The sequence below is a fragment of the Prionailurus viverrinus genome, chromosome D2 (assembly GCF_022837055.1).
Source record: "Prionailurus viverrinus isolate Anna chromosome D2, UM_Priviv_1.0, whole genome shotgun sequence".
In the NCBI taxonomy this organism is placed as follows: Eukaryota; Metazoa; Chordata; class Mammalia; order Carnivora; family Felidae; genus Prionailurus; species Prionailurus viverrinus.
The window spans coordinates 12,972,752-13,549,467 of record NC_062571.1 but is presented as its reverse complement, the minus strand read 5'-3'; the positions used below and the strand labels follow the sequence as shown (position 1 = coordinate 13,549,467).

General features: G+C 43.0%; 7 protein-coding genes, 4 non-coding genes and 2 pseudogenes across 30 annotated transcripts; 6 read left to right on the top strand and 7 right to left on the bottom strand.

The window, feature by feature from the left end:
- The first annotated feature begins 31,033 nt into the window (after nucleotides 1-31,033).
- Nucleotides 31,034-31,135, top strand: LOC125148519 (U6 spliceosomal RNA). The gene has a single exon (XR_007145602.1). It is a non-coding gene; the product is annotated as a U6 spliceosomal RNA (small nuclear RNA).
- A 35,421-nt stretch (nucleotides 31,136-66,556) lies between these two features.
- Nucleotides 66,557-102,555, bottom strand: TOMM20 (translocase of outer mitochondrial membrane 20). Of its 3 annotated transcripts, XR_007145306.1 has the most exons (6): nucleotides 102,295-102,555; nucleotides 96,959-97,005; nucleotides 94,428-94,509; nucleotides 90,563-90,705; nucleotides 67,111-68,226; nucleotides 66,557-66,671 (listed from the first exon to the last, which is right to left on the bottom strand). XR_007145306.1 is itself a non-coding variant. In XM_047825052.1 (5 exons), exons 1-5 carry the CDS (start codon nucleotides 102,413-102,415, stop codon nucleotides 68,194-68,196), a joined length of 426 nt encoding a protein of 141 aa, XP_047681008.1. In that variant the 5' UTR covers nucleotides 102,416-102,555; the 3' UTR covers nucleotides 66,557-68,193. The 3 variants fall into 3 exon arrangements, 2 of the variants coding, with proteins under 2 accessions (XP_047681008.1, XP_047681007.1); XM_047825052.1 differs by having other exon boundaries at nucleotides 66,557-68,226; XM_047825051.1 differs by lacking the exons at nucleotides 66,557-66,671; nucleotides 67,111-68,226 and adding an exon at nucleotides 84,316-87,147 and having other exon boundaries at nucleotides 102,295-102,553.
- LOC125148534 (small nucleolar RNA SNORA14) lies at nucleotides 101,740-101,874 on the bottom strand. The gene has a single exon (XR_007145613.1). It is a non-coding gene; the product is annotated as a small nucleolar RNA SNORA14 (small nucleolar RNA).
- A 5,271-nt stretch (nucleotides 102,556-107,826) lies between the features above and the next one.
- RBM34 (RNA binding motif protein 34) lies at nucleotides 107,827-125,032 on the bottom strand. Of its 2 annotated transcripts, XM_047825049.1 has the most exons (11): nucleotides 124,910-125,032; nucleotides 124,626-124,800; nucleotides 124,274-124,410; nucleotides 119,947-120,178; nucleotides 119,180-119,239; nucleotides 116,837-116,880; nucleotides 112,174-112,257; nucleotides 111,955-112,018; nucleotides 110,354-110,393; nucleotides 110,000-110,118; nucleotides 107,827-108,167 (listed from the first exon to the last, which is right to left on the bottom strand). In XM_047825049.1, the coding sequence occupies exons 1-11, from the start codon at nucleotides 124,966-124,968 to the stop codon at nucleotides 107,889-107,891; spliced, it is 1,293 nt and encodes a 430-aa protein (XP_047681005.1). In that variant the 5' UTR covers nucleotides 124,969-125,032; the 3' UTR covers nucleotides 107,827-107,888. The 2 variants fall into 2 exon arrangements, with proteins under 2 accessions (XP_047681005.1, XP_047681006.1); XM_047825050.1 differs by lacking the exon at nucleotides 119,180-119,239.
- ARID4B (AT-rich interaction domain 4B) lies at nucleotides 125,023-281,180 on the bottom strand. 8 transcript variants are annotated; one of them, XM_047825042.1, is made up of 24 exons: nucleotides 280,760-281,180; nucleotides 279,878-279,932; nucleotides 214,528-214,638; nucleotides 211,139-211,204; nucleotides 207,452-207,542; nucleotides 204,453-204,532; nucleotides 198,497-198,588; nucleotides 189,988-190,126; nucleotides 183,935-184,014; nucleotides 181,913-181,989; nucleotides 180,333-180,487; nucleotides 177,352-177,424; nucleotides 175,720-175,814; nucleotides 174,709-174,806; nucleotides 173,303-173,546; nucleotides 172,807-172,982; nucleotides 168,509-168,760; nucleotides 153,612-153,696; nucleotides 151,726-151,924; nucleotides 142,753-143,967; nucleotides 139,328-139,441; nucleotides 136,853-137,068; nucleotides 135,123-135,269; nucleotides 125,023-125,183 (listed from the first exon to the last, which is right to left on the bottom strand). In XM_047825042.1, the coding sequence occupies exons 2-24, from the start codon at nucleotides 279,881-279,883 to the stop codon at nucleotides 125,023-125,025; spliced, it is 3,972 nt and encodes a 1,323-aa protein (XP_047680998.1). In that variant the 5' UTR covers nucleotides 279,884-279,932; nucleotides 280,760-281,180. The 8 variants fall into 8 exon arrangements, 7 of the variants coding, with proteins under 7 accessions (XP_047680998.1, XP_047681002.1, XP_047680999.1 ...); XM_047825046.1 differs by having other exon boundaries at nucleotides 168,617-168,760; XM_047825043.1 differs by having other exon boundaries at nucleotides 280,926-281,180.
- On the top strand, nucleotides 213,946-214,052 carry LOC125148514 (U6 spliceosomal RNA). Its single transcript, XR_007145597.1, has one exon. It is a non-coding gene; the product is annotated as a U6 spliceosomal RNA (small nuclear RNA).
- A 74-nt stretch (nucleotides 281,181-281,254) lies between the features above and the next one.
- GGPS1 (geranylgeranyl diphosphate synthase 1) lies at nucleotides 281,255-292,525 on the top strand. 5 transcript variants are annotated; one of them, XM_047826188.1, is made up of 5 exons: nucleotides 281,542-281,767; nucleotides 285,499-285,591; nucleotides 288,679-288,732; nucleotides 290,870-290,940; nucleotides 291,187-292,525. In XM_047826188.1, exon 5 carries the CDS (start codon nucleotides 291,208-291,210, stop codon nucleotides 291,946-291,948), a length of 741 nt encoding a protein of 246 aa, XP_047682144.1. In that variant the 5' UTR covers nucleotides 281,542-281,767; nucleotides 285,499-285,591; nucleotides 288,679-288,732; nucleotides 290,870-290,940; nucleotides 291,187-291,207; the 3' UTR covers nucleotides 291,949-292,525. The 5 variants fall into 5 exon arrangements, with proteins under 5 accessions (XP_047682142.1, XP_047682144.1, XP_047682145.1 ...); XM_047826186.1 differs by lacking the exons at nucleotides 281,542-281,767; nucleotides 288,679-288,732 and adding an exon at nucleotides 281,255-281,484; XM_047826185.1 differs by lacking the exon at nucleotides 288,679-288,732 and having other exon boundaries at nucleotides 281,543-281,767.
- Nucleotides 292,526-304,991: 12,466 nt separating this feature from the next.
- LOC125148533 (small nucleolar RNA SNORA64/SNORA10 family) lies at nucleotides 304,992-305,115 on the bottom strand. The gene has a single exon (XR_007145612.1). It is a non-coding gene; the product is annotated as a small nucleolar RNA SNORA64/SNORA10 family (small nucleolar RNA).
- Nucleotides 305,116-313,126: 8,011 nt separating this feature from the next.
- Nucleotides 313,127-404,429, top strand: TBCE (tubulin folding cofactor E). 2 transcript variants are annotated; one of them, XM_047824932.1, is made up of 17 exons: nucleotides 313,127-313,246; nucleotides 335,586-335,713; nucleotides 365,111-365,195; nucleotides 378,559-378,744; nucleotides 383,873-383,961; nucleotides 387,669-387,768; nucleotides 389,534-389,636; nucleotides 390,814-390,890; nucleotides 391,910-392,005; nucleotides 392,522-392,586; nucleotides 392,682-392,746; nucleotides 394,466-394,618; nucleotides 395,886-396,039; nucleotides 398,298-398,366; nucleotides 399,141-399,200; nucleotides 402,947-403,038; nucleotides 403,187-404,429. In XM_047824932.1, the coding sequence occupies exons 2-17, from the start codon at nucleotides 335,620-335,622 to the stop codon at nucleotides 403,277-403,279; spliced, it is 1,581 nt and encodes a 526-aa protein (XP_047680888.1). In that variant the 5' UTR covers nucleotides 313,127-313,246; nucleotides 335,586-335,619; the 3' UTR covers nucleotides 403,280-404,429. The 2 variants fall into 2 exon arrangements, with proteins under 2 accessions (XP_047680888.1, XP_047680889.1); XM_047824933.1 differs by lacking the exons at nucleotides 313,127-313,246; nucleotides 365,111-365,195 and having other exon boundaries at nucleotides 335,595-335,713; nucleotides 383,809-383,961.
- LOC125147559 (cell death regulator Aven-like) lies at nucleotides 317,084-318,149 on the top strand (annotated as a pseudogene).
- B3GALNT2 (beta-1,3-N-acetylgalactosaminyltransferase 2) lies at nucleotides 402,165-464,172 on the bottom strand. Of its 5 annotated transcripts, none has more exons than XM_047824935.1 (13): nucleotides 463,282-463,528; nucleotides 448,811-448,958; nucleotides 439,953-440,053; nucleotides 436,108-436,301; nucleotides 431,471-431,566; nucleotides 420,235-420,345; nucleotides 417,106-417,184; nucleotides 411,214-411,397; nucleotides 407,881-408,006; nucleotides 407,144-407,303; nucleotides 406,473-406,529; nucleotides 404,602-404,754; nucleotides 402,165-403,391 (listed from the first exon to the last, which is right to left on the bottom strand). In XM_047824935.1, the coding sequence occupies exons 1-12, from the start codon at nucleotides 463,391-463,393 to the stop codon at nucleotides 404,608-404,610; spliced, it is 1,515 nt and encodes a 504-aa protein (XP_047680891.1). In that variant the 5' UTR covers nucleotides 463,394-463,528; the 3' UTR covers nucleotides 402,165-403,391; nucleotides 404,602-404,607. The 5 variants fall into 5 exon arrangements, with proteins under 5 accessions (XP_047680891.1, XP_047680894.1, XP_047680892.1 ...); XM_047824938.1 differs by having other exon boundaries at nucleotides 404,602-404,685; XM_047824936.1 differs by lacking the exon at nucleotides 463,282-463,528 and adding an exon at nucleotides 464,079-464,172 and having other exon boundaries at nucleotides 402,165-404,754.
- Nucleotides 464,173-511,272: 47,100 nt separating this feature from the next.
- Nucleotides 511,273-558,995, bottom strand: GNG4 (G protein subunit gamma 4). Its single transcript, XM_047825789.1, has 4 exons — nucleotides 558,766-558,995; nucleotides 540,347-540,443; nucleotides 535,170-535,277; nucleotides 511,273-511,624 (listed from the first exon to the last, which is right to left on the bottom strand). The coding sequence occupies exons 3-4, from the start codon at nucleotides 535,266-535,268 to the stop codon at nucleotides 511,496-511,498; spliced, it is 228 nt and encodes a 75-aa protein (XP_047681745.1). The 5' UTR covers nucleotides 535,269-535,277; nucleotides 540,347-540,443; nucleotides 558,766-558,995; the 3' UTR covers nucleotides 511,273-511,495.
- On the top strand, nucleotides 550,787-551,046 carry LOC125148084 (NADH dehydrogenase [ubiquinone] 1 alpha subcomplex subunit 3-like; annotated as a pseudogene).
- Nucleotides 558,996-576,716: the final 17,721 nt, after the last annotated feature.

Sequence of the window (576,716 nt, the reverse complement as noted above, 5' to 3'; positions counted from 1 at the left end):
CTTCCACTTTTGCCCTCTTGAAATGTACCCTTGGACCGCCATGTTGGGAAGGTGGCGTAGCCTACTAGAAGGGGAGAGACCATATGAAGGAGAAGTGAGCGCCGCCCCCCCCAACTTGACTGCCAGCACCAGCTGCCACAATGTGAGAGAGGCCATCCTGAGACGAATGTCTAGCCCAGTTGAGCCTCTGGCTGGATGAAGCCACGTGAGTGAGCCCAGGGAAAATCGGCAGACTGCCTAGCCAACCCATAAAATCATGAAAAATAATAAATCTTGTGTTAAGTCCCTAAGCGCTAGGCCGATTTAACATGTGGCAAATTCTCACTGAAAAGCCTTTCCTATCCCCACCTCCAAGATATCCTCTGCCTTGAGTACTCCTGAATTTCCCTTTTATACCTGGCAGATTATTCAATGAAAAACTGAGAATTTATGGGGACCAAGAGCTGTGATCGGCCTGTCATAAAATCATCTTCATGCCCACATGTTACAATAGTTCACCAATCAAACAATTAAGAGGCATCTACCAACCTACACTGATAATTAGCAAGTCTGCCTTTTCTCCCTTTAAAGCAGACCACAAATTCAACTATTTACCACTGCTTCCAGCACATTCTCTTGCCTGAAGAGTGGCAGTAGTCTTTCTCATTGGTCTCTCCCTCTGAATTCTCTCACCCCACGCAGTGCTGTTCTCCACAGAGGGAATTTTGAAATGTATTCACTCATTCAACAAAAATTTAGTTTTGACCAGAAATATCTACCTCCGTGGAATTACCATTCTGGCTGACAATTTAAAAATCGATAAGTAAATTAATAAATAAAATATGTGGTAATAAATGCTAATTAAAACAATGAAGCAGGAGAGGCGCTTGGGTGGCTCAGTCAGTTAAGCGTCGGACTCTTGGTTTCAGCTCAGGTCATGATCTCACAGTTTCATGAGTTCAAGCCCTACATCGGGGCTCTGCGCTGACAGTGTGGAGCCTGCTTGGGATTCTCTCCCTCTCTCTCTGCTCCTCACCCAGCCCCCAAACTAAATAAGTAAACTTTTTTTTTTTAATGAAGCAGGAAAGGTCTGAGTGGGGGAATAGGTAATGTTGGGAGGGTTTGCAATTTTAGATAGGGCATCCAGCACAGGTTTCGATGAGACAGTGACATCTGAATAAAGACCAGTGGGAACATCCAAGTGTAAAGACCTTGAAGCAGAACCATTCCTGGCATGCTTCGGAAACAATAAAGAGGACAATAAAGAGTGTGCCTGTAGTGTAATAAGCATAGTGGAGAATCGTATGAGATGAGTTCAGGGAGGTAACAGGGAAGAGAGGTAGAGAAAGTCAGATTACATAGCACCTTATAAGTCAATGTAAGGATGTAGGCTTTTGCTCTAGTGACATGGAGAGTCACTAAAGCATTTCTTACCATGATGTGACGTGATCTGATTCACATTTTAATAACACCATTCTGGATAATACATTGAATACGATATCATAATTTTTGAATCCTCCCAAATCCCTTCATGAGAAATAGACAGTACCAGGAGTACAGACAGCAAAACCAAAATTCACAGATCATACATAGCACAAAACCAACTGACAAAAGTATCTGGGGACAAAGTCCCTAGAATATAAATGGGTGAGGACAAACCAACAGATACAAGACCTGAGTAATATTAATATATGTACAAGAAGAAGCAGAGAATCAGGGATCAGACAAACCTGAAAATCCCAGAGTACTGAACGGGTACTCAGTGGAAAGCTGACAGAGACAATTTGAGAATAGCAGCTGTAACTGGAAGGGTTTTACCCACTAAGGTCATGGGTGAGTTCAAGGGGTTTGCAGTAAAGGTCTGGAAGGGGTGGAACTGTCTGAGCCAAAAAAACAGATGAAAGGGCCACCTAAAAAGAATAAGGGGAACAGAGCCTAGAGACCTCAGAAAGTCAGCTACCACGGTCTTGAATACTGCATGGAGACAACAGAAGGGGGAATTCTAGAGTAGTGAAGTTAGAGAAGCCAAGTGGAACTACATCTTCTACAAATTCAGAAGAATGAATTTCATACAAAAATTTTCAACACACAAAAAGTAACATAGAAAGTCATTCAGGAAAAAATATAAAAATGACAGAATTACATCCCTAGAGACTATAAAACGTGCCAGAAAGACATGTTCACAAAACAAATGAAATCTACAACTTATTTCTCCCAAAGACCTAAAAGAACAACATAAATCAGAGCTAGAAAAACTCAGTATTAAAATGATAGAACTCGAGAAAGTATTAGAAATGTCTTATCCATATCAGAAATTAGATTAAATTAAAAAGAAGACAAGACTTGTGATGTTGTGATATAATAAGAAATATATATTTGGTCTTCATCCCCAGTCTCTGGCACAGAGCTCCTAAAATCTTTGTAATTTCCTGAGTCACAGGGTGAGAGGAGAATCTTTTATTATTCATAATAAGCTTCTTTCAACCATACCTGTGTTTATGCTAAGGAGATGACTCTCGTTGGGCCCCTGGACAGCTTCAGGATGTCAGGACTGCTTGCCAGAGAAACCAGCTAAATGCCAACCATGTGATTAGAAGGTTGAAACTTTCAGCCCCATTCCCTGACCTCTGGGAAGGGAAGAGGGATTAGGGCTTTAATCACCAATGGCCAATGATTTAATCAGGTCTAGCCTATGTAATGGAATCTCCAGAAAAACCTAAATGAAGGGGTCCAAAGAGTTTCCACGTTGGTGAACACATTCATGTTCCAGGGGGGTGATACACCCCAAAGTCCTCAAGGACAGAAATTCCTGTGGTCAGGACCCTTCCAGGCCTTGCTGTATCTACCTTTTCGTCTGCTATTAAGTGTTTCCCTTGGTCGCATGAGCTATTATACCAGGTTATTGAATTTGGTATGAAAAATGCAGACATTTGATGTAGAAGTGTTGTCAAAAACAGATCACAGTAGTACTAAGCATGCATAAATCCAGCAGATTATGCCTTAAGAGAAATAGAAAATGCAAAGGAAAAAAGTTACATCACAAGAAATGAAGAAAGAATGAACAGGGATTTGAGAGAAAGTAACGGAAATAGAAGACAGGCAAAGAAGATCCAACATTTGTATAAAAGGAGTCCCTAAAACAGAAAACCAAAGCAAGGGATAGAACCCAAACTAAAAACTACAATCCAAGAAAACTTTTCTGAAATTAATTTAAAAATTTTGACACGACATATATAAAGTCAAAACCAACTCAGAAGAAGCAATGCCAAAATATATTCTGGTAACTGTCTAGACTTTAAAGAGAAATATAAAATCCCTTGGACATCTAGGCAAAAAGATCAAGCTACTAGTAAGGAAAAGACAATCAGATTGTCATCAGACTTTCCAACAGACACATATTTGTGCCAGGACAATATATGGAAGGAAGGTGAGGGTGAAAGCAGAGGCAAGCGATAGGAAGCAGAACCAGTAGTATTTACTGATGGATCCGACAGGGATGTGAAAGAAAGAAAGGGGTCAAAGGTGACAGGAGCAACTGTAAGTACAGAGTCGCCATTTGACAATATTGAGTAGACAATGTGAGGAGGATGTTTAAGACAGGGAAGAAGCTAATAGTTTGTACACATTACATGTTAAATACCTATCAAACTATGTGAAGAGTTGAGGAGGCAGCCATATAAAGAATCTGGAATTCAGAGCTGAGGTCTGGATGAGAAATATCTATTTAGAAATTATTAGCATATAGAAGCTATTTGAAGTCGTGAGACTGGATAAAATCAATGAGGGAGTGAGTGTAGAGAATATTCCCCTGTTCAAAACCTCTTGTTGGCTTACAATAAAACTCAAATCCTTTATTAAGATCAGCAAAGCCCTACGTGTGGCTCCCTCTGATTTCTTATCACTCCCCACCTCACTCTCTGAGCTCTAGGCACATAGGCCGTCCTGCTATCCCTTGAATAATCTCATTCCATCTCTTGGCCTTTGCACTGGCTTCTACCTATGACCAGGATCTGTGGTTCCCCGCCCCCCATCCCCAGAAGTGAAACCCGCATGCTCACATCATTCAAGTCTCTGCTTAAATGTCAGCTCCTCAGAGAAGTCTTCTAACACCCTATCCCAAAGGTCTGCACCCACCTACATCTGCCTCACTATCTAACACCTCAATCTGCTTTATTTTTCCACAATTTTACAGGTCGCCCATTCCAGTTTCTACTGCTGCATGAACACATGACCCCAAACTTAGTGGCTTAACACAACCATCTCATTATGCACATGGATTGCGTGGGTCAGGAATGTGGACAGGGCACAGAGAGGATGGCTTGTCTCTGCTCCACCACATCTGGAGCATCAACAGGGGAGACTCAGAGTCTGGGGGTGGCTTGACAGCTAGGGTTTAGAATGCTTGTTCACTCATGCATCTGGCATCTGGCTCACCTAACGAAAAGGCTTGGATTGCAGACCAGAGGTCTACAGGTGGCCTCTCCATGTGGCGTGGCTGCCTTGCGGCACGGCGGCCACAGGACAGTAAGACTTCTGACTTGGTTACAGAGATCCAAGAGCATTGTCTCAGCAAACAAGACAGAGCTGCATTGTTTTTTGTGATCCAGCTTCAGAAGTTGCATGGTATCGTTTCCCCCATGTGTTACTGGTCAAAGGTGTCTGAAGTCTGTCAAAAAGAGGGACATAGACTCCATCTCTTAATGGAAAAGGAATTTTTTAAAAATGCTGAGCCTGTGTCCTGCCACATTGCCTGAGATGTATTCTCGGTGTCGAGCTATTCTTCCCAAGCCAGATGCCTGTTGAAAGAATGGTCTTCTTGATGTTCTTTTGTTGACCTGCGAAGGTCTTGCTCTATCCGCACCCCCCCCCCACCCCAAGTATCTGAATTCTCAGCTGCTCCACTATTTATCAAGAGGTCTCACTTGATACAGGATCCCGAATCCACAAAATGGAGAACACAGTGTCTCCCTCTTTACGGCAAGGCTTCTAAAACTGTCAACAGCCCCTCCTCCATGATGGATGGTCCAACTCCAATTTACAACCTGGTCCCTGTTAATCCTCTGTAACTTCTTGTCAGGACTCCTTAAAGGGATAAAATATTTTTCTGAACACTGAAACAGCCACAGAAACACAACAGAAGAGTTTTTGAACAAGTTCACAGTGGCTTCTTCACAATGCATTTGATTGAAAATAATTGGACGAGGAAAATTAATTCCAGACTGAACTGAGTAGTGATTTTCCTAAACGGAAAGAAATGCTCCTCCCTCCACCATCAAAGGCCCTAAAAATGCCACGAAGATTGGTGGAGAACACGGACTTGAGACAGGAAACTAAGTGACTGGAAATCCAGCTGCCCCTGGTACATCCATACTTACACCCACAGATTCACCACTCAAGAGTTACGTGGGCCTGGGCCCCTAGCACCAGACTTTCAGGGCTCCACACTGCCCTGGCCAGCAAGAATGTCTCTCTGAGCAGACCTAAGGCTGGGCACAGGCTCGTGTGAAATAATGGCACGGAAACAGGCAGGGACCGCATCCCACAGGGAGACCAAATAAAGCACAACAAAGGAAGAGAAGGACCAGACTCAAACCCAGACCCCACACATGGGCCAGGACATGGCTTGAGCTGTCTGGGAGCAGTTCCCACACAGAAACCTCAGTGTGATGAATCAGTTTCCTTGGACACTGAGGGGATAAAGAGTCTGGCAGAGGGTATTTATTCAAGGAATGGCTGTAAGAAGTGAGCATAGGCAGAGGTGGTGGTTGGGGCGGGGGAGGGGGGAGCATGTGGGGTATGTGGTGGGGAAAAACCACCACGCATTCCCAGTCTAGACACTGAGCCCATAATGCCCGGGGAGAAGCGAGGGACTGCACGAAAGGGCGTGTTTGGGAGAAGCCAGTCAAGGCCGGGCCCTGAAATGGCGGGTTGTGATAGCAGAGTCCCAGACTACAGACAGGTCTTTAAAAATCTCAGAGAGGAGGAAACAGAGGCCGATTTTACGACAAATGTTAATAGACGCGCGAGTCTTTTCTATCCTGTAAATCAAACTCCATGGTAGGCAGCGCCATAAAACATGTCTTCACCTCTAAAGAGCAAAGGTTTCTGAGTATTAGAAAAAGGCTCCCTGACATGAGGTGACACAATTACGCTGAGCACGAAAGCAATGTTTTAGCAATTTTGGGTTATTCAGGACCGTCGTCAGTAACAAGGATCTTTGGGCTGATGATATACCTCCCGTGCCCACTCACGAAGAGAGAATGCCATCATGTGGCCTGCAGTGGCCTACCTCATACACTTTTCTTCTTACTACCCACCCACCCCTCAAAGGCACACGTCAATCCTTCTTTTGTGACCAGCCCTACAAAGGCCTTGACACAGGCCAGGCTGCTTTTGGCTGCAGGGACTAGTGCTCCAGGCCACCTTCAAGTATTTTCATACTGAGGATGTGACATTTTTGTGCTTAAGAGGCATTTTTATGTACATTATCTCCGTAGATTCTCACACACACAAAAACCGTGTGTGGGGGCGCCTGGGTGGCTCAGTCGGTCGGGCGTCCGACTTCGGCTCAGGTCATGATCTCGCAGTTTGTGGGTTCGAGCCCCGCGTCAGGCTCTGTGCTGACGGCTCGGAGCCTGGGGCCTGCTTCGGATTCTGTGTCTCCTTCTCTCTCTGCTCCTCCCCTGCCCACGCTCTGTCTCTCTCTCTCTCTCAAAAATAAAGAAAGATTAAAAAACAAACAAACAAACCGTGTGAAGTCGGCACAGCACCATTTGGTCTGATGCATTACATGTCCTTTAGCCAGAAGCCCTCTCCTTGGAGAAGGGGAGGCATCTGGAAGGAATGAAAACACTCTCCCTCCCTGGCTTTGCTGAGGACCAGCACCTCTTCATCCCCCTAAACAAGGTTCTGCGGCCCTAAGGATCTAGGTGCCACTTTGGTGGGCAGGTGGGACCACACAGCAGGGCTTTTGTGGAGGGCATCAGAAGAGGGAGGGAGCTAGGATGGGGGGAGGGGACCCGGGGCCAGGCCTGGGAGGCCAGAGCTGGTTGGGAGTCCTGGAAGTTCTGAAGGCAGCACCAGGGGCCAAGGAGCAGAGCCAGGGAGTGTCCTAGTGGTCGGATGGGACCAGAGCAGCCACGCCTGACTGTGAGATCTCACTGCCTTCCTCCGGGCAGGATCAATATCCCAGAGAGCTTCCAGCGCCCCCAGCTCCAGGCTGAGTGCTCAGCCACCCCACGACATCTCATAAGCCCCAGCCAGGCCTCGGAGCCCCCACGAGGATGGGAGAAAGAGCTCCCACTCCTGTTTTCTGGGGCCAGATGGGTGCACTTGAGACCACCCTAAGCCAGGGACACATGGCAGGGGACACCACCTTCCCACTGGATGTCTCTTCATCATCCCCGCCACCGCCATCAACATCATCACCGTCACCAATAAGCTGTTAAGGCCCAAAGAATTTGCCAAGATCCCATAGCTGGTGAATGGCCATGCCAGTTCCCCGACTCGAAGGCCCTGATTATTTTATTATATCATCGTCCTGCTCCAAGGATACATAAGCCAACCGGTCTGTTCGTTTGTGAGGTGAGGGAAGCCCTATACCCTGTACTCTATCCCCCACTCCCCTGGCCCCACCGTCCCAGCCCTGGGGCCCTGATTTGGAAGAGATCAGCGCGTTCACTGCATTTCTCTGCAGAACGAGCGAGCGCCACCCCTCCGAAGTCCCTGTGTCCCTGGTGCCACCCCTCCGAAATCCCTGTGTCCCTGTCATGGGCCTGCTTTGTAAGGTGAGAGACCTCGTTCTCATAATGAAGCCCTTTCACTACTGACAGAACGTACAGGCTTTGCGTGGAAAGAGTCTCGGCCAGACACGGCTCACACAGAGTCCCCGGGAGCGTTTCTGCGCAGGTGTAGTCACACCAGGACGGGTCAGGGGGAGAGGGGCTATTCTGGGACCAGACAGGAGAGCCCTCTTCTGTCTTCATTCCCGCTATGCCTGTGAAACCGGCAGCTGTTCTGTGTGCCCCGATCCAGGAAACCAGCAAATGACTCTGAAAATTCAGAGAAAGGCAACAGAGATGATGAATGAGCTAGAAAAGCAAGTGACGGCCTTGGGGGAACACACTGGCAGGGCTGGACGGGGTGGCATGCACATAGCGGGGGAGCTGGCCACAGAGAGAGAGTCCGGGACCATTCAGCTGGGCCCCGGGGAGTATTAGCACCAGAGCAAGAGTGGGAACGAAGGGGGAGAGACAAGGAAGATGTCAGCTGAACACCAGGAACAAATTCGTCATGCTGGGCACCCCCCCACCACCAGAACGGGGCGGGAAAGAGCATTGCTCCGGCCACCAGAGTCTCAGGCACGGCTGGGAGAGCCCCCAGGGGGCCCGAAGAGCAACAGCTGGCTGTCCACAGCCCCGTGCAGAGGTCACATCTTTGGGCCGGGGTGGCTGGCAGCAGCCGACAAGCCACCAGGCACCTCAACCTCTCCTGAGCCAGCATCGCTCCAGGCCCCAGCGAGCCCACGCCCCTCGTGCGGTCACCGTGATTTACGGGATAACAGCCCTCCCCGACATCGACCCGGGACCTTGGGAACAAGTCTTCCTTTCTTGGTCCACTGAAGTCACTGGAACCCATTAGTGAAGGCTCAGCCCTGTCCGTAAATCACTGCCTTAGTCATGCAACATAGCTCTTAAACAACTGAGGGTGTTTGTTTTTAATTCCCTTAGACTATGAAGCATATATGCAAACACGCGCCTGAAAGCAGCCTTTGTTCCTATTGTTCTCGCACACACAATCTCCGCTCCCCTGCGGGGCCTGGAGGTACAGTGGACGGGAGGGGGACGGAGGCCGCTGGGAAACCCAGGAGACCGACGTGCAGCCATCACCTGGGTCCCTACCCAGGTTATTTCTGCGGCAGCCTCTGACCCCAGACCCCTGCCCTCCCCCTCGGACACATTCTCCTCCACGGCCACTGCTTCCACCTGCTGCCTTTTGTCACAACCAGCCTCGGAAGCGGCTGCCCTGCCCGGGGCCCCGAGCCCCCGCTGTCTCATTTCCCATCACACTCCCTCTCCCTTGAGGGCCTGGCTTCTGAACGTCGGTGGGCACCACAAAGAAGGGATTTCTCTTTCAACCTACACCAGACTTCCATACTTGACCGTGTTCCTCAATCCAGAAAAGCCTTCTGGAGACTCCTATCAGAAACCCGGGAGTTGACCCCGACGGAGAGGTTCACCGTTCACCTGGGGAGACGTTCTTAGGCGGGGATGATAGTGCCCAAAGCTATAGGACTCCCCCCTCACTCAGACGCCTCAACCTGGCTCTTGAGAAACTTGTTCCGTCTTAGGGAAGCCGCTTAACCGCTCCAGAGGTCATCCTCCTCGCAGTATATCACACCTACCACAATTCTGTGCGCAGGCGGAAGACGCGGATAATTTTGCACGAAGAGAATGTGCACATATCTCCAACGGTCCTAAATTCAGCGAAGATTTATTCAATAGACGATTGTTTCCTGCCTAGCTGGAGCACGGTATTGCACAGGTGATAAAACCCGACGGCTCAGGGTACTAAAGAAATATGCCAAACGGGAATCATATTGTGTTAAGTATCAAGGCCAAGTTTCAAACCCATCAATCCTGTCGTACTCCAAAGCCCCTGATTTTTCAGTTCTGTCCTGCAATCTACAGTTAGCCCAACAAAATGCTCGTTTCTGTGGGCAGAGCTCTCTGTGACCCAGTAATCATCTGAGGATAGCCGTGTTTGTCACAGCTCTTGGTGGCACATAGGCTAAGCAAAAACTACTCAGTAAATGAACAAACTGCCCCACTACCGAGAAGCCGAAATGGAATGGAATCACGGCTGGGCCCAGGGCTCAGGCAATGCTTTGAAGGGCCTACTTATTTCTAAGCCCTGCTCTGATTTTATTATTTGGTGTCATTTTTAGGCAGGCTTCCCCGCAGGCTGGAAAACAGCTGCACTGACTTCACATTCTCACTGAGTCGCCCAGAGGAGAGAAGCTCCAGGAAAAGTCTTGGGTTGGGTCACGTGGAGCCAGTTTGGTCAATGTACTCATCCCTTAACCACTCACTGAGTTTGGAGGTTAGAATATGCTGAGTGGCCAAGTCTGGACACTAAAACCACCCTTGAACCTGGAAGAGGTCACATTGTTGATAGAAAAATGGGGCACAGACACAGAGCAAGACAAACAGCTGAGGACGAACCAACGGCCCTGAAGAAAACTGCCAGGTGGAACCTAGGACAGGCGGCCAGCCCTGCCAGCTCCCCGGCCTCTTCCTCACTCCTCCCCCACCCCTGGTACCACACCCTCCCTCACTGCCCCATCTCCCCCAGCTCCTACCTGCCCTTCTCCGACAAGCTGCCTCCCGCCTCCCCGATTGGAGAGAAGGGACCCTCCTTTGCATTCCCACTGTGTCCTGAGCTAGCCATGACCCCAGCCCTTCTCCCGGTGAGCCATCACCAGCTTTCCTGTCTGTCTTCCCCATGAGAATGAGTTTCTTGAAGGTGAGACCATGTCCCAGAGTCCAGCAAAGTTCCTGGCACATACTAGGTGCTCAATACATGAGTGTAAGAGAAAAGAGGCCTTTGGAAAGATGGAAGAAATCAATATGGCGAAGTCCATTGCTTATTCTATGACGAATTATAGAAAAATGAATACGAACTTGAATTTTAAAATAGGGTTCTTCAGGGCCACCTGAAGGGTGGCTCAGTCAGTTAAGTGTCTGACTTCGGCTCAGGCCATAATCTCCCGGTTCGTGAGTTCGAGCCCAGCATGGGGCTCTGCACTGACGGTGCGGAGCCTGCTGGGGAGTCTCTCTCTCTCCCTCTCTCTCTGCCCCTGCACCATGCTCGCTCTCGCTCTCTCTCTCACTCTTGGTCTCTCAAAATAAATAAATAAACAGAAATAAATAATAAATAAATAAAGTTTTAAAAAATAGGGTTCTTCAGTAGAGATCTCCTTATAATCATCAACACAAAAGAAAGCCTATTCCAAAGACTATTTGAGTTCCACCTATGATATACTACTGTTTCTCTAACTCCTCATTCAACTGGTGCTCTGAGAAGATAACAGTAAAAAGTACTGTGTACTAGAGATTAAATTGATCACGTCAAGTGTTCCCTATTTTGGTGCTGACTATTCCCAGCGATTATTTTAAAAGGAAAAAGTAACAAATGAAGATCTGTTTAAAAATGTGTCTCCACACAACAGATCTCGGGGGTGGGTGTGGGGGTATCTCCCGTAAGCTGGGTGCCACCTCGTTCCTACCGTATGAGTTAGGGGAGGAACCACACACCCACCCACCGCCACCGCCACCAACAACAGCCACCAAAAACATCACCATCGCCACCATCCCTTCGTGCTCATGCTTTCAACCCGACAAATATCGTTTACAATAGTTGACATCTAGCCCTGTGCCTCAATCGCTCCGCTCGTCATTTAAGGAAACTGTTTGGGGCTGAACGGTGTCCCCTTCCCCAAATTTTACATATTGAAGTCTTCACCCCCAGTACCTCAGAATGTGACTGTATTTGGAAATAGGGCCTTCGATGATGTGGCTAAATGCAAATGAGGTCATGAGGCTCGGGCCTAATCCAACAGGACTGGTGTCCTCCTACAAAGAGGAGGTTAGGACACAGACACACAGAGAGATGACCAGATGTGAGGCCATCTGCAAGGCAGGGACAGAGGCCTCAGGAAAAACCTATCCTACTGACACCTTGATTTTGGACTTCCAGCCTCCAAAACTGTGAGAAAATCAATGTCTGTTGTTTAAGCACCACTACCCCCCCCCCCCATCTGTGGTGCTTTGCTGTGGCCTCCCAAGCAGACTAACATGCATGTGCTCACTGAGACAAGGATAAGGTTATGATACCTGGGATCAGTGGCAACAGAAAAGTTCTCCTCTGGCTCCAAATGCCCAGCCAGCTGTCTTAGCATGGGCTGCCTTAACAAAAATACCACAGACGGTGTGGCTTCAATAACAGACATTTATATCTCCCAGTTCTGGAGGTTAGAAGTCCAAGGTCAAGGTGTCAGCATAGTCAGGTTCCGGTGAGGTCTCTTCCTCGCTGGCAGACAGGACCTTCTCTCTGCGTCTTTACACGGCAGAGAGGGGGAGATCATCACCCTCATGTCGTTTCTTGTTAGGACACTAATCCCATCGTGGGGGCTCCTAATTACCTCTCAAAAGCCCCACCTTCGAATACCATCACGTCAGGGGTTAAGATTTCAATATATGAATTTGGGGGAGACACAAATGCAGTTCAAAGCACACACTGACCTCTAAGGTTTGAAGTTCCTTTAAAGGAAACCAGCTGTTCATTCCATGCTTAAACGTAAGGCCCAAATGCGAATGCAGGTAGTGATGGTCTCTGAACATCAAGGAGCAAAACCAAACGCCCTGGGGGGAGCTCACCTGTGAAGAGAAGCCTGCGGAAGGAAGAAAGGCATGAGGCCTGGTTGGAGGGCAGCACCACGGGGAGCTCCGAAGGACAGGACAGTGTGCCTCCAGCCCACTATCCCAAAGAGGACCCGGTGACAAGGAATCAGGAGAGACACAGCTCCTTCTTGCCCCAGGCACAAGAAGTGTCTGCTCCGGGCCAGCCCCTGAGTGTGGAGAGCAGAACCCATCTGAGGTTCTTGGCTTCTTGGGGGCGACTTGCTGTCATCACGGGAGCAGAAACAGTGAGAAGGGCGCCTCCATGCTAACCAAGAAGCACGAAAACAGCTTCAGAAGCTCTGGAGACCCCAGAGCTTCCCTGAGCATGACGGGGGTGGCAGTCACTGACACCACACGCCCCTGGTATTGTTCAGGAAAACACTGGTAAACGCAGAAGGAAATTCTCACCCTTGTGGGGCTCAGCGGGCCTTTCTCAGAAAGAAGCAGAGGGATGTACCATGGTCATGTGAAAGCCAAGTCAGTGGCCAGTCTACTAGGTTTGAGGTCCAGAGGATGACAGCCATGAGGCTTCTGGAAGTATGGAATGTGGGCACAAGGCTCATGAGAACACTGCTCCAACCCCACCCTTTCATGGATGGGGAAACTGAGGTCCCCAAGGGGAAGCAAGATGCCCAAGGGCACACTGAAAACCAGCTTCAGCAGGGATGACAAACTTATTGGGCACCACTGGGCTTCTCTGTGGGACACAGGCCCACTCCAGCCTGAATCCTCTGCCCTTGTACCAAGGTCCGCATCTGCCCCTCCCTTGGCCACCTCACTCTCTCTCTGCCCTGCAGCCTCCATGACCTTTATCAGCTTCCTCCTGTCATCTTTAACCCCTGCAACCTCAGGGCCTTTGCATACACTGGGCTTCCCTGTCCTCTTAGCTAGGTGAATACCCTCATGAAATCAACATGTGTAGTGTGAGCTGGCATGCATGTAGAGGGTGCTCCTGCAGAAACTTAAGCATCTTCCCATAGGATCTGGTGCTGCTAACCTCCTGACAAGGCCCCACAATGAGTCTCAACCTTGTTGCACATCGGAATTGCCCCATACCCAGAGATGCTCCTAGAATTGTTCTTGGGTGTGGCCTGGGCCATGGGCTTTTCAAAGCTTCCCAAGTGAGTCTTATGATCTGTCCAGGTTGAGAATCACTGCCCTAAACACAGTCTGAGGATTGAGAGTGAGCTGTTTTATAGATACTTCTTACTAAGTTTTCCTGTGTACTGAATTAAGCACTATATGGCCTGTTTCACTGAAGTCCCACCAAGACTCTAAAAGATGAGGATAATTATCTCCATTTAGCAGGCGAGGAGAATCATCCTCAAAAAGGGGAAAGAGCTCTTCCAGAGACACACAGCCCACGGGGGCAGAGCCAGAACAGCCCCTGCCAGAAAGCCCACGTTCCAAATTATTCTAAACCATTTTAGCCCTCCCAGGGTTTTGGTTAGATGCATAGGGAATGCCACACTTGACAGCCATCTCAGATATAAAGTACAGATGTGCCACCACGAAGGAGCCAATGAGAAAAAGAACCTGAAGTATAGGAACACATGTTTTGTTTTGTTTTATGTCAGGCCCTGCAAATATCACAAGTAACTCATATAAGTGTGTCCTTCCATCACTGTAAACAAACTATAAAATGCCTTATAAACATACCAGAGTTATGACTATACAGAAATCGAATTCAGCAATGAACTTCCCGAGGGATGCATTGCTTAAGTGACTGCCTCTGCCAGTTTTATAAGAAAATCTGGTTCAAGTTCATATGTAGAAGCTACTTGAAATCTGTAAAAGATAGGTGGGCAGCTGGTCCTCATCAACCCCTGAGGATTTCACTCAGGCATTTGTTGTGAATTGTCTTTTTAATTTACTCTTCATGGCCTGATTAAACATAAAGAGACTTTAAATTATTTATCTAATCACATCTTACATTTATATCATATTTTGAAGTATTCCACATAGCTTAGTTCACTTGTATATCAGGTATTAAATATGGGTTAAATTTTTACAGAAAATATACTGACTTCTTGAAACACTTTGTATTTCTTTATCACTTCCAAAGTTTTAAAGAAGACAAACTGAATAAACATATATAAATGGAAAGTCCCACAAGGAAAACAGCACATATACATGAAGTTACCTTTTACAAGATCAGCAAAGAAGTGAGCGTGATTGGGAACCCAAAACATGTTTCCGTTTGGACTTTCATTACCAGCAAGATGGTGGACTGATAAGCTGGCCAACCCAATTGCTGAAAGCAACACAAAATATTGAATAAAATATTTTTTAACTAATAATAATTTTTTAAAGATTTTATTTTTATTATTTTTAAGTAATCTTTCTACCCAACATGGGGCTCAAACTTAAAACACTGAGATCAAGGCTCACATGCTCTACTGGCTGAGCCAGCCAGGTGCCCCAACTAATAATTTTTGAAAAGAATCAAGAAAGTAAAGAACACTTAGAGGCAACACTTAGAGGCTAAAGTCAAGAACTAAAGAGTTCTAAGTAAAATTGCCCACCTAGAGAGCACCAAAGCCAGCTCCCACCTTGAGCTGGCTCAGTAACTTGAGCTTTTGTCATCTAGGTCTAGAGAAGTACATAAAACAGGAAACAAGGTAGAAAGTCTAATAAGAAGCATCCACAGGGGGCACCTGGGTGGCTCAGTTGGTTAAGCATCTGACTTTGGCTCAGGTCATGATCTCAAGGTTCATGGGTTCACGCCCCGCATCCAGCTCTGTGCTGACAGCTCAGAGCCTGAAGCCTGCTTCGGGTTCTGGGTCTCCCTCTCCCTCTGCCCCTCCCCTGCTGATTTTCTGTCTCTCTGTCTCTCAAAAGTAAATAAATGTTTAAAAATTTTTTAAACATATAACTAGTCTACAGGATTTAAAAATTGAATTTAAAAATTAAATAAACAGATTTGTTGTAAAAAAAAAAATAATAAAACAAATAAAACAGCCAGAGAAAAGTGACACATTGCCAAAAGAGGAACAACCACTGAAATTCCGTAGATTTTTCATCATAAAGCATGGTAGCCAGAAGGAAGTGGCACAATAGTTTCTGATGTAGAAGAAAAGAGAACTGTCAATCTAGAATTCTATACCCAGCAAAAATATCCTTCAGAAAGGAAGATGAATCAAGTGGCATTCCCAATTGAAGGAAAACAAAGATTCATCAATAGCAGACCTACTCGAAAAGGATTGCTAAAGAAAGTTCTTCAGACATAAAAGAAATGGTACCTAAGGGAAACTCAGAGCATCCAAAATGAAGGAAAGAATGAAGTGTCTGGCTGGCTCAGTCTAGAGAGTATGTAATCTTGATCTTGGGGTTGTGAGTTTGAGCCCCACATTGGATGTAGATACTACTTAAAAATAAAAAATTTTAAAAAAAACATTTTTTTTTAATGAAGGAAGGACAGGGCACCTGGGTATCTCAGCCAGTTGAGCGTCTGACTCTTTGATTTTGGCTAAATTCATGATCTCAGAGTTCATGAGACCAAGCCCCACATCAGTCTCTGTGCTGACAGTACAGAGCCTGCTTGGGATTCTCTGTCTCTCCCTCTCTCTCTGCCCTTTCCCTACTTGGGCACACATGCATGCACTCTCTCTCTTTCTCTCAAAATAAATACATAAACATCAAAAAAATCTTTAAAAAAATGAAGGAAGGGCAACAGAAATGATAAATATCTGGGTAAATATACTAAACTGGTTTTCTCTTCTGGAGGTCTTTAAAACATGATGATGGCTGTAAAAAAAATTATAATATTTTCTGATGAGCTTTTCAATATACATAGATAGAGCATATCAGACAAGAATAACATAGAGAGGGAGGCAAGGGGACCTACACGGTGAAGGGAAGATATAGTAAAGATAGAAAACTAAACTGATGAAACAGAAAACAAGCAAAAAGAAACAAGAAAGGAATGTTTAAAGTTATGTTTTTAATAAGTCTGAAGAGAATAATCAAGAGACATCTCTAAGGAGAATGATCAAAACGGAGAAGTCCAAATGTAAACTATTACAAATGAGGGCGCCTGGGTGGCTCAGTCGGTTAAGCGTCCGACTTCAGCTCAGGTCATGATCTCATATCGGGGGCTTCCAGCTCAGGCGGGGCTCTGTGCTGACAGCTCAGAGCCTGGAGTCTGCTTCAGATTCTGTGTCTCCCTCTCTGTCTGCCCTCCCCAACTCGTGCTCTCTCTCTGTCTCTTAAGAATGAATAAATGTTAAAAAAAATTTTTTTTTAATATTACAAATGAGAAGGGAGAGAGAACTACCAATACTGAAGAGATTAAAAGGCTATGGGAATACTTCCACAGCTTTATGCCACTAAGTTTAAAATTTAGATAAAATTGATACATACCTAGAAAAAAAATAATTATGAAAATCATTACCAAAGAGATAAAAATGTGAATAAAATTGGAGCAGCAATGAAGATATTCTAACGAAAAGAACCCAATTTGCCTGCTACTGTTTACTTTTCAGAATCCTCAATATATCCGTATTCTGCTCATGCATTCAGTGGGACCTACGGTACGGCATGCCAACAGTTTACAAAAGAGTTCTACCACTAAACGTAAGGAAAAGAAACTAAGAAAATTCTTCCAAGAAATAGAACAAAAGAGACAACTCCACAACTCCACAATGATCAGGCTAGTAGAATTTTGACGCCAACATCTAAACAAGGACAATATGGGAAATTAAAACTATTAAGCCCATTTAATTAATGAATAAAGATGCAAAAAATCCTAAACAAATATTAGCAAACCAAATCCAGCAGCACATAAAAAAAAAATAATAATAACATACCACGACAAATTGAATTGAATTCCAGGAATTCAAAAATAGTTTAATATTTTTAAAGCCACTGATATTGTTTACTGCATTAAAGGTTAGTGGAGATTTCAGCTCAGATGATGATCCCGGTGTTGTGGGACCATGCCCCATGTCGGGCTCGACACTAAGCATGGGGCCTGCTTAAGATTCTCTGTCTCTCTCTCCCTCTGCCCCACTTCCCCCACTCACACACTCTCTCTCTCTTTAAAAAAAAAAAAAAGATCCTTAACCAGATAAAAAAAAATGTATTCAACCTTCCCAATGTAAAAGCAACAGAGAGAAAAACCACCCTACAGAATGGGGAGAAAATATTTGTAAATCATATATCTGATAAGGGGTTAATATCCAGACTATATAAAGAACTCCTACAATGCAACAATTTAAAAAATTTAAAAACCAATTAAAAATGGGCCAAGGATTCTAACAGACACTTCTTTAAATAAGCTATATAAATGGCCAATAAGCACATGAAAAGATGCACAACATCACTCATCATTAGGGAAACGCAAATCAAAATCACAATGAGATACCATCTCACCCCCATTAGGATGGCTACTATCAAAAAACAGAAAAAAGCAAGTGTTGGTAAGGAAATGGAGAAATGGAACCCCTTGTGCACTTTGATGGGATGTAACATGGTGCGGTCACTGGGGAAAATAATATAATACCTCCTCAAAAATGTATAGGTTACCATATATGGTAATTATAGAACTACCATATGACCCAGCAATTCCACTTCTGGGTACAAACTCAAAAAAATTGAAAGCAAGGACTCCAGGTGATATTTACATACCCATGTTCACAGCAGCATTGTTCGCAATAGCCAAAAGGTGGAAACAACCCAAGTGGCCGTCAGCAGATGAATGGATAAGCAAAACGTAGTAGATACATACACTGGAATATACAGCTCTAAAAAAGGAAGGAAATCCAGAAACACGCTACAACATGAATGAATCTTGAAAATATGTTGCTAAGTGAAATAAGCCAATCACCAAAAGGCAGATGCTGTATTCTACTTATATGAGGTACCTTGAGGAGTCGAATTCATACAGAGAAAGTCAAGTGGTGGTTGCTAGGAGCCCAGGGGAGGGGAGAATGAGGATTTGTTTTTTAATAGGTATAGTTTTAGTGTTGCAAGATGACAAGAGTTCTGGAGATTGGTTGCACAACAATGTCAACTGTACAGTTAAAAATGGTAAAGGGGCGCCTGGGTGGCTCAGTCGGTTAAGCGTCCAACTTCAGCTCAGGTCACGATCTCGCGGTCCGTGAGTTCGAGCCCTGCGTCGAGCTCTGCGCTGACAGCTCAGAGCCCGGAGCCTGCTTCGGATTCTGTGTCTCCCTCTCTCTGCCCCTCCCCCACTCATGCTCTGTCTCTGTCTCTCTCTCTCCCTCTCAAAAATAAACATTACAAGAAAAGAAAAGGAAGAAAGGCAGGAATCTAATGAGTTAAATTTTTAACTCAGGAGAAAAGATTAAGAAAAAAAAAATAACCTAAGAAATCAAAAGAAAAAATAATAAAGAGGAGAAATCAATGACATTTTAAAAGCTGATAGTTGGGTTTATAAAGACTAGTAAAAATTGCCAAACTTAGGACAAGTTTAATAAAGAAAAAAGAAGACTACAAATAAAAATTATTAAGAATGAAAAGTAGTTACATTACCAGTATTTGGAGGCAGAAGGATGGACAGGCAGAGCTCAGAGGATTTTTAGGGCAGTGAAAATGCTCTGTATGGTACTCTAATGGTGGATACATGTCATTACACATCTGTCAAAACCCATAGAACGGATAGCACCAAGAGTGAACCCTGATGTAAACTACAGACTTGGGGTGAACACTGTATCAGTGTAGGTTCACCGATTGTAACCAATGTACCACTGTGGTAGGGAACGCTGATAATGGCAGAGGCTGTGCATGTGTGGGGACAGCACGTGTACAGGAATGCTCTGCTCAATTTTGCTGCCCTAAAGAATAAGGTGTATTGATTTTTAAGGGACTTAAGCATAACATAGAGAAAAAAGGTTAGTAAAAAGATAATGTAAAAAAATAAATGCCGGCAACTTTGTAAATGAATGCATTCCACATTTACCAAAACTAAAGAAAAAAGAGGAAAGAAAGAAAAGAGAAGAGAAAGAGAAGAGAAGAAGGGAAGGGGAGGGAAGGGACGAGAAGGGAAGCACTAATAGTCTAACAACCGCAAATGAAACTGAATTCAGCAGGCAAAATTCTTCTCACAATGAAAACACTAGGTCCAGGCGGTTTTACCAGCAAGTTCTACCAGAGCTTTAACTTGTGCTACCAAACAACCAACACTATTCCAGAACATAAAGAAGAAACATTCCCACTTCCTTTTATGAAGCTATTATACCCTTGATTGTAAAACTCAGCAAGAATATTACGAGAAAAGAGAGTTATGGGCTGCATCAGTCAAAGTCCCTGCAGGAAATAAGATAATTTGGGGAGGATTTGTTTACAACTTGTGGATGAAGGGGAATAACAAAGGATCTTACACCTGGGATAGGAACTAGGGAAGGGAGAAGCTACCAGAACCCAAAAGGATACAGCAGGCACTTTGGGAAGACCGGTGACCTTCCATTAAAGGATACAACCAGCCTGGGGTGACCTCACTCTCCTCCCTCCCTCCAGTCTCCTGCCAGGGTTCCCACTGGCCCAGCCCAACTCTGAACCAGGTAACTCATTGAAGAAATTCATAACTGTCATACCAGGTGGGGCAAGGGGAGACCACATCTGGAAGGGCAAATGGGAAATCTCCAAATCACGCCCCAGATTGATCGTGAATATACATTTAAAATCCTTTTTAAAAAATTAGCAAATTAGGGGCACCTGGATGGCTCAGTTGGTTAAGTGTCTAACCTTAGACTTTGGCTCAGGTCATGATCTCGAGGTTCATGAGTTCAAGCCCCAAAATAGGACTCCATGCTGCAGTGTGGAGTCTGCTTGGGATTCTCTCTCTCCCTCTCTCTCTCTTTCTCTCCCTCTCCAAGTAAATTAACTTTTGAGAAAGAGACAGAGCATGAACAGGGGAGGGACAGAGAGAGAGGGAGACAGAATCTGAAGCAGGCTCCAGGCTCTGAGCTGTCAGCACAGAGCCTGACTGAGGGCTCGAAATCACGAACCTTGAGATCATGATCTAAGCCAAAGGTGGATGCTCAACCGACTGAGCCACTTAGGCACCCCCCCCCCAAAAAAACTGGCAAATTAAACCTAACAATGTATGGGGGTGCCTGGGTGGCTCAGTCAGTTAAGCATCCAGCTCTTGGTGTTGGCTCAGGTCATGATATCAGGGTTTCGTGGGTTTGAATCCCGCATTGGGAGCACAGAGCCTGCTTGGGATTCTTTCTCTCTCCCTCTCTCTCTGCCCCTCCCCAACTTGCGCTATCTTTGTCTCTCAAAAAATAAGTAAATACACTTAAAAAAAAATCTAACAATGTATGAAAATGCTAACACAGAATCCAAGATGGATTTCAATTAAAAATACAAGTTTGATTTAACTTTGGAAAACAAATTAAGTTTTCTGACTCGGTTTTGGCTCAGATCATGATCTCGAGGTTTGTGGGACTGAGTCCCACGTCAGGCTCTTCACTGACAGCACGGAGCCTGCTTGGGACTCTCTCTCTCCCTCTCTCTCTGCCCCTCCCCAGCTCACTGTGTGTATACACACACACTCTCTCTCTTTCTCTCAAGATAAATAAACATTTTTTTAAAAAATCAGTCGCCTTTGGGGCGCCTGGGTGGCGCAGTCGGTTAAGCGTCCGACTTCAGCCAGGTCACGATCTCGCGGTCCGTGAGTTCGAGCCCCACGTCAGGCTCTGGGCTGATGGCTCGGAGCCTAGAGCCTGTTTCCGATTCTGTGTCTCCCTCTCTCTCTGCCCCTCCCCCATTCAAGCTCTGTCTCTCTCTGTCCCAAAAATAAATAAACGTTAAAAAAAAAAATTAAAAAAAAAAATCAGTCGCCTTTTAGTACACCAGCAACAAAAACAAACTGTAGGTTTGAAAACTACTGAAAGCACAGAAAAACAAAATGCTCAGAAGCACAAAATCACAAAAGATGTACATTCCTTTATAGAAGAAAATGATAAGCCTTTCTTGAAAGATCTTAAAGAACCAGCAAACGAAGAGAGATCCCGTGTTCTTGGACTGGACGACCAAACTGCAAAGCTGTCGATTTTCCCCGAGTTGGGGCACAGAGACTGAGCAGGGGTTCCAAGTGACCGCAAAGGCTCCGGATGATTCCCCAGGTCACAACAACTGTGGGGAGAGGGGCTCGGCAGGGAACCTCCGAAAAACCCAAGAGAAGCGACCGTGAGCCAAGAGTCAGCTTTCACCTTTTTTTAAGGTGCCAACTTTTAGGTGATTTTTAAGGTACTTTTTGTTTTAGGTGCCAGATGTTTTTCTAGTCTTTTGTTTTCTCTTTTCTCTGAGTCCCTTTCTACGTTTAGCCTTTTGCATGCGTATCCTGTCTCAAGTTTGCAAATTGTGCAGGGCTAGTCCAAGACTGCTCTAAAATCAGGGGTGGTGAGGGGCAAGAGGGCAGAAGTAAAGGAAGAAAATCGTCCATATACCAGGTGTATTCGTTTGCTAGGGCAGCAATAACAAAGTACCACACACTGGGGGACTGAGACAACAGAAATGTACTTTCTCACTGTTCTGGAGGCTGGAAGTCTGAGATCAAGGGGTCACGACTCACCTTACTTCTGATTCTCAGGGGCCATAATGCTGTTGGCTTGGATGGGGATCTGCTCTGAGTAAGTACATCCCTCTTATTCTGATAACCCTGGCGGGAAACTGAGGAAGATCTGGGGACAGCTTCACGGCCAGGTTTTCTCCAATGTGATCAGCTTGAAACCTGGTATCTTAGCTAACCAGGGCAAAGTACAAAAGCACCGAAGATCAGGAGGCTGAAACCACAGAAATTTGTTTTCTCACAGCTCTGGAGGCTGGAGGTCTGAGATCAAGACGTTAGCAGGGTCGGCTCCTTCTGAAGCCCCTCTCTCCTTGGCTTGTAGATAACCATCTTCCCCTCCACCACCACCACCCGTGACCTCACATGGTCTTCTCTCTGTGTGTCTTCTCTCTTCCCTCTCTGATCACCTCTTATTTTTTTTAATGATTATTTACTTTTGAGAGAGAGAGACAGAGAGAAACAGAGTGTGACTGGGGGAGGAGCAGAGAGAGAAGGAGACACAGAATCCGAGGCAGGATCCGGGCTCTGAGCTGTCAGCACAGAGCCCGACGCGGGGCTCGAACTCACAAACTGTGAGATCATGACCTGAGCCGAAGTCAGATGCTTAACCGACTGAGCCACCCAGGACCCCCGTGATCGCCTCTTCTTATCAGGACACCAGCCATGATGGATTAGGGGCCCGCTCTAATGACCTTGTTTTAACTTCATTACTGCTTTAAAGATTCTGTCTTCAAAATAGCCACATTCTGAGGAACTGGGGGTTAGAGCCTCAGCATAGGCATTTGGGAGGCACAGTTGAGCCCCTAACAGAAGGTATTGGGGACTTTACATGCATGATTTCAAGCAATTCTGCCCCCCCGCCCCCCGCCCCGCAACCACACTGCAAGGCAAATATTTCTATCCCCATTTATTTATAATGAAATCGAGTCCCAAGAAGATTCGGTAACCTGGCCAAGGACACACAAGTAACAAATGGCAGAGACATGAGTCAAACCAGGCCTGCTGCCCCGGAGCCTGTGCTCTTTCCACTGCACCACCTGCTGGGACCTGAGACGACAAGCATGAGGGCTGGGGAGCAGAGGGAAGAAGGTGGCACATCGAACAGTGGCGCTAAGGATGATGCCCAAACTTGTCGTCTCTCTGGTCTGCCCAAAGTCCTATGGTGGCTCCTTCTCCCCCCAGGTCAGACTTTGTATTCATTTTTAACTCGACTGCGACCATCGGCAGGAATTGGAGAATTGGAGAATTGGAGGAATTGGAGAGATTCCCTCTTCCTATGAAGGAGAAGGGGTGTCTACAAGGAGCAAAGAAGGATGCTCACTCAGAGCCATGGACAGTCCTGTCCCTGACGCAGGGCTGGTGTGGGAAACAGCTCGGAGGCTTGAGCAGGACAATCAGAGGGAAGAAAAGAAGCCAGTGGAATTGCGCCATGAGTAGGAATGGGGCTGTGCGTAGGGAAGTATGGCCCCGCCCACTTCTTCCCATGGAGTTCCATCCCAGTCCGGTCCAGAATGGCTGAGCTTAGATCAAGGGTTCCCGAGAGTTATGAGCTGAATCGTGTCCCCCCCCCCAAATTCATGTGTTCAGTCCCAATCCCCAGGACCTCAGTATGTGACTATACCTGGAGATAGTCTTTATTTTTTTAATGTTTATTTTTGAGAGAGAGACAGCTGGAGCAGGGGAGGGGCAGAGAGAGAGGGAGAGAATCCCAAGCAGACTCCAAGCTGTTGGCATAGAGCCCGACGCAGGGCTTGAACCCACGAAGCATGCGATCATGACCTGAGCCTAAATCAAGAGTCAGAGCCACACAGGCACCCCAGGAGACAGAATCTTTAAAGAGGTGAGTGAGATAAAACAAGGGCTTGTGGGTGGACCCTAATCCAATATGAGTGGGGTCCTTATGAGAAGAGATTAGGACACAGGCGCACAGGGGCACGACCACGGGAAGACACATAGAGAAGACGGCCATCTGCAAGGCGAGGAGAGAGGCCCAGGAGGAGCTGAGTCTGCCGCCACCCTGACCTCCAGAACCACGAGAAAATTAATTTCTGTGGCTTGAGCTGCCCCATCTGTGGTGTTCCATGGCTGTCCTGGCAAACAAGGGCACCAGGTAACATATTTCGGGCTCATCACGCTAGAGGAAACCTGGCCGCGAGTCTGTTCCCAAATCTCCCCCAGTTTCCCCCAGAATTATACGGAGAAAAGAGATGTGCCCACTCAGAACAGACCCCCTGAGCCACCTCAGCCAACAACATTTTGGCCTCTGAGAATCAGGAATCAGGTGAGTTGGGAAAGATCATGAGAAGACTCGAATTTTCTATCAAGTCGTTGATGAGGGCGGTTGTGGTGGTAAAAGGAGAAAAGGGCATGGGATGTTTCAGGAAAGAAAAAAACCACAGGGTGCCTAGCTGGCTCAGTCTATAGAGCACGTGACTCTTGATCCCAGTGCTGTGGGTTCGAGCCCCGTGTTGGGTGTAGAGATTACTTTCACAAAAGAAAATAAAATCTTTAAAAAAAAAAAAAAATCAAGGCATGCTGACAGATCTCTGAGCAATCTCGGCCTTCGTGATTGAACAATAAAAATTGAACATTCTGAACAATAGCTTCACTGATATTTGTCAGTTTCTTCTTCTATAAACGGCAGTTTCACAGGTAACTCTGTGAACAAATGGGTTTCGTGCTAACCAGCATACCCGAGTCTCTAGGAATTTAGCCCAGGTCTGATTTTTCATCCCCTAGTCTAGCAGCCACAAGACAGGCCACTTGTCTTCCCTGCTAAGGTGGAAGAAGAAGATAAAAGGATTTATTACCTGAACATTCCAGAACCTTCCAAACAAATCTGTTCCATCTTTCCCCCTAAAAGCTGGACCCACATTCTGAGAGCTGAGGAGTGTATTTTCCTCCCAGACCAGCTTGTCCATCTTGGCTTAGGTCACACAGTGAACCCTTATCAAATACAATCTGCTAACCGACAGAATAGGAAATTTCTAGATCAGCGCACCAGCTGCAAGTTGGAAACCCAAAGACTGAAGTGAGTCTGCAGCATTTGTCACTAGAGCTCCACTGTCACGCTGCAGGCATCTGCTTCTCCGAGCCTCTTGCTGGCAGACCTTTGACTGGATAAGGGCTGGGACACGGTCAGCACTTGGGGGAAGGGTGCAGATGAGAATCACAGGCAGCACGGTGCACCGTGATGTGAACTCACAGAGGGAGCCCCATGCTCTCCACAGATGGAGGCATCTGAGGCCAGGGTGCCACGTGTGGGCCAGATTCTGGCCCCCTGGGCCTTTCCACGGGAAACCTACGCAGGCCACAGTGTGCATGAACGACCTTGAAGGGCACAGCCCTGGGGCAGCATCAACCGCTATTAATTCCATTGCAAGGGTAACGGAATGTTGAAAAGTGACACTCCGGGTACCACACTGCTTCCGTGGTGAAATTCCAAAGCAAGAAGAGGTGTTCACAGGACACGGTCAAGATCCACAGTCTTGAATCCTCCCACTGCCAAAAAGCATTAAAAAAATCAGCTTGTTGAGGGACAGGACTTTTAAGAAAAGAGTTTCTGACAGAAGTTATCTTTGAAGAAAGCTGTGCTCCTTGAAGGTCAGGAGGGGGCCTACCCACTCACCCCAAATATGTGGGGGGTTTCCAGGAAGCTACATAGAGAGCTTACCACGTGACTGCCTCCAGCTGAGGGCAGAAAAGGCTGGAGCCCTTTCCCAGCCCGGAAATCCAGAGGAAGAAGGTCAGAATGCAGGGGGCCAAATAAAGGCCCCACAGATGTCAGGCCTTGTCCCTGGAACCCATAGATGTGATCTTATTTGGACAAAGAGTCTTTGCAGATATGATTAGATGAAGGCCCCTGAGATGGAGAAGTGACCCGAGAGCATCCAGATGAGCCATGAATTCAAGTACATGTATCTTTAAAAGAAGGAGGCCCAGGGAGCTTTAAGCACACGCGGAGAGAAGGCAATGTGAGCAGCGAGGCAGAGACGACCCATGGGGCCCGTGGGCCGAGGAATGCCAGCAGCCCCCACCAAGCGGGAGGAGGCAAAGAGCACGTCGTCCCTGCGAGCCTCCAGGGGGAGCTCGGCCTTCCTGACAGTGGATTTCAGCCCCCATAAAACTGACTGCAGGACTGGGAGAGAGTCCATTTCTCTTCTTTTAAGCCATCAAGTTTGTGGTGACTCATTTCAGCAACCACAGGGAACCAACATGCAGGTGGCTCCCGCTTGGGTGGAGGGACCAGGAGCGAGCCCTTGGGTTGGGGTCACCCTCCATTCCAGAGATTGTCAGGACAGGCGCTGTGCGAAGCAGGTGAGAGCCAGATTGGGGGAGGGGGGGCACTCGGGGAGGGAGCCACGCGGGGCCTGACCAACGGGACTGCCAGAGACCCCAGCAGCAAGGAGCTGGCGGTAAACCCCAGGGATGGAGGAGAAAGTCACAAGTGACCACCCAGAAGAGGGAGACCTCCACCTGGCTGAGAAGGCCGGGCCCTTAGAACAGCCTCAACGGGAGAAAAGTCAGCTCAGAGGCACCCCCCCCGCCCCCCCCACCACTCCGCCACTCAAGAGCTGCCTTCTCCTGTCCACTCCTTCCCCCACCCAGCTCCCACCTTGGGTGGGCACGGGGGGGGGGGGGACAGCAGGAGAGGGGGGCACGAGTCCAGAAGCGAAGCCCCCTTTCCCACGCAGCCTTCCAGCCCTAAACAAGCAAAGCTGGAACAGAGAGAATGAGATGTCAAAGTTTACAGTTTTGACTAATATCTTGGCCTGGACATTCAAATTCCAAATCGAGACTGTTTTCCATTTCAAGCGACCTTAGGACAGACTATTTCCTAAGAGGAGCAGAGAAGTCAGCGCCTGCCAGCGTTTTCATCCAGGGCCAGGGAACATTCATCCCGCTGAACACACTTTAAAGGGGAAGGAGAAAGCAAAGAGCAAAGCTGCATTCCAGTGACCCCGCAGGCCCTGTTTGTTCAGCAGACGAGGTAGTGGCAAAGGCTGGTGAAAACATCTCAGTGGAACTGAGAATAGCTGAGTTCCCGTGAAAGGAAAAAATGCAAATTTGTTTTCGGTATCACTTTTAAGCTTCCTGAGCGGAGCCCTTGGCCTGGAGTGACTCTCATTGACGTCAGCCCGAGGTCGCCATATCGGAGCAGCTGTTTGCTTGTTCCCTCACCCTCGGCCCCTGGTGCAGAAAACACACTGCTTTTGTTTCACGGGAGATTAAAAACATTTGCTGCTGCGTCCATAATTCACGACCCCTGCTATCACCGGGACCAGGAATGCTGGACAAGAAACACCCAGCACCCCCGCCCCGCCCCTCAAAAGCAGGGAGGGTGGGAAACCCGTGGAGAGATGCCAGAGACAGGATTATGCATCGGCCGGGACCCAGCCCAGACCCTTCCCATGGTCCTGGAACACAAGAGAATGGATCTATAGCACACGTCCGGGGCTCTTATGAACCAGTCAAAACATGGCCACGTGCGTGAAGCCGTGTGTCCTCCGACATCCTGTGAGGGAGTCGGGCCACAGGTCGCACAGCCCAGGCTGAACGCCCCTTGCCTCCGGTCGGTCTCACGGCAAAGCAGCAGCGAACCAAGATGAGGAAACAAGATGACCAGCTCCCTGCCTCCTCCCAGGGTTGTCTCAGGGCTGCTGCTGATGGCAGCAATGCTGGCCATCGTGCGGCCCTCCCTGGACCTGCGGCCAAACCCTGATGCTACCTGGGACCTTCCAGTTCCTCCAGGCATCCTGGGCGAGCCTCCGGCAGGCAAAGCCCAACTGAGATGGCTCCTTCAGAACAGCTGGTTCTCTTCCAGAAATCCTGATCACTTGTCAAGCTGGTAGATAATTCCATCCCCTACCACAGGGCTGCTCAGATACATCCCTTAGGTAACCGTTGTTTGGAACCTCCCTCAAAATGCAAGGCAACAGAAGCCAGTGGATTCTTTACACGGTTCATTCGTTCAGTCCCAGGACAGAATGATCTTCCCCGACTCGGCCAGTCGTTTGGATGTGAGGGGGGTGGAAACGGGGGCCGGGGAGGGCTGGTGTGCACCGTCCCACCCCTCGGTGGTCTCCAGATCCCCTCAGTAGGGGCCTGGGCGTCGGTGGCTGTGCCTCGGAGGTAACCCCCACTCCACCACTCCTCTGAATTCAGAGCCTTCAGGGAGCAGGCTGGGCACCAGGGGACCTGCATGTGAATGCTCCTCCCTGTCACTTGTCCCAGACATAGCGACAGCTGTCTGCGCCAAGCTCCGGCTAATGCTGCGAATCTCCCGCTGCCACCTTCCATCCTGCCTCTCCCGGGGGTGGGCCTTCCCTGCGCCTCCCACCCCAAGGCTGGCTGGGGCCCCTCCGCTGAGATCCCTGACCACGGCATGCTGCAGTGGGCCGGCAGCCACGAGAGGGCGGGGACGGCGCTCCGCCTACACCCCGGCTCCCATCGCGGAAAATGCAACACGAAATGTGCCGACTGCTTACGGTCGGGATGTTGTTGTTGCTCCGGCCGCTGTTATTATTTATCAGTGAGTAATGATAGTTCAACACGCTTCCCTTTCTGGAGTCCGAGTAAGCCTGTAAGGGTGTGTGGACTCACATCACTGACTGCTCAGAACTGGGGGGATGTTTCTGGAGGAAGGCAGACGGTGGGGGGGAAAAGGAGTCATCTTGCCTCTGCTACTTTTAGCCAATCTCTTATTCACAGTTGTGAACTTTTACTTAACTATGGATGAAGCAAGAACTTTTTTCAAAGGCTGATAAATGCATACCTGGTGACCAAAGCGAAGTCTGAGCGCAGAGCCAGAATGGGCCTGGGTTGTCAACTGCACACGGCCCACACAGAAGCAGAGGGATGGGGACACCAACAGAAAGGGACTGGGGGAGAGCTTGTCTCCCCGAATGCCTAATGCTGTTGAAATAACATAAACAGAACAGTAAGATGAGGTTCAGGGTTGGCACAGTAAAGACAAGGCACCATCATTCTCCCAACAGTTACTGAGTCACCGCCATGTGCCAGCTTCCAGAGTTGTAAATGGATGTGGTCGCTGTCCCCCAGGACCTCCCAGCCTCCAGGAGAGAGACACTGTCACACAAGGCTGAACAAATGCTATAAAGCCAGGTCCTCGGGAGAAACCATGAGAGCCGAAAACGGATACTGCGTATAGCATGGTGATAACAGCTGAACTCCAACATCAGACAGACCCGGGCCAAATCCTGGGTCCAAACCTTACTAGCTCTGGGACTTTGGCCAAGTTACTTAACCTCTCTCAACCTGTGTGCGCCCCTTGAAAATGAGACTATCAGGGCTTGCCTCATAGGGCTGTTAGAAAAAGATTAAATAGAACATACAGCAGAGCGGCCAGCCTCGTCCAGGGCTCAAAGAAAATACTAATCCGGTTGGCTCTTGTTCTCATTAACCGTCTGACAAAGACCAGGTTCCACCGAGGAGGTAAGATTCGCGATGCATCCTGAAGGGATTTCACTTATAAAAAAAAAAGAGGTTGGGGATTTGGTGAAAAGGAAGCATCGTTTACAAAGATACAGACACATAAAGTTGCACAGCATGTTTGGAAACCAGCAAGGAGTTCAAAGTCGCTGGCCTGAGGGGCACACGGGAGGGAGAGGCCAAATAAGTGGGTTTGATCCCTGCTAGGAAATTTGGACTTTATCCCGTGGGTGACTGGTCAAATGATGACGGGTTCTGGAATCAAAGAAGTGAATTCTATCCCACCACACTTCGGGGCAGGCACGGGTTCCTCTTCGGTTATATGAGGACAGTAACATCCACCCCCGAGGGCTGCTGAATGGCTTACATCAAGGTTCAGAAAACTTTTTCTGTAAAGAGGCAGACAGTAAATATTCTAGGATCGGCAGACCACACAGTTTCTGCTGCAACTACTCAGCCCTGCCATTGTTGCATGAATGCAGCCATTCACAATCCATACAGTAGTGAGTATGATAGTATTCCGATAAAACTTTATTTATAAACCAGGCACTGAGGAACATTCGGCTGCAAGCAGTAGAAAACAAAACTAAAATCCCTAGCACAGCGCCTTGGAGTTCCTGCTTTCTACCCCCTTCCTCCTTTCCAGATGCCAACAGGGGACATTCTTCCTAGATCCTTATATCACGTCCAGTGGTTTCAAGGCATTGCTCAACGATTTGAAGATTATAGTGAGTTTCCCCTGATCTCAGCTCTAGAGACTGCGATGCATAAAGATATTTGTTCAACAGAGTGAGAACGGCTTCGCCAGGAGCACTGAGTGAGTAGTCAATCAGGCAGTCAGTCTGAAAGCTCTCATTATGCACGCAGTGCTTTGCCCTGCAGTAGAGACGTGAGGGGCACCGAGGCCAGATCCTCACGAATAGAACGCCGTCTGGTGAGAAATTCCCACGTCCCTGTTGCCTGAGTTCCAGTCACAGTTTTACACAGTTTTAGTTGCGTGCAATTTCTTCAAAGTCACGTTTTCCATTTCTTAATCTGTACAATGAAGAAATTCAACTAAGCGGCAGTGTGATTCTGTGTGCACAACAGAGGCATTCTGGGAGTTGGGGAGGGCTTCCTGGAACCATCTTGAGGGAAGCCATGCCCACGGGCTGGCCTTCTGGGGTCAGCCTGGCATTCCTTGGGGGGTGGGACGACATGAAACCTGGCAGGAGGGGACAACCAGCGACCAGTGCATGAACATCAGTGCCTGGAGGGAGGGGGCTGGGAGGGAGATGCAATAAAATGGCAGAAATGGGTGGGGCCGGTCCAGTGAAGACTCTGGGTATTTTTGCTGTATTAGAAGTAGACTTTCTGGCACATAGTGTAGATCAGGAGTCAAACACTCAATGCCTGCAGGGGCTGGAGACGTAGAAGTGAATCAAGTGGGTAGGATGTAACCAGAGGGAGCCATGGGGATGGGGATGGGAATGGGGCACACTGGTGAGGGCATGCCCTGTCTTAGAGATGTGGTAGAGCTGGGCTGCAGACGACTGCTTCCACCTGGTCTTAAGGGCCCAGCATGGCAGATCTGGTTTTTTAAAGAATGTCAGAAATTTAGTACTCGCTTTGGCAACGCATACACTAAAACTGGAACGATCTAGAGAAGATTAGCCTGGCCCTGCGCAGTGATGATCTGCAAATTCACGAAGTGTTCCAGGTTTTTAAAGACCCCGAGTAGCCAGAGCAATTTTGAAAAAGGAAAGCAAAGCTGGAGGCATCACAATTCCAGACTTCAAGCTATATTACAAAGCTGTTGTAATCGAAACGGTATGGTACCGACACAAGACACATAGATCAATGGTACAGAATAGAGAACCCAGAAATAAACCCGCAGTTATGTGGCCAGTTAATCTCTGACAAAACAGGAAAGAATATCCAATGGGAAGGAGCCTCTCCAACAAATGGTGTCGGGGAACACTGGACAGCTGCGTGCAACAGAATGAAGTTGGACCACTTGCTGACATCATACACACAAAAATAAAAGCAGTAATGTCTCTGACATCAGCCAGAGCAACATTTGTCTAGGCGTGTCTCCTGAGGCAAGGGAAATAAAAGCACAAATAAACTATTGGGACTACATCAAAATGAAAAGCTTCTGCACAGCAAAGGAAGCCATCAACAAAACTAAAAAGCAACCTGCTGAATGAGAGATTTTCAAGTGACATCACCGATAAAGGGTTAGTATCCAAAATATATAAAGAACGCATACAATTCAACACTCAGAAAACAAATAATCCAGTTAAATATGGGCAAGAAATGAATGGATATTTGTTCAAACAAGACATCAAGATGGCCAACAGACATGTGAAAAGATGCTCCACATCACTCATCATCAGGGAAATGCATATCAAAACTACAATGAGATATCAGCTCACACCTATCAGAATGGCTAAAATTAAACGCATGCACACACACACACACACACACACACACACACAAAACAAGTGTTGGTGAAGATGTGGAGAGCCACTATGGGAAACAGTATGGAGCTTCCTCAAAAAGTTAAAAATGGAATTACCCTATGAACTAATAAACACTAATTCAAAGGGACACAGGCACCCCTAAGCTTATAGCAGCATTATTTACAATAGCCAAGTTATGGAAGGAGCCCAAAGTGTCCTTCAATAGATGAGTGGATAAAGAAGATGTGGCATATATATATATACAACGGAGTATTTTTCAGCCATAAAGAAGAACGAAATCTTGCCATTTGCAACAACATGAATGGACCTAGAGAACATCACGCTAAGTGAAATAAGTCAAAGAAACACAAATACCACGTGATCTCGCTCATATGTGGAATTTAAGAAACAAAACCAGTGAGTAAAGGAAAAAAGAGAAACAAATCAAGAAACAGACTCTTAACTATAGAAAACAAACTGATGGTTACCAGAGGAGAGGGGGGTGGATGGGGCAAATAGGTGACGGGGATTGAGGAGGGCACTTGTGAGCACAGGCTGATGTGAGGAATTGCAGAATCACCATATTGCACACCTGAAACTAATGTAACACTATGTTAACTACCCTGGAATTAAAATTTAAAAAGGAGGTCAGACATTTAGATTTGTATGTAGGAGCTCCTGGTTTCAAAAACTGACTGATTTTTTAAAAAATCAGCATCATGCCAGCTAAACAAAACATAGCTGGTTAGATTCTGCCCAAGTTGCCGGTTTGTGACCTTGAGTGTAGGTGGTGAGACTGATTTCAGAAAGAGCTGTGGAGAGCCTGCAGAGTTCATGAGCAAAGCTAAATCCAGTCCCAGCCTCTGCAAACAGAGCCCCCTTCAGCATTAGACCAAACTGCAAGCTTCATCTGGAACTAGAGGTAAATTCGAATTTTAAATAAACAAGGGAATACTTTTTTTTAGCATAAGTATATCTTAAACATTGCGTGGGACATACTCATACTAAAAAGAAATATTCGTAGTTTATCTGAAACTCAGTTCAAATTTAACCAGGCATCTTGCATTTTTGTTTGGTAAACCTAGCCACTCTCCCTGGAGCCCTACACTAGGCCCCAGTGGGGTCACAGTCTCCCAGCTCCTCCCAGGGGCGAGCTCTACTCTCAAGGACATAGGGACACAGTCCGCAGCGCAGATTTTAGAGGAAAAGGGAACCAAGGCAAATGTTTGAACACCTGAACGCCACGGTCACATATGAGGTGATCTATACATACTCACATACATACTACTTTGATGTCAAAGGATGGATATTCTAGAACTATCTCGGCCCCTCTCCAGTTATGTTCTTGGCCCTTTGTGGTTTCCTCGTCTCTTACGTGGAGAAGGGAATTCCTATCTCACAGGATTATCACATGGATTAAATGGAAGAAACATAAAAGTGTTATCACACAGCGTCTGACACAAGGCAGACGCACAACAAACGTTTATTGTGTGTTAAATGAAATTCTTCAACCCCAGAATGACTGCATTCCCACCGTTCCTGTCACCACACCAAGACCCATCTATGGAGGGTCCCAAGAAGCTGGGACAGGGGCAACATGTGATTCCACCATCGTGCACAATGTCTCTGGGAACTGGGTGTCGGCCGGGGTGCCGGGCTCCTGGCGACCTGTCAGGATCACAGTTCAGGGGAACAATGAGAGCCCTGACTTTCTACACTTTAGGGGCTGGAGGCCAAGTGTACAGAATGCTTCTTTTTTTATTGAAATATATTCGACATACAATATTGTGTACGGTTAAGTTGTACAACACGCTGATTTGATATTCCTACATATTGTAATGTGATCGCCATTGTATTTAGCACCTCTATCATGTCACATAATTATGTTTTGTTTTTTTGTGGTAAGGACAATTAAGATATAATCTCTTAGAAAGTCTGATAAATACAATATTGCTGCCTATAGCCACTGTACTGTCTATTAGATACCCAGGACTTATTTATCTGCTAGTAGTAACCTCGCTCCTATTCCCCCGCCTCACCCCAACCCCTGGGAACCAAATTTCACTCTATTTGCAGGAGTTTGGCGTTCTTAGATTCCACATATAAGTGATATTATACAGTAGGGGTCTTTCTCTGACTTATCTCACTCCACATAGTGTCCTCGAGATCCATCCATGTTGTCTCAAATGGTAATATTTCCTCCTCTCTCATGGATGAATAATATTTGTGTGTGTGTGTGTGTGTGTGTGTGCTCTTTATCCACTCATCTGTTGAAAGGCACATAGCTTGTTTCCATACCTTGACTATTGTTAATAATATTACAATCAACATGGGGAGTGTATACACCTGTTCAATATGCTGTTTTCATTTCTTTGGGGTATTTACCCAGAGATGGAACTGCTGAATCATTCTGTTTTTGTAATTTATTTTTGAGGAATCTCCACAGTGATTGCACCAATTTACATTCCCACCCATAGTGCCCAAGGGTTCCCTTTTCTCCACATCCTCACCAGTACTTGTCCCTTCTTGTCTTCTTGACGCTAGCCGTCCTAATAGGGGTGAGGTGGTATCTCATTGTGGTTTGGATTTGCTTCCCTGATGAAGAATGATGTTGAGCATCTTTTCACGTACCCGTCGACCATTTGGATGTCTTCTTTGGTAAAACATCTCTTTAGTTCTTCTGCCTATTTTTTAAATCATATCGTTTAGAGGATTTTTTTTTGTCACTGAGTTGTATGAATTCTTTATAAATTTTGGATATATCAGAGACATGGGTTGCAAACATCGTCTGCCATTCTACAAGTTGTCTTTCCATGTTGTCGATTGTTTCGTTTGCTGTGCAGAAGCTTTTAAGTTTGAGGCAGTCCTACTTGTTGCTTTTTGCTTTTTTTTTTTTTTTTTGCATTTGTGCATATCCAAAAAAGTATTGGCAAGATCAATGTCAAGGAGTTTCTCCCCTATGTTTTCTTCCAGGAATTTTATAGTTTTGGGTCTTCTGATCCATTTCAAGTTAATTTCTGTGCGTAGTGGAAGACGGAAGTCCAATTTCATCTTTCTGCATGTGTTTATCCAGTATTCCCAACACCATCTGTTGAAGACGATCCTTTCCCCATTGGGTGTTCTTGGCTCCCTCATCAAATATTAGTTGACCACATACGTGAGGGTTTACTTCTGAGCTCAGAATCCTTCTTTTCAATTCGTGCTTTTGCCACTGTTCCTCAGCACCATGGCATCCGCTGCAGGTAGTGTGGAGACGGTTTCTCATGCACTCAGAGTGTTCTTTGAGGGGCTCAGAGAAACCCAGGAGTAGCTCCAACCACCCTCCCAGCTCTTGAAAGCCACCCTTGAACACAGAACAGCTGGGAAGGCCTTTGAGCATTCCAAGGCCAGAGACAGAACTTGGAACTCAAAGCTCTTCATTTTATCTGAGTCCTTCCCCAGAGTGCTTAGTGGGTGACAAAGGATGTCTGTGCATATGACACAGAGGTGTTGCTGCCACATGTTTATACTACACACACACACACACACACGCACACACGCACACACACTTAACGATCTCTGAGGGATTTCATTTTAATCTGCTTTGGAACTAAAGTTATGGTATTAGTCTGGCAGGGCTGTGGCTTAGTCCATTCGGGCTGTTATAACAAAAGTACCATAGACTAGGAGGCTTATTAACCACAAACATTTATTTCCCACAGTTCTGGAAGCTGGGAAATCCAAGATCAAGGCACCAGTAGACTCAGCGTCTGGTGAAAGTCTGCCTCCCAGTTCACAGATGGTGCCTTCTTACTCGGTCTTTACAGGGTAAAAAAAAAAAAAAAAGTGAGAGAGCTCTGTGGGGGTCTCTTCTGTAAGGCACTAAACCTATTCATGAGGGCTCCACTCTCTTAACCAGATCACCTCCCCAAAGCCCCACTTTCTACCACCATCCCATTGAGGGTTAGGTTTGTTTTTTTTGTTTTTTTTTTTTAATGTTTTATTTATTTTTGAGACAGAGAGAGACAGAGCATGAACGGGGGAGGGTCAGAGAGAGAGGGAGACACAGAATCTGAAGCAGGCTCCAGGCTCTGAACTGTCAGCACAGAGCCTGACGCGGGGCTCGAACGCACGGACCGTGAGATCATGACCTGAGCAGAAGTCGGACGCTTAACCGACTGAGCCACCCAGGCGCCCTGAGGGTTAGGTTTTTAACATATGAATTTGGGGGGCCCAGGGCGGGTGGGGGGGGGGGGAACACAAACATGCAGGCAGTCCACAGCACCGGCTGACCTCTAAGACTTCAAATTCCTGTAAAGGGAAGTAGTCTTTTCATTTCATGGTTAAACATAAGGCTTAAATACTTTAATACTCTTTTCCTGTGGAACTCAACTTCATGGTAGCTCTAAGATAAGAATAATTACACTTGGTATCTGTCTCTGTGTTTTGGGACACCTTGATGTAGTCAAGTTCACCACACTCATACCAGGAGGACCCCCACCCCCCCCCCCCCCACCAGCCTCCTTGTCCAAAGAAAGGAAATGCCAGAACTCTGAAAACTAGGGTCAAGTCTAGATTTCTAGAAGCCTGACTGGAGGGAAGGGGTGTCTCTGAGACCCCCAGGATCAGCCGTACTGACCCCTGCCAAGCATACCCGCCAGGAGGGGGAAGGGCACAGGCGCTCAAAGGGGCATGATGGAAATCAAGCTCTCTCTGCAAGGACATCATCGCCCAGGAGATGAGCCTTCCCTGCTCTGTGCTGGATGGCCTGATGAACAGAGTGCAGGTAACGGACTTGATTTCCCTCATCGATATTCTTGAGGGGGTGTTACGGACCCATTAAAGACACATCCCGGTGCTTGATGGAAATGAGCAAGCTACAGAGAACTGGACTCAGGCTGAGGGCTGGTAGGTTTCGGTTTCTTCCTCCTGTTATTTCCTCCCTCTTTCTACAGATGGTTCTTGGGTCTTGAGCACCTCATCCTAGATGCTGGGACCAAAATGACCAAAACGAAGGGGCCACTCTCAGAGCACTCGTTCACTGGGCCACATAGTCCCCCCAAATAATCCCACCGCCTGTAATCCTGGGCCAGCTGCCCGCATGCAGAGGGCCTCGAGGAGCCAGTCCGGTACCCCCAAGCAACTGGAAAGGAGGATCACATGTCATCCACCAGCTGCCGCTCAGGCAGATGGACGAGATGCCTTCCCAGAACTCGGGAAGTCCTCTGATTCGTTAAAGTGAGTAGAACCACAGGTCCTTGAGGTGGACGTGTTCTAGAAGTCGGTGAGGCCAGAAAACTGAGGACACCAGCTGGGAGCCAGGCCTCCCCACTCTCCCTCGGAGCAGACCAGCATCCCAGGCCCTCTATCGAAACAAAGTCAATTTTCCCTGCCTAGCGATTTAATTTATGAGTTTTTTTTTTTAATGGGAATGAGGTGGAGCTGAATTCACACTGAAATGTGCAAATTGCTACAAGAGCTGAGAAACACTAATCTCCCTCCAGCATCTCCAGCGCCATTCTCCTAAAACTACCTGCTTCCTTCCAGCGAGGTTCCGTGGGTTCATTACTGCCGCCGGGGGAAACCGCACTGATTTACATCCACTTTCATCGGCTGCAACCAGCCACTGTCAGCCCTGCAGGAACAGGCTTGGGTTAACCTGTTGGCCCCTCTGCAGACAGATGAGAGGGGCGCGGCTTTGCCCCCACCGGCACCGCCTCCCGCCATGCCTCACACACTGCGACTCAGCCACGGCGATCGGGTTACCTGTCACCTGTACTTCACACATCTGATACTCTTCCCACCTGCTCCTCGCAGCAGCACTGTGAGGCCCCAGGCTCAGGGCCTGCTCTTTAATTTGGCTTGTTTGAAAAGTTCCGTCCGTACCCGGTGAGCTCATCAGCTACCATCAAAACTACCTTTCTTCCCCTCTGAGTACCGGGCTTTTTATAACGGCTGGCTCCAAAGGTAATTTCAAAATCCGGCCGGCTCGTGCAGAAGCCAGCGCAGCCTGTGAGACCGGAGGCCAGGCAGGGTGAGTTACAAAGCAGAGCCCCCTCCTTTTAGGGAAAGCAGAGCGAAGGACTGCTCCATAGGACTGGCCCCTGGGGCTCTGAAGACCTGAGTCCTTGGTTCTCATATTGCACCGGGTTTGAGAGAGCCGGTTGGCTGTTGGACCCCCTGCGTGCGGAACGGGGCACCTCCTAGGTCTCAGAAAAGGAAGTCTGTAATCCATACATTGATATGCAAATGTGTGTTTACCCAGGTGAGGTGCATTGTGGGAGACGCACCTGGGATAGGTTCCCATTCTTCACTTGATCTTGATTCCAGTATTCCTAATTCACTGGGCTACCCAAAACATGGCTTCAAAAGAAAGTTCTGTTTTGCACCGCACGGCTGGTCTACAAAAATCTTGCACAGGGCCACGTTTTCACCAAACAACTAATATCATTATGTTTGCATCAGCCTGTGCGGTCATTAGGTGTTTTAGATCAGAATAAGGGCACATCTAGATAGCACTTGTCCTGGAAAATCCTCAGTGGGGCTGAGTATATTTATAAGTATAATAAGTATTTTATTACTCACTGATGACAGGCCAGATGCTACTGCATTTTCTCTATGAAAGTTGCTGAGCAAGTCTGTATGGATGACCGTGCTGAGGGCCCAGGGATTTGTTCTTTCAGGGCACTTAGCTCCCTCCCTGTGGTTGGCTGTCACAAGCCCTCCAAGGTGGGGTCTGTGCCTCAGTTAGGTTTATATACCTGGGGGTGGGCAGGGGGTCTGGCTCGGTAGGTGCTCAGTAACAGCTGGGGCAGGCGTGAGTGAGTAAAGGTGTTTGTGGATGGGCAAAAGAACAAAGTCTAGCCTGTAGATAGAGCTGGGTCAGGGAGAAAGGCTGCGGCCACGGGTGAACCCCACGGGGTGAGCAGAGTCAGCGGAAGGTGACTGCGGCCTGGTGAGCCATCTGAACATGCAGAATGGAGTCAAGTATCTGCAGAGGCATTTGGCACCGCATGCGGCATATTTTATGACCAGTTTATAGGGATCTTCCTGGAAAAAAAAAAAAAGGTTGAGGACTCAGGAAGTGTAAGCAATGAGTCACCTGGTTAGCTAATCGCAGGAGTTACACACACTGGCTTCAGGATAAAGTCCACTCAGGTGTTGTTCAGCACCCCCACAGCCACCGCAGAGACCCGCTGCTGGGCCCGAGCCCCTCACCAATGTGCACTTCCTTCCAATGCTGCCCTGGTTCCGATCGGGGCCACACACATTCTCAGGTTGCTGATACATCACCGCTGGCTTGTGCCGAGGCTCACAGTGTGACCAGTGCCCAGGCTTCACGGGGTGTGTGACGGCCGCCCGCACTTGGAGAAGCACAGGACGGAGACCCGCCTGCTCTACAGTGGCCCCACCCATCCCCCAGCTCCCAGTACCACCCACTCCCACCCAGGAGTTGCTGACAAATGCCCTGAGCCAAAATGGAGTTCCCTTTGTGGCCTCAACTTTGTGGCTCCATCACATACCCAATCTTAGACATCCCCAAAGGAGTGCTGTCACCTTCTTCGGCTATCGCCCCGGTAAACAAACACAGCTGCCACGGCCCTCACCCCCTGCAGACTGAAACCGCATCCGGGACTCCAGGGCGGCCCTTTTGCCCCTACAAACAGCTCTGCGCACGCGCACTCTCACACATCACCCACAGAGAGGACAGGCGCTCACCGGCGTGGAGACCCCCAGGGCCCCCAATGTTCACTTAGGGCTCTTGGCTGCATCATCCTGTCGGATCCTTGCTTCCTTCCCAAAGCTCAGGGAGGCTCAGGGTCAGTAAATGACTGAGCCAAATCGAGCTCAGCTCTTCTTTTCGAAAAAGGACATTCAAGAGCGGTCAACCACCCTGGGAAAGGGGAGAAAAGATCTGTATGTCTCTTGGGTCCCTGTCAGGTTTTTCTCTTTGACCATTATTAGCTGTGAAGAGGCCTGTGGACCACAACCAAGGACTTATGCTTCTTTGAACCTCCCTAGGATAATTTGAGGTCTCAACTCAACACATTTATCGAGAGGCTACTATTTGCTATACAGCGTGCTAGAAAGTGGGTGGTACAAAAGCAGTTCCTGCCGGAGGAAGCGGAGAGCAGCCAAAGAGCAGTCATGACAACAGAGTAATGGGGGAAGTGACAGAGGTCTGCATGCACTTTAGCGGAGCCCCACTGATTGTGTCTCAAGGAAGAATCTGTCTTGGGAGAAAGCTGTGGTGACATTGAGGGTTTTGCAGGATGAATAGGAGCTTGTCAGATGAGAAGTCAGCAGGTGTCCCTGGCAAAGGGACCCTTACCTATCAAGGCCGCAGGCATGACCAGCATGCAAATGCCAGGGGACAGAAGTTGCTCAGTACTTCTAGATCTCAAGTGGCAAGAAATGGGGCCCAGGCGACAGAACCAACTTTGTATGCCCCGACAGGAGTTTGAGCATGATTCCCACCGAATCAGGAGTCACAGAGGCATTTCTACAGAGGAGCGTGTGGTCAGAGTCCCACTTCCGTTGATCTGGAGAAAGTGTCAAGGGAGAAGAGACACAAGCAAGGAGACTAATGGATCAGCCACTCCGTGGTCCAGGCAGGAGAGCTGTGGGCCCGGACGGGGGCAGCAGAGCCGGTGAGGGGCACTGCTGACTCAAGAGACAGGTGAACTTTGGCCTAGTCGGCCTAGAACCTGGAGGTGAGGCAGAGTCCAGAAAGAGACCAGGTTTCCTGTCGCGGGCCTCTGGACGGGCTGTAGCACCCCCGCCTGACATGGGAAATTCTGGAAGATGCGCGCACTTAAGAGAGGAAGATGGTGAGTTCGTTCCTCGCCTTCTTGCATCTGAGGTATCTGTGGGACAATCCTGTGGAGGTGTCCATCGTGCACCTGGAAACGTGTGTCCAGTAAGAAGAGGGCCAGACGAGCAGGAGTGCAGATCAGTCCCATGTTAGCACAGTTAGCTGCGCAGGGACGGAAGAACAGGGTCCTGCAGGGTCACCGAGTACATTCCCTCAGGATGTGAGACAGCCTGGGGAGTGAGGGGCAGGTGCTCCTCAGGTGTGGGGAGGCCAGCCTTGAGGACCGGCTGCCCTGCAGAGGAAAAGGCAACTCGTTCTCAGTCCTGGAGAGAACCGGACGCAGATGCTCGTGGGCAGCGGTAATGCGCTAAGTTGGGACAAAGGGGGACAAGAAGTGGAGAACTAGGTTTTGTTCTCCTTTATGGAAAATGGTTACCTAGGTAACTAAGTGATATTTTTATTTATTTTTTTATGTTTTATTTATTTATTTTGAGAGAGACAGAAATAGAGCGAGTGGGGAGGGGCAGAGAGAGAGAGAGAGAGGGAGAGAGAGAGAGAGAGAGAGAGAGAGAGAGAGAGAATCCCTAGCAGGCTCCACACTGTCCGCGCAGAGCCCGACGTGGGGCTCAAACTCACTAAACCGTGAGAGCGTGACCTGAGCCAAAATCAAGAGTCGGGCGCTTGACTGACCGAGCCACCCAGGGGCCCCTAGGGTGATATTTTTTGAATGACCAGGTAAGAGGATCTTTAGAAAGATAAACTCCTTCTGAATGCAACATGGTCAACTCCCTCCGTATGATATGTACATGCATTGATTGTATACCCACTCACTACCTGAGGAAAAAGTCCTCGGGTCTTGGCAACACTGAATTATTTCACTAAGATTTATCAAAACCATAAAAACAACAGGTTTCAGCAAGATAAAACCACTGAACATCAAACACCACGTAGACTCTGGCCAACCCTACTTGGAATCGTTGAAATCTATGAACACGTAACATAAATTACCGCGCAGCTGAGAAAAAGGCTTCCCACCTTGGTATCTGTTCCTATAAACACCGCCAGACTCGACAACCAAACACAAACTTTAACCTCCCTAAGGAAAAGCGTTTCCCACCACGCGGAGCCAAGTGAAATGCCTTTGGAGACAGAAGTTTGAGGGCATTCTGAAGACTTTGATGTGCCGAGAAATGTCAAGCTTGAAAGAACAAGAGGCGAGAAGAAATCAACATTTCAAGTATTTTAAAGAATCAAGGCATAAATAAAACTGCTCATTTGATCAAGTGGAGATTTACAAAAGCCTGGGTATGTGGGTTGAGTCCCAAGTGGCCAGCCCACAGCCACTAGCTGAGGAGTCCTACAGGAGGTGCAGGGTGTGTGAGGGGGTGTTGGGTCCACATTGTGGGCCCCATCCATCGAACGCCACCCCCCCCTCCCCACCGCCTCTGCAGAGCACGGTGCAGGCACTCTATGGACACGGGCTCCACTGCCCAGCCTCAACTTCCAGGACAAATGACAAGGTAACGACAGCACCAGCCACACGGGAGCGCTGTGGGGGTTGATTACCTGGCCCAAGTAATACCAGTATTTGGTCCGCAGTGTCGCAAGGCAGGCCCTCCCACTCCTGAAAAGGGTAGGCCACGCCTCCCACCAGCAGCCACTGGGACAAGAGACAAGACTGGGGGGGGGGGAAGCTTGTCACCTGGCACCACTCGAATCCCCCAGAGCTGACCCTGGCCTCCCAGAAGTCCCACCACCGTGGCCCCAGAAGCGGTGCTTCCCCAGAATCTTGCTTTCTTCCTATGCCCAAACAGTTTTCATGATGGAGTCGGGGTCTCTGGGCAGGGTTCGACTCTGGGCTCCAGAAGTCTGCTGCTCAACTGCTGCGTCCTCTTAGCAGGATCACTGGGAGCAGGGGAGAGGAAAGGAAGAAGGTTCAAGGGCATGTGGCTGACTCCTGCGAAGGAGGAAGCCATGGAGACCACACCAGGCTGGGAGCCAAAAGGCTTGGTGCGCTGTGGGCACCGGAGGAGCAGATGACAGAAGCTCTCGGGGCAGGAGCTTAAGGACTTGAGTGTCCAAACGAGACACAGTCCCCTCTTCCCAGCCCAATTATTTTCCTCTTCGAAGGGTTCTTTGTACGTCTTTAATCCAGGGGAAGGTTTTGGACAAAAGAGAGGCTGTTCCATCCCAAAAGCGAGTACTTGTCGGAACAAGTCACTTGCCAGAACGTTGATGGGGAAGGGCAAAGAGCCACAGAACGACTCACCCTGCGGTCCTCAGGCAATGGCAGGGCACCAGAGCGCCTCCCCGCTCTGAATCAGAAGAAGGGCATTCTTCTATTACCAGCAACCCTGCCAGCACCAAAACAGGCCGTGCCTTTCTCTTTCCCACGTTCCTGGGTCAAGAAGCAGGTGTGGTCTATTGCAGCAGGTTTACATCAACGAAAAACACATTCCTGGGCTCCTCGATCCCATTGACACGTGCAGTTTCTGAGGCTGAATGATGCCTGACCTCCCGGTCCATCGCTGTTTACTCATCCGCACAACCCACTCATCCATCGGATGATGACTGAGCGACTTGGGACGCCCCTCCCGCTCAGCCCAGGAGGAGCCCACGGGGGTCCGGGAGCTCGCAAGTGGTGCCAGGCTGGCAGTGGCACCCGGGAGCATCTGGGAGGGTCCTTGTAGAGCATCCGCCTGTATAAACCTGCCCCTCCTGGGGGCATCTGGGTGGCTCAGTCGGTAAAGCGTCCAACTTTGGCCGAGGTCATGATTTCACCGTTCCCGAGTTCAAGCCCCGCGTTGGGCTCTGAGCGGACAGCTCAGAGCCTGGAGCCTGTTTCAGACTCTGTGTCTCCCTCTCTCTCTGCTCCTCCCACACTCATGTTCTCTCTCTCTCTCTCTCTCTCTCTCTCTCTCTCTCTCTCAAAAATAAATAAACACTAAGCCTGCCCCTCCTGGTGCCCACATCCATGTCAGCTACTTGGTTACATTCATTCGTTCATTCATTCATTCCTTCCTTCCAAGGACATATACTGTGTGTCCCTAGCACCCAGCTCCCTGACAGGTATTGAGGGTATGATGGTGAGCTAAACTAGGCATGCTCCCATCCCTCAAGGAGCTTACGTTTTAGTGACAGGGAGAATCAGAAGCAACAAACAAATACGTAGTTTCTGGTGGTGGTAGGTGCCCAGGGGAACATCAAGATTGGCAGGGGCCAGGGGCGCCTGGGTAGCTCAGTTGGTTAAGCGCCTGACTCTTGACTTTGGCTCAGGTCATGATCTCGAGGTCTGTGAGTTCCAGCCCCGCGTCGGGCTCCGTGCTGACAGCTCAGAGCCTGGAGCCTGCTTCAGATTCTGTGTCTTCCTCTCTCTCTGCCCCTCCCCACTCACACTCTGTCTCTCTCTCTTTCTCAGAAATAAATAAGCATTAAAAAAAAAAAAAAGCGTGGCAGGGGTCTGCTAACGCATATCAGGAAGACTTCTCTCAGGGAGGGACACCTGAGCTGAGGCCTGGGTCATGAACCACAAGGACATCTCAGTGCTGTTCCCCTGAGCAAGAAAGCCCAAAAGGAAGCTGTGATGGAGGCCGATGTTACCAATGTGAGAAGGAAGGCCCAGTGAGACAAGGCACCGTCTTAGCCATCAAACCCGGGGCGTGCACTGTTCAGAGCACGGGCAACAACATCCAGGCCTCCACCCCAGGGCCTGGCCCCCCACCAGTGAGGGCTTCCTCCTCTGGGACACGGCGCTTTGATGGACAGCAGTGTAGGTGGACAGTTCTGGGCTCCTTCAGAAAAAGCAAGCAAGCACCGCCTGCTAAATTAGGAAGAGAGATCGTCTCTATGAGGACACTCTGGTAGCTCAGTGAGCATGATTTCCTCAGGCGACACCAGAGGGATGGCAGCTGCTGACCCTCCGGTGACGCCTGTCATGTCTCAAAGCTCAGCCAGCGGCGGCAGTCACCAGCTCTTGCTGATGCCTCCTGTGTCCTGGCATCCTAACCCCAGCTTGGGGATGCAACCTCCACATTGCATCAGGTTCCTTTCTCAAAAGAGGGGCTGAGTCAGCTCTGACCAAAGTCTCCAGGGCTCTGGACTCCCGGGCCTGGCTAGGCACTTGCTCACTTCCAGAAGCTCCCCTTCTCCCTGCCACACGGGAAAGGTGCCAGGCCACACCGCAGGCTTGGCTCCGGAGCAGCGCGCCTCCCTGCTGAATGTCGCTGCTCCGTGCGCTTCCCGAGGTGACAAATGACCTTGAATCACATTGGTGAAGGAATGGCTGTCAGCCTTCTCATCCATTGGTCACATTGCGACACAGCCCTCGGTGAGCAGAACCAGTTCCCGAGAGCGAGCTCGGGGAGTTCCAAGCACCTCCCGGGCCGGGCTCGCAGAACTCACAGTGACATCGGCCCACACAGGCCCAGAACCACCCTGGCCCACTGTCACCAAAAGGTGGGATGACGGGGACTTGGGAAAGTGGGAAAGGTCTGAGGACCAGGACTAATCCCCAGCTCTCCCTTTGCTGAATGACTTTGGACGAAGGACTTGACTTCTCTGAGCTGCTGCGTCTGCACTGATGAAATGCCAGTACTGTTGTGGGTTGTGGCCAGAATCAAATGAGAAAATGGCCATGAGGGCACTTGGTGTGCTTCAAAGCACCACGTCAGTGACAGTGGTCTATCCACTGAAAAGTCGATCATAATGAGTGAGCTTCTGAGTCCTTACCCAAGGAGTTCTTGGGGTATGAGAACGGGTATCTCTGAATCTATTCCTGGGACACGGGAAGACAACCTCATAATACGATGTTCTTGGTACATCAGAAACTTCCTGTGTGAAATCCATGATGAGAACCCCCTGCCACAGCAAAAAGCTTTACGATGAGACGCCAGGAAATTCCCACAGACGTAAATATTATAATACATCCTTAGCTCCAAAATAATTCCTCGCAGGGACGCGTGGCTGGCTCAGTCGGTGGAGCCTGTGACTCTGGATCTCCGGTTGTGAGTTCGGGCCCCACGTTGGGTGTAGGGCTTACTTAAAAATAATAATGATAATGATAATAATAATAATTCCTTGGAGACCCAGAATCGGAACTTCCATTGCATTAATGGCTCTGAGTTGACCCGGCAGTAGGTGGGTCCAGTAGGGGGCTTGAGCTGTTTTCTCTGATGCAATTTTTTGTAGCTTTCAATGTATGCTATGGGGTAAGAACTAACATGTTCTTCAAAGCTCCATGCCAAGTCAGTGGCCACAAAGAATCCTAGCCCTCCTGCTTAGTGGACTCCTCTCTGGTCAGTGAACACATGGGCCCATCCTCCTCAAATGCCCCTTCTCGGAAGAAATTGCTCATCACTTTGCCATTCTATTTTACCAGTCAAAAGACAGGCAAGACTTAGGTCCTTCCTTACCCACAGGTAACAGATAGGCCAAAGTGGGGCGCCGAAGAGTAAATGTCCAAGGATTTGGCCATGGAAGGAAGGGGCTGGATGGGAAGGGACAAGCAAGTTGAGTCCACGGAAGGCTGTTCACCACATCACATACAGAAGTTTCCCAACTTAACTGTGGTTTCGCTCCCTGCGGTCAACTGCGGTCGGGAAGGTGATCCTCCCAGGGTATAGCCAGGTCACAATGCCCACATCATTCACCCCGCTTCATCTTATCACGTGGACATGTGATCATCCCCCGTCATCACAAGAGGAGGGAGGAGCACGGGACAGTAAGCTGTTTTGAGAGAGAGACCACTTTCACATAACTTTTACTACAGTATATTGTTATAACTGTTCTCTTTGATTATTAGCTATTGTTGTCACTCTCTTAATGCGCCTCATTTGTAAATTAAACATATCATACGTATGTATAGGAAAAACGTGGCACACAAATAGGGTTCGGTACTGTCTGCAGTTTCAGGCACCCACAAAGAAGGGGGTCTGACTGTAGAGCAACCCCAGGCTGGTCTGCTCCCCACGTCATAAACCCACAGTGACAGAGCCCCGCTGCAGCTTAGAGATCAGGAGTCTGATCCTCCTTGAAAAAGACTGGGTTTGAGCACTGGAAGGGTCAGGTGAATTCAGAACTCCTGCGGTACGACCCACCCTCCTTCTCCGTGGTCTGAGAGGAAGAGCTCAAGAAACACACATGCCCAAGCCCCAGAAGTAGCCACCTGGAAGCAGGCATCTCCAACTCCCCATGTCCAAGACCATCCTTTGTGTCTCCCATCCATGCGTCTTCCTCAGTCTCCCCGCCTTAGTCCACGGCCCTGTCCTCCAGCTCAAGCAAACGCCTAGAAATCATCCTTCACGCCCCACATCGAGTCCCTCACAAAAGGGTGTCCGTGCTACCTCCCCAGGAGGTCCTGACTCCTGCACCACCCCCTTGCATCCAGAATCACACCTGGTCCCCTGGCCCATGACCAGGTCCCTGCACACCCCCTCTTCCCATCATCCAGGAGCAGCGTCCTTCTCCTTCACCTTGGGACAGGCCACCCTCACCGTCCTCTCGGGGCCCCTGCACAGCTGTCCCTCCCTCTGGAATGCCGGTCCGGATCTGACTCCTTCTCCTCATTTGGGATTAGCCCATGGAGACTCCTTCTCTGATTCCTCTCTAAAGCTGCCCCTCTCCCCCACCCTCCCCTCCAGCCAATCTCTGTCCGTCACAGTATCTGCACTTTCCTCATAGCACCTGGCACCCTCCGAAATTACTTCTTCTTAATGTTATGTGTCGGTGATCTGTCTCCTACAAGCTCCTCGGGCCAAAGGCCACGTGTCCTCACTCGCCACGTACCCCTGGTGCCTGGAACAATCCCTGGGCCGGCACAGGATGCGGCACAGGGATCTGCGGACCACCTCCGAGAGTCCCGCAACTTTAAGCCAAAAGACGCCTCCCGGGTCACCGGTGTCAACACCTCAGACCAAGGACAGTAACTGAGCTCCTGGAGGCCCCTCAGTGCCGTGGGAGAAGCCTGACCCTCCCCCACTTCCAGCCTCCTTCTCCAAAGGGCCTCCCCACGCTGCCCAGGACCCGCCGCCCCAGGAGTTAGGGACACGGCACCCACCGGCCCTCCGTGCCCCAGAGCCCCGGGCGAGAGAGCACCCTCTTTCCTTTCCTGGCCTCGCCACCTGGCTGGGCAAGCTTTTCAATCTCCCCATCCGTAAGACAGGGACAGAGAATGCTTTGTCACCCCACCTACTTCTCACGGGGGTTATGAAACAACTGTTTGCTCGGAAAACACTTTGAGCAACTTGGGTAAAGGTGCCTGTGGCTCAGATGACTCCTGCTGCACTCGATCCAGGAGGGGGGGAGGGAGGGACGGGCTGTGCCAACCAGGCATCCGGTCACCACCTTGGCTGCCTGAGGGACAGGAGGGACGGGAGGCAGGAGGCGTGGCAGCCTCTCCTGTGTCACCGAGCCTGTTGGCCGTGCTGTGGTCCCAGAATATGCCCACGAGGGGTGTGTGTGTGTGTGTGTGTGTGTGTGTGTGTGTGTGCGTGCGCATTCCTCAGCCTGCCTGACCCACTGATTTCAGCAGAATATGAGCTCTCCATGGGCCTGGATGGAGGCCACCGGACGCCCAGCCCGCCCGCTTGTCAGGAAGGCGAGCTGAGGGTTACCTGGGGATAACCTGTCTGAGCTCAGGCCGCAGGGGCGGGGACGGCCGCCCCGGTGCCAGCCTCGCAGGCAGGGAGCCGGGAACAAAGGAACGCTGTCTTGACTCCTCGCCTGGCCAGAGCCGATCTTAACCTGCAGGCGCTCAGGTGCCCCTCACCGGCGGCAGCCGGCAGTGGCCACCACGTTGCCATGACAACCGTACCTGGCTACCCTCCCTCTGCTCCTGGGAGGGGCCGGGGGAGGGGGGGGACCGCCCCAGCAGTGACCAGGCACATCCGGGGGCCTCCCAGGGCAGCTCGAGGCTGAGCAGGGGGCAAAACCCCGGCCTGGGCGGTGCGAGGGGACAACGGTCCCGTCTGCCATTCGGTCAACAGCGAGTCTCCGCTTCTGGCCGGACGCAGGGCTCGGAGCCCCGACAGGCCTCGCTCCCTGCAGCCCCCTCCCACGGGCTGCTGCTCCCCTAGAGCGGGTGGCAAGGCACTCAGCAGACAGAGAACAACAGACAGCATGTACATTTAATTATAACTCTCCCGGATAGGAAGGGCTGGCTATATACAGTGCGTCTGCCTGTTACTAATTATATTTATTTTCAAACGAAGAAGGGGGGGGGGAATCTTCTGAAGATGAGTCAGAAAAAAAAAAAAAAAAAGCCCTTCATTGTTATGAAAGCGGAGGAACGTCTCCTGAGGGTGTCTGTAACGCATCGCTGTCACGGCCTGACAATGGAAAAGCTGAGCGCAGAGCCAAGCCAGCCGGTAAACACTTCGTGGCGGCTTTCCTGGCCAGGGCCCTGCGAGCCGGTACCTGCGCCACATGCCCAAGCACGATCAATATGAACGGCCTTCTCCCTCCCGGACGGAGCCGCCGCTTAGAGCCTGGCTGAGCATCCTATTCCTGCAAAGACGGGGCCGTGCGGCATCTGCTGTCACCTTAATTGGGAGGCAGCGTTCCAGTTGAAACACAGCAAAGGTTTCTCCCTCATCAAAGGAAAAGCATCCTGACCAGATGGCTGAAATGAAAAGGCTTCGTCTTCAGCCTCCATGCAGCCAACGGTGTTATTAATAACAGCACCAAGAATGCCACAAACCAAACGAGAGCACCTAGAAACCCAAAATAGTCACCCGCATGCAGGGCAGAAGTCGCCGGCACTTGGGGGATGAATCTCTGGTTTCAGGGGGAGTCGCGGCCGCACACACGGGGGACTCGCGTCTGGGTCTGTGTCTGCCGTCTGTGCGTGTCAGGTGCACATGGTTGCTTTCGGGGGGCCCGTTTGTCAGGCCTGTCGGCCCCCTCTTCCTTTGAGACCACACGGCTGCCCTGCCCCCTCCGCACAGATACACCCATGGGGTGACGGCCACAGGGAGCTTCAGGGGACGCATGCGCCCCAGGGAGCCACCCAGACACAGTGTTCACAACGGGGTTTCCAATAATTTTTTAAATAGCCACACTTGTTTTGTTTGCTTTCTTCCAGGAAGGCTGCACTGTTCTGGAAAAGGAGGGGGAGGCAAGAAAAATGTGAGTTCATTTCCTGAGTCTTTTAAATCTTTCTCCGTAGACGGAGCACCGAGGAGCCGTGGCCGGAGGGCAGAGCGGCCTCAGGCACGCAGCACACACGGAAGCAGGTTCGGAACTTGTCCCCGCCGCGTGCTCTTTCCAGGCCATTGCAGGACGCCGGATTTAGCGATGAGACCGCACTGAAGGATCCGGATGCACGTGGGCTCTCCACCTCCCTCCCAAGAAAATGGTTTGAAGGCCGGTTGCTTTCACAATGGGTTTTTCCCGTTTGCCCAGGCAAGGCTGGACTGTGAAATCAGTTCATCCGAAAGAGAGGGCAGAAAATGGATCCGATGCCGGATTACCGGGGACACGGGAGAGTCTGGAAGGAGCCAACGCTTGTCAGAGTGCCTTTCCACACACATAATTTTACCCACTTCTCAGAGCAACCCCGTGAAGCACATGGCGGTGTGCCCGTTCCACAGGCGAGGCTCTGGGGGTGAAGCGGCAAATCCAAGGGCACCTCACCTCCCCTGCAGACAAATCATCTTTCCTGTCGTGAGCTACCTCGCCGATCTGTCCCTCCCCTTCGTGGCTGCAGTCAGCATCTTACGCCAAAGTTCTTCGTGGGATGGGCTGGCCCACATCCATCTGCCCGTCTCCCCAGCCAGGATGAAGACACCATGAAGATGGGGACTTTCCTTGCTCACCGATGTGTGTGGTGGCCCGTCACGACCTTGAGCACAGTAGCTCTGTAGTATGTATCTGTCCTACGAAGGAAGGACTGAATGAACGAAAGAGTCCCGCCCCCGAAGGAGGAAAGGGGGTCCAAATGAGAAGCATGGCGATCTCTGGCGGGCCAGCTGAGATGCTACAAGGGTCATTCTGAAGCCAGTGGCACAGGATGCCCCAAGCTGAGCAAACCATGATCTGGAGGGCCCAGCTGTCAGGCAGTGGAGTGGCCTTTGCACCTGGCATCCGGGCACCGCGGGCCCATGCACAGCACATGCGGCCAGAGCACCCTTTAGACAGATGCACCCTCAGGAACCGAGAGAGCCCTGCTTTTCCCTGGAAGTGGCCTGGCAAGTCAGGGGCAGGGTCTGGCATCAGACCTGTCAGTCCTTCCCAGAAATTCCGAGCGGCCCATGGATTAAAGCGAGGACCAGCTTTTGGAACAACGGTCCCCGTTCTGGTTTTGCCTCACAGAGATGATGCCTGGCCTCACAGTTTGGGAGCCTGGCCCCTGAGTAAGTCTCCCTAATCCTCACTGTGTCTTCCCCCTGCTCTCCTCTGAGACCCCAAGGTGGCTTCAGTGGACGGTCAGACAAAGTGCAGCAGACGGAAGGCCGCACAGAAGACAGGCCTGGAAAGAGGAGGCTCCCCCACCCCCGGCGGTCGTGCCTCCCTGCAGGCTGATTTTGCTCTGACAGCCTTGTGGGTGTTTGTCTTTGATCTTGGTTGTCAGCACAAGCATGCGTAAGTGCTGACTGTGCCTGGCCTTGCCTTCAACACCACAACTGCTGGGGACACCCAGGGCCCTGCCCTCAGAAGGTGCCCAGTCCCAAACGACGCCAGGCAGCAAACCAAGCCCCTCACCCCACCCCCCGCCCCCAGAGCCCAGAGGCACGATCCAGGCTGCCTGCCACTCAGGGTCCGCTGCTCCTCTGGGCAGATGTGAAGAAGCTAGGCGCTCCCAGCCTCAAAGGGCCAAAACCTCCCTTTTGGACTCTTAGTTTCTGGTTCTGCTGGGTCACGGTTTATGAGGAAGTAGATCCCGTCATCTCTATGACAGCAAATGGGGGACTCGTAACAAATCACCCGTAATGAGACCACATTCTGTTCCGGGTCACACAGAGTAAACATTAGAAACCAGACTCGGCACATCTACTTTCTTCTGATAGGTGGCCCTTTGGAGCTGTGGCAAAAATGACCACTCTGGGGCCCAGAGGGCCAGGACCGCCTGCAGGCACAGTGCGTAATGCACAGCAGAGGAGACCTGCGGACACCGGCACTCTCTCCTGGACCATGCCTTCCACGACAACTTCCCTCCAAAAGGCCATTTGGCTACAACGTATCATATGACTTGTTCTTAGAGTTACATTTTAACTGACAAAGTTTAACAACAACTATGACTTATGGCCTTCTAAAATTGGCAGCAGAAAAATGAACTGAGGAAGTAATGGAAAAAAACCACAAGTGAAGCCACTCTGTATTATGCACAATTTCTGTTGTGCTTTTTTTTCCCTTCCCAAGCATGTGTGTGTGTGTGTGTGTGTGCGCGCGCGCATGCCCATGTGTGTGTCTGTGTGTGTGTGTTTTCGAAGGGTAGCAAATATTTTCCAGATACACTGTCCTGGCGTTCCCAAGCACATATTTATGCCAAGTTTATAAAAAGCAGCTGCAGACAGGGTTGACTGAAAGGATTGCTCTGCTGTCTGGCTTCCAGAAGGTGCTTCGGTTCTTACTCTGTCACCAGGGCAGCCTTACCTCCCAAAACTCTCTGACCCGCGCTGCGAGTCTGGAAGAGGACAAACCCGCGGCACAGAGTGACCTGGACGAGCGCTCACCCCTGGCTCTTCTGACCTTCCGCATCACGCGTCTGGTCCACAAGGTGCTTGATCGTTTTTAGTCATTCAAAATCCTCACACAGATACAAAAAGGGAAGTGTTCCAAGACTCATTTCACAGATATCTGGAGGCTCGGAGGGCCATCGTCAGCACCGGTTTCTGAGGGTTTAGAACATCTGGGGGAGCCCTCCGTGCATAAGCTGTGTCAACCTGCCTTTGCAGCTGCTCGCTCTGGGTTCAGCAGGACACCCTTCCTACGGCCTAAGACCCTCCAACCCTCCCCTTCACCCCTCCGTGGCCTCCCCCGACTTCTGCTCGGTGAGAAGCTCCAGCCTCCACTTTAGCGTGTTCGTGTTTCCTCACCACACACCCTGCAACCCCCTGGGGCATCCCGAGCGACTGCTCACGGGCACCCAAACCCAGACTCTCACTGGCCTGGGGTGGGGACTCCACTCGCTTCCCTCCTCCATCACAGGCTTAATGAAGACAATAGTCGCCTGCTTTGTAGCTCTCTGGGGGTGACTAATTGGTTAATCTTGGGAAGGCCCTTTGAAGATGAAAAGCTGGGTATTACTCATAGGGTTGGAGGCACGCACCTGCCCCAGTCGGGGCCTGAGTCAGCAGAGAATGACCTCCCACCTGCGGTCGGCCTGGATCCCCCACTCAAGGTCAGCGCTGGCTAGCAGGAGGGGCGTGGCGAGCACCGGCCAAGGGGAAACCAGGAGGCCTCGGTGGCCTGTGCTGTGTGGGCCGCTCTGAGTCAGGGGACTGCTTCACTGGCATTTACATGGCTTAACAAGCCTTCAAAGGACTCTGCCAAGAGGGCAGCACATGTCCGAGAATATCAGGCAAGACAGTATTTCCTGGTCATTGTTCAGGGAAAATGCCTTCCTCACAGCTAACTCCTCCCAAGCAACAGCGTTTTCTCCTTCCTCCTGCGGAAGGCGAGCTGGGGCAGCGGTGGGTGGCTCTGTGGTGGGCAGACCTGAGGTCCGCGGTGCCAGGGTGGGGCACCGGTGCTTTCCCATCTTCTCTGGCTCGTGGTCCCCACCACACACATCTCTGAGAAAGAGGAAGTGGCAGCAAGAACAGGGAACCAGAAGCCAAAACAAGGGATGAAGGCAAGGGTCGCTTATGACCACGCCCCCACCCACCCTTGACCCGGTGGGTCGAGGGGGATTTTGACACAGTGGCAGCTGGGAAGCCAAGAACAGAAAGCCTTTAATCCGTGCAACCTAATGCCAAGATTCCGCCTGAGAGAGCTCACTTCCTGCACTGTCTGCACATTCCTCCCGCTCCTCCCAAGCACCTTCTCCCAGTGACCCCTCTCCATGCAGCCTCTGCTCTCCCCCCACGGCCAACTGCTCCTTTCTTCCAGAAAACAAGGCCTGCGGCCAGAAGGATTCCACGCACTTCTGTTTCTCTTTAAGATCCCTAGGTCCTTAGGAGCTTTTCATGGCCCTTTCTCCTCCGGCAGATTGCCTGGAACCCCAGAGCAAACCCCCCCCCCCCACACACACACAGAATGATAAAGATCTGGAAAAGTAGGATGGAAGGATGGGGGTGGGGGACCAGAGCGGTCACTAAATCTTAACACCCAGCAGGGAGTGGATTGTAGAGGGGCGGGGTGGGGGGGGGGCAGGCGAGCAGGAATGGGCTAGGAAATGATTTTGTTCTGCCTCTGTTTGGAAGGAGGTGCTTGGAAATGACAGTTTGGAGAAGATGGGGGGGGGAGGTAGGTACTGTTTCAAGGGAGGCGGCCTCTCTTCCGCAGTTCTAACAGTGCCATCAAGTGGCTCTGCATGCAAGACACAGGACAGAGCCTCCAGACAGCCCGAGCTGACCCCGTGGACGGAGGAGCAACGGGGCTTTGTAAAGGACAGTGGCCAGCGTCTCACCTCAGCCACAGAGCCAAGCGCCTTCCCCTGGAACGGTCTGCGGGGAGGGGAGGAAGGTTCCCCCCAAGTGTCTGTCCCCTAAGGGAAACGGGCCATCACGTTCACCGTGCTCCTGCAAGATGCTTCATTTAGCCTCTCGGCCCGCACACAGGGGCATTGCTGGGAGGCACGGGGACGAGAGTCACTGTACCATGGGAGGCACCAAAGCACATTTTCAACCTGACACATGGTCAGTGACCACAGCAAGCCTGCCTGTGCCACCCGGCCCTTGTCTGGAGATCCTCGGTGAAGGAGAAATGAGGACTGAAGGGTGCTGGGCAAGACGTGGTCTGGTGAGCACGCCAGAGGAAGCTTCTGGCCAGGGACACAAGCCACCTTCTGGTGTTAACACTGACTTTCGCTGTATTCCTTTTTTCTTTTTCTTTTTAACTCTGCAAGTCAAAACCAACTCACCTTAGAAATACAAAAGTGATTTTCTTTCTAAAAAGAGGAATTTAAAAGAAACAGAAGGCTTTCCCAGCAGTTTTGTGTTTGGGTTACTGGGAATGAGGGGGAGACAGAGCCGGGGGGGGGAGCGAACGTTCCACAAGGATTCAGGGCCCCCGTGCCATTCCTAGCCCACACACTCAGCTGCTGCGTGTATGTCTCAGGAGGTGACCTCACTCACTAATCTCATTAAAAAAATTTTTTTGATGTTTTTATTTATTTTTGAGAGCGAGACAGAGAGCAAGCAGGGGTAGGGGCAGAGAGAGAAGGAGACACAGAATCCGAAGCAGGCTCCAGGCTCTGAGCTGTCAGCACAGAGCCCGACGCAGGGCTCAAACCCACAAACCACGAAATCATGACCTGAGCCGAAGTCGGACGCTCAACTGACTGAATCACCCAGACGCCCCTCTAACTTCATTTTCCTACAAAAACTGGGGGCAGAAATAGATCCATAGTTTCCAGAACTACACTCCCAGGCCCCAGGGGAGGGTTGGCAGTTTGGTAGAACTTTGGTCCCCATGCCTTTTACCAGAACAACTCTGTCTTTATCCACAGTATCGTGGCGACTTTTCAGATACCGGTCCAGACCATGACTCAGAACTGGTGGCCATGCCGGCAGAGTTAAGGCCCCAACATGGTGTTTATACTTCATGACCCCAGACCCAGACTACAGTTGAGTACACAAGAGACGGACAGCTGCCCAGGTGAGCCAATCTGGTTCTCCCTCCCCAGAATTTGAAACTGGGTCAGGTTGGGTCAAAGTTGGTCTCTGTTAGAGCTGAGGCAGCTATATTGGGTCAGAGGACAGAGGGGCTCAGAGCGCCAGCCCCTCCCTCGGATCCCCTCTGAACCTTCACTGTGTTCCCCTACGATATATTGCCGCTATTAAAAAAGGTTTTTTTTTTTTTTATGTTTATTTATTTTTTAAGAAACAGAGTGCTAGCAGGGGAGGAGCAAAGAGGGAGACACAGAATCCGAAGCAGTGTCCAGGCTCTGAGCTGTCAGCACAGAGCCTGACGCGGGGCTCGAACTCACGAACCGTGAGATCATGACTGGAGACGAAGTTGAATGCTTATCCGACCAAACCACCCAGGCGCCCCAGCCCCTGCGGACAAGACCATCTAAACACTTCTTCCCAGATCTAAGAAACAATAAGATCACCCAACCCAGTGCAACAAACCTCATCTCCCAGAGCCACATTCTGTTTTTGAAAATAAAGGGAAGTTTCTAAACAGACCATGTTACCTTATGAATTAAAATGTTTAATAGACTAGACATATAATGGATCAGTAAATATTCACATTATTTTCATTTCTATTACTGGTGTGTTCAAAACTTATTTACAAATCAATCATACTTTCTTGTTGCTATAAATTTTAACTTCAAAAACATTTTCTTGTTCGTATCTACTTGGACCTCATTTATCAATAATACTTTTTTTTTTAATGTTTATTTATTTTTAAGAAAGAGAGTGCTAGCAGGGGAGGAGCAAAGAGGGAGACACAGAATCCGAAGCAGTCTCCAGGCTCTGAGCTGTCAGCACAGAGCCTGACGTGGGGCTCGAACTCACGAGCTATGAGATCATGACCTGAGCTGAAGTTGGACGCTTAACTGACTGAGCCACCCAGGCACCCCAATAATATTTTAAAATTTTATTTTGTCCTGAAATCTTCCATCCAAGGACTTAAGTATCTATAAATATGCTAGTGCATTCATTCATCCATTTTCTTAGATGCTCTGAGTTTACCAAAGAAATAGATCCCTTCACTAAGATCTTACAGGGTAGAACTTGAAGAAACCATAATTTTAAGTGCATATTTCCTAAATTAGGTCTTCTTATATTATAGAAGACCCATGCCTCACTCCACAACAGATTAAAGAATCACACATTCTAAACTTAGGAAAAGGCTCTCAAGGTACTTGAGTATTTGTCAAACTCTGGGTCATGACTCAAAAGGGAGCCCTGAAATCAAGTCAGTGTACCAGAGGGGCATCTGGCTGACCCAGTCGGTTAAGCATCCGACTCTTGGTTTTGACTCAGGTCATGATCTCACGGTTCATGGGTTTGCACTCCACATCGGGCTCCACAGCTGACAGTGCAGACCCTGCTTGGGATCCTCTCTCCCTCTCTTTCTGCCCCTCCCCGTCTTGCACCGTCTCTCTCTCAAAATAAGTAAATAAACTTAAAAATTTAGTGCACCAGAGCCAGCACTTTAGAATTGTTTTTTTTTTTTTTAAACGTTTATTTTTGAGACAGAGAGAGACAGAGCATGAACGGGGGAGGGGCAGAGAGAGAGGGAGACACAGAATCGGAAGCAGGCGCCAGGCTCTGAGCCATCAGCCCAGAGCCCGAGGCGGGGCTCGAACTCACGGACCGCGAGATCGTGACCTGAGCTGAAGTTGGACGCTTAACTGACTGAGCCACCCAGGCGCCCCTAGAATTGTTTTTTAAAACTGAGAGGCTGTCACATGCAGTAAGGCTGCGTATTGTTATGTCAAACACATCCGATTTCAGGTATATAGGTGTGTGTGGGCGCGTGGGGGCGGTAAAGATGTCAAATGCACATCTCGCTGGGGACGCGTGAGTGGTCTGTCGGGACCACCCCTCCTCTTCCTCACCCCTCGCCCCCCGGGGCCCCCCACAACACACGTGCACGGCGACACGTGCACCCAGCGACACCCCCACGTCGTCCCACCCGCCTACAGTTCCAGCCGGACCGCAGGAATTCCCACCCGACTGTGACCTCCTCTCCTCAGAATGCTACTACCTCTGCTGCTGGCCAGGCCTGCCTCATTTGGTGCCCAACGAATCTCTGTTGCACTTTCAGCTCGGGTCTTGGTTTTGGGGAGGGGGCGGGGGACGAGGGGCAGGTGGCTGTTGGGATTAGCGGAGCCCAGGAAGCAGGCTCGGAACCCCTGAGCGCTCTTGTCATGCTGGTGGTGGGCCGGGATGAGGGGACCTGTCCAGCAGCCACCCTTCTCACAGGCAGGCCAGGCTACACAGGGTCCTGGCGCAGCATTGAGTTTCACCCCTGCCAGTACAGCAGCAGCCTCTCACAGCCTTGGCCGTGTCCGCGCAATAGCAGAGAATCTAGCTGAAAAAATCAATACAAAAACAACCATTTTACCCAATCCTGTTTTTCACTGGCATCAGTGAACCCCAGGATGGTTCACGGCGTCGTACTTTGCCACTCAGAGACGAAAGGAGGAGGTGGGCTCACCCGGGACCTTGTTAAAAGGAGAATCTCAGCCCCCACCCAGGACCTAATGAATAAGAATCTGCATTTTGACAAGACCCCCAGAGACTCGTGCAAGCACTTCGAGTTTGAGGAGCCCCGATTCAAAACCGCCGTTCCCCTAACTAACTTGGCACCGGCTGCTGCGGCCAAGACATCGGTGAGCCATCGGTCCCCTCTGCGTAAGCCCTGTCTTCCACCGATTGTATTCCCCTCCTTTTGGCCATGAAACGTGCTTTGCTTTAGGAAGAGTGATTCTGAGTGTAGTTGTGTTCGGTTCTTACCCACATCTTTGGGAGGCAAAATAAAACGTGCTTGCCTACACCGGCCTTATCGGTGAATTTTTCTAACCCGCGATCCCAAAAGCCTGGGAACAACTAGCGAAAAGGAAGCCAAGAGTGTCTCACTGACGTGTGTGCCATCGAAAGCAGAACTGGAGAGCGAGCTCCACGTTAAGACCGGGGTGGGGGGCCAGCAATGTCTGCGTAATTGTGCATAGCTCCGGAAACTCCAAGAGGGGTTGCTCAGACACAGGCCCAGGAAGGGAGCAGGCCGGCTCGAACACGGCATTCCAGCCGCCAGGGATCCAGCCCCAGCCCAGGCTTGCCCATCCCCGCTGCACCTGTGCCCCTGGCACATCCACAAACTGGAAGATCGCCGCAAGAGCGTCGTGGGCTTACAAAATGGCACCTCCAGCCAGAGCAAGCTGGACGCAAAATCTGGTCAAAACAGGCCCAGCACCTGGGCCTCCATAAGAAGACAGCCTCCATAGCTGGAGACCCAAACACGTCCGGGTCTGTTTTCTCCAACATTCCTCCTGAGAACTGGAGGGCCTGTCACGAGCAGGAACCAAGCAGAAGGTGGAGAAATCATGCAATGGGGTGAAGAAGAGCATTCTTCCTGAGTTGATGGAGTACTTGGAGCGACTCTGTGATCCTCAGGAGGACCAGACAAGGGTCTGGCCTAGCGAGGAGGACAGAAACACCAGGAAGCAGACAGCACCTGAGCTGCGTGGCCCTTCAGAGGGAGAGATTCGGAGAATCCCAGGACACTGGGAAGCCCAGCTCCCTGCACAGGCATCTGGCCCTCTGGTCCTGACCGTCTTGACCGGAGCGGGCAGGCCCTCCTTCCCAGTGTCCTGGGATTCTCCGCATTCCGAAGCCCGCAAACAACAAAGGCAGTTTTGTGGCATTTCAGAACAAGCTTGGAAACTTTTAAATGTCAGAATGAATGATGTGGAAAGACTTGTGGGAGAAGCAAAGAGGCAGAGGCTGAGCTGGGAGAATGGAAAGGCTCGGGGGTGCCACAGGGGCCGCTGGTTAACACGTCTGTGCGGCTCAGAAGTCCTTTAATAAAAGGGATACTCAGAAGCAGAAAAACATCTTGAGCTGTCACGAGAGCCAGTGATGTGGCAAAAATGTGAAGATTAATGTGGTCCCGGCGGGGAAAGCTGGGGCGCACGTTATTGATTTTATTGAGGGTCTGCTGTCTGAGGGGGAGAGCATCTGATTTACACAAGGATGTCACAGAGCAAGGAGCGCTGTCACCCCATCTGACCTGGCCCCGGGATCGGTATCTGAAGACACATGCAGTTCTGTCTTGCTAAGAACGGGAGGCCCCGTGACCCGGAAGTTTCTCACACTGGAGGCCAGATTTGTCATTCGATCTCCACCATCCACGTTAGCCCCTTGAGAGGGGATGGGACACTCTGGCCTCTCCGAGTCCTTTATCGTTTGGGTGATGATGCGTCGTGCACCATGAGACAGGGCACAGGGAGGCCGGCCGCCCCCTGACCTCAGCCTTCTCATCTGTGAACGACAGGCCTAGGCCGAGTTAATGGTGACGTCCCATTTGCGAGATTATAGGAGCTGCAGAAATAAGAATGCTGATGTTGAACCTGCTGAACAGGAACTCATAATTCCAGCGTGTTCCAACCTCCAGAGAAGGCCTCACATACATTGTCTAAACCTCGTAACAGTCCCTCAAGTTAAAAAGTTCCATTTTATACAAGGAGAAATCGAGGCCCAGAGAGATAGAGGAACTCAGAACCAAGGTCGTCACAACCAGTCAGCGCTCCCTCTAAAACCTCAGCTAGCTGCAGGAAATGTCAGGCAAGAAGGTGGTCATGGCCAGGGCCGTGGACCTCAAGCGGTGGGCCTTCTCACTGTTCTCTCCCGCTAATAAAGGCTCAGCTATGCTCTCCTGCAAAAGCTCCTCTTGGCCCATGCCCTCTGGGGACATCCCCCAGCTTTCTTAGTCCCTAAGCCCCAAGAGGAAAGGAATTGTCTCTTCTCACTGGGGAGTGAGGTCTCCCCAGTGCCTGACTTGTGTTAAACAGAGATCTGGGACTGACCCCACCCATTCATCCGGATGCTCCAGTCCTGACCCTTCCCTTCAGATCCCTTTCTTAATTCTGACAGTTCCCACGGACCCCGTCCCAGCCCCAGTCCATCCCCACCCTGGCCCCAGAGCTGATGGTCAGCTTCACCCCTGCTGGGACTAGGATGTCACCCCCCACCCTCACTGAGCACTTCCTTGGCCCAGAGCCTGGATGCCCTGACCTTGATGATGGCAGCGGGGAGGACAAGGAACAGAGCCTCAGGGCCCTTACCTTCTGTCCTGTCACTAAACTACAGCCAGGGGCACCCTGGCTTAGCATCCGACTCTTGACTTTGGCTCAGCTCATGATCTCACAGCTTGTAAGTTCGAGCCCCACGTTGGGCTCTGTGCTCACAGTGCAAAACCTGCTTGGGATTCTCTCCCTCTCTCTCTCTGTCCCTCCCCACCACATGCGCGTGCATGCTCTGTCTCTCTAAGTAAATAAATAAACTTCTAAAAATAAGTAAAACAATAGAATAGAATAGAATAGAATAGAATAGAATAGAATAGAATAAAATAAACAAAATAAAATAAAATAAAATAAATAAATAAATAAAATAAAAGAAATAAAAGAAATAAAAGAAAAGAAAGAAAAGAAAAGAAAAGAAAAGAAAAGAAAAGAAAAGAAAAGAAAAGAAAAGAAAATATAGCCAGCCACCAGGACCAGAACGGGAATCAAAACCAGGGCCCAGGCCCCCGATGCTGCCACACTGTCTCTCTGCTGTGTATGTGTTTCTCCCACTCCCACTCCCACTCACAGTCACTGCTCAGACAACCAGGAACAGTGGCTGACCTCTGAGAACTCGCCCCCAGGCCTCCTCCCCCAGGCACCCTGCACCCCCATCTACACAGCCTCCCAGGGGGAGAGTGTCCTAGCTCGGTCATCGGCCATTAAGACAATAAACACACTTTAAGAAGACCCTCATCTCCCTCATAACCAACCCCCTCCTCGAGAACACGGAGACTGTGATCACTGCAAGTGGACAGCGGGACAGGCTGTCTCATCCTGTCTCACCCCGCAGCACCTCTGCCTGTGGGCAGGAAGGGGAGTGTGGGGCAGGCTCCGCGTCACCCGACATCCTGCCCGAGAGTCGTATCCAAGGCCTCCCAACTGCGCGATCACCTGCCTGCACCCACACCCGCACCTGGCTCCCCCCACACAGTGCCAGGTGACCTCCACAGCTAATGCGCCCACTGGTCCAAACCTCAAAAGCACCCCAATCGGCAGTAACCTGGGCAATCGGTGCATCACCTCCGCCCAGCTCCCGATCACTAGGTGCACCGGTCACGGCCATGACCACCGTTTGTGCAACTTCCCGCTGAGCAGCAGCATTGACCACCTGAGGTGCCCTGGCCTTCCCAAGGCACGTGTGTACGTGAGGTTGACACGCCCAATCCTCCTTCAGAGAAGGGACCGCAGCAAAGCAGCCGCTCCGGAGCAAAGCTGCAGCAGGCGAGGACCACCACCGCCTGGCTCTCGGGACACCACGGGTCCCCGTCCGGGAAAAGTGACCGCGGCAACTGATTCCTTCCAGTGCATGTGCCCCGGACATCAGGTTAAGAGGGAGGAGGCCAAGGGGCACCTGGGTGGTTCAGTTGGTTGAACGTCCGACTTCGGCTCAGGTCATGATCTCGAGGTTCATGAGTTCAAGCCCCACGTCAGGCTCTCTGCCATCAGCCTGTCAACACAGAATCCCACTTTGGATCTCTGTCCCACTCTCTCTGCCCCTCCCCACACTTGCGCTCTCCCCAAAATAAGTAAATCTTGAAGGAAAAGAAAAGAAAAGAAAAGAAAAGAAAAGAAAAGAAAAAAGAAAAGAAAGAGGAGGGAGGCCAAACACCCCTTTAGCTGAGTGCAGACAAAACTCAGTGGCACTGCCTGCCCTGGATAAGGGACAGTGTCCACCTCTCCAAGGCCCAAGGCTACCGGGGCAAGCCACCGAGGCGCCAGCCTGTGCCCAACAGTCTCTAGGCCTCCCGCTGTCCCAGAGTCAGTTTTCCCAACACGTTCACCAAAAAGTCATCTTACCGTGGGATAAACTGGGTGAAACACAGACACAATCCGCTCTAAAGAACCTTGCTTCTAGCAGTCATGGGCGACCGTGAGGCTGGCAGTCAGCCCCAGCCACGAGCCGCCTGCCAGAGGAGGGCCTGTCCCCACCATGAGGCTGAAAGCGAGGCTCCAAATGGGCCTCCCCCTGCCACAGGGTGGGATGCAACAGTGTCTTCCCGGAGGCAGCGTCAGCCGTCTAGCACGGAGCCAGACCTGGAAAGAACCGGGCAGAGGAGGTGGCCACAGTCCCCTCGTTAGCCTGAGACAATGAAGGAGACCAGCCAAGCCAGCCTGCCTCTGGGGCGGGGGTGCAGACAGAGCCCGATGTGGGGCTCGAACCCATGAATCGTGAGATCACAACCTGAGCCAAAGTCGGACGCTCAACCGAGTGAGCCACCTCATAGGAGGGGAGCACAGGCTCAGAAGCCCCTGCTCCCCCACCCCCTGCTGAGGGAACCGTCCGACGGGCCTGAATTTGGCCCTGATGCTTCCAGCAGCAGCTAGAGAATGGGGAGAGCCAGGGCCAGGTGGACCTCGGCCTGCTGCACACCCTTGTCAGGCCTTAACACCCCCACCTTCTGTGCCGGCTGCCACATCCATGAAATGGGATAATAGCTCCTACCAAATGCCTAGGACACTTGGAAATAATGCATGCAAAGCACCCAGCTCAGTGCCTGGCATGCGGCGGGTATTCATAAGCAGTAAGCACCATCAGCGTAAGGTGACTTCTCCAGCAAAGCAGTGCTGACGTCTCTGGCTCGAAGAAGCACCCCTGAGTCTCAGGGGCGTCTGAGTCCACGACAGAGTGATGAGCCTTGCGGGACAAAGGATGAAATGCTGATGGTCTGAGTAGGGCAGGGGGGGCACAGGGCCCAAAAGCCTCCTCCTGCTCCTTCCTGTCGATCTGCTCAGAGCAGATGCTGAGAGAAGCAAGCAGATCACTCCTGCCCCAGCCCCCCTGACCTCCTCCCCCGCCCTGGATTCCTTAGGGGACATTCCCACCCCGTCCCCACAAGGCAGCCCTCAGTGGCTCCCTCACAGGTACTGCTGGGCGCTTAGGAGTGCAGGGCCCCGATCTTTAAAGAACCACTGCCACACTCTGGCAAATGCACGCAAATCCTCTCTGGTGCTCTGGGCCTGTAGGACAGCCATTGAGTGTCCTGTGCTTATGAAAGCCCAAATCCAAACAGGGCCGAGGCCAGGCCAGCCCTCAGTAAGTCCCAGGCATGCATCAGCAGAAGGGTCACCGGCAGTGAGCTAAGAGTGGCTCCTTGTGGGACCAGAGCACCTGCAGGCCCAGGGCTGAGGAAGAAGACACACGGGGTGAGTGGTGTGGCCCCGCGGAACATCCGGATGAGCAAATGGAGGATGTAGATGCTGACAGCCGGAGGGACTTTCAGGAAGACTCAAGTCTACCCCGTACCCTGGGAAGGGGCTCAGAGAGCCCACCCGATGGACCGGCGACAGCACCTAGCGGAGCTCCCCTCTGGGGCCACAGTGGGGAGCTTCGGGCAGCCAGCTGGACCCACCGTGCCCCAGACTCGGCCCGGGCCTGGCTGCTCAGGACGCCTGCCCAGGAATCTGATTCGCTGAGAGACTCGGTCTCTTCCTAGAGAACCAGCATGAGAAGTGCACACTGGGGAAGCAGTCCCGCCTTCCTCCGTGTGGATTAGGAAGCAGAAAGTCTGCAGAGAGGGCTCAGGACAACAAACGTAAGAGCTTTGCAAGAGACAGAGAACAGAAACTAATAGAGACACTCCCAGCCTCCCCACCGACTTTGTGAGCTACCTGATGTTTTTCTAAGAAACGCTTTTTTTTTTTTTTTTTTTTTTTAACTTAACGACGTTTGATGTTTGGTGTTTGCAGCAACAACAACAGCAGCCAACAAAAACCCAGACTGGCCATGCGTGTCATCACAGCGAATTCCCGTAACATAACCCTACAGGGCAAAACTGTTATTTGCCTTGAAGACACAAGAAAACGAAGGCAAGCTTTCCAGAGCTTCGATCTGCTCCTGGACATTCAACCTTGGAAACCCACTGTCTTCACTACAGTGTCGTATGCCTCTCTGAGGTTACCTCCCCTCAAACATAAAGAAAGGAAATTGAAGGTGATGTCGCCCACATCTAAGTTTCTGCTACTGCTGACACATCTGTGCTCACTCTAGGATGCAGCCATTGCGAAGGCGGCGTGCCGGGAAGGAGAATGGGCCCACCGGCCCTGAAGCGGCTGCAGAGAATGGCCATGACCCCTCTGAGTCCAAAGCCAACGCCACCCCCCGGAAGGGAGCAAACACGCCCTCAAACGGTGGCCCACCCTCAAGTCTCCATTGCTCAGGCCTTAGCTCCTGGTTCACGTTTCTCTCGTGGCCCTGAGCACACGTGACCATAATCATCTGCTTGTGTTCCTTGTCTCCAGCTAGATGATGAGCTCAGTGATCGGGGAGAGACCACTTGCTGGGCGGTCTTTGCATCTGCTGCAATGCGTTGTGCACAAGCAGGCCCTCACTAAATGTTTGTTGAGTGAATAATGCACATGAATAGGCACGTCTCCTACTACGAACTTAGGGAATTATATGGGTAGTGATGGCAAGGGAAACAGTGAAGCCGGAAGGCTAGGACGTTGCACTACCTACAACTGACACTAGATGGCACTCAAGCACACCAAGAAAGTGCTTCTGAGAAAGACCAGATGTGTGTTTTTTGTAGAGGGTTTTTAAGGAACGTCGTACATGTTGGCCTATAAGGACTCCCTGAGTGAAAATCTGTCTTGCACAGATGAGCCAGCCTCAGCAGGACACACTGTACTAATCAAGGTTCTCCAGAGAAATAGAATCAACAGGATATGTATACAAAGAGATTTCTTACAGGGAATTTACTCCTAGAAACATGGAGGCTGACAAGTCCAAAATCTGCAGTGTGGGCTGGCAGGCTAAAGATCCAGGAGAGCCGATGGTGCAGATGAAGTCCAAAGGCCATCTTGTGGCAATCCCTCTTACTGAAAGAGGCAGGTTTTTTTGTTCTATTCAGGCCTTCAACTGATTGGATGAGGCCCACCCGCATTAGGGAGAGCAATCGGTTTTACTCAAAGTTCACCAATTTAAATGCTAATCTCATCTGGGATGCCTGGGTGGCTCAGTTGGTTAAGGGTCTGACTCTTGATTTTGGCTCAGGTTCATGAGATCAAGCCCCACATCAGGCTCTGCAAAGACAGCACAGAGCCTGCTTGGGATTCTCTCTCTCCTCTCTCTGCCCTTCCCCTACGCATGTTTTCTCTCTCTCTCTCTCTCTCTCTCTCTCTCTCTCTCTCAAAATAAATAAATAAACATTTAAAAATAAAAGATAAAACAGGAGTGCCTGGGTGGCTCAGTCGGTTAAGCGTTCAATTCTTGATTTCGGCTCAGGTCATGATCTCATGGTTTGTGGGTTCAAGCCCTGTGCAGGCTCTACACTGACAGTGTGGAACCTGCTTGAGATTCTCTCTCTCCCTTTCTCTCTGCTCCTCCCCTGTTCTCACTCTCAAAATAAATAAATAAACATTAAAATGTTTTTTTAAATAAAAAAATAAATGCTAATTTCATCCCAAAATACCCTCCAGTCGACACATAAAATCAATCTTTCTCCTTCTCTCTCTCTCATCCTCTCCTAACAACTGTAATGAGGGCAAAGTGCTAGAACAAAGATCTGTTTCACCCCGAAGAAATCCAAAGGCCACATCGATCAGTCAGTTCTTCCCACGTGCACCTCCCAGAAAGCAACGCAGGAAACGTGACGCATGAGCCTAGTTATAAAGTAAGCTTCTGAGGGCATTCTTCTAACCTACCTGGCTTAACTACACTGTTTGCAGATTTTTAGGCGATGTTTCAAAATTAGCTGATCATCCCCGAAGGCCTGTGAATTGACTGTAAGTAATTTAATTGGAGATGAGCAAGTGGGAAGACAGAGAGAGAAATTTTCCTCTCGTAGCTAACACAGCTAAAATCCCAGATAGGAAAGAGCCATTAGTATATTCGCTAATTGGAGTCATGTTTACAATCCTGTTGTCAACTGGCAACATTTGCTTGTTTCAAGGAAGTCTCCCCGGGTTTTGTGTAATTGTTACAACCTCTACAGAAGGCAAGTCCTGGGTGTAGCCCCTGACTGGGCAATTTCATAAATGATCCTTGCCCAAGCAAAGCACACATTTATTTTAGCTGCTACATTATTTTCTTCCACCATGAAACAGTCCATGGCACTGCCATCAGTCGAGTTGCGGTATTCTTTCCCGTTGAGAGTAGACAACTCTTCTCAGGGGGAAAAAAAAAAAAACCCTTTAATCTGTGTTTATGCATTATCATAGCATAATAAAAGACCTTTAGCATAATAAAAGTTAGCAAAATAAAAGACCTTTTGCTTAAAGCGAAATCAGTCCATTTGTGACAGACTCACAAAAACTACCGAAGTATGAAAAACCACGTGTCATCAGGAGATCCACTGTACTTTGCAACCCAATGTTTGAAACAAGGCTTCTGACTATATAAGATGAATAATGGCCTAGTGGGGTGTCTGTGCTGGAAGAAAGCCATCGCGGCCTGGAGAGACAAAGCAGCCGAAAATGTTCTTTATTGTGGTGATGTCCTTCTACCATGGCAGGCGACCTAAGGCCTATTCTTACCAGGTCACATCCTAGTCCCCAACAGAAGGCTGAAACAACTAAGACCAATTCTAAGCAACAGTCCTCACCTTGGAGAGGCGACTGCTGTCCACTCACATATGTTCTGGGAAGCCAAAAGGATGCTCAACAGACCACACGACTCCAAGTCCAAAATACTGAAGTCCACGGGCGCCTGGGTGGCTCAGTGGGTTAAGCGTCCGACTTCAGCTCAGGTCATGATCTCACGGTCTGTGAGTTTGAGCCCCACATTGGGGCTGACAGCTCAGAGCCTGGAGCCTGCTTCGGATTCTGTGTCTCCCTCTCTGTCTGCCCCACCCTTGCTCATACCCGATCTCGGTCTCTCTCAAAAATAAATAAACATTAAAAAAAGGGTTTTTTTTAAATAAAATAAAATACTGAAGTCCAGACCATAAGAATAACACAAGAGAGAGACTGAACAGATCATACAGGAAAGGTTACAAATCATTTCCTTCCTACAGTCAAATTAGTCTCCTATACGGCTTTTCCAGAAAAAAATAAAATAAAATAATAATAATAATAATGCTGGCCATTACTAAGGTGCAAATAGGACCCTCTGGAGAGGAAAATATCCCAAGCAGGAGTAAGACCAAAAGGTGCCCTCCTCCCCCTCACTTTGGGGGATCAACAGTTCCCTGCAGGTACTCTGTAAACTTGAAGTTTAGGAGTGGGGAGGAAGGGGTCACCAGGTCAACATTTTCTCTTCCCGAAGCAGCGGTGACATTTGTCAGGAAGGCTCCCTGCAGGGGCCAAGGGAGCGGCTCTCTGGCCAGCCCTCCGCTCAACACCTGCAGCTGCTGGCCGGTCTGGCTGGGCTCCCGCTTCGTCAACCGGCAAGCCCAGGAGAGCAGGGCAGGGGCCCGGCCAGCGCCACACCCGCCCGGCCTAAACAGATGTGCTTCCTCCGCTTGTCAACACGGGAAAAAGAATGGAGTGTGAAACCCTCAGGATCTGTGAGAAACTACGTGGTCTGGGAGGAAAACCTCGGAAAACCTTTTTGATGCAAAAACCATTGTGAAATGGGTTTCGGCGAGAGCAGGATTCCACTTTCCCCGCTGTGCAAGGCGCTCTCTTGCAGTCGGGCAGGAACGCTGGCGTCACCATCCGATCCGGCTCGCTCCTCTTCCACAGAGTCAGGCTGGGGCGGGGAGGGCTCGCAGATGACTCTAAAAGAGAAACAGAACTAAATTCCAAGTGTCTCGACCCTTTGTTCTGACTAATTGATGATGTGGTGGCAGTGGATTGTTTGCCTTTCCGAGTTCAGCTTCGCTGCCTCCCTCCAGGAGTACACAGTGAAATGTGATGGCGGTGCTGCTCCCAGCCTCCCGGATATTCTGATAGTTTCGTATTTAACTGCAAAGAAAGGGCAGCAGGCCATATGGTGTCTCTAGGCAGACAAGGGATAAGAGCTCTTGTTGGAGATGGACAGAGAAAACGGAGGAAGTGGACAGCTTAAAATGAGCCTCGGAATCGTTTTGTCTGCTGTTGATCCTTCCTTACCGTTTAATCCTGATGAGCTAGCAGTCTGTAAACAAGACTTTCCCTTTTGCCTTGGCCACCAGGAAGCTCAGAGCTACACTCTGGGTTCAATGATAGTAGCTTTCCTTGGCCGAAGCTTTCTCTGCGTGGCGTTATTGCAAATAATTTCTGGATGTAGGTAGGAAGACAGCATTTGTGATATTCTGGCTATCCGCCATCTATTCCCCTCCTTTTGTTAACTAGATACCAAATTCCCTCCAGGAAACTATGTTTCCCTAGCCCTAGCCCATGCGCTTCGGGGAGAGGGTCCCGCCTCCATCTCAGGGGAGAGGCACATAACCTAGACACAGGCCAGTCCGTTGCTCTATCCTCTATCTCCCTCTCCACACGGCATTGGGTTACAGGTGGGCAGATGAGCCGGTGAGATACCAAGGACATTTTGCCAGGAATCAGGGGACTGACGTCGTTCCCACTGGACTTGAGGTTGGAAAGACGCTAGTCTAAAGCCCTTACTGCTGTACCACGACCACAAGGGAAGCATCTGCCTGAAAATGGAGCTAAAGCTCGAGGATTCGTCCCTGCAGGACAAAGGGAGACGGGAAAGAAGGTCCAGGCCCATCCCGGTACCTGATGCTCACCGGCCCCGTCTAGGAGACAGCAGAGCCCCGTTCCGCTACAGCATGATCTGGATTTCCGCTACAGCATGATCTGGATCCACTGGATCTCACAGTGGAAAGCATCCCAACTGACACAGGAGGTAGAGGCAAAAAGCCCACGCTCCGTTTTCTCTTACTGTGAGAATACTATGCGGTGGGGGCAGGAATTTTGAAAACCACAGGAAACCATAAGAAAAAAAAAAAAAATCACCCCAGATCCCACAACCTAGAGAAAACAGCAAAATGGACTTCCCAGAATTTACTTTGAAGCCAGGGGGAAGAAAACACCATTCGTGAACACCTTCAAACACGCCGTCACACTGAACCCGACAGCATCTCGAGCTATCCCATTTAAGCCACATGGAGGGAGAGTCATTATTTCATTTCTGTTTAGCTTTGGCACATAGCTCTGTCAGGCTTCTGAGTTCAACTTAAACTTTTTTATCAACCTCCAAGTTCAAAAGGCGTTAATCTGGCCCCGCACCAAAAGCCTTTTGGCCAGAAACAGCTGAGCTGTTTGAGAGCACCTCCGAAGGGCTGCATTTCAGGCCGACCTGTCATCTCTCAGGAGCCACGATGGGAGCAGCGCGCCCACGCTGCTGCCGCTGTGGTTCTCTGCACGGGCCTGGCAGGTAAGCCGGGCCCCACCCCCCACCCCCAGGACCGCAGGGCCCTCGCTGGCCGTCTGGGGTCCTCTGGCTCGGCGGGCAGCCACGATCGGGCAGGTGGCTTTGAATCGACGCTACTGCAGCTGGTATCCCACAAATGCTGCCAATCATGCTTTCTGTTACTCTTCCATTACTAGTATTTTTCAAACATACAGAAAGAATACAGTATAACAAACACACACGCATCGCTTCCATTTTACAATCGTTTACGTTTTGCCAGCTTTGCTTCATTTATTTCTTTTCTTGCTGAAGTGTGCAGTTTTGAGGGGGTTTTTTAAATTTATTTTTGAGGGAGTCAGAGAGAGGCACAGAGGATCCGAAGCAAGCTCTGTGCTGACAGCAGAGAGGGCGACGTGGGGCTCGAACTCACAAACCGTGAGACCGTGACCTGAGCCAAAGTCGGACGCTCAACTGACTGAGCCACCCAGGCGTCCCTGAAGTGTTTTAAGGTAAACTACAGACATATTACACACGGGTGTGTCTGACTGCTCCTTCGCAGTGCAATTTCCTCTTTTAACTTCCGATTCACATTAAATATCTAAGGAGGACAATGTAAAATGATTGCCACCATTTATAAAATACCCGCACTTCACGAATTGCTCCATTCATTCATTCTTTCATTGGCCAGTATTTATTGAGCACCTATTAGGCCACAGTTCGAAGCCCCGGGGATACAGTGACACACAAAACCGGGGGTGGGCAGGACCCCAGCTCTCACGGATGGAGGGCTTCTTCTGTGGTGGAGATGGGCATTAAATAGATCAACAAAGTAGCGTGGAACCAGAGTGATGGGGGAGGTGGTGAGGACGGACTGGATTCAGGGCCACCTAGTGTATGCAGTCCACAGGGTTTTTGGACAGACCGGATGTGAGGTGTGAGAGAAAAAGAGGGGTCAAGGATGACGGACATTTTTGGCCTGAGTGTCTGGAAGCCTGAAGGAACCATTCGTTAGGATGGAGATGACCCCAGAGACAGCGCTGCAGGATTTTCTACCTCAGTATCGGGACGCGTCGTCTTGCCCCTTCGAAGAATAAAGTGGTGAACGCAACATGAGCGGCGGCAGACAAAAGTTCCTGAGACCGTAAGATCAGAAAGGAAGAATAGTAGGAGAGCTCTCTTGACAGAGAGGCGACATTCAAAAGTGAACGCCCGCGAGTAGAGGCAAGGGTCCTGGTTTCCCACGGTTCCCCTTCGTTCCTTCTCAGGGTCGACCTTTACTGGCTGGAAAACGCTAGGTGTTGGGTTGTCCTTTCCTGATTGGCTCATTTTCATCATACAAGGAGAGGTCTGTGGCCATGCCGGTCCCCGTGGGTCATCGTTTTCTGGTCTACTTATTTTTAGTCAGGTCTCTTGTCAAATTCCCGAGGGAAACCCGAGGGGGAGTAGGTGGGGTCTGTGACATTCTCTTGCCTGAGGGGGTCTGCTGTGGTCAGGCTCTCCCAGCATTGTTCCAAACGCTGTGTTTTTCCCCACCCAGGGACCTCCGGTCCTAATCTTTCCCTCTCTGCCTCTTTTAGCCTATCTTTTCCTATCCTAACAGCAGATCTGGAGGGGAAGATCGCAAGTTCAGTTTGGAATGCCAAGTCTGAGAGGTCATGCAGGAAGCTGGCTCTCTTTGTCTGGAGTTTAGTGGCGACGCGGAGGCTGGAGACGCGACTCTGGACTGGTCAGCATCTACAGATCCTATCTTCAGCCCCGGGACTGCGTAAGAGCACTAAGGAGCGAGTAACTGGCAAAGACATCCAAGGACTGAGCCCTGGACACTGGGAAATAGCAGCCAGCGTGGGGAGAAAGACTCCAGCATGTAGTGTCCTGAAGCCAAGAGAACAAAAGTTTTCCAGAAGGGAGCGATCCTGTCCAGTAGTGCTGATAGGCCGTCGCAGATAAAGACTGAGAACTGACCCCAGAATTCAGCACCGAGGAGGTCACCGGTTTCCTTGGCAAAAGCTGCCTGGGTGAAAGGGCCAGGACAAAAGTCTGATAGGTGGGTCATGGGAGAAGTGGAGACAGCGGCTATGAACAGCCCTTTAGAGACATTTTGCTGTAACGTAAAAGTGAGCAGAAATGGGATGCCAGCTGCAGGGGACAAAGGGTCAAGAGGTTTTGTTAAGACGGGATAAATTACAGCATGTCTCTGCTACTGGAAATCTCTAGCAGCGAGGGGGAGATGATGCGGAAGGCAGGATGCACGACTGCAGCAAGGCCGACCAGTGGTCCAAAGCCAATGCCCCGCCACCCCCCACCCCCCGCTCTGAGAGGTGCGCCCACAGTGTTGGGGGGATGGGCGTGGATACGTAGATGGTGGGTGCAGTCGGGGTTTTCGTTCTGTGAGGAGACACTACCATCCTCTTTGGAAATGAATCCGAGGAAGCTCCAAGAAGTGAAGTCCTTAGTAAGTTGCAAATCTGGAACCCAAGACCCAAGTCTCTGGTTCCAAAATCTGTCCCACCACGGCTGCCCCTCTATTTTTGCGCAGAACTGGGAAGTTAAGGAGTTAAAGAAACCCTCTGCCATGTTTTTTACTCTTTGCCTTTTACACAAAACATAGGTTGCTTTGAGGCACTTTGAAGCTCACGTTGGAATGAGGCCTCTTTGACAAGTCAGGGATCCTTCCGACTAGTGTCCTGTATTTCACATTCTCATTTGGCCTCCGCTCCCATGTAACATTCAAATTTATGGGGCTCTGAAACAAGAGACTTGGCAAAATGTTATCCTGGTACAATTTCCCGGATGCACTTTTATTTCCCCCTAAAAATATCCACGTTCAAGTATTTTCGCTTTGCCCTTGACGATCTGTGTGCACTTTGTACAGAATCTCAGCTCCGGGCTGGGGGAGGCGGGGGTCTCAGTTCCGCTCCTGAGCGCCGGGCGCGGGGACAGGGCCGCCGGCCGGAGCACCGCCACTAGATGGCGCCAGAGCCCTCCTTCGCTCTGACTCCTGCCGGCTGCGAGTTCTCTGGGGGACCGCGGTCGGGACAGGCGCCGCTCACCACCCGCCGGCCTGGTCGGGCCTGGCGGCCCCTTCCCCAACTTGGAACTGCAGAAGGGGTCAGCTCGACGCCCGCTGTCTTCTCCGTCCACTTCTGGACTTAAAGCAGACACGGGTCGTCCGCTACCTGGCAGACGATCTCCGAGCAAACAGGGTCAGAACAGCGATGGCTGTGCAAAATTTGGATGGAATGCTGGGAGGAAGGAGGAATGTGGTTTTGTAAACATATTACCTGATACATACTTTGCTGATACTTGCCTATCAGAAAGCCTGGTCCAGTGTCCAATAACTCGGCTGCCTCGAGCCCTATGCAATGGAGATTGAATTTCCATGTGGCCCAGCTGGCAGCTTTTAAAGCATTTTCAGATGAGGCATATGTATACACACAGCTCACCTGTTACTTTTGTCTCATGGGGTCACATCACAAGGGCACAAAATATGACCCGCTTGCAGGTGCTTGAAAGAGAAGTTTGTGGCTGACAAATCCATCCCTGAAAAACTCCTGTGTGCCTCCAGGACAGCAAGCAAGTCAGGTGTCCTATCTCCACAAATGAATAATATGGTCTGTAATTAGACTAACCCAGAACCCTTTGAAAACTGGTTAGGGGAGATGTTTTTTCTTGACTTGACGAGAGCTTATTCCTCTAACTGTAGGATATCTGTCAAGTGCTTTTCAGCATGGAATGAACCACTGAAAAGTTTTAAAATCACAAACTATTTTAATCGCTTTAAATCACAAATTATTTTAAACAGGTCGGGGTTTGTAAGAATTGGTTACGATGGGTGTCTTCCAAGCATACTCTGACTCTAGGGCTGGCTTAGCTGTTTCCTGAAAACATCTTTATCACGTACCTTTTTTTTTTTTTTTTTAAAGATCTCAGTTATAAGTAATCTCTACCCCGAGTGTGGGGTTTGAACTCATAAACCTGAGATCAAGAGTCACGTGCTCTACTGACTGACCCAGCCAGCCCCTCCTTATCGCAGACCTTAAGTCCCTCTGAGAAGGAAGTTTGTGTATCTTTGTTTTGGGAGAGGACAGCTGTGGTAAAGGAAGAGTATAATTGAAGAGATGAACCTTTATGGTGCCAAGTATTTTGTGTTGCTCAGGACACAGGGACCTATGTCCTTTCTTTTTTTGTTTTCTCTTTTTTGAGATGGGGGGGGGGGGTCTCATAGTCTCATAGGTTTGACTAACAGCATTTTCTGTCAGGCTCCACAAAATTGTTTTAACTAACGTCTTTTTAATTAATTCAGTTAGCTTTTACTGAAGTGCCCGTCTCGTGCTAGAACCCAAGCTAGGCACCAGAGGTGTCGCAATGAACAGAAGTAGCAAAACAGCACGGCCGTACTAGAGCTTACCTCCTTCCAAAGGAAGTTTTTAAACACACATCCTGTTGAGATGAGGACATTTATATCAGTTTGCTGTCCTCAAAGCATTGTGATGTAGTGTGGCTCAGATACAAACCAGGAAGATGAGCCTGAATGCATTTTTTTTTAATGTTTATTCATTTTTGAGAGAGACACAGAGCATGAGTGGGAGGGGCAGAGAGAGAGAGAGAGAGAGAGAGAGAGAGAGAGAGAGAGAGAGAGACAGAATCTGAAGCAGGCTCCAGGTTCTGAGCTGTCAGCACAGAGCCTGACGTGGGGCTCCAACCGACGAACTGTGAGATTATGACCCAAGCCAAAGTGGGATGCTCAACCAAGTGAGCCACCCAAGCATCCCAAGTCTGGATGCATCTTAATCACTAACTCAGTGATGCTGAACAAATCACTGGATCCTTCCATGCCTCCCTCTGTCACTGTGTCCTTTGTTAATATCCTTACCTTCCTCAGCTTTGTGAATTCAATGATATAACACCTGACCTGTCAAAACATTACACAGATGCAGTTTGTTTTTACAAAATACACTGTTTTTTATGTTATAACAGTACCTAAAGGGAGCATAAGATAAAGGAACATGATTACAAATGATTCTTAAAACAGAGGACTTGAAAGATTAGGCTAAAATTCTAACAGAGGATATCATTAACTCTCAGCTCTTACTGCTCTGAAGCACAATCTGAGGAATCCAGAATATTCTAAATATCCGTTAAAGGATCAGAGGTGAGGAATGTGGTTAGCCCTGAAAAGGTCCCTGACCCCCTGGCAGCCAGCCTCCCTTGGAGAATAGCTTCAGGCACATCTTTTTGCATGCAAGGACCGGCATGCCCGACCTGTTGGATGAAAACCAACACTGGGAGCTGGAGCCGCACGGATCTGACCAAGCTGAAGGCCGCGGGGCGGGGCGGGGCAGGGCGGGGGAGGTGACACAGAAAATCAACTGGCCTGAGGTGTCTCAGTGTGGGACTCTGTCCAAACACAGAGACATTTCAGAATGTCTTTCAGGAGGTACGATGAACGTGAGACACAGAGCTAACAGGACACTAGACGTGACCTGAAGGAAGATGTGCTGTCTAGGCGGCCAGAGGTGTACAACGCGTTCCAGACGAGTCTGTGGAACTGAGTGAATGGCTTCCCCTGGTGTTGAGATGACTTTGTGTTTTCCAGTCTCCCTGCTTCCCCCAGCATCCTGATGATGCCATCACAGTCAGATCTGTAGGCCCTTTTGCAGAAGGGAAGTTACACATTACAAAAGGAAGAACATGGAAATTCTGCACATTTCCTGTTGAATGTCCCCCTTTATTCAGAAAGCAGGCTGGCCGGCCATTTTGTTTCTATTAGAGAATCAACAGAAATATACTCAACTCACAGGCCCAAATCAACGGACGACAATTTCGCCACATGGAAATTACAAGTCAGAACACCCCCCTGTCCACTCACTTCCCCCTCTCCATGGACGTTTGGTGTACCTGTGTCTACTCTCAAAATCAAGGACTATGGGTCCCGGAGCATTTGGGAAGAAATCTCAAGTTCAGCAGACAGCTGAAAGCATTAAGAGAAATATCTAGAATGCTGCTTGGTATTGTCTTTGGTAAAAAAATAAAGGAGTAAAAACCTTTTTGTGGAGGCGACTTCTAAGCAACAGGCTTGACCAAGGGTAAACCTGAGTAAGGTCAAAGAGCCCACAGGGCTCACCGACCACCACAAGCTTCGGGCAAGCAGGCTCACACTAAGTGACCCACCTCGTAATAACCATAGGCTCTAATTAACCAATGGGCTACTTACTACCAGGCACAGTTACCAAAAAAGGGAAAATTCCATCCATTCCCATATCTCCCTCACTCCACCCTGTGACTGTGGCCCCTCACTGCCACCTTGCTGCAGACAGTCTCGCTGTACTGCCCATCTTGTGGTGTATTGAATAAACTTCTATGTCCTTTGTTCTGCCTTGATGGGAGTGGGTAGAGAGAGAATCCCAAGCATCCCAAGCAGGCTCTGTCAGCACAGAGTCCAATGTGGGGCTCGAACTCCTGAACTGTGAGATCGTGATCCGACCTGAGATCAAGAGTCGGGACGCTTAACCAACTGAGCCACCCAGGTGCCACCAAAATAAACTTAGAAAAAAATAATAAACCCAATGACTTAATAAGTAGCTTTTAAAAGAGATATTATCACTCTTCACAACGATATTCTGTTTGTCCTTCCATGTGCCTTCATGTGTCATGTCAAAAAATATTTTATAGGGGCGCCTGGGTGGCGCAGTCGGTTAAGCGTCCGACTTCAGCCAGGTCACGATCTCGCGGTCCGTGAGTTCGAGCCCCACGTCAGGCTCTGGGCTGATGGCTCAGAGCCCGGAGCCTGTTTCAGATTCTGTGTCTCCCTCTCTCTCTGCCCCTCCCCTGTTCATGCTCTGTCTCTCTCTGTCCCAAAAATAAATAAAACGTTAAAAAAAAAAAAAAAAAAGAATAAAGTTTAAAAAAAAAAAATCTTTTATATTCGTTTCATTGTGAACAATTCCCAGCCAACTTCTGATCATATGGATTTCCATTCATTAAGTATTTACTAAGCATTTAACTACGCTTTATGCTGAGAAACCCAATCATCACTAAGACACACGTATTTAGGAGTGGTCTGGTGGGTGAACGGGACGTTACTAAAAAAATTACAGTAGATCTCAGTGAATGAGGTTGGAGAATTAGTCAACTGTCTGATTATAAGGGCCTTGGATGCCACACGAGAGGGACGTTTCAGAGCAATTCCTGGGGCAGCAGAGTGGATCAGAGTCGATGAGGCTGCACAGTAACTATAAACAAATATCCTAGAGCAGCAGTGAGGCCAGGGAAGAGTGGAATGGATCAGACACACAGAAAGAATAGGAGGGGCGAGGTTTGGTCATTGGTGTAGTGTGGTGAGTAGGTAACAGCCAAGTGGAAGACAGCTCAGAAGGAGCCTGTGCAAGGGAATTAATTCAACTCTGTACAAGCCACGTGAGGTGCCTGCACACAGCCATGTGATGCTGAGCAAGCAGGAACCCACACCCACCCGAGCTCAGTGAGGGGACATAGGTGCCAATGAAGCCAGAGAGCATGAAATCACCCAGGAAGAACAGAGAGATGGGAGCAATCCTAAATGAAACAGAATCTAGGAGAGGAGCAAGTTCTGGCAAAGGTACCGTCCCCACCCACAGCCCAGCCCCCAGCCCCAGCCGCCACACCTCGCAAGCCCTCCAGGTCCATGTGCTCTTCAGTCTGCCTTTCCAACACTCTGGCCCTGTTACCGGGTCCAGACTGTGACCACAGCTTAGGGGTCATGGCATTCCTTCCTGAAGCGTTAACTGTATATTAGTGACTTGGGAGGGAGCAAAGAGATTTTTATGTTAGACAATGCAAAGTTACAGAGCAGAAAACAAAAACAAAAACAAAACTCTCATTTTTAGAAGAGAGAAGACATAATTTCAATAACGTTTTGTGCTTTCAATTCCTCAGGCTTTGTACCCTCTCAAGAAAGAAGCAACCATTCTACGCGTGACATGAATTATACATAGTGGCCATTTTGTTTTGTTTGCGCATTGTGTCTTCCATCTTTGGTGAAAAGTACCTACGTTTTTTTATTTTTAATGTTTATTTGTTTTTGAGAGAGATAGAGGATCCAAAGCAGGCTCTGCACTAACAGCACATAGCCCGATGCAAGGCTTGAACAATCAGGAACCACGAGGTCATGACCTGCGCCCAAGTCGGACGCTTAACCAACTGAGCCACCCAGGTGGCCCAGTACCTACATTCTTTAAAAAAAGAAACAAGTCACCCCAATTCCTTTTACCCTATCTCTCAAACAGGCAGTCAAGTAAAGTGCAAGTTACCCTTATTTTAAACCCTAAGTCTTATTACAGCCGACTAACCCTCAACAAAGGTGCCAAGAATCTACAAGGAGGAAAAAAAGTCTTCAAAAACTGGTGCTGGGATAACTGGCTAGCTGCATGTGAAAGGATGAAAGTGAACTCTTATCTTACAACATATATAAAAATCAACTCAAAATGGATTAAAGACTTAACTGTAAGATCTGAAACCATAAAACCCCTCGAAGAAAACATAAGGGAAAAGGTCCTTGACATTAGCCTCGGTGATGATTTTTTCAATTTGACACCAAAAGCCAGGTAACAAAAAGGAAAAACAAGTGGGACTACATTAAACTAAAAAGCTTTTGCAAGACAAAGGAAACCACCAACAAAATGAAAATGCAACCTACTCAATGGAAGATATGTGCACATAAAATATCTGCCAAAGGGTTAATATCCAAAACATATAAAGAATTTTTACAACCCAACACTTAAAAAACGAACAATCTGATTACAAATGGGCAGAGGACCTGAACAGACATCTTTCCAAAGAAGACATTTTTCCGAAGACCTTCTTCCAACAGATATATGCAAAGATGTTCAACATCACTCATCGTCAGGGAAATGAAAATCAAAACCACAATGAAACCACAAATCAAAACCTCACACCTGTCAGAAGGGCTAGAATCAAGAAGACAAGAAATAAGAGGTGTTGGCAAGGATGCTGAGAAAAAGGAACCTTCGTGCACTATTGGTGGGAATGCAAACTGGTGCAGCCACTAGGACAGTATGGAGATTCCTGAAAAAGTTAAAAATAGAAATACCATATAACCCAGTAATTCTACTGTTGAGTATTAAACCCTCCCCCCCACAAATACTAATTCAGAAAGATGTACGCACCTCCAGGTTCATCACAGCATTATTTACAGTAGCCGAGATATGGAAGTAGACTAAGTGTCCATGGACGGATGAATGGATACAGAAGTGGTGCATATATACACAGTGGAATATTAGTGATAAAAAGAACGAGATCTTGCCATTTGTGACAACATGGATGGACCTAGAGGGTATAGTGCTGAGTGAAATAAGTCAGAAAAAGATAAACACCATGATTTCACTTACATGTGTAATCTAAAAAACCAAATGAACAGATAAACGAAAACTAGAAGCAGAGTCATAAATACAGAGGACAAACTAGTGATTGCCAGAGGGGAGGGGGGTGAAGGGAGGAGCGAAATAGGTGAAAGGGACGAAGAGGTACAAACTTCCAGTTATAATTAATCACCGAGATAAAAAGCACAGCAAAGGGATTACGGTCGCTAATACTGTGATAATGTTGTACAGTAACTATACTTATCATGGCGAGCACTGCACAATGCATAGAATTATTGAATCACTATGTTGTACAATTGAAACCAATATAACTTGGTGTCAATTATGCTTTGGTGTTCATATACAATTGAAACCAATATAACTTTGGTGTCAATTATGTCCTCCTACAGAGGACAAACTAGTGATTGCCAGAGGGGAGGGGGGTGAAGGGAGGAGCGAAATAGGTGAAAGGGACGAAGAGGTACAAACTTCCAGTTATAATTAATCACCGAGATAAAAAGCACAGCAAAGGGATTACGGTCGCTAATACTGTGATAATGTTGTACAGTAACTATACTTATCATGGCGAGCACTGCACAATGCATAGAATTATTGAATCACTATGTTGTACAATTGAAACCAATATAACTTGGTGTCAATTATGCTTCAATTAAAAAAGTAAAACACCAGGGTGCCAGGGTAGCTCAGTGGGTTGAGCGTCAGCCTCTTGATTTCAGCTCAGGTCATGATCTCACGTTTCATGAGACTGAGCCCCATGTTGGAGCTCTGCGTGGATAGTGGGATTCTCTCTCTCCCTCTCTCTGCCCCAACACCCCCCTCTCAAAATAAATAAACTTAAAAGAAAAAAAAAAGTAAAACACCAAAAATAAATTTACAAATGATTGACATTTGAAATAGAGTTCTGGAAATGTTATAAGAAAAGCCGTAAAGGTGAAATTCAGAAGTTTAAAAGCAAAGTTATTAAGTAGTTTCATATCGTTTACAGTGGAAACATAAATGGGACTATATCAAAGTAAACAATTTCTGCACAGCAACAGAAACCAACAAAGTGAGAAAGCAACCAATGGAATGAAAGAAAATACTTGCAAACCACCTCTCATCAAAGAGGTTAATATCCAAAAAAATATGAACTCCTACAACCTAAAGCAAAAAAAAAAAAAAAAAAAAAAAAAGAACAAAAACAAAACAACAACAACCCAATTTTAAAAATAGGCAAAGGCCCCGGTAGACATTTTTTTCCAAAGACATACAAATGGCCAAAAAGTGCTCCTCACTAACCATCTGGGAAATTGATAAGAGCACAATATAACCTCACACTTGACAGGACGGCCATTATCAAAGTCAAAACGGCAAGTGTTGGCAAGGCTGTGGAGAAAGGGAGCCCGCTCCCTTTGGAACTGTTGGTGTAGTCACTGTGGAAGAGTGTGGGGATGGCTCAAAAACTTAAAAACAGAACTACCACGTGACCCAGCAATCCCACTTCGGGGGATATGTCTGAAAGAAATGAAATCATCATCTTAGAGAGACAGCTGCACCCCCACGGTCGTCACAGTGTTCTTCGCCAGAGGCAAGGCAGGAGAAGACACTGAATGTCTGTTGGTGGATAAATGAAATGTTACAGGTGTGTGTGTGTGTGTGCGTGGTGGGGGGTGGGGTGGAGGTGGATATTCAGCCTTAAAAAAGCAAATTCTGAGGCACCGGGGTGGCTCAGTCAGTTAAGCAACCAACTCTTGACTTCAGTCCTGGTGGTGATCTCCTGGTTCGTGAGATCCAGCTTCATGTCTGTCATTGCAGAGCCTGCTTGGGATTCTCTCTCCCTCTCTGCCTGCCTCTCCCCCACTCACTCTCTCAAAATAAAGGGGAAAAAAAAGGAAATCCTACCATTTCTGACACGGATAAACCTGGAGGATATTATGCCAAGTGAAATAAGCCCCAAACAAAAAGACCATGATCTCAATTATGGGTGGCATCTAAACAAATCACTCTTCTGCTGTGGTGCCTGGCTGCTTCAGTCAGAGAACATGCAACTCCTGATCTTGGGGTTGGTTGTTCAAGCCCCAGGTCGGTGTAGAGACTACTTTAAAACACAATTTGGCCGGGGGGGGGGGGGGAGGGGGGGGGGGTCCGTCCCTGGGTGGCTCAGTTGGCTGAGCGTCCGACTTCGGCTCAGGTCATGATCTCACAGTTTGTGGGTTCGAGCTCCGTGTCCAGCTCTGTGCTGAGGCTCGGAGCCTGGAGCCTGCTTCAGATTCTGTGTCTCCCTCTCTCTCTGCCCCTCCCTCGTTCATGCTCTCTCTGCCTCTCAAAAATGAATAAAGGTTAAAAAAAATTTTTTTTTAAATTTTTTTTGGAAAACCAAATCAAACTCATAGAAAGAGTAGAATGGTGGTTGCCAGGGACAAGGGAGTAAGAGAAATTGGAAGATGTTGAACACACAGTACAAACTTTCAGTTATAAGTTCTGAAGCATGGGGACTATACGGTTAAATGCGTTGTATACTTGAAATTTGCAGAGAGTAGTTTTTTTTTTTTTTTTTTATGTTTATTTTTGAGAGACAGAGACAGAGAGCAGGCAAGGAAAGGGCAGAGAGAGGGAGACACAGAATCCAAAGCAGGATCCAGGCTCTGAGCTGTCACAGAGCCCGACATGGGGTTCACTAACTGTGAGACCGTGATGAGCCGAACTCGGACGCTTATCAAACTGAGCTACCCAGGCGCCCCTGCAGAGAGTAGATGTTAAGTATTCTCACATCACACACCTAAAAAGGTAACATATCTGAGGTGACAGATGTTAGTTAGCCTGACTACGGGAATCATTTCATGTCCACTATACCCCAACATCACATCACACATCTTAAATATATAAAATCCTAATTTATTTATCTTACTTCAATAAAGATGGTGGGGGGGAGGATCCTGAATCTTCCATTTATCATGCAACACTGGGCAGGTTTCTTTTTTTTTTTTTATGTTTATTTATTTCTGAGACAAAGAGCATGAGTGGGGGAGGGGCAGAGAGAGAGGGAGACACAGAATCAGAAGCAGGCTCCAGGCTCTGAGCTGTCAGCACCGAGCCCTACGTGGGGCTTGAACTCACAAACTGTGAGATCATGACCTGAGCCGAAGTCGGTCGCTCAACCAACTGAGCCACCCAGGCGTCCCTGGGCAGGTTTCTTAAGCTATGAGAGGGGAACAGCTACTGTCTGAGATAGTAGGGAGTCTGAGTGAATACATTCTGGAGTGAGGAAATGTTTGTCATCCCCTATGTGAGGCCTGGAGATCCAGCCTCTTTCAGACTGTTAGTAAAAGTCAAACTAGCACAGTGAGATGCAGAGGTGGAGGGGACGGTCAGGTTTAGGGAGCTCACTCTAATCTGAAAGGCTAGACGTACTTTTCCTGAGGCAACAAATGCCACTTCTGCTAATTCAAGTTGGGCTTCTATACTTGCTACTGGAGTCCTAACTGCAAGGGAAGCTTTTGAAAACTAGTGCAGGGCTCTAAAAAAAAAAATGGCACATTGATATAATTTTTTATAAGAATCAGTCTCTGCTAAGACCACCAAGTTGTCCTCTTCAAATGCCGAATAGAGTGAGCAGCTGCGTGTACGATGTCACTGTCCAGAGGTCACTGAGCGAGCACGTTCCACCTCTCCAGGGACTTGTCTCGTGCGCTCCTCTGGGTAACAGGCAACTCGTTCTGCTTTACAACTTCAAACATACCCACTCTGCCCAGGTACAAGCTGAAAGGCCAGCTCACTTCAGTCTAGCTACTTCCTTAGGCTACCAAGAAAAGGCAAGGCTACATGGATCTTAAGATCTCAGTGAAGCTCCAGTGGGATCCCGTTTTCTCCCCGAACCAGGCACAGATTTTTCAGATCAAGCTCTAGCTTAACCACAGCCTCTCTTACTCATTTTCTCCCCCCACCCCTGACTCCTAGCTTCTATATCCATATTATCGGGAAGTGTTTGACTCCTCTATCAATAACAATGGATATTAAACAAGAATTCAGTACCTCTGCAATGCCTCCTGGACTGTTTCCATAACACAGCTGTAAGCCTTTAAAAGTGAAGGAAAAGGTTCCATATATAAAATGTCCTGGAGACCCTCTAAAAGGAAAAAATCCATTTGATTTGCCCAGACACAAATATCAAATAAGAATTTTAGAACTCACAATCAAAATGCTTAGTGAATGTAACTTTTTTCTGTTATTTCGAGAGAGGGAAAATCTCAAGCAGGCTCTGCCCTGTCAGCTCACAGCCAGACATGGGGCTCAAGCACACAAACGGTCAAGATCGTGACCTGAGCACGTCCCAGGGAATGGAATTTCTGCTTAATTTATGTGTCTAGTTAATGGGCTATTTATGGGGGAAAAAATCCTAAAAAAACATTTAAATGGACTGGCCTATCTCGAACATAAAGTCTGTAATTGACTGTCTTTATGCTTTGGCTTATCGAATGAGTACTGGGTGTTCTTAAATAATCACATACTACCACCAGTTGGCTGGCTTTTTAATTACACACCTCATTTTTAGAGTGCACCGCTGAAGCACATCATCTGGGACATGAACACTCGCTATCCTACAATAATTTCCTATTCATGTTTTCTAGGTCACCCCTGACTGCTGCTGGGTCACATTCACAGCATGGCCCCAGTCCAGCAGCATCACCAAACCCTGGGAACTCATTAGAAATGCTAACAGGGGGCACCTGGCTGGCTCAGTGCATACACCATGTGATTCTTGACCTTGGGGTCATGAGTTCGAGCCCCAAGTTGGGCACAGAGTTTACTTAAAAGAAAATCACTTTTTTTTTTTTAATTAAAAAAAGAAATATTGAAAATGTGCTCCTGGGTCTGACCTGCTGCCCAGCAATGTGCTTTAGCAATCCTTCCAGGTACCTGTTAAGCTTGGGTAATCACGATGACCCAGAATCCTCACCAGCTGACATTAAAGCAGGGGTTCTTAACCTGGGATATGAAGTCAAAGGCAAACTGCATAGAACCATACTGCAAACTTTTCCTGGGAGGAGCTGCCCAACTGTCAACCTTCTCTAAAGGATGTCAACCTAGAGGCAGGTACCACCACTGCCAGTCATCAAATTCAGATTTCACTTCTGCAAATACACACCAAGCCAACATGTTCTCCAAGCCCTTTAATATTCACTTAAAACAGCTGAGGCACAAGCAATAATAAAACTGCATTTTTTGTTACAAGAAAGAATTTTGTGTAATATCTGCATCATATACCAATTTTCTCAAACTCTCTTCGGCAATATTTCATTAATACTCTGGTCCAGAAGTTGGTTCAACAAGGTCAGAAAAGCAGAAATTTAGTTAAAAAAAAAAAAAAAGATCAATTACCGAAGGGTAAGAGGACTCAAAAATTTACTGAGTGCCTACTATGGCCACCGTACTAGGTTTTATGTACTTTACAGAAGTTCAATGTGAATGTTAAGTCCTAGTCATCTGTTAACAGGCTAGCAGGACACAGTCAGGTAAGCCCATCTTCAGTGTGCTTTCACCTGAAGTACAACTGTGGAATCGAAAAATTGATCTTTCCCAAGGAAGCACATCAACATACACAAATACATACATATTTCCATTTCCAAAGACAGTACCCAAGCATGCAACATTAGGACATGGGCGCACTCAGGTTGTCACCACTCTACCTAAATCTTGGGCTGAGGACCACTGGGCCAGCATCGCCCCTACTGACTGCGTGGTTCCATCACCATTTAAAACTTTAGATAGGAAATGGTGTTCAGCACATTAAGTATCTGGGGAAAACCTTGCTTGGGTTTGTTTTGTTTTTTAACAAAACGACTTTCAGAAGTGGCACCTGTTCTGAAAACCATCATTTAAGTAAGAAAATGACAGCATAATCGGCTCTAATGGGAAGATACCACAGCCTTTTCAACAAGTATTACATCAAAGCTGGTTATTTTTCAGAAAACTAAGTGATACCCAGCTCAGAGTACAGAATTCTCCAGAGCATATAGCCTTCACATCCTCCCACACAGCTAAGTTAACCCCTCACTCCTCCAGCTAGTCCTTAGTTTCTCTGGGTCCATTCCTCCCTTGCCAAGCTGCCTGCCCCTTGTTCTTGCCTCTATATACTAACTCTAACCTATATTCTGGATGCCCCTGGTCTCAACACTCCCTCTGGCTGGGGTGGGCACAGGACAAAAGCTTGTTTCCTACCGATGTGGTCAATTGCTGACCAATCGCCATTGCCCTCCTTTGGATTTGGGACCTATTGGTAAAACTGACTAGCATGTTTGCACTGGTCACCTCCCTATCCCCACAAAAGAGCAGGCTGGGTGTTATCAAAAAGAAAAGCACACTGTTTAAGGGTTCAGGATTACACATGTGGAAGATACACAAGGAAGAGTCCTTAAATGTCTGAGTCGCGTGGTCTGATGTTCTTTTACAGACGAGAATACTAGGAGGTAAGTTCAGAGATGTAATGTGACCTGCCAAAGGGCGTGGGGATGTCCAGAGGCAAAAACTTAGAACCATACTGCAAACGCTCTCCTTTAGATCTCAACCACAACAAAAACCCAAGGTTAAGGAAAATTTGTAAGTAAAACAAAATAAAAAGTCTGGTACCTAGGCAAAGTCTTTGGGATCTCTCCAGATTTTTAGACAGAGTAAAGGCAACCTATACAGGGAGGAATTGTTACTCAGTTCAACAGATGACAGCAAGTACCAAGGATCTTTATTCTCAGGCCCGATGTTGAATCTGTGACTGCAGAAAACACGTCACTATTTTGAGAACACCTCCATTCTTTCCAAGTCTTCAGCTACAAGGTTACACCTTATTCTCATCGTAACAAGATAAATGAAAGAGGATTAAGGAGATACACTGAAGATAAAAGCAAAGGGAATAAGCATTTTACAAGCGTATCATCCCAGCTACCTAAAAGTTAAGTTTCAGATTTACAACAGTGACAGAACCATAGGATTTCGGTGAAAACCAACACAAGTTAGATCTTTAAAAAAAGGTGGGGGGTGGGGGGGATCAACTCAAAAATACAAAGTCAGGCAAGCATGCAAAATTCAGAGTATAAAAAAATGCAAGGCCTGGTTGTCCAAACAAACATATACCTCAGGAAAAGGTGGACTTGAAAATAGATGCTAAACAGAAACAAATGAATTAAAAGCTGAAAGGGACACTTCTCTGAATTAGCAGACCAACTGCCTCATTTATAAAGAGGAAAGAGGGCAGACAGTAATTGGTGAAGCTCACATGGCTAGATTAAGAATGACACAGATCTAATTCCCAGTGCTATCTGCAACTACATACAGCTAAAATGCATGGAGATAAATATCCAGAACACATTAAGCCCACTGGTTTAAACAAAACATTTCAAGACAAATACACAGGGAGGTGAGTTAATACAGCACAGCAGCACATCTCACGTACTAAGAGATTAAAAGGAAAGAAATGACCTCTCAAAGATTTTAATGCTTAGTTTTGATAAAGCAGGTTTCCATCCAATTCTTTTATGTAGAACAAAATAAACTAGCTTTAAAAAAAAAAAAAAAAAACGTGCATTCTTCAACTTTCTCCTACATTTTCTTGGCCTATCTTTCAAAACTAAGCAGAGTATTTTTAACGTAAGAAATGTGACGCTATATGTACATTTTAATTGCACATTTTAGGAATAAAATAAATCCATGATATTTCGGTAACTCGTAGTGTATTTATAAAATGAAAAGACTTCTATCAAAATACACTTTTCACTGGGAAAAATAAATAAAACAGACAAATGGATCTACACAAAGTAAAAATTAACTTTGGTAGATTTCAGTGTAGGACAGTCCATAACCAGCCTATTTGCCCTTATTCCCCCAGAGCTGCTCATCTTCCGAGTTAAGATTTTAAAAATATTTTTAATTGAGATTATGTTGATATTGGTTTTTCATTCCACATCATCTTCAGCCAAGCTCTGAGCACTTACAATTCTCTGAAAGAGAAAAAAAAAATTTAATTTTTAAATGTCCTTTACAGGAGGCAAGAATATACAACGGGAAAAGACAGTCTCTTCAACAAATGGTGCTGGGAAAACTGGACAGCTACATGCAAAGAAATGAAACTGAAACACTCTTACACGATACACAAAAGTAAACTCAAAAAAGAATTAAAGACCTAAGTATGAGACCCGACACCATAAAACTCCTAGAAGAAAACATAGATCGTAATCCCTTGGGCATTGACCTTAGCAACATATTTCTAAGCATGTGTCCTCATGCAAAGGAAACAAAAGCAAAAATAAACTATTGCAACTATACCAAAACAAAAAGCTTTTACACAGCAAAGGAGACCAACAAAATGAAAAGGCAATGTACTGAACTGGAAGATATTCATAAATGATATATGCAACAAGGAATTAATATCAAAAAAATATAAAAAACTCATACAACTCAACACCAAGAAAAAAACCTAATAATCTGATTAAAAATGAGCAGAGCACCTGAAGAGACATTTTTCCAACAGACACATGCAAAGAGGTTCACCATCATTCATCGTCAGGGAAATGCAAATCAAAACCACAAGGAGCATCACCTTACACCTGTCAGAATGGCTAGACTCAAGACGACAAATAATAAGTGTTGGCAAGGATGGGGAGAAAAGGGAACACTCGTGCACTGCTGGTGTGAACGCAAATCGGTGCAGCCACTGTGGCAAACAGTAAAGAGGTTCCTTAAAAAATTTAAATAGGAATACCATACGATCCAGCAATTCCATTGCCGGTTATTTATCCAAAGAAAATGAAAATACTAACTCGAAAAGATGTACACAACCCTATGTTTATTGCAGCATTATTTACAATAGCCAAGATATGGAAGCAAACTATGTGTCTATCAACAGATGAATGGATAAAGAAGTGGCATATATATAATTTAATGGACTATCACTCAGCCATAAGAACGAGATCTTGCTAACGGCAGTACGGATGGACCTAGAGGGTATTAGGCTATGTGAATTAAGTCAGACACGGATGAACACTATCTGAATTCACTTATATGTGGAATCTAAAAAACAAAACGAACAAAAAAACAGACAGAGACCCATAAACACAAACTGGCAACCGCTAGAAGGGAAGTGGGGGAGGGGGCATAGGCAAAGCGAGTGAAGGGGAGTGGGAGGTACAGGCTCCCAGTTATGGAATGAATGAGTCACGGGAATAACAAGTACAGCATAGGGAATATAGCCCACGATCGTTTAACAATGTTGTGTGGTGAGACATAAGTGAGAAAAGCAGACCATAAAGTATACCTGTTAAATCAGTAAGCAGTACATGTGAAACTAATGCAACATTTTGTGTCAACAACACTTCAATTAAAACCAGAATTTTTTTTCAAGTTTATTTTGTGAGAGAGAGAGAGAGAGAGAGAGAGAGAGAGAGAGAGAAAGAATGTGCACACATGTGCAGAGGAGGAGCAAAGAGAGAGAATCCCAAGTGGGCTCCGCACCAGCACACAGAGCCTGATGTGGGGCTCGAACCCACAAACCATGAGATCATGACTCAAGCTGAAATCAAGAGTCATGTTTAAACGACTGAGCCAACCAGGCACCTCCCAAAAAAAATTTTAAGGGGGGGGGAGGGGAGATGTCCTCTGCAGTCAAAGAAATCAAATCTTGCTAAAGTTTATCCATTCTCTACAATTTCAACATTTAACACTCTTAAACACTGTTATCAAAGAAAATAATGATCATGCGGTCAGTCCCATTTCAAAATCCAAGTTAATAAAGGAAGAATAACATGCACTGTTTTAGAGGTTGGTCAATTATATAACTAAAACCAAAAAGAATTTAAGATCTCTTTCACTCCCACATAAACTAAGAATACTGATTTTTTACTGGTCATCTTAGCCTCCAAACATTTCCCTTTTTGGCCTGAAAATGCTCCGAAAGTACTTCCAAAATTAGCATTTGAAAATATGTCAAAATAATATGAGATAAGTTAACTAAGTAAAGGAGGCCATTTTTATAAAGAGGAATTCAGGCTTCATCCCAAACTCATCCATATTTCAAAAGACCTCACCCTCAGGTCAATCTTCCAAAAGCACCGCGCTATGCCACCTTTCCAAGAGTAGACACTCTAAGAGAATTCTGATACAGACACGCTAGGAGCCACATTAGTCTAAAGAAAAAGGTTTAAGACCAAATCTTTGGTTTTTCAACCCTCTCCCTTAAATCTCTGGGGACTTTGTTTTCTTTCTAGTCCCTTCTCCAACTAGTTGAATAAAGATCAGTTTGAAGAACTAACCATTTTATTAATTTTTAATCACATCAACTATGGGAATTAACACATGAATACACAAACTGTTCCAAAAAATAGATTCATTTCAGTTCCTGGAGACGATTAAAAATGAACAGAATGTTGGGGCGCCTGGGTGGCGCAGTCGGTTAAGCGTCCGACTTCAGCCAGGTCACGATCTCGCGGTCCGTGAGTTCGAGCCCTGCGTCGGGCTCTGGGCCGATGGCTCAGAGCCTGGAGCCTGTTTCCGATTCTGTGTCTCCCTCTCTCTCTGCCCCTCCCCCGTTCATGCTCTGTCTCTCTCTGTCCCAAAAATAAATAAACGTTGAAAAAAAAAAAAAAAATGAACAGAATGCAATTTTAATCAACTCTTAAGTTATAGGTCATCTTTTATACAAATGGTACTGTGTTCAATACAGATGTGAGGATGTAGTTAAAGAGCTCCAAGCTCAAAGCCCACCTTGGCAAAAGCGGAGGCACTGGGGCCTTTAGACAAGTGAGGTCAGAGGCAATCTACAACCCTTTATGATCTAGTTTCGGGCTGTGCCATCTTAGCTCCTCTGTCCTCTGCCAGGCCACTTCACTGAATGCATGGGCTCACAGGAGAAGGTGGAAAGCTACTTTTAGAAAGTAGCTGAGAGGGGCCTGAATTTTGGTATGTGAATACCAAGGTCTGAGATTTAATACTATGAGACACACTTCTTTCTTTTTTTGTTTGAAGTAGGCTTCACACTCACGACAGAGCCCAAAGTGGGGCTTGAACTCAGGACCCTGAGATCAAGACCTGAGCTGAGATCTAGAGTCAGATGCTTAACTGACTGAGCCACCCATGTGCCCCTGAGACACACTTTCTGATCCGCACAGAGGGCACAATGACTAGATCTTATGACCACTCACTCAAATGTTATCAGGGAAGACCATTTTCAAGCACGGGTATCTCCAATTCTGATTTCATCCCAAGAATGAGTTTCAGAATTTCACCATGTTCACTAGACTAATTTTTCTTTGTACCAGTAAGAATGGCCTTTATGGTTTCACTAATTTTTAAAAGTCCATGTCCCTAAAACATTTCTTTTTTTATATTCTACTCACTTTTGTTAACATTTCAAATCCTCACCTGACTAATTGTCGGAAGCTTGGTCAGAAGCATCTGGAACACTGGCGGTGGAAGAGTTTGCTGTAACACTTGCAGCAACTGCTGTGGCTGTCCACACACTGCAATCGCATTTGTCAGATGGTCTACACCCTTCTCATATTCACCTGGAAGATTTACATAAAAGTAACATGACCCGGAAAGCCTTTATTTGCCTCTGTCAAAAACTCAACTGTACAGCCTTCACTACATTTCCAAGTGATCATGACCAAAAACATCAAAGAAGTAAAAACCTGGAAATAATCCGCGGTACCTTCATATAACTGAGTATTATGAAACCATTAATAAGAACGAATCATATCACATGCACAGATATGAAAGGGTCTTCAAAACACACACAGAAGGGGAGAGATTAAGTGCAGAAATATGCAAGTATATTACCGTTTACAGACTTAGAATATTTCTGCAACATACTGAAAATTGCTAACAATGGAACAGTACTTTTCTATGAGAAGAAAGAACTGAAGACTGGGGACTGAGGTGGAAAAGAAGTCCAAGTTCACTTTACACTAATCGCTTACACTATCTGAATGGCATCACAAGCAGATACAGAAAAAACCCTAGGAGGGTGGTGCATCCGGACGGCGAAAGACTCCCATCCTGTCCACCCACCACCCTGCGCATCTCTTTCATCTGCCTGCTCCGGAGTCACAGCCTCTGTAAGAAACCAGTAAGCGAAGTTTTCTGACCCTGAAGAAGAAAATGACCGAGTAAGTGACTGAAGAATGGTGTATGAAGAGGAACTGCCTGCTTTAACATTTTCACTTGAGAAAATTTGAAGACTGAGGTATTCAAACTGAAGAAAGTACAACTCTACAAAGAGGTATTTAAAATAGGAAACACAAAAGACTGAGGTGCCTGAGTAGATCAGTCAGTGGAGCATCTGACTCTTTTTTTTTTTTTTTTTTAACGTTTATTTATTTTTGAGACAGAGACAGAGCATGAACGGGGGGAGGGTCAGAGAGAGGGAGGCACAGAATCTGAAACAGGCTCCAGGCTCTGAGCTGTTAGCACAGAGCCCGACGCGGGGCTCGAACTCACGGACCGTGAGATCATGACCTGAGCCGAAGTCGGCCGCTTAACCGACTGAGCCACCCAGGCGCCCCGGAGCATCTGACTCTTAATTGTGGCTCAGGTCATGATCCCAGGGGTCGTGGGATCATGCCCCACGTCGGGCTCTGCAGTAAGCGTGGAGCCTGCTTATAATTCATTCTCATTCTCTCTCTCTCTCTCTCTCTCTCTCTCTCTCCCCGCCCCCCACCACCCCACCTCTGCCCTAACCTCCCTGCCCCTGTCCTCTGCTCATGTTCTCCCTAAAATTTAAAAAAAATATATATATATATAAAAGAAAATTAAGACTTAGGTCTTCAGCCTGGGCTTTGACTTTCATTAGGGGACAAATGACTCCATTAACTTGGAAATTAAAACGCCACTTGGCCACTGAATCCTCATGCCGTTGAATTTACAGGCAATGTAGGGGATTTACACTGTTGCCTGGGGATATTAATTCTGATTATTAAATTGAAATAAAGCTACTACTGGAGTGTTAGTGTAGAACACAGGGGATTCTGAGACACCTCCTAATATTTCTAAAAACAATGCAAACAGTTAATGACCAACCAAAGCAATTCAATGCAGATGAAAGAAACCATTTCCTCTCTAGTTTGTAGACCTGAGCCCATTCAAGGTATCCTAAAATGAGATCTGGCTCAGTTAACAGAATATGCTTATGGAAGACCCCTAGATGGAGGAGACCATGTGAAATGAAGTTTACTGCCTAAGTCAATTATGCCTTCACTTGGCTTACTTTGATGTTGACTTTTCCCCTAATTCTAACCACCTGACTCTTCAACCTTGAGCTGGGCTGGTAGTTTCCACTGGGAAAAAAAGCAGCTTGGCAGAGTTGTTAAGTAACCCTCTGTATGGTATTGAGTTAAAGTGTGGAACATGAACTTGGGAAGAAAAATAACTCTTCCCTGTCCCTCCTTGACCTTCCCCCTCAACCACTATGAGTTACTGTCCTTCTCAATCTGGATCTAACAGTTCAAGTCAGACAGATGGCCACAACACATGGGTCTTCGAGATAATCCAAATAGAAGTAATTAATGCACTATACTCTAGTAGTTTGGACTATAAGTAAAGTAATTTAAAATAATGTTTATATCTTGGGAGAAAGAAGAAAACTTTGATAGACATATTTATGAACATCAACAAAAAATTTTGAGAATTTGTTTGCATGAATCGATATACAACCTATACCCTTAGACACAGATATCCCTATCCATGCAGATTTTCCTGTTCGGATATTTAATACAGCCTCTTAAATGAGCCCTATGAGGATTTAAGTGCTTTACTATTACCCTATGATTAAACCTCACGTTTCTTAATGAACTGGGGTAAAAAAAAACAAGATTATTTTCTAGTAAGCCATTCCCATTTTCATTTATAAATATTATCAGCCTATTATGCCATCCAAATAAGACAATTATTTCTTAAAGAAAAAATCAAAGCAAAGAAATTATTGGGAAGGGGGAAACGTGATCAAAAGTAACACATCACCACCACCTCAAACCTTTAATCTCTTTCCATAAAAACAGGTAAAATAACCACAAATGACCTACACTGTGTAGTTCAATACTATCCAAGTCTAAGATACAGCAATGAGCATAAAAAAAACTTGACACTTGATACCATTTTTACCAACGACAGCAACTACTACTGCAAAGCTACTTTTGAAATAAAATGTAATTTGGCACTAAAAATTTACAAATACATTTAAGACTCTAAATTACTGAATTATAGTTTTCAATTTGTCAGTGTGAGCATTTTAACTTCGTAATAGTAATGTTTTAGAAAAAGAACTTTTGTTTCTAGTTTACTTATTTGAGAAAGAGAGAGAGAGAACGTGCATGAGCAGGGTAGGGACAGAGAGAGAGGGAGAGAGAGAATCCCAAGCAGGCCCTGCACTGTCAGCACAGAGCTCGATGCAGGGCTTGATCTCACACACCATGAGATCATGACCTGATCCGAAATGAGTCAGACGCGCTCAACTGACTGAACTACCAAGGAGCCCCTGAAAACAGAACTCTTAATCCTTAGTTGAATACATAATGCACAAAGCCTAAACTCTAGATCAGATTCAGTTCACTGGTCCTGAAATTAAGCACCGTGAACTCACTGTGTGACCCTGACAGGTAAATTAACCTTCTCCAGGAATTATATGACCCATTCCTTCCTATAAATACTGGAAAAGACCTACTAAAGATTAGGTGAAGAAGCTGAGGAAGCATATTCTTCCAGTTACTATTTACATATTGCATTAGGACTATATTCTCTAAACTGCTAAAAAATACCTCACTTGTAAAGATTACTTACTATATTCTCTGTATCATGTATCAAGTAAACCTAAAATTCACTCAAAACATATTATGGACAAGGATAACCCACAGCAAGTATTCACGTCTAGAGCCAATTTTCTTTCCTTTTTTTTTTTTTTTTTTTTTTTTTTTTAAAAGAGAGCGAGTGCGCACGCACTAGGTGGGGAGAAGGGCAGAGAGAATCTTAAGCAGGCTCCATGCACAGTGTGCAGACGGACATAGGGCTCATGACCTGAGCTGAAATCAAGAGTCAGACACTTCAACTGAGCCACCCAGGTGCCCCAAGAGTCAGTCTTAAATAAAATAATCCTCCCATTATTAAGTGACTTGTCTTGAGATATTAGAATACCTTTCTTAACAGCTGCTGTACTACACGCAAAAAAGTCCCTTACCACCACAAATTTGTATTAGTGTGAGGAATTCTAATTTCCTAGTCTTTTAATGATTATTACCTTGGGCTAGCAACTCTTCACCAAGCTGTATTTCTTCAAGGAAGAATTTCTGAACAGCTTCTGCATCTTTAAGGTCAGGTAACTGTTTGGAAACAGAATATTTAATACATGATACCAAAATTATGCTGGGAATATAACCAATACACAGAAAATCACTGCACTAAAAACAAAAGAACAAAAAACTGAAGAGCTCGTTATAAAAAATAAATTTACTCTTCAATACTCACAAGCATTACAGTTTAGTATCTACATTTAAATGAATGCAAAAAAAACCTTACTGATTAAACTGAAATTAGAACAGTTCTTAGAAAGCTGTGCATCAAACTTAAAAAATGAAGACTACAATTATCTATACCATAAAATATGCAATTTACTATTTACACTATTTTGATCCCATTATACATTTTTATATAACTATAACCAACTGTTCCTCTGACCCATTATTTTGAATAGATTTTACATGCATCTAAAAGATTACATGTAAATGGTAGGAGACTATTCCATGGAGAAATACAGGATTGCATAATCACAATCTGTTTGTTGGACATCTGAGCTACTCCCAATTTCTCTGCTAACACAAACTGTTAATAAGTAGCTTTACTTAAGTTTTTGGTTTTGTAGTTTGTTACATATTATCAGACTACGGTAATACATAATGCCACTAGCTATAGGACTTACCTCTTTATTATTTTTTTTAAGTTTGTTTATTTTGAGGGACAGAAGAGCAGAGAGAGAATTTCGAGTAGGCTCCGCACTGTCAGCACAGAGCCCCACGCGGGGCTCAAACCAACAAACCCTGGCCTGAGCCAAAACCAAGAGTTGACTGCTTAACTGAATGAGCCACCCAGGTGCCCCAGGACTTGTCTTTTCAAAAAATGTAAACCTATTATTAAAAAGTCCTGTTTTGGGGTGCCTGGGTGGCTTGGTCGGTTAAGCATCTGACTTCGGCTCAGGTCATGATCTCACAGTCTGTGAGTTCGAGCCCCGCGTCAGGCTCTGTGCTGACCACTCAGAGCCTGGAGCCTGTTTCAGATTCTGTGGCTCCCTCTCTCTCTGCCCCTCCCCTGGTTCATGCTCTGTCTCTGTCTCAAAAATAAATAAACGTTAAAAAAAAAAATAAAAAAAAATAAAATAAAAAATAAAAATAAAAATAAAAATAAAAATAAAAATAAAAATAAAAAGTCCTGTTTTGGGGCACCTGGGTCTCAGTTAAGCATCTGACTCTTAACTTTGGCTCAGGTCATTATTTCACGATTCATGAGTTCAAGCCCCACATCAGGCCTCGAACTGACAGCACAGAGCCTGCTTAGGATTCTCTCCCTCTCTGACCCTCCCCTGCTCATGCTCTTTCTCAAAATAAATAAACCTAAAAAAAAAAAATAAATAAAAAAGCCTGTTTTATTTAAAAACCTAGACTTCTATTACTGGGAGTTTTTGATTCCTGACTTCTATACATTCTCATTACCAACAAACACACAAAAAATTTAAATTTCTGAAAGTAGAGGCATCTTTCATCAACCAGCCCAACACAGGCAAGAATGTGATTACACCTGAATCTGAAAATACACAGGGTGCATGTGTCTATACCTACTTTCTCATGTCGAGACAAAAAAGTTACTGAAATATTCTGAACATACTACATATTTCAGAAAGGGAGTCTTGACATAATGGAACAAAGGGGCCACCTCTCAGTTCCACTTCCCTATCATGTCCAGTCTTTTAGCTATGTTGGGATTACTCAATTGTATCACAACAACAAAATATAACATTTATGGATTTCATTTTTCCTTGCTCCAACTTGGTATTTTTTTCTTTTTTTCCAACTTGCTTTAAAAAGAACCACTACTGATCCAGTAGTCCCAAGTCCTGGGAATCCAAGCAATGGAACTAATTCTAATAAAAAAGAAAAGGTATATGAGGTATATGTGCAATGACTAACATTTACTTACTTGACTTACACATGTCACAGAACATTTTTTTATCAAGCAGAGAAACCTATGTAGTCATTAAAAATAATCATGAACACAGGATCTATGAAAAGAAAAAAGTAGAAAGATTTATATCTATATGTACATATTACATCAAGGTAAAAATGTGCCACACGGTGGGATTCTGGATCAGAGGCTATGAATAATCCTATATAACTTCTGAAAACAAATAGCATGTGGTTCTTTTAAAGGAAGCTGAACAAAGGAAAATTAATAATTAATGTTGTATTGTATTATTCTGAAGCCACTGAGTGAGAAAGTTTGAACGTTTTGGTAGAACTGTTTTCTGGAGAGTACCATCTTATTGCCCCTTAAATATTGCTCGTGTAATAAACTGTCTGCTGTTAGGGCCAACAGGGAGGAAATAATGATGGACCGGATAATCTGCAGTTGAACTGACTTAACTATTCCGAGCAACAACAAATTGTATTTTAAAATAAAAAAATCAATGCCTGTTATCAACTAGCTTTCTCAAAATACACATTTCAAGTGAGGTATGAAGTATATTATACAACCTAAACAAAAAAACAGATTAAGTATTACCTTGGAAAGTCCAGCTCTCTCCTTGGCAAGCTTTTGTTTCTTTCTTCCTGCAAGACATGGAATATTTTCACTTTATCATCATTAAAATGGGAATCAAAAGAAGTCAAACTGCTGTGACAGTCATATATGCTATTTGCGAAACATCCCTGAGTAGGGCTCTCCTATTCTCCTGTCTCCTTGTGATTTGTCAAGGTCTTATAAATAGTTCTGGTCAATGAGCTATGCACAATGTGACATTTCTGAGCAAGAGCTTTTTCCTTCCCTCTGGGGCACCAAGATCAGCAATTTTCAAGACAGACAGTTCTAAGAGCTGATTAATTAAATACCACAAGCAGAGCAAGCCCCCCCTCCCCCCCCCAGTCTATACAGGACATGAAACACAAGCAAGAATTAAGCCACTGCTGTTAGAAAGTATTATAACTGAAATATAACAGATTTAATCTTTACTGCATGCTGAAAGCTATCTGACATTCCTAAATGGGAAAAAAGAGGGGGTAAGAAGACAGTGTTCAGAAATGCACTGCAAAATTCTTAACTACTGCTGGCTGGTTAAGGAAAAAAACCACTGCTGGGGAGCCTGGGTGGCTCAGTCGGTGAAGCGTCTGACTTTAGCTCAGGTCATGATCTCACAGTTCATGAGTTCAAGCCCCCTGTGGGGCTCTGTGCCTACAGCTCAGAGCCTGGGACCTGCTTCAGATTCTGTGTCTCCCCCCGCCCTCCCCTCCCATGCTCACACTCTGGGGTCTCTTTCTCAAAATTAAACATTGGAAAAAAATTAAAAGAGAAAAAAACTTCTGCCTACACTCTGAAGTTGTTTTGTTTCTTTGTCTTGTTTTTGTTATGAAAAGGCAATACTACCTATCTCAGAAGCAAGTGATGTTTAAAATCTTAATCATCAATTAGTCAACCCTTAAGCCAAATCAATAAAGGACACCAACGGTATTTTAAATTGCTATTTAATTATATACTCCACATGAAGGAGTGTTAGCACAGAGGAAGCACTAGTTTGCTTCTACCCCAGCTCTTCTCGCTACTAGTGTGTGTGACCCAGGACAAGTTACAGGAACCCATATCCCACTTTCTCCGGATGTAAAACTGGTCTAGAACAGTACTTGCTTCACAGCGTTCTTGTGAAGATTAAATGAGTTAACGCATGTAAAATATTTCTTAACTGTGTCCGGTTTATCACGTGCCACACAAGGAGTTGGTAATGAACGACCTCAGTATGCATGTGGTACCGAGATAGTTCGACACCAGCTCCTCAGCTTAGGAGTTGTGCCATGCTGCATTACTAATCATTAAAACTACCGGTAACATGGAGACTGTGGCAGAGCTAAGAAAGGTAAGCCTCAAATGCTTATTATGTGGCTGATCTTTGGCAAATACATCTCTTAACTCTGCAAAGATAAGGCATGTTTACTCTAACTACTACGAGGAACAAAAGCCATAAAAGACAAGCAAACGTCCTCTGAAAACCTTAGTGTTCTATAAATCCAAGTCTAATCAGTGCATGACTGAAGAGGTAGTGACCTGTTTGCCTAACTGCGGGGAGATGGGTTGATTGACTGTGGTCCAGGAAATTTCTTATCTCCCCTTACAAACTGGGTTTAACCACACCAGTAGCTCTTGCCAACTCTAGCCCCCAGTGTACCTAAAGTGCTACAACTCTAAGACTTCAATACAATTCTAGCAGTTTCAACAAAACAATATAGGTTAAATAAGCTGATCTTGTATGTAAACTTGAAGACAGTCCCATCGCTTCCTGGCCTTTTGGCTAGGATCAAGTGAAGACAGCCCATTTTTCTTTTTTTTAAATGTTTATTCATTTTGAGGGAGAGAGAGTACACACATGCGCACACACAAACGGGGGAGGGGGAAGAGGGAAGAGGGGAGAATCCCAAGCAGGCTCCACCTTGTCAGGCAGGGCTCAGATCTCAAGAAGTGTGAGATCACGACTTAAGCCAAAATCAAGAGTGGGACCCTTAACCAACCGAGCCACCCCTGCTGAGCCACCCAGCCGTCCCCCCGTCTGTCTGTCTTTAGGCAGAAAATAATGAATACCATACTATATCAAGTAATTACTAAACATCACCAGTGCTGGAAGGAGATTGCCACGACCAGAAGAGGAGTGGAAGACTGCACAGAAGAGCCAGACATGAAGACAAAGGAACACTCAGATGTGAAGGGTAAGCACTCAGTAAGTTTTAGATGCCACACGCCAGACACTATTCTAAGTATCAACTGGCTTACTTACTCCTCATGGAACACTAAGACAGGTATGATTAGCATTTCCACTTGAGAAAATTTACCAAGGTCACAACTAATAACTGGCGGAGGGGCAATTCAAAAGCAAGCAGCTGAATTTCAGAACGTGTGTACTCAAACACTACTCTGTATTGCCTCTATATGCTGGCGAGAAGTCGTTAAGAGTGGCGACAATACTGACTCCATCTTTGGCCTTCCGTCTTGTTCAAGCCCACTGGATGACCTCTCCTGGGACTGTGTGTTCCTGGACCCTTGGAGATTAATGCACGTGCCTCAGAACGGCCCAAGGTGAGGACTGGGGAAGGCTTTCTCTTGGCCCCCCACGAATCTGAGAGAGAGAACATAGTCTTTCTCCTTCCTGACGCACACGTAGTGCCACAATATATAATTAAAGGTTAGCTGTCATTTAGGTCAATGCAAACGCTTTGAGATGCATGCGAACCCTTCGATCTTGCAACAATGCTCTTCTGCTAGTCTCTTCACTCTATAAAATCTGCGGACGAAGGTCTGGACTTTGCGGGGGAAAATCTGCAGCCGGATCACCATCTGACTCCCCCCACCCCCGTTAAGTTATGCTGAATAAAACTGTAAACCCATGGGGTCACCTGCTTGGTTTTCCAGGTTCAAAGTGCCTTCTCAGTTTGCAGAACAACTCTACTGTCCCTCCTCTACCTTCTAACAGACGTGAAGACATTCCCATAAAAAAATAAAAGGTACCTCAGAAATGAACAAGGCAAGTTTGTGGAATAAACAGGTACGTCCAGTTTGCTAAGCTAGAATTTATGAAAAATGACAAAAATAACGAAACCCAGTAGAGAGGAACTTGTTTTCCATTACTATCCAATCTTATAGTTGCTTTTTTTTAATAGGATGGAGAGGAGTGATTGTCGTTGAATGTCTGACTGATAGAATTAGCAATTTTAAGATGGTTTAGTTCCTTTAAATTTCTACCGGTAAGATTCTAGCTTTAGTTTCTTGAGACCATTTAATTGTCACCTTATCAGTACATAATACTATCTCTATGATAAAGGGAAAGATGGTAAGGGCCTGAAAAATCATGGGAGTTACACATTCAGCAAGCAAATTCAGCCCTTGACTCAGTATTTACTAGAAATTAGTCCCAAGTGCTACTGTGTAAACCTAACAAGTTAAGAGACTTTGTCTACTTTTTTTTTTTTAATTTTTTTTAATGTTTATTTATTTTTGAGACAGAGAGACAGAGCATGAACAGGGGAGGGTCAGAGAGAGGGAGACCCAGAATCCGAAACAGGCTCCAGGCTCTGAGCTGTCAGCACAGAGCCCGACGCGGGGCTTGAACTCACATACCGCAAGATCGTGACCTGAGCCGAAGTGGGCCGCTTAACCGACTGAGCCACCCAGGCGCCCCATATCTACTTTAAAAAATACACGTAAAACAGGAACTTACAGATTGCAGAATTACTCTGAATATAAGTTTTACTTCCTAAAGAAAATGTCAAATAATAATTACATTCATAAACAATCTCTAGCATCTATCAGTTACCATGTGCCAGGGACCGTACTAAACTCTGTATGTATTATAACATTTGACAGAAGAGGGACACTAAAGCTTTAAGTCGGTTGCCCAAGGTTACTGAGCTAATAATTCAACTGACCACTGAGATCAGTGTAGACCATTGCTAATGCTAGAAAAAAAATTGTGGACTGAAGATGATGGAAAAGGGATTATGAAAATAATCTCTCAATTTGTCTAAAAGGACGGCTTTTGTGATTTCTTCCGCCAAAAATTAGTTTTCTCAAAGTTTCTAATAGGATTGCAGTGTTTCCAAAGTAAGAAAGGATTAATCTACTCTTTATAGAGCTCTGTAGCCATACCACCACCACCATGCCTCCAACTATTACTGAAATGGAAACTACAAGAAAATAATCTGAATTTCTAGTTAATGTTTACAGCCAGCCTTTGCAGAGGGGCTTTCTCTGGGTCAGGAATGATGGTGGGCACTTCAAACATCTCAATCTTCACAAGAACAACCAGGGGCAGGTGGCATCACCTGCTTTTACCAACTAAGAAAATTAAGATTCGGAAAGCCCAAATTATGCAGCTGATGTGTGACTAACCTGGGCCTGGAAAACTGAGTTTCTCAATCCAAAATGGCACCCTCCCCATCTATCTAACTGTAAATAAAATAAATTCTCTGTATCCCTTCCCTCCTAAAACAGAAGACAGCTGGAATTAGGTGTCATATTGTAGATGGTACGAGATCATCTTCGAGCCCCAAGAGGGCAGGTCACTAGCCACGTGGGGCACTGAACACCTGAGACAACCTGCTACAGCTTAATCAAACAGTAAGTGTGAAATAGACTAATCATTTCTTCCCACATTCTGGGCTTTAATTTTTAGAAAGCGTTTTGACTGAACCCAGAAAAATTACAAAAATATTTCTTATTGCTACACATTTGCTCTTGGAGGCCTCCGGAATTCAAAGACCACAAAGGTTTTGGTGGCACGACCTCCCTCGTTGTAAATGTCTCGTAAAAGATGTCGCAGGTATGAAATAAGACTGAGCCACAGGAGAAGCGCAGCCCTTTGGACTCCCCTGCAATTTCTATAGCATTCACTCATATCTCGGAAGCATTTTCAGGAAAGCTACCAAGAGGGTTTAAGAATGCAGCAGCGATACGGGTGCATTTGCGGAGCCAAGTTTCAAGCACAATTTCGCAAAATACAAATCACACGACTCTCCAGTTACGAATAGAGGTTTAAACAGGTGAACTGCAAAAGGAGCCCCCCCCCCCCCAATCATAACACAAACCAGAGTGCATTCATACGGCAAATGTTTGGGGAAGATAAAATGGGAAAAATCGTCCCTCCAAAATGGAGGCAATCATGCGGGGCCCCAGAGGCAGAAGCGGCACCGGGAGCGCGCAGCCGGCGCCGCCGCCTTTTTCCGCCTGGGAGGCCCGCGGCCGCCCTGCACCCCCGACGCCCCCCGCACCCCCGACGCCCCCCACACCCCCGCGCGCGGCAGCGAGGAGCAAGAAGGCGGAGGCGGGGAGAGGCTGCAGGCCCCGTGCCGAGGGGACCCACTCACGTTCTCGAAGCCTGTTCTTGAAGTTGGGGTCACTTCGTCTCTTGCGGTCGAAGTAAATGCAGTACCCGATAAAAAGAGCCCCGCAGACACCGGCGGCGATGGCGCTGTTCCGGCCCACCATCTTCTCTCGACCGAGGAGCAGGAGCGAGCGCCGCGGCGTCGGGCCCCGCGTAGAAGCAGTTGGCCGAGAACCCTCACAGCGGACCGCGCCGCTGCGACCTGTCGCTCGCCGCGAGGGACGCGGAAAGGCCGAGAGCACGCACTTCCGGCCCCAGCCGTGCGAGGCCCTCGGGCGTGTCCGCGGCAGTGCCTGAAGAGCAGCGCCGGAGCCGCTTCTGCGCCTGCGCAGGGGGCCTAAACGCAGTCGCCTAGGCGCCTCCGGGCGGGGTGTGCGGTGGTGTCAGCGTTTTGCGAGTGACCTCGCACTTCCGGTAGAGCCGCTGAGCGTGACGTCGCGAGGGCGGCGCGTGGCCGTCAGTCACATACTCAAAAGATTGTAGCTGACTTCTTTGCTTGTGCCAAAGATGGAAGGGAGTGGTGACAAATGCTTCGTGTTACTGTTGTGTAATATAGACAACCTGTGACTCGTTTGAATTGAACTGAACTTGCTTTTCAAGTTGTCACAATATGCTGTACAGCGAGCAACATAATCTAGTGATTCAGGGTTGAAAGAATATTACAATATAACCTTGTAAGAAAATTTGGAAGAAAATTTCGCTGGCTCCTGGGAAAACATAATGAATAAAAAACATGAAAGATGGGAATGCAAGCTGGTGCAGCCACTCTGGAAGGCATTATGGAGGTTCCTCAAAAAACTAAAAATAGAACTACCCTATGACCCCAGCAATTGCACTGCTAGGGATTTATCCAAGGGATACAGGTGTGCTGTTTCGAAGGGACACAGGCACCCCGATGTTTATAGCAGCACTATCAGCAATAGCCAAAGTATGGAAAGAGCCCGAAGGTCCATTGATGGATGAATGGATAAAGATGTGGTATAGACCATGGAGTCGAAAAAGAATGAAATCTTGCCATTTGCAACTACATGGATGGAACTGGAGGGTATTATGCTAAGTGAAATTAGAGAAAGACAAATCATATGATGTCACTCATATGAGGACTTTAAGAGACAAAACAGATGAACATAAGGGAAGGGAAACAAAAATAATATAAAAACAGGGAGGGGGAGAAAACTGAGGGTTATGGGAGGGGTTGTGGGAGGGGGGATGGGCTAAATGGGTAAGGGGCACTAAGGAAACTACTCCTGAAATCATTGTTGCACTGTATGCTAATTTGGATGTAAATTTAAAAAAATAAAACAAGTTAAAAAAATGAAATAACATGGGATGCTAAATAGCCACACACTCAGGATTAGAAATAAAGTGTAATACATGGGATGTTCATAAAATTTTAGGGATGAATGAAAATTTAAACTTTGAGCATAGTGAAATGGTCCAGTATTATTTGCCTAATGTTTATATACTATGTAAACATACTGGAAGAAACTTACAAAACTAAATAGTGTATATTCAGAACATTATTTTGTGTGATAAAAATTTTCAAAGAAAAAGGAATTGATCTAAAAAGTGAAAGAAAATTGAAAACATGAGTTGTCTTATAATCACTGGAAATATTATATATAGTAGTTTAAAGAGAAAAAACTTTGGTTAGGAAGACATTAAATAACTATAAATTGAGAGGGGTAGAAGAGAGAAGGGACCTTCAGAGTTGTGTCATAAGAATGTGGCTGCCTCTGTCCCCAGTCATAGAAAGGGAGCTTCTTGAACCCTGGGAGTGACAGCGATGTCTCTTACTCAAGGTGAGCCCTGGCAGTTTATGCTAAGGAGTCCACGCTGATGGGGGCTAGCCAGGCCAGAAGGACCAACCATGTGGTTAGAGAGTTGAGACTTTGATCCAGGTAATACCACCCCTACCTCTGGGAAGGTCAGGGGGTTGGAGCAGAGGTGAGCTGGAGATTGAAATGGCCTACATAATGAAACCCAAATAAATACCCAGGACCCAGAAGCAGGTGAGCCTCCCATGTTGACAATACACTGTGTAATTCTACACCAATGTGCCATGTGCTGGGAGGGTGAGGTGTTCTGACTCCATAGGGAGGGGACAACAGAAGCTTCATCTGTGGGACTCTCCCAGACCTCTCCCTGTGCGTCTTTCCCTTTGGCCGGTTTGTTTGTATTTTTTCTTTCTTTCTTTCTCTTTTTCTTTCTTTTCTTTCTTCTTTCTTTCCTTTCTCTTTTTCTTTCTTTTCCTGTATTTTTCTTTCTTTCATTCTTTTCTTTTTCTTTCTTTCTTTCTTTCTTTCTTTTCTTTCTTTCTGCTATAATAAAACTGTAATCATAATGGGGTGCCTTACTGGCTCAGAGGTGCATAGGACTCTTGATCTTCCGCTTGTGAGTTCCAGCCCCATGTTGGGTGTAGAGATTAAATAAATAAAATTTTTAAAAATTAAGTCTACCATGTTCCTGAGTTCAGTCCTTATAGCCAATTATTGAATGTGAGGTGGTAGTGGGAACCCCCAAACTAGCAGCAAGCTGGTCATAAGAGAGTGATCTGGAGACACAACCCCTGCCCCCCAACTTTTGTCTGCTGTCTGAAGGCAGTCTTGTGGGAGACTGTGCTCAACCTACAAAGTTTGGCCTAACTCTGGGTCGTTGGTGTCAGAAGTTATTGTAAGGGTACTTACGCAAGGTTAGGGCTAGAGCCCCTAACCTAACTTAGGAATTCAGGAAAGCCCTTTTGCGTAAGTGATGATGAATTTGATGCCCCAATGCAAGACCGGAAATAGGACCAAAGTTATGTATGCATTACCTGGACTTGGGTAGAGAGGGAAGGGTATGGAGATGCATTATGTACCAAAGATAGTAATTGAGATTTACACACAAGAGAATAACACAAAAAGCTTTTCCTTATGTGCTGCACACATACGTTCTGATTTTTCCTGTTCCAAAATTTGCCAGTGACCCTCAGCTGTTAAGAGGTATATCCTGAGCCTCAGATGTGTTGGAACAGAAAAGACTCGTCCAAGGCCACACAGATGACATGAGGCCTAGAACTTTCCTCTCTTGAAAACTTGAACAGACTACACGGCCATTAGATTATGACTCCGGAATGAACAAAGAGTTATTCCTGTGTTGTGCATAGTAAACATGGTGTAAATGTTCAGGTCACTACTATGAGGTTCAATATACAGGCAACGCGTTTATCAAAGTACAGTTAGAGCAACATCTGTGCTTTATTCCTTAACCATTCTACATTCTAAAACACCTGTTGTAAAATGCAAGCATAGAATCCTAAAATAGAAACAGCCTGGAATCCCCTATGCACTTGTTTGTGAGTGAGATCATTAGCGGGCTGTGGAATACCCTTAGTGGATCATAACTGGTGTTTTTAATTTTTTTTTAATGTTTATTTATTTTGGAGAGACAGAGAGAGAGAGCATGAGTAGGACAGGGGCAGAGAGAGAGGAAGACACAGAATACGAAGCAGGCTCCAGGCTCTGAGCTGTCAGCACAGAGCCCGACAGGGGGCTGGAACTCAGGAAACTGGGAGATTGTGACCTGGGCCAAAGTCTGATGATGCTTAACTGACTGAGCCACCCGGGCATCCCACAACTGATGTTTTTAAAAAAATAGAATTTGAAATATCAGAAAATGACATGTATAGTAAGGACCAGTAATGTCATGTGAAACTTTCATGTCAGTTAAATATATCCATCTATGTACTGGTCACAGAGTAAAGTTAAAGCCCCTTATTTCATCCATCAAGATATTTAGATAAAGAAGCTGAGAGGCTTGTCCAAGGTCATACAGAGAGGTGAGTCAAGAACCAGATGCCCTTACACTGCAGTCCATGGCTCTTTACACAAAAACCTAAAGACCAAAAGGAGCACCCCGTGTTAAAGACTAAAATTATATATTTATGCATACACTGAATTTTACATAATAAACACCAATATACACTATAAGATATACACCATAAAAATATATGCTACATATAGTCTACATCTACAGTTATAGTTCTATCTGGTCTATAGGTGATGCATCTTTTTTTCTTTTTAATTTTTTTTTAATGTTTGTTTATTTTTGAGAGAGAGAGAGAGAGAGAGAGAGAGAGAGAGAGAGAGAGAGACAGAGTGCAAGCAGAGGAGGAGCAGAGAGAGAGAGGGAGACACAGATTCCGAAGTAGGCTCCAGGCTGCCAGCACAGAGCCCAAAGCAGGGCTCGAACCCACACACTGTGAGATTATGACCTGAGCTGAAGTCAGATGCTCAACCGACTGAGCCACCCAGGTGCCCCAGTATAGGAGATGCATCTTTATACAACTTTAACTGGTAAAATATGCAAAAATGCTCAAGATGATCAAGTATGAAGTATTTACTGAACCATACTTACAAAAAACCAGATTCTAAGCACCATAGGGGATACTAAGCATAAAATACCCAATCTCTGGATACAGTAAAATAGAGCTCTGATTTCTATAAATTACATTTTAAAGATCATTAGGTTTCCCCAGTGCTATGACCACAAGAAGGGATTTTCAAAATAATCAGTAATAACTCGCTGTCCCTCAATCCCCTTCTCCACCTAAGTGCCATGACACCTGCATCACTGATTCTGCCTGCCTCAGATCAGCATCCCTGGATTTCTCCCACCCTCCTCCCTCCTGGATGCAGACGCAGCTGGGTAAGTAAGATCTGTGAGATGGGCAACAGCTATAGCACAAGCTTCAGCCCCAAGGCAATACAATGGTATTCTCTCCTCTTGTTGAACTTTACACTTTGTGGCCTAATTACTGTATTTTATCAGAAAATATCCTTTAAACAGGATTTTTTGGAAAGATTGTTTCATTTCATTCTACTGCATGACACTAATTTAAGAATCACAAGTTTTCCTGGGAGAGTATTTTTCAAATTGAGAAACAGAAATAAAAGTAGAGATCTGCTTTGTAGACAATTTACCAAGGACTTCAATAGTGAGTTTAATTACCGGTTAAGAATAAGAAATCAAAGCAATATTTCATATAATATTCTTTGGTTAGTTTATTACTACGTTGATGAATTAAAATAAAAACCCAGAACTCTACTTTTCACAAGTTCAAGAGAAAGGGGAAAAAAATTTAGTGGCTGTTATACAAGAGCCCTTCAAACCCTTCTTCTTTGGGACTGTTATTTGTATTAGATCAGTATTCCTACCTATCTAGATCCAATTGGTATCAACGTGTGCATACATATATACATTTTAATTTTACTCACTTTTAGTCTCATCTCAAGTAATTCTTGAAACAACCATCTGAAGTGTTAATTACATATTTCTATCATACGCTAATACATAGCCACTAAAATTCTAAATGTTTACCTTAAGTCTAAAATCATCTCATACCATCTCATAATCACTGGTGACTAATCTGCTTACATCTTAAAACAAACGCTTCAAAGGTGCCGTCACAATGTGAATAAACTAAAAATGTTCCCACGTTTCACCCGCACCATCCATATAAAATTCTGCAACTTGATACATGAGTTTACCACACTTTTATTACGAGTACTCAGTGGGAGCAAAATAACCTTCGGATTGTTACTTCTGTTTTTTCTGTTTCTTACTCCGTCCATTTTTCTTCTGCCCTTTCTTTTTCTTCTTAAGGAGAACAGCTTTTTCTCCAATAAACAAACTTTTAGAATGTCCTACATTTTTTGAATCGAAATGAAGTCCCTGCTTAGGTTTACCGACATTCTTCGAACTGGGATTTGAATTTGGCTTTAATTTTTCTTTATTGACAGAACGCATGACTCTGAGTTTCCTTCCCATCAGTTCAGAATTATTTAACTTCAGAGCAAGATGAACAGCATCCGTATTCTGGAATAAAAATCAATATATTAATTTCCACCAGAAAGCCCCCTGCAAAGACACTAGTACAACTGTGACTTTAGTGGATTAGGAGAATTTTCAAGCTTGCACAGATAAACGCCCCTCCCACTTTGACATCCAAGAAGTGCAACCCCACGGGTTTCAGTGGCTGGGCCGGTAGTCTCGTTTTAATCATGCTCCTCACAGGTTTCTTCCCAGGAAGCACTCAGCTGCCTTGTCACATAATTAGGTAAGTCACAATCCAACAGGCTTCATTTTTCTCATTGTAAAATGGAGTTCCAACCAACTAAATCAGTCACATGCAGTCTTTTAAACCAATCAGCCTCTCTTGTCATAGGCTCTTTCTGCAAAAGCTGCACTGTATTAGCTGACTTGAGAGAAGGGAACTCTCTTTCAGTTTCTGAAATGCTGAACTAGATGCCTTGCAGAATTATTTTTTGTTTTTGTTTTAATATTTATTGAGAGAAAGCGTGAGAGCAAGCAGGGGAAGGGCAGAGAGAGAGAGAGAGAGAGAGAGAGAGAGGATCCCAAGCAGGCTCCATGCTGTCAGAGCAGTTGGGACATTTAACTGACTGAGCCCCCTAGGTGCTCCTGCAGGATCCCATTTAGATCCCAAATTCTATTACTCTTTTGTCCTAATATAGAACCACTAGATGCTAACAACCCTGAATATTCATGAGATGTTTGCTAAAGGACTTTACGAACTTATCAAGTAATTACAGCAGCAGAGGGGCACCTGGATGGCTCAGTTGGTTAAGCAGCCAACTCGTGGTTTCAGCTCAGGACGTGATTTCACAGTTCGTGGGATAGAGCCTGGCATTAGGCTCTGTGCTGACAGCAGGAGCCTGCTTGGTATTCTCTCTCTCCCTCTCTGCCTCTCCCCCACTCGAGCCCTCTCTCAAAATAAATAAATAAATAAACCTTAAAAAAATAGTAGACAACAGAGAAACACTACAATGCATTAACGATGGCAACAAAAGGCTGTGACAACCTTTCTCAAAAGCTGTCTGGTAATAATACATATCAAGAGTATTAAACATGGTCATTTATCTTGACCTAGTCAGTAACAGGCCTGGGGATCTATCTAAAAAAAAAAGCAATCACAAACTGCACACAAACATTTGAAGGAAAAAAAAAAACACCGCAATTTCATCATTACAGGGAAAAATAGAGAACACGGCAAATTTCCAACATTTGAGAAACATTAGGGAAAAGATAGTATAAATTACGTTACATCACTCAAAAGAACATACTTATACAACAGAAAACACAAAGCAGGTTGCAAAATTTTATGTTCACAGATGGAAGTTCAACTTTAAAAAAGAAGGCACAGAAAAAACTGAAAGGAAATGTATTAACGGGTGCTTGCGGAAGGGAGAAAAACTTAAGTGCCATCAGGCATTATGAATATTCTCATAGTATGTATGTTCTAGTATTATTAGGCATGATACGCTGGTTAATATTTTGTAAACTAAATATAACTAATTTTGTACAAAGACCAAGATTTTCTTCTACCTGTGCCAACGGGTCAATTCTTTTCTCCATTTTATGGAAAGTGGAAATTCAGAGGCTTAATACTTTTCATGTCCAATATCTGAAACATTATTTCATAACATCAGTGTGGAGAAAGAGGGAAGCAGAACGTCTTTTGATGAGGTGCGGTTACAGGAAGAGTACTCTAATATGGCAGATTATGAGTTTAGTTTCCTGAAGACGGAATTTGAAGGTGACGGTGACAGTTATGTCTGAGAGATGAAACAGCAGGGACAACCCCTCCAGCACATTTCAATGGACAGTGACAACGCACGAGTCTCCCATACCTCAAAGAGCACGTAGCCGAAGCCTCTGCCGACTCCAGTGGCTGGGTCTCTCACAATCCTAACCGCCACAATACTCCCACAGTCCAAAAAGTGTTCCTCAATTGCAGATTCTTCCACTTCTAAAAACAAATTCAACCAGAGCACAAGTAAAAACAGAATGGCCTTTGAAAGCTGGAGCTGTTTACTGATACAGCAAGTTAATGTAATATAGTTAATATAGCAAGCCCCACGAAAATTAGTCAAGTTACACTCTACACTTTTCCAAGTTGGTCTTAAAGCAAAACATTAAGTTACTACTCAGTTGTTATTTTCCTGTTATTTTCATGATAAATGGGTACTTTATTTAACACTTACTGTACGGGAGATTCCCCACAAATACTGATCTCTTGTCCCTCTGAAACACAAAGAAGGTTAATAAAAATCACCGGAGCTGAAAATGGAAGTGATCCGAAAATCCCCTTTCCCTCACCCCATGTATCTGACAGGTCTCCACTGCGCTGATTTAACTACGCACCTGTCCCTTATTTGATTCTGTTTCTTCCATCTTCCCTCTTGAAAGTGAGTAAGCACCAGAGGCAACAGGGGTTCTTTTGTTCACAGCTAGCATTAACACATGGCAGTGCCCAGGACAGGCATGCTACATTGGCACGGCAAACTCGGTACCGGGCCAGATGGCAGTCTGTTGGGCATTACGGCCAAGGCCACGTGGTCTCTGATGTAACTACCCTCCCAGGCTTAACAGAACATTTACAAGTAAATGGTGGTCGTATGCTAATAAAACTGAATTTAAATAACACAGTCAGCTTAATTTAAATAACACAAGCACACTTGGCCCTCAGGGTAGGTCTACAGCAGAGCCAGAGAGGTCTTCCAGGCCTTGGTCATTTCTCAGCCAGCGCACTCTGACCCCCACGAAAATGCACTCTAGGTTTCGGTGGTGAGCTCTTACAAGCAGCCTTCACTCACTTTGAGAGACCTTTGTCAACTGCAAACTTACCCATCACTCCTGCATTTAAACCTGTGGGACTGCTCCTGGACAAGATCCAGACGCCTCAACACGGCAGACCACAGTCTTCATGATTTGGCCTCTCCCGTTTCTCCAACAGCAACTTAATGCTGTCCCTCTTCACACTCTACCTGCTATTAACTGCATCAAGCTCTGTCCATTCCCTAAGCAAATTAAGTTTTGGTCCCCGCCACATACACTGTTTAAAATTTCTTGAGCCCAGATAACACTGACTCATCTTTCAAGTCTCCAAGAGCACCTATTCTTCTCCTGGACACCCTCCTTTGTCCCTTCTTGCTGGTACCTCCCCAAGTCAAGTGTCCCATTCCTGAGCTGACAGAGCATCCTGTGTATTTATCAGAACGTAGTGCTGGGGGGCCTGGGTGGCTCACTCGGTTAATTATCCGACTGTGCTGACAGCTCAGCACCTGGAGCCTGCTTGGGATTCTGCCCCTCCCCTGTTCACACTCATAAGCTCTCTCTCTCTCCCAAAAATAAATACCTTAAAAAAAAAAAAAAAAAAAAAAAGTGCCACAATCAGCCCATCTGTTTGTCTTCACCTTTGTACTGAACCCCTACAGAACCCGGACTATAGCTCAGCACTGAGTACCTGACACAGAGTAGGGACTCAAAAATGGAGTTAACTTTCTCTATTTCGGTATGTGAAATAAGGTGTTGGCCCGGACGATCTCCAACATCCCTCCCAGGCTAACTATCTATGAACACTTGATCCGGGTGTGGGGGTACCCCGTTCTTGGAAGCTGTTGACTAAGGTCCTTGTGCCAGTCTGTGCCCCAACGTTGTGACCTCAAGGGCCAAAGTGTTTCCTTCTTGGTTTCCCTTGTGCTCACTGATGATTCCACTCCTCTCCTTAGCGAAAGCTCGGAAGAGAACGTTTCTCTCTAGAAGACTCTAGTTAAGTTCTTTAAACAACTCAAGTACCACTTACAGATGAAGTCTCGGATGCCAGATCAACTCTAACACGAAATCCATCTGCAAACTGGGCCCCATTTCTGCATTATAAACACGAAGGGGGAAAATGGCTGTTAAAAATGAACGCCGAGTTAACTGTAATATTTGCTCTAAAGTCAAACCAAAGAATAAAAAAAAATACTCGTACATACTTAAATGTAATAATTCCATTCAAATCTCAAAGAGATAACATTACCTTTTCAATGCTTTTGTAGCAGCGCTCTCATCCTTAAACACAACATAAGCATTAATGTTTTTCTGATCAGGATGAATTTTACGTCTATACAAAAAAAAAAAAAAAAAAAGAAAAAGACCGTGTAAAATCCGTTAATCTCAAAGTCATTAAAAAATATAATTTGTTTTCTACTCTCAATCAGCACATATGACAAGAATTCCCAGGAGAAGTTTCATCTCTTTATAAATTTAGTAATAACGCAAAAAATAACATACAACTTACACAGATATTAAACAAAACATGTAACTTTTGCCTTCCTATTGGTCATCACTATGAGGGAGCAAGCAAGTAGCCACCCCCCCCGCCCCGCCCAAGCAATGTCACAAAGCTAGAAACAACAATCTTAACTGGAGCCCTGTACCTAACAACACATAAGCAGATACGAGAAGATAAAAACTATACAAATGTGTACAGCTTAGAGAAATATTAAAGATCAATAACCTTGCAGCCACTGCCCATCCCAGAGACACTCTCTGTGCCTACCACCCCTACTTTTCCAGAAACCATCTGCTTGCGTGTCTATGTAGTTTTATCACAATCAAGCATCTATTCCTTGGTCATACTTTGGTGATGTCCACTTGGGGACTTGAAGTCTTTTGAGTCTTATTTAATCTGCAGGATTCTGCCTTTATCTCTCTCTTTACCTTACTGTTCGACCTACGGAATTTTCCAAAGCCTGGATGGTTTTGATTGCAAGCTCACAATACAGGTCAACGTGTTCCTCTGGCCTCCCTATTTCTTACAAATTGGCAGCTGGATCCAGAGGTTTGCTCAGACCTGGACTGCACATCTCTGTCGGGACTGGATGTAGTGCTGTGTTCGCTCAACGGGAAGCAGGTTATGACTGGTTTTCACTCTTTTTAACGACTACAGCTGCTGCTGCTCAATGCTTCCACCCACTAATTCGCAGGCTTGCAAAATGGTCATATAATTTAGATGTGACCGATCAGCAAAAAGGACCTAGTAATGACCACAGATTCTTCCCTGAAGACATGAACCTATTGTTTTTGAAGTAGCAAAAAGGCTAATAAACAAATGAGTACCATCAAGAAAGGCCCTAGGAAATGTCAGGGCATTTCTCATGGCATTCTGTAATAATATACTACACTATCTGATAGTTTTCTATTGATAAAACTAACTGCGATTTATTGAATGCCTAATATAATACTGGGCACTGTATTAGCCATTTTATGTATTCATTTAGTCTCCCATCTCCGACATGGGTGTTACTTTTCTGATTTTATGGATAGGGAAGCTGAGACTCAGAGAAGTGCCATGATCACAAGGCAAGGAGTGGCCAGCCCAGGACTTCAAACAGGCCTAGGTGACTCCAGAACCCCCACGCTTTCCCTGCAACACACAGCTCCTGACAACATCCTACTCAACTTGTCTTAGTGTTGAAATGTTTGCATCCTCCCCAAATTCATGTGGAAATCCATGTAACGCCCAATGTGATGGTAATAGAAGGTGGGGCCTGTGGGCGTGGCTGAGGTCATGAGGGTGGAATCCTCTTGAACAAGACTAGTGTTCTTCAAGAGACCCCACAGAACTTCTAGCCCCTTCTTTATCTTACCGTTTGACTATAAACTGTGAGGACCGGTGAGAAGGCACTGGTTACGAATCAGTAAGCTGACCCTCACCAGAATGCAACTACACTGGCAGTTCATTCTGACTTCCAGCCTCTGAAAGTATGAGAAAGTAATTTCCATTGTTTATAAGCCATCTGGTCTGCGCCATTTTGTTGTAGCAACCCGAACAGACTAAGACAAACCCCAAGAAAACCTAAATGGAAAAGGACTTTAACAACTCTTAACTGGGGGCACCTGGGTGGCTCAGTCAATTCAAGCATCCAACTCTTGATTTTTTGCTCAGGTCACGATCCCAGGGTCATGAGATCGAGCCCTGAGTCAGGTTCTGCACGGCGCATGGAGCCTGCTTGGGATTCTCTCCCTCTGCCCCTCCCCGACTTGCACTTGGGCAGGCACACGCTCTCTAAAAAAATTAAAATAAAAAATAAAAACTCTTGGGGCGCCTGGGTGGCCCAGTTGGTTGAGCGTCCAACTTTGGCTCAGGTCATGATCTCACAGTTTGTGGGTTCAAGCCCCGCGTGGGGCTCTGTGCTGACAGCTCAGAGCCTGGAGCCTGTTTCAGATTCTGTGTCTCCCTCTCTCTCTGCCCCTCCCCTGTTCATGCTGTCTCAAGAATAAATAAACATTAAATAAATAAACAATAAATAAATAAATAAATAAAAACTCTTAACTGCACTCTACAAGAAAAGATCCCTTGGCACAGGGAATACAGAGGGTAAGCACACAGTTCTGCCCCTTTCTATGTGGCAAGAACCTGTTTTGTATCAAGCTGGATGGGTGATTTAAAAAAACTAATGACATCTAGAGATCTAGGTATTAATGACATCTCGAGTTCCACCTGCACCCAGAAGGGAGAAAACCAGGAATAGCATCATCCCCACCCCGACACAAGAAGCCGAATAACCCACATTCTAACTTTTGTAGAAGCTACCAGAGCTAAAGTCCAAAGGAAACCGAGCTGAGGTCCAAAGGAAACTGGGGGGCTAAGCAAGGGCTGGGCCATCCGAGGAGACAGGAGACAGCACTGGCTCAGAAGCGGGTGCCAGACAAGGGAGCCGGGCCGATTTCAGCTAGGATTTAATACATTGCCAGAGCCGCGTGTGGGCTGGGCCCGAAATGGAATCTCTGGAGGCCAGCAACACAGATAGGCACACCCGCTTGCAGGCTCTGCTCCCCCGACCTCTGCCAGTGTCCCCAGGAATGACTGAGGGCAGGTGGGAGCCCAGAGACATCCCTGGGGGGTGTGGGCTGGAGAAGAGAAGTATGGGAAGGACACAAAGCCCACCTGGATTCTTCTCCCAACGGAGAGGGCTGAGCTGCTGGGGCAGAGACAGCAAACCCCGTCATTCCCAGAGCACAGGGAATAGTCCTGGGGCCAGAGAAGGGAGGCCTCCTACCACAGGGCAAGGAGTGGGAAATGTTTTCCAGCCCAAGATCCACCAAAGACACAAGGCAGAGGTTGGCTGCCACGGGAGGGAGGACCGGCCGGTGCACTGATACACAGACAGACAGGGCCGGCCTGCATCAGAGGCTGAACCGGGACAACAGACAACCCCACCGCCCCCAACCAGACCACCAAAAACCAGCACTCGCAAAGATGGATCTTCAACAAAATTTAAAACTTGGGCTCTTTAAAAGACACCCTTAAAAAGGTTAGCCACAGGGGCACCTGGGTGGCTCAGTTAGTTAAGTGTCTGACTTCATCTCAAGACATGATCTCACGGTTCGTGGGTTCAAGCCCTGCGTTGGGCTCTGTGCTGACATGGGAGCCTGGAGCCTGCTTCTATTCTGTCTCCCTCTCTGCCCCTCCCCTGTTTGCATGCTGTCTCTCTCTCTCTCAAAAATAAACATTAACAACAAAACAAGGTTAGCCACAGATAGGGGCAAAATATCCAAAACATATATCAGAAAAAAGTCTTGCACCCACAATGAAAAACTGAATACAATAAGACAGACAAGCCACCAGAAAGTGGGTGAAATTTTTGAACCAACACTTCTCCAAAGAATAGATACAAGCAGCCAAAAAGCACATGAAAAGGCCCTCAATATCTTTAGTCATCAGACTAAACAGAAACTGAGACCATTACAACAAACCCTTAGAAGGGCTGAAATTAAATGACTGGCAATACCCAGTGCTGGCGAGGATGTGAAGAAAATGGGAATTCTCCCACAGCAGGTGGAATGTAACACGGTGAGGCCACTTCAGAAATTTATTGTATAATAAATTTCTGAATAATCTATGCTTGTATAATCTAAGATTTCATGTCCTAGTTAGAAAAAAAAACCCAAGATTAGAGATTAATAGGAGACTCTGCCTAGAACTGAAGGTGAATGAGAAATACAGCTTGTATGTTTTAAATTTATATGTCAATTATACTTCAATTTTAAAAATTAATGAGAAATGAAGGGAGAGTAAAGAAAACTTTTGTGTCTCATCCATGGCACTAGGTGGATAAGGAGGGTAGGGGAAAATCCCCTGAGAATATGAACTTGTGAGCCACACTACAGCACAGTCCCCAAACCTTCAAACAGAGAGCTTAAAGTGGTCTTGAGCTGGTAGTACCCCCAGGTAACCTAACAGAAGCAAACATGAATTCTCTGGAAAAACCTGACCGGCTAACCGCAACTATGAGGCACCCCTGATTTTCAGATGCATCCTGACTTCAAAATGTTAAGATATGGGAAAATGTGTGCCTTAGAACTGATAAAATACAGTATTTATGATTTATACTACAATATTTGGGCATAAAATTTCCTTATTCTCTTCCAAACATAATGCTTGATTAAATGTCCTTGAAAATTCTCATGGCACATTTTCCAGCAACTTATTTATAATATTTAATGTGATTCTACAATTTATGTTAAAGCTTAAAGACAAACATCTGATAAATTTACCCACTATTGCAGTCATAAGAAAATAGTCAAGTAGTATGATATATTATCGAAAAATAAAAATCCACGAAAACACGGTCTTAAGTTTTAACCAAAATGGAAGACAGTTTAAGACTACTCCCTTTCTCTCATTATAAACTTACTTTATTGCTGCCAACTTTTTGGACAGGGTTCCCTCTGCTGGAATCTTTTAAGAGAGAAAAAAAAAGGGGGACAGGTATTAGAGAAAATTCATTATCCAAAATATTACTTCAAATTAATTATATTTTAATTAATCGAATTCTAAATGTCTTATTCTGATGTGATGTAATTAAAACATTCTAGGGAATCAGAAACAACCATCCTAATGTTATATGAACGGGATCTGGTGGCTTAGGCCAAAATTTTACAGGCAATGACTTTTAATCTAAATGGAAGTAAACATACTGTGCTCTCAACTTGGGTCAGATGACTCAAAGGGGTCTCTGGACATAAGGGGATACGGAGGTTAAAGACACGTAAGAAAAACGCAAGGAAAATTGTTTTATAAAATAAGCTTGGAAAAAAGCAACACTTCTATATTAACATTTTATTGTACGTGCTATATGATTTTACTTTTTTGTACATTCTGTATGATTTTAAATATGTCTAAATAAATTGGGAAATAATGTAAAGACATTATTTCATCCATATGTCTAAGGGTCAGTATATGCCAGCTGGCAAAAAAAAAAAAAAAAAATCATTGTATCTTTAATTGGGCAAATAAGGGAAACCCCTTTACATTCAAATTCACTTTCTTTTCAGCCCTATACAGTATTACTTTTGTACTACTTAAGAGTGAGGGGTTAGGGAGGGAAAACTTTATGGAGGAGATGGAAATTCAGGTCAACAACTCTGACCGTCTGCAAGGCGCCAGTCCTGAGATACTGGCAGAGGCACTGAAATGCCTCAGCCAGGTACTGACAAGACAAAGGTGAAAAGATATAGACCCTGCAAGTTCACAGAGCAGCACCATCTATGAATGTCAGTTTAATTTAGGGCAGTTACTATAAATGTCCCCTGGAAATCTTAGTCATCTGATATAAATTCTCAGTTTGCCTTACTCACAAACTCTGAAAATACAGACAGTGTAGCCGTGCAAGACATGAGAAATGCCCAAGTGAACAATCAACAGGTGAATGATGGTCATCAAAACACATTTACTAGGTGTCTTCTAGGAGCCCTCAAGCATCCGTATCTTGTTACTGAAGATACAAATGAGTAGGTAAGACACAAAGCAGTAAGGTACAGAAATAGAGGGGAAAAAAAACTTGATGGTATAAAGTATCAAAAAGAAAAACTTGAGTAATTAACATTTTAATCGCCTACCAAAACACAGACTGTATCTCACTAGGCAAAATGAGACTTTGAGGAGGAGTCGCAACAAAACCAATGAACTGAGCAAAAAGAAGAGTGAGAAAGCGCTAGCGTCTGATCAGCAATGAGGGCAGCTCCCAGGCTGCAGGAGAGTCACACATGGCCTCAGGGCCACCCTGTGTTGACTGTCAGGCTAAGAACCAGGACAGAATTCACTCACAGCAAGGCAAATGTAAGGGCTTTAGGCAATTCCATATATGCTTCATGTGCACAATGTGCAGGTACTGGTGACCCACGAATGAGCAAGGCAAACCGGCTGTCTGCTATCAGCTTTCAGTCTGGTGGGGCAGACGAATAATGGAACGACTACAGAACAGTGTCATAAGCACCATAATGAAGTATGGGGTGCCGGAGAATGCACAACAGAGTCATCAAACAGACCGGTAATCCAGGGATAGAGCAAGATCCCCAAAAGCAATACCAGGCCAAAGTGCGTGTGTGTGCGCGCGCGCACGTGCACGCATAAGTGATGTGGTACCTATATGTGTAATGATCATGAGTTCCAGGAAGAAGTACTTTCAAATTTTTAACACTTATTCATTTTTTGAGAGAGACACAGAGTGCGAGTTGGGGAGGGGCAGAGAGAGAAGGAGACACAGAATCCGAAGCAAGCTCCAGGCTCTGAACTGACAGCACAGAGCCCAACGCGGGGCTCGAACTCACCGAGTGTGAGACCATGACCTGAGCTGAAGTCAGACGCTTAACCGACTGAGCCACCCAGGCGCCCCTGGGAAGAAGTACTTTAGGGAAATTAAGTTGACAGTGGTAGGTACTGTCTGCAGTACACCAACCTCCTGGACTGAATGCCTTGGAGCTCAGAAATGCTATTCCACACGTATTAATGTTCCGCAAACAAAAGTCACACATCCACCCTCCTACAATGATATCGTTTTACTGTGTGAACGCATTAATTTAACAGAGTCCAGGAGTCAGAAGTAGATCTTAAGAGCACTTCTTCTCTGGGGCTAGATTTGAACCTGTTGATTCAAAAGGCTGTGCTTCTCCATCTCACTAATACCAACATGTTAATAAGCCTGACTTAAACGAATACGTTTCGAGATTTGCAATTTCCAGACAGGGAGAAAACATACCAGAGAACGAAATCGTACAGATTCTATCTGTCCATACTCTTTAAAAAATGACTTCAGCTTCTAAAATAAAAAAACATACATACTTTAGTCTACTTTCAGAACATCAAGTAAGTGCTACAAAAAAGAATTAAGTAAAACCATCTGATCATCTTTTACTGCCAGGTTGTCTTTTAAGAACATTTCAGGAACAAGGGACTACTCGGTTGGAAGACAAAAAATAGTTTCCACACACATATATATACACATAAAACGCATCTCAAGTTTTTGTTAGTATCCATAAGGTACGCATTTTTGTCTTTGAATCTTTTATAATCTTTGCCACATGTAAACTGTAAAAGTAAAGGGCATATTTTGGGTTTAGTAAATCCCACATAATGGAAGAACCTCAGGATGTATTCATTCATTTATATAACAAATATTTATTGAGCCCCTTACTCTACGCTAGGCATGATTTCAGGTTTACGTTCTAGTGACATGTAACAGAAAAGAGGGCTGGAAGGAATAAAAAAAACAAAACCAAACCAGGAGGCCACTGCAATACTGTTTGCAGATTTGCAAAAGGATGAATAAGGGCAGTGACTATGGGAACGGAGAGGAGAAGGTGTATACCAGAATCGATCTACAGAATGATTCGTGTAATCATTTACAATGAAGCTACATGTTAATGACTTATTAATTATGCATTTATTCAATAAAGGAAGAGTAAACAAAGTTATGAGTTATTAAGTTCTCTGAATCCTTACAACATGTAGATTATACACACTTACCTTCTTATTACACGTGACAGGCAAATTCCCAACAAACACCGTTCTCTCATTCTTTAATCTTTCTTCTTCTTGGTTGATTTCAATTTTCTTTCTCTGATTTACAACTGTGTGATCTACATCATCAAGTACTTTTTTATCTGCTGCTTTAATACCAGATTGAGAAGCACTCCTTTTCTGTCCTTGTTTTTGGTGAATTTCTTCTTCTAAATCAGCACTTGCTAGGGCGTTTTCCCTTTACGAGGCCAAGGAAAAAAAAAAAGGTAAAAAGAAAAGAATAAGAGTCCTGGAAGTCCGATGTAGTATCTGACAAAGCACAAAGATTTGAAATATTTCTCACCTACTTCTAGCTTTCCTAAATATAAACTTATGATTCACAAATATATCTAAATTTAAGAAACAGCATTATCCAAAAGTGACCAGTATCTCTAGAATACTCAAGATTAGAAAAAATTGGAGCACCCGGGTGGCTCAGTTGGTTAAGTGTCTGACTCTTGGTTTCAGTTCAAGTCGTGATCTCACGGTTCCTGAGTTCAAGCCCCACATCAGGCTCCACACCGGCAGTGCAGACCCCGCTTTGGATTCTCTCTCTGTCCCTCCCCCACTCACGCTCTCTCTCCAAATATAAATATTTTTTTTAAAAAAAGAGTGATGTATTAAAAAAAAAGATTAGAAAAAACTAAGCTCAATTTTTGAAGATATGTTAAAACTGTCAGGTTATTGCAGAGCAACAAAAGTTGCTCATTTAAACAAAAGTTGTAAAGCTCTTGGAGGTCTAGTTTATGCTCTATGAATGCCCAGTTTCATTCTCTGCTCTAGAACTCCGGGGGATCTGCAGCACTTATAGGGGGTCTATGAAGGTTAAAATGGCTGCAAAATACTTTGTAAAAGCAATGTGGCCAATAGGGAAAACCAGATTTCCTACTTTTAACTGTAATATTTAAAGGACTGCTTGTCAAAAGTACATTCTGAAATGGCAAATACAATAAAAACCTTGGTGCACATGGGTAAGCGAGATCTGAGCATCAATTCTAACAGAGAACTGACAGGGACCGTATGTATGCATATATACATATATATATATATATATATATATATATATATATACACACACACACACACACACACACACACACACACACATATTTTAAGTTTATCTACTTATTTTTTTAGTAACCTCTACACCCAAAGTGGGGCTCACACTCACAACCCCAAGATCAAGAGTCGCATGCTCTTCCAACTGAGCCAGTAGGTGCCCCAGGACTGGGATCTTAAGGAGGCAACGGTAACACGAGTCGAGTCGTGGGTAGTAAATGATTCATTCACTCAGTAAATATTTACTGGGTTCCTATTCTGTTCTAGCGTCTGGGGATAGAAAGATAAAGAGACTATTAAAAACCTTGCAATACTCCAGCCTCTGAAGAGATAAGCAAAGTTCACAATACAATGGTGACATGGTATAGAAAAATAAAAGACACATGAAAGGCTTCTCAGGGGAGGGGAAAGGCCGTGTCTGGCACATTGTCCTCAGTAAATTTTGACATTCTTCTTCCACTAGACCGTAAGTTCCACTAAGGAGAGGGTTCATGTCTAGTTTTTTGTCCACTATGGCATATAAAGTACCAAGCAGGAGTGAAAGGAACCGGGACGGTATGGCAGGAACCAGGTCAAGGACCATGGCTGTTATGTGCAAGTGCTTAGATTGTATCCCACAGAGCTTAAAGAGCCATTGAAAATTTTGGGGCACCTTACAAAGATCATTTGGGCAGCAGAGCAGAAGATGCTTAGGGAAGGGGCAAGGCTGGAAAAGGGAGACCAGTACGGAGAGAGTTATAACTGCATGTATCTGAGAAGACAACAGACCAACTTGAGCAAGGGAGGGGTGGAAAGGGAACAACAGATTCAAGAGATATTAAAAGACAGCACCATCAGGACCCGGCAGCTGAGTAGAACGCAGGGAAAAGAGGGGGTATAAGATGACTCCCGAGTCACTGGCTCAGGCAACTGGATGGAAGATTGGTGGTACCATTCCTGCGGACAAACAGGTCTCAGGAGCCTACGCAGCTCAGTCTGAAGCATTCTGAACTTGAGGTGCAGGTGACTCTCAAACAACATGGGTCTGAACTCCACTTAAACGTGGATTTTTTTTTTTTTTTGATAAATGTGGTACAGTACTACAAATGTATTTTCTCTTACGATTTTTTTTTTGAAATTTTTAATGTTTATTTATTTTTGAGACAGAGAGAGACAGAGCACCAACAGGGGAGGGGCAGAGAGAGAGAGAGAGAGAGGGAGACACAGAATCTGAAGCAAGCTCCAGGCTCCGAGCTGTCAGCCCAGAGCTCGACGCGGGGCTGGAACTCACAGACGTGAGATCATGACCTGAGCTGAAGTCGGATGCCCAACCGAGCCACCCAGGCGTCCCTTCCTTATGATTTTTAATAACATTTTTTTTTCTCTAGCTCACTTTATTGTAAGAATACAGTACATGACATATATAACATACAAAATACGTGTTTACCTACTATTTATGGTAAGGCTTCTGGTCAACCGTAGGCTATTAGTAGTTAAGTTTTGGGGGAATCAAAAGTTATATGTGGATTTTTGACTGTGTGGGGGTCAGTGCTCCTAACCTTTCCATTGTTCAAAGGTCAACTGTATCTAGAATATACAGGTGCAGATGCCAGCAGGCAAACAGATACACAGATTAGGAGATCAGGAGAGAAATCAGAATGGTGCAGCCACGGGCATAAAGGAGACTGCTCAGAATGAAGGGTAGAAAAAAGTCCTGAGAAGATGACCACAGAATCCTGGGGGAAATCAACATTTACAGAGTAGGCAGGAGAAGAGGTACCCACAAGAACACTGAGAAGGAACAGACAAACAAGAGGGGAATCAGAAGAGACTGTGATAAAACAATCTAATAGCTTCAGGAAGAAAAGCCACCATGTGGAATGGAACAGGGAAGAGGCTGTACTGCCTATTAAAGATGGCAAGTGTGGGGCGCCTGGGTGACTCAGTCGGTTAAGCGTCCAACTTCTGCTCAGGTCACGATCTCGCGGTTCATGAGTTCAAGCCCCGCATCGGGCTCTGTGCTGACAGCGCAGAGCGTGGAGCTTGCTTGGGATTCTGTGTCTCCCCCCCTCTCTGCCCCTCCCCTGCTTGTGCTCTCTGTCTCTCAAAAAATGAATAAATGTTAAAAAAAAAAAATTAAAAAAAAAATATGGCAAGTGGGTCAGGATATCTTCACTGCACGCTGCTTCGGAAGTTTGGGGAGATCACATAAAAACACAAGTGAACAATCAGATTCAACACGTCAGAACAACAAGTTTCTGGAAGAGAAAATAGATCAGGAAAAGGAAGAACACATGTATAAAGTTTTTCTGAAAGCTTGACTATGAAGGGAAGGACTGAGGGCATCGTAGCAAAGATAGGGTTTGGTTTTGTTAAATTTCTCTTTTTAGGATGAGACACTTGAGCACATTTGTACAGGAGACAGATGAAAGCCACGGGAAGGGGAAGAAAATGGATATAGCTGAGGGAATAATCCGGAGGGAGACAAAAGAGGCACAGGTGACCGAATTAACCTTGGACAAGGAGCGAGACACCTTTCTCTGAGAGATAGTAAAAAAAATTAAGGGGCTTGAAGAGAGTGGCTTCACAGACCAAGGAAAGTTACCAGGGAGCCTGTGATGTGACCGCTATTCGGATCTTGATCAAATAAACTGTAATGAAAACATTTTTTTTTTTTAACGTTTATTTATTTTTGAGACAGAGAGAGACAGAGCATGAACGGGGGAGGGGCAGAGACAGAGGGAGACACAGAATCGGAAACAGGCTCCAGGCTCTGAGCCATCAGCACAGAGCCTGACGCGGGGCTTGAACTCAGGAACCGCGAGATCGTGACCTGAGCCGAAGTCGGCCGCTTAACCGACTGAGCCACCCAGGCGCCCCATGAAAACATTTTTTAAGCTAATGGGGGAAATCTGATCTCTGAGTTTGGGAAAACAAAACTCATCTTTTTCATGCTGGGATATTTACACATTTAGATTCTAGACCTTAAATCTGCTTCCACTTAATGAGGGAGATATGAAGGGTAAAGATGGAACAAGACTGGCCAAGGATTATGGGTATATGTGCTGGGTATATGAGGTTCTCATCCTTTTCAACTTTTGAATATGTATGACATTTTACACAACAAAAAATTTTTTTCTGTAAAACCTAGAACTACGAGATGAGCAAAACACTAAGATGAAGAGTGCAGGTATAAAAATCTCAAATTCTTTACCATCTAATTTCTTTAACATCAGCTTAAGACAAATCTACCGACCTGTTTGCCAACCTTTTGTCTGCAGCAGAAAGTTTCTTCTTCACTTTCATTTCTTGTGAAGGTTCTTGCAAGAGTGGTCCTTGAATTTGGGATGTACCTTCTTCCTCCTCATCCCGTTTCCTTTTTTTGGTGGTTTCCTTTTAAAAGTTGGAAGCTATGTTTGAGACCCCATCTTTTTAAATAATTTAGTAGTCTTCCTAAATTTGCAAGTGTTCTCTCTCACTGGATTCCGGTAATGAAAGCTTACTTAAAATTAACCCCATCTGCCCCGCTTTAGAAATCATGCCCTGCGAGGCAGACTGTTCTAAAAGCCGTTCTGACGGGACGTTCGGAATAGAATTCAGTGACTTACTTTAGGCACAGGCACATACACGGGTTGGAGCTGAGGCTCAGAAGAGCTGAAGAGGGACGCCAACCGAGCTGTACTATTTCTGGAGGGGCGCCTGCCCTGGAGCAAGCTGCTGGCGACTTGTCCAACCACATAGTCTCCGGCCAGACTCCCGCGAACGCCGTCCTCCGGGTTGTCTCTATAGACACCGACGCCAGAAACTCAGCCACGCCAGGCCCCACCGTTTCGCCCTCCAGAGCTCCCGAACGCACACCCCTGCCCAGGCGGACGTGCCACCCGCCACTCACCTCTCCTGGGCACCTTTCTTTTTCTTCCTCTTGCTCTTTCCTTCCACCGGCGTCCCCATCCTGAGGCTTTCTAGACAGCGGCGGCGCACGAGCCCGGCACTTCCGGGTCCCGGCTACTTCCGCCCCAGGAACCACGCCCCTTCCGGCCTGGGCTGAGCGGGAGCCAGAGACAACCGGCGAGCGGGCGCGGGGCTTCCGGTGCCGGGTTGGACCTCTTCAGGCTGGAAAGAAACCTTTCTTGGGAGTGCAGGAAGTCTTCGAGAGTAGTTGAGGCCTGAAGTATAAAGAAGAATCAGCCAGGCTGGGTGTGGGGTGCCACTCCAAGCGGAGAGAAACACGGTCGAAAACCCCTGAATCACTGAAGAGGAGGGAGGGAGGTTTATCAAGAAATGAGGTTACAGGGATGTAGGCTACACAGTAATTGGTGAATCGGTGCGAAGCGTACATGGGCATTTTCTGCACTGCTCTGGCAACTTTTCTGGTATTTCACACTATTTCAAAATAACGTTTAAAGTAAACTCCAGCTCTAACCTGCTCTGCCTAGCTATTCTACCAGATCCTGGGCACTGAAAACTCCTGCTATTTTCTCAGCCTAACTTCCCAGACTCCTCTCCCTCCAAACCCGCACATTCTAGCCTTTTTTATTCCTTGTTATTTATTCCTTTACCCGAAAGGAATCCCAGCTCAGATATCCCTTAGAAAAATCTCCCAGTTACTTACAATAGATTTTTTTCCAAGCCTTCATCTAACTGCACTAGTGTTAATGTATTTACCCTTTTTCTTATTTACCTTACTTCTGTATTTCTACTTGCCGTACCTAGTGAATGTTCGATAAATTGATTTTTAAGTAATAAAAGTATCAAATTGTTATTAAGTAATTGAATTCAGAACTCTGGTGGTAAAATCGGATTTAATTTTGACTCGAGAATAGACATGCTTTCTGAAAGCTGCTTAAAAGAAGTAACTGAGAATATATGTGACCCTTTTATAGACTGTATCAGAAAACTTGATGGAAAACACCCAATATTCAACTGCTTGGCTCTGGTCTCGATTTCCGAGTCTCTCGTTTAGGCTTCCCGTAATTGTGACCTTGTATTTCACAAAAGATGAGACAAATCCAACTGTCTGTATTTGCAATTCAAGCACCTCGCTCCATCTATCCTATGTAGTCCAATGAAGAAATTCTACTCAATTTTTCTTTCAGAAGGTCTCCCAATCCCATTCTCATCCCCACTCTCTCTAGCATTATTCCAAGAATCATTTCCTATCCGTAGCACTTGCAACCTCATCACATCTGGCCTTTCCTGACTCTTCCCCTCCACTCTTACCTACACATTCCATTTCTAGATGAAACTCCCTCAAATGTTACTTTAAGGATTGCAGCTCCTGTGTGTCACCATCACATCTGTCATCATAATCCCTGTATGCTCATTCACCGCCCCCTCTAGACTCCTAACCACTGGCTTTCCCGGACTGTACAATTTAGCACATATTTTGTTAAGCCTTACATAGATTACTTCCACAATAAAACCATGAAACTATTGCTGCTTGGGGATCACATCTAGTAGACACAAAACCCATCATGATGGTAGTCAAAAATCCCTAAATAGGTTAAAATTAAAAGAAAGGTGGAGAAATGGGCTCACAAAGAACAAAAGGGAGCACACACTCCTAGAGGAAAATAATTAGGATGAAAGAGGCTGTGGTTGGACAGTTAAAAAATGATCCCCACTGCTGGTCAGAACTGGTTTTTAACTGTTTAGAGATCACTTAATGCCTCTGAAGAGTTTAAAATATAAGGACTCTTTTCATAGAAAGATACAGACAAAAATACTTTGGAAAATACGTTAGTGGTCTTCCGTATTCTGCTTCGGCTTCCCCAATCTCCCTACACTTAAGAAAATTAACAAGACCTGACCCTCAGGTTATTTCAGGAGAAAAAAAAATGGTTTTGGAGAACACTATAAGAAACATCTATCTTAATTTTTCCATCCATTGTAACTAGGTTGATAAACTATAGTTTAGGTAACCAGAGAATTTAAGTCAAATTCTGGTAATACCATGAATTCTCACAACAGGCAGGAAGGCAGAGAGGCCCAAGAGTATAAACCTCAATTCCAACAAAATTTGGAATCACTGTTTCTATAACACACAAAGTACGTGATATTAGTTCCTTGAAAAACAGGGTTTCATGACCAGGTAAGAGTGAAAACAGTAGGTAAAGGAAGTTAGCCAGGGGTCTCTTCATAGGCCTTTTCGGTTTTTAAGATGCCAACACCGAATCTCTGCGAAGAAAAAATGCTATCTATAGCATATATATTTGGCAATGAATTCCCAAAGCATTTCCCAGAACCGGTATTCTAAGACTTCATTTTGGGAAGCACCGTCCTACAACAGTTTAAAAATCATCCATTAAACAAATTTCTGTAACAGTAAATACAGGGTCATCCCAAAGGTGCTTTAAAACTATACATTTGAGCTTTTTAGGCCTTAAAAATTATTCTTAAGAAAGGATTGCCTCTAGGTGGAAAGTTCATTTAAATGGGGCATAAAAATCTAAATACTGATCTTTTTTAATGTGGAAAAAAGCAGATGCATATTAAATCACCAGAGCCCTTTTAAAAAAGATCTAAATCCAAGTACCATCCTAGACCAACTGAATACAACTCTGGGGGCCTAGAGGTGGGGGGATGGGAGGATGGCCTCCACTGCCCCCCCCCCCCCCCCACCGCCCGACACCAACAGGGCACAGGAGTACTGATCACTGTTTTAACAATGTCCAGATGATTCCAATATGCAGTGGGGCAGAGTGCGCTAAAGGTAAAAGTCCAATGAAATTGTAACACAGAAAAAAGAAAAAAAAGCTGCTGGTAATGGTTCCACAGGTTAAAGAAAATAAAAATTTTTTCTTTAGACAAACCTCCAAGTGAGGAATGAATATTCATGTTCAGACTCAAGCAAAATAGTCTATAGTGTATATACAAAGATATAAAAATGCCTAATAAATCCTGAATCTCGTTAATGGACTTTTAATTCTTATAGGTATAATATTCCCTTTTTTTGGTATGTCAATTAACCCCTTCTGGATAATACAGGCTGGAGATGTATGTTCCAGTCAATCATCACATACAGAAATGAACTAAAATTACTTAATCTTTTAGAAACAAAATCAAGGATTCACAAACTATGGCATTTTATTTCAGAGCCTTTGCTTACATTTGTACAATATATTACATAATTCTTCATTGTTTGCAGATCCTAATATATACTTTATAGCTTTTATTCTATAAGCTTTTTCTTCAACGTTTTGCTGTCAACAAATCTTTACAGTCCTGTACAAATTTGAATAACTTGAAACCATTTTCAACAAAATTAGTTACTGTAAGCACACACTACAAGACTGAAAATGCTTTTCTTAGAAAAGTTGAATGTAAAGGATTCTGACACGTTAGCATCTACAACAAAACGCTTCGAAATTCTCACATGTCGTATTGCCAGAAAACAAATAAAACATGCCAGCCCCATCCAAAAAAAGTACACAGAACTACAATTAAAACGGTAAAACAGTCTGTACAGTAAAGTACTGTGTATTAACAGTGCCAGGTATTAAATAGCTTGAATGAACACATCCGCAATATACAAATGTCTTACAAAGGTGTAGAATTAAATACAAGTGCCAAACAGAACAGAGATTGGAATCATACAACATAAAGTCAATACAAGTGAAAACAAGTTTGCGTTCATTTTGGATTTTATACAAGGCATTTAATTTTATAGGCCTACCACCCCGATTAGCTATTTATACTTAAAATAACAACCATCCTTCTGAGACAGTTCATATCAACAACCTGGAACCATACTAATACAGTTTACTTGTTCCTGAAGTCCTCTTGTTGTAGCTCATAATAAAATAAGCAATACAAATGAATTATCTGTATTTAAGGAAAAAGAAACATTTACAAGAAAACACAAAAATATAACTGTTATAATTCATTATGAATAAATATACACTTTGAACTGGCTAAGTACAATCTTTATACATTGTTTAAGATTTAATACAGTTTATTAGCCATTTTCTTTTTTCACACAATGTATTATATCAAAATTAAAAAAAAATACTGATTTATAGAAAAATGGCAAAGTACAGTAGTTCCATTCCAATTTGAAGGGGCATGAAAAGCCACTGCAAGACCTTTTAGCCTAATTCAAACCTGTAAACATGTTCAGTCTTTTTTTAAAGAGAAACTTTAATATTTGGTTACCAGGATTGATGTCTAATATCCTGTTAACTGCAGGTTTGGAATTTATTACATGTGCTTGACTTATACAATTAAAGCCACCCTAAGGTGACTTGCTTTAAAAAACAATTAGCTCGTACAAATGAAAATAGGTTCGTATTTTTTCATAAATAAATGGAAAAATATCAAATGTTCCAGCTTTAACAAAATACAAGGGAATACATATACAGTAAGTTATCTTGACATGTTCCGGCCCACCTAACAATTATGCTTACTGTATTGTCTCTACAGGCAGTGAAAAGCCTCCATTTGCCACAGTGGAAGGCCTTCAAGTTACCAGACACACAATTCCCAGACAAGTTGGAAACAATTATTGCTTGAGGAAAAGCAGTTCATTGTACTTTTTCTTCATAAAAAAAGTGCACTTAAGTGCCAAGTCAGCTTGTCAAGAAACAATTTTTAAATATAAAATAGTGCTTGTCTGATTTTTTTTTTTTTGTGCCACTGTGCAGTATAAAAAAAGACGTGGCCCTCAACAGCCATTAAGTGCAAAGTGCTTTAGCAAGTCCTGCTGTCACCTGCACTCAACTGACATTCCATTTTGTGATGCGCTGGACATTGACGGTTCAGCTAACGTTAACATAACAGCAGCTGTTATGGAACTGGATGAAGGGGAAGAGGAGGATGAGGACGTAGCAGCACCTGAAGAAAGGGGAAACCAAACCAAAGGCTTAATAAACGTACATACGACAACAGAGAGAAAGAAAACACCAGCCCCGTAAGCTAAAAGCCTATCGTATTCTCTGAAATCACTCAAGCCTGCAAGAGCAGTCCGAAGGTCACAATGCCATGATGTAAAGAAAGGAAAAACCAGTGTATCTCAAGTAGCTCTAGACAGTCCTGAAATACAGAGTTAAGGAAAAGGGACAGATCAGGGAATGCCACTCCCACACAGATCATATTAGGAAAAAAAACAATTGTGCACCCAGTCTATTAAGATGCGGAAATAAAACCAAGAATCGACTTTGCAACAGTGAGACAAACATCAAAAAGAACTTTGAATCCAATAAGAAAAAGTGGTAATCCACCCAAAAATCTTTTCCTGCCTCCTAGTTCCTGCATCTTTCTGTGTTTAGAGTTTCTTACAAATTTAAAGGGTGATGAGAGTGATTCTTAGTGTTGGCACAAAAGGGTCCACAGATTGACTACTGCTTTTTCCTGCACTTCGCATACAAAGCAAATGACACATCCGTTAGTTTCTTCAGGGAAATTCTCTCATTGTTATAAATCAATATTTTTTAAAGTTTATTTATTTTTGAGAGAGAGAGAAAGAGAGAGCAAGCGAGCCCATGGAAGCACAGTGGGGAGGGGCAGAGAGAGGGAGAGTGAGACAGAATCAGAAGCAGGCTCCAGGCTCCAAGCTGTCAGCACAGAGCCCGATGTGGGACTCAATCTCACAAACCGTGTGAGATCATGACCTAAGCTGAAGTCAGATGCTCAGCCAACTGAACTACCCGGGTGCCCCTATAAAATCAATATTTGAAAAACAAAATGTTTTAAGGAATACATGCAAAAGGTAAAAGAAATTCCTTCAGTATAGGAATATAAGGTGGAAAAGCAAATCTCTGCCTCATGAAAACCCTCCTAAGTCCTCCAAATTTCACTTCCCTGTTGTTACCAGTTGTCTCAGTCTTCAAAACTCTAGTAGAGGTGCTGGCAAATTACTGTCCCAAGGCCAAATCTGGCCCACCTGTTGTTTGTTTGGCATAAAAAAGGTGATTTTATTAAAAGCACTGGGACAGGCGCATGGGCAGAAAGAGCTCCCTCACCTGTTTCTGATAAGAAAAAATTATTGGAAGGGTGCCTGGCTGGCTCAGTTGTCAGAGTGTGTGGCTCTTGATCTCGGGGTTGTGACTTCAAGTCCCACATTGGGTGCAGAGATTACTTAAATAAACTATATATATATATATATATATATATATATATATATATATATATATATAATTTATTGAAACACAGCCACGCCCATTTGTTTACCTCCTGCCTATGGCAGATTTTACACCTACAATGGCAGGGTCAAATGTTCCAAGGAGGCCCCTTGGCCCACAAAGGCCAAAATATTTATTAACTGTCTCTACAGAAAATGTTCCAATCCCTGTTCTAGAGGAATGTCCTCTCCAGCCTCTAGAGATAGGATATGCAAATTTAACATGTGTAGCTATAACTTTACTTTGAAAATATAAGTAGAAGCACCATAGTATAGTGTTTGACTTTTGATTATTTATCTTTTTAATTAATTAATTAATTAATTTTTTATTTTTAATATGAAATTTACTGTCAAAGAGAGCATGCAGGCAGGGGAGGTGCAGAGAGAGAGGGAGACACAGAATCCAAAGCAGGCCAAGGCTCTGAGCTGTCAGCACAGAGCCTGATGCAGGGCTTGAACTCGAAAACCATGAGATCATGACCTGAGCCAAAGTCAGACACTTAAGTGACTGAGCCACCCAGCCACCCCTCTTGATTATTTTTTTTAACACTTAACAACTTACCTTAGGAGACTGTTCCATATTGGTACATATATAGATCTACCTCTTTTTCTTTTCAAAGTTGAATAGTATTCCATTATATTTATGAACTTTAACTTATTTAATTCTAGTGTCTTCCTGTTGCTAACAACAATATAATAAATATTTTGAGTGTTACAAATAAAAATTTAAATGTCTACTTCTTTTTATTCCATGCAATGTATCACTTGATAATACAATTTAAATAATTTCTATCTGTTATTATAAATATTACCATGACAAACTTCTTTATCATCACATATTTCTCCTTGGGACCTATTCTTAGAACCGGAATTAGCTAGTTCTCCAAATACATAGTCAAACTGTTTGCCATAATAATTGTGCCAATGCTTCCAGCAATGCATAAAATATAAATTTCACCATATTTTCCTAGCACTGGTTTCAATTATACTTTTTTTTTTTTTTTTTGGCTAGGAATAGTACCCTATTTGATTTGCATTTCTTTGAACAGCTGAGATAGTCATTTTCCACTGATATTTTTTTTAAATTTTTTTTATTTAAAAAAAATTTTTTTTAATGTTTATTTATTTTTGAGACAGAGAGAGACAGAGCATGAACGGGGGAGGGGCAGAGAGAGAGGGAGACACAGAATCGGAAACAGGCTCCAGGCTCTGAGCCATCAGCCCAGAGCCCGATGCGGGGCTCAAACTCACGGACGGCGAGATCATGACCTGGCTGAAGTCGGACGCTTAACCGACTGCGCCACCCAGGCGCCCCTCCACTGGTATTTTAAATAGTATTTAGGAACTGACTTTTACTGCTAACTCCCCAGGGAAGGCATCCATTTATAAGAATCACTTGCTACAGAGAATCTATGGTGACCACACATACAAACACTGTTTCAGAGGAGCTGTTTCTGGGTAGACATCTTACTACATGAAAACACTCTAACAAGGCTTAGGCGATGGAAGAATAAGGAGCGCTGGCACAAGAATTTAAATAGTATGCTTATAGTTGATTTTTAATTATTTTTAAATGGTTATGTATCAGGGGAGGGGCGCCTAGGCGGCTGCTCAGTCGATTAAGCATCGGACTCTTGATTTCAGCTCAGGTTATGATCTCATGGTTCGCAGGATCGAGCCCCGCACTGGGCTCTGTGCTGATAGTGTGGAGCCTACATGGGAATCGCTTTCCCTCTCTCTCTCTGCCCCTCCCCTGCTTGTGTGTGCATTCTCTCTCAAGATAAACTTAAAAAAAATGGTTACCTATCAAATAAAACCCTGATCCCCTTCCTTTGACAGAATGCTTCTGTATATACTTTCTATATATTAACATTTAATTTCTTTTCGAATCACTCCATGACCCAGACTTTCAGTCTCTCCACAAATTAAAAAGCCTAGACAAAGGTGGAGAGGTATAGGACTTATCACAACAGCAGAAAAGGGAACGAAGAACATTGTTCTGAAGAAAAAGAAAATGAAAATCAAAGTGCTTTGATTTTCATCAGAGAATGGGAGCAGTGGAAACAGAGGACGGTCGGGGAGGCATAATCATAAGCTTGCAATGACTTTGTCCCCCCACCCCCGCCCCTAGGGTCCCCTTTCTCTGTTCCCTTCATAGCAAACGTGAGATTTTTCCTGGAGTCACCATCTCTACTTCCTTGCCTCCCCCTCTCTTCTGAATCAGCTTTAGACCAGCTTCTGCACCTCCACAGCTCACAGCACATGCTCTCAAAAAGGCCACCGATGATTCCAGCACGGCCCAGCCACTGACCGCTTTGCTGGCCTTTCAGCAGCATTTGGCACAGATGCCACTGGCCTCCTCAACTCTTGGCCACCTTCATCGGTTTTCTTCATTCAAGGCTACTCCTCACGTCTTGCTAGTCTTCTCCCTCTCAGCCCTACTTGTAAAAGCTGGCTTGCCCCAGCTCTCCTTCTTTTGTACCCACATTTGTCTTCTAGGTGATCTACTCAAGTATTGGGGCTTAACAAACCGCTTACAGTTAACTACTGTATTATGGCCAGGCAATGACTTAAAAATTTGCTCTCTAGTCCTGCCTTCCCGCTGAGATACACGCTTATGTACCCCACTGACTACCTGGCATCCCACTTGGATGCCTACTAGGCATTTCAAAAAGTAACATGGTGAAAACAAAACGTCTGATCCTGTGTTCCTCAACCCCCAATGTTACCTTTTCTAGGTCCTCCTCGGTTTCCAAAGTCAGCACCAAGTAGCCATTTGTTCCTGCTGGAAACCTACAAATCATCTCAATTCGTCTTTGCTCCACCCACACCATATCCATCAGCAAGTGCTATGAACACGGACTGCTCTCCATCTTCCCTGCAAGTACCCCAGTCAAGGCACTGTCGCCCGCTCCCCAAAGCCACTGCGATGGGCTGCCTAATCGACAGACACTGCTTCCTTCTATCCCTGCCCCTCTAGAGTCTGCTTTCTACACAGCAGGTGATCTTTAAGTACTATGAATAGACCATGTCATTTCCCTGTTTAAAACTTTGAAACAGCTCTCTGTCTCACTTAGAATAAAATCTCCACCCCTCATCCTTGCCTATAAGGCCCCACAGGAGTCGGCCTCTGCCTACCTAGCTGATGTTTGCACTGCTTTCACCACAATGATTTTCTTCCTGCTTCCGAAAGGCACCAAATGTATTCCCTCATAGCAGATGTTCTCATCCTGGGGTGATTTTGCCCCCTAGAGGATACCTGAAAAATGTCTCGAGACATTTTTGGTTGTCACAACTGTAGGTTGCTGCTGGCATCCAGTGGGTAGAGGCCAGCGATGCTGCTAAGCATCCTGCGGTGCACAGACCTCTCCCCGCCCCCCCTGCCCTGCCCCCCCAACCCCGTCAGCAAAGACGTACCCGGCTCCAAAATGTCAAAAGTTCCAATACTGTTTTCTCTGCCCAGGACTCTTGTATGGACTGAGCACCGTGTCTCCCCAAATTTCTATGCTGAAGCCCTAACTTCCAACATGACAGTATTTGGAGATAAGCAATACGTTTCCTGTTGTTTAAGACCCCAGTCGTGGTACTTCATTATGGCAGCCCTGGCAGACTAAGAGAACTCTTTTCCCCCAGATTTAACTTCTCTCGCTTCCTCTGGTCATTCAGGTCTCAATGAACATGTCCTGATCATTTGTAACCTAACACAACCCATCCAATCTCTGCCTTAACATTACTCTCTTCACAGTGCCGTTCACTATCTGAAATCTTATTTGTTTTTTAAAGCAGACTATCTATAAACTCCATGAAAGTGAACATTGTGACCTGTGACTTGAGATCATTTTTTCTTTAAATTCTTCCCCATTTTATAGATGAGGAAAATAAGGCAGAGCGATTAAAGAACTTGCCCGAAGACCCAGACATAAACTCACATGAATCTAACTGTAGGGTCATAAACTGCTGGTTTAAGTAAAGGAAGGTTAACACTTACTTTCTCTCTCTTTCTTCTTTAAACGCTTTCTCCTCCGATCAATGGAAGCTACTTCAGATTTTAATGACAGATAATGTTTTCTGATTTCCTGAAGTTTCTCTTGAAGAATTGTGATGCGTTCAGCACTTGTCATATTTTCCAAGTCCGCTGCGAATTTAAAACTTTCATCAGTATGTATTTTCAAACAAAATTTTACCATATAAAAGAAAGCATGTAGTATGGTTGTAGAAAAATGTCAAGACAGATAAACTAAAACCAAGGCTTGTGAACATTTGTTTCCCTGAGATTTTTTTTTCTAGCTAGAACATGAGAAACTATACCTACATAAGGGTGCCTGGCTGGCTCAGTTAGTGGAGCACGTGAGTCTTGATCTCATGGTTGTAGGCTCTAGCCCCACACTGGGTTTAGAGATTACTTAAAAATAAAATCTTTAGGGGTGTCAGGGCGGTTCAGTGGGTTAAGCCTCTGACTCTTGATTTCAGCTCAGGTTATGATCCCAGAGTCATGGATCAGCCCCGAGTCAGGGTCCATGCTGAGTGTGGAACCTGCTTAAGATATTCAGTCATTCTCTTTCATTCTCTCTCCCTTTCTCTTCCCTCCCTCCCTCCCTCCCTCTCCCCTACATGCATGCTGTCTCTCTCCCTCTCTCAAAAATGTAAATAAATAAAATAGGGGCGCCTGAGTGGCTCAGTCGGTTAAGTGTCCAACTTTGGCTCAGGTCATGATCTCAGTTTGTGGGTTCAAGCCCCACGTTAGGCTCTGTGCTAACAGCTCAGAGTCTGGAGCCCACTTAGGAGTCTGTGTCTTCCTCTCTCTCTGCCCCTCCCCCGCTTGTACTCTGTCTCTCTCTCAAAAATAAATAAACATTAAATAAATAAATATACACATATGTACATACATACATACACAAAATAATCTTTTTAAAAAAGGTATGCCTACATATGCCTGGTACAGAATACATGCATGGTATGTGTTGAATGTATGCGTGTGTAGAATGAAAAACCTTATAACCTAAACATGCATGCTAAAAATTCCTCATTCATATACAGTATCACCACAATGTATCACTAAAACTTATACTTGGAAAGACACCAAAACGTTAAAATTGAATATATTTTTGAATGTCAGGACTGTGGATACATTTTTCTCTTTTGGCCTCTTTTTGTTCTTTCTTTAGATTTTTATGAGTATGTGTAATGTGTGGTTGGTTTGTTTTTTTTTTTTTTTTGAGTATATATAATTTTTAAGTTGTAGGAAAATTTTTAAAAGCTCTAAAGAGCAGTTTTCAATTTCCTAAGACTATCTCTGTGTGTGAGAAACGCTGGGATAATCTTTTTCGAAAAGTGTTTATTACGGAGATTTCTCATATAAACAAAAGCATAGAGAATATAGAATAATGGAGTCCCATATACCACCACCCAGCTTCAGTGATTAGCAATTATGGCAAATCTTGTCTTATTTATACCCCATCTACTCCCACCCCCAAGACTAGATTGTTTTAAAGCAAACTTCTAATATCATATCATAAATATCTACTCAATGTTGGTATCTGCCTGAATTGCCTTAAAATTTTTCTGTTAGCAATTTGTTTATTCAAATCAAGATCCAAATATGCTCTCGACACTACAACTGGTCATGATGTCTCAAGTTTGGTTACAGCCTCTTTTTCAGAGGGATTAGCCTCAAAATTACTAGGCTGAAGCTTCTTCCTCTTACTAGCTGTCACTTACACATCTGAAAACTCCATTTGTAAACTTTGGGTAGTCGATTACTGGGTTCCTTGAGATCAGGATCCTTGTCACCATTCTTTCCACATTTTCCCGGGGACTGTGTCCTGGCTGGAGATTTGGTACTGTGAGACTTCATTCCAGTAGAAACCGATTTGACTGACTGAGTCTTCGTTACACTTTCCCCAGCAGAAAGTTCTTCACTATCACTACTGTTTGCTGAAATAAAAGTAGAAAGAAAAGCGTGAGTAAACAGAAAAGTAACAAAAAATTTGTCACAGACTTTAGTGAAAAATTAATTTAAAAATTAACTGTATGAATTTATTACTCAAATAAATACCTTGCTTTATAGACCCTGCCTAGAAACCTGGAAAATTGTCATGTATAAATACAGTAGCATCTCAGTTTAGGAAAACAAAACCAAAACCAAAAAATGCTTCTTACCTGAATTGCCAATAATAATTTTTAAAAAAAAACATTCAAACTAATCTTCCGTTATACCTGGTAGACTATCAAATGTATCATAATTATAGACTTGAATGGCTTTTTATTCTATTAGATTACTATATATAAAATAGAATACAGCATCTTTTTAAGTGACTCATTGTAGCAACTTAATTTTCACATTTTGGGTTGTATACAGAACAGGTACATGTAACACTTTTTCTACTCCTCTGGCCACAAGCAAACAATGAAAGATAATCATGAAATTCCTTAAAAAAAACTTCTTTGGGAATGAACTCTAAACTTTGATGTGTACAATGATTTTTTTTCCTTAAGTAACTCCTACGTCGTAGCTTGTGGACTAAAATAAACCATCAGTTATACTCTGGTAAATATATTCACTATGAAGATTTCACAAATCTGCAAAATAATTATGTTACAACTGCCTTTGCTGATTAAAGCCTCAGTACTGGAACAGAAAGGCTTAACCTTGACTGTTTAACCATGTGAATGAGTAGATGATGGGATTGATATTTCCATGGATTACCTTTCTGGATACAAAGTATTATCTTAGATTCCATGAGTTAGTTCAACTTTACTAAATTTTTCTCAGAGAATGGCTTCCTCATTCTGATTTATCAAGCCTTAAGCCCAATAATTAAAATGGGAGAATATAATTAACTGTTACTGCTACAGAACAGTGTTTGAATACAATTAAATATACCCACTATACCGCTAAATTATAGGAATACATTAACTGACTCGTTGAAGAGGAGCCCTCCTAGGACCTGTCATTAAATGGTAAAGTCTTGAAGACAAAAACATCACTGTGTAGTAACACTTTAAATATCCTGTTGGTTATTCCAAATAATTGGTGATCAATTTGGCATGTATTTATTGATTCTTTATCTACTAACAGCTACCCCAAAAAAGGCATAGTCGGGCTTTCAAAGCCCGACAAGTATTCTAGATAGGAAAGGTAGATAGCAACTCCTCCCACTGTGGTGTTTTGAGAATGAAGAAACTCCACCACTCCTTTACACACATCTCGAAAGGATCCCCCCCAAACCCCCCACTGCTGCTCTGGAAGCCCTGGCAACTGCTAGCTAAGCCACCCAAGGCTTGGCCCCGCTCTGATGCAGTGGTCTGCCTCAGCCCGGCTTTCACGGCCTTGCTGAGCACAGCCGCCCGGGGCCCCGAGGGACGCCATATTCACCGCCTGGAAGTCATATGGGCTCAGCAGAACCTCGGGGAGCTGGCCGCATAACCCTTTTCTGCACTGAAGTGCAGCCAAGCCGGCCGATAGCAAAGGTCAGGCAGTGGAGGTGGCAGGAGTCTCCTGGAAGAGCAGCAGGAGGTCAGTGTGGGGCACCTGAAAAAAAATTCTTTACATATTTTCTGCTTCTCACTTTGTCTACAAAAGAGAGATTAAATGTGCAGCTCTCAGGAGAAATACAGTATATAAATTCCTGCTGGTCAACAAACAGAGCCATTACTAAAGTTAAATCTTTAGTACTGCTTCTAGCTGCTCTTGGGACACAGAGTTTGGGGTACGAACGACAAAAGTAATAGACTGGACTTGTTGGAGGTACAGCTCTAAAGCTACCTTGATTGTTCTCTTCCAGTCTGATTTTGCCTTGAAGAATTACAAAGCAATCAATTTCACTGTAATAAAAATAATATATAATTGAAGCATTTTCAATTATATGTGATACATACAATGGCAACTGGAAAAACTGTGGGACATAAAACTAACAAAGATGAGTTTACATTACACTGGCTATTATTTTCAAAAGGATTACCTGGTCATTCATTAGCAATCAATACCACTGCTGAATAACACCAGACTGCTTAATCCTAGAATTTACCTAGGATCAGAAGACTTCTGTGTGATTTTTTTGACGGTAGAGACAAAAATCAAAATATTTAACTATCCCATATCCTGAATACCCCTTTCTTAATGGGGGGGTGGGGGGAGGGGAAACATATCCGCCATTATTTTTATACATAAATAATTAGAGGTTTCACACTTACTGCCTTTTCCCTTTTTTTTGTTGTTTACCACTGCTGCTTTATGGCTTCGCTTCTGCTTTTTTGATGAACTTCCTCCTCCCTGAGATTCTTTCCCTCTTTTCTGACCTGTACAGGCTACGATGGAAAAGAAATGATTAAGTAACACAAAATAAAATCAAGCTTTCCTAGGTATAAATTAATCTCACATTTTAGAAGCATAGAACAATTCTCAAACTATGCATGTTCTTTATGAGCTTTACAAATTATCATAGAATTACTATAATTTTTAGAACAAATTTTCATTAATTGAATTATTACACATAATAAAAGAGTTTTAAAAAAGCAAATAAACTATGCACATCCTTCTTAGAAAAATCAGATACAAACTAAAAATAGTTCTCAATATAGAACTGGGAGTTTATGAGTCTAGTAACTCCAAAAACAGGTAAATGATGAAAATAAAAACTGAAATTTGCGAAAATTCAATAGAACCAAAATATTAAGAGTTAATTACAGATGAAAACATTAATGATATAGCTTACAATGATATTAACAACTTTAAAATATCATCATATTAATGGGATAAATTTTAAAGTAATTCACACTTAGCTGTTTTACCAATTTATTTATTTTAACAGTAACTTCACTGGCAGGGCACTGGTTAACACATATACCATTTATAAATCCAGCATAATAATCCTATGTAACGTTTCACCTTCTTGGTAGGAAATTATCCTGAAACTTCATAAATGTCTTCCTTTTCTTCAAGGACTAGCCCACATCCTACATCTTCACTAAGACTTTCCATGACCGGCCAGGCTTCATGGCTTGACAACTACTCCAAACTATAGTTTCAGTACATTTTTCTCTATACTATTAACTTGGTCCACAGCATCTACTGTGTTTCTATGTATTTCTAATTATATATATATCGTCTACCAGACTATCTTTTCCGGAGATTAATAAAGTCCTGTTTCTATTCAGTACAATGAAATACTATACTGTATACTACTATAGTATTAAAATACTATAATGACATGATACAGATGTGATAAAAATTATGTCATGCTACAAAAAATATTTCTTAGTCCTGTTACCAACGATAATATCAGTCGAGTACATAAGATATGGCTTCCTTGGTCAAAAACGGAATAGGCCATTAACTGTTTTGTTTGCAACTTCTAGACTGTTTTTTAATTACATCTTAGCAATAACTTCTTCTAAAGCTATTTTAATATAACAACTTAAATAAAACACAAAGAAGGTGATGAAGATAATGACTATATTGAAGCACAGAATCTTAAAAATAATTGTCAGATTTCTCCCTAAAAGAGTTTTAATTCTGAAGCTTTCAGCTGCAAGAAATAAAGAGTAATGGAAGCCACTGGATATAAGTAAGTAAATGTGTAAGCCAACTGGAGGGAAATCCTAAATCTAAATTGTAAAATTTACATTTTTACTTCTGACACAATGTGAATTCTCTGGTATCAGTAGACAAATTTCTTAAAATAAGGCCATATGAAATAAATGCTTAAGAATTTCTTTCTTTTTAAAAACAAAAAGTTTTTTTTAACGTTTATTCGTTTTTGAGAGACATAGAGACAGAGACAGAGCGAGCATGAGCGGGAGAGGAGCACAGAGAGAGGGAGACACAGAATCTGAAGCAGTCTCCAGGCTCTGAGCTGTCAGCACAGAGCTTGACATGGGGCTCGAACCCACGAACTGCGAGATCATGACCTGAGCCGAAGTCGGACGCTCAACCGGCTGAGCCACCCAGGCGCCCCAAGAATTTATTTCTAAAGAGAGATCAATTCTCTCTTTGCTCTGGTATAGCAGATGGTCTCTGTTACCCTAAATTTGGGAGTACTTCTTCTAAAGTTTCTTTTTGTTTTTAATTTATTTTGAGAGAGAGAAAGAGAGAGAGAATATCCCATGGCTCACGAACCATGAGATCATGACCTGAGCCAAGACTAAGAGTTGGACGCTTAACCGACTGAGCCACCCAGGCGCCCCAGGAGTATTTCTTAAGTGGTATTCTTTTCAACCTAGTCAAGATTAAGATTCAAAAGGGCAATGCTAACCTGCTTCTATCAGAAGCTACTGTATCTCTTTTTTATGGCACACATACTGTAGCTGTATGTGTGAATGTGAAAAACCAAAGAAGATCCCAATTTAACTGCAATTATATCTTTTACTTAATATTTATTTTTTATTTTTATTTTTTTTAAGTTTATTTATTTTTTTTGAGACAGAGAGAGACAGAGCATGAACGGGGGACAGTCAGAGAAAGAGGGAGACACAGAATCAGAAGCAGGCTCCAGGCTCCGAGCCATCAGCCCAGAGCCCGACGTGGGGCTCGAACTCACGGACCGCGAGATCGTGACCTGAGCTGAAGTCGAACGCTTAACCGACTGAGCCACCCAGGTACCCCAATATTTATTTTTTAAAAAGAAATGTTTTAAGTCAAGATTTGTGTGACAATGTTCCATCAATTGTATCTCACTAAAGCTGGAAAAAGAAAAAAAGGAAAAAACAAATTGTGTGAGAAAATTAGGAATTAACTCACCTGATCTGTATCACATCTCTTTAAGCTTAGCTAAAAATCTCAAACTAGCATAATAAAAACCGGTATGTTACATAAAGTACACATCCTATCTTTACAGCAAAAAAGTAGGTTTCAAAGCCAACTGTCGGCGTATATTCTATTCATCTAAAGACACCTGAATGAAGTGGTCTGTAAGAAGAATGAAGACACAAGAATAGCTATGGCAAAATCAAAGGGCACCAATACTTTTCAAAGTACTAATTTGGGTTTCCACTTTTAACAACTTCACGGAAAATCAAGAAAGTATTACTGGAGGGTAACATACACATTGCTCCTTCGATCTGGAAGCTATGCATCTAAGAAAGCATCAAATTCCTTTACAAACTCACACAAGTTAGTCAGGCTTGAAAATCAGTTTGACACGGTTGTCTGAGGAAAGCAGTGCCTGGACAGTTGGTTGCTCCAAACCCCTACATACAGTATTTTTGGTTAAGGGTGGAGGGGTCTGTCAACAAATCAAAATGTTTGTGAGAAAACGCACATCGGTTACAACTGCGAAAACAACGTTACAGATATATATTGAAGCTGCTCATGCCACATAGTCAACCAGGGTATAAGGAATCTTCAAAAAGGTGTGGATTTGGGCCTGGGTGCGTGCCCAGCGCGTGCTCTGGTCCCCTGGGGATGTCACAGACAGCTCACGCACGGGAGGGTAAGTCCCCCCCAAGCTTTTCAGCACATTCGCTATCCATTACTCAAAGCACCCTTCCAATTTCCATTTTTACCGCATTCACGCAAGGACTTCACTTCTGCGCCTCGTGCTCTAACGAGCGCTACCGTGAAGCCCTTGGAAACGTCAGAAGGTTCTACACTACGCCAACGGACACGGCTCGGCCCTCACCTCTGTCGGGGTGCTCTGGTTCCGGCTGATTGCTGCCGCTGGAGCTCACGCTGGCGTCAAAGCCTGCCGGCGAGCTGGTCCCTTCCGACTGGAGGTCCTGCAGCTCCCCCGCGACACTGTCCACCTCAATTGTGCTATCGGTCTCACTCTTGATACTGCGAACCTCTTCTTGGTTCGGGGCCAGCGGCTCCGACACGGTCACCGAAGACTGCTGCCGACCGGCTTCCGTTACAGTGACCGAGGAAGGCGACTCGGGGGTGGTAGGGGGGGTGTTGAGCACGGAGTTGCTGCCGCTGCTGGGAAATTCCGCTTTTTTGTCAGTGACCTCCGCCGGCTTCTCCTCGGCGGGCTTACTGTCGGCGCCGGCCGGCGGCGGTGTTTCCAGCTCGGCGCTGGGGGGGCAGCCCTCCTCCTCGGCCACCGGCTGCAACGAGCCCTCTGCGGACGCCTCCTCGGGGGCGGGATGGGGCGGGGAGGCTGCCGCCTCAGTGTCCGAGTCTGAAAAGAGCTCCTTCAGAGTCTTCTTCGGCCACTGTCCCTGAATGCTCGACCACACGTCTTTCCGATCTTTAGCTCTGCTGTTCTGAAGTCTCTCATCAGAGTTATTTAAAAGTTTTATCCTTTTTTCTGCCACTTCTGAAAATCCTGAATAGAAACCGGTTGTCCGTAGAGATTTTCGCTTTTCCTCCAAACCGTTGTATTTCTTCGTTGGCGTCATCTTTGTTTTTGATTTTTCGTCCTCCTCTTCATCCGAAGAGCTGTTGCTGCTGTTCTCTATGCAAAGTGATTCTTTGCTCTTGGCCTTCTCTTCCTTTTTGCCAGGCGATCCAGTTTTCAAACACTCCTCTGTAGTGCAATACCTTCTTTTACCACGTTTGACTTGAGGCTTTGAAGACTTCTCTGCACTGTCCTTCTTACCGTCTTTTCTCTTTTTTGTGATTTCATCGTCTTCTTCATAATCCGTATCTTCAGATAATCCTTCCATATCTTTTCTTAATCTTTCTGGAGATTTTGACACCGCTTTGGAGATCACCGAATCTGCATGGACTTTGTTGTCTTCTAGCAAAGATGAACTGTTCTGTTCCTCTTTTGCAATAAGATCGTTTCTGGTATGGGTCAAATGATCGATCTTCGATTCCTCTTTGCCACTGTGGTCTCTGTCTTGAGCACCTGTCTCATCCTCCTGCTCACTGTCTTCAGCAGAACTTTCAGAAGCTAGAAAAGAAGAAACACCGGTGAGTATGATAAGGACACCAGCAATGTCTTCCCTGTGCATGGCCCTCTCTCTATATATTAGCCCCTATGTTTACAGTCCTCTTGGACTGCTAGGTTTCATCGTTATTTTGCAGGTGATGAAACTAAGCTTTGGAGATTTAAGACACTCACACAACGATGGTAATTTTTTTAAGGTAGGCTTCATGCCCAGCATGAGTTGGAACTCATGACCCTGAGATTGAGACATTAGCTGAGATCAAGAGTCTGATGCTTAACTGACTGAGGCACCCAGGTGTCCCATGATGGTAATGTTGTGTACTGTGACCGTGCTTGTAGTTACACCACCATATATTTTTGCCAAAACACATCAAATGGTAAGCGTAAAAGTTGTGAATTTTATTGTTTGTAGGTTATACCTCAATAAAGCGGATTATGAAAAAGAAACTCCTCCAAATTTATGAGTAGAAAATAACTGCAGTCAGGATGTAATCCCGGGTTATTCTAACTTCAAAGTCTGTATATGAAATTGTAAGCTTCATTTTCAATGTAGCAATGATTAGGCAAAGATTTGTGAACAACGAATTTCCAAATTGTTTTTTGTCTTTTTTTTTTTTTTTTTTTTTTTTTTTTTTTTATAAAAGAGAGAGGGAGCATGAGCAGGGGAGAGGGGCAGAGGGAAAGAGAATCTCAAGCAGGCTCCACGCCCAGCACAGAGCCCAAGGCGGGGCTCGATCCTATGACCCTGAGATTGGGACCTAAGCCGAAATCAAGAGTTGAATGTTTGACTGAGCCACCCAGGTGCCCTGTTTTCTACAATGTTTTGAAGAGTAGACCCAATTAACTTAAGTAACTGATACATTACATAAAAATATTTACAGAATTTATTTCTTGAAAGTACATTTTAGTAAATGGATTCAACTAAGTATAAAAAGTAATTGCCTTTATCGTGATTTTAATAAAACATTTACTGAGAAACTGCTACATGCCAGATACTTTGGTACGCTTTGCATAGACTGTCTGACTCAGTCTCACAAAAACCCTATGAGGGGTATATTATTATTAACCCCATTTTATAGTTTAGGAGACTAGGATTTAGAGAGGTTAAACCACTCCAAAGAGCTAGTAAAAGTAGAGAAGAAACAGAAACCTAAGTCATTTGGCTCCTGAATTTATAATTGTGACTACAACACTACCTATGTTCTTTAGCTAAGTTTACTACAAGTAAAAAAGAACAGACACAATTAAGGTAGCTAAAAACATTTAAACGTTTCAATGTGTTTCTGTAAAACTGAACTGTTTTAATTATCAAAGCACTGCATATATGACTAAAAACAAATGGAAACTCAATAGGAAACCAACAGCTCTTTTTCTTCCTTCCCAAGCCTCCAAAGTCTCCAAACCATGTTTTCTGATAGTATATAATTAAGAGATGTGCTCGCTTAGGAAGTTTAGCCTGCAATGAGCCATGGGTATTGTATTAATACTATCTCCTGCCATACTTTCCATATATAGTTATCTTCAGTTAATTATTAAAAAAAAAAATTTTTTTTTAATGTTTTTATTTTTGAGACAGAGAGAGGCAGAGCATGAGCAGGGGAGGGGCAGAGAGAGAGGGAGACACAGAATCCAAAGCAGGCTCCAGGCTCTGAGCTGTGAGCACAGAGCCCGACGCGGGGCTCAAACTCACAGACTGTGAGATCATGACCTGAGCCGAAGCCGGACACAGATCCTGATGCTGTGCTCTGTCCCACAAACCCTGAGATCATGACCTGAGCCGAAATCCAAGAGACAGACACTTAACTGACTGAACCACCCAGGCCCCCCAACCTTCACTGCTTTCTCTTGACTGAGACCCACAGGTATGTGAATTGCCCATCTTCCTCCTTCTTGGTTTATTCCCAGATTGTCTTGGAGCACATCATCTAGTACTTTCCTTAAAAAGGCACAAGGAGGTAAATATTCTTTGTCCTTACGTGTCCAAATACATCTTTACTCTCAAATTTCATCGTTTTATCGATAGTTTAACCAGGTACAGAATTCTAAGTTGAAAATTATTTTCCTTCAAAAATTTGAAGGTACTGCCCCTTGCCTTATAGTTTAAAAACACTACTTTCATTTATCTCCTCAACCATAGTGGTGGTTTTTTATTCCTGGTATTTTTAATTTCATAATAACGTACCGTGGCATGGTTCTTTATTCACGAATTTATCAGGTACCAGGTAGGCTCGTTCAATTTAAAGATTCGTGTCTGTCAGTTCTGGAGATTTTTCTTCTTTTAGTTACCTGTTCATTCCTCTGTCCACCTGAGGACTATTCTAGGATGATCTTAGTGATTGATATGTATATGGCAGACTGGGGAGGAGAACCCACCACCACATATACAGCATTCTCTAAGACAGATAGAACTGCCACACTCTATATCAGCACGGAGTGATGAGGTACAAATCAGAAAATAAATAACATAGTCGTGAGACAGTTCATAAGAAAACTAGGGTTTCGCTTTTTCAAAATCCAACTGCTTTTTAGTTACTTATAACCAGGCATGCTGTTCCCATGGCTTCTTGATTCCTCAGGCGGATTCTAGCAGTAATGCTGGTGTCACTCTCCCCAGCGTGAAAAACAAAGATATACACACGTGAGTATACTCAAACCACAGTGGTGTGTGCAGTTACCTGTTCATTTCTTCCCCTCTGATTTCACTATTTACTGTTCAGTACCACTCATCTTCTTACATTTCATCACTGCTTTCTTACATTTTCTCAAAGTTTTCCTCGACTCCAAACTGTGTTTGACTGAATTTTAATTTCAATGTCTAATTCTAGGTGTTTCTTGTTCTCTGTTACTTTATCACTGTATCCTGTTCTTGTTTTACAGATGCTTACGGGTTTTCTGAGATTAATAATAACCGGAGAGAACTAATATGCTTCTTACCTTCATTACCTCTCTCCTCAAGGGTCACTCCTTCCATCTTAGTTTCCACATTTTATGTGGGAGCTCTCCTTGACTGTTCACACTGAAGGATGACCTACTAAAACCTGACTGTATTGGTAGGGCTTATTAATGGATAAGCTTTCCATTAGGTGATTCAGCAGGGATCTAGTTTACTTGAGGGGATCTCTGGTGCCTAAATGTGAAATATTATTCTCTAGAGATATTCAATCACTCCACAGATTTCCAACAATCACCCACCCTCTTGTTCTGTTCCCAGCTCATCTCATGCCAGGGAAGAGACTCCTAGCTATCTGTGTTCTACACTCATGGGTGGCCTCAATTTTTCTTTATCTATGCATGTACATATACCTATGCATTCATAGCAGCAATCATTTTTAAGCTGGAAATAACCTGAATGTCTTAAATTTGATCTATGGCCAAATCAAAAATAAAATTTACCACAGAAAAGAGAAAATATGAAGAAGAGAATATGTGAAATGTTACAAACATGGCACTTGTGATGGTCATTGTTGAATTATGTACAATAGGAAAAATAATGAAAATAATCTAAATACCTTTTATCATCAAGAATTAAATAAATGGTGATACAGCCATTCAGTTGTATGAATGTGCTGATATGAAAAGATTTATCAGTTCTACTATGGCAAGCCCCCCCGAAAAGGTGGGGTTTTATAGTGTTAATGATCCCATTTATAAAAATATCATATCTGTGCATATGTATATATATTTGTTTGGGATATGTATTAATGTGTTAATATGGAACATATTAATATATATTAATAATTACACATTACAACACACATATATCATACACGTGGCATGTTAACACAATTTCTGAAATAATACGCTAACAAAAATAGGGACAATAGGAGAGAACAATAGAATGCGTAAGCCAAAAAGCAGATGGATGAGAGTAAACAGACCCAAGCCAGCAGTGAATAGAGCTGAGAAAAAACCCAATTCTCCATGGGCTCTTCAATAAAAATTGGCTGTATCAGGTGACTGTGAAAATGAAAAGTGGAGGAGGCAGCTTAACATAAGGAGCATCGGGTGAACATTATTCGAAAAGCATCTAGATCCCTAGGTCCTCACCCCTGCCATGGGTTGCCAGGTGACCACTCTTCTGGAGGTTTATTTTCTGAAGATGGTGAAGACAGGATTTCTGGCCTAGGCAATGCTAAGAACTATTGAAGGCACAGGTACAGATGTGATGCTGAACTCAGTGGGATCAGTGAACTACAATTGCTAAGAATTTCCCCTCCTTCCTTCCCTAATCCTCAACTGGATCCTAAACACTAGAAGACATTCTCTTACCTTCCAGTCAGGGCTGGAAGACTCTTTTCTCTGGGATGCAACTGGACTAAGAAAAAGACCGAAAGACGTGACAGTAGTCCTCTCCAAAAAATGGCCCACCCAGATTACGTTAGAGTGAAATTAACTCAAAGTTGACAAGTCCCAACCATGTGCTCAAGATTCCTAATCAGGAGAAGACAGCCAAGGAAAAAGTCCTTCATAGGGAAGAGATCAAAACAATAAAGCAGGGGCGCCTGGGTGGCGCAGTCGGTTAAGCGTCCGACTTCAGCCAGGTCACGATCTCGCGGTCCGGGAGTTCAAGCCCCGCGTCAGGCTCTGGGCTGATGGCTCGGAGCCTGGAGCCTGTTTCCGATTCTTTGTCTCCCTCTCTCTCTGCCCCTCCCCCGTGCATGCTCTGTCTCTGTCCCAAAAATAAAAAAAAATAAATAAATAAATAAAAAAACAATAAAGCAGGAAAAAGCAAACTGAAAGTAGCTAACCATGCAAAAGAAGAACAAAAAATTTACAATATCCTTTGGAAAGAGCAAAACCAGAAAGGTTAAGATCTTGTACCCATCTTGAAAGAAGAGATGGTATGAGAACATGTAGAAAATGAAGAGCTCATGAAAATTAAAAATATACCAGCTGTCACCAAACATTACGGCAGTAAATTAAATAGTTTTTAAAAGGATAAGAGGATGGGGCACAAGGGTGGCTTATTAGTAGGTTGAGTGTCCAACTTTGGCTCAGGTCATGATCGCACGGTTCGTGAGTTTGAGCCCCACGTCGGGCTCGCTTCTGCCAGCCTGTTAGCATACAGCCTGCTTTGGATCCTCTGTCTCCCTCTCTCTGCCCCTTTGCCACTTGTGCTCTTCCCAAAATAAATATTTTTCTTAAATTTTTTTTTTCAACGTTTATTTATTTTTGGGACAGAGAGAGACAGAGCATGAACGGGGGAGGGGCAGAGAGAGGGAGACACAGAATCGGAAACAGGCTCCAGGCTCTGAGCCATCAGCCCAGAGCCTGACGCGGGGCTCGAACTCACGGACCGCAAGATCGTGACCTGGCTGAAGTCGGACGCTTAACCGACTGCGCCACCCAGGCGCCCCTAATATTTTTTAAATAATAAACAGATCAGAAGATAAATAATAAAGGATCAGAAGACAAAGTTGAGAAAATTTCCAAGAAATCAGAGAAAAAAAGACCAAAGAATGAATAACCTCATCCCCAAAACGATAAACATATTAAAATATACTACAGAAAATGCAATACTGATATAATGGTAAGTCAAAAAAATCCAAAACAAAAAACAAGAGAGAACAGTAAAATGCAGAGGAAGAAATAATCAACAAAATAATTCAAGAAAAGCACCTGGAACAAAAAGGCTCACGTTTCTAGAATGAAAAGAGCCTAGCAAGTACTCAAGACAGTGGATGAAAATATATCCACACAAGGCATAATCACCGTGAAATTTTAGGACATTAGAAACAAAGATTCCAGATTCCAAAGAGAAGCAAAAGCCAAAAAGAAAAAAAAAAAAAAGAACAAAAAACCCCACAAAAAAACTAAGTGATAAAAAACAAGTCACACAGAAAGAATCAGGAATTGTAAGAGCTCTGAACTTCGACCAGAAACAACATCAGAAAAGACAGGTGAGGGGCACCTGGGTGGTTCAGTCAGTTTAGCATCTGACTCCTGATTTGGCTCAGATCATAATCTCACAGTTTGTGAGTTCAAGCCGCACATCGGGCTGTGCGCTGACAGTGCAGAGCCTGCTTGGGATTCTCTCTCCCCACCCCCCCCCACCCCCCCCCGCTCACACTCTCTCTCTCTCTCTCTGAAAATAAATAAATAAACTAAAAAAAAAAAAAAAAAAAAAAAAAAAAAGACAACTGAACAATGCTAATAATACTGAAGGAAAACCATTCAACTCAGCTAAACCATGCACAGAATAAAGATATTCTCAGATGCACACAGTCTCTAAAAATTTGCTTTCCTTCTCACTCACTTGTTCTTAAAAAGTTACTAGAGAATATGCTCCACCACAATGAGAGTATGCCGAGGGTAAAACAGACATGAGATGCCAGAACAAAGGAATTCCAAGGGCTCCTCTGAAGAGTGATCCCTAGAATAGGATCTCCCCAGGAAGCTGTGTACCAGATGCAGAAGGAAACCAGTCCTACACAGTGTCCTTTCCAAAGAAATAGCAAGGACCACCATCACTAAGATGCCTGCTGCCACCACACTGTCCGAACGCGTTTAAATAGATTTAGCTTGTTTGAACAATGTGTTGATAAAACTCCAGCTCTCCCCTCTATGTCTTGCAAGGTGTTACTGGGATCAGTGGACTACATCATTGTACCCAGGAGAAATGCTTTGCTCTGACCTGCACCTGAAAGCTAGAAGTTCGTTTGGTAAAGCCTAGAATCAGAAAACACAGAGCGGCTCATTACCGCTACGCTCCTGTTCGTCCTGGCTGTGGTGAGCCCCGATGTTTCCCAGAACTCCCTTCTGACCCTGCCCCACCGAATTCCCTGAGAGATGCTTCTGCGAATTCTCAGAGCAGCTGAATATGAAACCAGAATATGACCTACAGACTCCATTCACGTAACATTCTCAGGGAGCCTTCACAGCAAGGCTTGTGCTGGCTACTCCGTGTTTTAAAAATTCATCTTGGGGCGCCTGGGTGGCGCAGTCGGTTAAGCGTCCGACTTCAGCCAGGTCACGATCTCGCGGTCCGTGAGTTCGAGCCCCGCGTCAGGCTCTGGGCTGATGGCTCGGAGCCTGGAGCCTGTTTCCGATTCTGTGTCTCCCTCTCTCTCTGCCCCTCCCCCATTCATGCTGTGTCTCTCTCTGTCCCAAAATAAATAAACGTTGAAAAAAAAAAATAAATAATAAAAATTCATCTGCTGTTTGGAAATATGTATTTATGTTTAATATAGACATATATGTTTATTCAAAAGAAAAGTTAAGGAATGATCACACTAAAATCAGGGTATTAATTACTTCTGGGGCAGAAATACAAAATTCTTTTAAATAAATGTTATTTGTTCACCACTATGGTAGACACACCAACATTCATATTGTATTATTTAGTTATAGGTCATTCTGCCTCAAATATTAATAGGCAATAATGCTATCATAAAAGAGGATCATAATAGATGCAATCAAGATAAACAAAATTTGGTATTCTTAACAAAAAATTCAGTGTAATTTTATAGTCTAAAATTACCTAACACAAACCATGTTTTATGTGGCAACAGAAAGGACAGTACCTGAGAAAAAAAACACAGTACTATAGGGTAAATAATAAATTGTAACTAAAATTTAAGGATGCCTTTAGATCTACTAATAACAGAAGTACTTCCAAGCCTCAATCAATGGCTGATTTTATTTCAAGTAATAACAGGCAACAAAATTCTGGTCCAATTAAAAAACGGTACATTGCCTTTACAGAATTTGATTCATAACAAAACACAGAGTTGCAAGCAACAGGGTATTTGTTAGGTTTACCTTGAAGTCCATTGAGGATAGAAGTAATTTCTATGGATTTAATGTGAGCTGTATCAGAGTTTTTGGCATCAGTAAGATCCAGTTTAGATACCATTTCAGGAGATGGATTTGTCTGAAAAGGTGGTTTTGACAAGCGCCGAAGTTTACAGTTTTTAGGAGAGTATTTTTCATCTCTGTCTTTTTCTTTGTCTAATTTATTCTAGGTTAAGAAAAACAGTATGCCATGTTAGCCATAGTTTATCATGAAGTATTTACTGTAACAATGCTAATACTCATTTTAAACTCAAAGTTGTATCACATATTAACTAATATGAAAAGAAAGAATATAAGAAGCTCCTGTAAACAGCCAGAGGTGTTTTTTTTTTCCCAAAGGTACTGCAGGATGAGCAAAAAGTTTTTGTCTAATATTTACATTTTAATTGTGGAAGTAAACCAGAGATCCTATGAACAATTCAGACTAAAACCTCATACTGCTAATAACTGGTGTTACAAATTCTTCAAAATTAAATCACAACAGGCTTAAATATTCATAAAAAATTTTTCAACCGGTAGTTTTAAAACTCGTAACATTTTCAATATAAAATGTGGGCTGGGAGCGACAAAATTCCTAACATCTTCATTTAGTTGACAACTGGGAATAATAACTCTACAAATGATCTGTTGTGAAGTTAACTTGGAAGAAACCTACCTGTTCATTGATAAAGTAACATTTCTGGAAAAAATGAGAAATTTTCTCCAATTGACTGTTTACAAATAAGAGGAGCAGAGGCTAACTAAAATATTTCCTGGAAACTATTTTTTAAATCTGGTCTTAAAATAATTTATAGAAAAAAAATCACATTTAGACAAGCTTCCTGAATGACGATGTAGAGCATGATGGTGTAGCAGACAACTCTGAAATCCTGTTATACAGGTCTGACTATAGAATCTGTGGCTATTTTCACACTTCTCCCAAATACAGTACATGACTATCACCATTCTGGAGGCACAGAAGATAATTCATTGCATATTATAGATGCTTTGGGGTAATGGTTCTCCAAGGGTGGTCCCTGGACCAGCACCCTGAGTTGCAGCTACTGGGTTGCCATATCAAAACTTGAGAACCAGACCCAATTTTACAGTGAGAAAAGAGTAACTATGTTGGGGGAAAGCTTGCACTATTTGGGGCCAGTAGCAGGAAAGTTACAGTTCTTCACTGTGAATATGGAGACTGAATTTCAGAAGAACTACTAAGCACCTCAACTATATGTTACCTAATGAACGGTCAACTTTCTAATAAAACACTTAAAAGATTTAGTCTTAGAATATATAAGAGTAAATCTATCATACATAAGAGTAACAGTAATTTCCACACAAGTTCATTAATAGAGTCCCCATGGTTCATCTACAGTATGGCTCACAGAGTCCTATGAACACACCCTAAGCTACTGCTAATACAGTCAGCTAAAGATGAAGAGAAAAAGAGAAGGTACAGATAGGCTCTCGTCTGCTTTCAGATACCTTCTTTTCTTCCTCTGAATAGTTTACAGCCCTCACACTGAGCCAGGCTCCCAGCCATACTATTTTATGGCTCCTAGCTGGAGATGAGAGGGGCAAAAAGGGATTGAAATAAGTGAAATCTGGCTGGGTGGCCTTACATGATGTCGGAACTACAAAAGCCTCAGAGATCATTCTTCCAAATGCCTTTTCCAAAGTATCATTTCCAAAATACCTTCCCATAAGGTGACAATATCGATTGTACCCAAATCTAGCACTTGATAAATTCGCTGTTTTAAGAGAGTATTTTCATTTCTACTAACACTGATGGCATCGTTTTGGAGGAAAATTTCTGCAACTAACACCTATCATGTAGGAAAAAAAGTTCTTTTAGCAAAGTAAGCACTTACCTTTATTTTCTTCCGATGTTTTATCTTTGGCACATTTTTATCAGCAGGTCTTACTATTTTATCTGCTTTAATCCACTCATCATATCTAAAATGAAAGGAAATTAATATAAATATGCAAAACATCACAGAACTATGCCATATTAAAGAAAAATTCATAAATAGAATCGTAACATTTTAGAACAGGGAAGGACCTTGGAGACCATTTAGCTCAACTTCCTGGTTCAATGAATAAAGGCTACCAAGGCCCCAAAAGAGAGATCAAGTGATTTGCCCAAAGGACAGAATGTCAGCTTCTGGCTGAGCCAAGACCAGAAAGACCTCCTGAGGTCTAAACTGGCACTCCTGAGTCTGCTACACCAAAGAGAAACCAAACTTGTCTGTAAAGAAACCACAATATTTTCTGTCTTTTTGTTTTGTTTTTAAGCAGCCAGTAGACAGGTTTGTTTTGGGGTTTTTTTCTAGACACATCAGGAAGCTAAGTAACATGCTCTAGTTTTAAATGGCATCATGTGATAGAAGAGCATAATATTATAACTTCCGGACAATGCAAAATCACCTACAAAAAAACAAAAAAAACCTTCTCATGAGACACTAGGAAAGTATTACTTGGCCAAGTTTTTCAGTATTCTGAGATGCTTCCTACATGGACAGGCAGCTAAGAGTCAACAGCGCCGATGGCCTGTCCACTCAATGTTGACAGCCTGTGTTAGTTTCACAGGGTGCAACTTACTACTGACTGCAATAAAGCTATTTCTTTAAGACAAAAAAGAACGGCAGTTTATTTTTGTAAAAACTCCGCTAGAAAGAAGAAATATTAAAAACAAATTAACTTCTTTTTATGTTTAAAAAGAAGAAATGGAAAATGGAAAACTCACTGACTTTTTTAACTCCAGAACATGAACTGAAAATGAGCTTTTAAATTAAAATGTCCTCATTATTAGAGGCACTAAATGAAGTAATAAAGGCCCTAAGTCAGGAAGTATATGACTTGGGTCATTATATGATGAATAAATTATATTCTTGCTCTAAAGTAGGCCTGGAAAGTATGCCTACAGCCACTCCCAGGCAAAGTGACACTGGCTGGTGCAGCTGAGGGTACAATCCCACGCAAGGGATTATGTCTGTATCTGCTGGAAGCTGTTGAGGGCCATAGTAATTACAGAGAATAAGGAAGAACACAATGAGTTCTAGAAAAGTCTTTACATAATCCCTGCTGGCTAGTTATGTGGCCCTTGCCAAGCCACTCTCAACATCAGACCTCGTGTAATCTGTACCAAATAAGACTGTATTAAAAAAATTAAGTAAGACTGCATATCATATAGTTTTTGAGAATCAAATATATGATAAGTACTTTGAAAATTTTTGAAACAAATATTATTATTCTACTTAACACACTCCTTTTGGTATTTATACTGGCACAGTAGCACCTACCTAAATATTTACAGTACTTTTAACTTGCCCAGGAATACTGAAAACTGCATTATGCTTGAGATGAAAGCAATTTAGTTCCTACCAAAATTGGACTGTGGTGGAAAATGAACAGAAAATATCTCTGCCCTCAGCAAAGTTGAATATAAATTCCCAGAAGTTGCTCTGATTTGGATACAGTTATGGAAGTCATTGCTGTGGACTTTGTTTAAAAGAAAACAAAACGAGCTTCCTGTCTTCTTATAACGAAAGGTAGTTCATGATGGTTCTACATAACACCACATGAGCTAAACAAAGATATTGCAGTTTTTAGCTTTCTTAATTGAAGACATCTGTTATGTAGTTAGTTGTACAGCATCAGACATTTTTTTACTACCAGTAAAAACACTACTCTATTCAACTTGGGTTTTTGACATGAATTATATTTCAAATTAGAGCAAAACAGTAGCTTTCAACTTAGGATCACCACCATGAGATACTGTATATTTGCATACGTTACATGGAGCACCAAATACATCAAATAAGCAAAAAAAAAAAAAAAAAAAAGTTATTGTCTCCATAGTTGCAATGTTCACTGTGATAGAGGAAGACTTCTTTATGACTCAGAGACAATGGATGTTACTTAAATTCTCTTAGGAACAGGGTAGGAGAAACATATACATAAATAAAACAATGGCTACCCCCTTGGTACAGGCTGATGCCCACTGTGTAAGCTCAGTTTACAGATGCTATCTGGTAAATCATTTTCTCCTCCACCCAATTACAAAGTAAGGATGCTATAAGAAGACTGGCTATCAGAAGAACTTAAAGTAGCGAGTTTGGATGGGGAAAGACTGTTGGACCAAGCAGAAAACAAAAAAAGAAAATTCTGGAATTAGATGAAACAATCTACACACACTTCTAAAATATCTGAACCGCAGTAATTAAACACTATGGTCTCACTATTTTGGATGACAATTTCGTTTTAAGATAATGACTATTCTGTATGGCTTTGGGAGATGCCTTGGAAAATTCTTTAGATACACTTCCTATTGAAGTAATTCCATGGTAACTTATAGTCCTATAAGTATTAGCTAATATCATTTCTCCATTATTTGCCTCTTTCTGTTCTACTTTCTCAGTGCTTTTTGTCTGCTCAGGCATTCCCCCCATTCTGATACTATTCTTGTAGACTTTTTTTCTTTCCTGCACCAGATTTATTCTCCATTTTTATAAAATGTAGTGACACAATATTATTATTGCTATTATAATTAATAGCCTCTGGAACTAGATCGTGCCTTAAAAACCAATGAATTTATTTCACAGATTCAGAAAACTCTGACCATGGAAGAAACTGGGACTTTGCAAACAATAGGCTTTCAAGAAAAGCACTCAGTAGGGAGTTAGAGAAAAATGGGAAAGGGACAGCCTCTTAAAACATTCTGGTCAATACCAGAATGATTGAGGGCACACCAGGTCCCATTCAGAGAAAGCACAGAGAAGAGTAACAGACCAGCATTAGGAAAAGCCGCATTAGGGGATTTTGGTTAAGGGAGTGCTTTCAAATTCCAAAGCCCATACCAAATGGAAGCTGAGACTGCAGACATAAACATTAACCCAGACCAATCCTTCAAAACTTCATGACGCTCTATATAGCAATTTAGTTGCTTGATTAATCGTACAAGGGGAAAAAATATCAGCGAATAAACTGATCATTGTATTTTAAAAGTAAGAAATGTTCCTTCCCTTTACATAATCACTCAGAATATCATCCAAGTGTTCCATTTCCTATACAGAGGACTTTCAAAGAACAGGAAGGAGAGACACATAAAGTCACGTGGGAGAAAAAACAAAAACTGGTGCCGGAAAAAAAAAAACAACAACAACAACAAAAAAAAAACCCCACAACACTTCCTATAGACACTAACTTATGTAAGGAAGAGGCCAACTCAACTTTTATTTTAACTAGTGCCAGTTAATTTATTTTTATTTATTTTTTTCTTAGTTTTTCTTTTTTTTTTTTTAATGTTTATTTATTCTTGAGAGAGACAGAGCATGAGCAGAGGAGAAGCAGAGAGGGAGGGAGACACAGAATCTGAAGCAGGCTCCAGGGTCTGGGCGTCAGCACAGAGCCTGATGCGGGGCTCAAGGTCACTAATGGCAAGACCATGACTTGAGCCCAAGTCAGATGCTTAACCAACGAAGCTACCCAGGTGCCCCGTGTGCCAGTTAATTTAAATAAAGAGGTAATATTAGTGGGTCAAGATTCTGATTCCCTATCAAATACCAAGAATAAAGACTTGAATGAAGAGCATTTAGTTCAGAACTACAAGAAGTTGATGCTGTTTATTCTATGTAAACTTTGACTTTTAATACAGTATATTAAAAAGAGACTCCACGTGTGCTCTAAGTAGCACAGAAGGAATCAAGAGCACATATTTTGATGGGGTCTCTCCAGTAGTAGGAAGAACACTACTTAACAGATATCTAGGGTAACAGGTCTTCAGAGAAACCACTTTCTATCATTAAATACCTAGACTTCTCTTCAAGGCTGGTAGGACTGTAGCCGTCAGCTGCCACATTTAGTAACAATGTAGTTTGAGAACCAGGAGAGAAAGAAGGCGAAGCGCTGGGCCTACGAACAAAATGACTTGCACCTTTGATCCAAACAACAGAGTCCTAAGAGAATGTCAAGAAAACCAATGGTCTGCATTATTGATATAAACTGTGCTGCCTTTAATTAGACGTTACCTTTAGAAATTAGGATCACAAGATAGTAATGGAGCTCTCCGTGACAGAAGGAAATAGAGTTTGGCATGGCACAAAGAAAAGAGGATTACTGAATTCTTCCCTTTAAAAGCAAATACTGAGAAACTAAGAAAAACAAATACTGAAACAAATATTAAAATGTTGAATTAAAAAAATACTGAATTAGAAAATAAAGTCTGTCAGTAATTAGACCATACTCTTTCAATTATCAATAAATCACTGTAATTACTGTATGGAACCTACACAGGTATCTCATCTCGTATTTAACTAGAGTATTAAGGAAAATATTTTCAAAACACACGCATGGCGGACCTGAGGATATTTCTATTGAGACCATCGAATATTCAACTAATGGAACGAACATGAAAGGAGAGATGCACGAGCAACTCCTTTAACTTCTAAAGGTCTGCTCCCTGCTCTGTACAAAATGATGGAGCTGGACCAGATGACCCCGGAAGCAGAAAGTAAGATGAACCGCCAAGACTGAAAGTACGCTCGGGGACTTATTCGTTTGATAAAGACTTCCTGGGGAGCTACGCACTGGGCATTCGGGAATGGTGTAGTACAGCTTCTTCCCACAAGGAGCTGACAGCGAAACAGAGAACACAACCCTAAGCGGTAATGACAAAGTACCAATACAAACCTTCGGAAAGAAGCCACACAGGTATTTGAATTTTTAAAATGTGTTGAATTAAAATATTCACACAAAGCTAGAAGGAACCATTCAGAGACCATAACATACTTGCTCTCACCAGAGAAACACAGCTTTCTGATTTTTGTTTGGATGTGTTGGCAAATCATCTAAGAAATCACTTAGCAATAATAAAAATGGAAAAGAACATTAATCAACCAGATGTAAGAAAACCAAAATGGTTACTGTTGCCCACAGTAATTTAGATTTGGGTTCTTCTTAACCCCAACCAAACCACTTTCAAAGAAATATTATCAGTGTGTATTAACATGTACCCCAAAAGACATAACCTTAGAGATTAAAAAAAATAATTACATGCATAATAAAGGTATTTTAAAAATAATTTCACAAGCAAAACCAAACTGCCATAATATTTAAAAGCTCACTATATGAAAGATGTGTACAGATTATAAAAAAGAGAAAACCTAAAACCCGACCATTAATTTATGTAAAATATTAAAGTCATCTGTATTTTGTTTTCTGTAATGAATAGATTCATTTAATAACTGCTGAATAATATGCATTTTATATCTTGCCTATCTTTATACAAAAAGGTAATCCATGTCATACAACAAACTCAGGTCTCAAAAACCTTACATCTAAAGTGGAAATTTAGGCAATCTTAGCAAGGAAAGAAAATTTTCCCTCTTAATGGTTAGAGTAAAAAAAATTACAGAAAAAAGTAAGTATGACACTGTAATAGGAAAAAAGACCAAATCATATGAAAAACAGCAATAGTTATTGATCATGAACTTTATAAGCCACTGTATCGATATTTACCTACTTTATGAATTTTCTATAATAATCTGAATTTACACATATATTTTTAATCTGAGAGAATATATAAATCAAAATTTATGAAAGACTCACTGAACACAATTTAATGCTTTCTGTCATGTACTTTAAGATATGACAAAACAAAAATAAAAGCATTATCTTATTGAAAAAATAAAATTCTAAGCATGCTATTAACATTTCATATTTCCACATCATGTAACACTTCATGTTAAATCCACATCAAAGACACAGGAATGGTGTTCATCGTAATAAAGAACAGAATGACAATAACTTGAATATTATAGCATAATCATATTTAATATTTGACACAAACAGCCTAAGTGCATGGCATAGAAATTATATCAATTGGTTTTCCTAAAGAGTTTAAGTCTGTAAAATGAAAAAAGGTATAGGTCTTTAGGCAGAGGGAATATGTAACGTTAAGAACACATCACAGAATACTCTATCAGGCTTATAGAGATCACTACAAATGGTTAACAACTGTGGCACTTACTGTATTTTGTGGCGCAGATACTGACTTTTAAAAGTACCTTAAAAATTTACTTTATTAACATTTGATCAATTTAGAGGATTAGGATTTATGTACAGTTAGAAAAATATACCAATGTACCTACCAATCTACAAAACCACCAAATGAACAGGTCCACATTTACCTTTTACCTTAAACATAACTGGCAATCTACAAAAAAATAATGAATGGAACAAGTCCAACTTAGTAAACATTCTAAGTTCAACATACAAAGAAAGAAAGCCCACCTGAGTGCAAAATATCCAAGTTACTAATCTTTTTTCATGAAGGAACTATTTATTTTCACTCGCACTGAGAAACGAGAGTCAACTCAAAAGTCTTATTTTTAAAGTATAAACTATTTTTATGTTCATTTCATTCCCTGCTTTTAAACTTTTAATTTTCTCTGCATGTATGACTGTCTGATACAAATCATTTGCATACTGCATAAGAATTTTTCACATGAGTGGTAACACAGCCCTTTGACTGCCATGGTACTTTTTAATTTGAATGTGCTTTACATCATAAACGTAAGTTGAATAAGCTGGGGGACTGTGACAGGGGGTTAGGGAAGTGAGAGTTTGGAAAAGATGACAATGAGGGATCAAGAAATAAAGAATGGGACACAGGAGGAAGAACATGCGAAGGGAATTGGAAGGCCTGGTTAAAAAGACAGGGGTAGGGTGTCTGACTCCTGATCTCGGCTCAGGTCATTATCTCATGGTTCCAGAGTCTGAGCCCCTCAGCAGGCTCTGCACTGACAGCATGGAGCCTGCTTGGGAGTCTGTCTGTCTGTCTCTCTGTCTCCCTCCCTCCCTCTCTCTCCCTGCCCTTCCCCCATGCACACACACACACTCTCTCAAAATAAATAAACTCAAAAACAAAACAAAACAAAAACAAAAATGGAGCAATGTCCCCTCCCAGCCTTCATTAACTTTCACACTATAGCAATAAAGCAGACAATTTCCAAGACGGTTTTGCTTTCCTTTCTATCATTACCAGAATAATTACTTTAAAGCACAGGAATAGAACAACTCTGTACTCTTTTATCAACATTCCTAAGTCCATTGGCATACACAATGAAAGTATGGTAGGGATCAGATGACATGAAAGTAAAAGAAGAAAAAGAAGTAAGGACATAAAATACTCTGAAGGTGGAAGGAATATGAATATGGAAGAAATTAATCTGAAGTGACATAAAAATTCTTAAAGGGACAAAAGAAGACAGAGTAGAAGGAAAGTCACATCAGGAGGATTTCCCATCAGATTGACTTTAGTCTCACTCTCAACCCCATTTCGGCTGCTAATTAGGAGATGGGCTCTTCATATGACAAAAATCATAAAAAAAGAACTATCAGGGGCGCCTGGGTGGCGCAGTTAAGCGTCCGACTTCAGCCAGGTCACGATCTCGCGGTCGCCAGGTCACTATCTCGCGGTCCGTGAGTTTGAGCCCCGCGTCGGGCTCTGGGCTGATGGCTCAGAGCCTGGAGCCTGTTTCCGATGCTGTGTCTCCCTCTCTCTCTGCCCCTCCCCCGTTCATGCTCTGTCTCTTATGTCCCCAAAATAAATAAACGTTGAAAAAAAAATTAAAAAAATAAAAAATAAAAATAAAAATAAAAAAAGGACTATCATACATACTTTTATAAAAATTAAAATGGATTAAAAACTAAAGTATTAGAACTAAAAGTATAGGGGCACCTGAGTAGCTCATTTGGTTAAGCATCTGACTTCAGCTCAGGTCATGATCTCACGGTTCGTGGGTTCCAGCCCCACACGGGGCCCCGTGCTGTCAGCACAGCCTGCTTCGGATCCTGTCCCCCTCTCTCCCTGCCTCCCCCTCCCCCCACCCCCTCCCCCACCGCGCGCGCGCGCTCTCTCTCAAATCAATAAACGTTAAAAAAAAAAAAAAAGAACTAAAAGTATAAAATTCTTAAAAAAAAAACAGGGCAATTTTCACAACACCAGATTTGGTGATGTTTTCTAGGATACACCACCGAAAGCATGGGCAACAAAGAAAAAACGGGTGAATAAGGACTTTACCAAAATTTAAAACTTTTGTATATCAAAAGACAGTATCCAGAGAGTGAAAAGCGAATTCTGTGGGTTCACAGAATGGGAGAAAATAACTGCAAGCCATGTATCTGAGAAAGGATTAATATACAGAACATATGAAGAATTCCTACAACTCAACAATAACAACAATTCAAAAATGAGCAAAGGGCTTACACAGACATTTCCCCAAAGACATACAAATAGCCAATAAGTATGCATCACTAGTCATTCTAAACATGCAAATCAAAACCAAATGAGGGGCGCCTGGGTGGCTCAGTCGGTTAAGCGGTTAAGCGTCCGACTTCAGCTCAGGTCAGAATCTCACAGTTTGTGAGTTTGGGCCCCGAGTCGGACTCTGTGCTGACAGCTCAGAACCTGGAGCCTGTTTGAGATTCTGTGTCTCCCCCTCTCCCTGCCCCTTCCCCGCTCATGCCCTCTGTCTCTGTTTCTGAAAAATGAATAAACCTTTCAAAAAAAAATTGAAAAAAAAATGAGATACTAAGTTAGCTAATAATAACCATTTTTTTTTTAGCAACAGAAAATAACAAATGTTGGTGATGATTTGGAGAAACCAGAACCCTAATACAATTCTGCTAAGAACGTAACATGGTGTAGCCTCTGTGGAAAACAGCTTGACAGTGCCTCAGGACGTTAAACAAAGAGTTCCCACACATAAAAGCATTGAGAGGCTCCAGTGAGGGAGCCAGGCCACATCTGTCCCAATCCCCCATTTGTGTCTGTATTCTGTAAGTATCATTTTTGTAGACTAGTTCCTTTGATCTGGATTTTAACTCCTGCTGTACTTCTATTTTGTTGCCAGGAGGTCTAATTTAGTTCAAGATTTATTTGCTACTTACAGGCATGTACTTTTCTAGAACTGGTAAGGGATATTAATGGAATGAATATGGAATTGGGATTACTTTTCACGTTTTAAAAATTAAATGCTCTTTTGTAGTGGGAAGTAATGTGGTCCTGAGGTCCCCACAGTCCTAAGTGGAAGCTATATTCCAGAAGGTCAAAATTATTTGGCTCCGAGAAGTAATTTAGAAAAATGCAGTTATCAGAAAAGTGATTCAAATTAGGGCTGGAAAAATAGAGATAGAATGTAAACAAGTTAAAATGGGTATCAAAGGATAAAAGGGCACAATTATAAGGAAGAAAACACACAAAGACAAGAAGAGACAAAAGAGGATGACTGAGGAATGGCAGAAAAGGAAAATAAACAAGAAAAACAGTTGCCGATGTAGCAGCTGGAACACAAGTTAACACTGTCACGGAAGGAGCGATCAGCAGGGTCAGATGCCACTGTTGAGGCAAGCAGCAAGAGGTCAAGAAATAAGGATGGAATTCAGTCAGATGGGGGTCACTGGTGACAGTTTTGGAGGTGTGACGGGGCAAAAGCCTTACTGGAGTGGGCTTACACAAAACCACCCGAGAGAAGTCGGCTGCTCAAATAGTCTTGCTGGACAGAAATACAGCAGAGAAATGGCGCAGCAGGAAAAGCAGGGGGAAGGTCAAGTGAGCTTTGAGACGGGAGAAATCCCTGCAGGTCCAGACAACAATGAGTTAGAACAGAGCGAGAAGCTGATGACAGAGAGGGGGAAGAAAGGGAGAATTTCTGGGGCCCCGGCTCTAATTTAGGCAACAAGGCACGGCACTCAGAAGACCGGCTTTAGACAGCGGCGCGCCCGATCACCGATGACTAACGACCGGGCGCAGAACGTGGCAAGGGAGGCGGGTAAGAAGGTGGAAGTCTGCAGAAATTCTTTCATTCCAGTTTTTCAGTGAGGTTACGAAGCAGGGATGGGGAAGAGATCCTGGGTATCTGAGGAGATAAGAAACAGTATGAAATCGTCTTCAGAGAAAGTGAGAGAGGGGATGGAAGGGGGACACATCTTGGCCACTTAAGGTTCACAGTCACGAATTTAAAGTAAGTCATTTTGCTTTCTCCAGCCAGGGTGAGCCACAGGTGCAGGCCAGGAGCACGAGTGTGAGATTTAATCGGTGTTCTAGTGGTTCTGTCGAGCAAGGATTACAAAGCAACACAAGAGCAACAGAAGAGCGTGGGGGTCAAAAGAAATGAGTCTAAGGGGTGACTGAAGGTAAGTAAGCCAAGGGGAGGGCTGAGGGTATTAGGAGGGAGGGGTGGTGGGATGGATGGGTTGTAAATCCTGGGGGGGCGGGGGGGTAGTTCCTTCATCTGGACAATCAATGCCTTAACGGGAACCATTTCTTTGTATCTCTGTTCAAGCATAGTATTTTGCACAGGATACTGAACTTATATATGCCAAATAAAAGAATAAACGTTTGTTAAAAAGCAGTTGAATGTTAGCACAAAGTAGGTTTGAACCCATTTGTGAAAGCTTTTTACTAGTTGTCCCCCGCCCCCCATCTCTTCAAAGGAGGAGCCAATTTGCTTCGAGACAGAATTTTTTTTTTATGTTTTGGTTTTATTTTTGAGAGAGAGACAAGAGCGTGAGCAGGGGAGGGGTGGAGAGAGAGGGAGACACAGAATCCGAAGCTGACTCCAGGCTCTGAGCTGTCAGCACAGAGCCTGAAGCGGGGCTCAAACCCACAAATTGTGAGATCATGAGCTGAGCCGAAGTGGGACACTGAACTGACTGAGCCACCCAGGCACCCTGAGAGACAAAATATTTTTTAAATGAAATACATTTTTATTGCCAAGTAATATCTTCAAATATAACTTATCTTATTTTTAGTTTTCTAGAACTTATAAAATGGAGTAGAACTACTAATTTGCTACTTAGAAATTTTACAGCTGAAACTTTAGTGTTGCTTTTCCCTTTCTCTTTTACTTGAGGGTATCCTTTTCATGTAGTTGATGAGCCTTAATATAAAAAAAAATTCTCTAATCAAATTCCCAACCCCTTGATTACGGAAAGCCAAACTGGAAATGGAGAAAAACAAATCAGCTTCAATACATGATAAAACACTGATGCATTTTATTTTTTTTTTTTTGATTTTTTTTTTCAACGTTTATTTATTTTTGGGACAGAGAGAGACAGAGCATGAACGGGGGAGGGGCAGAGAGAGAGGGAGACACAGAATCGGAAACAGGCTCCAGGCTCTGAGCCATCAGCCCAGAGCCCGACGCGGGGCTCGAACTCCCGGACCGCGAGATCGTGACCTGGCTGAAGTCGGACGCTTAACCGACTGCGCCACCCAGGCGCCCCACTGATGCATTTTAAATTGCAAGCCAAGTTGCCCAGAAAGCTGTAACACACTTGGCTGTGTTTGGGAACGAGGATAAACCCAACACACACACAACAGAGATTGTAGCAGCTGAATTTCAGAGTGTAACTTGATTTTCAAAACTCAATCCCACGTTTACGGCATGAACTTAGAAGCGAGAACAAAGGGGATCAATTAGCTAATGAACTAAGAACTTCCATAAAGCATGAACATCATGCAGAGAAAACAAGCAGAAAGCCTACTATGAAAAATTACTGAAATGTGATTATAATTTTTAAAAACGTATAATGTCTTTTAAAAGTCTACAAGAGAATATACTACAATATTACTAGTTGTCTTTCTACTTTTATGTATTTTGCCAGTTTTCTAGATTGGATGTTATTTTTAGAAGAGTCAAATACAATTCATAAAGAAGAACTGACTTCCTCCAAGCACATGGCAACCTAGTGAAGTCTACTGTGTTGGACAATAGTTTTATATATGGTCACTGCACCCGACAAATTCTGTAGCACTATTATGCCATTTATAAGCCATTATGTGGTTTAAGATCCAGAGTTCTGGCTATTTCCAGTAAATCTGATGTAAGCCTGTAAAAATGTGTCTTCTTCTTGTGGTAGTAAAAATAAATTGGCGCAAATACTATTCTTTTGTGTAACAAAAATTAACATTTTTCAAATATGAAATAGGCGTGCAAATGAAAATTGTATTATTGGAAAGGTTTACACAGCATTTTAGAAAAAAGGTAAAATGTAGAAATTACCAGAAAAATAGCATTTTTTAAACTAAGAAAGATAGTCTCTTATTTTCTTTATGAAAAATTTGTTTACTGGAAAGTGACCTTTCAGATCAAACAAAACTCACACAAATAGCTCCATAAGAAGTTTCCTAAATTGCTATAGTAATGAATGACTGCCACTGAAGATAAAACTATTTTCATGAACCTTCATACATAAATCTTCATGTCTAATTTCACATCTCTTAAGTGTAAATTCAAAGATCAAGCTGAAGATCACTGAAACAACAGGAACACAGTTGCAGAACTGATGAGGATTTGTTGCAGTCCTCATTAGATTAGCTTCAGACATGAAGGAGCAGCAAAAATCATAATTATTGCTTATTCATCAATAAGAGATTCTGGTTATTACTGCAGAGAGAAATAGGACTATTGTTATGCTGACTATGAAAATTCACTGCTAATCTACAGAAGTACAGCTTTCTCTATGCTGCTGGAGTATGAAGAGATTCACTCTACAGGTCTTCGTCAAGTTGGTTAGTTTTCTTCTTTTGAAAGTTCAGACCACACAAACGCTTGAGGTGTGAGGAGTAGATGGCATCCTTCTCAGTGACATCAGCTTGTCTTGTTGAACTAGGTCTCGTTTTCTTTTCTGTATTATTAAAAACTTGAAGGTCTCAATTTAAAGTCTTCCCTTACCATCCCCAACCCCTCACCAATTTCAAAGCTAAAATACTGACATTCTCTTTCTGGCCCCTAAAATCCAAGTGTTCCGACGGAAAGAGGACTCTTTCCTTCACTCAGTCTTTTCTTAAACAAACAGAAAGTTGTGTCCTACTTGCAGAATAATTTTATGAATGTCTCAATTCTTATACTTACTAAGCCTCTTTATTTAATGGAACAATAGAAAATAATCAAGCCCTGATAATGGTGCAAGTTCTGTCACGAAATACAAAGCATTTAATAAGGCCACTAGAAAACCTACCTCATTATATAAACTAAGGGTAGAAGAACTGAAAGGAGAGGTAAAAGATGATGTGGCTCTTACATCTCTTGTGGGCATTACTCAGTAATTATTAATTTTTCCTGATTCAATTTTTTCCTTCCTAATTTTAAACTAACGTATTCAACATGTACACTCCAGGCATAAATGGAACTCCCTCGACATTTATATTATGATGATCATTTAGTAAGATCAAAATGATTAAATGTCAAAACTGGGCAAAATATTCTTATAGCAGCTATATCTGAGATCTCCAGTATCTTCCTTTGAACATGATCATTAATAGCCAGCCCTTCAGGTAAGGAAAATCACGCACCACAAAAGCAGCCCAAGAGCCAACAGACAAAAGGATAAATTACACATGTTGTTAAAACTGACTCTTTGGAAAAGCTTATGTTACGGGACAACACTGATTAAAAGTATTCTTAAAATCCCAAACTTGCTGGTTAGAAATAACAAAGAACGAGTCCCCAAACAAAACTTCTAAACATTTCCTTATGACTTAAATTGTTATTTTCTTCCAAGCGTCAGAATGGATCAGAATTGCAGTTTTCTCTAAGTAAGAAAGGTAATCAGATTAGACATGCTTCTAGAGCTTCCTATTGCCACAGCAGGACAACACAAAATGGACTTTTAAGAAACAGAGGCTATATAGTTTTTTTAAGAAACAGAAATTGAGATGATGTTTTCTGAACACCTTTCTAAATCACAGAATACAACTGAAATAAAAAGCACAGGAACTGTATTCCTCCTTGAAGATACTGGCACACCACGAAACCACCATTTCTAACTTCTGTGGTGAATTTTTCAAGGGCAACAATGCTATCACAAGCTGTATTTCAAATAAAGTATCAAAGATTTCAAAACGAATTGATAGTTTTTCTTAAAAGATAATTTAAGTGACCAGATCCTAAAACAGACTTGCCAATTTTGGATAAAATTCAAATACAAAATTTCTCTGGATGAACCAAAGAAAACTTGTATAAGATAAGAAGTGAAGTCACTGAACACCACCTAAAACCAAACCTTAGTCTTGCCTTTCATCCCTAGGGTTATCAACAGTCAGAAAGTGCACCCTATTTTAGTTAAGCACACTTGCTTATTGCATTTCCACCATATCGTCTCAAATATACAAATAACTTTCTGAGGCTTCTGAACAAGACTATAAGAGATGTTAATGAAGAGATAAAAGCCCTCTTAAAATGACTCATGCATCTTAAGAAATCACGACTTTGAAATCCCTGCCTCCTGTAAGAAAGACACGTGACAACTTCAGATTACAAAGAAGAGGTTACTGTGGCAATGTAGTTGAAAACGCGAGAGAGAAAGAAGCCCGGTAATTAACTCACAGACATGAAGAAGCTCAAAACTCTTTTAACTTTAAAAAAGATTTTTCTACTTAAATAAATAAAAAAAAAAAAAGATTTTTCTATCATTTCACCAATAATGTTGCTGTCCCTGTTAATCTTCATGTATAACGTAAGAGTCAACTGTATAGATACCAGTTTTCTAGACCCTAAGGGTATCTTCTAAGTATTCAAAACAGTAAGTAGGAAGTCACTAAGCGAGGCATTTACATGCTGAAATCTACAGATTTTTTATATGGTACTATGACCTCGATCAGAGTAACTAATAAGTCTGTAATTCGTCAATTAACTTTTAAAATAGAAAATTATTTTAGAAGTGTTTTTAGGTAGTAATCACTAGCTGAAACTCAAGTTACCTCACATTCCATCCGCAGTAATGCACCAAGTAAAGGACCTCTCCACCTTCGACATCAGAATCTTTAATACTAGCTTCATACATTTTTTGATTTTTCCCTCGTCCATACCGCACTTGGACTTTCATGCCTGGTGGATAGCATTCAAACTCCTCGTCCTCATCGTTGTCATCATCCTCTTCATCCTCTTCCTCCTCCTCCTCCTCCTCTTCTGCTTCTTCATCATCTTCATCTTCCTCTTTATTCGTTTCATCTCTTGAAAGGTTTAAAAAATTGCAGTTAATAAAAGACACTTCATAAGCTTTTCAGTTCCAAACCACATAAACTGATAAAAATCGTGGCTGTGATTGCTCCGGGAACGGCAGGTTCCATGTGCATGAAATTCTGGGTTGCAATGTAACATTAAAAACCAAAACTGTATAAGATGACTGTGGTCATAGAGAAATACATTTAGAGGAAATGAAGATTGAAAAATGCATTAAAAGAAAATTTCCAACAGCCGGAAGAAGAGAAGTTGTATAAGAAACTATTAAGGTCAACTTTAACAACTTTTTCATGGTTTATTATGAGAGTGATTTACACAAACGTGTTGACAAAAACACAAATCATTTACACCTCATAGCCATTTCCAGACTAAAAAGTATTTTTTATTCAAGTATTTCCAGCCCCGGGGTGTTGAAAACAAAAACTTTTACTAGCCAACAGCTAGTCTTATTGAGTTCAAAAGGTGCTCCAACCAGAATTTCAAATGTTATGCTAACTGAAATATGATTTTACCTTTCACAGGACTATTTGACTAACTTCACATCAATATCACATCATTTTTTTCTTTCTATTCTTCTAAACTTTGCTACAATTTCTGTTTCTTTACCGCGTATAAAGTCTTTTACCGACTCTCTCAACTTCGAAGTTCCAATGAAATAAGTATAAGACAGGCCAAGTCCAAGTAACACAAAACTAAAAGGGAAATCATTCTAGAAGCAGCACTGTTGCCCATTTCAGTCTTCTCAGCATTGTGCACTTTTTAAAACTGAGCATTCGCATTCATTTTATATTAGCCACAAATCCATATTAAACAAGTTGGAGAAAATCTTCCAAACACTAGATTTAGTTTTTAAAAGACTTCAATACGAAATTCAACTATATTTAGTCCCAAGATAAATACTATGTATTTACCCTGCACAGCAGATAAAAACTATGTCTATATCTAGTACAATAGTTTTCTCTCAAAAAGACTCCATCACTTTAGAGCTGACAAATAAAGATTATAAAACAGAAACTACATGACAGTTACATAATTAAGCTTTAAAAGTTCATGAATGTAATATTTATATAAAAAGCCTTTTCCACTGATCATTTGTTTCATAATCTTATACGCAACCTTTTTAGCAATAACATACTTTATCACTCCTAATATTACGTAAGCAACAGAAACAATCTACAGTAATACGAGCAACACTAAAATGTTTTTATTCTCCTACCTCTTTCCTTCTACATTGTGAGGCAGGAGGGGCGAAGGGAAGCCTAATAGTCTGTGAAATTAAGTGTAAGTTTACAAAAGTAACAAATGCATCAGTTTTCTCTGAAATACATCACAAAGTCTACAGAATCTCAAGAATTATTTCTATTTTTAAAGACTCATTTATATTCAAATGAATAGGTACTTCAAAATTAAGACCTAAATAAACCAGCTATAATTGGAGATAAAAAACTAGAACTCTATTATTAAAAATACATGAACATGTCTGTACTGAAGAAATAATTATTAGTATGGCTAAAATATCTAAGAAATTACCAGAGAGGGTATTTTGGATGATAAACTATTATTAACAACTTTAAATAAATGTTCATATGTATTTAAAAAATTAAAACAGTTAAGACATTTTTTTGGAAAGAATATTCCTTGTTTAAATCATAAGCTTGTATCTCTGTGTATCAGGGAGAAAAGGAAGCGTATTCTAGTGGCCACAACAAAAGAAGTTGTTTATTATGCGCCAAAGATATTTGTTATGTACCTCAGAATGATCATATCAGAGAAAGGAGAGACACAGAATAAAAAGTCTGAGAGTTTTTAAATGAAAACAACTTCTAAATTGGGTCTTACATTACACAATGCTCTGAGCACAACTGGTTCATGCCAGTAAGAAGCACAATCCTACTTTAGTGCAGCCTGGCAGTCTTTAATTTTATCTGGAGTAATACTCTAATACTCTGTATTCATAAAGCAATCAAAAATTGAAAACAAAAGTTTCACACTGAGTGTCAACCTCAGACACCAACCAAATGAAAAACACTTAGTGTACTAAAGTTTAAAGAAGCAAACAACACAATTGCTATCAGTCAAATAAAATATTCTACTCCTTTCTCTAATAATTCACTGGCAAAATCAAAGGTAAAACGCACTAAATCAGACATAGAATGCCAACAATGATACCTTCTGGAAGTATAAAATGTAATCAGCATATAGATTTGTAAAAATTAAGTTGATGTGGATCTCTCTCTCTCTCTCTCTCTCTCTCTCTCTCTCTCTCACACACACACACACACACACACACACACACACACACACACGCACATCTTTTAAAGAACTATTATTTTGGGAAACCAAATGTATCAATATTTTTCATCTGAATTCACAAATATCAAATTTTCCCAGTTTGATGTCACACTCCATACAATGGAACAAATTAAAAAAACAACAACTTTAACTTGTTAATACTTTCTATGGGCCAGGCATTGAACAGGTCATTTCACCTAAATTAACTTATTTAATCTCCTTTACCTAGACTATGAAAAAAGGACATGGCAAATTCCTGGCAGTAACTAGTAATTACTTAGAGAAACTTTATATGCTAGAGAAATACTCACATATGATTCTTTATAACTATCAAATTTTCTATTGCACTTATCTAATAAAACTCAGAAATCAATCTTGGACATTCCCAACACATAACACTACCAAATTAGTGCTGTCGGGCTAGGAAAATTTCAGTTTGTAGTATGATACATTAATAAATATATGTAGTAAATTAAAAAGCCATAGAGTTGAAGAAATTTTTTAAAACCTACAATATATAGTTTACACCAGAAAATAAATTGAAACACCAACTTGAAAAAATAAGATAATTATTAGTGACAAAGAGAAAACAAGGCTTATCACAATGCCTCCCACACAGCAGATATTCCAGAAATAAATGCAAATTTAAAGATCAGATTTTTAGACAAAAAGCTGAATCCTTACTAAGTTTCTTAGGAGTTGAAATAGTCTCCAGCAACAGCAAGGAGTACCTTGAAATATACACGTGCACACAGGACTATAACCAAGTATAATGAAAAAACACTTAGACTATATTCATCTAAACCCAGGTTTCTCCTCCCATGTTTATCTGTATGCTGCAGCCAAAATTTCAGAGGACACTAAAATAATCAAGACATTTTAGGCAAAAAGCTACATACTTACTAAGTTTCTTAATAGCTGAAATAATCACCAACAGCAGTAAGGAGTACTTGATATAGACATTTGTACACAAAGATATATAACAAGGTATACTAAACAAGTACCTTTCCCTAAATTTGCAAAGCATATTTTGCTTCCCTTCCCTTCCACAGCATTTGGCATGCTGTGGCCAAATTTCAGAAACCACTAAAATGATCAAAAACATTTGGTTGTACTTATTTAAACGGACCATTGACGATGGGGATGTGTAGGGTTTTTTTAAACCTCAGCGATGACTAGATGCCAAAGATCATCTACAAAATCCAGGGGTCCACTGGCAGTGCATAAATTACATTGCTGAATAAACAGTTCATCATTCCAAACTGACCAAAATGAGGAATTACTACTGTCACAGAAAACACAATATAACAATCCAGGCCTTGTGAAAGCTAATTATTAGCACTTTTCCATTCTTATTTTTTGCTTAAGAAATTAACACAATTCTTAAAATCTAGAGCCAACATACCATCTAGAAAACATTACATACAGAAAGCCATCTTCCCAAATTTCTATTATCTGGTTATTCAGCAGAGCTTAATGTAGTAAGAAGTATTTTTCTAGCTCAAAATTTCATAAATTTCCATGATGAGAGCAAGAAGAATGGATCAAAAACATGATCTTTTGCTACAAATTTGCATTAGTAGGGTCTCTGAAGGAGGCAAATGGCACTTACAAACTAAATGCAAACCTCTCAATTACACTATATTTTGTCAAATTTAGGTTCAAACACGCACACACACAAAGGGCAAATTACAAGAATTCATTCAGCCAAAAAATGCATCTTAACCAAAAACAAATTTCTTACCCAGATTTTGCTTTTTCTTCTTCAGCTTCTACCTTTATGCTGAGGGACTCATCTACCCCAGTTGTCTCCTCATCTTTGTCCTCCAGATTTTCATTTTCTTCTGTTTTTTTCATGTTAACTTCTTTTTCCTGATCGGACTGTGTAGGTATAGATTCTAATAAATTCTTTTTACTTCCCTAGAAAAAAATCAGAGGAACTAAACCAACAAAAGTAAAAACTGTCAACCTAATTCCATGATCTAATTGTTAGCAAAAGGCGGTACCAACCAATACTAATATTGAGAAACGCGTTAGCTATTTTAAGATACTCCTGCCATTCCTAACACACTAAGCAAAAACAGCGAACAACTATTTTAAATACAAAAATAGCACTTAACGAGGAAAATGCTCAAAAAATTAAGTATAACATTTTATAGTAAGTTAACCATGAAAATGTTACAGACAGTGTAGACAATGTACCAAAGAAGGCACAGCACTATGAACAGTATCTGATTTACCAGAGAGGGTTTAATATTTTCTTTTCTTTCAGTATCATCATCAGTAGGCTTTTCTTCTTTCGGTATTATATTCTCCTCCTCTTCAATCTTTATTTCTTTGATTTCTGGTTCATTTTCTTCCTTAACTTTGATTTCTTTTACATTTTCACACTCCTTACATGGCTTGTTAACAACCTTCTCTGGCAATGCCATTTGAAATTCAATATTGGCCGACCTACAGTACTCCTCAAAACCATATAAATATCTGGAAACGTGAAGAGAAATTACATTTGGGAAAACATTTCAAATTATTACTACAGAGTGGTGGTTTTTAAAAGGTGTTTATTTCTTTTAAGTTCTCAAATATTGAGTCATATTAATATTCTAATTTATTCTAGTTCAGTTCTTCCCATTCTCTTTAACCCAAATAGAAACATTTTTCAAAAAAAACCAAAGTCACAAAAAAACTATGCCAAAAGTAAAAAAAAACAGTATCTTAAATAAAGTAACTGTAACAACAATAGCTATTAAAAGTATTAGTAAAGCATCAACTTTTTGAGCACTTTTTTTTTTTTATTTTGGAGAGAGACAGAGACAGAGACAGAGAGAGAGAGAGAGAGAGAGAGAGAGAGAGAGAGAGATGAATCCCAGGCAGGCTCTGCGCTGTCCAGCACAGAGCCCAACGTGGGGCTCGACCTCATGAATCATGAGATCCTGACCTGAGTCAGTCAAGAGTCAGATGCTCAGCTGACTGAGCCACGCAGACAAACAATGAGCACTTCTGATATGCCAAGCACTAGTCCTCTTAGTTCATGTGAAGTCTCATTTAATCATCAGAATAATCTTACGAGGCAAGCACTAGTATCCCATTTTACAAATGAGGAAACTGAAGCTTAAGAGAACAAATAAATGGTCCAAGGGGCACAAAAGCTAATCACTGGCAGGACCAGGATTCAATCCTGGACTTTTTAACACTTTATTTTTTTTAATGTTTGTTTATTTATTTACTTATTTTGAGTGAGAGAGAGGGAGAGAGACAGACAGGGGCAGAGAGAGGGAGACACAGAATCTGAAGCAGGCTCCAGGCTCTGAGCTGTCAGCACAGAGCCCGACACGGGGCTCAAACTCATGAACCTCGAGATCATGACCTGAGCTGAGATCAGACGCTAAACCGACTGAGCCACCCAGGTGCCCCTTTAACACTTTAAAAAGAGGTTTTTAGTCTCTACACAGTACTTTCCAAATTTTCTTGGCCACAAAAACTTTCTTTACAGAATATCTCATAGATCTAGTATTCACAGAAAATACTGCAGAACATGCTATTATAAAGTGATTAGTAAAAATTTCTGATTTCTTAGAAGAAATAATTAGCCTCCTGTTTTCTAGGTAAAATATTGAATGTCAGTATATCAAGTACAATGACTTACTTTTTATAAGCACATTTAACGTTGTATCCTGCAGCTGAATTTAAGACAGGGATTCCAAGATCCTGGTAGACTTGTTTCCAAACAGCTCCGCTTTCAATCTAGCAGACAAAGTAAAATGAAAACTCCCCAATTAAAAGGTGGGAATATAATAAAATTTTGACTAATGTAGCATATGGAAATATATGTTTATATGTACTGGTTCTAGTCTCAAAGGAATGAAAAATAGCTTAATAAATTCTAAATAAAAAATTTAGCTTACAACAATCTTTTAAAGTAAGTTTTAGTATTCTAACAAATCTCAGAAAAGTACAAATGTTGAGCTATTAGGCCTTTTGATTTTTAAATTAAACCTGGCATAGTAAATAAGAGAATATTCAGGTTTCTAAATGAAAATTTGTAATGAAGAGACACATCAAAATTTTTAAGTAATGTATTAGTTCCCATAAAACCTGTAAATTTAATAAATCAAAGTAGTTCTAAGGATCTTAGTAAAGCATTTTCTTCTACAGAATACTCCCCCCGCCCGAATAATCTTAATTGGATGGACACCACACATCATGGCAACCTTAAGATAATTTCTTCAGTTCAACAAAGATTTTTCTGCATGTTTCTATACATAAATGTGTGTGTGTATGTGTGTGCATCACACACCATGGAAGAGATTAAGAATAAAGAATATTAAAAGAGATCCCTACTCTCAAGGACCTTACAGTGTAGTGGAAAAGAGACACAGGAAGAACTTCTACCAATATAGTTGTGCTGTGACTCACACATACACAGGTGGTTTATGAAAGTTTGACAGACTTAACAGTAAATCGGGAAGCTCATTTGAAAAGCTCTTTAATTAAATTTAAATTTGGTTGAGGAAGCTGGCTGTTTCTGTTTCTAACTTGTGCCTTACATCTTCTTCTCCTTCTACTATTAGGTTTTTATTAGACAATTTTAGGTAATTTTTAAAAAAGAAAACATGTTGCATGAAAAACACGTTTCACTTTTGACTGTAATACTTACATTATCAAATCCTCCAAGCTTGTGTACAAGTCTGAATAACTTAAAGAGGTTCAAATTTCGATAGCCAAGTACGGGCCGTTTGTTAATAGGCGTGCCTATTAAAGAAAACACAAAATGTACTATAACCATGCTGCATTTGTTATTTAAAACTACAAAAGATTCAGATATTACCACTGAATATATACAGTGCAAAGTATATGTATAAGAGAAAAAAAAAATCCCTTGTTAATCAAAAACATGTCTACCACTTAAGCCCATTTCCTTTTTAAAAATTTCTCATACCAGATTTTTGAAACCTTGTATGATTTCACTCCATTTTCATTTCCTTGATGAACAAAGAATAACAAATAAACCAAAATAAAATATCAACAAAACAAAAAATTTTTAAAGTTTGTAAAATTTATTTTGAAAAAGCAGGCTCACGAGCAGGGGAGGGGCAGAGAGGGAGGGAGCAAGAGAATCCCAAGCAGGTTCCACACTGTCGGCACAGAGCCCAACGTGGGGCCAGATCTCACCAACTGTGAGATCACGACCTGAGCCAAAATCAAGAATCGGACACTCAACCAATGGAGCCACCCAGGCACCCCTTCACTTTTTTATTTGCCTTATACAAAAGCCTAAGAAATCACCTACCTTCTTAGGCCAACCCTCATTCGTACAAAAAAATAATACAGAAAGCAAGGACATTTTATATGAAACAATAAAGATACCTACATTATGGCAGCCACTATCACTTACGAGAGCAAAAGACAGCCAACTTCTACATATCAACAGTACAAATGAGGATTTAAAAAAATATTAATCCCCCCCCAAATAACTCCCAAAGTACAGTGGCACTTCCAAATATTATTCATTCATTTTGTCCTTCTCCTCAAGCTAGAAAGCTTTCTGCCTCTCCCTACTCCCTTTCTGGCATCTTCCCAGGAAAGGAGACACTATACTCTGAACAGCAGATTACCAAGAGAGTGACAAAGCCACAGTTACCAGAGGACGAGGTCACTACAGAAAACGAAAGGTCAACATCCATACCTCTTTCCCTCGATTCCTGTGTTTCTTTAACAATGCCAGGTAGATTCAAAAGACTAAGCCAAGGCTCACCCTGGGACTCTGCCACCTTTCTCTATGTCTGACTCTCTCTGGATGGTTTAATTCTCTGCTTCGTTCTGTGTGGTTGGGTCACAAGAAGACTTGGGAGTATGGTGTCTCTCTGGCGCTCTCACTCACATGCACACACACAAACACACACAAACATACACATCCAAGGTATATCCAACAGTGATTCTAGAGAGGAAGTCTTTTTACTAGAGGAATCTATGTAGGTACAAATAAAATGGTACTATGATTACCATTCAGCTACTGCTCCCTACTCGTAAGAGTTCTTTGGGAACTCATGGATGGAGGGCAGATAGGCAGAACAGAATGCAGGCCATGGCCATAATATCCATCAAAATACTGTCAAATTCCTCCTCCCATGTACTATATGCCAGGTACTATGCCAGGTGCTGGTGACGCTGGCAGGCAGTAAGGCAGCCATGATTATTAGTGACATGAAGCTTAGTGAACAGAATTCTTCATGGTTTTTTTATTCATGGTTATTGTTGTACAGGTAGCACATTTAAAAATAAAACTCACCTCTATCCTCCATAAATTTGTACAACTGCTGAAGAAAGTTTTCCCTTTCTTCTGGAAATGGTTCTATTTCTTCCTAATTTTAGTCACAGAAGAATAGAATGTTATTTTCCTCAATTAAACATCATAATAACACAAGATTTCCTACTAAAAGCAAAGACTAACATTTACTAAAATATTTCAAAGACATTTTACCAAGTAAAAATTATTTCTTAACACTGAGATGTTCAAAACCAGGCAAGTCTAGACATTTTATGCTTTCCAAAGGAATATGCCTTAAGAGGTATCTCAACAGCGATAATGCCAAATGTAAATTCTCACATAAGAAGTACGAAATAAGACTAGCAAGATGGTTCATGAGCTTTTTCCCATATCAGAGATCTATCTACTCTTTAAGTCAGGGCCACAGGCTCAAGAAGACCTACTCTCACTTATATTAAATTGGGTCAGGGTTTCACATCACAACAGACTATCTTGTTGCTCCTCCAGAACTATACACGTGTGGGTCCCATTAGCTGTAACTCCAAGTATCCTTCATGATATACAGCCCCACTGTGCAGCACTTCAAGCTAACAAAATCAGTAAAGTGGGGAACAAACTTGATCTACAATACCTGAAGATTCAGACTTAGGGAAATCTTCAAGTAATAAAATAGTTCCCCGATTTATCAATTACAAGGGAGGGACTAGCTTCTTGCTGCTGTGGCCAGGGGCTGTGGCAGTAGGGAGCTGGTCCTGAAGCGACCTGCAAGGAGCAGGGTAGTAGGTGAGATGGAGGAACTCGTCGATTCAGTGACTATCATCCATTCAACAAACCATTTAGCGAGCACCAGCGAGCGTAGGCACTGTGCTAGGTGCTGACTCAGATAAAAGAAAAGTGAGCGATGGAGCCTGCCGTTAGAGACCATGATCGGGAGTAACTGTGAAGAAAGTGATTCCAAACGTACACTTAGGACCTGCAGTTACTCTGGCTGAAACCAATGTATTTCTGACAGTAACACTCCAGACCATACTTTTCAACTGATAGTCTAAATAAACCTAAATATATCATTTTACTTTAAAAATCATGTGTCTAATGCCATTGTTTTGACATCTGCCCCTTTATTTTAAAAGCTAGCAGAGCAAAGGAAGGCAAGGTAAAAACAAGAAACAAAAATCCATGTTGATAAACTATTAAGTTTGCCAGTTGAGCAGAGAAGAATAAATGACAATTATTAATTTCTTTATGTAAAAATCTACACTTCTCAGTTTAAACATGGTCCACAGAAGGTGGGTTTTAGTAAGGCAGTCAGATACAAATCTAAGGAAACCTATTTTCTAGATATGATCTTAAATGCCCCCTGATACAATATTTGGCTTTCATAAACTGCCAAACTTATTCCTGTTCCCAAAATTTAGTGAAGTTTGTATTTAACGTAAAAGAAAATGATTAACTGGAAACCAGATTTGCTTTCACCAAAACATTTCTAAAACACAAATCTAAGCAATAAAAATTTTAGTAACTAATATTTATTGATCATCATATATTTACAAGTTATACATTATGAGACACTCTGAGTAGGAGCACAGGGAACACCAAACCCCTGAGGAGCTTACAGGGGAGAAAACTGACAATAAGTGCGCGTGCGTGTGTGTAAATGATAAAAACATGCACAAGGAAAGGGAGTAACTAAGCAAATGGAGCGATTAACTTTCCTGAGGTGAGGGAGGTGATGCTGCACAGGTTTCCCTTTACAGAGGGATCGTGTTAGTAGGGTTTTGAAACTGAACGGGAGTGTGCCAGGCTAACTGGGGGAGGAAAGGCAAGAGCACTGTAGGCAGAGGTATTGGTATGTGTACAGGCTGGGAAGAGGCAAGGTATCTAATTTAATATCGCCACAGCATCAAGTTCAAAATGGCAAGGTACACCAAGAGAAGTGGTAAAAAGGCAGGACTGGATTGTAAAAGAAGTTCTGTAAGTGAAGCTTGAGAAGCTACTGGGAAAGTTTGAAGCAAAGGACTGCTTGTTCATTTTAGCATTTTAAACAAAAAGCGGGAGGGGGAGAAGACTGAAGCTGAGAAACTTTTACACTACACATTGTCATCACAGCCACTAGGTCATAAAACATAAACTCTGAAACAATCCTATTTCATGAATAGTTGTTTATTACAATTAAATGGCAGAATTTCAGAACTTACCGAAAATATTACATATTGAGATTAACTTACTTAGTTTCCTGAAAACATTCACTCCAATTCACTTCAAGGTCAAATATACAGCCTTCACTACCTACACCATTCACCAGTAACTTTTATGAAATCGTTCAACACACCACTGAAGAGTACAGTGGTACAATGTCACTAGTAATACCATGGACAGCTTTTGTTGGTACTTATAAAGTACCAGTTATAATAAAATCTAAAACTTCACCTACTTGATCCATACAAATTCACAGATGACTTATTTATGATCTAATTAGAACTAGCCTCTCATCTGTGTTAGACGTAATTATTTATGTTTTTCTGAATCAAAGAGGTATTAAAGGTATTAATCCTTTTTGCTGACTATTCTTCTAATACTAGATGGAAGATGTATTTTATACTTCTCTAGGTATTTCAATAAAATATGCAGATGAAAACACTGTACCAGGTGACAGTGGTCCACAGGATGATGAAAAAGCACATGAAAGGAGAGATTTGCTACGTTAGGTGTGTATTTCCCTTATTATCTGATAAACCAAAAAAAGCACATCATCATTAAGAAACATTTTTGAGATTACTGAAATAACTGTATTTAGTATTTTCAATTTCACAAGACTATATTTCTATTTTAAGTAAGCAAGCAAACTACCTGGTTATGGCGGACATCACAACACAGTTTTATTATGAAATATCTCTAATACTAAAAATACTTAAGTGATTGACGACTTCATGCCAAATCCTAACTCACAAAGGAAACTGAAGTGTTATTTCTAATTTTAGGAGACATCAACCATTTTTAATTACCTCTTCTTCACTGCTATTATCTTCCTTTTCCTTTTCATCATCTTCCTCCTCTTCTTCTTCCTCTGCCTCACTGCTAGAACTATCTTCTTTCAGTTCAGTCTTCCAGTTAGCAGGAATCGTTCTACTTTTGTGAAATTCAAGTGCCTGATCAAAGGCTGGAAAGAGGACCATAAACTATGTGAACTGGAGAAATTAAGACAACTGATTTGTCTAACAGTAGTAAAAAAGATTTAAAAAAAAAAAAAAAAGTAAAACTACTGTGCTAACACCACTGACATCTGTGAAGTGTCTGCTACGTGCCAGGCACTGCGCACTGTAGTAACTCATTTCAAACCCAACCATCCGGAGCATCGGGCACCCGTTTTATAGACGGCGAACTGCTGCTACTGAAGGGGACTTAGGTTCAAACAAAGAACGGTTTTCTTCTTTTACACAAAAACTAAACGTGCCTAGTAAAAACAACTTTAAGACTGGTACATTTCTGATCATTTGTCCAACAAATGACTATGAATCAGCATCATATATCAAGCACAAAGCCGCTGTAATGAACATACGTTATAGCTGAAGATATTCTATAAATACGCATTAGCTTCATTTCTAGTTAAACCTGAATTAAAATTAAAGTAATAATCAGCTTCAACTAAAATTAGCTAGACACAGTTATTTTCAGTTTATAATACATGGAAATAAACTCTAAGCCACAAATTCTTAGTGATTTTTAACCAGTCTACATAGCATACTATTAGATTTGATGAATATGGGTGAAAGGAAAATAAAGTTATTTACAAAGCTAAAAACCAAGCAAAAAATGCAATTATGATATATTGCTCAATAAAATATGACTACTGTTACACTATGAGACATGCCAAATCAAAACTACTTTTGACTTCTGTTTCTACCATCCTTAGGAACTAGTATTTTATTTACTAGGCAAAAGCAAGGCTATAGTAATTAGCTGGTAATATAGTTCTTTGCCACTTTTAGATTACTGCCCCTGATTATAAGCTAAGAAAGAAAAAGAAGCCCTATAGTAACAAAAGACACCTAGGTTTACAAAAGTATAATTCACACAGAACCAACTATAACTTCAAAGACAGGATTATAAAAAATATTATTTTTTATTTTATTTGTTTATTTTAATGTTCATTGATTTTTGAGAGAAAAAGAGAGAGAGAGGGAGAGACAGAGAAAGAGAGAGAGAGAGAGAGAGAGAGAGAGAGAGAGAGAAAGAGAGAGAAAGAGAAAGAGAGAGAAAGAGAGAGAGAGAGAGAGAGAGAGAGAGAGTGTGTGTGTGTGTGTGTGCGCGTGTGTGTGTGTGTGTGCGCGTGTGTGTGTGTGTGAGGGGGAGGCACAGAATCCAAAGCAGGCTCCAGGCTCTGAGCTGCCAGCACAGAGCCCAACGCGGGGCTCAAACTCATGAACCACAAGATCATGACCCAAGCCAAAGTCAGATGCTTAACTGACTGAGCCACCCAAATGCCCCCAAAATACATTTTTTAAAGAGCAAAAGAAAGTTTGATCTTCAAAAACACTTCAGCAGTTGTTAAGTTAACCATAAACTATTCCAAGATTATCCTTACCTTGTTTTAATATCGCATCAGGCTTTGGTGCAGAGTCACTAGTAATTTCATGGACATCCTTTCTTGGCACTGAAGTACTACATTAGTTTTTTTTTAATTTTAAAGAAAAAAAAAAGCCACAAAAAACACAACAGAAATTAAGAGTTGAATTACACACTACAGAAAAATATTAAAAATATGAAAACATTAACATTTACAATGAAAGTGATTGCACAGTGCTGCAATTCCCAAATAAAATGCTAAGCAGAATGTTGAAATAGGTCATCATCTACAGAAGGACCCACCTTGAGAGGTGTTTTTCAAACAAGATATTCTCAAATATCAGGAGTCCCTGGCTAAATGTAACACTGAAAACAGGGAGGCTAATGAAAATAACAGTAAATGAAAATACTTTGATGGCAGGATCAATCCAATAAAAAAAGAAGTCAAATAGTAAGAATTTGCCATTGTCTTGGAATAATCACAAGAAATTACTGAATTTAAGACTGGAAGAAAATGTACTTGTTTATACTATAAATGTTCTTCTAAGAACTGTTTTTAAGCTGGATTCTAGGCTCACAAGCAAACTTCTAATATATAACTTAGTCTTTTATGGAACTCCCCAATCATAAGGAGGGAGGGAGTCAGATGTAAGCAACTGGGAGAATTTCTATCATATGTATCACATTCATCTCCTATTTTACAATAATAAATCATCCTTCAGTATCATTCAGCTTTTCTGCATTTGGTCTGTATCAATCTACAAACGCCAGAAAACTATTCCAAATACATTTGTCAGCCAGCCTATTTTTAATTTTTATTCAAAAAATTTCAAATACATACAAAAGAGAATAAAACAGTGCAATGAAACACCATACACCCATTATCCAACTACAATAATCATAAAGTCAGTCACTTTCACTTATACCCCTACCTACTTCCTCCCACCCCATGTGGATTACTTTGAAGGAAATTTGAGATATTATATAATTTGATTTGTGATATATTTCACATGAGTTTTAAAAGAAAATTCTTTTTTAAAAATCATAAACAGGGGCGCCTGCGTGGCTCAGTCCATTGAGCATCCGACTTCAGCTCAGGTCATGATCTCACAGCTCGTGGGTTCGAGCCCCGTGTCAGGCTCTGTGCTGACAGCTCAGAGCCCGGAGCCTGCTTCGGATTCTGTGTCTCCCTTTCTCTCTGCCCCAACCCACTCGCATTCTGTCTCTGTCTCTCTCAAAAATAAATAAACATTAAAAAAAATGTTTTTTAAATCATAAGCAATATCATTACTACACATTTAAAAGTTAACAATAATTTCCTAATACCATTGAACCAGTATTCAATTTTAATATTCAAATTCCTGATTATCTCCATTTTGTTAAAGTGGATTTCATAAATTGTTTTTAAAAATCACTTTCTAGAACCTGAAAACCCAAACACCAATCTTAAAATGTGATGATCCTTTTAAGGTATAAACACAGAATAAGGCCAAGTATAAAATACATGACTTTTCTAGTCACATAATTCTTAAAGGGGGAAAAAAAAAACACAGAAATTCATAACTCAGTTCCAGAAAGGCTCTATATGAAAAATCACTTGAACACTTAATACATTTGCAGTAACCCATTTTAATCCACAGGCTGCTATACAAGTTGAATGTTACACAACAGGTATCAGTATAACCATTAGAACTAAAAATATTAGGGCCCAATTAAATATTCCAGAATAGTAAAGACATCAATAAATATAGCGATCAAATATTAGATACAGTAGATATATCTAAATGTGCCTGAACAAATCACCAGCTATTATACTATACAGGGAAATACTGACAAACTCTGGGAGTTTAGAAAAAAACAAAATAAACAAGTAAGGCATACTGTAAGACCACTTAAATGATAATGTGAAAAACGATCACACTTCCAAACATTCTGTATGATGAAAAGTAAAAGCATAAGGTCATTGGAAATAATTTATTATCATTTACTATCCTAACTTGGAAAAACAGCATATTTTTAACCTCCAGTGAATTATACTTACAATTTGCCATCTTTGAAAGATCGAACAAGAATATTGTCTTTTTTCACAGCAATTTCATCACTACAATCAGGACAAACCACCTTTAAAAAACAAAAAAGTGTAAACTATTAAAACTAAAAGCACATTTACAGTTATGTATCAATTATTAAAATCCTTTTAAAAGACAGTTTTTCAGGGGCGCCTGGGTGGCTCAGTCGGTTAAGTGTCTGACTTCAGCTCAGGTCATGATCTCCTGGTTCGTGAGTTCAAGCCCCACCTCAGGCTCTGTGCTGACAGCCCAGAGCCTAGAGCCTGCCTCAGATTCTGTCTCCCTCTCTTGGGCTCTCGCTCTCTCTCTCTCTCAAAAATAAACATTAAAAAAAAATTTTTTTTAAATAAAAGATAGTTTCAGCTTAAAGCTTAAAAATGAATTTTAGGGGCGCCTGGGTGGCGCAGTCGGTTAAGCATCCGACTTCAGCCAGGTCACGATCTCGCGGTCCGTGAGTTCGAGCCCCGCGTCAGACTCTGGGCTGATGGCTCAGAGCCTGGAGCCTGCTTCTGATTCTGTGTCTCCCTCTCTCTCTGCCCCTCCCCCGTTCATGCTCTGTCTCTCTCTGTCCCAAAAATAAATAAACGTTGAAAAAAAAAATTAAAAAAAAAAAAAAATGAATTTTAGTTTGTAGGGTAAACAGGTACACACACATGAAAATACACACAAGTGATTTTAAATTTACATCCTATATCCTTCCAGCTTTCTTGATTCCCCACATTGTTTCTGGCACTGGCTTGGTGCTGAAACCAGAAGCGTGGCCATGGCTCGACTGAAGCTGTGGACCAAGTTCTAGTTAGAAACAGAACACTGGAATGAAAGGGGAGGCTGGGGTGGAAAAAAGAGCTAAAGCCAGAGGGTCTGCAGCATGGCTAGGAGAACAGAAACCAAAATGGGAGCAAGTATCAGAGCAGTCTCTAAGTTAAAAAAGGTAGAGATGAGTTCAACTTATTACTTACATTTAAATATACATAACAGGCACTAAAATTTCTTCCCAATGCTACCCACTCTAAAAAGTAAATGTTATAAAGAAGATACCTTTCTGGAGGCTACGTAAGATTTATTACTAACAGAAGAAGATTTACTTTAGTTGGAGTCACCTCAGCTGCTATTTAAAGTGAGGTTCAAGCATTCCTTCCTAAAGGCTAATGCAAGACGCCTACAAACTTTTAGTATTTTGGGGCGCCTGGGTGGCTCAGTCGGTTAAGCGTCCGACTTCAGCACAGGTCACGATCTCGTGGTCCGCGAGTTCAAGCCCCGCGTCGGGCTCTGGGCTGATGGCTCAGAGCCTGGAGCTTGCTTCCGACTCTGTGTCTCCCTCTCACTCTATCCCTCCCCCGTTCATGCTGTGTCTCTCTCTGTCTCAAAAATAAATAAACGTTAAAAAAAAAAAATTAAAAAAAAAAAAAACTTTTAGTATTTTAATTCCAAGACAGCCCACTATGTATACCAGGAACAATGAAAAATGGGCTAAATAAGTATGACAGGTTTGTTTTAAGGACAGTCTCATTAGCTCTGAAAAATGACAATGGCACATAAAGGCCATTTATTCTCACCACAGGTCAGAAAGGAGCTAGAAACAGGTGAGTTCTAATTTCGTCTTTAAAAAGTTAGTTCACATTTTCCGTAACAGCAACTGCAGTGCACCAGGCATTCCTTAAATACTGACGGCACTGTGAATAAACTCACTGATGAAAGTCTGCTACATGGGGCGGCTGGGTGGCTCAGTTGGTTGAACGTCTGACTTCGGCTCAGGTCATGATCTCACAGTTCGCAAGTTCGAGCCCCACGTCAGGCCCTGTGCTGACCGCTAGGAGCCTGGAGCCTGCTTCGGATTCTGTGTTTCCTTCTCTCTCTGCCCCTCCCCCATTTGCACTCTGCCTCTCATGAACATAAATAAACATTAAAACATTTTTAAAAAAAGAAAAAAGTCTGCTCTATGTATTAGCATCCAAGGAAACTTCCTTGTCATTTCAAAAAAGTCCTCCAGTAGGGACGCCTGCCATGGGTCGCTCAGTTGGTTAAGCGTCCGACTCCTGGTTTCAGCTCATAGCAATGATCCTGCAGTTTGTGAGTTTGAACCCTGTGTTGGGCTCTGTGCTGTCAGCGCAGAGCCAGCTTGGGATTCTCTCTCCCTCCCTCTCCCCCAAAATAAATGTAAAAAATTTCTGAAGTGAACACTTAATATTTGGTCTAATCATGCTATAGATACTAACTACCACATCAGGGTACTGCACTAGATGCCAGAGAACACAGACAGTCACCGCTCCTCCCTACACGGAGCTTGTACTCTAGTTGGGAAGACAAGCACTAAGTAAGAGAGTACACACTGATTTAACTGCTATTGCGTTAAGTCCTTATCTAGGTAATCAGGGACCACTTTTTAAAAAAATTTTTTTAATGTTTATCTGTTTTTGAGAGAGAGCGAGCGAGCAGAGGAGGGGCAGAAAGAAAGGGAGACACAGAATCCAAAGCAGGCTCCAGGCTCTGAGCTGTCAGTACAGAGCCTGATGTGGGACCCAAACCTACAAACTCCAAGATCGTGACCTGAGCCGAAGTCGGACGCTTAACCGACTGAGCCACCCAGGCACCCCACAGGACCACTTCCTTGAAGGCACAACATTTAAGCTCAGCTTTCAAGCCTGAGTAGGAGGTGGCTTGACACGGGATGTACACGTACGCATGTATATGCAGCAAAGGGGTGCACTGCAAGCAGAGGAAACTAATCACAGGAAGCGTCAGAGACAGGAAGCAGTGGAACCCTGTTCCAGAGAGCAAAAGGGCAGTGTGGCTAACTTTCTGCCTGGAGTGATTAAGAGAGATGAAAAGGGTTCAGATTTTCTGGTTAATTCTTAGAATAAAATCTAAAATCTTTAAGGAAAGGCTCTGAGGAAGGATAATGTTGTAACTACTTCGCCTTTTAAAGAATTACTTAGGCGGTGCCTGGCTGGCTCAGTCAGAGGAGCAAGTGAGTTTTGATCTCGGGGTTCTGAGTTCAAGCCCCATGTGGGACACAGATTATTTAAATTAATCCAACTTTAAAAAAAAGAATAGGGGCGCCTGGGTGGCTCAGTCGGTTGAGTGTCTGACTTCAGCTCAGGTCATGATCTCAACTGTCCATGAGTTCGAGCCCTGTGTCAGGCTCTGTGCTGACAGCTCGGAGCCTGGAGCCCGTTTCAGATCCTGTGTCTCCCCGTCTCTCTGCCCCTCCTCCACTCATGCTCGCTCGCGCTCTGTCTCTCTCTCTCTCTCTCTCTCTCTCTCTCTCTGTCAAAAATAAACATTAAAAAAAGAATAAAAATAAAATTAAGTTACAATTATTTTTATTTATTTATTAAAATGGAATTAAAACATCCAGGTGAGAGGTGGTGACTTGGCTGCAGAGTGGTGGCAATGGCAAATTAAAGAAAAGAGAACTATGAGAGATAATTAGGGAAGTGAAGAGATGAGCAAGCAGAGGGATGCTCAGGTTTCTGTCTTGTGCAAATGATGTCATTCACTGTGAGAGGAAACAATGGAGAAGGGCCAAGTTTCGGAAGAAGGGAGGAGAGAATACATTTAGTTTTAAATTTATTAAGTTTTGAGGTGGCTGAAGGACATCCAAATGGAGATACTAAATAGAGAGATACCCAAGTCTAGAGCTCACAATGGAGGTCTGAACTGTGATATAAACTTGGGAGTCAACAGCCTAAATACTAAGGGTCTCAAACTTAGGTCTAAAACTATGAATAAAATCTACCTTTTTTTCCTCATGGTTTTTGCAGTTCTCCACTTGACCAACTGAGCTATTGAAGGAATCACACTTTCTCATGGGTTTCAAAAATTACATATATGATAGCTTTGGCCGATGCTGCTGGTGGTGTGTAAGTGGGATCACTTTCCATTCTGCCACAGGAATGATAATCCGTATTTCATCCTGTTCACCCATGTATGTTCTTTTCTTGGTCCCTAAGGCATTTCAGTTTGTTAACTCTGCAACCAATGCTATAAAAGGGGATGAGATCACCCAAAAGAGAATACAGAGGATATATTCTGAACCTTGAACAGCAACATTTCAAGGTTGGTTAGAGGAGAAACCATGAAGGAAACTGAAAAAGACAACTGCATGAGTCATGGAAGCTAAGATTTCCTTCTCTTAAAATGGGGGTAAATACCACTTATCTTCAGTCTCAGGAATAAAGGAGACTGTTTATACTGACAAGCTCAGCACAGTGCCTGGCCAGGGGAGATGCTAAACCCATGGAGGTTGCTCACAGGTCCTCGGAGTACACGACTGTTTCCTAGCATGATGTTACTAAACACTCGTAAAATTTACTCAATTTATAAAAACTAATTTTAAAAATTGAAACCCAAATACTATTTATGTTATTATGTCAAGATTGCTTGATTTAGAACACAAGTTTACACCCTAGTTGACAAAAAGTACTCATCACTGTCCAAAAGATCTCACTTTGGGGGGAAGGATTACATATATGAATAATTCTAAGATTCTTTAAATGATAATGAGATGGTTCCTAAGCAGATTACTGACAATTCAACATCATAAATCCTTAAATATTTTTCCCATCATCAAGAAAACTATTCAGAAATTATGGTGAGAGAATCATAATACTGAATATACTAACAGTGAAAAAATTAATATTCCTGTTGTTTTAGAAAAAGACACAGAGAACTTTTTTTTTTTAAGTTTATTTATTTTTGAGAGAGACAGAGCATGAGCAGGGGAGGGGCAAAGAGAGAGGGAGACACAGAATCCAAAGCAGGCTCCAGGCTCTGAGTTGTTAGCACAGCCTGGGCTGTGGGTGCTTGGGTGGCTTAGTTGGTTAAGCGTCCAACTCTTGATTTTCAGCTCAGGTCATGATCTCACCGTCTGTGGGATCGAAGCCCCGTTACTGGCTCTGTGCTGACAGCATGGAGCCTGCTTGGGATTCTTTCTCTCCTCTCCTTGCCCCTCCCCAGTTCGTGCATGCACATGCTCTCTCAGAAACAAACAAACAAACATTAAAAAACAAAACAAAACATGTTTTCAGGGGCACCTGTATGGTTCAGTTGGTTAAGCATCCAATTCTTGATTTTTGGCTCAGGTCATGATCTCACTGTTCCTAAGATAAAGCCCTGTGTTGGGCTCTCCACTGACAGGGTGAAGCCTGCTTGGGATTCTTTCTCCCTCTCTCTCCACTCCTCCACCCCTCTCTCAAAATAAATAATTAAACATTGAAAAAAAAAATGTTTTCAAAAGAAATTTTTACAAAGAAATCTTAGTGCTTAAGGAAAAAAGAAATGATCTCATACGTTGACACTTAAGTGTTCAGTTTATTACCCAACTTACTTCGACTTTCCAATACTCAGTTTCCTTATCACTAAGTGAGGATAAATAATAATACCTGCCTCATAGTCCCTGTAAAGGTCTTAGCACAGTCCCTGCATACAACAGGCATCCAATAAATACTGGATGGACAGATGGATATATGCAAAGGTACAAAGGTATCATAAAGCATTTATATTTATTAAAACAAATAATTACCCTCTTTAGTTTTAATTATAAAATACAATGTTAAGTTTTAACTGAAAGAACGGGCATCTACTGGGCAATTATTTTGTGCAAAACACTGAACGGAGCTCAGGATAAAGAATATAAAACATGTTCACTGAAAAGGAGGATAGACAGACATCATTCTAGTTAACAGTAGAAAAAGAAAGTCTCCTCTTCTGCAATCTTCTGCATGATGAATTTAGGAGTTGTAAAAATTTGCATTATGACTTTTCTACCCAAAATAGAAAGAGAAGTATAATGAACTCTCATATACCTAGCCTCTAAAATTACCAAAATTTGGCCTTTCTTAGATGACTTCAAGAGTTCTTGGTACTCAAAGACAATTTTGAAAGTAATATTTGTGTAAACTAAATGATGCTAAAACCATTTCCCCACTTTGTGCTTGTGAAAAATACTAGTAAGATTATCAGTTGTCCTCTTCACGAACTTAAATAGTTGAAAGTTAAACTCTTTAATACTGAAGTTACTCACCAATGCAGGAAACCACAGTGCTTTCTTTTTATCCAAACTAACGTAATCTACACATACAACTTTTCCTAGTAGCTCATCAATCTGTTTCCTATCATCCTCATCTTCATCACTGGAGGATGAAGAAGACTCTTCCTCTGGTCTAGGAAAAGAAAAAAAAAAAGATATTTCCATTTATCTTCACAGAGAATGAGCACACCAAGCTGATAAATACAGGTATTCCAGAAATCTTATCCCATTTTCAAAAACCTACAGAATGGCAAATTTAAATTTTTATATAATTTTCTAAATTTCTAAAGAATAATAAAAAGGGTTATCATGAAAAGAAAGCACATCATTTTCCTAAAAATCTCTTGGAAAGAACACAATACTCAAAAAGCTTAAGGCCCTATATGAAACATCCCAGTACTACACAAAAATACAGTAGATGCTACTCCCAAAAGAGTTGGGAGTTCCCAAGTTATTAAATTTTATACTCCTAGTACAAAGATAATTTTAAAAAGGGAAAAAGATTTTTATTTATGGGGAGGTTAGGGTGGTGGAGAAGACAATCTGCTAAGAGATCAGCATTGCTATCCTTAATATCAAATATACACAAACTAGGCACTGACAAAATGTATAATACTGTTATTTTGTTGTTTTTTTGTATAACATTGTTATTTTGTATTATATTAAAAATTCCTTTCAGTTTACACTATAAATTAGAAAGAGGTTACCTGTCCACAGAAAAAGAGACTATCTAAAACTACCCACGTGGTGTTATACAAAAGTATAGTAGAAATGAAAACTAAAAAAGAAAAAAAAAAATCACACAAAACAAACAAAAATTCTACCTTTGAATCTGGTTCTAAGAAAGCCCACAATCAGTGTTAAAGAAAATAAAGATTATAACAATGACGGCTCAAAATGCTCAGAGTAAGTAAAGACACTAAGAAATGAATACACAGGGACTCCTGGGTGGCTCAGTCAGTTGAGCGTCCAACTCTTGATTTCAGCTCAGGTCATGATCCCAGGGTCATGGGATCAAGCCCCATGTCAGTCTCAGTGCTGAGTGTGGTGTATGCTTAAGATTCTCTCTGTCTCTCTCTGCCCCTCTCCCCTGCTTTCTTGCACTCTCTAAAATTAAAAAAAAAAAGTTTAAAAGAAATTTTCAAAGGTTTTAAAAAAAAGAAATAAATAAACCATTGCAACGTATGTTCTTTTTATAAAATAAAATTGAATAATGGCGAATATTGATTACCTACGGGGATGAAAACATTTTTGAGATACTCAGCAATGACCAAGTTCACGGACAAAAAATGTAAGTTGAAAAATCATTTTAAAACCTTAAACATGATTTATCTATTTGGTTGACTGGCATAAATCTAATATATTCTAAATTTGTCTCGATGCCTTTCCAAAGGGATGGAGATATAAATGTCACTCCTTTATATTTATACACTTCAACGTAAATATTTTTAAAAAACCAAAAAAAAAAAAAAAACTATTGTAATAAGATTAAACATTTTAGAACAATATGGGAAATATCACTATTTGATTTCAATGATCAAAACTCAAAACTCAAAACTTTTCTCCTGGCAGAAACAAAGCAAATTTTCCAAGTTTGCTGCTGAGAACCAGGGTACTTCAAATGGCACTTATAGTAGTTTAACAGCTACTCAGAAAGTAACGGAAGGTAGGAAAAACCAATACAGCTTGGTATTAGCAAAGCATAAAACCTTAAAAACAGACACACAGCTTCCGGCAGTCATGACAGACTTCCCAAGTCTGAGTTCTACTTGATTACAAGTGTTTCTCAAGGGCAATGACTTTTCTCTCTCCACTTTCTAGTGGCTGTAGAACACAACCAACCTTAAAACCATAATCACTGCTTTTTCAAAGCAGTCATAAAAAACTTATTCAGCTAGGATTTAATAGACACCCTTTAAGTCATTATCATTAGCAAGACAGAAAGTCCCAGTATCACAGATAACATAGATCACATCTGTAAAAGAGAGAGAGAAAACTGGGCTTTATTTGCCTAACAAAGTCATTTGCATCTTTATGAAAATTCTCATTTGTTTCTTAAGACTTAACAAGCGTGAAGACTTCAGACATGAGAAAGTTACATACATATACGTATATATATGTGTATATGTATACATATATATATACATATATATATATATATATATATATATATATATATATAAAAGAGCTGCCTACATAAAATACCTATCCGCTTTACATACTAAATGTCCAAGTTCCACTCTAAAACCATTTCCCATTCATGGACTAGATTTCTTCCCCTCGACTTCCCAAATGAAGACTTTGTTCCCACAATGCTTGTTTCCCTCTCCTGTGTCAATTTTTCTGCCTCTGCTATATTGAGTCCTATCAGCGTATCCTTATTTCCACTAACATGCTTTATTTCTCCCACTTAAAAAAAAAAAAATCCCCTGCAGCACCTTGGTGGCTCAGTCGGTTAAGCAGCAGACTTGGGCTCAGGTCATGATCTCACAGCTCGTGGGTCTGAGTCCCCAGCTGGGCTCTGTACTAACATCTCGGAGCTCAGAGTCTGGAGCCTGCTTGGGATTGTCTCCCCCTCTCTTTGTCCCTCCCCCACTTGTGCTTGCTTGCTCGCTCTCGCTCTCTCTCTCTCTCTCTCTCTCTCTCTCAAAAATAAACATTTTAAAAAGAAAAATCCCCTGACCTCACTTTCTCCACCAGTTACTAGCACCTCATTTTCCTACTCCCCCTTTGCAGTCAAACAGAGCCTGGAATGCTCTATTCCCCAGACATTTGGAAACACTCAACTCTTCTAAGTCTCTGTTCAAATGTCATCTCAATGAGGTTACCCTGACTATCCCATTCAAATTTAGAATCTGCCCGTCCCAATCTCTCCTTTTATTGTTTTCCCACAGCACTGAAAAATCTATCATGCTATATAATCTGCTTAATTCGTTCTTACGTTTTCTCTTTCTGACCCATCTCCCCAGTATGAGAGAATATAAGCCTCAGGGCAGACATCTTATCAATGCCTGTTTATTCACTGATACATTCCAAGTACCTGAACAGTGCTTGGCACAAGCATAGATATTCAATACATATTTGCTGACTAAATAAATGGAACTGAATAGATTTCTTTCTCTCTACTATGGTATATCTAATTTTATTTCTCCTGAAATCACAAAATGTAAACAAGTGGCATAACGTACACAACCAGTGTAAACCACACCATTATATGCACCTAGGACCCCTTTAACTTCTCCTCTTACAGGAGTTTGGTCAGGAAATAATTTACACAAGACAAGCACTCAATGAACTGATGGAACAAAAATAAATGAGCATCAAAAGTATTTTAAGGGAGCAAATACAGAACAAGCAGAGAACCTGCTTGGTTTTTATTCCCCTCTGACGTTGTTGCTTCTTTGGTAGTAAGAAAGTATTTGTTTAGTTGAGCCAGAACAAAATACTGTACTGTCTTTATGAAATAACATCTGATGATGCCACTGGAAACAAAGCTAATTACACAGAAATGTTTACAAGCACAGACCAACAGCTAATTACTTAAAGCTGATCACAATTAACTGTAAGAATTACAATTATAAATTAATTTTTACCATTAATTGTGAATCAAGTAAGAAGAACTTAAGACGAGACATGTGCCAAAGAACAGCAAATGATGAAACACAAGCAGAAAACTCAGCTAGGAACTTCAGAGGCTCAATTTGGAAATGTAATTCTGACTTCAATGCTCCTTATTATTTCAGGCAAGTAACTCAGTTTCAAATTTTGCACACTAAATTAAAAAGCTGTTTTCCCCTAAGTGTTATCAAGAAGAAAACCAGAATCAAATTGTCATATCAAAATAAAACAGCAAATAATTAAAAAGTCTTCCAGAATTCGACAGTGGTACTGGTTGCACAGTCTGTGAATACACTAAAAAACAAGGCACACTGTACACTTTTAAAGGATGAATTGTGATATGTTAAATGCATCGCAATAAAAATTTTTTTTAAATATCTGCAGACCTGTAAATGTCAGTTACAAATCACTAGTTTATTGGGTAAACTTTAGCACTGTCAGTGAGTAAAATCTGTGCCCATAAATAATTGCTATCAAGAATCATTATGGGCCTCATTATGCTTTATTCTTGTTCTGAACAGGAAAAAAAAATGGCAAGCAGACTGATTTCCTACTGTAGCAGCTGCATATATACTTTTGCCTCATTACTGGAAAACACTTTGAGGAGGTGAGGATACACCGATTTTTCTATAATTTCAGGCATTCTACTGTTTAGGCAGAATCAAACAAAATACCTGTATACAATGGCTAAATTAAGGGAAAATTTCAACTTGCTTTAAAAAACTAGAGAATAATAATCTTAAGAAAATACTTAAATACATTAGAATTAACTAAAGGTAGAAGATACATAAAATTCATCTGAAGGAAGGTGTCAAAAATCATCAATTTTTGGAAGAGCTGGAGGCTGATTTACTGGTATGTGGATTAACAGCTGTTAAAAGAAAATAAAGGTAGTGGTATACTACGCAACAATGGAGTCTGGGGAATCCTGGGAAGAGATAACTTCATTTATCTTTGTGCAAAATTACATTTTATTTATTTATTTTTTATTTTTATTAAAAAAAATTTTTTAACGTTTATTTATTTTTGAGAAGAGAGAGACAGAGCATGAGCAGGGGAGGAGAGAGAAAGAGGGAGACACAGAATCTGAAACAGGCTCCAGGTTCCGAGCTGTCAGCACAGAGCCCGATGTGGGGCTCAAACTCACAGACCGTGAGATCATGACCTGAGCTGAAGTTGGATGCTTAACCGACTGAGCCACCCAGGTGCCCCTGTACAAAATTATATTTTAAATGACAATCAGGGAACCAAAAATGAAGACTCTTTTAGTTGAGTAATGGAAGCAGAAATGAAGGTCAGTTAAATGACCTTAAGGTCCGAGTCCAGGACTCTGTTGTAGAAAATCACTCAGAAAGGGGAGAAAGAACTTTGAGGAAGTATAATTAAGAAGAAGGGAATTTCCAACTGTGGTACTTGCCTGTAGCGCCTACATACTACGGCATAAAGTGCTAATAAACAAGAACATTACGTGCCTTGGCCATGAGAATGACCACAATAGCGAGCCGGAAGGGACAGCAAGCCAAACAAGGTGACGGATGAGCAGGGCGTCATTCCCTACAAGTTAATTCTCAACCTTCGGTCTGCCATACATTGCACATACGTAATATAATCCCAACAGCAAATCTTTCATTATTCACAACAGGAAAATCACTTACTTAGATATTTGCTGGAGTCTTTAAAAAGCAAAGATCAACTTGCTCAGTGACAACTGCATGCTTTAGTCTCATCTTCAAGAAAGGGAGACCTCAGCTAATAGATTTTTTAATACATCATAATTTTGGGTCACTTTTGTAGATCACTCTAGGTGATATTCTATAAACGATCTTTAAATTTATTTTTATACGTCTAGATCACAGTTGAAGAAAGGTAAAACATGTCTAAACATTAGATGCCATCTTTTTCAAAGTTTAAAAAGAATTTTTGATTGATACAAAAAGTTTTTCCTGCAATATATATAATAATATAATATAATATAATATAATATAATATAATATAATATAAGAAATGTTGTTTCAAAAAATTCAAATATAGGGGTGACTGGGTGGCTCAGTCAGTTAAGCAGCTGACTTCGGCTCAGGTCAAGGACTTGTGGTTCACAAATTCGAGCCCTGCGTCGGGCTCTGTGCTGAAGGCGTGGAGCCCAGAGCCTGCTTCGGATTCTACGTTTCTGTCTTTCTCTGCCCCTCCCCTGCTCATGCTCTGTCTCTTTCTCTCTCAAAAATAAATTAAAAAATTAAAAAGCAATATAAAAAAAATAATTCAAATATACCCCAAAACAGTTCTACCTATCAGACATAAACAATAAGCAGAATTTTTATAAACTCACATATAGACACATTTTATGAATGAACTCATGTTACATACCAATAGTTCATGAAAATTTTTTCATTCAATTCATGATATATCTAGTATTTACACAGTGCTTCCTATATAAACACTTTAAGAATTCATTTAATCTTTGCAACAACTCTGAAAGATAGGTAATATCTCAATTTTACAGATAAGAAAATTGAGGCATGAAAAGACTAAGTAAAATGCCCAAGGTTATACAGCAAGGAAGTGGCAGAAACAGTTATTCACACCCAGGTCACCGACTCCACAGTTCACACTCTTAACTGGGCAACACTACCACTCTCAAAAGCTAGAGGAGAAGTAGAAATCTTCACTAATGAAATAATTTTACATTAAATACACCCCACCTCACTGTTCTGACATCATGACGCATAATTAGAAGTTGACTACTAAACTATGGGAAGACTAATAAGCAATGGTAGATAAAAACTTTTAATATACAATTGAAGTCATTAATTTTCAAACAGACATCAAAAGATTTATCTTATAAGCGCTTCAGTGAATATTTTATGGCAATGTTAACAGCCCTCGAAAAAAGTGATAACATTATTAGATCACAGTAACATCAAATAATCACAAAAGGACTCTTTCATGTGAATAATGCCATCATACATTTTTCATTTATTTTTCTTCCTGGATAGAATGTTTCAAATTTTAAACATCATATGCACAAGAGTAAATAATAGTTACGCCCTGAGTACCCTAAAAATAATCAAGTCATCAGCAAGCTAAATCATAAGTGAGAGAAATTATTCACTTAGTAATTAAGAAAAACATTTTCTTAAAGTATCAGAGTTAAGAAAAAAAAAAAAAAGCATGGCCTGAATCACAAGTAGAGTAGGAAAATACTATTATCAAATATTTTTTCAACGCAAGTATCAGTCTTTCCATTTTCTCCCTCAATGAGACACTATTTATTTACTGTTAAAACTAACTTGGAAAGTAACTGAAGTACTACTCTATCTAAGTAAGAGTCAATCAATGAATGGGTAAAGGTCCGTGGAACATGGGTGAGTTCAAGTCCTGGTCCTTTCCTTCCTGTGTTCTTTGGATTACTTATTGTGTATGAGGACAATTTCCCCAGTTTTTAGTATGGGTAAAAGCAATACCTATCTTCAGGAGTTTGCTGTAAGGCTGAAAGTAACATGAGACACAGTGCTTACCCCAGTCCTGTCTCCAAAGCTCGGCCACAATTAGATTTAATACCTAACTCAAAATACTGAATGAAAGCATTCACTTACACTGAAGATTTCATAATCCAACTCACTATTTATTTTTAACAGCTACTCTGAAAATATTTGGGCTTAGACTCATTAAAAATTTGTTAATTTTATCCAAGTAAAATGTTCAAAATTGTTTTTGAAACAACCTCCAATAGAGTAAATTAAAAACCCATCCCTTCCAATTTTCTTCTCCTGCTCCTGTGGAGGCAACTATGTTTTTAACTATTTTAGTTATTTCTTTGAGAGTTACTGCTTTATCTCTAAAGAATATTCTTATACTGGTATTATACATTTTAGACATTATTCTGCTGACTTCCTATTGTTACTAGGACTCAACTTTTATGTTTAAGACACCTCCTCACCCTCCATCCTATATTAAGTTTTCCTTTCTTAGATAATTTCCAGGGGGAGTTACTTAATGCCTTCACTATTTGTTCTCTATTTGTTAAGATGATATCTTTAATTTCCTCCCAGTGTTTCATTATATCAGGTAATGAAGTCCTCCTTTTTAAGAGAGACTTCAATTCCTCCATTCTGCCTTCTACTGACTACCAGCATCTAGTGTTAATATGGAGAAGTCTGATGCCATTCTGCTTCTCAGTCCTTTGCAATAAATTAGTTCTCTTTTGGCAACTGTTTGAAGATTGTTTCTTTATCTCTGATGACCCCTTTGATCCTGTGATCCTTTTTAATGTAGAGCCTTTGGAGCCTAAGCACGTCCCATTAAAAGTAATTTGTTAGGTAGAATATATGTCACAACTGCAAGACATAAAAATAAGTGATGGTTTCTGTCAAGGAGATTACTAGGAAGAGAAAACAAATACTACAATAACAACAACAGGTGAAATACTACCTTTGACATGAGATAAATGCACAGAATTTAGAGGGTTCAGAGGAAAGAAAACACATCTGTTTTCAAGGAAAGAGCAGGGAGACACAAAAAGTTCACATAAAGGTGGGAGCATTTCTGTTGGAGGACTGAATGTGTGAGTCAATGACATGAAAGGGTGGCATCTGAGAAAGAAAAAAAGAGCATGAATAAAAGCATGATATCAGGAAAACAAAGGCTGTATTCAGCGAATACTGACCATAGCATCAAGATACATGTAGGGAGAAATGGCAGGCAGATATACACCTGTTAAGGCTGGCTGAGCACGGAGAATCTCAAACACCCGTGCTAAGGAGTCTGAAATTACTATTAGATCCAGTTAGCATTTGGCAAATTACAATTTAAAATTAATAACTATTAAAACAATACTAGAAGGAGAAATGAATTCAGGTTCAACTAACAGTTATGAAAATGGACTTACATATGATTAGATCTTCTTCCTCTATTTGTTTTCTTTCCTATGACTGGAGTGCCAAAATGTTCAGGGTTGGTGAGTGGGAGCTGGTCTAATGTCTGTGGGTAAGAACATAAACCCAGCACAGTTATTACGTTGCAAGTTCTTTTTCCTTTTTAAACCAAATCAGTTTAATATGCTTAGATTTTAAGATTAAAAACTGCCCCCAAGGAAGACTAAAATACAACTTCCCTAAAGATTGAAACTGTCATTTCAAAGATATTAGAATCAAGATGAATGAGCCCACTGCTAGAAAAAAACAAAAAAGAAAAAGTGAAAAGAAATTTATTCTTCTTTCCACATGGTTTCGTTATCTATTTGAAGGCTGACAGACTTCTAAGAATGATTAAAATACAAAACAGACACTAGAAAATAGATTTCAGAGATAAAAACCTACATGTAAGTACCTAACACCTAAAGTGGGACCAACTGCTACTCAAATTTCTCTTTGTTCAAAGGGAATCATAATCCATAATATAGAATTCTTATAAGTAACAAAATCATCCCCAAAAACGCATCAATTGCTTGGAAAACGGCTTTAGATAGGCTGTATTACTACTTTGCAAACATTTTCTACAATAAACCTTTTTTTAAAAAAAAAAAAAAAAGAAAACGTAGGGGCACCTGGGTGGCTCAGTCAGTTGAACGACCCACTTTGGCTCAGGTCATGATCTCACAGCTTTTGAGTTTGAGCCTCGTATCAGGCTCTGTACTGACAGCTCGGAGACTGGAGCCTGCTTCGGATTCTGTCTCCCTCTCTCTCTGCCCCTAACCCACTTCCATTGTCTGTCTCTCTCAAAAATAAATAAACATTTAAAAAAAAAGAAAAGAAAAAAATGTAAAACTTAGCTTTTCTACATTTAATTTCCCCTTCCTTTTTAATCTGCAACATCCAATACAGTGCTTGGTACGAAGACAGTGATCAATAAGAAAACATTTCTTCTTCTTGTCAACTGACAGTTCATGTCAAACCTTTGTCCCTCATCCCATTCTAAAACAACGATTTCCAGGTGAGGAACTGGTTATTGATTAAAAGCAGAATGAAGAAAAAAGGGATTTTGGAATGATTCCTTTCATTTCTCAGTATCCAGTATTTCTTAAATTTTTCTTGCCATCATTTCCTGAAAAGGTTTCTGTATCTAAAAAGTTAAGGTATTGATCTAAAGACACTATCCCAACTAACTTCATTCTGAGTATCAGTTTTGATAATATTCCTACTTTCTCTGCATTTTTAAGATCTTTCACACAAGTGCGATTCCTTTCATCACTCCAGTAGACGCTCTGCTGTTACAGATAATGTCATGAATGCCAGGGGAACTAAAGATCCCAGAAAAACTGTCAGGATGGACAGAAGGGTGAGTAAGTACTTAGGATAGAGAGTTCTCAAAGTTATAAACCAGGGTGTTACATGAAAGGGTATACACCAACTTCGATTTTTTTTTTTAAGATCAGATAGCTAAATACAAACTAACGTTAATTTTCAAAAGGAATTTTTTAATTTTTATTTTTAAAACAGGTAATTTTGTCAAAACGATGATGAACTAAAATGTGAAAGGGGCAAGCATATTAGTAATCTATGGTGTTTTAACTTAAGTAAATGTATTTGAGATACATATAACTAGGTGTCCAACAACAGTAAGAGGAACTATCCATAAAACATGAAAAATAATTCCTTCAAAAGATAGGTTTATAGGGTATAAAATCTAATCCTACAAATTTAGTTTGTTTAAATTGGGCACTTAAAAAATATTTGGAGGCAAAGTTGGTCCAAATACAATAATCTGCCAAATAAAAACTCTTTAGAAGCCACTTGTCATTAATTCCTAACTATGCTTCCCATGGGCAAAAATTTCAAAGCACTATATTTGGTAAACAGAAAATAAATTAATCTGGGTTCACTTTCTCACCTTACTCCCCTACAACTGAAGTTGCTCTCCTGAAAGCAAAGATTTCTATTCAGTACTGTGATTTCTATTTCAAGCATCTGCTAGTCACTAGTTACAGGAAAGAAAATACCCAGGATTTCTGATTTCCCTCCCTATGTAATACTTAGAACAGTAAGAAGCAGCATCTCTGTCCTTGGCCTCCAATCATGTCCAGGGAAATAGAAGCACGACTAATTCAGGTGACAGAAAAGACTGAGGTGAGGGTACAATCTGTCTTGTCTAAGCCTAAAAAGTAATGAGCAGAGACCCCCGGCTATATTGAAAGCTAAAAGAAAATTTCACAGGCCTGGGGGAAACATTCCTATATCCGTTACCTAACTGGGCTGCAGGAAATATGGAGCTGAGATTTTATCTCACTTTTCTTTAGTTTTCACCTGCATGTAGTAAATGCACAGAGAATACCAGCTGATGAAACTACTTCTGAATGACAGACTCAAATTAGGAATGTCCTCCAGAAATGCCCAAACACTCAGGCAATGGGCAACATCCTCACTAAGGTGGTTATGGTAGAACCAGCGATTTTAGTGTTGGAATTCAGAGGACTGAAGTGCTGTTGTGATCTCCTATCATGGAAATCTCGAATTTAAATCTTCATTTAAGTATGCAGCTTATTAATGGAACTACTGAGCCCCCATACTGCCAGTATGATATGGCTTTTTGCTCAAAGGCCAAAGTTATTACCAATAACAATGCCCTGAGGAATCTTTCAAAAAATTAAAGATGCTTTTTTGAGAATATCAAAAATAACAAATTAAGGGAAAGAATATATAGATGGCATATTAAATACATTCCTGGCCATGTTACCACAGGACTCAATACATTCATAATTTTAAAATATCTGATTGATTAATGCTTTTTCTCCTCCAACAGATGGTAAATTACTCTCAGGATAAATTCCAGGGCTACTTGGCTTATGCTTGTCTCTAGTACCGAACATAGCACCTGGCTTAGGACAATGGTAAGGGGCAGTACACCAATATTCCAAGTACCCGCCAGCAAAATATGAAATCTAACACATTTGGACACACATGGTAAAAGTGATCCTCCTAGAAGGTAAGAAGGATACACTGAGCTACTTGCTCATGTTGCTTCAGCCTTTACACTATAACTGTCTTATGAACTATAAAATTCTCCTGACAAAAACAAAATATTTTAGATATTTCTCTGAATTAAAAAAAAATAAGGCACATGCCTTCACTTAGAAGATGAAAAGTCACGTCTTCAAGCCCCCATATTCACCGACCTACTATACCTGTACACACGTTCTAAGGGAAATGAAATTATTTCTAAGAATTACATGAACTTCGGGTTCCTGGCTGGCTTGGTCGGAAGAGTGTGAGACTCTTGATCTTGCGGTCATAAGTTCAAGCCCCAGGTTGGGTGCAGAGATTACTTACATAAATGAAACTTAAAACAAAACAGAACTATATAAACTTATAAAGAATTCTGTTACTTCATCAGTCTGTGTAAGAAGCCAAATTCACTGCAAATTCGAAAGTTTATTTCCTGTATTTGAACCTTCACAATTAACTCAACAAATATTTCCCCGAAGGTTTTTGTGTAGAAAACTCTCCTGGGAAAAGAAAAGCCATCAAAATGACAAAAACATGGCTATTAACTCAAACAGCTTAAAATCTCACAGGGAAAATAAGAAAAGGAATTAAAAAGAAACCAAATAAGAGTAAGAGAAGTGCTGAAGGATCAAACGATAAAGGGATCAAATTTGGTTAGAAATTTGTCATGGAGGAATGTTAAGAGGAGCAGTGCTCGGCAGAAACCGAGAAATGAATTTGAACCCAATTCTGAAAATACCAAGTAGTCTTATAAGACAGAAGGACAGGGAAATGGAGAAATGAGGCACCTGGGTGGCTCAGTTGGTGGAACACACGACTCTTAATTAATCTTGGAGTTGTGAGTTCCAGCCACTATGGGTGTAGAGAGAGCACTTAAAAGTGAAAAGAAAAAGAAAAATTGAAAGAGAAAGAAAAGAGAAACAAAATGAAAACTGAAACAGAAAGAGAAACGAAACAAAACAAAAAGAAAAAAGAAAAAGGACAGAGAAATGGTACAATAGGAAAAACAGGCTGGAATCGTAATATACAGAACCTGTCCCAAATTCGGAATTGGAATAAGAATTCAATTATTAAAAAGAGAAGAAAATATTTTCAACACAAGAGAATACAAAAAAAGTCTAATAGTTTAATAAATAATATTAATAAGTTCCCAAAGAGGGGCAACTTGGGTGGCTCAGTCGGTTAAGCATCTGGCTCTTGATTTCGGCTCAGGCCATGATCTCACGGTTCATGAGATTGAGCCCAACTGTCAGGCTCTGTGATGATGTGAAGAGCCTGTTTAGGATATTCTCTCTCTCTCTCTCTCTCTCTCTCTCTCTCCCTCCCTCCCTCCCTCCCTCCCTCTCTCTCTCTCTACCCCACCCTCCCTCTCTCTCTCAAAACAAACAAACAAAATAATATAATCCCAAAGAAACACTGTTCTAAATAGTGACAAGAAAAAAGGAAATGATGGTTTGATCACACTATGCATTAATTAATATTTATAGACTAGACTAGAAAATAGAACACTTCAACCATATGCCTTTTTAAAATTCTGGATTACAAGCTAGTAACTTACAGAACTTTGTGAACCCTCCCTCCATTCTCAATAACTTAACACCCTTCAATTCTAGAGCATGGCTTTGGTACTAGAAAATACTGGTTTGAGAACCAGCTCTGACCATCAGTTTCACCATCTGTAAATTGCAGATAATAATGCTATCTACTTCATAACGTTGTTAATGTGATGATGTACATAAAGCAGTGAGCAGGGGCGCCTGGGTAGCTCGGTCGGTTGAGCGTCCGACTTCATCTCAGGTCATGATCTCACGGTCCCTGAGTTCGAGCCCTGCGTCGGGCTCTGTGCTGACAGCTCAGAGCCTGGAGCCTGCTTCGGTTTCTGTGTTTCCCTCTCTCTCTCTGACCCTCCCCTGTTCATGCTCTGTCTCTCTCTGTCTCAAAAATAAATAACCATTAAAAAAATTTAAAAAAAAGAAAAAGAAAAAGCAGTGAGCCAAGTCCCTGGCAAATATAAGCACTTCATTTATTCATCCAACTACGACTTATTTCAGTTCCTACACTATGCCAGGCACTGTTCTAGGAACTGGGAACAAGTGGTGAAGAAGACACATTAAAAAACGTGCCCTTGTGACACATTCTAGTGAGGAAGGCAGACAATGAACAATTAACTAAGCACATATACATATTCTGATGTCAGAGAATGACACGTGCTATATAAAGAAAACTAAATCAACCTAAAAAGATTAAGAGGAATGGAAGGCACTATTTCAGAAAGGTCAGTCAGGCAAGGCCTCTTTGAGGACAGGCTATAAGAATGTCAGCTAGTAGCAGTAAGGAATTGCTTAGAGTTTCTACTCCTTTAATGATGATGGGGTTCCAGTGGATTATTAATCAGACATTTATGGGGCACTCGGGTGGCTCAGTTGGGTAAGCATCCAACTCTTGATTTCAGCTCAAGACATGATCTCACAGTTCATGAAATCAAGCCCCATGTCGGGCTGTGCACTGACAAGCCTGCTTGGGATTTTCTCCCTCTCTCTGCCCCTCCCCTGCTCATTTTCTCTCTCTCACTTTCTCTCTCTCTCTCAAAAATAAACATTAAAAAAAAAAATCAGACATCTGTTTTTTACAATTATTTACAAATTAGAGTCTACATAAAAGTTACCTAAAGATAATAGTTAAGCAAGCTCATTGCATTTTCTTTGTGGACAAATGCTAAAATATTCTTACAAAAAAAAAAAAAAAGTATCACCTAGTACTCAAACAGGATTCACAGATTACATGATAATGGTAAGATGTATTAATGAATTTTCCTGATTAACGAGTCAGTTGCTTGAGAAAGAAAAATATGCTCTCCCTAATACAAAGTATTAAGATACAGTCACTCATTAAATTATTACTTACTTCACTTTCAGCAAAATGCCTCTCTCCCTTCAGGCACAGGGAAGACCGTCTCAGTGTCTTCTCATCTCCATCATCAAAAACTATGAGGAGGTAAAATTGGAAACTACTGAAGGATTTTTTCAAAGGTTAACAAGATGATATAAACTATCATTTAATTTTCTGAGGGCAAACGGAACGATTGTTTAAGAAGATTACACTTAAAAATGCAGTTCACATTTTAGGTTTACTAAATGACAACGTTAAATTCTAAAGTATCTTTTCCAATTTCTAGTAATAAAGAAGCAATATAGCTGAAATGAACACATTTCCTGACCCAGAAAACACCACATGAAAATAAGAAGCTAGCATTTTAGGAAGAAACTATTTAAATGCTAATTAACCCATCTCAATATTGTAAAGGAAAGGCAAGTTTTCCAGCTGGTAAATACAGACATCCAAAAAACAAGAACAAAAACCAGAACAAGTACAAATTTGTATATTCAGACTGCGCCTAAAAAAATTATTGTTTTTATTATTTAAAGCAGGGTTTCTAAACCTGAGTACTACTGATATTTTGGGGCAGATTAATTCTTTGTCATGAGAGGCTATTCTGAGCACTACAGGCTACTTAGCAGCATCCCTGGCCTCTAGCCACTAGATGCCACTAGTGGCTTCCCAGTTGTGACAACCAAAAATGTTTCCTGCTAAAGACACTGCCAAAGGTTCCTTGGGTGACAAATCTGCTCCCCACTGAAAACTACTTAAAGTACTAAAATGTCCCAGAGAATTTACTTTAAGTTCACAGATACACAAAATATACATATATTTTATAATTTTAGCATATGCTGACATTCCTCACCAATTATGGGGGAAAAAATAACCCTACTTCAAATAAAGTTACTAAGCTTTGATTTTATTAGAAACAGCACTTTTTGCCTAAGTGACAAAACTGGTTCTTATATATTAAATGAGACTTTGTGAGACTGGATAAATAACTTTTAGTATGTTTTTTAAACGGTGCACATTTATGAGACTGACGACCATACGTAATTACCACCAAACTTACTTCCCAGAATTGCTCACAGTCTTGTAACCTATATAAAGTCAATTTTCTCATCTCAAATTAAAATCTCCCCTAAGTTTTTTTCTCATCCCACAAAAACATAAACAAAACTCATCTATACTATTTCAAAGCTCCATGAAATTCTGACATCATCAAAGACATTTTAACTAGGTGTCTATTTTCATCTATGAGGTCATTAAAGAACATGAATTATTCCCATTCAATAAATAATGTCAGGATATTTGGCTATTGATTTGGCAGGTAGGGGAAGTCTGACATTTCAAAATGTTCAAAAAACTGAACTGCAGGAGAAATAAAAAGCTATTTGCAAACCAAAAATAAAACTATAAATTGAAGAATACACTGGAAAATAAATTTATTAACACTGACAGAAGGAAGCCCTTTTAAACAAGATTCAACAAGTAAAACTACAAAGGAAAAGGTGATCAGAGGAAAACTAACACTATGAAAATTGATAGCAGAGAAAAAAAGTAAAGCAGTAGGAGAAAAATACTTGCAACTAAAGGAACCAAGGGATAATAATATTCAGAATATATAAAGATCTCATATCCTATAAATAAGAAAAAGATAACCATCCCAACAGGAAAAGGGGGAAACTGGAAAGGCACTATAACATGCAATTCAAAAGAGAGAAAATACAAATGAAATGATGTTCCTTTCAATAAATATATGAAAAAATGTTCAGTCTCACTAGTAATCATGGGAGGGGCATATTAAAACAAAACTGAGATACTGCTTTGTATCCAGATGGGCAAAAATTTTATAGATTACCGACATCAAATTACACAAGGGCTGGGAAAAGAAGTGCACTCACACACTGTCCATGGAAGGGTAAATGAACAGTCTTCCAGGAAGGTGGTTTCCATTACCTACTAAATTTTAAAAGTACATTCATTTCACTTCACTCTGTGTCTACTTCTCAATATATACATATACTAGGGAAAAACAGGAATAACGTGTATTCAGGAGACATTCAATCCACCATTTATTTTAATAGCAAGAAAACTGGCAACATCATGAGTTGAAAGTAAATAAAATTAAAAAAAAAAAAAAAAGAAGGGACGCCTGGGTGGCTCATCGGGTCCAACTTCGGCTCAGGCACGATCTATGATCTCATGGTTGGTGGGCTCGAGCCCCACATCGGGCTCTGTGCTAACAGCTCAGAGCCTGGAGCCTGCCTCGGATTCTGTGTCTCCCTCTCTCTCTCTGCCCCTCCCCTGCTCACACTCTGTCTCTCAAAAAAATAATTGTTAGAAAAAATTTAATAAAAAAAACTTATGGCACATCAAATATTATGAAACATACTACTATAATTAAAAGAAATTTCTCTGTTGCACAACATGAATATACTTACTACTGAAATATACATTTAAAAATGGTTAAGATAGAAAAAAAGTTTCTCTTGAAAAGATACACCTCTTGGGGCGCCTGGGTGGCGCAGTCGGTTAAGCGTCCGACTTCAGCCAGGTCACGATCTCGCGGTCTGCGAGTTCGAGCCCCGCGTCAGGCTCTGGGCTGATGGCTCAGAGCCTGGAGCCTGTTTCCGATTCTGTGTCTCCCTCTCTCTCTGCCCCTCCCCTGTTCATGCTCTGTCTCTCTCTGTCCCAGGAATAAATAAACGTTGAAAAAAAAAAAATTAAAAAAAAAAAAAAAAAGAAAAGAAAAGATACACCTCTTGAAGAGATATATCTCTTGAAGAGATATAACGATATACTTTGAAGTGAAAAAAGCTACAAATTCAACTTTATAATATATACGCTAATTTCAAATTATACTTTATGCACATATTTATGAAATAAACATTTTAAAGACCTGGAAAGATTAAAAAATTACCAGTAATAATATCTTTAGTATTACGGGAGGAACGAAATCAAGGAAATTTTGCTTTATTTGTATTACCTCTGAAAATACATTTTTAAAAGATTTATTCCCTTACCTACAGTGTACCAACTTGCGTCTGTTAATTTATTGATAACAGCTTCCTGATATGCACCATCAAGATTCTTCACTTCCACAATAGCTCCAACCTAAAAAGTTAGAAAAACGTTTAGAAGATGAATGAACAAATCAAAAACTGGCTTTTTTTTTAACTGAGTGCGTGGTGGTGAAGAATAAAAGTAACTACTGATTTGTGTTAAAGTGCCAGCAGTTTTACCTACCACTGTTTTTGTGCCATCAGTGAAAATGTCAAAAAAGTAAATTCGTAAAAAAGTAAATAATATCTAAATACTGTTGTGAAAATAGTGTTGCCCTTACAACAACCTCCCTGAAAGGGTCTTGGGAGACCCCAGAGGTCCTCAGACCACACTTTGAGAACCACTATCTATGAAATTGAGTGCCCTTGCCTCATATTACCACTCCTCTTTCAAAGAGGCTGGGGAAGGAGAGAAACAGTTAAGAGCAAGCTCTGGCATCTCCTTAAGAGTTATAATTTACCACTAATGACAATCATTTTAAATATTTTCCATTCTGATCAAGAAAATGCTGAGAATTACATTTTTATGGTCTTTAACACTACATCAAACAGCTTCTGCACAGCAAAGGAAATCATCAACAAAATGAAATGGCAACCCACTGAATGGGACAAAATATTTGCAAATCATATATGTGATAAGGGGTTAATATCCAATTTACAGAGAGAGAGAGAACTCACATAACTCAATAGCAAAAACAAAAAACAAAACAAAAAAAAACACACCTAACAGTCCAATTAAAAATCGGGCAGAGGATGTGAATAGACATTTTTCCAAAGATGACACGCAAATAGCCAACAGGTCCATAAAAAGATGCTCAACATCAGTAATCATCAGGGAAATGAAATCAAAACCACTGTAGGTTATCATCTCACACCTGTTAGAATGGCTGTTATCAAAGACAACAAATAACAAGTGTTGTCAAGGACATGGAAAGAAAACGGAAGCCTTGTGCACTGTTGGTGGGAATATAAAATAAACTGGTACAGCCACTATAGCAAACAGTATGGAGGTTTTTAAATTAAAAAGAAAACTATGACCCAGCAATTCCACTAGTAGACATCTATCCAAAGAAAACGAAAACACTAATTCAAAAAGATATCTGCACCCCCATATTCATTGCAGTATTGTTGACAACAGCCAAGATATAGAAACAACCTGAGTATCCACTGCTGGATGCACAGATAAAGAAATACACACACACACACACACACACACACACACACACACACACACAGGAATACTATTCAGCCATAAAAAGGAAGGAAACTTTGCCATTTGCAACAACACGGATGGACTCTGAGGACATTATGCTAAATGAAATACCAGACAGAGAAAGACAAGTATCAGATGGTATCACTTATATGTGGAATCTAAAAACCAAAACTAATAAAAAACCAGAAGCTCACAGATACAGAGAACAGACTGGTCATTTCCCAACCAGAGGGTGGGAAAGAAGTGGTGAGTGGATAAAATGGGTAAAAGTGGTTAAAAGGTACAAACTTTCAGTTATAAAAATAGTCCTGAGGATATATTGAACAGACAGCAATGGTTACTATAGTCAATAATAGTGTACTGCATATTTGAAAGTTGCTGAGAGAAAATTTTAAAAGCCTCTATGACAAGAAAAAATTTTAACTGTGTATGGTGATGGATGTAATTAGACTTACTGTATGGATCAAACATCCAATCATTATATTGTACACCGTAAACTAATATAATGTTATATGTCAATCATACCCCTGAAATTAAAAGTATATATGATCTTTATGGTAATAACAAAAAACAAACTTGTTCAGAGAACAGAGTGTTAGCCCCACACAATGCCCAAAGTGGAGAAGGAAACTGGAGAATTACCAAAGCTTTTATCAAATGACTGTAGTCAAAAATACGTGGTACTATTTTTTTAATTTAATAAGTGGTCTAGGTATTATATTTCATGTGAACTCATCTGAAAATACATTTAGATCAAATGACCACCACTTTTGGTAGGTTTATTTCCTCTAAGAGAAACATTTACCCAAATGCTGACCCTTCCTATCAGGTAACAGAAAGCTACGAAGTATTTTAGGGAACAATACAAAATCTACACACACACACACACACACACACACACACACACACACACACCAATCAACAGATAAAGAAAAATACTTTAACATCTTGACCTCAAAATTTAATATAGTTGCCTGTGTCAAAATCAAAATGGTACTAAGCCCTAATCACAAAGAAAATTGTAATAAAGTAAGAAAAACCAAAAAGGAAAATAAACCAGCTACACCACAAGGAGGTGGGAGCAGAAGGAGAAAAAGAGGGCTTGAGGTTACAAAGCAGTTGCCTACTCTATCTCTTCGCAACACTGAACATATTTTGCAGGTTGTACGAGCTGGCCTGTGCATGTGAACAGGGCAGAGTCAGTGAGAGCCATATGCTGGTGTGCTTATGAGGCAAAAACGTAAACAAGGCATGAAAGTGTATGTATGTGTTCTGAACATCCAGAGGGCACGTGCTACAATTATAAGGTGTGAGCCTATTGGAATTTGGGTTCTGCCGTTACTGTCTGGAAAGGCCAGATTACTGGACCTCCCTTTAGTTTCTTCTTCCGTAAAGAGCTATTATGAGGATTATATAAGATAATGTGTGCAAAAGATTTAGCACAGTACTAGCACATATTAAATGCTAAATAAATGGTGCCAAGCATCAAAAGTATAGTGTTTCGTCTCTTTTGTCCCTGCAATGGTGAATATGTGCGTGTCACATTAAAGATGGCACCTACGAAACAGCAATGGTGGAAAATAATTTTTATACGGCAAGAGTTTTTAGAAATTATAAGCTTTAGTTCTCTCTATTGCCTCCTAAGACTCTGGGGATCCAATTAAAAGCCTTTAAATCAATCACAAACAAACAACTGACAGATACACATATCTAATTCTCCAAAAAGTACAGCTGCATTGGTAAAGGATTTTTCCTGCATCTGTAAATTCTGTTAGCACTTCTTAAAATTCACCCAGCCAGGCCACTGCCCAATTTTCAGATATTCAGAAGGGCCAAAGAGCCCAGTGGCTACCCACACACTCCCTTTAGCTTGCTCACTAGTCGAGAGTATAAGAGCCCTTATTTCAGCTACCGGTGAGGAAACATGAACGCAAACAAATACATCTGTATGTAACATGTTCATCACTTTAACTGCCTGATAACCCTTAAAAAATTTTTCATTTGCTTGTAGCTGCTTCAAAGGATTAACACTCTAAAAGCCACGTCTTTAACGTGTTGGGTTTTTTCCCTCACTTTTCACATCATCATGGAACTTAACATCATTCAATCCCCAATTCATCACATATTAATTCTGGAAGTGAAATATGGTAAAACGGACAGATGAGTACACAAAAAGCAGTCAATGCTTCCTGGATGTTCACTTCATTCCTAAATGCAGGTTTTACTATCACATCAGATTTCACTGAACATTAAATCTATTGTTTTCTACCGGTCTATTCAGAGAGAATTATGTTGACCAACTCAATAACAAAACAGCCAATGAATTAAAAAAAAAAAAAAATGACCAACTGTAATTATTAATGTAGCATTAATGAAGGAATTCTAATGCTTCCAATGAAGCATTAGAATTAGTAATGAATAAATAAATGAATTACCTTTAGCGGGCCCTTTATGTGGTCATCCTGAACTTCCACTGTTGAAGAATCATGTCTAAATGTTACCTAGAGATCATAAATTTAATTAGCCACATATACACACAAAATCAAGTGATACAGGCTCATTAATGCATGATTTATGCATGATTTAATTTTCATTACGAGTAATCTAAACTAACCGCTACCTAGTGTATGTAAGATCTCAATCCCTGACTAAGTAAACTGAAATATTATTTAAACAGAAAACCTCCGAGACTAAATTAGTTGGTGTTTCACATATCATACTCTACTCAACACTATTATTTATTACACTAGTAGTTTAATTTCTTTTCCTAAAAAATGAGGGGAAAAAAGGTAGAGACCTTAGGCAATTAGGTCCTGTATAATTCTGTGAAGGCCTAGTTTAATAATAAGCAGTAACAACAAACATTTACTGAGAGCTAAGCATCAGGCTCAAGCATCAAATGTATGACCTTATTAGGTAGGTATGATTGTTCCCACTTTGTTGATAAGAAAACTGAGGAGCATAAAGAATAAGTAACTGGTCCAAGATCACAGAACTGGTACATGGTGGCACTGAGATTCAAACTCAGGCAGTCTACCTCCAGAAGTTTACTCTACTCTCTATCAGTATAGCAATCAGAGAATGGGAAACCAGATGTAAGGAGATTAAGTTAAAAATACAGTTCAAGTTTAAATATTTAATTAGCTGGTGAAAACTCAGATAGCTTCCAATATTCAGTATAGAAAAAGTTGTTCTTCCTATACAAAGCAAGAATTCTTACAGGAATTGGAACATCAACATGGTCTTATCAGATATGTAGGATAACCAATTTACATAATTTGCTCACAAAGGAGCTATGAAGGGGCGCCTGGGTGGCGCAGTCGGTTAAGCGGCCGACTTCAGCCAGGTCACGATCTCGCGGTCCGGGAGTTCGAGCCCCGCGTCAGGCTCTGGGCTGATGGCTCGGAGCCTGGAGCCTGTTTCCGATTCTGTGTCTCCCTCTCTCTCTGCCCCTCCCCCGTTCATGCTCTATCTCTCTCTGTCCCAAAAATAAATAAACGTTGAAAAAAAAAAAAAATTAAAAAAAAAAAAAAAAAAAAGGAGCTATGAAAAGAGATGACCGGTACTCACAGCATCTCAGGCGTTTCTGTCTTACACAAAAGCATTACCACATTTCATTTAAATTATGTATTTAAGTATCTCTGTCATTCACTTAGACTTGAAGTCAATTTATGACAGGGATCAGATTTTAACACTAGAGTTTCAACACCTAACATAGGGCTTAGCACACAGATGCACAATAAATGAAAACTGATGAGGAAGAAGTTTATCAACAAACTGTTAAATGCGTGTTAACTTTGAATCATATACAAACTAAACCAGTATAGAAATTTACCACTGTATCTACTGAGAAAATAATTAACTTTGAATCATACACAGATTTTTAGAGCAGCCAAAAAAATTAACAATTTTAGATATTCGTTATTTACAAGACACACAAGACACAAGGTACTGGTATGATGTACTATCAACAGAGGCAGTAGAGACTAACAGTTTTCTTCCTTTTATTAATAGCAAGAAATGGCAGGAGTGATACATGCCATTTAGCTGCTTCATTCATTAAACTGCAGCATCCAGCTGAGAACTCTATGTCAGGGCTAAAATCTAGCCTGTGCCCTGCAGACCAAAGCATGGGTCCTAGAGTATAACTGCTCCTGTCCAAAAGAGACACCTTTTTCTAACTAATATAAAAGTCTTACCTGTAGGCCATGCTCTGCTAAGGAGACTATCCACCAGGATGGAGGACTTTTGTCTAATTCACACTAAGGTGTTACCTGTGCTGGTAGCAGCCCTGTCTAGAAGAGTGAGGAACCAGATAAAAGGCTTCCTCTTCATTTCTGAGATAGCAGTGGCAAAAAAAAAAAAAAAAATGAGTGCTCAGGTAACACCGGTGTGTGAAACCAGAACAGGAAATGCCACTATATGAACACTGTAAGAGTACCCACAAAAATCAAATCACAAAAGAGCTCACACGCACCATGCACGTGAAAACTGAAGGCAGTGGCGGGGCCAAGACTAGATTCCTATGGGTTTACAGTTAATTTAAAGGTCTTATCACAATGGATCTTAACTAGGGGTGTAAGTGACCCAGGAAGCTGTTTTCCACACATCCATGCATAAAAACCTAAGTATATATAAGCAAGGGAAAAACTCCGGAAGAGAATCTGACTCTCCACCAGACATACAACACCTCTATGGCCTGTTTAATAACTGGTGATAGTCAAACCAGTGTTTTACGGAGTATCTGCTAATCTGGACTACATAAATCCCTTGAGGACAAAGATCAGGTCACCCTCATAGCCTCACCCTCCTTCCCATCTAACAGGTTACCACTCAGTAAATAACTGACAAATGAATAAACATCTACCTTCAAATATTTTACCTGTGCTATATTTTTCAACACCGATAATTTACCAAAATGTAAACAATTACATTCTGCATTATCTGAGAAAAACACAAGTACTTAAGAAAGACAGAGGATAAGGAAATCAACTAGATCTACCTTATTTTACTGTTATCTAAAATCTCATCAATTATAAATCACATTTCAATTTGATGGTTAAAATGGGAAGGGGAGGTCTAAAATTAAGAATTAAACTGCATGACTTCTAAGGTCCTTTCCAGCTCTAAAAGGTTAACAACACAAACAGTACCAAGTCTATAGCGAAATAGCATTCAAAATACCGATTTGTAATAACCTAACTTCATTCCAATTAGAATACTTTAAAATGCCAAATAATGTGTGCTCGCTTCGGCAGCACATATACTAAAACTGGAACGATGCAGAGATTAGGATGGCCCCCCTGCTCAAGGATGACATGCGCAAATTCATGAAGCTTCCACATTTTTGACAAAATCTCAGAAATAGACATTGTTAAAGATCTGATGAGAGTTCATTATGATGCAACTGACAATGAAATTTGGTTATTTCTGTGACATATAACACTATAAGCAATCAGAATGTTAAGTGATGACCTTATACCAAAACATTAAAACTTTAGGAACTGCATATATATTTGGGCAGTTACAGCATTTACCTGTGCAATACAACCTAAGGTTTACCACTGGACGACAGTGCTTTTCCAAGTAACTTAGCATCCCAAAAAAAGGTCCTAATTGGTCAAAAAGAACTTTAAAAAAATAAAAAATAAAAATGAATAAAAATAAAATACCAAACAATGCTTTGTTTTCGGGTATGTGACAACCATTACATAGAAACTAAAGTCATCTTGCAGGGAAATAAAGTCTTAAGTACACTCACCAAATAAAAGTTTAAATATCAAATACTGATCTGTATAATTTATAAAATCTACATATACTGTACCTTGACTTTGACAAGTCTTTTTGCTGTCTTGATCTTGGCTTCACAAAAGGCTCCTCTGTATTTAGCACTCACATCAGTGCCCACTGTCAAATAGGGAGGCTCATCAAGGGCCTAAAAAATGCAAACAAATATAATTAGATTTAAACTCTAATTCTCTGGTACAATTAGACTTCCGAATGGCAAATCTAATCTTGTTACAGCTACAAGAGTTGTAATAATTGAATGCAATAATGTGTTAGTAAGAACCGTTTGTAAAATACTTTAACTTAAAAATAAGTAAAATCTATGTATCAAAAACCCATTTAGGGGCGCCTGGGTGGCTCAGTTAGTTGAGCGTCCAACTTCGGCTCAGGTAATGATTTAGCGGTTCGTGAGTTCGAGGCCCACGTCGGGCTCTGTACTGACAGCTCAGAGCCTGGAGCCTGCTTCAGATTCTGTGTCTCCTTCTCTCTCTGCCCCTCCCCCACTTGTACTCTGTCTCTATCAAAAATAAATAAATGTAATTTAAAAAAATTTTAAAAACCCATTTAAATGTATGTCATATGGGGTGCCTGGGTGGCTCAGTAGGTTAAGCGTCCAACTTCAGCTCAGGTCATGATCTCACAGTTCATGAGTTTGAGCCCCATGTCGGGCTCTGTGCCGACAGCTCAGAGCCTCAAGTCTGCTTCAGATTCTGTGTCTCCCTCTCTTTCTGCCCCTCCCCGACTCACGCTCTGTCTCTCCCTGTCTCTCAAAAATGAATAAACATTAAAGATATTTTTTAATCAACATATTTATCATATAAAATAAAAATGCATTTTTTGCTCTATATAAAATGCATATAGTCCATGATATGAATCAGCTTAATCACAAGTTTATCATTCCATCCACCCTTCCATCTACTCATTCATTCAAATATTCACATACTATATGACCACCTAAAGAGAAGGCAGATCCTTAAAAGTTTAAAGCCTAAGAAAATTTCTTTTAATATTTAGACTGTATCTTAGCAGCTACCCAAATTCAGAATAGCTTTGTCATAACCCTATCTAGACAATTCTAAGGCAGAATAACAAAACACAAAGGGAGTGGGAGGAATTACATGTATTCAAACTACTGGAGAAAAAACTATATGAAGATTTCTAATCTGGGAATTCTTAAATACTCTGGCATGGGTTCACTGTTTATTTACCCATCTATATTAAAATTTTTAATTTCTTCACTTAGGATTTAGTTTTATTCTGTGTGTGTGATTTAGTTTTTAATAGTCCTAATCTAGCTGCTCTGACTTTTTACAATCAGGTACATTTCTGTGTAAAATCTAGAAATCTAAGAAGTTTTGCTTATATTAATCAATTTCACAATCAAAGAAAGATTATGTGAGTAACTTTTCCCAAAGTGTTTTACAAGAAGTACGAATATCCTGAGATACTCCACCAACAAGAGAAGGAGGAGAGAATTTGGGAAAATCAGTTTAATGAATAAATCCCTACTCTGCCTCATCATTTCCTTATCTGTTTGTCCAAGGAAACCTTTTTTTTTTTTCTATTAACATCTATTAACATTCTGCAGAAATTCCATAGAACATAACATAGAAAATGCTATTAATACAGCAGTGAATGATGAAAATATAAATTTCACTTGGGTCTTAAACTCATTCCAATAGTTGTGGCTAATACACATGAGAGTGATAAAAAAAAAAAAAATATATATATATTTATTCCAGGGGCGCCTGGGTGGCTCAGTCGGTTAAGCGCCTGACTTCAGCTCATGTCATGATCTTGCCATTCCTGATTTGAGCCCCATGTGCTAACAGCTCAGAGCCTGGAGCCTGCTTCAGATACTGTGTCTCCCTCCTCTCTCTGTCCCTCCCTGACTCACATTCTGTTTTTCTCTCTCAAAAATAAATAAACATAAAAAAAATTTTTTTAAGATATTTATTGTAATGCTATACCAAAAGTGATGTAATCAAATAACTGTAGTAACTTTTCCTAAAAGGTGAGAAGTATCATAAACCAAGACAAAAGTGCTACAACTAAAAAATATCAGGGTGACCTCCTCAATGGCCATTTGTTTCACATTCTATTTATTTCACAAAAATATTTTTTAAAAGAACACAAAGCAATATCAAGTATATGGGGTTTTTTATGTCTATGTATTTTTAAGACAAAAAGAGCACGAGTGGGGAAGGTGCAGAGACAGGGGGACAGAGGATCAAAAGCAGGCTCTCTACTGACAGCAGAAAGCCTGATGTGGGGGCTTGAGCCCAGGAACCACAAGATCATGACCTGAGACAAAGTCAGGCGCCCAACCAATCGAGCCACCCAGGAGCCCCTAAGTATGTTGTTTTTAAAATCTACATGAGGGGCACCTGGCTGGCTCAGTTGGTAAAGCATGCAACTCTTGGTCCTGGGGTAGTGAGTTCAAATCCCATGTTGGGCATAGAGATTACTTTTAAAAAAAAAAAAAAAAGGTAAAAAAAAAAAAAAAAACCAAAAACAAAAGAAAGGTAAAATGGGGCCCCTGGGTGGCTCAGTCAGTTACACTTCTGACTCCTGGTTTCAGCTCAGGTCATGCATGATCTCACGATTGGTGAGTTCCAGCCCTGCCTCGGGCTGTGCACGGACAGTGTGGAGCCTGCTTGCGATTCTTTCCCCCTGCCCCTTCCCTGCTCACTCTGTCTCTCACAAAATAAATAAATAAATAAAAACTGTTTAAAAAAGGCAAAAAGATAAAAAAAGAAAAAAGAAAAAAAACCACCTAGGAAAATGCCCATATTTCAATTCATTTATGTTATGAGTATATACTCTTACAGAAAGATGATAATTCCTGAAATTCTACATTTTAAATTTGTTATCATTGCCTACAACTTGATAATCCTGTACTGCTCTTGAACCTAAAGTTAATAAATGCATTTTTCTAGTTTATCTGTCTTAGCCCTCTGAAAATACCATTTTCCATTGTCAAAACCTTGGTTAAATTCCAGACAAGCTAGTGGCTTTTTTAGATATCAAGTATATGAAACAGACTCACAGCACTTCACCCAGAAATTTTAAGTAAGTTTCAGAAAGACATCAATTCACTTTGTGGTTCAACTGATATTGTATGTAATTGCTAAAAAAGGAAATGGTGAGCCTGTCTTCACTACCACAGGCTCATTACTCTCTACAACTTATAAACCTCTCTCATTAACACATCCTGCCTTATTAGTTAGGACATTTATTTTCACAGACAAACAGAATGGTTAAAAATAAATGAAAACTTATGAAGAACGAGAAATTGGGAAATGTAGAAAAAAAACAAATCAACTCAAAGTTGCACATTTGTGCCTACTCAGAAACAAATATTTAATATGTGATAAGCTTTTTAGATATTTTTATTATAGAGATTGTGAACAAAAAGGGGAATAGAAGAGTAATATATTTAGACTACTAGTATACAAACCATTTACATTTTCTTTTCGTTAATATTCATATCAAACCCTAGCAACACTCCCAATGATAGCAAGCTATAAAGATGTTTACTGAGATTTATTCAACTTAAATTTGAGATTCCCCCCCCAAAACCAAGACCATCTCACATTCTTTTCTTTTCTTTTTTTTTTTAATTTACATCCAAATTAGTTAGCATAGAGTGCAACAGTGATTTCAGGAGTAGATCCCTTAATGCTCCTTACCCATTTAGCCCATCCCCCCTCCCACAACCCCTCCAGGAACCCTTAGTTTTTTCTCCATATGTATGAGTCTCTTCTGTTTTGTCCCCCTCCCTGTGTTTATATTATTTTCGTTTCCCTTCCCTTATGTTCATCTGTTTTGTCTCTTAAAGTCCTCATAGGAGTGAAGTCATATGATTTTTGTCTTTCTCTGACTAATTTCACTTAGCATAATACCCTCCAGCTCCATCCACGTAGTTGCAAATGGCAAGATTTCATTCTTTTTGATTGCCAAGTAATACTCCATTGTATATATACATACACACCACATCTTTATCCATTCATCCATCGATGGACATTGGGGCTCTTTCCATACTTTGGCTATTGTTGATAGTGCTGCTAGAAACATGGGGGTGCATGTGCCCCTTAGAAACAGCACACCTGTATCCCATGGATGAATGCCTAGTAGTGCAATTGCTGGGTCATAGGGTCGTTCTATTTTTAGTTTTTTGAGGAACCTCCATACTGTTTTCCAGAGTGGCTACACCAGTTTGCATTCCCACATCTCACATTCTTACCAACAGAAAAATCCATGCAGACAGAAAACAGTAATAATTACCTCAAATATTGTGGGGAGCAAATTATTATTTTGAAGGCTAATAGTTCCCCTTCCTTCAAGCTAGAATACATGAAAATGAATTAGCAAAACATACAAAGAAAATGTGTATTAGAAAAATACTTGAGGGGTGCATAGGTGGCTCAGTCAGTTAAGCATCTGACTTCAGCTCAGGTCATTATCTCCCCGCTTATGGGTTCGAGGCCATGTCGGGCTCTATGCTGACAGCTCAGAGCCTGGAGCCTGCTTTGGATTCTGTGTCTCCCTCTCTCTCTGCCCCTCCTCTGCTCATTGTCTTTCTCTCTCTCTCAAAAACATTAAAAAAGAGAGAAGAGAGGAAAAATACTTGAAAAGGGAAACCAAAGTATAATAAACAACTGCTAAATTGAAATACATTGTTAGAACAGTGTTAATTGTGTTAAAGGCTGCAGATGAAAAGCAAAGATCTATGTTCTGAGCTTACCTCTGCCTCTATTACTTTGTTTTGCATCATCTTAGGTAAGTTACTTTTCTGTTCTTAAATTCTCATCATCAGATGAATACAAGAATTTGAATTTTGAATACCTTTGTCTAACAAGTCTATCTCAAAGCATTGGGGTTACAGAGATAATCAGAATGGGATACTTTTAAGACACATAATCATCTAGAACTGAAACTATGCTAACCCAAATATGAATGAGAATTTCTCATGAGAAAAACAAATGAAATCCATAATCTACCTACATGTTCAGCTTTGTGTGCATATAAAGCAGACTAATAGCACAGGCTTTCAAAGCAGAAAGATATGGTCCTAACCCCAGGTCAATTCCGTACACTAACGATGAATTTTTGTAGACTACCATATCTCTCTAAGCTTCAGGTTCTACATCAGGAAAACACGGTCAATATTAGAAAGCACTCAATTATGATGCCTCAAGTATTTAGCTATTAACAATTACTATTACTATTATGAAACACTCAAGGTGGACAAACAAGTCATTAAACCAATGTAAGTTCAGATTTGGCACTCCTCCTTTTTTTCTTTTTAAAATGCAAGAAGAAAACCTCATTTTTAATGATTGCTCATCATAAGTCCGTGCAAATGGAAAAGTTACACCATTTTCCTCACCTTTCCAACTAAGGTCAATACTCTCAGAATATATTATTTTTCAGTATGAAATCTAATGAGAAAATACCACAGGATATCTGGCAATATGTATATGTCTTTAAAATATTACTCTATTTCTAGAAATACAAAAATAATCAAAGATATTTATATGTTGTACATATAGAAAAAACATACATAATAAAGACAGGAATAGCTGTTAAAAGGAATTAAAGAGAACAGAGGGGCGCCTGGGTGGCTCAGTCGGTTAAGAGTCCACCTTTGGCTCAGGTCATGATCTCACCGCTCGTGAGTTCAAGCTCTGCGCTGGGCTCTGTGCTAACAGCTCAGAGCCTGGAGCCTGCTTCAGATTGTCTCTTTCTCTCTGCCCTCCCCCACCCCCCGCCCTGCTAGTGTTCTCTCTCTCACTCAAAAATAAGTATACATTAAAAAAAATTTTTTTTAAAAAGGGAATGGAATGGAGGAGTATGCATATGAAAATCTGCCATTCAAAATAAGCGTTCCTACTTTTTAAAATTGTTACAATTCGCATGTATTCTTTGCTTTTTAATTTTTTTCTTTTGAGAGAGAGAAAGTGAGTACATAAGCAGGGAAGGGGCAGAGGGAGAGAGAATCCCCAGCAGGCTCCGCACTGACACAGGTGGGGTTCAATCCCACAACCCTGGGATCATGACCTGAGCTGAAATCAAGAGTCGGTGGCTCAACTGACTGAGCCACCCAGGCGCCCCCATTCTTTGCTTTTTAAAATGTATACTAACAAAAGGAGGGGTGCCTGGGTGGCTCAGTCGGTTGAGCCACTGACTCTTGATTTTGGCTCAGGTCATGAATTAACAGTTCATGGGATCGAGCCCCACCTCTGACTCTGTGCTGGCAGTGTGGATCCTGCTTGGGATTCTCTCTCTCCCTCTCTCTCTGTTCCTCCCCTGCTTGCTTGCACTTGCTCTCTCCCAAAATAAATAAACGTTAAAAAATAAGTAAAACATATATTAAGGTACATTTCAAACATACACAAAAGAATATGGGACTATAATAAATCCCCCATATGCTCATACTCTGGCTCCCACAATTATCAATGCAATTTTGTCTCATCTATACTCCTACCTATTCCTTCCAAACAATGATTATTTTGAAAGAAACCCCAGATATTACATCATTTCATCAGAACAACAGTCAGTTGTGATTATGGGTTACTTTTATCTTTTCTATTAATACTTTTCTGTACCCTCTAATGTACTTAGAATGACTATATTAATGAGACTCAGTACAATATAGTAATTAAGAGCATAGGTGTTTGGTTTTTTTTAAGTAGGTTCCACGCCCAGCATGGAGCCCAACGAGGATCTTGAACTCATAACCATGAGATCAAGACCTAAGCTGAGATTAAGAGTTGGATGCTCAACCAAATGAGCCATCCAAGTGCCCCAAGAGCATAGACTCTTGAGTTAGATGCTTACGTTCAAACCTATCACTTAGGGAGGTGACCTTGGGCTAGAACCTCTGTACCTCAGGATATGAGTGACTATCTCACAGGGAGAAGAACTGAAATGCTACATGTAAAGTGCTTAGAACAGACTGTTAGTATTAATAATTTGGGGGAAAACCGGGCTTTAAAAAAAAGTTTTTTTAAGTCCTATACAAAAGAGATCCCACACAAATAGAACAGATGACAGTTTAACTGTGTCATATGGATGAGGGAGGGGAGAAAGAATTTAAATATCATCCCCCTGAGGCGCTTGGGTAGCTGTTGGGTAAGCAGCCAACTCTTGATTTCATCTCAGGTCATGATCTCCCGGTCCTGAGATCGAGCCCTGAGTAGGATTCTGCACTGGGAGTGGTGCCTGCTTAAGATTTCCTCTGCCCCCTTCCACACGAGCACGGTCTCTCTTTCTCAAAAATAAATAAATAAATTTAAATATTATCCCCCTTATTCAATTCAGAAATAAAGTAATCCTCTTGCCTGCAGTAGCAACAAGAGGTTAAAGTGTCTGTGGGGATGTTCCACTAAGAAGTACATCTCACCCCTTCGGTATGGTGGAAAGACAACCGAGACTATATGCCTACTCCAGGGCTACCGTACTTTAGTCCAGAAATATACAAAGAATTATGTCAGGAGGTTAACTAAGATTCCATGCACCAACACTGCCGCTGTTAGGTATACATGTTGTAAAACCAGAAAAAAAACTCTTACCTTTTTTTTTTTTTTTGCTCTGCTTCTCTGATTTTGGTCAATAATATGGACCTTCTCAGAGGCTAAACTAAAATGTTATTATGTGGCACCTCCATGCCCAAAAGGAAATTAAACTACTAAATTACCATCCCTTTGTTTAGCAAACAGAACAGTTCTCTTGTTGTCAAGGCAACAGCTACCTCACAGTTATTCAGCCTTGCTTAAACAATTATTTTTCTAGTCAATCTACCAAATGTCCTAACTGGCACCTAAAAACCATTGAATTCCAAGGGAACACTAAAAAGCGTAAGCGATTTTTAAATTAGCTATTGGTGGCTAATAATCCTTTAAGAAGCCAAAACACCAGTGAAACATACAAGTGCCCAAAGGAATCAACAGTAATTTCTAATGTGCCTTGGGCTGCAGTACACCAAATATTTGAAGTAAGCTTTAGAAAGACAATAGTTGAATCAATTCTCCAAACGGCTAATAATATTCAGTTATTCAAGATCTATTTTTAAAAAAGCAAAACATGCCTGACGACATTTTATTGAGGTAGTTTCTTTAGAAGGGTTAAGTATTCGAACCGGTTTGGCAGTGCTGATGCAGCCAGGAGAAGCAGAACAAGAGTATTAAATTTGATGCTAAAACCCTCAGTAAATAAATGTACTTAAACACACAGTGTAACAAGAAATCTAGGAAAACGACCTTTTGTATATGATAATCTCAAAGAGGCATTAGAACAATAGTGGAGATAATTCCAGCAGATGAATGAATGAAAAATATTTACCTATATACCAAAGGGTATGTCATTTAAAAATTAAAATGCACAATTTTTTTAAGACATACAAGCAAAAAAGTACACTGAAGAAATAAAGAGAACTGTATAATCTAAAATCTTCTCTGGGACCATTTCTTCTTTTCCTTTTCATGTGGTACTAAGGACATGTGCTGGTGACGGGTAAGGGGTGGGGAGGCAGAGAGAGAGGGGACAGATGCTGAGTATTCGCGGTAATGAGGAGGCAGCTGAGGAAGCCCCATGGAAGCACAGGCTGACCCAGTGGCTAAGGACATGGGGGGAGCCGAGCAGAGACTGAGGAAATGAGCAGCAGAATTAAATTTGTTACACTCACCAAATAAGTAAGCTGAGTGATGAAATGAGGATATACTGAGGATAGTGGGGCCATGTTTCTCACTGCTAAAGAAATTTTAAGGGAAGGAAGGAGTAAGGAGCTATAAAGAAGTCTAAGGTAGGGGCACCTGGGTGGCTCAGTAGGTTGAGCATCTGACTCTTCGTTTCAGCTCATGTCATGATCCCACATCGGGCTGAGCATGGAGCCTGCATAAGATTCTCTCTTTCTCTCCCCCCCCCCCCCCCCCCCCGCTCACTCTCTCTGTCTAAAATAACATAAACTAAATACGTCTAAGGCACTGACCTGGAATTAGAAACCTGAACTCATGGTTGCATGATATACACACATAGGAAAACGAAGAAGTAGTTACAGATGTATATGTATATACATATATGTATATGCATACATGTGTAGTTACGGATGTATATGCATATATATTTGTATATATGTATTTGTGTGTGTGTGCATATATATGTCCATATATTTTCCTAACTGTCCACCAAGAAGGCACAAGGGCACCTGACAGCCCAGTAACAAAAAACACGAAAATGGCCTGTCTCTTGACTTCCAAATCCCATCCTACATTAAAAGAAACCAGGGAGGGTGCCTGGGTGGCTCAGTAGGTTAAGTGTCCAACTCTTGATTTCAGTTCAGGTCCTGATCTAATGGTTCGTGAGTTCAAGCTCCACTTCGAGCTCTGTGCTGACAGTGAGGAGCTTCCTTGGGATTCTCTCTCTTCCTCTCTCTCTCTGCCCCTCCCCAACTTGTTCCTTCTCTCTGTCTCTCTGTGTGTCTCTCTCTCTCAAAATAAATAAACTTAAAAAAAGAAAAAAAGAAACCACCAGGGATCTTTGGAGAAATGGCTCACTTCAAAGTTGGGTAGAGAAAGTACAAGAAGAATCTGAAACATCTTGTGCCAGAAAGTAAGGAAGTGTTCAATGAATGATGGGAGACATTTCAGAGGGACATAGGAGCCAGCTGAAGGAGATTCTGCTGGCCAAATGAGGGAAACTGAGCATCAAAATAAATATTGGTTATCCCTGTTAGGCATATATGTGTATGTCAAAACTGACTGACCTAAGATGTGCATATTCCACTATAAGTAAATCATACTGCAGTTGAAAAACTTAATAACAAATTACAACCCACTCATTAAGACTAGCATCGATGAGTCCACACTGACAAGTGAATGAATGATGAATAAATAAGTAAACTCAGAAAAGAGAAAAAGCTCTTCCTTACATAGTAAAATGTTAATAAATGTAGTAGGAATGGTGGAAATAAAGAATCATCTTTTTGCAGCCATCATAAAGATGACGACGGATTCATAGTGTTGTCTACAGGAGCTAAGCTGATGAGTGGAGGTCTGATGAAAGGCATATTGATATAATTTTGGACTATTACTCAATTATCAGTGGTGGAATGACAAAATACACTGAAAACAAAAGTGCAACTTTCTGTGGGGCATTCTCATTTGACAATGTGAAAAATTAGACCCAGGTTGAAGAAGTTATCCTATGGAATTCCTATTCCTGTATTCCTTAAAACGTTAAAGAATATGAAATGTAGGGAAAACCAGGAAACAGTTGTAGATTGAGGTGGTCTGAAGAGATACGACAGTCAAAGGCAACATGAATTTCTGGATAAAGCCTGGTCCAGAAAGGAAAGAGATATTCTTAGGAGAGTTGGTAAAATTTAAAAGGGATCTGTGGATAGGATGGCAGTATTATACCAATGCTGACTTCCTGATCTCGAGGGCTGAATGCAGGATGGGTACAAGAGTGGCCTTTTTGTTGGGAATTACACACTGGAGCATTTAGGGGTGCTAGGGGTGACAGGACGTCGCATCTGCAGCTTGCTCTCAAAAAGTTTGAAGATAATGATAACAGGTACATACATATGTATACATATACACAGATTATAAGAATTATTTGTACTATAAATTCAAAATTCTTTTAAAATAAATTATTTTTAAGGTAATATATATATTCATCGGGCATTTGTATATTTCTTCTATGAATTGCTCAGTTGTGTTCTTTATCCATCTGAGTTTTTTTTTTGTTTTTTTTTTTTACTGGATTGTAAAAGTTCTTGGATATTAAAAAAAAATAATCAATCTCTGGGGTGCCTGGGTGGCTGAGTTGGTTGAGCATCCAACTTCAGCTCAGGTCATGATCTCACAGTTCGTGGGTTCGAACCCTGTGTTGGGCTCTGCGCTGACAGCTCTAGGTCTGGAGCCTGCTTCAAATCCTGTGTCTCCCTCTCTCTTTCCCTCTCCCCCGCTTGCACTCTGTCTGTCTCTCAAAAATAAATAAACATTAAAAAAAATTTTTTTAGATAATAATAATAATCAACCTTTACCCCCAAACACAAAAATCTTCTCTGGATACCACCTATATTTCCTAATATCTTCTTAAAAATTAAGTTACTTTAGAGGATGGAACCACAAATTACTTGTAAGTAAATTTTAGACCCACATATACTAACCAGAGAGATATGTGAATATTCACAAATATTGACAGAAAGGTATCTGCATATTCCTGGAAATTTTAAAAGCTCAAAATAGACATTCTGACTAGACTATTCATCATCAACAAAGAGGTAAGACAGGAAAGTAGGAAGGACATTTATTAAGTGCCTACTGTATATTTAAGGCATTATTCTAGGAGTCAAAAAAGCACAGGCACTTTCCTCAAATAATACAAAGGTAGACTATTTTGCCATCAGAAGAGGTTTAATCTTAATTTGTTATCTTGCTAGTGAGATCAAAATATTCAAACATAAGTGAACGTGCTTTAGAATAATGTCACTTTCAGAACATACCATGCTTATTTATAATATTTAAACTTTAGTGATCTGGAAACTAGAAGAGCCAAGTGATGCAGCCAGTTCAAAAATCAGAATTACAAAAAGAAACCGTAACTGGCATGGTTACAGTTTATGTCTATCTGGACATGTTACTAATATCTACTCTGGCATGAATTAAAAGGCAGTAAGTAGAATATTTTGAAACGTCACCAGATAAGTCACTAGGAGGCATCTACAGAATATTTTCTAAGAGTTTGCTTGATTACCAAAAATAATAAAAATCCTTGAAAGTCCTCATTAACCACGTTTTTGTAGATGACCTGAAAACAACAATATTACATTTTTGTTTTATTACTAATAAAAATAATAGTAGTAGAAAACTAAGGGGAAAAATCAGATTAGCAGGAGTGTGTCTTCTCAGAGATGACTATCAGAATACCATTCCAGATATTTTCCCCTAGCAAAATAACCAGAGAGACAGATGACAGATAGTTTGATCAACTACTCTTACTTCACTCTAATTTTTTTTTTAAGTTTACTTATTTTGAGAGAGAGAGACAGAGTGAGGGAGGGGCAGAGAGAGAGGGAGAGAGAGAATCCCAAGCAGACTCTGCACTGTCAGTGCAGAGCCTGACACGGGGATCAATCTCCTGAACTGTAAGATCATGACTGGAGCCAAAATCAAGGGTCTGATGCTTAACCAACTGAGCCACCCAGGCACCCCATTGTGTGTTTTTATTTTTCACTTAATAAAGCTTGAATGTTCTTCCATGTCTTAAACGTGATTCTGCTGATAATCACTACATAGTCTTACCTGTGCTAAACCAACCTTTATGTAACATTTCTTCGTGACTGCAGAAAGAGGGAAACAGAAGTAGGGAAGGAATGGAAAGAGATGGATGAAATAAAGGACGATAAGGAGATAAATGGTAGAGACCGGAAGCAGAGAGCACAAGGAGGAAGCAAATCCTGTGGAGTTGGGGTTTGGGACTCAGTTCACTAGCTCTCCTGATGAAAGCCATCCCCACTTTGTTGTCTGATTTCATAGTGGTTGTACCGCTCAATGTACGGATTAAGACGTTGGCAAATTTCAAAATTCTAGGGCTTTTGAGCCAGAGAGATTGCTATTCACTTACTAAGTAACTTTCTGTCTTTGACTATGTCACCTCCACCATTTTAATCTTTGGTTTCCTCTCTGTAGATTGTGGAGATTTCTCTTGTAGGGTGCTTGCAAGTTTTAAATTAAGTAGTATATTTAGAGTCTCTGGGAGACTGACAAGTCCTGGATAAGTACTCAGCAAACATTAAACCATATGCAACTGCTGTTTTATAGATCAAAAAAGGTCAAATACTGGCAATTTTTTATGGTTCAATCTAACACTGATTTTCTCCTTTTCTTTTAAATTTTTTTTTTATATATATTTATTTATTTTTGAGAGTGAGAAAGAGCGTGAGCAGGGGAGGGGCAGAGAAAGAGGGAGACAAAGAATCCGAAGCAGGCTCCAGGCTCTGAGCTGTCAGCACAGAGCCCGACACAGGGTAGAACTCACGAACCACGAGATCATGACCTGAACCAAAGTTGGATGCTTAACCGACTGAGCCACCCAGGTGCCCTACTCTCCTTTTCTTTTAAACAGGTGGGAAACCAGAGACCAACACCTCAGACATCTTAACGGTGCAGTCCTATTCTACAATCTGCTCAGACCCTGCTCCTACCCCACTGCCCATGAACAAGGCCCAGCTTTGCGCTACTAACTTTTCTGGGTCCCTCAAGCTCCACCTAAGTAGATTTCTTTCAGATAACTGGGCCTCTCACTGAGCTCTAGGTCCTGGGCAACCTGCATTTGACCTTTATACCACTAACAGGGGTATAACTATTTTTTTCTCACTTGATGGCTGTCTGGTCCACCAACCAAGTTTTATCTTGATTTACATTCTCAAGAACATAACCTTGAAAAAAGCCATCAAAAGGAAACTAATTCTGATCGCTTGAAAACCTACCCGTTACCTGTCCAGTGACCAAAAAAATTGACTCACAGAATATGTAATACACATTCTAAGCCCTGGAATTCATTCTAATTTCTGAGCACTTAATTGTATTAACTCCTTTAGTAACCAATGCTGCGATACTTATTATTATACTATATACTAGCTTTGCTTGTCCCAAACAGATAGAAACATTCTATAAAGGTGAACATTTCACACTACTTTTTTTCTTAATTTTTATTTTAAGTAGGCTTCACACCCAAGCCCAATGGGGCTTAAACTCACGACCCCAAGATCAAGAGTTTCATGCTCTACCAACTGAGCCAGCCAGGCACCCCCATGTCACACTGTATTTTAATGATGTGTATCTGTCGTCTCTCTTAGATTGCACAACGTAAGGCAGAAAATAGCCTCTTACTCATCTCTAGATGCCATGGTCCTAAACTGCACCTACATACAGGAGGAATTCAGGAAACATTTACTGAACCAAAGAGGTTAGACATTAGTTAAGGCCAGCTAAATGAGATTTCCCTTAAGGTAAAAATCATTTATATTTCAAAAACACCTTATACTGAGAAGCACCTTATATCGAAAGGTCAAAAGCATGAGCTCTGGAATCAGCAGTACCTGGTCCAAACTCCAGGTCTGTGACTTGCTAGGTAGGTGACCTTTGACGCTGATTATTTGACTTCTCTCAGCCTAGAACTTCGTATTTGACAAGTGGAGACATAGAAAATTAGAAAATTTTGTCATATGTCAAGTAGAGACATAGAAAATTACGTTGCGTGCTGATAAATCTAAAAGTTTATAACATCAGATAACCAAAATTTTATGATAAAAAAGGCCATACAGTTTCATAAAGACTAAGCTGGTAACATGACAAGCATCAACTATTAGATTATTTCTGCTAACAAAGAGATGTTCTGGCATCTTACTTTGTCAACAAGTTGATTAGACTGGTAGCCAGACACCTGATCTAAACTGGGCAGACCAGGTTTTCTCTCATAGGAATTTAAAGCTGAAATGCTAATCCGTTTGTTGGTACAGCAAAATAATATAGCCTGTAGCCATTTCCCAGCATGTGTAGAGAGAGAAGCAGAGAAAACTGGTCAAACTGCAAAGAGGGTAAGAAATAAAGGAGAAGAACAAAACAGATGTACAGAGAAAAAAGGGACACATAAGAGACTACGTGTCCTCTGAGTGACTAAGAATATAGCTAGTTCCTGCTAGCTCTCCAGCCCCAAAGTTAAATCCCTCCTAAAATCTCACTGAACTTTCTGTTCTTGGGTACTACGTATCCTTAAAATAAATCCCCTTTTCTGATTTTGAGAATCTGAGATGGTTTCTATTACCTATAATCAAAACAATCTTAATTAAAACCCATCAGAAACTTACCAAAGTTAGAAATAATGTAAAATGTAACTAAAATTCTATAAACATTTATTGAGCATCCATAATTAATGTCCTGGGTTACTTAGGACTTAGGTCACATCTATACAAATATTAAACCAATTCCAGTTTAAAATTTTAAGCTAAATTGTCACAATATAGTCCTATGACATGGAGAAAACTAATTGGACACATTCAATGTTGTATATTCCAGCTAGTATGATTGGATTGGAAGGGGAGCATTGCCAAAACCCTCAAACTAAAATCGCAGGAAACTCAAAAGTAATCTGATTCACAATTTTAAAAGTTTACACTGAAAATAAGATTTCAACCTTCTACAAAAATAAATGCCTCGTCTATTAATCTAACTGTTCTTTTCTCACTAAAAGAAATACTTCTTGAAAAACTTACCTGAATTCTGTTAACCATAGCACATATATTATAATACAAAGTTAGATACTTTGGAACTGGCTCTAGAAAAACATTAATTTTGAAGAATGAAATCACTTACAATACATGGTCCTCGCCTCCTATGGAGTCTCAATTTTTAGTAATACTATCACTAAAATACCGGAAAGAACTTTCTGATACATCTCATCCACGGCTATCAGTCTACAATAGAAGATAAACGGTGATAATAAAGACAATAATTTGAGACTTTTTAACGCCTTATTTTCTTGTGTGAATATTTTAGGTTTTTTTTTTCTTTTTGTCGTTTTGTTTTGGGGTTTGGGTTTTGTTTTTTCCCCTGATCACCATCTTGGCATCTTTCAAGTTTTTAATGGTGGCACCAAATGGTTTTTACTTGGCCATTCCCACCATACTACATCACACTCAAGGGGGATTATGTTAGTTGCCGAGGATGTCTCTTCACTGAGGACCAAGAGAAATAATTTCAGGATAGGTGTAGAGAAACATACTTAGGTCAAAACTATCTCCTGGCTCTGCACATGCACCTAGTCGTGTTGCTTGGTCACACCGGTTGTCCTCTGAATCACCAGAAATTACTCTTACATGAGAGGCAGTATCAAATAGTTTCATTGTATCAAATAGTTACATTTTAAGAACTGAGTATTTACTGTTACCAACTACACAGTTATTAAAGTAAATGAGCACAAGACAGTATTAGTGAAAGCAGGAAAAAAGGGCCACATTATATACAGGGATCTATAACAGGCCTTCCAGGGTACTTGATCTTGCCTTCTTTCAATAGGCTCTGAGAACTAAATAGACAATCCTTAAGGCATTCTAATAGGATGGCTCACATCAGACTGTTCATCACCAGACCTGGACTTTTAAAAATTTATACCAACCAAAATGGGTGAGTAGGTTGCTTATCAACCTAAGATCCCATGTAGATCAGAACATTCTCATAATTTCATCATCAAATCTATATTGCCATCTATTGTGATGACCACGCCCATATTGCCACCCATTAAACTCTGCCTCCTTGGGATTCTCTGACCCAACTGAGGTCATGAAAATTTTTCAGTGAGCTCCCCTTTCATGAGCATGCCCAGCTGGGAAGAAAAGCCAATAAAGCCCTGAAATACTATCATTTCCCTTGCTAACAGATTTTCCCTAGAAAATGCTGAAGAGATAATCTACTGGGCTGATTACCCAGGTGGGATGAGAAACTGCAGGTAGCATGAGGGCAATTCAGTGAACACACAAAAAATACAGAATCTTTGACTTATTTATGTTAAAAACATATCAGAATGTTGGCTTTTTAAATACATATTTATGCTGATCTACAAGTCAGGGATCCCGTGAACACATACGTCCTGAGTAACAAGTGGCAGCTGCAGAACACACGAGGATTGAAAGTGGTGCCTTCAACTGCCCGTTCACTTTCAGCATCTTCATTGTGTTCGGTTTGCCTGTAGGATGTCTATCTGGCAGATAACATCATCTGGTTTCTATGAGTTATGAAGTTCTCTGAAGAACTCTGAAGAAAAGAAGTTCTCTGAAGTGCACTGCCAGGACCAACTCTATCCGCATCACCTGGGAACTTGCTAGAAATGCAAATTCTCAGGCTCCACTCTGGACATACAGAATTGGAAGCTCTGGGGAAGGGAATCAGCAAACAGTGTAAAACAAGCCTCCCAGGGAACTCTGACACATCCACAGTTTGAAAACCTTGAGGTTATTTCTCTAGGTCCTCACCATAATTTGTAAAACTTGTAACAGATATACTCAACAACTCATTTCTATTTGATTTCCTGACCCATGTAATATGAGATATTATGATGGGAATAGCCAAAGCAAAAGCCTTTGGGAATCACGGCTACCATCAAAGACTTGGAAAATGTCAGGGTGGTGATAACGAAAATAATATTTAACATATACACAGAATAAAAGCAATAAAAGCAAACTCATTTAAAATAGCATGTAAATGGGGCTTAAGATTCTAGCAAAGAAATCAGAACCTGAGATAAAACCATTAATGTAAAAAGTAAAAACTAAGGAAAATGAAAACTAATACTTCTCTGCACAAGAGTTAATACAACAGGCGTAACTGCTATTGTTGGTCTGCTCGCAAGCCTGGCCCTTAGATGGCATCGGGGAACTTATGGGCATCAGCAGGGTTCCCACAATTAACTGAGAAGTGGCTCACTGTACCTAAACTGTGTGTACAAACAATATAGTTTATGCTAAACACCTGTTTTCATTCTCAGAACTGGGCATCTGGGTATGTGCCAAGCATGGGTGCCTATGGTTCTGGCCACCATAAAAATCCTGGATGCTCACTCTCTAAGAAGGTTTCTTGTTGACAACATTTCAGATATATTGTCACAATTCATTGCTAGGAGAATTAAGTGCTTCCTGTGTGACTCTAACTGGAAGAAGATTCTGGAAGCTTGCATCTGATTTCCTCCAGACTTCACCCCAAGCATCTTTTCCTTCTGCTCATTATGTATCCTTTTCTTGTAACAAATTACAGCCTAAGTATGACTATCCACTAAGTACTGTGAGTTCTCTCCATGAATTACCAAACCTGAACTCTCAACACATGCTCTTCCTTCTACTATGAGCTCTTTGACAGTCATATAACAGTTAAAAGCACTCACTGACAATACCACAGAATCGGACATGTTTATGTTATTACTTGATGCATTAATAAAACATTTTAATATTGTTATTTTCATTTTGTTTAAAATTTATTTACTTTTAGAGAAAGACAGAGCATGCAAGTGGGGGAGGGGCAGAGAGAGAGGGAGGAAGAGAGAGAGAGAGAGAGAGAGAGAGAGAGAGAGAATCCTAAGCAGGCTCTGTGCTGACAGCATGAACCCACAAGCCATGAGACCATGATCTGAAGTGAAATCAAGAATTGGAGACTTGGGGTGCCTGGGTGGCTCAGTCTGTTAAGCATCTGACTTCAGCTCAGGTCATGATCTCACTGTCCTGGTTTCGAGCCCCACATCGGGCTCTGTGCTGACAGCTCAGAACCTGGGGCCTATTTCAGGTGGTGTCTCCCTCCCTCTCTGCCCCTCCCCCCTCGCACATATGCTTTCTCTCAAAAATAATAAAAACGTTAAAAAAATTTAAAAAAAAAAGAGTTGGACGCTCAACCAAGTCACCCAGGTGCCCCTCCATTTTCTTACCTTAAAAAAAATTTTTTAAGCGTTTATTTATTTAGAGAGAGAACGAGAGAGCAAGTAGGGGAGGGGCTGAGAGAGAGGGAGAGAGAGAAACCCAAGCAGGCTCCACGATTTCAGCACAGAACATGACATGGGGCTCAATCCCATGAACCACGAGATCATGACTTGAGCCAAAATCAAGAATCAGACACTTAACCGACTGGGTCACCCAGACATTTTCTTACTTTTTTAAACATACCCAATAAGCCTAATTTGAATCACATGCTCAGTCCTCAGCCAGTCAAGAACAGGGCACCTACACTGACAGTCCACCAAGGGCATGCTGTTACCAAATGAAGGGAAAACACAGGCTGGGCAGGCCCAAATAAGGGAGGACCACTAAAATCAGGCTATTTGGCAAATAGGATTTGGCAAAATGGGAGGGGCGCCTGGGTGGCTCAGTCGGTTAAGCGTCTGACTTTGGCTCAGGTCATGATCTCGCAGTTTGTGAGTTCGAGCCCCGCGTCAGGCTCTGTGCTGACAGCTCAGAGCCTGGAGCCTGCTTCAGATTCTGTGTTTCATCTCATTCTCTCTCTGCCCCTCCCCCACTTGTGCTCTGTCTCTCAAAAATAAATAAATGTTAAAAAAAAAAAAAGAGATATTGAGAAAGCATCTAAAAAAGACAACAGTCATGATCTCCCATAGTTCAAACTCAGTTACAAACAGTTCTGAGTCACTTCCAATAGTTTACATTTTAAGATGTTAAAAAAAAAAAAAAAAAAAAAGTGGTTTCAGGGGCACCTGGGTGGCTCAGTTGGTTGAGCGTCCAACTTCAGCCCAGGTCATGATCTTGTGGTCCGTGAGTTCATGACATGCATCCAGCTCCACACTGACAGTGCAGAACCTGCTTGGGATTCTCTCTCTCTCTGCCCCTACCCCACTTGCTCTTTCTCTGACTCTCTCTCTCTCTCTCAAAATAAATTTTAAAAAATTAAACAAAATAAAACAAAGTGGTTTCAAATGTGAGCTCAAAATAAAGTCACAGACTGGACAGACTGCACAGTAATGACTTGCCATCAGACTGCTTCTTAACAGGGCAATTTTATATAGCATGCCCCAAGGTGAGAGGGAGTTAGTAATTTATTTAATTTACTTATTTTATTAATTTAATTCAGTTAACAGTGGTGAGCAATTCTAAGGCAGTCGGGTAATATTTAATAAAAATCTATCATTTCTACCATTGAAAAGACCAAGGAGAGATGCTAGAAACATTAGAGATATGTAATGAAAGAAACAAATATATTACTAATCATATTAGATACCAACATTATTAATAATGAAATCGTTTTCTGTCACAAAATGGTCCTTAAACATTCCTATTTGGGGTAAAATACAGGCCTAGGGACATATACCATGATTTAGGAGAAGGGAGACCTAGTATGAAATAAAGACAAACATTTAAATACTAGAATTTAGTGGTTTATCTGAAGGGAATTACTAAAATCATCAAGAACACAATCACTATGTAAACATGATGATGCCTAACAATGGTCTCCAGTGGGTCCTAGTTAACCCAACATTTACTTGGTCTGCGCTTAAAACATTGTGATACCGTGTGAAAACAGTTTATGACAGACTTGGCTTACTTATATCCTCAAGAGCCTCAGTTTTCACTTGGTCCACGAAACCCAAGATGTTACTTTTAGCCCTCACTGCTGCCTCTAACTCACACAAGGTAATATTCTGCTCCAGATTACGTCATAGGATACAATCAGCTAAAGGCGACCCTCTGTTTGGTACACTTTGGGATAACAGTATATAAATGCAGTTCATGCAAAAATTAGTTTCATGGGTGTGTCAGATTTTGGAAGCACAGTAGGTAAGCCAAGGCACTGTGGACAATGAGTGCAAACTACTATATTCATAGGAATAATTAACCCGGAAGCTATAAATAAACATGTTTCTGTAGGTCTCTGACAACCCTGCAATTAAAGACAGAATCTTCAGAGATTTTATATATGTATATAATAAATACATTTTTTCATAAAGGCTTTTCATAAAGGTAACCTAATTAAAATGCAAGAAAAGAACAAGAATACTTTGATGCACGCTAATCAGATTTAACCAGAAATGGAAATATTTACTGCCTTAGATATTATTTAACATTATAATAAAACAATAAAACTGATACAACATCTTGCAAAGCACATTCATTTCTATAAAAACAAATTCTGTAGGTAAATAGGGAAAGTATGATTACTCACTGGCACAATAAAGCAAACAGAGGCAGAACTTTAAGTGATTCTACGGACACAACTAATTGGAGGTAGGAAAAGGGCATACACCCAAATATCTCTTTAGTGTTACTGCATGCTGCCTAGTAGGTAACAACAACCGATCATCCTTTAAAACTATCTATAACATATACCAATTAAACTGATCTACACATTCAGGAGCCAATGTTAACAAACATTAAAAAGAAGAAAAGGTATTATTAATAATTCTGTTAAAACACACACACACATATACAGACACATAAAGACTTGGAAGGATATATTAAAATGTTAACAGTGGTGGGGCGCCTGGGTGGCTCAGTCAGTTAAGCGGCCAACTTCGGCTCAGGTCATTACGTCATGGTTGGTGAGTTCGAGCTCTGCATCAGGCTCTGTGCTGAGAGGCCTGCTTCAGATTCTGTGTCTCCTTCTCTCGGCCTCTCCCCTACTAGCTTGCTTGCTCTCTCTCTCAAAAATAAACATTAAAAAAAACTTTTAATGTTAACATTAGTAATCTCTGCAATGTCTAAATTGTGGCTGATTTTCATCCTGTCTGCTCTTCTAGATTTTCCATATTTTCTATGAATTTTTAATAATTTTTATAATAATCAGAAACTATTTAAATCAAATCTGTATTTTCATTATAAAGGTATTAATATTAAACACTAGTATTTTAGTATTTACTTAAAAGCGCTATGAGATTTCTTACCAATACTAATTTTCTTTTTTTTTTTTTAAAGTGTATTTATTTTGAGACAGAGAGAGAGAGAGAGAGTGAGAGAACGGGGGAGGGGCAGAGAGAGAGGGAGAGACAAAATCCCAAGAAGGCTCCACACCCTCAGCACAGAGCCCTACACGGGGCTGAACCAGTCAGATCATCAGCCGAGCCAAACTCAGCAGTCAGACACTTGGGGCGTCTGGGTGGCTCAGTCAGTTAAGCATCGGACTTTGACTCCAGTCACGATTTCAACGGTTTGTGGGTTCAGGCCCCGCATTGGGCTCTGTGCTGACAGCTGGGAGCCTGGAGCCTACCACAGATTCTGTGTGTGTGTCTGTGTGTGTGTGTGTGTGTGTGTGTGTGTGTGTGTGTGCGTGTAAAATAAATAAACATTAAAAAAGTAAAAAAGAGTCAGACATTCAACCTACTGAGCCTCCCAAGTGCCTCTGTACTTTTTTTAGAAGAAGTTAACTTAGACTCCTCTATAAAGGAAATGAAATTTATCCTGTATTTCCAGTGAATCTCCATTAATTCTCCAAGGTCTACCACCACCTGTTCTCCAAGTTTACTGTAAAATTATCATAAGATGAAACGTGATAAATTGATCAGATAGAGAAGTCTAATTACATTTACTTCACTTCACAAGCTTTCATTTGTTTGTACTTATTTATGACAACTGTGTCTTTAAAAATATAACGTAGGGCACCTGGGTGGCTCAGCTGGCTAAGCGTCTGACTTTGGCTCAGGTCATGATCTCGCAGTTCGTGAGTTCGAGCCCCGTGTCAGGCTCTGTGCCGACAGCTCAGAGTCTGAAGCCTGCTTTGATTCTGTGACTCCATCTCTCTCTGCCCCTCCCCTACTCACTCTCTGTCTCTCAAAATATATATAAATGCTAAAAAATTTTTTTAAAGAAATAAATAATAAAAATATAATGTGACCATGACCTATTAGTTCAACTAAAAATTAAGTGAGTGAATTCTAGATGATATGTTTTCACCACAACTTAGTTTTTATTTTAGCTTTGCAAAAATGTCAGTATTTTCTGCATAATTGGCCCTTTTTTCATTTCCATGGTTATCAAAAAGAAGTAATTATGCTTCTTCCACACAGATTAAAATACTGTATTCGGTTAACCAGAGAACACAACATATCATCCTCCTACTATTATACTCTTCCACCTCATATTTAAGTGGGCACTAAAGTTTATCAATAATACAGTCACTATCATCAAGAAAAAGGTTAAGTTTAAAACAATCTTTTAAACATAAAATACCAAGACATTTGATAAAACTTCCATTAACAAATTTTAAGTCTTGATATTAGAAAAAGGTAAAAATTGTAGTTAGTATCTAGAAGTGACTCACTTTTCCCAAAAGTTCCAGGAAACCTAAGTTGTAATACTGCATCATTAAGTAAAATAACTAGTCAAATATTATCAAAAAATACACATCATCTATTAACGAATCAGCTGTATAGTGACTAAATGACTATTATCATTTATAGATCCTAATTTCATATACACACTTTGTGGCTAAAAATATTTTGAGTTCTATTTTAACACAGAAGAGTCTAAACTTAAAATTTTGTCGTATTTTAAAAAGCCTGTGTTTGGCAAAAAAACAGATGCTCAGATCAACGGAACAGCATAGAGAACCCAGAAATGGACCCACAAACATAAGGCCAACTAATCTTTGACAAAGCAGGAAAGAATATCCAATGGAATAAAGACAGTCTCTTCAGCAAGTGGTACTGGGAAAACTGGACAGCGACATGCAGAAGAATGAACCTGGACGACTTTCTTACACCACACACAAAAATAAACTCAAAATGGATGAAAGACCTCAATGTGAGACAGGAAGCCATCAAATCCTAGAAGAGAAAGCAGGCAAAAACCTCTTTGATCTTGGCTGCAGCAACTTCTTACTCAACACGTCTCCGGAGGCAAGGGAAACAAAAGCAAAAATGAACTACTGGGGACCTCATCAAAATAAAAAGTTTCTGCACAGAGAAGGAAACAATCAGCAAAACTAAAGGCAACCAACGGAATGGGAGACGATATTTGCAAATGACATATCAGTTAAAGGGTTAGTATCCAAAAATCTATAAAGAACTTACCAACTCAATACCCAAAAAACAAATAATCCAGGGAAGAAATGGGCAGAAGACATGAATAGACACGTCTCCAAAAATGACATCCAGATGGCCAACTGACACATGAGAAAAATGCTTAACATCACTCATCATCAGGGAAATAAAATCAAAACCACAATGAGATACCACCTCACACCTGTCAGAATGGCTAACATTAACAGCTCAGGCAACCAATGGATGTTGGCGAGGATGTGGAAAGAGAAGATCTCTTTTGCACTGTTGGTGGGAATGCAAACCGGTGTAGCCACTCTGGAAAACAGTATGGAGGTTCCTCAAAAAATTAAAAATAGAACTCCCCTACGACCCAGCAATTGCACTACTAGATTTACCCAAGGGATACAGGTGTGCTGTTTCAAAGGGACACATGCACCCTAATGTTTATAGCAGCACTATCAACAGTAACCCAAGTATGGAAAGAGCCCAAATGTCCATCGATGGATCAATGGATAAAGAAGATGTGGTGTGTGTGTATATATATATATATATATATATATATATATATATATATATATATATACATACAATGGAAGTATATATATACATACAATGGAAGTATTACTCGGCAATCAAAAGAATGAAATCTTGCCATTTGCAACTACGTGGATGGAACTAGAGGGTATTATGCTAAGCGAAATTAGAGAAAGACAAATATCATATGACTTCACTCATGAGAACTTTAAGACAAAGAACAAATGAACACAAGGGAAGGGAAGCAAAAATAATATAAAAACAGGGAGGGGGACAAAACATAAGAGATTCTTAAACAGGGAGAACACAGGGTTACTGGAGGGGTTGTGGGAGGGGGGATGGGCTAAATGGGTAAGGAGCATTAAGGAATCTACTCCTGAAATCACTGTTGCACTCTATGCTAACTAATTTGGATGTAAATTTTAAAAATAAAATAAAATTTAAAAAAGCTTGTGTTAACATTAATGGCTGACATTTGTGCTTACTTATATGCAAGGTCTTGTGGTAAGGAAGCATTCTATGTTCATTAACTCATGTAGTCTACCCGTGAGGTAGGTAATATTCTTATGCATATGGCATGAAATCCTAAAGTAACATCTATGACACCAAAATGTTCCCATGGTCTCAATGAGGATAGTGTAAAAGAAGGTACAATAGAAGAATACACAAGACTGATAAAAGGAATGATATCCTTAATGACAATCTGACCTTTTGTCTAATTCACAAACTTAAATATTTTCAGCCTAATCCCATGAATATAGCAAACTAATAATTTCTTCAGCAGGCACTAGCCATGAATTTTGGCGCACTATTTCTGCGTTGCTGGAATCCTGACTTGCTGACTTTTTTTAATGTGCAATATGTTATTTAAATATTGTTAAATATCGTTATTAGCCTGTTTTAGCCAAAATAAACAAGCAACTGGATTTACTATCAAACCTGCAACAACAAAAACAAACAAAATACTTCAAACAATGGTTTTCAAGCCACTGGACATCAGGCAAAGAAGGCCAGAGATCCCTAAGGGACAGAAAACAAATGAGGTGAACCTTGTCACTGCTCCAGCTTACTGCCTTGATAGTTATCAGGCCATGGCACAAGAAGAGGGAACTGAGTGAGGCAACAGCCATTAAGAGTCCCTGCACTGAAGAAACACCGAAGAGTCTAAGGAGCCCAAGGTGGCTAGAAGTCATAGAACAGACTACCAGAGAGGAGAAGGCTACCCAGAAAGAGAACCCTGGAGATGTGTAAAAGGTCTTCCTCAAGTCTTCAACAGACCTAGCAATACACGCATGTGAGGAAACTACTACACAAACAAGACCCAGGGAAGAACCATCAGAAACCATTAGAGAAAACACTGCCTGGTGTTCACACAGGACCAAAAACGTGCTTGTTCTTGCCACCTAGATTAGAAAGACTCATAATTTATGGATAGTGAACCCAGGAAAATCTGGTCTTATCTTAATAGTGGAGAATAATTAGTCATTGTCTGTGTACCGCTCCTGCCCTGCCTAACAAATTTTAAAAGCAAAACTCAAAAAGATCATCCTGTTTCCAAATATTTACCCACATTCAAAGAAAAACCTTAAGAAGATTTACAGAACTACAGAAATATCCAGCACCAACATGGCAAAATTCATAATGTCTGCCATTCACTCAAAGATTATCGGGCATGCAAAAGCAGCAGGAAAACATGAACCGTAACAATAATAATTACAAAACTGATCCATAACTGCAACAGATATTAGAATTTGCAACTAAAGACGTCAGACACTTATAAGTGTATTCCATATGTTCAAAAAGTCAAATAGAGACATGAAAATACCTTAAAAAAATTTTTTTAATGTTTATTTATTTTTGGGAGAGACAGACAGGGCATGGTGGGGGAGGGGCAGAGAGCGAGGGAGACAGAATCTGAAGTAGGCTCCAGGCTCTGACCTGTCAGCACAGAGCCTGATGCCGGGCTCAAATCCATGAACCGCAAAATCATGACCTGAGCCGAAGTCGGACACTTAACTGACTGAACCACCCAGGTGTCCCCACGGAAAATATTTTTTAAAGACTCAAATCAAACTTCTAGATATGAAAACTATGATGTCTGAGATGAAATATACACTAGATGAGGAAAGGATTCATGAACTTGATGACCAAGTAACAGAAACAATTCAAAATAGAACAGAAAGAAAAATAAAACGCACCTATAATAAATGAGAACATCAAGGAGATGAGGCACAACTTCCAATAGCCTAACAATACGTATGTAATTGTGAGTCCTCAATTACAAAAAGGGGGGAAATAAAAAAATTTTTTCTGAAAAATAATGGCCAAATTGTTTCTAAACTAGATGAAAATTATAAACCTAGAGATCTCAGAAATTCAGCAAATACTGAACACAAATAATGCTATCAACCAACTTCATCTAGTTTACATCTACAGCACTCTACCCAACAAGAACAGAACTTTCTTCTCAACTGCACACAGAACGTTTATCAAGACAGAACATACTCTGGGCCATAAATCAAGTCTCAATAAATGTGAGAGCACTTAAGTATACAAAATGTAACTACAAGGGATTTAACTCAGTGATCAATTGACAGAAAGATCTCCGGAAAGTCTACAAACATTTGGGAACTAAGTAACACGTGTCAAAATAACCCATGGGTAAAAGAAGGAATCAAAAGGAAATTAGAAAGTATTTCAACCAGAATGAAAATAAAAATAGAACATTATCAGAATGTGTGTGATATTGCTAAAGCAGTATTTAGGCATAAGTTTATAGCACTAAACACCTGTAACAAAATGAAGATAGATCTCAGATCAATGACCTCAACTTCTGCCTTAAGTAGGAAAAGAAGAGCAAATTAAACTTGAAGTAGAAGACAAGAAATAATAAAAATCAATATAAACATCAGTGAAATAGAAAACAGAAAAATAAAGAAAATCAATGAAAATAAAATCTGACTTGTTGAGATCAATAAAATTGCTAATCTAGCCAAATGGATCATGGATAAAAAGGGAGAAGATGCAAGTTACCATTATGAGAAATGAGGGAGGGGACATCACTACAGATTCTACAAACATTAAAAGGATAATAAAGGAGCACTATGAACAATTCCATGCCAGTAAGTTCAATAACTCAGATAAAATGGACAAATCTCTTGACACACACAAATTACAAAAACACACTCAGCAAGAAATGATAACTGGAATAGACCTCTACCTATTTTAAAAATTGAATCTGTAGTTAAAAACCTTTCCACAATGAAACCTTGAGGCACAAATAGCTTTACTGGTGAATTCTATGAAACATTTAAAGAATAAATAATATCAACTCAACAAAAACTCTTCCAAAAAACTGAAGAGCATAGAATCCTTCCCAATTCATTCTACAAGGCCAGCATTTTCCTGATGTACAATGACATTGTGGGAAAAGAAAACTAGACTATTATCTCTCATCAGCAGAAATGTAAAAATTCCAAACATATTTTTAGCAAACAGAATCCAACAATACATTGAAAAGATAATACACCATGATCAAGTGAGGTTTATTCTAGAAATGGCAAATGGTTTAAACTTCAGAAATCACTCAACATAATTAAGCATATCAACAAATTTTTAAAAGAAAAACCATATGATCACCTCAATAGAGAAATCCATTTGACAAAATCCAAAATCTATTCCTGATAAAATTTCTCAGCAAATGAGGAACAAGAGGAAGTTTCCTCAGTATAGAGGCAACTATGAAAAACCTACAACTAACATCATACTTAAATGATGAGAGACTGAACGCTTTCCCCTAAGATTAAGAACAAGACAGGGGAAAGGGCACCTGGGTGGCTCAGTTGGTTAAGTGTCTGACTTCGGCTCAAGTCACGATCTCAGTTAGTGAGTTCTGAATTTGAGCCCTGTGTCAGGCTCTGTGCTGACAGCTCAGAGACTGGAGCTGTTTTGGATTTGTGTCTCCCTCTCTCTCTCTGCCCCTCCTCTTCTTGCACTCTGCAACTCTGTCTCTCTCTTTCAAAAATAAACATACATTAAAAAAAAAAAAAAAAAAAAAGAACAAGACAGGGGTATCTGGCTAGCTCTGCCAGTAGGGCATGTGACTCTTGATCTCAGGGTTGTAAATTCAAGTCCCACATTAGGTGCAGAGATTTCTTAAAAATAAAATCTTTAAAAAAAAAAAAAAAAAAAGAACAAGACAGAGTTGTCCACCTCACCAAGTCTATTCAACTTTGTCCTGGAGATTCTAGCCAATGCAATCAAGAAAGAAAAACAAAAGGCATTTGGACTGGAAGAAGAAAAACTTTAGTGGCAGGTGACATGATCAAGCTATACAGAAAATCCAAAGTAATCTACAAAAAAGCTACTGGAACAAGCAAGTGGTTTTATCAAGATCCAAGATACACAATCAATACAGGTAAATTAATTTTATCTCTATAAATAAAATGATCAGAGATGAAACAAAATTATCAGATTGAAATTTTACAATAAAAAATTACTGAAAACTTGAGAAGTCCGGCAAAAGAGGAGTTATTATTCCGAGTGCACACACTGGTACATCAGGATTCCCTCAGTGTTTTTCAAACTGAGTCATGACCAATTGATGGACTGTGAATATAATTTGATGGGTGCTGACCAGCATTTCAAAAATGAGGGATAAAAGAATAGAACATATCAGAGTGAAATGAACATGAAAGAATTATTTTATAAAATTTCTTTTTCTTTCTTCCTTTTTCTTTCTTTCTTTCTTTCTTTCTTTCTTTCTTTCTTTCTTTCTTTTTTCTTCCTTCCTTCCTTCCTTCCTTCCTTTCTTCCTTTCTACCTACCTACCTACCTACCTACTTATGAGAGCACAAGCCAGAGAGTGGCAGAGAAAGAGAGGGAGACAGAGAATCCAAAACTAGCTCCAGGCTGCAAGTTGTCAGCGCATCACCTGACACAGGGCTAGAAGCCACAAGCTGTGAGATCATGACCTGAGCCGAAGTCAGATACTCAACTGACTGAGTCAACCAGGGGCCCCTTATTTTGTGAAATTTCTGATTCCTGTGTCTATGTGTACATGCATTGTGTTGTTATACAGTATTTATGCCTAAAAAATGTTTGAAAGAGACTATTCTTCTAAAAAGAGCTATTTTTTCCTGGACGAAAAACCCACCAAGATGTAGGGCTAAGGGTAAAGGCCAAAGCAAAGAATGAGAGCTCCAACTCCAAGTATTAGCCCTGCTGCAAGAAATTAGGGAGGTATAGGTACTAGAAACTATTATTCCAACAGAATTTCAGAGGTAAGAGCTAGGCAGGCATAGGTTTTGTGCTCCAACCATGTCAGGCTTCTCACCACTTCCAAGTTCTCCCGCCTATTGGATCTTTGGCCACAGTGATGCTATCTGTTCTTGAAGCATCCTTCCCCCTACTTCCCATCGAGAACACTATCCCATTCTTCAAAGTTCTGCTTAAATGTAAAGACTTCTCTGAATTTTCTAGACACTGTCTCTGTGTTCTTCCCACCTTTTGTGTATCCTCAGGTCAGAGTACAAGATTCTACCATTCAAGTTTTACTCTACATATTTTATGATAGATCTATGATCCTTCTATCTGTGAATCATTTATATTTAAAGTAAATCAGGGCACCTGGGTAGCTCAGTTGGTTAAGCAACCAACTTCGGCTCAGGTCATGATCTCACAGTCCACAGGTCAAGCCCCGAATTGGGCTCTGTCCTGACAGCTCAGAGCCTGGAGCCTGCTTCATATTCTGTGTCTCCCCCTCACCCCCTCTCTCTCTGCCCTTCCACCTGCTCTCCAGTTCTGTCTCTCCCTCTCTCAAAAGTAAATAAACATTAAAAATTTAAAGTAAATGGCGGGAGGGGCACCTGGGTGGTTCAATGACTTCAGGTCATGTCAATATCTCACAGTTCGTGAGAGCTGACAGCATGGATCCTGCTTGGGATTTCCTCCCCCCCTCTCTCTCTCTGCCCCTCACTGCTCGTGTGTGCGCATGCATGCTCTCTCAAAATAAATAAATAAACATAAAAAATAAATGAAGTAAATGGCAGGAGACTTCCAGTTTCTGCCTTGGCCTGTAAGGAGATCGGAAGTTACCACTCCCATCCTCACAACAAGAAAAAAGCTGAACTGAAAATCAGTGACTCTTCTTCATGTATTAGAAAACTGACATCACGGGACAAACCACTGCTTCCAAAATTGAAAAGATGAACAGGCAAATACAGAGAATTACAACTTAACCTGAGAAGAAGAGCAGGAGTAGAAACCTGTACTGGAGGTAGTAAGGCACAGGAAAACCTCAAATGTAACTGATGAACTGAGAAAGACTCAGTACGGACAGCCTGAGCTGTCCCATACTTTCATGAATGACCTAGCAGGCTCTCACAGAGAAAAATCCCCTCGTGCTTCTGGTGTGGGAAGAGGAAAAAAAAATTCACCATTTTGAAATACACCCAGAACACTGTTTTTCTTTACAAGGCCTGCCCTCAAAAGAAACTATTTTATCAGAGCATAACCAGCCTGGGGGAAGGAAAATACCCAAGCCCAATCCCCTAAAGCCTTCCAGTTTCATCTAAGGACAAGGGCCTGAGAAGCACGTGTGAAGATCACAACCCAGGGACACCAGCTCACTAAAAGAATGAGACCTGATCATAAGACTATAGAATGCTTCCTTCCCCTTCCCCCACACCTTTCCATTCTATCAACAGAATTCCTGTATAGTAACAGAGGATTACACGTGAAACAACTACATGTATAAGACCTTATTTAAGAAAGTCTCGGGGGGCGCCTGGGTGGCTCAGTCGGTTGAGCGTCCGACTTCAGCTCAGGTCATGATCTCGCGGTCCGTGAGTTCGAGCCTCGCGTCGGGCTCTGGGCTGATGGCTCAGAGCCTGGAGCCTGCTTCCGATTCTGTGTCTCCCTCTCTCTCTGCCCCTCCCTCGTTCATGCTCTGTCTCTCTCTGTCCCCAAAATAAATAAACATTAAAAAATAAAAAAAAAGAAAGAAAGGAAGTCTCGGGCACCTGGGTGGCTTAGTCGGTTGAGCATCCAACTTCGGCTCAGGTCATCATCTCTCAGTTTGTGAGTTGGAGCCCTGCATCAGGCTCTTCGCTGACAGCTCGGAGCCTGGAGCCTGCTTGGGATTCTGTGTCTTCCTCTCTCTCTGCCCCTCCCCCGCTACTGCTCTGTCTCTTTAAAATAAATAAAAATAAACACTTATTTAAAAGAAAGAAAAAGAAAGAAAGAAAGAAAGAAAGAAAGAAAGAAAGAAAGAAAGTCTCTAAAAAAGGGGCACATGGCTGTCTCAGTTAGTAGAGCATGGGACTCTTTTTCTCTGGGTCATGAATTTGAGCCTAAACTGGGCACAGAGTTTACTTGAAGCAAACCTAAAGTCAAAATCAAGGACACCAGGGAAAATTTTAGCCTCTGACACCCACAGCTACAGCAAACTGTAAACACAGCCTAAAACCTAGCCAATAAACATAAAACTTTACCTTAAAGGCCTGTATACCTCAGTTCCTTTTATCTAGTACACCATTACAAGTAAAAATTACAGTAAAAATTTACAGTAAAAAAATTACAAGGCATAGTAACACATTTTCAAGAAAGAGACTATGGATCAGAGCCAGACTCAGATATGGCAGACATGATGGAATTATCAGAGAATTTACTTTTTAAAATTTTTTTTTTTCAACATTTATTTATTTTTGGGACAGAGAGAGACAGAGCATGAACGGGGGAGGGGCAGAGAGAGGGAGACACAGAATCAGAAACAGGCTCCAGGCTCTGAGCCATCAGCCCAGAGCCCGACGCGGGGCTCGAACTGACGGACCGCGAGATCGTGACCTGGCTGAAGTCGGACGCTTAACCGACTGCGCCACCCAGGCGCCCCTGGAGAATTTACTTTTTTAAAATATATTTTATCCCAGTTGCATTTATTAACTTTTCAATAACACTTGATTTTTATTTATTCTGTCATTTCTTGTACGATTTTAAATTTGTATGTAGTCAGATCAGGGGTTTTTTTTTGGATTTTTTTTTTTTAACATTTATTCATTTTTGAGAGTGAGAGAGACAGAGCATGAGTGGGGGAGGGGCAGAGAGGGAGGGAGACAGAATCAGAAGCAGGCTCCAGGCTCCGAGCTGTCAGCACAAGGCCCGACGCGGGGCTCGAACTCACGGACTGCGAGATCATGACCTGAGACAAAGTCGGAAGCTCAACCGACTGAGCCGCCCAGGAGCCCCTATTTTTTTTTTTTTTACAGTAAACTCTATGCCAAATGAGGGGCTTGAACCCATGACCCTAAAACCAAAAGTCACATGCTCTATCAACTGAGCCATCCAGGCACAAGAACTTAAAGTAAATGGCAGACATCAGAGAACTTTCCCCTAAATACTTCAGCAGACATACTGCCTTTTTAGTTTTTAAACTAAACACTATATCCTTTGCCCAGAAATCTGAAATTAAAATAGCAAATTTTTATTACAAATTATTCTTTGTAATAAAAATAATAAATTCTTATATTTGGAGTGGGGGGGGTAGGGGGAAAAGAATTAAGCATAGAATACTAAGAACCGTACCAACTTCCCTCCTATTCCTCTTCAGTTTCCTTTTTTCTTACCTTTCCCCATATTTTCTTTCCCTTTATCACTAGGTAGGGAAAGAACAAGAGAAAAGAAGACAGAAAAATGGCTGAGAGTTAGGTTGCATAAGATTAACCATTCACTGACTCACATATTTGACCTAAAACCTATAAAATACCAGGCACTAGTTAGGAACCAGGGATACAATCTAAGACCTAGTCTTTGTTTCCAAGGAGTTTAGTGGAGTCAGTTAAACAAGCGAGTAATTACAACACAAAGATAACCACTGTGATCTGGTTCTGTACAAGGGGAGCACAAAGCACAACGTAAATCAGTCTTCGGGTATCAGGGAAGGATACCTGCAGGATGACTGGCAGTCTAGGAAAAAGAATCAAGATGTGTAATGACCTGAAATGAGAAACACAGAGTCTGGAATGCAAGGGGGAAAGGTGGTAATATAGGTGGTACAAATAAATCGATAAATTATAAATGACTGGGGCGCCTGGGTGGCTCAGTCGGTTAAGCATCCGACTTGGGCTCAGGTCAAGATATCACGGATTGTGGGTTTGAGCGCCGCGACAGGGCTCTGTGCTTGACAGCTGAGAGCCTGGAGCCTGCTTCAGATTGTGCGTCTCCCTCTCTCTCTGCCCACCCCACCACCCCCCTCCCCACCACGTGTGCTCTCTTTCTCTCTCAAAAATAAAAAAAAAACATTTAAATAAATTGTAAGTGACAATACTGAGAAATATTTTGATAGCCACGGAAGAGAAGCATGGCCTAAGGGCAACAGGAAAACCATTACAAAATTTTATGCAGAGTGACATGATCTATGTTTTATATCACAGTGGCTGCCATGTGTAAAATGGACTCCAAAAATACAAGACAGGATCAGAGACAGGTTAGGAATTGTTTGTAATCTAGAATGAGATAGAAGGTAGGGATAGAGAGAGGATGGACTAAGGACATCTTCATATTCAGTGACTGACTAAATAAAGGAATAATGAAGAATTTTATCTTTTTTTCCTCTCACTGCTGATTCCCCTTTCCTAAGAACAGATCTGATCCTGGACCAGTAAACTAGAGAGCTATCCAGACTGCAGGAGAGGATGTAGCAGCCAAGGGGGAAGACAAGAGAAAATTCCAGATGAGGCTGCACAGGAAGAACAGCTCTACGTCTACTATCTTGAATGTATTAGAAGCTAGAAGTGTTCATGATAGAATATGGGAAAGGGTCTGCTTATTTTTATTCTTGTATTTGCCCTAAAGTAATGAGCATACATCGCATCAAGCAAATTAATGCCCTAATTATCATCAAATTAGTGAACTTTATTCTCTACCTAGTGATTCAATTGGCAGCTACTATTTTCATTAAGAACGGTTAAATGAGCCCCAAAAAATGAGATCATATTCTCATATGAATTCTTGGTCCCAAAGAATTTAGCCTTTTTCTCCCCATTATACAATATGTGAATTTATCTGCTTTATAAAAATATAAAGATAGGGATGTAGACAAAAGGTAAACATTGCCTCCCTTCATTTTCTCTTCTCACATCCCTCATCAACCTAACTCCCTTCGCCTCTTTAGGGTGGCCTTCCAGGCTCCTTTCTCCACATTTACAGGGATCTATGTACAACACAACACACTTTTACTGCTAACAAAATGTTTAAAATTAGCTTTTGTTTACACAGTCAACAAATATACTGTCCTTATACAAATGATGAAACATTAAATTCTACATTATCATACCGTTCCTATTGGTAATTACTGTTATCATTTTAGCTATGTCCTTCCAGGTTTCTTCCAGACTTTTCCATTTATATACTAGCGTATGTACCCATGTACGGTATTTCTGCGAATATATTTTTACATAATTGGTACTAAATTTATTTTCTTTCTTTTTTTTTTAATTTTGGTTAGCATCCATGGCAATATTGGTTTCAGGAGTAGACTTCAGTGTAATTCATTACTTACATAAAACACTCAGTGCTCATCACAAAGTGTTATCCTTAGCACCCATCACCCGATCTAGCCCATCCCCCACCCACCTCCCTCCATCAACCCTCAGCTTGTTCCTATCATTAAGAGTCTTGTGTGGTTTATTTCCTTCTCTCTTCTTTTTTGTCCCCCTTCCCACATGTTCATCTGTTTTGTTTGGTACTAAGTTTAATATACTGTCTTTCAACCTTTTTCTTTTTCACTCAAAAAATGTTTTGCAGATCTTTCCAATCAGTAAACACTATCAAATTATCCTTGTAGTATTTAATGATATTAAAAGGCTTCCAGTTTTTCACTAATACAAACAAGGCTGCAATAAACATATTCATACACACTTTCTTGTGCATCTATGTGTATCAGTATTGCTCTAGGATAGATGTCAAGAAGGAGAACACAGAATATGCACATTTTTTAAGAGATAATGCAAATTCTCCAAGAATTTCTAAACTGTAATTCTGGTGTCTTGAAGACCAATACACAATGAAAAAAACATCTTAATTACAACCAAGTGTTCTACTTTCAACAAAAGCTTTTTTAGTACTGGAAGAGTTTAATGATCTGGGATCTTGAACACAAATCACCTTTTATTTCTTCACCAATTAGCAGTACATTATCTTAAAAGTCTTAAAAGATACATGTATTCAATTTGATAATTATCAATATTAAAAATGCATACATCCCTAGCTCCAAGAATATACACCAAAATTCATCCAACAGATATACTTGTACATATGTGAGACAATAGGTGCTCAAAAGTATTTATCACAGATGTAAGTCAGTAAATCTATCGAGTTTAATTCAAAACGATAATGAATTATGACCCTGGAAGGGTATTCAACTTATACCTTACTTTTAGTAAATTAACTCAAAGTTCAAGATGCCATAAATGAAAATATTGATAAGTTAATATATTTAACGATAAAAAAATACCTCTGTATAGCAAAAAAAACACAATAAAACAAAAAAATAAGCTCTTAAAAAGTTTTGTGGGTCACCTGGTCAGTTAAGCATGTGACTTCGGCTCAGGTCATAATCTTGCAGTTTGTGGGTTCCAGCCTCCCCTGTTCTCTCTCTCTCTCTCTCTCTCTCTCTCAAAAATAAACATTAAAAAATTTTTTGGTAAGTTTTTGTAATCCCCATCACTAACAAAAAGCTCATCTATCTCCCTAATATAAAATCACCTAGAAATTAATATTTTTTAAAAAGTCTAACCATTCAACAGAAAAGTGGACATTTTATAGGAAGAGGTAGTTGACATAAAAAGAAATCCAAGTGGCTCCTAAACATATGAAAAAATGTTCAGCTCATTCATAAGAGAAATGCAAATAAAAAGTACTCCGATGGGGCGCCTGGGTGGCGCAGTCGGTTAAGCGTCCGACTTCAGCCAGGTCACGATCTCGCGGTCCGTGAGTTCGAGCCCCGCGTCGGGCTCTGGGCTGATGGCTCAGAGCCTGGAGCCTGTTTCCGATTCTGTGTCTCCCTCTCTCTCTGCCCCTCCCCCGTTCATGCTCTGTCTCTCTCTGTCCCAAAAAAATTGAAAAAAAAATTAAAAAAAAAAAAAAAGTACTCCGAGACAGTATTTTTCACTTTCAAATCAGCAGAAGTTCAGAAGAATGGTAACATACTTGGCTGGTAAGGTTTGGGAAAATAGGCAATCCTATTGTTGGGGAGAATGTAAATCTATATAAGCTATACAGAAAAAATACCAAAATAAAAAATACATAAAGCTTGTAGCCAGTAACCTTACTTTTGGGGATTTATCCTACAGATACTCTTGCATATGTATGAAATAACAAATATACAAAGTGACCTCATCTCAGAGCTATTTATAAAAGCAAAAGGTCAACAACAACCCAAACTCCACAAATGTGAGCGTGGTTAAACAAATATTACATCCATAAAACGAATATAGAGCTGCAAAAACAAAATGAGATTTGAGGTTGCCTGGGGCTGAAGATGGGAGGGAGGACTGACTGCAGGGAAGGAGGGAACTTTCTAGGGAAGATAAAAATGTTCTAAAACTGAATTGTGGTTATGAATGCACACCCTATACGTTTGCCTAAAAATCACTGATTTTTACAGGGGCACCTGCATAGGTCAGTCAGTAAAGCATCCAATTCTTGATTTTAGCTCATGTCAAGACCTCACAGTTCCTGAGATGGAGCGCCCCCCCCCCCCCCATGGGGCTCTGCGCTGACGACAAGGAACTTGCTTGGGATGCTCTCTCCCCCTCTCTGCCCCTCCCCCGCACTCTCTCTTTCTCTCAATAAAACATTTTTTTAAAAATCATTGATTTTTACATTTATAATGGTTTAACATTTTGGTGTAAAAATTATACCTCAACAAAGTTGTTAAAACACAAATGAGAGCATTCTCTATGCACCTGTATCAAAACATCTCCCAGAGTGCCTAGATGGCTCATTTATGCATCTGACTCTTGATTTCAGCTCAGGTCAAGATCTCGAGGTTTTTCCAGTTCAAGCCCACATCAGGCTCTCTGCTGTCAATGAGGAGCCCACTTTGGATCCTCTGTCCCTCCCTCTCTTAGCCCCTCCCCCACCCTCTCCGCAAGTTCTCTCTCTCCCTCTCTCTCTCTCTCTCAAAAATAAACATTAAAAAAAAATCTTCCCAGATGTGCTAAGTGACAAAGTTGAGAAGCACAGAACAATATGTAGGAGTTAAAAATTGAAAAAAAGTAAGAAAAAGTAAAAATAAATAAAAATTGAAAGTAAATGGGGTGCCTGGCTGGCTCAGTCTGAAGAGAATAAGACTCTTGATCTCCAGGTTGTGAGTTCAAGCCCCACGGTGGGTGTAGAGATCACTAACTAAAAAAAAATAATAATTTTAAAAATGAGTAATAAATTTTTAAAAATTGAACGTAAAAATGAGGAGGAAGAAGGCAAATTTGTGTTTCCTTTTCTACACACAAGTAACACTGGAATGATACACAAGAAACAACAGAGGGTACCTGTGCAGAAAGAAGGGAAACTCAAAGAGTGAAGAGAAAAAGTGAATGAAAGGTTTTTTACAATATTCTTTTACCTATTTAACTTTTCAGCCATGTAAGTGTTCTAACCAAATGGTTCTAACCATTAAATTAAAACACAGATATTTGGGGGGGTGCCTGGGTGGCTCAGTGGGTTAAGAGTCCGACTTCGGCTCAGGTCATGGTCTCACAGTTGGAGTTTGAGCCTCCCGCCCATCGCCTCCACCCAGCATCGGGCTCTGTGCGGTCACCTCCAAGACTGCTTCAGATCCTCAGTTTCCCTTTCTTCTCTGCCCCTCCCCTGTTCACAGGCGTTCTCCCCCTCTCTCAAAAATAATAAACATTAAAAAAAATAGGTATTTGGACTTCAACAATATGACTATAACCTCTAATGTAAGTTGTCTGCGTTCACATTTCATTACATATTATATTTGATACAATTTTGCAATCATCCTGTCTGCAAGAGTCTACCTTTGTGAAGAACTGCATACGCCTACAAGAACCTTGCATCCTGAATATTCTAGAAACGGTTCCAGTTTCCAATATTCAATTCCCACTTCCGCTGAGCCCCGGAAGTGGGAGCTGCATGTTTTCACACCAACGGGAAGGAATGCCCGAGTCACCAGACTGAGACATTTTAGAGCTGGAAACAGGGACTGAGCCACCACTGCCCGCCACCAACCGGCGCTGCGCCACACCCAATTGAAACCAAATAAAACATAAAAACAAATATTCAGTTCTAATGTTATTAACTTATGTATCAATAAAGGCACTTAGAAATGCCAAATTTTCCAGGTTATACAAACAATGACATCTGAAAGAAGCACAAAAAAATCCTTTTTAAAAATCATGTGACCCAGTTTGAGTTCAGGAAAGTAAAGTCATCCAGAATATATGTAAAACTTGAAATGTTGACCTTTCCATTTTTTACTGAGCAAGATAAATTTATACATCTATTTCTAACTAACAGTAACATAAGAGGTACAAAGTGGACCCCAAAGTCTCTGCTGGGCAGAAAAACTGGAAATAAACCCTCTGGGAATATATCTATAGAGGAGAAAAGCTGAAGTAGAAGGAAATAGTCAAGAAGAAAGTTCCAAGGCAAAGTGGCAGGCTCAGATAATTACAAAGCTCTTCTAGGATCCCACGATAAATTCCTCATATTTATACAGCTACCTCCCAAATCTAGGATCTACAAAGACCAGAGTTTCTATTCTGTTGATTGCCCACCATGTGCCAGGCATTATGCCTTCATAATATTTCCCATTTAATCTCACAACAACACTAGGACACAGGTAGTGTTACCCTCAGTACTTGAGTACAGTAACTAAGAATCAACATCACACAACTAAATGTCTGAGTCAGGACCAAAAACATACATGCTACAAGAGTTTTTTCTACCTTTGAATTACTGATCACTAACACAAATTTTTTAAAGTGGAGAATTTTTATAATTAATAAAGTAGCCCATGATAATACAAAAATCAAACATCATAACTGCACAAAGTAGACACTAAACATTTTCCAGAGTCTCACCCTCTAGAGACAATCACCTTTAACAACTTGTTATAGGTCCTTCCAGACCTTTCCTAAGAAGCATTAACAATTAATGCAACAGTTAATTTTTTACTTAAGTAAAAAAATGTTTTTTTTAAAAACGCCATGTATATACCAATCCGTACCCCTTAACTATATTCAACCAGAAAGAATTGATGTTTTAAAAAGTTCAGTAATCTCTAGTGTGAAACATCAGACTTATCTAGACAGTACAAATGTAAGCAAAAGCAAACCACTGCCCAAATCTAGGTAAGTCATGTTCAGGTTTTATCACATAGCATATTCTAAAAAGCACAGATACTGAAAGAGAGAAAACAAGAAAAGATGAAAGGAAAATACAGCCAAATAAAGTCTAGCAACTGAACACAGCACTACAGTCAGTTTATCACCACCTACCCACTCCAGAGCTGATTTTAACATCGATTTCCGGGGTAGACAGGCATCAAGCAAAACTTACCTATGACAGATCTCCTCCAATAAAAGAAGGGCTTAGTCCAGCAAAATTGAGGCAAATAATCTCTGAAGTCTGAGCATCATAATTTCAATATAGCAGCCTACAGAACATCCTTATATAGTTATTAACTGAGGGGGGGTGGAATTACAGGGAATATTTATTATCTGGAAATGTCACAATCACAACTTTTAAACAATGACAGTTCCATCTGTCTTCTAATGATATATAATATGTTCAAAACCCAGTAAAACATCTGAAATTCTAAAAAGCAACATATAGGATCACCTGGGTGGCTCAGGTAAGCGACTGACTCTTGATGTCGGCTCAGGTCACAATCTCATGGTTCAGCCACATGTTGGGCTCTACGCTGACAGTGCGGAGCCTGCTTGGGATTCTCTCTCTCCCCTCTCTCTCTGCCCACCCCCTGCCCTTGCTCTCTCTCTCTCTCTCTCTGTCGTCACTCTCAAAATTAATAAACATTTATAAATATTTAAATAAATATAAAAAGCAATATGTAAACAAGAAGCATTTACTGCCATCTAGCAACCACCTGGTGACTTAGAAAATTTACACTCGATTTTTAAATTTGAACCTTAAATTCGCGCCTTGCATCAGGCTCTATGCTGACAGTGCCGAGCCTGCTTGGGATTCTCTCTCTCCCTCTCTCTGCTCCTCTCCCGCTCACACTCCCTGTCTCTCTTAAAATAAGTAAATAAACTTAAAAAAAATTTGTTTTGAACCTTAAAAAACTCATGCAAGCATAAATTAAATTTTAAATATAAACATACAAAAAACAGTATTTCATTTCTTTAGTAACAGAATATGAGAATGATATGCCAACCACCAGCATCTTTTTCAAAACAACCCCAATGTTTTGAAAACATGTAAATATTTTACATCAAAAAAATTAAAGCGGGCCACTGGGCTGGCTCAGTCAGCAGAGCATGCACCTCTTGACCTCAAAGTCATGAGTTCAAGCCTCATGTCAAGCACAGAACCTACTTAAAAAAAAAAAAAATTAAAAAGGAAAAAATCAGGGTGCTTGGGTGGCTCGGTGGGTTAAGCCTCTGACTCCTGATTTCGGGTCGGTCATGATTTCATGGTTCATGGGACCCAGCCCCCAAATCGGGCTTGTACTGGCACAGGGCCTACTTGGGAGTCTCTCTCTTCCCCTCTCTCTCTCTGCCCCTCCCCTACTCACACTCTCTCTCTCAAACTGGAAAAAAAAAAAAAAAAAAGAAGAAAACAACACAGTAATCTCTAAAACTCAAAAATAAACTGAAGTAAATGATCTGTCCATCAACTTGGTAGGATAAGCGTATAAAAAAAAGGATTTCAAGTCACTTTAAAAAAAAATTTTTTTTAATGTTTATTTTTGAGATAGAGAGACAGAGCATGAGCGGAAGAAGGTAGAGAGAGAGAGGGAGACACAGAATCCCAAGCGGGCTCCAGGCTCTGAGCCGTCAGCACAGAGCCCGACACGGGGCTCGAACTCACGAGGTATGAGACCGTGACCTGAGCTGAAGTTGGCCGCCCAACCGACTGAGCCACCCAGGTGCAACCCCCTTTTTTTTTTGAGAGAGAGAGAGAGAGAGAGAGAGAGAGAGAGAGAGAGAGGGCGGGGTGGAGGGGCAGAGAAAGAATCCCAAGCAGGCTTCATGCTCAGTGTAGAGCCTGACCCAGAGCTCAGTCCCAAAACCTGGGATCATGACCTGAGCCAAAATCAAGAGTCAGATACTCAACCAAATGAACCACCAGGAGGCCCTCAAGTCACTTTACAATAAATATTCTCGGGGGAGGGGGGGGGGGGCGCGCCAGGTGGCTCAATTGGTTAAGCATCTGGCTTTGGCTCAGGTCATGATCTTGCAGTTCATGGGTTCAAGCCCCACATGGGGCTCTCTGCTAACAGCTCCACTTGGAGCCTGGAGCCTGCTTTAGATTCTGTGCCTCCCTCTCTCTCTGCCCCTCCCCCACTCACATTCCATCTCTCTCGAAAATAAACATTGAAAAACCATTAAAAATAAAATAAGTATTCTGGGGTGCTTGGCTGGCTGAGGTGGTAGTGCACATAACTCATTACCTCGGGGTCATGAGTTCGAGCCGCACGCTGGGTGCAGAGTTTACTTTAAAAAAAAAAGTAAAATTAAAAAGTAAAATAAAATAAAGTATTCTGATCTTATATTCCTGAGTGGAATATAGCCTAAGGACAAAAAAAAAAACACAGAAAATAATTTTAAATTGCATTAAATAGTCTGACTATTAATAATAAGATTGGGAGACAACTGGGTGGCTCAGTCAGCTAAGCGTCCGACTTCAGCTCAGGTCATGATTTCAAGGTTCATGAGTTTGAGCCCCGCGTCAGGCTCTGTCTCACAGCTCAGAGCCTGGAGGTTGCTTCGGATTCTGTGTCTCCCTGTCTGCTCCTCCCCAACTCGTGCTGTCCCCCCCCCCCAAAACTAAATAAACATTTTAAAGAATAATATTTAAAAACATAACATAAACAAACAAAAAACAAAACTCCACCCTATTTTCTTGGTCTGAACACTAAAAACCGAGAAGCCATAAGAAAACCAGTAGCAACAAACACCCCTGGCACTCTGATTGTGATCTCTAAAAACCATTTCCCACTTGAGGAAAACAGGGCTCCTTGAAGAAAAATCTGATTCCAGATCTAGAACAGGAAATATGTAAGATGAGCCTGAGATGCCTTGTGCCAGAAAATAAGGAAGTTATCAAAAACTAATGGGATCATATTCAAAAGAACACAGGAATCCATTTGAAAGGTCTCCAAGTAGCCAAACATGAGACAACTAAAATGTCAAAGAGCAACCACAATGAAAAAACACACAGAAAACCTGAAAATCCGTAACACTAAGAACACTAAAAACCAAAACCAACTTCACTGGTCATTTTAGGAGGACATCTACTAATTATCCTAAAAACCAGCAAAGTGAGGGGAAAATAATCATTTATTCTGTATTTCTGTATTTTACAGTCACCATATAGAATTTCAAGTAATAAATGCAGTAGGAGTGATAGAATTAGAAAATCATTTTGCAATCCTCATACAATAAACAGGCAACAATCATTAGTGGCTACTAAAACCACTGAATGAAAGTTAACATGAACTTTATAACAAACAGGTAAGTCTTACACCACCTAAAACCACTGACCCATCTCAGCAACACTAAAAAAAAAGTGAATCGACCTAACATTATGTGCCTCCTGATGATACATGATAGAAATACAATACCTCTTATGAAGTATGCTCATCAAAAAAAACCCTTAGAATTACCAGTTTATAAGAAATACAGGGGTTAAACAAAATCACACAGACGCAATGAGCTATACTCTGAATGTAAGAAATTCTACAGCTTAAATAACATGGTTCCTTTATCAAATAAATGGCATGAAAACGGAGGAGACTTTACAGAATAAGAAACTAGGTTTAAGAGACATATCTTTCGATTGCAATGTGAGGACTTTATTTGGATCCTAACGTAAGGAGTCCTATTTTAAAAGCTATTTTTGAGACAATCAGAGAAATCTGAACGTGTTCTAACTATAGGATGGCATTAAGAATTACTGTTAACATTATTAGTTGTGACAATGGCATTGTGACTATGCTTTGGAAAAAGAGGCGGATGAAATTTGCTTTAAAATGCTACATGGTGGGGCGCTTGGATGGCTCAGTAGGTTAAAGTGTCCAACTTCAGTTCAGGTCATGATCTAGAAGTCTGTGAGTTCGAGCCCTGCATCAGGCTCTGTGCTGACAGCTCAGAGCCTGGAGCCTGCTTCAGATTCTGTGTCTCACTCTCTCTCTGCCCCTCCTCTGCTGGCGCTCTCTCAAAAATAAATTTAAAAAAACATTTAAAATAAATAAATAAATAAAATGTTACATGGTGAGGGGGAGAGGAGATAAGGAGCAGGAGAGTGTAACATAAAACTAGTAGGACAAAATGTGAACGATGCTGAGGCTAGGTGGTAAGTATGTGAAAATTCACTGAACTTTAATGTACGTTGTAAGTTTCCATAATAAACTTTTAAAGTTCTATCACCAGGTTATTTGTTATATTATCATATATATCATCTATTTTTATCACTTGGAGTCTCCAGAATTTAAGGATCATGGAATTTTCCAAAAATTAAAAAAAAAAACTACAATGTTTCAAATAATACATTAATCTAAAAACCAATTACTGTATCATATTATCCATATAAAAATTACTGCTTGCATTATTAGTAGTCACTGTGCCCATCCAGACTGGTTAAATACATGTTTAGTAGACTGGTGGTTAAGTAGGATGTGGCTTCATTTTACTTCAGTTTAATGTGAGATCTTCATTGTGCTTAACTAGGACCCTGTATTTGTTTCATCAACACTTAATCACAGCTACTACTGTAATCAGGACAGTGTAAGTTAGAACTTAAATGGTGTGGAGATGGGGAACTAAACCACACTGTTAATGTTCGCCATAAAAGCTGGCTTCGATCCATACACAGAGGCATTTCATTCATTAAAACCTGCAGTTTTAGGGGTACCTGGCTGGCTCAGACAGTGGAGCAGGTGACTCTTGACCTCAGGGTCATGACTTTGAGCCCCACATTGGGCATAAACCTTACTTAAAAAAAAAAAAATTGCAGTCTTCTAAGTCTCTCACCGCACTTTCTAAAACCACCTTAAAGTGTGAACCCAAACCAAGTTCATATCCATTAAAAAACTTTGTTAGTGTTTTGGGGCACCTGAGTGGCTCAGTCAGTTAAAATCAGGTCATGATCTCACGGTTCCATAGCTTCAAACCCGCATTGGGCTCTGAGCTGACAACTTGAAGCCTGGAGCCCGCTTCACATTCTGTGTCTCCCTCTCTCTCTGCCCCGCCCCCCCCTCGCCTGTTCTCTCTCTCTCTCTCCCTCTCCCTCCCTCTCTCTCAAAACAAAACATTAAAAAAACTTGTGTTTTTCGAGGGGATAAACAGTTTTTAAAATTATCCAAGGGTTTAATATCCTAACAACCAATAACAACTGCTAAGAGTTCAGCCTAGTCAAAAATTAACACTAAAACTAATTCATAATGGAAATAATTACTCACTGAAATGCTTCCTGCTCATCACTATGGGCACTGGTTTAGCAATGGTTTAGAAGTGGATGGACCTGTTCTCTGGAATACAATAGAAAGGAACACTGGTTTATGAGTCAAGAGATCAAGGTCTACACCACAGTTTCAATTCCTAATTCTTATCCATCAGTGATGGCTGCCTAAAGCACTCTCTTGGCAAAGAAATCTAAGGTTTCATTTAGGACCAGAAGAAAGTCTTTAGATTCTCTGACAGTTTTTAAATGTATGATATAAAGAATCTGGGAGTAAAAGAAAATGTGCCTTTATTAGGTATCTTTTTATTGTCCCAGAAGGAATTTAAATATTTAGTCCTGTAAAAACCCAAATTAACAGCTAAAACACTGCTCCCCTTCCTCCCACATCACTCCACTCCAGCTCCTCCATAAGAGAATGCCAGAAAAACTACTAAGGGGAAAAAAAAAACCATTTTCCTTTGCTTTTTCACTCTCTCCAGAAACCAATAAGGAGGTGGTGTGGCTGTTAAGAAGGCAAGCTCTGGAATAAATATTAAAAATAAATAAGATAGATAGATAGATAGATAGATAGATAGACAGACAGATAAAACCAGGGGGCGTGGGGGTGGCTGGGTCGGTTGAACTTCCGACTTTGGCTCAGGTCACAATCTCACGGTTTGTGGGTTCGAGCCCCGCGTCAGGGTCTGTGCTGACAGCTCAGAGCCTGGAGCCTGCTTCATATTCTGGGTCTCCCTCTCTTTCTCTGCCCTCTCCCATCTCAAAAATAAATAAACATTTAAAAAAAAATTTTTTTTAAAAAGAAGGCAAGTTCTGGGGCTGGACTACGTTAAAATCAATCTCTACCATTTCCTCTGAGCCTCATATTCCTTATCTGTAAACAAGAATAATAACAGTATCTATCTCATAGTGTTGTCGTGAAGATTAAATGAGATATCTGTGTTTAGAAGAAGACGTAACACATATAAAGTACTCAATAAACACTGGCTGTCATTTTTTATTGCTGCTTTTATTACTATAGTTTGTTCTACATTAAAGATGCCTCGGAGAAGAAAAAAAGAATAGCCACAATACAGTTTATTTTTTAAGTGTTTGTTTATTTTTAATTTGAGAGACAGCATGCATGCACCACGCACAAGTTGGGGAGAAGGGCAGAGGGAGGGAGAGAGAATAAAGAGGGAATCTTAGGCAGGCTCCCACTGAGCGTGGAGCCCGTTGACGGGCTTGATCCTACAACCCGGGGAACATGACCTGAGCCAAAAATCAAGAGTTGGACACTCAGACAGCTGAGCCACCCAGGCACCCTGCATTTTAAGTGAGTGTTTTTCTTCAGTGGCAGAACTTCTTCCTCCCCTTCACATCAGCATTCTAGATATTTTTAAGGACAAACTAATCTCTCGTGCTTCCTTTACATCAAAGTTTCATTTATACTTTCTTAAATGTGTACAGGCTACCTAGAGTATACTGTGGTTTCCAAGTTTTTGTTTCAACTTAAATATAAATAACAAGGAAACAAATCCTGAAATTTAAAATAAAACCAGAGGTTTCATCATTTTAAATCACTAAAATGTTAAGTTTCCCTTTAAAAAGTACCCCCCCAAAAAAGATCCTAGTATAAAAACATGTATCAACAATAAAAATCAAAAAATGCATTATCTAAGTCAAAGGAGATATAAAGGTAAATAGCAAAATATGTGAAATTTTAACAGCAACCAAAATGTATGGGGCACATAACAGGTAATACTTATAGACAAATATTTACATATATTTTAACAAGAGTACTTTCATATAAAAAAAAAAAAAAAAGCTTTTAACCTAATCACCACAACTCTAAGAAGAGCCATAGAGAACACAGGCACACAGGGACATCCTAGTGTCAGATGAGGGGCCATAAGCCACCGGTGCACTTGACATGTGGCTACAGAGGAACTGTATTTCTAACTTTATTTAATTTTAATTTTAACTTAAAAGCTAATATTCTGGGTTTTTTTTTAATATTTATTTATTTTCGAGAGAGAGAGAAAGAACACAACCAGGGGAGGGGCAGAGAGAGAGAGAGAGGTAACACAGAATTCGAAGCAGCTCCAGGCTCTGAGCTGTCAGCACAGAAGGAGGTGAGATCATGACCCAAGCAGAAGTCAGATGCTTAACCCACGGAGCCACCCAGGAGCCCCTTAAAAGCCCAATATTCAATTCAGTATTATAAAACTTTTATGTATGCTTAGAACAATCTGGACATGAGAATCTACTTCTTCAACTGTAAATTTTATGAGCTGCAAATACAGATCAGGGATCTCCAGTGACAATTAACAAAAAATGTTTATTTTTGAGAAAGCACAAGCCGGGAGGAGGGGTAGTCAGAGAGAGGGGGACAGAGGATCTAAAGTGTGCTCTGCGCTGACAGCAGCGAGCCTAATGTGGGACTTGAACTCACGAACCGCGAGACCATGACGTGAGCCGTGGATGGGCACTCAACTGACTGAGCCACCCAAGTGCCCCTCCAATGACAACTTACTGTCCACACCAAGATGTGATGTAGGTGTAAAATACATACCAGATTGCAAAGACGTAGTGTGACAAAAAAAGTAACAATCTCATTAATAATTTTATATTGATTACACATTAAAATGACAGTATTTTGGATATGCCAGGTTAAACACAATATTAAAATGAAATTTTACTTGGTTTTTTAAGTGCTGCTACTATAAACTTAACTTTTACATGGCTCCCATTATATTCCTTTTTGACAACACTGTTCTAAGCAATATACTCTAGCATCCGAATACCTCCCCACTAATTTACCCCTTCTCCTGTTTATTTATCCTTATTAATAACTAACAGCTGTTGTTCAGTAATATTAGGCAATTCAGTAGCTGTAGTTCAGTAATATTAGCTTTACATGGATTATCTCATTCAATTCCTCGAAAACAGGGGGTCAGTTTTATCATTATCATCATTTCAGAAATTTTAAATTAAGAATCAAAGAAGTTCAGGACACCTGGGTGGCTCAGTCAGTTAAGCGTCCAACTTCAGCTCAGGTCATGATCTCACGGTTTGTGGGTTTGAGTCCCACATTGGGCTCTGTCTGACAGCTCAGAGCCTGGAGCCTGTTTCAGATTCTGTGTCTCCCTCTTTCTCTGCCCCTCCCCGGCTCATGCTCTCTCTGTCTCTCAAAAATAAATAAACATTAAAACAAATAAATTTTAAAAAATAAATAATCAGAGAAGTTTAAGTAATTCACCCAGAATATGCCCAAAGTAAGTTATGGCTCGAGGATTAGAATTCAGTTTGGTTTCAAAATTTATATTCTTAACCACTGAGGCTCTACTATAGTGAACTCTGAATTTATATTCCTGAATTTTACTTTATTAAAGACACTGTCCACCAGGTGCCTCGTTAGCACAGTAGGTAACATAGGTCTCAAAAAGACAATGTCCCCGAAACAGATATTTTCCAGTGAAAAACTCCCACTCAATTCCCCTTTTTAATGAACAGCACCAAAAAAAAAGTGAACCAGGAAAGAAAAAAAATGTGAGGCTCCAAAAACAAAGATTAACCCAAACTGCATGAATCTGGCTGCCAGTAAATCAGTGCACAGGTAATAAGCACTCTATATGTTTTATCATAATGCAGCACACTCTGACCATACTAAGTACATACTCTAAACTATTAGCAATTGGTAATTTGAAGACCTGTAATAAAAGTGGCCTCTCCATACTCTATATTACAGTTACTATTTTTTGGCACTTATAAACCAAACACAGCAATAAGAATGTTGCATGTATCGTTTTATTTCATTCATAACAAAATGAGAAAGTAAATTTTATTCTTCCCATTTTTCATATGCTGAAAATAAGGCTCAAAGAAATAAACGGCCTAAGGCCATGCAACTAGCTAAGGGTCAGAGCAGGATTTCAACCTAACAAATCTACTCTACTGTATCATCTCTCTATCATCAGGGTGATGAGGTGAGTGACAGCACATCATTTTGCTTCTAATACAACTTTGCTGAGGTTTGACAATGAAGAGTAGTACTTGAATTTATCACCTCCATTAAAATGGGGTACTGAGATTTCATTTTTAAAATGTCAGATAACCATTTGAATACAGTATCATTTGCACTATCAATCATGCCCCTATCTACTTTCTAAGAAATGCTGCACAAAACACTTGATAAATGTAAAACAGAAACTTTGAAAGCATAAATTTACAACTCAAGACACACACAACTTTGAGAAACTGATTGTGCAGATGCACTTATGAAAATAGTTGTTCCGTATTTACTGCCTATCATTAGAGAATTAAAGGTACGCTACCAGAAATACGTAAAGAATACAGGGATAGCACAGAGAAGAGAAGGTTCAGAATCAGGAAAAGATATCCTGGAGACAGAGAATACTATCAAACTGCAAGAACCAAATCACTAGCTGCAACTCAATCTTTAGACACGTTCTAAATTAGGCCACACTTAACTAGCAGTTATGTGTGCAAAGAAATATACAATAATGCAATCTAGAAATAATTTTTTCCAACCACAAAACTAAGAAAATCTCTATCAATCACTTACTCAAAGCAGGTTTGTATTGTAACAAGACAGAACTAGGTGACTTCTCTTTCCATCTATAATATTTACAAGATGACCTAGGGAATGTTCACATAGAAGTGTTTTGCTATGGAGTCCCTGGGTGGCTCAGTAAGTTAAGTGTTCCACTCTGGCTCAGGTCATGATCTCACGGTTCGTGAGTTCAAGCCCTGTGTCGGGCTCTGTGCTGACAGCTCAGAGCCTGGAGTCTGTGTGGATTGTGTCTCCCTCACTCTCTGCCCCCCCACCCCAACTTGTGAGCAGGTGCTCTCTCTCTCTCTCTCTCTCTCTCTCAAAAACAAATAAACGTTTAAAAAAATTTTTTTAGGGGCACCTGGCGGCTCAGTCGGTTAAGCATCCAACTTCAGCTCAGGTCATGATCTCGCGGTTTGTGAGTTCGAGCCCCGCGTCGTGCTGTCTGACAGCTCAGAGCCTGGAGCCTGCTTCAGATTCCGTGTCTCCCTCTCTCTCTGCCTATCCGCCACCCACACCCAGTCGCTGTCTCTCAAAAAATAAATGTTAAAAAAAATTTTTTTTAAAAAGAGACATTTTAAGCTAGCCAAGTAAAAAGGTGGCTCTAAGAAAAATTAACAAATGAGAAACATTAAAAACAGCAATTCTCCAAGATCAACTCGGGAGAATCAAAAACTGTATCAACTAGGCACACACAAAATAATCAATCATAAGCAATTGTGACTTAAAACTGCCTGTTGCTCGAAACCCTCCTTAATTATTATCATAGCAGTCCTTTGAAAAAGCATAGTAAGGGGAAAAGCCTACTGCTTAAAAAATATTGTATCTTTTAGACTAAAACAGACTCAAATCATAAAAAATGACAGTTAAGCATTCATCTGTTTTTTCAACACTGTGCTATAAATTTTCAATGTCCTCAACAAGCAAAGGTCTGGAAAGGCTAAATTCTAAAACAAAAAGAGCCACATTAAAGAGTCAAAGAAAAAGTAAACAACTTTTTGTGAAGCTTCACTTCTCTGGGAAGGGTCTGAGTCACTGACATCCTGTTCTGCTTCTAGAGGCCAAGCTTAACTCCACTATTCAGACTAGAGTTTACCAAGCCCCCTGGTTATGCTGGGGACCACCTAACCCCAAGCGTCTACCCAACAGGTAAGATCAACCAGTAAACATCTGTTAATAATTGCAAGTAAATACTACGCATGATCTGTCTGCACTGGCACAGAATTTCCATTTTCATGAAAATTCCTTTGTGGTGAACAATAAATATAAATTTCACTTTACATAAAAAGCCTAAAAGGCTAAATGATTTTTCTAAACTAAAGAGCCTATGTGGTAGGCAAAATAATGGCCTCCCCAGAGATGTTTGTTTTCTAATCCCCAGAATCTGTGAAAATGTTGCTAAACAGCAAGGGAGAATTAAGGCTGCAGATGGAATTAAGGTTGCTAATCAACTGACCTTGACATGGGAAGGTTATCCTGGATTATTCGGATGGGCCCAATGAAATCACAAGGGTGATGATACAAGTGAAAGAGCGAGGCAGAAGAGGCAGTGTCAATCAGAGACGGGAAGACAGGAGCAAAGGAATGCTTGTGTACAGCCTCCAGAGCTGGAGAAGGCAAGGAAACATTTCCCATGGAGCCTGCCGAAGGAATGCAGTCCAGAGACACCCATTTCTGACTTCTGACCTCCAGAACTACAAGATAATAAGCTTGTGTCGTTCCAAGCCACAAATTGGTGGCAACTGGTACAGCAGCGATAGGAAACGAATACGGAACCTAAATCTGGCACCACGGAACAAGATTTTACCAAATAGTTTTATAAAGACCCTAAGTAGCAAGTGGTAACGTTCAGCACTGATTTGCATATAAAAACATCTCCCCCATCTAATCCCTCAAAATTCAACTTGTATACTCACATAAAAGTTTCTTGATTCCTAAAGAAAATTAAATAGTGATTAATCCTGAATTTTAAAATATTATTTAAAAATATAACAGCAACTTTTCTGCCCAGTACGAAGAAAGAATGAAGTATTCCACAGAAGTTAATTTTTTTAATAAGTTTATACTTTCCAGAACAAAACCCTACTCTTTATGAAAATTTAATGATCTTTCTAAATTCTTCTGCTTCCCTTGTTCCATAAAAAGATGGAACAGGGGCGCCTGGCTAACTCAGTTGATGGAGCATGCAACTCTTGATCTCAGGGGTTGTGGGTTCAAGCCCCACGTCGGGTGTAGAGATTACCTTAAAAAAAAAAAAAAGCAGAAGAGAGATGGAACATATTAAAACCTGATGAATTCAAGGTCCACATTTGAAAACTGAAACACTAAACGAGAATACACTTGTGTGTCTTAGTTTTCAAAAGTGTCTTTTTCCTTTTCCTGCTGTAATTCCAGCTCTCACTATCCCCATTTCAAAACTCCTCTCCCAATACCCTTACACGTACATGGAAACATAAACACACACACATACACACTCCCAACTCACAAAGAACTGGATATTTCTAAACCATCTGTGGACTAAGCAAACCAGACATCTAAGTAAAGCTATGTATGTTAACTGAGAGGCAGAACAGGATTAGTAATAGTAAGAGCTCGGATCTGGAGCAGCTCAGGCTTAAAACCTAGCTCCGCCACTTCCTAGAGGCATGAATTTACTGAGGTCAAGTACACAGTCTCCTCAGTCTTCATTTTTTCATCTGTGAAACAGGCATATTCATACGTACCTCTCAGCATTTTTTTGAGAATTAAATTTTAAAATGTATAAAATGTCTGACACATACTAATAAGGACTAAACAAGGAGTAGCAAAATTATCACATGATAATAACAATGATGAATTTGATGATGTCATAAAGAACATGACCAGGGCAGAGGCTGTGTGATAAAATTTTAATACTATTTCAGAACAAGACAAAATTAATGACAGCTTGACTTTGGGATTAATGGGATGTGATTATAAAAGTAAAAGATGCATTCAGAAATTACATGTTTACTAAACTAAATACAGGATTTACACTAGTACACAATATAGGATTGTGTTAATTACCAAAGTACATGAGGATTAACCATTACTTATTATCACAGACTTACAACTCATGTCAAAACATCTGTCTTAACACTCCAACTGCATATATAATTTTCTGGCTCTCTGTGATCCCTTAAATTAAATCATTTTTACAATAGTTGCCTATTATTTGAAAATTCACCCACAACCTCCCTCTATCGACACAAGAAGATTACGGTCAGAATTCTTTTTAACTGGAAGGAAAAAAGGTTGCATATAGGAAAGAATAATAATTATTATTACACCGGGGAAGAGGGAATGGAAAAATAGAATCAAGTCCAAACAAGTAAATAGAGAATGTTTCCAATGGACAGGAAAACTCAGAACTTAAGGGATGTCAACCAGACTGTAGACAGTTTTTTAGTCTAGGTAACCTAGTTGTCACTTGGCAGAACACTTGGGCTCTAAATCCACAGAGCCACATGATCTCTGAAGCTCTTCTGGCTCTATAGGCCACAGTGTTTCAATTCAAAATTACTTTGGCAATATAACCTGAGGATTCATTTTGCTCCTACTTTAAAATATTAACTCTTCAAAGCCTTGTCCTCTTGTCCTCTAATTTACAATACTAATTTTCAAACCAGTAAAGGTTTTCCCAGAAGCGTGAAGTCCACTGTAGGCCATTTTAATATATTTTCATATGATTTTTTTTTCTATTTTTAAGAAAAGAGTTAACTAACACCAAATATTTAGTATCATGATGCAATGCAATTCTAAGCTTTAAAAGGATTTTCTTTCAATAAAGAAAGTAGGTAAAAGGTTTCTAAACTACACACTATTCCATAAAGCATCAAAATGGAAACAACTTTATTACTCACTTACAACTAACAGAGGCAGCGTGGTTTGGTTTACTAACAAGAGAGCAGATTCTGCCATCGGTTTAATGTGTGCCTGTGGGCAAATCACTCAACATCTTTGCATCTGCTTCTCCAACCATAAAAAAGGAAAAATGTTGCTGACCTGCCTCAAAGGGATATTATAAGGAATAACGAATGATCATGAAACTTTAAAAACATAATGTGCCACTTAAAAACATTATAATGCTAGTGTTAAAAAAACCCTTTAGAAACCACATATTCTGACCCTAAGCATCTGCAGGGGTCAATGCCTACGGTAGTGTGTCCTAAAATTAGCCTTCCTAATAAATGCTACTAGGGATCCAAGAACAGCATTAGCTACTCTAGCAGCAGCCACACAGCACAGGGATGCTCCCTCACTAACCTCACAGCTTACCTTTTCAGAGCAATCTCATGCAGTTAGATTTCATTATTTGTTAGTAGCTGTAATAATAATCCATAGGCCTATGAGGGGCTATCATAAATGCTGCTGGGACTGTTCACCACCTAGAAGCACTAAATATTCAAATAAATTAACGATAACTTACTGATTACCTAATTGAATGCTAAACACTGCTATACATGAGGTTTGTACATATCTGCCAAAGCTAAAAGCTAAAGAAACATAGTGGTGCCTTTACCATATAATTTCTGTAACTTTTTAAATGTTTATTTATTTTTGTCAGAGAGAAAGACAGAGAGAAACAGTGCGAGTGGGAAAGGGGAAGAGAGAGAGGGAGACACAGAATCTGAAGCAGGCTCCAGGCTCTGAGCCGTCAGCACAGAGCCCGATGTGGGGCTCGAACCCACAAACCACGAGATCATAACCTGAGCCAAAGTCGGACACTTAACCGACTGAGCCACCCAGGCACCCCTAATTTCTATAATTTTTGATATTTATAGCAAACTTGTACTGCTTTTATAATAAAAACTTCTGAATTCTGGTAGGAATAGAACTAGTTTAGAAAAAAATATGTCTCTAAGTTGGGGGAAAGCAAAATTAGGTGACTAAGTGTCAAAAACCCTCAATACACAGAACAACTTTAAAAAAAAAAAAAAATCCCTGAACAACTAAACAGAGATGGGTCTTTTGGTGAGATATCCTCACCAAGATAAAACTGAAAAAATGAAAAGCTACATTTTTTGTTTTTAATTCCCAAATAGGCATAAGCCAAGCTGCCTCATTTAAACTTTGACAGCAATAGTAGCTCCTTTGTCTTCAAGCCTGTTCGCCTTTCCTTTTACTCCTCTCTAGAGTAGAGACAGGCTTGGCAGGGCCCCATCGCGCATTTGCCCCACCCCCACAGGCTCAGGATGCCAGACCAGCTTCAGGTGACTAACTGCCACATCAGAACAGTGATCGGATCAAGAGAAGAAAAAAATGTTTGCCCTACATACGCAAGGCTAGAGGTGGATGCTTATCCAGAAAATAAATATCTCCAGTGGTTCACCTAATCCAATAACAACCCTCTAGGCTTGGAAGTAAAATTTACTTTTCCCTTGAAAGAATCCCATTTGGGCAAACCAGCAGCAAATTAGAAGAAAGGACAAGTATTATATTTACTAAGAGAAGCTTCTGCATCAGGAAGGGCTGGGATAAAGTAAGTCTGAAATGGGAGCAAAGAGTTCTTAGAATCAAGAAATCTGGTTTTCCCCTTCCATTAAATACTCTGTTTTTAAGGAATTCATAAAGACAAAAATAACAGGTTTTAACCTCAATCACAAAATTACTTTTCTCCAAAACTTCCAAATCAATCCTTAAGTTACAAAAGATTACGGTAGCTGTATCACCCTGAAAGTGTATTTAAATTAAGAGTTTGCACATTCTTTCCAGAGAACTAAGAATAATAGTTACAATTTATTGCAAATTTACTATGTAATAGATCCTGTTATTACATTTAGTCATCCCCAATAATCCCATGAGGTAAGTACTATAAATGTTTCTCATTTTAGACAAGGACACCAGCCTTCTTAGAAGGTTTAAGAAAACTGCCCACAACTTGGGTAAACAGGAGAATCCCAATTCAATCCCAGACACTCTAGATTAAAGAATCCTCACTCTATCAGTTTATGAAAGAAGTGACTGGCTTTTACTGGAATAATAAAGCTACCACATACTGACTGCTGAGAACTATGCCAAGTGTAGTGTAAAACATTTTCAATGCTATTTCATTTAGTACTTACAAACCTTGTAAGGTAACTATTATTATCCCCATTTTGCGAAAAATGAAAATGATGTTTCCTTTCATTGCAAAAATAAATAACTGCCCAAACTTCAACAGCCAAGTCAAGAACAGAGAGAGACGGTACTGGGAACAAGACCTCTCTTTCCAAGCCATATGCTCTTAATCATTAAGCCACACTGTTTATTGGGCACTTTAACTAAACAAAGATGGTTTTTACAGCCATATTCAAGTATAGTTTTTCCTGTCAGTAGAAAGTGAATCTTTTCTTTAAATTCCATTTGCTCAAAGTTTTGATAGTTTACAATCTTCATTTCTGCGATGAAAGTAAATGATTAAAAAGAAGTGTAATTTTTTGGGGGGGCGCCTGGGTGGCTCAGTCAGTTAACCATCCAATTTTGGCTCAGGTCATGATCTCGGGGTTCCTGGGTTCGAGCCCTGAATCAGCTCTGTGCTGCCAGCGAGGAGCCCGTTTGGAATTCTCTTTCTCCCTCTGTCTCTGTCCCTCCCTGACTCATGCTTTCTCTCTCTCAAAATAAATGAATAAACTTACAAAAAAGTGTGATTTTCAAAGAAACGTAAACAGGTATCAATGATTATGTTGTCATAAGAGATCCACACCCAGCAGAAGTATCAAATACAGGAGACAGCAGTCTGTTCTTGTCAAAACCTTGACATGGGACTTCAGGAACCTGCTTCAGATTCTCTCTCCCTCTCTCGCTGCCCACACCCCCCGCCCCACTCTCGCTCGCTCTCAAAATAAATAAAAATACATAAACTTTAAAAAGATTAGCAGCAGATCAGTAACAGGTGACATTACAGAGCTGTGTTTCTTAATATTCGTATCAAAGTTTCCACTGAGAACTTGATGAAATTCATCTCCCCAAGAAAACGTATGGCCACATGAATTTGGGCACATAAACTTTGGGGAGAGGAGAGATTTACAGCAACCGTGAAGCCCGTATCTGGACCTTCTGAGTGGAGCACGAGCAAGTATTAATTAAGGAATACTGGGAATTATACTCAAAGTAAGACAAGTGCTGTTTTAAAATTTTCCCTCTTTTTTGCCTTTTATTTTGTCCCTTCCTTCTATTAACCAGCCTAAAATATGACCCTTAGCATCGAAAGTTAAATACCAAATTTGGTTTCTCTGTCTCTGTAAACTGACCCTTTTATTTTCTAGTAAACTGTTAATATACTTTTATAAACTCATGGTTTTCCTCCCCAAACCTGACTGCTATCTTGAATCTTAGTATGAAAACTATCAGATTTCCAGAAACACATTATCTTCCATGGAAAACTTGAATGTCAGAATTTCCAGCCCTCTCAAAAGCAGAAATGTAGTCATTTTTATAACAAAAGTTCTCTTATTTATTTTTATTTTTTGTAGTATTTATTTCTTATTGAGAAACAGAGATAGCACACGAGCGGGGGGGGGGGGGGGGGGGGGGAGGTGAGAGGGAGACACAGAATCTGAAGCAGGTTCCAGGCTCCAAGCTGTCAGCAAAGGGCCCGACACAGGGCTCGAACTCACGAACCGTGAGATCACGACCCGAGCCAAAGTCAGACATTCAACCGACTGAGCCACCCAGGCGCCCCACAAAAGTTCTCTTTTAAAATTAAGATACACATACTGATTAGTAGTTTAAGACATAACAAATATGCACACAGTCTTATTCTGATGTAAAGTAATTAAATGAAAAATTTCTATTACCTTGAGAACGAAAAGCCAGTTATGGCTTGTATTTCGTTCACTGTCCACTAGGTATAAAGGAGGCCCAACTGAAAAGAAAAAATCCTGACACACTTTCTTCACATGCCTTATCAAAATCCACACCTTCTACAATCCGCAACATTTAAATACCAAAAGGATTAATATGACAATGGTTTCCACTGCTTACCAAGTGTCACACTGAATACTAGATTCTAATTCTCATGAATGCAGAAACATCTTCGTTCTGTGACACCAAAAGGAAAGCGGCAAGAATCCTATTTTTATTTTAACATTTGTTTATTTTGAGAGAGAGCGTGAGGGGGGAGGGACAGAGACAGGGGTGGGGGGAGGGGAGTGGTGGTTAGAGAATCCCAAGCAGGCTCCACAGTGTCAGTGCAGAGCCCGACTCGGGGCTCGAACTCACAATGAGATCATGACCCGACCTGAAACCAAGGTCAGAATGCTTAACTGACTGAGCCACCCAGGTGCTGCAAGAGTCCTGTTTTTAAGCAATTCATCAAGAACAAAAGTTTGCAACTCTTTTAAATGTATCTATCACTAAAAAATTAATAAAGCGTATCTATATCTTGTTTACAGCCACATTACACGAAGCAATATGCCAGTTAGCATTTTTCATAAATATAAAATATAATGCTTATTTCCAAAAATTACACAGCCCTAACTTCATTCTAAACCCCAGATTTTTAGTTCTTCAACCAAAAAATCTTGGTGTCCTCCTCAATTCTCCTTCCTTCCCATTGAATCTGACCGGAACTACTGGCTCTACCTTCAAAGGAGATAAAGACCCTGACCACTCCTCACTCCCCTCACTGTGATGGCTAATATCCCACCATCATCATCTATTAAAATAGCTTCCTAACTGGTCAGCTTCTATCTTCAACTCGCCTTCAGCCTGTTTTTAACACAACAAAGAGTGATCCCTTAAGAATATAATGAAAACCTGCCACTCTGTAACGAGATTGCATAACTCACAGTTCCCTATTTCTAGGAGTGAAAACCACAATCCGTAACAATGGCCTTCAAGGTCCTAGGTGATCTGATGGGCTCCGCCCTCAACCTGCATACCCTTTATCCACCCCTTCCATTATCTTCTTTCCTTACTCCACTGCAGCCACCTTGGCCTCGGTGCAGTTCAATGAACATGTTGACCTGTCTTTAAAGCCACATGACTAATGACATCTTTTAGACAAATATTTGTGCCAATGTCTTCTCAATATACCTACTTGGCCACCTTTACACCACAGCCTGTCCCGCTCTGTGCTGACAGCTCAGAGCCTGGAGCCTGCTTTAGATTCTGTGCCTCCTTCTCTCTCTTCCCCTCTCCCCGCTCACAGTCTCTCTCTCTCTCTCTCTCTCTCAAAAATAAGTAAATATTAAAAAACAAAAATGTAAAGGGCACCTGGGTGGCTTAGTCAGTTAAGCTGCCCACTTCGGCTCAGGTCATGATCTCACAATTAGTGTGTTCGAGCCCGGCATCGGACTCTCTGCTGACAGCTTCGGAGCCTGAGCCTGTTTCAGATTCTGTGTCTCCCTCTTTCTCTGTCCCTCCTCCACGTATGCGCATGAGCGCGCTCTCTCTCTCTCTCAAAAATAAACATTCAAAAAAGGTTTTTTAATAAAATAAAATAATAAATTTAAAAATGTATTAAAATAAGACTACAGCCTGCCACAACCCTGTATGTATTCCCTACCCTCCTTACCCAGCTCTCCTCTTATTTTCATACTATTTAACATCTAATAAACTAGATTACTTATTATGTTTATTTCTCTTTGTCCACCCTTGCTCCCTTAAAACGTAAGATCCACAGGGCCAGGACTTTTTGTTCACTGCTATATCCTGAATGGCTAGAAAAGAGAGACCAGCACTTTAAGTGTTCAATAAATATTGAATAAATTGTTTGAATGTCCAAATCCTTAGTGGCCACTAGACATAATGCCAAAAAACACCTGAAGTTAAACATTCACTTCCCAACAGGGTTACCACAGACAGTATTACTATCCTAAAAACAGCAAGATCCACTCCCAGGACCCAGGAAAATTGAAAATATGCGTTCACACAAAAGCTCGTATACAAACGTTCACAGCAGCACTATTCATAATAGGGAAAAAGTGGATACAATCCACCACACGTCCAACAGCTAATGAACGGATTGGCCAAGTGTGGTATATCCACTAAATGAAATATTATTCGCCAACAGGAAAGAATAAAGTACTGACACAGGCTACAATACGAATGAACCTTGAACATATTATGCTAAGTGAAAGAAGCCAGACACAAAAGGCCACATGTTGTATGATTCCATTGAAAGGAAATGTCCAGAACAGGCAAAGCCTTAGAGACAGAAAGTAGATGACCAACTGCCAGGGGAGAGAAAGAGAGAGAGAACAGGGAGTGAGAGCTAATGGGTACAGGCTTCTTGTTGGGAAAACAAAACGTTCTGCATTTAAACAGTGATAGATGAACAATCCTGTGAAAATACTAAGTACTGAATTGTACACTTTATTTTTTTTTTTGAGTTGTACATTTTAAAAGGGTGAATTTTACCTCCTTTCCTAAAACTCAAAAACCAAACAAAACAGAAAAACATAAAGGAATGCTCAGGCTCAATGTTCACGGCTCACAAATGAAGGAAGGCTAAGAGCTGGGAATGCCTTTCTTGGCTGTATTCAATTCTAAGAATCCCATCCACCAACTAATCACAGAAATATTTTAAAAGGGAGGGAGAGAGGCTAGTCCTGTTAGTAGCAGCAAGCAGAACTTTTCCTTCCCCTCCAATCCATTCAAATGCTATCATCTCCACCCGCAACACCACCGCCTCCCACACCTGGTCCACACCATCTCACCAGAACTAATCCAGGAGCCATGCCACTGCCGCCCCTACTCCCACTCCTGTTCCACCACAGTCTGTTCTCTGAACAGCAGTTACCGTTTAAAAACGTCAACCAGATGACTTCACACTCTTGCTCGAGACCCTTCAATGACTTCTTAAAACACTCAGATTTTACTCTACGTACTTCCCACGGCCTACAAGGCCCTACACTGTACCGGCCCTCGTGATCTCTCTAGCCTCATCTCCTACAACGCCAGCTCTAAAGGCTTTCTTCCAGTTCCTTAAGGTATGCCAAGGTCAAACAGGCCAAAAACATTTCTCCCCGGGACCTTGGCATTTGTATTTTCAGCCTGGAATGCTCTTCCCCCAGATAGGTGAATGGCTCGCTCTGTCACTTGTTGCACGTGCTGCTTAAATGTCACCTCCACAAACAGGCCCTTTATTACACCTAATCTAAAACTAACACCTTCAGTCACTGTAACCTCTTATCCTGATTATGCTTTATTTCTCTGCACAGCACTTAGCACACTTTTTTTTTTCCCCTGCCTGGTGCCTGTCTATCCTAATAGAAAGTAAACTCCATGAGGATAAGAACTCTTGTTCGCTGCTGGATCCTCAACACCTCAAAGCACATCTAGTACGTGGAAGGTACACAATATACACACTGAATCAGCAAAAACACATTCTTCAGTGAAATATGTGCTCATCTAATCTACTTTTAAAAATCACAAAAAAACAAAGAATTAGCAATGGGCACAGAAAACAAGTCAGTATTTTACCAAAATTACCTGTTCATCAAAAAGACCACAAATTCATAGAACAAAACACATATGCCACATTATGGATGTACAGTTAAAAGTTATTAACTGTAGAGAGAGAGAGAGAGACAGACAGAGACAGTGTGTGAGTGGGGGAGGGTCGGGGGGAGGGAGACACGGAATCCGATACGGGCTCCAGGCTCCGAGCTGTCAGCACAGAACCCAATGCGGGGCTCGAACTCACAAACTGTGAGATCATGACCTGAGCCGAAGTCGGACGCTTAACCGATGGAGCCACCCACGCACCCCTCACCCTACCTGCTCTCTTAATCCTACATCTGGACTAGTAGATGTGGACATCCTACAGATCCCTTCAATACTCGAAACCCTGTACTACAGCTTTCCTCTCAGGACAACATACTTCAGATGACAATAACATCCATCCCATGACCCAACACAAACTTCCATCTTCCACTTACCCCGGGGCCCAGAGTTACTAGGTCCTGAATTCAGTTTCTGAGATATCTCAGATCTGTCCCCTCTGCTCTACCCCCACTGCATTAGTTCAAGCCCTTATTCACCTCTCACTTGGACTTCTCATCTGGAATCTCCAGATCTTCCAATTAGATCTCCCTTTTGATGGATTCACTACGATACTACCAAAGTGACCACTCCAGAATATAAATCCATCATCCTTACTCTTTCCTAACAACCTTCCGTGCTTCCATGTACCTTTCAAGAAAATTTCCAACCCCCTCACTCAGCCTCATTTCCTATCACTGCCCTCCTATTCCCACCCCGAACACATCATGCTTTCAAAGTTAAGCAAGGCACAGTGAACGACTTACACTTTCCAAATACACCATCTCGGGGTTTTTTTCATTTTCCAGTATGTAGTCCCCTTTCTGACTCAAACACTCTTTTCTACCCTTCTTTGCCAAATGAAAGCTTTAACACTGAGCTTAGATGTCAATTCCACCAGAGAACTTTCCATGACTCTGATTTAGATGTCCTCTTCTGCCCTCCCACAGCACTTACCACAATTACCGTACATTGCCGTCAATACTCTTACAATTGGGCATATGTTGTTTTGCTTTATTTTTCTGTGTCTTCTACTAAATTGGGAGCTCCCTGAGAGCAGTTCTGAGAGTATTCACCTTCATTCCACACTGCCCCACGCATGGAAGGGGTTGTTGTTAAATGAATGATTTGTGAAAGGGAGTAGGGGGGGGAAGAGGAAGAAAGAAAAAAAAAAAGGGAAGGGGAAAGGCAGAGGGAGGGAGGGGAGAGGGAGGAGGAGAGGGAAAGAGGAAATGAACAAAAAGAAGGACAAGAGGATAAAAGTAAAAGAAACAAAAAGGGAAAGGAGGAGCCAGGGAAAGGAAAGGGGGAAAGCAGGCAGGAGGGAAGGGGCAGGGTGGTGAGAACACGCACACGCATGTGCACAGGCACACGAGCAAAGGGCATTTGTACACAATCCATTACTTCTGTGTTCTATGCCAGTGACTACTGAGAGAATGGAACATCTGAAAAAGCCCAGCTCCCGGAGATTCTAAGCATAACCATCTAAATCACTTCTCCCATAAAGATTCTGAAATGTCCAGCCTCTGCCACTTCACTTGAAAATTTACTGCAATGTAATGAGAGATGTTAATAACATGCACAACGTAGAAACAAAGTTTTAGTTAGGAAAAAGTAGGAAATAAGGGCGCCTGTGTGGCTCAGTCGGTTATGCATCTGACGCTAGATACCAGCTCAGGCCCTGGTCTTGTGATGGTGAGATAGAGCCCCGCATAGGCCTCCGTGGTGAGCGTGGAGCCTGCTTGGGATTTTTCTCTCTCCCTCTCACTGCCCTGCCCCCGATCGGGTGAGCATGTGTGTGTACTCTCTCTCTCTCAAAATAAATAAATAAGCATTAAAAAAAAGCAGGAAATGAATCTGACATAATCAAGTCTTGGAATCAGTAATAAACTTTCAATAAACTATCATTTCCTGATAACATGCTATTGCTGACATTGAAAGATCTATAGAAAGGATAAAAAAAAAATCCAACATCACACCAACAACACGACCTGTGTTAAGAACAAAATTGCTTTTCGGGTGCCTGGGTGGCTCAGTCGGTTAAACATCTGACTCTTGGTTTTGGCTCAGGTCAGATTCTCACAGTTCGTGGGACTGAGCCCTGCATCAGGCTTCGCACTGTCAGCTTGGGATTCTCTCTCTGCCCCTCCCCTACATGCACTGGTGCTCTCTCACAATAAATAGGTTTGTTTTTTTTTTTTTATTGCTTCTGTGCCATAGTCATATTTCTCAAAACCACACTGGGCAAAAATATTACAAGACAGAGTATTCTAATTAGTAAAGGACTTTTATTTAAATACACTCTTGAAGTCACGTACTACAGGAAAATTGTCGCTAAAACATATAATATTTAAAACGATACATACATTTTAATGCAACAACCAGAAAAGTATTACTAAGCACTCTTCCAATGACATCAGTATACTGTCACTTAATAAAATAAAAAAATTCCTTGAATAAAACAGATAATAAAAACTTAAAAGCTCACCTCGAAGTATGAATATGTTTGGTAAGATCTAAGAAACAGCACAAATCCTATCGCTCAGCTGTCATTACAATTTAGAAACTGGGAGCAAGCACACACACACACACACACACACACATAAAAGATTTAAGCCCAATATAATCACTACTAAATACTTCTTGAATTGCAATTTTGTTAAAGGAAAATACCAATCATGGGCAGCCTCTCAACTTTTCAGCATATAAGAAATTAAGTTGTAAGAAATAAGCTAAGTTTGTAGTACTACTGATTATTAATAGACTCCCAAAGAGAAGACTTACTACACGTACAATAACAGGAAGTTCTTTTTGCACAAAACTAGAAATTTACTTTAATAACTCAACATTACTAGTACCTTTTTTTAAAGGCAATAATAATGGAAATGCTAAGCACTTAAAATTAGTAGTTCTAAAATGATACCAAAAAATTTGCATTTGCCTAGTATTTTGAAACTTTTAAGGCTAAAGTTTCCAGCGCACTTTCATTTTTTAAACACACAAGTTAAAAAAAAGGGAAATGAAAGGAAGAAAATGTAAATCTAAAGGACCTTCAACTTAACTACATTTCTTTTAAGCAAACATTAACAGAGTACCTAAGATGTGCCAGGCAGTATACAGGGAACTATGACATATTACAACATCTATTACAAACTAAATCCTGTGTTATTCAGCTTCTGAATTTATTATGTTATTTAACCCAACACTTTTCTTAAATTCTCATCCAACAGCGAGGAAGATACACAGTTTTTCCTAACAAATTCACTTGTCTCTGTTTTACATAGGTCACAAGAGTCACCGCTAGCATCTGTGACTAACAAAAGGGATTCATTTCAGAGACATCACTGATCATTTTTTTCATCTACATGAAGGTGAGACAGGAATTCAGCAGATATAAACTGTTTCAGGTATAAACTGTTTTAGGTTATAAACACCCTAAACTCAAGACGGAAAAAAAAAAAAAAACCACACAAAAAAAAAAACAAAACTGGACTAAATTTACTTTGTATAGCTGATAAATATTTAAGTGGCCACAGCATTTACTTCTTCCATAAACACAAACATTACAAATTTCCATTTAGATGCAATACTATAAAAAGTCTTGATTCTGAAGACAAGCGAAGAAAACTTTTTTTTAAATAATTCAAAGGAACTATCCAAAGTAGACAACGTTTATATTTTCACATACTATCACATACTATTTCACATTTCTACACTCGTAAACACACTCTACCCTTTTAAGCACTTCCGAATTTGTCACGGGTGAACAAGCTGTCTAGTGTCTAAGTTCCACCAGTTGAATCTAGACATTTCAGACACCTAAGGCTTTTTATCCTACAGTGTATTAAAAAATGACAGCATTCAATTACATATTCTCTAAAAAAACAACCAGTACTTCCATTGCTATAATTTCTTCCACCGACTAAGTAAATTCTACCCTTTAGACACTATCCTCCATTCAGTTAACATGTTTACATTTAAGAGGAACCCGGCCATGGGCTTTCCACATCAATCCACATTGGTTTTTACCACAACATCTGACAATTTACGGATCAACAAAGAAAAATAAACCATATAATGCTAAATCCCAGGAAATACAAGGGGCAACTGCTATCTCCGAGTTGTGTAAAGATCATAAAGATTCTCTTTAAGGATTTCTCAATTAAGATCACTTTCATGGCTAACCCTAGAGGTCCTCTGCTAAAAATTCACAGTACTGTTCACGCAATAAATGAGATTTTCTTTCATCAGTGTAATCGATAGAAGCACAATACAGTTCAGTTTCTAGAGTCGGATTACTTGACCTGCTTTTTCTGTTTTACCTCGTAAAACACTTTAATTCAAGCAGTTCCTCCTACCTTACCCTGAAAAAGGAGACGTCCTACAGGGCAGAATTCTGCTCAGTGCGATATCCTCCAAGTGGCCCCAACTCCACAGCAAAGCCGGTAGAGAGCCACACCAGCTGACCCCCGTCGTCTCCCGGCAAAGGGCTCGGGCACCAAGCCACCCAACACACCTTCCTCGGCAAAACTCGGAGGCCCCACACACGACCTCGATCAAACCCCCATACTTCCCCAATTCTGTAACCCCAGAGGTCGTTTTCTGGAAGCAATCTTACCTTCATGATGATTCAGGGACCGCGATCCCCTCGAAAACACCAGATTCACCTGCACCTGGAGGGAAAACAAAAGACACCCAGTCAACACCACCGGGCACCCCTCTGCACTGGCGGAGGCGGAGGGAACCGAGCGAAGCCTGAACCCCGAAGAAAGAGCGTGGCCGAACCACGAAACGCCGACGAGGGGCTCCCTCTGGCCTCGCCAGCCCCGCAAACCCGGCCACCTACACAGCTCGGCGGCTTCCCGTCCCCATTGTCGGGACCCGCCGGAGTTTCCCGTCTCCGACAATGACGCCATTTCTGTCAGAGAAGAAACTCACAACAAGCCCGGGGGCCGGCGCGGGGCCGGCTGTCCTCCCCGAGGGCCTCCGGGCCCGGCCGAGCTGGTCGGCGCCCCAAAGGGTCGCGCAGCCCCGCGTCCGAGCCGGAGCAGGCCCGGGCTCGAGGGGCCCGGGGTGGGGGGCGGCGGAGAGGCCAGGCGGGCTGGAGGAGGGCCGCGGGCAGGACCGACCCACCGCGCAGCCTCTGCCCACGTCCCGTTCTGAGGCGGACACCCGACAAGTGCGAGCGGGATCCCCGTCCGCCGGGCCGCGGGGACCGCCAGAGGACCGAGGGGCCGGGAGGCGGCACAGCCCCCCGCGCCGGCCCGGGCCCCCCACCGCGGCCCGGAGCAGCTAAACCGCTGAGTGTGCGGCCGCCAGGCTGGGGGGCGACTCGGACTCGGCAACAGCACGGGGGGCGGGGGCTCCCGGGAGGCCGAGGCCCCCAATCCGGGCTCCCGGCGAGACCACCGAGCGATCTTCCCCCGCTCCTCGGCCAGGCCCAGTGACTCCCGAAAGGACCCCCTTACGAGACCGCGAAAGCCTCAGAAAATGTCCCTACCTTCCTCGGAGGCGAGCTCTGACCCTGGCACGTCCAGAGTTCCCTCCCCTACTCCCCCCCAAAACCAGCAGGCCCGGGGGAGAGATGGGGGAAGAAGGGCGGCGGGTCCAGCGGTTGCTGAGGCTGAAGCTCCGGCTCCTCCTCCTCCCGCGGCGGCGACTGGTACCTTTGTTTGGCGGCCGCTCGGGCTCCCTCGCTGGGGGGAGGGGGGGACGACGAAAAATCCCTCCCGGACTGGAGGTCCGGGCCCCGAATCGCGCTGCCCTCCAGAGGACGGCGGCGCCAGACCCTCTGCGGCTCCTTCCGGGCAAAGGTCCAGGCGGTGGCCGTGGCGGCGGCAAGCTTAAGCACAAGAGTCGCCCTCCGCTCCGGCGCCCGAGCTCCTCACTCCGGACTCGACTGACGGGCAAACATCGCTTTCCCCCCCCCAACCCCAAGTGCCCCCCTCCCTTCTTTCTCCCCTCCCCTAGATATTTTCCCCTCCCCTACCTCTTTCCCGGATGGCCTCTTAGATGACCTCGGATTGGTTAGAGTTCTTTAGAACCCGCCTACACCCTATTCTCATTGGTCCTCGGGATACAAACAACGACGCCATTTTCCCACCACTTCTATGGAAACAGAAAGTTACGCCTCAAAGCTTCCCGGGAAATGTAGTCCAACCTTTGAGGCCAATACGGAAGCCCTTGCCCCTGAGAACTGCAAGACCCGCAATGCCCCGCGTCTGCGTGAGATGAGGAAGGGAGGGGAGGGGAGGGGGCGGGGCGACAAAGCAGTGGGGAGGCGGCAACGACGCCTGCGCAGTGTGACCGGGATGGCGTATTTTCTTGCACCGAGTAATGCGGTGTCGCTGGCGGCTGAGAAGGGTGGAGAGTTCCGTGGTGAAGTAGGGGGAGGGATCTATGTAGGCGTTTGGAGGAGCCTTGGCCTGAACTATAAAGTGGGAAGTTGATGCTGGGTACTGCTACTCCCGGACCGGCAGCGTGAAAGTTGTGATATCACCGTTGAACCGTGAGCGGCTGTGGTGGCGGTCGGGGGGAACCCGGATGGGAATGAGGGCGGGGGAGGCTGGAAGGCGGGGTCCGGAGGAAAGAAAGAAAGGAGGGTGAGGACCCGGATGCTGAACCGGATTGTGTATGAGTTTTCCGTACTTGCTAGAGAAGGGGTGGAGCGGTAGGTGACCCAGTGGGGCGGAAGGGGGCAACTGAGCGGAGAGGAAGCAGAAACCTCTCCTCTCCTGCGGGCTCTGTACCAGCATAGTAGACCCTTGAAGTTCTTTTGCCAAGTCTCTGTTAAAAATCTGCCTTGAGGTTATTTAAATCCACTGCTTTTATCTCAGGCAGTTTTCTTCAGCTCTGTCATCTCCCAAAGTTTAAGTGGAGGATTCACTCTGCGTTTCACAGCTACGCTGAGTGTCACTATTTAGCAATTTTGAAACCAGATCGTTCCCTTAAAAAAAAAAAAAAAAAAAAACTTGCATGGTATTATAACTTTTCATATTGCAAGTCTGTTCCTTGGTTTCATTTTTTTAGAGGGTTAGAAGGCACTTTCCGTTAGTTCATTCAATCCTTCACATATTTATTGAGCGCCTACCATGTGGAAAAACGGAACAGCCCCTGCCTTCGTGGACCTAAGCCTAGTGAGACAGACAGATATTAAAATGGACACACAATTGAATGTGAAGTTAATAGCAGTGGTGAGTGCTACAAAGGAGAGTTACATGGTGATAGGAGAATTTAAAATAGGGAATTGGCTTAAGAGAAATAAAGTGAGGATGCAGCTGAGAGTGGAAAGGTTATCATAAGTTAACTAAGAAAAGAACATTCCAGACAGAAAGAATAACATGTTGGAAAGCCTGTGTCTAGAGGCTCTTAAAGTGTGAAGAATTAATTGTGAAGACCTGAAGGGGGAGGAGAGGGGAGGGGAGGCGGGCGAGTAACCTACTATTATGCAGTTTATTAAGGAATTGTTCTTACCTAAGAGCAAAGGGATGTTTTCAAAGGGTTCTCAATGGGTAGGGAAACAGGACCAGATCTGAATTTTGCAAGGATCACTGGCTGAAGAGTAGAGGTCTAGATTAGAGAACCTAATCTAGGAGTGAGCGCAGGGAGCCCAACCAGGAGATTATTGCAGTAGTAGCCCACACAGGGGACAATCTATTTTCATATTAATACTCATCCATCAACTATTTGAACCCATTTAAGGCAGTTTGCCAGTTTTGGAAGTGAGTAGTTTCAGACTCTCTCATAGAGGCATTCTGTAGTTATTCAATCTAAAAATAAATGAGTAGAATTCATGTAACACTAATGCCCCTTTATATTTGAGTCTAGTACATGATGGCTGAAAGTTCCAGCCATGATAAATAGGACTCCTTTAGGTCAAAAAAAGAAAGAAAGAAAAAAAAAAAGCATGTATGCCACAGTGTATAGAACCCCTTAGACTCTTTAAGAAGACACAAAACATTACTTTTCAATACCTAGAAAAATTGAGGTTCCTGTATTTTCCTACTACCAAGAATACTTGTGTATAAACATCCTCTAGGAAAGGAACATTAATTGACTTGTTCAATGAGTGTTCTTAAGGTAATTTTTAAAGATTCATAACTGGTTTGGTTTTTGTTTTTTTTAATAGCATTGACAAAGCCTTGAGAATTGAAACAAAAGTTAGTTAGCTCTGACTTCTGGGCAAGAGTATACTTGTTACTGATCCACAGGGAGACAAAAGAGTTCTTGAAAGGTGGTCTCATTGATTTTTAAGTTAAGTACATTGCCTTCAACCTTGTTGGGAAGAGATAGCCACCAACTGCTTTAAATGCAGAAATATGTAAAAGATGCTTGTTTTTATTTTTTATCTTACCTTTAATTCTGTTCAATAATCTTTCACCTAAGTGATTATTCTTGTTACCCTTTTTTTTTAATCTCTTAAGAATGAGATAACATGTCAAAGTTTAAACAGTATAGATAAAAGATTACTAAACTGATTTTTGGATAATTTCAAAATATTTTCTGGACTTTTTTTCCCCCCTTGTGACATCATTGGTATTCATTGTCAGTTAAGGCAGGTGTAAAACTTTCCTACATGGAATGTTTCTCCTTGAGGTCGTATTGCTAAGATGATTTCCTTTGCTGGAGTGCTCAGTTCTTTTTTTGTTGCTTTTTGTTTTTAATTTAAGTTTATTCATTTTGAGAGAGAGAGCATGCGGGGTAGGGGCAGAGAGAGAGGGGAGAGAATCCCAAGCCCCCGATGCAGAGCTTGCACTCACAAACCATGAGATCATGACCTGAGCTGTCAAGAGTCAGAGACTTTAACCAACTGAGCCACCCGGGCGCTCCTAGAGTGCTCAGTTCTTATAATTGTTTCACCTAAACACTCCAGGGTAGATTATAAAAAACGCACTTTTCAGTCTTTTTAGTTCATGATCCTAGAGACAAAATCATTGTTATAGAAGCAAAAGAAAACAGATAAAGGTGAGAGACCTCCTAAAATGTACCCAAGATGTGAGAGCAATTAGTAAAGAAGATTCCTAAGATAAGGACAAATAGAAAACAGCAAAGAAGCAAAGTAGAGATTGGATTCAATAGAAAAGAAAGATTGTAGGAAGACCATGAGTGTCATTCTAGGAAATATCAAAGTAAATGTAAAACTCAGAATAATAAATCACTACAGAGATGTGTGTGTGTGTGTGTGTGTGTGTGTGTGTGTGTGTGTGTGGATACAGGGAAATATTTTTGATAATTGCATTCAAACTAATGCACGTCTTAAATTAGAATCTTTGAAAGGATTGACTGTAAAGAAATTACAAGAGAGGAGTTTTCCCCTTAAATTTTAAATATATAAAACGTATCTCAAATGCTTTTGGGGAAAAAGTATGTTTACGAATTTATGTAATCAATCAAATATAAAGTATCTAAATCTGTTGATTTGTTTTGACATTGATTTGGTTTTATGCCTTTTATGGTTGAGTACAGTAAGAAAAGCTTAATATAAGTTTTGTAACTAAGGAAATCACTTAAAATCCAGATGAATACTGGGACCAATGAAATCACTTGAAGACTTTCCTTTTTTTTTTTTTTTTTTTCCTTAAGAGAGATAATTTATATATCACATAGTTCACCCATTTAAAGTATACATTTTGGTAGGTTTCAGGATATTCACATGGATGTGCAACCATCACAACCTAATTTTAAAATATTTTGAACCCTACAAAAAGAAACTTCATCTCCATATTCTTCCTACCCCAACTCTAGGCAATCACCAAACTACTTTCTATCTTTATAGATTTGCCTATTCTGAACATTTCATATATTATATGGTTTTTTGTGACTGACTTCTTTCACTTCAGCATGTTTCAAGATGTCACCTGTGTGGAATTTTCTTTTAAAACAAAACTGAAAGTGTACTTGCACAAAAACACCTTGAGATACAAATTCCTTTGCAGTTTTTTTTTTTAATTTTTTTTTCAACGTTTTTTATTTATTTTTGGGACAGAGAGAGACAGAGCATGAATGGGGGAGGGGCAGAGAGAGAGAGGGAGACACAGAATCGGAAACAGGCTCCAGGCTCTGAGCCATCAGCCCAGAGCCCGACGCGGGGCTCGAACTCACAGACTGCGAGATCGTGACCTGGCTGAAGTCGGACGCTTAACCGACTGTGCCACCCAGGCGCCCCAAATTCCTTTGCAGTTTAACACTCAAAATTAATTTAGTGAATAAGATCATCTTTATCCTTCTCCTTTTTCACAGATCAGCTTTGAAATTCAAAAACAATGGAGAAGACGCAAGAAACAGTGCAAAGAATTCTTCTAGAACCCTATAAGTATTTACTTCAGTTACCAGGTAACTTTAGTTATGGTTAATATAGGGTCTTTTTATAGAGTAGTAGTCATTCAAATGTTCAATTACTGAAAAGATTAGATTTACCATCTCTTAAGATTTCCTATTTAAAGGCATGCATTTGAGAAAAATGACAAATAGAACATTTTAGTTTTTTGTTCTTAAAAGGACATTTTTGTTTTGCTTTTTTTTAATTTTTTAATGTTTATTTGATTTTGAGAGAGAGAGAGTGTGAGCAGGGGAGGGGCAGAGAGAGAGAGAAGTTGGGGGGAGACACAGAATCCGAAGCAGGCTCCAGGCTCTGAGCTGTCAGTACAGAGCCCAGCGCGGGGCTGGAACCCGCAGACCGAGAGATCGTGACCTGGGCTGAGGTCGGAGGCTCAACCGACTGAGCCACCCAGGCTCCCTAAAAGGGACATTTTTGAAGCATTGTTTTAAAAATGTCCAATTATACAACATAACTAAAAAAAAAAAAATTAAAACATTTGAGTACCTCATTGGAAGTTTCATTCTTTATGGATGCCATACATTCCTATTCCCCACCATTTAGATATTAGGGGAAGTTACGCCAATTTGTATAACAACGAAAAGCTTCACTCTGTCTTCCATGTTCATTTGTTCTATCACATACACACTGCATTTCTTACACTACTGGTTCCTTTAAGAGCCAAATAGTAATGCATCTCTAACTCACATTACTTGGAAACAGCCCACATTATTCGTATATAAAGATGGGTCATCCGAACATGGCTTCTTAGAGTAACACCTGCCTAATCACGTGTGTGTGCATGTTTTATTTTGCTATTTTTTTAAGCTTGGTTTGGAAAATAATAATAGCAAGTAAAAACTCATATATATAATAAGCGTGGGTTTTTGTAATAAAAATTCATTCACAAACCAAGTACTTGAAATTTGCTCTTTCTTATAGAAATTATAAAAGGTGATCAATTAGTTGACAACCATAAAAACCTACTTAGCATGCAAGGTAGCTAACCTTTAGACTGATAACGTTCTCAACTCAATCACGATAAACACTTTTTTATTTCTGTTCTAAAGTGCATATCTTTTCTCTATGGGCACATGTCAGTGGTATGTTTCTGTTCTTCATGAGCCTGGAGAGAATAAATATGGTTATCAAAGGCAGAATAGTGGTGGCTCCCCAGCTACATCCTCAAAGCCATCATGATTAGTGTCATTTCTATTCTGGCAAATCTTAATGAAGACGTACCTGCTAATGTCAGTGCTTCAAAAGAATGAAGGGAACTATCTATTTCCTAACTCAAGTTATACCCAGCCATATTATCTCATATAACTCACCAAAGGTTATTAGATGAAATCTAATTGACAGAATGAAGATACTCCATAGTACAACAGAAGCTATTTAAAAGTATCCAGAATTTGTTGGATATAAATTACCTTCCACTGTGATGATTCCAGTGACAAAAAAAAATTAAAGATGAAATCCTCAGGGTGCCTGGGTAGCTCAGTCAGTTAAGCATCTGACTCTTGATTTCAGTCTAGGTCATGATCTTACAGTTCATGGGATCAGGCCCTGAGTCTGGCTCCATTCTCACTCTCTCTCTGCCCCTCCCCCGTGCACACACTGTCTCAAAAAATAGTAAATAAAGATGAAATCCTCAAGATACGAAGGACAAAGAAGATACGTACTTTTTAAGAAACTTCTAGTCTGTTAATATTTTGAAATTCGTTACAGATAGTGCACCTCTTTATTACCTACAGCCAGGGTACATAATTCTACCTTGCTCTTGGCATGGTGCTCCTTTTTATTGATGTATAACATGCATAAACAATGATCATAAGTACAGCTCAAAAAGTTATGGAGGGGTGGCAGTGCCTGGCTGGGTCAGTCAGTAGAGCATGTGACTTTTAATCTCAGGGTCATGAGTTCAAGCCACGTTGGGCATAGAGCTTGAAAAAAGTTATCAAAGGGGTTAGGGAATGGGTAAAAAGGGGTGAAGGGGAGTGAGAGGTACAGGCTTTCAGTTACAGAATGAATAAATCACAAAGATAAAAAGTACAACATAAGGAATATAGTCGTTGGCATTGTAATTAACGTTGTTGGAGGGAAGACAGAAATGGAGAATGCAAAGGGAAAGTTTCCTGCTATTTAAGGAAAAGCCAAGAGACTGCTTTTGAGTGACGTTTATTCAACAGCTAGTAAACTACACTTATTTCAGGGTCTCCCACTGAGAAACATGGTGATGTTTCTCCTGCACTCTCTTCATCTGTTGTTGAACTTATTTTGGAACAAGTTTGCAAACACTGGTTGGAACCGGGCTATGGTAATATATGCCAGTTATCAGTGCCGTAAAGGGTCTAAAGAGTGTTTCCTGCCACTTTGCAGAGCAAGGACTGTCTGTAATTTTATTCTGTGTGTTTATTTATTTATTGTAGGGAGAGTGGATATGAGAGGAGCAAGGGAGAGAATCCCAAACCAACTTCACATTTGGAGCCCAATGCAGCCCACTGTGGGGCTCTAACCTACAACCCTGGGATCACAACCCAAGCCAAAATCAAGAATCAGAAGCTTAACCTATTGAGCCACCCAGGCACCCCTGTAGTTACATGTTAGCAATAATGTTTACCTGTGTAATGAACTTTTGTAACATTTTTTAATCCTCATCTTGAATTAATATCTAAGTCATTAGATAACATTTAAAGCTCTCATTAGGTAGCTAATTTGTTTTAATCAAATGTATTCTTGCATCCATAATACAATGTAACCTCAAAAGATTTTCCTAAAGAAATAAGGAATTGTGTGGCACCTGGCTGGTTCATCAGTGGAGCACGGGACTCTTGATCTCGGGGTTGTAAATTTGAGCCCCATGTTGGGTGCAGAGATTACTTAAAAAAAAAAAAAGGGAAATAGGAAATTGCACTATGCATAGTAAACCTGTTTTTCACAGAGAACTTCATAGTTACTAAAGTGACTTCAAGATGGGCCAGAACATTTTTTCTGTTGGGAAATTACTCTTGCTAATAAAAGATTATAATAATTAAAAATTATTAGTATTAGGATGTTTTGAAATTAGTGGGGTTGAATGACTTTTGTTTGTTTATTTGCCCTAGTGTAGGTCCCCAGGCCAGGGAGTCCGTAATGTTAAGGTCTTTTAAAGAGGAAAGGTAATTATTGTTTCTTTTCATTTTGAGGGATTTCTATGACTAACATCTGTTAGAAACTATTTGGGGACTTAAAAGTATCAATCCAGACCCCAGAACCTGGTTAAAGGAAAAGAATATATTCAAACACAACTGCAGGGGCACCTGGGTGACTCGGTTGAGCATCTGGCTCTTGATTTTAGCTCAGTCATAATCTCCCAGTTCATGAGATGGAGCCCTGAGTTGGACACCACGCTGACAGCTGGAGCCTGTTTGGGATTCCCTCTCTCCCTCTCCCTCCCTTTTCCTCCCCACTCTGCTTCTCTCTGCCCCTCCCCTGCTTGTGTGCGGCTCTCTCTCTCTCTCTCTCTCTCTCAAAATAAATAAAGTTTGGGGAAAAAAACTTGTAAATTAAGCCATTATTGGACTGTTTTTCTATATATATTCTAAAGCAAAAAGGAAAATGTCTCTCCACTTTGTGTTCTTCATCTTCTGAACTTTTTTTTCTTTTTTTAGAGAGCAAACCCACGCAAGCAGGGGGGAGAGGCAGAGAGGGAGAATCTTAAGCATGTGCCACACTCAGCATGGAGCCCAACATGGGGCTCAATCCCCTGACCCTGAGATGATCTGAACCAAATTCAAGAGTTGGTTGCTTAACCAACTGAACTCCCCAGGCACCTCTGAGCTTATTTTCTAAAGTGATATGGGTTACTTTACACACTTGTACATTGTAAGTAAAGCCCAGATTGGCCTTAGCTAAACTGGAAAGTAGATCAAAAGTATAAAGTATATAATCGCTACCCAGACCCATCTTCACCTTAAGGATTAGGAGACAGAAGATACTCCTTCTTGAACCCTAAGAGAGCCTTCCCCTCCAGACTTCTCACAGAAAGTGCAACTTTCTTTCATTTGGATATGTGATGAGAGTTTATGTATTCATTCCTTTGGGTGATTGGTACAGAGAAAAAAACCTAGATAAGTCTTAGAAAATACTGTTTTTGTTCACTGGAACTTTTTATGTAACTATTTTCTGAAACCTCATCTGAAATTAGGATGTGACTGTGCATTCACTTTAGCAGGAAGCTCATAGAACATTATTAAGTGAACTGGTTGGGGTTTTTATCTATCATTCCTTTATATTTGGGCTAAAATGACTTCTATTGATAACTACTAGCCAAAAATCTCTTGAGCTTTCCATGTAAGAAAATGATAATATTGAAAAACTAATGGCCGTAGTCAAAATAAAAAGACTCATTTTTTACTAAACTGGGATCCTAAAAGGGAATACTTGAGGGAATGGGAATCTCATTTTTTGATAGGAAAGAAGCAGAACCATACAATCTCTAAAACTTTAAAGGAATGGTAGATACTTGTAAGAGGTAATTATATGAGGTAAATCAGTAGCAAAGTATGCTTCATTAAAAATACCCATAGTGAGGGGCGCCTGGGTGGCGCAGTCGGTTAAGCGACCGACTTCAGCCAGGTCACGATCTCGCGGTCCGGGAGTTCGAGCCCCGCGTCGGGCTCTGGGCTGATGGCTCAGAGCCTGGAGCCTGTTTCTGATTCTGTGTCTCCCTCTCTCTCTGCCCCTCCCCCGTTCATGCTCTGTCTCTCTCTGTCCCAAAAATAAATAAAAAAAAACGTTGAAAAAAAAATACCCATAGTGAGGTGCCTAGGTGGCTCACTCGGTTAAGCATCCAACTCTTGATCTCAGGGTCGTGAGTTCAAGCCCCACGTTGGGCTCCACGCTGAGTGTGAAGCCTACTTAAAAAAAAAAAAAAAATCCCCATAGTTCCTCTGAAATGTACAGTGCTAATTAACTGCCACTAACTAGACTAACTTGTTTTTCAAAAAAGGAATGCATTAGATCATAGTTTCTAAAATGCCCATTTCATTCCAGTGAAAGGAGTGGGCTTACTAGTGGGCCCCTGGAATAGTTCAGAATGTCTTTGCCCACCCTAATTTTAAAACGCTGTGGCATTTTAGACTGAATTTCAGCAGAGGGGGTGGGGCATTTAGGGCCCAGTAGTGAAAGGCAAGCTCTCTAGTAATGGATTAGTGGGGCTGCGTTCATCAAGTCTGATCAGTCTTAGAGGAAGTGTCTGAATGTGTTTTTTATAACTGAAATATTTTATTGCCGAATTTTATTCTTTAATTCCAGGTAAACAAGTGAGAACCAAACTTTCACAGGCATTTAATCATTGGCTCAAAGTTCCAGAAGATAAGCTGCAGGTATTTAGGCAATTCAAAACCTCTTAATCCTTAAGAAATTAATAGCTGTCACACAAAATACTCGCTGCTCTTAATTGAGTTTAATGTTCCCCACATATATTGTATTATATTGACATTGCTAAGTAGATACCAGTTGTAAAAACTAAGGAATCCAGGACTTGTAATCTGTTAATTCAATTATTTATAAGCTTTTTGAATATTTGCACATTCAAATAAAATGAAATTGTCCATCGTCTTTTTTGTCAGATTATCATTGAAGTGACAGAGATGTTGCATAATGCCAGTTTGCTCATCGACGATATCGAAGACAACTCAAAACTCCGACGTGGCTTTCCTGTGGCACACAGTATCTATGGGATTCCGTCCGTCATCAATTCTGCCAATTACGTGTATTTTCTTGGCCTAGAGAAAGTCTTAACCCTTGATCACCCCGATGCGGTAAAGCTTTTTACCCACCAGCTTCTGGAACTCCACCAGGGACAAGGCCTAGATATCTATTGGAGGGATAATTACACTTGTCCCACCGAAGAAGAATATAAGGCTATGGTGCTACAAAAGACAGGTGGGCTGTTTGGATTAGCAGTGGGTCTCATGCAGTTGTTCTCTGATTACAAAGAAGATCTAAAGCCACTACTTAATACACTCGGGCTCTTTTTCCAAATTAGGGATGATTATGCTAATCTGCACTCCAAAGAATATAGTGAAAACAAAAGCTTTTGTGAAGATCTAACAGAGGGAAAGTTCTCGTTCCCTACTATTCATGCCATCTGGTCAAGGCCTGAAAGCACCCAGGTGCAGAGTATCTTGCGCCAGAGAACCGAAAATATAGATATTAAAAAATACTGTGTACATTATCTTGAGAATGTAGGTTCTTTTGAATACACTCGGAGTACTCTTAAAGAGCTTGAATCTAAAGCCTATAAACAAATTGATGCACGTGGTGGGAACCCTGAGCTTGTAGCTCTAATAAAGCACTTAAGCAAAATGTTCAAAGAAGAGAATGAATAATACTAAGTCATTCTTGATTAGGCCTGGGAGCTTATTTTAGTTGACTTTTTTTTTTTTTTTTGTCTGTCTTTTAGCCTATCACTTTTTTAAAAATTAGGACCAAGCTGTTAGTCTCCTCAAACTGAGTGAATTGGGGTGATGTGAGTGAGATTGTTTCAATTTAGAACCCCTTTGTACAGATAATCATCATAGTACAAAGTTGATGGAATCAAAAGGAGCCACATTTAAATAGGTCTAATATGAATGTCAGAATGTGCTGTGTTGGGACCTTATGGACAACTGCCACAAATGTTCTGCTAATTCTGTCAATAAAGAAGACTTCAGCTTCCGGGAATTCTTATCCAGATACTTCTAACTGTGCTGTATGGGCAATTCCCCATTCTTCGTCTACCCCATTTCCAAGCCAGTGACTACTTGGAACCAGTTCCGGTAGCTAGCTGACCCAAAGACCACAGGACCTCCTCTTTCTTCCTAAATGTTGCTACTTAAAATATCTTCATCTCCTCTTGGAAACTCCCTTACTAAAGTCTGCCATGAAAAAGCTGACTGTGATAAGCAATAAGCGATCTGGCCCTTTTTCTTACCTTTTCCTGTTTTTCATCCTCTCTGCCCGGCAAATTCTCCTTAACCAAGGAGTCTCCACTTACTGGAATTTATATGCTACCCCACATTCATTCTTTTTTCCTTCTAAATGTAATTTGTGACCCAAAGCTGATTAGTATCTGGATATGGCATTGTCTTTCCATTTGGAAAGAAAAAAGGGCACGTGGAAAATGTATTTTATGAAGTAGCCTTTATTTCAGTCTTTTTATATTTTTCAGGGCGCCTGCATGGCTCAGTTGGTTAAGCATCCAACTTCGGCTTAGGTCATGATCTCACGGTTCATGAGTTTGAGCCCTGTGCTGGGCTGTCAGCTCGGAGCCCACTCCAGATCCTCTGTCCCCCTCTCTCTCTACCCCTCCCCTGCTCAGGTGCACTTGCTCTCTCTCTCTCTCTCTCTCTCTCACTCACTCACTCAAATATTTGGGGAAAAAAAAAAACCTTTTTATATTTTCCTATCAGTAGTAAAAATCATAAAAAAGCTGTTTGCTCACCTGAAGTTCAAAAGCAGAAGGAAGTGTCCTTTTCCTTGCCACTACTGAAGGCAATTGGTGCTTGAGTGGAAAGGGAAGTAGGTATCTTTAATCTCTGTGATTAAAGGAATGTAAAGTGTTGACCTGAGAGCTGGTGCTTGGCTGGCTGAAAAGTAGTCAAAGCCTATGCTATCAGGCACTAATTAGCTTTACAGTGCTTTCATACTGACCCCCTATCCCTTTTGTGTACTTTCCACCCCCAAGCCCCTGGAGCCATCTGTGGCAACAAGAAGTAGCAAAGGAAAAACCCTGATTCCTTCACTTAGAAGTGTTGCTGACCTCCCAAAACAAAACTGCTTTCCAGAAACACTGCATTTTGCTTGATTGGTTCTATTCTGGTGTGTCATCTCAGATCTAATCACCATGTACTTGTATGAGAACTCACTGAAGCACTCAATCTAAATCTTTGAAAAGCTGGGTACTATCTTTACTAACTTTTAAAATAATTTGGATCTGGGGCACCCTGGGTGCCTCAGTCCATTAAGTGTCCAACTTCGGCTCAGGTTATGATCTCTCATTTTGTGAGTTCAAGCCCTGCTTCAGGCTCCATGCAGACAGTGTGAAGCCTGCATGGGATTCTCTCTCCCTCTCCTTCTCTGCCCCTCACTCACTTGCGCTCTCTCTCTCTCTCTCTCTCTCTCTCTCTCTCTCTCTCTCAAATAAATTAGGGGCACTTGGCTGGTTCAATCAGTTAAGTGTCTAACTTCAGCTCTGGTTGTGATCTCACTGCTCATGGGTTCGAGTCCCGCGTCAGGCTCTGTGCTGACAGCTAGCTGAGAGCCTGGAGCCTGCTTCAGATTCTGTGACTCTCTCTGTTCCTCCCCTACTCACTCTCTGTCTCTCTCTCTCTCTCTCTCTCTCTCTTTCTCTCTCAAATAAACATTAAAATTTTTTTTTTAAGGTTGACACAGTGGAATAGAGAGCTGATGGATTTAACATCTTGCTGAAAGTGATTTATGGCAACATAATTAGCCTTCATTCTTTGGGTTTTGGCAAGCAAAAAATTTTATTTTTTGAACCTTCATAGACTAGAAAATGTGAAAATGTTTTAAAATACATGTCTTCTAAATGACAAAATCCAGTTTACTTGGGTTCTAAGACTTTCCTTTTGCAGAAAAAAAAAATATTGTAGTTTAAACCTAAGTAGATAATATATTTTATTAGATTTAAACTACTCTTACAGTGTTTTCTGTATTGACAACTGTGATTATAGTTCAAGTGAAAAGAATAGATTTTTGGTTACTTAATAGATAAAACGATTTCTTTTTGTAAGATCCCAATTTCATGTCAAGCATTTCTGTCATTGACGAAGGCCTGATACAAATGACAAAAGGATCATGAATAGCACCAGGCTAAAAGTAATTTGATTAAGTAAGGAATAATCTACTTAGTCTTCATCTTAAAGGTAAATATTTTGTCTATATAGTTTTTTTTCAACAATACTTCTTTTTTGTTTTTTAGTGTTCGTTTATCTTTGAGAGATAGAGGCAGAGCATGAGTTGCGGGGAGGAACAGAGAGAGAGGGAGACACAGAATCTGAAGCAGGCTCCAGGCTTTGAGCTGTCAGCACAGAGCCCGACACGGGGCTCGAACTCACAAACTGGGACATCATGACCTGAGCCAAAGTCCAATGCTTAACTGAGCCACCCAGGTGCCCCTATTTTGTCTATATAGTTAGCATTGGATCTTTTTGAATAATCATTAAAATTTTCTTTTATGTAATGAATTCATAAACAGTTCAGGTTTCCATAATGTAGCATAAATACCCATGATTTTGAGGTTTCCTTATATCAATTAAAATGGAAGATTTCAAATTATTTTTTTATAATGTTTATTTTTGAGAGAGAGAGGGAGACACAGAATTGTAAGTAGGCTCCAGGCTCTGACCTGTCAGCACAGAGCCCGACACAGGGCTCAAACTCAGGAACCGTGAGCATGACCTAAGCCAAAGTCAGATGCTTAACTGACTGAGCCACCCAAGCGCCCCTATTTTACCTTTTATTAAATGTTTATTTCTGAGAGAGTAAGCAAGCATGAGCGGGAGGGGCAGAGAGAGAAAGGAAGAGTTCGAAGCAGGCTCCTCGCTGATCAGAGTTTGAACAGGGTTCGAGCTCGCGAGCTGTAAGATGGTAACCTGAAGCAAAGTCAGATGCTTAACTGACTGAGCCACCCAGGCACCCCCACTGTGTCAACTTCTAATTTGACTTCCTTTCCTTCCTGACCTATGCCCTGTATTTATTTACTTTAGGCAGCCTTTCAAGAATTTCTCAGATCAGGGTCCTTTCCTTAGGCCCTTCTCATCCTGCCAGTTCCCAATTCTAGAAGCATCCAACACCTGCACACTTTGCTCCCCCCGTATTGCTGAGCACTGCTGGGGAGTGTTTTCAGAACTGCCCTTGTAGCCATTGCAAATTAACATGTTAACAGCCTCCATAAGCCCTTTTATTTATTTTTTTTATCTATTCCTGATGGAGATTTCACATTGGTCAATCTAATGTCCCCTGCTTCTTCTCCACTCTTCCCAATTAATGTAAGTTCTCCTAACTTTCCTCCTCTCTACTTCTTAAGTCTGTCTCAAATTGTCTTCCTTTCATCTCAAGAAAAGTTGTTTGTACTCATGACATAGGCCAAGCAAGCTGTCCTGTTCTTGATTCCCTCCCTTTCTGCCTCTTGAGGGCCTTATTCAATCCTCTGCCTTAAGATTCAGCCTCAAGGTTTATCCATTAGCTCTTTTTTTTTTTTTAATGTTTATTCACATATTTTGAGAGAGAGAGCAAGGGGGGGAAGGGGCAGAGAGACAGGGAGGGAGAGAATTCCAAGCAGAGTCCCACTGAGCCCAATGCAGGGACTTGCACTCATGAACCTCGAGATCATGCCCTGAGCCAAAGTTGGATGCCCAACCGACTGAGCCACCCAGGTGCCCCACCCATTGGCTCTTTCTTAATCTGTGTGTTGAGAAGAAGGAAAAGGGGAAGGAAATGTACATATATGAAGTACCTATCAGGTACCAGATGATTTGTTTTTTTCTTCAAGCACTTGCTGAGCAGAGCCAGACCCTTGAGTATAGGTCAAAGTACATTGTTCTGGGCAGCTGGCCTCTCATTCTTTTTTTTTCTTTTTTAATTTTTTTTAATGTTTATTTATTTTTGAGGGAGAGAGAGACAGAGCATGAGTGGGGGAGGGGCAGAGAGTGAGGGAGAAACAGAATCTGAAACAGCGTCCAGGCTCTGAGCTGTCAGCACAGAGTCTAACGCGGGGCTCAAACACAGGAACCACGAGATCATGACCTGAGCTGAAGCCGGTCGTTTAACTGACTGAGCCACCCAGGCACCCCACTGGCCTCTCATTCTGTATGCACATTTATATGCGTTTAAAGGTTTGGAAACCACTCGTGTATTGTAATAATATACACTCCAACCGGAGTTGTCTTTCTAAAGCATAAATGTGATGGTCATCGCCATGCTTATATTCTCTTTGAATCCTTAGTACCATCACCTACAAATTCCTTGGTATAATACATAAGACTTCCCAAAATGTTATCTCCAACCCACCATAACCATATTTCCTAACAGTTTACTCTGCCATAAAATAGTGCTCATTGTTGCTGACATCTATTTTCATTTAATTCATTTAGAAATATTTCCTGAATGCTTATGTGCTAGATCCTTTGCTAGGTTTTGGAGATAAAAGAGTGATAAAGACACCATTCCATAACCCTGTGATTTTTCTGTGATGGAGGCTAGCAAGTAAATAGCCAACTATTAAACAGCATTGTTACTGCTGTAATGGGTGGCACGGGGGCGGTAATTGTTTACTTATCTGCCTCTCCCATTGGATTGGAAACTCATTAAGGGCAAGGACTATGACATATTCACCCCTGTATTCCCAGAAACACTTGATATTTTTTAAATATTTATTTTGATTGAAAGTGCGAGTGAGTAGGGGAAGGGCAGAGAGAGAGGGAGGGAGAATTCCAAGCAGACTCTGCACTGTCAGCACCCAGTGTGGGGCTCAAACTTATGAACTGTGAGATCATGACCTGAGCCAAAATCAAGAGTCGGACACTTAACTGACTGAGCCACTCAGGTGCCCTGCACTTAATAAATATTTATGAATGAATAAATATACTTGAAACTAACCCCCCACCTCTCAAGGGTTCCATTAAAATAACATGTGAGTGGGGAGCCTAGGTGGCTGAGTGAAGCATCTGACTCTTGACTTCAGCCCAGGTCATGATCTCACAGTTCCTGAGTTCGAGGCCAGCATCAGACTCTGCACTGATATGGAGCCTGCTTGGGATTCCCTCTCTCTCTCTCTCTCTCTCTCTCTCTCTCTCTCTTTCTCTCTCTCTCTCTCTCTGCTCCTCCCCAGCTCAAAATAAATAAACTTAAAAAAAAATAACGTTGGGGCGCCTGGGTGGCGCAGTCGGTTAAGCGTCCGACTTCAGCCAGGTCACGATCTCGCGGTCCGGGAGTTCGAGCCCCGCGTCGGGCTCTGGGCTGATGGCTCAGAGCCTGGAGCCTGTTTCCGATTCTGTGTCTCCCTCTCTCTCTGCCCCTCCCCCGTTCATGCTCTGTCTGTCTCTCTCTGTCCCCCAAAAAATAAATAAACGTTGAAAAAAAAATTTTTTTTAAAATAACGTATTCATTTGAAAAGATACCATAAGCCTCAAATGTTAGCATTTATGTTAATGCGGTTCTACCTTGAATTCTTTCTCTAGTGACTCTTATTCAATGTTCTGTTCACTTCTGAGAGGATTCTTAGACTGCTCACTGTTTTGTCCATGATTACCATTTCATCCAAAGCCTGACCTCAAATTCAGGTCCTGTAACTGCCTGTTCACTTGAGTTTTGTGTTGTCACCTTGAAATAATGTAATTAAAACCAACTTATACATCCCTTCCTATCCCTCTACCAATTCAAACAATGGAATGGAACCACTTCTCTCCCTGCCTTTTCTGTCACAATATTTATTCTTCAAGTGAACCAGGAGTGTGTTTTTGATTGATTTGCCCACGTCTCCTCTGTCTCTCCAGTCCTCCCAAGTCCTACAGATTTGTCCTTTAAGAGGTCTCTTATCTGACCCGTACTTTGCATTCTCCCTGTCATTAGAACAGGCTTTATTGCCATACATATAGGGCTGATATTTGGTGGTAAGAATACACAAAAGGACTCATCACAATGGACCCCACAATAATGTGAATTCAGATATAACCCAATTGGCATTTGGCTCCTTAAACCCCCACCATCTCCAGTTGGCTAACTGCAGACTTTCTCTGGTTATTCCATTAACCTTACAGTAATGCAACCTCACATTTAATGTGGTTGAATATACCGAACCTTAACAAGTGGTAATGGCATGTTTTTACTGTGTACTGGCTGGTAAAAAAAATATTAACAGCACAATAAGCAATAATATTAGTAAAATTTCTATGTTAACCCATTAGTTCAAGTTAATTCTGTAGAATGTTTTGTGACCATTGATCAATGAACATCTTTTCCTAGAGATGTCTGGGAAACATCTGTAGCACTAGCTGCTGTATTATGTGCATTCTTTATAAAACACTGTATGCGTTAGGAGAATGACCAATTGATTATCCTTGAATTACACTTGTTACCATATATAGAGAAAGAAAAACACATCTGATTATCTGAGAATTGGTTTAATGAATAATGGCAGATATCTGGACCTCAGTGGGCGAGGTAGTACTAATGATGAGCTGCAAAAGTAATTTGTAAATCTTTCTGAAACTTGTAAGGTCACTTACCAGAAATTGCATTTAAAGTTTAGGTATTTATTTTGAGGGGGAGGGCACACAAGTGAGCAAGTGGGGACTGTGGGAGAGAGAGAGAGAATCCCACGCAGGCTCTGCATGGTCATCACAGATCCTGATGTGGGGCTCGAACCTACAAACTATGAGATCATGACCCAAGCCAAAGTCAGACGCTTAGCCCACTGACCCCTAGAAGTTATAAAATGCGAATAGTTACACACTTGAAAAGTAAAAACTTTAAAGAGATTTAGTTGTAATAAATGATACTCTGATGTCAACACTGTATAAGAAAGAAATGATTTATTAAAGCTGACAGATTTGGGTGCCTGGCTGGCTCAGTTTGTAGAACACGTGACTCTTGATCTTGGGGTTAGGAGTCCAAGCCCCATGTTGGACTTAGAGATTTTTTTTTTATTAAAAATTAGGGATGCTTGGGTGGATCAGTCAGTTAAGCATCTGACTTCAGCTCAAGTTATGATCTTGCCAATTTGTGGGTCCGAGCTACGCAGCAGGCTCTGTGCTGACAGCATGGAGCCTGAAGCCTGCTTCGGATTCTGTGTCTCCCTCTCTCTCTGACTCTCTCTGTCTCGCTCTTTCAAAAATAAACATTAAAAATTATTTTTTTTTAAGTTTACTTCTTTATTGAGAGAGAGAACAAGCAGGGAGGGTCGGGGGGGGGGGGTGGTGGGACAGAGGATCTAAAGCAGGCTCTGTGCTGCTAGCATGGAGCCCAATGTGGAGCTTGAACCCATGAGCCATGAGATCATGACCTGAACCAAAGTACAATACCCAACTGACTGAGCCACTCAGGTGCCCCTAAAAAAAATTTTTTTTAATGTTTATGTATTTTTGAGAGAGAGAGTGCAAACAGGGAAGGAGCAGGCACCCATTAAAAAAAATTTTTTTAATTAAAATTTTTTTTTAAACCTGACAGATTAAGGCAACCATAGAGAATTGAACATATAAGACTAGGTAAAGGAAACTGAAAATAAAGCAGGTCATTTAAAGAAATAATCATATGTTCTTTGAAACAAAGTAGTAATTCCAAGAGATAAACTCATAGATTTTCCAATAAGTTTTATGAAAATGTATTTGTGCTTTGATAATAGAATTGAATGTGTAGGGGGACCTGGGTGGCTCAGTTGGTTAAGTGTCCGACTTTGGCTCAGATCATGATCTCATGGTTCATGAGTTCAAGCCCCTCATCAGGCTCTGTGCTGACAGCTCAGAGCCTGCAGCCTGTTTCAGATTCTGTGTCTCGATCTCTCACTGCCCCTCCCCTGCTCATGTTCTGTCTCTCTCTCAAAGATAAACATTTAAAAAAAAAAGTTAAAAAAATAAAAAATAATTGAATGTGTAATTTATTTTTTTTTAATTTATTGAATCCTAAGCTTGGCCAATTGAAGTTTTTAAAGTTCTGGACTGAAGATGAACAAAAATTAAAGAATAGCATTTGCTAAGTGACTTAGCACTAAATATATAAAATATATACAATTTAGACAGTTTTAGAAGGCTTAGAAGAAAATGGAATATAATTGTCAATAGTTCAGAGGAAACCGAGAGGATTCAGCACCATAAAGAATGTCACTAATACTAAGAAATTCTCAATTTAGGTGTGCCTGGGTGGCTCAGTCGGTTAAGTGGCCGACTTCGGCTCAGGTCATGATCTCGGCTCAGGTCATGATCTCGCAGTTTGTGGGTTCAAGCCCCGTGTCAGGCTCTGTGCTGACAGCTCAGAGCCTGAAGCCTGCTTCAGATTCTGTGGCTCCCTCTCTCTCTGCCCCTCTCCCACTTGCACTCTATCTCTCTTTGTCTCTCAAAAATGAATAAAACATTTAAAAAAATTTAGAAAAGAAATTCTCAATTCATTGAGACCACAAGTCGCATATGCCTATGAATTTAATGAGGAAGTTGTTGAAAGAATTTATTGCCATTTACTGTGTTATATCATGGCTCCAACAGGGGTAACAATGAGCTACGTGACTGCTACAACAAATGAAAAATCAAACCAATAATTTCCTCCTGGCTTGGAATATATATATGCACAATTCATGTCACCTAACTTGTGTTCTTGGAATCCCTCTCTTATAGCTCATGCTGCACACAACTGCCAAATTAATCTTAATCATTTGCTTTCATTTTATGTCTCTGTTCAAAAATAATATCCTTTTTTTTTTATTTGAGAGGGAGAGAAAGAGAGTGTGTGCACCAGCAGGGGAGGGGAGGAAAGGGCAGAGAGAGAGAGAATATTAAGTGGGGTCCACGCTCAGTGTGGAGCCCAAGGTGGGGGGCTTGATCCCTCAACCCTGGGATCATGACCTGAACCAAATCCAAGAGTTAGACGCTTAACCAAATGAGCCACGCAGGTGCCCCAAAACTCATATCCATATAGGTCAAACATTTCAGCTTCACAGTCAAAGCTCTCTATAATCAGTTTCTGGACTTATCTCCCACTATGCCTTTACTTAACCTGAGCCCATCAATTTCATCCTCCCCCACCTACAAACATTATACACATCCACTTTATAATTTTTTTAGTGTTTATTTATTTTTAAGAGAGAGCACACAAGCGGGAGAGGGGCAGAGAGAGAGGGAGGCCAAGGATCTGAGGCAAGCCCCACACTGACAGCAGAGAGATCGATGTGGGGCTAGAACTCACAAACTGTGAGATCATGACCTGAGCCAAGTCAAGAGTCACACTTAACGGACTGAGCCACCCAGGCGCCCCCACATTCACACTCTGAAGCCTGTACTCATATGCTTGTATCTGAAATGTTACTTTGCCACCCATTAAATTTGTTCTATGTCCAAATTCCAACTTAAAGTTGTATTCCCCTGCCAAAAACTTTTTTTCAAGTCAAAATGCCTTTCTGATAAATAATAATAGTAATGATGTAACATGAAGAAATAAACTACTCCCTCCACCCAGATAGAAAACGAGTAAGAAAATGGGCTAAGTATTTAGTAGAGACCTTACAAAGTAAAGCTTAAATGTGGTCTTTGGGTAACTAAGGTAATAAGTAGCCATTAAAAGGCATAGGACTAACTCAATAAAGGGTCTCTTTGTTATTCTCAGCCTACCTGTTGCTCACTGTTAGTAAGGGGCTGACTGCATTGTAAGCCAACTGGAAAACATTTCTTTAGTAGGAATTTATGACAGTGTTTCTCCAACTTGAATAATGTACCATCTCCTTTAAAAGAAAAACAAAAACAAAAGGCAAACCAATGAAAAGCAAACAAAAAACTAACTAAATAAAAGAAAAACAATTATCCTGGGCCTCTACTGTTGACCTAGGTTCCTTTTGTTATAGTGTTACATATGTAAAACAAAGCATAAACTAGCTATAGGGGAGGCCTTTATTGTTGGTTTTGGAATTCAATCATTTATTTATTTGGGGGTTTTTTGTTTTGTTTTTTTGAGAGAGAGCACACACACTAGTGAGTGGGGAAGGGGGCAGAGGGGGGCGGGGGGGGGGGGGTAACAGAGGATCCAAAGGGGGCTCTGCACTGACAGCAGGGCTCGAACTCATGAATTGTGAGATCATGACCTGAGCCAACGTTGGAGGCTTAACTGACTGAGCCACCCAGGCGTCCCATTGATTTATTTTTAAGTAGGTGTCAAGCCCCAGCAGGGAGCCCAACATAGGGCTTGAACTCACTACCCTGAGATCAACACCTGAGCTGAGCGGTGTTTGGGTGGCTCAGTTGGTTGAGCATCCAACTTCAGCTCAGGTCATGATCTCAGGGTTCATGAGTTCAAGCCCCACATCAGGCTCACCGCTGTCAGCACAGATCCTGTTCCCCTCTCTCTCTACCCCTATCCCACTCACGCTGTCTCTCTCAAAAATAAATTAAAAAAAAAACAAACAGGGGCGCCTGGGTGGCGCAGTCGGTTAAGCGTCCGACTTCAGCCAGGTCACGATCTCGCGGTCCGGGACTTCGAGCCCCGCGTCAGGCTCTGGGCTGATGGCTCAGAGCCTGGAGCCTGTTTCCGATTCTGTGTCTCCCTCTCTCTCTGCCCTTCCCCCGTTCATGCTCTGTCTCTCTCTGTCCCAAAAATAAATAAACGTTGAAAAAAAATTTAAAAACAAACAAACAAACAAACATAAAAAAACAAAAAACCTGAGCTGAGATCAAGAGTCAGGAGCCCAACTGACTGAGCGACCTGGGTACCCCTCAATCCATTTATTTAAATGTATATTGTACATAACTTACAAGTCCTCACTTCTGGCACTCTGCCAGAACTTTTCTGGGAAAGCCACCTCCTTCCTTGATCGTATTTTCTACAGGTAACGTGAAGCCACTGGCCACTGTCTGTGCTTTGATGGTTATAGCTGACAAACACCTGTTTGTTGGTCTCTCTGAGTGCTGGGCAAAGCCAGTGGAGGTCCTGCCAGCAGTGCCTCTGAGGAGGGAGTTAGACACAGGGATAAAACTGTGGCAGTTGCACATGGCCACGGCAAACCTCTCCCACCCTAATTCTTCCTCATCATGTTTGTTTCCTTTTGGCAAACTACTGCTCCACAGTTGGATATAGCCAAAGCGTCCTGCCTTCCAGTACAGAAGCCAAAGGGTCCCAGGGGGCTGCTATGTCCTTCCTCTTACTGTCCTGCTATGGCCAAAGGGTAATGCATGACCTACTCCTGGCCAATTGGATTCTGTCTCCAGGGGGATTCTTGAGTGGAAAAAACTGTTGGAATACACTCATCTGCCAGCAGACTCTGACCAAATGACTAAACAGTACTTGCCATTACAGTTCTTTTCTGGTTCTTCTTCTATCTTGGTTATTTGTCCAGAACCTAAGCCTCAACCTAGTGCTTCCTTCAAGCAATTCCCTTTGTTCTTTTTTTTTTTTAATGTTTATTTATTTATTTTTGAGAAAGAGTGAGCCGGGGAGAGGCAGAGAGACAGGGAGACAGAATCCCACGCAGGCTCTGTGCCATCAATGCAGAGCCCCACGTGGGGCTCGAACTCACGAACTGTGAGATGGTGACCTGAGCCAAAACCAAGAGTCCCATGCTTAACCGATGGAGCCACTCAGGCACCCCTCCCTTTGTTCTTAAGGTAAGCTGATATTCAAGCTATAGAAAGAGAAAAACAAGACACCACATAGCTTAAGAGATTGTACAAGAAATTGCCATTGTGTGAAAAAGCATGGCATAAAAGAAAAATATTTACTAAATTATCCCAAGAGTGGAAGTGAGGAACAGAAACTGGGAAATAGGAGTAGCAAGAGAGACTTTTCACTGTACACCCATGTATGACTTTTGACTTTTGAAGCATGTGAATGTATTATCTATTCAAATATTAAAAATCTTACAAGTCATGAAAGCACCAATAAACAAGAAATATTAGCAATAAAATAATTTTTAAAAGCTGGCTACTTACATTAGGTGTTTGGGGAAGACCTCTCTGAGGAAGTAGCGTTTAAGCTGAGTTCTGAATGACAAGAAGTTAGCCATACTATAATCCTGGTGCAGAGCAATCGAAGCAAAAGGAGTACAAAGGTCTTAAGGTGAGAAAGAGCTTTGCCAATATGTACAAGATAATGCAGGAGCCAGATCACGAAGGACTTTGTAAACCAGAGTAAGGGTTTTAGCTTTTTTCTTTAAGATTTTATTTTATTTTATTATTTTTTTAATGAGCTTTAATTCACTTTTTTTTTTTAATGTTTATTTATTTTTGAGAGAGAGAGCATGTACGAGTACAAGCAGGGGTGGGCCAGACAGCGAGGGAGACACAGAATCCGAAGCAGGCTCCAGGCTCCGAGCTGTCAGCACAGAGCCTGACGCGGGGCTCAAACCCACAAACTGTGAGATCATGACCTGAGCCAAAGTCAGATGCCTACCAACTGAGCAACCCAGGTGCCCCTCACTGCATTTGTCTAGTATAGAACTATGTGGTGGCCATAGCTGGAGCCTGGGTCCTCCACACACAGACTCTGGTATGGGTCTTTACAAGATGGTCATTGAATTCCTGATAGGGAGACTTGAAGAACACAGTTTCTTTCCAGAGGCCAGGGGTGAGATAGCTGTAGGTCTTGGACATGCCATCAAAAGAGGCCTTGGCTGGAAAAGGGAAAACAGCAGGAAGGGGGTGGTGGATTCATCTGACACAACGCTCCTGATGCATATAGAAGCTGTTGTAATCCTAGGAACAGAGGCCACTCGGGCTGGTCTGAAGTGCATTAGGAGGGCCTGCCTCTCTCTCTGAAAATACACCAACCACACACTGAGTATGATGAAGTGGAGTCGAGAGAGGTAAGATTTTATTTTTAAGTGATCTCTACACCCAACATGGGGCTTGAACTTTCAACCCCGGGATCAAGAGTCGCACGCATGCTCTACCGACTGAGGCAGCCAGGTGCCTCAGGATGTTAGCTTTTCATCTAAATGCAACTGGGCAGGGGCGCCTGGGTGGCGCAGTCGGTTAAGCGTCCGACTTCAGCCAGGTCACGATCTCGCGGTCCGTGAGTTCGAGCCCCGCGTCGGGCTCTGGGCTGATGGCTCAGAGCCTGGAGCCTGTTTCCGATTCTGTGTCTCCCTCTCTCTCTGCCCCTCCCCCGTTCATGCTCTGTCTCTCTCTGTCCCAAAAATAAATAAACGTTGAAAAAAAAAATTAAAAAAAAAATAATAAATGCAACTGGGCAGCCAATAGAGGGTTTCAAGAAAGGGAGGAACTATATTAAATTTACATTTATAAAAGACCATTCTGGCATGTGAGTAGATGATGAATTTATAGATGTCTATGACAGGACATAAGGAGACCCCTGAGAACAGTGTCAGAGTATCCCATGAGAGACAATGGTAGCTAAAACAAGGGTGGGAGCAGGGCACACAGTGCAAAGAGGTCAAGCTGGGGTTAGTTTAAGTGGAATTAACAGGAATTACTGGTGGATAGCATGTAGAGTTAATGAAAAGAGGAATCAAGGATGATCACTGGATTTTTTTTTTATATATATGAAATTTATTGACAAATTGGTTTCCATACAACACCCAGTGCTCATCCCAAAAGGTGCCCTCCTCAATACCCATCACCCACCCTCCCCTCCCTCCCACCCCCCATCAACCCTCAGTTTGTTCTCAGTTTTTAACAGTCTCTTATGCTTTGGCTCTCTCCCACTCTAACCTCTTTTTTTTTTTTTTTTTTCCTTCCCCTCCCCCATGGATTCCTGTTAAGTTTCTCAGGATCCACATAAGAGTGAAACCATATGGTATCTGTCTTTCTCTGTATGGCTTATTTCACTTAGCTTCACACTCTCCAGTTCCATCCACGTTGCTACAAAAGGCCATATTTCATTTTTTCTCATTGCCATGTAATATTCCATTGTGTATATAAACCACAATTTCTTTATCCATTCATCAGTTGATGGACATTTAGGCTCTTTCCATAATTTGGCTATTGTTGAGAGTGCTGCTATGAACATTGGGGTACAAGTGCCCCTATGCATCAGTACCCCTGTATCCCTTGGATAAATTCCTAGCAGTGCTATTGCTGGGTCATAGGGTAGGTCTATTTTTAATTTTCTGAGGAACCTCCACACTGCTTTCCAGAGCGGCTGCACCAATTTGCATTCCCACCAACAGTGCAAGAGGGTTCCCGTTTCTCCACATCCTCTCCAGCATCTATAGTCTCCTGATTTGTTCATTTTGGCCACTCTGACTGGCGTGAGGTGATACCTGAGTGTGGTTTTGATTTGTATTTCCCTGATAAGGAGCGACGCTGAACATCTTTTCATGTGCCTGTTGGCCATCCGGATGTCTTCTTTAGAGAAGTGTCTATTCATGTTTTCTGCCCATTTCTTCACTGGGTTATTTGTTTTTCGGGTGTGGAGTTTGGTGAGCTCTTTATAGATTTTAGATACTAGCCCTTTGTCCGATATGTCATTTGCGAATATCTTTTCCCATTCCGTTGGTTGCCTTTTAGTTTTGTTGGTTGTTTCCTTTGCTGTGCAGAAGCTTTTTATCTTCATAAGGTCCCAGTAATTCACTTTTGCTTTTAATTCCCTTGCCTTTGGGGATGTGTCGAGTAAGAGATTGCTACGGCTGAGGTCAGAGAGGTCTTTTCCTGCTTTCTCCTCTAAGGTTTTGATGGTTTCCTGTCTCACATTTAGGTCCTTTATCCATTTTGAGTTTATTTTTGTGAATGGTGTGAGAAAGTGGTCTAGTTTCAACCTTCTGCATGTTGCTGTCCAGTTCTCCCAGCACCATTTGTTAAAGAGGCTGTCTTTTTTCCATTGGATGTTCTTTCCTGCTCTGTCAAAGATGAGTTGGCCATACGTTTGTGGGTCTAGTTCTGGGGCTTCTATTCTATTCCATTGGTCTATGTGTCTGTTTTTGTGCCATGATCACTGGATTTTTAAAGAAACTGAGTAGATAGCGGTACCATAACTTGGATTTAGGAAGACAGAGGAGGAACAGCATTTTGGGGGGAAAATTAGAGATGCCTATGAGCTATCCTAGAAGAGATGTCAAGAAGGCATTTGCATGCACAAGGCAAGAGAGAGTTCACAGGAGAGATCAAGCAAGGCAGGAAGTTGGAATTGTGTCACTGACATGCAGATGATGTATAGAGCCGTGGGACTGAATGAGCTCACCTAGGCATAGTGGGTTCTGCACTGATCCCTGGACACTCCACTTTTAGGAATATATGTATCTTTTGAAACTGCTTTTTTGACTCACACACCATACAATTCAGTGGTTCTTATTATATTCATGGAGTTATGTAACCATCACCACAATCTAATTTTAGAACATTTTTGCTTCCCTAAAAGAAACCCCATCCGTGTTACGATTCACTCTTCATTTTCCGTCCACTTCACTTCCTAGCCCCCACCCTGGCCAGCCACAAATCTGTCTTCTGTCTGTAGATTCACCTATCCTGGACATTTCATATAAGTGGAATCATACAATATATTACATAGTTCTTGTGACTGGCTTTGTTCACTTAACATGGTGTTTTCAAGGTTCATCCGTGTTGTATCACAATTTCATTTCTTTGTAAGTCTGAATAACAGTCTATCATATAGATATACCACATGTTGTTTATCCGCTTGTCAATTGATGGGCATTTGGGTAGTTCCTACTTTTTGGCTCTTATGAGTAATGTTGCTAGGAACATTTGCATATAAGTTTTTGTGTGGGTGTATTTTTTCATTTCTTTTGGATAATGTTCCCCCAAAACTCCTATTTTGAAGCCTCAACCTCCATTATTTTGTATTTGGAGATAGGGTCTTTATGGAAGTAATTAAGTTGAATGAGGTCATTAGGGTGGGGACCTGATCCAACAGGATTAGTGTCCTTATAAGAAGAGACAGAGAGAACTATTTTCTCTCTTTATGTCATGTGAGGACACAGTGAGAAGACAGCCATCTGCAAGCCAGGAGACAGGTTCTCACCAGGAATCAAACTGGCTGGCACCTTAACCTTGGACTTGAGCCTTCAGAACTGTGAGAAAATAAACTTCTGTTGTTTAAGCCACTCAGTTTGTGGTATTTTGTTATAGCAGCTCAAGCCAACAGTGACAGGTAAATCCTAGAAGTGGCATTGCTAACTCATATGGTGACCTTGTTTTACATTTCGAGAAGGGACTATATACTTAAGATATACTCCCTCAGATGTACAAAATGTATACAAAAGTATATATATATATATTTTTTTTTTTTTAATGTTTTTCTTTAGTTTTGAGAGAGAGAGAGACGGAGTACAAGCAGGGGAGGGGCAGAGAGAGAAGGGAGGCACACAATCCAAAGCAGGCTCCAGGCTCCAAGCTGTCACCACAGAGCCCAATGCAGGGCTTGAACCCATGAACTGTGATATCATGACCTGAGCCAAAGTCGGTCACTTAACCAACTGAGCCACCTAGGCGCCCCTATAAAAGTATATTTATTGCAGCAGCATTTATAATAGAAAAAAGTTGATTCAATCACATTCTGTGATTGAGTGGAGCAAAACTATATATTATAAGGACATATAGATGTAGATATAGATGTTTACAGATACAGATATTAACAAAATACTTTTTTTGAGATACTTGTGTTCTTCCACCTCTATTTTTTCCATCCTTACTTCCAAAAAGGTACCCATGCCATTTTGTGCTTTTTCACCTCTGGGAAGTATTATGATTCTAAGACTAAAAGAAATTTCTTGCAAGATACTTCCTTTTCTGAATTAATTTTCCTGAAACCTGAGCCTGTTGATGAGGTCAGTCTAGGTATCCGGGAAGAAGGGTACAGAAAAAAGGAGCAGTGACTTTCAGGGCAAAGAGAAAAGAAGAGAGGAGAGATTCTGGGAAGGGAGCAAAAACCAGAAGTTCCCATGATTGTGGGTAACGTTCCTGGGGATGAGCAAGACACTAGAGAGGATGGACCAGACAGTAACATCCCCACTCCCTTCTGCATGAATTTTTTGAGGACACATTCAATCCACTACCCCAAGGGAAATGCAAAAAAAAATATCCATGCAAAACCTCGTACACAAATGTTCATAGCAACATTCCCATGGCAAGGAAGCAGAAACATGTCAGACTTTGAAGGATCTTTGTCAGCTTTAACAATAAAGCTGTCAACAGTGTCTATGAAGCTTGGAGATGAGACGCCCTCAGGCGCTTCTTAAATCTAAAAGCTGGAAAAGTGGCCCCAAGTCTGCCTGAGATGAATTTTTCTGCTAGTGTTCATTCTTTTTTTCAATTTGGGAGAATACTACAAGGAAAGTAAAAGAAATAAAAAGGCTAAAAATATCGAAATAACATTGAGAATGGAAGTTGCTCTGTTAGGTGCCTCAGTCAACTTCGGCTCAGGTCATGATCTCACGGCTGCTTGTGAGTTCGAGCCCTACGTCGGGCTCTGTGCTGACAGCTCAGAGCCTGGAGCCTGCTTTGGATTCTGTGTCTCCTCTCTCTGCCCCTCCCCCGCTTGCACTTTCTCTCTCTCTCTTTCTCTCTCTCTCTCTCTCTCTCCCTCTCTCTTTCTCAAAAATAAATAAACATTAAAAAAATTTTTTTTTAAAAAGGAAGGGCTCTGTTAGTGGATGAGAGATTCCAGAATACACACAGTAGATTACTGACTGATGAAAGCCATGCAGATAAAGCCATAGCTAAATATATGCAGAGAAGTGGTTGTGGCTGACACAGGATCCAACAGGTTCAGTAAAGCCATATGCAGAATAATGCCCCCACCAAAGATGTCCATGTCCTCATCCTCAGAACTGTAAATATGGTAGGTATACGGCAAAGGGCACGAAGGCTGCAGGCGAAATTAAGTTGCTAATCAGGTGACCCTAAAACAGGGAGATTATCCTGAATTGTCCAGGTGGAACAATGTAATTTCAAGAATTTTTCTAAGTGGAAGAAGGAGGCAGAAGGGGAGAGTCCAAGAAAATGTGAGACTACAAAGCCAGAGTGATGCGGAATGGACTCAACCCACCATTTCTGACTGTGTAGATGGAGGCAGGGGACCATGAGCCATGGAATACAGGTGGCCCCTAGAAACCAGAAAAGGCAAGGAAACAGATTCTTGCCTGGAGCCTCCAGATAGCAACACAGCCTTGCTGACACCTTGCTTTTAGCCCAGTGAGAAGTGTTGTACTTCTTCAGACCTGTAAGATAATAAATATATGTTGTTTTAAGCCACTAAGATTGTGATAATCTGTTAGAGCAGCAATAGGAAACTAACTGGAACAGTGCTATACTTGTCAACACAGAGGTTTGAAGGGATAAATATGGATGAAAACAGAAATTAATTGATGGTCTGTAAACAAAAGGATGAACACCTCCCCACCACCACCACTACCTCCTTCTTGTGCCCAGTAGGGAAACTAAATCATCATTGCCAGGTATATGTCCTTAAGCAAAAGAGGAAGACATCTTCTCTAGAGAACTAGAAGTCAGTTTCCGGGATGAATTTGGGCAACTGGCAGAGGTGCTGGTGTCACAGAGCCACACTCTTCTACTGGGCATGAGAGCCTTCCGGAAGTTTGATGGCTGTTCCCTTCCCATTCACATGACATTGAGACTTACCATCAGGCAGCCCTGCTCACAGGAGCTGAGCTCCCACTTGCTCTCATTTAGCGTTTCTACTGCCTCGTTCTGTAATATAAATGGACAGCCGGAAACTCCCACATTTATGGAGTACCTGCTGTATAACAGAGAAAACCGAGGTTAAAAAAGAAGCAACAACAAAACAAGAAAATAGAGAAAAATTTAACTTAGACGGGACAGGAATAATTAAGGGAACACAGAAAACCTTAAAATAAGACAAACCATAACCTTAAATAGTATCATTGGAGAGATTTGAGAAGATATCGAATTGAATCTATGCCTGATGTTGTTTACCTAGCCAGAAATCATTTCCTTGCTTTCTTCTTGTGGTAAGAACCTTGATACTTTCTCCCTGTTTCATGGCCATGTGCTTCCAGGGAGGCAGAATTCTCTCTTCCTCTGAGGCGGTCAGACTTTTTTCTCTAAAGGCCTTCAAGTGATGGGATGAGGCCCACCCACATGATGGAAGGCAATCTGGTTTGCCCAAAGTGTACTGATTCAACTGTTTATCTCATCTAAAACACTCCTTCACAGCAATATCTAGACGAGTGTTTGACCAAATATCTGGGTGTAGACTCAACTTTCATGCTGCTACTTAGACACTAATGAAATCAAATATATCTCCTGGTATTTAGTGGGTTTACCTGACCTTGATCTTCTATCAAGTTACCCCATAACTCCAAATGATTTCTGTATTAAAATAGTTGTCAGCCTTCCAATAACACAAATCAAGAAAGTAGATGTAGACACAGAGAGAGTAGGTAGCACAAGAAGAGCGATAGGCAAAGATAGGTAATCACGGAGGGAGCAATCAAAGCAGTAAGGAACTCCTTTACTCTACGGAAGGAAGAAGAGACTAAAAGAATGCTTTGGAGTTCTTTGGGCACTTGGGTGGCTGACTGGGTTAAGTGTCTGTCGGGCTTAGGTCATGATCTCACGGTTCGAGTTTGAGCCCCACTGTGGGCTCAGTACTGACATCACAGAGCCTGCTTCAGATCCTCTATCTCCCCCCTCTCCCCCACACTCCCCTGCTTGCATGCTCTCTTTCTCTGTCTCTCTCTCTCTCAAAGATAAATAAACCTTAAAAACAAAATAAAAGTGTCCTCCAACTTGCATGAGTCTAAGAACCTTGTTCACAATAGTGATAAGGTTCATTCAAAAGCAAGCCTATAGTCTAACAAAGGTTTATTTAGTTGCTGAAACAAGTAAGACCACACACACACCAGAGGGGCAGGATGTCTAACTTTAAAAAAAAAAAAAAAAGGCAGAGGCAGGGGAAGAGACTGTGATAGCATAGGATTGGGTGCAGTATAGGTAAGAATTAAGCAGGCTCTGGTCTGGGCTACGAAGCAGACTCTAAGGTCTGGAACTCTTGGAAACTACAAAGTTGAAATAAACGTGGAATGTTGTATCTGAAAACCCCTTATTTGAAGCTCTATACCTGGACTGGAAAAGTGCCAAAATGATCCACATGGCTCAGCTCTGCCAGGCAGGAGAGGGATGTTCCATTCTCACTGATAGGATTTCAAACAACAAACTTCTGAGAGTTCTGTTTTAGGGAGCAAGGTTTTTCATCCCATGTCCTTTCATTAATCAACAAAAGCAGTTGTTTACAGATTCACAATGGATAGCTCTCTATGTACTGAAATTCTTCTCAACTTTAACAGTCAGCATGAATGCTACCTTCCCAAAATGAATGCAATTTCCCCTGGGGGGGGGGGGGGGGATAAAGGCTTCTTATTTTCAACCAATGATACCAACACCACAGCTATGTGTGCTTTAATCATGTACCAGACCCCATTGCTCAATGTTTATTTGTGTCATCTCATTTGATCCTCATAACAAACCACTGAGCTAATGACATAGAAACCTGACGCTTAGAAATTAACAAACCTATGGAATTTGCTTTTTCTATGATTGTACTTACTTTCATTCTGCCTATTTTACCTGGTTGATTATTATTATTATTATCCTCTTAGTTTTTGAGGCATCAACACTATTTTCTTATCTGTGACCACACGCCTCCGACTTAGACTCTCAATAAACATGGAAGTGAATCACAAGTAGGCTGGAACATGTACGTTCATTGGGTTGTTCCGTCCTGAGTTTACAGGAATCACCGGGGCAGCAGAGGGGCGGGGAGCTTGCCCAGGTTTGGGTGGGTGGGCCAAACCTCCGACTCCGAAGCCCCTTGCTCGCTATAGCCACGCCTAAGCTCCAGCAGCCACCGCCCACCCAGCGGAGGTGGGACTTCCTGTCTCCCTAAGGAAGCACTTCCGGCCAGGACCGGAAGCTCCGCTGCTGCCTGGCGCGTGCGAGGGTCGGTGTCCGGACCCCCCGGGCTCTCTGCCTGCAGGTGAGCTTCGGAGGGGCTGAGGGGCTGCGGGAGCCAAGCGTTCGTGGCCGGCCAGTGGCCGGTGCGTCACCCTGCAATGCTTCGGTCCTTTAGTCCTTTCCTAGAAACTTCTTAGGTGGTCAAGAGTCGGGCGTTGCCTGCTCCCTGCCGCCTCGACCAGACCCAGACGCGCCGGCTGTAGGGAGTCCGGGCCGGCGAGCGGGCGAGGGAGCCGCACTGGCAGCGCCGTCCATCCCTTTACCGGGAAGCCTTGCTGGCGGGTCACTTTGGACGGGGTGAAATAGGTCAGGTTAGAGAAACAGCCTTGAAGTTCTGAATCATTTAACATTTGTGGAGGAGGAGGAATAACGTGTGGTAGGTGGAGAACATTTAACATTTTGAAATAGTGTTTACCACCAACTGCGGACTGTTCCGAGTTGTGGGTGGGTGCACAGGAGGGTGCGACATCCCTGTCCCCAAAGAAACAGTCTCGTTGGAAGACAGGGTTCACAAATGCCAGACTGTTAAGGTAGAGACGGGGGAGGTAAAGATTCAGGGAGCAGACTTGTTTGACATTAACCTAGCCAAGGCCGCTGTCATTTGATATTTGTCTCAGCATCGTTTTAGTTTTAACCTTTCTGTATGCTTTTATAAACAGCTATCGCTGGGGATTTTTAAAAATCCACGGCAACAGTCTCTGCCTTTTGACAGGCAGGTTTTTGTACTTATTCATTGTCATTACTGAGACCTTTGTTCAGGCCCAAACTTTTGGAGCCATCCATGACTCATCTCTTTCACACACCACACCTACGATCTGCCAGCAGATTGTATGGACTTCACCTTCAGAATCTGTCCGGGACTCCCAGTCCCTTCTCACCCAGACTACTGCATAGCCACCTAACTAATCTGCTTTTTCTTCTTTCAGTCTTTTTTCATTACAGCATCTAGAGTGATCCTCCTAAAAAAAAAAAAAAAAATCAAATTTTTGCCCTCCTCTCAAGAAATCCTCCATGGACTACTGGGGTGCCTGGGTGGCTCAGTTCGTTAAGACTCTTGATCTCAGCTCAGGTGTTGATTTCAGAGTGGTGGGTTCAGGCTCCCCACTGGGTGTGAGGGCTACTTAAAAAAGAAACAGAAACAGAAAAAAAAAAAAATCCTCCAAAGAATGCCCATTTCATTCCAGAGTAAAAGCCAAAGCTGATAGAGTGACCCTCCCCCCCCCAGGGTCCTGTATGATCCCCTCCTGTTTTACCTCTGATCTCTCTCACTACTTCTTTTTAATAAAAAATTTTTTTTCAACGTTTTTTATTTATTTTTGGGACAGAGAGAGACAGAGCATGAACGGGGGAGGGGCAGAGAGAGAGGGAGACACAGAATCGGAAACAGGCTCCAGGCTCCGAGCCATCAGCCCAGAGCCCGACGCGGGGCTCGAACTCCCGGACCGCGAGATCGTGACCTGGCTGAAGTCGGACGCTTAACCGACTGCGCCACCCAGGCGCCCCTCTCGCTACTTCTCAAGCCTCCTCAAGCACATCCCAACCTCAGGATATTTGCACTTGGGGTTCTTTTGCCTGGAAGTCTCTCCAGTCCCTCCGTCTGTCTATATGGTTCCGACCCTTACCTCCCTTCTAGTTTTTGGAATTTTACCTTGTCAGGGAGGTCTTCTCTGACATATCCTTCCCTTACATCTCCATTGCCCTCTTTGTCGTTGTGCTTCCCATTCATTATATGACATGCCATGTGGTTTATTCATTTATCTGGCTTACTATGTTCCCCCCACTAGGATAGAAGCTTCATGAGGGCAGATATTTTTGTTCTGTTTACTGCTGTATTCCCAGTGCCTAAAACAGTATCTGGCTTTCAATAGGCTTCCCATGATATAACAGTTGAATGAATGGATTTGGACCTTTTCTACCATTTTATACTTTGTACTTTCTGTGCTTTTTTTCTCTTCCTTTCTTGACTTTTTTTGGATTGAGATTGGATTTTGTTTTGTTTTCTCTCTCCATATTTTCTTTTCTACTTCTTTGGAAGATATATTACTCTGTTCTTATACCAGTTAACCTTTTTTTTTTTTTTAAAGGAAGAATTATTTTTTATTTATTTTATTTATTATTTTTTAATGTTCATTTACTTTTGAGAGAGACAGAGCATGAACAGGGGAGGGGCAGAGAGAGAGGGAGACACAGAATCCAAAGCAGGCCCCAGGCTCTGAGCTGTAGGCACAGAGCCCAGTGCGGGGCTTGAACTCACAGACCTTGAGATCATGACCTGAGCCGAAGTCGGATGCTTAACTGACTGAGCCACCCAGGTGCCCTGGTTAACCTTTTAAATTTAATTTTGAATTTCACTATGAATACTTAATTGAATCTAATTCAATCTTAACTGAAATGTTTTAATGTTTATCTTTGAGAGAGTGTGAGCAGGGGAGGGGCAGAGAGAGGGAGACACAGAATCCGTAGCAGGCTCCAGGCTCCCAAGCTGTCAGCACAGAGCCCCACACGGGGCTTGAACTCACAGGCTGTGAGATCATGACCTGAGCTGAAGTCAGATGCTTAACCGACTGAGCCACCCAGGCGTCCCAGTCTTAATTGAATCTCAACCCTGCAGAACAATATTGTTTTTACCTTTAAGTTATGGATTTAAACAGACTTCTTGGATCATCTCATTTCTTAATTATTTTTGTAAGATGTGAACGTTCAACAATAAAACTAGAGTTGTTACCATTTTCTGGTGGTTTTGTTTTTTTCTTTTTGATTTATTAAAGTCAGTTTATCATGTACTTTAGTAGAATGTTTGTTGTATGCTTAGCATTTCAAAGTTTATTTAAAAAGTTTATGGTACTTTCCCTATCTTACCCTATGTTGGGAAATATGCAACAATGCATTGTCTCTAATGGAGAGTACGTTAAAAAATAATAAGGTAGACCTATTATTCAGTGTGAAATGAATATGACCCAGAAAGTAAGTAAGGTCTACCAGAAAGGAGAAACGTTATAGGTTGCCAGTTATTAGGAGTGGCTGGGATGAATTTGTGGAGGAATGATTTGGGAAGATTTGCTGATTTTTGAAAGTGTGTCCAGAAAGGGCACAAAGTTATTAATTTATTCTCTTTTATATAGTTTTGTCAGAAAAATTGTGGGTTTGGTGTAGATGTAAGTCATTGATGTTTTAGAGAGGAGATGTGCCTCTTTCAGAGAGAATATGTGCCTCCTATAGCCTCTTAGGAAATGCTTAAAACTTTTTGGAGGACGTACTTAAAATTACATGAGACAGTTCAGTATGTGAAGACAGAGGAACTACCGTGAGGACAGAGTACAACTTGGAGACAGGCTTTGACATGAGGCATAAAAGGACAGCAAGACATGCTGAGTGAAATAAGGCAGTCCCAAAAGACAAATAGTGCTTGATTCCACTTAGATACCTAGAGGAGGCAAGTTCATGGAAACGGAAGGTAGGGGCTAGGGAGAGAGGGATATGGGGAGTCCTTCAGTGGGTATAGAGTTTCAGTTTTGCTAGATAGAAAAGTTTCGGTGATTGGTTGCACAACAGTGTTAGCATATCTAATGCCTCTGAACCATACACTTTAAAGCGGCTCAGGTCACAACCTCACAGTTGATGAGTTCCAGCCCCTTGGGCTCTGTGCTGTCTGTGCGGTGCCCGCTTGGGATTCTCTCCCGTTCTCTGTGCCCTTCCCCTGCTGGTTCACTCTCAAAATAAACTTAAAACACAATGGTTACGGTGATAAATTTTATGTTATGTGTATTTTACCACAACTAAAAAACCTTTTTTTAAAAAGGACATTGGAAGGATCCTGCGCTCCCCTCCCCACCTTCACCCCCCCCCCCCCCCACCTCCGATGCTGGTGGCACCTCAGAGCTCAGAGCAACCTGTTTCCTTGGGGCTCTGGGGAGGTGAGCAGTCCGGTGCCCCAGCGCCCGAGTGCCTGTTGAAGGTGACAGTGATGCGGAGATCTAAAAGAAAGATAGTTTCCAACTGGGATGGATATTAAGATATTGAAAAAGAGGTCGATAATGATAGTGGAGAATCACAGGGCCAGACTCTGGTGTTCTCAGCTCTGCAGGGGACTCATTCTCACAGTAACGGTTTGTTGAGGAGAAAGAGTGGGGTGGTGAAGCTTTATGTCTAAAACAATTCATTTTCTGTGGACTGTGAGTCATTGGTTCGAGCCCTTCAAGAACTGCCTGTCTCACTCCACCTCCATGTTGCTGCTGAATCGGTCCAGGCCACCCTTCCTTTGGAGCTTCCTCAGGTGAAACCAAAGAGAAATGATGAAACCAAGGGACTGGGGAGGCACTTAAGAGGGCCCTTGGGGCCTGGAGGAAAGGGATCCGTCTCTGAGCTGAAATCTGCTGCTGGCTGCCCCAGGCACCTGGGGAAGGGTAGCCCAAGCCTGGATCCTTGTAGGGTTCTTAGGAACCCGCTGCCCCACTGCAGTCAGCCGCACACCACTCGGAGGAAGAAGTAGACCTGCCATTTAGTTTAGACGTGCCTGTAAAAGAGAGAACATCTTAGCAGACCAGACACCTCGGGACCGAAAATCTGAGACAGATGGGGAGGTGGTCCAAGAAGAAGGTCCTGCAGAACCACCTGCAATGGAAGAAAACGTGGAGTCTGAGCAACCAGGTACATCAAAAACTGTTACTGAGGAAGAGCTGAACGACTGGTTGGGCCCCGTGATTTCCTAACATTAAAAAAAAAAAAAAAGAAAAATGAAAAAAAGTCCCTGAAGCAGATTTTGGTTGCCTTATCAGCAAGGGCAGGCTCAAGGCTGTCCTTCCGGAACAGCTGATTTACAAGCATGCCTCAAGCCCGTGTGTGCCATCACGCTTGCCCCAATAAACGGCCTACCTCTATGTCCCGCGACCTCTGAAACCATACATTTAAGAGGCTCCTTGCATTTGTTCTCTGGCTTAAATCTAATAGAGTCCTTGAGGGCAGTGGACGTTACGGCTCTTGTTTCCAGCCCCCTTCCTTTCGATGTTTGCAGCCTAGCAGGTGCTGCTGACAGAATGGGAGCAGACAACAAGGCTTGCGTTTAGCCACAATAAAGGAACGCTGGTCTACGGGGGTGGGGGGAGAAAAAGACAGCAGGTGGGTTTGTTTAAAATGGTGCTAAATAGCAGGGTGCCTGGCTGGCTCAGTCGGTAGAGCATATGACTCCTGATCTTGGGGTGGTGAGTTTGAGCCCCTTGTTGGGGGTAGGGCTTATTAAAAAAATTGGGCTACGTACTTGGAAATTGTTACATTTTGGGTAGTAAGTTAAAAGCAGATATTTTTGCCCTTAAATGTTTAAAGGATTCCCAAGTTCTGTATCTAGTCTCAACATGAACCTCCAATCAAAGAAACCCTCTTACACTTCCCTACCTAGAAAGTTCATTTTCCTTACTCTCTGCTGTCCATTCCTGACAGCTTCATCAGGGCATGGTTCCCACAGGGAGCCTTCCCTCCCTCTTAACCCACATGGTTCTCTTCCATCACTGAATTTGGTCCTTGCACTTTGAATTTTAGGTCTTAGTTTTTTGCTGTTGGTTATCTCTCCCAGTTAGACTATAAGTTCCTTTTAAGAGCATGTCTTTCAACTCCTGTGGTCTTGGTAACAGGTTAATAAGCGTAAGGACTCACAGCTTGTTAGTGTCTGAGCCAAGATCACTACTTGGAGCTCCAAAATCTCAGTTAGGTGTGGCTGCCATTGATGTTGAGTTTTCTACTCGATAGGTGTCAGTGTGTGAACGATCTTCAGACCTCACACCGATTATTTTGGTACAATTTTGAATAAACACAGGGAAAGATTGAGGGACATATATTTGGAATGGTAATGGAAATCATACTGAAAAATCTTTTTTCTAATATTCATTCACAAAGTGCCAGTACTTTTTACCTCTTCTTTTGTGCATCAGATATCTTTTTGGATCTCTTGGTGGTTTAAGAAGGTGGGAAATGAGATAGAATCCATACCTGTGAACGGTGTGGGCCTACTGCAATTAAACTTCCCCATGTCAGGTACTGTTATTCTGAATTTGTAATACATTTCTTTGAATTTATGGAGTGTTTTCTCCTTATCTAAACATAGAATCTAGGGGTGCCTGATGGCTCAGTTGGTTGGGCGTCCGACTTCAGCTCAGGTCATGATCTTGCGATTCGAGGGTTTGAGCCCTGTGTCCGCCTCTGTGCTGACAGCTCAGAGCCTGGGACCTGCTTTCGATTCTGTGTGTCCCTCTCTCTCTCTGCCCCTCTCCTGTTCATGCTCTGTCTCTCTCAAAAATAAACATTAAAAAAAATTTAAATATAGAATCTAATTTATGATGTTAAGGGTCTTAGTGATTAATAGATGTTAATGGCTAACATTTATTTATTATTATTTTTTTAACTGCTTTATTTATTTTTGAGAGAGAGACCAAGTGCAAGTGGGTGGGGAGGATGAGGGCAGAGAGAAAAGGAGACGCAGAATCCAAAGCAGGCACCAGGCTCTGAGCTGTCAGCACAGAGCCCGACATGGAGCTTGAACCCTTGAACTGTGAGATCATGACCCTAGCTGAAGTCAGATGATGCTCAACTGACTGTGCCACCCAGGTGCCCCAGTAAATTATTTATTTTTAAAGTTTATTTATTTTGAGAGGGAGAGGGCAAGCAGGGGAGGGGCAAAGAGAAGGAGGGACGGAATCCTAAGCAGGTTCTGTGCCATCAGTGCAGAGCCCAATGTGAGGCTCGAACTCAAGAACTATCAGATTGTGACCTGAGCCGAGATTAAGAGTTGGATGCCTAACTGACTGAGGCACCCAACTGTTGATGGTGAGCACTTCTACACATAAAAACTCATTTAATTCTCACAACAGTCCTGTGAAGTAGGTCCTCCTAGTATACATTTTACAGATGAGAAAACTGAGACACACAGAGGTTAAATTATCCAGTGTCCCATAGGTAACATGTAGTAGATGAGGTCGAATTTCTTTCCAGCAGACTGACTGCATGTAATGTTCGTATTACATGAAATAGGAACACATATGATCTTAATTCTTGTGTATTTTTTCAGAATTCTTAACAGTTGCAGGAGAAAGAAACTCACCTCAAACTGATGTAAGCGAAAGAAAATTTACTGTTTCATTTGGGCTGATGAAAGGCTTCACGCATAGTTGGAGCAACTCCACTTTCCCTTGTGGCCTTATTTTCACACAAATTTTTTCCATGCAGTAGCAGAAGTACCTCTCAGCTCTTCTAGTGTTTTTTGGTTTTGTTTTGTTTTTGAGAGAGAGGGCACAAGTGAGCGAGGGGCAGAGAGAGAGAGAGAGGGAGAGAGAGAGAAGCAGGGCTCACCTGATGTGGGACTTGAACTCATGAACTGTGGGATCATGCGCTGAGCTGAAATCAGATGCTTAACCGACTGAGCCACCCAGGTGCCCTCAGTTATTCCAGGTTTAAGTGGTCCTTTTGTTTTAGGTCTTGGGAAAGAGAGGGATAGATCCTCTCTTCAAGAGCCCATGTCATTTTCTAAAAGGTTGGCTCTGCTTGGGTTAGGGTCTTCACGTATGGACCAGTTGCTATATGCAAGGAAATAGAGGTGAGGAGTCACTATATTGTCCATCCTGGGCCATGTGTCCACTCCTGTGGTGGGTGAGTGACAGCCCACCAGGCAGAGAAAATACACTTCCCACAAGGGGAAGATGCTGGGCTAAAAATGGAAGAAAATAGGTGAGAACCATTTTGATAATATAGATGGAACTCTTCAGATGCCTTTCCCAGGTTAAGATTCTTCCACTCTTAGAAAATAACACAGTTGGGGGCACCTGGGTGGCTCAGTCAATTGAGCATCCAACTCTTGATCTCAGCTAATTTCTTTTTTTATTTTTTATTATTTTATTTTATTTTATTTTTAACGTTTATTTATTTTTGAGACAGAGAGAGACAAAGCATGAGCGGGGGAGGGTCAGAGAGAGGGAGACACAGAATCTGAAACAGGCTCCAGGCTCTGAGCGGTCAGCACAGAGCCCGACGCGGGGCTCGAACTCACGGACCGTGAGATCATGACCTGGGCTGAAGTCAGCCGCTTAACCGACTGAGCCACCCAGGCGCCCCTAATTTCTTTTTTTAATTATTATTATTTTTTTAAACAACAAACACACGATGTTAGCAACATGGATTCCAGAGACAAACAGGTGAAACGGAATGCAGAACAAACTAGTGGAACTGTTTCTTTCAGTCTGCGTTCCTGTCACCAGAGGATACCAGGGCCAGGATGCCACATGCCTTTTAGTATAAGGAAAAAGTCCCTTGACGTTTCTTCATCTATCACTGGAGAAGTTGAATGAAGTGTACTGTAACAGCTCATTTCTTGATCTCAGGGTTGTGAGTTCAAGCCCCATGTTGGGCTCTATGCTGGGCGTGACGCCTACATATATTAAGAAAAAAACACAAACAAACCAGTGTTTTTTTAGAAGAATCTGTAGAAGAATTAAAGAAATTGTCAGCAATTTTGAATGAGTATTGTGAATAAGGAAAATGAAAGCGTTTTGTAAAGGGCTATGTAATTTAGTTTAAATAATTTACTTTGATGCCTGTCATGTCCTCAAATTTTCTTTGATTCTTTATCTAGGATAAAGACCCCTTTAGCAGTCTCATAAAGTCTGTGAGCTCCTTAGAATTTTTTTTAAGATTTTATTTTTAGGTAATCTCTATACCTAGCGTGGAACCCTAAGATCAAGAGTTGCTGACAACACGCTACTGACTGAGCCAGCCAGACACCCCTAGAATGTTTTTTTTTAAGTGTTTCTTTATTTGAGGGGGGAGGGGCAGAGAAAGAGAGGAGAGAGAGACTCCCAAGCAGGCTCCGAACTGTCAGCCTGGAGCCCGATGTGGGGTTCGATCTCACAAATCGTGAGATCATAACCAGAGCCGAAAGCAGGAGTCGGACACTTAACCGACTGAGCCACCCAGGTGCCCCAAAATGTTTTTAAATAAAGAAAATACACAGGATTTCATATAAAGAACTTATAAAACCCAACACCCAAAAAACAAATAATCCAGTTAAGAAATGGGCAGAAGATATGAATAGACATTTTTCTGAAGAAGACATACAGATGGCTAACAGACACATGAAAAAAGGCTCAGCATTACCCATCATTGGGGAAATACAAATCAAAACTATAATGAGATACCACCTAACATCTGGCAGAACGGCTAAAATTAACAACATAGGAAACAACAGGTGTTGGCAAGGATGCAGAGAAAGGAGAACACTCTCACTATTGGTGGGAATACAAACTGGTGCAGCCACTGTAGAAAATAGTGTGGAGGTTCCTTAAAAAGTTAAAAATAGAACTACTCTATGATCAGCAATTGCACCAAGAGGTATTTACCCAAAGGATACAAAAATGTACAAAAACACTGATTTGAAGGGATACATGCACCCTGATGTTTACAGCAGCATTATCAATAGCCAAATTATGTAAAGATCCCAAATGTTCATCAACTGATGAATGGATAAGAAAGATGTGGTATATGTATATAATGGAATATTATTGAGCCACAAAAAAGAATGAAATCCTGCCATTTGCAACCATGTGGACAGGGCTAGAGGGTATTACACTGAGCGAAATAAATCCAAGAAAGACATACCATATGATTTTGCTAGTGTGGAATTTAAGAAACAAAACAAACACAGGGAGAAGAAAAGAGGAAAACCAAGAAACAGACTTAAAAAAATTTTTTTTAATGTTTATTTTTGAAAGAGAGAGAGACAGACAGAGAGTGCACAGGGGAGGGGCAGAGAGAGGGAGACATAGACTCCTGAAGCAGGCTCCAGGCTCCATGCTGTCAGCCCAGAGCCTGACACGGGGCTCTAACTCACGAACCGTGAGATAATGACCTGAACCGAAGTTGGACCCTTAACTGACTGAGCCACCCAGGTGACCCAAAACAGACTGTTAGTTACAGGGAACAGACTGATGGTTACGCGAAGGGAGGTGGGTGGGGGATGGATAAAATAGGTGAGGGAAATTTAAGGAGGGCACTTGTTATGATGCGCACTGGCTGTTGTATGGAAGTGCTGAATCACTAAATTCTACACTTGAAACTAATTTTACGCTGTATGTTAACTAACTGGAATTTAGTTAAATTGGAATAAACAAATAATAAAGCTTGGAAAAAAACATAAGCTTTTAGATGAGAATCCAGTTATGTGAAATAAAGTTATCAAAATACTTAAAAATTGTAATGTAATGTGTGTTCATTAATATTTTAAATGACAGAATCTAGTGGCAGGTCTAATAAATGCTGTAATTAAAAAAAATTTTTTTTATTAACGTTTATTTTTGAGACAGAGAGAGACAGAGCATGAATGGGGGAGGGGCAGAGAGAGGGAGACACAGAATCGGAAACAGGCTCCAGGCTCTGAGCCATTAGCCCAGAGACCGACGTGGGGCAGGAACCCATGGAGCGCGAGATCGTGACCTAAGCTGAAGTCGGGCGCTTAACCGACTGAGCCACCCAGGCGCCCCTAAATGCTGTAATTTTGAAATAGTGATGCATGTAAAATATATCTTGGGATATCTATAATAGCTGTAATGTGATAGATGTGGGATCACAGGTGCTGCTAATCAACTTTTTTTTTTTTGCCTATGTGCACAGTTTTGGAAAATGCTGAATTTCAGTTAGAAGATACCTTGAGTCTATGGATTTAGAGTAAAAAACATGTCCCTTAGGCTCTGTCCAGGTAATCAGCCCAGTGGTCCAACTACCTGGAGTTGAGTGAGGTCTTCTCTATTCTTTTTTTTTTTTTAATTTTTTTTTTCAACGTTTTTATTTTATTTTTGGGACAGAGAGAGACAGAGCATGAACGGGGGAGGGGCAGAGAGAGAGGGAGACACAGAATCGGAAACAGGCTCCAGGCTCTGAGCCATCAGCCCAGAGCCCGACGCGGGGCTCAAACTCACGGACCGCGAGATCGTGACCTGGCTGAAGTCGGACGCTTAACCGACTGCGCCACCCAGGCGCCCCTTCTCTATTCTTGTTAATTACTCCTGATCCCAGTTACATGACCTATACTATATTTCTTTGGCCAAGCTTCCTAGATGCAGCCTTTGGGTTTCTGAGCAATATCCACCTGCATTGTCCCATTATGGTGCAGTCCCCACTTTTTGGGATAGTCATGTATGTTTTCTTGAATACCATCAAGGCCAGGTACTAACCTTGACCTACCTTTAGTCTGAGTTTCTGGTGGTCATGACTTAACCACTGAAGATATATTCCCTCTCATCTTTTATTCCTAATAAGCATAGATAATAACTCAGATGCTAGGCCATTTCTTTTCTTGTCTTCCCAGGTAATGATCAGCCTCATTCTAAAGTAGTCTGCCTCTCAGAGGAATTGAGAAAAATAGTTCCCAGTAGGAATTAAGAAAATGTGATTGAGAGGAATGGATACTAACATTCTATAAAGAGGGAAAAATTGCTCCTGACACTATGGAAATTGGATGCTGTTGAGAAGAAAGAGTGTTATATATAACCAAAGTAATGGAGGAGACAGCCAAAAGATTTTAGGGAGAAATTGTAGCAAAAGCAAGTACCTGAACGTGTGGTCTCAAGTTTCCGTTCCAGGAGGATACCTGCAATACCGTGAATATCACTGAAATTTGCTGGGATGGGCTCATTATTGGAATGGAAATACATGTCTTTGTTAAAAACAATCCAATGTAACATTTGAGAGCTGAAGAGTATATATCAGGAAGATATACATACTTGTTTGGCGCGAAGAGTAGTGACATTAGGGTAGAAAGCACAAGGGACAATGCTAGGACTGAGGAATAGAAGAGATCTATAGATTATGCTGTATATCATTTGGTAAAGAGAATAAGGTTGTTATCCTCCTAATACAGACAGATTATAAAAGAGGCACAAAAATCAGATAAATCATGAAAGATTTCAGCTGTCTTAAATTCTGCTAGAGGCTTCTTTTCTCTGGAAAAGACCTGATTTGTGTGTGGAGTGGGGGGGGGGGGGGGTGTCCATTGTTAAGTTCCTTGGCAGAAACAAAATGAGAGGAAAGATTCCTTTGTTTTGAATTCTCATCAACAAGGAGGAAGAAATAAGTGAAGTGAAAGAGCCTCAAAGATTGTGGGAAAAGAAGCTATTTTTGAATCTTCTCAATGAAAAAAATGTTGAATATAATCAAACTGCTTCCTAGGGCAGGTATAATTTGAAGAGTGGAGAAGAAATACCATATTCTTTTTTTTTTCCATTTTTTTAAAAACAATGTATTTTTAATGAGTTAAGCATACAGCTATTTCCGTTAGCTTCTATACACACGCTTGCAAACAATTGTCTTTTTTTTTCGCTTGCAAGCAATTGTCTTTTTTTTTTTAAATATGAAATTTATTGTCAAATTGGTTTCCATGCAACACCCAGTGCTCATCCCAACAGGTGCCCTCCTCAATGTCCATCACCCACTTTCCCCTCTCCCACCCCCCATCAATCCTCAGTTTATTCTCAGTTTTTAAGAGTCTCTTATGGTTTGGCTCCCTTCCTCTCTAACCATTTTTCCCCCTTCCCCTCCCCCATGGTCTTCTGTTAAGTTTCTCTGGATCCACATAAGAGTGAAAACATATGGTATCTGTCTTTCTCTGTATGACTTATTTCACTTAGCGTAACACTCTCCAGTTCCATCCACATTGCTACCAAAGGCCAGATTTCATTCTTTCTCATTGCCAAGTAGTATTCCATTGTGTATATAAACTACAATTTCTTTATCCATTCATCAGTCGATGGACATTTAGTCTCTTTCCATAATTTGGCTATTGTTGAAAGTGCTGCTATAAACATTGCGGTACAAGTGCCCCTATGCATCAGCACTCCCATATCCCTTGGGTAAATTCCTAGCAAGTGCTACTGCTGGGTCATAGGGTAGGTCTATTCTTAATTTTTTGAGGAACCTCCACAGTGTTTTCCAGAGCAGCTGCACCAGTTTGCATTCCCACCAAGAGTACAAGAGGGTTCCCGTTTCTCCACATCCTCGCCAGCATCTATAGTCTCCAAACAATTGTCTTAATGAAGAGCTCAGTTGAAGGATGCATTATATGTAGTGTAGTTTCAAAGAGGTAAGCATATGGCTATTCCCATGAAATACCATATTTTAATGATTCAGTGTCCCAATTAAAGTGGAAGCAAATCAGAGCTCTCTAAAACTTGAAATATTGGGCTCAGCCAGGCAGGTGCCCCTCGTGTTTTTTTTTTTAATTGTGCTGAAATACAGATAACATTGACCATCTTAACAGTTTTTTTTTTTTTAAAGTTTATTTTGAGAGAGAGCGATAACGGGAGGGACAGAGTGGGGGCAGGGGGGACACTCCCAAGCAGGCCCTGCACTGTAAGCACAGATCCTGATGTGGGGCTCCATATCAGGAATGGTGAGATTATGACCCCAGCTGAAATCAAGAGTCAGATGCTTAACCTTAAGATTGAACCACCAGGCGCCCTGACAATTTTTGAAAAATACTAAAAAATTTTTAAATTTATTTTTATTTATTTATTTAAAATTTTTTAAAATTCTTTTTTATTTGTTTATTTTTTAAATTTACATCCAAGTTGGTTAGCATATATAGTGTAACAATGATTTCAGGGGTGGATTCTTTAATGCCCCTTACCCATTTAGCCCATCCCCCACTCCTACAACCCCTCCAGTAACCCTCTGTTTGTTCTCCATATTTAAGAGTCTCTTATGTTTTGTCCCCCTCCCTGTTTTTATATTTTTGCTTCCCTGCCCTTAGGTTCACCTTTTTTTAGTCTTTATTTTGAGAGAGAGAGAGAGAGACAGACAGAGTATGAGCAGGGGAGGGGCAGAGAAAGGGAAACACAGAATCCAAAGCAGGCTCCAGGCTCTGAGCTGTCAGCACAGAGCCTGATGCAGGGCTCAAACCCATGTACCATGAGATCATGACCTGAGCCAAAGTCAGAGGCTTAACCGATTGAACCACCCAGGCGCTGTGACAAGTTTTAAAAAATAATTTAAAACAGTTTTTTAAAGTTTATTTATTTATTTTGAGAGAGAGAGTGTGCAAGGAGGGGCAGAGAGAGGGAGAGAGAAACTTCCAAGCAGGCTCCACACTGCCACCAAGGAGCCCAACGTGGAGCTCAAACTCAAGAACTTCTAGATCATGACCTGAGCTGAAATCAAGAGTCAGACCCTTAACTGACTGAACTACCCAGGCATCCCTTGAGGATTTTTTTTTTTTTTTTAAGTAATCTCTACACCCAGCATGGGGCTCAAACTCACAACCCTGAGACCACGAGTCTCATGCTCCACAGACTGAGCGAGCCAGGTGCCCCAGACCCTCTTAACGATTTTAGGTGTACAATTGAGTAGTGTTAAGTACATTCACACTGTTGTGCAATCTTAACTCCTATGTCTCCAGAACTCTTTTCATCTTGCAAAACTGTAACACTGTAGCCATTAACACTATTTCCCCCTTTCCACAGCCATTGGCAACCACAATTCCACTTTCTCTATGAACTTGGCTACTCTAGGTATTTCATTTAAATGGAATCATAGAGTATTTGTCCTTTTGTTACTGGCTTATTTCACTTAGCATGATGTTCCCAGGGTTCCTTCATGTTATATAGCATGTGACAGAATTTCCTTTCTTTTTAAGGCTGAATAATATTTGACTATATGTGTATACCACATTGTGCTGATCCATTCATCCATCAACGGATATTTGGGTTAGTTCCATCTTTTGGCTATTTGTGAATAATAGCGCCGTGAACATGGTCGTACAATTACCTGCTTGTGTCCTTCCTTGCAATTCTTTAAAAAAAATTTTTTTTAATGTTTCTTTATTAGTTGAGAGACAGAGCATGACCAGAGCATGAGCTGGGGAGGGGACGGAGAGAGAGGGGGAGTCACAGATTCTGAAGCAGGCTCCAGGCTCCGAGCTGTCAGCACAGAGCCTGACGCGAGGCTCGAACTCATGAACCATGAGCTCATGACCTAAGCCGAAGTCGGCCGCCTAACCGACTGAGCCACCGAGGCGCCCCTTTCCTTGCAATTCTTTTCAAAGTATTTTATTTGAGGAATTATGTAGTCATCTCATTGTGAAGAACATCCAGAAAACAGCTTATATTTTTAAAAACAGCTTAAGAAAAAGATGAGTAAAGTGGGTAAAGGATGTGAACAAGTAATTCATAGAAAAGGGAATCAAAATGAATAGATGCTCAGCTTCCCTCATAAAAGGAAATGTAAATAAAATGTATGTTTCACTTATCAGACTGACAAGCAACCAAAGATTATTCTGCGAAGGGCAACGTTGTGATGATACTGGGGCTTGCATACGGTGCTGGTAGGATTGTGAATTGGTGCAGTTCCTAAAAAGGGACATTTGTTATTAGCTCTCAACATTAAAAATGCTCTTCCCCTTTGATTCAGCAATACCCAGTTTGAGATTGTTTACTACAGTTATTTTTGCACAGGTATAAAAAATAATTGAGAAGGTTTAATCTTTGCCGTATTATTTATAATAGCAAAGACTTGGAAGTAACCTAAGTCCATCAGTTTGTGAAGACTGGTTATATAAATTATGGTATATCTATACAAATACTGTGTAGCCATAAAAAATGTAAAAGCTTCTGACATGGCTGTGGGTAAATTTCCAGGTTATATTATTAAATGAAAATGTAAGGAATAGAACCCCATATAGAGCATGGTATCATTTGTGTAAAGAAAGGAAAAAGCATATCAGCCTGTATAAGCACAAAATGTGTGTGGAAGATACTATAAGATACTAATAAAACTGTTGCCAGTGGAAAGAGCTAATGACTAGCAGGAATGGAAGGGAAACTTTTAGTGTATTCCCTTTTATTCTTTTGAGTATCATCTATTTAAAAAATTAAGTGAGAGGGGCACCTGGGTGGCTTAGTTGGGTAAGCATCCAACTTGGGCTCAGGTCATGATTTCATGGTTTGTGAGTGTGGAGCCCCACTTGGGGCTCTGCGCTGACAGTGTGGAGCCTGCTTGGGATTCTCTTCCTTTCTCTCTTGCCTCTCTCTCTCTCTCTCTCTCTTCAAAATGGTTAGGTAAACTTTAAAAAATAAAAGAAAAGGGGCACCTGGATGACTTAGTTGGTTAAGCGTCCGACTTCGGCCTAGGTCACAATCTTGCCATTCCCAAGTTCGAGCCCTGTGTTGGACTCTGTGCTGACAGCTCGAGGCCTGGAGCCTGCTTCCGATTCTGTGTTTCCCTCTCTCTCTCTGCCCCCTCCCACTCATGCTCTGTCTCTCTCTCTCTCTCTCTCTCTCTCTCTCTCTTTCAAAAATAAATAAACATTAAAAATTTTTTAAAGAAAAAAAATTAAGTGAGAAAGATGTATCTGGAAAAATATAAGGAGCATCCCTGAAATGGAAGAAGAAACAGCATAACAATGACTTTGAGACACTTGAATGGACCTCTTCAGAAAAATACTGGTAAGGTTGAGCCTCCAAATCAATTTGTGAAAAAATGGGAAGATAAGAAAAGAAGCTTCTAGGATTGATCTAGACTAAAAAGTAGTACAAATGCCTTGGGTGTAGTAATATACGGCTTTTAGTTTAAATCTTGAATATTTTGAAACATAGGAAACACCCAGATACTCGTTGCCTTTATTTAGCGATTGTTAACATTTTGCCACCTTTGCTTCATCTTTTGAAAATATATTTAATGTTGCATAGAGATGACAGAAAAATCACAGATTGACTCAATTTTTTATCTTTTGTCGTGTCTATGGAAAATGATTCCTGTCTTTAAAAAAAAAAGCCTGTTTAAAAGCATGTTGAAGATAAAAGGAGGTGGTATAGTGTTTGGCCATTTTGAATTAGCCTGCATTCCAAGAGAAATTACATGTAGTAATTCATGAAAGAACTGGGAAATACAATTGCAAAAATTCCTGTCCGTAATCTTTAAAGAGTAATGAACAAGGGGAAATAGAACCTCTAGGAAAGATATTTGTGAACATTTAGAAAAGCAGTAATCCTAAGGAAGTAGGAAGAGTTGAGCGAGTCTTGCTAAATTTGCCTTTGTTTGTTTGTTTGGATTGCAATTCCCTGACAAGCCAGGGAAATTTGCAGAGAACAGTGCAGTATTTACTTTCTCTGTTGATCATCATTATCTTCCTTCTCGTACTCATTATTGTCAATAGAACAAATCACAAAGGAACAACTGTTCCTTCCAAAAATATTCATACAACTCAGAGGTGTTTAAGTTACCCCATTCCTCTGATTGACAGTATATTCTGGGACTGACAGTTTATTTTGATTTCAGGGGAGCATTTCACAAAGTTCATGATGTTCTTGCATGTGAACTGGATAATAGGAGGGCTTATAACTGAAAAGTTTTACTCACAATTTGTATGGGTTCTGTCTTTGGTCAAAGTCATATATCTAATACACACAGACACAGACACACACACACACACACACACACACATATACATTTTGTTTCGATCTTACAAAAATTGCACAGGACAGAGCTGGGAGAGATAATTAATGGGGTGTTCAATGTTCAGTATATATAAATGTAAAGTTCTGCATTTACATGAATAATGATGTGTTAAGTCCTGCTTCAATGATTAGTTGTACAAGGGGCACGTGCCTCTGTCAGTAGAGCGCACAACTCCTGATTTTGGGGTCGTGAGTTTTAGCCCCATGTTGGGTGTAGAGATTAGTTTAAAAAAGTTAGTTGTACAAGTATAGAATAGAGAAGACCTGACTTGAATTTCTTCATGGAGGGGCGCCTGGGTGGCTCAGTCGGTTAAGCGTCCGACTTCAGCTCAGGTCACGATCTCGCGGTCCGTGAGTTCGAGCCCTGCGTCGGGCTCTGGGCTGATGGCTCAGAGCCTGGAGCCTGTTTCCGATTCTGTGTCTCCCTCTCTCTCTGCCCCTCGCCCGTTCATGCTCTGTCTCTCTCTGTCTCAAAAATAAATAAACGTTAAAAAAATTTTTTTTAAAATAAAATAAAAAAAAAAGTTCTTCATGGGAATTCATAAGACTTTATAGAAACAAGTAAACAAGTAGATTTTCTTTTAGTGTCAGTGTTAGTATTTAACTTTGTTTTTGAATGGACAGTCTGGCCATGGCTTTCTCGAATCTTAAACATGTTTATTTACTTTGAATAATTGTCTCAAGAATTTTTCCCAGGGAAATACTTCAGGGGACAAGAATAATTTAAAAACAAAACCATGTTTTTAGCTGTTTTTTTGGGGGGGGGGGAGGGATAGAAATGATTAAGTAAATTGTGGATCTACAGGTCAACATTAAAGAGCTTAAGATGATAATTCTGTGGCTGTATAGAAAAATGTTCACCTGTTAATAAAAGAAGTAGAATAGAAATTATGTATCTATTTCACTTGTAAAAAATTCTGTTTACATGTTAATGAAAATTGAAAAGGCATTTAAAACTAGTGAAAACTATTTTTTAGGATAATTATCGTTAAATTTAAACATTTAAATTTTTTTACATTTGAATTTTTATGTTAGAAATTATTTGAGTATAGTTGATACACAGTGGTACATTAGCTTCAGGTATACAACATTGTGATTCAGTTTCTCTATACGTTATGCTTTGCTCATCACAAGTGAAGCTACCATCTGTCACCATAGAACGTTGTTACAGTGTCATCGACTGTATTCCCTATGCTGTGACTTTTCTTCCTGTGACTTACTCATTCCATAACTGGAAGCCTGTATCTCCTGTTTTGCCAATTCACCCCCACCCCATTCACCTCTGGCAAATATCAGCTCTGTATTTAAGGTTGATTCTGCTTTTTTTTTGTGTATTCATTTATTGTTGCTTTTAGATTCCACATATGAATGAAATCATATGATATTGGTCTTTCTCAGTCTGAATTATTTCACTTAGCATAAGACCCTCTAGGTCCATCCGTGTTGTTGCAAATGGCTCAAAATCATCCTTTTTTATGGCTGCATAGTATTCGTCTGACACACACACACACACACACACACACACACACACACACACACCACTCTTCCTTATCCATTTGTCTATCAGTGGACACTTGAGTTGCTTCTACATCTTGGCTATTGGAAGTAATACTGCAATAAACACAGGACGCATACATCTTTTCAAACTGATACAGTGTTTTTATTTTCTTTAGGTAAATACCCAGTAGTGGAATTGCTGCGTCATATGGTATTTCTATTTTTAATTTTTTGAGGACCCTCCATACTGTTTTCCACAGTGGTTGCACCAATTTACATTCCCACCAACAGGGCACAAGGGTTTTTTTTGTTTTGTTTTGTTTTTGTTGTTTTTTGTTTTTTCCCTCCACATCCTCACCAACACCTGTTATTTCTGGTCTTTTTGGCACTAACCATTCTAACAGGTATAGAGGTTATATCTCATGGTGATTTTGATTTGCATTTCCTGGGTGATTAGTGATGTCGAGCATCCTTTCAATGTGTCTGTTGGCCATGTCTTCTTTAGAAAAAATGTTTCTTCAGGTCCTCCGCTTATTTTAATTGGATTGTTTGTAGTTTCGTTGTTGAATTGTATAAATTCTTTACGTATTTTGGATATTAATTCCTTATCCGATATATCATTTGCAAATATCTGCTCCTATTCAGTAGGTTGCCTTTTTGTTTTGTTGATTGTTTCCTTCATTGTACAAAAGCTCTTTATCTTGGTGGAGTGCCAGTCGTTTATTTTTGCATTTGTTTCCCGCACGTCAGGAGACGTATCTAGAAAAATGTTGCTAAGGCTGATGTCCAAGAAATTATTGCCTATGTTTTCTCCTAGGAGTTTGTGGTTTTAGGATTCATATTTAGGTCTTTAATCTATTTTAAGTTTACTGTTGTGTATGGTGTCAGAAAGTGATCCAGGTTTGTTCTCTTGCATGTAGCTCTCCTGTTTTCCCAGCACTGTTTATTGAAGAGACTGTCTTTTTCCATTGGGTAGTCTTGCCTCTTTTGTCATCAATTAATTGACCATACCGGTGTGGGTTTATTTCTGGGCTCTCCATTTTGTTCTATTTATTTGTCTAAATTTTGTGCCAGTACCATACTGTTTTGATTACTATAGCTTTGTCTATAACTTGAAATCCAGGATTGTGATGCCTCTGGCTTTGTTCTTTCTCAAGATTGGTTTGGCTGTTTGGGGTCTATTGTGGTTCCATACAGATTTTAGCATGAATGGTTCTAGTTCTGTGGAAATTACGATTGGTATTTCATTGAGTCTTAAACAGTTTTTCTTTATTTTTCTTTCTTTATTTTTTTTAACATTTATTTATTTTTGAGACAGAGAGAGACAGAGCACGAACGGGGGAGGGTCAGAGAGAGAGGGAGACACAGAATCCGAAGCAGGCTCCAGGCTCTGAGCTGTCAGCACAGAGCCCGACGCGGGGCTCGAACTCACGGACCGTGAGATCATGACCTGAGCCGAAGTCGGCCGCTTAACCGACTGAGCTACCCAGGTGCCCCAAACAGTTTTTCTTTAATATCAAATTTAGTCAGTGTTCAAATTTTCAATATTCTCACAAGTTTTTACTTTAAAGTTACTTACACTTTTTTAAAAAATTAGGGTCCAAACGAAGTCCAGTGTTGCAATTGGTTGTCTTCAGTTTTTTTAAATCTGTTTGTTCTCCCTCCATGTCTTTCTTTTTCTTCTTGTGTTCTCCTTGTGTTGAAGAAACTAACTTGTTTGACGGTAGGGTTCCCCACTGTCTGGATTTTGGCTGACAGTGTCTTTTCACATGTTCCTCAGTCTTCTGCTTTCCTGTGAAGTAGGAGGTGGATCTAGTTACCATTCCTGGATAGGAGATACTTTTCACTCTGTCTCCCTTTAGGGCCTTCTCTTTAGTTTCATGGTTCTGTCTTTTTATTCGATTTTAATGGTTTGGTTTTTTTTTATTTTTTTTAATGTTTATTCATTTTTTGAGAGTGAGAGACAGAATGTGAGGGGGAGGGACAGAAAGAGAGGGAGACACAGAATCTGAAGCAGGCTCCAGGCTCTGAACTGTTAGCACAGAGCCTGATGTGGGACTTGAACCCACAAACCATGAGATCATGACGTGAGCCAAAGTTGGGCTCTTAACCGACTGAGCCCCCCAGGCGCCCCAAGTTTCACGGTTTTTTGTTTGTTTTGTTTTAGTAAGCTCTGTGTCCAATGTGGGGCTTGAACTCACGACCCCGAGATCAAGTGCTACATGTTCCACCAACTGAGCCAGGCAGGTGCCCCTAGAGTTTAATTTTTATTTATTGTTCATTGTATGTGTTGCTTCCTATGTCTATGGATTTGTTTTTTTCTCCCATCCTCAAGAGATAACAATGCCCATATTGCCTGTTTTCTTGTCCTGTTCTCTATCACTTTTCTCCTCCTTTTTTGTTTTTTTTATTTATTTAATTTATTTTTTATTTTAGAGAGGAGTCGGAGCAGAGTGAGAGGGAGAAAGATAATCTCAAGCAGGCTCCGTGCGCAGCATGGAGCTCTACACGGGGCTGATCGCCTGACTATGAGATCACGACCTGAGCCGAAATCAAAAGTCTGACACTTAACTGACTGAGCCCCCCAGGCGCCCCTGCCCCCCTCTCTTCCATTCTCCTTTCCTTCCTATCCCCTTCAGTAGATGACAGAATAGACAAGTTATGTGATGTGAGCTAACTGGAGTTGAGCAACATTTAAAAAACATATTATTGGGGTGCCTGGGTGGCCCAGTTGGTCGAGTGTCTGACTCTGTTTCAGCTCATAATCATGATGATGATCTCACAGTTTGTGGGTTCAAGCCCCACATCAGGCTCTGTGCTGATGGCATGGAGTCTGCTTGGGATTTTCTCTCTCCCTCTCTCTGCCCCTCCCTTGCTCATGTGTGCGCTCTCTTCTCTCTCTCTCTCTCTCTCTCTCTCTCTCAAAATAAACATTGTTATCAAAATATAGTTAGAAAGTAAAGTAAAATGAAACTATGAGAATATGCCACATAAACCTATAGGTCCTTCTCTTCACCAAAATATGAAGACTAAATTGCAGGAGTGTTGACCTCAAGAATATCTCACTAAAGTGAAGGGGCGCCTGGGTGGCTCAGTGGGTTAAGCATCTGACTTTGGCTCAGGTCAGGATCTCACAGGTCACAAGTTTGGGTGATGTGTTGAGCTCTGTGCCGACAGCTCAGAGCCTGGAACCTGCTTTAGATTCTGTGTCTCCCTCTCTGCCCCTCCCCCACTCGTGTGTGTGTGTGTGTGTGTGTGTGTGTGTGTGTGTGTGTGTGTCTATCTCAAAAAATAAACATTAAAAAAAAAGGAATATCTCGATACATGAAAAAAATAAATTTTAAGGACTTTATTAAGATCTTGTCAATTTTGTAATTTTCTTCCTAGATCTCCTCATATTTTGGATTCTGGCTATATTATCATGAATGACACAAAAAGTGTCATTGGTCGACGAGTTGAAGTTAATGGAGAACATGCAACAGTGCGTTTTTCTGGTGTTGTCCCTCCTGTGGCAGGTAAATTATAAGTGTGTGTGTGTGTGTGTGTGGTGTGTGTATTTATTTATTCTGGATTGTTTCTTTGTAGGCTTCTCTGTAGTGCTCCCCCCCCCCCCCCCATAGTGCTTTGTAACAATAAGAAACAATTTGTAGATGCTTCTTATATTCTTATATACCATTGTTTTGTTCGGGTAACAATATCCTGTGGTCTATGGTTTTATTTCATTTTACATTTATCTAATTATTTAGTGTTACTATTTTATATTAATTGAATGTTAAAATATCTTCTGAGTAAACTTAAAACAACTCATAATCTTGAATTTTCATACCCTACCCTCAAAAACTAAGAATTTTTTGGAAATTTCTTTTGTCATTAATCCACGTGTATATGTATTTGAAGTAGCTTAAATCGATATAAATACAATTTGTGATGTCTTCTTTCATTTATTATTTGGAATATATTTATATTTCTATAGTATTATTTTGCTTACATTTTTTGTTAAGATATAATTGACATATAACATTATATTAGTTTCAGGTATACGAAACAATGATTTGATATCTGTATATATTGCAAAATGATCACCAAGTTAAGTCTAGTTAACATTCATCATCATACATACTTACAGAGTCTTTTTGGTGTGGTAACTTTTTTTCCTTTTAAATAATATCATTCTTGTATTTTTTTTATTTTTTATTAACAATTTTTTTTAATGTTTATTCATTTTTGAGAGGGAGGAGGAGCAGAGAGGGAGACACAGAATCCACAGCAGGTTCCAGGCTTTGAGCTGTCAGCACAGAGCCCGATGTGGGGTTCGAACTCATGAACTGTGAGATCATGACCTGAGCCGAAGTCGGACGCTTAACTGACTGAGCCACCCAGGCACCCCTCATTCTCTTATTTTTAAATTTATTTATTATTATTTTTATTTTTTAATTTTAATTCCAGTATAGTTAGCATACATTGTTGTGTTGGTTTCAAGTGTACAATGTAGTGATTCAGCAATTCTTTACATTTTTCCTGTGTTCATCAAGATAAGTGTACTCTTAGTCCCCTTTCACCCATTCACCCCCCACCCCCATCTCCACTCTGATAACCATCAGATTGTTCTCTATAGTTAAGAGTCGGTTTCTTGGTTTGTCTCTTTTTTTTTCCCTTTGATTCTTTTGTTTTGTTTCTTAAATTCCACATATGAGTGAAATGATTTCTCTGACTTATTTTGCTTAGTATTATATTCTCTAGCTCCATCCATGTTGTTGCCAATGGCAAGATTTCATTCCTTTTTTATTTTTGCCTTTTATATATGCCACATCTTTATCCATTCGTCAATCGGTGGACACATTGGCTGTTTCCATAATTTGACTATTATAAATAATGCTGCAGTAAATATAGGGGTGCATATGTCTTTTTGAATTAGTGTTTTCATATTCTTTGGATAAATACCTAGTCGTGCAATTACTGGATCAGGTGGTAATTTTATTTTTAATATTTTGAGGAACCCCCATACTGTTTTGTACAATGGCTTTACTGGTTTGCATTCTCACCAGGAGTGCACGAGGGTTCCTTTTTCTTCACATCCTTACCAACACTTTCTGTTTCTTGTGTTTTGGATTTTAGCCATTGTGACAGGTGTCAAGTAATATTGTAATTTTGATTTGCATTTCCCTGATGATGAGTAATATTGAGCATCTTTTCATGTGTCTATTGGCTATTGGTATATCTTTGGAGAAAAGTCTATTCATGTCTTCTGCCCATTTTTAATCGAATTAATTTGTTTTTTTGTGTATGTTGAGTTTTATAAGTTCTTTATATATTTTAGATACTAACCCTTTATCAGATATGTCATTTGCAAATATCTTCTTCCATTCCTTAGGTTGCCTTTTAGTTTGGTTGATTGTTTCCTTTGCTGTGCAGTTTGTTTTTTTTTTTCAAAATTATTTTTTTAAGTAATTTCTACACCCAGTGTGGGGCTGGAACTCAAAACCCCTAAGATCAAGAGTTGCATACTCCACTGACTGAGCCAGCCAGGTGCCCCTGTGATGTCATCTAAACAAAAGTTTCACCTGACCCTGTGGGCAATTCTGAAGATAGATAGGGGGCCCTTCAGAGATTTTCCTAGTTGAGATGAGGGGCTGGGCATTTACATCTGTGATGATCCATCACTGGATCCTGGTATGTGGAAGGGTGTATGTGCTTGTGCAAGGCACTTTTTTTTTTTGGTTCTAAAAGTGGGACCATAGTTGAGGGCTAATTGCTAGAAGCTAGTATTCCCAGCAGCTGATGAGAATAAGGCTCTGTTTGTAAAGGCAGCTCGGAGTAGTGCATCCCAAATCTAATAATACAGATGGAAGCTATTTCATGGTAATTTAGTGAATATGAAGTAGTACATATTTTCATTTATTAAATTGCCTGTGAGTTTGACACTTCCTTCGTGTATGTATTATCAGGCAGTTTTTTAACTGAAATTATAATTGTGCAAAGAGGGAGCTATTCTTTATTTACTCTATTAATTATCTGATTGTATGAGCGCATTCTCTATTATTTTACCTCAAAGATGCTACTTTGGGATTTTATGTATGCATGTATTTATTTATTATTTATTTATTTATTTATTTATTTATTTATTTATTTATTAACAAATTTGTGGGGGGAGGCACCTGTGTGGCTCAGTTGGTTAAGCATCTGACTTTGGCTCAGGTCATGATCTCACGGCTCGTGGGTTCCGAGCTCTGCATCGGGCTCTGTGCTGACAGCTCTGAGCCTGGAGCCTGCTTTGGATTCTGTGTCTTCCTCTCTCTGCCCCTGCCCTACTGCACTTGGTCTCTCTCTCTCTCTCTCAAAAATAAATAAACATTAAAAAAATAAAAATAATTTTTTTAATGTTTATTTATTTGTTTTAAGACAGAGAGAACGCAAATGGGGCAGGGCAGAGAGAGAGAGAGGGAGACAGCGAATCCCAAACAGACTCTGCACTGTCAGCACAGAGCCGACATAAGGCTCGAACTCATGAGACCCGTGAGATCACGACCTGAGTCGGGTCGGAAGCAAGAGTCAGACGCTTAGCCAACTGAGCCACCCAGGTGCCCCTAAGATTTCTTTTAGAAGTCATCAGGTGGAATTGGTACAAAGATAGGAGAAATCGAATGCAGATTTAGTAATTACTCCTGGTGTTACTTCAGTATGTGTTATAACTAAACGAGTTAAGATGTTTAAGCACTTGGGTCAGTTACTGGTGCATAGTGTTAACTATTGTAGATAAACATTTTAAAAATTTACTTAAAAAAGAAATAGAGCAGTTCTAATGTTTTGCAAATGGCTTGGGGATGGAAATGTAATTTCCTGAAATAGCATCATATGCAGATTTTAAAACACGTTTATTTTAAGTAAAGATGATGTGCCGTGGTGGGCAGAATAATGCTCCCTTCCCTCAAACAAGGATATCTCAGGACCTGGGAGCATTATTCAGTTTCGTGGCAAGGGAGAATTGGGGTAGCAGGTGGAATTAAGGTTGCTAATCAGCTGACTTTAAGATAGGGAGATTGTCACGTGGGCTCAGTGTAATCCTAAGGATCCTTGGAAGTAGAAGTGGAAGAAGAAGGCAGTGCCGGCACTTGTCGTGATGTGAGAAAGTTTCAACCGGCCATTGTGGGTTTTGAAGATGGAAGGGAGGCAGGAAGCTTAAGAACGAGTGCAGCCTCTAGAAGCTGGAAAAGGCAAGGTAGCAGCTTTTCCTCTAGAGCCTCCAGAGGGGAAGACAGCTTTGCAGCACCTTGACTTTAGTCCAGTGAGACTCTCATCAGGCTTCTGACCTCCAAAACTGTAAGATAATAACTTTGTGTAGTTGTATAGTAGCAGTAGGAAACTGATATATCCTAGCTTATTGTGTGAGGTATTTTATTTAAAAAAGTTGTCTTTTCAATGTTTATATATTTTTTGAGAGACAAAGTGTGAGTTGGGTAGGGGGAGAGGGACACAGAATCCGAAGCAGGCTCTAGGCTCTGAGCCGTCAGCACAGAGCCCAACACGGGGCTCGAACTCACAAAAGGTGAGATCACGACCTGAGCCGAAGTCGGATGCTTCACCGACTGAGCCACCCAGGTGCCCGTGTGAGGTATTTTAAAAGTGTCCCTACTGGGGCGCCTGGGTGGCTCAGTCGGTGAAGCGTCCAACTTCGGCTCAGGTCGTCATCTCGCAGTCCGTGAGTTCGAGCCCCACATCGGGCTCTGTGCTGACAGCTCAGAACCTGGAGCTTGCCTCTGATTCTGTGTCTCCCTCTCTCTCTGACCCTTCCCCCGTTCATGCTCTCTCTCTGTCTCAAAAATAAATAAATGTTAAAAAAAATTTTTTTTAATAAAAAGAAAGTGTCCCTAGTGATGATAGTTAAACACTAATGTTAGAACTGCGTTTGAAGAGTCTGATTAAAATGGTTTCATGAAATAACGGGAGTGAGGAAGCACTTTTTCTAAATTAATTCATATCATGTGATTTAAAGTGATAATGTAACTGATTTAATTAAATACTGTAAGTAGACCTTTGATTAATATACATCTGTGTGCTTAAAAATTATTACTGGATATTCTCATATCCATATACTTGGAGTTGCTTACATCAATCCTGATGTACATTGTATTTTTATTTCCTCCTGGGCAATTGTCTTCATGGTTCTTTGCCCTTAGTTATTGTTTTATAATATGTTTTATCGTAACTGAAATCTGGCATTACTGCCTACCTATATGCAGTGACTAAATTAAATAGCCTTACAGTATTTTGGGTTCGATTTATCCCAAAGTAACAATGTTAACTTTAAACAAAAAAGGAGAAGTCTATTTCTTCTAAGTTCTTATGGAGGCATTTTGTATTCCTCATTCAGTTTATTGATCCTAAGTAGGGATTGAAATGCATTGCCACCTACTGAAACAGAAATCTGAATTCATCAAGGAACAGCGGCTCACAGCTGAGTTAGAAAAGTTAGAAGTCAGCTTTTGGGCTTTTTAGTATTTTTCTCTACTCCTCACATCTTTTTACCAAAACCTGCGTACCAATTTCTGGTCCCCCAAATTCCAGCTTCTGGCCTGAACTCTCCAAGGGGCTGATTCTACCCTGCACATCTCTGCGGCTCATTGGAAGAGTTCTAGCAGACTTTTTTTTTCCTTGCGTTTTAGAGGACTATTGTAATTTTCCATGATGAACAAGGGAGATTTTTGTTTACATCTTAGATGGTGTTGTTATTAAAATACTATATAACAAGATTTTCTTATAGTGTCATTGGGTAAATAGTGTTAATTAATCTTCTGGGCCATTATTGAAGCCTTGTTGCTACTTTAAAAAATATATTTATTAAAATAATACATGAACCTGTTAACACCTAGTGCATAAAGGCTCATGATGAAAAGCAGGAGTGTCCAGCTGTAGGTGTTTTTTTTCACTGTTGTAGGTGTTTTCTTAAACAAGCCTATTTGATTGAGGTCACATGTACCTCTTCAGTTATGTTTTCTTTTTTTTTTTTTAATTTTTTTTTTCAATGTTTATTTATTTTTTTTGGGACAGAGAGAGACAGAGCATGAACGGGGGAGGGGCAGAGAGAGAGGGAGACACAGAATCGGAAACAGGCTCCAGGCTCTGGGCCATCAGCCCAGAGCCCGACGCGGGGCTCGAACTCACGGACCGCGAGATCGTGATCTGGCTGAAGTCGGACGCTTAACCGACTGCGCCACCCAGGCACCCCAGTTATGTTTTCTTCTAAGATTATCTTTGATAGTTGTTACCCTTCCATTTTACTTGCCTTTTCTTTCTGGCACTCCTGTTGGTTGGATATGGGATTTCCTAGATTGATCCTCTGTTCCTTTTATTCTTCCTTGCAATTTATTTGTTGAAAATACTGTTTGTCTTCTAAAATTTCCCATGGTCTGGGTTCTTCTGATTACATCCACATGATATCGTTAACATGTTTTTCTGTCTTTGTTGCCTATAAATTGGTAGTTATATAGGCTTTATTAAATTCAGGTTTGGTATCCCTCTCTCTCTGTTTTTTTTTACAAATACTCCGTTAAGTGTTGTGTACTTCAGTCAGGCACATAACGTCTGCTTGTATCTCTTTTTGTGATGTTCTTTCTTTCTTTTTTTTTTTTTTTTTAACATTTATTTATTTTTGAGACCATGCGAGAGACAAAGTGCAAGCAGCGGAGGGGCAGACAGAGGGAGACACAGAATCCTAAGTGGGCTTCAGGCTCTGAGCTATCAACCCAGAGCCCGACATGGGGCTCGAACCCACGAACCATGAGATCATGACCTGAGCTGACGTCGGACGCTTAACCGACAGACCCACTCAGGCGCCCCTGTTATTTCTTTTTTTTTTTTTTCATTTTTTATTAAATTCAAAATTTTTTTCAACGTCTGTTCATTTTTGAGAGACAGACACAGAGCATGAGTGCGGGAGGGGCAGAGAGACAGGGAGACACAGAATCCAAAGCAGGCTCCAGGCTCTGAGCTGTCAGCACAGAGTCCAATACAGGGCTTGAACCCACGAACCATGAGATCATGACCTGAGCCAAAGTTGGATGCTCAACCAACTGAGCCAGCCAGGTGCTCCTGTGATGTTACTTCTTGATGACCGTTGTTTATAGTGGTCATTTGGGAATTGTCAAAAGGTGAAATTCTAATAATTTTCTTTATCATTCCTTTGATCAATGAAATAGCTGAGCAACTTATATTGTGGAGAATGTCCCTGTGTCAGTTACTTGCTTTACAAAGTAATTGGATGATTGAAAGGCAGGATAAATGTTTGATTTTTTTCCTCTTATTTATTAGTCTTCATAATGAATTGATTCACTTAGAAGACCTATGAAAGATTTTAAAAATCTTTATAAAATCATGGGTTTAAACATATTTGATATGTTTTAGTCCATTGCTGTCATCCTTATTGATGCTCGAAGTGTCCCATATTTGGCCCGAAGGAACCCCTTCAAATTGACTCCTGAGTACTTTTGATGTGACCCAGTGGTTTCTGATAGCTTCCTTCCTGATATGATAAGGAAGCTATCAGATGTGCAGGGTGTTCGTCTTACATATTTTTGGTCCCACGTCACAATCAGCCATTTCTCCAAGGGCCTGATTTTTTTTTTTTTTTTTTTTTTTTAAGTAGGAAATAACATTTGTAGGCCACAATCTGAGTTACTGCAGTGCTCATTGCTATTAGGTCGGTCGTCGTTTCTAGGCCATTTTTAGTTGACAGAGCTGCTACGCTGAGTTAATTCCTAAAAGTAGAATAGATTTAAGGAGGATATGTGTATTTTTTATTACTTTTTATAAAAGTTTCAAACATCCCGCAGAGAATAGTATAAGGAACACCTGTATACACTTGTGATGTCAATTTAACATTGCTGATATTTTTACCTTATTTCATTTCTTTTCATTTTTTGCTTAAGCACTTTATTTTTTTATTTTATTTTATGGTTTTTTTTTTTTTTTACTTTTGAGAGAGCGCTCGTGCATGCGTGTGAGCAGGGGAGGGGCAGAGAGAGGGAGACACAGAATCCGAAGCAGGCTCTAGGCTCTGAGCTGTCAGCACAGAGCCTGATGTGGGGCTCGAACCCACGTACCATGAGATCATGACCTGAGTCAGTCAGACGCTTAACCGACTGAGCCACACAGGAGCCCCATTTTTTGATTTTTGCTTTTTTATATCCATGTTACATACAGTACAATAATGATTTCAGGAGTAGAATCCAGTGATTCATCCCCTAGATATAACACCTAGTGCTCATCCCAACAAGTGTCTTCCTTAATGCCCCTTGCCAATTTAGCCTGTCCTCCCTCCCACAACTCCTCCAGCAACCCTCAGTTCTTATTTAAGAGTCTCTTATGTTTTGTCTCCCTCCCTGTTTTTATATTATTTTTGCTTCCCTTCCCTTATGTTCATCTGTTTTATATCTTAAATTCCACGAGTGAAATCATATGATATTTGTTTTTCTACATGAAAATGTGGCCAATTTCATGTAGCATAATACGCACTCTAGTTCCATCCACATAGTTGGAAATGGCAAGATTTCGTTCTTTTGATTGCCGAGTAATATTCCATTGCATGTATGTATATATATATCCACATCTTCTGTATCCATTCAGCTGTTGATGGACATTTGGGCTCTTTCCATACTTGGACTATAGATAGGCGTATGTGTGTTTAACTGTGGTGATGACAGGATATGTTTTCATGTTCTGGGAGTTGATGGAAGAAATGGCTAAAGTATTTGACATAACTGTTGTCTAGAAGAACATTCAAACATTATGTTAAAACCAATTTGTGGTCTCAGACACGTAATAGTACTCAGATGAAAAATTGTGAATAGTGTAATTTAAATAGGTAATGCATTTAATTATTTCAGGGTGCTTTTTATAGCTTATCTATTACTGGGATGTAGCCCTGCTTAAAATTATAAGCAGGGCTTATAATTTTATTATAGGAGTAATAGGCATTCAGTAATTTATAACTTCAAGTATTTTAGGCCCCCGGTCATCTTTTCCATATTTATAGATACAAACAATTTGGTACTCAGTCATATACTTGGTTGAGGCTTTGGACAGCTGTGGGGTTGCTTCCTGAGAGAGAATTCTTGCTCCTGAAAGTTAGTGGTATTTCTATAGCCCACAATTATAATTATATAATTATATATATAATTATGTTATATATATATATATATATATAACATTTAGAACTGTGCCTGACAGGAAGTAAGAACTTTTTCAATGTTAAAGATTATTGTTTTTGCTGTTATTGTGATTTAGAAAGAAAAAGTATTCCTTTCCCAGAACACTTCATTTCCATGTATAGGAAAATCATCATAGAATATTGATTTTTGTTAGAGTTAGAGGACTTATTGTCCTCTGTCAGGAAACTGATGTAATGAATATAAAAACCTGTAATTTATGTATGGCCCTTAGAGCCAGAAAGTATGGTCTTTAATACATTAAACCATTATGCTTATCAACCATGTGCCTTGTATTTGGATTGGCAATCTATAATACCTTCTCCTCAGTTTAAGTGACTTCAGTTTGGAGTTGCTGTCCTTTCACTGTAATTAGAAACCTAGCTGAGATCACCTCTGTTGAGAAAGGGAAGTCTAATGCAGTGTGCCTGGGGAACTTGTTGAAAATACAAATTCTCAGATTCTGCTTTCAGAGATTCTAATTAAGTAGGTTGGAGTTAGGGCTTAGGACTCTTCGTTTTTTTTTGTTTTTTTTTTTTTAGAGAGAGAGATAGGGGGCACAAATGAGCGTGGGGCAGAGAAAAAGAGAGAGAATCCCGGGGGAGAGGGGGAGCGGGTAGAGAGACAGAGAGACAGAGAAGCGGAGCTTACTGGGAGCAGGGCTCGAGCCCACCAGCCGTGAGATCATGCCCTGAGCCAAAGTCAGATGCTTAAAGACTGAGCCACCTAGGTGCCCAGGACTCATTTTTAACATGCTCCCTAGATGATTCTGATGCCACACTTTGGAACGGTTCCGTTTTTATTCCTTAGGATGCACTAATATACAGGTGGAAAATGAGATCATCAGAAAGCGAAATAAACCTGTATGCTTTTCTGTAACTGCCTTTACAAAACTAAGCTTTCTATCCTGAAGCTCGAATTAAGAAATAACCACTTGCGCAACACCAGTGAAAATGTTATAAAGCTGTTACCAAGTGGGGTGTGACCGTCATTATCTTATTTGATGCTCCTTATACAAGTACCGCTGTGACAATTTACAGTTAGCTTAGGGACAGGGAAAAATGGTTTTCTTCTAATGAATGGATGTTTCTACTACTGGTCAAGAGAACTGCACCTTTTTCTTGCTGCAAGGAAGCTCAGAGCAATGTTTTATACTACATTGCTATTTTTTCAATGATTCTCTGCTTTTTAAATGTTTATTCCCCATTTCCCTGCCCTTCTTGGTTAGTGGCTTTTGATCTTCCAGTACCTAGTTTTCTTTTCCCTGATTTTTAAAAATTAATTAATTAATTTTTAAAATTTACATCCAAGTTAGCATATAGTGCAACAATGATTTCAGAAGTAGATTCCAGTGAATCATCCCCTATAACACCCAGTACTCATCCTAGCAAGTGTCTTTCTTTTTAAAAATTTTTTTAAGTTTGTTTATTTTTGACAAAGACAGAGTGTGAGAAGGAGCTGGGGAGGGGCAGACAGAGAGGGAGACACAGAATTTGAGGCAGGCTCCAGGCTCCAAGCTGTCAGCGCAGAGCCTGATGCGGGGCTCAAACTCACGAACTGTGAGATCATGACCTGGGCTGAAGTCGGACACTTAACCGACTGAGCCTCCCAGGCGCCACCCAACAAGTGTCTTTCTTAATGCCCCTTATCCATTTAGTCCATTCTCCCTCCTATCACCCCTCCAGCAACACTCATTTCTCTATATTTAAGAGGCTCTTATGTTTTGTCCCCTCCCTGTTTTTATATTACTTTTGCTTCCATTCCCTTATGTTCATCTGTTTTGTATCTTAAATCACACATGAGTGAAGTCCTATGATATTTGTTTTTCTCTAATTTTCACTTAGCATGATGCCCTCTAGTTCCATTCATGTAGTTGCAAATGGCAGGATTTCATTCTTTTTGATTGTCTAGTAATACTACTTTGTGTGTGTGTGTGTGTACTCCCACCAGGAGTACAAAAGAGATCCTGTTTCTCTGCATCCTTGCCAACATCTGTTGTTGCCTGAGTTGTTGATTTTAGCCATTCTGACAGGTGTGAAGTGGTATCACATTGTTGTTTTGGTTTGTATTTCCTTGATGATGATGAGTGATGTTGAGCATTTTTCCATGTGTCTGTTAGCCATCTGGATGTCTTCTTTGGAGAATTGTCTATTTGTGTCTTTTGCCCATTTCTTCACTGGATTGTTTTTTGGGTGTTGAGTTCTTTATAGGTTTTGGATACTAACCCTTTATCTGATATGTCATTTGCAAATATCTTCTTCCATTCCATTGGTTGCCTTTTAGTTTTGCTGATTGTTTCCTTCACTGTGCAGAAGCTTTTTATTTTGATGAGGTCCCTCTAGTTCATTTTTGCTTTTGTTGCCCTTGCCTCCAGAAACGTGTTGAGTAAGAAGGTGCTGTGGCCAAGATCAAAGGGGGTTTTGCCTGCTTTCTCTTCTAGGATTTTGATGGCTTCCTGTCTTATATTTAGGTCTTTCATCCATTTTGAGTTTATTTTTGTGTATAATGTAAGAAAGTGGTCCAGGTTCATCTTCTGCATGTTGCTGACCAGTTTTCCCAGCACCATTTGCTAAAGAGACTGTCTTTGTTCCATTGGTTATTCTTTCTTGCTTTGTCAAAGATTAGTTGGCCTTATGTTTGTGGGTCCATTTCTGGGTTCTCTATTCTGTTCCATTGATCTGAGTGTCTGTTCTTGTGCCAGCACCATACTGTCATGATGATTGCAGCTTTGTAATACATCTTAAAGTCTGGGATTGTGATGCCTCCAGCTTTGGATTTCTTTGGCTATTCGAGGTCTTTTCTGGTTCCGTACAAATTTTAGGATTGTTTTTTCTAGTTCTGTGAAGAATGCTGGTGTTATTTTGATAGGAATTGCATTGAATATGAAGATTGCTCTGGGTAGTATCAACATTTTAACAATATTCTTCTAATCCAGGATCATGGAATATTTTTCCTGTTTTTGTGTGTGTGTCAACTTTTTTCATCAGCTTTCTATAGTTTTCAGTGTATAGATTTTTCACATCTCTGGTTAGGTGTATTCCTAGATATTTTATGGTTTTTGACACAATTGTAAATGGGATTGATTCCTTGATTTCTCTTTCTGTTGCTTCATTATTGGTGTATAAGAATGCAACCGATTTCTGTGCATTGATTTTATGTCCTGGGACTTTGCTGAATTCATGGAACAGTTCTAGCAGTTTTTTGCTGGAATCTTTTGGGTTTTCCATATAGCGTATCATGTCATCTGCGAAGAGTGAAAGTTTGACCTACTCATGGCCGATTTGGACGCCTTTTATTCCTTTGTGTTGCCTGATTGATGAGGCTAAGACTTCAATACTATGTTGAATAACAGTGGCGAGAGTGGGCATCCATGTAGTGTTCCTGACCTTAGGGAGAAAGCTCTGTTTTCCCCATTGAGGATGATATTAGTGGTGAGTCTTTCATATATGGCTTTTATGATCTTGAGATATGATCCTTCTATCCCTACTTTATGGAGGGTTTTTATCAAGAAAGGATGCTGTATTTTGTCAAATGCTTTCTCTGAATCTATTGAGAGGGTCATATGGTTCTTGTCCTTTCTTTTATTAACGTGATGTGTCGCATTGATTGTTTTGTGGATATTGAATCAGCCCTGTATCCCAGGTATAAATCCCACTTGGTTGTGGTGAATAATTCTTTTAATGTATTGTTGGATCCGGTTGGCTAGTATCTTGTTGAGGATTTTTGCATCCATGTTCATCAGAGATATTGGTCTATAGTTCTCCTTTTTAGTGGGGTCTCTGGTTTTGGAATCAAGGTAATTCTGGCCTTGTAGAATGAATTTGGAAGTTTTCCTTCCATTTCTATTTTTTGGAACAACTTGAAAAGAATAGGTGTTAACTCTTCTTTAAATGTTTGGTAGAATTCCCCTGGAAAGCCATCCAGCCCTGGACTCTTGTTTTTGGGGAGATTTTTTATTACTAATTCATTTTCTTTACTGGATATGGATCTGCTCAAATTTTCTATTTCTTCCGATTTCAGTTTTGGTAGCTTATATGTTTCTAGGAATTTGTCCATTTCTTCCAGATTGCCCATTTTATTGGTGTATAATTGCTCATAATATTCTCTTATTGTTTGTATTTTTGTGTTGGTTGTGATCTCTCCTCTTTGATTCTTGGTTTTATTTATTTGGGTTCTTTCCTTTTTCTTTTTGATCAAACTGGCTAGGGGTTTATCAGTTTTGTTAATTCTTTCAAAGAACTAGCTCCTGGTTTCATTGATCTGTTTTACTGTTGTTTTGGTTTCGATAGCAGTGATTTCTGCTCTAATCTTTGTTATTTCCTATCTTCTGCTGGTTTTGGGTTTTATTTGCTGTTCTTTTCCCAGCTCTTTAAGGTGTAAGGTTAGATTGTGTATTTGAGATCTTCCTTCTTTAGGAAGACCTGGACTGCTATATACTTCCCTATTATGACCCAGAGGTTTTGGGCTGTGGTGTTATTGTTTTCATTGACTTCCATGTACTTTTTTTTTTTTAATGTTTATTTAATTTTGTGAGAGAACATGAGCAGGGGAGGGCAGGGAGAGAGAGAGACACAGAATCCGAAGCAGGCTTCAGGCAAGCTGTCATCACACAGCCCATTGTGGGGCTTGAACCCATGAACTGTGAGATCATGACCTGAGCCGAAGTTGGACGCTCAACCAACTGAGCCACCCAGGCGCCCCTACTTCCATGTACTTTTTAAAGTTCCTCTTTAACTTTTTTGCTAGCCCATTCATTCTTTAGTAGGATGTTTTTCAGTCTCCAAGTATTTATCTTTCCAAATTTTTTCTTGTGGCTTATTTCAAGTTTATAGCATTATGGTCTCAAAATATGCACATTACGATCTCGATCTTTTTGTACTTGTTGAGGGCTGATTTGTGTCCCAGTATGTGATGTCTTCTGGAGAATATTCCATGTCCACTCAAGAAGAATGTGTATTCTGCTGCTTTAGGATGAAATGTTCTGAATATATCTGTTAAGTCCATCTGTCATTTAAAGCCATTGTTTCCTTGTTGATTTTCTGTTTAGATGATCTCTCCATTGTTGTAAGTGAGGTGTTGAAGTCCCCTACTATTATGGTATTATCAACGAGTTTGTTTATGCTTGTGATTAATTGATTTGTATATTTGGGTGCCCTCATGTTTGGAGCATAAATGTTTATAAATTGTTAGATCTTCTTGGTGGAACACCCTTTAATTATGATATAATGACCTTCTTCATCTCTTGTTACAGTCTTTATTTTAAAATCTAGATTGTGTGGGGCGCCTGGGTGGCTCAGTCAGTTGAGCATCTGACTTTGGCTCAGGTCATGATCTCACAGCTTGTGAGTTCGAGCCCCACGTTGGGCTCTGTGCTGACAGCTCAGAGCCTGGAGCCTGTTTCAGATTCTTTGTCTCCCTTTCTCTGACCTTCCCCTGTTCATGCTCTGTCTCTCTCTGTCTCAAAAATAAATAAACATTAAAAAATTTAAAATCTAGATTGTGTGTTATAAGTATGACTACTCTGGCTTTCTTTTGGCAACCATTAGCATGGTAGATGGTTCTCCATATCCTCCTTACTTTCTTCAATCTGAAGGTGTCTTTAGGTCTAAAATGGGTCTCTTGTAAACAGCATATAGTTGGATCTTGTTTTCTTATCCATTATGTTACCCTATGTCTTTTGATTGGAGCGTTTAGTCTATTGATGTTTAGAGTGAGTATTGAAAGATATGAATTAATTGCCATTATGTTGCCTATAGAGTTGGAGTTTCTGGTGGTATTCTCTGGTCCTTTCAAGTCTTTGTTGCTTTTGGTCTGTTTGTTGTTTGTCTTTTCTCACCACAGAGAGTCCCCCTTAAAATTTCTTGCAGGGCTGGTTTAGTGGTCACAAACTCCTTTAGTTTTTGTTTGAGAAACTTTTTCTTTCTCCTCCTATTTTGAATGACAGCCTTGCTGGATAAAGAATTCTTGGCTGCATGTTTTTCTGGTTCAGCACATTGAATATATCCTGCCACTGCTTTCTGGCCTGCCAAGTTTCTGTGGATAGGTCTGCTGTGAACATGATCTGTCTTCCCTTTTAAGTAAAGGACTTTTTTCCCCTTGCTGCTTTCATGATTCTTCCTTGCCTGAGTATTTTGTGAATTTGAGTATGACATGCCTTGTTGATTGTCAGTTTTTGTTGGATCTAATGGGAGTCCCCTGTGCTTCCTGGATTTTGATGTCTGCGTCTTTCCCCAGGTTAGGAAATTTTTCCACTATGATTTGCTCATGTAAACCTTCTACCCTTTTTTCTCTCTCTCCATCTTCTGGGACCCCTATGATTCAGATGTTATTCCTTTTTAATAAGTTACTGAATTCTCTAATTTTTATATCGTGCTCTTTTGCCTTGGTCTCCCTCCTTTTTTCTGCTACATTATTCTCCATAAATTTGTCCTCTATATCACTGATTGGCAGCTGCTCTGTTTCATCCATCCTTGCTTCTGTGGCATCCATTTGAGATTGCAGCTCAGTTATAGCATTTTTTATTTCATCCTGACTAGCTTTTATTTCTTTTATCACCGCAGAAAGTGATTCTAATCTATTTTCAACCCCAGCCAGTATTATCATTGTGATTTTAAATTCTGGTTCACACATCTTGCTTATATCTGTTTTATCTGTTGATTAAGTCCCTGGCTGTCATTTCTTCCTGTTTTTTCTTTTGGGGTGGATTCCTTTGTTTCTTCATTTTGAAGAAAGAAAAGGAAAAAAGTAAAAAAATAAACAAAAATTAAAAAATTAAAAACACACAAAAAATCAAAGGATGCTAGATCCTAGGTGTGTTTTGGTCTGGTTGTTGAAAGAAGCTTGATAGATTAGACAAAAAGGGAAGGGAAAGAAAAGAAAAAAAAAGGAAAACATTTCAAAATTTGAAAAAAAGAATAAAATAAAATAAACTGAATGTAAAATAGAATTTTAAAAATTTACAAAAATAAAAATTTAAGAATCATTTTTATAAAAACAAAAAATAAAAATTAAATTTTTTCTTTCTGTATTGAAGAATAAGAAAAAATAATTGAACAGATGGACCAGCAAACAGAATGAAATACGATTGAAATTACATGCAGTTTCCCCTAGAAGTCAAACTATGAAGTACTTTATAGTCTGTAAACTAAGCAGGCAGAGAGACTGATGTTCTATAGAGCGCGATTGGCGCAGTTGGCCAAGGCTTGGTGTAATGGCTCCATTCTCCACTAGATGGTGCTGCTTAATTTACTGGGGTGTATCGTTGTGGCGTGAGTAGGCGTGTATGTGCATGTGCCCGAGGGGTGAAAATGGCGTCACCCAGCTAGCCAGGCTCTAGTATCAGAACTCTGTGCTCTCCATGACCTGCAATCAAGTGCCCCTCCATTGTCTCCAGCTTCCATCCTCTCCCTGCTTCTGCATTGTCTATGACCAAGCCGTCAGGCTGCCAGACAGCACCTTCCTCCTGAATTTTGTCTCAGATGGGGCTGTGTTTCCCATCCCCTCACTTTATGAGGGACTGTGGCCTTGACCTGCTCAGACCCTCTGGGGAAGGGTCTCATGGAACAGTGGCTGGGTGCCCGCCTGCGCCAGAAAAAGTTCGCACGATTGTGTAGCCTCAGTGTTTCAGAGATTATGGTAAATCACAACACACATCTGGTGCCAGGCTTCACCCCTGATGTCTTTGTTCCAACACCAGCGAATGTGGTTGATCTCTGGGGTCTATTGGGACTTCTGCCGGTGGGGAGGCCACACAGCTTGTACCAAATGTCCTCCCTGCAGGGGAACCGCCTCTCCCCATGTGGTTGAAGGACCCCTGAAACCTCACGCTCTGCTCCTGTGTATTCGCCCTTCCCACCAGAGCACCACCAGGTATCAAGCTGCGGAGTTTCAGACTCTGCACTCCCTATTTATAGTCTTAATGGAATTTAAACACTCTTCTTTCTCCTTTCTCCCTTTTTTGTTCAGTCCCTTGCAGCTGTTTCCGCTCTTCCTCTTTCTCTCTAGCTGCTTTCAGGGGTGGGGGGGTGCTTTTCCCATACTCTCCCCCCGTCTCTGTCCTCTCTCCAGAAGCAAAAACAGCTCCCTTCCTTCCATGGCTTCCCTCTCCCCCAGTTCACCTCTCCATGCCATGTACCTGCTAAGTTCTGTGGTTCAGGTTGTGCAGATTGTTGTGTTAATCCTCAAATCAGTTTTCTAGGTGTGCAAGATGGTTTGGTATTGATCTGGCTGCATTTCAGGGACGAGAGACAAAAAAACTTCCATGCTGTTATGCCATCTTGGGCCCCTCCATTTTTTTTTTTTTTATTTTTTTCAATTGTAAGTGAACTGCATATGTTTTTTAGATATTCTCAAGTTACAGATTACAAAAGCAAAAGACTACTTCCCAGTGGCATTGGCATATTCCTGGAGCAAGACTGCCTAGGGTGGTGCTAAAAACAACCTACTTCACGATTTCAAAGAACTTGAGGCATTTTAGACTAATCTTATAGTTGTATGAGTCCAGCTCCCAAAGTATTGAAACTGAGTTTGTTTCAGCTATAAGCCATTGTCAATAGTAGGAGGCCCTAAACACCTGCCCTCTCTGTGAATAATTTTGTAAAGATTGACACTGAATAAATCAGATTAGCAGTATTGCTTAATGGAGCTGGAAGATTCTCTGTATTTCTCATTATCACCCAAAGTCCATTATTTACATTACAGCTCACTCTGGGTGTTGTACATTTTATGTGTTTTGACAAATGCACAAATCCACCATTATAATATCACATAGAGTAGTTTCACTGGCTCAAAATTCCCTGTGCTCTGCCTATTCATCTCTTCCTCCTCCCTAAACACTGATAATTTTTCCTGTCTCCATAGTTTTGCCTTTTCTGGAAAGTCCTATAGTTGGAATGGTACAGTATGAAGCCTTTTCAGATTGCCTTTTTTTTCACTTAGTAACATGCATTTAAATTTCCTCCATGTCTTTTCATGGCTTGATAGCTCATTTCTTTTTAATGCTAAATAACACTGCATTGTCTGGAGATAGCACAGTTTGTCCATGCTTCCAAGTTATGGCAATTAGGAGCAAAGCTGCTGTAAATATCTGGGCGTTAACTTTTGTGTGGGTAGAACTCGTTTGGGTAAATATGAAGCAGTATGATTGCTGGTTCATTGGAGTCATTATTTTTAATTCTTGTGATTTTAGTGAAGGCTCTGATTGAAGTTGGTTTTTCATGTGTCTTGATGTCCAGGAAGAGAATGAACTGCTCATGCTGGCCAGAATATTTGGTTTGTATAACAGTTTTGTTTATCATTATAAACTAATAAGCCTATATTCTAGCATCTGCTTCAGTCTTTTGCACATTTGAATTTGGTAGGCTGAAGCTAATAGGGCCTTCTCACCCATGGCATGTAGAAGGCAGAAGCCTGGATCTTACAATGTGGGGACTGACTGATGCCGTGGTCCTGCCCAGCTGCCACTTCTGTCCGTTTTCCCATCTGTACTGATTTCTGTACTTGCTAGTCTGTCGTTAATGGACTGGATAAGAACTTGGCAAACAGTAGGTATGCTTCACCAGACTTACAGCTGATCGCAGTTGCATGAGGGCCTTGTGCTTTCCACCTGTGTTAGCTTGAGAAGCGACTTGTTCCTTGCAGTGTGAAAGAATGGCCTTGTGTGGTGCATCCTTCCTAGTGATGTCCACCAGCTCCATTCATTCTGACAACTTTTATGATGGATAACATTTGTTGTATTCATTTCTTCTGTGAAGGGCTTTGTGTGACAAAAAGTGGGTTAAGACACAAAAGAATTGTGTCTGGCCCTTTTTTGCTGTGTTATTTTGGCAAGTGTGACATAATAAGAAAAATCTATTTGGTCTCTGCCTCTGGTTCCTGACATAAAACTCCTCCCCCAAACCCATGTAATTTCCTGTGTGGTAGGGGATGCTAGGAGCATCTTTTGTTAAACTTAAAAATAAAAACTGCCTGTTATTTTACCAGCAAGAGATGGGCTTATTTAGGAAGAAAATAAACCCTCTGCCTGGCTGGCTCAGTTGGTATGGCATGCAACTCTTGGTCTGAAGGTTGTGAGTTCGAGCCCCATGTCGGCTATAGCGATCACTTTAAACAAAAACATGTCTGTTTAAAAAAAGGAAAAGATGGGCTTACTTAGGAATAAAAGAGAATGGTAGTCCAGAACAAATAAGCTGTGGCAAAATCCATGGGCAAGTCCGAGGGAATAAAGGAGAGGCATGCTTTTTTTTAAGGAGGAAAGGAGTAAGTTGGGAAGTCTGTTATAAACTAAGTCCACTGGGGGTACCTGGGTGGCTCAGTTGGTTCAGCATCTGACTTCAGCTCAGGTCATAATCTCAGTTTGTGAGTTCAAGCCCCACGTCGGGCTCTGTGCTGACAGCTCGAAGCCTGGAGCCTGCTTCAGATTCTATATCTCCCTCTCTATCTGCCCCTCCCTAGCTCACACTCTGTCTCTCTGTCTCTCAAAAGTAAATAAACATTAAAAAAAATAATAAACTAAGTCCATTGGAGGAAACTGAGAGTGTGAAGTATGGTGGCTACTCATTGTCTGAGCTGTTGCCCAGGGGATAAAGAAAATGTCTCTTCTTCTGGCTGGAATAATAGAGGAGGATCTGGGTGCAAGGTCAAGTCCATGTAAAGTCCAGTTCCGCTCTTCCTGTCTGCAGTTGACTACCAATGATGGTAGAGCGTGAGTGCTCCCCCTGTGAAACCTCCTGACTACGTTTTAGTAAAATTTCACATGTTCTAACATTTGGTCTTCCACCCCTGTTCCCAACACCTAGAGCTTCTAAAGAAGGAATCTCCAGAGTGATGAGCGTCTTTTTGTATGATAATGAATGACTGGTGACTGGGGTCCCCTAAGTAGCTATGGGGTGAGGGCTGGTTGCCAGAAAGACACCTTAATTAGAAGCTTGGAACTTTCACCACCACCCCCCCCCCGCCCCCCACCCCCGCATCCCTCACCTCTATCCTCTGGGGAGGGAAGGGGGGCTGGAGATGAATAGTCAATCATGCCCACATGATGGAGTCTCCGTGAACATCCCTAAACTGGGGGGTTTGGAGGGTTTCTAGTCTGGTGAGAGGGTGGTGTACCTCAAACTGTAGGGATAGACACCTGCACTCAAGACCCTTCTGGATCTCGCCCTGTGTACCTCTTCATGTAGCTGTTCATCTGTTCTCTGTTTTATCTTGTATAATAAACCGGTAAACGTAACGGTTTCCTGGAGTTCTGTGAGCAGTTCTAGCAAATTGTCAGACGCAAGTAACGGATGTGGAAACCCCTGATTTTATAACTGGTTGCTGAGAAGTCCGGGCGACAACCTGGGACTTAGGACTGGTGTCTGAAGTGGGGTCATTATTAGGGGACTGAGCCCTTCATCCAAGGGGTCCGCGCTGATCCGGGCAGTTAGTGTCAGCTTTGAGTTAAGTTGTAGGACACCCAGTTTGTCTGCCAAGAATTGGAGAATTGTGTGGTGAGGAAAACCCACACATCTGCCTTCAGAAGTGCTGTGAGATTAGAGGAAGAACGTTTCCCTTTAGCCAGTGACGTATTTCCCCACAGCTTCAGTCTTATCTTTAAAATGGAGATCCTATCTCTCCATGCTGCTTAAATAGGGGTTCTCAGGAGAAGCAGGATAAAGTTGAAGCTCTTTCCCGTGTTGTACAAAGGTTTTACCTTGGGGCTGAGCCTCTCTTCACCCCTGCTAGTCTTTTTCTCCTGCTATGACTGTTGCCCCCACCCCTGGGCCCCACCTCCAGCTGTAGCTTGATTTTTTTTTTTTTTTTTTTTTGAGGTTCCCTAAATAGGTCCTGAACTCTCCACTCTGCCTTGGGCTCGCATATTTTCCCTTCAAGGTTTGCCTCCTGTTAGTACTTCTTTCTGCGTGTCTTTCCTACCCACTGGCCCTATTATCTGTCTTCTTATCTATGCTTCCATATTACCTGTACTTTCTTTTATTCCAAGATTTATTCCTTTATATAATGGCTGCTGGTTTTCACATCTGTCCCTGTTAGAAATCTTGGAGATGTTTTACGGTAAGAAACTGTTGGTTATTGGTTATTTTGCTATCCTATTTGTTTTTCCTCTTTATTATTTCTTGCCTTCTACTTTTCTGTAGGTTTAATTTGCTTGTTTTTCTCCCCTCAGCATTTGAGATAGATGATTATTTTCGATCTTCTATCGAACCTATACATTTAAGTCCATAAGTTTCTCTCAAAATGCCACTTACAGATACAATCCCCAGATTTCAATGTGTAGTATTTTTATCATTCTGTTAAAAATATTTTTTTAAATTTTTAATGTAAATTTTCTGAGAGACAGAGCATGAGTGGGGGAAGGGCAGAGAGAGAGGGAGACACAGAAACTGAAGCAGGTTCCAGGCTCTGAGCTGTCAGCACAGAGCCTGACGTGGGGCTCGAAACCACGAGCTGTGAGATCCTGACCTGAGCCAAAGTCGGCCGCTCAACCAACTGAGCCACCCAGGCGCCCCTGTTCAAAATATTTCCTTGGCACAAAATATTTCCTAATTTAGGGGTGCCTGGGTGGCTCAGTCGGTTAAGCGTCTGACCCTTGATTTCAGCTCAGGTCATGATCTCATGGTTCTTGAGATGGAGCCCCATGTCAGGCTCTATGTTGACAGCACGGAGCCTGTTTGGGATTCTCTCTCCTTTTTTCCCTGCCCCTCCCCCCACTTTTTTTTTTTTTTTTACATTGTTTAAGGGTATGGTTCAGTAGCATTAGGTACATTCGTATTGTTGTGCAGCCATCATCGTCATCCATCTCTAGAACATTTTTTATCTTCCAAAACTGAAATCTCATACTCATTAAATGGTAATGTCTCATCCTCCTCTCTCACCAGTCCCAGGCAACCACCATTCTACTGTTTCTTAGGAATTTGACTGTAGTGTTCACCTTTTCTGACTGGTGTATCTCCCTCAGCATAATGTCTGCAAGGTTCATCCATGTTGTGGCATGTGGCAGAATTTCCTTCCTTCCTTTTTTTTTTTTTTTTTTTAATTTTTTTTTTTCCAACGTTTATTTATTTTTGGGACAGAGAGAGACAGAGCATGAACGGGGGAGGGGCAGAGAGAGAGGGAGACACAGAATCGGAAACAGGCTCCAGGCTCTGAGCCATCAGCCCAGAGCCTGACACGGGGCTCGAACTCACGGACCGCGAGATCATGACCTGGCTGAAGTCGGACGCTTAACCGACTGCGCCACCCAGGCGCCCCATTTAAGGCCGAATAATATTCCATTGCATGCATATACCACGTCAAAAAGAATAAAATACTTAGGAATTAAATAGGGAGGTGAAAAACTTACACAATGAAAACTATAAAACATTGCTGGAAGAAATTAAACACAAGTAAATGGACGTCACATGTTCCTGGGTTGGAAGAGTTAATATTGTGAAAACGTCTAGTACTACCCAAAGCAATCTACAGATTCTGTTTGATCCCCATAAAAATCCCAGTGATTATTTCTGCTGACTCTTGTAATTAGAACATTTAGTCATTTTTTGTTTCATTTATTTGTTGATAATTTGGATTAACATTTACCATCTTACTATTTGCTTTCTATTTGTCTTGCCTGTGCTCTGTCCTTTTTTCCCTCCTTTTCCCCCTTTTACTGGATTATTTTTAAAGCTCTGTTTTTCCTTTCTATTAATTTGGTACTCATGCATTTTTTTATTGAGTAATTATCATAGAGATAAAAACATGCATCTTTGACTTACAAAAGTCTAATTAGTAATTTTACTTCTTCCTGTGGACTCATGCAAAGACCTTGGAATACTCGAGTACTAATTCTGTTTGCCCACTTCTAATGCATATGCTGGATATTTTAATCTTTGTGCCTATTAAACACAAAGAGCTGATATTATTTATATTTTTATTTAGAGTTATCCATATATTTACTCTTTTCTTTTTGTTCCCCTCTGTATCTTCACATTTTCATCTGGGATAATTTTCTTTTAATATTTTTAACATTTATTTTTGAGAGAGAGGGAGAGCGTGCGCATGCGTGAGCAGGGGAGGGACAGAGAGGGGGAGACACAGAACACAGAATCTGAAGCAGGCTCCAGGCTCTGAGCTGTCAGCACAGAGCCTAATATGGGGCTCAAACTCACAAACCGCAAGATCATGACCTGAGCTGAAGTCTGACGCTTAACTCAGCCACCCAGGCATCCCTGGGATAAATTTCTTTACCCTTAAGATCACCCCTATTAATTTTTCTTTGTTGAAAAATTTTTTTAATTTTTAAATTATAACACGCATATAAAATATTTTGACCATTAAATTTTTTTTAATGTTTATTTTATTTTTTAAGAGAGAGAGAAAGGGACAGAATGTGAGCAGGGGAGGTGCACAGAGAGGGGGAGACATGGAATCTGAAGCAGGCTCCAGGCTCCAAGCCATCAGTGCAGAGCCCAACATGGGGCTAGGACTCACAGACCAGGAGGTCATGACTTGAGCTGAAGTCAGGCGCTTAACTGACTGAGCTACCCAGGTGCCCCTTGACCGTTTTTTGTTAAAACATTTTTTTTATGTTTATTTATTTTGCGAGGGAGAGAGAGCTTGCGTGTCCCGTCGGGGAGGGGGAGGGAGAGAGGCAGAGACAGAATCCGAAGCAGGCGCCGCACTGTTAGCTGGGAGCCCGATGTGAGCCTTGAGCTCACAAACTGTGAGATTGCGACCTGAGCCAAAGTCGGGCGCTTAACCAACTGACCCACCCAGGCGTCCCTTTATTAAAAACGTTTGATTGTTGTAAAATAATATGTAACGAATCTTTCCATTTTAACCTATTTTTGAATAGACTTTATTTTGTTTCTGCACTATCAGCACAGAGCCTGACATGGGGCTTGATCTCACTAACCGGAGATGAAATCAGGAGTCAGACACTCAAGCAACTGAGCCACACAGGCGCCCCTGGACTTTATTTTTTAGAGTAGTTTTAAGCTCACAGCAAAACTGAATAGCAGGTAGGGAGATTTTCTCCTGTCCCACCCCTACCCCCCACCCCCCACCCCCCACCCCACCCAGTTATCAGTGTCTCCCACCAGAGTGTGCATTGGTTGCAATTGGTTAACCTGTCTTGATACATCATTATTACTCGAAGTCCATTGAAGTTCACTCTTGATGTTGTATGTTCTATTGGTTTGGAAAAATTCATAATGACACATACCATACAGAGTAGGTTCACGGCCTTAAAAATCTTCTGTGCTCCATCTATCCCATCTCTTCCTTCCCCCTGTTTTAACCTGTTGAAATATTTAATTGTGGTAAAATATACATAAAATTTACCATCTTAGCCATTTTTAAGTTTTATAGTTACATAAGGTATCTAGAATAGTCACTATGTAAGTAGAACCATACAGTGTTTGTCCTCTCGGGACGGCTTATTTCATTTAACATGATGTCTTCGAAGTTTATCCAGGTAGCATGTGTGGGAACTTCATTCCTTTTTATGGCTGAGTATTCCTTGGTATGTGTATCACATTTGATCTCTCCATCTGTTGATGGATATTTGGGTTATTTTACCGTTTGGCTGTTGCGAATACTGCAGTGAACATTGGCATATAAGTATCTGAGTCTTTTTAACGCTTTTGGTTATATAGCTATAAGTAGAATCAGTGGGTCATATTTAGCTCTTTCAGGAACCACCAAACTGTTTCCACAGTGACAACACCATTTTATGTTTCCGCCAGCAATGTTGGAGGGTTCCCGCTTTTTCACATCCTTGCCAGCACTTGTTATTTTCCATTATTATTATTATTATTATTATTATTATTATTTTTATTTTTATTTTTATTTTCCATTATTCTGATTATAGCCGTACTACTAGGTATGATGTGGTATCTCATTGTGGTTTTGATTTGCATTTCCATAATGATTAATGACACTGAGCATCTTTTTATACGTTTTTGGGCCGTTTGTATATCTTCTTTGGAGAAATGTCTAAGCCCTTTGCCCATTTTTCAGTTGGGTTGTCTTTTTTTTTTTTTTAAGTTTTAATTCCTGTTAGTTAACACATAGTGTTGTATTACTCTCAGGTGTACAATTTCGTACATCACCCAGTGCTCCTCTGCTATTTCACCCATTTCCCCCTCCCACCTTCCCTCTGTAACTATCAGTTCTCTATAGTTAAGGGTCTGTTTCTTGATCTGTCTCTGTCTCTTTTTCCCCTTTGCTTATTTTGTTTCTTAAATTCCACGAAATCATATGGTATTTGTCTTTCTCTGACTTATTTTGCTTAGCGTTACACTCTCTAGCTCCAACCATACCATTGCAAATGGCAAGATTTCATTCTTTTTTATGGGTGAATAATACTCCATCGTGTATATATACCACATCTTTATCCCTTCATCAGTCAATGGACAATTGGTCTGCTTCCATATCTTGGCTATTATAAAGAATGCTGCTATAAACATAGGGATGTATGTATCCCTTTGAATAGTGTTTTTGTATTCTTTGGGTAAATACCCAGTAGCGTGATTGCTGGGTAGTTCTATTTAGAACTTTTTGAGGAACCTCCATACTGTCTTCCACATAGCCGTACTAATTTGCATTCCCACCAACAGTGCAAGAGTTTTCCTTTTTCTCTACATCCTCACCAACATCTGTTGTTTTTTGTGTTTTTTTTTTTAATTTTTATGTTTATTTTTGAGAGAGAGAGCACAAACGGGGAAGGGGCAGAGGGAGACACAGAATCCAAAGCAGGCTCCAGGCTCTGAGCTGTCAGCACAGAGCCTGACGTGGGGCCTGAACTCTCAAACCTAGAGATCGTGACCTGAGCTGAAGTTGGCCGCTTAACCGACCGAGCCACCCAGGCGCACCTTTTGTGTTTTTTATTTTAACCTTTTTGACAGGTGTGAGACATGCAGATGGCCCACAGACACATGAAGAGATGTTCCTCATCACTTACCACCAGAGAAATGCAAACCAAAACTACAATCAGTTGGCTTGTCTTTTTGTTATCAAATTTTAGGTGTTGTTTTATATTCTAGATATTAAGCCCATATCAGATGAGTTATTTGTAAATATTTTCTCCCATTCTGTAGGTTGTCTTTTCACATTATTGATCATGTCCTTTGCAAATAAGTGTTTAATTTTTGTGAGGTCCAATTTATCTATATTTCTTTTGTCACTTGTGCTCTGGTATTCTAAGAATCCATTGCCAAATCCATGGTCATGAAGAGTTATCTCTAAGCTTTCTTCCAAGTGTTATATGAGTTTAGCCCTTATATTAGCGATCTATGTGGGTCCTATGATGTGAGGTAGGGGTCCACATTTTTTCTTTTGTATGAGGATATCTAGCTGCCTCAGCATGATTTGTTGAAGAGATTGTCCTTTCCCCATTGACTAGGCATTTTTGTAAAAAATCAGTTGACCATTTATGGGTTCACTTCTGGTCTCGAAATTCTATTCCATTGGTCTGTATGTCATCTATCCTTATGCCAGCACATTGTTTTGATTATGGTAGCTTCGTAGTAAGTTTGAAACTGGAAAGTGTGTCCTCTGACTTTGTACTTCAAGATTGTTTTGGCTATTCAGGGCCCCTTGCACACTTTAACTTTTTGAGGGATATTTTCACCAATTACAGTGCTCCAGATCACCAGTTACTTTCTTTCAGTGTTTTGAATCATTCATTTGTCTTCTGGCTTTTACTGTCTTTACAAGGAAGTCAGCTGTTGATCTGGTTGTTTTCCTTTGATGGTAATCTGTTTCCTCTCCCCCACCCCCAGCTGTTTTAGGATTTTTCTCTTTGTCTTTGGTGTATGGCAATTGTATCCTAATGTGCTTGGGTGTGGTTTTCTTTGCATTTGTACTTTGGTGTTTTTTGAGCTTCTTGAGTCTGTGGCTTAATGGCTTTCTTTAGCTTTATAATATTATCAGTCATTATTTCTTCAAAGATTACTTCTTCCACAATCTCTCCTCTCTTTTTGGGACTTCAGTTATATATGTAGTAGACCTTTTCATTATGCCCTTAGGTCTCTTTCACTCTAGCCCTTGTTTTTCATCCCTTATCACTAGGCTTCATTCTCTATATTTTTTCTGAACTGTTTTTTAATAATGTATGATATAATATATTTTATTTTTATTTTTAACTTCTTGGGTTTATTTATTTTGAGGAAGACAGACAGCACGAGTTGGGGAGGGAGAGAGAGAACCTCAAGCAGGCTCTATGCTGCCAGTGCAGAGCCCGATGTGGGGGCTCAAACCCACAAAACTGAGATCATGACCTGAGCCCCAACCAAGAGTCAGACATTCAACCCACTGAGCCATCCAGGTGCCCCTAGGATAATCTATTTGAAAACTCCATCCATTAGATTATAATTTGAATTGTGTTTTTCAGTTCTGGAGTTTTACTTAGGATTCTAAAAAATAGAGTTTTAAACTTTTCTGCAAAATTCTCAAGCTTTTCTTGCAAATATTAAATACAGTTAAAACTCCATCATGCAGATGCCTGATTAATCTGTTTATTGTTGGCTGTTTTCCTTGGTTCTCAGTCACATAGTCTTTGTCTTTTTGCATGTCTTTGTCTTTTTCTTAGATATTTTTTAAGTGCCAGAAATTATTATGGAAACTTATAAGTTGAGCTTTACAATAGTGTTATCTTCCTCCAGAGAGGACTGAAATTTGCTCTGGCATGTAGCTAGGGTCAGTAGCAATCCCAGATCACTTTACACCTATCTGAGAATGAGATTATTTGAAGTTGGCCGTTAATCCCTACAAGGGCTAGTTTATTTAGAGTTGATTTCTCCTTACTCTTAGAATGAAGACATTTTGAGCCCAGTACAAATCCTAGAGAGTTTCTCGGCAACTTTCACCTTCCCTGGGAGGCTGTGATTTTCAATATTGATTTCTTAGCCCCTGAAATCTGTCCAAAGGTCTGTTCAGCTTTTTAGCTTCTTCTATCAGAATTATCAGATGCCTCAAGGGGAAAAGATTGCTCTACATGCTTATTAGTTCAACTCTTTGGGTTTCCCTCTTCTCCACATCAGCCTTGTAATTCTTCACTGCCTTAGTAGCTCTCTGGTGTTTTCAAAGAGATATTTTATATGTATACATATTTTTTTAATTGTAGTAAATGTACATGACCAAACTAACCATTTTAACCATTAGTTTTTATTATTTATTTTTGAGAAAGGGCATGAGTGGGAGAGAGGGACAGAGTGTGGGAGAGAGAGAATCCCAAGCAGACTCCACATTCATTGCAAAGTCTGATGTGGGGCTCGATCCCATGACCCTGGGATCATGACCTGAGCCATAACCAAGAGTCAGATGCTCAACTGACTCAGCCACCAGGCACCCCCTTTTTAACCATTTTTAAGTACAGTTCAGTGGTATTAAGTACATTCACATCATTGTGCATCCATCATTACTATTTATTTGGAGCTCTTCATTTTTTTTTTTAATCAAAAAAATTTTTTTACTCCTTGAGAGAGTGAGGGGGAGAGAGAGTGTGAGTGAGTGAAGGGTGGGGCGGGGTGGGGGATACAGAGGGATCTGAAGTGGGCTCTGCACTGATAGCAGAGAGCCCTAATGTGGGGCTCGAACTTACAAACCATTAGATCATGACCTGAGCTAAGTCTGACCCTTAACTGATTGATCCACCCAGGTGCCCCTGGAACTCTTCATTTTATATAGCCAAAATCAGGAGTCGGACATTTAACTGACTGAGCCACCGAAGTGCTCCGATATGTAAAATTATTTTTGAAAATAGTTTATCTAGGGGTGCCTGGGTGGTTCAGTTGGTTAAGTATCCAACTTTGGCTCAGGTCATGATCTCACAGTTCATGGGTTCAAACCCCGCATCAGGCTCTGTGCTGACAGCTCAGAGCCTGGACCCTGCTTTGGATTCTGTGTCTTCCTCTCTCTCTCCCCCTCCCCGACTTGTACTGTGCCTCTGTCTGTCTGTCTCCCTCTTTCAAAAAAAAAAAATGAATAAACATTAAAAAAAAAAAAAAAAGTGTGCTGTAAAAAAATAGTTTATCTAGCTTTTCTATTTTTCACCAAGAAGGCTGATCCAGAAGTGAAACTCTCTGTCTTTTGCACCTAGCACCGTGCTGTATCTGGTGTGGAAGGGAGGAGGGAAAGGAAAGAAAATGCTCTGGAAACTGTAAGGTGCTATACAAATATAAGGTGTGAGTTATACACAGCACAGTGTGATGGGTAAGAATTGGCTTCTAGAGTTAGCATGATCTGGTTTTGAAGATGTCTGACTTCGGGCAAGTTATTTTACCTATGTTGACTAAGAAGACCCTTTACATATAGATTTTTTTATTTTGTGAAAAGCAGATTACTAGACCAGGACTAAAAAAAAACTTGTGTATTTGCTTGGGAACTGGTAAAAAGAAGATAAGAAGAAGAATCTGCTTTACAAAGCTGAAATGTCTGTTGTAAGGATACCAATGAGAAAATGCAAAGAAAGTTCTGGCATTCAGTAAGTGCTTAGTAAATTTGTTGTTTCCTGCAGTTGTAATTTTTGTCGGCTTTTGAACCAAACATGCCATTGTATCTGCTGATTTGCAGTCCCAGCTCTGAGGTTAGCTTGTCCTTTTCCAAAGATACTTTTCTCCCCCAGTAGTGTCTGTGCGATACGGTTTCTGGCGCAAACTATATTGGCTTGCAGAAAAAAGGAGTGTTAATGATCTCTGTCATCCCTTATTGCTTACCTGGTTTCTCTTATTCTGCTAGGACTCTGGCTAGGAGTGGAATGGGACAATCCCGCGAGAGGAAAGCATGATGGAAGCCATGAAGGGATTGTGTATTTTAAATGCAGGTAATTTGTCATGATGAATTTGCATGGTTATTTGGGATAATATTTAAGATTTGAATAAAGGGAGGTGGAGAAGAGGAAATGTTTGGCTTTGGGGGTGGGTAGTTACAATGTAGAATTTGATGTGTTCTAAAAACAAACAATTCTATTTGTACAACTTTTTTTTTGTTAGTGTTTAATATTTATTTTGAGAGAGAGATGAAGAGAGCAGGGGAGGGGCAGAGAGGGAGAGAGAGAATCCCAAGAATCTGCACTGTCAGTGCAGAGCCTGAGGTAGGGCTCGATCTCATGACCATGAGATCATGATCTGAACTGAAACCAAGAGTTGGACACTTAACCGACTGAGCCACCCAGGCGCCCCAACAGATTTTTTTTAAGTGGATAAATATAAACATTTCTCATCAATTCATTAACAAGTGAGTCCACTAAGTGAGTAGTAAAAAAGAAAATAGCTTAGATATCTAGTAAGAAGCAGTTTGAACAAAATACAGAACATCCGAAGGGTAGAATGCTAGGCCACCATTAAAAAAGACTATATTATGGAAAGAGTTACACCTTATATTGCATGTCTATTAATATTTTTAACTGCTTGATTTCAGAGAAGCTGCATGACGCTTTGAAAAAGATGGTGGGGTGATTTCAGGCAGAATCTTTTAAATTTTTGTTTGTTTTCTTTAGGTTTCTGTTCTCAAAAAGATCTCTTAACATTAAGCTTATTTTTCCTTAAATGTGGTACAGTGAACACAGTCCTGGCCTGGAAATCAAGAGGCCTCTAACTCTGTTCTTAACAGTCTTTATGACCCCAAACAGCACTAAATTTATTAACCTCTAAAATGGGGATTGAAATTAGATAATAGCAAAATACGGCCTACCAGTCTGTATATTAGATATATAGCAAAATTAGATCTGAAATTAGATAATAGCAAAATTCCCCGGCCTACCAGTCTGTAATTTTAGAATATCAGGATAGAAGAATCAGCATGTCCTTGGAGGCCAGTTGTGATTGCAAACCTGGAATGAGGCCAGCTCAGAATCTGTCAAGAGTTCATGGAGGCGGGGGCAGGGTGGGATGCCCGGGTGGCTTAGTCGTTTAAGTGTGTGACTCTGGGTTTCAGCTCAGATCCATGATTTCATGGTTTGTGAGATCGAGCCCTATGTCGGGCTCTGTGCTGATGGTGCAGAGCCTGCTTGGGATTCTCTCTCTCCGTCTCTCTGCCTCTGCCCTGTTGTGTTCTATCTCTCAAAATAAATAAATAAACTTAAAAAAAAAAAAAAAAAAGAGTTCATGGAGGATATGTTTAGGGAGGTGTGGAAATAGAAATTTCTTACCCTGGCCTGTTGCTCCCTCACCCACCTGAGCCATGCCTGCATGGTCCTTCGTGGTCTTTAGGTAGAGTGATATTTGCAGTCTTAGTTATTCTGAGTATAGAAATCAAGGGTTCTGTTGGTCCTGGAAGATCTAGGATTTGCCTGAAGTGCTGATAAGAGGCCTCGGTTCAAGGACATGGGCTCAGTGTTTGGAATCTTACCCTTGGAGCAGCATTTCCTGATTTCATTATGTCTTCTAGTGTAGTCATGCCTGAGCATTTGCAGACATTTCTCTTACTATAAACTACTTTTCTTTCGTTTCATTGAAATGAGCCTTTTGTTGACTTTAAAGCCCTATATGGGTAGATAATGTTAATTATGAATTCCATTTCAGGATATTTATTGGGCAGTACAGAGAGGAGCATTGGATCTGATGTGGTAGAGAACCACTTGCCTAGAGTGAAGGAATGATCTGTATAGTTGTTAATGTTTATATTGGTATAATTAGAACATGACTAATAAAGCTTATACCAATATCTTAGAATCTCTGCATCAGACAAAACAGATTATGTTACATGTTATTTGTTATTGAGCTAATTCAGATCTCGTCCTAATATGTCATATGTGCTTCTTCCCTGTCAAATTCGTTGCAGTCTTTTTTTATATTTCAAATTCTACTTGGAAAGTCATAATGACAAGTATTTTACCACAGTAAACGTTTTTCTTTATGTTTAGACATTATTTTCATGAAGCTGAGGCAATTTTAAGTTGTCAGATCACAAATTTTCTCGTGATAAGCGTGTGAAATATTACGGTAAATGGCAAAATGGTAGTGTACGTGTTTTTGACAAGAAAAATGAGTCCCAGACCATCGTATTCTAGCAGAACTCGGGTCCTTCTCTCTTCAGAAGCCTGGGTTAATATCGGGGGACTGCTAGTGTTGCATATATAACAATGGAGAGAGGTGCTCTGGCACATACGGCAATATACATAGTCGAGTGAAATTGAACAGTTAGTTCTGCGAACTTGTCTGAAAGGCTCTAAACATGCCTGCAGCAAATAGGTTATGAGGATCAACAACATTTTTTGGAGTGTCCCCAGGGACCCAGCCTTTCCCAGGATGCAGCCTCTAAATCCCCAAGGAGAAAAATGCTTCCTATGGAGAATTTTGTAATCTCTTGAGAACTCTTTACCTTTGAGTAAGATTGCCAGATGCGGGTAGTAAGTATACAAAATGCATGGTGAAATTCAAATCTTCTAAAAGTTTGCTGCCCTTGCATTTTAAGCAAGATGTCAGGATGTATGAAGTGGATTTTGGTGAGCTCTGGTGCGCGTCCCCAGCATCAGGTTGGTAGGATGACTGACGCTCTGCTGTTCAGAGTAAGGTCCTGCCCCTCGACGACAGATTTTTAGAAGAGACCGTGTCGTTCTCAAGGCCTGACTCATGGCACACGTCGTTCTCAGTAGATTTTCCCACGACCAGCTCGGCTCACCTTAATCTCATGAGACTCCACTGTAAAGTGGAATAACATTTGCCAGGGTCTAATCTCTCCTGTAATAATCACCTGACGGAAGAATATGGGTTTCACTATAACCCAGGGAATAAACATTTGTACAGTTAGTTTATAGTGTTGCCATATTTTATCACATTTGATCCTTATTCTGACTCTTTGAGATTGTTATGACAGGTGTCATTAATATTTTTTACTGATGACCAAATATGGCAATGGGTTATGAGGATAGCATTTTAGTTGAGCTGATGAAATCCTGGCTGTGGATTTCTCTGCATTGGAGGCCTCTAAAAATAAGATCATTCTTTGGGTTTTTTTCCCCACCCCAGTAGTTGGTGTGACAGTGTCAGAAGAGGATTAGGGAGTGGACCAGATCGCCTCCTAAGGCTGGGTTTTGATCATTTCATGTCACTCTGTAGTTGTAGCCTGATCTCTGATATAACCTGCAGTAAATATGGTGATCTCCTGAGCTATTACCCATAATAAATATTTGGGATACTACCAGTTAATATTAGTTTACAGGTTTCTCCTAGAATCTGTGCTATGAACCGGTCAGCAGCGCTTTCCTGGGTGCTGTTCTCCGTCTCTTGTTTCTTGGGGAGTAGAGGCATTCAGTTAAGGTGATGAACCTTGATGTTCTCTGCACCTTGTCCCTTAGATAGCAGAGTGATTTCCAGTTTTTTCTTTCAACCTAGAGAGTATACTGTAAACAGAACTGTGTGGGACAGCATTCCACTGCTCAGATTTTATTTAAAATGCCCTCTTTCTTTCTTTCTTTCTTTTTTTTTTTCAACGTTTATTTATTTTTGGGACAGAGAGAGACAGAGCATGAACGGGGGAGGGGCAGAGAGAGAGGGAGACACAGAATCGGAAACAGGCTCCAGGCTCTGAGCCATCAGCCCAGAGCCCGACGCGGGGCTCGAACTCACGGACCGCGAGATTGTGACCTGGCTGAAGTCGGACGCTTAACCAACTGTGCCACCCAGGCGCCCCTAAAATGCGCTCTTTCCAAGCAGTTACCTAATTTTTCTGGTGAGCAAGAAATCTTGAAGTGTGACTTTTTGTGGCACCTGGCTGGTTCAGTTGGTGGAGCATGCGACTCTTGATCTCGGGTTGTAAGTTTGAGCCCCACTTTGGGTGTAGAGATTACTCAAAAATAAAATCTTAAAAAAAAAAAAATGTGACTTTTCTTTGGCACCAGTGAATGGAATCTAACACCTGACATCAGAGGAAACACACTGTTTAGACTTTGTGCACAATCCTGGATAACTTACAAAATAGAATCTTGATGAACTCATCCTGTGTGTGCCATAAAGATTGTCGTAAAGATTGTTGTAAAGCATTTTGAGGTTCTTGCGATGGCATTAACGAATCCGTCTAAACTACTTCCCTGGTGTGGTATAAAGTGTCGCAAGAATTTTTTTAAAAAGTCACTAAATGTACTAATGGCTTGCAAAAGATGAAGAAGAGAGGAATTTCATACTTGGAAGACTCCCATAAATCAGGGCAAAATAAAAATTGCATCGCTCAGGAGCAGTCTACAAAACGATGCTTAGCTAACCGAGTGTTTTTCCATTGGGAACATGAGTTCGCCAGGTCACTTCTCACATACAGCAATATACATAGTCGAGTGAAATTGAACAGTTAGTTCTGCGAGCTTGCCTGAAAGGCTCTAAACATGCCTGCAGCAAATAGGTTATGAAGATCAACAACATTTTTTGGAGTCTCCCCAGGGACCCAGCCTTTCAGGATGCAGCCTCTAAATCCCCAATGAGAAAATGCTTCCTATGGAGAATTTTGTAATCTCTTGAGGATCCTTTACCTTTGAAGATTGCCAGATGCAGGTAATAAATATGCAAAATGCATGGTGAAATTCAAATTCTGAATTTACCCGTTGGGGATAATGGTACAGGTTGAGCTTCGATTACAGGGGTTTGTGGGAGTCTCCACTTCTACCAGGGCCATGATCAGGATGTCCTTTTGTTAGGATCATCTGTACTTGGTGGGCAGGAAGAGGAAGGCACTGGAACACGCTGAATGCTAATGAGTAAAACGTTTGGACCCTCCTCCTTCTGCTCCTTCCCCATATGCTTTCTCTTTGGACAGGGTTCAGAATTTTGGTGTTGGGTTGCAACATCTCCATATTAATGTGGAATCTCTGTGGAGTCTATGTAAATTATTAGTTTATTTTTGGAGATTTATTATTACTGGTGGGCACTCATTCAACTGGCATTTTTCATTATTTGTGGGGCCGTTTTGTTTTCTGAGAAACCCTCCAGGAATGTGCCAGAGGAGACTGATCTTTGATGTTACCCTTTGATCTGTAAAGGGCACAGCATCTACTTTGCAACTACCTAATACATACCATTCCAACTCCTTTCATCTGCCTGCAGCCGAACTAAAGCGTAATAAAGATTTCTTCTTGAATGATTCATTACCACTGTTTAAAAAGTGTAGATTTTTAAGAACAAAAAGGAAAACCATGGTATTTGTTTTGCATTGTTGTTTTATCATTTATTATAACTGTGCTAGTTTTTAAACTTGCGTGCTTATGCTTTTTCATGTATTTTGTTGTTGATGTATAGTTGACATGTAGTGTTTTGTTGGTTTTGGGTGTACAACATTGTGTTTGACGATGCTGTCAATCAAGCGCTCGCCACAATAAGCGCAGTCACTGTCACCCTACAGACGCATGCATGTAGCATGTATTATTGCTACAGTAGTATTGACTATATTCCCTATACTGTACTTGTCACCCCCGTGACCTGTTTTTAACTGGAAGTTTGTACCTCTTCATCCCCTTCTCCTGTTACGCTTATCCCTACCTTCCTCCCCACTCTGGTAACCACCAGTTCCCTGTGTTTAGGAGTCTGTTCTTATTTTGTTTGTTCATTTGTTTTTTAGATCCCACATATAAGTGGAATCATACGGTGTTTGTCTTCCTCTGTCGGACATATTTCACTTAGCACAATCCCCTTTAGGGTGTTGTCGTGAACACGTAGTGTTATTTGTGTTGTCGTGAATGGCAAGATTGCAGTCTTTTTATGGCCGAGTAAATATCCCATTGTGTATTTGTATGTCTGTCTACACCACATCTTTCTTTTGGATTCATCTATGGATGGACACTTAGGTTGCATCTGTATCTTCGCTATTTTAAATAATGCTGCAATAAACATAGGGATGCATATGTGTGTTTCAATTAGTGTTTTTTGTTTTCTTTGGGTAATTACTCAGCAGTGGAATTGCTGGATTGTATGGTATTTCCTTTTGTTTCTTTCTTTCTTTTTTTTTTTTTTAAGTAGGCTTCATGCCAACTTAAAAGCCCAACATAGGGCTTCAACTCACGACTTTGTGATTAAGACCCGAGCTGAGATCACGAGTCAGATGCTTAACAGAGCCACCCAGCAACCCCTGGTATTTCAATTTTTAGTTTTTTGAGGAACCTCCGTACTGTTTTCCTTAGTGGCTACATGAATTTACATTCACATCAACAGTGTACAGGGGTTCCCTTTTCCCCACATCCTTGCCTACACCTACTTAGTGCCTTTTTGGTGGTAGCTGTTCTGACTGGTGTCTCCTTATGGTTTTGGTTTTCATTGCCTGAGGATTAGTGATGCTGAGTGTCTTCGTATGTGTCTGTTGGCCTTTGTGTGTCTTCTTTGGAAAAATGTCTATTCAAGTCCTCTACCCATCTTTTAGTTGGATTATTTGTTTTTTCTTAATGTTGAGTTGTATGTTTTTTATGTATTCTGGATATTAACTCCTTAATGAATATGTCATTTGCAAATATCTTCTCCCATTCAGTGGGTTGCCTTCTCCTTTCTTTTTGTTTTTAAGACTTTGTTTTCAAGTAATCTCTGCACCCACTGTGGGGCTTGAACTCACAATTGCGAGATCAAGAATTGCATGCTTCACCAACTGAGCCATCCAGGTGCCCTGCCTTTTTGTTTTGTTGATGGGTTCCTTCCTGAGCAAACGCTTCTTAGTTTGGTGTTGTCCCAATAGTTTAGTTTTGCTTTTGTTTCCCTTATCTGAGGAGACATATCCAGAAAAATCTTGTTAAAGAGATTACTGCCTATGTTCCTTTTAGGAGTTTAATGGTTTCAGGCCTTACATTTAGGTCTTTAATCCATTTTGAATTTATTTTTGCACACTGTGTAAGAAAGTGGTCCTGTTTCACTCTTGGATGTAGCTGTCCGGTTTTCTCAACATCATTTATTGAAAGACTGCTCTTTCCCCATTGTATTCTTGCCTCCTATGTCATAGAGGTCCCCCTTCTGCCCCCCCCCCCCCCGCCCCGGGTTCTCTATTCTCTTCCACTGATTTATGTGTTCTGTGCCAATACCTTATTGTTTTTGATTACTTCAGCTTTATAGTGTAGCTTGAAATTTGGGATTGTGATACATCCACTTTGTTCTTCTTTCTCAGAATTGCTTTTGGCTATTCTGGGTCTTCTGTGCTTCCATACAAATTTTAGGATTGTTTGTTCTAGTTCTGTGTAGTGCTGCTGACAGCCCTTTGATAGGGATTGCATTGAATCTGTCAATTGCTTTGGGTAGTATGGACATCTCAACATTATTACTCCAATTCATGAGCGTGGGATATCTTGCCATTTGTTTGTGTTCTCTTAAATTTCTTTCATCAGTGTCTTACAGTTTTCAGAGTAAAAGTCTTTCACTCCTTGGTTACATTTGTTCCTAGGTAATTGCGTGTACAAGTAAATGGGATCATTTTCTTGATTTCTCTTTCTGCTACTTCATTATTAGTGTATAGAAACATAATAGATTTCTGTGTATTAATTTTGTCTCCTACAGCTTTACTGAATTGATTTATTCTAATAGTTTTTTTGGTGGATTCTCTAGGGTTTTCTATATATAGTATCATGTCATCTGCAAATAGTGACAGTTTTATTTCTGTCTTACCAATTTGGGTGCCTTTTATTATTTTTTTTCTCATTTGATTACTGCCACTAGGATTATTTTTTCATTTAAGTCACATAATGTTTGAAAAATAGATCTTCCAAAAAACAGAAAAAAGACAAATCTTCCTCCATTTCCACCCCCCCCCCATGTTACTCCTTTAAGGCAAACCAGTACTATTTGATAAATTTCATACTTTCATTTCATTAGAATGTCAGATTTCACTAGTTTGGAAATTAAAACCTGTTTTATAAATGTGAGATTCTCGTAACTGTCACTTAGATGCAAAACCTACTTGTTTGTACACATTTAGATAGACTGAGATATATAAACTATTATCCTAAACTGTCTGGAGTTATTTCAACACCTGACTACATCTTGGGGCTTCGTTCAGCTTTGTGCGCATGAGATGTTTACCATTAGTAGCATTTATTTGGCAGTAAACACAAGATCTCTTTGTGTGCTGCCCTGACAGAAAACGCAAGGAGATAATCCAAAAGCGATCTCTGCAATTTACTTCAGAAAAAGCACCATAATATTTTATTGAAGCATTTGTTTCAACCATAATATTTTATTGAAAATGTTATACAGTTCCATAAATGTTTTATTTTCGATAATACTGCTTCTGTTGTGCTACTTTATCTTCATAAGCATTTACACGTAGGATCCTGTTTGATGCCTGTGGTAGGACCAAAGTACCATTCTTTTTTACCAATCTATTGGTTGTCCTGCAAGATTCCACAAAGATTCTCCTTCTTTGTTGAATACACATTAGACCCAAGGTTCTTTTTGTGATACACATCCTTTCAGGAGGCATAAGAGTATATATTTTTAAAGTTTATTTATTTAAATAATCTCTATACCCAGCGTGGGGCTTGAACTCCTCTAGATGGGTCAGTTTCTCTCTTTCTTCCCACGGCCCTTCACCATAGTCTAGCATGAGGTTCTTCACGGTGTCTGTTTTCCAAGAGGGTGAAAATGGAGGCTGCGAGGCCTCTTAAGGCTCAGGCTTCACTCCTTTTTGGTAAAAGCAAGTCACTGGGTGAGTCTAGATTCAAGAGGAGGGGGAATAGGCCTTTGTTGATGGGACAAGTGGCAAAATCCCATTGCCAAAGGGCATGTGGGCTTGGAGTCATCTGTGGAAGTAACTTACCACAGTTCACCAGCTGTCACCATTACTCACCTCTCTTCCCCATGTCACATTCGCTCCTCTCACCCCCAAGAGTCTCACCCCTTTTGGCCCTGGCTCGAAATCTAAGGTGTTGCCAAACTACTTCCAGGTGCCAGTGAGGCTCCTTGGATGCATTTTCTGGTGTAGGTGCCCATCAGGAGCTCCTGGATCCAGAGGTCTGGGAAGTAAAAAGTTATCGGCCCTCCTCACACCCAGCATGCAGTGATGAGAGGGTCAGAGTAACTGCAGTAGATATTCTGGTTCAAAAAAAGGAGAAGGAGAAGCACCTAGCAGACAATAGTAAGCTGCATGGTTTTGAAATCCAGCCTGGTGCATGTCGCCATTTCCTCTTACTCGGAGGCATGGAGTGTTCCTTGTTGAGGGCGCATTTCTGTTTCTTGGAAGCGCATCTTGCCAGTAAACCTAAGAGTTCTAGATGAGTCTATTCAAATGAAAATATCGGTGTTATGAAAGCACCTTGCCTCATTCTTAGCACCTACTAGACTGTCAAAGTATTGAGTTGTGTAATATTACTTACTCAATACATGCTGCTCTTTTGGAACATTCAAAGCATTGGTGTCTAAACTTTTATGCACAAGTTAAATGTTTGACAGATGAGAAATTCACAAATTAATGATACCATATTTCTGGAGGGTTTTGCTTGTTTTTTTTTTTTTTTTGTAATAACCTTTAATCTTCCTTTATAATAACCTTTCGTTTTGCTGCTTCCAGTTTCTTAATTTGTGTGTGTTTTTTTTAAACTAAACAACACATACAAAGCACTTGACAGAGCCCCAAATAGAGAGTTCCATTCCTTCACAGGCCGTGATAATGGCTATTGCTTTTATTTGTTTTTCATGTTATTTTGAGAGAGAGCACGAACGGGAGAGGGGTAGAAAAGAGAGACAGAGGATCCCAAGTAGGCTCTGCGCTGACAGCAGAAAGCCCCGTGTGGGGCTTGAACTTACAAACTGTAAGGTTGTGACCTGAGCCAGAGAGCTGGACACTTAACGGACTGAGCCACCCAGGTGCCCTGTAAATCATTGTTTTCAGCCCCTATGCTTTGGGGGCAGTTTTTATGTAGCAGTAGATAGCAGCTTTGTGCCCGATGTCGTGTGTGAACCTTATCTTGCATGTATTAGTAACTGCATTTTTTTTTTCTTAGCAAAACTACATAGTTTGTATCACGAAATTATGTCATCATTGATGTTCTACACCACAGGAGCCCATCTGAACAAGTTTGGCAGCCACTTGAGTTTAGAGAGTATGGCTTCTGGGATATCCCAGTGTTTGAGAACATGTGGGTTTATGTTTAATGGTACATGAGATACAGTACTGTATGGAAAGGACAGATGGCTTACGCTGGGCAATGTAGTGATGGTGTATTTGATCCTTATAAATAACCTCATTTGATGATAGGGGTTTATAGTTGAGGCAGCTGGCTGAGAATGTAAATTCAGTTGTCTGAGGTCATATAGCCAGTGAGTAATGGAGCCCTGGGGGATCCCAGCTCTGCCTGACTCCAGAGCTGCTCCCAGTCTATCCTGATCCTGCCTCCCATCTGAGGAATGTATAGGTTAACTAGGAATTTAAGGAATGTGTTCAATTTACCAAAAGGAGCCATTAATTTGTATCTATAAGCCCAGACAGAGACGTGGGAGAGGATAGCAGTGCACCAGTAGTCAGAAATCCAAGATTTTGGGTCATAGCCGTGATCTCTCTAACAGTGGACCCCAGGATCCCCAACTGGAGTATGTATTTTGAGAGAGAGAAAGAGAACCAGCAGGAGAGGGGCAGAGGGAGAGAGTGGGGGACAGAGGATCTGAAGCAGACTCCATGCCGACAGTAGAGAGCCCAGTGTGGGGCTTGAACCCACAAACTGTGCGATCATGGCCTGAATCGAAGTCAGACGTTTAACTTACTAAGCCACCCAGGAGCCCTCAGTATTGTTTTAAATAGGCAACTTCCTGGGCTCCAGCCCAGCCCCACTGAATGAGTATCCCCGGGGTGGAATCCAGTAAGATTTTTCAGGCAATTTTCTGATTTTTAGGTGTTGTTGTCTTTTAAGTTTATTTATTTTGAGAGAGAGAGAGAGAGAGAGAGAGAGAGAGGGGCACCGAGCCCAATGTGGGGCTCAATCTGACGAATCATGAGATCATGACCTGAGCTGAAACCAGGAGTCGGACACTTACCCAGCTGAGCCACCCAGGCCCCCTGCTTTTTAGGTTATGTTTGAGGAGTCCTAGCCTAGATAATCTCTAAAGAAGATCTCTTTGAACTCTTTAAGAAATGATGCTAGCTAGCTGTATCTGAGCTCTCTAGCTGAGTAATGTAACTGCACTTCTTAAAACAGAACTGCATTTTTTTACAGCATGAACCTATCCTAGGCTAAAATGTAATATTTTCCAGGAAACTTCCAGTAGTCAGTGATCCTCTGATATCACAACATACTGTAGAGACCCAGAACTTGATTTTGCTGCGACAGAAAATTTAATTTCCTGCGTCTTCTATTCTCCTCTGTCCATTGGATTATTTTCGACAGCATACAGACCAGATCTACCCTCCCATCATTAAGACATTCCCTCTTTTAATCCCCTGTCTCTGTTCAGCCATTGCCCTGTGCCCTTCTCCCCTTTGCAGTAAAGCCCTTCTGGGCGAGAGTAGCCATTGGGCCCAGTGTCCTCTCCCTTTCTGGAACTCACCTGCCAGGCTGCCGCCCCAGTGCTCCTACCAGGGTCGCCTTCTAGTTGCTAGGTTTGGTGGCCAGCCTCAGCCGTCCCCTCACATCCTTCCATAGCACTGGACACGTCCCCTTTCGTCACTGCCTTCCAGGACACCACACTCGGGGGGAGGGCGCTCTAGTGACCTCTGTGCCATTTCTGCTTCCCTGAGACATCACTTCTGACTTCTGGGAATCACAAGTCCCTTTCACATTGTGGTGCTCTCTGTGGCCCCACTTAAAAAAAAAAAAGTGTATGTTGATATGGTCAAAATTTATCAGTATAAGTTTTCATCCTTTTAAATTCTGGTGAGTTCTAGGAAGGTTCGATTTCTTTAAGAGTTAAAGGTAACGAGCCGAAATAGTATTTGTAATTTTGGGTCATTCATGTATTTCATCATTTACTCTTTTAAGTGATTAATATTAACATGTATAGCTGTTTTATAGCGCATACTTAGATTATCCTAAAAATAAGGTCTTGTTGCCATGATGTAATAGAGGATGCTGACATTTAAGGGGTCCAAAGATCCACTTTGAATCTCTTGAAAGCCTGACAGAGTGGCCGTTGCACACAGTAATATAATTAGTCTTTCCATTAAATCCTGCTAGAGGTTATTACTAAGAATTGCTCTAATAGCTGAAATTGTGGTAAAATATCCTATGTTTCTGTAGAATTCTTCCCACATTCTCTGTTTAAGCCCCATATTTAAGCTTTTTAAAATATATTTAGTTCAAGTTGTTTTTTAAATGTTTTCATTTCTTTGTGTCCTTATTCAGTCCTTTTCTGTCTGGATATGATTCCTCTATAGGTGTGTCATGCACAATTTGGTTTGATTTTTAAAAATCTCAACATTATTTTGTAACTGCATTAAGTGTTATAGCTAGAATTTTTAATGACTGCGTCTGTCTGGTTGAATTAATAGTTCTTATTCAGCTGGGCTTTTTTATGGTGTCCAGAGTTCCTCAGTCACAAATAAATGCTATTATACAGAATCTTTGTAAATGCAATTTTGTTTTTATTTTTAAATGATTGTCTGCTGACAAATTCCCTAGAGTAGGATTATACAATGAAAAATCCAGTCTTGAGGTCCTTGAGGTGTTAGGATTTTTCTTTATTTTTTGCCAGTTTTGTTGAGAATAATTTAATTATTTGAATTTGCATTTCTTAATTAGCAAGGTGAAACTTCCCCCTATGGATTTAATACTTCCGTTTCCTCTTGTGCAAATTGTCTGTTCCTTATTTCTTGTTTGTTGACCTGTTGGGACTTGATACGCTTGCATAAGCTCACAACCCTTTTTGAGGAATCGTATCAATTATACATTTGTATATTATTTTCCTTTTATGCTGATTTTGATTTTTCGGCATAGAGAAAAATTTGCTGGCCTTCAGAACATTGCATTTATGACCATTCTGGTGGATGAAATTTTCTTTCTCTTCTTTTTGTAAATTATGTAATTGTTGGGGCATGTGGCTGGCTCAGTTGGTAGAGCATGCAACTCTTGATTTCAGGGTTGTAGGTTCAAGACCCACACTGGGTGTAGAGATTACTGAAAAAGATAATCTTTAAAAAATGTGTGATTGCTTTTATTTGCTACTAAATATTTGTGAACAAATTTGTAAATGCAGACATTTTACATTCTTGGCAGACTGAATTTACAGAGGATTTTCAAATGTGTCCTTGTGTTTAAATGTCCACATTGATGATACTTTATCTGTTCCATTTCTCCTTTTTCCCAGGCACCCAACAGGAGGATCCTTTGTTCGTCCAAACAAAGTAAATTTTGGAGTAGACTTTCTCACTGCAGTGAATAATCGCTACGTGTTAGAAGATGGACCAGAGGAAGATGGAAAAGAGCAACCTGTTACAATTGGAAATAAACCTGTGGAAACTATTGGTTTTGACTCTGTCATAAAACAGCAAAGGTATGTAGAATTGATAAGGGCAGAACTGACTTTGACCATTTCATCACCGGTCAGGATTGAATGAAGTTCACCCGACTGACTGTGTTTTGATACTCAACACTTTGCTTCCAAACTGGTCTGGCCTTCCTGCACAAACACAAATTGAAATCAGATGAATCTGAGGATTGAAGTCTTCAGGGAAACTAAAATTCTTAATTTGGTATAGGGTTGTTGGGCTTTTCCAGATGGAATTAAAACATTAGGTTGCCCATTATTCATATTTATGCCAATTGTCTTGTATGATAAGTAACTAAGACTGACATTTTGGTTCTTTTTTATTTCATGTTGACATTTCTAACTGGAGATAAGTCAGAAATGGGAGCAGAGGCCTCACCTGCCTTGTGGCATGCTGGTGCCATCTAGAACTGAGTTAGCTTCCATCTCTGGCTGCACACCCTTGTCACATGGGCTGCTTGTGAAACTGCAGAATCTTGGGTCCCATTCCAAACCTGAATCAGAATACCATGGGCTTTTGCTTTTAGAAAGATCTCAGATTATTATGTAGCAGTCTGAGGGGCACTAAAGAATCCATTGTAGAACTGTGCATGCAAACATTCTGTTGTCTGAAACTCTCTGGACATCGTGGTTCTATGCAGAGGGGCTTTCTGCTCCAACGCACTGTCTGAATCAGAGTGAGTAGAAGCTCATGTTCCCACAAAGACACAAGTGCACAAGAACCTCCCAGGATATGCAGGTCAAGTGATGGTCAGTGCTGTGGTGTTTGACCCTGACCTGGATGAGGTGACTTCGTAGCGACCCCTGGTGGCCGCTGTGGAGAGGAGGTTTGTAGCCGCGTGGCTTATTAGGGCTGCAATCTTTTACTTTCTCAAGTGAAAGAATTAAACTGTGGTTTTGTTCCAAGTACGTTTATTTGCTGTCTTATTTATCTGTTGTTAATATTTAACAATACAAAATATAAAGTGCACATGGTGACAGTGTTGAAGAATAAATTCATTTCTTTGATACCTCTGCTTTGTAGCATAGATGACCCCCATAAACAACAACAAGAGAAAATTCACGGGAACAATCCAAATATCTGTAAACCTAGGACGGATGAATAGTGTTGCATTCATTCGGTGGCATACTGTCAGCAGTGAACATGCGAACAACAGCTCTGTGCAAGAGTGTGGGTGAAATCTCAGAAACATAGCGTCCAGGAGTCAGACACCAGGAAGTACACGTCATGTGATGCCATCTATACGAAGGTCAAAAGCAGGCATAACTGATCTATAGTGTTAGAAGTCAGAATAGACAGTTTTAAGGGGAGGGAGAAGCAGGTGTCGGGCACGAAGAGGCCTTCCCGAGTCCTGGGAATGTACTATGTCTTTTTTTTTTTTTTTTTTTTTTTTTTTTAAATCATTTCACTTTATTTTTTTTTATTTTTTAGTAGGCTCCACACACAACACAGAGCTTGAATTCACGACCCTGATATCTAGAGTCGCGTCCTCTACCGACTGAGCCAGCCAGGCGACCCTGTACTATTTCTTGATCTGGGTGGTGGTCACCTGTGCAAACTCACTTAAAATCACTGAGATGTGTAGTTATGTATACGTAGGCTAATGCACGTACTTTCCTATATGTAATTTTTTTCAATAAAAAAATAAAACTGAAGGAGGAAAAAACTTTGAGTAAATTGAGATTTTTAAAAACACAACAACTTGACAGTTAATCACAAAGCAGTTTACACTCATTGGTGAAAATTTAGGAACTATAAGTTGAACAAAAGGAGGTTATGACTTAATGCTGCCACCGAGAGATAACGGTCATGAGTATTTGCTTTTTATCCTACTGGTTTACTTAGATTTGAAGAACTATGCGCTTCATAGGGTTGGACTTCTTGGCTTTATTTTTTTCCATTTAAAATGCAAGTAATGAAAAAAATGCACATATCGTGGTATCTTTTACCCCAAAAGAGGCACAGTTTTTTCTTATTGGTTAATCTCTTTCAGAGAATACCACAGCTCTGTGAATATTGACAAATTGCAAACCGATTTTTCTCCCCTGGCTTATGAACAACTGTATAACTCAAGAATTTGGGGGGGGGGGGAATGACCCTACTATTTGAGCATCATTGTGTTCAGTAATTGCCAGTGACTTTCTTGGAAATGACCAATGATGGGGTCAAGCTGGGTTCAGATGTCAGCTAAGCCAACTTCTAACCCTGACACTTTTTAGCTGTTAGAGCTAGTATGCCTCATTCTAAGCCTCAGTTTCTTCATTTGCAGAGCATTACCTAAGCTGTTAGAGCTGCTGGGGATAACAAGTGAGATTGTGCAGTGAAATTCAGTCATCTGTGTTAAGGATGGAAAGAAACCTCTACTTTAAGCCATCATATTACCTCCTTAATAATATCCAGCTGACCAGCTCTGAGTTTGTACCACTAAGACTTATAAAAATTGGATTAAAAAAAGAAAAACCAGTTTGTGGGATTTCTCTTGGACATGGCTTTGGCTTTGGAGTGAGGTCCCCTTGGCACTGCAGTGAACTCACTGGCACAGCAGGGTATTTTTAACTTTAGAGGGGAATGGTGACCTCTGTTGGACACAGAGCAAGCTATTAGCTTGAGGTTGTTCAGTTTCATGATATTCCTGCGGTTCCTTTTGTGGGTGTCCTATCCCTGCAAAGCTGGGTTTTTGGTGATGGCTGTGATAAAAAGCATCTCCTGAAAATCATCATGGAAACAAGAAATGGAGATAGTGATGTCCAATCTGATTCCAGGGTTTGGGAAGTTGTGCAGGGCCCAGCTGACACTAAGTTCACAGGACATAAATAGTTATGTTGTTTGGCCCTAACTACTTACTAAATGGAAACTGAGGTGTTTTGTTTGTCTCAGGGACACACTGAAAAAATTACTAAAACACCAAGAGCGCTGTGAACTGAGCAGGTTGAGAAGGTTCTGTGTTAGACCTTTGCTGCTGCCTTTCCCCCAGATTCTGATGATTGTAATAGTATGTGCCTTGTGTCTTCATCTGAGTGTTTCCCTCAAAGGTTGTCAGTTTATCATTTATTTACTTGTTTATTTATTAAAAACATTAAAAAAAATATTTGTTTATTTTTGAGAGCGAGAGAGACAGAGCGTGAGCCGGGGAGGGGCAGAGAGAGAGAGAGAGACCCACAGAATCCGAAGCAGGTTCCAGGCTCCGAGCTGTCAGCACAGAGCCTGACGTGGGGCTCGAATTCATGAATCGCAAGATCACAACCTGAGCCGAAGTCAGATGCTCAATTGACTGAGCCACCCAGGCACCCCTATTTTTATAAATACTTACAGAATAACTTACTGTGTATCAGGCAGTATTCTGAGGTTTCACAAATGCTAACTCACTAATTATAGCATTTAAGATTATTTAAAAAAAAAACACAACACAAAATATACCATCTTAACCATTTTTTTAAATTATTTTTTTAATGTTTTATTCATTTTTGAGACAGAGAGAGACAGAGCATGAGCAGGCGGGGAGGGACAGAGAGAGAGCCAGACACAGAATCCGAAGCAGGCTCCAGGCTCCAAGCTGTCAGCCCAGAGCCCGACGCGGGTCTCGAACTCACAAACCGCAAGATCGTGACCTGAGCTGAAGTCAGACGCTCAGCCGACTGAGCCACCTAGGCGCGCCCCCCATCTTAACCATTTTTAAGTCTAGTTTGGTGGTGCTAACTACATTCACATTGTTGTGCAGCTGTCAGCACCCTCCATCTTCAGAACCTTTTCACCTTCCCAAACTGAAACTCTGTCCCCATCAAACAGCACCTCATTTCCCTCCCCCCACCCCCAGCCTCTGGCAGCCACCATGTTGCTTTCTGTCAGCAAAGTTGACTCCTGGGAACCTCACGTGAGTGGAATCATACGGTATTGTCTCTTGGTGACTGACTTCTTTCAGTTAGCATCATGTTCTCAAGTTTGCCCACAGTGGATTGTATGTCAGAATTTCCTTTTTAAGGCTGAGTAGTATTCTACCGTGTGGATGCACTGCCCTTTGTTTATCCGTTCATCCATCGATGGGCTCCTGGGTTGTTTCTACCCTTGGGCTCCTGCGGTAATGATGCTGTAAACACGTGTGTATGCCACAGCATTTTAAAGCTGTGGAATCGGAGGCCCAGGGATTTTAGCTTCCTGAAGTCCAAAGGGAGTAGTGGAATTGGGATTTGAACCCCGGCGATGGGTCTCCAGATTTCATGTTCTAGATACTCTTCGGAGACTAGACACACGGGCTCTTTGAGTAGAAAACGCAGATTCTCTACACCTAAGAAGTGGCTTCAGAGATTACGTAATAAAGCTGAAGGGACGCACGCTCTCCAGGATGTAACCCTAGAGAGACTTTCATGTGTGAGAGCAGCAGGTACACAGCATGGTTGGGAATAATCAGAGGAGTAAATAAATTATTTGTGGTCTATAATGTATAAAAATGAGTGGCTCTAGAGTACATGGGTCAGAATAGCTAAATCTCACTGCTGACCAATATACTGTTGACGGGGAAAAGGTTGGAGGGGGATAAATATGGTAGGATACCGTTTATATCAAATTTCATTATACAGGAAATACTATAATTAGGGGTATGCAAATGTGTGGTAAAACTATTCAATGGTTAAGTTTAAATAAACACCGAGTGTAGGACACTGGTTATCCAAAGGGAGCAGAGAAGGAAGGGAAATGTTCTGGGAGGAACGCAGAGGACTTTATTTCTATTTGTAGTGTGTGTGATGCTTGCTTTTTTTCTTTGTAGTTTAAAGCTTTCTTTCTTTTTTTTTTTTTTTTTTTAATGTTTGTTTATTTTGAGAGAGAGAAAGTGAGAGTGGGGGAGAGGGGCACAGAGAGAGAATCCCAAGCAGGCTCTGCATGGTCAGCACAGAGCCCAGCGCAGGGCTCGAACTCATGAACTGTGAGATCATGACCTGGGCTGAAATCAAGAGTTGGACACTCGACCGACGGAGCCACCCGGGCACCCCTAAAGCTTTATTTCTTAAAGTGGGTGGTGGGTGCCGGTATTTGTTATTTTTGGTGACTTTTGATATGTCTGAAATGCTTTTTAGGTTTGAAAGAGCCAGGGGACATGTACATGCTTGTACATACGTGTGAACTCTATTTTTCATGCAGTCAGCTGAGCAAGCTGCAGGAAGTTTCTCTGAGGAACTGCGTGGTGAGTTGTGCTGGCGACAAAGGAGCAATTGCCAAAGCGTGTCCTAGTATCCTTTTCACGGAGTATCGGACGCTGGGCTTGGCCCTGGTGCCACACCCCTGCCAGTCGCCTGCCCTGTGTCTGTTGTCCCCAGCTTTCTTCCTAAGGGCATCTCTGTTTCACCGGGTGCAGTGGCTGCCCGGGTGAGTTATTCGCCTTCCCAGGCCCCCTGGCCTGCAGGTGAGGCAGTGTGCACGCCCCAGCCAAGGAAATGTCAAGCAGAAGTCTCTGGACAGGGCTTCTTATGAGGGGCCAGACCTGGCTGGCGTCTGCCTTCTGCCCAGAGCCTTTACCCTGCTCCCTGCCTCGAGTGTGGACAGGACGCCCAGGGCCCAGCCGCCGTCTTGTGTGAAGATGACCGTCCAGCACGGCCTGGGCCAGCAGAGGAGGAGCCTGACCGCATCACAGGGCCCCTGCACCAGCCCCGGGGCCCCTGGACCACCACCTTGTGAGCGAGCAGACTCCTCTCTCCTGTTTCAGGCAGCTGCGTGCATCTGTCACAATACCTCCAAACAGGCTTTTCCAGGGCTTGTAATCTCTTCTCTCTACCTTCTCCTGGAAGTGGGGTGTGTGTGTTTGCCTTACGTTGCTTTCATGCCCACAACTAAAAATATGGGAGATAAGTTTAAAGACACAACAACTCCCACTGGCAAATGGGAGTTAACTTAAAATTTTTTTAATTTTAATTTTAGAAAGAGCATGTTAGTGGGGGAGAGGGGCAGAGAGAGAGAGAATATTTAAAGACAATTTTTGTTAATGTTTATTTTTGAGAGAGAGAGAGACGGGGGGGGGGGGGGCAGAGAGAGAGAGGGAGACACAGAATCTGAGGCAAACTCCAGGCTCTGAGCTGTCAGCACAGAGCCCGACGTGGGGCTCGAACCCACGAACCACGAGACCATGACCTGAGCCGAAGTCAGACACTCCACCGACTGAGCCACCCAGGTGCCCCTTTAGCCAGCTATTTCTAACTATTTCTAACTACACCTACGGTGCATCCTTTATGGTGACCGAAATCAGAGCAGAGCTCCCCGGCCAGCATGTCTGGGTGTCTTACTTCCTCAGCCTGCGGGTCGGTCGGGACCCGGTCACCTTGCCTGTGAGCAGCCCCTCCCATCGCCCCCGTGGGCTGAACCAACGTGTGGTCCCTTCCTCCCTGCTTAAGGGAACTGAGGCGGAGGGTGTAGTTTGGTAGGGATGCCACGGCAGCGTCTGGAGCGTTCTGTGATCTGCCCGGCCGGCTCCCCAGTGATTTGAGAAGATTGGGAATTGGGTGGCTCAACACTTATTTTCAACATATCAGAAAAGATGTGGCCAGTAGATGGGTTTGGGAACGTCTGCAGTTGGATTGCTCAGAGTTGTCAGCAGTGTGCTAGAGAGGCAGCATCGTGCTTTTTTACGTGGCTCTCTCCTGGGAGGAAAGCGTCCCCCAGACTAGAAGCAATGAGGTTCCGTGAGATAATCAAGTCACGGCTGATATTTGCAGATGTGGTGATGAATGTCTCACAGTTCCTGGTTGAATTCCCACCTGAAGTGGAAGTTTTGCCTGTGTGTAATTGTCATCCTTTTTCGGTGGCCCCCTCCGAGGTCCCTCCCTGAGTCCAGACGACAAGCTGCGGGAGTGCCAGGGCCCTGAGCTTGCCGGGCTGGGAAGCAGCTGACTCTGCACGGGGCGCAGGGTCTGTCCCTGCGAGCAGGCACCGTGCAACGCCAGGAGCTCCTTGGACTGTGTGTGCACGAGGGGCAGTGTGTGTGTGTGTGTGTGTGTGCACGTGCGTGAGGGCGGTGTGTGAAACTGTTAGAGTTTGGAGTTGATTTCAGAATGCAGGCGTCCATGTGCTCTGGGCAGACTAGCAGGTATATTTATGATCCTGGCCTACACTTTGAGGGAAGGATCCTGGACTCACTGTTTCTAACGAACCCCGACAGCCCCTAGTCAGCAGCGTCATGGAAATGAAAGGTGGCTGGAGCTTGATGGTGGGGTGTGAAAGCACTCAGCTCAGCGGTCGCAGGAGGGTCCTGACCCCCCAGTACCTCCCGTTTCAGAGACCAGCCGACATTGTGTAGTGGCCTGCGGGGCCCTTGGTGATGTGGCCTGGCCCCTGCGGCCCATGTGACCACATTTCCAGCACCCCGCACCCCCTCCGCCCAGGCACACTGGAGCTCGCTGTCCCTGTCGTAGGTCACCTGCATTCTATAACCATAGGGCCTTTGCTTGTATCATTCTCTTTGCCCGGATGCTCTTCTCCAAGATGGCATTTCTTCATTTGCTGAGCTGCTCCGCTTAAGTGGCACCTTCACAGAGAAGATGGGCTTCCACCACCAATGTATATGCAGCCCCCACACACCCCTTTCCTCTGTCCTTTGCTCTGTTACTCTGAGCCTGTGTCTGTACCTGGCATGTTGCAGAGCCACGTGCTTAACGCCGTCTCCCCCAGTGTTCGCTGCTATACTCCGGGCCCCGACACTTGCGGGATAGATGGATGAGCTGAATAATTTCCCTCCATAGCAGAGTGGTATGCAAGATTCTCCTTTAGCCGCCCCGTCCTGCTCCAAGCTTCTCTTCCCATTTCTCTGTCCCCGGGGGTTCTGCTAAGCTGTGCCTTTCTGGACGGCATGGCACTCCCCTCCAGGATTCAGCTCGGTGCCTTTTTCTTTCCGTCCTCCTAATTTATCCCCTGAATTCCCAAATCCTCCATAGCACTTTAGGACATTTGTCCACGCTAACCCCTGTTGCGTGTCCTGGGGATGCCACTCGTGATTTGGAGGTTCCTGCAGAGCAGAATGATGCACCGTAGGAGAAGGCGTGTGCATTGCCGTGAGGCCGCAGCCGTAGGTAGTGCCCAGGACAAGGCCTGCGGGTACACCTTAGGTGCTTAATAAATCAGTCACTAACACGGTTCTCTTTTCTCTTTTTGTTGGACATCCTCAGGATGGTTTAGCATTGGTTATAACATTTGGTTCTTATTTACTCGATTGTAGACGTTTGTCTTAAGTTTGCAGTATATGATAAACTTTCATTTCTAAATAAGGAATTGGGTGATTAATTAAAAAAAATTTTTGTATTTATTTTTGAGAGAGAGAGAGAGAGAGAGAGAGAGACAGAGTGTGAGCTAGGGAGGGGCAGAGAGAGAGGGAGACAGAATCCAAAGCAGGCTCCAGGTCCTGAGCTGTCAGCATAGAGCCTGATGTGGGGCTCGATCTCACGAACCGTGAGATCATGACCTGAGCCGAAGTCAGACACTTAATGGACTGAGCTCTCCAGGTGCCTCCTTTTAAAAATATTTTTTTAATGTTTATTTATTTTTGAGAGAGAGTATGAGCTGGGGAGGGGCAGAGAGAGAGGGAGACACAGGATCTGAAGCAAGAGTTCTGTGATTTAAAAAGGTAAAAAGTAGGGCACCTGCGTGGCTCACTTGGTTGAGCATTTGGCTCTTGATTTTGGGTCAGATCATGATCCCAGGGCTGTGAGATCGAGCCCCATGTCAGGCTCCATGCTGAGCGTGGAGCCTGCTAAAATTCTCTCTCTCTCTCAAATTAAAAATAAATAAATAAATAAAGGGAAAAGTAAAGGGAAGAAAAGGAAAAAATTCCAAGCAAGATAGAGAGTGTAAGGTAAAAAATAAGTAAATAAAAATCCATGCTCCAGAATTAAGAGGTAACTACTGTCATGTCTTGTCTGAATCTTTCTATATCTTTCTTAATGTGTGCTTTGAGATATCAGAAGGGTAGATTTGTCAAGAAACCTGCTGTCCTCATGGGATGAAGTCCTAAGTATTGCTGATCAGCTCCAACACCTGGAAGTTCTCAATCTCAGGTATGAACCCTTGGACGTCCATTTGTCACCTGGTATAAAACTCCTGATCTTTCCTTGTTCCCTCACGACATCGCTGTGGGAAGGAGGGGGGAGACAGCTTACTGGAATTTAAGACTTTACTTACTCTAACTTTTTCTTTGACTTAGTATTTAATATTCCTTGGTTATTGTAGTTTTTCAAATGGTCACACGAGGTGACTCACTATAGGGGTGTGTTTTACTCACTTTTAGTCTCTGTGCCCAATGTGGGGCTCCAACTCCTGATCCCGAAATCAAGAGTCACACGCTTTATTGACTGAGCCAGCCAGGTATCCCTTTTTTGGGATGGGGGGGGTGGAATGTGTTTTCCTTTGATTGGCTGGCGTGGGTTGGCCTGTTGAGCAAGATCTCCATATTTTTCGTGAGCCTAACCATGAAGGATGGGCCATCTGGAGGAGTTGGTATTTAACTGAAGAATTGGAGAGGTGCTATGAACAGTGCTTGTTGGGGGCACCCTGGCTCACTCAGTCACTGGAGCGTGCAACTCTTGATCTTGGGGTCATGAGTGCGAGTCCCACGCTGGGTGTAGAGATTACTTAATAAAATCTTTAAAAAAAAAAAAAAGATGCTTCTCCATTCTGAAGTTTCTAGCATTTAATTGCTTTAGGAATGAATGATTTCACTGGACTGCTGTTTCATTCAGTTCTGATAAGGATTTTCCATCAAGATACGTGTTTCACTAATGCCATAATTTTCCAGGCCTTTTCAAATTCTTGCTTAGTTTCAATCTCTGAACCTTATTTTCCAAGGCCTCAGCCAGGCATCCCCTTTTATACTCGAGCCAGCTTTACACAGATAGGTGGGTTGTGCCTGGTTCAGGCAGATTCAGTTATAGTAGATGGTCAGGCCTAAATTGTGCTTCAAATAGAGCAAAGGGTGTAAGTTGACCCACAGTGTCTCCTCTTCTGGAAATAAGGGCTAACATGTTTTAATGGTATCTTTGTTCAAAAAGACTGTCAGGGGGAGCCAGGGTGGCTCAGTCAGTTAAGTGTCTGACTTCGGCTCAGGTCGTTATCTCACAGTTCATGAGTTTGAGCCCCACATCGGGCTCTGTGCTGACAGCTCAGAGCCTGGAGCCTGCTTCAGATTCTGTGTCTCCCTCTCTTCCTGCCCCTTCACTGCTCGTGCTGTCTCCGTTTCTCAAAAATAAACATTGAAAAAAAATGTTTAAGTAAATAAAAAAAAAGACCATCAGGATTGAGTCCTGAGATGAGGATCATGAGAGAAAATTGAAAAGGTGGTGATTTATTTGATCCATCCTAATGGAAAAGAGGGGTTTAGAGACTCTGGAGAAGCAAAATTACAGCCTCAGGTATAGCGTATCAGTAGGACTGATAGTCTGGACTCCTTTGGTTTTTAATTAATTCCATTTAAAAAAAATTTTTTTTCAACATTTATTTTTGGGACAGAGAGAGACAGAGCATGAACGGGGGAGGGGCAGAGAGAGAGGGAGACACAGAATCGGAAACAGGCTCCAGGCTCCGAGCCATCAGCCCAGAGCCCGACGCGGGGCTCGAACTCCCGGACCGCGAGATCGTGACCTGGCTGAAGTCGGACGCTTAACCGACTGCGCCAGCCAGGCGCCCCCAGGCACCTTTAATTTCATTTTAAGGTGCAAACAAACCAAACGCCTCATATTAAATCCCAAATTGTTGCTTTCTATGACTTTCACTCGGGCCTCCTGGAGAGCAAGCATTCAGCACATTGTGTCGTCTTTTTCTACACAGTGAGAATAAACTGCACCTGCCCTCGGTTTCACCATCTCTAGCTGGAACATTTCCTGCACTGAAGGTTTTAGTTCTTAACCGAACAGGAATAACGTGGGCTGAGGTAATCATGTTTCTTTAGTTTATTACCCAGAGATAAGAAATGTTAAATTCTTGGCTTGATAGGCAATTGAGGCACACCTGTGCCTTCATTTTAATCATATTATCCAAATAATAGGATCCTTTAAACTGCCTCACAGAAAGGAGTTACAAAATTGTTGTAGTGAGGTAGAATTTTCTATCTTGGGATCGGTGTTCTCTCTCTCGGCTCCTTCTGTTTTGTTCTGCCACCGTTCTAGACGGTGGCGTTCCACAATGCTGTGCAGTTCACACAGGCTGAACTTAGAAAGCCCCCAAGTTAGCTGTGGATTGGGCTTTTAGCTCGCTGGGTTTTCCCGCACGTGCTCCGAGGCGCAGCTGCCGAAAGATTCTCGAATCCGCTTCTTGTTTGCAGTTTGGCTCTTGGAAGCCGCCGTTCATCATATACAGCTGGGCTCGAAAGTGGACTCGGGGGTCCTTCACCCGGCAGCGTTTGGGATTTATAGCTGGCACTACTATTTTCTGTTTGAGGTTAACTGACCTCACACACCCAGAATATTCCTTTTTCGAACCAAGTGCAGACAAGTATATCCCCAGCCAAGTGGTTCGTCTATGAAATGCCACCGAGGGACATGCCTCCCTTAGGGACGAATCACCTCCGCCTGGTGCGCCTGTGTCCTAGGGCTCCTTCCTGGTGAGTGGGGTTCAGATTGAGCATCAGAACAGGAAGGGCACTTGGAGACGGAGATGCTGGGGATGAAGTGCAAGTGGGGAAATTTAGAAACCATGGTTGCGGAGTTCCGTCCAATTGGCGTCTTCTTCGCAAACCCGGGTTGGCATTGAGAATCGAGGACAGGTGGGGACCTCAAGTCCCTTCCTTTTTTGGTTAAGCAAACTGTCCTGTCTGCAAGTCTACTTCGCAGGAGACTTGTACAGTTCAGGATGCCCCTGGATGGCCCGCTCGTAGCTTAGAGTGCCCGATGTCTGTGCGGCCGTGTCATTAAAACACAGCTCTTAACATTTAAGTGTTACCGCCCGTCCACTAGCACTCCTGGCCCGAATTAGAGTCTGCGAGGAAATGTCCGTAGGGCACTTTGTTTCGCAAACAGTAACTGAACTGAATTGATGGGGAAGGTACAGTAGTAAACACACAGGAAGGACCCGTAGAGGCTGTTTCGCCCTGACAGGAGTTTCCCTTCTAGGTGCTGCGGTGCGCCCCCGGGTGGCCGGTCCTGGAGGAGCTGTACCTCAAGTCTAACGACATCTCCATTTCAGAAAGGTAACAAGGGTTCACGTCCACGTGTGTGTCACCATTCAGCCATCCTGAATAAACACATGATCTCCATTATACCCATCATCAATTTTATTTATTTATTTTGAGAGAGAGAGTATGGGGGGAAGGGGCAGAGAAAGAGGGAGAGAGAATCCCAAGCGGGCTCCACACTGTCAGCACACAGCCTGATGTGGGGCTTGATCCCACAGACCGTGAGATCATGACCTGAGCAGAAATGGAATCAGACACTTAACTAAGCCACCCAGGCACCCCCCAACATTATTTTTTTTAAGGATTTGCAAATAAGAATGGGAAAATGCTTATTACTCACAGATTACTCACAGCCCATCGGAGTGTAAGCCTTGAATTAAACATATTTCAAGACCAGAACTTTAGTAGCTTCATAGAAATATAGTTAACTTCTGTTTCTAAATGGAGGTTCTAGAGGAAATGCTTTTATACGGATCAAATCCTGCATTGTAGGTAGCACTGTGTGTGTAAGATTGATGTACTGAGTCTATGGAAAAGCTTACTTTCCTTGAGTAAATTAAATACGTTGTCTTGCCTCTTTTGTTGATATCATTAAATTACTATGTGAAATTAAACACGGGCAAATTTATAATACATTCCCAATGAAAGGATTCAAGCTAATGAGACTTCACTGTATGGAACGACTTATTATACAGGTGAATGCAGGTGTTTTTAAGTGAAACTGTTTATTTGGGGATAATTTGAGGTTCACATGCAGTTATAAGAAATAATGCCCAGAGCTCCCCTGTACCCATCACCCACTTTCTCCCATGGGTGCGATACCACAGCCAGGATCCTGAGGTTGGTCCATCCACATAGAGGGCATTTCCAGCACTGCAAGGGTCCCTCCCTCCTTTTGCCCTTTCACAGTCCTGTCCGCTCGCCTCCTGCTCCCTTCACCTCCTTTACACCAAATGCAGGTATTTTAAAAGCCACGTATCTTTGAAGACAAGTCAGATTAAATTCATGTTGACACACTTTGATTTTCCACACAGGCCGGCGGATGTTCTACAGACGGTCAAGTTATTAGACCTTTCCTCTAATCCATTAATTGATGAAAATCAGCTGTTTCTCATAGCGTATCTCCCCAGGTAATTTGCTCCTAAAATGCCGTTACAGCAGTGCTTAGGAGGTTTTTAGTGAATGGATCGTAGGCTGTGTGTACTTGCTCAGATGGAATTCACACACGAATCCCCTTTGGGAAACTTTTCTCTGAATTTAGGTAGAGGAGGTGTTTGCAGACCACATAGTGCGCAGTTTGTGTCTGTACTAGGTCATTGAGGAAAGGGTAATTCGGCCTGGTGCTAATGTCAGAAGTCTTCATTCATTAAACTTACGGAAGTCAGATCATGTCTGTTTGCTCTTGGAGACCCGTTAACACGTGGCACCGCCGCGGGCACCAGGAGCAGTTAGGTGACTGGGGAGCCCTCACAACGTAGCGTGAACAGTCCTCTCTGTGCGCCCTAAACCAGACTCTGTGGTTTCTAAGCATTTCATGGGGCACAAAAACCTAGGGTGGGGGAAGAGCATTACAAATCTAGTCTGGTTGACCGCCTGTAGCATTTTATATTGTTCCTTGTAATCAAATTTAACATTTTAAATTTCAGATTAGAACAACTAATCCTTTCTGACGTCGGAATTTCTTCTATACATTTTCCGGATGCAGGAACTGGTATTTGAGATTAACTCTACTCCCCCCGCCCGGTAGCCCATACTTCTGCTCTTTCTTTCACTTCTGCCGTGTGACTTAATTCTCCTTTTTTCCAGGGTGCAAAACAGCAATGTTTCCTTCCTTGCAGTACCTTGTAGTAAATGACAATCAGATCTCGCAAGTAAGAGCTTCTTCGCAATGTGCACACTGTATCCTCACTTCCACTCTTATGATGGAGTTTGCAGGTTCCTTCTATTAAAAAATATTTTACTTTAAGACTATTCTTTATTAAAGTGTTTAACTTTAATTCCAGTAGAGTTAGCATGCAGTGTCCTGTTAGTCTCGGGTGTACAATACAGGGATTCAACACCTCCCCACGGGACCCAGTGCTCATCGTGATACGTGTGCTCTTAATCCCCATCACCTATTTCACCCCCACCCCCTTCCCCTCTGGTGACCATCAGTTTGTTCTCTAGAGTTAAAATTCTGTTTCTTAGTTTGTCTCGCTCTCTTGTGTTTTCCTTTATGTTCATTTGTTTCTTAAATCCCACATGAGTGAAATCATACGGTATTTGTCTTTGACTTGTTTCATGTAACATAATACTTTCTCGCTCCATCCATGTTGTTGGAAATGGCAAGATTTTATTCTTTTTGAGGGTTGAGTGATATTTTACTGTGTGTGTGTGTGTGTGTGTGTGTGTGTGTGTGTGTGTATACATACACACACACACATACATACCACGTCTTCTTTATCCAGCCACCTATTGATGGACACTTGGGCTGCTTCCATGATTTGGCTCTTGTAAACGACGCTGCAATAAACATAGGGGTGCATGTATCCCAAAGCTAGTGTCTTTGTATTTTGGGGGTAAAGACCCAGTAGTGCGATTGCTGGATTGTAGGGAGTTCTATTTTTCACTTTTTGAGGAACCTCCGTACCGTTTTCCACAGTGGCTGCACCAGTTTGCATTCCCACCAGCAATGCACAAGGGTTCCTTTTTCTCCACATCCTCACCAACACTTGTTCCTTCTTGTGTTTTTGATACTAGCCACTCTGACAGGTGTGAGATGATACCTCATTGTAGTTTGGATTTGCATTTCCCTGATGATGAGTGGCGTTGAATATCTTTGCTTGTATCTGTTGGCCATCTGGATGTGTTCTTTGGAGAAATGTGTTCACTTCTTTTGCCCATTTTTAATCGAACCACAGTAAAACCTTGGTTTATGAGCATAATTTGTTCTGGAGGCAAGCTATACTCTAAAGCACTCGTATGTCAAAGTGAATTTCAAGAACCACTGGCTCAGTTGTGATCATGTGACATTCAGCCTCACGTAGTACTTGTATTGCAAGACGTTGCTCGTTTATCACGTTAAATTTATCAGAAAAGTTTGCTCATCTTGCGGAACATTCGCAGGACAAGTTACTCACAATCCAAGGTTTTACTCTATTTGTCTTTTGGGCATTCAGTTTTACAAGTTCTTTACATATTCTGGACTCAGCCTTTATTGGATACGTCATTTGCGATGATCTCCCATTCTGTAGGTTGCCTTTTAGTTTTGTTGATGGTTTCCCTTGCTCTGCAGAAGCTTTCTATTTTGCTGTAGTCAAAAGATACTTTAGATTGAAAGAGAAGTGCTTCCTCAGGGTGAAACTCCTCAGAAAACCCAAAAATATTAACAGAGAAATTAGTTTAATTCACCCGTCAGCAGACGGTCATTTTACACGGCACAGTTCTAGAGTAAAAGCGCACGGTCTTCTTAGTGGGTGCTTGGTGCATGATGAGATCCAGTGCCTCCGATCGGAACTGGAGATTCATGCTTTTCTCTGGCTGGTTCAAATCGTCTAGGAAAGTAGCCTGAAACATGCTTAGATTCACGTATTTTTTCCGTTGGGTTTCAGTGGTCATTTATCAACGAGCTGGATAAGTTACAGAGTCTGCGTGCTCTGTCCTGCGTAAGAAACCCCCTGACGGAAGGAGGCAGCGGACCACAGACCACACGCCAGTTCATCATCGCCAAAATCGGTCAGCTGAAGACCCTGAACAAATGTGAGGTGGGCGCTTAGTATCACGATGAGGTATTTTATGGTTGGTTGTTTGAGAGAGCGCATGTGAGTGCGTGAATGAGGGAAGGGCAGAGAGAAGGAGAGAGGGATCCCAAGGAGGCTGCACGCTGTCAGCACGGAGTCCTGTACGGGGCTCGACCTCACAAACCATGGGATCAGGACCGGAGCCAAGATCAAGAGTCGGACGCTTAACCGACTGAGCCACCCGGGCGCCCCTGAATCTTGTAAAGGGTTCAGATGTCGCTTTTCCCCCATATGGTAAAATACTACCCTTGTGCGGTACTAAGAAGTCTTTCTTTCCGACTCCTCAGGAGGCGGGTTACTCGGGTGAGGACAGAAGTTGTCTAGCTGCCCCTTGAGGAGGGGCGAGGGATTCTGGGCATCTGCTCCTTTTCCTGGGGGGGGGGGGGGGGGCAGAGGCAGACGGGACACAGAACCGCAGAGCCTGTCCTCTCCTCAGCCGATTGCCCAGGTGGGGGCCGTTCGCCTGTGGTGTCAGCACCCCCAGGGGCCCAGGGCACCTGTCGCAGCCCACACGCCGGCAGGTGGACAAATACTCTCATGAAGCAAAGCGTAAGACCGAAACTGGTTTTTCTTCTTCAGTAAACTCTTGAATTCTGTCCGTGTTAGCGAGGAAAGGTAAAGCCATACGAAGCGTCGTCCCTCTCGATGTGATTATTCTGTGTGTGTGAAGAGTGGAGGAAGGACAGGGTACAAAATGCAAACACTCACTAGAAGAACACTTTAACGGGGGCGCCTGGCGGTTCAGTTGGTGGCTCAGTGGAGCCGGCTTCTTTCCGCTCAGGTCACGATCTCCTGGGTCATGAGTTTGAGCCCCGCGTCGGGCTCTGTGCTGACACTCGGAGCCTGGGGCCGGTTTTCAGATTCTGTGCCTCCCTCTCTCTCTGCCCCTCCCCCTTGTTTATGAGCTCTCGAAAATAAACATTAAAGGGGCGCCTGGGTGGCGCTGTCGGTTAAGCGTCCGACTTCAGCCAGGTCACGATCTCGCGGTCTGGGAGTTCGAGCCCCACGTCGGGCTCTGGGCTGATGATGGCTCAGAGCCTGGAGCCTGTTTCCGATTCTGTGTCTCCCTCTCTCTCTGCCCCTCCCCCGTTCATGCTCTGTCTCTCTCTGTCCCAAAAATAAATAAACGTTGAAAAAAAAAATTTAAAAAAAAAAAAGAAAAAAAAAAAAGAAAATAAACATTAAAAAAAAACCCACCTTAACAGACCTGTTTTTATTCACATTAATATAGATTCTACCAGAGGAAAGGCGTGGGGCTGAGCTTGATTACCGAAAAGCATTTGGAAATGAATGGAAAAAGGCTGGCGGACATCAGGATCCAGACAAAAACAGGCCAAATGAAGAATTTCTTGCAGCCCATCCCAGATACCAGTCCCTCTGCCTGAGTACGTACATGAGGCCCGGAGCCTTCCCCGCTCGGCGACCCCCACCCCCCTCCCTGCCAGCGGCCTTGCAGCTAGAACGGCTGGGGAGCAAAGGGGACCCTCGGTGCCACCGTTCTTCTCCTCTGGGTCTCTTTGTACTCCTCTGCATAGCTGACGGGTGCTTTCCTGGGGCCGCTCCAGCGAGTTGGGAGCAAGAATTAAACCACTGCCTTTAGGAAAGAGAAGCAGGCAGCTGTCAGAGCAGAAGTAAGGAAGCTGGGAAAGGGCGTGCGCTCCCGGAAGAGAGAGGTTGGCATTCGGGGACAGAAAGCAGCTGTGCGTGGAAGTTCGCGTGTCTGCGTGCTCACCCGACTCCCTGCTCGAGGAGGCAGTACTCTCCCTCCTTTAAGGGGGGCAGGAAGCACTCCAGCGTATCTCGACTCGGGTTGTACTGAGGGCATTTTAATTTAATTTTTTTTTTAATTTACATCCAAATTAGCGTATAGTGCAACAATGATGTCAGGAGTAGATGCCTTCGTGCTCCTTAACCATTTAGCCCATCGCCCCTCCCACACCCCCTCCAGGAACCCTCAGTTTATTCTCCATATTTATGAGTCGCTTCTGTTTTGTCCCCCTCCCTGTTTTTATATTATTTTTGTTTCCTTTCCCTTATGTTCAGCTGTTTTGTCGCTTAAAGTCCTCGTGTGAGTGAAGTCATGATTTTTGTCTTTCTCTAATTTCGCTTAGCATAATACCCTTTAAGTTCCATCCACGTAGTTGCAAATGGCAAGATTTCATTCTTTTTGACTGCCGAGTAAGATTCCATTGTATGTATATATATACCACATTTTCTTTATCCATTCATCCACCGATGGACATTTGGCCTCTTTCCATACTTTGGCTATTGTTGATAGTGCTGCTATAAACATTGGGGTGTGTGTCCCCAGAAACGTACTGAGGGCATTTTAAAAATTAAGGGGCACCCGGGTGGCTCAGCTGGTTAAGCATCTGACTCTTGGTTTCGGCTTGGGTCGTGACCTCACGGTTCGTGAGTTGGAGCCCCATGTCGGGCTTTGTGCGGACAGTGCGGAGCCTGCTTGGGATTCTCTCTCTCTGCCCCTCCCCTGCTCACTCTCTCTTGGTCTCTCAAAAATAAGTAAACTTAAAAAAACCACACAGATGTCAAGGTAGAATCTGGGCATTGGCATTTAAGCTCCCCAGCTAATTCTAACGTCCAGGAAAGTTCAGACGAGTGCACGGTACTTGCTCAGCGCTCTGTCCTGAGAGCTCCCCGTGTGCGTGTCCCCTACTGGTTTGGGCACTGGGAACACAAGGTACTTCCTCACCCTCGCCAGCCTGGGTCCTCAGGCACTGAAGCCATGACTTCATGATTCTTAGTCCCTGATGTAACTTTCCATTTTGTTTTGACTTCATTATTATTCCAAATTTCACTTTTATGTGATTTTCTTTTTTTTTTTTTTTTAATATATATTTCCTAATGCAAGAAGCTCACTGCATAAGCGCTTCAGGCTGGAACATGATCTTTGAGGAAGAAAAGCTGCCTATGGGAATTGCTTTCAAATCACTCTATTAGCTGGCCCAATTTCCTGGCCACCTTCGGTGAATTCTGCAGCACTTGGGGGAGGTGACGGGAAGGGAAGATTCTAACGCATTCCTGTGCCTATGGCCCAGTATTTCACGGCTGAGAACGCTACGAGACAAAAGCACAGATACTTGGGGGTATTTCTAGAAACGCGGTCTCTGGTTGGCCCAGCAGAAGTTGGAGCAGGAAGGCTCCAGCTTTTCTGATGTCCTCCTATGGGATCCCCCTCGCAGGCAGGGGGAGGTGCTGAGCGCCCAGCCTGGTGTCGCGCGCTCTGGCCGAGACTCGAAGGTGTCCCATGAGCTGTGTCCCAGATGGCACCAGGCTTCTCTCTCAGGACCCAGAATGTGAGGGAATGGTTAGCAAAGGTGAAACTTTGAATAAAAAGTGTCCTAAGTGTCTGAAAGCCCAGCCTCCTCTTGCCAGCTCGAGTCGGGGCGCCGTCTGTGAGGATCAGTGATGGAGGGTCCCAGGCTTGCAAGCAGTTGCGTCCGCCCTTCCTAAAAATAAGCAAACCAGTAACTGAATAAAAGGACCCCGCTGCCAGGTTAGCGTGGCAGCCGCTGCGAGGTTTATCCCCGGAAGGGAAAAGGCTATGCAAACACTTACGGTTCGTGTTTTTGCTTCCGGTGGCTTAAGGCTTATCACTCATCCTTTTTTATTTCTTCTTCCGCAGAATATGGTGCACCTGAAGACGGGGAACTCAAAACACGACAGCCGTTTTTGCTCAAAAACCAGCTACTAAGTAAGAACCTCACACTCAAAGACCGCGTATTTGTATTAGCATCCTTAGGCGCGGAAACAGATAGTGATGAGCTAATAGTGATTGTTTCTCTTAAGTAAGTACTGAGTACTTCAGTTTTTAGAGAAATGATGAATTCTCAAGCCTATCTAACTTCTTATATTGGGGGGCGCCTGGGTGGCTCGGTTGACTGTCCGAATCTGGCTCAGGTCACGATCTCGCGGTTCGTGGGTTTGAGCCCCGCGTCAGGCTCTGTGCTGACAGCTCGGAGCCTGGAGCCTGCTGCGGATTCTGTCTCCTCCTCTCTCTCTCCCTTTCCCACTCATGCCTGGTGTCTCTCTCTCTCTCTCTCTCTCTCTCAAAAATAAACATTTTAAAAGAATTTTAATTCTTATATTGGACATTTTGGCAATTCTCATGCTTTCAGTTCACCTAATGGTGTTATAAATGGGCAGTATGTGAGAAGTGAATGGACTTGTGATTTGTAAATTTGTGACTTTTCTTACACTGGAACACACAGCCAAATTGTCAGGAAAGGACTATTAAGGGGAGAAGGGATGGCATTAGAACGTTGGTCCAGCCATTTTTGTTGTTGTTAGTAATTCTGTGAAGTATTAACAGAAGGGATTTTCAACATCGGTAAGACCCTTTATTAGGATTTGAGCCAAGCTGTACTGAACAGCCATTATCATTTGTCAGCTGCTGTTAACGTGTGTGTGTAATTTAAATCCTTATTACAGTAGGTCTCAGTCACTCTCTTTCCTTTTTTCCTTCAAGCACTGAAGATAAAATATCCTAATCAGGTTGATCAGAAAGTCACAGAAAAACAACTGCCAGGTAAGAAAAACAGGCTTTTCCACTCGTTGTGCTTATGAATTGCTGGCCTAGGAGTTGGCTGGAAGCAAACTGTCCGAACTTCTAGAGTCGATAGGTTTTCACTAATCTTTTATGATCTAAAATACAACTAATCGTGCCAGCATCCTCGTCCTCCCCCTCCCCCCAACCCCTTCCCGGAAGCCCGAGTCTCCTGTAACCACATCAGCTGATCTAGGAAAGTCCTGTTAAACCAGAAGCCCCTGCGTACATTTACATCTTCAGCCAAAGTCATTAGTGCTGGACTGGCTTGGCCTTTCCTGCATCCACCTCGGTTTAGTTCTCAAATTGTTGCTCTGGTCCAGAGAGACTGTTTCACCGGGCTTGAGGTCCGTCTCACCATCCCTTCATAAAACAGGAAATGTGTCCTAGTGACCCGAACTGTGAATTATTTGGACATCTGTGACTTCTCATACACTCGACTCCTTACCGATCGGGAGTCCCTGTGGAAAGTTCTCAGACGTGGTCTTTTAACGGAAACACTGAAATGGTTTTCTTTTGGAAAAGCTACTTCGGAACTCTGTCTAAACATTAGTGTTGCTGGAACTGAATTCATTTTATTCCGAAAATACTTCTGTGTCAACAAACTAGATTGCTCTAAGTGACCTTAAACTTAGAAAAAAATTACAGCCCATCTTTTGAGTATACTGTGAATTCTCAAGATTAAACTTGATTCAGAGTTAAATAGTAATATCAACAGGTTAAATTTAGAACAGTGAGGATTTGCCCAAGAAATGGAATGTAGATCACCATAAATGACTCTAGTAGAAGACTTTTCTGTTTGCCTGTCAGTGCAGTCAATTCACATTTATTTTTAAATTAATTTTTTATCAAATCCCACAAGCTCACAGTATCGCTTGTGGAAGGGTTTGTACTCACAGGGGTACCTTTCTGACTGGTAACTGTCATTTAATACCAGTCTTACTCCATTTTCCTTAGCAGTCTAATTTCTGTTCCTGTGATCTGTAATTCTGCTGTTAGATCACCATGAATTCAAAGTAGTGGCTCCCCTTTGGTTATTCTGTTTTCAGACTTAAGTACTGTCGGTAAAGACACTCACGGGGACAGACCAGTGAGAGACCCAGAGCTTTTTGTTAATGTAGTAGGCTTTGGATCGCGTTTGTTTTTCCCTTTACTGTCCAGATCCATAGAATCAACTCCTGGGGAGGTTATTACTGAGGAATATTTGCTCAAGAATGTTGTCAGCCCTGAGTTCAGCTTTCTGTTCAAGGGCTTCTTTGGGGAAGGGCACCAAGCCCCATCCGTCAAGGACTGTGGGTGGCTGGGTATGTGTGTGAGTGTGGCTCTAGGCCGATGGCGACAGTGTGGCCTCACCCTCTCCTCTTCCACTCTCTATACCTGTGTCCCAGTTCGAGATGCGGTGCCCCCTGGAACACCCACCATGTTCATGCACTGATTTGTATTCATCTTCAGATGGACCCAGCAGAGAGCAGAATCATCCGTAGAAATTATATGTAATAATTACTGCTTCAGGCAGTACAGAATCTGAGTCCTGTGTTCTCGAAACCTGGCAGCAAGCCAGCAGATTACAACAGTTCTTGCTGTTGATTTTTACGCCACAGGCTGCCACTGTTCAACCACCAACATAACTGTTCTTCAAAACGTGATAAATAAGGAAATGTAAAGGACTGCAACATCGTCTTTTGCCCATACGTATGGGTATACGGTACGACCGAGCATTCTACCTTGTGGCACTTGTGATGGTAGAATTAAAAACAGATGTTCACCGGTGGAGAAATAAGTGGTTAAGTTTTGGCCACGCGTTGCCGTATCACGGATCTTTAAAGAGAATGAAGTAGGTCTGGAGCCGCACTGTCCAGGATGGCTGCCACGAGCCACCATTTAAATGCATTAAACTGAAATCATAAAATTCAGTTCCTGAGTCGTACTCCCCGCACTTCAGGTGCTCACTAGCCACGCAGCGGCTGTGCTGGGCTGTGCAGGTCTAGAGGAACTGGCGTGAAGAGAGAAAAGATGGACCACTGCAGGTGAAACCTGTCCATCCTTCTAGAAATGGAGGAACGCCTGGAAGTGTATACCTGTTAAACTTAAAAAAAAATTTTTTTAATGTTCTATTTTATTTTTTTTTCAACGTTATTTTTTTTTTAATTTATTTTTGGGACAGAGAGAGACAAAGCATGAATGGGGGAGGGGCAGAGAGAGAGGGAGACACAGCATTGGAAACAGGCTCCAGGCTCCGAGCCATCAGCCCAGAGCCTGACGCGGGGCTCGAACTCCCAGACCGCGAGATCATGACCTGGCTGAAGTCGGATGCTTAACTGACTGCGCCACCCAGGCGCCCCGCTATTTTATTTGTTAGAGTGCACGAGCAGAGGAGCAGCCGAGGGAGAGGGAGACACAGAATCCGAAGCGGGCTCCAGGCTCTGAGCTGTCAGCACAGAGCCCAACGTGGGGCTTGAACTCAGTAACTATGAGATCATGCCCTGCGCTGAGGTCGGACGCTTGACCGACTGAGCCACCCAGGCGCCCTACCCGTTAAAATTCTAACAGTGGTCATGGGGAGGCACAGGGACAGTTAACCATCTCTACGTTTTCTAAATGTGAAGACAATCGTGTTACTTTCACATTAAAAATGGTATTGTTATTTAGAGCATTAGATGCAAATTGCTGTTTTTCTAAAGACACAGGGCGAGTAGGCAGATTTCTTCTGAGGACTGTTTTGTGACCAAACTTTGTTTCTGATGTGAGTTAGGAATGTGTCTTCCCTGTTGCTGTGGAGGAGTTAACCCATCGCTGATCACCCCCCAAACAAGGAAAGCCGGTCCACCTAAGGCTTTTGAAAGGACAAGATTATCTACACAGGTTCACACGTAAAAGAACAAGTCATGTTCATTAAAATTACAAGTGTCAATTAAGTGTTTATATTCAACACATAAATGAGGCCAGTTTTTATTCTAAAATAAAGATAACATTTATTATGACAAGTTGCATAAAAACACACACAGCTTTTACAAAAATCATTTTTGATAGAAAAATATTTGAATACATGTGATATTTGTAGGAACACCGCACTATTGCTGTACCTCCAGCTAAAGCTTCAGAGAAACTATTTCTCATCACCAAAATATCCAGTATTTACCACAACCCATCTTTGGAAAGAAGTTCATAGCGTTTTCTGAACAAACCAAAGCATTTGCTCATTGAGTAAATCCCCCTCGCGTGTCAAGCGCATTTACACGTCATAATCCCCACAGACTGGGCGCGCTCGAAGGGAGCCTAGAGACCACTTGGGCCTCCCTCACTCCCCAGGGAGGAAACCAAGGCAGAGGGACGGACAGACGTCCTCGGGGCGCCCCGCCCCAGTGTTCTCTCAGCCATCCAGAAGTGAGTGATCACAGAGGTTTAGGAAGGTCAGGGTTTTACTCACATTCACCCCTCTGTGCAGAGAAGAGGATTTCCGGTTTCTTCAGAGTAAGGAGGAAATATTAAACACCACTGAGATGGTAATGAGAAGCCCTTGTCGAGGGCACTTAGGTCAAACATGGGCTCCGCTTCCCACAGCTTCCCGAATGTCCAGTAGGTGGTGTGGACCCGCTCCCGCCGCCCCGGGGCAGGTGAGCCTTTCCCTAACGATGGAACACGGAGTCACTGCGACTGTGGGCTTGTCACGTGAGCTCGTTCTACACGGAACTGTTACTCAAGGGAACTGAGGGTGTGTCTTTTGACAGATTCCATGACCATTCAGAAGGTGAAGGGACTGCTGTCACGTCTTCTCAAAGTTCCTGTGTCAGAACTTCTGCTGTCCTACGAAAGTCCCAAAGTAAGTTGCCCAGCGAAACACAGAGTCAAGCTTAGGTCCCCGCCCCCCCCGTAAGACACGTCATTCAGCTGGGGCTCTTTGTGACTCGGCTGGATTCTCGGTGAAAAACAGACATCGTTGATGTATTAACCCTTTGTTCTGTTTTTAGATGCCTGGCAGAGAGATTGAGCTAGAAAATGACCAGCAGTCATTACAGTTCTATTCTGTGGAAAACGGAGACTACCTGTTAGTGCGATGGTAACAGCCAACTAATCAAGTTCAGAGACTCCACTGTTTTATCATGACTGGGGTTCGCTGGAAAGGAATGATTCTCTGGAACAATTCTGTCAGAAGAAGAGGTTTTACAACTTGCCCTAAGTAGAGAAAAAGTGGTATTTTTCATTGGGAAGAGACCATTTCTAGGCAGATATATAACAGTAGGTGCAAAGCCTTGGTTACTGCTAATGACTTTCTGATTTTCTTTCGTATTTATAGTTCATGGCTACTTTAAATAGTAAATAGAACCTAGCTAGTCTAATGAAATCTGAACACAGTTAAGGTCCAGCATAAGACCAGTTTTAATGGAATTCCACTGTTACTAGTTTAAAAGGTTACCAAAAGGACTTGGAAGGTCATTTTGGAAGCTGTCCCTTGAAGTCAGGGAGGCACCTCTTCTGTGTGTAACGCATATGCTATGATCTCTCTTCTCTGCTGCACTATTTTTAGAGCACTTGCAAAAATGAACCCCATGCTCTTTCCTGCAGCTGCACCTACACGGGGCATACATTCTTCTACAGATGACGGGCCGCTCTGATGGGAATTCACGTGTAGTAGGGAACCATCGGGCAATGACAGGAGGAAAGCAAAACTCATTTGAAGTGTCAACTGTTTAAGCAGTATCCTTCCCTATGTCACTAAAACCCTGAGAGGTATTTGACTTATATCCCCATTTTAGTTTTTTTTTTTTTTTCAATAGTACCAGACTGTGACCTTCAGGATTTGTGTTAAATGGCAAAAGAAAACTTGAATTAGCCCACTTAATAAGTGAACTTTAAAACCAAAGTCCTGAACCGAGTGGATTGGTTCCTTTTCAAGTTCAAGTTGCCCACTTCAGACATTTCCAGAAACCCCGAGCTTTGGTATCAGTGCCCACACAGCATTCTGTGAGTTCTTTTTGGCCCTTAATTATCCTCATTATGCTTTATGGAACTATTCTGTAATCCAGGTTGAAATTCACATTCTCTGTCATTACTCAAGATTTCTGAACTAGGCCAAATTTTAACCAAAAGTGATAGTAATGAATTATAAACTAGAAATGATACATCAGCTTTTAGAAACTTTTTTGTTTTATAAAACAATTTGGTATTTCTCAAATGTTCTTCCAATACAGAAATAAAATTTTTCTTATGCTACAGTAGCAGTCGGTTTTTAAAAAGGAAATTTTGTGCACACATTTAGAAATGTCACATTGGTTACAGGTAAAAAGTGCCAACCTAGAACAATCCTGAAAGACCCATGGACTCGACAGCCAAACCGTAGGCTCTCCTCAGACTCTCGCTTGCACACACCCTCAGCCTCACGCACCGCGAGTTACGCTCCTCCTCCGGCCGCTTCGCACTGACAGGGGTCTCCACACGCTTCCTTCAGCCTCCACAGCTGGGTCAGTTCCTGCGGGGAGTACTGGGGTGAGGACAACATTCCCGTCTCGCACGTCTTCTCACACAGCCACAGGCCGTCCTGGAGAAAAACAAAGGTGAACTTGGGAGCCGTGGAACGGATTTGAAGATCAGACCACGAAAGCTGGCAGAGGCCTTCAAGGACACCTGCGTGCGAACCACCGAAACCACCGCAGGTGGGGGCGGCGGTGGGGGGGGATTTCTGTGACCAGAAAGCCTGGGAAGCGCAAACGGAAAGTTTCCCAGCGGCTGTGAGAAGAGGTAACAGCAGCTGTTCCCATGGAAGCTTACGGTATTCTGGGGCTGGCAGCGGGCGCTTTATAAATAAATACTAGTGAATTCTCCTAAAACCTGTGAGGCAGGAATCCTTTCCCTTGTACGACTGAGAGCCTGTGCGGTACTTTGCCCAAGGTCAGTCACGGCGAGGGTAGTAAAGGGGAGCGATGCCGGCAAGGTGAACAGGAAGGACCGACTCTCAACCAGCAGCTGCTTCCCAGCGATACAACAGAGCCTGAGAAACCCCTGCCGTCTCAGAACATAAAGATGCTAGAAAGAATCAAGTCTTTTCACAGCATGTTTGAACTGGTGGCAGAGGAAAGGAGCTGGAGTCCACGTGCGCCCCGAAGGCCCTGCTGGGTTTTACAAGGCCACGGGGCCCGAGGACTCACGAAGCCAGGACCCCCTAGAGGGAGGGAAGGAGAAAGTGTGTGTGTGTGTAATTTAGAAAACAAAACCTGGGTCTCAGCCTTGACCCTGAGCGTCTAGAACCCCGCCTGCGCCTGGGTGGGTGTGCAGCATGAGTCACATTCGTTGGTAATGCAGTCAAGTAGACGGTAAGGCCCTCTGTGGAAGGAGTTTTAAATACAGACCTCCATTTCCGAGGAACATGAGGTCACGCACACCGGTCTCTCAGCACATCAAGAAACAAGCTCCATAAGCAACATCAAACTACAGACTCAGGCCCACAGAGACCACGGACAGCACAATTAGCAGATACAGAAAATTAGCTTCAGGGTTCAGTTAAGTCAGATTGGGCTTCACTATGACACAGACTGTCAAAGCTGACCCAGCAGGTGGGGGTTTATTCCCGTTCACCCCTGCAGCGAGGGTGCCCTGCTCGGGGGCCGGGGCACCACGCAGAGGTCGTGTCCGGCAGACCCTGCACGTGCCTCTCTGCCCACCTTCTGTGGCCAAAGTGGAAGCCGCAAGAATCCAAAATTCAACAGAACTCTTGGAGGCAAACCCCAGCTTTATACCTGCTGTCTTCTCAGGGCTATTTCTGTTCTGGTCTCTGCAAATTCATTTCTGTTCCTGGCTCACTGATCAGTTTATTTTATAAGACACCTTACAGTGTTTTAGTTCTATCGGTCAGAGGGGCCGAAGGGTCCTTGAACCACCACTGCTGGAAACCTTGAGGGTTTTTTGGTGGTTGTTAGTAATCTCTGTGCCCAACACGGGGCTTGAACTCATGACCTTCAGATCAAGAGTCGCATGCTCTACCGACTGAGCCAGCCAGGCGCCTGGTTCCTTAAGTTTTAAAGCAGCAAAGAATTTCTGACCAAACGTATAAAACCCAGTTCTTCTCTGAGTAGGAAAACTTACAAAATATTTACTTTTGGTTCAAACTCAGAAAAATACTATATGCGAACCCATGTGGATCACTGTGCATTCAGTCAAGAGTGCAGCTCTGTGAATCATCTTCAATTCACTGTTTGTGCCCGACACAGGACCTTCACCTCCCGAGTGCCCCGGGGCCAGTCCCCCGTCAGGCTTGCTTACCTGGTACCGTGCGGGCCCTATGGCGGCCATCCAGATGCCCATGCTCACGTCTTCACCCTGTACGTGCCCCGTGAAGTTGAAAGGCAGAAGTTTAAATGCTGCTGCATCTTTAAACGGGATGCCACACGTTCTCATAATCCTCTTTCTACTTGTTTTCTCGTTAATCTACCAGCAGGTGCCAAGACCGTATTAACTCCTGTACACAGAGTAAAAGCCAGCGGCCATGAACCGCACATCGCAAGGAGAAGACTAGAGACAATACAGCAAGTGGCCGGTCCGCCCTTCTCATGGGCCTTAAACCTCCAGCATGACCGTGTGAAGGACACTGTGGATCCGAGAGCCGGACGGCTTGTTCACTGCCACCGTCACCGGAATGAACAGAAAGCAAACACTTGCTGCATCGTCTTCCTTCTTATGAACGTCAAGCCTTCCATTCCTCCAGGGACTATACTTATAAAGTATAGTCTGAAAACAAGCAGGCTCAAGAAAAGGTTTAGGAATAGAATTTAGAGCCAGGATCTGAAGGCGAGGGCTGCATCCCTGACCTCTGAGGGTGAATCCTACCCAGAAAGACTAACATGCTTTCCCTGGGGAACGCCGGCTCTGTGTCAGCGATGGAATCCTGGGCTGGGCGAAGCTTGTACACTCTTGGGTCAGAAATCCCGAGTCACCTGATAGGTCTTCAGTCTGCCCGCGTTGCCGGCCAGCCACTGGACGATGTCCCTGGAGATCACGTACCCCGAGCCGCAGGCGAAGGCCGGGTAGGCGGGGCTGGGGTATTCCAGCTCCTGCCACTTGCCGGTTCGGTCAACAGCCCAGTTCAGTCTGAAACTGAGATTCAAAACAAGTTGGTCTCTTCGTATTGGTTTGACCCCTGTCCTACCACTAGGAGGCCGCACCCCTCTCATCACTACAGAGGGCTAAGCTGTAAAGGTGAGGAAAGAATGAGAAGTGTTTTTTTAGTCTAAGGAAAGCAATTCTCTAGCTGGCAGGTGTGGCGTATAAAAGAATGGTCTATCGGATTCTCTCAAGGTTACATTTGTGGGGTTTCTGAAAGTGCCAGACCATCTTGTGTACATACGCTAAAAACCCCTCATTAATCCATACTGTATTCTAAAGAAGCAGCAGTCTCAAGAAGTGTGTCACAGATTTATTCTAACCACTGCTTTCTGGGCCACGAGGATAAAAGCCCTACCGTTTCTCCTCCTTCATTACATGAGCCTGAGGTTTCTCATTTCGAAGAATTTCCCTCTACTTGGTGAACAACATACAGTAACCCAGGAGCCTAGGAGGGGGGTTTCCCAGCTCACATGTTTTGCTTGTGAAAGACAGCTTATGTATTTCATTATAAATTCATCCCATTGGATCAGGTACCTGAAGGCCAAGTGGCTAACAAGCTTTAACTTACTTTCCCCACCAAAAATTAGGCCCGTCCAGATTCTTGTGGGCAATTCTATTAAACACAGCTTCTAAGTCTATGTAACAGTCGTCGTCTGTTTTTAGCAACAAATCAAAGCTGGTTGTTTCCACGGTCCTGTTGGCAAAAGGGAACACGGAAGTCAGTGTGTCCGTACAAGGAGACAGAGCGACGCCAAGGCAATGACACCGCTAATACTTTAATGAAAAGCTGTCCCTGAGCTGCCTGTACACTTTTTCAGCTTCTTGTTCCTTCGATGTTGAGAACATTTGCTCAGAAAGTTGCTGCCAACCGCAGTCCCTGCTGGATGTTCACTAAGTGGCATAACACAGAGAAGTACCAGGCTGACTTCAGGTGCAAAAGAGGGGTGCCTGGGTGGCTCTGTGAGGCGTGCGGCTCGATTTCGGCTCGGGTCATGATCTCATGGTTTGTGAATTCGAGCCCCATGTCGGGCTCTGTGCTGACGGTGCAGAGCCTGCTTGGGATTCTGTGTCTCTCTCTCTCTCCCCCTTCCCTGCTCGCACACACACACTCTCTCACAAATAAACAGACATAAAAAAATATAAAAGGAACAAAAGAACAAGAACACAATTAAAAAAAAAAAAAAGATGCCTTAAGTGAACATATGCTCAAACAACACTTTACTGGCCTTGCTCCGGCCAGGCCACCAAATCCATTCAGCGTTCGAACCTCGTAACGTGTGTTTGCGACGGGGGCCCAGGATGAGAGGACAGGTGTCATACGAGGCCCCACACACAGAATGCTGTTGTACAAGATGCTCTGTTCTGTGCCGCTATTTATGCTGCACTCACATTTTATGGTTTTTAAAAGATAGAGTTATGACACTGAAATATATTTCCCCTTGGAAACGATTTCCAGCTATTAAACTATTATAAATGACCTTTAGGAGGCCCAGGAGGGTGACTTCATTTACCTAGACATAGGAGGGCAAGTAGAAAACTGACTTCATCTCACCCCATGCATCTTTGATTAAAACAAAACAAAATACCCAGAGTCTTGCTAGGGAACCAAATGACAGAAATCTGAAGAAAGGAAATCTGGAGAAAGTTTCATTAAGCCCAACAATGGTGAATCTAACAACAATAGGTCCACACCAAATTGCTTAACCCTGTGCTTCTAAGGTTTATTTCTCATTAGCAGCACGGGCACATATGCTATTTATTTGCTAATTAGGAGGAACTTTTTTGATAAAGGACACTGCGGTCGCTGACCAAGCAACTGAACAGAGAAGGAAGAGGGCGCACAGGCGAGCAACTGGGAGGGGGTCCCCCAGCACAACCCTGGGAGCCCACCACTGGTGGTGCAGGTGGAGACGATGGCCCAAGACAGTGGCAGTAATGACTGAGGGGAGAGGCCGAGACCTCAGAGACCTGTTTGGAGCACTGGAGACAAAGCTGAAACTGGCGGTGGTATCTAAACTCAACTCAACTTCCACAACCGTCAACCAGCTCCCTGTAGAAAGCCCTAGAACTCCACAATCCGGATTTCCCATTTCCTGGACCTCCACTCCTTCTCTTTGCCTCTTTATATTCTTGCCTTGGCCCCCCTACCACAGGAACCCCTACTATCAGCCTTGAGCTAAATAAAGAAGGTTCTCTTTCTCACTCTAGTTATCCAAACAAAACCCTGATAGTCCAGACACGCCCCAATTTCCAACCCTTATTTACATCTGCCCTCTGCCCACCAGGTGACCCCAAAATTATATTAACTTGCCCTAGCTAGGAAACATCATCTTCCATAAACAAATCAGGCCGTCTCCCCCTCAGGACCAGGGGACAGAGTGCTTGACCACCTCCCACTCTGCCCAGGACAACAGAGGGGACAGGAACAGACTCTGGGGCTCACCAGGAAACAAGCTCACTGACAAAGTTGTAAAGACAAAGATGTGAAAACACTATGGGTTTAGACAGAGACAGGTGTTAGCTCTGCACTTAGGGTGGACAGTGTTCAAGGGCTCAATGACACGTTAGGGGACCCTGGAGTAACTAGTAATATTAACTCTCTTTCTCTGTCTGTCTGTCTATCTATCTATCTATCTATCTCTCTCTCCCTATATATATAAAATAGTTGTTATTGCCATTATTATTATTAAGGTAGGAATTACAACCAAGGTCTATGAAATATGGAAAGGTTGGGGAAGTTATGGCAGACTCCAAGTGTGTTTGGATTTCATCTTACATAAAAGTTTTGGAATTAGGGCAAGTAGTTTTTATTTTTTTTTTATTTACATATTTTTAAATGTTTATTTTTGAGAGAGAATGTGTGAGCGTGGGAGGGACCAAGGATCTGAAGCAGGCTCTGTGCCGGCAGCAGACAGCCCGATGCGGGGCTTGAACTCATAAACCGCGAGATCATGACCTGAGTGGAAGCTGGATCCTTAACCAACTGAGCCACCCAGGCGCCCCAGGGCAAGTGGTTTTTAAATGCATGGAGAAGAAGATAGAAATATAAGGTGGATGTTCAGCTGAACAGAATTCAGATCATTAACCTGGATTTGAGGAAACTATACTTGGGCTGTTTAGGTCGGTGGGTATGAACACAAGTGAAAGGGGGCCATTTTCAAACTCACAGATTTTCACCTGATGTTGGCTCGAGACCACCAAGACAGTGACTCAGAGGACCGATTTTGACTCCCAGAGCAGATGACTCAAAATGAAACCAACTTTTGCCCTGTTTTTGATAAAGATCATTCATGTCATGGATCTGCTTATGTAAATAAGAAAGCAGCAGAATTTTAAAAGTTCTCGCAAAGAACCAGGATACAACAGATCACATCCCAGGTGTTCAGGGGCCTTAGGGTTGTTTAAAAAAAAAATTCAGGGGTGCCTGGTGGCTCAGTCGGTTAAGCATCCGACTCTTGACTTCGGCTCAGATCATGATCTCGCAGTTCGTGAGTTTGGGCCCCGTGTTGGGCTCTGCACTGACAGTGAGGAGCTGGCTTGGGATTCTCTTTCTCTTCCTCTCTCTCTGCCCCTCCCCAGCCCGCTCGCTCTCAAAATAAATAAATAAATTCAGGGGGAGCCTGGGTGGCTTAGTCAGTTAAGCATCTGACTTCAGCTCAGGACATGTTCTCATGTTTTGTGAGTTTGAGTCCCACATCAGTTGACTCCCACAATGTGTGCAGAGCCTGATTCAGATTCTCTCTCTCTCTCTCTCTCTCTGCTCCTACCCCTCTTATGCACATGCGCTCTCTCTCAAAAATAAACAAACTTAAAAATTCAGTGGTCTAATGTTGATAAATTGTTTCTACACCCAAAGAACAATAAAACAAATTCTACCTGCCCGACGTTTTTTACAACTTACCATCTATAGAAGTTCAGTAATTTTGCAGGAACGTTTCGGTAAGTGTCAACAACGTCCACAAAAACGATATCGTCGTAGACACTGCTTTCCTCCCTCAGTAAGGCATCTTCCCTGTGGAGATTACTCATATGGTCAAGGAGTCTTCGAGGGCGAGAATGAAGGTTTTGTAAGAGAGCATCACCTTCTACAAAGAAAAAGCCGAGAGTTGGAGAAAAACACCACTGTAAACCTCAGCCCCAGAACGTGGAACATTATGTGCACTTGCACCCCTTCCCCGAGACACCTAACGGAGAGCAGCTGATAGGAACTCTCCTCGCGGCCCGGGATGAGTGCACGCGCTCTCCGTGGAGAGCAATGCGGCCTGTTGGGCGGAAGACGCACACACCACACCGGGAAAGGCCACTCAGACCCAGCCCTAGAGGCAGTATTTCATGTGCTCCCAAGGATGTTCCCCCCAGCACTGTTGGTAACAGAAAATATGGCCCATCCGCATCACAGAGTACAGCAGTTAAAGAAATTACCCTGGTGCTCAGTCGGTTAAGCGTCCTCGGTTTCAACTCAGGTTATGATCTCATGGTTGTGAGATCGAGCCCTGCATCAGGCTCTGTGCTGACCAGAGTGGACCCTTGGGATTCTGTCTCTCTCTGCCCCCGCCCCCATCTCCCCCTTGTACTCTCTCTCAAAATAAGAAAATAAACATTAAAAAAAAAAAAAGGCAGTTACAACAGACTGGATGGATGCTGGTCTTAAGGAATCACTAGGGTTAAAAAAAAAAAAAATTACCCTGATCTTGCGTGTTGAGATGAATGCCACTGAAAAATGGCGCTGAGGAAAAGGTGTATTTATTGCTAATCGATATATACAATCTGGTGCCATAGAATCAATTTTAAAACACTCTCGTCAGGGGCGACTGGGTGGCTCAGTCAGTGAAGCGTAGGACTTTGGCTCAGATCATGATCTCCCAGCTCGTGGGTTTGAGCCCCGCATGGGGCTCTGTGCCGACATGACAGCTCAGAGCCTAGAGCCAACTTCAGATTCTTTGTCTCCCTCTCTCTCTGCCCCTCCCTCGCTTGTGCTCTGTTTCTCTCTCTCTCTCTCTCTCTCTCTCTCAAAAATAAACATTAACAAATTTAAAAAAAGCAAATATGACAAAAATAAACATTTGTTAATTCTGAGTAATAAGTACATGAATTGTTTTTTAATTTAATGTTTATTTTCGCGAGAGACATAATGCAAGTGGGGGAGGGGCAGAGAGACAGGAAGACAGAATCCGAAGCAGGCTCTAGGCTCCCAGCTGTCGGCACAGGACCCAACGTGGGGTTCGAACCCATTAACTGAGATCATGACCTGAAGCCGGATACTTAAACGACTGAGCGACCCAGGCACCCCAGTACGTGGACGTTTCTTATAGCACTCTCTATTTTTGGTGTATTTGGTGTATTTTGGTGTATTTATCTCATGATGAAAATGTGCTTAGAAGACATTTATTTACTATCGCCCAAGTTCATGAATCACTTGTCACATCTGGGCAGGGACTGTCCTCCGTTTCTGTCAATTTCAGGCAGCAATTTTTTTTACCAGGGCAGGATTTTTTCAAATGTCTTGATCAAATCAGAGAAAATTTCGTGACAAACAAAGTGAGTGGCTGAGGGGTGAGGACGAGAAACAGCACAGTAATATGGCAGTCCACCTTCTGTGCCCACATGGGGGTCTGGAGGTCGGAACCTGATTTCTGCCTCTGCCACTCCGACTGCTGGTCAAGCTCCATGTTTCTGGGCCTGTAGTCTCGTCGGCAGGAGGAGGAGGTGGGCTACGTCAGTGACTGTCGGACCGCTCGCTGAAATACAGATCCCCAGGCCTAAGCCTGAAGATTCAGCAGGTCTGGGGTGGGGCCCAAGACTCTATCTTTAACACGTGTCTTCCTCGAACTGATGCGGGCAGACCACACACACTTCTGTCCTTTGAGAGACACAGGCCGAAATGACCCTGTGTCCCCTCCAGCTCTTACATTCTACTGTGATAGCTTTTAGCTTTAAAGACAAACATACACAATTTAACACTGGAAGGAAAGTGAAGTGTCAGAAAACTGAAGGAACAGGAGAATGGCTGTAATGATGCAAGAGCAGAAATTGAATGTAGGCCTTTTGGATGGACAAATCACATGTTTTGTTTTATATTGCATGTATCTGAAAAATGAAGTAACAGATCTGTGTGTGCTTTAAGTCTGATGATCTATTTAAAGAACCACAGAGTTTATAGTCTCTCAGCCTTTGGAAGCATCACATCTATCTAGGGAGTTTGTTAAGTATAGATATCTGGGGGCACCTGGGTGGCTCAGTCTGGTTGACTGTCCGACTTTGGCTCAGGTCATGATCTCACGGTCTGCAGCCCATGGGTTAGAGCCCTGCATTGGGCTCTAGGCTGACAGCTCAGAGCCTGGAGCCTGCTTCGGATTCTGTGTCTTCCTCTCTCTCTGCCCCTCCCCCACTTGTGCTCTGTCTCTCTTTTTCTCAAAATAATAATTAAACATTAGGGGAAAAAAAAAAAAAAGACACAGACATCTGAGCTCCAATCCTAAAGATTTCAACTCCGTGGCTTGAGGTAGGGCCCAGACAGTGATGCTAACACACAACAAAATTTAAGAATTTGTGTGCCACGTGACTATTCTGAATAGCACTTAGATCCTGATTTTTAAAAATTAATTTATACTCAGATTTTCAGATATACCCAGTACAGGAGAAGGCAATCTATTCGTTTTCATTTCTTTAGCCTAAAACTTGAGTTATTTCACTCTTTTTGAAAGAAATTTTCCCTCACCCAAACCTTATTCCTTTAGCCTCCGTGACAAAAAAAAAATTATGACAAACTTTTGTCGAGAGTACAGTGGCTGCTCCTTGTAGAAGAGTTTAGTGACAGAAGTCTCAGGGGCCCCTTAAACGGGTTTTTAAAGGCTCCTGGTAGTACGTACTTGAATGAACTGGTAAAAGAAAGGAAGGTGCTAGATATTCAAGTCAGATGGTGTGCGAGCCCTTTAGGAAACAGCCTGAGTTCCTTATCTGAACTTTCCCTGGGGCTGGACTAGCTTCCTGGTGAGCAGACACCTTCCTGGGCAGACTGGTCTCCTACCTAGTTTTATGTAAAATCTCTGGACTGGAATTAAGTAAGGATCTCTAAATTTTAAATTGCTATTTTTTAAATATGAAATTTATTGTCAAATTGGTTTCCATACAACACCCAGTGCTCATCCCAACAGGTGCCCTCCTAGATACCCATCACCCACCCTCCTCTCCCTCCCACCCCCCATCAACCCTCAGTTTGTTCTCAGTTTTTGAGTCTCTTATGGTTTGGCACCCTCCCTCTCTCTCTCTCTCTTTTTTTTTCTCCTTCCCCTCCCCCATGGTCTTCTGTTAAGTTTCTCAGGATCCACAGAAGAGTGAAAACATATGGTATCTATTTTTCTCTGCCTGACTTATCTCACTTAGCATAACACTCTCCATTTCCACCCACGTTGCTACAAAAGGCCAGATTTCATTCTTTCTCGTTGCCACGTAGTATTCCATTGTGTCTATAAACCACAACTTCTTTATCCATTCGTCAGTTGATGGACATTTAGGCTCTTTCCGTAATTTGGCCATTGTTGAAAGTGCTGCTGTAAACATTGGGGTACAAGTGCCCCTATGCATCAGCACTCCTGTATCCCTTGGGTAAATTCTTAGCAGTGCTATTCAGAGTGGCTGAAATGAACAAATCAGGAGACTATAGATGTTGGAGAGGATGGGAAGAAACAGGAACCCTCTTGCACTGTTGGTGGGAATGCAAACCAGTGCAGCCACTCTGGAAAACAGTGTGGAGGTTCCTCAAAAAATTAAAAATAGATCTACCTTAAATAGCTGTTTTTTTAATGGAAAGTTTATGGGCCAAACCTATGTACCTGTCCCAGCCTATCCTTTGGGGTGATGTAAGAATACAACTACTTCTATGAGGAAACACTATAAATAAAGATGTGTTTGGCGGAAAAATAAAAGCCACAGCCCGTTTTCATCCTCAAACAGCACGCAGAGGCCTCAAACTGGGGGTCTGTCCCATCTTCAACACCGTGCTATTGAGGGGTCCCCCGCAGACTCTCCCCTCGGAATTTGGCCCCTGCTTTCCCCGGTCACTGAGAGCCTTCAGGGAAGCCAGGTCCTAATTCTTTTATAGGAACCCACGGTGTGCAGAGCTCTGGGACATCAAGGCAGAAACAGGACCGGGCATCTTTGTTCCATAAGTGATGTTCAACACAGTGGCCAATAGCAACTGCCTCAACAATGGTTCTTCTTTCTTAAAGATCACAGACATAGAATTCTCTGGAGTTCATAGATGGATATGAAATAAGCATCATTCAAGACAGACACAGCCACTAACTCCATCATAACAAGTTCCCTTTAGAGTTTTAAGTGAATGCTTCTGACCCCAAGTCTTAAAGGAGTTCTTCTAACAAACCCATCCTTGAAATGAGATCTATTAGGCGAAGGATTTGAGAAACATGTACTCTGAAAGACAGCGTATGTTTAAATACTCACATTATGAGGAGAAAGTGTACCGTGAAGCAGGAGGGGAAGCTGAGTCCAACAGACCCCTTCCAAAAGAGGGCACCATGCCTGGATCAGGGGAACAGAGCTTCTTCCCTTCTGACGGAGAAGCAGCACTGAGCCCATGACAGCTCTACGGCCAGGGTCTAGCAGTTCTGCAGAAGTACCCACCTGGCTGGAGGATTAACCAAAGACAGCCACACGGGGCCAAGAAAGTTCAAGGCCACTAATTTTTCAAGATCACCTTTATGGTGAAAGACTGGATGTTTTCCCTCTAAGAGCAGGGACAAGACAAGGGTGTCTGTTCTGCCACTTCTCCTCAGCACTGTTCTAGACACTCTAGCCACGACACTTAGACAAGAAAAATCAACAAAAGGCATCCAGCTTGAAAAACAAAAAAGTAAAACTATCTCTTTGCAGAAGACATGATCTTGTATATGGAAAATCCTAAGGAACACGCAAAACTAGTAACTCAATAAATGAATTCAGCAGAACTGCAACACATGAGAGGGACGTATGAAAATCAACTGTGTTTCTACATGTTACCAATGAACAATCTAGAAATGAAATGTAAAAAACAATTCCACTTATTATAGCATCAAAAAGAATATTTAAGAATAAATTTAACCAAAATAAATGCCAGACTTGTGTTCTGAAAGCCACAAAACCACTAAAAGGACTCTAGTAAGACCTAAACAAATGGAAAGATACCATGTTCATGGATCGGAGACTGAATGTCAGGGTGGAACGCTCCCCGAAACAATCTACGTTCACTGCGACCCCTTTCAAAATCCCAGCTGGCTTGTGTGCAGAAATTGACAAGCCGATCCTAAAGTTCATATGGAAAGGCAGCGACCCAGAAGAGCCAAAACAATCTCGAAAGAGAACAAAGTTGGAGGATTCACACTTCCGACATCACAGCTTACTAGGCAGTCAAGACAGCACGGTACTGGTATAAGGACAGACACATGGATCAATAGATTAGAACTGAGATCCCAGAAATAAATCCTTACATTTAAGGTCAGAAAGGACGGAGAGCAGGTGATGGTTGGCAGGGGCCAGGGGAGGGGAGGACGACAGTGTCTGCTAACGGGCACAGGGTTGCTTTGTGGAGTGACAGAAATGGTCTGCAGTTAGTGGAGACACCTACAGGACTCTCATGCACTGGAAACCACTTTAAAAGTGTAAAGTGAATGTGAATTATAGATCAATAAAGCTTTTTTTTTTTTTAATGACAAAAAAAATCAGCTTTTATGTCAAAGTATGAAGATTAGGTACATAAGAATCAGGGACCTCTTCAGTTTTCAAGCAGCCCACTTACCCTGAATAGTGTAAATAAAACCACCTGCAACTCCCTCCACACCTTCCATGAATCCATGAGGCAAGGCGCCCTCCCCAGCCTGGAAGAAACAAGAACACAAGTGCTCAGCGTTTCAATGCTAAAAATACATTTCTCCTACTTTAAACCTGATCTGGCAAAATCGATAATTGACGCCACAGCAGCTAAATCCACGTATGAAGCTGATGCGCTAGACTTACACGATCGGGACAACCTCAGTATTCTCCTCGTTTTGTCATCCAGTCGCAATACTACATCAGGGGCACATAGCAGTCCATACAGTGTTCAGACTCCAACTTACACAGGACCACATGCTCTTGAACTCGCTACAGTAAGAGTAAAAACCAATCTTCTTTTACATCCCAACCCTACCGCTGGAAAAAAAATTATTACCACCTCTGATTTCTTGGAGAGGAAAACTGATGAATTCAAATGTACCCAGGCCCATTTTTAACCTCGGCTCCACCATGCAGAGAAAAGCCCCCCTAAACAGACCGTTCCGATGCAGCCCTACCGATTTCTGATGTGGTGGAAAGTGCCAACCGTCAGCGACAGTCCTTTCTGCCTCTGAGGACTGGAGGACTTTTTATTATTTTTTTTAAATTTCTTAAATTTTATTTTAATGTTTATTTATTTTTGAGAGTGAGAGAGAGACAGAGCATGAGAGGAGGAAGGGCAGACAGAGAGGGGGAGATACAGAATCTGAAGCAGGCTCCAGCCTCTGAGCTGTCGGCACAGAGCCCGGTGTGGGGCTCGATCTCATGATCCATGAGATCATGACCTGAGCCGAAGTCGATGCTTAACCGACTGAGCCACCCAGGTGCCCCTGGAGAACCCTTATTAATCAAAGTTTACCTCTCCCCACCTCACAAGTCCCCCCCATGCCCCTGCCCAGGGTGCGGGGTTTCTCGCGTGCTGCACACCTGCGTGGCACAGCCCCCGCCCGGCAGTCGCCATGTTCCCACCTGGGCCAGTTCACAGCACTGCTTCTATAGGCACGGCGGCCACCTGGCTGGTCCTCTTGCCAACGGACCTTTCAGCAGCTGTGCGCTACAGGGCAGTGTTTTAGGGCCGCAGACAGACACTGTCCTGAGCTGACTGCGGGAACTTGCCATTTAATTTACGATACGGTCTGTAGTTCCATGTGGAGGAAACCACCGAAGGGAAATGCTACAGTTTCCAGCTTTGTAGTTCTATGAAAGCTCTCTATTAAATACTCTATAATACAGAGTAGACTATTTTTTCACCGCGTACCCTACATTGTTTTAGTACTTTTTATGAACTTCTATCTAAAAGGTCACAGCTTGGCTTTTATTCTGGCTTTTAAAAGTTTCTGACATTGTCACTTGCTGTCAAGGGAGCAAGACTCATGGAAGCTTCGAGCTTTCTGCATCTACAATGAAAACCTTAATTTTGTACGTGGGGTTTCCTAGAACACGCTACTAAGTTACTGGACTTTTTTTAAGGTTAGCTCAGTGTTTAGGCTTTCTCTAGCTCTCTACAGCTATATGTACCCCCAACATGGATCGTTTGAGTCTTTACATTTGAACCTAGTCCTCAACTCAGAAGTCATCTGTTTCCTTTTGTGTAACCAATTTAATACTACAGAATTCCAACACATTTTGGATATTTTTAAGTTTCATAAATAGAAAAGGAGGCAACATGACATATATATAAACATAGTGTATATATATATATATATAAACATTTTATATATATATATACATATATATAATGTTTATTTACTATTATTATTTTTTGAGAGAGAGCGAGCACGAGTGGGGAAGGGGCAGAGAGAGAGGGAGACACGGAATCCGAAGCAGGCTCTGTGAGCACAGAGCCTGATGCAGGGTTCAACTCACAAACTGAGGGATCATGACCTGAGCCTAAGTCAGATGCTTAACCAACTGAGCCACTCAGGTGCCCCAAGCAGGCAACATATTAAAGGCACTTGCCTTGGAAATAAGGTAAGAAAAGAATAAAGCTATAATTAAATTCCATAAAACATCTATCTTAAACAAAGGACTTTTTGTAATAAAGAATGAGATCCTAAACACGACCCACGAGGCTAAGTCTGTAATTATATTTGAATTTGTGGATCTGTCCATCTATTGTCTTTCTTCCACAGTGGAGTAGAAGTCTCATGGTGGGCCAAGAGTGGTTTTCTAAACGGGTGACAACATACCACATAATATTCATTTCAAATTCAGGAATTAATTCACGTAAATAAGATTAACATTAATGAGAATATACTAAGCTTCTGAAATGAAATGCCAAGTACTTTCCTAATCCTTGTACCACAGCATCAAGGAGAATGAAAGACTGTGTTTCTGATACCACCACAAACACCACTTGTTTACTAAAAGCTTATCATTTTAGGTCTGCCTACACCTGATCATCCCATATTTACTTTGAGAAATTCACCTGTCAACTGTTTTAAATTTGAAGCAAATCTGAATAAAAGAAAAACACAAAGCCGAGATTCCAGCACTATAAATGAAAGCGAATGCTCCCTCTTATTTTCAATCTGTGCTATCTTAACTACCTACTGTGGGGTGACAGTGAATGTTCTGAATACTACTGAGAAAGTGTCCTTCAAGAACGCTAGCTTAAAAATTATTGAGAAATAATATATCACACGTTTTAAAAAGGACCCTATCCTGGGTGCCTGGGTGGCTCAATCGGTTAAGCGTCGGACTCGATCTCGGCTCAGGTTGTGATCTCACGGTTTGTGGGATGGAGCCCTGTGCTGGGCTCTGCGCCGACAGTACGGAGCCTGCTTGGAATGCTCTCTCCCTTCCTCTCTGCCCCTGCCCCACTCATGCTCTGCCCCCTCCCTCTCAAAATAAATAAACTTAAGACAAAATAGAAAGGCACCTATCCTAAGGCAGAACTGTGTATTTACTTGGTCGGGGTCACACGATCGTAGAACATTGGAGCTGCTCAATTTCACTACGGTGACTCGGCACTTTCTGCCGTACGTGCTTTAAAATACACACGATTCGCTGTTCCATACTCCCGGGGTTGATGTAAAAGTAAATTTAGAAACACTTCATGTATTAGAAAATGCTGAAGTATGCCGAACAACCTCAGGAAAGAAGGAGGGCTTACCGTCATGACTCTGAGAACTCCCCCGCCATCATTTACTGTCACTTTGTGCAGATTTCTTGACACGAGGCCCTGGAGGTCTTGGCTCTCCCACACGATTGTACCTTCAAAGCTCTTTTTGTGGAAAGATGAAGTAGAGTCAATTTCTTTATTGTTGTCATTGAGGTTTTAAGTAAGTTTTTCAAGAAAAATTCGTTTTTTTCCTAAGACCTATTGGTTAAATGTTTATCCCAGCTACTCCGACACTACTGTGGACATTTTTTGGTGTATACTCTCGAGTCATTTTTTTTTTCATGTACATCTGAAAAAAACAAGTACAAAGAGTGTGGAGACAATTTTGCACACTGCTGTTTGCATTTCCCACTACACTGAAGCATCTCCTGAAGCTACCGCAACTCTTACAACCATCCTTTTTCATATGTATCTAACATGCCGTTGCATGCATGCATCCCGAGTCAAACACCTCCCTGCTGGCAGACATCTGGGCTCTATCAAATATCTAATATGGGTGCCTGGGGGGCTCGGTCGGTTAAGCTTCCGACTTGGGCTCAGGTCATGATCTCATGGTCCATGGGTTCGAGCCCTGCGTCGGGCTCTGAGCTCAGAGCTCAGAGCCCGGAGCCTGCTTTGGATTCTGTGTCTCCCTCTCTCCCTGCCCCTCCCCCACTCACACTGTCTCTCTCAAAAATAAACATTAAAAACAAAAAATCAAAAAAAAAAAAAAAGCTAATAAATCACGTTTTGGTGTAAATGTTTATTTTTCCCTAATAGTTTGTTTTGTTTTAAGGTAAATTTTCTGGGGTGAAATTACAGGGACAAGAAATAGAGATATTTTGTATGGATTTTGGACACAATGCCTAGCTGTTTTTTCAAAAGGAAATTATACTAATTGATAGCATCTTTCCCAATTTACAAAAATACCAACTGTACTGGATTCTTCCAAGTATGGGATATTGGTAAAAGCAAAGAAGTTTAAATCAATTTAATAGATTAAAAAAAACGATTCCTCATTTAATTGTGTTTCTTTTGATTTCTAGTGATGTTTATAAATTATATAGTCTCTTCTGGGAATTCCTGACTCATACTTCTTTGCCATATAGCTGCTGAGTTTTCTATTTTTCTTATTAATCTGTATTATCTTGTAATCAATAATCCTGTGTATATATTACATGCTAAAACAGTTCTTCAGAATTGTTTGCCACTTAACACTATGGGTTGTTGTTTCTTCTTTTTAAATTAAAAGGTCCGGGGGCGCCTGGGTGGCGCAGTCGGTTAAGCGTCCGACTTCAGCCAGGTCACGATCTCGCAGTCCGTGAGTTCGAGCCCCGCGTCGGGCTCTGGGCTGATGGCTCAGAGCCTGGAGCCTGTTTCCGATTCTGTGTCTCCCTCTCTCTCTGCCCCTCCCCCGTTCATGCTCTGTCTCTCTCTGTCCCAAAAATAAATAAACGTTGAAAAAAAAAATTAAAAAAAATAAAATAAAAATAAAAATAAAAGGTCCATAAGTTTTATCTTGTCAAAATTGACAAGCTTTTCCTTTGTGATTATTACTATTAACTTTTGGGCTTAGAAAGTTACACTCCCCTGCCCCAAGGTTTGATACACATTTACATTCCAGTGTCTTCTAATTTCTCAGTGGGTGCTCAGCTGCTCCCTTCTACTTCTCTGCCTCCACGGTCAGCCCCCCAGAGAGGCTTGCTCCAGAGATCCAACGGAAGGCAGCCAGCTGCCACCTTTTCTCTACTGCATCAGCCTTCTTATCCTAATACCACTCACCACTCTGCTCTCCCTCGTTTACGTTCCTATTGTCAAACTAACTGCTCCCACCAGAATGCAAGCACCACGAGAGCAGGGATGTTGTCCGTTTACCAACCACTAGGTCCCTGGCACCTAGAATGGCTTGACATACAACAGGCACCTGAAAAACATGCACTCAATGTTGAACTCAAAATTAATTGGAATGAATTTTGGTCTAGAGCACGAGACAAAAGATACAGCTTTAATATTCTTTAAAATTTGTCACATATTAAAATTAAGTGCTTTAGTGTCTCAGTTATCCAGGATTATAAGGAAACTATACGAAACTGAATTTGTCCAACAAGCTAGGCCAATGGTTTGAAAGCTTTTTTTTTTTTTTTTTTTTTTTTTAAAGCATTACAGCTTTTCTGTGGGAACAGATAAAAACACTGACAGAGTCCGGATTCCCCGCACAGTGTGTCACCTTATACTCAGCTAATGGATCCTTCTTCTGCATTGTTGGTGAGACTCCTGATATATGTTGAGCAGCTCCAGGGTTCCTGAGAGCAGGCCCACACTCATACTGCGGGTCGTCACTGCCTGACCGTGACGAAAGAGAAAGCGGTGCCGACCTCACAGGGCTGTGCGCAGGGTCGGTGACAGCACGCACAGCACAATATCTTTGTTCAGCACAACAGAACTTTATGACCCTTGGGAGGAACACAGGCAGTGAAGTGCCCCTTTAAAGATCTCACTGTCTTATCTTGGAAACAGGTGCAGATAATTTCTACGTTCTCCCTGGGTGGCCTTAACTCTCTATTCAACTTGACATTGCACCTCAACTCTGTAAAAACAAACAGCAACCCCACAGAAGAAAAACACACGACCGGGGAGAAATACACCAAATATGTTGGGAAACAGATGGATAACTTCATATTCTGTTAGCTTTTCTATATTTTGTCAAGTTTTCAACAGTGAATATGTATTCTTTTCATGTGTTTTCGTACTTTTATGATCAGGGAAAAAAATTTTAAACTAAACAAATGTATACGACGAAATAAATTTGGGGTCAATCTTCTTTCAGGCATGAGCCGTTCCTTAAGTTTTTGAATGTCTACTATGTAGCATGCTGCGGGCTATTCGAAGATTTGAAGAAACGCAATTTCGCTCCTATCTTCAGATCATCGCGATGTGCCACGACAGGTTCAGTAACAAAGGAGAGCCATCCTGCTCGAGGAGTTCGGACAAAATTTCAAATGACTGTGCCAACGGAGCTAAGTCTTGAAGGCATGTGAGTCAGAAAAGTGAGAGGCAGACGAAATAACACATCAAAAGGCAGACTTGAAAGAGCACCGCATGTTCAGAACAGTGGTAAGTCCTTCAGTATTGCCGAAGCGCAAGGCTGAGGGAAGGAGAGGTAAAAGGCAGCCTGAGGTCGCCTGTGGCGGCTGGAATGGAGAGTCTGTCCTTCATCTCGAAGGCGGTGGGAGGCGCTTAAGTTTGCCAGCCCGAGAGTGACACGTCATAGCTGCGATTTAGAAAGGTCACCCCGGCAGCAGCACAGCCCCAGAGCGGCTGGCAGGGAGAAGGGGAACTATCACAGGAGTCCAGGCGAGAACAAGTAAGACTGCCTTCCGAGAAACTGAAGGAGACAGAAATCTATGGAAAAATACTCAAGCTCATAGACTGGAAGCATTAATGTGGTTAAAATGTCCGTACTACTCAAAGCAGCCTACAGATTCAATGCAATCTCTACCAAAATTTCAACGGCTTTTTCACAGAAATACAGTAAATAATACTAAAATTTGTATGAAACCAACCAAAAAGACCCCAAATAGCCAAAGCAATCTTAAAAACGGAGCTGGGGCACCTGGGTGGCTCAGTTGGTTAGGCGTCCGATTCTTGATTTCGGCTCAGGTCATGATCTCGCGGTTTGTGGGATCAAGCCCCACATCAGGCTCTGTGCTGAGTGCAGGGCCTGCTTGGGATTCTCTCTCTCACTCTCTCTCTGCCCCTCCCCTGCCCCCCTGCCCTCCCTCTCTCTCTCCCTCTCTCTCTCTCTCTCTCTCAAATAAATAAACATTAAAAAAAAAAAAAAAGAACAGAGCTGGAAGCATCATGCTTCCTGGTTTCAAACTATATTATAAAGCTATTGTAATCAAGCAGCATGGTTTTGGCAAAAAACTGACAAAAGATCAGCGGAACAGAAGAGAGAGCTGAGAAATAAACCCACACACATACAGTCAATTAATTTACAGAAGAGAAGGCAAGAATATACAATGGGGGAAAAGGACAGTCTCTTCAATAGATGGTGTTGGGAAAACGGGACAGCCACGTGCAAAGGAATGACACTAGAACACTACCTTGTACTATACACAAAAATCAACTCAAAATGGGTTAAAGACATGAACATAAGACCTGATCCCATAAAACTCCTAGGAAAAAATGGGTAGTAAGCTCCTTGACACTGGTCTTGGCGATGATTTTTTGGATTTGAAACAAAAGCAAATGCAACAAAAGCAAAAATAAACAAGTGGGACCACACTGAACCACAAAGCTTCTGCACAGCAAAGGAAATCATTGACACAATGAGAAGGCAACCTATGAATGGGAGAAAATATTTGCAAGGAGTTAATATCCAAAATATATAAAGAACTCCTACAATTCAATAGCAAAACTCCAAATAATCCAATTAAAATATGGGCAGAAGATCTGAACAGACACGTTTCCAAAGACAACATGTAGGCAACAGATACATGAAAAGACGCTCCACATCACTCACCGTCAGAGAATGAGGTTATCCCCTCACACCAACCAGTTAGAGTGGTGACTACCGTCAGAGAGACAAATAGAACAAGTGTGTTGACAAGGATGTGTAGAAAAGGGAAACAGTGGCTGTAGCCACGGTGGAAAACAGTATGGAGGGTCCTGAAAAAAGTAAAAATACGACTACCCTACGATCCAGTAATTCCACTCCTGGGTATTCATCCAAAGGAAATGAAAACACTAACTTGAAAAGGTACCTGCGCCACCATGTTCACTGCATATTATTTACAACAGCCAAGACGTGGAAGCAACCTAAGTGTCCGCAGGTGAACAGATGAAGAGAATGTGATGCGCACACATGCACGCACATGCACACACAGAGGAATATTATTCAGCCATAAAAAGGAAGGAAACCTTGCCGTTTCCAACATGGATGGAACTTGAGGTCATCATGCGTAAGTGAGGTAAGTTAGACAAAGACAAATACCGTATGATTTCACTTACACGTGGGACCTAAATTTTTTTTAAAAAGCCAAAAACAAAACACTGAGCTCATAGATGCAGAGAACAGACGGGTGGTTGCCAGAGGCAGGGGCTGGACGGATGCGCAAAACGGCAGAAGGGGGTGAAAAGGTACAAATTTCCAGCTATACAATAAATAAGTCCTGGGCATGTAATCATGTGCGGCACGGTGACCACAGTTGTTAATGCTGTAATGTGTAACTGAAGATGTCTAAGAGAGTCTACCTTAAAAGTTCTCAACATAAGAAAAAAAAAACGGAACTGTGGAGATGGCCGCGAAGTAGGCTTAGTGAGACCATTTTGCAGTGCTGAATCATTATGTTGTATACCCGAAACCAATACGTTATATGTCAATTACATCTCCATTAAAAAAAAAAAAGACTGGCTTCTGAGCTGAAGGAAATGCTTACATTAAAGGAAACGATGTCTCTAATAACTGAGATGTGCTCTGGGGTTGAAGCTGGTAAAATCAATACCTTAAAACAATGTATCGAGTGGCCAAACCCAAAAAAGCTGGTGAAGAGAGAAATCTGGCAATGTAGCAATGTCCAGTGGGAGAAAGACACAGGAATTGGAAGATATAAAGCATCCTATCACATCCTACCTGAATGAGCCACGTCCCACTGTTGTAATTGAATTCAATGATCAAACCAAGCAAGCACCGTTCAGATTTGGGTTTTTTGGTGCCTGAGATCCCAGTTAGGAGATCCCCAGGTAGGGGTCATGACTTTCAAATTAAATAAGCTAACACCCATTCAAGTCGAATGAATGGACATTCTGGTTTACAAACTGGTCTTTTGTGAATTTATTCAGTGTCACTCAGTGAGAATCTGATCATCTCTGAGTGAGCTAACCGGAAGGTCAGGGCTAGACCCGTGAGCTAACTGTGAGACCCCTGGCAACAGGAGGCTGCTCTGGGTTAATCATGTGTCTTTTTCCTGGCAAAATAGTCTCTTGCCCTCGGTGTACTTTCCTCTAAAACTTTAATAGTGATAAAGTTTGGAAGAACTGATACCAGATCTGTTCAGGAGAAGAACTGATAGGACTTAGTGAGTGCCTGGATATGAGAGTTGAGGATAAATCCCACAATTCTGGTTTGGGTGCCTTGGAAAAAAGATACTAGTACCCAATACTGAAAATACAGGGAAAGAGGAGAACAGATGGGATGGAGATGATATTACAATAATAATAATAAATTGTATATATTATTACTATTATGACATCACCATTAGAATGCCCCTGGGACATTCACGTGGAGATTGTCCAGTTGGCAGAAGTATGTACCTAAGAGAAATGTGGGCTATAGTTGGATTTAAGAGCCATTAGCAAACAGGTGGTGATGGATAGAGTCTGCCTTGGAAGAAGGAGTAAAACAAACAGAAAGCTGGGTATCAAATCCGAACGATTAAGAGCAAAGCGAGAGGGGCACCTGGCCGGCTCCACTGGTGGAGCGTGAGACTCTTAACCTAGGGGTTGTGAGTTTCAGCTCCACCTTGGGTGTAGAGATCACTTAAAATCTTTTTTAAAAAGAGGGAAACGAGGGGCGCCTGGGTGGCGCAGTTGGTTAAGCGTCCGACTTCAGCCAGGTCACGATCTCGCGGTCCGGGAGTTCGAGCCCCGCGTCAGGCTCTGGGCTGATGGCTCAGAGCCTGGAGCCAGTTTCCGATTCTGTGTCTCCCTCTCTCTCTGCCCCTCCCCCGTTCATGCTCTGTCTCTCTCTGTCCCAAAAATAAATAAACGTTGAAAAAAAATTTAAAAAAAAATAAATACAAAGAGGGAAACGAGGGAGGAGATAATGAAGTCCCCAGGGAAGAAGGACTGGGCCAGATGTGGCTTCACCAGAAGCACGTGTATCATATAAGCAAAGAGAAAGATGCAGTCAGGTAAGCTAAGGACAGAAAGTGTGCCTTGGAGTTGGGTCCCTGGAATCTTAGTGACTGCAATTTCAGATGAACCATATCCTAACTAAGAGCTATAATGACCAAATAAGAACGCTTCTCCTTGAAGCTACATATCTGGAAACTATGACAAAACAAGTGATTCTCGGGGCGCCTGGGTGGCTTGGTCGGTTAAGCGTCCGACTTCAGCTCAGGTCATGATCTCACGGTCCGTGAGTTCGAGCCCCGCGTCGGGCTCTGTGCTGACAGCTCAGAGCCTGGAGCCTGTTTCAGATTCTTTGTCTCCCTCTCTCTCTGCTCCTCACCTGTTCATGCTCTGTCTCTCTCTGTCTCAAAAATAAATAAACATTTAAAAAAAAAATTAAAAAAAAAACAAAAACAAGTGATTCTCTGTCCTGTCCACTCAATGGACACTTGACGTTTATGTGCCTTGCTGTTTCCTGTGGCTCCTGTTGGCACCCAAGGGCACCCCCGGGACCGGGTTATGATAACAACAGCAACAGTGCGGACTATACTGAGGACTTGCCAGAAGAACTCATTGGCCCCCAAAACGATCCTGCTTCATTCGCTGAACTTCCACAACCCTGCAGTTACCAGGGAAGCGGGGAGCTGTGTGTTCTCCCCCTTTGCTGCACCTGTTCCTCCTCCACGTCACAGCTCAATTTCTACCTCTGGCTTCTCTCACATGCCCTCCTGGCTCTGATACAAAGGAATCAGAAAGCCAGGGATCTCTTCAGATGAGAAACAACTTGTTTATGGCAATTCCCTGCAAAAGCCCTAAAACCCAAACAGGAGCTAGGAAAAACAGCATGGCGTAAGTTGGAAAAGTGAGATCTCGTACGTCATCTCACCCATAATGCTAGCACGCTCTCTACAACCCCTTTTCCGTGTTAATTCTTTTCTGTCCTGTTTCTAACTTCCCCTCCAAACCAACAGATGGGCTTAAATCTATAGTATTTTTGCACCTGTAAAAAACTTTAACAATTTTCTTACGGACTGGAGAAATGATTACAGCCAAAGAACTTCAACTTTCATAAACAGGAAGTGTGTAAGTACCCAAACTGCTAACAATTATGTCTCTAGTGACTCAGGTGAACAAAAATAGTCTTTTCATTGAAATTAGTTTCAGGTTTCAACTCCACTATTAACGAAAATACGAAATTAGAGAAATATTTTAAGAGAAGCACATAGCAGTCTCCATTTAAATTTGTGACTCCCACTGAGATTTATGCTTTAGTGAGTCACACAATGAAGACATTACAGGAGACCTGCTTACTTGACAAGCTCTACTGCTGACACGTTACTCCAGGAGACTCAAGTGTGGAGGGAATAAGATGATGAACAAATCATCTTCTACTCTCTCGAAAATGGCACAAATGATGTTTTTCTTCTGTCATTCTGTGCTGATGATATGCAGGCAAACCATTCATCGCTATCGTTTTTCCTGTGTTAATAAGCCTAATTAGGCTTGAAGCAACAAAAATGAGTATCTATGCACAATTAAACGTGATTTCAACAAAAACAGGAGTTTGTGTAAAAGGACAGAATTTTTAAAGAGTGTTTTGTTTTTATAAAGCTGATATGTATTTATTACAGAACACTTAGAAAATACACAAAAAGAAGAAAATAAAAGTCATCCATAATCCTACCTCCTCACCACGAGGTATAGCCACTGTTAAATAACTGCATGCTTTAAAAACTTTTTTTTTAAGTTGATTTATTTTTGACAGAGAGAGAGAGAATGTGTGAGCGTGAGCCAGGGAGGAGCAGAGAGAGAGGGAGACACAGAATCCGAAGCAGGCTCCAGGCTCTGAGCTGTCACCACAGAGCCTGATACGGGCTCGAACTCACAAGCCGTGAGATCATGACCTGGGCCGAAGTCGGACGCTTAACCAACTGAGCCACCCAGGCGTCCCATGCATGTTTTAAAAGAAAAAAATATTACTTACAAGTAGTGAAAAGTAAAAAGTCAATTTTGCTTGAACCTTAAAGTGACAAGGATCACCAGGCCATGGAGATGAAAAATCTTTTTCTTTTTTAAATCTTAACTAAGATGGCCACTCACCATCCCAACATTTAGTGCCTATTGCTAGATCACCATCCTGACCTCAAGCCAGTTTTTATTTTGAAAAACTTCAAAGCTACAGCAAAGTTGAAATTAACACCCAAATCACCTAGACTCACCAGGCGTCAACATTTGGCCACATCTGCTTTATGTCTGTTTACACATGCAGTTTTTTGTTGTTTGCTGTTGAAAAACTTCAAAACAAAATGTGGACATCACGACATCCAACATGTATTTCCAAAGAACAAGGACATTCATTCTAACAGAAAGTAGTAATTTTTGTGGACTAATAAAAATTCTTAATTCCTTCCAGCTGACCAAGATAATGGGCCAGACTCCATAAAACTGATTAGCCTGAAGTATCAAAGCTTATTTTCTTCCTCTTTGACTGTGACTCCCTCCCACACTGTGACTCCCTCCTCTTTTTGTTTTTTAAAGTTTATTTATTTGGGAGAGACAGAGACAGTGCATGCAGGGGAGGGGCAGAGAAAGAGGGAGAGAGAGAATCCCCAGCAGGCTCCGTGCTATAAGCGAGGAGCCCAATGTTCCTTTCATGAACAGGACAGTCCCTACAACAAAGAATTATCTGGCTCAAACTGCTGATGGTGGCAAAATTCAGAAACTCTTTAAGAGGAAGGGGTCAGGGGTGCCTGGGTGGCTCAGTCGGTTAAGCATCCTACTCTTCGCTTTGGCTCAGGTCGTGATCTTATGGTTAGTGAGTTCGAGCCCCACATCGGGTTTGCTGCTGTCAGCCTGTCAGCACAGAGCCCGGCTTCAGACCCTCTGTCCCCCCTCAGTCCCTCCCCCGCTTGTGCTCTCTCAAAAATAAGAACATTAAAAAAAATTTAAAAAAACAAATAAATAAACACAAACCAAAGAATGGCTTCCTCAAAAGCTGAGATCTAATACGTAGCATAGCTAAGCCACTACTCTTAATTAGAAGATACCTTTTACGGTACATCATGTAACAAAGAAAAAAGTTCATATATGAAATTAGAAGGAATACAAGGACACGGGAAAATAGGCATTCTCATATAATGCTGATGATGACTCAAACTGATACAAACTGCTAAGCTGCCCTCCAGAAAGAAATCGTATGCCTCAAAAATTCGTAGGAAGTCCAAACCAACAACTTACTCTAAGAAAATAACGTTACGTACACCAAAGAGGAAGGAGCATGAGGATGCTTGCTACTGGTTGTTGTGTAACACTGAGAAATTGGAAATTTTTTCCCGGTGCATTTTAGTTTCGCTTTTATTTAAAATGTTTTTAAGCAGAAGTTCATGTACAGGTGAAATGAAGGAGATCCCTTTCACATCTACAGAATTTACATAGATAGATCCAACTACTTGTACTTAACTCGAAAGATCCACAGCGTACTGTAAGATGTGTTGCAAAAGTAAACAGAACCCACAAGACCAGTGGTAGGAAAATGTCTCTTGGTTAGCCCGCAGAACCGATCGGCTGTCTAGCGTCCACGTTTTAGCTCGCCTTTGACGTTGCGGCATGAACTCTACGGGAGATCTAAAGCGACTCCCGGAGATGCTTGGGAAACTGATCCCTACCGTGGTTCCAAAGCACTGAACTGAGGAATGGACTCAGAACAGACTGAACCAGCCTGGAAAGGCTGAGGCTGATGGATGAGCGATCTGTTCGTGCCCAACGGTGCAAGGCTCAGCAGCCAAACTGTGGCTTCACCGCAGGACTGATGAGGCGCCTGGCAGGTGGGTGAGGGGATCTCTAGAACACATGTGCTTAAGACTGGACCTAGAAGGATCTAGAAGGGGACAGCTCTTTTCAGACATGTTCCATAACCTGGAGAGCTTTATTCATCTTGGAATTGTGGCCGATTTCTCTGCAATTATCCTGTCTGCACTCACCACCCCCATCTTTAGGTTAAGTAAACTACCTGACTTATTCAAATAGTGTCTGCATCTGGTGTTTCCATCAGCCCGTACCTATTATTATCCTTTGGCATTAAAACAGTCATGCCGTACTCTGCTAAATAAACCATGGTAACATGAATGCTTTCCAAAGAGTGTGGTTTGGCAGCCCCTGGGGCATCCTGGAGCTCCGTGGCAGTCCGATGCAGAGAGCCACATCTCCGTACATAATACACGCACTGCGGTAGCTTCACCTACACTCTGGAGAGCTGTCCTCATACAACAAAAAACAGAGTGCCTGTCTCTGCAGAACGTAACCTGGCCTACGAAGGACTGAACTGGTATCACAGCCTCTTCCTTATCCCCCATACCTCGGGCAAGATGAACTGCTCCACAGGCTTGTACCACAGCTTGTTCACCTGCACACCACAGCTCGGAGGACTAAAACGGGCCACGAAGAGGGCCTCCTACGAATGGGGGGGAGGGAGAGGAGGAGGCAAGAAATAGGAAAAAAACAAAAAGAAAAGACTTCATGTTAGTACATCTGCAGCAAGTTTGCAAACATCTTCTGTCTTGGTCAGCATAATTCTCGATGGCCCAGCCACAGTTAATACAGGTCTCCTGTCATTTAGACATCATTTGCGTTTTCCAGTGAAATCGTGGTTATTAAATAGGTATTTAAGATAATGAAAGTTGTCATGAAGTTCTAAAACACTAACTAGGGGCGCCTGGATGGCTCAGTTGGTTAAGCATCCGACTTCAGCTCAGGTCATGATTTCGCGGTTCCTGAGTTCGAGCCCCACATCAGTCTCTGTGCTGACAGCTCAGAGCCTGGAGCCTGCTTTAGATACTGTGTGTCAGCTCTCTCTGCCCCTCCTGCACTCATGCTGTCTCTCAAAAATAAATAAACATTTAAAAAAATGTTAAAAAAATCCGAAAGTAATCCTAATTTCTAGATCAGGATAACAGTGGAATCCAGAGACCTGCTGTTTTAGTTATGTGTTTTGAATTTTTGTATCAGTGAAACTTAACCACAATAAAACATAAACTCCCATACCTGAGTCATTTCATAAAGCTCTCTCACTGTAATCATAACGGCTGGAATCATTAGGATTTGTTCCCTCCTGCTTACATTTATGTAATTAAGCACATTCACTAACTACAGATTCTTTAGAAAAGGCAGGAATAGGACAAAATGCAAAAAAAATAAATCTAATCTTAAATTGATTTACATATTTACTGGTTGCTCTCTAACCCCGTATCTGTTACTAACAATTAACTTTCAAAATAATACAAAAGTAAGTTTACTGATGTCTAAGAAAACTGAGTTCTTCTATAGATAACAATTCTATAGATAACAATTATGAACACTGGACAAAACCAAAAAAAAAAAAAAATGATCTGAAGGCATTGGAATGTGAACAGGCTGAAACTGGAGGAAAATCAATACTAGGAAGTATGGCACATTAAAAAAAAAAAACATTTTTTAAATGGTTCTTAGTCTGAAGGCACACCTTGCAAGGGCAACTAGAAATCCTAATTAAAAACTGCCATTATTCTGGTTGAAAAAAATCAAAGGACAGAGTTGGGATAAACACACCAGCTACAAAGTGAGGAAAATCCTGAAAAGTAAAGGGTCAAAAAGAGAGAATCCTAAATTCTTCATATAAATTCTGCCCAAATCTGTGGCTGACTCAGAATCATGACAGCCACATTCAAAACGGAATCCAAGTAGCCCATCAAAGTCCCAAAGAACTGAACAGAGATTTCAGCTGCTGCCCATTGCAAAGGAGAAAAAGTCTAAAGTCTCTCTCAGCCAATGTAGCTGCCTGCCGAAAACAAAACAAAACAAAACAAAACAAAACAAAAATCAACACTCTGCATGGAATATAATTGGATCCAGAGATCCTGCAATGAATTATTCACAGTATCTAGGATATAATCCAAAGTTACTTGAGAAAAGATACACAAGGAAAATGTTATCCATGCTCAAGAGAAAAGATGATAATCAATGGAGACAGATTTCAACATGATTCAAATACTAGAATAAACAGACAGTATTTTAAAGCCATTATTATAACTAAGGTCAAAGCTGCAAAGAAAATATGGTCAAATATGAATGAACAGGAAATTTCAGAGAAATAAAACTACAAAAGAGAGTTAAAGGGAAATTCTAGAACTGAGAAGGGCAATATCTAAAATAAATTCACTGGCAAGGCTTAACAGCAGATTTGAGATGCCAGAAGAGTCAGTGAATTTGAATACAGATTAATGGAAATGGTCAAATCTGAAAAACAGAAAAAAAGTTCTAATATGCATGTAATTGGAATCCCGAAATCAGTGGAGAAATGGGGTTGAGCAAAATTTTTGAAGACGTAATAGCTGAAGGTTTCCCAAATTTGGTAAAAGACAAACTTACAGATTCAAGAAAGTTGGCAAACCCTAAGCAGAATAGACACAAAGAGAAAGCCACACCAAAGTGCAACACAATCTAGCTGCTTTTAAAACCAAATATAAAGAGAAAATCTTCACAGCAGCCAGGAAAAAAAAGCAGGCAAAAACCACATAACATATATCCTCCCGGGGGCAGTATGAAAGCTAGTTGGCTGAACACCAGACACAATGGAGGCCAGAAAATACTGAGCTGACATCTTAAAAATATTGAAGAGAAAAAAAATCAATCCATAATTTCTATATCCAGAAAATATTCCATAAGAAAAAAAGGAGGGGGGGGGGGGGACAGAATAAAAGCAAAATAAAAACATTTTCAGAAAAATGAAAACTAAGCAAATTCATTACCAGTAAACTTGCATATTCAGGAAACTTCAATATTCAGGAAGGAATGAAGAGCACCGGATAAGGTAAATATGTGTGTGGGCAAATATAAAAGATTATACCTTCTCTAAATTACTTTCATACACATTTAACTGTATTTTTTTTTTTTAATGTTTACTTGTTTTTGAGAGAAAGATAGAGGGACAGTGCGAGCCGGAGAGGGGCAGAGAGAGAGGGAGACAGAATCCAAAGCAGGCTCCAGGCTCTGAGCTGTCAGCACAGAGCCTGATGCAGGGCTTGAACACACAAACGGTGAGATGATGACCTGAGCCGAAGTCGGATGCTTAACCGACTGAGCCACCCAGGCGCTCCCACATTTAGCTGCTTAAAGCAAAAGTTGTAACGCTGTATTGTTCTTATATTTTACATGAAAGGGTACACATTAATTTTAACAACAAAGAAAAGTTTAAGATGTGTATTATAGTCTTTCCGTCAACCACACACACGCAAAAATAGTAATACAAAGACTGTAGCTGAAAGGACAACAGAGAAATTAAAATGGAATTCTAAAAAATATTCAAACCCAAAGAAGGCAGGAAAAGAGGAACAGAGAAATGAAAAACAGTGGAACAAACAGAAAACAAATAGTAAAATGAAAAACAGAAATCTAACCACTTCAAGAGTTGCATTAAATGTAAATGGATAAACACTCCATGTAAAAAAGTAGAGATTCTCAGACCGGATAAAAAGGAAGACCCAACTACATGCTATCCTCAAGAAACACAATTTCTAGCAACATTAAAAAAAAAAAAAAAAAATGATATATGTTGACCAAGACGAATAGGAGGTTGGCTTAACATTTCAAAACCGAAAAATGTAATTCATCCCACTAACAGAATAAAAAATAAATAAGAACCCTGGAAACATTCTATATGCCCACTATCAGGAGAACAGAAAACATATTGCTGGAATACAACTCAGAAAAAAAAAAAAAAAGGAAAAGTGATGGGGCGTTGGGTGGCTCAGTTGGCAGAATTTGCCCTCTTGGTCTTAGGTCTCAAGCCCCACATTGGGCATAGAGCTCACTTAAAAAAAAAGTAAAAGGGAAGGGAAAATTCACTAATACATACAAGAACATGTATGGGTTACAAAAACATGCTGAGTGAAAAAGAGTACTTTTTGATTCTATTTACATATAAAATCCTACAAGAGGCAAAACTAGTCAATGGTAACAGAAAAGAAAAAAAAAAGGCTACCTCTAGGAAAGGGACAAGGGGACAGGAGTTTGGTTTACACAACCTTATGCAGTTTAAACCGACTGAGGGGTGCCTGGCTGGCTCAGTCGGAAGAGCACGTGACTCTTGATCTCGGGGTCGTGAGTTACAAGTCCCATGTGGGGTGTAGAGATTTCTTAAATAAACTTTAAAAAAGTAAATAAATAAAAATTAAAAACCACAAACAAACATTAAAGTCTAATTAATGACATGTATGCTGAAGTGTTTAGGGCCAAAGTGTACTGATGCCTGACATTGACTCTGAAATTCAGTAAGGAAAAAAAAAAGATCGAGAAACAACTATGTACATGATAAAGCAAATGCAGCAAAATATTAACTACTGTAGAAATTAGGTAGATAAATGGGTGTTCACTGTAGAATTCTGCCAAGATTTCTATAGTTTAAAACCCACAAATGGATCTTTTCAAATGCAATTCCTCACTAACATACTCCTTCAGATATGCTCTGTGAACAAATCAGATTTCCCCACATATCAGGAACACAGTAAGCCCAGCTGTTTTAAACTTTCATTCCCTCTACATCCTCATTACAAAAGACCTTTGAAGCAGCTGTCAGCCTTGCATTATAGCGACAGACTTTCAGGCTTGGAACAGAGACAATAATACTCGCTTATACCTCAGAGTCCCAAAGTTTTTACGTTCACTATCAACTTTTGTAATTCCTTAGGCTTTAGGGGATTTTCGGTTGGGAATTTCTAATCTGGTCCAATTTTTTTCTTTTCTAGATACAAGACGTTTATTATCCATTGGTATTCTCTTCCCAAACCAGCATATTAATATATTATGCTATCGTGTATCCAATTAGTAAGGGAAGTCTTCCAACCACAGGTAATTATGTAGTCTCCCAATCTGCTATATGCCATGAGGAAAAAGCTGGTGTTTTTTAAAAAGAAAACTGGGGGAAATTTGTAAAAAAAAAAAACCCCAAACAGTGCATACCTCTTGTTCTGCCTGATAAAGCTTGACAGTGATGTTCCTCTGGAAACCCACATCGCTGGCGTCATAAAACACCCCAAGACTGGTAATAACAATCGGGTAGAGGACTCGGAAGGTCACGCTGACAACCTGGTCCTCAGAAATTCCTGATGAGGTGTCTTCAGAAAGACTGAATGCCTCGATTTCCTGGTTCAAAACTAAGGATGTAAGGAGAAAAGGAGTTTCACGTAACCAAAGAAATATAATATAATCTTATAATTCACAAATGACAGTAATTAAAAAAATTCTCCAGAAATATGGCTGCTTCCAGGAACAAAAACAAACTTATTTTGAAATTTAAGAATGAAGTTCTCACCCACATCTTGGTAAAATATTTAATCATCAGAACAACTTTAGTAAGTTTTTGTATACGCGTGTGGGCATATATATGTCCAAATGCCACAGAGGAATATTATCAAAGGCATCTATCTATTAGGAAAGGTTGGATAAACAGGGATATTAAAAACAGTACCTAATGCACTCATAAATAATGAGAAAATTTAGTCTTGCTCTGCAAATTCCAAAATTCCTATTTCTTGCTGGGCAATTTAAAATATTTGTGATGTCGCTGGGGTGCCCGGGTGGTTCCGTCAGTTAAGCACCCGGCTTCGGCTCAGGTCATGATTTTGCGATTCGTGAGTTTGAGCCCCGCGTCGGACTCTGTGCTGACGGCTCACAGCCTGAAGCCTGCTCAGATTCTGTCTCCCTCTCTCTCTACCCCTCCCCCACTAGCACTCTGTCTCTCTCTCTCTCTCTCTCTCCCTCAAAAGTAAATAAATAAACATGAGAAAAAAACTAAAAAATAAATAAAAAATAAAAAAACAAAATACTTGTGATGTCATAAGACAAAAGTACTTGAAATCACTTCCAGTAACGCTGAAAAACCCTATGCAATACTGGTAAAAGAGGAGCACATCACACACAGTAAGCATTTCATCACATCCCATGCACCGGGCCCCATCACACTTACATCTTCACAACTGCTACGTCGTATGGCATTATCTGGCATCGTGGGTTACGATACTGAGGCCTGGTGATTTCCGTGACTCACTCAAGGTCACAGAAAGTGGCAGAGCCAGGAATCAACCCCAGGTCTATTGACTTTGAACTCAGTGCACTTTACACTCCCTGGTCTAAATCAAAGCCAAAAACTGTCCTTTTCAAATAGCATTTTTAATTACCATAAATGAATCAGGCCCGATTACATGAAGGAGTTCACATGGCTGAGAATATCGGTGCCATTTTGTGAAGTAATATAAAGACCTATTCTACAAGATTTTCTCAAAGTCCTTTGTATCTTTTAGAGCTGTGGCTTTCCAATTTTGCTGCTCACACAACCCCATCAGTGAAACACATTTGTATACACACTCATATATTTACTTACAAAATATGCACATATATTACTGTTACCAGTGTGCTCAGTCTTTATAAATATTACATTTTATTTTCAGTTAAATAGAAATTCAGTCTTCTTCTGACACCCAGTGGATCATTTGGATCCTTACCTAAGAATTTCTAGAATGCTCTTTTATACTTAACAGATGCTCAATAAAATGTGACTAAGTGGAATCAATTGCTCCTACCCAATTACATACATGAGCTGGAGGGTGAAAAGGGAGGATACACTTTTTATCATGAGCTGGGCAAACACTGGCCAGGGAGTCTAGACGCTAAATAAACTGGATGACGGCGGAAGTTTTTCTTTTTCATACACTCAGTAAATTTAAGATATTCAAAATATAAGCATGTATGTTAAAGGCCAACAGGTTAAGCATATTACAACATAATTACATATCTATTTAAAACAGATGGACCTTGGACTTCAGGCTACCTAGACACAGGAAACTATGTTGCTTTGATAATGTTATTAATCAACTCTTCTACACAGCCAAAGTACCATGATAATGATTAGTGCTCATGATGACCTTAAGGTATTAAAATAAACCTAAATGCTGTCTGAGTCATCAAAAACGATAAAATTAGATTCAATATAAATTTAGTTACTCATATTTTCTAAAAATTTGTAAGCTAAGTATTACATACATGAAAATCTTCTATTAATCGACAGCTCCATTCTTTTACTATTAATGAATAGTAACCCTTAAAATAATAAAAGCCTGGTTAATTTAAGGTGAGATTTTTAAAAATTTGATTTGGTTTTGGATTTCAAATGTAATTCGTTCTAGGCTACTCTTACATCATCAGTAATACATTTTATTAGGCTCATGGTCCCTCTGGGACTACAGTGCAAGCGAAGGGACCTTCTCTCAAAAGAAACACAATTGCCCATGAAATTGTAATTGCAACATTAACTAAAAGATTGGGAGTAAGAAACCTCTGCTTTACGCTACAGACCTGAAAATACGGTACAATTTATTTAAAAAGCTGATTGAAACTGAACTTTATAAAAGGCAGGTTCTTTAAAATAAAATTAACTACCTACTACGTCCCAAGAACTATTCTAAATATTATACGTATATGCCAACTTATTTCATCCAGTCAGTCCCTATGAGGTAAGAACTTTCATGTCCACTTTATGGATGATGAAACTGAGGCACGGGGCGCCTGGGTGGCTCAGTCTGTTAAGCGTCCGACTTTGGCTCAGGTCATGATCTCATGGTTTGTGGGTTCGAGCCCTTTGTCGGGCTCTGTGCTGACAGCCCGGAGCCTGGGGCCTGCTTTGGATTCTGTGTCTCCCTCTCTCTGCCCCTCCCCAGCTCGCTCATTCTCTCTCTCAAAAATGAATAAACATTAAAAAAAAGGAAACTGAGGCACAAAACGGGTAAATAATTGATCAAAGGTCACACCTAGAAAAGGCAGAGCCTAGATTTAAAGCCATGAAGCCAGACTCCAAAGCCCACACACTTAACTATCGCTACCTATAAAAGCGAGGTGTATATAATCATACAGGTTTGACAAATCTCAAAATACCAGAAGTCATAATCAGCACATTTAAGACTGAAAAGTTTAATCTTCCTTAGAAACACAGTTGAAAATACGAAATGTGGATTAAGAAAGATAAACTGTTATACAATCCACAATTACCTAAAATCGGTTCCCTGGTAACAAAGGGAACCCAATCAGGACCATCTCTCTGCCTCATTAGAACTCCCAGAAATCTTGAACTATAAGGAATGCGAAATATTACTCATATTTAAAATTTTGGGGGGCACCTGGTGGCTCAGTTGGTTAAGCGTCCAACTTGAGCTCAGGTCTGATCTCACTGTTTATGTGTGCAAGACCCGCATCGGGCTCTGTGCTGACAGCTCAGAGCCTACAGCCTCCTTCGGATTCTGTGTCTCCCTCTCTCTCTGTCCCCCGCTCCCACTCTGTCTCTCTCTCTCTCTCTCTCTCTCAAAAACAAATGTTAAAAAAAAAATTTTTTTTTAATTTTTTTGCCATTTCTTTCTTTTGCAGAAGCTTAGACAATAATCCTAAGAGAAAGCCGATTCTCAGTATTTGTACCAAGGTCACTCTAACTCGACAAGACAGTGAAGTGAGCAGTTATCTCCAAGTTCAAGATTCCGTTATTCAGTACTTATCTAGGTGTGAGGAATCTCCAGATGCATCTGAATCACGCTGAGCAGCTAACTCTCCTGGATCCTGAAGTTATGTATATCTATAAAGACTCCTCACAGATACCAACAGTGATCAGTCAACTGTCAAAAAAGATGAAAGCTACACTTGGATGAAAGCTGAATTTTAGTCTGCTAAATAAAAATGGACCACGGGGCTAGGGAGCTTAGCAGCTTTTCGTCCACACCAGACTTGTACACGGAGTGACAGGGCTGAGGAAAAAGGCAACTCACCTGGATTCGTGATGTTGAGCAGTCGGCAGGAGTAAGGGTCCTCCCTGTCTTCCACGGGCACCTCGCAGCCACGAGCACCTATTATGAACTTGACAAGCACACTGAGAGAGACGCTGGCATTAACATCAGATACTGGTCTTTACTTTGCACACACACGTTTCTCACACCCATATCAGAGCTTTTGCTTTGAGACACAAGTATTTATGACGATTCATTCCAACTTTCCTTTTCTAGTCCAGCAAAAGAACCAGCAACCCAAAAGTCGCCAGCCACCAAGTGACTTCCGCGTAAGCCCTCTACTGACGTGCTGTTTTAAAGCAAGTCTGAGTGTTTGGCCTGGCTGCCAGCAGACGCTCAAACCAGTTATGAGCAACTACAGTAAAGCCAGTTTCTCATGCCCCGACTCACAAACATATCTCTGTCTGCAATCTTCTTGACTTGCTTCCTTCTATGTCAGAAGGTATTCCTTTTGCTCCAGATCAGTCTGTCTATGCAAGAGGAGGTCCTCTCCTACACCTTTCTTCGCCGGTTACCTGTACCGTGTGGTCCCTTCCCTACACATTATAAATACGATGAAGTGGTTTTTTGTTTTTAATTTTTTTTATTGTTTATCCATTTCTGACAGAGAGACAGCATTAGCGGGGGAAGGGCAGAGAGAGAGGGAGACACAGAATCCGAAGCAGGCTCCAGGCTCTGAGCTGTCAGCACAGAGCCCCACGTGGGGCTCCAACTCATGAACTATGACATTATGACCTGAGCCAAAGTTGGACGCTTAGCCGACTGAGCCACCCAGGTGCCCCGACGAAGTCTTGGTATTAATTTCTGTATACCTGCCATCCCTTCCTTGTCTCTACCCTTTCCTTTACAGTCCCACAAAGGAATTAACTAAAGTTGCAGGCTCTAATTTCTCATGTCCCACTCATTTTATAAAACAGAGATTCTAACTTCGATACCCAACACTTACACTGAGATGTTTACCCCAATGTAGCCACCGATTCGCTGTTAAATCAACAGATGCTTTTCAACCCTTCAACCTGTGGTTCGATAGCGCTGGTCTCTGGACAGGGCTCTCTCCCCTCTGTTACACAGTCGGCTCAGTCCCCTCACTGGCTCTTCTTCCCCAGCTTGTCCGTTAGGGGAGATACTAAAGCGGGGCTTTGCGTTTGTCTCTTCTTGCTCTTTTTTGCTTGCTTTCCCTGGACACGGTTTACTCCTGAGGCTTCAACTGGCTTGAGAATGATTTCTGAATTAGCGTCTCTAGTTTGGACCCATCTTCTAAGTAAAAGATCCCTACATTCATTGGACACCTTCACCTAGATGGCCTACAGGTGACAGGTGCTGGAGCCTGTGCCCACTGGCTTGAGAGAGCCAACCGCTAAATGTTTGGGAATTCTGTGGGCTGGTTATTAAGCCTGGCCTTTATTAAATTACATAAACTTACAATTAATACATTACATTAAAAACAAAGAAAATACCTGAGTTAATCATTTCTTAATTATTTCACTGTTATCTATGCTCTTGAGGTTATTTTTATCTATTCTATCCATGTGGCGGAAATATAATGGTGTGCTAATTAATACATACCTTCCCCAACTCTATGTTCAGAGATGTTGCATTAGTTAGTTCAAAGTGGTCACGGTGAGAGTATTTACACCATGGAAGGTAGCAAACACTACAAATAAGGGTTTTATTTATTGTTTTGTTGACTTTAAGTGATGGGAGGGGGAAAAAAGTAAATGTTGGAGGAAAAGTTAATGCAGATTAAACTTAAAAATGTGCCATGTCTGTACAGATCGACGCAACAGGATAGAGAGCCCAGAAATACACCCACAATTATATGGTCAATTAATCTATGACAAAGGAAGTGAGAACATCCAATGGGAAAAGACAGTCTCTTCAACAAATGGTGCTGGGAAAACTGGACAGCTACATGCAAAGGAATGAACTGGACCACTTTTGTATACCATACACAAAAATAAACTCAAAATGGTTTAAGGCCTAAATGTGAGACCTGAAACCATAAAACTCCTAGAAGAAAACAAAGGCAGTAATTTCTCTGACATTGGCCATAGAAACATTTGTCTAGATATGTCTCCTCAGGCAAGGGAAACAAAAGCAAAATTAAACTACTGGGACTACACCAAAATAAAAAGCTTCTGCACCATGAAGGAAAAAAATCAATGAAACTAAAAAAAGGCAACCTACTGAATGGGAGAAGATATTTGCGAATGACATATTCAATAAGGGGATAGTATTCAAAATGTATAAAGAACTTACACAACTCAACACCAAAAAACCAAATATTCCAATTAAAAATAGTCAGAAGACATGAATAGACATTTTTCCAAAGAAGACATCCAGATGGCCAAGACACATGAAAAGATGCTCAACATCACTCACCATACAGAAATGCAAATCAAAACTACAATGAGATATCACCTCGCACCTGTCAGAATGGCTAAAATCAAAAACACAAGAAACAAGTGCTGGCCAGGATGTGGACAAAAAGGAACACTTGTGCGCTGTTGGTGGGAATGCGAACTGGTGCAGCCACTGTGTGGAGGGTCCTCAAAGAATTACAGATAGAATTACCATACGATCCAGGAATGCCACTATTGGCTATTTATCCACAGAAAACAAAAACACTAATTTGAAAAGATATGTGCATCCCTATGTTTACCGCAGCCAGTATCAGTCCATGGAAACAACTCCAGTGCCACCGATAGATGAACGGGTCAGGGAGATGTATAGATATACAATGCGGTATCACTGAGCCATAAAAAAAGAATGAACTCTTGCCATTTGCAACAACATGGATGGATCTAGAGAGTATAATGCTGAGTGAAGTAAGCCAGAGAAAGACAAAACAGACTCTTAACTAGAGAAAACAAACTGGTGGTTACCAGAGGGAAGGTGGGGAGGGGGGACAGGCGAAATAGGTGAAGGGCACACTTATCATGGGGCGCCTGGGTGGCTCAGTCAGTTAAACATCCAACTCCTAGTTTCAGCTCAGGTCATGATCTCACAGTTGGTGAGTTTCAGCCCCGCATCGGTCTCTGTGCTGCTGGTGCGGAGCCGGCTTGGGATTCTCTCTCCTTCACTGCCCACCTCTCAAAATAAATACATAAACGTAAAAATTTTTTTTTCTTTAAAAAAGAGCACGCTGCTCATAATGAGCACTGAGTACTGAATGGAACTGCTGAACCACTCTATCATACTCCTGAGATAATGTAACATTGTATGTTAATTATACTTGAATTAAAAATAAGTAAATAAAAATTAAAAGACAAAAGCTATGTGTTTGTAGCCATCCCACTGTGAATGGCACAAAAAACTGAGGAAATACTCTTCCACTGTCCAAAACCTATTATCTGATCCAGCAAAGAAGCTGTGGACTCAACTGACTGAGAGTAAACTTCCGGCACATACCTCAGCTGTCACTTTAGTTTTACTCTTTAACTTAAAGGGAACGTTTATGTCAGAACTACACTCTTTTGTCAGTTGCAAGCATTAAGTCAAGTCTAAAACAATAAAAGCATTCACAGGAGAATCTGCTGGCTACACGGCATTTGTAATAAAGAGTATCATACAAGTTATCCTGTCACTTGTGTGCTGTACATCCTTTATATCAACAAAACTTACAGGAAACATATATGTACATACAAACATACTCATTTCTCAGAGAGCCAGCTGGTAAACACTTATTAGCACACCACCGCCAGGAGCTACCACAAACTCAACATACCCACAGCAGACTTCTTTCCCATGACACCTGCTCTTCTCATCTGGCATTTTTCGTGTCGACTGATGCTTTCGCTATTCTCCATGTTAAAAGCTAGCAATCCTCCTCCTCCTCCTCCCCCCCACTTGCTGACGTCATTTTCCTCGAAGGTCACGCTTTAGTTCAGCCCCTCGGCCTGTCCCCACGGCTGTTGTGCGTGACCCGGCCGCTGCCCACCCCTTGGTTCCACACCCGCCCCGCTCTCTTTACCTCACCATCCCTGTCTCTCCGCCTCTCTTTCCTTCCCAGCGCTTCACCTCACTCTTGCCCACAAGCCCCTACCCCACGTGTTCCAGTTACATGGAACTGTTTGGGGTTTCCCAAACACTCCAGGCTGTTTTCTATCTCTTTATATCACAGCACATATAACATTTTATTACACTATTACATCTACTTCCTTCCATTAAACTTCCCCCATAAAGACCCAGGCTACACTGTGACTATCTTTATATTCTTCCACGAGCAGTACACTACCTCCGTGCAGAAGATACGTTGTGAAGTTGACAACTTATTTATTTTGTTACAAAGGCTTGTAATTAAACAAGGTCCTGGAAATATATGTGGAGTCTGGCTCCTTCAGTGAAATGCAAGATTTGAAAGTAAGCCACAGAAATGCAAACACTTTCTTTTACTGATGGCCAATTAAGGCAGAGTACCATTTATAAACAACTAGCATTTAAAATAAGAGTGCAGGGGTGCCTAGGTGGTTCACTCGGTTGAGCGTCTGACTTCAGCTCATCACAGTTCGTGAGTTCGAGGCCCATGTCGGGCTCTGTGCTGACAGCTCAGAGCCCGGACCCTGCCTCGGATTCTGTGTCTCCCTCGCTCTCTGCCCCTCCCCCGCTCATAAGCACTCTCCCTCTCCCTCTCTCTCTCTCAAAAATAAAAAGATTACAATAAAAGTATACACAGAAATGAATAAATTTGCTAATTAATTATATTTACCAAGTTAGTTTTTTAAAGCCATCTTAAATACTCTTACTAGATCCATAAACTTACTCTGCCCCAGGAAGGAGTTTGGGCTAATATCTATTTTTATACAGCTATCCCATCGTTTTTATAAAACAAATCACCAACCTACTAAATTTAAAGCAGGAATGCTATGATGACAAATTAATTACTGGTGAATATCTGAAGGTCAATTTTCCTCATGACATTTAGTTCTGAGTCATTCCCTCAATAGCTGTTGAGTGCCTTCCCCTGAGCCAAGTTAGGCTGCAGGTATCAGAAATACATCAGTGAAAAAAGCCAGTCCTTGTACTCATGAAACTACATTCTAACGGAGAAAGACAAACACTTTATATATATAAAGCTAAATATAATAAACATGTTAGTTGGTGATAAGTATTAGAAAGAAAAATAAAGTCAAGTACGGGAAGATACAGAAAGGGGTTGGGTGCTATTTAATATGGGGCTGCTAAGGTGACATCTAATCTAAGCAGAGATCTGAAAAACCTGAGACCGGGGAACCATGAGGATATCCAGTGGAAGAGTGATAAAGACAGGGGAGGGGCGCCTGGGTGGCTCAGTCGGTTGAGCGTCCGACTTCAGCTCAGGTCACGATCTCGCGGTCCATGAGTTCGAGCCCCGCGTCGGGCTCTGGGCTGATGGCTCAGAGCCTGGAGCCTGCTTCCATTCTGTGTCTCCCCCTCTCTCTGCCCCTCCCCCGTTCATGCTCTGTCTCTCTCTGTCTCAAAAATAAATAAAACGTTTAAAAAAAATTTAAAAAAAAAAAATAAAAAAAAAAATAAAAAAAAAAAAAAAAAAAAAAAAAAAAAAAAGGACAGGGGAGATAGTAAGTGCAAAGGCCCCGAGGCAGAAGCACAATTAGTGTACTGAACCACGGTGATGGTGACCACTGTAGGGGAAGTATATCTAGATAAGGTCAAAGGCCACAGTAAAGACTTAGTATTTCACTCTGAGAAGAGAAATCAATAGGAGGCGTAGGAGCAGAAACTGACACAATTTGACTAATTTTAAAAGAAGCACTCTGGGGGCGCCTGGGTGGCGCAGTCGGTTGGGCGTCCGACTTCAGCCAGGTCACGATCTCGCGGTCTGTGAGTTCGAGCCCCGCATCAGGCTCTGGGCTGATGGCTGATGGCTCGGAGCCTGGAGCCTGGAGCCTGTTTCTGATTCTGTGTCTCCCTCTCTCTCTGCCCCTCCCCCGTTCATGCTCTGTCTCTCTCTGTCCCAAAAATAAATAAACGTTGAAAAAAAAAAATCTTTAAAAAAAGAAGCACTCTGGCTGCTGTATGGAAAATAAAATACAGAGGATCAAAGGTAGAAGCGGGCGGGGCGCCTGGGTGGCACAGTCAGTTAAGCGTCCGACTTCAGCCAGGTCACGATCACGCGGTCCGTGAGTTCGAGCCCCGCGTCGGGCTCTGGGCTGATGGCTCGGAGCCTGGAGCCTGTTTCTGATTCTGTGTCTCCCTCTCTCTCTGCCCCTCCCCCGTTCATGCTCTGTCTCTCTCTGTCCCAAAAATAAATAAAAACGCTGGGGAAAAAAAAATTAAAAAAAAAAAAAAAAAAGGTAGAAGCGGGAAATTCAGATAGAGGCTTCTGCAATCATCCAGGTGAGAGGCAGCGGTGGGCTGATGGTAAGAGGACTGGGGTGCCGAGAGCAGCGGTTAAGGTGGTCAGAGGCTGGATTCTGGAGGTGACGTAAAGGTAGCACCAAGAAAAGATGCTGATGGGTTGGATGTGGCATGTGAGAGAAAGAAGAAATCAAGATAACAACATTTTATTTTTAAAACTTCTATTTTCCTGATGCCTCAACATCCTCACAAACAGGCTATGAGCATTGTGCTCAGGTAACCTGACGGCAGAGTGACAAGGCTGGTCCCTGCCAAGAGTTCTCCCTCTTGCCCTCTCCTGACTGACCTGGTGACCTTTTTTCGTTTTTTTGAATATTTATTTATTTTTGAGAGAGAGAGAGAGAAAGACAGAGAGGGAGGGAGAGAGGGAGGGGCAGAGAGAGGGAGGGAGACACAGAATCCGAAGCAGGCTCCAGGCCCTGACCTGACAGCACAGAGCCTGACGTGGGGCTCAAACCCACACACTGTGAGATCATGACCTGAGCCAAAGTCGGGCACCCAACCGACTGAACCACCCAGGCGCCCTGACCTAGTGACATTTTAACACGACAATGAAATCCCTCTCACACTTTTTGCTTGTACTCCACAGTGACCCCCCATGAAGGCGTGTGCCCATGGGGCCCCACTCTCTATCGGTTCCTCACCTGCCTGGCCAAGCCTGCTTCCTGGACGCTCCTCCTGCATGGACCCCTGTGCAGCATACTGTGCCTCCCTCTCTAGAACTCGTGAGTATAATAAATCTAATTTCAGGGGAGCCTGGATGGCTCAGTCAGTTGAGCATCCGACTCTTCATTTTGGCTCAGGTCACGATCTCACGGTTTGTGAGTTCAAGCCCCACCTTGGGTTCCGTGTTAACAGCGCAGAGCCTGCTTAGGATTTCTCTCTCTCTGCCCCTCCCCAACTCATGCTCTCTCTCTGTCTCAAAATAAATAAGCTTAAAAATTTTTTTAAAAAAAGTCTTTCATTGTTATATTAAAAAAACAAATCTAATTTCATACGCCTCTCCCAGTGTAACTTCCGTGGTCATGCTGGAGTGATCCTTAATTAAATACCCATAAGGGGGACTTACTCCCCCATTTATTACACAATCACCAGGGTGTTTTGTCTGAGCAACTGGCAGAGAGGGGTCACTATTATTTTTTTTATGTTTATTTATTTTGAGAGAGAGACAGTGTGAGCAGGGGAGGAGCAGAGAGAGAGGAAGACACAGAATCCAAAGCAGGTTCCAGGCTCTAAGCTGTCAGCAGAGAGCCCAACGCGGGGCTCAAACTCACAAACTGCGAGATCATGACCTCGGCAAGTCGGGTGCTCATCTGACTGAGCCCCTTAGGCACCCAGGGGTCATTATTCTCCGAGATGGGAAAGACTACGTAGGAAGTACAGGTTTTAGAGGAGGTTCTGATTAGTAGTGACGAGTCTGAGGCCTTTCATTTGCCAGGTAATGGGTTCTATTATCACTGAAATCATGAATGAAAGAAACTGGTCTTAAAAAGAATGAAAGCTGCTGTGCATAAGATAGGAAATCTGCAAATGTTCACTGCCGATGATAAGAAAATTCTGCAGTTGTATAGCTACTCAGTCCCAAACATGCCAGCTTCATGCAATCCTGAGAGAGCTTTTGAGAACTGGTCATCACCTCAGTGTCCTCACATGACTAAGAGTTCAACCTCCCACGCTTCTCTTCCACTAGCCTCTCACTCTGTAACTTCAGAGGCTGGTCTCCCTGAGAAGACGAAGGCCTTGGGCTCCTAACCAATAACTAAGCCATCTAATATCAACAGATGTGCTACCAAAGGTCAACCCTGGAAGGGTAGTCAGGAAAAAGAGCATGGCATACCACACACACTGCAGATCACACAACTAAAAAAGACCACAGAACAGAAAAAAACTAAGTGCGTCTCTGGGAAGATAGCGAAAAGCATATTCACACACAAACTTGTCTAAGCAGAGAACTCTTCTGGACTAGAACCTTTTACAAATTACTGTTCTAAATCAAAGCAGAAACAAAGCAAAATAAAACAAACTAGGTATCTATAAATAGCAGGTATATTAACCAATGAATATAGTCTCCCCCAACTATCTTTTGGCTAAGAGCCTCAGTTAAATTTACTTTTGTGGGACACCTGGGTGACTCAGTCAGTTAAGTGTCCGACTTCGGCTCAGGTCATGATCTCGTGGTTCATGAGTTCGAGCCCCACGTCGGGCTTTCTGTCAATGCGGAGCCCCTTGGGATCCTCTGCCTCCCTCTCTCTCTGCCCCTCCCTTGCTCATGTGCACACTTGCTCTGTCTCTCAAAACTAAATAAATATTAAGAAAAATTTCCTTTCGTGACTCAGTTACATGGAGGGAAGGCAAAATGAAATGGCCATTTCTCCCAGGGAGAAAGGCCACAGGCCTAAATTAGCATCTCTGACCATCCCCAAAGAAGTTTTTTACAACTCTTACTCAGTAAATCGGGCAAGGTGCCGACTAAGCAGACCTACCGTTGACTTAACGATGGATGTTGCATTAGATGCTTCAGCCAGGTGCTTCTTATTACATTTCGAAGTTCATGGTTATGGCGAGCTGACAACACACCAACTACGACATCATAGTGACTAGATTTCCATGGAGGAAATAAGGCCAATTGATCTAGAAATAAGCAACAATGAATTAGAAATGTCCTCTGTCAATTACTAAGTTCAGCACGTAACATAAAAATTTTATTACAGAACGTATGCTCATATGTGTAGAAAATACAAAGGAATACAAAGAAAAAAATGTTTTTTTTAATGTTTATTTATTTTTGAGAGAGAGCGCGAGCAGGGGAAGGATAGAGAGAGAGGGAGACACAGAATCCAAAGAGGTTCCAGGCTCTGAGCTGTCAGCACAGAGCCCGATGTGGGGTTCGAACTGGGGAACTGTGACATCATGACCTGAGCTGCAGTTGGGTGCTTAACCGAATGGGCCACCCAGGCACCCCAAAGAAAAATTTAAAAAGCACCCAGAGATGTACCATCCAGATAACCACTCATAACATTTTTGGTGCAGTCTTTTTGTCTTCCACACACATGGATGTACTTATGCTCACATAAGTACATAAATTCTTTAAAACTAACAAGATGTTCATGGTGAGAATTGGTTTGGAAAGACGTGAGAATCGGTCTGGAAAGGCGCCATGGCATAAATCACGCAAGAGTCAGCAGTAAGAGTCTGTTAGGCCACAGGCAGATTCCTGGCTCTTTTTTATGACCTACAGTTATTTAACTTCTTTCTTTTTTTGTTAGAGATTTTATTTTTTAATTTTTTTAAGTAATCTCTACTCCCAATGTTGGGACTCGAACTCATGACCCTGCGATAACAAGTCTCGTGTTCTAGTGAATAAGCCAACCAGGCACCCTGAAAAGTTAATTAACTTCTTGAGCCTCAGTTTCCCTAACAACAAAGGGGTGCAGTAACTCTCATGGAAGTGTTGTAAAAATTAAATGAGATAATGTGTATAAAGGTCCTGGTTTGGTACCCAAATAGTAGGCACTCAACAGAGACCAAAAGCAACAACCACAACAAATATGTGCTTTCAAAGGTGAAAGCCTACGTTACTATCAGTTAATAACTTTGGGAAACGAATGCTGGAAGGTATCAGAACCCTTATTAACACCAATAAATTCCACAGCCGGCAGACCTTGTATCACTTGCTAAATATTCCAAAGAATCAAAGAGGAAGGCAATTATTTCCAGTGAGGCAAAAAACAATCAAGTGAGAAGTCATGCAAACGGCTCATTTTTTACTGCTGTAAGGTCTGATGGGCAGGATTACGTTAAAACAAAACAAAACAAAACAAAACACCAAAAACCAAAAACTGTCCTTAGAAAGAAGACAGCAGGGAAAGATCCTTTGTTTTTTGTCACCAGTTTCAAAGCTGGAGAGTTACAAGCTCATATATAGCTCTGATGAGGGATCCATTCTATCTCTTCCTCCAATGGTGGGAACTGATCCAAAATGTTTCCAAAAATAAATTCTTGAAGGCCAGAGATCTTTACTGTATAAAGTGCAATGTTTTTATATGCCACAGGACCTAGGTATTTAGTCAAAAGTCAACAAAAACATAATACTATTTTTTCAAAGGACTAATTAAAATAATATAAAGAAAATCTGGGGGACAGACAACAGGATATTTTAAGGACATTACCTTGAAACAATTCTAGGAATACAAGAATTTTTGTGTAGATACCTTATTTTCCACAATAGATAAAGGTTTCTAAAAAAAAATCAATCTAAATGGAATAAAGATACTTGTTATTTTAGCCTACTGTGAATCCTGTAGTGAAACGAATTCTTTTTTAAAGGCAAGAATTTATCTTTAGTAAATCCAAATCTTTCTAGGCCAGCTTGCTTATAATGGACATTTACTGAACACCTATAATGTACACCTATATGCACAGGGTATCATTTTTTTTTAATTTTTTAAGTTTATTTATTTTTGAGAGAGAGAGAGTGAAGGAGGGAGGGGCAGAGAGAGGGAGAAAGAGAATACTAAGTAGATTCTGTGCTGTCAGCGCTGAGCCCAATACCATGAACTGTGTGTGAGATCATGGCCTGAGCCAAAATCAAGAGTCAGATGCTTAACTGAATGAGCCACCCAGAAGCCCCCAGAGTATCATATTAATGCTCACAACCCCATGAGGTAGGTGGGGCTGGCTCCTTATTAAACGGAGAAGAGGCACAGAGAACTCAGTAACTTCTGCTAAGTCAAACAACTAGTAAACGGCTAGGCTAAGGTTTAATCCCAGGCAATTTAACCCCATTCTTTTTCATTTAAAAAAATTTTAAATGTTTTTATTTATATTTGAGAGAAAGAGAGAGAGAGACAGAGAGAGACAGAGCACAAGCGGGGGAGGGGCAGAAAGAGGGAGACACAGAATCCAAAGCAAGCTCCAGGCTCTGAGTTGTCAGCACAGAGCTTAACGCAGGGCTCAAAGTCATGAACTGCGAGATCATGACCTGGGCCAAAGTCTGACTTTTTTTTTTAATTTTTTTTTTAATGTTTATTTATTTTTGACATAGAGGGAAAGAGAGAGAGAGACAGAAAGAGAGAGACAGAGCATGAGTGGGGGATTGGCAGAGAGAGAGGGAGACACAATCTGAAGCAGGCTCCAGGCTCTGAGCTGTCAGCACAGAACCCGATGCGGGGCTCGAACTCACAAACCACGAGATCATGACCTGAGCCAAAGTCAGACGCTCAACCGACTGAGCCACCCAGGCACCCCAACTCCATTCTTTATCACTGTTCTATTAACAACACAGCTTGATGTAGCTCATCTGAGACTAAATTCTGATCCTGTATTTGTAACACCAGTTCAAGCGGTGAATTAATGATAAGCAGATCACTGGAAATTCCAGTTAGCATGTTAATTTTTAAAAATTCATGGCCCAGGAACATTCTTTCTCAGATACGTGTAACCGTACACTGGAAGTTGTACCTACTGCTGGAACTAACTCTAAATGAGTCTGAATGTGGAGAACAGTTTAAACGCTTGTGCAAAATTGGCAATGATATCCCATTTCACCCCCTACTTTTTCAGAGAAATATTGATGGTAAGTACATTTTAGTGACAGAAATGAGGTGAATTTAGTAACCAGACGTAACTGACATTGATTCCACAACCAACAAGCAGCATGGAATTGATAACAAGGTATTTAAATCCCTTTTGCCTCGGTTTCCTAACTAGAAAAAAACTGATACCAAAAACTCTTTGGCGAGTCTATTTCATCTGTTTCAATATGTCTTCCGGAAAGATTAAAAGCTAAGGAAGAACAAAATCACATTTAACCTAAACACCTCATTTACCTGACATCATCAGAAAACAAGGTTGTTGCACAAAAGTAAAATCATAAAGTCACTAAAACAACCCTTTACATGCCAAATACTGCTGCCTCATTTTTGGTAGATAATTAAATCTTAGAGAAATGGATTACCTAAAACATAATTTCACCTGTTCTTGGTGGAAAAGTCTTCATGAAAAATTTCTCCAATCTGTCCCTTGCTCATTAACTCTACCCTTGCTTCAATTCAGAATCTGATCTTTCACTGGACCATGACAGGGGCATCTACCCAGTGAGCACTGAGTACCGTATGGAAGTGCTGAATCACTGCGTGCTACACCTGAAACTAATGTAACACTGTATATATGTTAACGACACTGGAATTAAAAAAAAAAAGATAATTGGGAAATCTCGAACACTAGATACTGGAAGGCATCATTAATTTTCCTAATTGCGATGATGGTTTTGCAGTCATGTTTTTTTTTTAACATCTATCTCTAGAGATAATATACTAAGATATTTACGGAGAGAATAAGTTATCTGTGATTTGCTTCCAAATAAACCTGTGGGAAGAACTGGGTAGGAGTGTTTGTGAAAAATATTTAACTGTAGGTGTGTGAGTACATATTAATAGTTATAATCTTCTACTTCTGGGTATGTCTTAAACTTTTCATAATAAAAACTTAAAATACTGAAAAAGAAAAAAAAGCCCAAGAAACTCCAGGGCTATCCTAACAGCTTATTCCTGGTTTCTTCCTATCAGGCCAAACAAGATTTTTCTAAAAATAAATAAGTAAATAATAAAGATAACCATGTGGCAGGTGAAAATCCCATGGCTTCTGGTTGCAAATTACTTTTTGATCTCTCTGCCACTGCCAATCCTCTCTGCTTCTAATCCAGGTCTAAGCTGCTTGTGTTGAACTGCTTTCGTTCACATGCATTTCTCCCTTCCTAGCAGAAGAGAAGTACACAGGAGATTTTGGCCTTTTAAAAAAGCTTCTACTTCCTGGTGCGCCTGGGTGGCTCAGTCAGTTAAGCGTCCGACTTTGGTTCAGGTCATGATCTCCCGGTTTGTGAGTTTGAGCCCCGAGTCGGGCTCTGTGCTGACAGCTCGGAGCCTGGAACCTGCTTTGCATTCTGTGCCTCCCTCTGTCTCTGCCCTTCCCCCACTCATGCTCTTTCTCTCGAAAATAATAAACATTAAAAAAATGTTTTTTAAAACCTTCTACTCCCAGATATATTGAAAAATAGGTTTCTAAAGTTCAACCAAAAACCTGTTAGAAATAATAAACCAATTCAGTAAAGTTGCAAGATATACAATCTACAAAAATCAGTGGCACTTCTATATACTAGTAACAAACTATCAAAGAAAAGAAATTAAGAAAGGAATCCTACTGGGGCGCCTGGATGGCTCAGTCAGTTAAGAGTCAGAAAACTGATTTCAGCTCAGGTTATGATCCTGTGGTTTGGGAGTCCCAGCCTCACATCAGGCTCCATGCTGACAGTGTGGAGTCTGCTTGCTGTTCTCTCTCTCCGTCCTTCTCCTGCTCTCGTGTTCTGTCTCTCTCAAAATAAATAAATTCAAAAAATTCTAAAAGAAACCAATTCTATTTACAATAGAATCACAAAGAATAAAATACCCAGGAATAAATTTAAACAAGAAGGTCAAAGACCTGCACACTGAAAGCTACAAGACACTGACAAAAGAAACTGAAGTACACAGAAAATCAATGGAATGCTATTCTGTGCTCACAGGTTGGAAGAATTTTTACATGTCCACACTACCCAAAGCAATCTATAGATTCAATGCAATCCCTATCAAAATTCCAATGGCCCTTTTCACAGAAATATAACAAACAATCCTAACGTTTGTATGGAACCACAAAAGACCTTAAATAGCCAAACCAATCTTGGGGAAGAACAAAGCTGGAGGCATCGTGCAGTATAAGCTATTCTAAGAGGGATGATTATAGCAATACAAGCCTACCTCAACCAACAAGAAAAATCTCAAATAAATAATCTAACCTTATACCTAAAGAAGCTAGAAGAAGAACAAAATCCGAGGCCAATAAAAAGAAGGAAATAATAAAGATCAGAGCAGAAATAAATGCTATACAGACTAGGGGCACCTGGGTGGCTCAGTTGGTTAAATATCCGACTCCTGATCTCAGCTCAGGTCTTGATCTCAGGGTCGTGAGTTCAAGCCCTGCCTTGGTCTCTGTGCTGGGTGTGAAGCATACTTAAAAAAAAAAAAAAAAGATATACAGACTAAGAAAACAATGGAACAGATCAATGAAACCAGGTGCTGGTTCTTTGAAAACTTGAACAAAATTGATAAACCTTTAGCTACACTCATCAAAAAAGGGAGAAAAGACTCAAAATAAATACTATCAGAAATGAAGGAGGAGAAACAACAACCCACACCACAGATATACAAAGGATTATAGGAACATATAAGGTTACTTGCCAACAAATCAGACAACCTAGAAGAAATGGGTAATTTCCTAGAAACATACAACCTTCCAAAACTGAATCAGTAAGAAAAAGAAAATTGAACAGACTGATTACTAGCAATGAAATTGAATCAGTAACCCAAAAACCAACAAAGTCCAGGACCAGATGGCTTCACAGGTAAATTCAAACAAACATTTAAAGACTAGTTAATATCTATTCCTCTCAAATACTCCAAAAATTGGAGAGGAAAGAAAACTTTCAAAATTATTCCACAAGACCAGCATTACTTCGATACCAAAACCAGATAAAGACACTACAAAAAAAGAAAGCTACAGGCCAATGTCTCTGATGAACACAGATGCAAAAAATGTCAACAACATATCAGCAAACCGACAATACAACAATACATTAAAAAAATCTTTCACCACGACCAAGTGGGATTTATTCCAGGGATGCAAGAGTGGTTCAGTATTTGCAAATCAAATCAACACGACTGAAAGATATATGCACCCCTATGTTTATTGCTGCATGGTATTTACAGCAGCCCGGATACAGAAGCAGTCTGAGTGTCCATCCATAGATGAATGAAGATGTGCTATATATACACAATGGAATGTTACTCAGCCATAAAGGATGAGATCTTGCCATGTGTGACAACACGGATGGACCAAGAGGGTATAATGCTAAGTGAAATAAGTCAGAGAAAGATGAATACCACATGCTTTCACTCATGTTTGGAATTTAAGAAACAAATGATGAAACAAAGAAAAAAAGAGACCAATGAAAAAGTAGACTTTTTTTTTAAATGTTTATTTTTGAGAGAGAGAGAGAATGAGAGACAGAGAATGCCAGTAGGGGAGGGGTAGAGAGAGAAGGGGACAGAGGATTAGAAGCAGGCTCTGCACTGACAGCAGAGAGCCTGACGTGGGGCTCGAATTCATGAACCATGACCTGAGCTGAAGTTGGGCGCTCAACCAACTGAGCCACCCACGTGCCCCAGACCAGACTCTTAAATACGGCCAACAAACTGGTGGTTGCCAGAAGGGAGATGGAGTCACAGGTGAAAAAACTGGAAAACAAAAAACTGGAGGCATTACGCTCCCTGGTTTCAAACTGTATTACAGAGATACAGTAACCAAAACAGTATGGTTTTGGCATAAAAACTGACACACAGATCAATGGAATAGAGAGCCCAGAAGTAAACCCACAATTATACGGTCAATTAATCTACAAAGGAGGCAAGACTACACAATAGAGAAAGGAGTCTCTTTAATAGATGGTGTTGGGAAAATCGGACAGCCACATGCAAAAGAACGACACAGGACCACTACTTTGTACTATACACAATATCAACTCAAAATGGATCAAAGACTTGAACATAAGACCTGATGCCATAAAACTCCTAGAATGAAACATAGGTGGTAAGCTCCTTGACACTGGTTCTGTGGATGAGTTTTTGGATTTGACACCAAAAGCAAATGCAACAAAAGCAAAAGTAAACATCAAACTAAAAAGCTTCTGCACAGCAAAGGAAACCATAAACAAAATGAAAAGGCAGTCTACGAATGGGAGAAAATATTTGCAAACCATGTGTCTGATAAGGGGTTAATACTGAAAATATGTAAAAAAACAAAACAAAACAAAACTCTTACAACTCAATAACAAAAAACCCAAGTGGTCCAATTGAAAAATAGGCAGAAGATCTGAATAGACATATCTCCAAAGACAACATACAGATGGCCACCAGGTACATGAAAAGATGGCCGACATAACTCACCATCAGGGAAATGCAAATCAAAACCAAATGAAATACCACCTCACACCTGTCAGAACGGCTAGTATCAAAAAGACAAGAAACAACAAGTGTTGGTAACAAAGTGTAGAAAAAGGAAGGTTCCTGCACCGTCAGTGGGACTATAATGTTGTAACCATTGTATTAAGCAGCATGGAGGTTCCTCAAAAAATTAAAAATAGAACTACTACACGATCCAGTAATTCCACTTCTGGGTATTTATCTGAAGGAAACGAAAACAGTCACTGGAGAAGGTATCTGCACCCCCACGTTCACTGCAGCACTGTTTACGACGGCCAAGACATGGAAATAACCTGCGTTCGCTGACAGATATGAATGGATAAAGAAAATGTATTCTATACAAATACAGCGGAATATTATTTGCCATAAAAAAGAAGGAAATCTTGCCATTTCTGACCATGTGGACAGACTTTGAGGGTGTTACGCTAAGTGAACCAAGTAAGACAAAGAAAGACAAATAAAGTACGGTCTCACTTAAAAAAATTTTTTTAATGTTTATTTATTATCGAGAGACAGAGAGACACAGAGCATGAACAGGGGAGGGGCCAAGAGATGGAGAGACACAGAATCTGAAGCAGGCTCCAGGCTCTGAGCTGTCAGCACAGAGCCCCACGCGGGGCTCAAACTCACAAATCGCAAGATCATGACCTGAGCCGAAGTCGGACGCTTAACTGACTAAGCTACCCAGGTGCCCCAGTACGGTCTTACTTTAAAAAAAAAAAAAAAAAAAAAGTTTATTTATTTTTGAGAGAGAGAGCATGCGGGAGGGGCAGAGAGAGAGAGTCCCAAGCAGGCTCCATGGTGTCAGTGCAGAGCCCGATGGTGGGCTCCATCTCACGAACTGTGAGATCATGACCTGAGCTGAGATCGGGTGTTAACCAACTGAGCCACCCTGGGGGCCCTGGGCTCACTTTTATGTAGAATCTTAACAACATAAAACACTGAACTCATATATAGAGAGAGAACAGATGGGTGGGGGGTGGCTAAAATGGGTGAAGGTGGTCAAAAGGTACAAACTTTTAGTTAAGAAAATAAAGAAGTCATGGGATGTAATATACACCTTGTTGCTACACTTGATAATAATGCTGTAATGCATACTTAAAAGTTGCTAAGATAGAGAGTACATCTTAAAGTTCTCATCACAAGAAAAAAATTGTAACTGTGTGGTGATGGACGTATTGTGTTCCTTCTGCAATATATACACATACTGAATCAATGTCATACACCTGAAACTCATGTAGTAGGTCAATTATATCTCAATTAAAATAACAGGTTTCTTCTATCACATAACAGCAATGTAAATCAGTCCAAAAGACTTGTGAGTACTGCTTTCCCCGGCAGAAAACCCACAGTGGATGCTCAATGAATACCTGTGAAAGAATGCCCAAGTTCCTAACGCCCTTGAGCAATGCTGGCCTCTACACTTTCAGCATCCTCTGCTATATGTTGCAAGTGCCCTGGTTTGATTCTGGTGTCTGAAGACAGGAAAAGAAGAAATGAAAAACTAAGAAGTAAACATGATACAACATGACACAAAGATAATTCAGAGATAAAATGCGAGTAGCCAACAAACCTACGATAAAGTGTTCAATTTCACTCGGAATCAAGTTTGAATGAGAGCAATAAAATACCAATTTTTGCCTACATTCAGACCGACAAACATCTTCTTAAATAATACCTCAACAATTGGTATGTCAAGGAAGTGGTGAGAGTCATTTCAAGGAAATGGCTCCTCTCCTCCATCGCTGCTGGAATGTAATTTGGTCATCTTTTTCAGGGCAATTTGCCAATACACAGTAAATACCTCAGAACTGTATAACTTCTGCCCAGCAATTCCATGTCTAAGAACTTATTTTTAGAAATAATCAGCGATGGGGGGGGGCACCTGGGTGGCTCAGTTGGTTAAGTATGACTTTGGCTCAGGTCATGATCTCACTGCTCGTGAGTTCGAGCCCCATGTCGGGCTCTGTGCTGACAACTTGGAGACTGGAGCCTGCTTCGGATTTTGTGTCTCCCTCTCTTTCTGCCCCTCCCCCACTCGCGCTCTCTCTGAAATAAACAAACATGAAAAAAATGAAAAAAAAAAAACAGCAATGCACTAAAAGATCTCTATTCATCACAGTATCATTTATCAACAGTGAAAAAGTTCAAAATACATACATCCAGGAATAAGGGATTAAATTACAGTGTATCTATATGCCAGAATATTACGCAGCCACTAAAATGATGTCGTAGAATTACGTTATATGGTTCTTCACCATATTAAGTAGATTGTAAGAACTATGTACACACAGTGTGGTCCCATTTATATAAAGCCCCAAAACAGGCAAATATCTGCCATTTGAGATCAGGGGAGTGGTTACCACTCTTGATAGTGACAGAAGAGAGCATGAAGGGAGCTTCCGGCATGCTGTCTTAGCTGGCTGTATTCAGTTTGTGAAACTAGATCAAGCTACACATTTACACGCACTTTTCTGAACGTATATGATACATCAACACAATTTTTAAAAAATACTAATTTCCCTCAAACATGCACTGTAAGTATGTGCATTCAAAAACTGTAATATAGATCATTTTTCCTGTTCTTTAAAAATAATTTCAATTTTTCTACAAAGAACTTGTTGTGCTTCTATAAGACAGAATTTTAAATCATAGGGTCATCACGGAAGGTGATTACATGATCTATAGGTGACAAAATCATGCATACTTCCCAGTTTTATTCTCTTGATTCATTCCTCCCAATTACTAAGCACTTCTCCTACATTCACTCTTCTAGATGGTAGATATATAGCAACAAACAAATCTTCATGTCAGGAATCATTCAAACCCCACACAATCTCCCTGAGGACAACAACATTTCTCTCCTCTAGTATGTAATATATCCTGAGGGTCTGGCAATCTGCTAGGCTCTGCACTTGGGAGTGGACATCCAAAAGTTTATTAGACCAAGGGAGGTTGACCTCAAAAAACTGTTTAAAACAGGCCCAAGGATTCTTTTTTTTTTTTTTTTTTTAATGTTTATTTCTTTTTGAGAGAGAGAGGGAGAGAGAGCATGCACGAGCAGGGGAGGGACAAAAAGGGAGCCAGAGAATCCAAAAAAAGCAGGCTCCAGGCTCTGAGCTGTCAGCACAGAGCCTGACATGGGACTTGAACTCACGAACTGAACCATGAGATCATGACCTGAACCGAAGTCGGACGCTCACCCCAGTGAGCCACCCAGGTGCCCTAGGCCCAAGGATTCCTAAGAATCAAACCAAAAATTCTGTTCTCACATGTACCCTCTCAGACGAATCAATCACAGATTGATCACAAATAAGCAGAAATCCTGAAAATGAGGGAAACGGAAATTCATCACAGATCTACTGATGAAGACAATCAGCATGCTCTCGCCAATTTCAGAAACCTCCCCAAACACCTCACTAGCGCAAGAACCAGCCACCGCTCTCCTACTCCTCCTCTTTACAATTCATGGGAGTGTTTACTATGAATCAGGCACTTTTCTGGGTGTTTTACTAATTGAGTCTTCACAATAACCCTCTGAGATCATCATTTTATAAATAAGGACACCAAAGCACGGAGACAAGATTAACATAAAGGGATAATTTTGGATGAACCAGCGCTAGGCAAGCTTGCAAAGCAAGCGCACTTTGTCTTTGGCTTTCTACTGGCTCCATGTCTGTTTCAGTTCGACAGACTGTGAGGACCTCGGAGCAGGGACTGCGCGTCTAGAACCGTACCTAGCACTCCAAGCGATATGCTTCTTTCCTTTCTCTTTGGTTTCTTTCTCTCCAAACATCCCAGAAAGAGGAGGCTTCTTTTGTCTCATCATTTTTCTAAATTTGCTGTTAAATAATTCCTGCTAAGGCATTACCCCAAACGAATTATGGTTATTAGATATACCCTGTATCTATATTCTCCAGTCCAGTGTCTCTGTCTCCAGTTTCCTCATCACCCCTAGGCGTGCTGCATTTCACAACAGACCTGCTTCCTCTTCAATAGTTGGTGACCATATTTCAGGTGTCTAACGTGAGCCACTATGTTAAAAAAAAAAAGTACCAGGTACTAACAGGACTCCCTCACTGCACTCAGGTCCCTGCCTCAACTAAGAAGTGTCCCCTGACCTATTTAAAACAGCAGTATACCATTCTCTAGCCTCTGACACTGCTTTACTTTTGTCATCCCACTTATCAGTATCCCCTACGATATTTACTAATTATTTTCTATGTTCTATCTCCCCTTCTAATTTGTAAACCGCATGACAGCAGGGACTTGATCTGGATTACTGTTGTAATGCCACACCTACAACAGGGGTGGGCACAGAGTAGGCTCTCAGATATTTGCTCGATCGACTACAAATCAGAGGTTCTTTTTTAATATTCAGGGAAGGTAAATCTCCCTTTAAAAAAATACTGCCACAGGATGCCTGGGTGGCTCAGTCGGTTGAGTTGGTTGAGCAGCCGACAGGCTCAGGTCATGATGTCACGGCTCAGGAGTCCCAGCCCCGCATCGGGCTCGGAGCCTGCTTCAGATCCTCTGTCTCTCCCTCTCTCTGTCCCTCCCCTGCTTGTGCTCGCTTTCTCTCAAAAATAAATAAACATTAAAAAAAATACTTTATAAAAAAAATACTGCCACAACTTAATGAGACTGAAGACAAAGAGGCAGAAAAGAGAACAAAAACAAATCTTGAAACATTAATTTGCTGGAGGAAACAAAATCTTGGGTTTTCTCTCTCACTTTAGGCTTAAGTATAAGAGCTGAAATGTAAAAATGTTCAAATGTTTTAGTTTGAGCATGCTGGTAACACAATGGGAAAAGGAGCCGTAGGAAATTTTAGCAATCCATAGGCTTCTACTGTCTTTAGCTTTGAAAAGTAAGTTAGGAGTCCTTCAGGTTTCATTTAGATTAAAATGCCTCGTTTACCATCTAACCAGAGGCACAATATCCATCTAAAGTCAAAGTTAATTTATATAACTGGTACTGATTTCTTCACCTACAGCCTGCTCCTTTTCATGGCCTACATCCTGGTTTCCTCATCTAGCTTAGTCAAACTTCACAGCAGATAAGTGCATCATCCAAACACTACGGGGATAGGAAAAACTTCACTAAACTAAGAAATTGCCAGGCTGGCCTACTAAGTTTAAAGCTTGACGGGGTGCCTGGGTGGCCCAGTCAGTTAAGTGTGGGACTCTTGATTTCGGCTCAGGTCATGATCTCACAGTTCGTGGGTTTGAGCCCTGGGTGATGATGGCATGGAGTCTGCTGGAGATTCGTTCTCTCTCTCTCTCTCTCTCTCTCTCTCTCTCTAGATCTCTGCCTCTCCCCTGCTCGCATGCTCTATCGCTCTCAAAATAAATAAATAAACTTAAAAAAAAAAGGCTTGAAAGCCGACTTTTTGCTTGTTTCTTGAACCCCAAAAGACTACTAAGGTCATAAATATCCTAAGAATGCTCTGCAAGTAAATTCTAGTAGTGCTCCCTCATCATACAAAAAAGGAAAAACTTGTATAACACAAACCTAACAGACGTTACAAAGCATTTTATATCTATCGCACCCTTTCCTTAGATCAGTTTAAAAACCCTAAACCAACCAACCAACCAACCAAAAAACCCCAACCTGTTAACAGGTAAAATGCCCTATAACAACTTTATTTTCCTTAAATAATTTAAACAGTATTTTAATTCTATTCAGGTCACACAAACAGCTTTTTCAAAAAGCTTGTGGTTCGCCTAATAGGAAAAGATCCTAAGAGACTGTTACCAGAATAAACAACCCCAATTCCAACAACGAGATTGCTTTGAGGATTGCCCAATTAGTTTCTATGCTTTCTACTAAAAAGTTAAGGCACAGACCTGTCTCAGAATTGCAAATACTCAATTCTAATTCTTTAAACTTTTGGATAAGAAAACAGCTGTTTTGGGGAGAAGTGGTAAGGAAAAAAAAACTCCCCAAGTAGTTAGAACACAAGACAACTATTACCTCAGTTTAAAAACAGCCTTCTAGGTTTCTATGTCCTAAGGCAAGCCCTTAAAAAAGAAGACAAGATAAAAAAAGGAAACCCATTAACAAAAAAGGGTGGTAAAACCCATTAACAAAAAAAAGCCCACTGAGTCCCAACTGTGGACAAAGCACTCCACTGGGCTGCGAAATGATCAAGATTTCACTCCCCTGGGACAGTAAGCTTTAGAACAAGTGGATATGATCGCTAGAGAATGTTCTATGTTCACGTATACTTCATTAGTAGGCTTTGCTAGCCAAACTCACAGAAACAATTCCTCTCGTATCCATGCCCTATTTCACGTCCAGATTTGTTTCACCGACTTGCATCATAGTTTTCAAAGAAAACAAAAAGGAGTATACTCTTAAGGCAGAGTTCCCGTGAAAAGCAAGACCCAGCCTTTTCAGACACGCACAGGCATCGCCCATGACACTAAGACCTCCAAGTCTAGACCGAGTTAAGTCCAACAGCTTGGGGAGGGAGCAGGCAGCCTGGCACCCGAGCCCGGGCGCACGCAGCCGCCGCCTGCGGCTGAAGGACACAAGGTTTTGCTCCCAGGGCCAGCGGGCAGGAGGCGGACAACTCCGACCAGGCCTGGGGGACAGACGAAGGACTCGCGGTGGCGGTGCCCGTAAAGGAAGCGGGAGGTGAGAAGCGGCGGGGACACGCACCGAGAAACGCGCCCTCAAGTTTGCCCGATTCAACGCCCCGAGGATGAAAAGAGCCATTTGTCTCGTGTGGGGACGGTCGCGTTCGGCCCGTCCCCCCCTTGCGGGGCTCCCGGCGGGGCTCCGCGGAGGAAGCCGCCCGGGGTGGGGGGGGGGGGGGGGCTCGGGGTCGGCCTCCCGCCCCTCGCGGCCTCTCGGCCCGCCGGGCCCCAGGACCTCACCTGCGGGGCCGGCCCCGGAGGCGCGGGCGGGCGGCGGGGAGCGCAGCCGCAGCCAGAGGTGCAGCGCGGCCCCGAGCACACACGGGCACAGCAGCACCAGCCAGTTTCGCATTGGCCGCCCCCACCGGCTCCACCTCGCGCCCCCGCCGCGCGCCGGGCTCTCCCGCGTCCCGGCGGAGAGGGAGGGGACCGGCGAAGAGAAAGGCCGAGGGGCGGCGGCCGACGCACGCGCGACCACTCTGGGCACGCCTGCCCTCGCGCCCGCCGCCGTCCGGACTCCTGGCGGCTCCGGCCCCGCGCCTCAGGTTCCTCCAACCGCGGGCGGCGCCGGCTCAGCCGGCCAGGCCCCGCCCCCTCCGCTTGGCCTACCCACACCCCCCCCGGGCCCGCCCACCTTTCGTCTCACTCGCCCCGCCCCCTTCCCGCGTCCCCTCCCGCGCCTGCAGGCCAGTCGGGAGCTGAAGTCCCGCTCTGGGCCCAGGCAGGGGGCGCACCCCAGTGATCCAGAGGCTCGGAAACCACATTTCCCATAACCGCGTGCACTTGCTTCCGTCACTCGGCGGTCGCGGAGGCGAAGCGCGAAGCCTCACAGGGAGCATGCGCATCCCTTCTCAACGCCTACTGCCCCCCGACGGCCAAGGGGAGGCGGTGCCGGTCGCCCCTGTGCTCAGAGGCTGACTGACAGCGCCGGCCGAAGGAAACAGCTGCCGAGGCGAAGGCTCCCGGCTGCCTCGGATTTAAAGATCTGCGTGACGCTAGGTTTAGATCACGCGGAGCTCCGCTGTGCGAATGCTGACCTTCCCTGGGAGTTGGGATCCTGCCCGAGAGCGGGCCGAGGCGGTCCGAGGCGTGTGTCTTCAGCGGTGAATCATCCATCAAGTGCTAGTGCTGGTGCGCCGTGTACCCGGCTCCTTGCCCGGCCCTGTCCTCCGGGAGCTCTGGTTGGGGCCGCACCCCGGGGTCCAGCTGTGGGGCAGGACAGCTACGGTCCAGTAGGAGGTGAAATTCCACGTGCTCCCGATTCAGACGGGGGAGTGGGGCAAGGCGGCCCCTCCCGCAGGACGGAGCCGTGGCGCGGGCCGCGCGGGTCCCGTGGGAAGGATCCGAGCAGCCCCCCTCGGAGACCGGGCCCTGCCCGGCGTCGTGCAGCGCGGCCCCGGGGGCAGGAACCCCCGAGCCCGCGCTGGGACAGACAACGCGAGGGCTCTCGGTTGAGGCGCGAGGCAGTCGGGGCGCACGTGCTACAAAGGGGAGGGAAGGATGAAAAGGAACACCTGGGGTTGGGGTTTTTGGTTTTTTTTTTCCGTTTCGTTTTTGGTTTTCCTTTTTTCTTTTTCTTTTTCCTTTTTTTTTTCAATTCCCACAAGTTGTGGCACCAGAAGGTAACTATGCTGTCGAGTAAAGTCTTGGTCGAAAGCGATAGAAAATCCATTTCAAACACGCTTAAGGGGGGAAAAAAAGCTAATTTATTCAAGTAACTCAGGAGGAGTCTGGCAGTACCGGAGTCTTACTGAGTGGCAATGTAATCGCAGCAAAACAACCTTCTATTAAAATCACATTTTTTAAAAAGTAGACTCCACACCCAAAGTGGGGCTTGAACTCAAGACCCTGAGATTAAGAGTCACACGCTCTACCAACTGAGCCAGCCAGGTGCCCCTAAAATTACTTTGTATTTAAATGTTTTGTAATGTTGTTTGTATTTAATTTTAAAATCTGTTTTGATTTAATAGTTGTATAAAATCTGTACGTCTGTACTTAATAAAAACAATTTAATGAATGTGGGGTGTGAAATATCTTTTTCCCTTTAAAGGGATTTGTATATTTTTTTAGCTAATCTATTGCTACCTAACAAATTATTCCAAAACTTTTATTTGTTTTAAAATGTTTATTTATTTTGAGAGAGTGCATGCAAGCAGGGGAGAGCCAGAGAGAGAGAGAGGGAGAGAGAGAATCCCAAGCAGGCTCCACGCAGAACCAGACAGGGCTTGATCCCACAACGGGTGAGATTAGGACCTGAGCTGAAACCAAGAGTTGAACACTTAACCAACTGAGCCACCCAGGCACCCCACTCCAACACTTTAAAACATCAATAATTATTTATTATCTCTTAACAATTTCTGTGAGTCAGGAACTTGGGGGCTAGGTTCTGGTTCAGGGTCTCCCGTAAAGTTGCTGGGGCTGTGGTCATCTGAAGGCTTGACTGGTGCTGGAGAATCGGCTTCCCGGGTGGTTCACTTCCATGGTTAGCAAAGTGGCTCTGCCTTTTGGCCTAAGTTCCTCTCTGAGTGGGTTTCTCCCACAAGATGCTTTAATGTCCCCACACCATAGTGGCTTGCTTCCCCAAGAGCTGGAGATCCAAGAGACCAGCACAGATGCGGTGATGCCTTTTATGAAGGATCCCTGCAAGACACACACTGGCACTTCTGCAGTGTGCTATTGGTTACAAAGATAACTGTGATTGACTATGGGAGGGACCACACAAAGATGTGAGTACCAGGAAGCAAGGATCATTGTGGAGTCATGTTAGAGATTGGCTACTGCAGTGTATTATGCAATCAGAGACACACTACTATCTCTAAACAGTGTGGGGAGTCTTTAGGGGCCCCTACTATTCGCCATGGCCCCTGAATACTCCTAGGACAAGAAAGAACGATATTTTCCTCTTGTGGAAAACAGAATTAGCAGGCTGTGATCTTGGTGGTTCTTGGGCAAATGTCCCCATATTCTGTGTGTCCCTTTCCCAGAATGTTTACATGTAGCAATAAGGAAGGAGGGTCTGTAATGTGTAGATTTCTTGTTAGAAATTCTTTTAGAAACTATGCCTACCTACTCCCTACATTTTTTTAAAGATTTTATTTTTAAGTAATGTCTACACCCAATATGGGGCTCGAATTTATAACACCAAGATCAAGAGTCACGTGCTCCACTGACTAGACCAGCCAGGTGCCCCTGCTCTCTACATTTTACTGAAAGAAACTGTTAAAGTAATAATTGGTTGTTACTAGGGGTGTCCAGCTTCTCATCTTTAAGAAGGGTAGTAGAAGGGGCACACTGATTCACATAAAATGCCACCCTGTAGGCAGAATCCCCAACTTCTGGGGTGGTAAATGGCTGGCAGCGTCCAGGGCACACGGGTGGGGTCGCTGCAGTACCAGCTGCAGCCCCACGGATTGACCTCTTGTGCTCTGCCAGCAGGTGCCCTGCCTCTGGGTACCTGCGGGAAAGCTGCCAGGGGCCCCAGGGCAGCAAATTTTTAAAAAGAAAGAAAGATGGGGCACTTGGGTGGCTCAGCCTGTTAAGCATCCGACTTTGGCTCAGGTCATGATCTCACAGCTCATGAGTTCAAGCCCCATGTTGGGCTTTGTGCGGACAGTTCAGAGCCTGGAGCCTGGTTCAGATTCTGTGTCTCCCTCTCTCTCTGCCCCTTCCCTGCTCACACACACTCTCTCTCTCTCTCTCTCTCAAAAATAAACATTAAACAACAATAATGAAAGAAAGAAAAAAAGAAGGGTAGTAAAAGGCCTCTGCTGATATCCTAACATTTTCATTTTGTGGTTAGAGAATTATAATGAGTTAACCCCCTAATTTAAGCAGATCTATTTATTCAACAAATCTTTAACTGAGCATCTATTATGTGCCAGGCACTTTGGTAGGTACTTTGTTAAATCGATGAACAAAACAAAGATCCCTGTCCGGTGATGGCGTGGAGCCAACTGTAAACTATAGCTCTAATAAAGGAATACATTTAGCAGCATGTAGATGATGGTAAGTGTTCACAGAAAATAGGAGAAGTGGAGCAGGGTAGGGAAGGTGGGAATGAAGCACTGAAATGGGACAGATTGCAATTTTAAACAGTATTTAAACAACTGTTCAAAGCTACAATGTGCGCTAAAGGGAGGGATAAATAAAACCATCCTAACACACGGCACTAATTCAGGTGCTGTTCCTTCAATTACCAAAATGCTTTGACCTACAGGGGGAACCTCACTGACAAACCTATAACAGCGTTTTGAGTAACTTTTTAGCACCTTCCCATCTCACCACAGTGAGAGCTGTTCTATCACCTGTTCCATAGGCCCAGTGACCCTTCCACTTGTGCTTGGTGTCTACTGTCCCCTAAAAAACTCAAGACTAAGGTGGGTAAAAATCATAACAGAGACAATGTGCAAAATGGAAAGAATAAAATAAAATAAAATAAAATAAAATAAAATAAAATAAAAGATGATGTAAAGGGCCTGTTAAGTCAACGTACTCCTAGTTTAAGATGTGAAGGGGTAAGCAGAGAATTAGGATTAGGGTAGGGCAGACCAGGATTGTTGGTCACCCAGCTTGCATTTCCGTGTAACCAAAGAAAGGAATCACAGAGTCGTGGCCGCACAAAGCAGGAGGTATCTGACCAAGCCCAAGGCGTCCCAGGGAAGGTCATCCTTTGAAAACACAGGGCTGGAACTTGAAATCAAACAGGCCTGTTAGGAAGGCCAGAGGGCAAGAATGGCATTTGAGAACACCTAGGCAAAAATAAGTAAGTAATTAAAACAAACACTCCCCAGATAGTGATGACATCATGATTAGGAAAATGCAAGCAATGTGGCATGACCCTAAGAGAGTTAGGACTGGGAAATGGAGAGAAGGCGATCAGAAAACAGGCCAGATCATCATGTGCTATGCTAAGGAATTTGGATTTTCTCTGGAAAACTCTAGGGATGAATTTTTTTTTCTGACTACAAAAGTAATACATGATGATAAAAAGGAATTTGGAAAGTATAGAAAAATATAAAGAAGAAATGAAATCATATCACATAAAAACTATATACTTTCTTTTTGGCATTTTCATTAAAAAATTTTGCAAACATACTACAAATAGGAGTTTACATCCATTTATTTCACCTAACATATAAGCATTTCACATTTACTTAGGAGTCTTAGAAAATATCTTTTAATCATTTAATCATTTGTTCATATTATAATTTCTAACCTGGTCCCCTATTATTGGACATATGGGTTGTTTCCATTTTTCCAGTATAACAAATATTATTCGCACTTCTACGCCTAAAACTTCACCCGCATTTCAGATGACATCTTTTTAAGATATTATTTTAAGGGGAGCCTGGGTGGCTCAGTCGGTTGAGCGTCCAACTTCAGCTCAGGGCACGATCTCACGGTTTATGAGTTCGAGCCCTGCGTCGGGCTCTGGGCTGATGGCTCAGAGCCTGGAGCCTGCTTCCGGTTCTGTGTCTCCCTCTCTCTCTGCCCCTCCCCCGTTCATGCTCTGTCTCTCTCTGTCTCAAAAATAAATAAAAAACGTTAAAAAAAATTAAAAAAAAAAAGATATTATTTTAAGGCTCCTTGTTCCTCCTGGCATTGTGTCAATGTGTACGTTTGCCTCTAACAAGTAGGTTTCTGTCCCATCCCACATAACCTAGCATTTAAAAAAAAAGTCTTTCCTGGGACTCCTGGGTGGCTCAGTCAGTTCCGCGTCTGACTTCGGCTCAGGTCATGATCTCGCAGATCATGGGTTCGATCCCCACATCGGACTCTGTGCTGACAGCTCAGAGCCTAGAGCCTGCTTCGGATTCTGTGTCTCCCTCTCTCTCTGCCACTCCCCTGCTCTCTCTCTCTCTCTCTCAAAAATAAATAAACATTAAAATTTTTTTAAAAGTCTTTCCTAATTTAAGGACAAAGCATTTTTTCATTAATGAAATTGAGTATTTTATATTTATTACCTGCTTCTATTTCTTCTTCTGTAAATTATCTATGCATTTTGCTTTTACCCATTTTGAATGAGCTGTTTTTGAGAGACAGACTGCGAGCAGAGAAGGAACAGAGGGAGCGGGAGACACAGAATCTGAAGTAGGCTCCAGGCTCTGAGGGGTCAGCACAGAGCCCGACGTTGGGCTTGAACTCACAAACTGCAAGTTCATGACCTCAGCCGAGGTCAGACGTTCAACCGACTGAGCCACCCAGGTGCCCCCCCCATTACTCTCTTCTTTATCACTTCTCACCCTCTAACATACTGTCCAGTTTACTTAGTTTGTCTATGGTTTACCCATCTAGGATTCTCCCCTCCGTTTTGTTCACGGATATATCCCAGAATCTGAAGCAGTGACTGGCACTTTGTGGGTGATCCATACATTTTTTTTTGAATGAATGAATGAGTTTGGGAGCCCTTATCAAGTTGATTGTAGTAGAATTCACGGGGTGTGGTTACTCAGGGAGAGTGTGCAAGGACAGAGACGTGAGCATTTAGGTGCAAGCAGAGGAAGAGGTTACAAAGCCCACTGAGAAAAAGCCAGAATGCAGGAGAAAAACAGGAGATGGTGTCACAGAAGACAAGAGGTGAGCTGGGAGGGGGGAACACGCAACTGGGTACAGTGTTGTCAATATATGAAGCAAGGGAAAGGCTTATGGAATGAATGTCCTCCCCCCAAATTCATCTAATCCCACATGTGATGGACTTTCGGGTGGGACCTTTGGGAGGTCATTAGGTCCTGAGAGTGGAACCCTCATGGTAGGATTAGTGTCCTTACCACAGGAGGCCATAGAACTGGGTCAGTCCCTTTCAATGATTTATACGACAAGTTGGCTCGTCTACAACCCAGGAGAAGGCTCTCACTGGAACCCAACCGAGCTGGCATCCTGACCTCAGACTCCCAGGCTCCAGAACTGAGAGAAGTACATTTCTGTTGTTCATCAGCCACCCAGTCTGTGGTACTCTTATAGCGGTGCCCACTGGCTAAGACAAAGACAGAGAAGTATCCAGGGATTGGGTGGTTCGCAGGTCACTGGTAGTTTCAAGGAGTAGTCAGAGCAGAAGCGAGGGGACTGTGGTACCGTGAGGTGAGGAGAGGAAGGTTACGGCACAGTGACGTAGAAATAGTGTATGGATCCCTTTTTCAAGAAGCTTAGTTGTAAGGATAGGAAGGAGAAAGATTGGAGCTGGAAGGAGGTTCAGACTGGAGAAGTGTGTGTGTGCTTTTAGGTGGGAGAGATGAGATTAACTTGAATATTTCAGTTATTTTAATGTTTATTTTTGAGAGAGAGAGAGAGCGTGAGTGCATGCATAAGCGGGGGAGGGGCAGAGAGAGAAAGAGACAAACAGAATCCGAAGCAGGCTGCCCACACTGTCAGCACAGAGCCTGAGGCGGGGCTCAAAATCACAAACCCTGAGATCGAGACCCGAGCCAAAGTCAGATGCTTACCTGACTGAGCCACCCAGGAGCCCCAAACTTGAGTATTTTAAATGATGCAAGGAAAGAACCAGTAGAACTGTATAATTAATCAACCAAATCAGAGTTTTGAGAGAAAAAGGGGACAAGACAAATGCTACATTGGCTGGATCATCCCAAGACAACAGGGACTTTCAGGAAACGTTACAGTAAACCAGTAAATCAGGGCACATGGTCCCCCTTTCCAAAGCTCAGGTTCTCTGCCCATCGTCATTCCTTCGTGCACTCAGCAGGCGATTACATTTTCTAACTGTAGGTGGCAGCAAAAAGCTTGCCTCTTGGGGGTTTGTTGGGGAGGGGTAAGGGGTGGATGGCAACTAAATATGGATAAAAGTTACTTTAGCCACAGGTTGTACGTTCAAAATAGGAGCCTTCAATTTAGATTTTACTTGGGAAAATTCATTTTGTACCTTTTTTGAAAAGAAGCATCTCTCTTGGCTCTCAAAGAGGAAACAATACGTGAGCAATTATAAAATAACATTAGTTGTGTCGTGGAGCCACTTTTTCAATTCTTCTTTTTAATCATTTTATCCATTTTTCCCATTTTATTGGGAAATAACTGATATACCTCACTGTACAACTTTAAGGCACACAGCATGATGGCTCGTTTACATACACTGTGAAGTGATTATTGCAATAAGTTAACATCCATCATCTTATATAGATACAATAAAAAGAAAAAAAATGTTTTTCTTCTTGTGATGAGAACTCTTAGGATTTACTCTCTTAATAACCTTCCTATACACCCACAGCAGTGTTAGCAATAGTCACCACACCGTACATTACATCCCTAGTATTTATTTTTCTTATAACTAGAAGTTTGTACCTTTGACCCCCTATGTCCAATTCTCCCCCGGGCACCACCTTTTGCCCCTGGTAACCACATGTCTGATCTCTTTTTATATGAGTTTGTTTTTTTAGATCCCACACATAAATAAGGTAATTTGTCTTTCTCTGTCTTACCTATTTCACTTAGCATAATGCCTTCAAGGTCCATCCATGTTGTTGCAAACAGATTTCCTCATTTTTTATGGCTGAATAATATTCTATTGTGTGTATATTTATATATTGTGTATATGTTATGCCATATAAATATACAATACATTGCATATTCTGTACATATATATACATATACATACATGTATATATACATATATATACATATATATGTATATATACATGTATATATATATACATTCTGTATATATATACACACATATATGTATATATATATTCTGTATATATATATACATTCTGTATATTTATATGTATATATATATATACCACAACTTCTTTATCCATTCACCCATTGATGGATGCTTGGGTTGTTTCCATGTCTTGGCTGTTATAAATAATGCTGCTGTGAATATGGAGGGTCCATATGTTTTTGACTTAGTGTTTTTGTTCCTTTGAATATGGTTCCAGAAGTGGAATTGCTGGATCGTAGTAGTTCATAGTAGTTCTTTTTTTTTTTTTTTTTTTGAGGTTCCACCATACTGTTTTCCATAGTGGCTGCACCAATCCATATTCCCACCTACAGTGTACAAAGGTTCCCTTTTCGCTACATCCTCATGGGGATGAGAGAGAGGGGAACAGAGGATCCAAAGCAGGCTCTGCACAGACAGGCTGACAGTAGCGAGCCCGACGTGAGGCTTGAACTCACCAATTGCAAGATCATGACCTGAGTCGAAGTCGGAAACTCAACCAACTCAGCCACCCAGGCGCCCCACCTCTTGTCTTTTTGATGATGGTCATTCTAACTGAAGTGAGGGGATACTTGTGGTTTTGATTTGCATTTCCCTGATGAAGAGTGATGTTGAGCATCTTTTCATGTGTGTGTTGCCCTTTCCTAGATCTTCCTGGAAAGATGTCTATTCAGGTCCTTTGCCTATTCTTTTGATTGGGCTATTATAATTATATTATTGTTATCTAGTTGTATGAGCTCTTTATATATTTTGTATATCACCCCTTATCAGATATATGGTTTCTTTTATTGTATAGAAGCTCTGTAGTTTGATGTTGTCCATTTATTTTTTATTTTGTTGCATGTGCTTTAGGTGTCATAACCAAAACATCATTACCAAGGCCCATGTGAAGGAGCTTTATTCCTTTATTCATGGTTTGGGATCTTACATTTAAGCCTTTAATCCATCTTGAGGTAATTTTTGTCAGTGGTATAAGATAGGGGTCCAGTTTCATTTCTTCCCATGTGAAGATCCAATTACCCCAGCACTATTTATTGAAGACTCTTTTCTCCACTGAATAGTCTTGGTGGCTCTCTTGTCAAAAATTAGTTGACCATATATGCTTGGGTGTTTTTTTCCTGGCCTTTTGATTCTATTCCACTGATCTATTTGACTTTTTATGCTAGCATTATACTGTTTTGATTACTAAAGTTTTATACTACAGCTTGAAATCAGGGAGTGGGATAACTCCTGCTTTGTTCTTCTTTCTCAGGATTTCTCTGGCTATTCAGGGTCTTGTGCAGTTTTCACATAAATTTTAGGAGTGTTATTTTGTGCTTCTGCAAAAATGCCACTGGGATCTTGATAGGATTGCACTGAATCTATGGATGACTTTTGGTGGTATTGATATTTTAACAATATTAATTCTTCTAATTCATGAACACAGGATACCTTCCCATTTATTTGGGTCTTCTTTGATTTCTTTCGGTAATGTCTTACAGTTTTTAGAGCAGAGATCTTTCACTTCCTTAATCTTTCATTGTTTTCGATGCTACTGTAAAAGGGGTCAATTTATTTCTTTTTCAGCAAATTCATTGTCAGTGTACAGAAACACTACTGACTTTTATATGTAAATTCTGTATCCTGCAACTTTGCTGAATTTATTGATGAGATCTAAGAGCTTTTTGGTTGAGTCTTCAGGATTTCCTGTATATTAAATCATATCATCTGCAAATAGAGACAATTTTACTTCTTCCCTTCCAGCTCTGATACCTTTTCTTTCTTTTTATTGCCTGATCTAGCTAGGACTTCAGTACTAGATTGAATAGGAGTGGTGAGAGTGGGCACCCTTATCTTGTTCCTGATCTTAGAGGAAAAGCTTTCAACCTTTCACCATTGAGTATGATGTTAGCTGTGGACTTGTCATATATGGCCATTATTTTGTTGAGATATGTTCCTTTTACGCCTGATTTGTTAAGAGGTTTTATCATGAACGGATGTTGGATTTTGTCAAATGCTTTTTCTACTCTATTGAGATGATCATGTGATCTTTCTCGTTCCATTAATGTGATGTATCACATTGATTGATCTGGGTATGTTCAACTATCCTTGCATCCCAGGGATAAACCCCACTTGATCATGATGAATAATCCTTTTAATGTGCTGCTGAATTCAATTTGCTACTATCTTATTGAGAATTTTTGCATCTATATTCATGAAAGGAATTGGCTGTAGCTTTCTTTTTTAATAATGTCATTGTCTGGTTTTAGTTTCAGGATGATGCTGACCTCATAGAATGAGCTTGGGAATGTTCTCTCCTCTTCAATTTTTTTTGGAAGAGTTTGAGAAGAATTGGTATCAATTTTTTTAATGTTTGGTAAAACTCACCAGTGAAGCCATCTGGGCTTTTCTTTGTTGGGAGATTTTTGATTACTGATTTGATCTACTTATTTAAAAAAAAAATTTTTTTTTACATTTATTTATTTTTGAGACAGAGAGAGACAGAGCATGAACAGGGGAGGGGCAGAGAGAGAGGGAGACACAGAATCGGAAGCAGGCTCCAGGCTCTGAGCCATCAGCCCAGAGCCTGACGCGGGGCTCAAACTCACGGACCGCGAGATCATGACCTGAGTTGAAGTCGGACGCTTAACCGACTGAGCCACCCAGGCGCCCCTGATCTACTTATTAATAACTGGTCTATTCAGACTTTCTATTTCTTTCTGATGCAGTCTTGGTTATTCATATGCTTCTAAGAATTTTTCCATTTCTTCTGGGTCGTTTAGGTTGTTGGTGTACAATTGTTCACAGTAGCCTCTATGATCCTTTGTATTTCTGTGGTAACAGGTGTAATGTCTCCTTCTCCCCTTATAATTTTGTGTTGGGTCTTCTCCCTTTTTTCCTTAGTCTAGCTAATTGATTAGTCTGTCCACTCTGTTTATCTTTCCAGAGAACCAACCCTTAGTTTGGTTAATCTTTTCTATTGTATTTCTGTGCTCTATTTATTTCTGCTCTAATATTTATTATTTCCTGTCTTCTGCTAACTTTGTCTTAAAAGGAACTTCTTTTTCTTGTTCCCTGAGGCGTAGAGTTAGGTTTTTATTGGGACTCTTTCTTGCTTCTTAATGTAGGTGTTTATTCCTATCAACTTCCCTTAGAATTGCCTTTGCTGCATCCCACGAGTTCTGGCATATGTGTTTTTATTTTTATTTGTCTCAAGAAACTTTTAAATTTCCCCTTTAATTTCTCCTTTGACCCACTGGTTGTTCAGAAGAATACTGCTTCATTTCCATGTGTTTGTAGTTTTTCCAGTTTTCGCCTTGTTATTGATTTCTAGTTTGATGCCGTCGTAGTTAGAGAAGATATTTGGTATGATTTCAGTTGTCTTGAGTTTGCTGAGACTTTTTTTGTGGCTAACATACGGTCTAGCCTAGCAAATATTCTATGTGAGCATGTATTTTGCTGCTGTTGGAATGGAATGTTCTGGATATGTCTGTTAGGTCCATTTGGTCTACAGTGATGTTCAAACCTGCTGTTTCCCTACTGAATCTCTGGATGACCTATCGATTGTTGACAGTGGGGTATTAAAGTCCCCAACTATTATCGTATTACTGTTTATTTCTCCTTTCAGCTGTTAGTTTTTGCTGTATATATTTAGGTACTCTGACACTGGGTGAACAAATATTTACAACTGTTCTGTCTTCTTAATGGATTGAGAGCTTTATCATTACGTAACGAGCTTCTTTTTACCACTTTGAGTTTCAAGTTTATTTTGTCTGATAGAAGTATAGCTACCCCTGCTATTTTGTTGTTTGTTGTTACCGTTCCTTGAAATGACTTCTTACATCCCTTCACTCTCAGTCTGTGTGTGTCTTTAAGGCTAAAGTGAGTTGCTCATAGGCAGCATGGCACTGGATCTTGTTTTTTTAATCCATTCAGACATTCTATGCCTTTTTTTTTTTTTAATTTTTTTTTCTAGAGTCAGACACTCAACTGACTGTGCCACCCAGACGCCCCTTTTCTATGTCTTTTGATTAGAGAACTTCATCATTTTATGTTTAAAGTAATTACCAATAGGTAAGGACTTACTTTTTCCCTTTTATTAATTATTTTCTGGTTGTTTTATAGATCCACTGTTCCTTGTTTCTTATCCTGCTATCTTTTTGTGTGTGTGTTGATATCTTTTCGTGTCAGTATGCTTTGATTTCTTTATCTTTTTTTTTTTTTGTATAATTGCTATAGGTTTTCCCCTTGTGGTTACCATAAGGCTTACAACCCCATTTTTTTTTTTAATTTTTTTTTTCAACGTTTATTTATTTTTGGGACAGAGAGAGACAGAGCACGAACGGGGGAGGGACAGAGAGAGAGGGAGACACAGAATCGGAAACAGGCTCCAGGCTCTGAGCCATCAATCAGCCCAGAGCCTGACGCGGGGCTCAAACTCACGGGCCGCGAGATCGTGACCTGGCTGGAGTCGGCCGCTTAACTGACTGCGCCACCCAGGCGCCCCAAGGAATGCATACATTCTTTTTTTTTTTTAATTTTTTTTTCAACGTTTATTTATTTATTTTTGGGACAGAGAGAGACAGAGCATGAACGGGGGAGGGGCAGAGAGAGAGAAGGAGACACAGAATCGGAAACAGGCTCCAGGCTCTGAGCCATCAGCCCAGAGCCCGACGTGGGGCTCGAACTCACAGAGCGCGAGATCGTGACCTGGCTGAAGTCGGACGCTTAACCGACTGCGCCACCCAGGCGCCCCTCAACCCCATATTTTAAGCTGATAAACCTTAAGTTCAGTAGAATTCCTAAACTTTATACTTATACTTCTCCTCCCCCTCACATTTTAGGTTACTGCTGTCACAATTTACACATTTTTTTGTATTATGTAACTAACGACAGAGTATTGTAGTTATGGTTGCTTTTACTATGCTCATGTTTTTTAACTTAAAAAAATTTTTTAATGTTTATTTATTTTGAGAGAGAGAGAGAGAGAGCGTGCAAGTGAACAGGGGAGGGGTCGGAGAGAGAGGGAGAGAGAGGATCCCAAGCAAGCTCTGCACCGTCAGCACAGAACCCAACACAGGTCTTGAACTCACAAACTATGAGTTCATGACCTGAGCCAAAATCAAGAGTAGGATGCTTGACTGACTGAGTCACCTTGGCACCCCCGTGTGTTTTAGCTTTTAACATAGAATTATGTTAATAAGTGAATTATGCACCATTGCCAAATTACAGAATCTGACTTTGACCATAATTTTACTATTACAATGAGTTTTACTACTTTTCTGTTTTTTGATGTTAATTGGTATTCTTTTATTTAAAAAAAATTTTTTTTAAAAATTTTTTTTTCAACATTTATTTATTTTTGGGACAGAGAGAGAGACAGAGCATGAACGGGGGAGGGGCAGAGAGAGAGGGAGACACAGAATCGGAAACAGGCTCCAGGCTCTGAGCCATCAGCCCAGAGCCCGACGCGGGGCTCGAACTCACGGACCGCGAGATCGTGACCTGGCTGAAGTCGGACGCTTAACCGACTGCGCCACCCAGGCGCCCCTAAAAAAAATTTTTTTAATGTTTATTTATTTTGAGGGAGAGAGAGACAGAGTACAAGAAGGGGAGGGGCAGAGAGAGAGGGAGACACAGCATCCAAAGCAGGCTCCAGGCTCCGAGCTGTCAGCACAGAGCCCGACGTGGGGCTCGAACTCACAAACTGTGAGATCATGACCTGAGCCGAAGTCGGACACTTAACCGACTGAGCCACCCAGGCGCCCCAATATTCTTTTATTTATTTATTTAAAAAAAATTTTTTTTTTCAACGTTTATTTATTTTTGGGACAGAGAGAGACAGAGCATGAACGGGGGAGGGGCAGAGAGAGAGGGAGACACAGAATCTGAAATGGGTTCCAGGCGCTGAGCTGTCAGCACAGAGCCCGACGTGGGGCTCGAACTCACAAACTGTGAGATCATGACCTGAGCCGAAGTCGGACGCTCAACCGACTGAGCCACCCAGGTGCCCCAATATTCTTTTATTTTTTAATGTTTATTTATTTTTGAGAGAGAGAGAGGGAGTGCGCACACATGCGTGCATGTGAGCGGGGGAGGGGCAGAGAGAGATGGGGACAGAGGATCCAAAGCAGGCTGTGCACTGACAGCAGTGAGCCCAAGGTGGGGCTTGAACTCATGAACCATGAGATCATGACCTGAGCTGAAGCCGAATGCTTAACCGACTGAGCCACCCAGGCACCCCAGTGTCCTTTTATCTCTGCTTAAAGAACTCCCTTTAGCATTTCTTGTAAGGCAGATCTAGTAGTAATGAACTCCCTCAGTTTTGTTTGTTCGGGAAAGGGGTTATTTTTTGTTTTGTTTTTTATATTTTTTTAAATAAGGCTCCATGCCCAATGTGGGGCTTGAACTCACAACCCTGACATTAAGAGTTGCACACTTTACTGAATGAGCTAGCCAGGCATCCCTGGGAAAGTCTTTATTCCTTTTTCATTTCTGAAGGACAGTTTTGCTGAGTACTGTATTCTTGGTTGACAATTTTATTCATTTTTTTTAAGATTTTATTTTTGAGTGTTCTCTATACCCAATATGGGGCTTGAACCCACAACCTGACATCAGGAGTCACACAATCCACTGACTAAGCCAGCCAGGTGCCCCTCTTGGCTGACAGTTTAGTTTTTTTCCTCCAATATTTTGATTAGGCCAACCTATTTTTTTTGGGCCAAAATGTTGAGAAACTTGTTCATAGTCTGACAAGGGTTTCCTGGTCACTTCTCTCTTTTCTATTTTTGCTTTTCCACTCCTTTCTTTGTCTTGGAGTTTTGACAATTGAATTATAATGTATCTTGGGGCAGCCCTATTTAGGTCCAACCTATCTGGAGTCCTTTGGGTCTCATGGATCCGGATGTCCATTTCTCTTTCCAGGTGTGGGAAATTTTTAGCCATTATTGCTTTAAATAGATTTTCTGACCCTTCCTCTTTTTCTGCTCCTTTTGGAATTCCCATAATATGAATGTTGCTTCTGTTCATTGTGCCCCATATATCTTGCCGTTTTCTTTACTCTTTTTCATTCTTTTCCCTTTTGTGTTTTTGTTTTTGCTTTTGTTTTTTGTTATTTTTTTTTTTTTTTTTTTTTTTGCTCCTCTGACTGCATAATTTCTGATATCCTATCTTCCTGGCTGCTGATTCTTTCTTCTGCATGGTTCTTATTTTGAAATTCTACTGAATTTTCCAGTTCAGTTACTGTATTTTTCAGCTGTAGGATTTTTTTTTATGGTGTCTATTGCTTTTTTGATCTTCTCCTTTTGTTCACACACAGTGTCCCCAACTTTTCTGTCTCTGTGTGTTCTTGTGGATCATTTTTCAAGAGGATCATTCTGAAATTCTTTGTCTGACAGTTCATAGATCTTCATTTCCTTAAGACCAGTTATTAGAGTTTTATTAGTTTCCTTTAGTGGTTTTTTGCAATTCTTGATTCCTTACATTGCTGCCTACACAGTTGAGTCATCAGGCTCCTCTTCCGGACTTTATAGGTTTACTTTGGCAGAGACAGAGCTCTTCACCAGTCAGCTCAGTTTGGGTTTCTGGGTGTGTATGCTGGTAATGTCCTTGTGCAAGTGGGGCCTGCTATTATGGTCTATTTTGGGGCAGAGCAAGCTCTGGGGTTAGGGATGGGAGGGTGGGGAGAGCCAGTGGCTGAGAATCAGTGGATAGGGCTGTGGGCTTGGTTCCCTTCCCAATCGAGGCTGTAAGTCGCCTGGGCTCTCTGGTCAGACTTACTAGATGGTTGGAACTGTACTATATTCAGTGGTGGATGGGGCTATGCATTAGCCTCCCTGCCCTGGTGGGCAGCAGGATGAGCCCCAGGGCCTGTATGACTGACTGGTGAATCAGGCAAGAGCATGCAATGAATTCCCGGGTCAGGTGAGACCACCAGTTTTGTTCTGCAGATGGGGAAGCCACGGGCTGTGCCCTCTGTTCAAAGGCTACTGCGTGTAGGGCTGCTGAACGGGCTTCACAGCTCCCTGTGTGCTCTGGCAAAGTTCCCTGGTTGGGCCGGCTGACGGCCTTATCCAGCATTGAGCGGGGCTATGGGAGAAGCAGCTCTAAAACTGGTAAAGCTCTTTGATGATTGTCTTAACTTCAGCCACCCTGCATCCCAAGTTCCCTGCTAAAGAGGGACACCGGTTTGCTCTGGGATGACTGCCTCTGCCTGCCCCTCTCTCGGCTCAAGCACTGCTGGGCTGCACAGCTTCTGTGAGTCATCTGCTGCCTGCTTGGATGCGCCCCCCCCCCCCAAGACCCTCTCCACAGCAGGGGGGCTGTGACTCAGCACTTTGCCTGGGCGTGGGCAAACTGGGCTCTAGGGCTGGCGCAACTTCTCATCTGGGGATCAGGGTCAGGCAGCTCGGCTCCCTGCCAAGCCCCCTGCTCAGAGTGCACCCCGGACTTGCAGATGAACAAAGCCACAATTGGGGATTACTACAGAGGCACCGCAGGCGTGCACTTGGTCTGTGAAGATCTGTGTGCTGGTTGTTGCAAGTCCTGCCCCCCTTTCTCCATCACAGTCAGATTCCCAGAGATTAAGCAGATTGCCCCGCAATCCCGGTGGTGTAAGGTTAGAGTCGGGGCTCCTTCAGAGGGAGGAGCTGGTGGGGGCTGGTTGTGGCTCCTGGGTTCTCTTTTCCTGCCAGACACCTGGGGGCTCAGAGACTACCTCTCTGTGTGATGTGGCCCTGGCCTGGGGGGGAGCAACATGGTCAACGTGTAGCCATTTCTTTACCCTTATAACGCAGTGCATCTTGGTCTCTGAAGCACAGGGGTGCTTTAGCCTCACGTCCAGGTTCTAGGAGTCCCTGAGGTGTCTTCTTGAATAGTTATTGGTTGTTCTTCTTATGAGGGGGAGCAAAGTCAAGAACAACCTATGTCACCACCTTGGTGACGGCACCTTTCCTTTTACCATTAAAAGATAAAATTCGCCGGTGCCTGGGTGGCTCAGTCATTAAGCATCTGACTTCAGCTCAGGTCATGATCTCGAGGTTTGTGAGTTCGAGCCCCCATCGGGCTCTGTGCTGACAGCTCAGAGCCTGGAGCCTGCTTCGGATTCTGTGTCTCCTTCTCTCTCTGCCCCTCTGATGCTCATGCTCTCTCTGTCTCTCCAAAATAAATAAACATTAAAAAATTTAAAAAAAAAGGATGAAATTCTTGGGTTGCCTGGGTGGCTCAGTTGGTTAAGTGTTCAACTCCTGTTTTTGGCTCAGGTCATGATCTCACAGTTGGTGAATTCCAGCCCTGTGCTTAGGATTCTCTCTCTCCCTCTCTTTCTGCCCCTCCCCTGCTCACATGCGCTCTCTCTCTCTTTCTCAAAATAAACTTTAAAAAAAAGATGAAATTCTGTCTTTCTCCTAATACAGAATAATTTCTACTAATTTTACCACTTCAGGATCAGCCCATGCATTGCCACACACACACATTCCTTATTTGTAAATGTAAACTTTTAGTCAAGTCCAATTTCGATACATCTTGGGGAACCTTGCTATTGAACACTGTAAATATTTAAAAACTATTACAACTGATGCCAGATTTCTTGTTATCAAAGATAAGACCAGAGATGTCCAAAGATAAAAAATTTTGTAAGTTCAGAATGGCACAGCGAAAGAGCACACATTATTCAGGCAATCTTGGCAGAATCTAATGTCATAAAATTTAAAAGTCAGAAAACTCTTTAAGAGAAAAAAGGAGAATATTCTCTGCAGGTCCATCAGATAAATCTGGATTCAAAACCCAGACCTGCTATATGATTAGCTATATGACCTTCAGCAAAGAAAGTACTTAACATCTTTAGGTTTCAGATTCCTGATCTATGAAATGAGACTCACAGGGCATACTTCAGTGAGTTGTTTTGAATCTTAAATGAGAAAACATACGGGTGAAGTCTATAAATGTTAGTTTCTTGTTCTCCTCTAGACATGAAAATGAAAGCATCTAAATTAAAATTAGGCATGTGTAGGGGCGCCTGGGTGGCTCAGTCAGTTAAGCCTCTGACTTTGGCTCAGGTCATGATCTTGCACTCTGAGTTCGAGCCCCACGTCAGGCTCTGCGCTGACAGCTCAGAGCCTGGAGCCTGCTTCAGATTCTATGTCTCCTTCTCTCTCTGCCCCTCTGCCTCTCATGCTCTCTCTCACAAAAATAAGTAAACATTACAAAATTTAAAAATTAATAAATAAAAGTAGGCATATGCAAACTTAACCTTTAGAAAATACATCACAAAAATGAAATTAATTCTACCAATAGCTCTAAAACGAACAAACAAGCAGCAAAAGGATCAGGCATACCTTAATTTGGTAGTTTTCCAACTTTACATCCCAGATTCCAATTGTTCAAGCACATCTGGACACGGGGAGAAATTTCCCTACAAGGGAATGTGGGGACAAAAGTTGGCATTGTTTGGATTAGGGCCAGCATTCCAACTCCTTCTGCTGAGTCTTCTGCCTTTTTTTCATTTAATGAAGTCTATTACTGTGTAGCTTCCTCCATTCCCTCTTAGCTTAATGGAAATGCTAAAAGCAATCCCCAATATCAACATATCAAATAGCCTGGGTGGTAGTCTCAGTCCTAGATGAGTCTACCTACCTGCTGTGGGGGCCTTGCTACATTACAGAGGTCATGGTTGCAGACACACCCTTTGGCCAAGGGAGTTGGCAAAGCTAGAGTCACTAATGGCACTGACGACAAACAGGAAGTGTCCGATGACTCTGTAAGACTCCTTAAAATGCCCTTAATACTAGGAAGTTGTGGCTTTCTGCTGATATCATGGACTAAATTGTTGGGGGTGGTGGCGGTTGGCTTTTTAAGTTTTTATTTTAATTCCGGCTAGTTAGCATACAGTGTAATATTAGTTTCAGGTATACATTATAGTGATTCAACACCCGGTGCTCAACATAGCAAGTGCACTCCTTAATCCGCATCACCTATTTCACCCACGCCCCCCACCGCCCCTCTGGTAACCATCAGTTTGCTCTCTATAATTGAGTCTGTTTTGGGGCGGCTGGGTGGCTCATTCGGTTAAGCGTCCAACTTCAGCTCAGGTCACGATCTCACAGTTCGTGGGTTCGAGCCCCGCGTCGGGCTCCGTGCTGACAGTTCAGAGCCTGGAGCTGGCTTCGGGTTCTGGGTCTCCCTCTCTCTCTGCCCCTTCCCTGCTCGTGCTCTGTCGCTCCCTCTGTCTCAAAAATAAAGAAAACATTTTTTAAAAGAGTGTTTCTTAGTTTGTCTCTTTTTCACTTGCTCGTTTGTTTTGTTAAATTTCACATAGGAATGAAATCATATGTCACTTGTCTTTCACTTAGCATTATACCCTTTAGCTCCATCCATGTCATTGAAAATGGCAAGATTTTATTCTTTTTTATGGCTGAATAATATTCCTATCTTCTTTATCCATTCATCCATTGAGGAACACTTGGGCTGCTCCCATATCTTGGCTGTTGTAAATAATGCTGCTATAAACATAGGGGTGCATGTATCCCTTCAAATTAGCATTTTTGTATCGTTTGGGTATATACCCAGTAGTGTCATTGCTGGATCCTAGACTAGTTTCTACTTTTGACTAGTTCTATTTTTGACTAGTGCTATTTTGACTTGTTGAGGGAACTTCCATACTGTTTCCCACAGTGGCTGCACCAGTTTGCATTCCTATCAACAGTGCACGAGTATTTTTTTCTCTACATGCTCGCCAACACCTGTTGTTTCTTGTGTTGTTGATTTTAGCCCTTCTGACAGGTGTGAGGTGATAACTCATTGTAGCTTTGATTTGCATCTTCCTGACGGTAAGTGACAATGAACATCTTTTCATGCACCTATTGGCTATCTGGATGTCTTTGGAGAAATATCTGTTCACATCTTCTGTCCATTTTTTAACTGGATTATTTGTTTTTGGGGTATTGAGTTTTATAAGTTCTTTATGTATTTTGGACACGCACCCTTTATCAGATATGTCATTTGCAAATCTCTTCTCCCATTCCATAGGTTGCCTTTTAGTTTTGTTGGTTGTTTCCTTCACTGTGCAGAAGCTTTTCATTTTGATGCTGTCCCAATAGTTTATTTTTCCTTTTGTTTCCCTTACCTCATGAGACGTATCTAGAAAAAAGTTGCTATGGCTGATGTCAAGGAGGTTACTGCCTACGTTCTCTTCTAGGATTTTGATGGTTTCAGGTCTCACATTTAGATCATCCATCCATTTTGAATTTATTTTTTTGTATGGTGTAAGAAAGTGGTCTGGTTGCATTCTTCTGCATGTAGCCGTCCAGTTTTCCCAACACCATATGTGGAAGAGACCGTCTTTTTTCCATTCAATAGTCTTTCCTGCTTTGTCAAAGATTAGATGACCATATAGTTGTGGATCCATTTCTGGGTTTTCTTTTCTGTTCCATTGATTGTGTGTCTGTGTTTGTGCCAGTACCACACTTGTCTTTATGACTACAGCTTTGTAATATAGCTTGAGGTCTGAAATCATGATGCCTCCAGCTTTGCTTTGCTTTTTCAGGACTGCTTTGGGTATTCGGGGTCCTTTATGGTTCCATACCAATTTTAGGATTGTTTGTTCTAGATCTGTGAAAAATGCTGGTGGTATTTCGATAGGGATTGCATTAAATCTGTAGATTGCTTTGGGTAGTACACTTGAACAATATTGGTTCTCTCTATCCATGAGCATGGGATGTCCTAGACTAATTTGTTGATCAGTCGGTCAACCCTTTAGTCCTTGCACATCCAATGGCTAGAATTTATAATGAATTTGAGGAATATGATAAACAGAGAAGTATGGGGATCAAGGCTGGTGGGAGGTGGGTGCTGGAAATGACTAAGAAACCACTGGACATGAAAAAACATGGGCCACCGACTGCACCATGGAAGCAAAGCTCATCTGTCACAAACATCTGTCTTTCTTACTCCTTCCTTTCATCCCTGTTTGCCTCCCTCCTTTTTTTCTCTTCTGACAAATATTTATTAGGTGTTTATGTATGCATAGTACCACTAAAGTTACAAATGAGAATGAAGCAAGCTGATTCTTGTCTTCAGGGAACATCCACTCTAGTGAGGGAGACACACAAAGAACAAACAAAGTCAACACAGAAAAAGGCTGTGAATTTTCCCCAGACTTGATCAAACTCAGGATATGCTGTTGCCAGCATGTGGACAGCTACCCTTTCTAGCTTCCTGCCTTTGTGGTCTGCACAGCTAGGTTTCCCACTGAAATGAATAAATGGCAGCACTGCCACCTAATGTCTTTAAAAAAATAAACCTTTAGGGGCACCTGGGTGCCTTGGTCGGTTAAGGGTCCGACTCATGATTTCGGCTCACGTCATGATCTCATGGTTCGTGAGTTCGAGCCCCACATTGGGCTCTCTGCATGGAGCCTGCTTCAGATCCTCTGTTCCCCTTTCTCTCTGCCCCTCCGCTGCTCACATTCTCTGTCTGTCTGTCTCTCTCTCTCTCTCTCAAAAATAAATAAACATTAAAAAAATTAAATTAACTTAAAACTTTTTAAAATAGGGGCACCTGGGTGGCTCAGTTGGTTGAGTGTCTGACTTTGGCTCAGGTCATGATCTTACAGTTCGTGAGTTCAAGCCCCACGTTGGGCTCTGTGCTGACAGCTCATTGCCTGGAGCCTGCTTCGGATTCTCTATCTCCCTCTCTCTCTGCCCCTCACCTACTCACACCCTGTCTCTGTCAAAGATGAATAAACATTTAAAAATGTTTTTAAATAAAATAAAATTTTTAAAAATAAACCTTTATAATTGTACCTAAACAAAATTTTATTTATTTATTTAAAAAATTTTTTTTCAATGTTTATTTCTGAGACAGAGAGAGACAGAGCATGAGTGGGGGAGGGGCAGAGAAAGGGGGAGACATAGAATGAGAAGCAGGCTCCAGGCTCTGAGCTGTCAGCACAGAGCCCGACACGGGGCTCGAACTCACGGACCGCGAGATCGTGACCTGAGCTGAAGTCGGACGCTCAACCGACGGAGCCACCCAGGCGCCCCCTAAACAAAATTTTAATAATGAGCTAGCCTCCCACTGTTGCTCAGAAGCCCTCATACCTGTGGCTAAGTAAACACCTGCTATCGCTGCCTTTCCATGAGCTTGTCCTGCACATGGTGTCTTAGTGCATCCGATTGGCAGCCCAGCCTCTTCCGCGGGCTCAGTTTCAGTCGTCAGGTGGCATGAATGCCTGCTTCTCGGAGTTGTGCCCCAGAGGCTGATTAGAGTAAAGGCGGCCACACAGGGCCCTGGAACAGCTAATGACAGAGGTGAACGACTGCAAAAACCAAGGAAGACCAGCGGCTGGGAGTAAAACGAACTAAGGTGAAGTTAGCTGAAAGCCACGAGGCTGATTAGAAGGAACAGGAATAACATGGACAGTAAGCGAGGAAGAATGTAGCCATGACATTGGGAAGCAAACCACACTGGGATGCCCAGCAACGTGGAACATCCAAGATCATTTGCTCTGTGACACGGAAGAGGCTTTCCATGTTGTAACTAGCAGTAGGGTTCTAAAGCAAATTAGAAAAAAAAAATTATTATGTTTTACTTTTTAAAATGTTTGTTTATTTTTGAGAGAGTGTGAGCGGGGGAGGGGCAGAGAGAGGGGGGTACAGAGGATCCGAAGCAGGTTCCATGCTGTCAGCACAGAGCCCAACGCGGGGCATGAACCGGGACATCAAGACCTGAGCTGAAGTTGGACACTCAACTGACTGAGGCACCCACGCGCCCCTAAAAAACTTTTAAAAAGTGAAATTGATTGTCCTAAGGAGCAAGTTTAAAAAATCTAAATAAAATCTGGTCTCTTTCTCATTAGTGCTCAGTTGTCTTTAATTGACACATTAATTAATTGATTAATTAATTAATTAATTGTCTTTAATTGACACATTAATTGATTTTACATACTAACTCCCTTTTAATGAAAATTTCTGGGCCTTTCCACCTTTGCTCATCTTAAAGCTTATATTAAGATCTGTTCTTAATATTCCTTTTAACTATATCATGTTAAACATGATGAATTTCTCTTAAACACTCCTCACAACCACACATTTTCCAATTAGCAAAATTCCATAAATTAACACTCTAAGAGTGATCTGGCTTTATACACATAGAAAGGGATTCATTTCTACCCTTGTCTCCACTGATGTTTTCATCTTGTTGCTCCTTGCTCATTCCATTAGGACTCTTGCTTTTTGGAGATAAAAGAAAAAGAAAAAAAAAATAACATGCTTCCTCACACTGTTGTCTTTTCTATAGGTTAAAAATCAACATTGTTTTTATATTTGCCCAAGACACACTATTAAAATCACTTCAAAGCTTTTTAACCAGAATGTGTACAGAGAAGCCTTGTGGCAAACTACAGAACTATTTTATAAGAAATTAATTTGAAATGCCAGCAGATTGTGGCATCAGGCTTCCGGTGATGTTACATTAATTCAGCAAGAGTATCTTACAATTTTGTTTTAATGTTTTTATTTATTTTTGAGACAGAGAGAGACAGAGCATGAGCAGGGGAGGGGCAGAGAGAGAGGGAGACACAGAATCGGAAACAGGCTCCAGGCTCTGAGCCATCAGCCCAGAGCCTGACGCGGGGCTCGAACTCACGGACCGTGAGATCGTGACCTGGCTGAAGTCGGACGCTTAACCGACTGTGCCACCCAGGTGCCCCAGCAAGAGTATCTTAGAGCCATTCTGAGTCAGAGGACAGGATGGTATTTTGATCTTAAAAGACAGAATGGGAACTCCAAACAGTGAATTATGCACAGGGTTCATCATCCATATTGGTAGAAGCGTTCAAGTGAGTTTCCTCTATGAGATTAGTCTCAGATCCTGTCCCACTCACACCCACTATTGGACAGTTTTTCCTTCTGGTTTATATATGAGGTGAATATCTCTTTCCCCTGATGAACCGGTGTTGGGGTACAAAACCTATAATTACCCTCCACGGAGACGGCAGGTGGAGATTCCAGCAACCTCATCTGATCTCCGGAAAGCATTCGGCAGCAGAGGTCGTGTGCCTCACAAAGTCAGAGGACCCGGTGTGGGGTCTTAACTCTGTCCCTTGCTAAAATTATAACTTTGGTAAGCTACTCCATTTCTCTGGGCCTCAGGTTCCTTGTCTCCTAGAATGTGAAAAATAACGACTGTCTCACGGAATGTAATACTAAGGTGAAAGTACTTGGCGGTGGCAGGTGCTCAGAAAATGTCAGTTTCCTTCCTTCTACAAGCCAGAGGAAGGAAGAGGCACAGAGCTGTATTGGTCAGCTGCCGCTGTGTAAGAAACCACACCAAAACTCAGGGTTCATTCTGGCTCACGCAGCCGCAAGTTGGCTGGGGGCATGGCTGTTGACTGGGAGTCGCGAGGGTGGCTCTACCTTGGTTGTGTTGTCCCGGAGCCCACGCCGATGGGACAGTCACTAACTGCTACGTGTTCTTGTTATGGTCGAGACAGAAGTGCAGGAGGGCTGACCAAGCCCACGCGCGGCCTCTTCTGATTGAGGCTCAGACCTGTTGTGATGTCACTTTTACCCACTGGCCAAGCCTGACGTCCATGGTGCGGTGAAATATTTACCACGTCCAGTGGAAGGAACTGCAAAGCCATAGGCAGACGGCATGGACACAGGAAGGATAAGAGTGAGGGAAGACACACAGTCTCTCAGAGAAGCAGAAACAGCCCCAAGACCTCCTAGCATGGGGACTGGACAGTCCAAGCCAGGCTAATAAAACGCCCTGCAGCCTAGGAGCAGAGGGACAGTGAGGCTGACACAGCACAGGATCCCCTGCAATGTCAGATGAGTCTGGTCTAAAAAAAAAACCCCAAACCCCCAAACACAAGTGAGGATGATGAAAATAACTTCTCTGCTCTGACACGCATTTATCAAGTGACACTTATGGGGAGACGGGTGGTGAATACCTGTTTCCTGTGAACTACAAATTAACCGACACACAGATCCTGCCTCTGCTCATTTTGTCACCCACAAATGTCGACCGGAACATCTGCTGTGTCGCAGGCACTGGGTGGAAAATTAGTGAGGCAAAGACTAGTGGAGAGATGGACTAATAAGCCATCACCAAACGGCGTGATCAGCGCTATGCGAAAAGGAAACCAGGTGTGGCTGGAACACACAGGAGGGGTTAGGAACCTTTGGGAAGCCTTGGGAAGGGGAAGGAAGGCTTCAGAGAGGAGGTGTGACCCCCTAAGGTAGGAATGAGGGTTAAACACAAGTTCTAGATCATAAGAGAAAAAGGTGAAATGTTTTATAGTGGTCTGGCTGGCAAAAAAGGAGAGGGACTCGGGGCGCCTGGGTGGCTCAGTCGGTTGAGCGGCCGACTTCAGCTCAGGTCATGATCTCGCGGTCCGTGGGTTCGAGCCCCGCGTCGGGCTCTGTGCTGACAGCTCAGAGCCTGGAGCCTGTTTCGGATTCTGTGTCTCCCTCTCTCTGACCCTCCCCCATTCATGCTGTCTCTCTCTGTCTCAAAAATAAATAAATGTTAAAAGACAAAAACAAAAAACAAAAAACAAAAAAAAAAAGGAGAGGGACTCACTCGTAATACTCCCTGTTTATATGCCTCTTGGGAAGAAACTCAGCAGTGGTAGACACGGGAAAGGGTCTCTGTTTCCTGGCCACTTCTCACAGATTTAACTCCATTTATTTGTTTATTTATTTATTTAACGTATTTATTATTTTTTAAATCTTTTTTTCTTTTTTAAAAAAAATTTGCTTAAAATGTTTATTTTTGAGAGAGACAGAGTGTGAGCGGGGAAGGGGCAGAGAGAGAGAGAGAGAGAGAGGGAGACACAGAATCCGAAACAGGCTCCAGCTCCAAGCTGTCAGCACAGAGCCCGACGCGGGGCTTGAACCCACGAACCGCGAGATCATGACCTGAGCCAAAGTCAGACTGAGCCACCCAGGCACCCCTTAAATCTTTTTTTTTTTTAATTTTTTTTTTTCAACGTTTATTTATTTTTGGGACAGAGAGAGACAGAGCATGAACGGGAGAGAGGGAGACACAGACTCGGAAACAGGCTCCAGACTCTGAGCCATCAGCCCAGAGCCTGACGCGGGGCTCGAACTCATGGACCGCGAGATCGTGACCTGGCTGAAGTCGGACGCTTAACCGACTGCGCCACCCAGGCGCCCCTTAAATCTTTTTTTTTAATGTTTATTTTTGAGAGTGAGAGAGAGTGCGCACACAAGCAGGGGCAGAGAGACGGGGAGACACAAAATCCAAAGCAGACCAGCACAAAGCCCGATGCGGGGCTGGAACTCACGACTGTGAGATAGATCAGGATCGGAGCTAAAGCCGGATGCTTAACTGACTGAGCCACCCAGGCGCCCCGATATAACTCCTTTCAATCATTCAACAAACATCACGTGCCTGGACCCAGCGCTGCATGGGACTGCAGGGGACGGACGTGGCTGCCGCCCTCCCAGAGCTCTGTCATTACAAGAGAGTCTGACACGCTACCACGGCGGAGGCCTCCACCACGTGAGCCTCTAGCAAGGGGGGTGACCCTGTCCGGAGCACAAGGGAAGGCTGGCCGAGGAAGCAGGCGCCGGCTAGGTGAGGCAAGGGCGGAACGGCCCATGCGTGCGGGTGAAGCATTACACACGAAAGTGCAATTCTGCCATACAGAAAACAAGAAAAGCGAATGGGAGGGACAGTAGGCACTTAGCCTGTGAGGCCGAGGCAGAGATCATAAGATGGTTTACGTCAATAACGTGGGAGGTACGTTGAACAGAATGAATGAAGCACGTACGGGCTCACGCGGGTAAAAAGCACGCAGCAAAGGACAGCGTCAGTTATGCCCAGAAAGAGACAGAAGCTCCAAGATCGACCGTAGACATTAGTAAGGCACAGGCTGCCACTGCCAGGCTGATGGCAATGCCATTCCTACGCCGGCTGTATTTGGTGTCACCTATTCTGCCCTGGGTGTGCTCTGCACCCAACATCCGGGTGAAAGCTGAGCGGGTCATTGGCGAGCTAAGCTGGCTGGATGTGCTGTCTGAGTCTTTTGGAATGGGAAGTGTACTGGATCCAGGCACCTTTCTTCTGTAGACCCCCGCCTCCCCGCCACCAACCCCAAACCTGCTCCTCATAACCACATCCTAAGAAGGCTGGTGGGACAAGAGAGGAAAGACCACCAAACACGGTAGAAGGCACGGTTCAGGTGCTGCGATGCTGCCCTGTATCCCACTCAAGGTGTGCTACCCTACCTCACGTCTCCCCCTGCTTCTTCTTGTGTCCTTCAGATTGCTCTAATACCCCACGTGGTCCAAGCTTCTTAACTTGGTCTATGTGACCTTCCGTTCTGTGACCTCTGGGACAGGCTGCCGGGTGGTGAGCTGGAGGCTGCCACTGCATCAGTGATGGCCTACAGGTCATGCTTCGTGAGTTTCTTCCGCGGAACTCAGCAGCCACAGGATCAAGGGCACCAAGGAGGCTGAGAGTTGTGTTTGTGTGGGGCTGGGGTTCCACTGAAGGGCTCACACAAAGCAGGGTAGGGGATGGAGGGCATTAGCACGAGGAGGCCGACGTGATGGATCATGGACTTTAACCTGATTAGGGAGGAAAGTGGGGGCAAGAAAGGAAGTCGGGGATTTGTGCAGGGTGGGGGAGGGGGGACAGGAGGACGAGGAAGGAGGACCAAGAAGAAGGATGAGTCTGGCTGGCATGAGCCACAAGCTAGAAGGATGGGGGGCTGTGGCAGGAGGGAGATATTTGAATGTGTGACTTCAGAAGGGATCCGGGTCACCTATGCATCAACTTTGTCATATGACCTTGACGTGACTGTACATCTGGGTTCAGAATTGACTTCACTGCACCTCCCTTGACTTTGTACTTCAGTACTTAGCACTCAGTACGCCTTTCGATTTCACCCACCCCAGGGTGGCTAACCCACGACACACAGCTAACTTCTAGCTGTCCCCACACGGTAGTGTGGGCAGTCACATCTTCCCACTTCATCGTATTACAAGACGATAAACGTTTTAACGTACAAACTATTTAAACATTTTACTAACACAATCTGTTTTTTTTTTTAAATGTTTATTTTTGAGAGAGGCGGGGGATGAGCAGAGAGAGAGGGAGACAGGATCTGAAGCGGGCTCTGCACTGACAGCAGTGAGCCTGATGTGGGGCTCGAACTCACAAACCGTGAGATCATGACCTGAGCTGAAGTCGGACGCTCAACCGACTGAGCCACCCAGGCGCCCCTGCAACACTCACTCTTAATGCCCACTGCCATCTGCACACAAGTGGAATTTCTTTCTGGTTTTTACTGAGAACTGGGATTGTTGGATCCAGATGGGCTCTCTCACTGTGATGAGTTGTTAGTGTTAACTAGACTGGGGACTAAAATGTCATAGGAACAATCCTGAGGCTTTGAAGGAATTCAGAGCAGTTAAATGTGTTGTTACTTCGATGTTTTATCCGGCTCTTAACTACAGCCTTTCTTTCTGTCACTGAGATCCTCCGAGAGGAGGTTAATAGAATATAAAAGTACTTTGAGAGAAGACAGGAGACAGCATGGCCCATGTCAAATAAGTGACTTTTCTGAATCACTTATCTCGTTCATCACAAGTGCACTTTAACACAGCTGTATGATACTGCGCCATCTACCCAGGAACTGGACATTTCCTCTGTATGATTTCAGCCCATAAACTTAACTCATTAATTCGGCTGCTAAACCACTTAGGGGATTCTGTATGTTGGCCTAAGCCAATACTTTTGAATGCATTTTTGTAATATTATTATAGGAAGAATAGAATAGCTTTTGGTTTTGTTAACTTCTGGTGTGATCGGTCTAAATCTGAGAACGTTTGTGTGCGTTCTATCTTGCCACTGTCTCGTTCTGATATGGGTCCAAACTACAGCACCCTCATCTGAGAAGGACCAGTGTATGTGTTGCCATAATATCCAGGGCGCTCGTTAAATTCAACAAATACAGTTACCTTACAGATGAGATGTCCCCAGTGACTTTAACCATCAGAGTGGAGACAGAATCGGGGGCTTCTGCCAGCCTTCTCTGAAGGCCTTTTTGCCCTGGCTGAGTCTGAAATAGCAAACACACAAACCACAACGTGCACCTCGGAAATGGTTAGGCCCATGCTTGCTCCTTCTCCCTCTCTGGTCCATCTCTGGGCCACATTATTGCAAGACGTACAGTTTTATTGCATGAATACTTCGATATTCCCTTTCCGAAGGGAGGACTGAGACTTGTAAGTGAATTGGCACACTGGGTGGAAAGAAGCCAAGAACACTACCCTGAGTGAAACATGAGGAAGAATGCGTCTGTTCCGGGAGGGAGAAGGGTGGACGGAAGGGACCCTGCCCGGCACACGGCAGGAGTGGGGGAGAAGCACCCTCGGTTGACGGTAGAGATATATCCAAGGGGACTTGTAAAATCGTGGGGGATGTAAAACCCTCCTCCATCGCCCCTATGAAGTCTCCAGCAAAACTGACCTTGGCCACTGGCGCTCTTAGTGTGAATGGAGTTCTTTTTGAAGCATTCAAAGGCAGCCAGTCATCACAATTACACATAATAAACACAAAAGTGGTTTCCAAACTGCAGACCAGGGTCCGCTGGTGCGTGTGTGAAAACAACGTAGTGTTTCATGCCCAGCATTTAACAAATGAACTACGACAGAATCGAAAAGATCAGGGCAACTTGCACAGAATAAAGGTAAGGTGGTTTTTGGAAAATCTTGTACGTTTGTTAGCGCCTGTGGACTGCTATAACAAAATACCACAGGTTGATTGGGTAGCTGATAATCTAGAGAAATGTTCTCACAGTTCTGGAGGCTGGGAAGTCCAGGATGAGGGTGCCGGCATGGTATGGCTGGATGAGGGCCCTCTTCCTGGTTCATAGCCGGTGACTTCTTTTGTGCCCTCCTGCGGCAGAAGGGGCTAGGGATCCCTCTGGAGCCTCTTTTATAAGGGCACTAACCCGTTCATGATGGCTTCACGTGATTTAAGCACCACCCAAAGGCCCCACCTCCTAATAATCATCTTTGGGGGGTTATAATTTCAGCATATTAATTATGACTATGAATACAAAAATTTTAGACCGCCACATTATGTAGGTCCTGAGTTGTGATATAAAAGGCTTTTCTCCTTGTGGATCATGGTAGAGAAAGCGAGGAACTCCACACTACAGTATAATGCGTCAATTACAGTGACATTGACACTTATGACACCTCTTGACAGCTCGCTCAGCTCTGACACGTGCCTAGAGTCCTCATAAAAGAATCTTGATGCCTGCTCCCTGCTGCACTGTTCACAGCTGCCCAGAGGTAGAAACAACCTAATGTCCGTCGGGGATGAATGGATATACACAGGATACACACAGGCTATATCTCTGGTATATACATACAAGGAACATCATTCAACCTTAAAAAAGGAGGATCCTATCATGTGCCACAACCTAGATGAACCCGGAGAACATTGATATGAGTGACATCAGACAGTCACAGAAGGACAGATAGTGTATGATTCCATTTAGATGAGGTACATAAGGTAAGCAGAGCCCTGTAAACAAAAAGTAAAACGGTGGGGCGCCTGGGTGGCTCAGCCAGTTGAGCGTCTGACTTCGGCTCAGGTCATGATCTCATGGTCTCTGAGTTCCAGCCCTGCATCAGGCTCTGTGCTGACAGCTCAGAGCCTGGAGCCTGCTTCAGATTCCGTGTCTCCCTCTCTCTCTGCCCCTTCCCTGCTCACAGTCTCTTTCTCTTTCTCAAAAAAACCCCACAAGCATTAAAAACAATTAAAAAAAAAAAAAAGAAAGTAAAATGATGGTCGAGGGGCTGGGGTGGGGGAGATGGGAGTATAGAACTGTAGTCACGTGGGATGAGAAAGTTCTAGAGAAGTTTTGTACAATAATGCATGCAATCAACAAAACTGTATTGTATACTTAAAAATTGTTAAGAGGGTCGATTTATGTTATGTTTTCTAACACGCGCGCACACACACACACACACGCACACACACACACACACACACACACACACACACAGACAAAGAAGTCACGGCTCAGTGTTCCCCAGGCTGGGTACTCGCTCCTACCTCCCGTTCTTTCCGCTTCTCTGCTGCTTTCAAGGCCTTGCAGATCTTGTTTTGGAATCTCCGCTGAGCCCCCTTAAACTACCCTCTTTGGCTGGCCCACCTTGCTCAGGGGGCCGCCTCTGACTTGCTCGCACTGGGCTCCACCTGGAGCCCCGGGAACCGCAAGACCACGGGGCAGGCTGCCCCTCGCCGAGGCAGGTGGGAGTGGCATCAGGAAGCCCCGCGCATGCGCCGATGCCACCAGCCTCACGCCGCCTGCCCCACCTGGCCGCGCCTGCGCAACAGGTGGAAACCCTGGAAGAAGGTGGTGGGTGCTTTGATTTTTTTTCTCTCTCCGCTTGCCACCCGCCCATTGCCTCCTGGGAAGAGGCTCCTCGGGTCACCTGCACGGCCACGTGTGCCAGCCAGGGTCCTTCCTTGCTCGGAGGTTGCTCCCTTTTTTGCCCTGACAAAGATGCTCTCAGTGATCCCACTCTGCTCCGGCTCCCCTGGACAGGTTTTCGACGACGCCTGATTTTTGGACCTCCCGTTGTGTCTGCGTTGTCCCATTTCAGCAAGAATCCAACTAAATCAGTTTATCCAGGACACCCCACCCTCGTTATCTGATCGCCTTCCATAACTGATCCTCCCCACCCCCAGATGAGGGCTCTTCACCCCGCTGGCCCTCAGCAAGAATCTGCTTACCCCTGTTGTTTCCTCTCAGTAATTTCCATCCACTGTCCCCCAACCTGCTCCTCGGCTGTGCATCCCCACTTGCGCGTGCTGTAGGGAGTAGAGCCCGATGTGTCTGAGCCACTGCAAGATCCCATTGCCCTGGGTCCTATCCCCCCTCCCTCTACCTTGAATAAAATCTGCCTTATCTCTTCAACAAGTATCATGACTATTTTCTTTCCTTAACAGTACTCACTTGGTGGGTTTCAAAGCTAAACAGGTCACAGACTCTGCAATCAACCTCCTCAATATTTGGGGGGGGCAGTTTTTTATACAGACGGGAGGGAGGAGGCAGACAGCAGGACCGCTCTGGACTGAATGCAAATCAGATGATGTCACACTCCTTCCCCAAACCTTCTATGCCTCCCTATTGCCCTTCCAAAAAGTTCAAACTCCCTAGGTCAGTTTAGCAGGACCCTCATCATCATCACCCTCTCCAGCCTGCCCTTTGCTACTTCTCTCCACTTCTAACTCCTTGTCCAGGACTCCAGAGCTGCCTAAGGCTCCCAGACCTTCTCTCCCAAGCTTTTTTCCCCCCTGCCTTTGTCAAGTCCTGCTCTCCGTCCCTATAGTTCTTTCTGATGGCCAGTTCCACGTACTTTTCAAGTCTTAGCAGAAATGGAGCATTTACCACGAAACTAACAAAGCTTAAGCTTCAGGGTCTGTGCTAAGCCTTCATACCTAATTTTGTAACCTGGTATTCCTTTTTTTAAGCAGGGCCCCCAAGTTGTGTAAGTCTTGGGCCTCACAAAATCTGAATCTACTTCTGAGTCTCAGTGTAGACAATCTTGTCTTCCTAACTCCTTAAGACGGGGATCTTGATCTCTTGTATGTGTTGCCCACTGATCCCACACCCCCTGGGACAGCCCTGACTATGCTCCCCTGTGCACCTATGGACTCAACAGTCTTTGCGCTGAAACTCATAGAGAAAAGGAATTTGATTTTTATCCTTCAAGTGCCAAGGTGCAAAATGCATAGTAGGTAGTAAATAAAATGTGAATATATGATGCACTGCATAAATTGATTTGGGGAAACGCTGTTTTTTAGGTTTCTCAAGATATTCTATGCATAAACCTCTGACAGGAATGAAGAGGAGTGGGTGCTGTCCAAGAAGGAATTTCAAGGGGCGCCTGGGTGGCTCAGTCGGTTAAGTGGCCAACTTCAGCTCAGGTCATGATCTCACGATTTGTGGGTTTGAGCCCCGCATCAGCTCTGCGCTGACAGTTCAGAGTCTGGAGCCTGCTTTGGATTCTGTGTGTGTGTGTGTCTCTCTCTGCCCCTCCCTCCCCCCCACCTTGTGATCCACCTCTCAAAAATAAATAAACGTTAAAAAAATTAAAAAAAGAAAGAATTTCCAAAGCGCTGCCCGGGCATGTGTCTGCAGAGTGCTGCTGTTGCAGATTCTGTCCTGTTTCTTGGAGCTTGAAGGAATTTGTGGGGACTTCACTAAATAAATGCAGCTTTATTGTCTGTTCTACCACCTGAGGATCTCTCTGAAACAGGACATTTTTATCAAAAAAAAAAAAAAAAAGAGAGAGAGAGAGAGAGAGAGAGCATCCCTTCAAAATTAAGAGCTGTTAAATTTTGTTAATTTTTCTTCCTCTGAGAGTTCATTATATTCTGCAAGTTACTTTTTCTTCCCCTTTCTTACTGAGGTCTCATGTTAAAGCACTTGGACACTTGTCTGCTCCTGACCATGACCCTTGCACAGGTGCAGCCCTCTTGGATTCCAACCCTCTTGGATTCTTGGATGACATAGCAGTTGGGAACATGGGCTCTAAAGTCAGACCTCCTGGGTTCAAATCACAGCTCTCGTATTTACCGATTGTGTTCTGTGAACTTGAGTCAGTGACTTGATCGGCCTTAAACTTTCAGGAATTTTGCAAGCCTATTGATGAACTTGAAATTGGCCTTGAGAGGAATAGCTACAACACGGAAATTGGCAAATGCTGCAGATTGGTATCTGCCCCCTTCCCTAACCCAGTTGTTTCCCTATCTATAAAATAGGAGTCATAATAGTGCATACCTCATGGAAAATTCTGGGGGAGTTAAGTTAAATATGCTTACTTGTGCATGCTGAATGCTCAGTAATTGTGACCTGCTCTTGGTGCTTCTCCCATTTTTATGGTCCAAAGTCTTTCTGCTTCGTGTGCCCCTTTCTGCCATGACTTTAAACACCAGATCAGCCAGATCCAACAGATACACTGGTAATGCCATTTTTAAAAATCACTTAGACTAATTAAGGCCTTAAAACAACTAGCTCATAATTGATAGGAAATGTGTGATCTGATGTTGTTTATGAGGCAGACAGTGATGACGCATATATTACAAAATTAGAATGCTTCTAAATTTAGCCCTGATTACTTTTGCTATACACATTTCATTTGGCTAGATGTTAGAAAGAGTTTCATTTCTGGAATAGCTATTCTTTGTCTCCCAATTAAGGCAAAGACTGTAAAGATAGTTTATTATAGCATTTGGTAACTCAGTAAACAAACATGTCCTAAAAAATTAAATAGCTATGTTGAAGTAAAACGTGCTGAAAATTCACACAAATGACGTGCAGTTTAAAGACTTTGGTGAGGGGCGCCTGGGTGGCTCAGCTGGGGAAGTGTCCAACTCTTGATTTCAGGTCATGATCTCATGGTTTGTGGGACTGAGCCTCTCATCGGGCTCTGTGCTGTCAGCACAGAGCCTGCTTGGGATGCTCTCTCTCCCTCTGTGTCTGCCCCTCTCTGGCTCTCTCTCTCTCTCTCGAAGTAAATAAACATTAAAAAAAAAAAACCTCATGCCCTCCTAGATAATTCTTTTTTAAAAATGTTTTATTTATTTGAGAGAGAGAGAGAGAGCACGAATGGGGGAGGGACAGAGAGAGAGGGAGACACAGAATCTGAAGCAGCTCCAGGATCTGAGCTGTCAGCACAGAGCCCAGCGTGGGGCTTGAACCCACGAACCGTGAGATCATGACCTGAGTTGAAGTTGGACACTCAACCGACTGAGCCACCCAGGTGCTCCACCCTCCTAGATAATTCTTAAAAAAATAAAGGCTTTGGTGAGCAAATAAATTGGTAACATATTGCTGTCACCTGAGTGCTAAAAATATAACATATAGAGATTCTGGGGAGAAGGAAGACCCTAAGCTTACGTCATCTCACAGATACAACTAGATAACATCCACATCAGTCTATGTACACTGTGACACCATATAACTAAAATGTGGGGGGAGAGAAGTAAAGAATGGGTTCAAACTTGAGCCAGGATCAACTTCATATGGACTGCTTCTGGTGTGAGATGTTATATACAGACCTAATGGTAAGCACAAATCAAAAACCAGTCACAGATATATGCCAAAAAAGAGAAAGGAACCCAAGTCTATCACTAAAGAAAACTTGCAAATCATGAGAGAAGAAAGCAAAAGAAGAAAGGAACAGAAAAGAATTCCAAAACAACCAGAAAGCAACCAAAATGGCCATAAACACATACCTCTTAATAATTACTTTGAATGTAAGTAGACTAAGCACTCCCATCAAAAGACATGGCAGTGATGAAATGGATAAAAAAGCAAGACCCAGGGGCACTTGGGTGGCTCAGCCAGTTGAGCATTGGACGCTTGACTTCCGCTCAGGTCATGATCTCACAGTTCGTGAGATCGAGCCCCACATCACGCTCTGTGCTGTGAGTGGAGCCTCCTTGGGATTCTCTCTCTCTCTTCCTCTGCCCATCCCCCGCTTGCATCCCCCCCCCACATGTGTGTGCGCTCTCGCGCTCTCTCGAAATAGATATTTTTTTTAAAAAGGCAACACCCACCTACATGCCGCTTCTAAGAGACACATTTCAGACCTAAAGACATGCAGATTGGAAGTGAAAGGATGGAAAAGCATCTATCATGCAAATGGAAGTGAAACGAAAGCCAGGGTAGCATACTCATATAAGACAAAATATACTTTCAAAATAAAAGACCATAACAAGAGACAAAGAAAGACAGCACATAATCGTAAAGGGAACAATCCAACAAGCAGATATGATCATTGTAAGTATATGCACGCAACATACACAAAACAGTTCATAACAAACGTAAAGAAACTAATCGATCATAATACAATAACAATAGGGGGCTGTAACAATGATCTAAACAGAAAATCAACAAGGAAACAGTAGCATTGAATGACACATTAGACCAGATGGATCTGACAGATATATTCAGAACATTCCATCCTAAAACAGCAGAATACATTCTTTTCAAGTGCCCACAGAACAATCTCCAGAATAGATCACATATTAGGCCCCACTACTGGATATTTACCCAAAGAACACAAAACTCTAATTTGAGAAGATATATGCACCCCTATGTTTATTGCAGCATTATTTACAATAGCCGAATTATGGAAGAGCCCATGGGTCCATTGATAGATGAATGGATAAGGAAGATGGGATATAAACATATATATATATATATATATATATATATATATGGAATGTTAGGCATTCCAGTGGAATGTTAGGAATGTTAGGCATAAAAATAATGAAATCTTGCCATTTATAACAACATGAATGGATCTAGAGAGTATAATGTAAGTGAAACAAGTCAGCCGGAGAAAGACAAATACCATATGACTTCACTCATACGAGGAATTTAAGAAACAAAACAAACAAACAAAGACAAGAAGAGACAAGCCAAAAAAACCCACTCTTAACTATGGAAAACAAACAGATGGTCACCGGAGGGGAGGTGGGGTGGGGGGATGGGTGAAATAGGTGAGGAGATTACGGAGCACATTCATCGCGCTGAATCACCATATTGTTCACCCGTACGTTAACTACAATGGAATTTAAAAATATTATTTAAGTAGAAAATTATACTCAAACACTCACCAGTTAAGATACAAATGCCATATTGAAAAATCGCTCACACTTTTTATATTAATTACTTTAATTAATTACTTTAAAAAAACCTATATTGTATAAAATGTATTTTAGCTATATAGTATGGTTAGTGGAACAATGTGAGAAATTAGACATTGCAGACACAAATAATAATAATATTCAATGGCGAGGTTTTCTTTTTCATTTAAAAATACACTATATCAATTGTCAAAAAACTTGCTGGATAGTTTAAAAAATATTATGTATATATATATATATATCTGATTGTTAATGAATTTATCTTGATCATCTGTGAATTTATTCTTTGTGTGTATTTAAATATAAATGTTATGCTGGTAAAGCTTAAACTCAATGTTTTCTTTCTTTTTTTTAACTTTTAATTTTTAATTTTTTAAATGTTTTTTTCTTTTTTTAATTAAGTGCCTGACTTTAAATTAAAATAAACCCTTTTTAATGTTTATTTATTTTTGAGAGACAGAGAGAAAGAACACGAGCAGGGGAGGGACAGGGAAAAAGGAAAACACAGAAACCAAAGCAGGCTCCAGGCTCTGTGCTGACAGCTTGAAACTGATGCATGATTCACATCCTAAACGCAATGTTTTCTTAAATGAGTCCCTCATTTATCCCCAGTAGGTTTGGGGGCCTTATTTTCTACTAGTCTTCATGATTAATGGAACATGTATATATATCTCAATCTAGCTTTATCAGCGTTAACAGTCGTAGGAAGAAAAATTTATTTTAAATTTTTTTTTTTTTTTTAACATTTATTTATTTTTGAGACAGAGAAAGACAGAGCATGAACGGGGGAGGGGCAGAGAGAGAGGGAGACACAGAATCAGAAACAGGCTCCAGGCTCTGAGCCATCAGCCCAGAGCCCGACGCGGGGCTCGAACTCACGGACCGCGAGATCGTGACCTGGCTGAAGTCGGACGCTTAACCGACTGCGCCACCCAGGCGCCCCAGAAAAATTTATTTTAGAAAAATACTCTAAAATATTCTAAAAATTATTTTAGAAAAATGTTTTAATGCTTTTTTCTTTCTCTTTCTTTCTGTCATGATTTCTTTGTGAATATAATTTATAGTCAAATTGGTTTACATACAACACCCGGTACTCATCCCAACAAGTGCCCTCCTCAATGCCCATCACCCATTTTCCCCACTAAGAAAAGTGTTATTAATGCATAGTTGTTCATAACAAAATCAGGACAGATTCTGCACCCAGGACACGTTGTACAGGAGAACGCTTCAACCAAGATATTTAGAAGTTCATCCCTTCAAATGACTGTCCTCTTCAGAAAACACAACAAAACAAAAATAGTCTGCTTGTATGATGTTTAAAAAATGGCAGATGATGGGGCGCCTGGGTGACTCAGTCGGTTAAGCATCCAACTCTTGACTTGGGCTCAGGTCAGGATCTCATGGTTTGTGGGTTCGAGCCCCGCGTCGGGCTCTGTGTTTGAAGTAGGGAGGCTGCTTGGGCTTCTCTCTCTCTTTCTCTCTCTGCCCCTCCTCTGCTCACTCTCTCTCTCTTTCAAAAATAAACATTAAAAAAATATTTTAAAAAATGGCTGATGCCAACATGTAGGAAGACAACGCTGTTCCAAGGAACATTGAGTTGGAACCCCACGCCATTGAAGCTCCTTCTCTTTCAAGATGCTCCGATATCAACGAATACTTTGCTTCTGGGAAATCTGCCCCTTGCAGCTGAGAACCTTTTGCAAGCCTTTCTCCATCAGTGGGGTTGCGCTCAGTGTCAGCGACAAGTGTCAGGAAAATGGATACTGCCTCCTTCTCAGGCAGGAAAGGACATCCCCAGAGAATACTGGGGCTGCCCCATGGAATTTTCCCCCACTCTTCCCTGCTCCTGCTTCTTCCAGCCTCCTGAGTGGGTTTCCTGAGTCCCATACGGTCAGTTGCAATCCGTGCTCATGTACCCTTGGCCACACCTGAGGAGTTTTGTCCCCACTCTTCCCGATAAGGCTGACTCGGAAAGTGGTACCCATAACCTGGCTGAGACGGTGATGTTCCGGACACTGCCCACTACCTGCTCTGCTCACGACGCTTCTGCCCCAGAGTTTCCAGGCTTGAGTTCTCCTGCCTATTGTATGTCCCAGTTTGCAGGATTAGGGGTCTACGATTGTCTCCACCCCAATTCTTTATGGCACATTCTAGTTCTCCAGAGATCCCATGGTTTCGGATCTTGCTCTAGCCAGGCCCGTCACGACTGGGGCTTGGCCCTGTGACCCCGTCCTGTGGCTTTGTTCCAGCTACGAAGTTTTGCGGGTCCCCCATCCCCATGTCTCCTGTCCCCCATGATGACTGACCACCCACTGGGATTCTTCAGCATCACCTGCCAAGTGCCTCCCCCCCCCCCCCCCATGCCTCTGGTTCCCTGTTCAGCTGCCCACTATTTTCACCGGATCCCTAAGTATCGACTACTTCCCACCTGCCCCAAGGGGCGGCAGGGCAGAGTGGTTAAGAGCAGGCACTCTGGCATTAGACTGCCCGGGTCCCAGCCTTGCCTGTTCCTGTCAGGTGACTTTGGCAAGTCGCTTGGTCACTCGATATCTTTGTGCCTCATTCTGCCACCTTTAAAATGGTTTTAATCCTACTCACAGGTTAAGAGGACTTGCAAAGTGCTTAGGAGGTGGGTTGCCATAGCAAAGCATCACAGACTGGGTGGCTTAAACAACGGACATTTATTTTCTCACACTTCTGTAGGATAGAAATCCAAAATCAAGATGTCGGTGGGTTTGGTTCCTTCTGAGGTTGTTCTCTTTGACTTGCAGATGGCCACCTTCTCCCTGTGTCTTCCCAGGGTCATCCCCTCTGTGTGTGTGTCTATGTCCTAATCTCCTCATAGAAGGACACCATCATGTTGGATTAGGTCCCTTTTAAAGACCTCATTTTATCTTGATTACCTCTATAAAGACCCCATCACCAAATACAGCCACATTCTGAGGTCCCGGGGGTTAGCCCTTCAGCATATGAATTTCCAGGAGACACAATTCAGTCCATAACATCAGTTAAGTAATTTGTGCATGGACACTGCCAAGTTCCCTAACAGCCATCCCTTCCCCGCCATCAGGCTGGGGCAGATGGACAGGTGGACAGGCCCCATGGGGCAGGTGGGCACTCCAGGCTAGCATAGCTCGAGCTACAACTCCATGGGGACATGGCATCACGAAGTATGGGCCCAGCCTTTGGTATCTTAGTCCAGTGTGCATTCATTCAAAATTGCCAGAGGAAGATAACAGATGGAGAGAAAACAGCTCACCACAAAAAGACAGCCCTTCTTAGTAGTAGTTACAAAGTAAAGTTCCAGAGAGCCCTTAACGGTTCACTTCCTTGGGTGAATACTGGGATCCCTTCCGAGACTCTGAGTGTTTTACCAGACAAATACTTTGACCTCCTTCAAATGAATGTTACCATCACCCTTTCAAACAGCAATCTGAAAGTTTGTAAACTTACACCAACAGACCTGACCACCCTCCGCACTGCTGGTTACGCTGAGGGCCTGCCTTCCCTGCATATCACGAGGTCTCTGCCCCATAAAGCAGTTTCTGGAATGTGCAAGTCCTTGGTTGTTTTCGTGTATTAAGCAGCCTATAGGGGCACTCAGGTGGCTCAGTTGGTTAAGTGTCTCACTCTTAATCTTGGCTCAGGTCATGACCTCATGGTTTGTGAGTTCGAGCCCCACCTCAGGCTCTGTGCTGACAGAATGGAGCTGTTATGCCCAGAATTCGTGATCCCCAAAGACCACTAGGGAGCCGAGTCCGATGCAAAAGCAAAGAGCCTTTATTCGAGCTAGCTCGAGCTCAATCCCCTACCTGCACCGATGCAGCGGTGAGATACCAGGGAAAGAGAGCGAGTTTCAAAAGCACAAAGGTTTTATAGGGGTCTAGGGGCAGCCGATTGGCTGGGGAAGTGGCGTGTTTTGATCAGGAAGCTTGAATGGGTGAGCGGGAGGTCACTCAAAGGGAGGAGGCGTGGTCTAGGTGAAGGACACAGAACAAGATGGAGTCGGCTGGCATAGGCCCGCCCTTTCAGAGCCTGCTTGGGATTCTGTGTCTCCCTCTCTCTCTGACTTTCCCCTGGTCACTCATGCTCTCTTTCTCTCTTTCTATAAATAAATAAATACATACATACATACCAGCCAGGGTGCCTGCGTGGCTCAGTTGGTGAAGTGTCTGACTCTTGATTTTTTGGCTCAGGTCACGATCTCACCATTCATGGGATTGAGCCCCACATCGGGCTCTGTGCTGACAGCATGGAGCCTGCTTGGAATTCTCTCTCTGCCCCTTCCTGTCTCATGCTCTCTCTCTCTCTCAAAATAAATAAATAAACTTAAAAAAAAAAAAACTTATAATTTTGATGTGTTAAAGTTTTGGAATGTAATGGATGCCCAGTTACAGGCTGATAAGTTTTTACCTTCTCTTTCTTTCAAAGCATTATTGTAAATGACAGTCTTATTGTAAATTCCGAGTCTCTGTCTGGTCTTGTTTCCACAATAATTGTGAACAGGGTAAATGTAGTTTAGTCCCCTATTTGTTGAGCATGTATTGCATTCCAGACAATGCTAACTAGTCATGCTATCTCACTGAACGCTCACGAGTGGTGTTATCTTCCGTTCACTAGAGGGAATGAGAGCTCGGAGCAACGGCAGGGCTAGTAAGTGACAGAGCCAGGATTTGAACCCGAGTCCCTCTGACTCCAGAGTCAGGTTCCTCAGTACTCTGTTTTTGTTTTGTTTTGCTTTTTTTTTTTTTTTAAATCTCCTAAAATAACTCCTGGCCTGATCATGACTTGTCTACCAAGCGGGCCCCTCGTTTCTTCTTGCATTGTCTGGTTCCTATGTCATTTTCACCAAAGCAAGATGTGCCGTTGTGGATCCGTACTTCCAGTGTCAGAGACCAGAAAGGGCTCAGATGAAGCAAGTTACTTGATCAGAAAACAGGTAGTGGAAGAGCAGTGTCAGCTGCAAAGCACTGACGTCATCAGGGACAATGGTTTCTTTTATTCTGCCCTAAGGATTGGCTTATTCTTGAGTTGAATGAAGTCTAACTTAAAAGCGAAAAAGAAAGTATAATAAAAAATGTAAAAGCTCCAAGTAAATGATAAGAATTTTACCAAATAACTTGGAAAGAAAAGTCAGACAATGAATACTTGTACACGCACCTGGCCATGGTTAATAATAGGTTGCTTTTCTCACTGAAACACTTAAATACCCCCTACTCCAAACAATGGGTATTAGGAGTGAACTAAATTGACCAAGGTGACCTTCGTGGTTCACGAAACAATGTTTCCTTCCTCCTCAAGCCTTCTTTCTTTGCTGACCCAGCAGCAGCCCTACCCTGACCTTAATTACCACAATGGAACCCGCTTTAGCTGTGCAGGGTGAGGGTGCCTTTTCAGCATGCAGGCGCTGTATGGTTTTTAAACAGCCAGAAAGCATGACCATTCCATAAAGTCAAGAGTATGCTTCATGGTTTCCTAGTAGCTTTTATTTTATTTTTTATTTTGAGAGAGACACAGACAGCACAAGTGCGGGAGAGGCAGAGAGAGAGAGAGAGGGAGAGAGAGAGAGAATCCCAAGCAGGCTCTGCATTGTCAGCATGGAGCCCGATGGGGGGCTCAAACTCATGAAACTGTGAGATCGTGACCTGAGCCGCAACCGAGAGTCGGATGCTTAACCGACTCAACCACCCAAGTGTCCCAAACTTTTATGTATCTTTTCTAATGTGGGATGGAGGAGCTGGAGACTTGTCTCTGAGGCTTTTGGTTTGACTCCAGGCAGAAGTATGGAGGTGTTAAGTCAGGGGCACTGACTGGGATCAAATTCAGCCCCTTAGAACTTGTCTGACTTTGGGCAAGTTCCTTCATTTGAACTAAGCTTCCTCAAATACATATGAGGAATAGACATGTACAGAATAAGGGCAGTAAATCTCACAACACCGTGGTTAAGAGGATTAAAAAGTGAACTCCTTGGCTTGGTGCCTGGCAGATGTAAACACTCAACAAATAACGGCTTTCCTCCCTCCCTCCCTTGGGTTCTGTTTCACGGGGTCTTCGGAGGGTTCTTTCAGGAGTTAGCAGTTTCTGGAGAACCCTGAAAGAGAAGCACTTGGTGTCGAGAAACGACTAGCAGGGACTTGCATGCATTTATGTAGATAATGCTTATGGAGTGCCTCTCATGTGTCAGCGGATATGGTAGGTGCTGGGCTACCTGTGAATAAACGCCCTTCCCTCACGGAGTTTACAGTGTAGCTGGGGAAGCAGATGGGCAGAGTGATCACATATAAAAATGTAAAAAAAAAAAAAAAGCGCTGTATGGAGAGCTCCACAGTGCAGTAAGAACCTATAAACACCGTTGACTTGGTCGGAGGGGTCAGGAAAGCTTGAACCCTCGCTGATGTTCAAGCTGAGATCTAAAAAGTAAGTAGACCTGGCAAAGGGAGGAGTGAAGGGTGTACTAGGCAGAGTTAGCAGCAGGTGCAAAGGCCCTGTGGCAGCAGGGATCAGGGTTGGTGAGGTAGGCTTCAATAATGGCCAGTGTGGATGAGCACAGGGTTTGGAGGGGGAGTGAGGTGTGAAAGCCACTCTGGGGAATTACTGGAGGCCAGGGCAGGCTGGGCTGATAGAGGCCACTCCTTCAAATGAGAATCCTTGAAGGTAAGCGGTTAGAGTAACATCGGTGTGTGGTTAATTACCATACATGGGCTTGAAAATTTTAAAAGTTAGTACTAGTGACTTACAGCTAAAACAGAATCAGGTGTAAGGGTTTTATCAGAACCCGGATGGGATGTTCGGTTCTGACCCATGGGGGTTGACACTGGCTCATCCACGCTTATCTCCAGAAACACTGAACCTGGGCACACGCCTAGTTTATGGTCCACTACTGGCTGTGCAACCCGGGGAGGGCCAAGCGGCATGGCCCCCAGGGGACGAAGCTCCCGGGTCAGGGTAGGGAGCCTCGTTCTGGTCCTCCATAAAAGATACCCGTGATCTGGCATCTTCCCAACATCCTGAAGAGCTGAAGGAAATGGGAGTGTGAATAAATAGTCTGAGCTATCTCCATGGTCCCTATTCTTTCCAGGTCAAAATGTTAGTTATTGCCATTATTATTATTATTATTTTCATCTTGAGTTTGAAGAGTCACCAGAACAAAATTCCTTCGACCTTGGTCTGCGCCCCTCCCGTGGCTTCCTCGGAGGGAGGCTGCTGACAATTCCTGGACTCAGCATTGTGTTCCGTGGGGGCTGGAGTTCAGAATCAACGGGAAGATGTCTTGACTCGTGTAGCGGGAGTCCCAGCGCGAAGCCAGTCTGTGATCACCCTGGGATTCAACGTTCACTCTCTGCAAGGACACTGGCCACGTGGTAGCTGGGAGCAAAGGAGACAGCGCTGGGGGACCCTCAGAAGCAATCAGAGGCTGGGAAGGGGACCTTGAAGCGGGAGCCCAGTTGAAAAGTCCATGTTTGTCTCCGTGTGTCTACGGGGTGGGCGGCCAGGGGCTGCGTTTGGAAGATGCACCATTGTCGTGGGGCCAGCTGGTGCCTTTGTTGCCGTTCCTTCCTTCAGAGGTGGTGTTTGAGAATAGGGTTTTGTGGCCGGCCACCCCCTGCATTCACTCCTGATGGTCAGGAGGCAGGAGGGGCCGGGAGGGACGTCACCGGCCTCATTTACAGAGAGGCTGATCCAAGTGGGAATTCTCAGCGGGATTCCTCACTGTTTTCCCAAAAGACACGGCTGGCACAGCATGGCACTCGAACGTCTTACTGCCAAGGAACCATCTGCCTTCTGCTGAAAGCCGGTTCTCTGGCCAGATAGCTGCGGATTAGACGTATTTCAAATTTCAAAATGTTGTCAAATACACTCGTAAATGCTCCATTAATGATGTTCTACCTAAAGAGGAGTAAAAAGTTGAGCGAAGTGTCAAAAAACGAAACAAAACAAAAGAACCCAGTAGGATTGATTGCTAGCCACAAAAACTAAGTTTTTATTGAAGTGTAACATACGTGCAGAAAAGCGCACAATCAGAAGGGTACAGCTCGAAGAATTTTCACACACCGGACACACCCAGGTCACCAGCAACCAGGTCAAGGAACAGAACATCCCAAGAAGCTCCCCTTGTGCTCCTTCTGGTTCCCATCCCCCAAAGAGTAATTAATAGTCCCCTACTTGCAACAGCATAGATCAGCTCGCTGGGTTTTGCCCTTGACATATGGGGTTTTTAGATCATAGGTTCGGTACATCCAACCCAGGCTATTTCATGGAGGAATAAGAAATTTACTGGATGGAGCTTGGAGGCTAGAAAGGAGCTAGAAAGGGGACCTAGAAGGATGTGGGGGGAGGGGCGCGAGACAGCTTGTGGGACCAAGCAATGGAGCAGGAATGGTCTACTCAGGACTCTGCCATCCCTGGACACTGTTAGCAGTGGGCACAGAATCCCTGCCCGTCCTGGATGCCTCCCTGCTGGACCACCGCAGATCCCATAAAATGAATCTCAGCATCTTTTCACTGCTGTGCCATTTGCTCTGAGCTTATAGGCCCAGGCAAAGGAGTCCTAGCAGTTCGCGTCAGGTCACTGGCCCCTCCCTGGCCAGTCTGGTGCTGGAAAGGGGGTGCCCCTGAGAGACAGGGAAGACGTCCCCCCTCCAGCATCCACAGTGAACGGGAGTTCTACTGCACCCCACTAAGTTTATGTGTAGGGGGTGATCTCCCCCTATAGGAAAGGAGGTCAGATGCCGGCCGGACTGCGATCACAAAGTGACAACTGTCCACTGCAGAGGCACCCCCTTTTGTTCACTCCCCGGTGACTGCTAGCGGGGCGAAGGGCTCATTCACATGTTTGTGTATCTCCTAGCCTGACCTTGCCTCAAAGCCTGACCTGACCTTGACGTGCATGACCTTGCCTTTAGGAAGATGGCACTGAGTTCAGGGACACTTTAGAAGGGACAGGGGACAAACCACCCACACTGCCGCAAGTTTGGGAGGAAAAGGTGTGAGTACAAAGACAAAAAAGCATCTCGCGGAGGAGGGTAAGGAAGAGGAGGAAAAGGACAAAGGGGGACAAAGGAGAGACAGTGAAAGTTAAACACAAAGGAGAGAAAGTTCAGAGGAAGCCTAGAAGCACAGTTTTCTTCCTGACCTGATTTAGCCAGCCTCCGTGCTGCCCCACTTTCTCGGTTTCTCTGATGCGCTTTTATGAATTGTGCTTTGCTTTATCAGGTTAATGATGTTGACATGGACCACGGAATAAAGAGATCCTGGTCGTAAACCGAGATACAGAAGGGTTTGAAGTCTTATCACACACGGCATACAACTCCGCACAGTCTGAGCACACAGCTTCTGACCTCACTAGTTGTGTGAGTGAGCTTTAGTGAAATAAAGAGCAGCTCTCAGGAAAAGAAGCGAAGAATAAAAATGCACTAAAGCCATTTGCAAGGTGGCAAGTTATTCACTGATCTGAAATTATATTTGGCTTTTTGTGGGCAATTTGACAGTATTCCTCCGGCCGAACCGGGGCCTCGTTGAAGCCCTGCTTTCCTGCCACTATTACATTGTGGCATTTAGTAATTTATTTAAATGATACATCAGAGCGTCCATCCATGGAGCACCTCTCCGTGCCCTCCCAGACAGAAAGGCAGGAGGAGCAATGACCGTTATCCCCGATTAGCAGGTCAGAACCTTCCAGGCACACAGCGGCTTGCCCCGCATCACACAGCCAGCTGCTGTCAGCGCCAGGGAGTGAGGCAGTTTCTACACAAGAGGAGCCTCACAAACTTGGACAAGGAGCTCTCTATCCCCATGGTTTATTCTCCTCTGTCATTTTTGTTTCAGGCGGGGTCTGCAAGTTTGACTCAGAAAAACCAAGAGCCGTCCGGCCTGCCGCTGGAGCATCCGCATATCTATCATCGTCCGTAAGCTACGTGCACCCACATGCCTCCTCCTGGCAAAGATGGGGGGACAGGTGTTGCTGCAGAGTGGGCCCGGCGAAGGTGCCGCACAGCCTGTGGTACAGGCGCTCTGCAGGCCTGTTTACCCGCAGACGGGTGGAGCCAAAAGGCAGCGTGGCTCGAGGGTTCAGGGAGCCCTGGGGCCAGGCTCAAGCCCCCGTGTTCCTGCTTACTAACGATCGCCTTGGGGAAAGCACAGAATCTGTCCGTGCCTCCGTGTTCCTCTCTGTAAAACAGACATGCCCTCGTGGCGTCTTACGGATTGCCGGAGGACGGAATAAGTGAATACGTGTCAACGCTCAGATCAGCGGACAGCGCGTTAGTGAGCTGCTGTCCCTGCGGATCACTGTGCTGGGCCACCCTGGTGAAACTCCGCGGGGCCCCGTGCAGCCCGTGTTAGAACGACTGAGGAGGAGCCAGAAAAGGGGAGCAGGAAGGGGTGGCCCATGGAGAAGGGAGCCGGTGCCCCTGGCTGGCCCAGCTGGGGCACATTGACAGTTAACCTTGCTGCAATATTCACCCGGTGTCCACATTCGTAGCAAGCCCACCTCCCAAGTGGCCCGTGATAATCAGGGGGAAATGGGGACCTGCGTCCCCATCGGGGTTCGGGCCACACGGTCCCAGTGAGACACATATGAGGGAAACCCTTTGACGCTGTGGGTCATTTCCTTCCTAACAGGAGGACGGAAAAGCAGGGAACATAGAGCTGGTGGATGAAAAGAGAGAGGAACATTTACCCATGTGTCCTAGTTGGTCAAACTGCTCTCATTGGATAGTGAATTATTTGTGAAGGGGGGATTGCCAAGTACGGTTTTTCTTTTCGATAAATTATCTTATTCAATAAATACTGTAGTATTGAATGTACAATGTATTAGCTTGATGTATTTAAATACGGGAGTTGCTGTTTAGAAAGAAACGCAACCCTTAAACCCATACTTATTTGTTATTTGTTACAAAAACGTCGCTTTTCTTTGCCGATGACGCAAATAACACGAGAAGGGCAAGAAGTAGTGACATTGAACGCAGAGAAGAAAACCGATGAAGAGAGGCCGGGGACGGGGGTGACTGGAACCCCCAACGCTAAGAACATGCGGGCTCTACCGGGGAGTTTCCTGATGCACAAGGAGACGCTTCATAACGAACGGAGTCAGAGAATGGTACAAAAGAACTTCTTCTCTCGGAAGGGGTTTTCTGACGCAGGCACTGGTATGATGAGAGGGTCTTCGCGTACGTGGGCTTCGCAGTAGGCCAGGAGGTCGGCAGCTGCCTGGGAGACCTGCGGGGGACACAGCACAGGTGTCGGTTAGGGGCCAGCTCCCGCGGGTCCGGTGCAGAGGCGGCCGAGTGGACCAGCCCAAGGACAGGCCGTTCCCGACCCGGAGAGACGGGGTCTGTGCAAACCCAGAGGAGACCGGGTTTCAAATGTGCCTTCGGGGAAAGAGATGTGGCCCAGGGATGGCGGATCAACCTCCAGAGAGGAAGGAGGAGCCAGCAGGGAAGGTCCAGACACCCCTGTTCTGTTCTCCACTGCGTGATGAGTGGAGTCCCCAGGCCGCTAGCTTCTCATTACTCTGCTAATCCACTTCTAGGCGGGTAAAGCCGAGTGCTGGCCCTGGGCAGGCCAGTGGGATTGTATTCAGTATTATTATTGTGAATTGTTTGATTGCAATTCCCCTCTCATGACCACGTAGTGAGTCACTTCATACTCAACAGAACACATGTTATTAGCATATTTTGTATCACACACATAAGTTATGTACTCTAAGTGCACTTTTCTTGTTTATTTATTTTTGAGAGAGAAAGAGAGAGGGAGAGCACGAGTGGGGGAGGGGTAGGTAGAGAGAGAGAGACAGAGAGACAGAGAGACAGAGAGACAGAGAGCGAGAGCATCCCAAGCAGGCCCCATGCATTCAGTGCAGAGCCAGACACGGGGCTCGAACTTATGAACCGTGAGATCACGACCTGAGCCAAAATCAAGATGCAGGATGCTTAACTGACTGAGCCACCCAGGCGCCCCTCTAAGCACACATTTTATTTTATCTTATTATCTTTTTATATATAATTTATTGTCAAATTGGTTTCCATACAACACCCAGTGCTCATCCCCACAGGTGCCCTCCTCCATGGCCATCACCCACTTTCTCCTCTCCCCCACCCCCCATCAGCCCCCAGTTTGTTCTCAGTATTTAAGAGTCTCTTATGGTTTTCCTCCTTCCCTCTCTGTAACTTTTTTTTCCCCCTACCCCCCCCCCCCCGCCCCAGTCTTCTGTTAAGTTTCTCAAGATCCACATATGAGTGAAAACATATAATATCTGTCTTTCTCTGCCTGACTTATTTCACTTACTGTAATACCCTCCAGTTCCATCCACGTTGCTGCAAATGGCCAGATTTCATTTTCTCATTGCCAAGTAGTATTCCATTATGTATATAAACCACATCTTCTTTATCCGTTTGTCAGTTGATGGACATTTAGGCTCTTTCCATCATTTGGCTATTGTTGAAAGTGCTGCTATAAACATTGGGGTACAAATGCCCCTATGCATCAGCACTTCTGTGTCCCTTGGGTAAATTCCTAGCAGTTCTAAGCACACATTTTAACTCACAGCGGCCACTCCCCTGTGCAGGGAGTTGCTGTTGACCAGAATGCTCCCTGGCCTCCGTTCCTTCCACTCTTCCCTGAAGCCCTGCTGACACGAGGCAGTTGCGCACTGAACTATCCCCCTCGTTCAAGCCCAGGGGTTTTCGAGGACGAGACAAGTGGGAGGCGGCAGAGGGCTGAGATACACTGGCTAACAGGAAGATGAAGTTCCCAGCTCATTTCACCCAAGGTCTGGGTCACGTGCTGGGCAGATGAACGGCCTGTGCATTAATGCCTCCTGCCAATTACGTGGTTCCGCCCGCAAGTGCTTATTATGGGCTACAGGCGGGGTAAGTATACAGCAGGCAGATGAGGTCCTTTCCGTACATTCAAGGTCTTAATCTTCTGTAGAATGTTAAAAACATTCCACAAATGAGTGAAAAAAATGTTTTAGAGCCTCCAGCGTATACAAGCCACATACATTCCCTACGGATTTTTAAAACTGACCTAGCTTCCAATTTTTTCCAGAAATTCTTCTTCTTTTTAAAAAACTGTCTATCTATTTTGAGAGAGACAGCGAGAGCAGGGGAGGGGCAGAGAGAGAGGGAGAGGATCCCAAGCAGGCTCCACGATGTCAGCACAGAGCCCAGTGCGGGGCTTGAACTCATGGAACGTGAGATCATGACCTGAGCTGAGATCAAGAATAAGATGCTTAACGGACAGAGCCAACCTGGTGTCCCTTAAGTAATATTCTTAAAGCCACTTCACAGATGAGAAAACTGAGGCACAAGAGTTAAAAAATTTGGCCAAGGTCCCTTGGAGAGAAAGCTAGAATTTTTTTTAATATTTATTCATTTTTTGAGAGAGAGAGACACACACACAGATCATGAGCGGAGGAGGGGCAGAGAGCGAGGAAGACACAGAATTGGAAGCAGGCTCCAGGCTCTGACGCAGGGCTTGAACTCCCAAACCTTGAGATCGCGACCTGAGCCGAAGTCGGACACTTAACTGACTGAGCCAGCCAGGTGCCCCGAGAAAGCCAGAATTTGAAGCTAAGCTGTCTGGCCACAGAATTTTTATGCCACAGTAGCCCCCTGATTGATAATCAAACTGTAACTGCCAAGTGGACTGGAATGTTCCACTGGGCCAGCACACTCTCCCTGGAGACCAGCTATCTGGGAACCCACATGACCAAACAATTTATTTGCTTTGCTTCAGCATCTTCTCTATGAAACCTTGCCCCAGCTCCTGTGGGTTGAGCACTCCTACTCACTTTGGTTTGTGCTGCCTCATTTGAATCGATGTATGCTCAAACAAACGCTTGAAAACCTTGACCGTGCCTCCATTTACCTTTTAACGACACGATCCAGCTGGCCTGAAGCTAGCCTGCTAAATTATAATCACAGCTTCCTTCCCCTGGATCATACTTGTTCAGATGTTTGTCAACATCCTTCCTGGGTAAATGGGAATAGTCGAATTTCCAGAAAGCGACCGCAAGGGGGCGCCTCGCTGGGGGCTGCTGCATAGTTAACCAGTCTATCTGTCCAAGGCATTGGGGGAAGGGGCCCCACACATGTAACTTTGGAGGTACCAGCTTCCAGTTATAAACTAGTCACAGGGATGAAAAGTACAGCACAGAGAATACAAATAATATTTTAATAACACTGTATGGTGACAGATGATAATAACACTTATTGTGGTATTTTGTAATGTATAGAATTGTCGAATCCGTTCCATACCTGAAACTGATCTAACATTGTACCTCAGCTATAGTTCAGTTAAAAAAAATGAGGCTTTGTAGGACAGCTGGGTGAGGGAGAGATGGGGCTGGGCCATGTTCCCGTCTCCTATCATTTTATCTGCTGCCACACAGCTCCTTGTCTACACCACCCTGACAACTAAGTTGTTTATGTCTGGCCTTGCTAGTTTTAAGCAGATCTAATCTAGGGATTTTTCTATCACCTCTAAAGGTGATGTTGCACTTATTCCCCAATGTTCCTTTCAGGAAAACAGGCTGTTCTTCGATTGCCTCCTTTTGCTGCTGTTGTTTTAGGATCACAAATGCACTTGCTGAGTTATAACTACACTCCTCCGGACGGCAGAGTCCTCTCTGGGCATCTGTACAACAGGAACGAATATGGAATGTAGCCTGTATTGGAGCTAAGTAGTGAGCGCCCACTTTCGGACCAGATGTGTGGATCTGGGTCGGTTCCATGTAATATTAATATCCTAGAAGCCCTCGTTTTGTTGAAACAACACTCTAAAAGAATGTTACAAGGGAAGAATCAAGGGAGGTTTCTACCTCAGCCATCAGCCCCCGTATTTCACACAGTGTCCAATGTGCCTTTATTCCTGTATAAACAAAGTATTTGGATAACCCTTGAGTTTGTTATGGGATCTCTGGAAAGATAAACATACGTAACGAGCATCTTAATGAGCCTTACACGTGAAAGGTGACATCGTGACACACAGCTTAATATCTAGGCATTAATTAACCCCAACCTGCGCATTAGGTTGAGCGGGAGGGTTTTCTTAATCAGTCCTAGGTTGATTTTTATAGCTGAAAGTTTCCTTCAACGCATATCAAGTATGGGCTGCAGCCATTGCCAAATTGCATAAAACATCTGCCATCTTTGAAACAAAAAAACCCCAAATGATTTGCTTTCAAAGAGAAAATTTTATTTGGGTTGGAAATTGAAAACTCCCTTGCTGTTTATGCTTTCTCGTCAAGCCTCACGTCTGCTTTACCTAAAGTCCTCTATTATGAAATGCCCACAGCATCTCTGCCTCCTTCGTACCGAACTGTTATAAGACAACAGATGTTGAAAAGAATCGGCAGCCTGGGAACAACTGTGGAATTTTGCCATTGCATTTCAGAGTAAAAGAGGTGATTAAAACAGCCCAAGTTAGCACATAATCCTGTTAGTTGCACTATAATTACAAGCTTCAATGATGGGAGAAAATGTTGCAATTACTATAGTCAAATTCTTCGACAAGACAGATGACATAATTACTATTCTGCCTGTGACACCCACTGCATTTATCCTTTGCATCCAAAGCGGAGCACTCACACCTAGTTCTCAGCAGTCCTGGTCTATTTAACAATACTACTTGGAATCAATTTCAAGCCTCTTTGACTGGCTCTGCCTGTTCCTCCCTCCACCCCAAGGAAACAAAGCAGGATTAATTGTCGAGGGCACAGCCAGGTTGCAGCCCCCATGGAGCAACAGTATCTTTGACAAGGTCAAACTTGGTGCACACTCCCAATAGAAGAAATCATGTGCCTGTTTTCCCTAGTGGAACCCTTGGGACATTCTATACCTCACCTCTAAAGTCTGAACAAACACCGCAGGGTGAATCCTCGTCTTTCTTCTAATGTTGGGAAGTATTTGGGATCAACACACCGGTTCCCAAGCACACACTCAAGAAATTTCCATATTATGATGCTGTGAATGGAATGTCTGTGTCCCCCCCCCCCCCCCCAGTCCAAACGTGGAAGCCTCGATCTCAATGTAATTGTATTTAGAGGTGGGGCCTCTGGGAGGTAATTAGGTCATGAGGGTTGAACCCTTGTGTGAAGGGGATTAGCACCCTTATAAGAAGAGACATGAGAGAGATCTCTCTCTACCTGCCATGTAAAGTCACAGCATGGAGGTGGCCGTCTATAAACCAGGGAGAGAACTCCCACCAGAACCTGACCATGCAGGCAGCCTGATCTCGGACTTCCCAGCTTGCAGAGCAGTGAGAAATGAATTTCTTTGTTTAAGCCACTGGGTCTATGGTGCTTTGTTATAGCAGCATGAGCTGACTAAGGTATTTGGCTTCCAGTGGCTTGTGTTGATCCATTTCATTATAGGCAACACTATCGCTGGGTCCTAGGCCACAGATATAGCAGCTAGTTGGGGATGGGTAAGGGTATACCTGGAGGATACCAGAGGGAGTAGAAGATGTATGTGTGAACACATGAATAATATAACAGAGAGGCCCTCTCTGAATTCTGAAGTCCAATGTTCATAATATTGGATTAGCTGCTGTTTACTATTATCAGCATAAAGCTGTTTTTTTTTTCCTCCACATGAAAAGTTGACTGTATATTGAGAGGTAAATCCAAGATGCTTGAACGAGAGTTTTATTTTATTTTTAAAAATCTTTAATGTTTATTCAGTTTTGAGAGGGACAGAGAGAGACAGAGCATGAGCAGGGGAAGGGCAGAGAGAAAGGGAGACACAGAATCCAAAGAAGGTTCCAGGCTCTAGGCTCTGAGCTGTCAGCACAGAGCCGGATGCGGGGCTCGAACTCCCCAGCCGTGAGATCATGACCTGAGCCAAAGTTGGACGCCTAACTGACTGAGCCACCCGGGCGCCCCTTGAAAGAGGTTGGTACACGTCCTATATGACTCCGACTACCTCTCAGTTTTGACATATCCCGATTTTCCAGAAAGGAAACCATAATTCAACCATTTTGTGAGTTCACCACAAGAGGAATTTATTTGGTGATGGGAACCAGTGAGTCACTGAAGAGGTTTCTGTGACTTACTTAGAGGTGAAAGACGAATGTAACAAGTAGATTCTAGGCTCTAGGGGTTCTAGAAAGCCAGCGGCATCTCTTCTAGAAAAAGGACTGGGTTGTGAGTCAAGAAACGACCTCTCTGACGGAGCTGCGCTCTGCTCTAATGAGCTGTGTCATTCCGGGCAAGAGAAACACCCTGGCACTCAGTTTTCACTCCTGTAAATGGGGATAGCATTACCTGCTGGCTTGTGACTCAGTGAAAGAATGGATGCTGTTATACGCACGGTGGGCTCTTACTTCATTGATCATCTGGCTACTTCCTGGGAGGGCCCTGAGAAGCAGACATGTGGAGGTTTCTCCGAAATTATTGGGGCAATTTGATACCCACAGTGCCCCGACCCTGAATCCTCTCCAACAGGAAGCGTCTTTTGTCTTTTTCAAAAGACACCTTTTGCCTTCTTGTTCTACTATTTAATGTTCTTCTCTTTGTTTTAAGTCAAAGATTTTCCTCCCTTGATCTGATGGCTGTTCTAGAGCTGCTCATTCACACACCACCCCCCCCCTCTCTTTGAATTGATTTCTAAATCTGATGGTAGAAAGTTACCGTGTAAGGCGGTCCGGGGGAGATCCGTGGACGTGTCTGGGAGAGGAGGAGACAGCAAAGGAAAGGCTCATTGTTAAACTAGCAGACAGTGGGGCAACGGAGGGGCACCACCAGGGTTCAGACGAGGCACACGGGAAAGGCAAAACTGGTAAGCACTGCCTTGACTTCTGGCTGGGTCATAGGGCATCATTTGTATTTATTTTCTTTTAGAAATGTCATTCTTTCAACCTTCACATCTTTTATCATCTTAATCATATCCCTTCCCTGGACTTTCTCTGGACCCTGTGAATCAGCTGTCAGTGACCTATGAGAACACGATGGGCTCCCTGATTTTGCTCTTTTTCCATTTTCCACAGGGAACACTGTGATATTTGAGCCCCGCTCATCTTCTGTTTTAACGATGACTGGCTTTCGCTTTAGAATTTTCTCTTTTGGCTGTGGATAACTCAGCCGTATGTGTTTTATCTTGGGGAAAAAATGGAACCATAAAGAACACATTTTGTTCTTTTAAAAGAACTCACAAGCCAGCAGCACTGTCATGACTCCTAGGCAGTTCTAGAAAAAAAAAAATAAGGGTAAGACACGTGAAAGACGTGGGGCGCCTGGGTGGCTCAGTCGGTTAAGGGTCTGGCTTCAACTCATCACGATCCCGCAGTCAGTGAGTTCGAGCCCCACGTCGGGCTCCGGGCTGACAGCTCAGAGCCTGGAGCCTGCTTCAGGTTCTGTGTCACCCTCTCTTTCTGCCCCTCCCCAGCTCACGCTCTCTCTCAAAAATAAAGAAGCTTAAAAAAAAAAAAAAAAAGACATGTGAAATACTTACCTGTTAGAAGGACTATGAGGAAAAACTCTGGCTCAAATACAAATGTGGAGCAAGAGCCAAAAAGGCTGATTGCCCAACAGAAATGTCTCAGCAAGCCTGGACACTTACTTACTATTCGGTTCTATTAAATAGCTCTGGATTATCCACACTGATGGGAGAAACCAGTAGAAAAGATAACCACAGCCTAATTTACACTTAAATTTGGAATATCATTTATAATTTTTATGCAGTGTGTTTACATGAAAATATGGCCCTATTTTGCATTTGGCTATTGGTGCCTAAGGGAATAAGGAGGAAGATACAGATTGTATACAAAATGAACAGCATGCATGCAATCACATTTGTTTAATTTAATTTACAGGAGTAAAAAGCAACCTCCTGGGTCAACACATAAGTTGCTTACGTTGATGGTATGGTGGAGAGGACCTAGGCAGAAAGAACAGAAAGGGTTTCCCTTTCCATTTACGGTCACTATGTGGTCACCTCCCATGGCACCCTCTGCCCCCTTCACATAGCATCATATGAAACCAATGGTAATAAATTCAGAGGAGGGAGTGTGTAACTGGGTCCTGGGGGTGTGGTAGCATCTCTGGGGAAGGGGTGAGTCCTACCAAGAAATTTAATTTTGAAACCGCTTTATTATCTTTACAATAATAATCCTTATTTGCTGGAAGCAAAATCCTCAAAAATCCTCAAAGCTGGAAGCAAAAGTCAACCGCCACTTGGTGACAGCGCTCTGGTGAACATCTTTTTAGGTATCTTACTATTCAGCCTTCACATGCAATTTCAGATGCTGTTCTGTAACATGCTGTTTGTCACTCCGTACACACAGATGTCTGTCGTTGTTTATAATTATAGTGGAGCATTGTCTCTATGTAACTTACTTAACCAGTCCCTACTGATGGACAGTCAAAAATTATAATTTGTTGACACTGTACATAGTGCTCTGATGAAATTCTTACTTCCCATCATTATTTGCGAGATTGTCTCTGGGTAAATTCCTAGAAGGGAGAATACTGGGTCAAGATAGACACAATGAACATTTTGATACGTATTCCAAACTATCCTTCTGGAAGAGTGTTATCACTTTCCCCTCGACCATCGAAAGCCTCTGACTTCTTTGCTTCACAGCTGATGGATGACAATGGATTTCATCAAAGATTAAAAACATCGACAGTCTTACAATAATCAAGATATGGAAGCAACCCGAATGTCCATCGATAGACAAGGGGATAAGGAAGATGTGGTATAGATAAGTATAGATACATACAAATGGCATATTGCTCAGCCAAATAAAAAGATGAGATCGTGCCATTTGTGACAACATGGGTGGACTTAGCGGGCATTATGTCAGAGAACTAAGTCAGTCTGAAAAAAGATGAACACCACAAGATTTCACTCCTATGTGGAACCTAAGTACACAAAAGAATAAACAAACAAAAACTATCACACCTATAAATATAAAGAACAAACTGATGGGTTACCGGAGGGGAAGGGGGGCAAAATGGGTGAAGGCGAGTGGGAAATACAGGCTTCCGGTTATGGAATGACTAAGTCCAGGGAATAAAAGGCATGGGGGAGGGAACATAGTTAATGATACTGTAACAGTACTATGTGGTGACAGATGGTAGCTACATTTGTGTGAAATGACATCACATATAGAGAAACTGAGTCACCGTTTTGTACACCTGAAAGTAATGTAATATTGTGTGTTAACTATACTAAAAACAAAACAAAACAAAACAAAACCAGTCTGGGTCTCAGCGTTGCTTGTTTGTTTTTGAGTAGATCTCAGTGTTGTTTGGAGCGTAATTCTTGTAATATTTAAGGAGGTAAATGTCTCTTCCTGTATTTGACCATGTTTATATTTCTCTATTTTAAACTACCCATTGGTGTTGTTCGTACAATTAAAGGAACAGAGGATATTTTATTTTCTTACTGACTTTCCAGAGAAATTTCAGAGAGGTTTAGAGAAATTAACCCTTTATTACTCAGGTAGCAGATGTTTTTCTTATTTTGTGAATTGGGGGGTTTTTACCATCTCAAATTTTAAAAAATAAGGTCAAAGTTTCTAATTTATGGGGTGCCTGGGTGGCTCAGTTGGTTAAACATCCAACTCTTGGTTTCGGCTATGGTCATGATCTCACGGCTTCACGGGTTCGCACCCCACGTTGGGCTCTGTGTCGATAGCACAGAGCCTGCTTGGAATTTTCCCTCTCCCTCTCCGCCCTTCACCCACTCATGTTCGCTCTCTCAAAAATAAATAAATAAACTTAAAAGAAACCACTTTTACTTTAGGAACCACTTTTGTGGTATGTTTGGCCTTCTCAGATGTTTACAAAAGCATTTGCTCCTATTTTCCTAGTGCTTTGTTATATTTATTTTTTTTTTAATTTTTTTAAATGTTTTTTTACTTTTGAGAGAGAAAGAGACAGAGACAGAGCATGAATAGGGGAGGGGCAGAGAGAGGAAGACACAGAATCTGAAGCAGGCTCCAGGCTCTGAGCTGTCAGCACAGAGCTGGACGCGGGGCTCGACCTCATGAACTACAAGATCATGACCTGAGCCAAAGTCGGACGCTCAACCAACAGAGCCACCCAGGCACCCCTATATTTGTTATATTTAAATGTTTGATCAAAGTCAAGGAATGAACTGTGTCTAGTGAAATTCATATTTTGAAGCCATCAACCCTAATACGACTATTTGGAGATAAGTCCTTCAGGGACCTAATTAAGGTTATGTGAGGTCAAAAGGGGGGGGGGTCCCTAATCTGATAGGACTGGGTCTGTTTAAAAGAATAACAGACACCAGAAAGTTCTCTCTTCCCCTGAGCACAGAGGGAAGGCCATGTGAAGACACAATGCGAAGGCAGCTGTCTGCAAGTCAAGGACGGAGGCCTTACCAGACATCAACCCTACTGGTACCTTGATCTTGGACTTTGAACCTTCAGAACTGTGAGAAAATAAATTTCTGTTGTTTAAGCCACACAGTCTGTGGTATTGATTTGAGATACCATCTGGATCCTTTTCCAAATTCCCAGTACACTTGGATCTATTTAGGACTTCCTATTATGTTCTGTTGATCTATCTAATCATAAATCTTTAAGTTCTCTGATTTTAAAATAAATTCTAATACCTGGCAGGAAAATTCTACGTATGTTCCTCCTTGCACATATATACTTAAAAAATATTCCTGGATGCTCTCACCATTTATTCATCTACTTGAACTTTAGAATAGTTTTCAGTTTGCTTCCTCCAAAAACAGAAATAGAATTTTGATTAGATTTGTGTTGAATTTATGTTAATTTACAGAGAACAGACATTTCTACAATATAGACTCTGCCTGTTCAAGAACAAGAACACTTTCCTTTAATCAAATTGTCTTACCTTCCTGTTTTCAAGTCTTATGCCCTTTTATGTTTTGAGTGTTTGTTAAAAACATATATGTCTTACGGATTTACATATGGCATTCTCAAAATCAATTTCGCTAAGAGATAGTCTATTTGTATTTATTTATTTTTTAAAGTTTATTTATTTTGAGAGAGAGAGAACAAGCAGGGGAGGGGCAGAGGGAGAGAGGGACAGAGGATCTGAAGAGGGCTCTATGCTGACCACAGAGAGCCTGACGTGGGGCTCAAACTCATGAACCACAAGATCACAACCTGAGCTTAAATTGGGCACTTAACCTACGGAGCCACCCAGGTGCCCCAAGAGACAGTCTGAAAAGGTTCCTGAGGCTGACATTTATTTCATACTACGGCCACCACTTTACGGCCCTGTGGTCAAAGAATGTGGTATAACCATTTTTACTTTTTAGAATGTAGTGGTGCTTAGAGAAAATGTTCTTAATGTTTTCTGGATAAAGATCTACACCCTATCATCTATCTGTCTACCTATCTATCAGATCAACCTAATTAATTTTATTATTAATATATGATTACCTCTCTTTTGTCTAATTGATCCGCCATGGACTAGGAAAGACACCCTATACTCTTACACAACTTGTTCATCTTTCTTGACATTTCTTCAAATTTTGCTTTGTATATTTTTGATCTAATTGGATCGTATGGTAAGACTATGTTTAGCTTTGTAAGCAACTGCCTTCTAAAGTGGCTGTCCTCTTTTGCATTACCATCCATATCCTTGTCAGCATTTGTTACTGTCATTTTTCTAAATTTTACTCATTCTAATAGTTGTGTCATGGTCTACCAATGTTATTTTAATTTGTCGTTCTCTAGTGACACATGATATGGAGCATTTTTTTCCGATGCGCCTTTGCCATCTGTATATCTTCTTTGGTGAGGTGTGTGTTCAGATCTTTGGTCTTTTTTCTTTTTTTCAACGGGGTGGTTTGTTTTCTCACTGTTGAGTTTTAAGAGGTCTTTGTATATTTTGAATACCAGTCCTTTATCAGATATGTGTTCTGCAAAGATTTTTCTCCCAGTCTGTGGCTCGTCTTCTCATCCTTTCCACAGAGTCTTTGACAGAGAAGCTCTTAATTTGAATGATGTCCATCTCAGCAATTCTTTCTTTTGTGGATTTTGCTTTTGGTGTTATAGCTAGAAACGAATTGCCAGACCCAAGGTCATCTTGATTTTCTCCTGTGTGCTGTCTTTTAGAAGTTTTCTAGTTCTGCCTTTCAGTTTGGGTCTATGATTGATTTTGAGCTCATTTTTGTGAAAGGTGTAAGGTCTGTGTCTTGATTTAGTATTTTCCATGGGGTTGTCTAGCTATTCCAGCAGCATTTGTTGAAGAAACTATCCTTTCTCCATTGTATTGCTTTTGCCTTTTTAGAGATCAGTTGACTATATTTATGTGAGTCTGTTTCTGGCCTGTGTATTAAGTTTCACTGATCTATTTGTCTATTCTTTTGTTGATATCACATTGTCTTGATCACTGCAGCTTTATAGTAGGTCTTGAAATTGGGTAGTGTCAGCCTTCCATCTTTCTCTTCTCTCTGTCTCTTTTTAATGTTTATTTATTTATTTTGAGCAAGACAGATAGAGCATGAGTGGGGGAGGGGTAGAGAAAAAGGGAAACAGAGAATCCCAAGCAGGTTCTGTGCTGACAGCGGGGCTTGGACCCACAAACCACGAGATCATGACCTGAGCCGTAATTAAGAGTAAGATGCTCAGCCAACTGAGCCACCCAGGTGCCCCTCTTCTCTTTCAATATCGTGTTGGCTATTCTGTTTTATTATTATTATTTTTTAATTTAAAGTTTATTTACTTATTTTTGAGAGAGAGAGAGAGAGAGTGAGCATGGGAGCAGGGGAGGGACAGAGAGAGAGAGACGGAGAGAGATAATCCCAAGTAGGCTCCATGCTGTCAGTGCAGAGCCCAACATGGGGCTTGAACTCCTGAACCTTGAGATCGTGACCTGAGCCAAAATCAAGAGTTGGATGCTCAACCAACTGAGCCACTCAGATGTCCGTCCATATAAACTTTAGAATCAGCTTCTCAGTATCAAAAAGCCAACTTGCTGGGATTTTGACTGGGATTGTCTTGAATCTACAGATTAAGTTGGGAAGAACCAACATCTTAACAATATTGATCCTCCTATCTACGAACATGGAATATCTTCATTTATTTAGATTTTCTTTGATCTCTTTCATAGGTTTTACAGTTTTTCCTCATGTAGATCTTGTACATATTGTAACCAGTGGTTACAAATGATTGACCTGAAATGGTGAAGGTGAGTGGATTAAACCTGAAGTGATAGCGGTAGACCCTGAAATCAATTGCGTCAAAGTCGATTGGGAGAAAAGTTGTGAGCGACGTGGCTGCTGATATAGGAAAGAGGGTGGGTCCTATTCCTATTAGAGTTGGAGTTGTGACAGTTTCAAGTAATGCACAGCATAATAGCTCTGGAGAAATTTGGAGAAAGTGGACTATTCAGCTGAAGCAGCTTAGTCTCCAATAACACTCAACTCAAGTGATATTAATGTAATACAATCTAGTAAACCAAAGCCCATTGGTAACCTGGGCTTGAGAAGATGGTTTGTTTTCTAGGTAGAACTGTGTGGTCAAACTAACAGCAAGATTCTGTTAAACATTAGAATGCCCAAAGCACCATCTAATGAAAAATACACAACATGACTAGAATAACCTCAAAGGTTGGGAGTAGAGAAAAGAACAACCACAATGGGTGGGTGTAAGTTCTTCATCAGATTATGTTTGCTTATGATCAACCTATGTTAGGGTCTAACTTTTGTAATGAAAGGCAGTGTTGAAGAAAGTATACTCTCAGGTCATTCCTATGGAAGAAGTTCACCCTCTGCCTCACTGGTGACATTCGCCCTATAAGACATCTAGTATTCTTTTGGCTGCTGCTGCTGCTGTTTATAAAGTCTATGAACTGACATAGATGGGCAGAGATCTCTTTAATCATTTGGTACTGAATGGAGTAAAAATGTTTTCTGATGCCCAAATCTGAAGTCTATAAAGAGTAAAAATTGAAAAGAGTGACCCTATCACATTAATATCCAGCAGAATTCCAAGACTGAATATTGACCTAGAAACCAATATTGACCTAGTAAAGACTTTGTATACCAGTGATAGATTCTTTTCTTTTTTAATGTTTATTATCTTTGAGAGAGAGAGAGAGAGAGAGAGAGAGACGAGGAGGGACAGAGGGAGAAAGGGACAGAGGATCTGAAGCAGGCTCTGCACTGACAGCTGTTCTAAATAGATTAAATTCATCCTTCAGCGTGACCAATGCCTGCTATGACCCACGTAGTGTGCGGATTGCAAGGACAAGATACTCAGCCCCGGCTTGGATGAAATTTCTGACCCGGTGAGAATTTCCCTAGAAAATGTCTTACAGTCTTAATATATGTTATTATGCATAAATTAACAGAAACTGTGCACATCTGTATCTCCTTTAGTGAAACCCAATTGGATAAAATGAAATAATTCTGCTAAAGAAAAGAAGCACAAATTTGCATTATATTTAACTTTCTGCCTAATTGAGAGTATCATTTTCTGTTGCCTAGGACATCGATGACCGCTTGGCTACGTGGAGAATTCTTTGCAGAATTTGAGAATTTTTACATAATCTTAGGCTGCAATGAACGGAGATGCAATGCTGTCCAGACTGATATTTCTGCCCTTGGTAGGTAGGGCCCTATAATTTAATAATAAGACTGGAGGTTCTGCGTTGGTATCCCCACTTCATCATATAACTGTGAGCCAAAGTTTTCTTCTGTGAAGTAGGGTGGAATAGCACCAATATCTCAGGGGTGGGGTGAGGATTCAAGCACTTAATACATATGAAATTAGGAGTACTTGTCCTAAAGGATCGCTTCCTCTGCCTGTACATTTAATGGGCTTTTTCTTCACTGTTGAGATTAAGTAACCTCAGCAGTATATGTGTCTATGGCTTATTGTCTTCTATTATCGTCTTTCCTGGAACATGATGAGCTGTTTGCATCTGCAGATTCAAGTCTTCCTTTATTTAATGAAAGCTTTTTATTTATTTATTTATTTATTTATTTTAATGTTTTATTGTTTATTTTTCAGAGAGAGAGGCAGAGTGTGAGCAGGGAGGGGCAGACACACACACACACACACACACACACACACACACACAGAATCCCAAGCAGCTCCAGGCTCCGAGCTGACAGCACAGAGCCCGATGCGGGGCTTGAACTTACGAACCGCGAGATCATTACCTGAGCCAAAGTCGGACGCTCAACTGACTGGGCCACCCAGGCGCCCCTAATGAAACCTTTTTATATTCTACCCTTAAGAGTATTTTCTATGCCATTTGTTCTCTCTGCCGGGAACACCAGCATTCAAATCTTGGAATGTTCCTGTCAGTCTTTATTTGTATCACTCTCTCTCTAACTGCTTTTATCTGACTGTTCATCTTTTTCTTTTGCATTATGTAGGCGTTTCCTAAGCCTGTGCTCTGTGTCAATAATTTGATGTTCTATAGTGTGTGTTACACTCTTTGCTGCGTTTAATGGTGTTCCCTCTCCCCTGTCAACTTTTTTCCTTAGTTTTTCCACCTCCTCCTTTTCCAACTCATTCTTTTTTCTCTCCTTTGAGCTAGGGTTTCATAGATTCTATATTTGTTTTACATTTTTTGACTATAACACAGTTACCTAAAGTTTTCTTTGGTTTTCTGGAAGAAAACTTTTTCTTACGTGAATACTTTATTGGTCCTTTATATGCCATAGCCTAGTCTGAGGTTTTCTGGCAGTATATTTACATAGGTCCATAAAATTTGTATGGAGCTATGTAAATATAGGTCCCTGAAAGACCCCGAATAGCCAAGGCAATCTTGAAGAAGAAGAACAAAGCTGGAGGTTTTTGATACAGGGAGGAATCACAATGCCAGAGTTCAGGATATACTATAAAGCTGTAGTAATTAAAACAGTATGGTACTGGCACAAAGATAGACACATAGATCAGTAGAATAGAATAAAGAGCCCAGACATAAACCCACACTTGGGGCGCTTGGGGGACTCAGTCAATTAAACATCCGACTCCTGATTTCGGCTCACGTGGTGATATCATGGTTTGTGGGACCGAGCCCCACATTGGCCTCCACACTCACAGTGAAGATCCTGCTGGGGATTCTCTCTCTCTGTCCGTCCCCTGCCTGCTCTCACTCTCTCTCTCTCATAATAAATAAATAAACTTAAAAAAATTAAAAACACAAACCCATGCTTATATAGTCAGCTAATCTATGACAAAGGAGGCAAGAACATACAATGGAGAAAACACAATTTCTTCAACAAATGGTGCCAGGAAATCTGGACAGCTACACGCAAGAGAATGAAACAGGTCACTTTGTTACAGCATACATAAAAATAAACTCAAAATGGATTAAAGCCCTAAATGGGAAAACGAAACCATAAAACTCCTGGAAGAAAACATTGGCAGTAATTTCTTTGGCATCAGCCATAGAAACATTGTTCGAGATAGGTCTTCTAAGGCAAGAGAAACAAAAAGCAAAATTAAACTAAAAGGCACTCTACTAAATGGGAGAAGATATTTGCAAATGATTTATCTGATAAGGGATTAGTATCCAAAATACATAAAGAACTTGTGCAACTCAACACCAAAAAACAAATAATCCAATTAAAAAATGGGCAGAGGACCTAACTAGGCATTTCTCCAAAGAAGACATCCAGATGGCCAACCGACACATGAAAAGATGCTTAACATCACTCATCATCAGGGAAATGGGAATTAAAACCACAGTGAGATGTCACACTTCACACCTGTGAGAGTGGCTAGAATCAAAGTGTTGGTGAGGATGTGGAGAAAAAAGAACCCTCACACACTGTTGGTGGGACTGCAAATTGCCGTAGCCACTGTGGGAAACGGTACGGAGGCTCCTCAAAAAGTTAAAAATAGAAATACCATATGATCCAGCAATTTCATCACTGGGTATTTACCCCAAGAAAACAAAACACTAATTTGAAAAGATATATGCACCCTTATACTTACAGCAGCATTATTTATAATAGTCAAGATAGGGGCCATTGATAAGTGGATGAAGAAGATACGGTATTTACGTACAATGGAATATTACCCAGCCCCAAACACACACACACACACACACACACACACACACACACACACAATGAAATTTTGCCATTTGCAACAACATCAATGGACTTTATTGATGGTATAATCAATAAGACCTTAATGGTATAATCAATAAGAAGGTAAGCATCACAACAGAAAATGTGCTCTTAAAGTGGAGCAGACAGCCACATGTAAAAAAATGAAACTGGACAGTTATTTCATAACATCCATAAAAATTAACTCAAAATGGAGTAAATATTTGAATATGAGATTTAAAGAAAATTCTTTGGGGGCGCCTGGCTGGCTCAGTCTGTAGAGCGTGTGACTCTTAATCTCGGGGTTGTAAATTCGACCCCACATTGGGTGTAGAGATTACTTAGAAATGAAATACTTAGATCTCGCGGTTTGTGAGATTGAACCCCGCGTAGGTGCAGAGCCTGCTTGGGATTCTCTCTCTCCCTCTATCTCTGTCCCTTCCTCTCTCACTCACTCTCTCTTTCTCTCAAAATAAATAACTTAAAAAAATGGAAATAAAATCTTCAAAAAATTTTGTTTGAAACAGAAATGTATTCCCAGAGTAGTGTGCAAAAGCATAAACTGAGGCTACTTGGAGGCTTCCCTCCCCTCCTCCACTGACTCCCTAGCTCTCTGAATGTGGCGGGGGTGGGGGGGGGGATGCAGATGAAAGGAATATGTAGCCACAATCAAAATGGTCTGGCTCAAAGAATGGCCTGGTGCTAGGAGAGTCTGGGGAACAGACTTCATTGCTGGTAAGATTTTAAACTGGTACCACTTTTCTTTTTATCTTTTAATGTTTTTTTATTTATTTATTTTGAGAGACAGAGAACTTGAATGCAGGGTGGGGCAGAGAGAGAGAAAGAAGGAGCAGGGGAGGGGCAGGGAGAGGGGAGAGAGAGAGAGAGAGAGAGAGAGGGAGAGAGAGAGAGGGAGAATCCCACCCAAGCAGGCTCTGAGCTGTCAGCTTGGAGCCTGGCATGGGGCTCGATCCCATGAACCACGAGATCATGACCTGAGGTGAAATCAAGGGTTGGAAACTCAACCCACTGGGCTGCTCAGGGGCTCCTAAACTGGTACCACTTTTCATGGGGAAATCTGATATGGATTCAAACACTTTAGAGTAGAACATATCCTTTGACTGAGCAATTTCAGCCCATAGGAGTTTATCCTAAAGAGACCATGAAACATGTGCAAATTTTATCTACCAGTGTGGTTGCTGCAGTGTTCTTTAAAAAGAAATACTGCAAAATTGGAAATAAGGGAAATATCCAAGGATAGGAGACCAGTTAAATAAATGATTGTACATCAGGTGAGGAAGAGAAGAGACAGTAAAAAATGACATTTTAGGAGAGTATTTACTGACCTGGATGTATCATCACAATATACTGTTTGGTGATAAACCAGGTCGCAAAAGGTAACAACGCAATTTTATAAAAAGAAAGCTAGGCCAACAGGTAGATGGAAGAATATGGAAATGCAGTGGTTATAAATTATTCACATTTTCTTCCCTATACTTTTATCTTCCAAAACTCTCGCAAGTAAATGAATACCATTTTCATGAACAGTAAAATGCTGTTCTTTTCGAAATAGGAACTACAGCCTCCCGCACAGGCCACTTACATCTACTTTCTCACAGTCTCGCTGATATGGAGAAGGACTGTCATCACCTGTCATGATATACTCTCTCTTCTTCCATGTCAATAAGCTCCCACACTAATCTACTCCTGCTGTCGTCTTTTGGACCGTTCATCAACCGACAACGTTCTCGCTGCCCTGTTTTTAGTCATCTACGGAACGCAAGTTGACGTAAAACCCGTTGATCTGTCAGCAATCTGCACATCAAGCTTGTGTTGACAAAATTAATCTCAGTCTAATGACAGCCCCCTTAGGGATGGTGAGTACATCCCATCGCTCTTAAAATCATCTGCCACAGGCCTTAGGGCAAATAAGGGAGAGACAGACAGACAGACAATTGAGCATATCGTCACTCGGCAAGTCCATCAGCTGTTTCCTCCTGGTCCCGTTGGAGAGTTAGGTTTGCTAAAGGGTGTCGTCTACCTCCAGATCCCACCAAGTCACAGCCCCTGGCAATTCCTTTTCCCCCCGGGACCAGGGAAATCAAAGCACCCTCAGCAGTGCCCAGTGGAGACACAGCTTCCACAAGCCTTCCTGGGAGCTTGTGACCCAGCCTGCTCAGGACCTCTGTATTTTCCCCATGGGACAACACCTTCTCCCCAGCTGCTCTCCTCTCGGGCTGACCGGCCAGCTCCAGAGACCACTTTCTCCACTTAAACCTTTTACGCTTTGCTCAGCTTGTATCTGCCACAACTGTTCGACAAATTCTCACTGTTTGGTGACCAATGTCATTTATGTACCTTCCTGGTAGAATTTTGTATAGCGTAAGCCTCTAACGGGTGAGCGAAGGAATAAGGCTATGGGGTATTCTTTTCCTTAGGACCAAAACAGTCTCCAGGATGTCATCTGAACGTGTTCTTTACTTCTTTTGTAGGATCCCGAGTATTATTTTCCAAGACTTTCGCTTTTGGGGAGGCAAAAAACTATGCTGGATCTTCTACGGTGAATCTTCTTTGCTCTTGTGATACATGGGGAATATTAGTAGCTGATACAGGTTCTCAAAGACAGCACCCATGTTTGTTGAGAGATGCCCTGATGAGCTCCTAGGTCGGACAGAGAAGAATCCCATGGATGCTGGGAAGCAGGGCTGAGTTGGGGGAGGAACTCAATAAACATTAAATGAAGGTAGACAGGGCACTGAGGTGGTGGGGAGGGGGTCTCTGAACCCAACTGTGTGAGGGCCTGAGGTCCGGCTGTGGCCTTTATAAAGCGTCCCTCCTATGTCCCCTGCATCATTTAGGACAAAGCCGACACCCGCACAAGTGCTCTTATGCAGGTGATGTTTTTAGGGGACAAACAGGACTTCGAGACCATAGTGGGCATTTTGGCTGCATTTTTCCGCCATGAACTGCCCAGACCTGAGTTCACGCTATTACTTTTTCTTACCTTTGCAACCCAAACAGCTGCTTAATGCAGTTACTTTCTCTTCTCTCCTCTCCTTTATTCTCATGAACCGCGAGCACGCCTTCCTCTCCGTCCACATAAGACACTCCCCCAAACACGGTAAAACCACACAGCCCAGAGGTGGGCTCCACGGTTGCCTATGTGCCTTGGCAGCCGGGTCCTTTTCTGCTTCGTGCCCGACACCTGCCCGAGCTCGCGCTGTCCTCCGGTCGTCATCGGAGGCTTCCACCTGGGGGCCAGCTCTGTGGGATGGCAGTCGCAATGATTTCCCAGTCGCATGGCAGTCGCATGAAGCCTTCAGAGGTTTCCCTCCAGCGTGTTCTTTCCTCTCTCCAGGGCCCCATGAAAGGCACTGCCCAGTCACCTCTTCCGCGTTCTCCCCACACACTCAGCCTGTCCTTTCCTCCTTCACGTGGACCTGGAATTCCCGTCCCTTTCTGTATGAGTTCAGCGAATTCTATGACCTGCTCATCTGCTTCCCTGGGGCTTCCCTCTGTCATTTACCGTCCAGGCTCCCCTTTTCCTTCCCCCCTCCTGCAGTGACCTCTCGCCCATTCTAGAAAGGCCACTTCTTCTCCCTGGTGACTCTCTTCCTCTTTCCTCCCTCCTCAAAGCCCTTATCGAGGTCAGTTCGGAGTGTCCTTGATGGCTTCTCTTTCTCTCCAGATTCCGTCTTTATTGTCTGGTTAATTGATAACAATACGCACCTCATTTTGCCAGGACTTGCATTAACTAGATTTTTCCCCCAAGCCATGCTGTGTTCAGAAGCAAGGGGGGGTCTAGTGCTTAAAACCACGTGTGAAGGGGCGCCTGGGTGGCTCAGTCGGTTAGGCGAACGGCTTCAGCTCAGGTCATGATCTTGGTTTGTGAGTTCGAGCCCTGCATTGGGCTCTATGCTGACAGCTCAGAGCCCACTTTAGATCCTCTGTCCTCCCCTCTCTCTGCCCCTCCCCTGCTTGTTCTTTGTCAAAAAATAAATAAACTTAAAAAAAATGGTTAAAAGGGTACATGTTATGTGTATCTTACTACATTAAAAAAATAAATGTTGGGGCACCTGGGTGGCTCCGTCGGTTGAGCATCCGACTTCGGCTCAGGTCATGATCTTACAGTCCATGGGTTCGAGCCCCGCATCGGGCTCTGTGCTGACAGCTCAGAGCCTGGAGCCTGCTTCAGATTCTGTGTCTCCCTCTCTCTCTGCCCTTCCCCTGTTCATGCTCTGTCTCTCTCTGTCTCAAAAATAAATAAACGTTAAAAAAATTAAAAAAAAAAATGTTGAAGGTTTTATGAGCAAGAAAACACACGTGGTTGCACAGCAGGGATGTGGTTCTTCGGGGCCACCTCTCCCCTCAGGAAGCCCTGCATCATCTCCTCAATGACACAACTCTGCCACCTCTGAAGCAAATCTGACGTGGCTGTCGGTGGCCCCCCGCCTGGAGTTACCACAGAGTCTGAAGATGCCCTCCAGGAAGCCCCCTCCTGGGATCCGGGACCACATTTCCACAGCGGTGTCACTCCAGGAGCCAGACGACCTGCCCCCCTGAACACCATCTAACAGACTTGACTTTGAGTTGGCCTATGGTTTCTCTTCATTCTTTCAGAGACTGCACATGGGTCTCCAGTGAGACCCTTCGTGGCGGGGACATCCGGTGACTGTCGCAAGTGAGGATCTGGGATCTGTTATTACAGAATTTGTCTCCCTTGCCGGGGTCGGACTCCCCGGCGTGGCCACCGTCCCGTTGCCCAAACCGGTGCCCGTGGTCTTTCCGGTCTCTGGCCACGGAGCTCTGCAGTTGGGTTATAACGTCTTGCTCCCTGGCGTCTCCTATTTCGACTGCCCGACTTCCGCACCCAATTCTTGGGTGTCTGCTTCTCGGCCTCCACCTTTGCTCTTTGCTCCGCGCTGCACCTGCTTCTGCAGCTCCGGCTGCCCCCTGGCCTCTGACGACCGCCTCTGCTGCTGACAGGTCAGTTCACCACCGGGCCCAGGCTTCCCACTCACTCGTCTGTGTGATCCGCCCCTGCGGACCCGGCACCCCCGAGCTGCCCAAAGCGGCCCTCCCCGGCACAACCCGCAGCTCTCGGCCAAGTGCGGCCGCTGGAAATGAGCGCCGGTTAGCTCCCTTCTCGGGTATCCCCTCAGAACCAGCTCCCAGCCCCGCAAAGGCCTCTCTGAGCGATAGGACAGGACGGGGGCATCATTCCGCTCGTGTTTGTATCCCGGCACCACGCCTCGTGCAGAGCAGGTATTCAGGCACGTTTATCAGAAGAGCGAGGCTCACCAACAACCCCCCCCCCCCCCCCAGCAAATGTCTGTCCCTGGGGAGCACTCACTGTCCGCGGCACTCATTGTCACATCCATCTCTACACTGGCGGGGCTCTCCCTCCTTTCCGGTGCTTTGTTTTCTCGCTCCCTCCTCTAGCCTAGACTTTAAGGGGCGATGCCTCATCTGTAGCTGGTACAAGAATGTGCACGGCGGGGCGCCTGGGTGGCGCAGTAGGTTGAGCGTCCGACTTCGGCTCAGGTCACGATCTCACGCTTCACGAGCTCGAGCCCCGCGTCGGGCTCTGTGCTGACAGCTCCGGAGCCTGGAGCCTGCTTCCGATTCTGTGTCTCCCTCTCTCTCTGCCCCTCCTTCACCTTTCCCCCACTCGCACTCTGTCAGTCTTTCAAAAATAAATAAACGTTTAAAAAAAAAAGAATGTGCAAGGTGGCCCATAATACTGGTCCACGTATGCCAATTTGCATGACGCTGGACCCCCTCCCCGTGTCTTCTATTATTATGTCACTTTCTGTGCATGCCGCTGCCTCCTTGGATAGCTCGAACCCCAAGGCCCCAGGGGAGGGAATAACTGTCGCGATGGAGGCAGGCGCTGGTGCTAGCTGGCCATAACTGCAGCGTGAGGTGGGGGGAGGGGGTCTTGGTGATGGGAACCTTGGGGAGGGACTGTCTGCTCTGCCAGCGGGAGGCTTTAGGAGTCACCCTTTGCCCCCTTGCAACCTCTCTTCTTTGAATCCCGGATGCCTGGGCGAGACCCCTGATTCCAGGTGCCCAAAGGCCGCTGGACTTGAGCCTCCTAGTGTCAGACTCCTGGCGGGGTTCCAGCTCTATCACAGTCAATGGACCCGAATGCTATTTCAGAGCGACGTGCTCTGCCCGGCCTCCTGCAAATCTAAGTCACATCTGGAGAATAGGTGGCTTCATCCTGCTCCAGCTCTCCCAGCACGAACAGACCTACGCTGAGCAGCGAAATGAACATGGTAGGAGGCGACTGGCACCTTCCTTCACTTTCCCCAAAGGAACATTTGACAAACACGATGCACGGTCCAATGCTCCACTCTCAACAGCGCCCCTGTCAAAACACCCGACACTGCCTAACCTCGAAGTCACTGGATCAGGCAGGAGAACTCTGATTGATCTCACCGTTAAACTCTCTCGCTTATTGGCATGACAACAGGGCTAAATAGAGCTGAGACGAATATGAGTCTATTTTTGGCCATTCCTTACGGAATTCATGCACACTGTGTATTCTGCATCATTTGGATCCTTGAGCACACTTGGAACTCTGAGGCAAACACTCATTTGTAAATGTTACAGCTGCCAAGGCCGGCTGGCCGCTCTGCCGGGTAGCGTGTTAACTCTCGCAAGGAAATGGGAGGACCGTTCCGAGCTGGGTTTGGGGCAGGGGGTGAGGCCGGCTCGGGCGTGCTCACCTTCACCCTGTCCATACAGGCTTCCATCTTAAGCTGCTCGACGGCCTTCCGCGCTTGGGAGATGCTAGTGGTGCTGTTACTCGACATGCCTTCTTTCATTCTCTGCCCCTGAAACGAGCAAAGTCAGAGGGTTGGAAGTGCGGCTTTTCCCCAAGGTCGGGCGGAGCCCTCGCTCTTCTCCCCGCTCCCACCACCCACAGCGTCTCTGTCCACGGCAGGGAGCATCTGTGAGTAAACCCTCCCGGGACGAGCGGAAGAAATGCTTCACGAGGGGGATGGGAGCAAGACCTTATGCTTTTGCCTGGGGAGACTTTCTCAGCCGTGAGTAGAGGGAGCGGAAGATACTAGATGGTCCCAGCGTTAATCCCCTGACTTTTGTGTGGTACTTTGTTAGCAGTAAATCATTTCCCTACACATTTGTCCGTTCATCCCCCTAGCAGCCCCGAAGGCTGGCAAAACATATTAAGTTTGGTTTTGTTGAGTCAGGAAAGTGCAAAACTCAGAGAAATTAAGCCAATAGCTAAAGGTCTCACAGCCAAACTTTGTGGATCCAGAACCCAAACTCAAAGCTTTGAAGCCTAGGTAAGGGGTCTTTCTACAGCTCTGAGTACAAGTTTCCCCTGAATACAATTGCTTTATTATTAATGTTAACTTGCCCTCATTCGAAAAATTTTACAGACTTTATGCTGGGAGTTTTTATTTATTTATTTTAATTTTTAAAAATGTTTATTTTTGAGAGAGAGAGCACACACATGCAAGCGAGGGATGGAGGAGGGGCAGTGAGAGAGGGGGACAGAGGATGGGAAGCAGGCTCCACCCTGAGAGTTAAGAGCCCGATGCGGGGCTCAGACTCGTGAACCAGGAGATCATGACCTGAGCTAAAGTTGGACGCTCAACTGACTGAGCCACCCAGGTGCCCGAGTTTGTTTTTAAACAATCACAGACACACACACACACACACACACACACACACCCTATCCCAAGCAGAGATCTGTATTTGTAGAAGAAAGAAATTCTCCCTGATCTGACATGTAAGGATGCCACATGACTAAGAAAACACTGGAATGCGAACTGTTCCACAAGAAAGCACAGACTTCTACACAGGTGCCTACGGTTCCAGTCGCCCCATCTAATGAGAAACCACTTGGAAGGGGCCTAATCATTCAACCTCAGAGCTGCAGGTGGGTCGCACAGGTGACAGTGGCTTCCAAAGGCACATAGTGAGGGTTGAGGAGACCCGGCCAGTATCTTGGTGTATAGACCACGCTCTGTGGGTTTTCCACATACGTGCTAACTCTGTGGTTCAGGCGAGGCATGGTGGCAGCTTCATTTGTCCACAGGCAGTGTTTTGAAAAATAAAGGTTTCTTGGTTTTTTTAATGTTTATTTTGAGAGAGAGAGAGAGACAGAGACAGAGAGAGAGAGAGAGAGAGAGAGAATGAGTGGGGGAGGGATGGAGAGGGGGAGACAGAGAATTCCAAGCAGGCTCCATGATGTAAGCACAGAGCCCAGCTCGGGGCTCGATCTCATGAACTGTGAGATTATGACCTGAGCTGGAATCAAGAGTCAGATGCTTAGCCGACTGAGCCACTCAGGTACCCCCGAAAGTTTCTTGTTCTAAGATAGAGATCAGTCACCTAAATTAGAGTTTAACAGGTAGGTGTTCCTGTCTTGGTTGGGAACTTCTACTCAACAAGAAGAGAAGGAGAATAATGAATAGTTGGGGCTTGGAAACCCAGGGGGACAGCCACCTAAACCCTGCTATGTAGAGATGCGCTTACGTGTTCTGCATGTGTGTTCAGGTCTGTGTGTGTCCCTGTGTGTGCCCACAGGCCTGTGGTACGTGCCCTGTGCCAGTCCATGTGTGTGTAGCTGTTCCTCTGTGGGTGTGAGTGTTGATGTATATCAGCGTTCCTGTGTATCCACACAAAAGGAAGAACAGTCTGGTTCTCAACCTTCCCCGGCCTGATGCAAGGAAAAAAGGACCCACAAATCATTGCTCTCAGATCCTCATCCTCTCTTCCCATTCCAGAATTCATCCTTCTCTTTCCTCATATTTGATCTTGGGATTTTAGAAGTTGGGGAAGGCACCGAAGCAGGGCACAGGGATGGCTGAGTAGAAGGAAGCCGAGGCCAGGGTCAGCAGGAGTGAAGACGGAAGACACGGGGGAAGGGCCAACCAAGGAGGAGGAGAGGGGCTCTGCACTGGGTGTGTGTGGGTGGGTGTGAGTGTGTTTAAGTGAGAGCAGGTGTCCCTGTATAGGAACTGTTACTAGCAGAATCAGAGCCTCGTCAGACCCCAGAGCGGCCATCTCCCTCCCTCTGGCCCCTGACTGGCTGCATTTAGAACACCCGAATCCCACCCCACTATTTTCTCATTCTTCCTCTGTTTACAAAGAGGGGCACATTTTCAACGACTCCACTCTGCAACACAGAGGAGAACTCTGGCTGAATGCTTAATATTCAGAAAGATCCCAATGAGCTGTGTTTGGCTTCTTGTGTCCTGGAGATAAAATAGGCTGGTGGGGTGGGGGCTCCAGAACCTGAGATACATGGACTCTTAACCCCGCCTCGTCCTCCACCTCCTTGGTGGCCTCTCCTGTGTCCCCTCCAGACCATGTCTGTCCACAGCCCCAGTGTCACCTTCTCACCACAACCTCTGAGCCTTCCTTGCTCACCCTTTTCCTCCCTCTCAGCCTCAAAGTGCTATGTCCTTCCATGGCTGTCTCCTTGGTGACAGCCTTCCCTAGTGTCACCCAGAGCCACAGTCAGCCTAGTGGACAACCCAACTCATGGTCCCTCTCTCCCAAGACTTGTCGTCTTTCCTTTGTCTTTCCCATCATATCAATCCAACACCCTCCCCACTCCACTCACACTAAGGGGCTGCAAGGTGCTTCCGTGGAAGCCCCCCATGTGCTGGGACTGGTGCCATCACACACAGTCAGCCTTAGTGGGTCCCCAAAGCTGCCCGCCATCTCACTCCCATTCCCGGTTACCCCGTGTTTAATTCCCTTGTTGAGGCATGAGAGGAGATACCCCCTCTCTGGCTGCCTTGACTGGGTCTTGCCATACTGGCCACTGGGGACGGACCCAGGGCAAAGTCAGGAGACTCGCAGGAGTCTCCTGGGTCATCTGGCACTTGTGGCTGGAAGCCCGGCCTCATCCAAGGCTGACACTGCACGTGTGGTGGGCCCGTCTCTCCTCAGGCTCTGCCCTGTCACTCACCCTCTTTCTCCTGTAACGTTGGTGTCTCTGGGTGCCCTCTCCTCAGCATATACAAATAGTCTTTTTCAACACATGAAAACAAATAGCCAACAACGAAATGGAAATCCCTTGCTCTCCCCAATTTCCGCTCCCGCTCAAGAAAGAAGAGGAGGAATAACTACAGCTGCCCGTAACAGGGCCCCCCTCCACAACTAAGAGGGGAGATGCAGAAAATAAGGGCAGAAGGCACTCTTCCTGGGACACAGGATGACAAGCCTGCTCCACTTCGCCTCCTCTGCCCTGCTGCCCCCTGGCCCTGTCGGACCCCCTTATAGGACGTTGCTCTTACTGCCATCAGTGACCCGTACTGTTTCATGTCTGTGCATGCTCTCTCTCCGAGGGGCCGGTAAGCTTTCTCCCAGCACACGTACCCAGGACCTGGACTGTGACCGACCCCCGATCTAGACACCTGTACTTCACAACCTCCCGAGGGGATTCTGGGCATGGGCCACAGGGGGAGAACCATGGCTGGCTTTAAAGCTGCTCTATCACTCCTTGGCATCCACCAAATTACCTTGTGAGGTGTTCCATGCACCTTCGGGACTCTCTGAATCAGCCCTTTAACAAATTTAAGAGGGGCCTGGGTGGCTCAGCCAGTCAAGCATCTGACTCTTGATTTAGCATCAGGTCATGATCTCACAGTTTGTGAGTTTGAGCCCCGCGTCGGGTTCTGTGCTGACAGCGTGGAGTCTGCTTGGGATTCTCTCTCTCTCTCCTCTCTCTCTCTCTCTGCCTCTCCTAGACTCATGGGCACACACATTCTCACTCGAAATAAATAATCTTATAGGGGCGCCTGGGTGGCGCAGTCGGTTAAGCGTCCGACTTCAGCCAGGTCACGATCTCGCGGTCTGTGAGTTCGAGCCCCGCGTCAGGCTCTGGGCTGATGGCTCAGAGCCTGGAGCCTGTTTCCGATTCTGTGTCTCCCTCTCTCTCTGCCCCTCCCCCGTTCATGCTCTGTCTCTCTCTGTCCCAAAAATAAATAAACGTTGAAAAAAAAAAATTTAATGGATGTATGAATCCCTGGGGAGCTTGATAAAACACAGATTTTGATGGAGTGAGTTGGGGTATGGTCCAATAGTCTGCATTTCTTTTTTTTTTGAGAGAGAGAGAAAGAAAGCGTGAGTGGGGGAGGGCCAGAGGGAGAGAGAGAGAATCCCAAGCAGGCTATATGCTCAAAGGGATCATGACCTGAGCCCAAATCAAGAGTCAGATGCTCAACAGACTGAGCCGCCCAGGCGCCCCCAAGAATCTGCATTTCTAACAAGCCTTCAGTCGCGGCTGATCCGCGGACCACATCTTGAGTAGCAAGAAACATTTGAATTGCTCAAGGTTAACGTTGGAACGTAGAGGCCCCGGTCCGATCCCCTAACTTCTCAAATGAGGAAACCTATTCAGGAAGGTTCGATAACCTAATTGTGTGGAACTCCTAGTGAAAGTGGGAGGAAGCATCTCCCTAGTGTGGCTCCCAGCTTGTCCCCTCTCCGGGGCCTAGCGTGGCATCTGGGGCAGGAACAGGGTTTCCCTCTTGCCACCTGGTCTCTCCTACTCTCCCAGCACAGACTCACCCCTCGAGTGATCCTGAACTTTGCCTAACTTAGGACTGAGAAGGCCGTGGGGCCTCTTCCGTGGTCATCCAGTCATCAGTTCTCCTCCCTTCTCCCCCAACAGGGGGCCCACCCACTCACATGGGGGAGGACGTGAGGGGGTGGCTTCATAAGGGCCCTACATCTGCTACGGAAGGGGGCCGGGGGACAGGATGGTGACAGCTGCTGGGAGAAAGTGATGTGTGAGGACCGGGCCACACACGGAGATCCTGACAGCCCAGCCTCACCCGGGCCCACACGCGCACTGCAGGCAAAGACACCCGCTCTCCAGAGGGAACCCGCTCCTGGACACGACACACCATTTCCTTACCTGCTGAGAGGTGCAGTGACGGGCCTGGGCAGGTGGCAGCAGAGGCTGACAGTTGTCAGAGGAGAGGCTGATGCGCGGCTCCTGCTTTGAGGCTCACCTGGGGACACAACCAGAGATGGGTCGACAGGTGTGGCAGAAGCCGGCTGTCCCCCAACCGCCCGGCCCCCAGGGCCCTCTGCTCCTGCTTTGCCGCTGTCTCTGCAGCCCGCGGAGTCTCCTTATCAGATCACATGGGAGACGGTGAGCTACGGGCAGGAAGGGAAGCCCCGATCGCACACAGCGGAGCGGGAACACCTCGGGGCCACGGGCTGGCCCGGCTCTCCCTTCCCGGCCTGCTGGTCACCCCCAGCCCCACGCGCCCACCCGCTTCTAGCCAACCTCTGCCCAACGGAAACAGTTTAGATGCCTTTTCTTATTATAAAGAGCTAGGCCAATTGGAGGAAAATGTGAAGACAGAGAAAATTACAGCAAAGAAAAAAACCAATTATAGTGCCTCTTCCCATTAACATTATCCCTACGCATATTAGAATAACCTGGTTCCAACCAAAAGACATCTAGCACAGAAGAGATGACTCAATCGGGTGGCTTTAAAGGTCTCTTCAATGCCAGGGACTCTCTGTGGAGAGGCGCCTGGCTTGTTGCCTCCCTTGTCTGGGACAACGGGCTCGTCCCCCAGGGGCTTTGTGCCCACCCCACTCTACAGCATCCACGTCCCGGGGATCCCCGTGAACCTGCAGCAAAACAAAGGCTGGCCAGGAATGGGCTGGACTTGGGGGAAGGATGGGTGAAGTCGTGCCCGGTGCATTTTCCCCAGTCCAGGGCTGAGGGTGGATCAGTTCCCACGGTGTTCCCCTCACCCCCACCATCTTCCAAAGGGAGACAGACAGACAGACAAAGCCCTAGAGAGGAGGCCTGCTGTCCTGCAGGGTCAGAGCGTCAAGCCTGCCCCCTAGGTAACTGGCTTTACAATTTTTTTTAAGTTTATTTATTTTGAAAGCAGGGGAGCGAGCCGGGAAGAGGCAGAGAGAGAGAGAGAGAATCCCAAACAGGCTCTGGATCATCAGCACAGAGCCCCACGTGGGGCTTGAACTCACGAACCGTGAGATCATGACTGAGCTGAAATCAAGAGTTGGGCGCTGAACTGACTGAGCCATCCATGCGCCCCTAGGCAAGTGACTTTAAAGCTGGGCTCCAGGGGTCCTCCCTGCCCACCTTCTGGACAGTCAGGAAACCCCTGGGCTGAGCCACCCAGGCGCCCCAACCCCTCAATTTCTTTTAGTGTTTAGTTTTGAGAAAGAGAGAGAGCAAGAGAGAGACTGGGGGGAGGGAGAGATGGGGACAGAGGATCCAAAGATCATGACCAGAGCCAACGTCGGACGCTTAACAGACTGAGCCACCCAGGCTCCCCCGTGCAGCAAATTCTCTGGACTGGCTCCATGAAAAAGTTTCCCTGGTCACAGACGTTTGAGAAATGGCCATTATCTCACTCGTGCCTTTGGAGGGCCGTGCTGCACACTGGCAAATAAAGACTCTGAGGAGTCCTGCGGTGAAGAAACCTGTTGCCCGAAACCCGCCATTCCCCGAAGGACTGATTCAGGAACACCGGGTTTTGTTTTTGTTTGGAATGAACAATGCATCTCACACTTTGTCATCACACACGGGGGGTGAAGGGACCCAGTGAGCCAGCTGGCTGCACTGGCACTGGCTGCCCAGGGGGCTGAGGGGACGGATAACGGCAGCGCACCTGCGCGCCATTCTCCGTGCACCTGCTGTTCTCCAGCCCACCGTGGGCAGGTCTGCCTCTCTCGGCGGTCCCTACACTGGCAGAATCAGAAGCACCCGGGAACTCGGTACCGCCGAGGCCCGGCTCTGTTCCACTCCCATGACGCTGGGCCCCGGTGCTCTTTCTGGGCCCTCCAGGGGATTCTGACACCTCAAGTCCCCAAACCACTGCCCAAGTCCACTGGTTCCGAGGCTTTGCTGTGCATGTGAATCACCTGGCGCCTTAAAAGATGAGATGCCGCGGTCACACCCCAGACCACTAAGCCACACTGACTTTCGAGGTAACTCCGGGGTGCAAGCCGCATCCGAAAAGACACAGCGCTAGTCTGCATCTAAGCTGGTGCTTGCCCTACTCCTGTCATGTGAGGCACGCAGATCTCAGACTCTCAGGGACAGAGCCAGGTGGGTCCGGGAAGGGGACAGACACACAATCTCAGGGCCCACCCAGACCTTTGGAATTACAGCCGCATTTTCACCGGAGCGATTCAGGTGCAAAATAGAGTTGGAGACGTTCTGTGCCAGGGCTGGGGTGGGGGTGGGGGGCAGTGCCACTTTATGCAGGGAGTCTGAGCCCAAGGTGAAGAGACTTGACTGAAGACACAGGAGTCCGTAGGTGGGGGATGCTAGAGTCACTGTTCTCCTGACCCTCCCGTTATTATTCACGGTCCCATCCAGCCTTTTGGGCTGCTCTTACAGATGATTTTGTTGACTCTGGTAGTTCTTTGAGAGACGGTGTATCGAGGAAAGATGATCCATTTCTCCTTGTCCACTTGCCACCTGCATAGCATTTTGTATCCAGTGCTTGGGGCTTTCTTCAGATGTCATCCCACCAAGTTGCCCTGGGCCCCAGGAAGGAGCTGTAGACACCTCCCAGTATCACTACTGCTTCTCAAAGCGAGACACATTATTGGGGCTGACAGGAACTGGCTCCTACTGGTCTGCTTGATCTGTCACTGAAAAACACTGCTTTTTAATGGCACTAAATATGCTGCCGTGATGTTCTCATGGCTTTTTTTCCCCCCCTTAAATAGGAAAAACATACTTATCTGTAGACAAAATGCTGTGGTGGTCTCATCGTGGAGGCCTCGAAAGTTCTACCGCGTGGCCATCAGCTGGCTGGGAGGCCCTCGAGGGCAGAGGGTGGTTTTACTAGTGTCTGTGTGCCCAGCACCATCCCAGGACAGGCCCACTGTCCACGTTCATATAACCGTGACTCGTGTGTACGTGAAAGAACGGGCTCAGGCTTCACAGCAATGATGCTGATTCTCCATGACTGCTGTGGTTTCGATTCTTAAAGCGGAGCTAATTCAGCTCCCAGTGGTGAAGTGTAATGACCTAAAGTCACGCATCTTTGCTGATGGCGTGGTGCTGGGTCTTGAGGAGCAAAAATCATACTCTCTGTTCTCACAAGGCTTACAGTCCGGTGGGGCGTATCATGCATTGTTCAAAAAACTGTACTGGTGAATTCATTCTCATACACGGAGGCATGCAATTCTTAGGGGGTGTATAGCCAAAGAACTTGACCTGACCTGAAGATCTATGTTGGTTTCTATGGGAGATTCTGAAGCCATAAGGAGGAATGAGACTTGCCGGCCCCACAGAGCTCAGTGTCTGAGCGGGAGAAAGTAAATAAGTAATGGTCATAGTGTGATAGGTGTGTGTGGGGCTGAAGCCATTCTCTCCTTTTCTCATAATAATATAATTGTGGCTGATTCTGAGGGGAGCAGGACGATTCTGAGCTTACCTCCTCCCATGCACACACCAAGACTGTAACTACATATAGAACAACCCTCTCTGAGGATGACCTAAAGACTGATGGAACAGATCTTCCACAGCTAAAGACATCAGGAGGGATATCAAAGGCATGAAGTCCTCCCTGGGGGGTGAGGAGCTCAAGATCCATACCAGGCACCCCTCTGCCCTGGGGATCTGCACCTCCAAGAAGACAAGCCCCCAATACACCTAGCCTTGAAAATCAGCAGGGCTTAACTCTGGGAGCTGACATGCTACAGGAAACCGAGCCTCTACTGTTAAATCTCTCATGCTCTGAGAACCAGAACTTTGAAAAGTACCTGGGTAATGTGTGAAGGAGATTTATTATTATTATTATTGTTGTTGTTGTTTATTTGAGAGAGAGAGAGAACACGCACAGGGGAGAGAGACAGAAGGAGAAAGAGACAGAATCCCAAGCAGGCTCCACTCTCAGCATGGAGCCTGATGTGGAGCTCGATCCCACGACCCTGGGATCATGACGATCCCAGGGATCATAAGCCGAAATCAAGAGTCAGACGCTTAACTGACCAAGCCATTCAGGCGCCCTGCGAAGATTTATTAATTAATTTTAGGGCATGTGCCACAGGGCCAGGGTTCTTTAGGAACTTTCTCTGGGAATGGAAGTGCTGGCAGGTGGCATTCTTCTTGCCCTCCTTCAGCCTAAATGACAGCAAGAGGAAAGACAACAGTTATATACAAGGGAAATCTCATATGGCTATCAGCTGATTTTCCAGCAGGAACTTTGCCGGCATGATATCTTCAAAGTGCTAAAGGAAAAAAACGTGCAACCAAAAATATTCTACCTGGCAAGGTTATCATTCAGAACTGCAGGAGAGATAAAGAGTTTCCCATATAAACAAAAGTTAAAAGAGTTTATCACCATTAAATTGGTCTTATAAGAAGTGTTAAAGTGACTTGTTTAAGCAGAAAAGGCCATAACTAGAAGTAAAAAAAAAATTATCAAGGAAAAAATAAAAAATAAAAAAGATGTAAAATATGATATCAAATATATAAAACATGGAGAGGGAGTAAAAATGTAGTGCTTTTAGAATGTGTACAAACTTAAGCAGCTATCAACTTAAAACAGACTGCTATATCTCCATATGGTGTTTTATATGAACCTCATGGTAACCAAAAGCCACAAACCTATAACAGATCTACAAAAAATAAAGAGAAAGGAATCTTAGCCAAAGACTAAAGAAAGTCATCACATCACAAGGGAAGAGAGCAAGAGAAGAAGAAAGGAACAGAGAAGAACTACAAAAGCAACCCGAAATAATGAACAAAATGGCAATAAAAACATAGCAATCAACAACTACTTTAAATGGAACGAACGCTCCAATCAAAAGAAAGAGAGTGACTGAATGATAAAAAACCCAAGTCTCATCTATATGCTGCCTACAAGAGACTCACTTCGTATCTAAAGACACATGCAGACTGAAAGTGAAGGTATATAAAAAGATATTTCATGCATCGGAAATGAAAAAAAGCTGGAGTAACAATACTTATGGCAAACAAAATAGACTTCAAAACAAAGACTGTAAGGATGTGCGCATATGTAGTTAAGTGTCTGATTCTTGATCTCGGCTCCGGTCATGATCTCATGTTTGTGGGTTTGAGCCCCACACTGGGCTCCGTGCTGACAATATGAGGACTTCTTGGGATTCTCTCATACTCTCTTTTTGTCCTTCCTCCTCTTCCTCTCTCTCCTCTCAAAATTAATAAATAAAATTAAAACTAAAAAAAAAATACTGTAAAAAGAGACAAAGAAGGACATTAGGTAACAATAAAGGGATCAACCCAACAAGAGGATATAATTGTAAATGTTTATGCACCCAACATGGAAGCACCTAAGTACATAAAGCAAATATTAACAGACATGAAGGGAGAAACTGACAGTAATACAATAAAAGTAGGGGTCTTTAACATCCACTTAAATCAATGGCTAAATCATCCAGACAGCAAATCAATATAGACCAGTGGCATTGAACGACACATTAGACCATATGAACTTAACAGGTACATATGGAATGTTCCATTCCCCACAAGCAGAATACACATTCTTTTCCAGTGCACACAGACCATTCTCCAGGATAGATTACGTTAGGCCACAAAACAAGTCTCAAAGAAAAATTTAAGAAGATTGAAATCATCTGAAGCATCTTTTCTGCCCACAATGCTATGAAACTGAAATGACCGGTTTCATCATGAGAAAATAAACCTGGAAAAACACAAACACGTGGAGGCTGAACAATATGCTACTAAACAACCAACGAGTCAATGGAGAAATCAAGGAGGAAATTAAAAAGATACTTCGAGACAGATGAAAATGAAAACACAACATTCCCCAACCTTTGGGACGCAGAGAAGCTGTCCAAAGAGGAGGTTTTAGAGGTATAGGCCCTCCTCAAAAAAAGCCAAGAAAAATCTGAAATAAACAATCTAACTTATACCTCAAGGAACTAGGGAAAAAATCCCCAAAGCTCAAGGTAGTAGGAAGAAAGGAAATAAAGATCAGAGAAGAAATAGATGAAAAAGAGGCGAAAACAAACAAACAAATGGGGCACCACGGTGGCTCAGTTGGTTGAGCATCCTACTCTTCATTTTGGCTCAGGTCATAATCCCAGGGTCATGGGATCGAGCCCCATGTCAGGCCCTTCGCTGAGCATGGAGCCTGCTTGAGATTGTCTCTCTCTCTCTGTCTCTCTCTGCCCCTCTCTCCCACTTGCACTCTCTCTCTCTAAAAAAAAAAAAGTTTAAAACAAACAAAAACCAATAAAAAAGGTCAATGAAACTAAGAGTTGGTTATTTGAAAAGATAAACACAATTGATAAAACCTTAGCCAGACTCATCAAGAAAACAAAAAGAGGACTCTGATAAATAAAATCAGAAGGAGGAGTTACAACTAGCATCACAGAAATACAGAGGATTTTAAGAGACTATTACAAAAAATTATACAAACAACCGTATAATTGGACACATAGTTGTCCAAACAAACTGGACAATCTAGAAGAAATGGATAAGTTCTTAGAAACATATAATCTTCCAGGACCGAATCAGGAAGAAAGAGAAAATCCGAATAGACCAATTACTAGTAATGAAATTGAATCGGTAATCAAATCAACACTCCTAACAAAACTGAAGGACCCGATGGCTTCACAGATGAATTCTACTGAACGTTCAAAGAAGAGTTAAGACTTATTCTCCTCAAAATACTTTTATGTATGTATGTATGTATGTATGTATGTATTTAATGTTTATTTATTTTTGAGACAGAGAGAGACAGAGCATCAACAGGGGAGGGTCAGAGAGAGGGAGACACAGAATCTGAAACAGGCTCCAGGCTCCGAGCTGTCAGCACAGAGCCCGACGCAGGGCTCGAACTCACGGACCGTGAGATCATGACCTGAGCCGAAGTCGGCCGCTTCACCGACTGAGCCACCCAGGCGCCCCTCCTCAAAATATTTTTTTAAAAATTTCAAAAAATAGAAGAGGAAAGAAAACCTCCAGATTCATTCTATGAGGCTAGCATTAACCTAATATCAAAGCCAGACAAAGACAGTGCAAAAAAAGAATTATAAACCAATATCCCTGATGAACAGATGCCAATATCCTTGACAAAATATTGGAAAACTGAATTCAACAATAAATTAAAACGATCATTCACCATGATCAAGTGTGATTTATTCCAGGGATGCAAGGATGGTTCAATATTTGCAAATCAGCGTGATGCACCACGTTACCAAAAGGAAGGATAAAAATCAGAGGATGATCTTAACAGACGCAGAAAAAGCATTTGACAAAATTCACTGCCCGTTCATGAGAAAAACTTGAAAACACTTTCAAATCTTGACACAAAAGTAGTAATTTAAGAAATTCTACTTGGAAAACCAAATGCGAGGCATAAATTACAGCAAAGAGTCCACCTTGGGAAGCCACGCTCACTTTCTGGGCATAGACTGGTGGCGTGGGCCTGCCAGGTCCCACACGTCCCCAGGAAGCAGCTCACTGGAGACAGAGCCCAACACACAGCCCTGGATCACGAGCCACACCTTGGCCTTGAGTCACTGTTTCCAGTACTACGTGGTACCTGTCATGCAGATTTGCTCTTGGGTCCAGTCCCCACGGGTTAGGGGGGCTACAAATAGAAATGTAAGGATGCTGCTGTTTTCACCCTACAATCCTGTTAGATGCCAGGTGGCACTGCTTTGGGCATAGAAGCTGAGGAGAGGTTCTCCCAGCGTTCACAAAATCATTTAGTTAAGATCCCTCTTCCCTAGCTTTAAGATAAATCGGTTTCGGATTGCCACAACCATTTTATATACTGAGTCAACATGTTGGAGTGCCCCCCAATAACGGAGGTCACATCAGCTTCAAAACAAGGGATGTAAAAGGGAGAGAGATCTTTCACCTGAAAGGTCATAACCACTGTAGCAGCAAAGTGGTATTTGAGCCTCTCCAGGGAAATCTTGCTTCTTCCCACGGCCATTCCAGGACAGAGCTGGATATCCTGGGCCCTGAGCAGAGAATCAGGTGCTGTCACACCCGTCTTCAGTGGGAGCATGGTCCCCTCGGTCCCCTCGGTAGGGAACAAGGCCATGGCCGGCCCCACCCCTGCTTGAACTTGCACTCTGCAAAGTAGATACGGTGATGGTGGAGCTTGGGGCATTTTACAATCTGGGTCTCAGTTACTCAATTTACATCTTGATTCCCTGACAGCATCTGCCTGATCTGATAACATCTCATCACACCGATGCCAAACAAGCACAGAGTTAAGGAGGCTTTAGCCTGGCACGTACTGTAATGGGCCCAAGGGGCAAGAGATTCTTAGGAGAGCACTCGGAGTCTGAGGGAGGCTGGAACCTGCTGGTCACCAGTCACCACGTGACTGCCCTCCTTATCTGGCCCTGATTAAGGTCAAGAAAATTAGAAAAGGTTGGCAGACCAGCTGCTATATTTAAGGGCATTTGCCAAGTCGGTGCAGAATAAACAAGAGAAAGAGAAACCACGTCCGTCTTCCGTGTGACCCTTAATACTTCCCGCTCTCTCATCTACGTGGCCACCCCAGCCACCCTCCAATCATTTCTTTGGCTTTGCAGATAGAGTCCCAAAATCTTATTTGACAGGAACAAGCATTAAAAGAAAGGGCCAAGAGCTGTTGCTTTTCCACCAGACTTCATAGAGCACGAAGTTAATTCTTTTACTGCCTGCCGGATTACAAACTCAGTACTCGAACTGGACCATGCCCTTGACCATGCCCAAAGACTCATGTCCTGTGTGTGGTATCTTACGGTATAGAATGAGATACTCTTCATTTGTCTCATGGCGACTCTACTAGTGGGGAGATCACTGCACCAAGGAGGAAGAGGCAGTTGAGAGGTGATGTGGCTGGGCCAGTGTGCTGGTGTCCTAGCACCATCATAACAAATCACAAACTCGGTGGCTTGAAACCTGGTGTCATTTATTCCCATGGTTCTGGAGGCTAGAAGTTTGAAACGAAGCCCATGTTAAGACCATTAAGACCACGTGGAGCCACGTTCTCTTTGAAGGCTTGAGGGGAGGATCTTTCCTCTCTTTTTCCTGGTCACTAACAGCAGCATATGCAATCATAGATCCAAGGAGCCACCACAGAATCTGTGAAGGGGAGTGGGGCCCAAAAGGAGAGGATGGATTCTTCTTGGGGTGGACAGGGACAGAAGAGTGGGAGGGCTTCATACTCACTCTGAACCTGGGAAGGCGAATAGGAGGCCACTAGGCAGAGGGAACAGCATGTGTACAGGCAGGCAAGGTATAAACAAGCCTGGCATGCTCTAAAAGCTGCATGCTTCTTTATTCCTGGAGCCCAGGGTCAGATCACGGAGGGTCTCAAATGCCACTCTAAGGAGGTGAGACCTGAATCAAGTAGGCAGTTAGAATCAAGTGAAGGAGGGGCGCCTGGGTGGCGCAGTCGGTTAAGCATCCGACTTCAGCCAGGTCACGATCTCGCAGTCCGTGAGTTTGAGCCCCGCGTCGGGCTCTGGGCTGACGGCTCGGAGCCTGGAGCCTGGAGCCTGTTTCCGATGCTGTGTCTCCCTCTCTCTCTGCTCCTACCCCGTTCATGCTCTGTCTCTCTCTCTGTCCCAAAAATAAATAAAAACGTTGAAAAAAAATTAAAAAAAAAAAAGAATCAAGTGAAGGATATTGAAGCAGAGAGGTAATGAGCGGCTTTTACATTTTAGAAAGATCACCTCAACCTAGTGTGGAGAATGTGCAAGAGGTGAATGAGACACACAAGCAGACCACTTCGGAAGCTCCACGAGTCTAGACGAGAGACCCGCTGCGTGCACCTGAAGCTCTGGCAGGGAGATGACGGGGGGCGATGGAGAGCTAGTACCGGGATGGAAGTGCGGAGAGGACGACATCGGGATCTGAACGCTGGGGAAGGTGGGGAAGGAAGGTGGCTGGCCGACTTTCGGGGAAACTCACCAGGCTTAAAAAGAGAAAGCGGGGTTTTCAGGGGTGTGCGGTGAGCTCACGTGGGGCAGGCTGCACTTGGAGCGACTTTAGGACCCCGAAGAGACCATGCCCGGCAGACAGGTGGACTGATGGGGATGCAGCTTAGAAGTGAGCTTGAGCTGAAGATGGACAGAGAGTTGTCGGTCGTGCCTGTAGGGCCACCAGAAGTCCGCTCATGGAAAGGCTCAGAGGAAGAGGGGGCAGGAGTCAGAAGGCAGGGCCAGGTGAGAGCCTTGGCTCAAACCAGCGTGGCAGGGCTGGGCATAGGAAGGAGACCCCTATGCTCATCTCTGCTCTGTTTCTTTGATCTTCAGTCTGTGTTTTCAGAATTGTAGAAGATTTAATACTGAAAAGAACCCACAAATGACTGGCTGTGGCTGACAGGCCAAGATGGCCGGGAGATGCACCACCTTCCCCGAGGATGCCTGGGCCAAGGAGCTGGTGCTGGTTGCGTCCTTTGCCATCGGGGGGCTCGCTGTAATTCTACCCCCCCCCCCCCAGCCCCTTCACCAAATACTCCACTATCATCAACAAGGCCATGCCCAGAACTACCCAGTGCCCGTCTGTGATCATGGGAACACACCCCACCCCATGTGCCCAGTGGCCCCCTGGACCCCCAGGGGAGGCTGCAGTGGTGGAAGAAACTGTGAATACCTCAAGGGACAGGGAGGAGGCCCCCTCCCCTGTGGCCAAGAAAATGTAAAAGGCGAAAAATACCAAAAAACCCAATAAGTTACTCATCGTGGACCAAAGGGCACAAAATTGCTAGGACTGTGTCCGAGGCTCCGTAAAGTGCAATTTTGCAGAATGGAGAAGTGACAGCAGAGCTTCTGGGTCATGAAGGGCCCCAGCCTTTATGTAGTTGGTACAGACAGCGCAGTCTTAAATGAGGCTGTTGGCCATGGCCATTGGGTAGAACGTGGAGCTTGTTCTTGGAGAAACAGAGGTAAGCCATACAGGCAGCTGGCTCTGGGAACGATCTGAACTATATGCGTTTGAGCCTTGAACAAGGTGGGAGGTAGGGGCGCCAACCCTCCGTGCAACCAAAAATCTGCATACGACCTCTGACTCCCCCCAAACTTCACTACTAATAGCCTACTGTTGACCGGAAGCCTTAACAGTAACATAAACAGTCGATTAGCCCTTATTTTGTATCTTCTATGCATTATGCCCTGTATCCTTACAGTAAAGTAAGCTAGAGAAGAGGAAATGTTATTAAGGAGATCATAAGGAAAATACATTTACAGTACTGTACTGTACCTGTCGAAAAGAATCCACATAGAAGTGGACCCTCACAGTTCAAATTGTGTAGTTCACGGGTCAGCTGCATGCTGTACCTCCCACACGATGCCATCAAAAACGCCAGCACACATTCAGTGGGTCATGCTCTTTGATGGGAGAGAAGCAGCTCATGCCGATTTGCCTGTTGGCCTCTCCCAGCCAGACCCCTTCCGCCCCTTGGTATTTTAGCCATCTTTCTAGGGTGCAGGCGAAGCTTCCAGTATCCGAGTAAAACCAGTGGCTATCGTGAGCCTGGATGCACTGCCTCCCTCTCTGGGAGGGTTTCTGGCACAGCCCTCTCGCCTCACTCTGGTGGTTCACTCTCTAACATGGGCTTCAAATGCCACAGCCTGTGTCCTGTTAAGAAGCAGTAGCCTTGGCGACAGGCCAAGCTACCCAATGAAGATGAGGCAGTTCCAACCTCTGGGACCGGTTCCAGGAAACACTATTTCTAAAGACTCCAGCTGCTGGCAACTGCATTTTATCTCTAACCATTTTTTAAGACACCATTTACAGGGAAATGCTGGGATTTCGAAGTGAATTTCTATGGAGGTGAAATTCACCTGGCATAAGTAACTATTTCAAAGTGAACATTCAGTACATTCACAATGTTGCACAACACCACCTCCGTCTAGTTTCGGTGCATTTCCATCACTCCAGAATAAAACTCCATACTCATTAGGTGGCTCTCCCCACAGCCCCTGGCAACAGCCAAGCTGCTCTCTGTCTCTATGGATTTTTCTATTTGGACATTTCGTATAAATGGAATAATTCACGATGTGCCCCTCTGTGTCTGACCTATGTAATGTTTTGAGGTTATATCCAGGGTGCAGCATGTATCAGTACTTTGTTCCTTTCTGTGGCTGAGTAATATTCCACTGTATGGATATACCACAATTTTTTGCCCTTACTTTGTTTGATGGACAGGTGAGCTCTCCCTACCTTTTGACTATTGTGCTTACTTCTGCTTTGAACAGGCATATGCCTATATTTGTCGGAGTACCTGTGTTGGACCATTTTACATTCCGACCGGCAATGTAGGAGGGTTCCAATTTTTCCACGTCCTCACCAACATTTGTTACTTCCCATTTTGGGGGGATTATAATCATCCCAGTAGGCGTGAGGTGGGACCTCACTGTGGTTTTCATTTGCATTTGCCTACGGGCTACGATGCCGAGCATCTTTTCATGCGCTTGTTGGCATCATTTACTTTTGAAGAGTGGCCTTTAATGTCAAACTTTAAACATTTTGTAACAATCTCAAGTGCACAGAAAGGTTGCAAGTGTAGCACAGAGAATTTTTTTTTCTCTGAACCACCTGAGTGTGAGTTGCCAGCTGACTCCCTATTACTCCTCAATCCTATGTGTTTCTTGGGGCACGTGGGGGCTCAGTCGCTTAAGCATCTGACTCTTGATTTCGACTCAGATCAACGATCCCATGCTTCCTCAGTTCAAGTTCTGCTAACCTGGGACTTGAGCCTGCTTGGGATTCTCTCTCTCCCTCTCTGTCTGCCCGTCCCCCCCGCTCATGCTCTCGGTCTCTCAAAATTTATAAAGAAACTTAAAAAAAATATTATGCATTTCCGAAAAACAAGGACATTCTCTCCCATAACCACAATATGACCGCCCCAGTCAGGAAGTTTGCACTGCTCTATCGCTCTCATCTATGCCTCAGACTTCATGCAAGGTTCAAACAAAAAATACCAATAATGTTCTTCACAGCAAAATGAAACCAACCCTGCCAGCACTTTGGTCTTGGACTTCAGCCTCCAGAACCGTGAGAACATAAATTCCTGCTGTGTGAGCCACCTGCTCTGTGGTCCTCTGTGTTGGTGGCCAAGGAAGGCGACTATAGCTCCTCGTTGGTCGTAAGAGGAAAGCCAACCACTTTCGCCCAGTACGATGCTGACGACCGACCACACTTTCAGACTCACGTGACTGTAACACAACACAGACCAATCTATTCCGAAAGCTAGGACAGAAGCCCCAGCTGGCCAGCGCAACAGTATCGGCACATGCACGAGGAGTCCTTCAGAAGTTCTCACTGCAGTTTATACGGCGTTCAGGGATGAGATCTACAGTGGAGGGGCAGGGTCCACCTTGGTGCAACAGACCCCTGCCCGCAGAAGCAGCATCTCTTCAATAGAGCTTCCGGGTCCCCACAGGGACATGCCACTTACAGAAGTCACCAAACACTTGGGAAAGCCCAAAGTATCATGTCCACGTGAGGTGTTTGAAGCTCCTTCACGGCTGCTTCCGGTCCATAAGTAATGCTTATGCAATCCGAACGATGCTGCCTGACAATACAGTTGACATATGCTGTCTTATCTAGTTTCCAGAGTATAGTAGGTAGGCAGAAGAGTGGCTTCCCAAAGAGGCTCATGTCCCGATTCCCGGAACCTGTGTATACACTATGTAACATGACAAGGAGGAATTAAGATAGCAGATGGAATTAAGGTTGCTGATCAGTTGACTTAAAAAAAATTAACACTTATTTATTTTTGAGAGACAGAGTGCGAATGGGGGAGACATGGAATCCGAAGCAGGCTCCAGGCTCCGAGCTGTCAACACAGAGCCCGATGCGGGGCTCGAACCCACAAACCAAGAGATCGTGACCTGAGCCGAAGTCAGAGACGTAACCAACTGAGCCACCCAGGTGCCTCTAATCAGTTGACTTTAAAATAAGGAGGTTATTGGGGCGCCTGGGTGGCGCAGTCAGTTAAGCGTCCGACTTCAGCCAGGTCACGATCTCGCGGTCCGTGAGTTCGAGCCCCGCGTCGGGCTCTGGGCTGACGGCTCAGAGCCTGGAGCCTGTTTCCGATTCTGTGTCTCCCTCTCTCTCTGCCCCTCCCCCGTTCATGCTCTGTCTCTCTCTGTCCCCCCCCCCCCAAAATAAATAAACGTTGAAAAAAAATAATAAAAATAAAATAGGGAGGTTATCCTGGATTATGTGGATGGGCCCAATACAACCACAAGGGTCCTTATAAGAGAGAGAAGGAGGTGGGAGAGTCAGTGTCAAAGTCTGAGATTTTAAGATGCTAACTGCTGGCTCTACAGATGGAAGAGGGCCACGCCTCAAGGAATGTATGGAGCCTCTGGAGGCTGGAAAAGGCAAGAAAACAGGCTTTCCTTCAGAGCAGAAACAAATGCGATTCTGCCAACACCTTAATTTTAGCCCAGCGAGACCCTTTTCCGACTTCTGACTTCTAGAAGTGCAGTACGATGAATGGATTGTTTTAAGCCACTCATTTTGTGGTTGTTCGTTACAGCTGCAAGGCGGGGCAAGAGAGCTAGGTGGTTAACAAGGCTGGGTTCTTATGCATCAGGGGAAGAGGATGTGTGACCCTTTCACCCACGCCCGATATGCAGCCGGCCCCTCCCCATCTCCTTCAGCCTCACTTCCGGCACTCTCCAGCTGTATTAGTCTGCCCCGGCTGCCATAAGAGAGTACCACAGACTAAGGGGCTTATGCAACAGAAACTTACTTTCTTACAGTTCAGGGGGTCACAAGTCCAAGGTCAACGTGCTGGCAGGTTGGTTTCTTCTGAGGTGTCTTTCCTTGGCTTACACACGGTCATCTTCTTGCTGTGTCCTCATATGGCCTCTGTCTTTGTGTGTCTGTGTCCTAATCTTGTTTTTTCTTTAAAGTTTATTAATTTATTTTGAGAGAGAGAGAGAGTGTGCGTGTGTGGGAGCAGGGGAGGGGCAGAGAGAGAGTATCCCAAGCAAGCTCTGTACTGTCAGCACACAGCCTGAAGTGGGCTCGAACTCACGAACTGTGAGAGCATGACCTGGGCTGAAATCAAGAGTCAGAGGCTTAAGTGACTGAGCCATCCAGGCGCCCCATGTCCTAATCTTTTCATATAAGGACACAGTCACATTGGATTAGGGCCCATCCACATGACCCCATTAATTACCTCTTTTAAGGCCTTCTCCAAATAGGGTCACATTCTGTAACGTTCTGAATTTGGTGGGGGATGCAACTCAGTCCATAATACTCCACCCTCCGGACCCCCAAAGTTGATGTCCTTCTTACATGAAAAGTAAATTCACCCCCATCCCAACAGCCCCAAAGTCTTAATCTTCTTCTAAAATCTCATCTAGGGGCGCCTGGGTGGCTCAGTCGGTTAAGCGTCCGACTTCGGCTCAGGTCACGATCTCGCGGTCCGTGAGTTCGAGCCCCGCGTCGGGCTCTGTGCTGACAGCTCAGAGCCTGGAGCCTGTTTCGGATCCTGTGTCTCCCTCTCACTGACCCTCCCCTGTTCATGCTCTGTCTCTCTCTGTCTCAAAAATAAGTAAAACGTTAAAAAAAATTTAAAAAAAAATCTCATCTAAATCAAGTATGGAGGAGACGTGAGTTATGATTCATCCTGAGGCAAAAACTCCACTCCAGCTGTGAACCCGTGAAATCAGACAAGTTATCTGTTTCCAAAACACAACGGTGGCCTAGGAGAGACTTTTCCAGGCCGAAAGGGAGAAAGCAGAAAGAAGAAAATGGTCATGGGTCCCAAGCGAGTCCTCTGAAAGACAGTGTGGTTCTTCAGACTATGTCAAATCCCATCTTCGTGACACTATTTCAACAGAAAAGCTATTTTCACAAGGTGGGAAGTGTCTGACTGTCAGAGAAAAATGACACATTTGAATTGTCCATGTGACTTTTAATTGAGGAAAGGACAAATGCTGTCCTATTTCAGCTCTGAGCATTATTCAAGAATAATGAATTTTCCTATAAACATTCTTCAGCAAGCCACTAACTGGCACATTCCTGGAGAATTCGTCTTTTTTTTTTTTTTTTTAATTTTTTTTTTTTTTTTTCCCAACGTTTATTTATTTTTGGGACAGAGAGAGACAGAGCATGAACGGGAGAGGGGCAGAGAGAGAGGGAGACACAGAATCGGAAACAGGCTCCAGGCTCTGAGCCATCAGCCCAGAGCCCGACGCGGGGCTCCAACTCACGGACCGCGAGATCGTGACCTGGCTGAAGTCGGACGCTTAACCGACTGCGCCACCCAGGCGCCCCGAGAATTCGTCTTTTTAAGAAATGACATGATTTTGTTCCAAAGCATCAGGATTTAACTTTACATCGTGTGTGTGTGTGTGTGTGTGTGTGTGTGTGTGTGTGTTTGCAAATTTATTTCCCACCTCACTGGCTTCCTGTAAGATTTTTCGTGGGAAGACAGATCAAATAAGGTTTCTCTGTCGTCCTTGTCTCCATCACGATTCCCTCTCACCTCTAGAAACCTGTTTTTGTCTTGGTCAAGACTGCTGTTGGCAAACAGGCTCCTGACCCTCAGAGGAAGACTGTTAGTAAATTGCAGCTCTTGGAAAATCTGTAACACATTGCTGACCTTCTCACCCTGGGGAAGAGCTGACTGGGAAGGGAGCCCCCAGCAGGACCCAGAAAAGAACGACCAGAAGGCAGGTGAGGCCCCCGCATGACAAAGGTATTCAGGGATCTTGGTGAAAGTATCTTTCGCAGGATGATCCTGTGACCTACACACAGCTCCAGGCATGCGGCCCCTTCCCTGGTCTCTCTCCTCTTGCTTAGGACTATACTTCCCTTTCCCACCTTCCAAACCTTCTTTTGCCACCCTCTCAACCTCTTAATTTTTTTTTTTTCAACGTTTATTTATTTTTGGGACAGAGAGAGACAGAGCATGAACGGGGGAGGGGCAGAGAGAGAGGGAGACACAGAATCGGAAACAGGCTCCAGGCTCTGAGCCATCAGCCCAGAGCCCGACGCGGGGCTCGAACTCACGGAGCGCGAGATCGTGACCTGGCTGAAGTCGGATGCCTAACCGACTGCGCCACCCAGGCGCCCCCCAACCTCTTTTAAACAAAAATACTTCGTTTTTCAGAGCAGTTTTAGTTTCACAGCAAAACTGAGCAGAAAGTACAGAGATCTCCTGTGTCCCCCCCACCCCGACACCTGCACAGCGTCCCCACCACCAGCACCGCTGACCAGCCTGGTGCATCGGTTACAACTGATGAACCTGCACTGACATGTGATTAGCACCCAGAGGCCACAGTTCACACTGTCGTTGTTCATTCTTGGCGTTATACCTTCTATGGGTTTGCACAAATGTATAATGACACATGGCCATCATTAGACCGTCACACAGAAGTCTCACTGCCCTAAAATTCCTCTGAGGATGAGGTGTAATTATACCTGCCTTCATGGCAGTTTTGAAGATTAAATGAGATAATGTGAGTGAGGGGTCTAGAAAACTGACTGGCACAGTGGGGGGGGGGGGAGCCTCGATAAGTGGCAGTTATCAGTACGATGGAGGCACACGGGAGCAGGCTGGGCCAGGGGGCTTGTGATGTGGACCATCGGCTCTCCCCAGGGCTCTGTCAGGAAGTGCAAGCCTTCTGTGTGTGTTAACCTGTCAGGGAGGAAAGCCAGGCCGCCTGGAGTAGGGTGAAGCCTGAAAGAAAACCCGAATCAAGTGACCTCAAACACAGGGATTGTACCACACTTACAGATGTTGACCTACACCTCCCAATCCATGGAGGGACCGGTGTGGTAGGTTAAACAACAGACACGCCCAAGAGTCTTAGACTTTTGTTTCCAAAGCCTGAGCCTCAGAGGTGGGAAAGAATTCAGGAGATAGGACGCCAATGCCTTCACCAGAGCAGGGCGAACAGTGGAGTTGCCCCAGGACTAGAGGGTAACCCTCACCAACAGCCAGCGTGGCTGGGGCTGGGGGTGGGAGTCTTAGGTGGGGCATGGGGGGGGGGGGTGGCAAGACCCAAAAACAAACTGGCCGCCTACTGCTCTGAAGCAGAGAGGGTCCCAGAGGAGAGTGTTGTGCCCCCAGGCAGGACCCGAGGCCACCAAGAGGCACTCGCCTCACGGGCCGATGCCCAGTTGGTGGGTGTCTCATTGGTCACCTGGTGGACAGATGCCTCGAGGACCAAGGGGGCACCTCTCCCACACCCTGGCCTTTCCTAAGTCCTGGGGAGACCCTGAGGCAATCCCAGGGAGGCTGGGGACACCTGGTAAAAAACTGAGACTAAAGTTCCTTGCCAGCCAAAAGGATGCATGCTTCAGTCAAAGTCGAGTTATTGGAAAATCAGAAGAATCACCTTTCTCCCCCGCACCAGAGTTTGTGGATTGAGATTCACACCAGCCCGATTCACTCTGACTCACGGCGCTGGACGGTGGCCCGTGTTAATGACGGCTCCCCTGCTGCAGGCCCAGCTTCCTGTCCCGTGTGCTTCATTCAGCGGCTTCCCTCCACTTTTGTGATCCGAGTCCTCAGCCTCCTTTGATTCTGGGGCTTCATGCCAGTCCCTGGTCAAGGGCGCCTGCTCTCACCATCTCATCTGGCCTCCTCTGTAGCTCACTAGTCATTTATTACCAGCTGCCTCTTTGAAGGCTTGTTTCCTTGGAATCTTTGTGACTGAACCCGCGGCAGCCAGAGTGCCCTCATGTTAATTATGCCAGTGCCCCCCACCCCCCCCCCCCCCCCCCCCGCACAGAACTGAGCAGGACCAGAAACAGCCATGAAATCCCTCTCTGAGCAGAAATGGCATCTGCTCTACTTGGAAGTGATGAAGTTTAACACCTGCTTGGTACTTTTCACACAGGAGTTCATTAGTAAAATAGGTGAGGCTGATGTTCATATAAGGCAAGAAAAAGCAGAGGCTCAGATCAAGCTGTTTTGATTTTATTTCTGAAACCATATTTAATGTAATGGTGCGTGAACTCTTCTGAAACGTCAAATATGAGAGGCTTTAAAGAATTGGTACCACACTTCCTCCCTATAATATTCAAAATCAAATACAGTAAAACCTTGGATTGCAAGTAAGTTGTTCTGCGAGCGTTCCACAAGACGAGCAAACATTTCTAATAAATTGTAACTTGATAAATGAGCGACGTCTTGTGACACGCGTAGTACGTGACGCCGAATGTCACGTGATCACAACTGAGGCAGTGGTTGTTCTCTGTCTCTCTCTCTCTCTCTCTCACTATGGGATTGTGGGTAATCACCTCCCATGCTCGGATGCTCGGTCTCAGGCTGTGGTGTTTGGCAGAAATCAGTGATTTTTCAGAACGTTGGAAGGTGCCCACGACTGGCACTAATGTATTTGTTGTCACCTCAAAGCACCTGTGGACAGTCCTTTGCTTTTCCAGACAAGAGTGAGCTTACGGATGAATGCTTGCTTCATTCTAGGTCGGGCTGCCTGCAGATATAGACCCTTTCCTCTGCCACACTATTGCCGGTTACACGAAATACAGTGTATGACAAGAGTTTATTAATACTGCACTGTAGTCAACATCCATGTGAGCATATATAATGGCCCCCATGCAGTAAAGGGTTGAAAAGAAAGGAGGTGAGAAGACGATTACAGGAGAAGTTAAGAAGGAAATCATTGACAAGTACGAATGAGGTATGCAAGTGGCCAGCATTGCAAGACTTTATAAGAAGCCTGGATTGACCATTTGCACAACATTAAAGAAGAAAGAAGAAAGAAGGGGGCTAGGCGCAGCCAAAGGAGTCACGAGAATATCAAAGCAACGGCCACATGTTCTGGAAGATGTAGAAAAGTTGCTTCTGGTTTATACAAATGAGAAGCAACTAGCAGGGGACACTGTGACCGAGAACTTTATCTGGGAGAAGGCGAAGGCCTTGTACACCGACCTTGTAAGTAAACTGCCAGGTACGTCAACGGAAAATAAAGGCTGCAAGGCAAGATGGTTTGATAACTAAGAGGAGAAGTGGCATCCACGTTGTTGTGAGGCATGGTGAGGCTGTGAGTTCAGATGCTAAGGCAGCTGAGGTGTTTACCACCGAGTTCCAGAAGCTCATGGTTTCCAAGCATTACCTGAAGGAGCAAGTTTTTAACTGCGACGGGATGGCGTTTTTGGGGGGGAGAAAGATGCCAAAGAGGACCTACATTACAGAAGAGAATGAAATGTCCAGTCACGAACCCATGAAAGACTGTCTCACCCTCTCGTGCTAACGCAAGCCAGGAGTTCAAAGTCAAGCCCCCAGTCGTGTATCATTCAGAGAATCCATGAGCCTTCAAGAAATGAAGGTGCATGGGGTGGATGGGTGGCTCAGTCAGTTTAGCATCTGACTTCGGCTTAGGTCATTATCTCACAGTTCATGAGTTCAAGCCCCACATCAGGCTCTGCTGACAGCTCAGAGCATGGAGCCTGCTTAGGATTCTGTCTCCCTCGCTCTCTGCCCCTCCCCTGCTTGTGCTCTCTCTCTCTCTCTCTCATGCTCTGTCTTCCCAAAATAAATAAACATTAAAAAAAAAAAAAGAAATGCAATGTGCAGAAGAGCCAGTTAAACGTTATGTGGAGGGTCCAACAGCAAGGCTTGGGTCACTTGTATCTTGTTCGATTAGTGGATCAACGAGGTCTTGGGTCCTGCAGTGAAGAAATATCTTTCTGAAAAGAATCTGCCACTCAAAGCCTTGCTGGTCATGGATAATGCTCCTACTCATCCTCCAGGCTTTGAGGATGACTTACTGGAGGAGCTCGAGTTCATTAAGGTCAAGTTCCTTCCTCCCAACACCACTCCGATCCTCTAGGCCATGGACCAGCTGGTCATTTTGTACTTTAAAAAGCTTTACACCAGAGCATTATTTCAGCGATGCTTCGAGGTGACCGAAGGAACAAACCTTTCCCTCTGAGAGTTTTGGAAAAGTCATTTCCACATCGTGAACTGCCTCAAGGTCATCAATAGAGCATGGGATGGGGTCACCAAGAGAACCCTCAATTCTGCTTGGAGAAAACTGTGGCCTGATTGTGCTCTTGGGCATGACGTAGAGGGGCTTGCACATGAACGGGAGCCACCAGTTGTCGATGAGATTGTGTCCTTGGGGAAGACCATGGGACTGGAGGTGAATGAGGATGACATTTGGGAGCTGGTGGAGACACATGGCCTGGAGCTGACCACCGACACACTGCCGGATCTGCATCGCAAGCAACCCCAAGAGGTTACGGAGGAGATCTTGTCTGCAGGGGAGGGGGAGGAAAAGGCAGAGGAATCCCTCACTTCGAACGAGATTAGGGAGAGGTATAAAATGTGGGAAACAGTGCAAATTTTATAGAAGAGCACCACCCAAACAAGGCCGTAGCAGTGCAAGCAATGAATTTGTTTAACGACAATGCAATGTCACATTTCCTCAAAATCCTCAAAAGGAGGCAAAAGCAAATGTCATTGGATAGTTTCCTTATTAAAGTCGCACAGAAAAGAAAAAGATGCCATTGAGCCAATCCACAGCAATGATTCCATTAGCAACAGTGAAACCTGTCCTACACAATCACCCTCCTCCGTCTTGTCTCCCTCACACCAGCCACGGAGGTTTTCAAAGGTAAGTGGAATTAATTAATTTCTTTTTCTATATATGTTGCATTTTCTTTATTATTTTAAATTATGTTACAGTATTGTCATAATTTTTATGTGAATATTTTTGGACTGTGGAATGAATCATCTGAGTTTCCATTTCTTACGGGGAAATTCGCCTTGATGTACAAGTGCTTTGGATTACAAGCATGTTTCTGGAACGAATTATACTTGCAAACCAAGGTTTACTGTAATTCCGATCCAAACCTAGAGTTGGCTGCCTGAGTTTACTCTTTGGTGCCTGGAATGTTTCCACAGTCATCGTTTGCTTTCATTATTTTATTTATTCACCACCCCAACTCTTCCTGATAAAAGCTGCTTTACACGTTTTCAGGGTCTCATTCAGATGCTACTACCCTCTCAAACAAAAGTGTCGTGACCTGGCTTGCCACCTTGGTCCCTGGAGCTGAGCCCCACCCTCCATCACTGTGATGCTTCTAGACCTTTTATCGTCCTCACATCTTAGACTTTGTACTCTGGTATTCAAACAATGGTGCTTGTATATTTTCTTCCTTTCTAGACTACCAGCTCTTTTGAGAATAGGGAATTTTTAGGCTCATTTTTATAACCTCAGGGAAGACGGGAGTTTTCCACTTAGTACATATTTAATGAATTGAATTGAATGAAAAAACAAAAAACAAACAAACAACTCAGCATCACTCTTTCTCTGAATCAATACCTCGGGAACAGAAATGATGATGGTCTATCCAGAGTCAAATGTCCTCACCTGCAAGGACTCCAGGTCTCAGTAATCCTTTTTTTATTATAATGTTTTTTAATGTTTATTTTTGAGAGAGAGAGAGGAAGACACAGGGTCCAAAGCAGGTTCCAGGCTCTGAACTGTCAGCACAGAGCCTGATGTAGGGCTTGAACCCACGAACCATGAGATCATGACCCGAGCCGAGGTCTGATGCTCAACCAACTGAGCCACCCAGGCGCCCCAAGGTCTCAGTAATTCTTTTGAAGGATGTTTATTTCCAAATGGAATCAACCTAGTTTTCTTCCTCCCTAATTATGTGCTCATTATAAAATATCCAAACTCTACAGGAAAATATAAAGTTAAAATCATCTGTAAGTTATTTCAGTAAGACAATAAATATTTTTGTTTATATTTTCTTTAATTTCATTCCATGAAAAAAACCCAAAGTAGTTCTAATACTAATGACTCTTTTAAAAAAGTCAGTATTCAGTGGAGCAATTTCCAAATTGCTTTGTATTATGGAATATTTCAGACATATAACGCAATTGAGAGAATAATACATGAGACACCCTGGTCTCTCTACCACCCAGCTTATCAAATTAAACAAAAATATGGGGCTGAGGTGCCCTGGTACCTCTCCCCAGCAATCTCTCTTCTGAAGTCAGTTTATTATTCCTACACATCTTCAGACTTTTTAAAACATATGTACGTATCTCTAAGCAACACGGAGAATTATTTCCTATTTAAAAGTATTCGTAGGGGCGCCTGGGTGGCTCAGTCAGTTGAGCGTCCAACTCTTGATTTCAGCCTAGGTCATGATCTACTGGTTCGTGTGTTTGAGCCCTGAGTTGGGCTCTGTGCTGACAGTGTGGAGCCTGCTTGGGATTCTTTCTCCCTCTCTTTCTTCTCCTCTCCCGCTCGTGGGCTCTCTTTCTCAAAATAAACATCCAATAAAAAAAAAAAAAGTATCTGTAGATGGGATACTATGTTTATCCTCCTGAACTGTTTTCCAGAGCAGTTCACTGACACACTGTTCCACTGTTATTTATCGCCCCCCCCCCCATTTATCTTTTGTCCTGTTGATGCAGAACTGGTTATTTCCCGTAGTTTGTTATCTTGTACGATAACGTGATGAATGGATCTTTCGAGCAAGAATTTCTGTGGGGGGCACACTAGGAATAGAAGTGATTGGTATCACCTTACATGCACTCTTCACTTTGACTCTCCCCTTGCCAATTAAACAGGACGAGAGTCAGATGTTTGAGGCCCCCATTCATTTGGCATTAGCTTCACATAAATCAAGCACAAGCTCGTAGAAGACGTCGCCACTCTTTATTCAAGAAATTTAAATTTTAAAATTTCGAGAAGATCCTCAAATCACTGGCACCTGCAAGATGTCAGACACACCTCTTCAGAAGACGGTAAGCACTGGACTGTGCTGTTGGGGACAGCAGCCCGTGGTCAGTGGCGACCAGCAGATGGGTGCCGTGGCTGTGTCATCACAGAAGCCCCGTCGAGGCGGGGCAGCCCAGGGCAGGTGTTGGGTTCATCCTGGGAACTCTGGGGCGAGCACAGGGTTTGGAAGGTGCCGGTCGGCATGGCCCGAGATGCCAGTTCAAGGCCCCGGTGGGTCTGTCTGTCATAAACAAGGGCCACCCCCCGAGCGGTGTGGGCGCAGCTCGGCACTTCTCAGGGAGCGTGGCCCTCAGACGTGAGGGACACATCCTACAGGGGAGGAGCTCTGAACCGCTGTCATGGCCAGTCATCTGGCGCTCTGTGGACGGGAGCCTCTGTCAACCGACATCCTGGAAAAGGCAGTCCGGGGGTGTGAGCATCAGGACTCTCAAGTGACTTCTGACCTGACCCTGTTTACACGTCCAGCATCACTCCTTGCTTCTACTTCTAAAAGTGGTGATACAGGAATTAATCCTCAGCTAACCAAACGATGGCACAGACTGACAGGAAAACTTCATTCTGGGACGATATCACATCAGAGTTTAAAATAACCCTGAGACGACCTGGAGGACCACAAGCAGAGGGTCAGCAGCCGTGTGTGAGGCGTGTGGTTTCCCAGCTGGATGACGCCCAGCACAGGGCAGGGCTTCGTTTACGGACTTTTCATCTTTGTGCCAAGACTGAGCGAACTGAATCTGCCAGAGCTGAATTGGAGAATCCTCCTTCAAGTCCAGCTGGAGCAGCCAGAATATTCCAATGCTCCTTGTGAGATGAACTCTAGAATGTTCCGAGGCTCCTTGGGAGATGAACTCCTGGGGAAAAGATTTTTTTTTTTTTTTTTCCAGATAGGAAGTGTGGATGAGAAGCCAGGACACTGGCTTCTAATCCTATTTCTGTAATCGATTTACTTGTCTGACTTTGAGCAAGTTTCTATCTCTGCATTTGGGGGGGGGTCCCTTTGTAACAATGTGATCCTCTTGTCCCAAAAAGATTGGAGCCAAGCATGATGCCTCAGGTGGGAACAAAACCAGTAAGCCAACTTAACAAATTCATCAAATATTAGACACTGTGGGGCGCCTGGATGGCTCAGTCGGTTGAGCACCTGACTTTGGCTCAGGTCATGATCTCATGGTTTGTGAATTTGAGCCCCGTGTCAGGCTTACTGCTGTCAGCACAAAGCCTGCTTTGGATCCTGTGTCCCCGCGCCTCATCTCTGCCCCTCCCCTGCTCATGTGTGCTCACGCTCTCTGTCTCTCTCAAAAATAAATACTAAAAATATTTCTTTAATGTTTATTTATTTTTGAGGCAGAAAGAGACAGAGCATGAGCAGGGGAGGGCAGAGAAGGACAGAGACACAGAACCTGAAGCAGGCTCCAGGCTCCGAGCTGTCAGCAAAGAGCCTGATGTGGGGCGCAGACTCACAGGCCGTGAGATCACGACCTGAGCCAAAGTCAGATGCTTAACCGACTGAACCGCCTAGGTGCTCCTCAAAAATAAACATTTAAAAAAATATATTGGACATTGTCACCTGACTTTCTGAGCTAAAATCTTAATTTTTTTTTTTTAACGTTTATTTATTTTTGAGACAGAGAGAGACAGAGCATGAACGGGGGAGGGGCAGAGAGAGGGAGACACAGAATCCGAAACAGGCTCCAGGCTCTGAGCCATCAGCACAGAGCCCGATGCGGGGCTTGAACTCACGAACCGCGAGATCATGACCTGAGCCGAAGTCGGACGCTTAACCGACTGAGCCACCCAGGCGCCCCAACTGAGCTAAAATCTTAATGGCTTGATCGTGAAGAAAAAAACGAGCAAACAAAGGAAACCATTCTAGTTTAGAAGAACTTATGACCAATGAACACTTAGACAGTTGTCTCTAAAAGACAAAGGAAGGCTGCCATCAAAGGCTGTCACCCACGAACATTGCTGATCACTGGTTACAAACGTTAAAAGGATTTCTCCAAGGTGTATATTCACACTTTGCAGACAGACCGATTTGTGTTGCTCAAGTGAGCTATGCATGGAGGGGAATTTTTTAGCAGTAGTGAAAAAAAACAAAACAAAACAAAACAGGACATACGAAATAAGCCTGCAAGTGACCTGGATTTTTTTTCCAGGAAAAAAGATGCAGCGTCCAACGTTAGTTTTTCTTTAACGTGTTGGCGGCTTGCTGGTGACCTCTGCAGAGTCGTTGTCCATGGTGAACTGTCCCTAAGTGGTACAGGTGGTGGTGGTGAGTGGCAGGGTGGAGGCTGGAGGTGAGCAGAGAGAAGTTCTGCTTTTTCCAGGGCCCCAGGAAGCCCCAGACCACTGATCGGTGGAGCCGATCCGACCCATGCCAGCCACGCCCCACCCCTACATGAAGCACCTGAAATGATGTGGACTGTGGTGGGAAATCCCTGAACAACGTGTGAGCAAGAGAGTCTACAGGGGCAGTGGGGGGGCAGGGGGGAGGGGTAGGCGGGGACTGGCTCTGGCTATTTCTCCTTTGAACCAGAAGTCAGCCAGTGGTTGGGAAGAGGCACTTTGAGATGGGGAAAGTCTAATCAAGATAACAAGGCTATAACCAGCAGGAAAAATGGACCCGTGGTCCAGCTCACCTCAAAGTCTCTGTAAGACTGCAAAGACAAGTATCCAAATCTGAGACGCGGATAAAATGAAGCTCTGGTCCAAATGCAGGAGGGAGACTTCCTACCAGTCCCATCAATCACTAAGTGGTCGCCACTTTGCCAGGGAGGGTGGGGGACAAACAGCCAGTCTCAGAACGGCCCTCTATACCTACACAGGGAGGACCCATCCTCTGGAAATTCTCCACCCAGTGCCTCGTGGCAGGAGCAAGCCTGCTTAGTAATTCTTCCTGCTCTGAACCCAGCAGCTGATAAAGGAAGGCAATGTGGACAAAAGCAGAGAAGAAATACATTTACGGTATATTTAGAAAATTTACCGTAACATTTGTTAACAAACCACAGAGTACTGAAAAGAGAAAGGATTCCACAGACCAGGGCTCCAAAGGTTTTAAAGCATAAAAGTCCCTTCTTTTTTTTTTTTTTTTTAAGTTATTTAATTTGAGAAAGAGAGAGAGAGAAAAAGTATGAGCAGGGGAGGGGCAGGGAGAGAGGAGAGAGCGAGAATTCCAAGCAGGCTCCACACTGTGAGCTTGGAGCCCTCCCGATGTGGGGCCTGAACTCACAACTGTGATATCATGAACTGAGCTGAAGACAGACACTTACTTAACTGACTGAGCCACCCAGGCACCCCTAAAGGTTCCTTCTAAAATAAAAAAAAAAATGCAGTGTCCCTATGGCAGTACTTTTAATATCTATTGACTCAGAAGACATACAGTGATATAAAGAATTCAGTAATACGCTAACATTCATTTTATCTTACTGATCTCAAGGACATCTATGCACACTTGCAAATCAGCAGTAGACAAGCACGTGACATTCTGTATTGAGTCTACACAGGGTTCCTGGGCGGGACCTGCCTTCAAGGACCTCGTGTAGTAGTTCTGGGTACCACGTGGAGGAAGCTGAAGGCTGGGAGAGGGAAGGTAATGTAACCCCACTTGAACCAGCCAGCTAGTGGTTGAGAATCTCCTCCCACTGCCAGGGATCCTCTCTCTGGGGGACCCTGGGGTCTTTCCTTGCACGGAGTAGGTAAGCCCGGACTAGGGTGGGGAGAAACCAGCTCTCTGTGCAGTGACAGAATATTCTGATGGACAGGTCTGTGCTTTCTCTCCGCGCTCCCTTGTACCTAACCCTTCCTCAGCCAGCCAGACATCCATGTTGCCTCAGGGGGAACTCGTATTATTAAAGTAGGGCTAGAAAGACAAAGAAGTATTATGCTTTTTTCCTTCAGAGTAGGTTCTGAAAGCCCTTGCTTCAGGAACAAGTTTTGGATGCCAACGCTTTTGATTTATAAGAGAGGAAGGCTTGCAGAAAGGGAGGGCTCCAAAGATACCTAGAGAAAAACACCCCAGAAAGGCCAGGGTTGACCTGTCCCTAGGACACCTGTGTTGCGAGAGGCGTGGCGAGCGGTACAGAATAACCCAGGAGACTGGAGGACCCATGTGTAAGGAGAGCAGTGAACACTGAGAAGCAGGCCTGCACCTGCTTTGTCTTTATCACACTGGGAGCCCATGCTTGCTAGAACCTTGTGGCCACTCAGGGGCACGTCATGCATGCTAAGGCCATATTCTCTGAGGGCCTCCCGCCAGCAGACCTGCCTATGGCCGTGGGTCCTCCGCAGGATGCCTGCCTGTGCCCCGAGGCAGACTACCCCGTAGGACCTCCTCATGTCGAAGACCCAGGGAATCTCGTGCACTCCCTCCAGAGGGTGGATGCCCCAGCATCTTGTTCCTGTACTTGGGAGGGGCACATCTGACCATCCAGAGGATGGTACCCGATTTCCCGATAAGGGCATTTGGGGCCATTTTTGCCCCCTAAGAGGCAATAGAATGCAAGAGAAAAAGCGTGGAAGCCCCGAGTTTGCATCCTGGCCCTGCCGTGTTCCACAGCCAAATTATACTCAAGACTCAGTTTCTCATTCAAGAATGGGGAGAAAACTTCACGCCTCCTGCTGTTTCTGAAAAGATCAAGTGGACAGGTGACGTGAAGGCTTTCAGGGAACTAGAAAATGCGAATCAACTGTTAGCCGCTGCTCCTTTGAAAACCTAAGCACTGCCTGTAAAATACTTCGACCACATATTAAGCAGACATATCTGGAGTAGCGCTTTCAGGTAAGGTTTATTGTGCCTAATATTTTTTTAAAAACGTGGAACACTGTCTTAAAATTCTTCTGACCACTTATTTCAGTCAAAGACCGAGAGATAGGGATGTGTTATATGAAAGAACTCTTGAGATAAATAATTGTTTCTATGGAAGAATGAGAATGAATCAAATAAGTCTGAGATAGAAAGAGATGTTTGGAGAGAGGAGGACCTTAAACGCATAAGGATGCTGTGCTCAACCAGAGTCTCTCCTTAATTACCCGGCCATAAAGGAGCCTTAAAACTATGTGATAATGGAGAAAGGCAGGGTTTCCATCAGCCCACAGCTCAGTGTGCACCTGCGTCCAGGGGAGCTGGGTGAGCAGGGACAGGGAGCCGGCTTCGCTTCCAGTGGGCACTCGCCGTCAGCACGGACACGAGGCAGAGAGGCCACGGAGGCCACCCCTCCACTCGGCCAAGAAGGGCCCAAGATCCAGCTCCTGTCTGCCCACCTTGTCGGGGCCATCTTCTGATGCTTCCGGTCCCCCGACAACCCGTGAGGCAGGACACAGGCAAGAGCGGGCAAGTGCAGGACCTGAAGCCAAAAGGCTGAACTTTGAATCCTGGGTCTGCTCCTTGCTGGCTACGTAACTCTTTGGGCACATTACTTAACCTCTTGCTCTCTCCAGTTGCAAAGTGGGAAGAGCCACGGTTGGTACTAGTTTCCTTTTGCTGCTGCAACAAATTACAAAAGACTTACAGTTTAAACAACACAAATTTGTTATTTGAGAGCAGCGGGTGTTTGAAAGTGCACAGTGGCAGGAGGGCTCCTGGAGGCTCTGGGGAGAGTCTGTATCCTTGCCTTTTCTGGCTTCTGGTGGCTGCCTGCACGCCTCGCTCACAGCTCTTCCTCCAACTTCAAAGCCAGCAGCCTAGCACGGTCCAATCCCTCTGGCACTCCCGTCCTTTCATAAGGACATTGAGCGGGCTGGGGGGAGCCCAACATGGGGCTCCATCCCCCGACCCTGAAATCAGGACCTAAGCCAAAACCAAGGAGAGTGAGATGCTTACCCGACTGAGCCACCCAGACGCCCCTGCATCTCAAGATTCTTAATCACATCTGCAAAGTCTCTTTTGCTCTGTAAGGTAACATATCCACAGGTTCCGGTGTGGCCATCTTCGGGGGCGGGGGGGTGTTATTTTTCCTACAACAATAGTTGTCAAGGAATAAATACTTAATATTAGACACTTAGAGCCTGGCTTTAAGTAAGCACTCAAAATGTGTTAGTTGCTGTTATTATTATTTGCCTGGGCAAAACCTCTCAGCCTTGAAAGTCTTCCCCGTTCATTAGCTGTGACCCAACCCTTTCATCTGGCCAAGTCCCGAGACCTCCTTCTGGAAGCCTCTCCTGACCTAGACTGGGTTGGGGGTCCTGCTGGATTCAGGTTCTTAATTTTGTGTTGTGTTTTAATCATCCATTTCTTCCAGTAGCTTGTAAATTCTTTAAGACCCGAGACCTCTGTTTTACTCACGTCTGTGTTCCTGCCTGCTGGCACAGTAGCACTTACTCAAGGACGAAGGGCCCTTCCTGACTCCCTGGCAAGTGAGGGTGGATGCTGGTTCACGAGCTCCCAGGGGTGCTCAGAACCGTGGAGCTCCTGCATCCTGCCACAGGGGAGCCAAGGGGATTGGAGGGGCGGGGTGGGGGAGTCTGTATTTTGGGGTCATCGTGCTCTGCACAGACGCAGTTCTTTAGGGCAAGTGGCTGGTTTCCCCATCAGTGAAGCACTCTTGCGAAAAGCGTGGAAAGATCCACGCTCAGCCTGGAAAGGAAAGCTGGGCTCCTGCAGGTGTCTCGGTCTCATGGTGTTTGTGGAAAGTCACTGTCACACAGCCCCAAGGGGGGTGGGGGTGGGGCAGGCTGGCACAGGAGACGGTCTGGAAAGGCTCAGCTAGTTTGGGTTTTCTGATACATGGAAGGATGACCCGAGAAGTCATCTGCTTTGGTGGTTTATAAGACTTAAAACAGATTCCCTGGCCCTGGCTCAGAACTGCCGAGTAAGAATATGCAGGGGTGAGGGGGTATTTCTGCAAACTACCCAAAGTCATTCTGCTATGCCGCCAGGTTGGGGAGCCACTGATGGATCTTCCCCGAATTTTCCAGACAAGCCTGTGCTACAAATACATGGTTCCGAAAACAAGTGCGTAAAACCGGAAGGCACGGCCAGGGCGGCCCATCGTTATGCAAACGTGCTCTTTACCCACCGGGCCACACAGCACGAATACCCAGCTGTGTCTTCTAACCTACCTGGATCTCCTTCCTCTGGTTAGCCCCCAGGTCTTCAAGAAGTGGGGGTCTTTGATGTGGCCTCTGAGGGGCGCCCTCTAAGGTGACGCCACTGCTCATGGGCTCCAACTCTCTACTGCCTGCACTCGGCACCTGGTGCATCTGGAGCCACTCGGCTCACCAGGCCAGTTGCCGGAGCGGTGGGCATCCACAAAACAGGGAGAGCCTCGTGCTGTGCGTTATTTTGCCACGCGTCTCTTCCTCCGCCTTGAGTTATACTACCAAACGCTCCTTTTTGTAAAATGCAGCTTCCTCACAGGCGGGGGTTGGGGGAGGAGACAAGGGGAGAAGACCCTTGCCCCGTCAAGGCAGGCAGCTGGGCGTGAATAATCAGTGGGTCAATCACACGTTCACCTGCTTCCACTTTCCTTGCCTCCACACGCACGACACAAGTTCAATTCACGGCCTTGATCTTGGTCTTAATCTTGGATCCATACTGAGTCCTTCCATAAGCAGCTTATTTAAAATCTACAATGGCCCTTCCCTGGAGTTCTTTCTTTATCTCCCTTCCTTGTTCTAGTTTTCTCCCCAGCATTCACTCACATCTTAAATGCTTACTTATTAACTTACGCATTGAAATTACCTTTGATTTTCAGGCTTATTATTACTGGCCTGATCCTTCCACCAGAATGGAAATTCTATGAGCGCAGGGATATTTTTTTGTCTTCCCCTCCGCTGCCCACTGATGGTTCCCCCCGCACGTCAAAAGCACAGCAAGGAAAAGTCAGTCGGACAGACAGAGTGAGGAACTGTGAGGAAAAAAGACAGAAAACCCCACCACGGGGCGCATTTCACAGAGGACAGAGGTCCAACGAGAAGGCAGAGCAGGAAGAACCAGGGGAAAGCCGAGAGAGGCCGGGGGCCCTGGATCAACGTGTCAGTTGCCATGGTTACTGTGAAGGAAGGCCTGGGCCCTGCCCTCCCGCCTCAGGCCGCCGGAGCTGGGGGGTAGGTAGAGGGTGACCAGGTTTGGCAGAAGCATAAAACAAAAACTCACCCTGGGAGAGGCACGCTCTCACCGAAGGCTCATAAACTGTAATCCCCGCCATCCACATGCGGCGGGAGGCGGTGCGGTGGGCATCGGATCAAATTCGCGAGCGTTAGGGGGACAAAGAGATCATAAACAAGAGACAGAGCTGTGCCTGGACACAGAAAGAATGAGTCATCCAGGGGAGCGTGGTGGTGGCGGCAGCTGGCTGTGGCCTCCCAGAGACTGGCAGCCGAGCATCGTCAGGGGCCGCCGGCCAGGCGGTCCCTTCCGAGGGAGGCCAACACGTGTAAACCTGCGGCAGAAAGAGCCTGCATTTCACAGCATCGTTTTTTGTGTCGGCCCAAACTTCACATCTGTTCTCTGAAGCCTCCCTACTGTGTCTACCATGACTCAGAACCCCCCCACCCCACCCCGGAGCTGTCTCCCCTGGCCCCTGCATGGATACCTGACCCCCCAACCCCACCCCAGCCCGGGCTGTCTCCCCTGGCCCCTGCATGGCTACCTGACCCCCCGAGCCCACCCCAGCTGTCTCCCCTGCCCCCCACATGGCTACCTGACCCCCCCACCCCTACCCTGGGCTGTCTCCCTTGCCCTCCCCCGCCCCTCACATGGCTACCTGGCTCCCAGCCCCTCTCTGCCATAAGCCGGCCTTCTGTTCCACGTGGGCGGGACCTCCTCACCTGCCACGTCTCACTCTCTCTCCCCACGTGCCCAGCCCGCTCCCCCCTTCCACTCACTAAACCAGGTCATGTTGTCACCCTGGGCCACCCAGGCGCAAGCCTCTCCCTGCCCCCCCCCCCCCCCCCCCCCCCCCCCCCCCCCCCCCCCCGGTCAGACAGCAGTGCCGACTGATGCGAGGGCCTGGGCATCCTGGGGCCAACTGCAGCCGAGTCTTAACGCCCCACATCTCCAGCCTTCTTCCTCTGACCCGCCCCACACAGGCCCCCCCCCTCCCCCCGCTGAATCCCGCCTCTGCTGAACTGCCCGGGATCCCCACTGGTCCCAGAACAGACTCCCACAGCTCAGTTGACAGTCCTCCTAACTGGGCTCGGGACACCTTTTCCTCTTCTCTGCCTGCACGCCCCCAACTCTGAGCCTCTGCACATGCTGGTCCCTCTGCCTGGAAAGCCCTTGCTCACTTGTGTGGGTTGGAAAAAAATCTCGCTCAGCTTTCCGGGGCCTCGGCTGTCAGGCCCTTCCTGCAAGCGCTGCTCTTGGGAGGAATGAATGTTCCTGTTATCACCGCTCGCACAGCACGGCTGTCACGGCATTAATCCAGGGGCAGACGGGTTGTTTTCACACCTCTATCCCTCCTAGATTATGAGTACTCTCAGGTCCTTACTCATCCTTAAATTGTCAGTGCCTGAAATACCTGCTCACATGTTCATTAAATGAACGTCTTAGAAACACATGGCTTCTGCACAATCTCGTAGGAACGTATCTACGGCTCTGAGTCACACACATGCACGGAAAGGGGCCTTCCGCCTGATGAAGATGGCTTACAGCAGTAACGCACAGGAAAACCAGGGACAGGCAGGCAACCCCGGGAAGCCAGGTCATGGCGTGGATCGGCGGACCTCCGCGATGACAAATCCCGTGACAAAGACAGTTTCTGCCTAGTAAAAAAGTGTGCCTGGGTCCAGGCCAACGACTTAGTTCCGCTGCTGCTGACTATGGCGAAGTTCTAGCGCGAGGAGAGGGTTTGGAGAGAAGCTGGGAGGAATCTGACCCATCAGGGGGGACAGCGGACCTGGGGTGTGAGGGCTGCTACTCCTGATGCAGGACACACAGGGCTTGTGTCCAGTCCCTTTGCAGCAGTTCTGAGAATGCAGAGCCCCAGAAAGATTGCACAGCAGTGCGGACACGGCAAGCCCAGAGAGATCGGCAGGAAAGAGCCCCAAACTCCCCAATTCTGCAAGGTCAACCACCTGGGGGAGAACAGCACCGACACACCAAGCTCTGACTGGAAGGGGCAATGAGGTGAAGCCACTCAAGACAGGGACAGGGTAACAGGGTGGTGGACCCAGAGTGGGGTCTACCCGGGTACCCAGAGTGAGCAGAAGGCTCCAGTGACCGTATCTCTGCTAGGTAAAATTCAGCTGAAGAAGAGACTACATGATGCTAACGAAGGCCAATTTACGTATCTATACCTCACCTCGTTCCAGAAAAAATTCGGCGGCTGACATCACTGTCACTGTCCCTCTGTTATTTTCCTTAAGGTTCAAAGCTTTCGGATTCTCCACTCAGGCTCTGTCATCGTCCGCTCTTGGCCACACTCCGTACTCACCACTGCCCTTAAGTTCAGGAGCCTGGGTCTTTCCATCCTCATGACACCTGCTTCCTCTTCTAGGTACCCTTAAACATACACTTGTACTCTCACATCATCTGTCTCTTTAACCAGGACGGAGCCCTCCCTCATCCATGTGGCCCCACAGGTGTCGGGGGTAAACAAACATCTCCAGACCCCTGGAGCCCCGCGGTTGTAAGTGAAGTTAACCGGGGTTCAGGGAAAACAGAATTTTCCCCAAATTAATGAACAGAAACTAAAACCAAATAGGGGTTCTCACGCTTGTTCGGCATAACACAGGATTGGGACTCCAGGCTCCACCGAGGAAAGGTCCCGCTGGCAATCTTGAAGGGGGTTCAGATCATACCACCCCCAAATGGGCCACTTTGGCATAAGGGCTGTTTTGAGCGGAAGGCAATTAAGAAACAGCAGACACAGAAGGCATTCTCCGGCCTCGCCCTTTCCACCTAAAAGCAAGACATGCATTTCCTTTTGTGAAGGTGTTCTTGCCTTCCATCTCCCACACTAGAAGGAAGAAAATCACCATTATCACTGGAGAGATAATGTTGGCACCAAGATGTATCAGCACAAGGAAATCTTGCTAAAGTAACTCTTATCTTCTATAAGTTTTTTTCCATGTATTTATCTTCCCACAATTTACTGCCCCTAGAACCCCTAACCCCTTTTTCCCTTTGTCTTGTCACTTTCCCATAACTCATCTCCCTTTGTTAAAACAGTATATAAGCTCTCAGGCCTAATTGCTTCTTCCGGTTTTCTCTTCTTTCCTGTGAAGCTCCTGTGTGCACGTAGAACAAACTTTTTCTCCCGTTAATTTGGCTCTTTTCTCCTGTTAATCGCTCCTGTTGTCAGTTTAATTCACAGGCCCCAGTCACTAAATCTAAAAGGCTGGAGGAAAAGCTTTTTTTCCTTCTGGCCATATTAGAATGGGTTCTGCTGTTTGACCTGGAAAGCAGACCCTGCTGTATGAGGAGTGTGCAGTGGGGTAGTCAGCAAATGCAGGCTGCCCCAGCCTATATGCTGCCGGATCTCTGTCCCCCCTGCGTCCAACATCCCAGGGACCAAGGATGAAGCACTGTCACCCACTGTCTGCCATCCCTGTCTCTGCCTCTCCAACAGTTTCCAGAACCTGAGCCACAGAGCCGGCTGGGCCACTGCTGAGGCCGCCGTCAGCAACTTCCATACGCGGCTCTGCTTTCTACCCTCTTTCAATATTCCCTTGCTTTTTCCTTTCTGTTTCAAATTCCATTTCTCCTACGTGGACCTTCACTCTCACACAGTGCTTTTGGTAAAGATCTCTCAATTTTAATAGTTGTGTGATAACCATAAGTAAATACAGTCGAATTTGGGTGGTAGGCCTATTGCGACACATGTATTTTTCATATCAACACCTTGTGCTGTGGTTGTAAAGATGTTCTAATATGAATTTTGGGAGCAATATAAATGTTTCCCTTTTTCCTACTGCTATCTCCCTGCCCCTCTTCCTTCGGTGGTGACCCTAGGCAAAGGGTAGAAGAGAAGCCCCCACAGTAGCAAATTAGACATGAAAGCCAGGAGGAAACACAGGCACTAAGGAGAACTGCAGACAAGCACAAACCAGGTGCGGGTTCGTAGACCCAGGGTGGTTGCTCGTGTTGTGCACGCGATCACTGGCGGGGGAACCCACCTGGCCCCAGAGGGATGCTTACAGCATTTCTTCTACCTCTTCTTCCTCAGCCTCTCAGCACACACCCCGCTAGGGCGAGCCAACCCAGCCACCCAGGGTGAAATGGTTAGAGAAATCCAAGAGAGGAAGAAATCCGCTCTTTTGTCAAGAGAGCGCATGCGTCGTCCCTGGGCGTGGCTCTCCACGCACACCACCGTTTCTTCTCTTCCAGTTGTCTCAACGGCTCCCCCGGCTCCCCCTTCGTATTTGTATAAGCTTTTCCTTGGTCACCACCACCCACCGAACACCCTGCCATAACACTCCTGGACAGTTTTTGTTTGTTTTGCTAAAGAGAAACCTTGCGGGTATGGCGTGAAGGTTACATGAGATCATCCATGTGACTCACGGACTCGAAGCCTGGTCCTCCCTCCCTCCACCCCGAGGCCGGCTAACCTGGGCTCCCTCCCGGGGATCGCCCTCTGAGGTTGGGCCATTGGTGACTTGCTTGCAGACACGCGGGA

Excerpts from the sequence above, each read along its gene's own strand:
- TOMM20 (XM_047825051.1), bottom strand. The coding sequence starts at position 102,415 with ATGGTGGGCCGGAACAGCGCCATCGCCGCCGGTGTCTGCGGGGCTCTT. Across the intron at positions 97,006-102,294 it reads CAAGAACAGGCTTCGAGAAC|GAAGAAAGAAACAAAAGCTT; the intron begins GTGAGTGGGTCC and ends CATGTCTTGCAG. Across the intron at positions 90,706-94,427 it reads TGAAGAGTTGCTAGCCCAAG|GTGAATATGAGAAGGGTGTA; the intron begins GTAATAATCATT and ends TAAATCTTCCAG.
- RBM34 (XM_047825049.1), bottom strand. The coding sequence starts at position 124,968 with ATGGGGACGCCGGTGGAAGGAAAGAGCAAGAGGAAGAAAAAGAAAGGT. Across the intron at positions 112,258-116,836 it reads AAAAAGTTGGCAGCAATAAA|ACGTAAAATTCATCCTGATC; the intron begins GTAAGTTTATAA and ends TTTTTTGTATAG. Across the intron at positions 110,119-110,353 it reads TGTGGGGAATCTCCCGTACA|AAGTGGAAGAATCTGCAATT; the intron begins GTAAGTGTTAAA and ends ATTTGTTTTTAG.
- ARID4B (XM_047825042.1), bottom strand. Across the intron at positions 190,127-198,496 it reads GGAAGAAGATCTAATCATAT|ACCAGAGGAAGAGTCTTCTT; the intron begins GTAAGTCCATTT and ends TTCTTTTCCTAG. Across the intron at positions 173,547-174,708 it reads GTTAAATGTGCTTATAAAAA|ATATTTATATGGTTTTGAGG; the intron begins GTAAGTCATTGT and ends TCACGTTTCCAG.
- GGPS1 (XM_047826186.1), top strand. The coding sequence starts at position 285,522 with ATGGAGAAGACGCAAGAAACAGTGCAAAGAATTCTTCTAGAACCCTAT. Across the intron at positions 285,592-290,869 it reads GTATTTACTTCAGTTACCAG|GTAAACAAGTGAGAACCAAA; the intron begins GTAACTTTAGTT and ends CTTTAATTCCAG. Across the intron at positions 290,941-291,186 it reads TTCCAGAAGATAAGCTGCAG|ATTATCATTGAAGTGACAGA; the intron begins GTATTTAGGCAA and ends CTTTTTTGTCAG.
- TBCE (XM_047824932.1), top strand. The coding sequence starts at position 335,620 with ATGAATGACACAAAAAGTGTCATTGGTCGACGAGTTGAAGTTAATGGA. Across the intron at positions 365,196-378,558 it reads ATTGTGTATTTTAAATGCAG|GCACCCAACAGGAGGATCCT; the intron begins GTAATTTGTCAT and ends CCTTTTTCCCAG. Across the intron at positions 392,006-392,521 it reads CTCATAGCGTATCTCCCCAG|ATTAGAACAACTAATCCTTT; the intron begins GTAATTTGCTCC and ends TTTAAATTTCAG.
- B3GALNT2 (XM_047824934.1), bottom strand. The coding sequence starts at position 463,393 with ATGCGAAACTGGCTGGTGCTGCTGTGCCCGTGTGTGCTCGGGGCCGCG. Across the intron at positions 411,398-417,105 it reads TTTTATTTACACTATTCAGG|AAGGTGATGCTCTCTTACAA; the intron begins GTAAGTGGGCTG and ends TTTTCTTTGTAG. Across the intron at positions 406,530-407,143 it reads GCAGACTGAAGACCTATCAG|GGTGAAGACGTGAGCATGGG; the intron begins GTGACTCGGGAT and ends GGGCACGTACAG.
- GNG4 (XM_047825789.1), bottom strand. The coding sequence starts at position 535,268 with ATGAAAGAAGGCATGTCGAGTAACAGCACCACTAGCATCTCCCAAGCG. Across the intron at positions 511,625-535,169 it reads CCTGTATGGACAGGGTGAAG|GTCTCCCAGGCAGCTGCCGA; the intron begins GTGAGCACGCCC and ends TGTCCCCCGCAG.